The following is a 576,716-nucleotide window of genomic DNA, read 5'->3' as shown; positions in this document are numbered from 1 at the left end:
TTAAATCAATACAAGAGGGAATTCCCTGGTGGTCCAGTGGTTAAGACTCTGCGCTTTCACTGCCACGGGCCCAGGTTCGACCCTGGTTGGGGAACTAAAATCTTGCAATCCGTGTGGTACGGACAAAAAAAAAAAAAAAATCAATACGAGCATATTAAGAGAAAAAAAATTTGCATATGTATGTATGTTTGTGCAAATTCATTCCTGAGCTGCTAAATCTTTTAAAAATCAGTAAGATTCCAAAGCATTTTTTTTCTAACAAACATCATGTGCCAGTGCTATTCTAAGTAAAAATCTTATTTGATCCTCAAAAATTCCAAGAGGTAAGTACTATTATTGTCCCCCGTTTTAGAGGGGAAATCATGGTACAGAAATGTTCAGTAACTTCCCCCAAGAATAAAAAAGTTTTATGATCAAACATCTAAAGTAAGATTTTTTTTCCCTTGCTCGAAAGTCCAAAAACATATTTGTTTGATACATTTTACATGAATGCCTATTTTGTAGAAAATCACATAGAATTCAGGAGATATATAGTATGCCAAACTTATGTAATATTTTGAAACCATAAACTACAACTATTTGATTTTTTAAAAATACTAAAAGAATAAAAAAGAGAAAAGATTGATGTAAATGTTCTGAGCCTTTGAGTAATACGTGGGCTGCCATTTAGTTCGGTGTCTGCCCTGACCTAGTAGAACTTAATATTCACAGTGGTCGAGCGATGATCCATTAGAGGCTGTATTCGTTTGCTAGGGCTTCCATAACAAAGTACCATAGACTGGATGCCTTAAATGGAAATGTATTTTCTCACAGTCTGGAGGTGAGAAGTTCAGGATCAGGGTGTTGGCAGGGTTGGTCTCTTCTAAGGCCTCTCCCTTTGGCTTGTACATGACCATCTTCTCCCTGTGTCTTCATGTGGTCTTCCCTCTGTTTATGTCTGTGTTCAAATTTCCTCTTCTTATAAGGACATGAGTCATATTGCATTAGACCCCACCCTAGTGACCTTATTTTGACTTAATTACCTCTTTAAAGACCCTATTTCCAAATACAGTCATACTCTGGGGTACTGGGGAGTTAGGATTTCAACATATGAATTTTGAGGGGACACAACTCAGCCCATAACAGAAACAATGACCCAGGAATCAAGAGGAAACTTGATTCCTCAAATGGATAGGAACACACCAAAAGAGCCAGGAAAGCAACCTGGTTAGAAACCCACCCTTGGATGTGTCCTGTCCCTGAAAGGATAAAGTCCAAAGGGTAAGAAGAAGCTCTGAACAGTCACCCAACTTTACTACTGCCCAAATGGGAAAAATGCTTCATAGCTACAGCTAGTACATACTCAAGGGCATAAAATTTGGCTGAAATTCATACTTCCTTCCCCTAATGTGGCCTTAGATCACTGTTTCTCTTCAATTACGTGAGAGTTCAAACAGGAAGATATATGCAGTAGATTTGATGTTGGAAGTTAATGAGCCCAGTTCCATCTCTCAGCCTGTTAAAGGATGTCACTTGATTATGTGGTCAAGAGCCAATTCTAGTGTTATCTCCCAAATCGTTAATACATTTCTCTTTAGAAAGAAATATACCATGGTTTGTCTAACAAAAGCAAAATAGGAATTAATTGTGAAATTTAGAAATCTATGGATTGTTTTATTTACTTTTTAAATGAACTTGTCATTTTAACTTTCAGTACTCAGTTTTCCTCTCTTTAAAAATATCTGTCAACTTACTCTGCATGAAGTGTGTTTACTTTTATAACTAAAAAGAAAACTTTTAAACAATTACCATATCTTTCTAAATGTTCCTTCTGGGGGGAAAAACCAGTTTATAGATTTGTTGTTTTAATTTTCCCATTTTTACTTCCTCTAATTAAATAACTGTGATCCTAAACAGGGTAAAATAAATTTTTGCAGGATGAACCACATGTTCCCATTATAACATCAGAGGAGTGTCTATAAGGGGAAAAATTGGGAGGACACAAGCAATGAGAACTCTTCCTGCAATATCTCTCCTCTTGCCAAATGCAAAGAAACCTGCTTGAAAAAGGAAAACATTCTATCAAATACTGTAATCAGCATGAGGAAGAAACTAAAACCTTGAAGTCATCTCACTGAGGAAATATTACTTTTAAAAAAATGACTTTGGAAAAGCAACAGTCAGCTCTACCCACCACCAGAGCCTCCCATCAAGCCTCTTAGATAGCCTCAAACACCAGAGGGCAGACAGCAGAAGCAAGAAAAACTACAATCCTGCAGCCTGTGGACCAAAAACCACAGTTACAGAAAGATAGAGAAGATGAAAAGGCAGAGGGCTATGTACCAGATGAAGGAACAAGAAAAAACCCCAGAAAAACAACTAAATGAAGTGGAGATAGGCAACCTTTCAGAAAAAGAATTCAGAATAATGATAGTGAAGATGATCCAGGACCTCGGAATAAGAATGGAGGCAAAGATTGAGAAGATGCAAGAAATGATTAACAAAGACCTAGAAGAAATAAAGAACAAACAAACAGAGATGACCAATACAATAACTGAAATGAAAACTACACTAGACGGAATCAATAGCAGAATAACTGAGGCAGAAGAACGGATAAGTGACCTGGAAGACAGAATGGTGGAATTCACTGCTGCGGAACAGACTAAAGAAAAAAGAATGAAAAGAAATGAAGACAGCCTAAGAGACCTCTGGGACAGCATTAAACGCAACAACATTCGCATTATAGGGGTCCCAGAAGGAGAAGAGAGAGAGAAAGGACCAGAGAAAATATTTGAAGAGATTATATTCGAAAACTTCCCTAACATGGGAAAGGAAATAGCCACCCAAGTCCAGGAAGCGCAGAGAGTCCCATACAGAATAAACCCAAGGAGAAACACGCCGAGACACATAGTAATCAAAGTGGCAAAAATTAAAGACAAAGAAAAATTATTGAAAGCAGCAAGGGAAAAACGACAAATAACATACAAGGGAACTCCCATAAGGTTAACAGCTGATTTCTCAGCAGAAACTCTGCAAGCCAGAGGGAGTGGCATGATATACTTAAAGTGATGAAAGGGAAGAACCTACAACCAAGATTACTCTACCCGGCAAGGATCTCATTTAGATTCGATGGAGAAATCAAAAGCTTTACAGACAAGCAAAAACTAAGAGAATTCAGCACCACCAAACCAGCTCTACAACAAATGCTAAAGGAACTTCTCTAAGTGGGAAACACAAGAGAAGAAAAGGACCTACAAAAACAAACCCAAAACAATTAAGAAAATGGTCATAGGAACATACATATCGATAATTACCTTAAACGTGAATGGATTAAATGCCCCAACCAAAAGACATAGACTGGCTGAATGGATACAAAAACAAGACCCATATATATGCTGTCTACAAGAGACCCACTTTAGACCTAGGGACACATACAGACTGAAAGTGAGGGGATGGAAAAAGATATTCCATGCAAATGGAAATCAAAAGAAAGCTGGAGTAGCTATACTCATATCAGATAAAATAGACTTTAAAATAAAGAATGTTACAAGAGACAAGGAAGGACACTACATAATGATCAAGGGATCAATCCAAGAAGAAGATATAACAATTATAAATATATATGCACCCAACATAGGAGCACCTCAATACATAAGGCAACTGCTAACAGCTATAAAAGAGGAAATCGACAGTAACACAATAATAGTGGGGGACTTTAACACCTCACTTACACCAATGGACAGATCATCCAAAATGAAAATAAATAAGGAAACAGAAGCTTTAAATGACACAATAGACCAGATAGATTTAATTGATATATATAGGACATTCCATCCAAAAACAGCAGATTACACGTTCTTCTCAAGTGCGCACGGAACATTCTCCAGGATAGATCACATCTTGGGTCACAAATCAAGCCTCAGTAAATTTAAGAAAACTGACATCATATCAAGCATCTTTTCTGACCACAACGCTATGAGATTAGAAATGAATTACAGGGAAAAAAACGTAAAAAAGACAAACACATGGAGGCTAAACAATACATTACTAAATAACCAAGAGATCACTGAAGAAATCAAAGAGGAAATAAAAAAATACCTAGAGACAAATGACAATGAAAACACGACGACCCAAAACCTATGGGATGCAGCAAAAGCAGTTCTAAGAGGGAAGTTTATAGCTATACAAGCCTACCTCAAGAAACAAGAAAAATCTCAAGTAAACAATCTAACCTTACACCTAAAGAAACTAGAGAAAGAAGAACAAACAAAACCCAAAGTTAGCAGAAGGAAAGAAATCATAAAGATCAGAGCAGAAATAAATGAAATAGAAACAAAGAAAACAGTAGCAAAGATCAATAAAACTAAAAGTTGGTTGTTGAGAAGATAAACAAAATTGATAAGCCATTAGCCAGACTCATCAAGAAAAAGAGGGAGAGGACTCAAATCAATAAAATCAGAAATGAAAAAGGAGAAGTTACAACAGACACCGCAGAAATACAAAGCACCCTAAGAGACTACTACAGGCAACTTTATGCCAATAAAATGGACAACCTGGAAGAAATGGACAAATTCTTAGAAAGGTATAACCTTCCAAGACTGAACTAGGAAGAAACAGAAAATATGAACAGACCAATCACAAGTAATGAAATTGAAACTGTGATTAAAAATCTTCCAACAAACAAAAGTCCAGGACCAGATGGCTTCACAGGTGAATTCTATCAAACATTTAGAGAAGAGCTAACACCCATCCTTCTCAAACTCTTCCAAAAAATTGCAGAGGAAGGAACACTCCCAAACACATTCTATGAGGCCACCATCACCCTGATACCAAAACCAGACAAAGACACTACAAAAAAAGAAAATTACAGACCAATATCACTGATGAATATAGATGCAAAAATCCTCAACAAAATACTAGCAAACAGAATCCAACAACACATTAAAAGGATCATACACCACGATCAAGTGGGATTTATCCCAGGGATGCAAGGATTCTTCAATATATGCAAATCAATCAGTGTGATACACCATATTAACAAATTGAAGAATAAAAACCATATGATCATCTCAATAGATGCAGAAAAAGCTTTTGACAAATTTCAACACCCATTTCTGATAAAAACTCTCCAGAAAGTGGGCATAGAGGGAACCTACCTCAACATAATAAAGGCCATATATGACAAACCCACAGCAAACATCATTCTCAATGGTGAAAAACTGAAAGCATTTCCTCTAAGATCAGGAACGAGACAAGGATGTCCACTCTCACCACTATTATTCAACATAGTTCTGGAAGTCCTAGCCACGGCAATCAGAGAAGAAAAAGAAATAAAAGGAATACAAATTGGAAAAGAAGAAGTAAAACTGTCACTGTTTGCGGATGACATGATACTATACATAGAGAATCCTAAAACTGCCACCAGAAAACTGCTAGAGCTAATTAATGAATATGGTAAAGTTGCAGGATAAAAAATTAATGCACAGAAATCTCTTGCATTCCTATACACTAATGATGAAAAATCTGAAAGAGAAATTATGGAAACACTCCCATTTACCATTGCAACAAAAAGAATAAAATACCTAGGAATAAACCTACCTAGGGAGACAAAAGACCTGTATGCAGAAAACTATAAGACACTGATGAAAGAAATTAAAGATGATACCAACAGATGGAGAGATATACCATGTTCTTGGATTGGAAGAATCAACATTGTGAAAATGAGTATACTACCCAAAGCAATCTACAGATTCAATGCAATCCCTATCAAATTACCAATGGCATTTTTTACGGATCTAGAACAAATCATCTTAAAATTTGTATGGAGACACAAAAGACCCCGAATAGCCAAAGCAGTCTTGAGGGAAAAAAATGGAGCTGGAGGAATCAGACTCCCTGACTTCAGATTATACTACAAAACTACAATAATCAAGACAATATGGTACTGGCACAAAAACAGAAGCATAGATCAATGGAACAAGATAGAAAGCCCAGAGATTAAACCACGCACCTATGGTCAACTAATCTATGACAAAGGAGGCAAAGATATACAGTGGAGAAAAGACAGTCTCTTCAATAAGTGGTGCTGGGAAAACTGGACAGCTACATGTAAAAGAATGAAATTAGAATACTCCCTAACACCATACACAAAAATAAACTCAAAATGGATTAGAGACCTAAATATAAGACTGGACACTATAAAACTCTTAGAGGAAAACATAGGCAGAACACTCTTTGACATAAATCACAGCAAGATCTTTTTTGATCCACCTCCTAGAGTAATGGAAATAAAAACAAAAATAAACAAGTGGGACCTAATGAAACTTCAAAGCTTTTGCACAGCAAAGGAAACCATAAACAAGACGAAAAGACAACCCTCAGAATGGGAGAAAATATTTGCAAATGAATCAACGGACAAAGGATTAATCTCCAAAATATATAAACAGCTCATGCAGCTCAATATTAAAGAAACAAACACCCCAATCCAAAAATGGGCAGAAGACCTAAATAGACATTTCTCCAAAGAAGACATACAGATGGCCACGAAGCACATGAAAAGATGCTCAACATCACTAATTATTAGAGAAATGCAAATCAAAACTACAATGAGGTATCACCTCACTCCTGTTAGAATGGGCATCATCAGAAAATCTACAAACAACCAATGCTGGAGAGGGTGTGGAGAAAAGGGAACCCTCTTGCACTGTTGGTGGGAATGTAAATTGATACAGCCACTATGGAGAACAATATGGAGGTTCCTTAAAAAACTAAAAATAGAATTACCATATGACCCAGCAATCCCACTACTGAGCATATACCCAGAGAAAACCGTAATTCAAAAAGACACATGCACCCGAATGTTCATTGCAGCACTATTTACAATAGCCAGGTCATGGAAGCAACCTAAGTGCCCAACAACAGACGAATGGATAAAGAAGTAGTGGTACATATATACAATGGAATATTACTCAGCCATAAAAAGGAACGAAATTGAGTCATTTGTTGAGACGTGGATGGATCTAGAGACTGTCATACAGAGTGAAGTAAGTCAGAAAGAGAAAAACAAATATCGTATATTAACGCATACATGTGGAACCTAGAAAAATGGTACAGATGAGCCAGTTTGCAGGGCAGAAGTTGAGACACAGTTGTAGAGAATGGACATATGGACACCAAGGGGGGAAAACTGCGGTGGGGTGGGGATGGTGGTGTGCTGAATTGGGCGATTGGGATTGACATGTATACACTGATGTGTATAAAATTGATGCCTAATAAGAACCTGCAGTATAAAAAAAAATACTAAACTTTCATTGGGTTATTTGTATGGAAATATGTTAACATAAATGTTTCAGACATTACATGAAATTTCTAAAAATCTTATATGTTCTGGTATAATGTTATAAGTAATAATCCTAGTTATTACTTTAAAATGTATATCTCAGAAATAACTAATTTTCTTGTCAACTGCATTATTATGAACTTTCATCAAATCTTTAACTGTGGTCATTTTTAAGTCTTTTGTCATTTACAGACAGTTCTGGGTGTACTCTGATGATTTTGCAAATATGTTCCTATAAAAGGGTTTCATCTTCAAGAAATTCATGGAAAAGACTCTGACAAGTACACGTTTCTGGTAACTGACTGTACTGCTGAACTGAATGAATAAGCATTTTCAGAACTCTAATGAAAAACTGATGAACTCATAAAAGTGCTAACAAAAGATCAAGATGAAAAAAAAAAATTAATTACATGGGACTGAGTGAACTGATGAGGATGAGTATAATTTTTGTGACTTTCTGTCTGAATTAAAAAAAAAAAAAATCCCACAAGGACTCAGAGGCAAAGAATATACAAATCAATTTTCACTGCAAAGTAAAGGAGCTGTTACAGTGGAGGATTACTGGACTGAATGTCAATATTATGACATAGTATGAGTGTGTTTCATGTTTGGTAATTGCAATCATTGTTGCTTTTGTTGTGGTCATCCATGTACAATGCTTGGTGTCAGTCTATTTATCTCTTGTAAAAATAAAATACAGTGTGTGTGTGTGAAGAAAAAAAAAAAAGAAAGCTGGAGTAGCAATACTCATATCAGATAAAATAGACTTTAAAATAAAGAATGTTACAAGGACAAGGAAGGACACTACATAATGATCAAGGGATCAATCCAAGAAGAAGATATAACAATTATAAATATATATGCACCCAACATAGGAGCACCTCAATACATAAGGCAACCACTAACAGCTATAAAAGAGGAAATGGACAGTAACACAATAATAGTGGGGGACTTTAATACCTCGCTTACACCAATGGACAGATCATCCAAAATGAAAATAAATAAGGAAACAGAAGCTTTAAATGACACAATAGACCAGATAGATTTAATTGATATTTATAGGGCATTCCATCCAAAAACAGCAGATTACACTTTCTTCTCAAGTGCGCATGGAACATTCTCCAGGATAGATCACATCTTGGGTCACAAATCAAGCCTCAGTAAATTTAAGAAAATTGAAATCATATCAAGCATCTTTTCTGACCACAATGCTATAAGATTAGAAATCAATTACAGGGAAAAAAAACGTAAAAAACACAAACACACACACACAAAAAAAATGACTTTGTAGTTTTCCACACAATGGGGAAAAAAAAGTTTGCTACATGCATTTGAGAAAGATCTGTATCCCAATATATGAAGAACTCCTAAAATCAAATCAATAATAAAGAGACAAACAATCCAATAAAAAAATGAACAAAGCCTTGCAAAGTCAGTTCACAAAAGAAAATGAACAAAGCCTTGCAAAGTCAGTTCACAAAAGAAAATATACAAATGGCCAGTGAGCACATAATAATATACTTAATTAACATCATTACTCATCAAATAAGTACAAATTAAAATCACAATGATTTACCATTTCAAACCTACTAAGAAGAGCTAAAATGAAAAAGACTGACGGTACCTGATTGGCCAGGATGAGGAACAACTAGAACTCTCAGACCATAAACGGTATAAAATGTGTACAACCGCTTTGGAACTGTTTAGCAATTTCTTATTAAATTAAACATTCACCTGTCTTGTGACCCAGCAATTCTAATCCTAGTTATTTACCCAGGAAAGATGAAAAATTTTGTCCGTAAATGACTTGTACAATGTTTATAGCAGCTTTATTCAATAGCTCCGAACTGGAAACAACCCAAATATCCAACAGGAGAATGTAAAAATAAATTGCAGGATATTTAGGCAATACAATACTACACAGAATAACAAAGAATGAACTACTGATAACACAACAATTTTGATATATCTCAGAAACAGTGTATTATTCAAAAAAAGCCAGACACAGGACAGTGCATCCTGTTTGATTCCATTTACATGAAGCTCAAGAACAAGCAAAACCAAACTACGGAGGGAAAAGTCAGAACTGTGGTTCCTACAGGGTAACGTTTGACTGGTAGAGGGCAAGACACTTTCTAGGGTTTAGATATGCAGATGTATAATTCTTATCAAAATTCATTGAATTGGAAACTTAAGATCTGTGATTTTCATGGTATACATATTTTACTTCCATAAAAATGTTAGAAAGAGTTGTTAAACAAAACTGACTTTGCAGTTTTCCAATATTTCATGTATACCCCACTGCACACTTTTCGTTTGTGACTTGGCTGACTAGCCCTCTGGCTGCTCACATGCCTCCTGCAGGTCATGACACAACCCTTCCAGGGAGGTCAAGCAGTAAGAACACTAGTGAGCCCACCCTCGGGCTGGGCCTTTCCTGTTTGCAAGGCCTTACAGAACATGACATGTCACAGAGATAAAAATCTACAAGACCCTCTTTAAGAGCCATTAGTTCCAAGTGCTCTCAGTCAAATGTAACACGGTGAAGTGGAAAGAACAGGGGCTATGGAGCTACTCAGACCAGAGTTAAGTCTCAGCTCAGGCAATCACCAACTGTGAGCAGGTTACCTAGCATTTCTGAACCTCTGTTTCTTCTTTTGTAGAACTGATTATTCTACAGGATCAGAGATGATGTTAATCATGGATCTAGATTAAGCCTTGCACATAGTAGGCCCTCAGTGAAGTAAAGCTACCACTGGCCAATCAGCTCCCTGAAAGTAGGGGTGTTTGGCACATAGTAGGGGTTCAATAAATATTTACTAAATGAGTGAATAGCCTGAGAAATTTCTATTTTCTTTAATTCCTATAAGAAAATACCAAGGGATGTAACCAAGAAGTAGGATGGGTGATCAAACAGGGAGTATTTTTGCCAATATATTGTCCTATCTCTGCATATGTCCAGTTCTTTGGGTCAGATGTATTTCAGAATTCAGAATTTTTCTGATTTTGGAAATCTAAGATGGTGCATTCACCTTACATATGTAACTCATCTAGTATATTGGACAGCACTCCACATCAAACACATTAACATTTTCCACAGCGAAACTTATAAATATTCACATTAAATGGAATAAAGACAAAAATAGTCTCATATTGTTTCATGTTCAGTTTTGCCACCAAATAAATTATTTTTAAAATAGCAAATAACTATTGTTTGAGTTCAGAGCTACTGGGATTGCAGAATTGTTGGAGACCCTATAATGGCTCACATTCAGGAAGCACTTACAATGCACCAGGCATTCTGACCTAAGCACTTTGTATATATTAAACCCACTAACTCTTCACAACAGCCTTATGAGGTAGGAACTATTTTTACCACTATTCCCATTTCACAGGCAAGGAAGCTGAGGCACAGACAGGATAAGTAATTTGCCCAAGGTCAAACACTTCACCCCAGAATACGTATTCTTAATCACGCATCTACACTGCCTCAATCTCCCCCTTTGTCAGAGTGTGCAATAATGAGCTTTGAGGAAGTATCCACACTCATACCTCCAAATTTAAAATTATTAAAGAAAATTGGTACAGGCACTGGGTTTTCTATCCTTTTAATACTTCCTCCACTTGGAAAACTCTGAAGTTTGTTGGAAAGAGTGACTTCAAAAGATCTGCCCTCTTTAACAGACTTAAAAAAGATATTCTCATTTGCCTGAGACAAACTAAACCATAAGTAAGAAACCCATCTTAAAAAAATTTTTTTTAAATTTCAAACAGATTACTAATAGAAGGGCACATTCACAAAAGGTTTAACCGGTAGTGTGAGCTGCAGAAGAAAAACCCAGAAGACTACAAAAGCAGAATAACACTCTTTCAGCGCCACCAGGTCATTAAAAAATACATTCAAATTTATGGGTAGCCCAGCCACCTTATCAAAGGAAAACAATATAAAAAGCTCACGGCTCTGAGGGGGAAAGAGTGGAACTTACTCCACAGAAGAGGAAAGCTCGCGCATCAATCATGTAGCTGGCCCAGTGTTAACAACTTCTAAACAGTGAAGGTGAAAGAATATCTGTTCACCAAAAGGTCACTTTCTCCATTCATGGGGAAGGTTTAGGGGCACATGTTGGAAAATTTGCCTCAGTGTGCATGTTATTTTACCCTTGGGCATGATTTGCCTATGAAACAAGGTTGGTGGTAGAGCAATTAGTCTTGCAGGTCATCTGTGTCATCGTACTGAAAGCTTTCAGGAAACCATCCCAATCTAGAGGAACGATGCTTCAACACTGGGTTTGCTTCTCACGGAAAATACCAAGTACCGAGGAGTACACACTTGCCCTCAGTCAGAATTTACCAAGTGTCTGTAAGGTACTTATGCTACAATCTGTGCTTGGAAACACTAGTTAAACCCAGTTTCCTCCCTACAAATGGTTTAAAATCTTAATTGGGGGAATTAAAGAATGTAATCACATCAGGGACAGAAAATATCAATATATATAAATTCAATGAGTTGTATCTCTCTATTTCTCTTTCTCTGTTTGATACACAACTCAAGTTACATCTTCATTCCAACTGGCTGAACTCTCAGAAAACACCTGAACCTACTTAGGTCAAGTATTTCCAAACAGTAATGTTTGTTAAAAACAATTTCTCCACTCCTCATACGACCTCAACGCATAATCAATAGCAATTCATATATATGGGGCAGAGCCAATAGAAACACGGGTCTTGCTCAACAAGTGGTTGCTGAAGAAAATTGAAACCCTGTCTTACTGCACCCAACCTAGAAGGTCTTGTACATGAATCTGAGAATGACTCACTAACCATCAGTGACTGTGCTTTGGGGTTTAGAGAAATATTCTCCTCAACCCAACCTACATTCATACCTGTAGGAAAGCTTTTGACTACATGGCATAACTTCCTAAATAAACCTTTGCTGTCCACAAAATGCTAATTTGCTACTGTTTAAGGTAACTTGTTTTTTACTACTGGTTTGGCCCTAAATATAATTCCACCCAAGATTCTCTGTTATCTCAGACATGTTTTGCAGTGAAGGGGGGAAAGGCAGTGAAACATAAGGAAAAGTAAACTGGGTAAGAAAATAAATGTGAGTTGGGCAGAGGAGGAGGAAGCTGCAAGCCCCACACTTCCAGCCCCACCTCATGCCAGGGGGACAACTTCCATCTTAAGGAGTTCAGGTTCCTGAACAATTCAGGCTGACTAAAGGAAAGAAAGTTTCCTTATCTTACCCAGCCCTTCTTCATTGTTTCTCCTGCAAAGCCAACTAGGTACGAATACACTGATTTGAAATGTCAGACTATGAACTATGAGTTCTCCCAATGTAGTAGAGCACCTATTCAGTACAAATAAACAATTTAAAATGTATTTTTTTAATCTTCGTAAACTATAAGCAAATTCTTATCATATCTAACCTCTGTCTAAGCCAGATATAAGCTGAAGTCAACCAAACCTTTAAGGGGGTAAATAAAAAGTGCCCAAGATTCCATCCTATGTCCAGTAAAAAAAAAAAAAAAAAAAAAAAAATCTAATTCCTCTCACCTCCCTACTTACTCTTTTTAGCCTTCTTCCCTTGGGTTCCTCCCCTTCCCATGATCAATTACAGTTGGCCCTCCTATCTGTGGGTTGGAAGGGCTAACTGTACTACACCATTTTATATAAGAAACTTGAGCATCTTTGGATTTTGGTATCCATGGAGGGCCCTGGACCCAATTTCCACAGATACAAGGGACAACTGTACCATCATAATTCAATAAATGTTACAGGGAGTCTATTATATGCCTGTTGGGCAGTGAAGATGCTATGTGAGCAAAACAGATGCAGCTGTTCCTACCTTCCAGTCTGGTGAGGACGACAGGCTTCAAACAGGGACATTCACACACTCTGGGGCTCATATAGCAACAAAAATGAACTGATAGAGGCTTAAAATCAGTCCCCTTAGGAATAAGAAAGCTATGGTGGATGATTTTCCCACTGAAAGGAGTGATGCCATTCACCTGAGAATGTCAAAGTGGTTTCCAGTAACAAATAGCAATGGGTCACATCAAAGGCAGGATGTCAAAAGCACTGCTCTGGCAACTAGTAGGAGATGAAACTATCTTTCAAATAGGACAGGGATGCCTGACTTTGTTATGGAGACTACAAACTATTCTAACTGTACAACTGTCTCACCGATAATTTTCTAGCACTCTTTCAGTTCCTCAATATGCTTCCTTTCCTCCTTCCCATTTTGGGGAGTTGTACATACTGCTGCCTCTGCACAGAACACTCCTTTCTCACCTCCACCAGTGGTTCTCACCTGGGGTAATCTTGCCCTTCAGAGGATATTTAACAATGTGTGGAGACTATGGTGATTGCCACAGCTGGAGGGGGGTGCTATTGGCATCTAGTTGATAGAGACCAGGGATACTACTAAACAGCCTGTAGTGCACAGGACAGCCCCACGACAAAGAATCCTGTGCAAATATCAGTAGTGTGGAGGTTGAGAAACCCTACCTTACCCTTGTGCTCTCTTCACCTACCACCTAGCAATTACTCAGGGAAGCCTTCCTGACTCCTCAGAGATGGGGTGCTCACCCCATCCTGGGCTTTTCCTGGTGCACGTGTCCCAAAAGTAATGAAAACCCATGGTTTGCTGTTATATCTGTTCACTGCTAGACTAAGAGCTCCACGAGGACCAGACTCATGTCTGTCTTGTTTATCACAAAATATCCAGTGCTTGGCAAAGGTCCCAATATTTGCTGGATGAAAGAAAAGAGTTTAGGGGTCCCTCCTGGAGAGCAACCTTCAGAGCAATTCAAATGCCACAATGGACAAGTCTCAACACTTAACACTCATACGTCATTTTTCACTAAAAATGGTCCTTCCCAACATGATTGTCCACCTTCTTCACTAGATTGCCCTCCAAATGCCTTTGGCTGTTATAAAGATCAAATATCTTCTCAAAGAACAAAGAATTGTTGCATTAAGGGCACTCAAGAGAATGAGACACAGGCTTGTAGACAATATGTTAATAATAGAAAGCACAACTTCTCACAATGAGCACTTCGAAAGGGACAACACTCATGTGAACATACAAGTTTTAACATACTTGTTTACATGTCAGTTTCATTACTTGATAGTCATAACATCATTTTTTGTATTTACCCTAAGGAAATGCACAAAAATAGGATGCCAGACAATTCTGTGAATGAAAAGAATAGGAAACAAAAGGACATGAAATAAAGGAAATATTTTAGAGGTTTCCACAGTATGCCAAAAAATAATTAAACTTTGGAAATCAGGTAGAGCTGGGTTCATATCCTGACTGTTTCTCTTACTAAGTGTGTAACCTCAGGTGATTTTCTTAAATTATCTGAGAGACAGTTTACTAATGTAAAATGGAAATGAAAAACATCCACCTCTTGAAATCACTGTGAGGATTAGTGGAGTACTACATTTGAGTACTAGCATAATGCCTAACTCTATACTCAGAAGAAGCTGTATATAAAAGGTCTACTTCCCATAAAAGAATTAGAACACCATTCTAACCCCAAGAAAGATGTTAACTGAGAAGGCAGGCTGAGAATATTCCTCTTTTCATTCAGCAAATACTGAGCACTGGGTCCTCTACTAAGAGTATAAGAGTGAACAAGAGTAAGGATCTTACCACAAGGAAGTCTTCAAAATATTTGCAGCTCATGGATGCCTACAGTAAGGAGAACAGTATAATAGTAGGTCCAAGAAATAACGTGTTTCAGACTCACAGCAGTTGTCTTGCCTTGAAAAACTGGCCTTAATCATATTTATACAATTAATATCCTCTTACATTCCTTGGGTGCAAGAAACACAATCCAACTCTGAGTACTTCGATCAAAAGAGAATTCATTTCAAGATGTGGTATGGCTCAGAGAACCAAAGGCCTGAAGAAGCAGGCTCAGGAAGGGTAGGGACCAGAGCTACTCCTGAGTTTTCCCATATCAACAGAGCTGCCATGAGGATGAATCTGCTCTAGGTATTTTGTTACTTTAGCCTCCATTCTTGCATCTTCCCTCTCAGGCACCAAAGTCCCAGAAGAGTCTAATAGCCTATTTTAGGACACATATGACCCCTCAACTAAGGAAAGTCAAATAGCCTTAAATTATAATCTCAACAAGATTGCCCAGAATAGCAGAGAGGCCATTCACCAAAAGGAAATTGGGGTAGTGTTACTGAAAGAAAAAGAATGAATGATGGTGGCTAAAATACAACAACATGTAGTAATAGTAATAATAATAACAATAATAACAATAATAATAATAATAATGAAAACAGGAACTAGCTTTAATGAGCACTTTTGTAGTATTAGGTACCATGTTAAGCATCCTACTGAACTAGTACCACAATCCTACAAGGTAGAAAGTATTCTTACTTTTAAAGATTAACAAATGGAGCTCAGCTGAAGCAAGAAGAACTACAATCCTGCAGCCTGTGGAACAAAAACCACATTCACAGAAAGATAGACAAGATGGAAAGGCAGAGGGCTATGTACGAGATGAAGGAACAAGATAAAACCCCAGAAAAACAACTAAATGAAGTGGAGATAGGCAACCTTCCAGAAAAAGAATTCAGAATAATGATAGTGAAGATGATCCAGGACCTCGGAAAAAGAATGGAAGCAAAGATCGAGAAGATGCAAAAAATGTTTAACAAAGATCTAGAAGAATTAAGGAACAAACAAACAGAGATGAACAATACAATAACTGAAAGGAATACACACCAGAAGAAATCAATAGCAGAATAACTGAGGCAGAAGAACGGATAAGTGACCTGGAAGACAGAATGATGGAATTCACTGTGGTGGAACAGAATAAAGAAAAAAGAATGAAAAGAAATGAAGATAGCCTCAGAGACCTCTGGGACAACATTAAATACAACAACATTCACATTATAGGGGTCCCAGAAGGAGAAGAGAAAGAGAAAGGACCCGAGAAAATATCTGAAGAGATTATAGTTGAAAACTTCCCTAACATGGGAAAGGAAATAGCCACCCAAGTCCAGGAAGCACAGAGAGTCCCATACAGGAAAAACCCAAAGAGAAACACACCAAGACACATAGTAATCAAATTTGCAAAAATTAAAGACAAAGAAAAATTATTGAAAGCAGCAAGGGAAAAATGACAAGTAACACACAAGGGAACTCCCACAAGGTTAACAGCTGATTTTTCATCAGAAATTCTACAAGCCAGAAGGGAGTGGCATGATATACTTAAAGTAATGAAAGGGAAGAACCTACAACCAAGATTATTCTACCCAGCAAGGATCTCATTCAGATTCGATGGAGAAATCAAAAGCTTTACAGACAAGCAAAAGCTAAGAGAATTCAGCATCACCAAACCAGCTCTACAACAAATGCTAAAGGAACTTCTCTAAGTGGGAAACACAAGAGAAGAAAAGGACCTACAAAAACAAACCCAAAACAATTAAGAAAATGGTCATAGGAACATACATATTGATAATTACCTTAAACGTGAATGGATTAAAGCTGCCAACCAAAAGACACAGGCTCGCTGAATGGATACAAAAACAAGACACATCTATATACTGTCTACAAGAGACCCACTTCAGACCTAGACACACATACAGACTGAAAGTGTGGGGATGGAAAAAGATATTCCATGCAAATGGAAATCAAAAGAAAGCTGGAGTAGCAATACTCATATCAGATAAAATAGACTTTAAAATAAAGAATGTTACAAGAGACAAGGAAGGGCACTACATAATGATCAAGGGATCAATCCAAGAAGAAGATATAACAATTATAAATATATATGCACCCAACATAGGAGCACCTCAATACATAAGGCAACTGCTAACAGCTATAAAAGAGGAAATCAACAGTAACACAATAATAGTGGGGGACTTTAACACCTCACTTACGCCAATGGACAGATCATCCAAAATGAAAATAAATAAGGAAACAGAAGCTTTAAATGACACAATAGACCAGATAGATTTAATTGATATTTATAAGACATTCCATCCAAAACAGCAGATTACACGTTCTTCTCAAGTGCACACGGAACATTCTCCAGGATAGATAACATCTTGGGTCACAAATCAAGCCTCAGTAAATTTAAGAAAACTGACATCATATCAAGCATCTTTTCTGACCACGACGCTATGAGATTAGAAATCAATTACAGGGGAAAAAACGTAAAAAACACAAACACATGGAGGGTAAAAAATACATTACTAAATAACCAAGACATCACTGAAGAAATCAAAGAGGAAATAAAAAAAAAAAAAACCTAGAGACAAATGACAATGAAAACACGACGATCCAAAACCTATGGGATGCAGCAAAAGCAGTTCTAAGAGGGAAGTTTATAGCTACACAAGCCTACCTCAAGAAACAAGAAAAATCTCAAATAAACAATATAACCTTACACCTAAAGGGACTAGAGAAAGAAGAACAAACAAAACCCAAAATTAGCAGAAGGAAAGAAATCATAAAGATCAGAGCAGAAATAAATGAAATAGAAACAAAGAAAACAGTAGCAAAGGTCAATAAAACTAAAAGCTGGTTCTTTAAGAAGATAAACAAAATTGATAAGCCATTAGCCGGACTCATCAAGAAAAAGGGGAGAGAACTCAAATCAATAAAATTAGAAATGAAAAAGGAGAAGTTACAACAAACACCACAGAAATACAAAGCATCCTAAGAGACTACTACAAGCAACTCTATGCCAATAAAATGGACAACCTGGAAGAAATGGACAAATTCTTAGAAAGGTATAACCTTCCAAGACTGAACCAAGAAGAAATAGAAAATACGAACAGACCAATCACAAGTAATGAAATTGAAACTGTGATTAAGAATCTTCCAACAAACAAAAGTCCAGGACCAGATGGCCTCACAGGTGAATTCTATCAAACATTTAGAGAAGAGCTAACACCCATCCTTCTCAAACTCTTCCAAAAAATTGCAGAGGAAGGAACACTCCCAAACTCATTCTATGAGGCCACCAACACCCTGATACCAAAACCAGACAAAGATACTACAAAAAATGAAAATTACAGACCAATATCACTGATGAATATACATGCAAAAATCCTCAACAAAATATTAGCAAACAGAATCCAACAACAAATTAAAAGGATCATACACCATGATCAAGTGGGATTTATCCCAGGGATGCAAGGATTCTTCAATATATGCAAATCAATCAATGTGATACACCATATTAACAAATTGAAAAAGAAAACCCATGATCATCTCAATAGATGCAGAAAAAGCTTTTGACAAAATTCAACATCCATTTAGGATAAAAACTATCCAGAAAGTGGGCAGAGAGGGAACTTACCTCAACATAATAAAGGCCATATATGACAAACCCACAGCAAACATCATTCTCAATAGTAAAAAACTGAAAACATTTCCTCTAAGATCAGGAACGAGACAAGGATGTCCACTCTCACCACTATTATTCAACATAGTTTTGGAAGTCCTAGCCATGGCAATCAGAGAAGAAAAAGAAATAAAAGGAATACAAATTGGAAAAGAAGAAGTAAAACTGTCACTGTTTGCGGATGACATGATACTATACATAGAGAATCCTAAAGATGTCACCAGAAAACTACTAGAGCTAATCAACGAATTTGGTAAAGTTGCAGGATACAAAATTAATGTACAGAAATCTCTTGCATTCCTATACACTAATGATGAAAAATCTGAAAGAGAAATTAAGGAAACATTCCCATTTACCACAACAACAAAAAGAATAAAATATCTAGGAATAAACCTACCTAGGGAGACAAAAGACCTGTATGCAGAAAACTATAAGACACTGATGAAAGAAATTAAAGATGATAGCAACAGATGGAAAGATATACCATGTTCTTGGATTGGAAGAATCAATATTGTGAAAATGACTCTTCTACCCAAAGCAATCTACAGATTCAGTGCAATCCCTATCAAATTACCAATGGCATTTTTTTTACAGAACTAGAACAAAAACTCTTAAAATTTGTATGGAGAGACAAAAGACCCCGTATAGCCAAAGCAGTCTTGAGGGAAAATAACGGAGCTGGAGGAATCAGCCTCCCTGAATTCAGACTACACTACAAAGCTACAGTAATCAAGACAATATGGTACTGGCACAAAAACAGAAACATAGATCAATGGAACAAGATAGAAAGCCCAGAGATTAACCCACGCACCTATGGTCAACTAATCTATGACAAAGGAGGCAAGGATATACAATGGAGAAAAGACAGTCTCTTCACTAAGTGGTGCTGGGAAAACTGGACAGCTCCATGTAAAAGAATGAAATTAGAACACTCCCTAACACCATACACAAAAATAAACTCAAAATGGATTAGAGACCTAAATATAAGACCGGACACTATAAAACTCTTGGAGGGAAACATAGGCAGAACACTCTATGACATAAATCACAGCAAGATCTTTTTGGATCCACCTCCTAGAGTAATGGAAATAAAAACAAAAATAAACAAGTGGGACCTAATGAAACTTAAAAGCTTTTGCATAGCAAAGGAAACCATAAACAAGACAGAAAGACAACCCTCAGAATGGGAGAAAATATTTGCAAATCAATCAACGGACAAAGGATTAATCTCCAAAATATATAAACAGCTCATGCAGCTCAATGTTAAAGAAACAAACACCCCAATCCAAAAATGGGCAGAAGACCTAAATAGACATTTCTCCAAAGAAGACATACAGATCGTCAAGAAGCACATGAAAAGATGCTCAACATCACTAATTATTAGAGAAATGCAAATCAAAACTACAATGAGGTATCACCTCACACCGGTTAGAATGGGTATCATCAGAAAATCTGCAAACAACCAATGCTGGAGAGGGTGTGGAGAAAAGGGAACCCTCTTGCATTGTTGGTGGGAATGTAAATTGAAACAGCCACTATGGAGAACAATATGGAGGTTCCTTAAAAAACTAAAAATAGAATTACCATATGACCCAGCAATCCCACTACTGGGCATATACCCAGAGAAAACCGTAATTCAAAAAGACACATGCACCCCAATGTTCATTGCAGCACTATTTACAATAGCCAGGTCATGGAAGCAACCTAAATGCCCATCAACAGACGAATGGATAAAGAAGTTTTGGTACATATATACAATGGAATATTACTCAGCCATAAAAAGGAACGAAATTGGGTCATTTGTTGAGACGTGGATGGATCTAGAGACTGTCATACAGAGTGAAGTAAGTCAGAAAGAGAAAAACAAATATCGTATATTAACGCATACAGGTGGAACCTAGAAAAATGGTACAGATGAACCAGTTTGCAGGGCAGAAATTGAGACACAGATGTAGAGAACAAACGTATGGACACCAAGGGGGGAAAGTGGTGGGGGGTGGTGGTGGTGGTGTGATGATTTGGGAGATTGGGATTGACAATAAGACCCTGCTGTATTAAAAAAATTAAATTAAATTAAATTAAAAAAAAAACAAATGGAGCTCAGATATATTAAATAACATACCCTGTGTCACACAGTTAGAAAATTGAAGCATGTTCTGATACCAAAAATCTGCTGAACTGTTATGCTATTTTGCATCTTTTATTAACTTTGGGCAGTAAATAACCAAGTGCTCAATACTCAAAATGTCAATATTAAAAAGAAAACCCTAAAAACTCCTATACTGTGGTAAGTATATGTGGTGTTGGCTTCAGCGAATGATAATCTAGTTATAGAAGAACAGGCAGCAGCAACCACAGAGCTAATAAATGAAACAGAAACCCAGAATCATGTTTTGCAAAAAGGGGCAAATGGTAATTTACTGACTACAAAGACTTTCCTCATCTCTCTGTAGCTTAGAAACTGTTAACCTTGGCAATGAACAAGTGACTTACTGCAAATTGGATTCCAACCACCAGCACTAGCAGATTTTCAATCAAATGTCTGTGGATTAGTCAAGTTCAGTGAAAAACTGAGAGTATACAAATACCGCCTTTCATGTTAGTTTTACCTTTAAAATGAATTCTCTGTTGCTGAACTGATAGGATGGAAGTTGAGATTTCCTCTATCTACCTGCAAAATTTGGAATAAACTAATAAATATTTCTAACTATGTTGTACTTTTCAAAAATTTAAATAATGTTATCTGTAACTGGAATAGTGCTAATAAATAAGTCAATGTGCAGAACTGGGGAACCAGCCACCATTCCTGAAGTGCCCATCCAACAGGGGTGTGCCCACTGGTCCTGTCAGCCAGACACAGTCCCAAGCCTGGATGTAGTATGTGTGATGGGGCAGAGCCTTGGCACAGATCAGACTGTCTCTGTGTGTATCTCAGGGCACCACTGTGTGACTTCACTGCTTGGTGCCTGTTTCCTCATCAGTAAATCGCTATCTCCAAGACTTGTTCTGAGGACAATATAAATAGACAATACTATAAATTGCTTGGAACCAGGTTCTTGGGATGGTTCCCTAGAAGCAGAGTATCAGGTTGGGCTTCTCGTGACTGTGATTTTTTGAGAGAGTAAGAGAAGCAGAATAGAGCAGAGTAAGAAAGCTGAGCAAGGATGTGGTCTCAGCTGGAGACCACCTTTAGCCTGATCCATGGCAAGCTCTGTAGCAGGAACTATACTACAGAGTTGGTCCCATCTGGAGGCAGGGGCTGGGCTTTCATATTCTGGAGTTAGTCGGTCACTGGCCATTGGCTAGAGGCTTGGGAAAGGGAGGGAGGGAAGGGCCAACTGGTAATTCTATGACGAAGAGGGTAGCTGTGAGCATTAACAAGCAGTCCTCATTAGCAGGTAAGAGGATTTGAGCAGGGAACCAACAGCAACTATTCACATGTTTGTGTGGCACATCGTAAGTGCTTGATAAATATTAGCTCTTTATTTTACCCTCAACCTAGTAAATATTCCTTGAGCCCAGGACCCTTATTAGGCAATGAAGTTATGAAGACGAATAATGTATAGTTCCTGTCCTAGAAGTGTTCGCAGACCAGCTGGAAAGACAGGTGTATGTTGGACTAAAAATGCAATGGGAAATAGGAGAAATTATCTTTTGTAGCCTCTTCTCACATCTCCCTTTCTTTGAATGCCCTCCTTTCATCCAATCCAGGGCCCCAGGATATTTTCTTGGCCTACCATCTCTCCCCTGGCAACATTCAATGTTCAGACCTATATTTCAGAAATCTTTTTTTTCTTTTCAACACCTAGCACAGATAGATGTGTGAAAATGGCAATGTTTTAATCAATAAACCAAACCAGTGTTTTCAAACTGCATTAGTGAGCATGAAATCAATAAAGTGGATCCTACAGCCTGTATTTTCAAAAATAGAAATAGAACGTAAGAGAAGGAAAAAAATATCAGAGTACATCACAGTATTAAGTAAGGCTAAAGGTAGGTATAACTATGGTCTCTGTATATACATATTCTGTATATATGTATCTGTACATGTGTATGTATTTTTTTTTCCTGTTTTCAGGGTAAATACTTTTTTAAAATGGATCACCACCAAAAGGCATTTGAGAAACACTAGCCAAACTAAACGTGGCTGTTAGCTTCATAAGGCTATTATTCCACGCAGATAACATGTGGTCCCCAATAGGTCACAATACAATTTCAGAATGAAAGTGTGAAATCTGAGGTAGCAATTTCAAGTAACTTTGCAGAACAAAGGGGTAAATATTTTGGTTAGCTGTGTCTTTCAGCAACCCTCATGTTAATAAACCTGCTTTTTCAATAAGGTTTTTGAATGTCTTACCAAGTTCTGGGCTGTGCACTGAGAATACAATTAAAAAACAAAACAAAAAAACAAAAAAAAAACCCATAGGCCATTTAGGAGTTTATAATTTCACAAGGTCACCCACACAAGTTGATAATTTTAGTCAAGTGTGGTAAATGCTATAACAGAAGCAATCAGCTGCTAGAAGAACATAAATTTAAAACTTACTCAGCACATGGCATCTTTTCTGCTTGGCATGAGGGACACCCGGTGTGCGCCCTCATGGACCTTACAGTCTTATTTGGCAGACATAATACATAGAAAGAGTTAAAAATGAAATAACACACAAGCATTTTTTTGAAGCAAGGAGGGGATTAGGATTTTGATCTTTTTTTTTTTTTTTAACTCCAGAAAGACAACGGAGCAGTGCAAAATCAGGAGACTGGCTTGATTCTGGAAAGCCAGCCTAGGCTATGGATTCATGAACGAGGGCCAGAGAAATGCAATCAAGCACACGTATTATTGTTTAGCCTGGAACACAATAAGCATGTAATAATTATTCAATGAGTGAACACATGCAAATATCTGATCACTGATAAGTGGGTTGCTCCTCTATTCCTCATAAGCAGCAAGAGTTGTAGTTAACAAGGATCTGCTTCATACCAGATTTACCTAATCTCTCTAAGAAAAGTCAGCACAAATCTGGTGAAAACGACAGGACCTTGAAAACTCATTTCCTATGACCAGCACTGAGTGGTGAAACCAAGAATGTAACACATATCTTAGTCCATTCAGACTGCTCTAACAAAAATACCATAGAATGGGCGGCTTAAACAACAAACATTTATTTCTCACAGTTCTGGGAAGTCCAAAATCAAGGCACTTGGAGATTCAGTGTCTGGTGACAGCCCATTTCCTGGTTTATAGAATGTTGGCTGAGTCCTCACTGGTAGAAGGAGCAAGGAAGCTCTCTGGGGCCTCTTTTTTTTTTCTTCTTTTTTTTAACATCTTTATTGGAGTATAATCGCTTTACAATGGTGTGTTAGTTTCTGCTTTATAACAAAGTGAATCAGCTATACATATACATATATCTCTGGGGCCTCTTTTATAAGAGCACTAACCCCATTCATGAGGGTTTGACCCTTATGACCTAATCACCTCTCAAAGGCTCCACCTCCAAATTCCATCACGTTGGGGAGTAGGTTTCAACATATGAATCTGGGGGAGGACACACTCAATCTATTGCATTCCTCCCTTGACCCCCCTAAATCCTTATCTTTCTAGCATGCAGAATATATTCATTCCATCCCAATAGCCCCAAAAGTTTGAACATGTTGCAATATCAACTTTAAAGTCTAAGCCCTAAGTCTCATCTAAATATCATCTAGGGACTTCCCCGGTGGTCCAGTGGCTAAGACTCCACGCTCCCAATGCAGGGGGCCCGGGTTCAATCCCTGGTCGGGGAACTAGATCCCACATGCCGCAACTAAAGGTCCCACACACGGCAACGAAGATCCCACGTGCCGCAAGACCTGGCACAGCCAAATATAAATAAATAAATAAATAACACAAATAAATAAATAAATATCATCTAAATTATATTTGGGTGAGACTTGAGGCACGATTCATCCTGAGGCAAATTCCTCCCCACCTGTGAACGTGTGAAACCAGACTATGGTGGGACAGGCATAGGAGAGACATTCCAATTCCACAAGGGAGAAATAGGAGAGAAGAAAGGAGTAACAGCCTCAGGTAAATCCAGAACCTAACAAGGCAGACAACATTAAACCTTAAGGCTCAAGAATAATCCCCTTTGGCTCAGTGCTCTGCCTTCCAGGCCCGCTAGGGTGGCAACATCATCCCCATTGCTTGGTGGGGATGCCCCCATCCTCCCGATGCCACGGTTCTCCTGGGCTGGGGTCAGGTTCCCTGTGGCTCTAGGCAGTTCTACGCTTACACTTAGGTGGAGGTTGCTAAGCCCCTCGGCCACGGACTCTGCATATGCCGGCGGAGACAGAGGCACGCGGATGCCACCGCAGTTTGCTGCTTGTGCCTTCTGGAGGGCTGGCCATAGTGGCTGAGCCATGCTGGGCCCACTGCAGCCATGCCTGCGATGGGCCAGGAGCACTGAACCAGAGGGCGGGGGTACAGCCTGTGATGTGAGGCGACGCTGGCATCACACACCGAAGGCCCGCAGGCGCGGCAGCCCCTCCTCTGAAGCCACCCTGCCTACCACTCCAACCCCCTCTCCCTGCACTAGGGGCCTGTGATGGGACTGGCAGCTCTGATTCTCTCTGAATCACCTTCTGGGTCATTCTTCCATTGCTTGGGAGAATAGCTCCTGGCTTCCGTTGAGATGGCTGATCCATACTAATCTAGTCAAACGGTCACTTGGCCACATCTTCAGTGTTCTTATTTTTTGCAGTATGAATGGGCTGAGAACTCTCTAAGTTTTCAAGTTCTTTTTTGGCTTAACAATTCCATCTTTAAGTCATTTCTCTCGAATTTTACTATAAGCTGTCAGGAAGGGCCATGGCTCACCTTCAACACTTTGCTTAGACATTTCTTCAGCTAAATATGCAATGTCATCGCTCTCAAGTCCTACTTTCAGTAAAACACTGGAACACGAATACAATTCAGCCAAGTTCTTTACCACTTTATAAGGATGGCCTTTCCTCTACTGTCTAATAACATGTTCCTCATTTCCAACGGAAGCCTCATCAGAATGGCCTTTACTGTCCTTGTTTCTACCCACATTCTGTTTAGGATTACTTCGGTATTTTCTAAGATTGAGTCTTTCTCTACAGCTCTCCTCTTTTCTTTTGGACTCTCACCAGACTCTCCTTTAAAGGTCGACCCACAACAACGCAGGCTCTTTCTAACACACACCTGAAACTCTTGCTGCCTCCAGCCATTGTCCAGTTCCAAAGCTGCTTCCATTTGTTTGCTGTTTGTTACAGCAGCACTCCAATTTCTTGCCTCCAATTTCTTGCCTCCACTGTCTGTCTGTTTTATAAGCCACCCAGTGCCTGGTATTCTTTTATAAGCAGCCCAACCAGACTTAATACAATACCTAAGGAACAAAAGGAAGAAGATAACTTGGGGTGGTTTCAAGGAAACAGTGCTAATATGGGGTAGGAAAATCTAAGATTTGGATCATTTTTACTTAGCACTCTTTCTTTCTAATCAGTTTTACTGAGGTACTATTTATAACACATAATTTGGCAATTTTTAAGTGTTCAATTTGACGAGTGTTGACAAATGTATATAGTAGCTTAATGACCAATACAATGTACGGTACAAGTTCATCACATCAAAAATTTCCACATGTCCATTTTACTTCAAATTATGTTTTAAAGCAAGCACTGAGGTTAATAAATTTAGCCACTAATCTTATAACCAGCAAAAGGTAAGCAAAAGACAAACCCTGTTAACTCTAATTGAGATCTCTTAAATTAATCCCTCAGTAAATGTAGCAAGAAGAATAACGAAAAATCAAGAGGTGATGCTTAACAAAAACATACTTAACAAAAATCAAGAGGTGATACTTAACAAAAACAGAGAGGCAAAAAAAGATAAACTTCCTCCAGAAAAGTAATCTAACAGTTAATTTATATAATAGCTCTTACTTTTATCTGTATCAGTTTGATCAAAGTGCCTACGCAATATTATCGTCTTCAGAGACAATGGATATTTTTCAGGGGGAGGGAGGACAAACTCTCTGTCCCCAGGGTAACTTCTCCTTTGAACAGGTACCAGTCAGAGAGACCAAAGAAGAAAATGACCTGAACATCCTCACAGCCATCTAAAGAGTTACACAAACTTGCAGCTAATTTCTTTCATGTTCTATATAAGGAGTTTTCGTAGACCCCAGTTCCACACAAGAAGAGGAACATTACTGTAAATAACCAAGGGGTCATGAGGATGACTATATAAGTTTCAGACAGATGTTTTTATAAAAAAAGAAATAAAGAAAGAAGCCACATGGGAGTATTAAAGGCAGGAACCAAGTTAAGCCCAAGATTACCCAGAAAGATAAAAAGATGACTAGGAGAGTAACAGCCAGTGCTGACCAGAGTCAGAGCACAGCCGCCCACCAGTGCAGACAGACGTGGCTCAGACTTGGCTCAAACCCAAGACAAGCACAGTGTACCCATATCCAGAGCAGCCAGAGAATGAACCGTGTGCTAAGCAACTGAATCATCACACATTACAGTAAGGTCTACAGTCCATTCTGAGGAAGAATGTTTTAAGAATAAAAAGAAATCTCATATTGTTGGGCACGAAGAACCCCACATACTCTTGCCCAGAGGCAAGAGACAGGCCAGCAACAAATAAAATATAACTTTGACGCACATACCCCAGACTGTTTTCAATCAAATTTCAAAGGAAGTAAAATACGTAAAGAAAACACAAATTTAAATTTTCACTCCCCAAAATAACTACATCAAAGGGTTCCTATTTTATAGTTTCAAAATGTTAGTCCCACTTAAATATTTTCCGGCCTGCACGAACCTTTCCCATAATAATCAGTGTTCTGGAGGTCAAGCCTCTGATCAACTACTAAAACCCCTCAGCTGTGAATCTGAATTGTGATTATTTATAGCTTGTTTTCTCTTGGAGCTGAAACCTAAGAACAAGTGCTAATTCATTCTGAGGTACTGGGAGTTACGTTTTAAAAATATGAATTTGGGGGAGGGGTACACAATTCAACTCATAACAGGAATAAAATTATTACTTAAACTGAAAAACAAAAAAAAAAGAACGAGTGCCAATTTACCTAATTGTCTTGCTTGCTGTGTGCAGTGCATTAACGTACCACAGAACACCACAGACCTTGCAAAACATAGATAGCGGACTCTGATACCTGCTATATTCCTCCGCAGTGAACAAAGGAAGACCCCACTAGAAAGGACCCCTCAGGTCCCTGCTAGCTGCTCTCACTGTGAATACCCATCTTCCCTCATCCCAGCTTACCCATCATCCTGAAAGTCCTCAGGAGCCTTCAGGGCCTCCTTCCTTTGATTCAGACTCAGGTTAAACCCGAAAAAGTTGTGGTCAGCATCCTCCTGAATGTCAGTGAAAAGACTGAAGCCCCGAAGAGGAAGAGGCGGAGGGAGAGGAGAGGGTGACGGGAAGCTACTACGCTGGCTCTGAGTGGATTGCTTTAATTAAAAGCAGCTAGGTGGTGTTTTACACAAAATGGCTCCCAGAGCAATTATAAGATCACCCAGCCCAGAGCTTCTCAAATCACCTGGAGATCTTATCAAAATGTAAATTCGGATTCAGTACGTCTGGGGTGGATACGAGATTCTTCATTTCTAATACGCTCCCAAGTGATGTCAACATTGCTGGTCCATGGGCCGCAATGGAGTAGCAAGTTTACTTAGAGTCCTTGTTTAAAAATTCAGCCGTCTAGTCTCCACTCCTGACCAACTGAAGCTATGGAAATTGTACTGTTTGAGCTCTTCTGATGATTCTTATGCATACTAAATTCCTGTCTGCTCACTCCGCCACCCCTGGGAGGGTAACACCTGAGCCTACCTCAGTCAGTTACTCTGGTGACAGCTGCCTACCACAGCCAAACCAGCAGTGGCAGGGCAGGAGAAGTATCCCAGGGCCAGGAATATCATGAACTCACGGATACCATGAGCAAGCTAAGCTAAGCTACTTTACCCTCTTACCTAGTGATTCTTGCCCTGCCACTAGTAAGTGATTTTGACCTGGTAGTGGGGATGGAGGAGGGAGTTTATTTCATTTGGTACCTCAAGGAAAGAAGTGAAAATACTGGGAGTGGTAAGGTGCCACATACTAATTACGTTTGGGGTTCCTTTATACTTTTCTTTAATTTTCTAATCTTCTACAAGAACATCTATTTACTTTTATAATCAGAAAAACAAAACATTTTTAAACTCTTTAAGCTGGGAACTACCACACCCTTAAGAAACTACCACAGAATTCAGTACTTCCTAATTCAGCAAACTACCTGAAAACATCTTTCCCTTGAAGTTTAACTTTTATACACACCCTAACTCAGTTTTCTGATTCTCAAACTTGACCTCTGGATTTCACCTACTAGAACTTTTTGTTGACTGTTTCCTCAGTCCTTGCCCATTAGGCAGATTTCAGTCTTATAAATGTACCTGTTTGTTTGTTTCATAAGAAAATTTTCAGACCTATCTACCATTGAATATTCCTGGTATTTTCTTTCTTTTGGTTTTCAGGTATCTAGTTTTACTAAACTGCACTATTTTTTAGCTGAAATAAATGGCCTGCACCATCTCTTCCCTAGAGGTAAGCACTTCTAACCATTTGGATTTTGTTTCCTCTGCTGTTTACCTCTTTCTTTTTTTAATCAAAGATAAGCTTATGAATGATGACCATTTAGCTCACTTAATTCATCCCTCCTCATCCTCCCTGTATGTTGTTGCTGTTGATTATCATTATTAATTACTCTCCCGGTCACATCTGGAATTTTAAATATTTTAAAATCTGTATTCTTATTCTGTAAACTTTTGACCTGATCTACCAACTTCCCACTGTATCAGGAGTTAAAGATATTAGTCCCCTTCCCTTTACTTCACTTTTCCTTCTTCCTTATCTCTTCTAAGTCCTGTTATCTAAACCTTTAATTTTATAATTTATATTCTGTACTGTAACTGTAATTGTCTTTAATGGTCTGTGTATAGATTCTAAAAATTAAAAACCAATAAACAGTTATCTATGTCATTGTAACTATCTAAATATTATTTACTGCAGAACCAAGAAATATGCTAGTTTACCTTTACTTCTCAAGTCCCATGTGCCTGTGTTGCATGACCCCAAGGACAGCAACCCTACATAAGAGTCAAAAGAATTATTTTGTTGTGTGGCTTCAGTTATACCAAATCCTGTCAAATTTCTGTTTGCTCCACATTTGGTCCATGACTTTCTTATACTTTTTGTATTTGATCTGGTTTGGAGGACAGAGAGGAGGAGATGTTTAATTATCTTGTTTTCTTCTTGTAAATAGAAGAAATATATGCTTCTACTATATCCTGAAATTTACTCTGAACCATATAACAAAATCTCCTTTTTCCAAGAGACATTTTCCTGTAGACCTGGGCCCTCCACCTCACCCCAGCTCTCATCCTGGGCTCTCATCCTGGGCTTTCCCACACTGCACATCTGGCTGAAACGTTATGTCTTCTTTCTGGGTTTCCTTTCTCATTTTGCTATCACTGAGAAATGTCTTCAAAAGGATACATGGTAGGCAAATTTTCTGAATCCTTGCATGTCTGAAAATGTCTTTTTTCTACCCTAATTGATTCATAGATTGGTTATGGAAATTTTGTGTCAAAATAACTTCCTCAGAGCTTCGAAAGCATAATTCTATTTTATTCAAACACCCCACATGACTGATGAGATGTCTGATACCAGTCTGATTCTTCATCCTTTTAAGGGAAATTTTTTCTTTCTGAAAACTTCTTATCTGCATCCCAAATGATCTGAAATTTCATAAGAATGTATCTGTTGGGGGATATTTTTAGTCATCCTTAACAGCACATGATGAATTCTCCTAAACTTACATTCAGCTCTGGGAAATTTTCTTTCATTATTTTGTTCATTTCTTCTTCTCTCTTTTCTCTGCTTTCCATTTCTGAGACTCCTGCTAATCTGATTTTGGACCTTCCAGATTTATCATATCTTGTTTTTAATATTTTGGTGGTTTCGTCTGTTTCTGCTTGATGTTACTGGAGTTTTACTTTTCAGCAATCATTTGTAGTTTATAAAAGTCATTTCTCATTTTGCTTATTCTTTTTTCATGGCAACCTGCTTTTGTTTTATGGATGTAATATCTTCTCAAATCTTAATGGCAATACTAACGGGATAGAATTTTTTAAAGTTCTCTTCTGTTCCCTAAATTACCTCTAGCTCCTCCAGAGTCAATATATTTTTATATATTTGTAACATATTTTAATATATTTTCTTATCTCAATGTTTTTCAGTACTACTATTTTTTCTCTACTGTCTGGTATCTTGGATTCCATTTATGTTTAAGAATGAAGATCTGGGTTTATCATTCTAGATAACTGATTGAGATTTCCTCTGCACTGTTTTTAGGCATGGCTCTTCCCCTGCGCAGGAAGACTGACTATAAATTATGTGTTCATGGGTTGTGAGGTTTTTAAGTGTTGAATGGGCAAGAAGAAAACTGGTGGTCAGAGTGAGGACAGTAGTTCTCTAGAAGCCTTGGTTTTCTTCAGACAGTTTAATTCAGCAGAACACTGCTTGCCAAACTCTTTCACACCAACAAATATACTGGAAGGGATATTTTTATTGGAGCATTTGGACTGCTTCCAGGCAGAGAAGATCCACCAGGAGTTCTTGCTGCTCCACACCTCTCAGGCTTCCTAGCAGTTCTATGCATGGAGGTAGGGAAGGATGCACCTATCATATTGCATTGACCAACCTTCAAACCATCACTTCGGTTTTCTGCATTCCACATCTGCCAACTTGAGCCCAGCCATCTTGCATTCCATTTCCCATATGCCCAGCAGTCAGCTACTTCCTCTATTCTGTGTCCCTCCTCACATTTCTCTGTGTTCTGTCCTCCAGAAATTTGTTAAGCTCTCATTTTCTTATAACTTCTGCCTCCCTTTCTCCTGGTTGTTTTATGAATTTCTAGCCTAACCATTTTACTGTGACATCAGTTGGATTAGAGATGGAGGGCAAGTCAATAAACATGCTTGGTCTGCCAACTTGAAATCTTGGACCCGAATGTACTATATTGCAGGCAACCAAAATAACTCTTCTTACTCTGCTTTTTCCATGTTTTGTTTAATTTTAAGGCAGATATTATCTTTTAGTCAACAAAGACTTAAATCATGAAATTATCCTTAATTCCTACTTAATTTTGATTCCCATATCTAGTCAGTCATTGGATTTCCATTGTCCATGCAGAAAGTGTAGACTGATGAGAGGTCAATTAGGAACTTAGTAGTAACTATGTGAGGTGACAGATGTGTTAACTAACCTTACTGCAGTAATCATTCAACAACATATACATATATCAAATCTCCTTAAACTTACATAATGTTATACGTCAGTTATATCTCAATAAGATGGGGAAGGAAAAGAAAGAACTTAGTAGTTCTAACCCTCATAGACCCACCTGTCACCTTGTGACAGCTCCAAAAACTTCTTCCTGCCTGTAACTTCCCTTTCTAATTCATCCCACCACTATTCTCCTTCCCTAGTAATTCCCCCAAAGTACAGTTCTTATCATTCATCATGTGTGTATTAGTCACCAGGACATGAACCCCTGGAGGTGCTTATGAGAACTTCAGGGGAGGTCTTTTTAAGACTCACCCTCTCCCCAACCATTCATGATTGAGAAATAAAAGAGGAAAGAATAAAGTGCAAGCATCTAAGCTTGTCACTAAAGCCCCTCCATATCCAGGCCCCACTCTGCATTTCTGCCCTTACCTCTCATTCCTCCTCCTTATGGTCTTTGGATTCTAGCCAAGCTAAACTACTTTCTAGGCCTTTAATTTGTCTGTAATTTCCTACTCCTGTGCCCTTGGTTTTCCTATTTAAAAAGCATGTTCCCCTCATGGAGAAAAGGTGTTGTCAAAATTTCTTCCCTCTTTCAAGGACCAACTGAAATGCCTGCTCTTTCCTCAAGTGCTCCTGAATCCTCCCAGCTGGAATTAATTTCTCTTCCCCTGTTTTATCTTAATACTTGGTTGACACTTCTCTTACTTCTCTTGTAACTCCTGTCATATTCTGACTTATTCAATAGTCGTTTACGTACACATATTTTCTCCTATGTAGTAGACCATCAACTGCTTGAGGGCAGAAGTCATCATTGTTTTTTTTTTTTTTCATCATTGTTAATTTTTTAACTTCCTATAATACTTAGCACAGTGCCTCTTACAAATGGATGATACTCAATAAATGGTCTTTGAGCGAAGGTAGATAAACCTTCTGGTGAGAAATGACTACAGTAACACTCAATAACTTATCATTGTTCAAATTTATTAGCCTACCATTCAAACTTCTCCATAATATAGCTCCAATTTACCTTCCGACTCTCCTCCTATAGGAATCTTAATTCATGCTAAAAGATTCTATTCACAGACTGCCAGACTGGTTAGCATGCTGGATCCATCCCCTCTACCTGACCACATTTATGATCTTTATAAGTCACTTCAAAGTGCTTCCTTATAACCTTTTGACACCATTCAACCTACTTTGCTCTTTCCATCTGCTGATCTCATTTGGCAATGTTTGCATCAACTGTGATTTTTTCTTGTTACTCAAATTTAATTATTATTAAATACCTTCCCTAGCTAAATTATGTTTCTTTTTATTTGCCACAGTACTTTGCATATGACAAGACTTAGGACATATTTGATTTATTGAAGATTTTATCATTCATTCAAATTAATCAGCAGTAATATTATTCTATAAATCTAACAATATTAATTACATGATTTTAAAATATAATTTGGTGTTTTCAACTACAATTATTAACATGAACTACATTAATGAAGAACAATACATAAATATATATATGCTAATTGATTATTTTAATGTTTTTAAAATATCTTTTAAATAGGTTAAATTGTACATCATCATGTTTATGTTATACATGTGCTTTGTATATATGCCATAATTCATTCCAGATACATCTAAATTATCAACTTGAAATTACTAGGCTCTGATATAATTAAAGCTTGTTTGTAAAATAAATAATAGAGAATAATCCCTTCTCTTTTCAATACATTTCTGTATATTTTTCTGGAGATAATTTTAAAGCTAATCTGAATTCATTCTAACAAAGATTTCATACAGGGAAACAAAACTTCACTACAAAATCAAGACATGTTGCTGCATACGTTTAGTATACTCAGGAGTCTTGTCAACACATCAAAAACAAGATACTTATTCTTGCTTATTTATTTCTAGAATTTTACTTCCATCTTACAAACATATTCCTATCTTGTCTTAATTATCTTTGTTTCATAACTTCCTATCATATTTCATTTTCTGTTTATTTGTAATTTGACAGCTTGCTCTGGGCTTATTCTGGTTTTTAGTGAACTTTGTTTCTGCCTCTATTGAATCTTAATCGTATGGAGCTGTCCCTCATCCACTTTTTGAATGGGGCACTGAATCCATGGTCATGTCTTCAAGTGGCTTATGTCTAGTGGGAAAATATAGTCACATGATCACTTAAATATATTATAAAGCATGATATCATTAAATACTAATTGAGTGTTATGATTAAATAGAGAACATAATTAAGATCTCTGCACTGGAATTATCAGAAAGAGCTAGGTAGATAGAGTAGAACTTGACCTTTAGTTATATAGAACTTAACAAGGTGAAGAGGCAGCATGAAAAGTAGAAATACTCTGAATTTGATGCTGGACAGAACTAGGTTCTGTCACACAGCTCTTCCACTAAGGAATGTGTTGGCATGTTCAAGGGATATTATAGTCTATGCTCTAGCAGAATAGCTGATTAGTGTTAAGTCTATAATGCTCAATGGAGCAAGTCTTAAAGGGTTTTCAATTATTTTAGAATTAATCGTGTTGACCGTGGTGAGCCATGGAGCCATGGTGAGCCTTGTTCTACAACATGTAGCTAGGTTTGGAAGAAGATTCCTTTTGGCAGCAATGTTCAGGATGGGTTAAAATCAAGGAAAGGATGGACAGAGTGAAAGACACCATGTTTTTAGCAAGAGTACTGCACTTAAAGGCACAGGGCCTGGCTTCACGTTCCAACTCTGCACATAATCACACATTTGCAGGAGGGACTTTTGGAGGTATCATCCCAGCTCGAGGCTTTCCTTCCCTGAGAACTTCTACCCACCAAAGTGGCGCCCTGCAGCCATGTTTCTTCTCTGTGACACTGTAGTAGATTTGCCCATGTGTGGACACCTAACCCCAACTAGTATCCAATTAAGTCTATTCAGACTCTGTTAATATTACAACTAACAAAATAGGGCCCCTTAAAGCTGTCCTGTTAAGATCAATGGCATAGGAAAACAGGGGGAAGAGGGTCTATGGACAGAGCGGTATAAAGGAGTTCATAGGAAAACAGAGATGTAAGACAATGGGCAGAGTAACCTTGGCAGATCTCCCTGCCCAGCTTCAAAGAATGTGATTAGCTGATAGTCTCCAACTGTCAGCAATCTCAGCAACCTCTCAGTGTGCCACCTGAGCCCACACTCCTCTTAGGGTGTGGCCAGTGATTAGTGGTGGTAACCAAAACCACATTTCTTTTGATAACCCAACAAACGACCAAGCAAAGGGACGGAACAAGGGCTTAGCCATTTTCACCCAGTGCAGGACTCCTCCAGCAGGCACACTTCAGTCCAGAATTCCCCCAGTGGGCTGGCAGAGACATCATTCATATCTGCATCACGACCTGATTGGCTCCTCCTGCCGAATCCAGGTGCCCAAATGTCAACAGCTCTGAGGTTGATAAACACTGCTCTCTGTGTCTCTTCATTGCCATTAAGTGATCTCTAAGTCAGAAATTCTCTCAGAATTATTTGAGATATGTTATAATAAAAGAAAAATATGCAAATGGATCATTACTATGAAGTCAAAAAAGGTCACATAGTAGAGAGACATTTATTCTTTCTACTATGTACTAGAAAACCTATGCTAAGGATACGTTACCACTAAGCCCCAAAGGTAGCTCTCAATGGCCAGGCCAGAAAGGAAAAGACTGTGTTACACAGTTCTCATCATGGGATAGTTTTTCATAAAAGTACTAGGTTCCTCAGTGAGTCCTAGAAGAATGATGACATTATGTAAGAAAAAACTGAAATAGAATTTGATTCTGAATGTCAATGGCAGGGTCATTTCAGATAAGTCAAGTATGAATGAATGCCAAGCAGAAGCACACAGTATGGGAAATCTCTGGACATTATGAGATTTACAATATTTTATTTTTACTTCATTTTTCGTTCAGTGTGTATATGACTCTCAGACTTAGCTTCACAGGGAGAATATAAGAGACCAATTCCTGAATACAGGGTCCCTGATGTTTCTGAAGTTGGGATTTCTATTTTGTTTGCTTGTTTGTTTGTTTTTAACAAACACATGTAGCCCAATTATGATACAGAAATAGAAATTTTCTGGTTTTCTGAACAGGGTAAAAGCCCTTCCACAGTCCACATTCTCTGTGGCATCAAGCAGCACAGAAAAGACAGAAAGAATGGCCAGGGCCCATATATACCAAGTCGGCCACTGTCCCAGCAACAATGAGAAAGGAACAACTACCTGTGGTCCCTCTGGACAGTAGGGGACACTGCCTCTCAGCCAAAATTCTATCCATCATCTCCCACTCTCCTTCCAACTCTCAAACAGGAGAGTTTCCTTCAGCCAATTATAAACCCAGAATCTAACCCACAGGTTATTTTGGCCAAATTTTTCCTTTGGACAGAAAAAAAAAAAGAGGGAGATAGAAGGAAAAATACAATACAGCTCTGTTACTGTCCCAGACAACATTCTCAGGCAAAGAAACTGACTCACAGCCAGACAACTTCCCAAAAGAAAATTTTCCAGAAGACAGCAGTGATGCCACAGAATCAAAAAAAAAAAACAAAAAAATGATAAAAAGTTGTGACCTGGAGTTCCATAACTACAACTCTGCTGCCTAACGTCTCCATGAACCTAATGACTCATGATTTTACTGTCAGATCTGTGTTTTAATCACTTTGTGAAGGAGCACATGGAGGGCGGAAACTTGCCTGAAATGATGACTTTTCAAATAGCTTCATCAAACCATAACCAGTGGGGCTTCCCTGGTGGCGCAGTGGTTGAGAATCTGCCTGCCAATGCAGGGGACACGGGTTCGAGCCCTGGTCTGGGAAGATCCCACATGCCGCGGAGCAACTAGGCCCATGAGCCACAATTACTGAGCCTGCGCGTCTGGAGCCTGTGCTCCACAACAAGAGAGACCGCGATAGTGAGAGGCCCGCGCACCGCGATGAAGAGTGGCCCCCGCTTGCCGCAACTAGAGAAAGCCGTCGCACAGAAACGAAGACCCAACACAGCCATAAATAAATAAATAAATAAATAAATAATTTTAAAAAACAAAAAATAACATAACCAATGGTCTCAAGGCCTTGTCTGCCTCAGCCCAGCCAACATGTACAGATGGGCTTGTCCACCACACCCTGGGGTGAGGAGGACAACCTGCAGAGGGAAGGTTACTGTGTTGGGTCCTCACGTCCAGCACAGGCAGCGTCTCATTAATGTTAATGCTGAAGTCGCATTAATGTAGGCTGAGAAGAAGCAAGAAGAAATAGCCAAAAATGACCCCAAAACATTATGACTGATAAATGGAAGTGATAATAAGAAAGCACCCGATAGGCATGCAAGCACAATTGGACAGCATCAGTTAGGTTGAAAGGCTCCAGCTGGAAAAGTCAGAGGTTAAGAGCCCTCAATTCAGGGAGCACTGGGCATGTGGGAGCAAAGGAATCTTCCAAAAGAAAGGGGTCAGCGCTCAGCTTGGCAGACCACAGGAACTTTGAGGAAGCCATCAGGGAGCCTGAGGAGGAGGAGTTCAGGGAGAGGAGGCTGGCCTGGGGGTGACCACACACTGAGAGCCAGGAGGACGGGAATGAGGCCAGGCCCGGAAAACCTGGGTGCAGCCAAAGCGAGGCGAAGTCTGGGGCATAACGTGGATGAGGTGATGAGAGGAGCCGCCATTGAATGAAAAAGAATTTGAAAGATAAATGTGGTCAGAGAGGCAGATAACTTTTATAAGAGCATTCCAGAATGAGCAGATGAGAAAGGCAGCTCAAGCAAGGAGGGAAATATCTGTTTATTTTCATGGGCAATTGTAGGCTTAAAAGGCAATGTTGGAGATCTTTAGCCTTAAATAGACAAACGGTATACTATTTTCTAGTCAACCACCAAATATAACCTGGTATCTGGAATATAATTTAACATGCAATTCCCAGAATAAATTATGTCAACTTAGCTATATATTTCCAGCCTCGTTAAAGGCTGTGTGTATTTTCCTCTCCCAGAAGTGCACCAAACGTCTTACTAACTTGCAGCCTCCTGCTCTCACTTGCTGCCCAGTGTCAGATGACATTCCTGGCAGCCCCCAACCTGGATCCCAAAGCCCCAGCATTGGGGCTCATCACTCTGCTCCCACCACAAGTCTGCCTTTCCACAGACAGGATTCTTTCAAGTCTGGCTCTCATCCTGGGGGGACCATGGTGCATGGCTAGTTTTCCTAGCACCTAATGGAAACTAAACCATCCCAAAAGACAAACACAAGTGGGTGGGAATCACATGTGCAGGGTTTGCACACTTGACACACAGCAAACACAGAAAACATCTCTGAATTTCACAGTTTTTATTGGGTTTCATGCTATTATACACCTCAATTCTATTAGACGAAAACATTTAATAAAAAAGTTCCTACTTCAAAAACCAACAAATTACTTTGATGCTACTTCAAACTCTGTGTTTTCAGTTCTCCCACATTTTTGCCTTGATCCCCCAGCTAAGAAACCAATATATCAGAGTGAATACCTTGTTTGTGTTTATCATTATCTTTATGAAAAGGCATTAACCTTTGCCCTTCGAGATAGCAAATCAGTTGTCCTCAGATCAAACTGAACTAAGAAATGTCAGAGACACAAGAAGTTTGCTGCCGTGATGTTGATTTTCAGTGCCCCAATCCAGCTTTGCAAAACGAACCCACCCCACCTCCCAAGACATTCAGAAATAATTTTATTTGCTCTTATTCATCAGCAAAGGAAAAGTAGCAAACTCCAGAGCCAATGACTATTCATCCCACCCTGTGATAACCCTGACCCTAGTAAAGCCAACATCTGTCTTGTGTTTGGAGTGGCTGACGGCCAACTGGGGATCAGAAAACAACAATTACCCTGGTCAGATGTAAACCTTGCCCAGCATGTTGACTTTATAAACCACCCTGTAAGCTCAGTAAATTTAATTGGTAGATAGGGTTGTCTTTCCTTGGCTCATTTCCCACCGATTAATATTACCGCCATGAGCCCCCGTATGATCAGACATACACTAACAAGGCTCTGTCTAGACAGGCAGAGAAGGTTTTTACCTCCCCCACTTTTTTTCCAGAATTAGGCATTAATATGCCACTTTCAAATGGGACAAAAGTTTACATAAATCACACTGGGAAAATAAATACGTCTCTCAAATACTTCCAGTGGAGACACTTTAGACAGGATTAGTTAGAGGTATAGGAGCTACCATATTAGTTCATTCCCTGTGTACTTCAAAGTTGTGTGAGCCAACAAGAGGGAGGGCAGCAGTGTGTAAGAAATGTGAGTAGCAGAATTATAAATCAGTGCTTCTGACAGGTTGATCCATCTAGCTTCACTTCAACCAACATTCTACCTTAATTTACGGTGGAAAGGGGGTATCAGGCATGGTTAATAGTGTTCACAATGACACTGGCCCTTCCTACAATGCGATATGAAAAATTATAAAAGGCACTTTTAACAATGACGTTGAAAATCTCAAGTGAGGTATATCATGTAGGGAAATCTGTTGTCCAAAATCTAAGATTCTTTTATTTTCTAAAAATAATTTTTAAAAAGCACCACCTCACACACACAAAAAAGAAGAACTTTAAATAAGGTCTTACATATAAGTGAAACTGCTAACTTTCTCTAACTACCCAAGCTACTCACAACCTCACCCAGTCCCTTTTTAATATTTAATTCATAAGTTTTCCCATAAGTAATCCCAACACCATCATTGTTATTAATTTTATGAATCCATTTATTATCACAAGTAATCCAAACCAAGTCAATATTTAGCATATTTTCAAAATTCTTCTGAGCAAAAGCAGAGGATAAAAGTATTATAAAATATAACCCCTGTCCTCAAGGAGTTTCTAATCGATTATCCATTCCAGTTTAATTCTTAAGATTACGATTCTAGAAAACTAAAGCCCGACAGATAACTGAGAGTTTTCAGGTTGAAAAGAAAGATTTTTATCAGTTGAAGGGACATTTGCAATATTTCCCTTCTGAAGAGAGAAACTTCTGCCTGACTGTAACACGATGTTGTAGTTGAAGCTGGGGCTGCCAAATCACAGTGTTCATTCCCTCCAGACCGTAAGAGGCGGGTGGGGGGGTGGGTAGACATTGACACCAACTGGGTCAATCACAGTCCTGCCCTTGGATGGTTTTTATACAGAAGTTAAAGGGAGCTGCTTCTTCTCAAGTGGAAAGCTTTGGGAAGCACAAGGCTGGAACTATCAGTGGGAATTGCTGCTGCTCACAGAGAAAACCAGGCTGAGAGAATAGAGCCAACATACTGAGAGAAGCAGAGTGAAGAGAGAGACCTAATAGCATTGTAGGCTCTTCTTCCAGGGCCCTGAGGTCATCCATACCCCTGCCCTTTCCATAGCTTGGTTATGTTTGCCAATAAATCCCCTTCTTGGTAAGCTAGGCAGAGTTGGGCTTCTGTCACTTGCAATCAAAACATGTCTCAATTACTCCATCTGTTGTTCTCCATCTCCAGAACACCTGACAAGAGAAAGAGTCTTAGACTTCAACAAGAGTTACATAATGAATGTGACTATTATTTTATGTATAAAATTTGACTCTAAAGGAGCTTGAACACTAAACTTGCTATAAAGTGTATATGTGGAAACTATCCCTCATCTTCAAATTATCTTGGATAACTGTCTTGAATAACTTAACACACAGAAACAGGGCCTAGGATGGATGATTACTTCTCAAACTATTTGTTCTACAAATTTGGGGTCTGTTGTAATGACCCAAAGATCACCTACCCCTTTTGGCAGTGCAACTTCCTATTCCTGCCTTCTAATTTCAGATGCCCTCTACATGCTGTCATCCTGCTACTTCTGCACCTCCACGCATACAAACACATTCCAGTGTCACCCGCACATTCTCTGCCTTTTCACAGCAGCCTAGGTGAACCCCTTTTTCCCTCCTGGCCATCTGGGCAGCCACATCAGCTGGACCTCCAGCTCTTCCTTGTTAGGTTCCTCCCAACTAAAAGAATACCTGGTGTTGGCAACAGAGAGCACATTTTGAGAGCCGTTAGACAAGAGGAATTCCAATATTCCTATCAACACTGTTATCTCTGCATAATAGCAGAGATATTTTCTTTCTCTGAACATTCTGTGTCTTTTTTGGCAATTAAAGGGGCATATTTTGGAAGTTGTCTCCCCGTCCTATCCTTTACTTACATAAAAAATGGGCAGTACATGAACATCAACCAAGAATATTGTTTTCTCAGCTGCTTTTCCTTAACCTTGCGATTCCTGAATTGAAATGGGGAAGGGAGAATAATTAGATCTGATGCCTGAGAAATTGATTTCTAATAGTTTTGAGGTTGAGAGTATTTGTCATTTCACCCGCTAGTCAAGTGTTTCTTCATGGTTTGCTCCACAAAGAAAAGTGTTCTTGGGAGGCAAATCTGTTTGAAATTATTCAGCCCAAAGACTGACACTGTAAAATTAGAAAGAAAGAGGTCAAATAACCTTATGGCAAAAGTGTCAGTGGATTTCCAGAGTAAAGTGTTCTCCCAGCATCATGTTGAGATTTTAAGATGGCCACAGACACTGAAGAGACAAAAAGAACTTTAAAAAATAAACAGAAGGGTTTTCCTTACATTAGAAAAGATCCAAGTCCCCCCCACACCATTTTTTTCTCTCTCTTTTTTTTTTTGCCTTGACCCTCAGCTGCTAACATGACATCGAAATTACTGCAAACACAGTTGAGTTGGAATCTCCATTAATATTTACATAGCTTGCCACCCAGGCTATGACCCACCCTGCTGCTACAGAATGATAAATTCATCTGTCTCCACTGAGACCTGAGAGGTCTTATTTCACTGGGGAATAAGCATAATTTCTGCTATACATGTGAAGTGATTATCATGTCTGGTTTATTAGTCTGCCTAACTCTCGAGGCTATTTCATGGTAAAAATGTATTCAATAAAACTTTGGAATGACCAGGATTATAAAGCTTTCTCCAAAAGTCTTATTTCCTTAGTAGCTGTTAATATCACTAAAGTACAAGTAGGCACAAGGCCAACAAGGAATAAGAGGTAACCATTCTGCAAATGTGCCTGAACATAGGCCCCCTGAAAAAAAGAATGCACTCAGCAGCAGCTAGATGCAGGAATGCATTTCTTCCCGGTAGCTCTCCACGCCAATAAGTTTGTTTTGTCCTTCGTTGGGAAAAATGAGTTGACAACATTGGTTGTTTTGATCATTTTGTTTAAAAATAAACAAACTGGAAATCCACCTTAGTTTTAAGAACCAAAGTCTACAAGGAAGTTAAACCACATTATTTCTAAGGGCTCTTCCAGACCTAAAATTCAAAGCAACATGTAATGAAATGACAAATCCCTATGTGCTAGAGATGAGCGCAATTTGACAACACCTGGTCATGCTTTTCTTGCCTTTTCTGGATTTTTTTCCTTGTGATGAGAACTTTAAAATTTACTCTCTTAGCAATTTTCTTTTTTTTTTTTTAAATTAATTAATTAATTAATTTATGGCTGTGTTGGGTCTTCGTTTCTGTGTGAGGGCTTTCTCTAGTTGCGGCAAGCGGGGGCCACTCTTCATCGCAGTGCGTGGGCCTCTTACCATCGCAGCCTCTCTTGTTGCGGAGCACAGGCTCCAGACGCGCAGGCTCAGCAACTGTGGCTCACGGGCCCAGTTGCTCCGTGGCATGTGGGATCCTCCCAGACCAGGGCTCGAACCCGTGTCCCCTGCATTGGCAGGCAGATTCTCAACCACTGTGCCACCAGGGAAGCCCTCTTAGCAATTTTCAAATATGCAATACAATATTATTAACTGTAGTTGCCATGTTGTACATTACATCCCCATGATTTATTTATTTTATAACTAGACTCCCTCCACCTATTTCACACATTTCACCTCTGGCAACCACCAATCTGTTCTCTGTAACCATATGCTTTTTTTTTTTTTAAGTATTCCACATATAAGTGAGATCATACAGTATATTTCTCTGACTTATTTCACTTAGCACAATGCCCTCAAGGTTCATCCACATTGTCACAAATGGCAAGATTTCATTCTTTTTTATGACTGAATAATATTCCACTGTATATATACCCCACATCATCTTTATCCATTCATCCATCGATGGGCATCTACACTGTTTCCATGTTTTGGCTACTGTAAATAGTGCTGCAGTGAACATGGGGGTGCATATATATGTTCAAGTTAGTCTTTTCATTTTCTTCAGATAAATATCCAGGAGTGGAATTGCTGGATCACATTCACAAACATGTTTAATTTTTGGAGGAATCTACACACCGTTTTCCATAGTGGCTGCTCCAATTTGCATTCCCACCAACAGTGAATAGGGGTTCCCCTTTCTTCACATCCTCTCCGATGCTTGTTATTTATTGTCTTTTTGATAATAGCCATTCTGACAGCTGTGAGGTGATATCTCATTGTGGTTTTTGATTTGCATTTTCCCTGATGATTAGAGATGTTGAGCATGATTTCATGTACCCGTTGGCCATCTGTCTTTGGGAAAATGTCTACTCAGATCTCCTGCCCTTTTATTAATTGAATTGTTTGGTTTTTTTGCTATTGAGTTGTATGAGTTCTTCATACATTTTTTTAATTGAAGTATAGTTGATCTACAATATTATGTAAGTTTCAGGTGTACAACATAGTAATTCACAATTTTTAAAGGTTATATTCCATTTACAGTTAGAATAAAATATTAGCGACATTCCCTGTGTTGTACAATATATCCTTGCAGCTTATTTATTTTATACATAGTAGTTTGTACCTATTAATCCCCTACCCCTATTGTGCCCTTCCCCCTTCCCTCTCCCTGCTGGTAACCACTAGTTTATTCTCTGTATCTGTAAGTCTGTTTCTTTTTTGTTATGTTCACTAGTTTGTTGCATTTTTTTAGATTCCACTTATAAATGATATCATACAGTATTTATCTTTCTATGTCTGACCTATTTCACTTACCATAATACCCTTCAAGTCCATCCATGTAGTTGCAAAAGGCAAACTTTCATTCTTTTTAGGGCTGAGTAGTATTCCATTGTATATATACCCCACATATTCTTTATCCATTCATCTGTTGATGGACACTTTGGTTGCGTCCATATCTTGACAAGTGCAAATAATGCTGCTATGAACACTGGGGTGTACATATCTTTTTGAATTAGTGTTTTTGTTTTTTTCAGATATATACCCAGGAGTGGAATTGCTGGGTCATATGGTAGTTCTATTTTTAGTTTTTTGAAGAACCTCCATACTGTTCTCCATAGTGACTGCACCAATTTACATTCCCACCAACAGTGTAGGAGGGTTCCCTTTTCTCCACATACTCGCCAACATTTGTTATTTGTGTTCTTATTGATGATGGCCATTCTGACAGATGTGGGGTGATATCTCATTGCAGTTTTAATTTGCATTTCTCTGATACTTAACGACACTGAACATCTTTTCACATGCCTGTTGGCCATCTCTATGTCTTTTTTGGGAAAATGTCTATTCAGATCTTTTGCCCATTTTTTAATTGAATTGTTTGGTTTTATTGCTATTGAGTTGTATGAGTTTTTTATATATTTTGGAATATTAACCCCTTATCAGAAATATGATTTGCAAATATTTTCTCCCAGGTGATTCTGAAATTCATCCATGGTTGAAAACTACTGGTCTAAACGGTAGAGATGAGAGTAGAATAGGAGTGAATACATAGGATATGAAGAAGGGACAAGGAGCTTTTGCAATTTCCATAAGTTTCAAAAACCCTAGATAGGGTTTCCAGATAACTTCAACAGAGATAGAAAATATACTTGTTAAAATTCCGTACAACCAAAAGAAAAAAATTACATGATGTTCAGTCAATAGGTTACAATGGTTATTTCTCTTTTATCACTTATATTGTATGTTATAGATCAAGTGTCAGTTTTTTTAAAACCTTAATCTTTTTCTTTCAAAGAAAAAAGAAGTTCATAGAAAGTTCATAGCTAAATGACTCAAATGTCAGTCTTTCAGGTTCACATGTCCATTTATTATCTATGGCACTAATAAAATAATTACTAACAATATTAGTAGCTAATATTTATTGAACATTTACTATGAGCTAGTCATTGTGCTGAGTAATTTGTGATCATAACCTCACTTAGTCCCCACAATATCTCTGTCAGATAGTTACTATTATTATCCACATTCTGCAGAGGAGGAAACTGCAGCTCATGGAGATGAAGTCAACTTACCAAGAACATGCAATATATAAAAGTAGATCATGGAGAGGAACTCAGGCTTTTTTGAGTCCAAAACAGACAATTTTGACTACTACCAAACTGACTCACCAAAATTTCTTTCCATCCTTTTACTGAATAACTATAATAGAATAAAGAACCAGTTTTGATTTGAAAAAGAAGGTATTTGATGGAGAAAACAAGTCTGCTTATCAAGAAATGCTATTTCTTCATGGGAAATAAATATCATGTCCAAAGAATCACCAAAGTTATAAAAAGAATTTGCAGAGAGGGCAAGAGAGATTTTTCTCTCCCAACCCCCAACAGTGACAACAGAGTAATTTGTATAAGTTCACAACCAGCCCAACTCAGAGTCAGCTGTTATTTACAACTTAATGCCGCAGAAGTCAATGTATTGGCAATATTAATCAGTTCTTCTGCAGTGCAAAAGTAACTTCCAAATAGAAAATTTTACAGTCAGGTACTATTTAAATTTTTGGAATATTTGGAATTAAATAAAATTTGGAAATTTTTTACTCAACGTGGCTAATCTCTTTGGGGGCACACTGCCAAATACCTCTTATATTAAAAGAGCACTTGATAAACTATAACACATATATTCAATATGCCTATAGAGTGGTACACTTCTTGACTAAAAGATAAAGCTTGTAAGAAATCAGAATGTTGCCAATAATTTTGCTGTGCATAACTCCATAGAGAAAACCAAATTGATATGCCAATAAAAATCACATTCCCTTTTCCAAGGACTGAATGGGCACAGTAGTGAATAACATAGGCCCAGAAGATGAGTGAGAATATTCACAAACAAGTCAGTGATGGTGCTAATTCACTTCAAACCCTCCACAGGTCTGCCACCAAGTTTTATTCAATATGTATGTAACCCATAAAATCCAGGAGACCTATGTGGTCCAAGATTGGAGTAATACTACACTCAAGAAAATAAAGTCCAAATACCAAAAGTAATTTTAAAAGTAACTCAAATAATTTACTTCCATTTCTGGAAGACTCCATTCATAATGGAGTCTAGCTCCATTATGAACATAATGAATAGTCTAGCTCTCAACACATGTGATTCTTTTGGTAAATAGTATTGGATATTGTGTTGGTAATTATGTCTTTAACTGAATTATCAATTGGGATGTTCTCAGAAATGACCAGGAGCTGAGAGCATCTCTGCCTCCAGACAGATGGAGGATCATAAACTTTGATGAGTCAAGTGGCCACCTGAAGGCCCACAGCATCCTCACTGATTGCAGTCAAGATGAGTTCTGAGAATAGACTGACCTTTGATGAGATACAGTGTGAGTAAACCTGAATTCCTCTCAGGTTCCTAAAAGTAGAAGTCAATATGGGCCCAAGGTAAAGAAGCCTTCCCTGTTGTTTCTTAAACTGATCTGTCTCAGAAAGTATAAACTCCTTGCGAGCCTTCTCTTTGCTCATGTTTACCATGCTAATGCCACCAAAGAACTCCAAGCAATAACAAAATTAAACCAAGTGCCGTTTTTCAAGTACCATGTCCCCCTGCCGCTATCTCAAGAAGCCTTGTATAAGTGCCTTTGCTTTTTTTTTTTTTTTACTACTTTCTTCTTCAAAACACCATGTTTTTCTAACAAATGAATACAGCAAGTCATTTTTCACCCATTTAAAATTACCAATATAAAACAACACTTTGTACAGAGCTGATGAGGCAATTGTAAGGGATGAACGATGAATTCTGACATTTATGCCCTGCCCTAATGACTAAGATTTATAACTGTAAACCTGCAGATCTCTGGCTTATGTATGCAAATGTGAGACCAATTAGTGATTCACCTGCAACTGCTAATTAAAAAGCCTGGAGTGATGGATTACCACTAAGCGGGTAGACTAGGGCCTGGTTGTCCAGCATCATCTATTCCCACACAAAGGACACCCCAAGGAGAGAATATCTGAAGATTAGCTCCCTAAAGAGCCATCAGAATTTTATATCTACTAATTTGGAAGAAAAAAAATAACTTGTGTGGGAAAATGTGATTATAATGTAGCTAGAAAATAAAAACAGGCAAAGCAAACCAAACATTGTTGCATCATTAAAAGAGAAAATAACCCTTCTGGGTAATTTTCCCATGGAATTCAGAACAACAACAAAAAAAAAAAATTGGAAAAAGTTTTGGAAGAAACCGCATGTGATTCTTTCCCCTCCAATTACAACAAATTTCCACAGTTTTCAACTCAGCAAAATGCCTGAACCAAAGCTTGGCAAATAGTAGAGAATAAAATTGTTAATAAAATAAAAAATTCAAGTCCAAGCCTTCCAGACAGCTAGGTTGAATAGGTTCTCATATTACTTAAACTAAGTTTGGAGATATTTATTCAATATATGACTTCCAGTTTCAGCTGAAATAATCTAATTAAAAGTCAGATTAAAAAAAAAAAACAAACCCACCCTGCTTCTCAGAGTCCACAAACAGCTGCATCTATAGACCTCAAGCTCCCTCCAGTATCAAGTGCGAGGATATCTCTTCCTTTGTCAGCCCTCTGGCTCAGTCACAGACGTATGTTACCAAACCATTGCTGTGGCCACAGCGCCTTATGATCTACCATCCCTCAAACCCACACCTCTTCATGATTCTCATGCCTTAACTCAAAGCACAACCACAGCATCAGCTACTTGGACCAAGGGCCAGGCTTGTGGCCACAAAGACCTCGCCTTCAAAGGGCTGCTGAATGCAGGGTCTTTTTTGGTCAGGAGCATCTCTCCCACGCAGCCACCCTCGTGTGTTCGGGAAGTACCAGGGCTCCTGCTGAATGGCTTCCCGCATACGGCATCCTGGAGGTATGGAGAGCCTAATGAGGTGTCATATAAAAAATACTCCTTAATGAAGTGACCTCTGAGGAGAAACAGCAGGTGGGCAACATCAGTGAGCTACTGGCAGGAAAATCTAGTAGATGCTCATTAGGTTTACCTCATCAGTAAATATCACTGCCTTGGAGAAAGAAGAAATAAATAACTCTTTGCCAAAGTATGTCAAAATCCTGGACTTTTAGCCTCACAGCTACACCACGCTGAGTATCCTGTTTGCTTCACTTTGTTTATTGTCCCTTATGTTCAACTTGTATGCTATTTAGTTTTCCCCTCATAAGTACCTGTATTTACAGTAAAAATAGATTACACGTTTAAATTTTTGCTGAGTGCCTACTATGTGTCAGGTGTTTCTTGCTGCATTATATCCACTAACCAAATGAGGTTGTAACTTGCTCTAAGTCATTAAATGATCAGGTAGTTGAGCAGGCATTCAAGCTCCAGACCTAGCCCTTTCCCTGACATTGCAGCTGCCACCCACTATTTGGAGAGCCATTTTCTCCCCTAGCTTTGCCTCCTATTACTTTTCATTTGAATGTGCTCCCTATTCTTTTTGAAATCATCTTCTTGTGGATTTTACCTGTTTATCCCTGCTTTCCTCATGCTTCTGTTTTCTCTATTTTCCCAGTCCTCTACATTTCTTTCTTTATACTCTCTTTACCTTCCACTTCCAATTGCTTTTCCCTTGACACTGGGAACCCCAAACCCTCACCTTACCAATAATATCAGGTAAAGACAAGTGGTCTGCCCATACTGTCTACCATCCCCGCCTACACTTAAAGAAACTAAGAAGTCAGGGAGAAGTTAGGCAACAAATTTCAAGGACCCACTGCTAGTAGGGAGTGAGATTCAGTCTAGAAACTAATCTTCATTCTTACCTTAGTGTTATTCCTACCTCTGAACTTTCCTCTCATGCTCCTTGATCATAATCACATAGTTCAAGTTCACTTTTCATCACTGACTAGTTTTCCTGTATTCCTCCAACCTTACCTCTGCCATACTGTCCAACAATTTTCAATACAGGTGCTCCAGATACGAGTCTCTGAGGCCACAGACCTTGGATTATTGTCTTTGGCGCAGAGTCGGAGCTCCATAAGTGATTATTGGATGAATAAATGGATACTGTTTGTTCTAGATTTCTTCACAGATCTCCTCACACACCTTCCCCATTCCAACCTACACTATCTTAAAGTCCTCCCTGACTGGAATGCTTCTCCCCAAACCCACACTTCTCATGGTGTATTTCACCTGCACTTAAAGGACAAGCTCAAGTCTGCTCTCTTCCATGGAACATTCACTAAGCACTTCAATTTACTTGGATTTTCCTCATGCCTGGTCTCCTAAAGTAATTACCATCTCCATATATAACCTAATTTAGAATTTGATTATATGTCATTTTGCTTCATTCATCTTAGTTTTGTCACAAGATCTTTAGGAATAAGTGCCAATTCTTATGTTAAAATATCTGCTTGTAACTAGAGCTTTGTAGATCACAAAGTACTTTTCTCACACAATGTTACCTCCTTTAATCCTCTCAGCAACCCCAGGAAGTAGGTAGATCTGCATCTGCCTAGTTTTGTGAGCCTCAGAGCCAAACTCTTTCTTCATCTCACTGCTGCTCTGCCCTTTGGTGATTAGTACTAACACACATGTCCATGGGCTGAAGAACTGATACGTACATTTGGTAGCAGTTCACATTTTCTCTTTAACCATACACTTTTTGAAGGGTAGCAGAACATGCCAGCCCAAACTATGCCTCTTTGGCATAAGGATTATTTTGAGCTGCAGACACAAGTGAAGCTCTGAAAACAGAGTAGAAGTTACCCTTTTGTAAGGGAAATTTACATTAGAAAGGAAACATGTACCAGGAAGAGAACTATTACCAGAGATCGCTTTTTTACCTGAGACTTATCTACAGGGCAGGGCAACCTCTGTTTTGTTCTTGTTTTGTTTTTATTAAGATATAATTGACACATAACATTATACTAGTTTCAGGTGTACCACATAATGCTTCGATATCTATATATATTGTGAAATGATCACCACAATAAGTCTAGTTAACATCCATCACCTCACAGAGTTACGTTTTTTTTCCTTGCGATGAGAACTTCTAAGATCAGGGTAATCTGTGGTTACCAATCATCTCCTCTTCTCATCGTCCCATGAACTGCCTTGCTCACTTTGAAATCCCAGACCCTATCCCTCTCCCTAGCTCAAGATGGTATATGAGCCTCAATCTTTGGGCTGCCTTTTGAGTCTCATATCTTTGTGGGGCTCCTGTATGTACCCATGTCATTTAAATTTTTGTTTGTTTGTTTGTTTGTTTCTTCCTGTAAGTCTGTCTCTTTTACAGGGGCTTTTAGCAAAGAACAATGAAGGTTAGGGGGAAATTTATTTTTTCTCCCCTACACTTCTGATATTTATGTTCCACCACTTTCCTAATCTACATTTTTTATCCTTCATTTAATCTTAATTCTCTATATCCGTTTATCCCTGTCACAACAAAGTAAATGCATAATAAGGGCTGTGAATTTCTTTAACTTGGCCTTTAGGTCATAAATTCACTACACAGTTAGAATTTTAAGGGGACTAAAGCCATTACCATGTATCTACGGTCAAGAGGACTTAGCACTTGATCACTTAGGTTGCCTTAGATTATCCCAGGACAACTTGAGGAAATTAAAGGTATTGGTTGCTTGTTCCACCATAAAGATAAACTAGTATGAATCAAGTTGATGGGAACTCACTCCCAGGTGAGTATGTTTTCTGCGTTTTGAAAGAGGCTGGGTGACAGAAGTTCAAAAGGAACTCAAAGGAGATTCTTGTAAAAGAGTTTTTGAAGAAGACCTGTTGTCTGCTGGCCTCTACCAGAATCAATGCCCAACAATGATCTTGAATTGAAGGAGCCCTCTTCTTAGGCTGACTAAATACACACCAACATCCTCATTCTGTCAGGGAATTACTGTTTGGGATAACGACTTTACATTTCAAAATTCTTAACCCCTTATTCACTGAGTACAAGCTCTGACAAAAATTTTTTGCCTAATTCTACTTTTTATAACATGTACTTCAATGCATACTGTAACATGTAATCACCATGAATACTGCTTGTTTGGGGGACAGGTTGGGGCAGCCAAAGAGAAAAAAAGTTATGTAAGAATTTAGGTTTTTAAAAATAAAATCCTGAAACTATTCTGAACAATACTATAGTAGTGAATACATGTCATCATACATTTGTCAAAACCCATGGAATGTATACCACCAAAAATAAACCCTCATGTAAACTATGGACTTCCGGTGGTAATGATGCATCATCATGTCCTTGATAGTGATGTATCAGTATATGTTCATCAGTTGTTAACAAACGTGCCACTGTGATGCAAAATGTTGATAGTTGGGGAGGTTGTGCATATATGGGGGTATGGGTTATACAGGAAATCTTTTACCTTCCATTCAATTTTTTTGTGAATCTAAAACTGCTTTAGGGCTTCCCTGGTGGCGCAGTGGCTAAGAATCTGCCTGCCAATGCAGGGGACACGGGTTCGAGCCCTGGTCCAGGAAGATCCCACATGCCACCGAGCAACTACGCCCGTGTGCCACAACTACTGAGCTTGCGCGCCACAACTACTGAAGCCCATGTGCCTAGAGCCCATGCTCCGCAACAAGAGAAGCCACTGAAATGAGAAGCCCACGCACCGCAATGAAGAGTAGCTCCCGCCCGCCACAACTAGAGAAAAGCCCACGTGTAGCAACAAAGATCCAACACAGCCAAAAATAAAAATAAATAAATAAAACTGCTCTAAAAAAGTAAAGCCTATTAAAAAGTGAAATCAAACTTCTCTTACTATACATACACACATGCATATGTTCTAGAAAACATTTTTTTTGTTTGATGAGATGTCAGAAATATTCATGCACCTTGGGACTTCCCTGGTGGTGCAGTGGTTAAGAATCCGCCTGCCAATGCAGGGGACACGGGTTTGAGCCCTGGTCCGGGAAGATTCCACATGCCACGGAGCAACTAAGCCCATGCACCACAGTTACTAAGCCTGCGCGCCACAACTACTGACACCTGCGTGCTCTAGGGCCTGCATGACACAGCTACTGAGCCTGAGTGCTGCAACTACTGAAGCCCGTGTGCCTAGAGCCCGTGCTCCGCAACAAGAGAAGCCACCACAGTGAGAAGCCCGCGCACCGCAACGAGGAGCAGCCCCCGCTCGCCGCAACTAGAGAAAGCCCACGTGCAGCAACAAAGACCCAATGCAGCCAAAAAAAAAAAGAAATATTCATGCAGCTTGATTGCAGATTGTTTTTACTTTGACATCATGACATTTCAGTATAAAGACAATGAAAAGTGGGCTCCAAGAAAGACACCAAGAAATCCACTAAAAGAATTAAGTCTGATTCCCAATAACTGTGGGAAAACCTCAACAGAAATTCAGCCAGTATATTATCAATTTTTAATTTAACAAATATATCATCAAGATTTACTAGCTAGAAGAGATGAGGGGTAGGAATTGATACTTGCACAGCCTTTTTCAATCTTCGGCAGTAACCATCCCTTAGAAAAGAATGCTTTCTTTTATTTTCTGCCTGTGATCCATACAGGCCCAGGCTTACAACCTGTCAACAACCTCTTCCAAGCAACCAGCAAGTGAAAATCTTCTGTCGATAAACAGCTCACACACTTGTCTACAGCATCAGAGTAGCTTCTTTCTCAGGTTCTCTGCTGGCACAAAGGACCAGGCTTTATCATGAACAGTTCCAATAAAGTAGCTGCAACCAATTTATTAGAAAATAGCAAGACAGTAATCTAGACAGTGCTATTTCTCTGCTGTTATTACATCTACTCCTCCCTCAGCACTGGCTTCCTGAAGCTCCCAATGGTCTCATTTTTCAAGTCATTTGTCTACTTCCAACTAACCTTGGTAAAAGATTCTAGTGATAAATACATAATGACTAAACCAAGTCTTCCTTAACTCATTCATTCATACTGAATTAATTATTAATTTTCCAAACATGCTCTTCCTAGGCCCCCATTACTTATTCTTTCAATTCCAGCTGGTCAAGGGCTCAAATCTGCATTATCTTTGGAATTACAACTAGTGAGAAGGAAAGTAGAATGGTCAGAAAGCAGAGAGAAGGAAACCTGCTATTCTTAGAAAACGGTCAGAGGCCATCTCTTATCCCAAATCCTCAAAGACAATGAAAGGAAGAAAAAAGAAAAAGAAAAGTACAGTGACTATAATCCACCCCTGTAAGTATAGTAAAACTATTATAAGAAGGCCCAATCTTATCTCTATTTCTATGGAAATTTCTTTGCCTATCAAATAAGAGTCAAGATTTTTACCTTATTGTGGTGTGACAAACCCTGCTCTTAGGTTGGGAGATCATTTAGAATTGTCCTAATATTTTGCTCCTATATATCTGAAAGAAAAAGCCCAAGGGTAAGAAATATTTAGACAGCAAAGAGTATTGAGTTCCTTTGATAGAAACCCTGTAATTCTTCTCCTCTTTTCTCTCCATCACCAGCTCTTCATTTCAGGAGGAACTGGAGACAAAAAATCTTGAGGTTAATCAGAATACAGTTCCCATGTAATGCATTTCGTGTGTCTTCTAATGATTCCTACCAAATCCTAATATGTTAGGAAAAGTGGTCATAGCTGCTGGGGTTTCATTCTGTCAAAAAACTTTCCCCCTGTCCTTAGTGAATTTGGCTTTTTTCTAGACCACATTCAACATTTATCCAATTAACTAAGTCTTCAAAACATCCCATACCCCCAGGGGGAAGCGAATGGGGGTACAGATGAAACAAGATTGGCCATAAGTTAATAACTATTGAATCTGAGTGATGAGTATATGAGGGTTTATTATACTATTCTGTCTACTTTTGCACATTTGAAATTTTTCCTAATAAATTTTCCATAATAAAAAGTTTCACCCTCCATCATCTCAGGAGAGTGTAGTATTTTAAATAAGTTCTGAAAAATATCTTCCAGAAAATATTACATGCCATAGTTATCCTAAATTCTGTCCCTAAGCATAATAGCACAGTCCTTCCTTGTCCCTTACTGCAGATAATTCAGTTTACATGCTCTTTCCTTACCTCTACTCTACCATTCTCTTGCACTTTAGTAAACATGATCAGTTGTTTTGACCAGCCTGTTGTGAATTATTAGTTCTATGCCTCCCAATACTGTGTACATTTTAAAAGAGGCTAGGGAAAGCAAACCTTAAAAGAATGGCTTGCCAACTGACAAATTAGCTGGGGAGATCATTTGTGGGCAGGTCTCTGTAATAGATGCTGTCGGTGTCCTGCCCAGATGCCCTTCACCAGCCAGGGCACCATTACTTAGTTGAGAGTGTTGGCCAGGGGTGTGCCAGTAAATGTTTAACAACTAGTTCTTGGTGGGGGTGTAGAAGTTCTTGATTTGTACCTTTGTTGGTTTTGTTGGTTTTCATGATGCAAATGTTCTCATTATGGCTGATTCCAAACTACCAGGATGAGGTGACTGAATGGGGAGTTAGGAAGCAGTGCACACAGCCAGCTTCTATGAGCTGTATGAGCCGACTCCAGCACACCACTGGCTGCAATGGCTGCACACAGCTGTTCCATTCTTTGGGGAATGCCCCCCATTTTTCCTTCCTACTCCCACTGAAGGGAGTCACCTCTCAGTCTTCGTGCAGGGATAGCCTGCAGACAATGACTAACTGATATGGAGATACAAAATCTCAGCCCTCTTGCCTCAAGCGTAGTCAATTTTATGATGTGATTTATTCCTTACCCCCATAAATCAGATTATGTTCCTTGAGACTATATCATTATTCAGCTGTTTCCTCTTTCCTATTCAGTGTCCCTCACTTATTAGAAGGCTTTTTTCTTTAAAGAGCATAACCTTAGTAAATTAACGTATCAGAATGCCTACCTCAGGCTCTGCTTCTAGGAAAGCCAACCTAAGATACTTTTGTAACATACTCCAAGGGTTAAGCTTTCCTAAACTTTCCCTCCAAGGAACCTCTAATGAAATGAGGAAATAATTCTAATTCTAGGAAATCCAGAAGTGTAACCCAAAGCATTCAACTACAAACCCCACATTTTGAAATCTATTTCACAATAAAAATGCAAACATTTAAACTATATTTCGTAATATTTGTGTTTAACATAAAACATGTCTTCTTTTTTTTTCCCCAGAATTCTTGAATAGAATCAATGCTCCAATGCTCCAAGGTCCTGGACTATAACGGTCCCAAGGCTGTTCCATCCCTGAAGACACGCACGCCCCAGTCTGGTAATCCTGAGTGGGGGAAATCTACACTCAGAACCTAGATGCTCAGCCTCCAACTCCAGAATGTCCGGTATGCTTTGCCAATCCTTTAGAGACTGTCTCTTCAGCACTACAAGCTCATAACACACTTGCCCCAAACACAGTGTCAGTAAATCCCAGTTTCTCCTTTAATCAGGAAGGAAAGGAGGGAGGGAGGAGAAAGGAAGCAATTCAGTCATTGATTGTTAGAACTTGAAGTGATCTTCAAGCATTCTTTCTAGTCTTCTGTTCTACTGAGGAGAAAACTGAGAATTGAGGCATAAAAGTAATTTGCTGAAGGTCAAGAAATCAGTCAAAGCTGGAGCCAAATTTGTCATGTCCCTGGATTCTCCGGCCAGAGGTCTCTCTGCTTGACATGTGGGCTGTCCAGATTTTGGGGACAGCCTTAGTTGGTATCAGTACAGTAAGAGAAAGATGTGAAGTCTGTGGTGACTCAGTAAAATGTCTCTGCTGATACCCCAGAGTGGGGTGCTGGTTTATTTAGCAAGGCAGCCTTCAGGCTCCAAGTGTTTCCAAGTGAGAGTCAGAAACTGCCTCTTTATCCAAAAGGAGACCTAAGTGAGAATTGTCTGGTTCTTCCCAGCTGGAGTCCCTTGATAACAGATGGTCTGAGAATGCCCTCTGGTGACTTTCTGCTGCGTGTTCAGGCAATTTAGAGACAGGAGGTGACTATGGAAAAGGACACGGAGAAGCTGGACTCCTGGAAATGGACACCTGTGGCGTGGGTGTTCTGTGAGAAAACTGTGGCAGGATCCAACCAGGAAGTAAGGTAAATACATAATACATGGTTACGCCTCTGTGGCATTTGTCTTCTGTTCTCTAACAATGACTATCATTCTTTTTAATTACACAATTATTTCAATACTTATGAACTCATATTAATACAAGGCATAGAAACAATAACAAATTGGTAGGCATAAAATTCTCTAACACAATTTTAATTTAGGCATATCCTTCTCCAGTTTGCTGTACAATGTGAACACCATTTCCCAAGATAATGAACAAAAGCATACCCCTAGGTCTTTGGAATGGAACCCGTCTTCTCAAGGCCACTGCCACCTCATTTGTGGTGATATATATTTGAGAAAAAGAAGACTGATACTTGTGCTCCAGGATATACCCCTGAAAAAGTTGAAAGGAGCATTGAGGTGAAGCAATGGGAAGAAGGGAGACTCCAATGCAATGAAAGGTTTTCTACAACTATGACTTAGATATGTTTGACACTTTTATACCGTATATGGATTCAAAATATAAAATGTTAGGTTTGGAAAGGAGACCATCCATTTCACCATTCCCTCACACCAGGACTACTGATAGTAATAACCGTCATTTGTCAAGTATTTGCTAGGTGCCAGGTAATGTGCTAAGCACTTCACAGGGATTAATTTAAGTCCTCAAAACAACCACAGGAGAAGGAAACTGTTATTATACAGGTGAGAACTCTGAGGCGTGGAGATATTAAATAAACTGCCCAAGTTCACACAGCCACTAGGGAAACCAGAACTCAAACATCAACCAGTTCAAGCTGCAAGCCCATGCTTTTAGCCATCCTGACATATGGCCTCCACAACTCTCCTAAACAGCTGTCCTGTCCCCTCTCCTTGAATTTATCCAACAATGAGCGAATCATTCTATTATCTGACAGCTCTTATTGCTTAAAGAACTCCTGTCGCCCCATGCTTTGTACTGTTTGGTCCTATTCTGTCTTTTAGAACTATGTAGGAGGCTAATCCCTGTTCTACTTGACATGCCTTTAAATATTTGAAATCAAGTATCAGGTCACCAGCCCCATCTCCCAGCCTTCTTTTCTCCAACCTAACCCTCCATAAGTCATCCAACTCTTACTTGTATAATTAGTTTTCCAGGCTTTTCACCTTTGGGGTTCACTCCAGCTTGTTATCACCTCTCCCCACAAAATACAAACCTAATGTCCAGTGTTGTCCAACACTCTAAATGTAGTCTGACTACAGCAAAGCATAGTGGGACTATTACTTCCTTTGTCAAAACCGTATTTCTAATTAAAAGGCAGCCGAAGATGACCTTGATTCTCACAGCAGCCTACATCCAATTGATATTCAGGCAGAGCTCACAGTCAGCAAGAATTCTCAGCCTTTCTCATCCAGAAAGTGAGACCTCCCCCAGCCCACAAATGCACACTACATGTTTAACCAAAAGGAAGAATTTATTTATTTTAAACTTCGTATTTTTCTTTATTCTCATTTCTTAATGTTTCTTTTCTATTAAGATCATCAAAATCTCAGGTCAAGGTGTTCAAAAGGTGGGGTCCACAAATAGAGCCCTGCAGCCTCCCTCCCAAATGCCCTTTGCATATCACCGTCAACTGGCCATGAGTCCTCCTAGTTTAACTATCACCCAGCTCATATATCTTCATCGTTACCACAAGGACGTCATAAGAGACTCTATCAAAGGTCTTCCTGAAATCCAGACACATTTTGTCTGTGGCATTTCCCCTCCTCACCAGTCTCCCCACTCTATCAAAAAAGGAAATGAGGTTAGTTGGGCATATCTTAGTTTTAAGTAAACCCACATTTAGTGAATCCATATTTACATGTGCCAACAAGCTCGACAGGATTTTTTTCAGAAAATGAAAAATTCCTCCAAAAAAGCAAATTTTGAACAGATTTGAACAAAGAATCGACATTTTAGCTACATTTTTTTTCACTTTTAAAAGCACTTGACAAAAACACATTTTCAGGACCATCAGTGCCATCATGGAGCTCAGAATTTATAAGAGTATAAACACCACTTAATCCTACACTTCCAGACTACAATTACACTTTAAAACTGCATTAACTGGGATTGGAATGTTTTCTGAATCACCCTCTCACCAGAGAAATAAATCTCATTAAAACAATTTGATACCTGAGTTGAGTTCTATAGTCAGTACATATTAAGTTCCACTTTCTAGAACTTTTAGAGCTGTCATTCTGGACAATGAAAGTTGAATTGGCACTGAAAGATTTCTATATCATAGACAAAGATTCCATTGCATAAGCATTCCATACATACCAAAGTTTAAATATTGAATGAAAACATTTTTAAAAGATATTATTTATCAAAAGTAATATATCATTTAGAATATGTCAGGCATGTGCTGAGAGTTTTACAAATATTAACTCAATTTAACCTTCATAACAATTATTTGTGATAGTTGCTTTTATTCCTTCATTTGAATGAAGGGACAATGAAGGCACAGAGAGGTTAAGTGACTTGGCCAAGGACACACAGCTAGGAAATGTCATGGAGCCCCCATAGTGAAAATTAAAAGTTTTATACTTAAAACTCAAATAAAATAATTTGTAGATATTCCATTACCTCTCTGGGCATTCCCCAAATGTCCTAAATACTTTTAGATTTCTCTTTACATCAACTGGCAATGTTATGTTCATCTTCATAAAAGAATAGGATAAAAATGTAGAGAATAAGAAAAATTAAGCAATGTTCAGGGCCATGCATGGCTGGTTTTAGTTTAAAATTCTTGAAACATTTAGTTTCAATTCACTGACTTCATTTCAACTCCTGATCCTTATGGCAGCCCCAATGTCTGCTACATTGCCTGGTCTTTAGTAGGTACTAAATAAATCTTTATTGAATTCAATTAAATTGATTTGTTTTGAGGCATTTCCAAGCTGCTACATATAAAAGTAGTAATAAGAGCCCCAACAATGATCTCAAATTTTCTTTCCAAGTCCTGTTAGGTTACCCTCTCTCTTACAAAAGGTTTAGACCTATATTTCTATATAAGCAAGATTTTGGATACTTGGCTCCAGAAAGGAGAGTATGCTCTAAAAAATTATAAGAGAACCAAACATAAGCCCCAACAGAATACCCTAGATTGGTTATATTTCATGCAAATTTGAAATGTGTGATATTTAAAAATTAATAAAATCTCTTCATGTTCAAAACTTGAAGTAATGTAAATCTCCCAAATTTAAGTTCTTTTCAAGGATCACATAATCTCAACGCTGCCAAGCCAAATGAATTGTAAAACTGAGTTGAGGCTATTGCCTAAATTATGCAAGTTTTAAATTACGCAAAGTCTTCAGGGCCACATCCTTTTCATAAAATGCCACCAGCCTCTACACATCACCACAAGACAACACAAATGAAACATTACTTTATAGCTTGATGGCTAAAGCCTTGGAGGCTAAACAGACTCAGAAGCCTCAAGCCAAAAAGCTGTCCTCTACTTCTCAAAAATCTATGGCACTACAGAGAACAATGCCAGGACTCAGGATGCAAAGATGAAAATTAAACTGAAGAGGCCCATGACCGATTTGTACCCACACATCCAAATGTTGGTGGTCATGGCCCTGAGACAGCAGTCTCCTGGAAGCTCAGAGAACTAGTTATCCACCAAGCTCTCCAGCCCTAACAGCATCATAAGTTCTCAGACTTCATCTGGATGAGAAACCACAGCTCTCTCAGAAGCCACATCATTTGAGGGTGAGAAATGTTGACAGATAAACAAGTTACTAAATGACAAAGTGAGCTTCGCCTATTGTGCACTGGAGCAATAGCTGGAAATGTTTCTGACCAGTTAGTTCCACAGAGCCAAGCAAATACTCACATTCAGAAAGTGTGAGGGAGGGAGCAGAGAGAATAACAGTCTATCATTTCCTCTCACATGTTCACTAAAATCGTCCTTGGTCCCTGTTCCATTAGAAAGCAAGAACAGAACAAAAATTTAAAAAAAAAGAAAGGAATTGGGGCAAAGATTGGGGGTAACCATGAAGCAAATGGGGCTAGAAGTCTTTTACAAGGGTGTATGAATCTGCAATAATACGTTGCTTCTTTTCTTAGGTTTTATCCTTCCATGGCCTTCCTAACTAGGGAAAAACTAAAGCCAGTCACTTTTGGTGCCTGTATCAACCTTGTAAGACACACTAAATTCTTCATGTAATGCATAACTGTCAGCCTCCCTCACTCATCTGGAGTGATTTTTCCAATTAACCACGACAGGCATTTCACTCAAGCGGCCTATTTTTACTCAAAGGCCAGGTCCTGAAGAATGAGAATTCAGGCAGCTGCTGACACTTCTTTTGTCATACAAGCTGCTCTAGACAAACAATATTGACTACAAATTTGTCAGGACTTTCTATGGCCATCAATCATTCCCGCCCTTTTGCCTTCTTAGGTGCCCCTGAATTTCCTCTCACTCCCATCCTTAAAAAAATAAATAAATAAAGCAAAAAATTAAAATCCCTCGAAGTTCGAGTCAGTACATGTCCTCAAGTATCTGGAATTTGAAGGTTCATTTGTTATAACTAATGTATCCCTTACATAGGAAACTAAATGCTATAAAATGATACACTGCCTCAGAGAAATGAATGCCATAGCCTCATGTCAGAATGCTTTGGGGTTTGTTCTTTTCACCCTTACACAAGATCTCAGAAAGTGCAAGACAGGCAAAGATTTAATCCACCAGTCCCAAACTCCGATAGCTTCAATGACCAGAATTATTGATGTAAATTATAAAAATCCTGGGTGTAAGAAAGTCGGGACCTATGGAAACTGGGGTGTGCATCCCCACTCAGTTTTTCAAACACTGTGCTAACCAAACAAAGCACATCTGAGGGCCAAATTCACGGCATGTGCCATGCTGCCAGTTTGCAACCCCTGGTTTAGTACACACACAGTATGTGTACTGTGTATTATAGCTCCTCCTTTCTCTCCTATGGGCACATGTGTATTTTTGTTTCAGATTGAAAGAGAAAGGGTAGAAAAAAGAATACTGACTCTTAGTTTATATATAGTTCATACAGGCAGGATTCAGAGGCGTCAGCTTCTGCAAAAAGAAAAAGAGCTCCTGCACCCATATTCCTTGATAATCGAGATTCCTACAGTAGCAAACACTTTTAACTTGGCCCCCATCTCCACTCTGTGAGCACTAAAACAATTCCATTACTCAGAACTGCTACTCTCCCTAGTTACTCCTCAAGCAACCAGAGATGTAGTTACTCCTGCTCAGAAAAGGCTATGACCGTTTCCAAGAGCTCCTCTGCAGAACTCGAATTAGGCCAAGGGTCCCCACTATGGCAAGCTCTAAGGCAGGCTGGCCTGGGACTTCTAACAAAATGGCTGACAACAGCACCAGAGCCTCCAAAGTTATGGTGGACTTGAATGAGAAGGAATTCATTTTTTCAATTAAAGTTTAAATTTTTCTTCTCTCTCCAAAAGTTTTCTCAGCCAACATGCTGGCCATCTGTCAGCTCAGATGATGAAGATGAACAGGAATGGTACACAGGCAGCCCTTTCCTTACTGCTCTCCTCCTGCACCTCTGTCACTTGAAGACACAAACTGTTCTCATATGATGAAATATAGGCTGCTTCCTCAGCACGTTTGGGAGGTACATTCGCAATTATAATGTTGTTTGCAGTTTTGATTCATAATAAAAGCTAAAGTCAACATGATTAAATATAAAGCAGACATCTCAAAGCACATCTAGTTAACATAGAAGCTAATTTCATCTTTTTTTTCTTTTTCCTGATTTATGAAAACTAGTCACAAACTGATGTAGACTCAAAGTAGGAGACAGGGCTGGGGAACGGGTCTCAGGATCTGGCCCTTTTGGAGCCAGTGCCTGAAGCACAAGGAGAAAGTATCTGGCCTGAAGCCAGGGGTAGAATCATCGCAACAGACAATGCAACCAATTTGTTTAGTGGGGAACGAGTTAGGCAACCTACTAAAAACCACAGGCCTGATCTACATTTTTTAAACTTCTGACCATGTCAAGAAAAGTTGCTTAACTCTTCTCTGCCCTGTTCTTTCAACTCTCAGAGCTCCATGAGACTCAATCTCTGCCCCTCCTCTAATTTAGATATGAGTGAGGGTGCCCCAAACTGCACAACTATCAGAATACCCTGGAAAGAAAGTCTTTTTTAAAAAATGAAGGTTCTCTGCCCTAACCCCAGGTCTCACTCTTGGCCTACTAAATCAGAAATCTGCAGCCTGAGGCAGTTTTAGGAAAGTATCTAGATGAATCTAATGATCAATCAGATTTAGGAATCACTGGCCTAGAGCAAAAGGACAAACATATGGTACATGAGTCACTTCTTCTACTGCTTTGTCCATGGCAGACATTAATAATCAATACAAGCACTCTTCCACTGAGCCTAGCCAAAGTCTCAGAATTCCTCTCCATGTGGAACTCCAGGCGGCCACCACCAGTCAGTGAGAGCTGGCTTATAAATTGAAACCTATCTGCCATCCCTGAGTGAGAATCAACTAGCCCAGCAACATTTTGTGCTCAGTTGCACCTTTAGCCTGGCACCTAGAATAGCTCCATTGTACGGCAGTCCCCCCTTATCTGCAATTTTGCTTTTCGGTTTCAGTTACCCGTGGTCTACTGCAGTCCGAAAATATTAATTGGAAAATTCCAGAACTAAACAATTCATAAATTTTAAAGTGTGTGCCACTCAAAGTAGCATGACGAAATCTCACCACATCCTGCTACATCCTGCCCTGGATGTGAATCATCCCTTTGTCCAGAGTATGCCTCCTGTTCTTCACTTAGCAGCCATCTGGGTTATCAGATCCACTGTCATGGTATGTTACCACACAAGCACTTGTTTTACTTAACCCTTATTTAATAACAGCCCTGAAGCACAAGAGTAATGATGCTGGCAATTCGGATATGCCAAAGAGAAGCTATAAAGTGCTTCCTAAGTGAAAAGGTGAACGTTCTCGACTTACTAAGAAATGAAAAAAAATCATATGTTGAGGTTGCTAAGATCCACGGTAGGAACAAATCTTCGATCAGTGAAATTGTGAAGAAGGAAAAAGAAATTCGTGCTAGTTTTGCTATCACTCCTCAAAAAGCAGAAGTTATGGCCACAGTTAAGATGGAAAAGGCATTAAATTTGTAAGATAGTTTAAGAGAGAGGATGAAAGACACCACATTCACATAACTTTTATTATAGTATATTGTGATAACTGCTCTATTTTATTATTAGTTATTGTGTTAATCTCTTACTGTGCCTAACTTGTAGATTAAACCTTCTCATAGGTATGTATGTATAAGAAAAAACATAGTATATATAGGGTTCAGCATCCACTGGGGGTCTTGGAACGTATCCCTCAGAGATAATAGGGGATGACTGTATAATCCTTTTAGGTTTACAAAATCTTTTCAAATACCTGATCCCTTTTGAGTCTCTCAAAAACCTTGTGAAGTGAGAAGGGCATGTACATTACAGATCTGACAGGTGAGGAAACCGGAAGCTGCTGCAGCTTTGTCTTGCCCAGAGTAAGAGAGCTGATGAGGAGTAAAGACAGAATATCAATCCTGAACCCCTGCCTCCCAGACCAGCGTTCTTCCTTCTAGATCAAGCTTGGCATGGAACGTCAGGGCAACATTACCACCTGAGCCCAGCAAGAAACAGAGACAATAGAACAAACAGTGCAGAAAAGGGTAAGTAGGCTCGAGGGGTTTAGTACGTCGACCAAGCACAAAGCTGGAGAGCCAGAACTCTAACCAGGTCTGTCTGACCCTGGGTTCTGTGTGATTTCTGTTTGAATCGTCGCCCCTCCCACAGCAGCACAGATTAGGAAAGGGCCTTTCCTCTCCTCTCCTGCCCCCCCATCAGTTCTCATTCCCTGCTCCTCCTTCGCTCCCTCCTCTCAGCCTAGTACCCTTCCTTCACTAGAATCCTCCTCTCAGCCATGCGTACCTCTCCACAGCCTGCCCCTCTTCTTGCCCCTGCTACTGCCTTCCAAAAGCAGAAGGAAACCGCCCAGCTTACTCAGAGCAGCCCCAGCTAACTGACTTAAGATGAGACAAGCACCTTGGCAGTGAGATGTGAATATAAAATTGCAAACAGCTCTTGAAGTTGCAGATCCATAATCTTCTAAGCCAAAGAAGAGGGGTTTGCGTCTTCTCCCCCTTGTCTAAATCAACACTCCAAAGGTCTGAAATGAGTCCAGCCAGTCTTCGGATGTGATCTCACAAGGCTGCCTGCCACACACATGCATTTCCAGCCTGTCGCCTGAGCACAGCCCCCATGGGGCTTGTCATCACTTGATACAGGGGACGTGTTTCTGCTGAAATCAAAGTGAAGGGATGTGCTTTGCTGCCCTTTCATGTTCTCAAATACATCCTGACTGACGTGGCTGGGCCCTTATCTCTTTAAGAAACTAAGCACTTTCAAGTTTAGGAGAAGAATTCTGAGGGTTTCAGAACACAGGGGCTGGTCAGGATCCCATCTACCACTTACTAGTCAGTAACCTTGGTCAAGTTACTTAATATCTCTTATCTCAACTTTTCCACCTGTAAAATGGAAATCTAACAATAGCACTTTTGTTATAAAGTTGTTGTAAGTGTTAAAATTGTTGATCCATGTAAAGAATTAAGTCCAGTGGCAGATACAGAGGAAGCAATAAGTATTAATCCCACTGTTCATTTTAAAACAGAAACAGAAGATTCAGGACACATATCACATAATTTCTGGATGTTAGATGGCGTCTCAACAGGTCCTCGTAGTATTTTAGGGTCACAGTAAATAGGTTTAGATGGTCAAGCATAAAACTCTAATGCTTATGTTATCATTATTTTCAATGAAATGACTGCATGCATAGGAAGTAATAAGAGTAAAACTTCTTTTAGAATTAAGTCAGCTTAAAATAACAATACTTGCTGAGAATATGCATGATTTTTTAGCTTTTTTATAGTTTACATTTCCAACTTTTCTACAAAAAGCATGCATTATTTTATGATCAGAAAAATTAGAACAAAAAATACATAAATAATACATTTAAGGAAAATATGCCTTAGAGTATATAAACACAGTATCTTCAGGAAACTGCAATCAAACAATAAATAAGTACACTATGATTGCATCATGACTTTCCCTACTGGCCCCATTGGACATTTCTTTTGGAAAGTTTTAGAGCCTTAAGTCTCCAAATCCAAATGGAAATGGATTGCTCAAATAATATTGGTAGTACTTTCAGCCCAGAGAAAGACAAAATAATTTTTTGCAGTCGGAGGCCACCACCTGAGCTAGTTCCATTTGTGTATGCGTGAAGCCTCAGCCACACAAACCTGTTCATCTGCCACCTGTACAGAGACACACACACACACACACACACACACACACACACATACACACAATCCAAATATTGGGTTTCATTTCCCCTGCTTTGTTCCTATGGAGTACCAGATAGATATTGGCAGACTCTATGTCACTTTTTTCTTGGTGTAGTCTGGAAATTTCAGCCTTTTTTCCACTTAAAATAGTTAGAAATATCCTCAATTAGGGCACTATTTCAACTGGTAAAATATTAATTCTCATGAGTCAAAAAGTGCTAGAGTTCTGTAAGTGTGCAGAGTAAAGTTTAAAAACTGATGTCCAAGACCCACTTTGAAGTATTCATATAAGAAAAATCAGGAGCTGTAGTGAATCTAATCTGTTCTTTGGATCTATAAGCAGAGGAACCAGCTGGGTCATTTGGCATGGGACAAAAGCCCCAGGGACCTCAAATGCTGGCTTCTGTTTGATGGTAAATTAGGGGCCTCTCAGAGGCTGAGAGAGGTCTGAGCCAATTCCAAATTTGGAAATTTAATGAATATATTTAAAAATGAATAAATGCTGAAACACGGTGACAAAAATTATATTTTTAATATGTTTACATTTAGCAAATGAATGCTTTTGATCCAAGAATAATTTTAATAAGCACATATATGTCTTCTTTCGAAGATAACTTCAGAAGTCAAATTTTGAGCCCCATCAGTTATGTGAACCTAAAGCCCAGTGGCCCCCTACCCTGCCCCTGTAATGGATCTGAGAAAATTCGAGCAGAGGACAGGGTGAGGACAGCATTCTCTCTAATGCTGATCTGAACTTGGCTACAACACCCTTGGTCCTGGTGACATTAAGGCACGGCAAACAAAGGCCTGGATTAAAGACCTCAAATTGAGGGCTTTCCAGGCCTCATGCAGCCCTTGAGCTCCTTTTTCTAAAACTGGGACAGACATAAGACATCCAAAGCAAGAAAACCTATCCTGAAATAACTTTCTCTGCCCTTGGGTTATCAAGCTGCTAATGGCCTCATTCTCTTCTCCAATCCCCCTCTAGACTTTGTCATTTTCACACGAGATAGATTTGTTCTAAGACCCCAGCATCCAAAGGTATCAAAGAGGGAAATTGTTTCCTCGAAGATGGTGATGAGTAGTCTTAGCTCCAAAGCCCCTCAGGGGTGGGGGGAGGAATAAGATGATGATAGCAACCTATGTAAATATCTGTCCACCAGATGCACAGATAATTACACACTCTGGGCTTTTTTGGGCATCCATGTGATGACTGCCTGACACAGGGTCCCCTGAAGCACAGAAGCAGAACGACAAAGAAAAGGCCTCTGGGATTTCTAAGTCATGTTCGTTGTGAAAGGGAGACAGGGAGAATGATGCACGAGCCTTCCCTGAGGAATTTCATGGCAACCTCATCCCTTCCTCTGTTCAGGGACATAAAGATGTTAACTTGGCAACTGTTCATCTCAGGTTCCCACATTCTCCACAATCTGCTCTCACAATGCCTGATACAAAGTGCGTGTGGTAAATGTCAACCGACCTACATTGGTACTTTGAAAATAAGTTGGAGCTTAGATTCAGTAATCCTTTTTAATTCCTGGTTGGTGAGTTTCCCACTTAGGTCTTCATATATATTCAGTTATTTAATAGCTTGCTGTACATGACATCAGAACATGCCGGTTATGCTTATCTACTGCTCACCTCTCCCCCTTCCCCCATACAAACACACACACACACACACACACACACACACGCACACATCTTCCCAGTTGTAAGAACACTGTTTCCTGTTGTTTCACTTTGTGGTTTGGAGGTCTGAAAAATAATAATATTTTTTCCAGGAAGAGTATCAGAGAAAAGAAAATACAGAATGATGGATCTATTTAATTTAAGAAAAAACAGAAGTGATTCTCCAAGGAAAAAGGATGGTCTGGCATTAATAGAAGTTCATGCCCACCTAAAAATAAAAAGCCAAATGGATTACTTCATTATAAAAAAATATGTGTTTTCACACGAGGCACAAAGAAGAGATGAAATTTTCTCTTCCTGCTCTCACATGAAGAGAACTGAGTACAAATGCTACTTGGGTCAGAAATAAAACACATTCATACCAAATTGCAGGAAACTATCCTCAGCAGAAGAGACAGCCTACTGAGAATACTGGACCCAGGGCAGTGGTGAGCTTCCATTCCACCTCTCTGCTCAAAAGACAGAGTTTATTCTCTTCCCTTCTTTACATATACACTTCCAAATCTTAGACACTCACCTAATTGTCTGTTTTGTAAGCAAGTCTCCAAAGGAAGATTAGGTCACTGAGAGATGGATGGCCACATTCCTTGAAAAACTGTAGAAGTGAAGAACAAATGCACTTTATAACATTCCCCTCAGTAGGGAATTGTCCACGTGCCAGCAGTACTGACCCAGGAGTTGCAAGACATCCATTGTATAAATATGGGCAGCCCCACTGGTCACTGGTCTCCCTCGAATTAGATAAGAGGTTGCTCCCACAGAATGAGTTATACCAGCAGGACCTGGTCAGATTACTTTTCATAGACTCTACCCTACAAGCCTATGGTCAGTGCCTTTTAAAGCATCTGGGAGCAATTAAAAAAATGTATCAAAGGCATCAAGGTAAGTTATCAGGAAGACTAGTGTTCCCTGATAATAACAATAACAACAACAACAGCAACAGATGGCTGCTTTCAAAAAAGCTGAGAAAAAGATCTTTACTTTTCTAAGTCTTTTTTTCTCTCAGTGCCAACACACTTAGTACTTCCATACTCATCGTGCACTTTGTAATTGCCTTTACACATCTGTCTCTCCCATTGATTGATGAACTTAATAAAACCCCTGACCTATTCTTATTCACCTTTTTATTCATAGAGACTTCAGGATAAGTGGAAGGTAACAGACTCTCGATGAATGTTTGAAGGATGGATAAATGTATGAAAAAGTAATGTACACCAGAGTACGTCAGGAAATAATATCCAAAATTCTTGAGATGAAAATGAGAGAGATCATCAAAGTAAAATTTCCCATGCGAATCCTCCAAACACTGGGGTGACTTCATTCTTCCTTAGATTTCATCAGTGATTCATTCCAAATAATTCAAATAATTACATGAGCATTCTAGATAATGGACTGTTGAAATGTGCCCTTGTCATCACTGACACTACCAGAAATGTCGGTCATACCCAAAATAGCTGTAGTTCGTGAGACCAGGAAAGGAGACACACTGAGGACTCTAGAGGTGATAGTGTCAGTGTCCCTGGAAAGTCTGGAAGTCATCGTCTCAAATATGAGAGCTTAAGGAAGCTGAGGGCAGTTTGTTCTCTTGATCCCAGGGTTAGCACTCACCGAGGGGCAGGAAGTGGGAAGAGGACCCAGGGTCAGACCTCTGCAATGGTGTGAAGTAGATGAAATTTCTCCTCACCTCCTCTTTTACTGCCCTCCTCATTGTCTCTTCACCCACCCTGATCTGTCTGTCCTTAGTAATCACACTGAGGAAATTCCAACAGAGCAACTCATACTAAGGTATAAATTACTTATAATGATTGTACAAGTTAGTCCCCTGTGGGCATTGCCTTTTTAATAAGAAGCAGTGCTGTTACTCTCAGAAATAATAGTGAAAGAGTGTAATTTCTATCATGAATATAGCAAGGGATATGCTTGAGGGATTATGGTCTGTGCCAGCTTGGAGTTAAATAGGTAGCTACCCACTGAATTAACTACAAATGTTTTTTACTCTTTGGAAATTTAAGATTCAGGCCCTGGATCGCCTGTGACTATGTGACTATTCCTGTTTGAAAAACAAACACCTCCACCTCCTAGAGTGGTTGATAAAAACCAACAGGTTATCAGGTTCAGAAACTGATCAGTGATTCTCTAGAGACCCCAAGCGGTCAGAATAGGAACTCATTTTTGTAATAAATAGAACGAAGCAAGATGAGGGAATGTTAATGGGGCAAAATTAAGACCTACAATTTGGTGATCTCTATTAAGGAAACATTTGGAACTTTCAATAATGGACAGTTTGAGTCACTTAATTTTCCATCTACTTTTGTTTCTCTATTCTTTCTCTTCTTGATCTGTGTTATAATCCCATTTGCCTTATGTGCCTTTGAGGGCACTGAGCCTTACTGGGCCCTTGTTGTCCATTTTCATTGCTTTACCTGGGTTGTTCACAGAACAAAAACCACCTTACCCTTCAAAGTATCCAACTGAGAGTTTCTCTCATATATTCAAAGGGCTCCTACATCTTGCTTCACCCTGACATTCACTTGGTCTTTTGTTACTTGATTCTCATACATACCAACATGTACTCTCAGATAAATACAAGAATATACTATTGCTGCCTTTGATTTTTCACCCTTCTTCTGCCAGGAGAGTGTTTCTTCAGGGGCATCAAATGGACTATCCCAAGGGATTCAACTTTAAGTGCTGAGTTTTAGTTTCACAAAGAACTGGATTTCTCAGTTCATTGTGAAGCTCAGGAAACAGAACAGGGAAGGTGGGCTTTCCTGGTGGCACAGCGGGTTAAGAATCCACCTGCCAATGCAGGGGACACGGGTTCGAGCCCTGGTCGGGGAAGATCCCACATGCCGCGGAGCAAATAAGCCCGTGTGCCACAACTACTGAGCCTGCTCTCTAGAGCCCACAAGCCACAACTACTGAGCCCACGTGCCACTACTGAAGCCCGCGTGCCTAGAGCCCGTGCTCTGCAACAAGAGAAGCCACCGCAGTGAGAAGCCCGCACACCGCAACGAAGAGTAACCCCCCCTCGCCACAACTAGAGAAAGCCCGCGCCCAGCAACGAAGACCCAGCACAGCCAAAAAAATAAAATAAATTTTTAAAAAAATGTTAAAAAAAAAAAAAAAGAAAGAAACAGCCAAGTTTTCTTTCAGAGATGATCCTTCCCAACAAATAAAAATAATCTCTATAGATTTGTGGTAAAAGAAATATAAGTATCTATTTTAACCTGATGCTTTATTTGGTATACTTTTTATACCTAAATTTTGTTTTACTCTTCCAAATTTTCTCATCTAACTACTAAAATTATATAGATATATATCATATATTAAAATATATACTGACCAATATGTACTAGAAGGACATTTCTCTAGAATTAGATTGTAATTCCTCTTGGCTTTGAACTAATCATATCTCAGTAATAGAAAGAGGTGGATCACCTCAATAGGAATGGTGTGTGGGCTGCAAACACATCATCTATAAATCTTACTGAGCTCTTGCTTTGCCTTGAAGTTCTAGTCCAAGATCATAAACACGTTCCTCTAATTCATTTTTAAAAATCACCACGTCAGATGAAGCCCTTCTCAATTCTGAGGGGTCTGGATTTGAGTAGGTCAGGCCAGTGATAGAAGAAACAGGCCCAGAAGGACCTACTTAATCTGGACTCATCTTTGGGCAGTTTCCTCTCATTCATAGAAGCATAGGATTTCCCAGAAAATCCATCATGTTTGGTCCAAAAAATAAACATATTCATAGTTATAAATGGTTGATTAATGGGGAGTCATGTCCCAGACATTTATGGTGTCAGAGAGCTTTTTAATCAAACAGTTAAGAGGAGGGGAAAAAAGAAGCAGGTAGACTTTTGCTTTGGTTTGCTTCCTTAGCTCAACCCAGTTTGGAAATAGCAGACAACCGAACAACACTTGACAATATCTTTATCGTGGATATCAAAACCTAGGACCATGATCTTTGTGTAAAAGCAAGCTAGTTCATCAATCAGTGCTGTGGACTGCATTTTGTTCCCCCCAAATTCAAATGTTGAAGCCCTGGTCCCCAATATGATGCTATTCAGAGATGGAGCTTTTGTGAGATAATGAGGTATAGATGAGGTCATGAGGGTGGGGCACTCATGATGGGATTAGTGTCCTTACATGAAGAGATATCAGAGATTTTCCCTCTCTCTCTTTTTCTCTCTTCCCGCAATGTGAACACACAACAAGAAGCAGTTGTCCACAACTCAGGAAGACAGTTCTCGCCAGAAACAAATCGTGCTGACACCCTGATCTTGGACTTCCTGCCTCCAGAACTGTGAGAAAATAAATTTCTGTTATTTAATCCACCCAGTCTATGGTATTTCATTGCCGCAGCACAAGCAGACTAAGACACATTTTGGTATTGAGAAGTGAGGTGCTACTGTAGCAAATACCTAAATATGTGGAAGTGGCTTTGGAACTTGGAAATACGTAGAGGCTGGATAAGTTTTGAGATGCAAACTAGAAATATGGATGTTAAAGGTGATTCTGGTGAGGTCTCAGACAGAAATGAGGAACATTTTACTGTAAAGTGGAGGAAAGGCAACCCTTGTTATAAAGTGGTAAAGACCTTGGTGAACTGTGTTCTAGTGTTTTGTGGAAGATAGAACTTGCAAGCAATGAGCTTGGATGTTTAAGTGAGCAGATTTCTAAGCAAACTGTTGAAGGAGCAGCGTGGCTCCTCCTGACTGCTGATAGTAAAATGCGAAAGGATGAAGAAGGAATTGTTAAGCAAAATGGAACTAGACCTTGAAGATTTAGAAAATTCTCAGCCGATTCATATTACAAAAAATAAGAAAGCATGTTCTTTAGAAAATACCAAGTATGTAGCTAGATTATCAACAAAGAGCTTATGAGATTTTATGCGCAGAAACACTGTCAGCTTGAACTGAAGGGCATGGAGACAGGATGAAGTGAAGGAAGGCCATTGAACTTCTTGCACTTGACAGGACTGGAAGATAGAGCTATTTAACTGTGCTATTCTTCAAGAAGAGTGGGAAACGACCCCCCAAGATCATCAGGGCCCCGGCTTCAATTTCACAGGCCAGATGGCCTATACCTGAAGCCTCAGGGGTGGGGCCTCCCAAAGCCTTGGGGGCAGGACCCCAGCATGACAGAGTCATGGGCTGGGACCCTGGCCTAGCAGGTGGAACCCCTGCCTAGAACCTTGGGGTGACACTGCCACCATAGTGGGCCTGGAAGCAGGACATCAAGCCAAAGAGGATTATTCTCGAGTATTAAGAGCTAATGGGGGCTTCCCTGGTGGCGCAGTGGTTGAGAATCTGCCTGCTAATGCAGGGGACACGGGTTCGAGCCCTGGTCTGGGAAGATCCCACATGCCGCGGAGCAACTGGGCCTGTGAGCCACAACTACTGAGCCTGCGCGTCTGGAGCCTGTGCCCCGCAACGGGAGGGGCCGCGATAGTGAAAGGCCCACGCACCGCGATGAAGAGCGGACCCTGCACCGTGATGAAGAGTGGCCCCCACTTGCCACAACTAGAGAAAGCCCTCACACGAAAACTAAGAGACCCAACACAGCCATAAATAAATAAATAAATAAATAAAGTATTAAAAAAAAAAAAAACTAATCTAAAAAAAAAAAAAAAAAAAAAAAAGCTAATGGAATTTGCCTTGCTAGGTTTTGGACATGCTTGGGACCCATCACCCCTTTCTTCTTTCCAATTTCTCCCTTTTGGAACAGGAGTGCCTATTCTATGCCTGACCTACCACTGCATTTTGGAAGGAATTGTATTTTGTCTGGTTCCCAGCTGGAGAGGAATTTTGCCACAGGAATGAATCATACCTCAGGTCTCATCAATGTCTGATGTAGATGATATTTAGATGAGACTTTGGATTTTAGATTTCAGAATTGATACTGGAATGAGTTAAGACTTTTGGAGCTGCTGGGATGAACTGAAAGTATTTTGTATGCTAGAATGACATAAATTTTGGTGGACCAGAGGCGGAATGCTATGGGCTAAAACATGTCTCCCCAAACTTCATATGTTGAAGCCCTAACCTCCAATATGACAGCCTTTGGAGATTTGGTATTTGAGAGGTAATTAGGTTTAGATGAAGTCATAATGGTGGGGCACTCATGATGGGATTAGTGCCCTTATAAGAAGAGACCCCAGAGAGCTGGTACTCTCTCTCCTCTCCACGTGAGGACACAGCAAGAAGATGACTGCCTGCAAGTCAGGAAAAGAATTTTCGGGCTTCCCTGGTGGCGCAGTGGTTGAGAGTCTGCCTGCTAGTGCAGCGGGCACGGGTTCGAGCCCTGGTCTGGGAGGATCCCACATGCCGCGGAGCGGCTGGGCCCGTGAGCCACAATTACTGAGCCTGCGTGTCTGGAGCCTGTGCTCCACAACAAGAGAGGCCGCGATAGTGAGAGGCCCGTGCACAGCGATGAAGAGTGGCCCCCACTTGCTGCAACTAGAGAAAGCCCTCGCACAGAAACGAAGACCCAACACAGCCATAAATTTAAAATAAATAAATAAATAAATAAATAAAAATAAAAAAAAAAAAAAGAATTTTCACCAGAAACTGGCCATGTTGGCACCTTGATCTCAGACTTTCAACCTCCAGAATTTCTGTGATTTAAGCCAATCTATGGTATTTTGTTACAGCAGCCCAAGCAGACTAAGATTTTATACACAATGCCAGGTTCATACACAATGCATATACTACCAGTCTAGAAGTTAATCCCGCCAAGACCTGATTCGCACTGACCAGAGGCACTGATCTAGATCCCTTCTTCACTTAGGTACCTTCTCCCCTGGGGCATTTTGCCTTTGCTCTTAAAACTTAAGTCATTCCTTCAAATCCCCTTTATATATATGCATTTTAATTGTGCAATATAAGACCTGCTATCTTGTGTTCTCACCTTTCGTCCAAAGACCCTACAGCCCATGACCACCCAGCCCCAGGTGCCACACTTGAGGATTCTGAGAAGTCAGCAGAGACTCTGGACAAAATTCTTATTTCCTAGCAAGAGCTTCTGTGTCTAGCCCCTAATCTGACTCTGTCTGCTGAGCTCAGTTTCCTCTTTTTCACCTAAGATCTAGGGTGAAGCCAAGTGAGGCAGTCTGCTCTGAAAGTGCATCTCCTGGCACCCTTCCAAACCTACAACTTCAGAGGGGAGGGAGTAGAGAACTATTATATTATTTCATTACAAAAACCAACTATTTGTTAATTCCTAAAATATTTATTGAGTGCCTAATATATGAAGGTTATCACACTGAATTTGCAAAAATTTTAGTTTTATTTTCCTTCTATTTTCCAAAATCATAAGAGCATACTTATGTGCAGGAAAAAAAATTTAATTAGCTGAAGATCTGGCACTATGATTACTTTTAGGGAAGAAACTGTTTTTCTTTTGGACAGTCTGTTGTGGTAGAAGATGGACCGTGAAGGTACAAGGGTCATAGGAACAAAAGCAATAAAGGAGATAGCTAAACTGTCCTGCTAGAGCTCCACAGGAGAAAATGAGAGGGATTTGGTATTGCTCCAGACTGAGAGGGGAAAAGAGGAGAGATGCAGAGCCAAACCAATGACACATGGTAGGAGGATGGGAAATGTGTAAGGCAAAGTAGCCAGTAAAGAGTCCACCCTGGTGAGCCAACTTTCAAAAACAAGAATGGTAAAAAAGTAAGAATTGGTTTAAAAACAACTGAGCAGTTGTCACAAATGCTTTGTATTTCAGCAGTGAATCCTCATCTAACTCCCCACCCATTTACCCAGTGCACATGGCCATCTGGTGAGTGGCGCCCCCTGGAGTCCCCTGTGCCCCACCTGCCTACAGGGCTGTTTGCAGAGACCATTGTTTCGGACTCCCCAGAGCCCTTTCAGGCCCTGCCAACCCAGCCCACACCAATTGCTCAAGTCTTTATAAATGCGTAAAAGTAATTTGGTAAATTAGTAAATTCGGTAAATTCAGCAAATTGGTTATTCAACAATTGGCAAATTGGACCGATTGTCTTAGTGCTAGGAGAAGAAAATCATTTCCAGGCTTTGGCAAGCCTGCCCACCATTATATTCAATACAGTGCTTTGATGTTCACTCCCTCCATTCTCCTAGTTTCCCCAGTAAATGCCAAAGTGTCTGAAATTCAAGAACCAGCCCTCATTCTCTGAGAAGATCAACAGTTGAGACTTAGGCCTGGAGAGATCATCTCTGACAAAAGTTCATTTCTACAGGTCTCCTTTAATCAAAAAATTAAGAGAAAATGATTAACTAGAAAATGATTACCCATAAGAAGAAATATCCTTAAATGAGAGAAGCTACTACCAGCCTGGGCAAGTAGATTATGTCAGAAGCAGGGCATAGACCAGTGGTTAGGATTCATGGCTACAAGGCATGACTACAAAATGAACACGTACACAGGTCCAAGGAGGGCCTGCCCTTCAGCTCCACATCTCATCTTAGCCGCACTGTCTGGGGGACAAAGGGCAGGCCCAGGGGACTACAGAAAAATCAAGCTCATGTATGTCTCTCTTCTTCCCCTGTAATTCACTCATTGCATCATTCAGGAATTTAGCCCAAGATGCCATGAAGGAGGCAGGGCTCAGACCCCTTTTTGGTGAAGGTATTCTCTGCCCTTCAGAGAGACCATACCCTACTCTGCCACTGGGTGGGAGATCACATTGCTCCCCTGAGGGATGCTCTTCCCAAGTGGCCCAGGGCTGAGCTCTCATGTAGATCCTAGGTGTGCCCAGTTTACAGGGTTGGACTGCCCAGAGCAGAGCTGGGTCCTGCCAGAAAAAAACAGGGCAAAAGGAATGTTGATGGCGGGGGAGAAAGTGAGAGAACATCTACCCTTCTTACTTTAAAACCATCTCTCTCCCTCACCAAGAAAGATAGAGGAGAGCTAAACATACACCGAAGAGAGGTCTTATTGTAGTGAGCAGGAAAACTCCAGATGGAAATGTTAAAATCACACAAAAACACGCAGAGCACATGACACCCCTGTTGGCAGCCCCCAGCACTGGACCAGCCAACACTCTGCATCTTGAGAGCCAAAGATACATCTGCAGAAATGCACACCATGCAGTAGCCGCAGTAGAGTCCCATGCTGGGGAAGAGGGCAAAGATGAGGGTGTGAGTCTCCCCCATCACTCCATCCACAGGTCCCAAGGGCTTACCTGGCACCAAGCCAAGGAGGGGGCTATCGGCCTCTGTCCTTCCATGGGGGGGAGGGGAGGGCAGCAGAATGACCAGTGTACCCAACCTCAAACCTGGGATCCTCCTGCTATAGGCCAATTGAGCATTGGGAACAGTTACCTCATGAATGGCCTCCAGACACAGAGTTGGAGTTCTGTGAATAGGGGCTCAGCAGCTCTATGCTCAAGTTTAAAAAGTTGCGTAATTGTAAAGAAACAAAGGCTCTCCTGGGCCCTCTAATCAGATTTGGGGAGGGGGTAGATTTGTGCAACTGAACAAACATGGAACTTAAAGCAAAGGCCAGAAGACTAGTGCATGGCTCCCTCTCTCCAGCAATTCTTAGACACAACCTATTATTAATAATACTCCTTCATTTGCTTGGGGACCAGGCCAGCGCACAGGCTACAGGAGTCGACGCTCAGCATGTAGCTGGGATAGATAACCCCTGGCCTCCTCTGCAGCTGCACGAGCACTTTTCAGAAACCACCAAATTCAATACCCCAAACAACCAAGGTTGAATCCTTGGGGAGAGGCCAATTCGGCCTGTGGTCATTCGTGTTTGATGAGTTGCTCTGATTTTGAAAGGAGGTCTGACATTCCTGACACTGAGTGGGTTAGGGTCAGCCTGACAGGGGTCAGCAGAAAATGTGCCATGGTCCTGTGGGAAGCCAGCACGAGCCTTCCAGAAACAGCTTGCGCCACTGTCTCCTCAGCCCTCAGCCCATTCCACTTCCTGGGCTTAGATGAGAACAAGGCAGGGAAACAGAAATGGTTCATGTTTCATCCTCTAGCCCCTGAGCTACAAAAGCCCTCAGTCATACACTTCCTGCCAAAGTTCACAGAGCGGAGCGGCCCCAGATGGGCATGAATCGCCCTCTGTCGTCCCTGGCCAGGCCCTGGCGTGGTGTGCCGTGAGGGTTCACACTGTCACCCTTGTTGTGCCGACAGCCCTGCACAGAGCTCTTCTGTCTGTTGGCACATTCAATTTCAGTGGTTTCAAATCAAGTCACAAAAGCCGACGTGACCTCTTCCCCAGGAAATAAGAGTGTGAGTTTGAGAGAGAATCTGGCTCTCCACAGGGGCCTTATCGCTCTGCATTGGAAGAGACTTTTAAATGTCTTCTAACAAAGATCACAAGCAAATTTTTTCTTGGGGATTGCCTCTTTAACCACCACAGCCCCAAACATCCTTGCTGTTCATCTGAGGCTCCCCTGGGTTCCTGTCCCCAAGCACTAAGGAAACTCCTGGGAGTAAAACTACCGAGTTTGTCAGAGAAAGGACAGTAGCTGTGGCATTCAGAGGTTCAGAATGCCCTCACCTCTCCACTGTGCATCCCCCCACACACACACACACATTCTGAAAGACCAAAACCATAGAAAGGACACAGAGTCAGCTGGTGGATAATGCAGCTTTTGCTCTCCCCATGGCTTGGCAAGCAGCAGAAAGGTCAGGAGAATTGAGAGATCAAGATGGAAAGGAGTTCATCTCAAACCACCCTTCTCCTCTTGGCCAAACAACATCAGGTGGGGACCAGGACTGAGAAGCCAGACCCCTTCCATAGGAAGGTAAGTGCTTATGGTGCCAATGAATCAACGAGTGAATTAACTCATATTTGTTGATCACCTCTGATGCTCCTCACTGACTAGAGCCCTATGAAGAGGACAGAAGCACAAGGTATGGTCCTCAAAGGGATGGATGGCATCTACTCACAACCCAGCACGGGCGAGATGGGTGGTGCAGGGGTGAGAGTACAGACTCCAGATCCAGTAGGCCTGGGTTTAAATCCACATTCCATCACTCATTAGCCAGAATTTAGGGCAGGTTGTTTATGTCACTATTCTCTCATTTGCAAATTAAAGACACTAATGGGGGTCAACCCTATAAGAACTGTTGTGAGAATTAAATGAGCTGATGTACACAAGGTACTTATATCAATGTCAGCTATTAATGGGATAAGAAAAAATATATATCAAATGTTAAGCCAAAAAAAGATAATATGACAGACATAAAACTTAGTCCACGAACCTAGGTGGGTAAGAGGGAACACTTCTTCCATATTCTTTAAATCAACCTGAGTCCAACTCAAGCCCCCAGGAGATGTAACCCAGTTGCTACTGGGGCTCCCCACACAGCAATAGGACATCAATAGGCCTTGGGTTGGATGTCAGCTAAAAGAGTGAGAAAAGTCCAGAAGGACTCCCAAAATTTCTGTCCCAGCATTGGGTGCACCACTGACTGAAAGAGGGTGAGACACACAGTTCTAGAGAGGCAACACCTTGGTTCACCTTGAATTTGAGGTTCTTGAAGGATGTCTGTGTGCAGATGCCCAAAAGGCATTTGCATATACAAGTCTGGAAAATCAGAACTATAGATTAATATTTTAGAGTTATCAGTATATGCGTAGCAATTAAAACTTTGAGAATGATAGTGTTTTACATGCAGAATTAATTAATTGCTGTCATATTTTACTTTTCTCTGGTACCCCCCGCACACACACATACCCTGAAACAAAATCAGCAAGAAAACTGCTGACCTCACAGTGAAACTCAGAGTGGGAAGACACAAGATTGTTATCTGGCCAATTAATCCGGCACACATCTCCCCTTTGGTACATGGCTGTAGCTCCAAGAGGCTGGGGACACACCTGTTGGCTTATTGTTGCACACACACATCCAATCCTGTGCTCAGCACAGTGCCCAGCACATAGTAGGCACTCAGAGAGAGTTATAGACTGAATGAAGCAAGACATCCCACCGCCATATTTAACCATCATGTATATACAGTGCTGGATTTTGAGGTCTGGATTTATGCATGGATGATAAAGGGGAAACCTTTCTATATTAGAAAAAATGCTCAGAGTACGAATAAATAATGTGGATTGCTTGGAAATGGGGTCATTTATTTTGGCAAGATATGGCAGAAATTAATTCTGTATCTAAAACTGCAATATATAATGACAAAATAAAAGAATCTTTTACTATGAGAATACAATGACCATATTCCTAACAAATGTAAGAGTTACGCTTGAATGAGTCAGATGAAATTTCCCTGCTGTGACTAAAATGCATTCCCTTATACAAATACATGATTTCACAAAGGTGCCATATTATATAATTTTTAAAACTATCAAAATGACATTCAAAAATATTTCAAGACTCTAAAAAATATCTATGTTGACTGTGTAGTGAATAATAAATTAATTACATAAATAATTCCATTTTAAAAAGCATTACTTCAATTTTTCATTTAAAATAAGCACATTAAAAACAACAGATGCCTGAGATCATTTTGAATATCGTTTGATGTTAAGGTAAAAGAACCATGCAAAACTTTCTAACCTGGGCTCAAAATTGTTTTAGTTTGACATTTTAGTCTTTTGGGTACATATATTTAGAAGGAGCCTAACCTCATCTTTATCGTTAGGATCGTAAAGACTATCAGTTCTCAATGTTGTGTTATAGTGTCTAATTTATTCTAAAATACTTGCCCTCAAACAGGGTATTTGTAAGTGAACCTTAACTAATGTAACTCCCCAGGGGCGATTAGTTAGAATTTAAAAGACCCTAATCGGTCATTCTCTGAGGAGCCTATTGCAAGCAGCTTTCAATATGGCTTTCCAAATCTGCACCAGAAGATTAATTTAAATAAAGATATTAGATAAATTTTCATAGGTGAAATAAGAATTATTCTAGATCTGCAGTCAAATGAAAATTTTATGCAGGCACCCCAACCTTTGCATGAACAAAGTATAAAAATTTGCCACATTCACCTTCAGTGTGAGACCCTAGGTCTGGTCCAGTCCTCCATGTTGCCTGTTAAACTAAAAGGATTTTTCCCTTCCAAGAGTACTGTTCTACTGCCTTAAAATGAATGTTCATGCAACGTGTTCAGCCCAAGCGCCTAAAAGGACAAAAACCTCATGAAGCCAATTGCATGACTGCCTGCTAATAAATGTTGGATTACAGTAGAATTCTGCCTGAGACTTGCTTTCACTGATTCCTAGCACCTGGTGGCTAGGGGTGTAGGGAAGGAGCTTTCCAGTTACCACTTACTTCTAACTGTTGGAGGCTACCAATCATCACCAAAATAAGCTGACACTGTCATTGGGTGAATTGGCTTACATGAGTTCTCAAAATTGTAGTAGGGAGACCAGTAGGGATAGCCAGAAATAGACTGGCCATGTCCCTCTCCCAAATAACCTGAGGCCGAATCCTTTCTAAAGCCTAACTATGCTCAGAAAAATTGCCATACAAAATGAAAGGTAGGCACATGAAAAGATGCTCAACATCACTAATCATCAGGGAAATGCAAATCAAAACCACAATGAGATATCACCCTATACCTGTGAGAATGACTATCATCAACAAGAATACAACAAACGTTGGCAAGAATGTAGAGAAAAGGGAACCCTCGTACACTGGTGGTAGGAATGTAAATCGGTGCAGACACTGTGGAAAACAGTATGGAGGTTTCTCAAAAACACTAAAATTAGAACTACTATATGACCCAGCAATCCCACTCCTGGGTATATATCTGAAAAAAACAAAAACACTAATTCAAAAAGATACGTGCACCACAGTGCTCATAGCAGCATTATTTATAATTGCTAAGATAAGGAAGCAACCAAAGTGTCCATCAACAGATGAATGGATAAAGAAGATGCAGTACATACATATAATGGAATATTACTCAGTCGTAAAAAAGAATGAAAGTTTGCCATTTGTAACTACATGGATGGACTTGGAAGATATTATGTGAAGTGAAATAAGTCAGACGGAGAAAGACAAATACTGTATGATATCACTTATATGTGGAATCTAAAAAAGTACAACAAACTAGTGAATATAACAAAAAAGAAGCAGACTCACAGATATAGAGAACTAATGGTTACCAGTAGGGATAGGAAAGGGGGGAGAGGGCCAAGAGATGGGTAGGGGATTAAGAGGTGCAAACTATTATGTATAAAATAAGCTACAAGGATATATTATACAACACAGGGAATATAGCCAATATTTTATAATAACTATGAATGGAGTATAACCTTTAAAAATCGTGAATCACAATATTGTACACCTGTAAGTTGTATAATATTGTACATTAACTATGCAATAAAAAATTTTTTAATCTTTTAAAATGAAAGGTATGGAATGACTGAAGTAGCCTAACCCTCCCACTATAGAGGTGAAAACTTCAACCCACAGAGAAGAGACCAGAATCTCCCAGAAAGCAAGTGATAGCCCCACACACTGCACGCAAGGGCAAGCCAATTGGCTGAGAAGGGTCAGCCTCACTCTGTCCTGAGGGTAGGACACTTCCTACACTTCCAGGGGCGATTGAAGGATAGGGGAAAGACTTCCACTCAAAAACACTGCCCCATGGGCTGTCATTAGTTGGTGTATTTTCTGCTGTGGATTTAGGGTTTGTATGGATGAAGCCACTAGGCAAGATACAGAAAGACAAGGATGTTTGTTGAGATTAGGTCAACAACTGAAATTTCATGGTCAGGTACTCAGTCTTTTGAATTTAGCTTGACTGTCTCTTGTACAAAGATACTATATTTATTAGCAAACATGACTTAAGTACCAATTGTATGCCAGGCGCTGTCCAAGACACCAGGAACACAGAAATGAAAGGCACATAATCCATTCCTCAATTTGTCACCAGTCCTAGGAGAGTAGCATATTCTCAGAAACAACTTCATAGGACTTAATTTATCTAAGTTTTCCTAGATGACTGGAAGGACCTGGGACAGTCTCCAAGCAGAGATGAGTGAGGGAAAGAGTTAAAGAAAAATGCCAAAAGGGAAAAAGAAGGAAGAGATACTGAAAGAGGTGCCTTCTTTCGGCAGCCTTCCCTGCATGGCCACGTCATCCTAGGATCAGCGTAAACCTAACCAAGATAACTGAAGTTATTAGTAAGGTGAGGGACATAAGACTGTTGGCAAAACACAGATCCACCAGTGTCAGAGTAGCTTTAGTCTTGGAAAGAATGAAAATATAATACTTCTCCGAGTATTCATGCTCTTTCATATGTTTGTCCCAAATCCTTGCAATGAAAAAGGGCTTCTTCCTTTCTGTTTCCATAGACCAAATGAATTCAGAATCATCTGGTGTTTGTATTGCACAATGTATGCAATGAAGCAGAGGTAGATGAAAGTAAAATACATCCTGTACTTCCTGCCAAGTTAGAAAACAGGCCCAGATAGGGGCCAGATGTGTAAATCACGCCATATCATATTTTGCCCTTCCAGAGCTCCGCTGCTCTGAGTCACTTAGAAATGGAAGCAGGTAGGAACTTATTTCCTAACTTAGGAAACTAAGGAACTTTTCCATAAGATGGAAGTACGAATTTTAGACTCAAGGAGAAAACCTGAATTTTCTGGTGCTGGGCATTAGGTTTACCCTCCGCAAAGCACTTAGAACTGCTTGGAGAAAGTCAAAAGACTTGTTAGACATCAAAAGCTCAGAACAATGCTTTAATGATTTTAAGTGTAAATGAATCTTTGACACATATGGATTAAATTTCCCTTACAAGACGCATGCTAAAGCACTGAAGAAAAATGTTCCTGACAAGTCACATGTTCAGTTTACCAAATGAGTGCAGACTATGTGATAGATCATCCATGAGGCCCAATTGTGTACCATCCCACAGGACACATGCTGCCTGCAGGCGGACACATCACAGGTGGACTCATCTGCTTTTCTCCGGGAAAACCGATATCCACTTGCAAAAGAATGAAATTGGACCTTACCTTACACCATACACAAATACACAAAAATCAACTCAAACTGGATTAAAAATTTAAACATAAGACCTAAAGCCATACAACTCCTAGAAGAAAGCATAGGAGAAAAGCTCCTTGACATTGGTCTTGGTGATGATATTTTGGATTTGACACCAAAAGTACAAACAACAAAAGCAAAACTAAACAAGAGGGACTACATCAAATTAAAATCTTCTGCACAGCAAAAGAAACAACAAAATGAAAAGAAAATCTATGTAACGGGAGAAAATATTTGCAAACCATGTATCTGATAAGGGGTTAATATTCAAAATATATAAGGCACACATATAACTCAATAGCAGAAAAACAACTAATCAGATTTTTTAAATGGGCAAAGGACCTGACTAGATATTTTTCCAAAGAAGACATACAAATGGCCAACAGGTGTATAAAAAGATGCTCAACATCACTAGGTATTAGGGAAATACAAGCCAAAACCACAGTGAGATATCACCCCACACCTGTTAGGATGGTTATTATCAAAAAAAGTCAAAAGATAAGTTTTGGCTAAGTGTGGGGAAAGGGAACCATTTTCCACTGTTGGTGGGAATGTAAATTCATACTGCCTTTATGGAAAATAGTATGGAGGTTCCTCAAAAAATTAAGAATAGAACTATACTACCATATGATCTAGCAATTCCACTTCTGGATATAACTATCAAAGAGATAGCTGTACTCCCATGTTCACGTCAGCATTATTTACAATTGTCAAGATATGAAAACAGCCTAAGTGTCTGTCAACAGAAAAATGGATAAATAAAATGTCTAAAATCTATGTATATAATGAAATATTATTCAGCCTTAATAAAAGAAGGAAATAATGTCATTTGCAACATCACGAATAAACTGAAGGACATTGTGAAAATTGAAATAAGCCAGAGAAAGACAATTATGGCATGGTGTCACTTACAAGTGGAATCTATAAAAGCTGAACAGAACTTTTTACAGAAGCAAAGAGAAGAATGGTAGCTGGGGGATGGGGAAAATGGGGAGATGTTTGCCAAAGGGTACAAAAGTTCAGTTATAACATGAAAAAGTTTGGAGACCTAGTGTACAGTATGGTGACTGTAGTTAATAATTATTGTATACTTGAAATTTGCTAAAAGAATAGATTGTAAGTATTCTTGCCACCAAAACAAAAAAGGTAACCATATGAGGAGATAGATATGTTAACTTGATTGTGGTAATCATTTCACAACATGTATGTATATACAATCATCACACTGTACTTTATATACAATTTTACTTGTCAATCATACTTCAATAAAGCTGAAAAACAGTAGGAGTATAATAAAGTAAAAATGAGATGAAGTAAATTGGAATGAAATTAAATGGAAAAAAAAAACTTATGGGCTATGAACCATAGACTTGTTAGTCCTTTTTTTGGTTCAATGGGTCCTAGCATGACCCCAGAAACTCAAGAGAAAACATTTTGAAAGTCGATCAGTCTAGGTTCAGCCTGGGACAAAAGACTGTCTTACTGAAAAAATATGGATACACCCTAAGGGCTGCCATATAAATTTAAAATCCATAACTTTGTGACATCATAATTTATGTACACAAGAGAAGGTCTGCCAGAAATATCTGAGTCCAAAACATCAATAGGGAACAAAATTATTCTGGGAAAAAATAAGTTTTAGGTTTGTATCAATCCACAGTAATCCACAGTAGACAAAACAGTCAACTTTAGAAAGTAACAAACTAAGGTTTCTTAGAAAGTAACAATAAGGCTGACACATTACAAACCTGGATGAGTGACTAAATATCTTAATCTAAAGTGAAATCTGGGTGAAGGTATGAGATGCGGTGCTGTGAGGCTTATAGACTATTGAAGAGCAAAAAGCAGCTGCAGAATTGTCCTGTTATTCTCCAGATTTAATGTCCCTAACACTTCTCCAAACACATATAAAAGCTGTGAAAATGCAATAAGAAAAAAGTCAGGAATCGTTACATATTAAATGGGTTTACTGTCTCATCTTTGGATTCAGCCTGATTTTTATTTTCATAACTTCTAGAAAAGGCAATCTTAACACTTACTAATACCTAACAGTCTGCCCTAAGAATTTCTATGATAGTTTGTGTGAAGGAAGGAAGGGAGTAAGGAAGGGCTAGTAACACACCAGATTTGGAGCATTTGAGGAACTGTAAATGACTAGACTGAATTTAAAGCTTTATCATTAGACTGTGTGCTTCAAAATCAGAAGTAAGATGAAAAATATAGGGGAAAACTGAATAAAGCAAATAAAAAGTAAATATGAATTATTTATTTTAGGATATAATTATTCTTATGGAACAAGCCAGAAGGGAGTTTTAGACGGAAGAAAAGGTGGGGAAATCCCAGCTAACTAATTTCGATTTTTTTTTTTGGTAAATTTTACAGTCTCCACACTAAATTTCTAAAAAATTTTAAACGGCCCACACCATTCCAAAACTATTTGACTTTATGTTTCATCATTTGGTGAGTTTAATCAGTTCCATAAAGGAAGCAACAAATGATGGCCAAATGAAAATATAAACTTCAAGAGCTTGGGAATCATTAGTGAGGAGCCATGTTTCTTCCCAGGAAGCCTGCTCAGCTGTGGGCTCTGGATATGAGAATGAGAATCTCCTCTGAATTTACATAACCTTAAGTTAAAGAATGAAACGCAGCTAATAGAAGAGAACCAGATTAAAGAGGACAAGCTCTCACTAATTACTCAGCCAAAGTTTTTATAGGAAGTAGCAATAAAGGTTTCATGTCTTTCACACTTCTCCCTAGAATAGGTTTTACCAAATTTTAATAAAGACACATGGAAAGATTTCTTTCTGAGCATTAACTTAAATCTCATTTTCAATTCTTATTTTTAGACACTGAGTCCTGTGGTTGGCATTACAGAAGTGTTTCTGGAGGATGGCCATGTTACTGATGATTTTTAATGGATGCCAAAGAAGAAAAAACATTCTAACTTGGAAAGAAGAATTCAGGCCAAAGAAGAAAGCACAAGGTATGCAAGCCATCTATGTTAAACAAATGCAGCCATGCTGAAACAATATAATTTGTGCTTCAGACAAAAAAATATTGTAATTTTCTTATGGGTTACAGAAAAATCATACAATAAATATTATAGAAATGACCCTTTTTGGTACTGGGGAAAATTAGAGCATTTGCCTCAAACATTGTGCTGTGGGCACAGACCTATTCCTAGTCCCAAAGCCTTTTTTTCTTGCCAAACTAAAGCAGATACATGAGCTGGAGCAGGTGGGGGACCAGGCCTTGGACACTTGGGCATGTGAGCAGAGATGGGATAAAGTAATGAGAATATCACACAAGAAAAGTCCAAAGACCTGGGATCTAGTTCCATATATGCCATTTGATTGTTGGGCAGAGTTAATGAATGTTTCTTTGGTGCCCAAGGCACTGACAGGTAGTCGATTTAGCATTTAGGCAGACCCACAGGCACTTTTAGTCTCATATAGCATCACTCAATGCCATGTCACAGATGACATAGAGGGTCTTACTAGACTCCATCAACCTGAGTCTTTCTCAGGCTCCATCCTTCTCAGTCTCACTTGGACAAAGCTCTCAAAAAAAAAGTTTGGCTTATCTGAGTCCAACAGGGTGTTGAGTTTCTTGTGTCAGAGCTCTAGAAATAAGACACTATTCTTAGCTAGGATTACTTGGGAAATGTTTAGCAGTGATTGTTAGCTATTCTAGGAATGACACTGAATTTGGATGGGATCAGGTTGGCGCCTCTACTAGAGGAATGTCTGCTCTGGTGAGGAAGGGAGCATGGGGATTGTAACTTCAGTTTGAACGTTTTAAATCATCCTGTGGGTAAACAGAAGTTCCCGCAACCCAATTCCTCAACATAATTTACCTGTAGCTCTGAGTTTTCTCATGAAAGGTGAGGGGTACTTCCAGTCAGCATGAGCCTAACCATCATGTTAATTGGTTAAATTCACTACATCTTCCACTGTTGAAAGACAAAAACTTGAGACACAAGAATAATCACTGGACACCTTCCCAAAACACATCCCACATAGCTCCCTAAACAGCTTACCATAATTCCTGGCACCCAACACTGGCATCAGCGTGCAGTGTCTTAGACATCACAAGTAGATAAACTCAATCAGGAAACCAGAGAGAGAAGCAAAAAACAACCTTTGCTTTTTATGAAGCAAAAAACAATCTTAGGGCTCAGTTGACATCAGAAGGCAGAATAACATGTAAGCCAATTTTGCCTACTTGACAAATCTACATGGAGTGCACTCTGGACATGAAAAATAGTAGGTCACAGTCCCATTTCTAGGCTTTCATAAATTCGCAGTACATATCCAAACTCTCATATTCCTCTGCTCAAAAGACTCATATATAAAAGTCCTACATAAATTCACTTCAATAAAGGCTCCTTTAATCTAGATGAGTATAGGAGTTAATATGTATAAAGCACCTAGAAAAATCCTGAGTACATAATATTCTTTATGTATATAAATGTTTGTTAAATAAAAGATTTAAGAATTTAGTACATCTGTTTTTAAACGTCAACATAATTATAAACTCCTTGGAGCTTTTTAAAGATTTTCCTACAGTTCTATCAGAGTTCTAGGAACATACTAGACATGTAATAAACACTGCTTCCTAACTGATTCATTTCAAATATTTATTGAATACCTGTATGGTTATTCAAAATTAATTGAACACTTCTGAAATTTATTTTCAGTGCCTAAGTTTTATATGAACATTCAGTCAAACCAATTTATTAAGAAGCCTTCATGGTTATTTCTTTACTCCTGCAGATGTTCATTATGCATCCTGCATGGCACCTGGCAGGGCTCAATCCTGCATCTAATTCATCTCAGGCTCTGTGTAGCATCACACCATCAATGGTGGAAATGGCAGCCTTGATGTGGTCCTTCATAGCCTCAGATCTGAGAGGATGAAATAGTCCGAATACAAGGTTCAGGACACACCCCCAAAAGAAGAAGTCACTCAGTGTACAACCTGAGGGGTCAGGGGGGCCACTGCTCCCGAGATAGTTAGGGGCAAAGCCCTGTACTCTACACATGTTGGATTCCTTGACCCCTGGCAGTGTTACCTATTATATGGTCTAAAATAGCCCTCTTACTTAAGGAACTTTACTCTGAGTTTTAAAAGTTATTGCTCTTTCTCCTTCTCAACATACTTACCCTATTTGAAGGATAATTCTTCCTGGCAGGAATAATTATTTATAATATATAAAATAGACTGAGGTAGACAATGAGTTCCTTATGCTCACATTATCACCTTTAGTTCTTCTACTTGCTTGTTTCTTTCAAACATTTCTCACTTTCCCCATCTGAATTGCTCATTTCTAGAACTTCTCTCTGTCCATCTGCTTTTCTTGAGAATCAAGGTTCAGGTTAAAAGAGTCATTTTCCCAGTACATAGAGTTTGCCATTCATCAGTATCAACATAAGCATCAGCTTTGTGTCCAGTTCATCAAATTTTAACCTCTATGCCCTCTTTCTCAAACGACCTACACTTTCCAAAAATCATCTCCCAAGCTTCAGACTTTTCTGGCTGCCTCTGCTCACTGGCATTGGAAGGCTCTCCTAATACGCTTCTTCACCCAATGTCAGTTATGTGTTATTGTCTTCTTTCAGCAAAACATTTCTAAAGATGTTCAATAAGCCTGCACCTCACAACCTCTTCAATGCCTAGGACATCTGTCTCTCCACAATGTGGTAGACATCTATATAGTCTCAGCCCTTGATTCTCTCAGTCTGTTTCCACCCATACGTCAAAAAACCCATATTGTCCAGCACATCCATAACTCGCTTCATAGGTCATATTTCATCAAATCCTAAAAAAGATGCTGCACTAAAATCTAGTCAAATAATCTACTGTTACTCTCTTCAGTTCCCTAACAAATCTATTGTACAAAGAACAGTACTCAGCATATCCAGAAAGTTGCTCATTTAGAAACACAACTATGGGCAAGATTATTATCTCCAATCCATTAGTGGCAAGCCCAAGAAATTCAAGAGACTAGAGAGGGGTTAACACATAAATTCCTTTCAGAAAAGTGACGTCCTTTATTTCATTGGCCTTAAGGCATCTCTTTTACTCCTCATTCCATAGAGGCTGGTGTGGACATTCCTTCAATCACTGAAAGAAAAGGACATTTGCACTTTGCTTTTCCTTAATCTGAACACAATCATCACCTTCATGTACCCAACAAACACATAGAGCTACATTCACCCTCCAACAAAAATAAAGCCATCCCTACCATGGGCTTCCCAAGGGTAGTTACCTACTCTTCCACTCACATTCCCACCATGTCACCTTTCCAAGCCCTCTGCTCTCCACGTTTAAGGGTGTGAGCAAGGAATAGGCAGGCTCTCACTTTTACCAACCTGACTTCCACCAGGATTAAAGATTCTATAATATAATTGAATGGTTCTTAGATTTGTGGAATGTCTGAATTCTAAAGGTAACTGGAGATTAGATGTTCAATAAATGTTACCTATTATTCCACTAAACTCTAAGCAAGGCCTGTATCTGAATTTTCTCATCAATGTATCTCAGCACCCACCAGAGTATCTGGCACATAGTAGGTGCTCAATATTTATTTACTAAATTAATGAACAAATAAATAAGTAAATGAATGATGAATAAATGAGAGATCACTTATTCCAAATATCTATTTTAAGGATGACAAATGCTATATAGCATTAATAACAGACACTTCATATTTACTGTCTTACAGCAGTCTTACTTTCAGTCTTAAATAATATAAAACTAATTTAAATGACTTGCCCAGTTTCTCACAATTCTAATACCAAAATTTCAGTGCTCCTAATCTAAAAAAAAAAAAATGCCACAGTTGGGAAATCAGCTCCATCAAGAAGGTATTAAATATAATAATAGGGCTATATGAATCTATATGAGCTTATAGGCACAAAGCCCAAAATCAAAAGTATGTGTGATATATTAATAAACTATATAAATATTAATAAAAGATGTACTATAGTTTAATTTAACATATGCACTATAATTTAGATGGTATTATGATACTCAAGCATTTGATAATTCCTGAATGCATAATCAATATCACCTTGATATTGATAAGAGAATGCCAAGCTGATGACAATTTTGCTGGTTAGTCAGTGTTTGCATATTGATCATTTGTTTCAAATTAGCTGTAAAAGCAAGATGTCCTTTGGGAAAAGTACAAATAATGGGGTGATTAAAAACAAATAAGGTGTTTTTATATCAGTAAGTGAAATACATATTTCTATTTCAAAATTGTGGTATTCAATTATTCAATGCACTGAATTCAATGCAGAATTCGATATACTCACTAAAGAGGAAAGTGGAGAATTTCAGCAATTATCCACCTATTGCAAAAGGGGAAATATATTTTGCTTATTCCATTAGATATCTCATACAAAACTAAGGGATGGTTTTGTTTCACCTTTTCGGAGAAACAGTCTCAGTTTGCTCCTGAAAAGCTGGTAGTTACACGTAATGAGTAATCTTTATTCCACAGTAAAACTTAATTTTAGTGTGATTCACTGGTCACCTACGTGTTACATTTATTACAAAATGCATTACTTTTTATTATATTACTAATATAATACTATACTGTTACTATATTATATTACTAATCAAAAATAAAAGAGCATATAAAATGAATATATTGATCTAGAGAGAGGGAGGAAATACCATTGTTTATTCACCCAAATATTACATAATAAATATCATTTTTTGACTCTAAATACAAATGAATCTGACTAGACACAAAATGCCTTACTCCACTCCTTGCTGTCACATGGACTTTGAGAAGTCCACCATTTACATCATGAGAAATAAGGCCTACTTCATTCTGTTGTGAATCAAATACCAGCTGATGGAAAAGCAACGAATCATTAACTTAGTCTTCTCTCAGTGAGGAAGAAACAGATTGAGTGTGTTAATCCATCCACTTCAAAGGGAAATATTTTGAAGATTTTCAAAAGCAACCTTGAATCCCAAAAACAAATAAATGCAGATTTGGGGGAATCGTTTATAGGAAAAGACTGGGTGTGTCTACATTTTCCTTACTGATGACTGCAACCAATTAATTTAATCGGCAAAACTTGTTAGTAGGACAGAACTGGAAATAAATTTACTTATTCTGACAAGTTTTCTATTAGAGATATCAAGGAACAACTGATGTCTCTTGGAAATAACTAAAGACAACACCCTCTTTGGCATAAGCTGTGTGTTTTCTTTGGTTTGATTTTCCCTGGTTTTCCATGGCAAACAGTATTTGCTTAAAGACACCTCTCCCTGCTCTGCCTGACTATTCTCCATGGGAATCAGAGCTCCCTATCTGATGATAAATCTGGTTTCCTACAGCAAATGGAGTTGATACCCTGAGGCCTATGAGGCCTGTTCCCCCAGGGCAGTGAGTCTACTGAACAGATGAACCATAGAAACAGAAAATGTTTTCCATCTCCAAAAGCAGATACAGAAAACCAGTAGGAAAGAGAAACCCTTGGTTCTGAGATTGTAAAGGTTGGTTCAGAGAACATCTGCTGCCTTCTAAAGAATATATCATGGAGGACACAATCTCTTTGTCTCAATGGACATCTCCCAAAGTCTATGCAGCAAAACCCCCAAAAAGCTGTGAGTGTGAGGACAGAGTGCAGGGGTCTAATTCAATTTCTATTTTGACATTCAAACAAAGAAATGTAGCTGTTTGGGAGAACTCTCCTGACTACAAAGGAACCATCTGGGACTAATTATGATATCCAGGCTTATTTAAAACCATCATTTCATTTGTATTTTGAGTTTCTAGTGTAGTTAATTAAGGTTTCCCTTATCCCTAACCATACCGTAATCATACACACACACACACACACACAAAGCTTTTGCAGAGTTGTGTAAGGATTACCACTATGAATAGCAGTGAGTTACAAAATTCTACAGGACTTTTTATTTATTTATTTAACAATTTATTTATTTTATTTTTATTTATTTTTGGCTGCATTGGGTCTTTGTTGCTGCGCACGGGCTTTCTCTAGTTGCGGCAAGCGGGGGCTACACTTCGTTGTGGTGCGCAGGCTTCTCATTGGGGTGGCTTCTCTTGTTACGGAGCACGGGCTTCAATAGTTGTGGCACGCAGGCTCAGTAGTTGTGGTGCATGGGCTTAGTTGCTCCGCGGCATATGGGATCTTCCTGGACCAGGGATCGAACCCGTGTCCCCTGCACTGGCAGGCAGATTCTCAACCACTGTGCCACCAGGAAAGTCCTCCAGGACTTTTTAAAAGTGGAAGTCATTTTCCAAGTCTTCTTCAACGGATAACAATAATAGTTCCAGCAACAATAGTTCCAGAACAAATTAGTGGTTTACATCATTAGAGCATTACATCTGGACACCACAAATGCAATGTACTCTTGTCCCTACAAGTGTATGAGCTTTTGCATTCAAGAAACACTCCAGATCCAGAATAAGTGAGACCCTGCCCCTCCAGTCTATTGAAAACCCTTGTGGGAGCCAGGAGGCCATAAAGAGTTTATATATCATCTCCTTCTCCCAAATAGTCAGAGACTGAACCAGATAAAATAAATCCTTTCTCTTGCAGGCTACTGGCTAGATGTAGAAGGCTCTGTGGTAGCATTCTTCCTTCCCATTCAGCTATATTTCAAATCTTCCCTTTTTGAGAGAATAGCTTCAAAGAGGCTTCAGAATTCTCTAAAATCCTTTTACTTCTTTTTTGCAGTTACAAACTGAAAACTGAATTTGGAAAGGAGGTAACATGAGTTTCGGTGTATGATTATCTCTTAAATCATAAGGAAAGACAAGACACCTTACTAAAGGAACAGGAAGACTGTCATCCTCTTTTCCTATAGAGTAGTTTCCTTTTCCCACAAACGAGCTATAGTCAACATGCTGAGAAAAATCTAATGATCATGAGATTTGTGAATAAGTTTTTTGATTCTACCCTTCTTTCCTGCTGGCCATTTCTCTACCCCAGAGTCTGGTGAACCGGGAGGAGGGTAAAGAACAACTTGACTACTTGTGGATCTCTGGCAAAAGGTTTAGTGTAGGACAAGGTTCAACCTAATTTCTAAAATAAATTTTTCAAATATTACTGGTACAAACTCTGTCTGTTCCCCATTACCATAGATACCAGGAATTAACTGTAATTTTGCTTCCATTTGAGTCCCCGTAGGGACAAAACCACAGTTTTAATGCCAACACATGCACATTCTAACATTACAGTAAACGTTTTTCTGACGCATTTACAGATTCACAAAAAAAAGAGAGATAAACTGAAACATTTGGCTAAGGCTTAGTTACTTTGCTGAGAATCAGTAATATTTCAGAAAGTGGTACAATGTTGAAATTACAAAATCCATTCTTTAAAAACCCTCAGGTTAGAGTTTGAGTTACTAGAAAAAGAAAGAAATGCAAATTGTTTATTGTTTTCACATGTACAGTAAATTCAGAAAATTGTACTTCTTTCAAGAACCATATGGTAGAGAGAGACTTTCTTTTCATCAGGGGTGGTTTTGCTTATTGTGCCAAGAGCTAAAAAGATGTTTTTAATAACCAAAGCCAGTTTGTCATACAATCTGTCTGGATCTTGCTTGTAAGAGATGAAGATCCCTTGGGTAGGAAATAGAGGGTGATGGGGGAGTTGTCTGAGATAGAAAAGTTGTGCAAGAAACACAATCCAAAGGGAAGATCTTTAACTCATGGTTGATAGAAAAACTGGTTTGCATATTTCATTGCGGAATCATGGGAGGTTACTGAGGCTCCTTTTGTAAATGTAACCATGTTCTTCATGAGGGGGAATGTGACAATGAACTGAGTGCTGAAAACATGTCCCCTAAATACCCAAGTTTGGTGCAAGTGAAGGATTCACCCAACAACAGTCTGAGAGGGCCTCAGAGAGAAGAGGACTGCTCTTTGAAAATGACTTTGAATCAAGGGAAGGCCAGAATCCTGCCTTGGAGGCTAGGAAAAAAGCATTCTTAGGAATGAGAGTGATCCTGAGAGGATCACGCAGATGTGTTTCCCCAGACCTGTGTTTAAAAAAAGGACACATCAAAAACTAGTGCCAGACCATTATAAAGTGTTCATGGTTCATGATGAAATAAGAAAATTAAGGAAAGTGTAGCGCATTTTTCATAAAGTTAAATAAACTCACTGTAAAGGTCAGTTCTTTATTATAAGAGTATATCCTTCCTACAGTTCTCAAGTTAAAATATGCTTCAATATATTACATTGAACCACAGGAAATTGCCAATATTCAACTGTTTTTGACCTACAAAAATGGCAATTTCCTTGGTTTCAATCTAACATTAAATGATGATGATTGGATATGGGAGCTTGTAATGGCTTTTTGTGGCAAAATATAGACCTGGTAACCATATGTCAGTACCCAGATTTATTTTTGAAAATTTTCTATTCCATAAAATCCATATAACTATAAATTGCTATTAGAGAGTGCCTCGATCAGCAGGCTTCTAGATTTTGACTATTGTAAAATAAAACAAAACAAAACACAATTTTTTTAAAAAAGGAAAACAGACCCAGATGCTGAACAGAATGTTAAGGACACTGGAAGCTAGCTTCATAGGAAGGAGAGGCTGGAAGCCCTGAGTCTTGGGACACCAGGAGCATCATAAAGACATTTGAGGCAGGACTCAGGGCTAAGAAAGACTTTCCAATCCCTGCCCCAGCCTGATCAGGAAAGGAAATTGCTGATTATTGTCATTTATATTCCTCCAATGGAAGGACGCAGAAGTTGATCCTCCACTGGAAAGCAAAGGTAAAAATCTATTTGGTAACTTGGTAAAAAAGGAGTTCCAGAAAGTAAGGTGTAGTTCCTGCCAGTAGTAGAGATTAAGAATATTAATGCAGTCCTCTGGTTCTTACAAAAGATACCCGCCCAATGTCAAAAGAGTGGGAAGCAGCCTCATAGCACAGGGAGATCAGCTCAGTGCTTTGTGACCATCTAGAGGGGTGGGATAGGGAGGATGGGAGGGAGACAGCAAGAGGGAGGAGATATGGGGATATATGTATATGTATATGTAAAGCTGATTCACTTTGCTATAAAGCAGAAACTAACACACCGTTGCAAAGCAATTATACTCCAATAAAGATGTTAAAAAAGAATAATTAAAAAAAAATTTTTTTTTTTAAAGGCAAAAAAAAAGGGGTATCTTTATTGGCCTTGCCAACCACCACTCAAGCACAACTGACTGGTCCACAGTGGACCAAATAGGATTCTCTCTGAATGGGAATTTGAATTTATGGAAGGTGAGCTAGAAGGTCCTGAGGACTGGAGTCTGAGCCTGCTATTTTGGAATGGGCACAATGAAGCTATGTGCAAGCAGAGAACTGAAGAGAGAAAAAGTGAAGCAAACATACAGAAGTGATGAGAGATCTTGAGAAAGAGGTGGAAAAAACAAGGCAGAGAAAGTAGCTCTCTTGTATCCAAACTATATTCCAGTTCTAGGACCAGTCACTCAAGAAGACCTAGCTGGGTCTTGGGATCCATGAGATACCCCTGAGACTAATTTTCCTTTACTTAAGCCAGTGTGGGGGAGTTTCTGAGTCTTGTAAACAAAAGATTCCAGTTGAATTGTAAAGTGATCCATTTAGTGGGAGAAGAAACTGGATTATAATCAGAACTACCTGAGAGTAATAGCAACCTGCCTATATATTCCTCCTTTTATATCTCTTCTCTTCCATATATGGTTCATCCTTTGCCTTTTCTTTCCTCTTATGTGGCAGGTGTGATAATTCAGCAGTGGATGTAACTTGTAATTTGGAAATGCTTCTAACCTTGATGACAAATCAATAAACTTTGGCTGCATAACAAACCACTCCAAGCCATAGTGGCTGAAAACAACCAATTTTTAGCCATAATTCTGCAGGTGGGCAATTAGGCTAACTTCAGCTTGGCAGTTCTTCAGGTCTCAGCCAGGGTCACTAGACATCTGTGGTCAGCTGCTGGGTCAGCTCGACACTGGCTAGTCTAGGGTGACCTCTGCTCAGATGGCTCCTCTCTCTTCCAGGTGGTCTCTCGCCCTCTAGCAAGCTTTGCCCCTTTGATTATTTACTTGGCAGCTGAGCAGTGTTCCAGCAGAACAGGTGGATCCTTAGGCTCAGAATCGACCCAGCAACACTTCTGCTGCATTCCAAAACAAATCATCAGGCTAGCCCAGATTCAAATGCTGGGGAAATATACTCCACCTCTTAAGGTAAGTAACTGCACAGTTACATCACAAGGGATGCAGATAAAGAGAGGGGAATAATAGTGGCCATTTTGCAAGAAGTCCACCACAGGTGGCCTCCCAGGCCTAGGGTAGGGTCTATTAACAAAAGAGATGTGGAATGGTGCTTAGTCCATCTCTGCTCTAAGGCCCCAGAAGAAAAGCTATTTTCCATTTCCCTACTGGCTTCCTCCTGTCATATACAGAGTCATAGGACACAGAGGACCAAATTCAGGGCATGGGCTCACAAAGCCGAACCGTGGACTGGGATGGTTGCAAGACTGAAGCCTAGAATCTGGAAAGCCTAAGACAGCTGGTTTTAATAGTCTAAGAGAAGACTCTATCCAAAGAAAAGCATTGCAAACTGTGTCAGGGTGGAGATGGTGCATTGTGACCATGGCAATTTAAAAGTATCTCTTTAGGGACTTCTATGGTGGTGCAGTGGTTAAGAATCCACCTGCCAATACAGGGGACATGGCTTCGAGCCTTGGTCCGGGAAGATGTCACATGGAGCAACTAAGCCTGTGCACCACAACTACTGAGCCTGTGCTCTAGAGTCCGCGAGCCACAACTACTGAGGCCGTGTGCCGCAACTACTGAGCCCACGTGCCACAACTACTGAAGCCCACGTGCCTAGAGCCCGTACTCTGCAACAAGAGAAGCCACGGCAATGATAAGTCCACGCACCACAACGAAGAGTAGCCCCTGCTCGCCGCAACTAGAGAAAGCCCACACGCAGCAACAAAGACCCAATGCAGCCATAAATAAATAAATAAATACAGACATACATAAATAAATAAATAAATTTATTTTAAAAATAAAAAGAAAATTCCAGCACCAAAATAAAAAAAAAAAAGTATCCCTTTAACTATAAACTTCCAGTTATAAGATGAATAAGTTCTGGGGATCTAATGTACATGTTTATTATAACTAATAATACTGTATTGTATACTTGAAAGCTGTTAAGTGATTGTATCTTCAATGATCTCACCACAAAAAAGATATGGTAATTATGCTACACTACAAAGGTGTTACCTAACACTATGGTGGTAATCATTTTGCAATATGTAAGTATATCAAATCAATAGGTTGTACACTCTAAACTTACAAAATACTATATGTCAATTATATATCAATAAAGCCGGGATAAAAAAAGAAAATCAAAGTATAAAAAACAGTACCTCGGGCTTCCCTGGTGGCGCAGTGGTTGAGAATCTGCCTGCCAATGCAGGGGACACGGGTTCGAGCCCTGGTCTGGGAAGATCCCACATGCCGTGGAGCAGCTGGGCCCGTGAGCCACAATTACTGAGCCTGCGCGTCTGGAGCCTGTGCTCCGCAACAGGAGAGGCCGCGATAGTGAGAGGCCCGCGCACTGCGATGAAGAGTGGCCCCCGCTCGCCGCAACTGGAGAAAGCCCTCGCACAGAAATGAAGACCCAACACAGCCATAAATTAATTAATTAATTAATTAAAAAAAAAAAAAAAAAAAACCAGTACCTCTTTGGTGTGCTATTTCAATTGACATTCCTTGGCTACAAAGATGGAAGAGTTCATCTTCCTTAAGCACCTCTCCCATTCTTGCATGGACTCACCGTCTTTCCAGAGCCACTAACACAAACTCTACTCATCCAGGCTACCAGTACCAAGGAGACAAGCAACAATGATTTGAGTGACACAGAGGATGGAGCAGCAGAAAATGTCTTACTGTCACATCTAACAGAACCTAATAGCAAAACAAACCAGACAAGATAAGAGAACTTAGTTACTTCAGTGAGCTGTGGATCCTAAATAACATCCCAAATGCAAGTTTGTACATGAACAGCAAAAACCTTTGAAAATTTTATGATTTTCCAGACACAACAATAGGAAACATTAATGGACACTTGGGGATAAGCAATAAGCAGTCAGAAAATGCCCTGCATGTAGACTGGCATTTACCTGAAGTAATTTGAAAGACTCCACATTTCCCAGGATTAGCTTGCCGCAAAACTGAAATTTTTCATCGTTAGAGTAACTCTTTCTGTGACTTAGAGTCTGCAAGAAACCACTATAGAAATATAAATGTGTTTCAGATATATTTGAAAATAGAAGTCACGGATTCATTAACAACTTATCATTTTTCTATTAGAGTTCAAATCCTGAGCAAAAGAAGAATTTAAAAGGAAGGCTTGATGAAAAAAAGTTGATGAGCCAGAGGAAGAACTCAGGAACCTCAGGTAGCCAGGGGTTTACATAAAGACACAGGGCACAGAAGGGGTAGAAAGAAGAGTCTTGCAATGACTTTGTGTCCTTCAATAGTTTGCCTGGAGCCAGTCTTGTGGAGAATGATGGAGACTGGGAAGGGGAAGAGGAGTGCACAGGGAGGGAGAGGACTCTACCCAGACACCTGGTGTTTCCTTTTGGGTCTAGTTTCATGTCAAGATCTCCTACTGCCATTGTGACAAATCACCACAAACTTAGTGGCTTAAAACTCAAATTTATTATCTTATAGTTCTGGAGGTCAGAAGTCCTAAAATCAAGGTGACAGCAGGGTTGTATTCCTTCTGGAGCCTCTATAGGAGAATTTATTTCCTTACCTTTTCCACTTCTTAAGGCCACCTGCATTCTTTGGTCCATGGCTCCTTCCTTGTATCACTCCAGCCTCCACTTCCGTTGTCACATCCACATCCTACTCTCTGATTGTCTCTCTCCTGTCTCCCTCTTTCTCTTATAAGAACTTTGGCAGTTACATTGGGTCCACCTGGATAAAAGAGTAAGTTCCCCATCTCAAGACCCTTAACTTAATCACATCTGCAAAGTCCCTTTGCCACGAAAGCTAACACATTCACAGATTCCAGGGGTTCGGACATGGACAACTTTGTGGGAGGGGCATTATTCTGTTCACCACAGGGTCCATATCAAACACACACACCAAGAGTTTAGGGATTACATATCTTTCCCCTAGAAGTAAGTATAATTAGGAGTAATGAGAAACAAAAGCTGAAATCCTGGGAGATTGTGCATAAGGAGTCAGCTTGAAGTGTCAGTGATGGATAAGGATGTTTTATGAAGCCTATGGCAGGCTGCTCTTAGTGAATCACAATGAAGACCCTTAGGATTTTGAAGCAGAACCACGCTATCCTGTGCAAATAACTACTCTCCTTTTGAGAAACAGCTTTTGGCTTTCTACTTGACCTTAGTAGACCTGAACACCTGACCATGGGCCACCAAGTTACCATGTGACCTGAGGCGCCCATCATGAAGTAGATAGTCTGACTCACCAAGCCTATAAAGCTAGGCATGTACAGCTGCGGCATTCCATCAAGTAAAAGTGGTACATAGAAAGCAGGCTCAAGAAGGTCTTGAAGGCACAAGTCAGCTGCATGAGAAAGTTGCCGAGATGCCCATGCCCCCACTCCTGATAACTGCCTTCTCTCTCTCAACCCACACCTATGGCCTTGTGGGGAGTTCTCTATGAACAGTTAACTAAGAAAGAAAAAACTCAGGCTTGGTTTACAGATGGTTCTACTTAATATATGCAGGCAGAACCTGAAAGTGGGTGGCTATAGCACTATAGCCCTATGCTGGGATGGCCTTCATGAACAGTGGTAAAGGGAAATCTTCCCTGTAGACAGAACTTTGAGTGATGTACCTGGCTGTTCATTTTTCCTGGTAGGAACAATAACCAGAGGTATGTGTCTACAGTAATTCTTGAGGTATGGTTAATGGTCTGGCTGGGTGGTCAAGGAATTAGATGAAACACAATTGGAAAATTGGTAACATGAAGATCTGGAGAAGTATTGGATAAACATCTCTAAATGGGCACAGAATGCAAAATGTTTTGTGTCCCATGTGTATGCTCACCAAAGTGTGACCTCAACAGAGAGGGATTTTAATAGTTGAGTGGATAGGATGAGATATTCTGGGGCTGTCGGTGAACTTCTTTCTCCATCTACTTCTGTTATTGTCAAATGGGCTCAAATATAATGGCCATATTGGCAGGGATAGAGGTAATGCATGAACCTAGTAAAATGGACTTCTACTCATCAAGGCTTATCTGGATACAGCACTGCTGAGTACTCAATCTGCCAGGAGCAGAGACCAAAACTGAGCCCCTAAAATGGCACCATTCCCTAGGGACAATCAGCCAGATACCTGATGGTGGACTGATTATATTACCACTTCTGTCATGAAAGGAGCTGCACTTTGTTCTCACTGGATAAGCACTTACCGTAGGCATGGATTTCTCTTCCCTGCCCACAATGCTTCTGCCATTGTCTGTGGCCTTACAGAATGCCTTATCCACCGTCATGGTATAATACAGCATTGCTTCCAGCCAACCATTTCACAGCAAACGAAGTGCAGCCAATGGGCCCATCCCCATGGAACTCACTGGTCTTCCCATGATGCCCATCATCCTGAAGTAGCTGACTTGATAGAACAACGGAATGGCTTTTTGAACACTCAGTTATAGTGCCAGATGGTTGACAGTACCTTTCAAAGCTATGGCAATATGGACCAGGAGGTAGTATATAACCTGACAACAAATGTACAGTCATTTCTCCCATAACCAGGATTCATGAATCTAGGAATCAAGGAATAGAAATAGGAATAGCAGCTCTCACTAATACCTCTAGTGATTCACTAACAAAGTGTTTGCTTTCCATCCCTGCAACTTTAGGCTCCGCTGATTTGGAGGCTGTAGTTCCCCAAGGAGCAATGCTTTCAGCAAGAGACAAAACAGTGATTCCATTAACTGGAAACTGAGACTGTCACATAGCCACTTTGGGGTACTTATGTCTATGAATCAACTGGCAAAAGAAAAGGGTTACTGGGGGCAATTTTGTCCAGAGGACATTTGTAACGTCTAGAGACATTTTTTGTTGTTGTTGTGATAATTGCAGGAGAGTGAACTAGTACCTGGTGGTTAGAGGTCAAGGATGCGGCTAAACATCGTACAATGCACAGGACAGCCCACTACAACAAAGAATTATCTAGCCCAAAATGCCAATAGTATGGAAATCCTGGATTGCTTAGATCATCCCAGTGATTGATCCTCACTATCAAGAGGAAATTGGATTGCTACTGCACAGTGGGGGCAGAGGGAAACCCTGGGAGAGCCTTTCAGCAGTCCTTTGTTATGTGATTAAAGTCAATGGAAAACCAAAACAAGTCAATTCATGCAAGACTACTAATGGTCCAGAAACTTCAGGAATAAATGTTTAGGTTACCTCACCAGGAGAGGAACTCCAACTAGCAGAAGAAGGCAATTATAAATACCAGCTAGACCATGTAACTAACTGCAGAAATGAGAAGTATGGTAGTTGTATTGCTTCCTTATTTTGATATGAATGTATCACATCAAAATACTATACACTAGACAAATACTTTAATTTTCTTTCCTACTCCCATTTCCTGAGCAACTAACATAAGATATATGGATAATTGTTAACCTTATATCTCAGTATTTAAGTTACAGGATAACAAAGGGGGAGTTTGAATAACTTAAGAGAAGAATGAACATGATCAAAAACACAAAAGGGAATTAGTATCCACTTAGGGGGGAAAGGGTTAGCATATTTTCAGTTGTCCATAGGGTAGTTGTATCAGGTTAGGCAGAAGTATGACTTTGTTAATGTATTTATTTTTAAAATAAGTATAGTTTACAGAGATGTATATGGGTGGCAAAGTGACAATGGGCAGACTGTGGTGGTTTTGTAATACATCAGTATACTTAGGCTGAACCATGTTTCCTAGCATTCACTTCCCTGTATGTTTCTGGTTAGGGTGAACCATATTTGAGAGACCTATGTGCATGAGATTTAGAAGGTGGAAGTGAAGCAGCAGCCATATTATATTTAACCTTCAAAAAGTGGAGTCAGGTACATTTGTAGCTCAAGCACATTACCATTGATCTGCTGGTTTACCTTGTTGGCCACAGGGCAGCACCCAGGCCTGCAGCTGCTCCACCTTCTCCTGGGATCCTCCTTCAACATCTTCCTGAGACATTTGTTTAGCTCTGTAAAAAAGGGCACTATTTTATAAAGATGAAGGCAGTGAAAACTGACACAGGTCCCAGTTCATTCTCATGATCCTGGCTCCTCTTCGTGGATTCTAGCTTGTCCTTGCTCTCCCCCACTTTACATCCATCTTCCCTTCCCAATTGTTTGCTATGCAGACTTTAAGTTTTAGCATCTGACATGAAGACAACAGGCCCAAAGAGACTATTTAACCAGCATCCACAGTTGTGTATAATGTCAAATCTCTGTAAAAATCCCATACACACACACACACGCACACAATTTATACAGGTCTCTTCCATGGCCCTGGAAGGGTCCCTAGCATTACATTCTCATGAAAGTATGTTTTTGAAAAAGTTGTGAAAATAAACTATTTCAAACTCAGTCAACTTTTAAAATTTTTGTTATTAGTTTTCTCTTTCTAAATAGATAATCACCTTTATGCCTAATTTATATTTATAATTTTATATTCATTTTCCTAAAGAGGGTCTTCTAAATAGTGCTTCAAAATCTGCATCTGTCCCTGCAGAGGTCTTCCTGCACTCGAGGTCAGTTCAGAATTGATCTCCCGGAAACCAAATCAGAAAACCCTTTTGCAGCTGCAGGGTGAAATAGATGCAAGCTGCAAACACGTGGAGAAGGCTGGCAAGTCCTGAGTTCTAACCACAAGGCATTTAAACATGAAGTGAACTCATTTCAGTCTGCACTAAGGAAAACATCACCGTAAGAAGGAGGGCTGTACTGGAAAATCAGGCTCAGTCTTGGGAACATGCACATCCTCAACAGGAAGAGGGATGGAATCGAGGGCACAGGAGCTGCAGAAAGGGGGGAAAGACTAATTAAGGTTAGAACATTTAATCCAAATCTCCACCAGCATAATCTCCTGGACCTTGGATCCTCCAAAAAGCAGAAAAATTTGTAACACATGAAGAGATTTTCAGATCTCACTGAAATGATTCATTGAAGTAGGAACAAGAGTATGCCTTGTTTAAGGAGAAGAACTGAGACTACTGAGTAGGTTTCTAAATCCAATGCTTCACATAAATGTGACAACAAACTCTTAAGGCCAGAGATGAGTTTTGCTCAGAATGCCATTGCTGGATAAAAATGAACACTTTATCACTGTAATAGGGTTGGAAATAAAATTTAGCTTCTTAAAAACTGTGATAATATGCATTCTACAGTTAAGTATTTTACTAAGAACACAAAAATTTCTTTGCTTCATATTTCCTAAGCTTTTCTGTGATAACTTTTGAAGAGCTAGTATGCATCTTTTACAGCCTAAACATACAGACTTTTAAAACATCTTTCAAGTTTTTTTAACATTGTAAAACCACATTCATCTTACATATGTACCAGATGGATGGATAAAGGAAAGAGAGAGAGAGATGGGTCAATAGATGAAGAGATGTTATTATTTTAAACCTGACTGCAGTTTAATCCAGGTAGGTTAAAAAGAAAGAATTCTGAAGAGGGAGAAAGGCCCTTTTCTTTAAGAGCTACACCATATATTATTCCCTAACTTTCAGTAAAAGTCTGTGACACTCGTGTCAATGTCAGACAGCAGCTCCAGGAACTGAGAGCAATGGGAGAAGGTGAGGCCACCGAGGGGGTGTCTGAAAATCAAGACAGGCAAGAAATCAGAACTAGAAGAAACAACAAGAATACAAGTCACTACTGCTCATGCCACCAATCCACCCTCCTGCTGAATTCTCAGCTATCTTGGGGAACAGACTTATTTCTCATATTAAGGAGACTCAAGCCACTTTATTAGGAGAGTAAACTGAAGGATGACTCCAGAGGGTTTGGGGACATCCAGGTGGCCACCATCAGGGTTACATGTGTTACAAAATAATAAACATTAGAACAACTAAATTTGACTACCAACATTTGTCCTATTTTTCCTTCATAAAATATCAGAAGGTCCAAACCACATTTTAAATTCCATTTATTTGGAACTAGAAGTTTTGCTCTTTTGGTCCTTATAAAATGTTGTTGATCTCATCTCAGTAACTGAAAGTATCATATAGCAAACATTGCAAGTTCTATCATAAAAAGAGGAATCTGAAATAAAGACAGATTGTCCCAAAGAGTTACAGGAAAACTGGATCTGTTCATTTCATTACCGTCTAACTCTTAAAGGTGAGGTCATGAAAAGCACAAGCAGGGATAGAGACAGAAGGGACAACTGTTCAGTATTCTCCCCGGAAAGTTGTTCCTTCTATGTGTCTCCACTGAGGAAGCACAAGTACCTTCTCCACCCCATCCCCAGAAGAAAATCTATAACACAGAGGACCTTGTTCCACCGATTTTCTCCCCTCTCTGGAGTATATATTTTTAACCTTTCTCTACACCCTGGACTCTATATCCTTTCTTCCAGTCCAAGGGTTCCCAACTATAGAGGCAATCAACTTTATGGGATGCCCATACAACCTGTTGGCAATGATTGTTTATACTATTTGCATAAATCAGAGAATAGTCAAGGGCTGCCCTATAATAACACACTCTCACATTCCAATATGCTTTTTTAAGTAAGAAAGCCTCAGTTTGTTACCTGGGAATTGTCTGTAGCCTGTAGCTACCTATTTCTGTTACCCAAGGACCTTTATGCAGCAGGGATCTCAGAAGACTACCAGTCTGTAGGGCCCTGAAAATTGGTGCACAGAGTAACAACATGTGGGCATGTCTATGGGAGAGTATTACACATGTGAACATCATCGTTCATAATGTCACAGGAGGCAAAAAAAAAAAAAAAAATCCACCACAACCTCAGAACTGCTAACTTACCCTACAACATACTCAAGTTTCTTCTACCTTATTAAAATGTTTTAAATTCTTTCTGAAAAACTGCTAGCTATAAAAAATTGCAACAAATAGATTTTAATTTTTCTAAACCTCTGTATAAGTCTGATTCCCAACAGGAAGCAGGCACCCTCAAAATGGGATAATTTAAGGAGGGTTTATTTACAAAGAAACCATTACGCAGGTCCCAGTAGAGTACAGGAGATCCATAAGGGACAATGCAGTAAGCTGGGGCTACTATCAATGGCGTTGTTACCATCTCTGAGTCCAAAGAGACAAGGAAATAAGAAATTACTGAAAGCCAGGAGAGAGTCATGTGTAGGAGGCCATGTTAAAAGAGGCAATGACCTTCAGAGAAGGGATACAACCAGTCCAAGGTATTCCCTCCAGGAGAAAACTGGGGCAATAAATACCCTGAGTATCTCTAATCTCTCTTTTTCCATGAAGTTTGATGGTCATCGATGACCTCCTATTGATCAATCCAAGGAATAAACACTTCTTCTTTTCTTACTTGATCTATCTCCAAATTTGACATAACTGACTACTCCCCTCATCCTGAAAGCCTTTTTCCCTTTAATTTCTAAGACAATACTCCTTTCTTGGTTTGCCTTCTTTCTTCTCCGATTGCTCCTACTCTAGCTCCTTTACAGAGTTCTTTCTCATCCTACTCCGTAAATAATGGCATTCCCCAGAGATCCATTATCAAACTACCCTTTCTCCTTGCCTGATCTCGTTCATTTCTCCATCACCACTACCACCTTGTTTTCAACCTTCCCCCTATGACCACTACTGCTTATCTTAGTTTGGGTTTCCTGAGAAGCAGATCCCAAGACAAGGATTTGAATGCAAGCAGTTTATTTTGGAGGTGATGCCAGGAAACATCATTAAGGGAGCAGGAAAGTAAGACAGGGGAAAGAAGAGAGTTAATAAAATGAACATTATCAAGCAAAGATGCCCCAATGGGCAAAAGAGCATAGTCTTTGAGGAGCTCCAGGAAATGGTGTAAAACACTCTAGAATTATTCCAGTCAAGGGGAAAATGAGCTGGGGTATTTATACACAACTCCTGAGAGTCATTATATGAAGGTTACTCCCAGGGGACATTAATTCCTCAGCACTTCCAGCCTGCCATGAACACAGGCAGAGCAGCCTCTGAGGGCAGTCACTGGCAAAGGAGAGATGGGCCAAGATGCACTGAAATGGTAAGGTGCAAAGGTGGACACTGACAGCAGCTGCTACATTTCCAAATTTCTATTTCTAGTCCAGACCTCTTCATTGTACCCTATATTCATACATTCAACCACCTACTTGGACCTCTACTACAGGACCTGCCTACAGGAGTCTCCCATTTCCCACTCCCACCCTCACCTGTTTCTCCCTGATTGCAGAGATCGGCATCACCTTCCACCAGCACCCAAAATAAGTTATCTACCAGTCATTTGTGACTTGCCACCTGGTCGCTATGTCTTATTGAACCAACCTCTGAATCCTCCAAAATCCTCTCAATGGCCTCTCCATTAACTCAAGTCATGATTCTAAGTCTTTAGTTGAGTACAATGATCTGTTTCCTCTCTCCATTTCCAGCTGCACCTCTCTTTCACTCTCCAAATACATTGTATGTGCCAACCCATATACATGTGTTTATCATGTTCTCTGCACATGATAAGGTCTAATCTTTGCATATGTGTTTCCTTCTGCCATATCTGTCCTTTTCCATGTTACCTGTCTGGTTAACTGCTACTCATGTCAAACATCACTTTCTTTGCCATATTTTTCCAGACCTCCCAGGAAGACAGACATCTCTTAGGCTGTGCTCCTGCATCACTAACAATTACAGGACAATAATCACATACCTACTAGGTTAATAATAAAAGTACCCATGGGAATAGTGTCAGTTCTTTACCTAAAAGTCAGAACATACCAGAATTGATACAAAAAGACAGATACCTGATGGACAAACATAAAATTGTTCATGATAATACTCAACATTAGATACGAAGATCAAAGACCTTCTTTTAATAGGTCTCTTCTTCAGTCAAGGGCTCTCTTCTTAAGTCATGAACAGACTCAGCTCCATGAGTCCACCATGATGGCTCAAGTAAGGTCTTTTTTACACCAGAACTAGATCATTTATTATTATTATTATTATTATTATTATTATTATTATTAAGATAAATAAGTATTCCAATGGACTGTCTAGCCACATCTACCATAGAACACTTTACCATTAATAAACATAATCTAATCTGATTAACACTCCTGCCCTTCAGCCCCTTAAGGCTGCTCTGCTGCTATTTGACCCCTGCCATGAGACTAAGCGGAATCCTTAGTTCAAGGATAGCACCTCTTACCTTCACCCATAGACTACAGAGGACAGTTGCTGGAACACTTTTCAAAAATGTTGATACTATGTTCCCAATGTGTTTCTCAGTGCTATGACAAAAGGAGTATCCTCTGGTCCTTCACAGAGGAAAATAGTTATAAGGATGGAGAACAGGTCATACATGATAAATCCATTCCTATATCCCAATTTTCTAAGTTTAAATTTTTTTTTTTCTCCATAGTATACCAAGAAATTTCTGGCCTATTTTATTTTGTGTCTGTCACTGTTGAGTTTCAGATTGTAATCAACCAACTGAGAAAACTGTTAGAAATACTCCCAGCTGCTCAACCACCACAATTAATTCAAAATCTGGTAAAGAGAACCTATCTCAAAAGATTCAGCGTGATCTAAATTATACACCTCACTCTCTGAGCTAGCACCTCCAGAATCCATTCACACATATATTCCCCAAGTCTTATGCTGCATAAATTAGCAAAACCTTGCAATTTTATTCTCCCATGTTTAACTTTGCAATTGGTTCCCTGGGATATGCTAGAATACAACACTAATTGTCTAGAGGCATTGAGGAAAATGGGCAAGGTAACTGTCTCTGATGAGGTCATCACAGGACCTTCAAGCAAGGCAAGAATCATTTCATCTCAGAGAGGATGCTTCTGCTAGCAAGAAAAACTTAATGGAGTTTGGGATTCAATATACCTTAAGTTGTCTAAATTCTCCCAACAGTTACCACTCCTATTTCAGTCTCCTTCTATTTTGAAACAAATGTTCTCATGTATATGTAAGAGACCTGGCAAGGCTGTGAATTCCACATGCAATGCAGTTTACCAATTTGCAGGATCAGACCTGTGTCTGATTTTCAACTATGTCAGCCCTTTGACAAGAGGTAAGAGATCCTTGCAGATCAGTTATAGAAACTCCCTGGATTTTTTTTAACCATGCCTTGAGCTGTGAATTTAAAATCCTGAGCTATCATTTTTCTTTCTGTAAGCCCTCCAGCACAGCTAGAAAGAGCTAGCCTACCTTACAGGGTTACCACCATACCTAAGGTGACTATATACCCCAGTTTGCCTGGAGCCATCCCGTTTATGTCTGTTATCTTAGAATGGTCAATGACACTCACTTTTACTTTCAAAAGTGTCCCAGCTTGAACAATAAATTATGTTGACCCTTCATGTACTTACAGACTCTCACAGCAACCATTTATACCACCAGTGGACACTCAAAGCAACCACAATGAAAATTTCTTTATGGAATGGCATGGGCTCTCAGTTTCCATCCTCTAATGCTAACAAAGTCCCCTCTAATTTTAAGCTAAACAGAGTCAGATAATCAATCCTAGATTCCCATTTTCTTGAGGGTGTGCTCCCTACAATCATCTTTGGTACAAATAAGTACATAAATTAAGATTCTTAGTTGCAGGCTACAGAATCTACTCCAGGTATTAAAACAGAAAGGATGTAAATCAAGTACGCTTCAATTAAAAAAAACAAAAAGGAATTCACTACAGACTAATAGGAGCTTACGGAATTCTGAGAGGGCTGCAACCAAATCTACATTCACAGCCAAGAATAATGCAGCCAAAAGAAATGTCCAACATGAGACTGTTTTTATCAGAAATCCCACAGTCATGATCAGTCACACTTGGCATCAAAGATGAGACTAGACTATAGACCCATCACCACAGCTGCCCAGAGGATCCAATTTCTCTGTGCATGACTCCCTATCTTGCATTGTTCTCAACTGCTTTCGAGGTTTTGTGCAGGGTATCTTAGTAGAACCTAGCTCATGTGTGAAACCCTAGTTATGGAAATGCAATGTAGTTTTTACACATAAGATCTCTTTAACACAGAAGGCATATTAGAGAAGCTTTGGTGAGGATGCAGAGTGAGCCATTTTTCACTATCTGCCAAGAACTGAAAAGGATTATGGGGAAATCCATGTGGAAGAAAATGGTTATAAGATCAGTGGTGGTTCCAGAATTTCTTTAGGGAACGCTATCTCACTGGAAGGGGACTTGGAGATGTATTTGCATAGTAAGCAAATTGTTTTTATTTAGCTTAGTTGTTTATTTTAAGTGGTACCTAGGAGAGCTGATGGAAGTCTAAATCAGACACACGAGGCAAGTCTTGGCACCACAATGAAATAAGAAAGGTAAGCTACTGCCAAGACTATCATTGCTCCTTCAGAGACTGAATCGGGCTGCCTCTGAATAGCAAAGAAAAAGACAAGAATGCCCTTGAATAAAGTGTTCCACCATATTGACAGGAGTCTTCCCTAAACAGTTCTGTGACAGAGAAAAAAAAGACTATTTTTTAAAACAAAATTGGGACAAAACTTCTGAGAAACGCAAACTATGTTACAAAATACTTTAAATTCTGAACTTCCAGATAACCTTATATTTATCATTTCTATATTTCTCACATCCAAACTGACACAGGCAAGGAAGACCAAGTGTGTTTTCCCTTCTTTATACTGCATCATTCTTTTTTGAGGGGGTTGCCCCTAACTTGAAATATTCTTTTACTTTCAAGACACCTTGGGGCAGCAATCATATTTATCTCCGTGGGATTCCTGAGATACCTTTATCATTGCTCCAAGTCTATCTAAGAAGGCCAGTGGATGTTCCAAAATGTATTCTTTGCATGTATTTCCTTTAAAAAAAGAAAATCAAGACTTTTGGTGAAACTCTTGTATCACAAGTCAAACAGCACAGAACAGGAACACCTCCTTTCAGAGCCTATCGTGGACCTCCTGAGGAAGAGGGACCTGTGCTGTTAAACATAAATGTTGCAGGTCTGCTGGCTTCTCAGTTCATAGCATTCGACACCCTGGCTCCTCAGCAGCTCCTTCTCTTCTGATGCATCTCAAGCTTTCAACCGGCAGAAGTGAGCCGGGGAGGCGATGAAATCATAGTGCCGATCCAGAGAGCGCAGGTAGATGAGCACGTGCAGGGCACAGGCCAACACCAGCAGCAGGGTCAGGGACGTTGCCAGGCTGACTGGAATGGCTGGTGAGAAGGAAGAGGCGCAGTCTCGGGCCTTGGCAAACTGCCCCCCCCCCTTAATGGTAAAGCCTTGGATCTGTCAGGAGAAATAAAAGAGCTGAAGTTAACATACTCTTTCCTCTGAAAATCTGCTTCACAGTTGGGCTAGGGGCTCTGGAGCCCTAATCAGTCAAATTTAAATACTGGGGCCATACTTGCTGAATAATTTAAACACATTATCTAACAAATGTGAGTGTGCTCTTGGGGACAGTGAAACTTAATTTTAAATCAAGACTGACCCAGAAACTCTGGGATATATGGTTGTCATAATTAAGTGGCCAGAGAAATTCAAGGCCCTGAAATAAAACCTCTTTTATCTGATCCTTAGTTCACCTAAAACCACGTCTGGTGTCTCTAAAATTCAAAGCCTACTCAAAATTTTATGTGTTAATATAAATTTCGCAAAGAACATTAATTCTCACTTTCTCTGCCTTTGATTCTGTTGACAGGAAGTAGATAGGAAGAGTCTTTTAAGGGAAGATATGATTCCCAGTGACGTAAAATATAGATAATAAAAGCTAACACTTATTCAAGATTTTTTTTTACGTACCAGACACTGCCTTAACTCATTTAATACTTACAAGAGCCTATAAATAAGTTACTATTTTATCCTAATTTATGGATGAGGAAATAGGCACAGAATAGTTAAGTAACTTGCCCATAGTCACACAGCATTAAGTACAAAGAAGCTGTAATTCAAACCTTGGCAGTCTGGTTTCAGAGTCACTTCTCGGTTTACAACTCTGTAACTCCTGGTATATTGTGTCTCTTTTTCCCCCCATCACTAACTCTCCTTCTTTATCAGTTGTACCATGCAGACTTGGTACTGTTTTTGGAAGAGCTGTATACCACTTGCAGTCTGCCCAGAGAATAGAAAGAAAAGCTTTCTCATATGTGCAAATGAAGTGATTTAATTACGTGGAACTAGGAGAGGTTCAAATCGACAACTGGCCCCGTTATCTAAACACTATCACAATAAAGAAACAGGGGCTACAGAGTCTACGGAGTAATGATTCTAAATGAGAACAATCATTTGTAGAAGGCAGCTTCCACATGCAGCTGGCTTTTAGAACATAATCCTACAGTGTCACCTCATTCAGTCACCTAGTTGGTTTTAAAAGGGTACATCAGAAAATTGAATTATCCATGAATGCTTTACTGAGGATTCATTTTTAAGACTTAGGTGGGCACTTTACCATGTTTCCATGCTAAAATGATTGTAGCCACCCATCATACCATAGACATTAGGGGCCTTGCTTGCCCAACTACCTGTGCTTAGACTGAACCAAAACAACTACTGAAGGAGACTCTAGGCCTGGCTTTTAGGATACTTGGCCTGCCCACTCTATGAAGAGGCAAAGTGGCCTTCTCTTCAGGCACTAGCCTGACGAGTCAAGCTCCTCAATGACAAAAAATGGCCTCATTTGATGCTACAACTCCAGCCAAAGAGAATGTCCTGACATTGACTGCCACTTAACTCTTAAGACTTGACTGAGAACAATACCTGTGGAGGATGCCTGAGGGACACGTTGTCTATCCATGTTCTGGACTAGAGATTGCAAACACTCTGTATCTAGCCCACGGGTAAGTTTTGTTTGGCCCAGAGTTCTGAACATCCTGAAAACCTCCCCCAGGAATCTACATTTCTATCTTTAATTGAAAAGTCAGAAGATCCAGCAAGATTGGGCCTGCATTCCTACAAAGCAAAAATTAGCTGAAGTTTCACAAAATATACTTCTTGTGATGCCAGCTACATTTTGCCAAAGTCCCCAGCTGGCCCACCTGAGGCATGTGAGCTTTCACCTGAGGCACCTGAGTTTGCCATGCATGTGACATCACTCTATACTTTAATCCTAGAATAAACCAGATAGATCAGCAAAGCTGTAGATGTGGAACGCAGCCTTTTGCATGCATCCCTTAACCCCCATCAGCACCAGCACTACCTCTTCCCTGGACTGGGCTTGCTTCTGCATCTGTCCACGTGAAGAGCGTTTTACAAGGCCCACCTCTGCCCCCCAGTGCTCTGCCCGCCCTGAGGCTGCTGCTGAGGATGCTGTCACACACTGCACAACACCAGGGATGAATGTGCTCCGCACAAGCACATTCTCAGCAGTCTTGTGAACCCCATGAACACGTAAAGGGCGATTCTTTCTTATGCTGGCTGCTCAAAAGCTTCAGAGCGAAATTACTGTGCTGCTTCCAGCCAGGGCAGACAGGTGGTCTCATGGTTTTGTGTACCAACTTCACTAGTGGTTTAGCTGATCTTTTCTTCCTTTTGTTTTCCTTAATCCCATGTCTTGGCTCATTTTTGGTTTTATATTTTTTATTGTAAAATACGCATAAAATCTACCATCTTAACCATTTTTAGGTGTACAGTTCAGTGGCATCAAGTACATTCACATCATTGTGCAACCATCACCACCATCCATCTCCAAAACTCTTTTCATCTTGCAAAACTGACACTCTGTACCAATTAAACACTACCTCTCCAGTCCCCTCTTCCCCAGCCCCTAGCAACTGCCATTCTACTTTCTGTCTTCAAATGTGCCTACTCTAGTACCTCATAAGTAGAATCATACAAATATTTGTCCTTTTGTGTCTGGTTTATTTCACTTAGCATAATACCCTCAAGGTTCATTCATGCTGTTGCATTTATCTGAATTTCCTTCCTTTCTAAGGCTAAATAATATTTCATTGTATGTATATGATAGATTTTGTTTTTCAATCGTCCACTGATAGACATTTGGGTTATGTCCATCTTTTGGCTACTGTCAATAATGCTGCTATGAACATGGATGCGCAAATATCTGTTCATGTCTCTGTTTTCAATTCTTTTAGGTATATAATCGGAAGTGGAATTACTGAATCACATGGTAATTCTATGTTTAATTTTTTGAGGGACCACCATACTGTTTTCCATAGTGGCTGCACCATTTTACATTTCCACCAGCAATGTACAAGGGTTCTAATTTCTCCACATCCTTGCAATAGCTGTTATTTTCAGTTTGGGGGATTTTTTTTTTTTTTTTATGATAATCAACCTAATGGGTGTGAAGTGGTTTGCCCATTTTTCAAAGTTATTTTTCTTGAAGTATTTCTATAAGTCATTGTAAGTCATTTCTGGAACAAGGTAGAGATATAAATCAGTCAATTCACCTGTTCGGCAAGATTATGTGTGAATTATTCCTTGTTTTCATTATTACCTCCTCATTGCCCTTTCCACCTACTTCTCTTTTAAAAGTGCGAGAGAAATAGATACAATATATACTTCATAAATGTTATATAAATAGATATATACATTACATGTATTATAAAGTGTCTTTGGAGCCAGTCCACAATTCAAATTCTGCCTCTACCAGTTACCAATTATATCACTTTGAACAATTATGTAATCATCAGTTTCAGTCATCTCATTTGTAAAACAGGGATAATAACAGCTATCTTGCAGCATTATGATAAGTTTTGAAGACAAAATATGTAAAATAACTACAACAGGGCCAACACACAAAGAGGACTCATAAGTATTAGTTATTGTTAATCCATGCCTGACACGGTCCTGGGTGTTGCCACATATATATTAGGCCATAAATTCTTTACATCCATAAAGATAGGTCAGAAATCGAGAGGGTGGAGTAACTTGCCCAAGTGGCTGAGAAGTAATTAAAAACCATGTCTTTCGAACTCCAAAATGCAAACTCCTTCCCTACCCCAAACTACCTCACCACACTTCTCCAAGCTGGGGGGAAGGGGAATAAATATATATTCATATATGGAAAAGATTGGGAAGAACCCATAAAAGGGACATGTAAAACCCTGCCTATTTCAGCAAGTTGGAAGAACAAGTTAAGCTTTTTTCACAGGTAAACAGGTCAGAGGAAGTTGACAAATGTCTCTCAGCCCGAGATTCTGTTGGTGAAAAGGAACTTCTTATGCCTCTATGCCTTTCCCCAAATACTTTCAAGAGGATCTTTAGGGTATTTTTGACTCCCTGGCTGACAGTTCCATTCCTATGCTAAATGCCAAAGCTGTCACTCACACTTCAGATGTACTTCTTATCTGCCCTGATAGGATCACTGCTCCTCTCCCTGAAGGAAATAAAATAATTGTCTGACAATTCCTCTCCCCAGAAGGGCCTCTTGCTCCAGGAAGTGTCAGTCACTGGGCTCATGCCACAGCTTCACTCTGGCTTACATTGCTGGCATTCCTCACTGATAATTATTAGTGACTGGATACACCTTTATATAAAAGAAAGTCCTTGTGGGGGGCAGGGGGGATCACTGTGCAGGAAGAGGAAATACTTGACCCTATTCTATTTCATACCTTAGAAGATAAAGAACATAATTTATACCAATATAATTTTAACAATATCTACTCCTCTCTTTTCCTTAAACATCTATGTTTTCAAACAAACAGAATTTCTTTGGCACCAAACACACAGGTGCATTGAGCATATGCTTTAGTTTATTACCTGGAAATCAACAAAAGTGACCTCCCACAGGCTTGACATATCATTGGTGTCGCTGGGCAACAAAAAGGCATCATACCGCTGCAGGCTGCTGACGTGTTGGCAGTGGTAGGAGTAACTTGACAGAGCAAATATGCCAGTTGCATTAAAAGTTGCTGGAATTGAATTATTGAAAATAACCTCAACTCGGTGCAAACTAAACCAGCTCTGGATGGACAACTTGTTGTAACTGGTAAGGGTGAATCTGACAATGATTATAAAACAGTATTACCCCCAAAGCACTTTTACATTTGCTGATGCAGGACACTGTTGACGAACAGTACAACTGCGCCCTCTTTTGTCAGGTAGTAGAACTGGCTCAGAGAGAGGCTTTTACTTTCTAGTTCTGAACAAGAGCCTCCTGATGGGTGGGAATGAAAGCAAGTAACAGGAGAGAGCCCCCCCAAAGTGAGCAATACAAATTCCTACAAAAGGAAAAACACAAAAAGCTTGAGGATTTTTTCTTTTTTAAAATTAAAATAATTTTATTATTGCAAAAAAATTGAGAAAAACTAAATGGACAATAATATAGAATTAGCTAAATAATGGTCAAAACTAAAAGTAATAGCTCTTACTATGTGTCAAGCATCTCTCTAAATTCTTTATGTATATTTTATTTAATCTTCACTACAACACCATGAGATAGAGAATATTATTATCCTCATTTTGCAGATGAGGAATCTAAGACACAAAGGGGTTAAGTAACTAACTTGTGCAAGTTTACTCAGAGAGTACGCACTGGAGCTGGGCTTAGAATCCCATCTGAGACCAGAGCGCTTACTCTTAGCCATTTTGGAATGGAATATTCTCTAGCAATAAAAAATTATAATATGCATATGTCATGATCACTTTTTTCATTAAAAATGTGTGACTGCATAGAAAAAAATTCTGGAAAGATAGAGATCAAAATGTTAATATGATTACCCACTTTGTTATACACCTGAAACTAACACAACATTGTAAATCAACTATATTTCAATTTTTTAAAATGGAAAAAAGAAAAAAAAAGCAGCTGAGATCAGTATAGCTCAGGGTGAAAGCCTGGGTTTTGATCCTGGCTCTGCCCACCTGTAGGTTATGTTCCTGCTCCTCCTGGGAACAGCATCTTGGTGTGTATAGGGCTGACCCTCTCCCCTCTCAGTGAAGTCTCCCAGACCCTGCCAATCAGTGTATTGCAGCCCTTTAATCACTGTGATCGGTTTAGAGAGAGGCATATGCCCCAGGCTGGGTCAATAAGATGTAAGCTGTGCTATATCTATCAAGCAACAGAGTTCTTTTATGTTGCCTAAGTGGATAACTGTCAGCTGGCCACCATCTTTCCAGCCTGAGAATGGAACTGACACAAGGACAGCAGAGCCAAGAGATGGAGAAAGATGCTGCCCTGGTGAGGTAAGTTAAGCGTCTGAAGCTAACACTTTCAATCCTATTAATCAATCAGTTACCTTTTGACTTTATGCAGTCAAAAGAGTTCTCACAAATACAGCTCTTATTAGTGGTATGGTAAGTGTTGTTAAACAACCTCATTGGGCCTTGCTTTCCTCATCTGTAAAATAGGTTGTGCTTGCTTAAATAGAGTGCTCTGTGCTGGCCTGGTGTTATAAAACATTCGACGTTATCTGGGACAGCCCCTGCTCACCCTGGGCTCCTGACTCAGATACAGAAAGGTTTTTTGAGGGATGCAATTGAGCCTGGCCACCCCCGCCCACTGCAACAATCCACCGAGAACGCTGAAGGCCAGAAGGACGGAGGTGGTGGACATCTCAGATCTGGACTCTGGAGTCAGCTGTTCCAGAGGGCAATGGGAGAGACAAGCCATTCCCAGAAAGGGCAGGCTGGCTCTGGATTCCCTGGAAGTGACTTCTGTTGTGCTCAGGGCTGGGGTGGAGCCTGCCACATTGCTTGCAGCCCTGTTTCAGATAATGGCCTGAGATTGAGGCTGTTCTGACACAGCCTCAGTGAGGTGGGAACATTAATGCACCAACAGAACGGCTCGAAGAAATTCTTCCTGGTGAAAACACCAGGTCGTTTTGCCAAACAGCTGTCCAGCCCACAGTGTCTTTGGTTCTGTGTCTCTTGGCCCACTTGAGGGCAGGAATGGCATGCCCATGGGCCTGGAGGACATGACACCCTCTGCCCCGGCCTCTCAAACCTGTGCTGGTTCCTGGAGCAGAGCCTGAGCAAGGATTTGTGGGCGAGTGATTTTTTAAGAAAGTCCCAGGACAGGAGAGGAAAGATGTGAAACAGGTGGAGGGAGGGGAGAACAAGTAAGGGCGTGCATCCAGCAGGGTCCTTGGAGGGTGACTTCGGCTCTGTCCTGCTGGGATATCTGGAAACGCCTGTTGGTTAGGGCTGTCCTGGGGGATGTCTGGCCCTCTGGTGGACATGCAGGCAAAGGGCACTCCAGCAGCCCAGGGGAGCCCCTGGCAATCACACAGGTGCCTGTTGTTAAACGAGGAGAGGGAGGGAGGGAGGGAAGTGGATGGAGCAGCACAGTGCCTACTTCTGTTCCTGCCCTTCCAAGTTGCTCTTTTAAAGGGATACGTTGGAAAAGTCAGACATAAAAGGTCATATGTTGTATGATCCCATTTATATGAAATGTCCAGAACAGGCAAATCCAGAGACAGAAAGCAGACTGGTGGTTGCCAGGGGATAGGAGGGGGAATGGGGAGTGACTGCTAAGGGGTAGGGAGTTTCCTTTTGGAGTGATAAAATGCTCTGGAACTACACAGAGGTGATGGTTGTACAATATTGTGAATGTACTAAGTGCCACAGAAGTGAACGCTTTAAAATGGTAACTTTTATGTTATGTAACTTTTACCACAATAAAAAAAAGTATAAATAGAAAAAACAAATGTTAATTGCGATGACCAATGGTGGTTGGATTATGAACGATTTTCATTTTCTTTTTATAGCTCAGTATTTTCCAATCTTTCTGTTTTCAACAGATATATATAACCTTGTCTTAGTTTGAAAGGCTCCTACAGAAGCAGACCCTGAGACAAGGATGTGAGTACAAGTATTTTGTGGAGGTGATCCCAAATTTATTGGGGAATTTAGTCATTCAAAAAATGTAGAATATCATATGACATTTGTCTTTCTCTTTCTGACTTACTTCACTTAGTATGATAATCTCTAGGTCCATCCATGTTGCTGCAAATGACATTATTTCATTCTTTTTTATGGCTGAGTAGTATTCTATTGTTGTTTTTTTTTAAATGGGGTACAGTTGTTTTACAATGTTGCGTTAGTTTCTACTGTACAGCAAAGTGAGGTAGAATTCCCTGTGTTATACAGCAGGTTCTCATTAGTTATCTATTTTATACATATTAGTGTATACATGTCAATCCCAATCTCCCAATTCATCCCACCCCTCCTCTTTCCCCCCTTGGTGTCCATACATTTGTTCTCTACATCTGTGTCTCTATTTCTGCCTTGCAAACTGGTTCATCTGTACCATTTTTCTAGATTCCACATATATGTGTTAATATACGATATTTGTTTTTCTCTTTCTGACTTACTTTACTCTGTATGACAGTCTCTAGGTCCATCCACGTCTCTACAAATGCTCACTTGTATGTGGAATCTAAAAACTGATACAAAACAGAAACAGACTTACAGACATAAAAAAAAAACTTATGGTTACCAAAGGGGAAGGGGTGGGGAGGGATAAATTAGGAGTTTGGGATTAGCAGATACAAACTACTATATATATAATAAATAAACAAGATCCTACTGTATAGCACAGGGAACTATATTCAATATCCTGAAATAAACCATAATGGAAAAGAATATAAAAAAGAATGTATGTATACATACACACACATATATGTGTGTGTGTATAACTGAATCACTTTGCTGTACAAAACTTATACAGCATTGTGAATGAACTATAGTTGAAGTATACTGCAATTAAAAAAATTTTTAAATAAAGTATTGCAAATAAAAACAAACAAACAAAAGTATGTAGAATAGAGAGAAGAGAAATGACAGAGGAATGGAAGGCAGCCCCAAACGACAAAGGTAAGCAAGTTTCCACCATGGGCAACGGGGGCTTAATGCCCACAGGGAATCCTGGGAGACAGCGTAGGACACACACCTCTGAGTTATCTCACCCGAGGGTGAGGGAGCTAGGATATTTACAGACTTCTTTCAGTCGTTGCTGGGGTACAGATGGGAGGCAGTGGGCCCCTTTGGCCAGAGAAAGCTTTTAGGCAAAGAAAGGCTGGCAGTTGAAAGTTGAGCTGGTGGGGACTTCCCTGGGGGTCCAGTGGTAAAGAATCCACCTTCCAATGCAGGGGACGCAGGTTCGATCCCTGGTCAGGGAACTAAGATCCCACAAGCCATGGAGCAACTAAGCCCGTGCGCCACAACTACTGAACTCGCACGCCTCAACTACGGCCCACGTACCGCAAACTACAGAGCCCACGCACCCTGGAACCTGTGCTCCACAACTAAAGAGAGAAAACCTGCATGCCACAACAAGAGAGAAGCCCACGCACCGCAATGCAAGATCCCGCATGCTGCAACTAACACCTGACGCAGCCAAAAATAAATAAATAAATAAATGATAAATAAATCTTTAAATAAATAAATCATTTTTTTAAAAAAAAGTTGAGCTGGTGGACTATAGTGCTCTCAAATGGAAATGCCCAAGAGGATATAGACAAGGCACACTGACAATGTCAGCCACATAGCTTTATCATCAGAAAGAATAATAATCAAAAAGCTACTTTCCTCTAGGGAAAAAATTTTAAAAAGGTGCTATTTGAATCAAAAATATTCCCCATTCCTATATCAAACAGATATGTATACGTGTTTGGTCACCTTGTGAGATTCTATAAAGTGTCTCTGAAAGATGATGGCATGTATGTTCTAAATTATGACCAGTGAAACATTCGTATCCCATAACATGTAGGCACATGTTGAGGAAAGAGCTTTCAAGGTTAAACACAGGAAATGCTAGGTGAGAGGCAAAAAAAGAAAGAAAGGGGGACTGGAGACAAGACGGCAGAGTAGAAGGACTTGAGCTCATCTCCTCTTACGAAAACACCAAAATCACAACCAACTGCTGAACAACCATCAACAACAACAACAAAAGACGGGAAATGCTAGGTTAATCAAAGTCACCAAGTGAAGCAATCTTCCTTAAGAGCGCGTCTTCATGGAAACTTCAATATGCAGATTTATACCGTGAATGTCCAAGAGGACACGGTGTGCAGTCTTTCTCAAACACAGGACCCCTTTTCTGGAAATATTATAAGCATTTACACAGAGCAAAAGTGTTCCATAGAACACAGCTTAGCAAAGACTGCCCTGGCACATCCTTCCGGTTTTTCAAGAAATGTTAATGACACGGCTGCTTATCGCCACTAAAAGCGTTGCTCCTATAGGAAAAGAAACATTATATTTTTATAAGAAAAAATTTTTTAATGCCTTCAAATTGCTTCCCACCCCTGGAGCAGTTCCTAACTCCTTGGATAAGCCAATGTTGGCAGATGCATTATTCCATACATAAACACAAAAAAATGCAGGCCTATGTTGATTGTCTGCTAGGGAATTCAGCTAACAGAGAATTTTTAGTTACAGTTGAATGATAAGTGTGACTCAGTTGTAAGGAGCTATACAGAAAATAACTTCAAACTAGAGCCTCAGTTTTGGAGCTTTAAACATATTTTATTCTTTGCTCAGAGGAAAGAGGTATCCCATTCTCAGGTTCATGTATTTTCTAGGTCGCTAAAGGAAGAAGGAAAAAGTATAGTTGCTTTGGTAGAAACTAAAGAAAGCATTGCTACAGGATCCCATCATAACATCACTGACTTTTCAGTGTAATTAGATAAATGTGGCATTTCATGTGTCACAATACTGGGCACACAGTAGCCCCTTGATAACTTACACGTTGAATGAATAAATTATATGGAGCTAATCTGAAGTGCTGAACCTATGACATTCCAAAGTGCTATCCATACCTACCTTATATCAATACCTCTGGGATTTTCAGCATCACCAAACTTCAGAGACAATCTTAGAAAACAGAAACACAGTCCATCAAAATAGGAATAACCCTTACTCCACACTATACTCAAATATTACCTCCAAATGGATCACAGGTCTAAATGTAACAACTAAAACTATAAAACACATAGAAGAAACATAAAATAACATTTGTGCAATCTTGGGGTAAGAAACAGCTTCTTGAAAAAATGTAAAAGTATGAACTATAAAAGAAAAAACGGATAAATTGCACTTTATCAAATTTTAAAAACTTTTGCTCTTCAAAAGATACTGTTAAGAAAATGAAAAAGGCAAGTCACAGAATGGGAGAAAATATTCACAACACATATACACAAAGAATTTGTATCTGAAATACAGAAATAGCACAAACAACTCAATAATAAGGAGACAACCCAACTTTAAAGTGTTCAAAAGACATGCACGTCACAAAGGAAGATATACAAATAACCAGTAAGTACATATAAAGGTGTCAATATCATTAGTCATCAAGCAAATATAAAATAAAACCACAATAAGATGCCATGGTACAGTAATCGGTATGGTTAAAACTTTTTTCAAAAAAAAAAACACTCTTAAGCTTTTAGTATCTATATTTATTCACATTTTCTGGAACATTAACACAAGATTTCCTGGAGACGAGATAGATTATCACTAACCCAGAGCAATAACCACATTGGTTCCCCTTTTAGCCCAATTCTTCCCCTGCTGAAAGCCAGATGCCATCCTGCACCTACTGGGATTTACAACACAGGTAAGGAACACTAAAATTATGAACCTGGGAGCTCATAGAGGAGACAGTGGTTCCTCCTTCAACTCCTGAGAGAAGGAGAAAGACATTTGCTTCCTTAGTGTCAGAAATTTTCCTTGGAAAAATAAAAGTGTATGAGTTTTATTAGCCTTTGGATGGGAGCAAACAGCTCACCATAAAGGAAACAAATGGGTGCATGTCTAATACCCATGTAGGTAAATAAAGTCTCCAAGGAGACGATAAGAAGCTTCTCTGGGTTTCTAAGCCCTGGAATATCTCGATGGTACTGAGCTTCATTACTCCTTGACATGTAATCACATTCCTCTGAGGAGGTACATCTCTTACTAACTCCAAGACTTATCTTGTAACCCAGGTCCGAGCAAAATTTGTTTAGAAATTGCTAACCATACAGAAACATAATAATATTTTCTCTGTAGTCCCACACTGATCATACCTAATGTTGGTAAGGATGTGAAGTAGCTGGAACTCTCATACAACGCTGGTAGAAAGGTAAACGCTACAACCACGTTAAAAAACCATTTGGCAGTTTCTTAATAAGCTAAACATACACATACCATATGATCTAGCCATTCCAGTCCTAGGTATTCACCTAAGAGAAATGAAAATATATGTTCCTATAAAGACTTGTACATGAATATTTACAGCAACTTTATTTGGAAAGTTATCTAAAAACTGGAGGAAAAAACAAATTTCCATCAAGATAAATAAGTTGTGATATATCCATACAAAGGAATACTTACTACTCATCAGTAAAAAGAAATACACCTTTGACACATGCAACAATGTAGAAGAATATCAAAATCATTACTAAGTGAAGGAAGCTAAACTAAAAAAGAGTGTACACTATACGATTATAGTTATATAAAATTCTAGAAAATGCAAACTAATCTATAACAATAGGAAGCAGAACAGTGGTTACCTAGAAAGGTGGGAATGGCAGAGGGATGGATTACAAAGGGGCATAAGGAAACTTCTGAGTGTGATGAAAATGTTTGCTGTCTTGCTTGTGATGACGGTTTCACAGGTATAAACGTATGTCAAAACTGACCAAACTGTATACCTGAAATATGTGCAGTTTATTATATTTCATTTAAATTTCAATAAGGTTGAAAAATAAGAATGATGAAAAGCTAAATACAATTGAAATGGGAAAATGTGAGAAATTTAAATATATAAAGGATGATGCTGATATGTGACATTATGTCTTGAAGTTATAACACCTCAGTATACATTATAAAAACAAAAAAGCCAAAGTAGATGGTTATAAAATGTCCAATTACAAATTTGAAAAAAATCACACAAATATAATCTCATCAATTTGGTCCCACTTATCAAGAAATAGAAATGTCAGTGACTGAGCTCGTTTATCTTCCTACTACTTATGGAGAAAGGGAAGGAGTATTTACAAAATTAACCATATTAATAAGATCGCTAAAAGAAATATCTTTATTTCCTAACATCATAAGCTTAGATACCTTAGAAGCGCTCATTTACAAACACTTTATAAGCTAATTTACTCGGTAAAGCAAGTTTTCAGGAGGATTTTTCTCTAACAATATTCTGATAATCTGTTAGAAATTACTGAAAATACTTTAAAGAAATGAAGTGCATTTCTTGGATTGTACTTTATAAATTTGACTGGTCACTTACTCTAACAGAAGTTCTCTAGTTCTTCCAAGGAATCAGAATAGCTTAGTTACTCACAAATTGGGTCTCCGGCTAATGAACTAAAGCTCCAAGCAAAGCCACGCTGTGCCCACCCGAATCTCTGGTGGAGCAGCTCAATGGCCTCCATGCTTCTGATGCCCCAAGAGCTTTCTCCAGCAGTCCTGGTTTCAATGAAAGCTGTTAACGTGCTCTGCTGTGGAGTAAAGAACATGAGGCCCAATTTCAACAAAGCAAATTCAGCAATCATTCAGTGAGATTTTTTTATGTGCCAAGCACTGCACCACATGCTGCACCATAAAGGGGAAATACAACCTAGGGAGTCACTCAAAAAAGAGCTTCACTTACTCTTCCAAGCGCCCTACCCTCCCATGTTTAAAACAGATTCTGAATTCTTGAGACTTTAATTGCCTAAATTCAAAATACACACAGATGCTGGGACTATGCTCTGTTTGTAAGGCTTTCACTACTTAAAAAGACTTCTGTAGCAAATCTGTCTGCCAACAATTTGCCTTTCCCTGAACATTTTGTTTCCAAGCACTAAAATATGGTCATTTTTTTTTTAAATCTGTGCTTTTGACCTTACATGGTTATGTCTTAGCTTGGGTTTGTTCTTTCCGCAACTCCCTTTCTGGTTCTTGAATGTAAGATTTCCTTGCCAGCACAACAAAGGCATCTCACTAATCTATGCAATTCACAGGAGTCAGGGACAGTCTCAGCAGCTGGTCCTTGAACGCCTCACATCCTCATGCCCTTGAAGCCTCCCCCTCATGCCCTTGGGTGGGCTCTCCAGGATGCCTGCACACTCACCTGAGCAGGACTCCAAAAGGTGGATGATACACGCTCAGAACTCACCCACTAGAATTCTTGGGCAGTGACAAAGAAAAATAAAAAATCATTAATTTGTGTATTATGAAAACCAAAGGTTCCTTAGGCCTCTCTACCAGGTAACTAGACACTGTTTTACTCTAGTTGTCATTAGTATCTTATACTTTGAGTAGCACTTGGCAAAGTTCTCATGCATACATTTCCTCATTTGATTTTCACACCCCAATGAGATAGGGCCAAGAGAGAGGAGGGAAAATGGCATTGTTAAAGATGTTTTAGACCCCAGCTCTATTACCATACAGGCTGTATGATCTTAGCAAGTTTCCTAACCTCACGAGCTTTGATTTCCTCACCTGAAACACTGATGATAACTGTACCTGTGACTCAGGGACTTACTCGCAATAGCATTGTGAGGAATAACAGAGTGGCTCCTGTTTATAAAGTCACAGAGCTCACTGGCAGAACTGGGCCTAGAAGCTAAGTTTTCATTCTTTCTGTCTCTAGGTTCCCAGCGATAATCAAGGTTTCTCAAGTCCAGCAAAAAGCTGTGGTGCCCTCATCTTCCCCACAAATTCCCTGGGGTCAGGATAAATGGAATCAAGCAGGGCCAGTCAGCCATGGACAGGCAAGACTATCCCCAGGCAATCAGCCTCTCTCCCCGCAGCTGACCACAAATAAAGAGCACTGTAGGGAATTAATTAGAGGCTGAGGAAAAAGTCCTGAGCTCTCAGCAATGCTGGAGTCTCTTTGATAGTTATGCTGTAACAGAATAAACAAATCCGGGAGGACTCTGGATTTTGCTTACAATTCCCTAGCTCTCTGATAAGAGATAGTCATTCTGAATAGCAAGATACTTACTAAAACTTGTAATGTAACTTGTAAGCATACATGAATATAATCCATTTTTTACCCATCATCAAGAATTTTTAAATGAGAAGTAAAGTTCAGAAATAAAAAAGTGTTTCCACCAAAGTATATAAGAATAATACAGAGAAACACACACACACACACAAACACAGAGCATGCTATGGTTTATACAAAGCATTCTGCCCATCTAAACCAGGCCAGAACAAATGCAGAGCATCTTCCAAAAGCCTCCATTATGCCAACAAATGTTGAAAGCAAGGAGCTTTATAGAAAGCAAGTGGGACATGCCAGACTTCCTCCCTCTGGACCAAAACAAATACAAGCAAAAAATATTTGCTTGGATGGCTGAAAAGCAGAGAAAGGCACTGGAAATCGACTTCCTCTTCGAAAGGGATAGTTGTTTAATCTGCTTATCTCAAGTCAAAAATAATTATTCTAATCATTTTTTACATGTCCTAAAGAATTCTCTGAAATTTGGCCATTCAAAGGTACCCTTGCACATTTGCAAACAGGCAATGTTCCATAACTTCAGAACACTTCCTAGAATCAAATATCTGCCCTGGCTAGATGGAGTCAGCTTTCTTTGTTTCACCCACTAGAATATGTATGACTCTGCTCACCGATAGGCAATTTCCTTCCTGCTGGGACAAAAGTAGTTTGACACCTCACATTTGGAGTTGACACAGAGCCTGGAATCCTTTCTCTTTTTCAGAACGAGTTTGGGAAACTTCATTTTCAGAATCCTGAACTTCCACAAAGTATTATAACAATTAGCTAAAGTGTTCAGAAGGAAATTCCTGGGGAAAAAAATAAGAAATAAAAAAAATTAATTTCTGACTTGACTTGTTCTTTCATTTTAGACGTTAGACATTTCCTCAGAAATGTATGTCAGGGTCATGTACAAAGGAGCCTACTTCTACTTTCTGAAATGACAGAAAACTGGACCACCCAGTTAATAGGCTACACTCGCCCTATGGGTTTGCTCCAGCAAAGCAGTCAACTTACATGGCACTTCCTTCACTGTAATTTGAGTTGCCAGCGCCCACTATTGCCTTCTGGCCAATGGCTTCATCTGTAAGGTCCAGCCGGGTCTGATTCTTAAATTTAATTGTTATTCTTTTGGCCCAAAAGAGAATGCAGGGAATTCCATCCACGGAGACATTAACCGGGCTATGATGGCTGAATGTATTCCAAGGTTCTTTTTCTAAATCTTTGTCTGCTCAGATTGTAGTTGAGAGCCTAATTAACCAAACAAATGAAATTTAAGATATGAATTTGTATCCATGGTACAAAAGGCTTCTTGGAAGTAAAAGAGCCAATTCGAAACCTGTTGAAACTCTACTAGCTCCAGAGTCCATGCTATTGTGGGGAAAAGATGGGTGGACCTATCAAGCCTAAAAATGATAGGTGTACCTGAAAGGCACATGAACCCAGTTCCACAAAGCACCAAAAATGTAAAGGAACAAATTATAAAAACAAACAAACCAAAAACCAACTTTGAAAGTAATAATATTAGCAATAATGACTTTAAAAAGTCACCAGTCACCATGCTGGGGGAGGAAGAGGGGATAAATAGGTGGAGTGCACCAGATTTTTAGGGCCGTGAAACTACTAGTCTGTATAATACTGTAATAGTAGATAGATATCATTATACATTTGTTAAAACTCATAAAATGTGCGACACGAAGAATGAATGCTAATGTAAACTATGGACTTTAGTTAATAATGTATCTAGTGGATTATCAGTTTTAACAAATGCATCACACTAATGAAAGATTTTAAATACAGGGGAAATTAGCAGGGGTGGAGGCTGCAGACTGGAGAGGTATATGGGAATATTCTGTACTTGTGGTCAATTTTTTCTGTAAACGTAAAACTACTAAAAAAAAAAGTCTATTAAATTTTTTAAAAAATCCACCATGCCTTGAAACTAATGGTGGTAATCTTTTCAAAAAATAATATAAGAACCCAAATAATTCAGAACTTTAAATAAATTCATTAATATGTTAAACAAAGAAAACAAGAGGTTTCTGAAAATCAAGCGTAATTCCCCAGACCATTAATGTCCAACAGAACTTCCTGTGATATTGGCTATTATGCACTGGAAATGTAGCCAGTACAATTGAGGAGCTTAATTTTTAATTTTACTTAACATTATCCAATTTGAATTTAAATTTAAATAGCGGCATGTGGCTAGTGTCTACTGTCTTGGAGAGTGTAGTTCCAAGGTCATTTAATATACATAAACTAGCAAGGTATTCTAACCTTATTCTACATCTTATGAAACCTTTGCAGATTTCCAGGAAGCCCAAGACAATGCACTTCAGCATGTCATGTCACTCTGGAGATCATAAAGGCAGGTCTCTATCCGAAAGAAGATCCACTTATCTAGAGCAACTATTCCATACCAATTACTCCAGTGTAAACAGAGATAAAAGAGAAATTGAACAGGCAGCAGCAACCCAAGTTTACCAGTAACCAAAGATAAACTGTTACTATAGTGATCCTATCTGGAAAGCAACAAAAGTAAAACTGAATATTGTAATGAAAATACTGTATATGACAGCAAGTGAAACTTTACTGTTTTCTCAACTATAAGATTACCATAATACATTTCCTCACCCAAAGTTCAAGAATGTTAGTTATTAATAGAATTATAACATATTTTCACAGTGGCTCTGACCTGATTGAAATGTGTTTACTTTTTTTTATGATACAATCTGGTTTCCTAACATGTTCATACCTGTGTGATTGGTATTGTCAAATCCTGCACTGGTTTCATACCTCCATTATTCTGTTGATCTGTCAAATAAAATGATATGAGTACAAAGGCTAAGTGTCATATATTTATTAATGTAATTGAGTGACAATAATATGCTAAGCACAGGCTTAAGTCTCTTTTGGCTCATAATTTAGAATACTGTAGTTTAAGAGATTTTCACATCAGACTGCTGGTGCCAGTACTGGTGTTCAGGGAAGCCCATCACAGACAGAACCCTCCCTCAACCCCCCAAGGAATCATAAGGGAAATTACAAGTCTTACCATTGTTCATAACCACTTCTTTATTTGAAGATGTTGGAGAGCTGAAACTAGAAGAAACAAAAATAAAAAGATGCTGAACAAATATCTACATTTTAGATTTTATATGTAATTTTAAAGACATTTTGGTTTATTACATCTCAGAGTAGAGGAGCAGAACCTTAGCCTGTCAAAACTGTTCACTTTTGAATAGTGAATTTCTGATTTAAAAAGTAATACTATATATGTTCTTCAAAGACAATAAGGAAAAGACTGAAAACTTTAAAGTAGAAAAAATGTTTAAATATCAACCCTAATGTTCATTCATTGAATAAACAATCTACTCTGAGAGTTTACTATGTGCCAAGCAGTATGCTAGACACTGAGGTTTAACCAAAAATAAATAATAACCAAATAATAAATCAAATAACCAAATAATAAAACATAATAAAATATTTTACAGTGAAATTTTATTCCACATTGTACTGTCAACATATTAAAGCAAAAGTATTCAACCCTTTTTATTTAAAAAAAAGACAGACTCTATTGCCAAAAAGGTATTTCTGAAAATTATGAAGATATAAATTATAATAATATATCCTTCCAGCGTTTCACTCTACATACATGCATACACACCCTACACACAAATATAATTTATTTTTTATATCATTTAAACAGATTTTTATAAACACCCTGTTTTAAAGCATGTAATATTTTTACTTAAAAATATATCACAAATATTTTCCCACGTTATTACATATTTTTCTGACATAATTTTGAATTACATGTGGTATTACATCATACAAATGTATTAATTTATTTAACTAAAAACCTACTAAGTATTTAAGTTGTTTCCAATTAATAAACAATACTACATTGAACATTATCATGGATTATTTGTTCATACTCCTGAGAAGTTCCTTAAGATAAATTCCTAGAAGTGAAATTGCTATGTTAGAAGATATATACATCTTTTTATCGTGGAATATTGCAAACATATACAAATTTAAACAGAAAAATATAAGCTCCTTCACCCTCCCCAAGTACCTGTGCCCATCATCCAGCTTTAGTAATTATCAAGTCATAACCAATCTTGTTTTACCTATGTGCCCACCCACTTCCCCACTCTGGTATTATTATGAAGAAAATATCAGAAATTATATCTATTTAGGTATGTATTTCTAAAAGATAAGGACTTTAAAAAGTAACAGCCCAATTATATCTAGAAAATATTAATAATTCTTTAATATTAAATACCACATCAGTTTAAATCTCCAATTGTGTCATGTCATAAAAATTTTTAGTTTATTGCATATTTTTAATTTTTCATAAGTTGTACCTGTAATATATGAGAATGCAGATCAAATTCTATATTTAGAGACTCCTATCCAAGACCTATATATATAACTATCATATAAACTCAACATTTTTACAATTAGAGAAATATATGTATTACACATTATTATCTATATGCAAAACATAATTTTGGATAAAGAGTTACTAAATCTATATTATAGTGAAATGCTTTAGAATTAATTATATGGAACCAATTACAAATTAAATGCACCATTCTCCTTGTAATACAACCTCTAACAGCTAGTGAGAAGTTCTTAAGATGATAAATTGATAACTATAATGTCTACTAGATGCTGTTAATAAATTCATATATGCATGCAATTATTTTTTCACTTTATCAGCTCTATTGACATATAATTTAAATACAATAAACTGCATTAATCCATTCAATGTGTACAATTTGATGGATTTGGGCATAGACATATACCTATGACACACTGCCACAATAAAGATACAGAATATTTACATCCCACAGAAGTTTCCTCATGCACTTTTGCAGTGAAGAGATGTTTCCTCCACCTCAGCCACAGGCAACTACAGACTTACTTTCTGTCACTTTAGACTAGTTTGTATCTTCTCCAATTATAAATAGAAGCATATATATTCTTTGGTGCTTGGATTCTTTCAGATTTATGATGACTAAAATTCACTGATGTTGTTACATGTATCAATATTTCATTCCTTTTTATTACTGAGAAATATTTCATTGTATGGATATACCACATTTTGTCTATGAACCCATTGATGGACATTTATGGGGTTTTGTGGAATATGTTTTTGTTTCTCTTGAATACATACCCAAAGTAGAATGGTTGAGTCATAATGTATAAGTTTGTTTAACTTTTAAACTGCCAATCAGTTTCAGCATGTGAGCTTTCCTGTAGCTCCACATTCTTATAACATTTGGTATTGTCAGTCTGCTTAATTGTAGCCATTCTAATGTGTGTGGGTTGCTATCTCATTGTAGTTTTAATTTTCATTTCCCTGATGACTAATGATGCTGAGCATCTTTTCTTGTGTCTAATGGCCATTCATATATTTTCTTTTGTAAAGTGTGTGTTTAAAACTTTTTCCAATTTTTAAAAATAAGTTCATGGTCCTCTTACGAGTTGAAAGAATTCTTTGTATGTTCTAGATACAAGTTCTCTGTCAGATATATGCATTGAAAATCATTTTTTCCATTCTATGTCTTTTTCATTTTCTTAATGGTGACTTTCAAAAAGCAAAAGTTTTAACTTTCAAAAGTCTAATGAATTTGTTTTTCTTTTATTGTCCATTTTTTTGTGTCTAAAAGAAATATTTCCTAACATAAGGTCACAAAGATTTTTTCTTGCATTTTATCTAGAAGTTTTAAAGTTTCAGCATTTACATTTAGCTATGTGAGGATCAATTTTGAGTTGATATTTGTGAGATAAGGTACGTGTAACATTTTGAAGACTGGAAGAAAGAAAATATCCTATAAGCTTCCAGAAATAAAAAACAAGAATCATACAAGGATTCAGAAAATGTATTTCTTACACCCTTTCAAAAGCTAATGGAGGACATGCTCCACCAAAGTAAGGGATAAAACCAAGAAAGAGGAAAGCACAGGTTCTAATAAACAGTGGATCAAACTCAGAAGAACAATGAAGAGAAACCTAAGGATGACTACTGCACATCAGACCTAGAGAGAATCAATCCAGATCGGAGTAACAGGACAAAAGGGCTCTGAAGAAGGGAAACCTAGAGGGAGATCTCTACGCAAAAGGAGGATCTGAGAGACCATGTTTTATGTTAAATACTCTGTTGATAATAAAAGGAAGTTGTTACACAAAATCTAAAATGTATAAATTGAGAAATCATCTGCATATATCATTTAAATAATAATATTTAATACATACAGTGGTGGACTGTATGATTGTTCCCAACTAACTCCCTAGGAACAGCAATCCCAGAGATGAATATATCCTTGTCTTTGGCCATATTCCTTGTAGTACCTCCCTGTGGGGGGAATATTTCCTGCCCCATCATCAGGCTTGGCTATATGTCTTGGAATATGGGCCAATGGAATATGAGTGGAAGCAATAATGTGCCAGTTCCACAGAAGCTTTAAGAGACGTTACATGCGTCTGCCACCCCTTGCCCTTTTCTCTTTGACATGATAATGGCATGTCCAAATAGAGGCTGCTCTTTCAAGTCTGGGTCTTGAAATGAGAAGACATGGGAAACAGAGCTGGAGCAGGGCCATGGCAGCCCACCTGTAGCTGTCAACATGTAACAGGAGTGAGAAATAAATGTTTGAGATTGTAAGATTCTGGAATTTTGGAGTTGTTTGTTACTAGAGAAAAGCTGACGAAATAGGAGACAGTTTTTTAATAATTTATTATGTGTCTTGGTACCATTTGATTGTTTTAACCATGTATATGTATTACTTTGATAAATTTTTCTAATTTATTCTTTTTTAAAAGGTGTCTTACTTTAAAAATTTATAAATTAGCATTCTGATTTATACTATGTCTCTTGTGAGTAGGGTTAGCATTAATCAGTCCTCTGAATCAAATCACACCTAGGAGCACTAAGAAATTAAATTTCCTGAGCAGCAAGCATGAGGCTCCAATCAAAATAATCATACAACCACAACAGAGATATGCTTTAGCCAAAAGATCTCTACCTACCTAAACTCCAAATTCTATAGTACAAGTTAAATAGTAACTGAATATATGAAAGAAACACTAATACCCCAGAAATATTTCTTGAAAAGTTTCAAGCTTTCTAATATCACCATATACAAATAGATTTTTAAATTTTTTTAATTTGAACTTTATCCAAAAATCATAATTCATGATACAAAGTTAAGGATTCAATTTTAAAATGTTTTAATGAACAAAAACAGAAAATTGAGATATATTTTACCTAAATAAGATAATAAGATATCAAGTCATTTGAAAATATCTAGTCAGCAAAGGAGTTTAATGTTTACTGAATAAAAGTATATGAATAAATGAATGAGTTATTGTATCATTAATATGTTTGGCTTGAGACTCTACTAATTAAAATTTTCCACGTGTTCACTAATGAAAAGCTTTTAGCACACAAAATAGGCTTATTTTCATTTCAATGAATCTATGGACATACAATAATGCTGCTATACTTCTTTTTCAAATAAACTCTAATTTGGATAGGCCTTGCCCACACCCATAAGCCTAAACTAATGAGGTTTTAAAGGAAGCCATAATCTCAACCAAAGACAAAATACTGTACACATGAATTTTCACATCACTACATGATCTCTGAACTAAAGTAGAACTAAAGGATTATCTGGTTAAAATTATCCATGTGAATAAACTAAGAAACACTGATTTTTAATGTAAAAAAAGTAAACCTACATTAGCACTAAAATATTCAGACCCTTTTCCAGTAAAAGGGAACTCTGCAATACATGAAAAGTAATCAAGAGCCCTAGGCTTGCAGTGGCTGGTGAAATATTTTTGATTTACCAGGTGTTCCATCATGAGTCTCCCAAGTATGCCTTCATGAAGATGAAGGTGAAGTAGCTCCTTCATGGCTCTGCTCAGGGTGAAGATCAGGTTCCTACCAAGGCCTACAAGACCCTGAAAGGCCTCAGCCTGCTAGCTGTGCTCATTTCGCCTCCGCCCCTCTCTCCTCCAGCTACACCAGCGTTCTTTAGTTTAGTTCCCTGAATGCTTCATGTTCCCTTCTTCCCTCATAAGAGTCTTAGCACCTGCTGTCCCCTCTACCTGGAATGTTCTCCATCCTGCCCTTCCCCCTACCTCCTTGTCATGTCCTCCATATTCTCCAGATCACAGCTCAAATATAACTTCCTCAGAAACACTGTCCCTAACTTTTCAGACTAGTTCAGATCCCCCTATTATATGTGTTCACAGTCTACCATACTTTTCTTTCAAAGCACATTTCACAGTTTATTTGTAATATCATTCATTTGATTAATGAGCACCTCTGCTCTAGATTTAAAGGTCCATGAGAGCAGAGACTATATCTGTTTTGCTCACCATTGTACAACCAGCACCTAGCACTGTGCCTATTTAAAAGTATCAAGTATTAAAAATATGTGTTACATGCATAAATGAACTAACAATTTAATGAACGAACAAACTCTGAAAGGCAAGTTGGAAATGGGAGATCACGGGGGGTGCTGTGTGAGAGGGAAAAGATTTCCTTTTTGTTTAAGTATAAACCCAATTTGAGGAAGGAATATGTAAATGAAGAGTGATGACCCCTACTTTCTCTAAGCTTAGGTAACATGTATCAGGCTTAAAATACAATCACCCTTCCTAGAGACTTAAGAACCTTGAATTACTCATAGAATTGAAATATATTTTAAATTCCAGATCTATGATTTGAAAGAACATTCATAAAACAGCAACTGTTGTTTCCTTCATAATGAATTAATATGACATATTATTAGATTCAAATGATCATTGATTTGTATGATTTCTAGGGTCTCTTCTGGAGCTAAAATTATTTAAACCCATTAATCTTGCTTCAAAAACAGAATTGGGATTTTTACAGTTCTTGGTGTATATTTTACCAGTGTAATATACAAATCAGTCATTTCTGTATAAACCAGGTGAGGAAACATTACTAAGCTTTAACCACCTAAGGAGTATAGGTCATTTATTACTTGAAAGTGAACCTGACGGAAAGCACTAACTGATTTGGAAAAAATGTGGGGAAACAAATAAAAAATACCTGTACTTACTGTTTTTATTAGCTGATGACTTAAGAATTCCTTAACACAAGTTTTGGCAGATCATCCTGCTTGACACCTTCCTTTGTGCTCACACTAAATCCCCTGATGGATTTGTTGCGAGAGCACATAATGAATAACTGGGGGATGTGACATAAGTTAATTGCTATTCAGATTTTGCATGTTCTTCTTTATATAGAAATCTCTATATGTTCCCTTACATGGTATGGAAAGAAGCCAAAAGGACAAAGGAAACAGAAATAGAAATTTTGCTTGTTAGTTTTAAATAGTATGTACTCCACACAATTACCGTCTCCTACCAGTTAAAATGATTTAATACCTGTTCTTTGGGGGACAGGTAACATATTTCTGAGGTTTTTAAATGTTTTCTTACTCTCTTCTCACATGAAAACAGCAGGAGAAACCAAAATTAACATTTACTTATAAGTATAAAAGAAACATGAACACTGATTTGAGTCATTTTCTCATAGAGATATACTTTGATACATAATACAAATGTTTCTTGGATATTTTGAACAAATAAATTAACTCTTCTCTCTTATAATAAAGATTATATTTTAATCTCTTATTTATAAACTCTCATTCAATGATTTTAGTAGCTACCAAATGATCTAATCTAGTATATCCATTTTGAATTGTTAACAAATGTAGCTGTGCAACAATATAAAGAAATTACAGAACCACCTAATTTCATACTTGCACTGAAGTTCGCAGATGCATTATATTAAAAGATGTGCAGTTACTCACCTTACATTCTCCCTGGCAAGTAACTGGTCCAAGGTCAGTGAAAATCCCATACATAAAAAAATAAGTGAAAAACAAAAGAAGATTTTTCTTCCCATCAAGAAATGAATCCGTTTTTTCAAACCAGGCACATCTGTTAATTCATAAATGCAAACAGAGCAGAGGCAGTACTTTTTACGCCTTGTGACTGACTAATATATTCAACCAATAAAAAGATAGCTTTTCCAGGATGTATTATGTGTGGGAGAGGGTGGAAGGAGGGGCCTGATACTGTTTAATTTAGAGTACGGAGTGAAACTAATGAGTCTGTTTAGGTTGTTTGATTATTCATCGCAATGAAAGATTATTAAGCTCTTTTTATAAACTGGCATAGTTTTGGTACTCTCTCAAGGATCTCATAATGCTTTTCAGGAAACAAATTCTCCTCAAAAATCTATGAAGTATACAATATCATATGCATTTTTCAGGTGAATAACTAAGTAAAACTCTCTGAGGCTAAACTAATTTTATGTATGTGTCCTAGAACACAGTTTCCTATTGAATTCATGACTCTCCATTTGCTGAGAAGCATGGAATGCAATGGTAAAGCACACTGGCTTTGGAGTCAGACAGCACTCAAGTACATTCCCAGCTCCAGCTCTTACTAGCTATCTGATATTAGGCAAGTTACTTTTCCTCATTTGCAGAGTGGGGACAAAAGTACTTAACTCAAAGAATTGTTGTGAAGATTAAACAAGGTCCTGAATAGCCAAATCTACCTTGAGAAAGAAGAACAAAGCTGGAGGCATCACACTTCATGATTTCAAAATACATTACAAAGCTACAGTAATTAAAACAGAACAGTACTGGCATAAAGACAGACATATGGAACAATAGAACAGACTAGAGACCCTAGAAATAAATACATGCACATAAGGGTAACTGGTCAACAAGGGTGCCAAGAACATACAATGGGGAAAGGACAGTTTCTTCAACAAATAATGCTGGGAAAACTGGATATCCACATGCAAAAGAATGAAATTGGATCCTTATCTCACACCATACACAAAAATCAACTCAAAATGGATTAAAGACTTAAAACCTAGAAGAAAGCATAGGGGAAAAGCTTCAGGACATTGGTTTTGCCAATAATGTTATGGCTATGATCCCAAAGCATGGGCAATAAAAGCAAAAACAGACATAGGACTACATCAAACTAAAAAGCTTCTGCACAGCAAAGGAAACAATCAACAGAGTGAAAAGGCAACCTATAGAATGAGAGAAAATATTTGCAAAACATACGTCTGATATAGGGTTAATTTCCAAAATATATAAGGAACTCCTACAACTCAATAGCATAAAACAAATAACACAATTTTAAAATGGGCGAACGATTTGAATAGACATTTCTCCAAAGAAGACACACAAATGGCCAACACGTATATGAAAAGTGCTCAGTGTCACTAATCATCAGGGAAATAAAAATCAAAACCACAAAGAGACATCATCTCACACCTGTCAGGGTGGTTATTATCAAAAAAAGAAGTGTTGGCAAGGATGTGGAGAAATTGGAACCCATGTACACTGTTGGTGGGAATACAAAATGGTGCAGTTGCTATGGAAAACAATATGCAGACTCCTCAAGAAATTAAAAATAGAACTACCATATGATCCTACAATTGCTCTTATGGATCATTATCCACAAGAATTGAAATCAGGATCTCAAAGAGATATTAGCACTCCCATGTTCACTGCAGCACTATTCACTATAGCCAAGAGGTAGAAAAAACCTAAGTCTCTGTTGATGGATGAATGGATAAACAATACGTAATATATACATACAATGAAATATTATTCAGCCTTTAAATAAAAAGGAAATTCTGCGATATGTGACAACATGGATGAACCTTGAGGACATTATCTAAGTGAAATAAGCCAGTCACAAATACTATATGATTCCATTTATATGAGGTGTCTAACACAGGCAAATTCATAGAATCAGAGTGGAATGGTGGTTGCCAAGGGCTGGGGAACGAGGAAATGGGACTTGCTAATTAACTGGCACAAAGCTTCAGTTAAGCAATATTAATACATTCTAGAGATCTGCTGTACAAGACTGCATCTATATTTAACGATATTGTACTGCACACTTAAAAATTTGGTAAGAGACTGCATCTCATATTGTGTTTTTATCACAATACAATAAAATTTTAAATAAATTAACACAGATGAAAGCCTTTTCTTACCTCAATGCCTAGCTAAATAAAGAATATCTATTGTTATTCCTTCTTTGTCAGCCTCCACTCCCACCCACCACCACCTAAAAAGCATCAAACAAACAACAAAATTCCTAACAGTTGTTTTATATAAAAACATACAATTAAAAAGCCACAATAAAGAAAATCCTCCAAGATGAAAGTGTCAGCATTTTTGACACTTAAGAACCTTGATCTTTTTAATGGCAAAGTACTGGTAGCTGAAAGGGGCTATTTGTAAGTGGCATTTCAGAGAGGGTGCATTATAGGAAGACTTGGGACTTGACCCTGATGAGATACTACCTTCCTCACTGTCCACTTTGCACAAATACCATCTTCTAACATGGCTCTAGGGAGCCCTACAGAAAATGAGGAGATTAAATCACAATGACTGGGAGAAGTGGGAGAAAACAGAAATAAGGAAGAAAACTGATAATAAAAATTATAAAATAAAAAAGGTCTGTCCATGCCCCATCTTATTCCTACTTCTCAGCATGTATTTCTTTTCTTCTCTGTTCTTTCATTGCACCCAACTTCCACACTTCACCTTTTCTTTTACCTTTCTGTCCTCTTCCTGATTCCATGGAATTTCAAGGAGCAAGAGAGGCCTGGGCAGGAGTTTTGTCATAGGCAGTGTTGCCAAATAGAATTCGGGACACTCGGTTAAATGTGAACTTCAGATAAAAAAACAAATAATTTTATTACTAAGTATGCCCCATGCAATACTTGGGACATATTATACTAAGAAATTATTTGTTGTTTATCTGAAAACTAAATTCCACTGGACATCTTGTATTTTTATTTGCTAAATCTGGCAATCCTAATCTTAGGGACTCTCTGTTACTCAAATTTTAACATGCATACAAATCGCATGAGATTTTCTAAAAATGCAAATTCTGATTCAGAGGACTGCTCTGTGAGTAGCAAAGATAAAACATTGTTCAGTAGAAATAAAATAAGAGCTATTGTACATATGTAATTTAAAGTTTTCTAGTAGCCACATTGAAAGAATTAAAAATAAGCAGGTGAAATTAGTTTTAATAATATATTTTATTTAACCTGATACATCTAAAATATTATTCCAAACATAAGTAATTTTTAAAATTATTAATGAGATATTTTACCTTCCTTTTCTGCCCTAAATCTGAAATCTGGTACATTGATTTAATCTACACTTATACACATCTCAATTCAGACTAACCAAACTTTAAGTGCTCAATAACCACATGTGGCTAGTGGCCACTGTACTGGACAGTGCAAACACAGAACATCTCCAGCTGCCGGAGCAACACGTCATAGTCTCCCACGGTAGTAGAAGTAGTACCTGATCACATTGCTCCCCAAACTCCTGGTCAGGAGGAGGTGAGAGCCCAAGCCCATGATGATCCTGTACTGTGATAATAATGGTTCTGTGAACACTCAGAAACCACAGGGTTAGTCCCTTAGTGCTTATCATGTAACAAACTTTCTTGAAAATACGCTTCATTTATATTTTCAGGCACATACACATATACAACATTTTTTATTTACATCAAGTATCATTTTAATATATTTTATGACTGGATGATTCTAAAATTTTAATATAGCATTCTTTCTGTTGCCGAAATTTTCTCCCACTTGGTTAAGAATATTTAAGGCAGAATAATTAGTAGTTAGTAGGTTTCACACATGTATTTTAGAATAGAAGTCACACTTAAGATGTGATTGTCTGAGAATAGCTCATGTTGTGACTCTGGAGGAGAAAATCAGTGACAAAAAAAAATGCTAATATGATAGCTTGCAGGCTGCAAAGCACAGGGTATCACCTGTGTGGCACTGTACCTGCCTGCTCAGACGGCTAAGGGGTCTCTGTCCAAAACTTTGAAGGTCTGAGGTTTTCCCAACTTGGAAGCTAACAAGTTAGCCTGCTATGGCTTCATGGATGCTAGCAGAAGACAAGACTCATGGGTCAGAGACAAAGGACTTTATTTACTACTCACCACAGAACAAGCAGTATGAGCATCAGTCTATTTGTGTTAGTTCCCTTTGCCCATAAAGCAATATAGGCGGGCCCAGATGGACGCTTGTACACACGGTGGGTTTCATTTCAGGAGAACAACCCTGAGTTTCCAAGGCTATAAACAAACCTGCCCCTCTGCTAGACAGAAAGACATTATTTCTACCTTTCAAGGCTGTTCGCTATACAAACATCCTAAAGATATTCCAAAACGAAGAGCAATCAGTGACTTACAAGATAAACAGAAAATACAGAGGTACATGGAAAATATTCCCTCAACATTTTCCATGAGAGAACAGGAAGTTGTACATCCATGGTGCCTTCTTTTCAACTGAAAATACTTGGATTTGCTTCATTTTCTGATTTACTATATATTATTAAATGAAATGTTACCTGAAAATATGAATATCAAAAATCTATCTTCCATAATCATATATAACTATACAGAATTGAGTTCTCATGGGAAAAAAATGGATCTATCTTAATTCTAATATTTACTTCAAGGAGCATCTAGTGTTTGTCAGACCACAGTCTCTATTCATCCAAATGCTCTCAGACTGAAAATCGCATTAGTCAAATGTTCAAATCAATTACAATGGTCTATGCACACTGATTCAAAATCCAAATCCATATACCTCCTACAAAGCCTGCATGACCTGGCCCCTGCTGGTCTCTCTCGCCTCATTTATGGCCACCCTTCTCCCACCATGCTCCAGCACACTGGCTTGCACTCAGCTTCTCAACACCCTCCATAGGCCAAGCTTTTTTGCACCTCAATGAGTCTGCACATATTGTTCCTCCTGTAGGGATCACCTCACACTCCTCTAGCTCTCCCTGCCTTCTGTTCATTCTCATCATAACATATATCACAATTTGTACCAAGACATTTATTTTCTTGTTACTTATTTACATTGCGTTTCCTCATCAGAAGGCCTGCTCCATGAGGGCAGGGAACATGTCTAATTAACTGATGTACACCAAGACGCTGCTGGTCCAAGTTGGTGCTAAATAAAGTGTACAGAATAATGAATAAACCTATCAAAAATGTTACATAATTAATTCCCACTTCATGCCACATGGCTGTGACTCCTAGGGCCTGAATATTTAGGCAATTGTAGCTAGAAAATCAATTAATTCAAGTATTCCATCAAATTCAGTAACTTGAAAATGCAAATGGACAAAACCCACATTACATTAGTTTATTAGCAAAACACCATAGTATGTATGTACTTCTTGCTCCTTGTCAGGGGTATGACTCTGTGATGGTTAATGTGTGTCAACTTAACTGGGCTGTTAAGTACCCAGATACCTGGTTGTGTCTCTCAGGGTGTTTCTGAATGAGATGAACATTTTGAATCAGTAGATTGAGCAAAGCAGACTGCCCTTTCCAAGGTGAGTGGTCCTCATCCAACCCACTGAAGGTCCAAACAGAACAAAAAGGTGGAGTAAGGGAGACTGCACTTTCTCTACCTGTCTTGTAGCAAGGACATCAGTCTTTTCCTGCCTGACTCAGACTACAACTGGAACTATACAACATTGGCTCTCCTGGGTCTCTAGCTTGCTGGCTATAGATGTTGGGACTTCTCAGCCTCTATAACTGCAAAAGCCAACTCCTATATTAAATCATATATTCATATTCATATGTGTGCATATATATGTATATATCTCCTATTGGTTTTCTCTGGAGAATCCTAATACGGACTCTTTATCAAGTTCAGAGCCTAATTGCTGCCATGATTTCTACCAATTTTCATCAAATTAACTTGAGTTGATTAGAATCAGGTTAGCAAATGAAACACAAGTGCTTTTGATTTAAATGTTAATGTTTCTTACTTGAGATCCCCCTTTGACTTCGTGGAATGTGGATAATATGCCAAATTAGTGGCACACTTTTACATTCTTGTTTCTCAAGCTAAACTGAACCAGGAGGCCTGATGTTTCATAAATCTATCCATTATGCAAACATTGATTGTCATATGCTAGATGCCAGGAATACAAGGTAAAAAGGACCTAGTCTTCGCCCCCAAAAAGATCCCAAGCGAGTGACATGCAGAGATGTGAACACATAATTGCTGGGGTAAACACTTTGGGGACGTTTCACCTAGCAAACTTCTCTGAAGTCCCACCTCCACTCCAAGCAACGGCTGATTAGATGAGGGGGAGAGAGGCAGGTATATAATAGATAAAGATTTAAGAGATGAGTCATAACTATCTCTTTTGAAGAGTTGAAGCAGCTTTCCTAGGGAAGAAAATGCCTCCACTATTCTCAAAAATGCTCTCACAGGCACCTGCAGAGTCCTCACCTCAACAGACAGGAATCAGAGTTTTAATTCATAAAATAAAACTCACATTGAGAATATGTGCTATTTGATGTTGCCCTATACTTTAGGCTGCCATTTATAGAAAGAGCAAAATGGATTCTTTGGACAAAAATTAATACTTCAGAGAGCATTATGTACAACTACTCCGTAAAAATCCAAGATGTTGTCTGCTACATAATTAACATAAACCTGGAAACTTTAACTGAAAACCTATCTAAGTAAATTTCAAAATTCTTCGGCACATAGTACAAAAAATGATCTTATATATGAACTGGTTATAGATTCATTCATTTGGGTTATCTTCATAATCAGTAATGACTGCTAGAACCAACAAGATCAAAAAGTAATGGTTTAGAGCAGTGGAAAAATTACCTCTGTCCTTTTGTAGCTATAAAAACCCAGAACCCTTCACTTCTTCTTTTCTTCCTCTCTTCCTCCACTTCCTCATTCCTTTTTTCCTTTTTTTTTAAAAAATTTATGGAAAAAAATCTTGTTTAACCTTAAAGTCCTTTAAACAATAAAAATCTTAGTAACAGAAAATGCTCAAAATTTTACACATCTACTTTCATAAAAGTTTTATATTTATATATTATAATATTATTACATTTAAATAATCTAGAAATAGTCCCGGTGAAACTTCATTTTACTATGGAATGAAAAGGCAGAAAGAGTGACACCAGCCATTCTCCATCACAAACATCAACTGGTCCCCACTGAACTCAGACAGCACAGATTTGGCCCATCTACAGGTTCTTAAACCTCTCCAGGGAATAAGATTCTAAAATTTAATGTTCCACTGAGTGAAGAAAGTTATTTTCTTTTCCTAGTGAGAAAAATTATCTTTCATTTCTTATAATTCAAAGGTCCCTGATGAAATAGAGGCCTATTTTCTTTTGTTTGGTTTTCAGCCAAGTTAGAGAACACCTGGAGAATAACTTTTAACATGCATATTAAAATGATAACTCTCTTCCAGGAACTTCACAAAGGGCATCAAAGAACAGCACTGTCAATTCCCCTTAGATCCTACACAGAGGTTTAGTTAAATAACAAGATTTTAAAGATCAGGTTTGAATGTTATTAAGATTATATGGCAATACACATATTTCTTTAGTTCCACAGAATAGGTATATGAGAAGAAACAACAACTACATCAAAAAGTAGCTAGAATGAGAGGATAACAAATCTCATTAATTTTGGATAAAGGAAAAGTTGTGTTTAATAATTTAATCAGGTAAAATGAAGCACTCAACATTTATTAATAGTAGTTATACAGAGCGTGTAAGCACTGGTCTTACTTTTACTGCTTATTCTTCCCCACTTAAAGCTGTTATTTTATCTTGTCACATTTCCACAGCAACTAATGCCTCAATTTTTATAGCTAAAACACTAAGAGTAACTTTCTAACCATTCCAAATGCTCCAGAATCAATTGTCAACATTGTTAAAACTCTTAGCCATTCTTCCCCAAAAGCGAACTTCTTCCCCATACAGTACAAAGAAACAGCATCACCCTTGACCTAAGTCTCCTCATCAACTGATCTAATTTATGAGGATCAATCTTTCTTCTTAGTTGGGGGGCTCTGAGAGAAGTCAAATAATAATACTCTTCTGCCCCACCTGAGTGCTAAACTAACTGAGATATAAAACAAGGAGTAAGACAAGCAGAGGCCCAAATACCATCTTTATTACTATGAAAGGCCAGGTTGGAGGACAAGGCTTAGTGCAGGAGCAAAATGGATTGTAACTGAACCCCTCCCCGCACAAGACAGACATGGCAGCCTATCACAGCAGCACTGGGCTCTCAATAGGAAAGAGAGGCCTGCCCCAGAAGAAACAGGAGGAAATGTGTGCTCCACGGCAGGCTGGGTCCCGAAAAGGAAAAAAGGAAGAACTGAACATGCCTAAACTATTTTTTCTAAATTTACCACATGAAGAGAGATGTCACCTCGTCTCACCTGGCATGGAATGAGTAAATTGGCAGAGACATAAGGAGTTAAACTAATTTAACACCTTCTACTTGGAGGAAATACTAGGAAAAACTTGTTCTCCTTCCTGCCCCCCCTCCCCCAACATTTTAAGAACTACCAAATAGGACCTTTTGTGACAAAGTGTCTGTCGGTTTTCACATATCTCTAGTAACCCATGGATATGGGGTTGCAATTTATATTAAGAATACTTTAATCTTAACAACTATACCCCTTACATTTCCTGGTGTTTTGCTGGCTAGAAAATTATTTCCCATCAATTTTGCACCATATTTACTTTACATTAATCAAAAATATTTCTAAACTCTTTAAAAATCAAAATTATGTCTTATAACTAATCTGGAAACCAACAAATGTGTTCTGGTTAAGAAAGTTAACTTCTTTAAGTCTCAACTTAAATGGTAAAATGGGTCTAATAACAGCACCTACCACATAGGAGTTGTTTTGAGGATAAAAGAAATTATGCATGTGAAATCCTAAGCCTGACACTAAACAGTACTCAATATCTGTTAGATGGTCATGATGGTGGTGGTGGTGATAGTGATGATGATGATGTCAATGATTTTGCTCTTTCCAACATGATCTAACTCTAAATTATATCCTGACTCTTATGACATCTCTCCACCTCCATAGCTACTTATCTATGATCTCTCACCTATTCTATTGCAACAGTTCCCTCCTTGGATAGCCCGAGTCCTCTCTTGTCCCTCTGTGGTGGCCTACCATGGCAGGCACAGTGATATTTTTAAGATGCAAATCAGATCTTGTCATTCTTTCACCTGAAGCCTCCAGTGGCTTCTCATCACACTCAGAATAAAAACCAAACTCCTTAACCTGGCCTACAGGTTGGACGTGAGCTGATCCTGCCCACCTCTCGGACTTCACCTTCCTCTGTTTTCCAGCTGGCTCACTACACTTTAGCCATGGCAGCTTTCTTTTCCTCTAATTCCTCAAGCTGATTCATGTTTGGGTACCCTTTTAGAAAATTCAGGGTCCAAGGTCAAAGGAAATTCTGTCTCCTTTCAGGCTCCAAATTACATAATAAGTTCTTTATCACGAAGTAAAAAATTCAAAGCTCCAAAAACAGAAATTAAATCCTTTTTAAAAAATTTTCGTAGCTATAGTAATCAAAATTCATGGTTCATAACACATTCTAACCATTGGTTCATGCTTTATTTATTTGTTGGTTTCTATAATAATATAATAATTAAACCCACTACCTAAACATAACCCAACATCCAACTATGATCCCCACTCTCTCCACATAATGTCACTATCATCCTGAATAACGGATACAGAAGACCTGAACAGCACTATCAACCACCTTGGGCTAATTAACATTTATAGGACATTCTTCCTCAGCAAAATATACTTTCTTTTCAAGTGTACATGGAGAATTCACCAAGAGTGACTATATTCTGGTCCATAAAGCAAACCTCAACACATTTTAAAAATATTGCAATCAAAAAAGGATGTTCTTAGACCATAATGGAATTAAATTAGAAATAAATAATACAGATATTTAGAAAATCTTCAAATATTCAGAAATTAAATAACACAATTCTAAATAATCCATAGGTCAAAAAGAAAATCAAAAGAGAAATTAGCAAATGTTTTGAAATGAATTAAAACTAAAATATAACATATCAAAACTCACAGCATGCAGCTCAAGCAGTACTTAGGATAGTCATACAACATATATTAAAAAAGAACAAAGACCTCAAATCAATGACATAAGCTTCCATTTAAATCTAAAACAAGCAGAAGAAAGTAAATAATAAAAAAGACCAGAAATCAATAAAAATGAAAACAGAAAAACAATAGAGAAAATCAGTGAAAGCAAAAGATGGTTCTTGGAGTACATCAATAAGATTACGAAACTTCTAACTGACCAAGAAAAAAAGAGAAAGAAGATACAACTTACCAATATCAGGAATGGAAGATGAGACATCACTATAAATCTACAGATATTTAAAAGATTATAAAGGAATAGTACAAACAACTTTATGCCCATAAATTTGACAACTTAGATGAAATGGACAAATTCCTTGAAAGGCACACATTACCAAAGCTCACTCAAAAAGAAAGAGATAATCTGTATAGTACTATATAGTACTATATATTCACTGTTAAAAACCTTCCAAAAACAAATATATATAAAATACATATATTCATGCATGAGAGAATGTCATAACAGCTTTATGAAACAATTTTGAAAACTTAGATGAAATAGACAAACTCTTAAAAAAAATGACTTACCAGGTCTGACTCAAGAAGAAATCACAGTTCTCTGAATAGTTCTGTAAATTAAGAGATTTAGTTTAAATGAGAGATGTAATTAAAGAGATTTAAGCTGAGGTTTACAACCTTCCCACAAAGAAAACACCCAGCCCAGATGATTTTACAGGATGTTTTACTAAACTTTCAAGCAACAAACCATCCCAACTTTATATGAACACTTCCTGTGAATATCAACTCAGTTTGTAACTTGTTTTTTAGCTTTCTTTCAGGTGTTTTTGTTGAACAAAGGTTCTTAATATGGTTAAATGTATCATTCTTTTCTTCTTCTTTAGAAATATTTTCCTTTCCTAAGTTCATGGAGATATTCACCTTTGTTTTCTATTAAGAATTTTAAAATTGTATTGCTGACATACAGGCCCTCAATCTGCCTGGAGTTGATTTTTGTTTTTAGCCTGAGATGGTGATTCAATTTAATTTGGGTAACTACTTTTTGTGCAGTTCCATCTGTTTGACAATCCTTCCTTTACACATTGATCTGACATCTAATTCTGTCATTTAATAATATTCTATACTAATTCTATAGGAGTCTTTTGCTGAGCTCTCTATTCTATTCATTAGTCAATTTATCTACTTCTGTACTAATGCTGCACTATCTTACTTAGCCTCATAGAAATTTCTCGTATCTGGTAGCGCCAGGCCTTCAGAACTGTTTTGCCTATCCCTGGCTCTTTACTCCTCCAGCTTCAATCTCATGGAAAGAGAGATTCCTTACAATCACTCTTCCTTTCCTTATAATCACTCTCAACTCCCTTGCCCTTCCTCCATCACATTCACTTAACTAGATCCCACTCCCAGGCCTGTTAAAAGCCAACTCTCTACCTACTCAGTCACTACACTGAATGAATCTGAAGAATACACAAGACCATGCTAACTGATGTAACTTTGTAACTACGGTTTCAAATGGGTCCTCAAAATTGTTCAACAATCCTACATTCTCTTGTCAATCTATCCTCCCACACTTCTGAATTAGAAGGCAAAATTCATGTTGAGACCTAATCCCCAATGTGATCGCATTAGTAGGTGGGGGGCCTTTGGGAGTAAATTAGGTTATGAGGGTGGAGCCCTCATGAATGGGATTAGTACTCCTATAAGGAGGCTCCAATATGTCAAATACATCTCAATAAAACTGGAAAAAAAACACACAACAACAACAAAAAAACAGAATATAAATAAAAGCGACCCCAGAGCTGTCTTGGACCTTCTGCCACTTGAGGTTATTGCAAAAGAGTCTATGAACCGGGAAGCGGGCTCCCACCATACACCAAATCTTCCAGCACCTTTGCCTTGGACTTTCCAGTCTCCAGAGCTGTGAGAAATAAATTTCTGCTGTTTATAAGCCATCCAGTCTATGGTATTCTGTTACAGCAGTGTGACTGGATTAAGACACTATCCCTCAGTAAAACAGAGGTAATAAAAGTATTTACCTTTCAGAATTATGAGAATTAAATGAGTTAATATATGTAAGGCACATAAAATATGTGGCACACAGTAAATACTATTTAATGCTAGCATTGTTACCCTACGTGATTTCACATCTTACCCCCTCTACTCAAACCTCTTTTCCCTACTCCTTCTCTTCACTGATGACCCTGCTAATTTCATTGAGATAAGAGTAGTCAAAAGAGAAGTTCCACGTCTTCCTATCAACAGATCTTCCAATTTACTTGCAGTTGTACCCGTATACTCTGCCTTCTCTATTACTGTAGATAAATTGTTATTACTCCTCAGGTCAACTCCTTCACTTAGGGACTTCCCTGGTGGTCCAGTGGTTAAGACTCTGCGCTTCCACTGCAGGGGGTGCAGGTTCGATCCCTGGCCTGTAACTAAGATCACACATGCCGCATGCGCAGCCAAAAAAAAAAATTCCTCCACTTAGACACCCCTCTAGTCTACTCAAGGACTTGCTCATGCAATCATCCCTTTTCTCCATGAATTATCTATTTTTTTCTTCTCTACTGGAATAATCCCATCAGTATACAAAAATGTCATAAAATGTGCCCTCTTAAATCCATCCTGGCTCCACAACCCTCTCCAGATACGGCCCCCTTTCTCTGCACATTATAGAAAAACTCCTTGCAAAAACTGCCCATAATTGCTGTCTATAGTTCCTTCTCTCTCATATTCGCTTGACTCCAACCCAATCAAGCTTACATCTTCACCACTCCACGGGATCCCCTCTTGACAAAGGCACCAACAACTTCCACATTGCCAAATCCAAAAGACAATTATCAGTCCTCATCTTACCCTTCCTTCACACTTGCTCACTTCCACCTTCTTCACTTGGCTTTGATTAGAGGACAGCATTGGCCACTCCTTCTCAGTCTATTTCGCTTCATCTGCTTCTCTTTCATACCACTAAGTTTCCGTGTGCCTAAGGCTCAGGCCTCCAACCTCTCTCTGTTCCACCTACAGTCATCCCCTAAACGATCTCACTCAGAGCCATGGCTTTCAATGCTATCTATTCACTGGTGACTCTCCTGAACACCATACCTGTATATCCAACTGCCCACCTCACATCCCTACCTGGAAGTCTAACAAGCTTCTCAAAATTAACGCATCCTTAACAGCACCCTTAATATCCCTTTCTAAATCTGCTCCTCTCCCAGTATTTCCCACTCTGTAAATAACACAAGTCATTCAGTTGCTCAGGTTGCAAATCATAATTAACTTCCCTCTCACATTCTACAGCCCTGAGCAAATCCTGTTGGCTCTACCATCAAACTGTAAATCTAAACCAACCACTTTTACCACCTTGGACTGAGAGGGGCATCATCTCCCAATTGAAGTAGTGTAACACCCTCCCAACTGGCCTCACAGATTCATCTCTTACAGTTTTTTTTCTCCTCACAACAGCCAGAGTGAAACTATAAAAATATAAACCCTATCTTGTTACTCCCCTGCTGAAAACTTTCCAAAGGCATTCAATCACAGGAAGAATAAACAAAGTCTTGACCATGGTCTACAGGCTCCATATGGCCCTGTGCACCTCACAAACCTCACCTAGCACCACACTACTCTTCAAGCACTCAGCTCCCCCCTCCCTGATCCCTCAGTTCTTGAGAAGCGCCAGTCCATTCTACTTATGGAGAATCCCTCTTCTTGGAAGGCTTTACCCATACACTTGTCTGAATGGCTCCCTCTCTTTAGGATCTCAGCTCAAATGTAATCGCCACAGAGATACCGTCTAACACCACCCTACCCAAGGTAGCCACCTACATCCCCAAGTCACTATCATTTAACCAATTGCATTTTCTCTATAGCACCTTATCCATATGTAAAACTATCTTTTTATTTTAAATACACTTATATTTTTGTCTTCTCGTACCTAGAATATAAACTTTATAAGAACAGAAACCTTCACTCTCTTGTTAACTATTGTACCCCCAAGTGCCTAGAACAGTGCCGGGAACAAAGAAGACATTTTAAAAACTAGTTGTGGAATGAACCAACATCCCAGAAAACTTTCATATCTACTTAATTCTCCAGGAGAAACTGAAGTTTAAAGACTCAATTAAATGAATCACCCAAGATTCCACAACCAAGACGGCAGCTTTGAGGTTTAAGGCCGGGTCTCTCACTAAAGCATGGGTTTTTAAATACTACGTCACCTTGCTTCACTAAATGTTTTTCAATTTACTGTGCTTCTTGTGAGTAGGAGTTAAGCCTCCGAGGTCTAATTTTCCAAACTCGACAACACGTAGACCCACACGCCTGACCTCTCCGTCCTCCGACCCAGCGCCACAACGCCCGCCCTGTGGGTTTGTCCAGAGCGCCTGCGCCATGAGCGGGGCTCGTGCAAAGGCTTCTGGGATTGGTAGTCCCTGTTCCTTCTGTCTAAGGCATTCACATAAAAAGAAATGAACCACAGTGTAAATTAGATATCTCTGAATTGCGCACAAATTAAACACGACGCAGATTCTGGAAAGTGGTGCAGACTTCTCGTTTTCTACCGAGAGGCGCCAGCCGGACCAGGCGCTGCGCAGACAGCCGCAAGGGTCCTCATCTGGGCGGGGCTTGCTCGCGATGGCTTGTGGCTCCTTCCTGCCTTGCTTCTCTCTTTCGCTCAGGCCCGTGGCGCCGGCAGGATGGGTGAGGTGTCCTGGGCCGGGGTGAGGGGGCTGCGCGTGCAAACTGGGGTTTCGGGGACGGGCGGGCAGATAGAAGCAGAACGGTGAGGGAGAGCCACGGTGGGGAGCAGATGGGGAGCGCCGGGGGAGCGCCGCTACCGCAGGCACATGGCCGGGCGGGAAGGGGCCGGGGCTGCTCGGAGGCCGCGGAGCCGGAGTTCGAGAGGGACGCGGGGGCGTTGGGGAGGGCGCCGCTTCCCCCGAGCTTTGGTGCGGGGCTTCATTCGTTTGGGAGAGCACAGCTGTTGGAGCGCTTGTGTCCATGTCTTGGTTGGTTCAAGGGAAACTGCGGTTCGAACGAGGCCCAGGGTGTGATGTCAGAGCCTACCGGCCTGTAGTCTAGAGGAGGAGGCTAGTACCTGAGATAATGTAAAGTAAGATTTGGGTGTTTTTACTGGGGATCTAAGGTTATTTTGAATTATAGGCAAGTGTCGCGGTCTTCGTACTGCCAGGAAGCTCCGTAGCCACCGACGAGACCAAAAGTGGCATGATAAACAGTACAAGAAAGCCCATTTGGGCACAGCCCTGAAGGCCAACCCTTTTGGAGGTGCTTCTCATGCCAAGGGAATTGTGCTTGAAAAAGTGTAAGTCAAAGTACATCGCTGTTTCCTTCATGGTTTTAGTATTGTAACTCGGGATAGATGCGCTTAAGGAAGGCTTGATGTAAATTCTAGGTCTTTGTGTATGTGCGTCTTTTGGAAAGTTAAATAACCCCCAGAGGTTTTTAAACTTTCAACATTAGTTTGGAAGGAATTGGGGTGGCATTGGAGGGGAGAAAGCGATAATGAAACAAGGGACATTATGAGAGCTTAATATGTGTGGAAACTATTCTAAGTAATTCGCACCCATCAACTGTTTCATCTTTACAATTATTCACATCTTTCCCGGAGAGAAAACTAATATGGAGAAGTTTCTTGCCTGATGTTGTACAGCTAAGATTGAACCACATGAATTTGCCAGCACGCAACTGTTTTTTGACTTTACGAAATGATCCCATCAAATTTAGTGGTACTGAGGATTTGAATCCAGGATTTCTAGCTCTATTTCTTGGTTCATGTTTTACAACTATAAAGAGGCCAGAAGTTTCCCCTGTTGGTCTAATGAAACTAAGACTAAAGAAAAACTTGGTTTAAGTTTAGCAATTTAGGATTATGTTGAAAAGGAAGGAATACTACAATTTCTAATAAGTTTTATGCTTAATGAGCTAAAATGTGTCCCTTTTCAGAAAGCCAGCTTACTGTGTTACATGCTGTTATGTTTCAGAGGGGTTGAAGCCAAACAGCCAAATTCTGCCATCAGGAAGTGTGTCAGGGTTCAACTAATCAAGAATGGCAAAAAAATCACCGCCTTTGTACCCAATGATGGTTGTTTGAATTTTATTGAGGTAAGTGTTTTAGTCTGTTAGCTTCTGTTTCTGGGGTAGCAACTGTTTCCCCCAGTTGTTTATAGGATGAATGGGTATTTTTGGTGATTGCCACTTACACCAGAAGTAAACTGTTGATTTTATTCCAGGAAAATGATGAAGTTCTGGTTGCTGGATTTGGTCGCAAAGGTCATGCTGTTGGTGACATTCCTGGAGTCCGCTTTAAGGTTGTCAAAGTAGCCAATGTCTCTCTTTTGGCCTTATACAAAGGCAAGAAGGAAAGACCAAGATCATAAGTTTTGATGATGAAAGCAGGATAGTAATAAATTTCCATATGCCAAAAATATGTTTTGTGTCTTTTCTTACCACGGAGATGCATAATATGCTTTACCAATTTTAGGAGATTGGTTAAACAGTTAATTCAGGATTTTCTAGAGTAAATGGAATTCATAACAAATTTTTTTCTCTTCTCCATGGAATAAACAATATTGGTTAAATCTGAAATAAATATACAGTGTTCCTGTGTAGAGGGCCTAAAACACTCTTTGAGCTTCTAGTGGGAATCATCTTGGGATCCCTAAATGTACATTCCTGGATCCATCTCCTTAGGGACCCAATATGATAGATACTATGGTCAGGTTACTCCCTGCTCTGGTGATTTTCGTTTCTCTAAAGGTCATCAGGATCCATCTGGTAATTTTGTGTTTATGATAGCAAAACTTAGGCACTACACAGTTTAGTAGACAGGAGTTAGTGGAAGTGTATCCCAGGTAAATTAAAGCATAAGGGAAAAGTAAGGGAGACCAGTTACGGAAAGATTGATCTAAGTACTCTTGTCTTCAGCTTGTCAGTAATACAGATTTTGACCTTGAGATTTACTTCGAGGCACACAAAGTAGTGGAAATGACTAGGTAGAAATGGTCCAGATGGGTTGGTTGTCTTTTGATAATTGAAGCGGGTGTTGTTGGGTACATAGGGATCCTCTGTCCACAAATTGCTTGAAGATTTCCATAGGAAAAAATGGTAGAATTATATCTTAAAAAGTTTATTAGCCCTATGAAATCTGTGATCTGAAGAACTGCTTTTGGCAGCATTAGTAGGTATGAGTTAATTTGCTTTCTGAGTTATGTTTAAGATCTTTGGAAAATGGAAATTTTTGGCTATCTCCCATAAGATCAAGACCAGGATCCATACCTGGCATAGGAGACCCTGTGTGTTGTGTGTTGTCTTTTCTCTGCCTGCTCAGCAGCATGACCTCTCACTTGCTCAAACCTGCATTCCCCAGCCAGCTTCAGGTAGTGCCTGGCAGGTCACCTGCTGCTCCTCCCACCTCAGACCTCTCTGATCCCAAATTCACGCTTCACACTTGTGCTTATACTTGTACTCTCTGTGCTTATACTTGTCGCAATTGTGTGATTGTCTTTCCACAAGGTTGGAAATAGGCTGTTTTTTATTTTTTTAATTGAAATATATTTGACATATTACTAAGATGTACATGTTAATTTGGTACTTTTTTTTTTTTTTAATAGGGGAAAAGCTTTTATTCACACACACAACTTGAATAATACCAGGGGAGTGTACCAAATTAGCAGTGAGCAAGTTGGTTTTCGTAGACATGTTCTATCTTTTAACAAGCTTTCTCCACTGAAAATTTCAACCAAAGATATCAAATATAGACGTACACACATAGTACCATTCTCTAATCAATTCCACAGGATTTGGAGAGAGAGGAGAAATATCTGTTTCATGAGAGCAGGAGCTAAATACATTGTCAGTTTGCATATGCAAACATTACGGCCTTATATTTAGGTCTTTAATCCACTTTGAGTTTATTTTTGTGTATGGTATTAGGGAGTGTTCTAATTTCATTCTTTTACGTGTACCTGTCCAGTTTTCCCAGCACCACTTATTGAAGAGGCTGTCTTTTCTCCATTGTATATTCTTGCCTCCTTTGTCGAAGATAAGGTGACCATATGTGCGTGGGTTTATCTCTGGGCTTTCTATCCTGTTCCATTGATCCATATTTCTGTTTTTGTGCCAGTACCATACTGTCTTGATTACTGTAGCTTTGTAGTATAGTCTGAAGTCAGGGAGTCTGATTCCTCCAGCTCCGTTTTTCTTTCTCAAGATTGCTGTGGCTATTTGGGGTCTTTTGTGTTTCCATACAGATTGTAAAATTTTTTGTACTGTTTCTGTGAAAAATGCCATCGGTAGTTTGATAGGGATTGCATTGAATCTGTGGATTGCTTTGGGTAATATAGTCATTTTCACAATGTTGATTCTTCCAATCCAAGAACATGGTATATCTCTCTATCTGTATCATCTTTAATTTCTTTCATCAGTGTCTTATAGTTTTCTGCATACAGGTCTTTTGTCTCCTTAGGTAGGTTTATTCCTGGGTATTTTATTCTTTTTGTTGCAATGGTAAATGGGACTGTTTCCTTAATTTCCCTTTCAGATTTTTCATCATTAGTGTATAGAAATGCAAGAGATTTCTGTGCATTAATTTTGTATCCTGCTACTTTACCAGATTCATTGATTAGCTCTAGTAGTTTTCTGATAACATCTTTAGGATTCTCTATATATAGTATCATGTCATCTGCAAACAGTGACAGTTTTACTTCTTTTCCGATTTGTATTCCTTTTATTTCTTTTTCTTCTCTGATTGCTGTGGCTAAAACTCCCAAAACTATGTTGAATAATAGTGGTGAGAGTGGGCACCCTTGTCTTGGTCCTGATCATAGTGGAAATGGTTTCAGTTTTTCACCATTGAGAACGATGCTGGCTGTGGGTTTGTCATATATGGCCTTTATTATGTTGAGGTAAGTTCCCTCTATGCCTACTTTCTGGAGGGTTTTTATCAATGGGTGTTGAATTTTGTCAAAAGCTTTTTCTGCATCTATTGAGACGATCACATGGTTTTTCTCCTTCAATTTGTTAATATGGTATATCACATTGATTGATTTGCATATATTGAAGAATCCTTGCATTCCTGAGATAAACCCCACTTGATCATGGTGTATGATCCTTTTAATGTGCTGTTGGATTCTGTTTGGTAGTATTTTGTCGAGGATTTTTGCGTCTATGTTCATCAGTGATATTGGCCTGTAGTTTTCTTTGTGACATCTGTCTGGTTTTGGTATCAGGGTGATGGTGGCCTCGTAGAATGAGCTGGGGAGTGTTCCTCCCTCTGCTATATTTTGGAAGAGTGTGAGAAGGATAGGTGTTAGCTCTTCTCTAAATGTTTGATAGAATTCGCCTGTGAAGCCATCTGGTCTTGGGCTTTTGTTTGTTGGAACATTTTTAATCACACTCTCAATTTCAGTGCTTGTGATTGGTCTGTTTATATTTTCTATATTTTCCTGGTTCAGTGTCGGAAGGTTGTGCTTTTCTAAGAATCTGTCCATTTCTTCCAGGTTGTCCATTTTATTGGCATAGAGTTGCTTGTAGTAATCTCTCATGAGCCTTTGTATTTCTGCAGTGTCAGTAATTTGGTACATTTGTATGTGGTAACTAGACTGGCAGTTCTTGGTTTCCATCCCAATGGTTCCTAGTGCCTCTAATTGCACAGTTACTGGTTAAGCCATTCCCAAATGCTGACCAGATGCTTCCAGATGGGCGTAACTGACCCAAATGGGGAGCCCCTGGGCCTCGCCCGCCTGTAACAGAAGAGGCTGCTGAGGGCCACAGTTTCACCCCTGGGCTCAGGTGCTGGGAGGGCACCCCTTGCGGGCGGGCGGGCCCCTGGCAGTAGGAAGCTCTGCGCAGGGGCAGGCGCGCGGAAGGGAGGAGGGGTCGGGCGATAAGGCCGGGTGGAACAGACAGCCACCTATTCCTGCGTCTCGCTCCTGCAGCGCTGAGACCTCAGCCGAACCTATAAAGATGAACAAGCCTGGGAGTTAGGACACCCTGCGACGATGGTTCACACTTGTCTCCTGGGTACACCCAGGACGCCTCTGTCCTGTGATGACTGACCCATAAATCCACCACAGGCGCCTCAGACCCAAATGTTGGACCCTGATGTGAGTTGCCTCTGCCTCCTGTGTATTCCCTCCATCCCACCCGCTACTCCCCCACCACCTGTGAATAAAGCCCCTTCATTCTTGGATCCTTCTCAAAGTTCTAGGGAGGGAAATGAGGCACTAACCTTGGGTGCAAAATTTAAGCAAAATCCCAGCAGCTCTTTTTGGTAGAAATAGAAAAGCTAATTCTAAAATTTGTATGGAAAGGCAAAGGAACTGGAATAGCTAAAACAATATTGAAAACGAATAAAGGTGGAGGAATCACAAACTGGTTTTAAGACAATTTGTAGCTATAGTAATCAAGAGGGTGTGGTGTCGGAGGAGGGACAGACACACAGATCAATAAACTAGGAGACTAGAAATAGACTTACACAGGTATGACCAACTGCTATGTGACAGAGATATAAAAGCAATTGAGGGGCAGACACATAGTTTTTTTTCAATAGATAGTGGGGACTTCAATTAGCAGGAAAATGGACTTCAACCTAAACTTCACACCTTTTACAAAAATTAACTCAAAATGGATCATATATCAATATAAAAAGTAAAGCTGTAAAAATTATAGACAAAAACAACATCTTCATGAATTAGGGTTAGGTGAAGAGTTCTAAGAGATTACACCAAAAGCACGTTCCACAAAAAGAAAAAAAGGATAAAGTGGTCTTCATCAAAATTAAAATCTTTTGTTCTGTGAAATATCTTGTCAAGAGGATGAAAAGAAACTACAGACTGGGAGAAAATATTTGCAAATCAATCACATATCCAATAAAAGACTTGCATCCAAAATATACGCAGAACTCCCTAATCTCAAAAGTAAGAAAACGATCCTATTACAAAATGGACGAATGAACAAACATTTCACTGAAGAGATGACAAGCACATGAAAAGATGATTAACATCGGCCATTAGGAAAATGCAAATTAAAATCATAAGGAGATATCACTATACACCTAGCAAATGACTAAAATTAAAAATACAATACCAAGCACTGGAAAGACTGTGGAGCAAATGGATTGTTGGTGGGACTCTGAAATGGTAGTCACTCTAGAAAAGTTTGGCAGTTTCTTATAAAGTTAACATATGCTTAGGATCCAGCACTTGCACTCCTGGGTAGTTATCACACAGAAATGAAATGTCTGCCGACACAAAATCCTGTAGACACATGTTCATGGCAACTGTATTTGTGATAGTCAAGAACTAGAAGCAACCTAAATGTCCTTCAGTGGGCAAATAAACTGGTTGCATCCATAAATGAAATGCTACTCAGTCGTAAAAGACACTTGTTGCGTGCAACAATTTCTGTGGATCTTAGTGGTATGCCAAGTACAAAAAGCCAATCTCAAAAGGTTACATATGTCTTGTATCATTTCATTTATATGAACTTCTTGAAATGACAAAATTATAGCAATGGAGAAGAGATGGGTAGCTGCCAAGGATGAATGATGGGGATAGAGACAAACTATAAAAGAGTGGCAGGAGGGAGTGTCTTTGTGGTGATGGAACAGTCCTGTGTCCTGATTGTGGTGGTATTTACACAAATCAATACTTGTGATGGAATTTCATAGTCCCCAGAAAGTGCATATAAAAATTGATGAAATAAAGCAAGTTCTGTAGTTTAGTTAATACTGTTGTAATGTCAATTTACTGGTTTTGAAAATATACTCTGGTTATCAAGTATGTTATTAAGGGGAAGTTGGGTGAAGTGTACAAACTATACTGTTTTTGCAACTTCTTGTGAGTCTTAGTTACAAATTAAAAGGTTTAAAAATTGTGAATGAGTAAATATTTAAATTCTGTGACCTCTTACATTTGCCTAGCAAACCCCAAACAAATCAGAAATTGTTAGTGCAGAAAGAATCTGGAGATCACTTAGTCCTGTGGTTCCCAAATCCAGAACGTCAGAGTCCCTAAGGCATTTGTTAGATTATACAAATACTCCTGATCTTCTGGAAAACAATCTTTACAGTATTTCTGGAAAAAATCTGTCATATCGACCAGCTATCAGGCAGTCTTTATGAAGCTATCCCCTTGCTTTCTGCACTTACGGGGATACTACTGCTCTATTCCAGCCATCTCATTTTATAAGTCAGAAGCCAGAAAAAGATAGCTCTTAAGTATTTTTGAAATAATTTACCCAAGTAATTGGCATAGCTGAAACTAGAGAAAGAGTCTGTCCTCTAAATTAAACTGTTCCTGTAGGAGATGCACCTCATAGCAAAATAATAAACACTACCTTACAGGTGGCTGCTTAGCGAATTATGGCATACATAATGCTGGGTATTTAATAAGAGTTTTTGTTGTAAACTGTATTAGGGAAATACACAATACCTCAACTATATGGGTTTTTTTCCTTTTATTTTTTGATAGAGCTGAGAGACACAGTTCTAATTTGACAGCTAAGCAAATTTGAATGTATATCTTTGTATAGATGAATTTTCTGTTTCATTCCAGGTAAATGTCTGGATTTTGTTATAATAGTCATCTGTGGGTAACATTCCTGGAGCCTGTTTCACGTTTGTCAAAGTAGCTAACATGTCTTTATTGATTTTACACAAAGTTGAGAAAAGAGACTAAGGTCATAAATTACCATATTACAATAAAATTTTCACTAACAGCTGCTTGTATAATCTTTATTCTAACCTATAAAATCTAAAATAAAATGGATCATCCAAGTATTAACTCACATTTCTTGTGATATTGTACTTGGGGGACTGCCTTGGCAGGATGTACTAAGCATTCTTAGTTTCTAGCACAATTTCTATCCATATTATTTGGTAAAATGATGTTATATTTACCAGTATGTGAGGAAAAGAAGTGGACTTTTTAAAGCTTATTGTCATGGTAATGTCACCACAGGAGTTTTAGAGCAAAGTATTAAAACATTTAACAACTGAATGTTTTAGAGTGATCATTTGAGGGGACCCAGGAGTGACAGATAACCAACATTTCCAAATATGCACACAAACAGTTGCCACCTAATTCAGACTGTCACTTAAGCCTTCAGTATGTGGTGTGTATCTTCAAAATGAGGGAGCCATTCACATACAGCCCTTAGAACTTGAGCCAGGCTTGATGAACATCATTGACCTCCCTTGCTTCCCAGAGGATCTGAAGCTTTCAAACAGCAATTCTGACGCTAAGGAGAGCTTTTCCTGTAGGAGGGAGAGGAGGAAATTGTGGCCCCAGATCACCCCTTCAGACCTTCCAGTCTGAGAAGTGTCAGCTTCCTTACCAGTGATCTGCTTATCTGTGGTAATAAATTATTGACATGAATTGTCTAATCTACTCACAGTGTAGGAGTTTTTGTTTAAGTCTAGCTTTCTAAACCTCTTTGACTGTAGTTAATTAGAAGTCGAACAATGGGTCATGTTACTTGGCTGGGTTACAAGTGTAGGACATGCTGAGCATACCCAAATTTTCAAATAAGATGAGGTTAGATGCTGATAAATATAATGCTTTCTTACCTCTTTAACAACCAGTGAACGTTTAAACCTGTACAATAGGGGGCAGAGTGAGCCACATTTTAAATAATTCTTTTTTTATGTCAATCACAGCTGAGAACAGTTGAGGGAAATGTTACTTGTTGAAACACGTTTTGTCCATTAACACCTGCTTTGGAAACAATGACATGAAATAGATTGTCTTGTCATATCTTTCTCCCCCAACAGCTTGGTGAATTTGTTTATCCAGTTTATAAGAAGATATGTTTTCTCTATATAGCCCGACAGTTTCAGGTATTCTGTTTTTGTGTGTGTTTGCAGGCTAGTTGGACCACACTGCCCCCCGCTTAGGTTCCTGATAGATTCCAGGTATTTCCTTAGAATTTTAATTCCAGTATATACAATAGTTGACTTTGTTCATTCTATATTTTACACATTTTCTTATGTTTATAATTAGGTAGTTTTTTTTCCCCTGTCAGCATACCCCTTTTCCTCCTACACATGACATAACATAGATGTGTGTGTGTGTGTGTGTGTGTGTGTGTGTGTGTAATAGAAGAAAGCCATTTTGAACGATTTATTGACTAAGAGTCTTGATCTAGGATTATATTTTAGAGGGTCTAGGAACCTCCTGAAACTGTATGTAGAATTTTCTGATATAAATATGTACCTGTGCGTGTATGCATACACACACACACACACACACACACACACACACACACATACCCAACACATACATTTTTCTGGAAAAGGGATCTATATATTTTTCAGATTTTTGAATGGTTTCTTCCCAAGAAACCAGCTACTGTTTAAATTTGTACATCAGTGAGCAGATTATTACATAATTATTACATAATTTTCCAATTTAATCACAGCTGAGAACAGTCGTGAGAAGTTGCCTGTGGTTTGACATCATTTATGAAATGTCCCCAGAGTGGTGAGGATCTGCGGATGCATGATCCAGGCTGCAGAACCTGCAACCTGCACATTTCACATACTGCTTTGATGGCACCAGCTAACCTAATTATGGAGCAGTGGGCCATTTTAGAGAAAAGTTCCACAATGTCACTGGTAAATGCAGAATCAGAAAGAGGGTATAAAGCCCCAACCTCAGGAATAAAAGCAGAGGACAAAAACCCAAAGATGTTTTAACACCTAAGACTGAAGTAAAACTTGACAGAAAAGATCAAATAAAAAATGTGCAGTGTGTGCCTGTAAAAACAAATGACACAACGTTTGTGTTTGCTTTAAAATATTTAAGCAACTATAAAGTTTTAAAAAAGGGTTAAATGAAGCAAATATGGCAAAAATCTTGGTAATTGCTGATTCTGATTTATAGGTATGTTAAAGTTCATTGTACTATTTACTTTTCGGTATGTATGAAATTTCCCATAATAATTTTTTTAAATTACATACATGTCCTAATTGCTTAACTGCCATACTCTCTGGTCATACTAGAACCAGTACAGTCAGCTCTGATAGGGGCAAAATGAAGATATGGAACAATCAAGTGGACAATAAAGAAGCTGGAAACGAACCCTAGGAGCACTGAGATGTATGTAACACAGCAGGAAGAAACAAAGTTGAGAAGCCATGCAAATTTTAGCAAGACTAGATGAGAAAAATGATCAGTTCAATAATAAAAGCACAATAAGCTAAAATCATTTTCATTGATTTTAGGAAATGGTAAAACACAGACTGCTTTGGGGAGTGTAAATTGGTATAGCCTTACTCCTAAAACAGTTTAGCGACATGAATCAAAAATCTTAAAACATTCCATATCCTTTGATCCCTTCATTCCCTTAGTAACAGTGTAACCCAGAGAAACATAATGTGAGCAACTATTTCTGCACACATATCTTACATTTGAAAGCTCTGGGGGGAGGGGGACCCTACGGAACACTATATCCCTAGCACAGGTCCTCCTAACTATGCAGGAAATAAGTGCTCGTTGAATGCATGTTAAATAAACAGTGAAGAATTAGAAACAACCCAAAAAGCCCTAAAGCTATTTGGTACATTTTGATTTAAAAGAAATACTAGTCATTTTAAGTTGTTTTTTTCAAAGAATGTTAAATGACATGGGAAAATGCTGCACATAAAATGTTAAGTGGGAAAAATCAGGGTGTAAAACCATATACAGAATGATCCTAATTAAATATGTTTAACCACAACAAGAAAATATATCAAAATTTTAACTGTAGTATCCCTGGGTTATAAACACAAGTAAGTTTTAAATTTTCTCCTTCAAATTTTTCTGCGACTTCCAAATTAAAGGACGAAAATCTTTTTTTTTTTAGTGTATTTTTAGTTTTGCAGTCTCTGGATACATGTGTACACTGCATTAAAAAAGAGCCCAAGTCTTCTTTGATCACTTCCAGTCCAAGTTCCCACTCTCCACCTCTGAGGTAACCTCTCTTACAAGTTTTGTGTGTCCTTCTAGACCACTTTAATGTTTTTAGATACATATACTGTATATGTACTACAGAAAATGTGTGGTATTAGTGTATTTTTAATATAAATAGTGTTAAGTGGCATGCATAGTTAGCATCTAGTTTTTGTTTTCTGTTTTAACTCAGCATTCTATGAGAATTGCCTGTTTTTTTTCTTTTAATTTGTTTATTTCATTTTATTTATTTTTGGCTGCGTTGGGTCTTTGTTGCTGTGTGCGACACACACACACGCTTTGTTGCTGTTGTGGTGAGCGGGGGCTACTCTTCTTTGCGGTGCGCGGGCCTCTCATTGCGGTGGCTTCTCTTGTTGAGGAGCATGGGCTCTAGGTGTGTGGGCTCAGTAGTTGTGGCGCACGGGCTTAGCTGCTCCGCGGCATGTGGGATCCTCCCGGACCAGGGCTCGAACCTGTGTCCCCTGCATTGGCAGGTAGACTCTTAATCACTGCGCCACCAGGGAGGCCCCAAGAATTGCCTGTTTTGATACATGGAGATGAATTCACTCCCCTTAACTACTATACGCTACTATATTTTATTTAACCATCTCCCTCTCACTATGCAGGAAAGGGCTTGGGTATTCTCTCTCTGAACCTACTGAAGGAGGGGGCTATGGAAACCTCCTCCCACTCTGCTGCTGGTGGCAGGGGAAATGAATCTTCTCAAAGGACAGAGGAGTGGGTATCAGTTCCCAGGAGCAAAACAGGTCCAGTCCTTAGCGTCTGCAGAAAGAAAACCATGGGAGGCTTCCCCTGGGCTCAGTGATCACCCACATACACAAACATTCCACAGAGATCTATTGAGTACTACCAAGTGCCAGGCACCATACTAAACCCTGAAGATCTGGCATGCACGTGTAAATACCAGTGCACCAAAGGCTGTAGATATACTGAACTATGACTTCCTGTTAGCCTATCAGGGCATGCTTTGTTAAATTTCTGCTTCACTGTTATTACTAACAGTGATCTCTGGGTATTTGAAAAGCTTTAAAGTAACCCAAGAAATCACCACCTAGCCATAGGTTTCATTTATTCTCATGTAAAGTTTATATGAATGTAGGAATACATGTGAGTTTCCAGTTTGTTTTTAATAATTTACAAAATGGGACTTGGTGATCTCTAAAATCACTTTTCAGCTGTAAGTCTGGACAAGATATTTGCAATAGGGCTCTTTTACCACTAGGTGTCGCTATTGACAACACAAAAGTTAGACAAAAGCAAGGGGTTTACATTACAGAACTGCTTTAAAGAACACTAAGAAATTTAATAAAAATGTGAAAACACTTTTACAGACAAGCCCTATAAAAACCCAGAAGGGGCGCTTCTGGAACCTATGTGCATATCAAAGTAGCCCAGTTCCATGGGCCTGCTAATAGTTAAGTACTCCCTATACCTTCTAGAACAACCTTTAGCAACTTACTGGTCAGCAGCATAAGAAGGGAATCAAAGGTCTTAGAATTGGAAGGGAGTTTATTTGCCTATTAGTTTTCAAATCTCTGCTCCCTGGAGTTAGAGATACGTTTACATCACAACCTAGTGCGCACACACACACACACACACACACACACACCATAGACAGATTTTCTATGTCTGTGTTTCTACTTCTAGTTGAAATCAAAGTTTCACAAAACAATGATACCCTCACTATGTGCAATGCACTTTTTTCTGTGTACTTGTGAACTAATAGAAAACATATATTGGTCTCTGCCCCAGTTCCTGGCACAGAGCTCCTAAATGCCTGGGAATTTCCTGGGTGATAGGAGTGGCTTTTGTTCTAATGGGTTGACTCTTGGTGGGCTCCTGAATAGCTTTAGGATGGGAGCTGGTCGCCAGGAAGACCAAGCCCTGATTAAAAGCTTGGAACTTTCATCCCCATTCCCCATCATCCGGGAAGGGGAGAAGGGTTAGCAGTGGAGTTAATGATTGATCATGCCTATGTGATGCAGCCTCCATAAAAATTCCAAAAGTACGTGGTTCAGAGAGCCTCCAGGGTGGTGAACTCATCTACATGCCAAGAGGGTGGTGCTCCCCAACTACAGGGGGACAGAAGTTCCTGCACTTGCGACCCTTCTGGACCTCACCTGTGCAGCTCTTCCTCTGTATCCTTTATCATATCCTTTGTTATATAACAAACTGATAAGCATAAGTAAGTGTTTCCCTGAGAACTGTGAGTCATTCTAGCAAATTACTGGACCCAAAGAGGGGGTCATTGGAACCCAGATTTATAGCTGGTCAGTTAGAAATACAGGTGATAATCTGGGACTTGCAACTGGTATCTTAAGTGGGGCAGTCTTATGGGACTGAACACTTAACCTGGAGGATCTGATACTAACTTCAGGTAGATGGTGTGAGAACTGAACTAAATTGTAGAACACTTAGCTGGTGTTGCAGACTTGTCTGATGTGTGGAAAACCCATAACATCTAGTGTCAGATGTGCCATATGATAGTATTGTGACAGTAAAGGAGACACAGGGAATGCTTTTCCTAGACATGTTCTATTTCATAAAAAAATACTGGTCATAATCCAATAAATTGATTTTACTTGATCTAATACCCTTCCTTCCATTTAATACATTAGGAAACAGAGGTTCAGAGAGGTGCAGTGACTTGCCCCAAGTAACACAGTAAACCAGGACTCAGACTTTTCAGGACACTGGCAGGTTTTTCTTTGAAAGGTGCTAGGCAAAATTCAAAAACTGTCCTTGACATACTCCCAGCCCTTTCTGCACTCCTGTTTCTTCTAAAGTTTGTGGGCCAGTGCCTGCTGGTGAAAAAACCAACAAAGTGTAAGTGTGATTAGTCATTTTAAAAATACGAGTTCTCTCTGAAATACAAATATGATCACTTTAACTGTTCTACTTGAATTCCCACAGCAGCTCTTTGTGGTTTTCAGGCCAAATACAAATCATCAGTGTGGCAATAAAGGCTCCTCCAGACCTGGCCCCAGTCCTGCCAGCCAGCCTCACTCTTTACCACTTCTCCACATGCAACTTCAAGGTCTTTCCTTCCTCCATTCTTGGCCTGGCTAAATCCTAAGTTTTTCACAACTCTACTCACATTCCTCTTCTGTGACTCTTCCCTGGTGCTTGCTTTCCACACCTCCGCTACAGCACACGTCGTGCCATCCCCTAATCTTCTTCTTGTCTGTCTTCTCCACTGGACTCGGGCATTCGTATGAGCCGGGTCAGGGCTCTCAGTCTGTTGCCCCTGCCACCCAGCCTAGGGCTCAGCACACAAGAGGAACTCAGTAAGTATCTGCCGAAGTGAATCTTTGCATATTCTTACTCTCAGATTTTAATCCCCCCAAAACTACAACTCACTGGAATATCAGCTCTCTGAATTATGTAAGAACTAGTTTTTCTTTGTTTTTTTTTTTAACATCTTTATTGGAGTATAATTGCTTTACAATGGTGTGTTAGTTGCTGCTGTATAACAAAGTGAATCAGCTACACATATACATGTATCTCCTCCCTCTTGCGTCTCCCTCCCACCCTCCCTATCCCACCCCTCTAGGTGATCACAAAGCACCGAGCTGATCTCCCTGTGCTATGCAGCTGCTTCCCACTAGCTATCTAGTTTACATTTGGTAGTGTATATATGTCCATGCCACTCTCTCACTTCGTCCCAGCTTACCCTTCCCCCTCCCCGTGCCCTCAAGTCCATTCTCTACATCTTCATCTTTATTCCTCTCCTGCCCCTAGGTTCTTCAGAACTTTTTTTTTTTTTTAGATTCCATATATATGTGAAGAACTAGTTTTGATAATGCAGATCTCCATTTCCTAATATCTTGAGAGTATTAAGAAAAACTATACCTATCATCTTGGGAAAAATGGATGCAAAAACCCACTTCTGACTTTTTTTTCCTCCTTATCTTATACGTATTGGGTGGGGGGGTGGTAGTTTCATTTTTTTAACCTCCAGCTTGTAGGCTAGTACCTGATGATCAGCACAGCCTCTGACCCTTCCATGGTTACTCAAAGAACTAGCCCACCCACTCGGGTTCCCAGACGGAGAGCTTTCCCTGGATCACTTACGGGGGGCAGACAGCAACTCTTCCTGAATGCCACATTACAACATACCCAAAAAAGTGGCTCAGTAAGTTACTTACTATCCATCAAATCAGAGTGAAAAGGAGACAGTTAAATGCTTCTATGAATAAGTACAGGGATAACAAAGGGAGAGGTCCACCACGGGGGGCTGTGGTGCTCAGAGACGGCTTTGTAAAGAGTGGATCACATAGAGCAGGTTGAGAATGGGGCAGAGAGATGGGGAGGGAAACACTTCCAGGTGAGAACCAGCGTGCACAACAGTCAGGCTGTGGGCAGAGAAGGCGCCCGACCAGGAGCCCATTCGCCTGGGGAGAAGTCAGGCCCGAACTGAGGTGGGAAGGAGCAGGCATGTGCCTCGACGGGAGCAGGGCCGATTACCCTCTTCTGCTGACTCCACGCGGCACTGTGTAAGTTAGGCAGCGCATTCAGACTCACTCACCATTTCGATCTCTGTGCCCTTGTTAGGTGAGTGGGATTGATAGTAATGGACTTTTTAAAACAGAAGTGGTAACAGACTAAAGGAGATTAAGAAAATTAGCTCAAGCCACGCAGCTAGTAGCAAACCAACCTCACAGTCCAGCTCCCTAGACCTCTCCCAATTTCATAGACCCAAGCGTCGGGTGGGCCTCACAAGTCACATGGCTGAGCTTCCTCATGGTGCAGGTGAAGACTCTGAGGACCAAGGAGGTGAAACAGCTTTTCGAAGATCACACAACTGTAGAGTTTAGGAGACGGACTTGTAGCAGCTTTAACCAGTCTTGTTCCTCACTGAAGGGGCTTTGCCTTGTATTGGCTGGAGAGGAAACTCCGAAGAAAAAAAATCCTCATGTTGCAGAGAAAGAACTGTTACTTTGACAAAACAAAATATTTTCTAATTTTATGACAGTTGGGATAACAGTCTGTTATTTAACTGCATTCTTAAAAAAATGGAAATTTTTATCAACCAAATATTAGAAGTTTAAGTGAAAAAAATTCTGAAAAGAAATAGAGCTGCTCGAGGAGAAGCATCTATCTGGGGAGGGTGGTCTCTACAACCTACAGGAGCTCTTCAGAACTTTGTGCTGCCACTGGTGAGTTTTTAGGTCTTCATCAATCAGGGAATTAAAAAAAAATTAACTTAAAAAAAGGAAACTAGGGCTTCCCTGGTGGTGCCCTAGTGGCTGAGAATCCACCTGCCAATGCAAGGGACATGAGTTCAAGCCCTGGTCTGGGAAGATCCCACATGCCGTGGAGTAACTAAGCCCGTGCGCCACAACTACTGAGCCTGCACTCTACAGCCCGCAAGCCACAACTACTGAGCCCACATGCTGCAACTACTGAAGCCCGCCTACCTAGAGCCCATGCTCCACAACAAGAAAAGCCACCACAATGAGAAACCCGCACACCGCAACGAAGAGTAGCCCCTGCTCTCTGCAACTAGAGAAAGCCCACGCACAGCAACGAAGACCCAACACAGCCAAAAATAAATAAATAAATAAAATAAATTCATTAAAAAAAAAAAAGAAACTACACACTGCCCCCAACCTGACAGACTACTATCATCTCAGAATCTGTTCAAAAAGGATAACTAGTATTTCCAGACGAGTACATCATCCAGATGACACACTATTACAATTTTTTTTAATAGTAATTTTATTTATTTATTTATTTATTTTTATATTTATTTTTGGCTGTGTTGGGTCTTCGTTTCTGTGCGAGGGCTTTCTCCAGTTGTGGCGAGCAGGGGCCACTCTTCATCGCGGTGCGCGGGCCTCTCACTGTCGCGGTCTCTCTTGCTGCGGAGCACAGGCTCCAGACGCGCAGGCTCAGCAACCGTGGCTCACGGGCCCAGTTGCTCTGCGGCATGTGGGATCTTCCCAGACCAGGGCTCGAACCCGTGTCCCCTGCGTTGGCAGGCAGATTCTCAACCACTGCGCCACCAGGGAAGCCCCAATTTTTTTTTTAACCCTAGAAATGACATGGCTTGAGAAATGACTTGCTGAGAAATCTGTGTTTACATTAGGGAGAGTCGGGGGCGGGAGGTGGAAATCCCTTGCAGAAGTTGAAAAGATGTTAAGTGGTAAATACCAAAATGCCCAACAAGCATGTAAGCAGGCTCTCATCCCAGCAAGAATATGTGCAGCTCAGCGTTTTAAAATATACTTTTAGCTTTTCCAGCAGTTTGAATTAACCCTTTCTCTACTTCTGTTCCCTTCGTGAGAGTACAGCCCTTAACCTAGAGACTCACAGGGCTGTCGCGGTCCTCTGCTATTCGCCAGCAGATAATCCCCTCATCCTAACCACTTCCCCAAAGTAGGCCGCCTCTCCAAATGCCTCCTAGACTTCCTTGCTATCCAGATTCTCGGGGCAAGGCCCGGGCAATGTTAGGAAGTAAGTCCATCTTGCAGGAGCTATGCACAGAATTGGAAAAGACCTATACTGGGAGACCGAAGCAATACAAATAAATGCCACTCGAAGGGTACCTCCAGACCAGAACTTCTTCAGGAGCATGTGCATCAGAATCACCCCAGAGGGGCTGTTCCAGCAGGTGGCCCCAGCGTCTGTAATTGTAAAAGATCCTCAAGTGACTCTAAAGTGCATCCCCCACTGACAGACACTAATCTAGATGCTCTAAAGAATCAATTACGTTTTTCTCTTAGTTTTAAGACCCTAGCAAGTTAAAATGAAAAACAAAACAGGCAACCCCAAACCGAAAATTCTATGGTTCATCTTAATATCTTGCTGACTATTAAACTTATTGACAGCCTAGGTGAATGACAGCCAAATATAAGAAAGGTGACCATTTAATGAATATTTGCATAATACTTTACCATATTTTCTCATACACTAAGGCTCTCATGTGCTTCACACAGCAACCCTGTGAGGTAGCTTTTTATTCTCAAATTAAAGATGAAGAGAATGAGTCTCAGAGACATGAGAGAACGACCTGGAAGTGCCCTGATGATGTCAGTATTTCTATTACCGAGTTAGATTCCTTTTTTGCTATTTATAGTGATTTGTGTCTTTGCAGTGTTTCTTCTAAACATAGAGTACATCAGTTGCTGCAGACATTTGCTTCCAAGGGAAAAAAAATCCACGTCAAAATCTCGGTGATCTGAAATCTCACACCATATTGGTCCCGTTAAAACCAGGGCCGGCCACATAAACCCTCAGAGTTCTTCTAAGCTCTTTGGCTCAATAGATGAATCTGAAGAACAAGAACAAAACAAAAGCCAAGAAAATAAAAGAAGGTTAACTGAGCAGTAAAGACTTGTTTCAAGAATATCAATTCTAAAATAAAACCACTCAGCTCTGTGGTTGGGTGAGTGTTATTATAGCAAAGTCAAAAGCTTCCTAAATGAGTGGGTGCTGATTGGTTGGAAAACAAAACAAACAAGTCAGTGCCCAGTCCGTTAAAGATGAAAGCAGACTTAACACATGGTGGTGCCAGCAGGGACGACATATCCAAGTGCAAAAGAGACACCAGGATCTTTGCAACAGTGAAACATGCAGCACAGGCTTCTCTTTTTACCTTGTCTGTCGACATTTCCTTCATCCTGAAAGACTGCTCTGGCGTAACTCAGAGGCAGATTCAGCCCGACAGCTGGCCCTACCATGCTCAGCCATGACGTGATGTAGTTGACATTCCTGGGAAATAAGTGAAACACAGAAAACTCTGTTTCCATTGTAGTTGTTTGAGTGGTAGAAAATCAGTTACCAACAATCATAGAAATGAGGCTTTCTTCAAAGACGTGTGCTCAGCACCTGGAATCTCAGCATTTCCAAATGCCAGCCCATTGCTTAACAGGGACTCGAGGGCCAAAGAGGCTGAGGATCCATCCCTCACTAAAGCAGCTGAAGGGAAGGTCAAGGCACTGGGGCTCCTGACTTGCCTCGATGATTCCAAGTTGATGCAATTGACAACATTAGCTAAGGTAGCAGAGTGCAGTTAAGTGCATGGCTTGGAGGCAAAAGTGCCTGGGTTCAAATGCCAGTTCCACCGCTTAACTCGATGTGTGACCTGAGCGGAGTCATTTAGCCCCTTTGTGCTTTAGCTTCCTCCTCTGCAAACTGGGCAAAATAATGGTCCTTAGCTCGGAGGAGTGTTACAGGAATCCAGTGCTTTACTATATCCGAAATACTTAGAACAGTGCCTAGCACACAGTAAAAAAAAAAAATCAATAAATGTTAGCCATTATTATTATTACAAAGAATATTTCTTTTTTAGCTTAGCTTTTAGAATCACATAAAAAGATTTACACTTTTAAAATAAGAGTGAAAGCCAATGTAGCTTGATGGTGTTTCTTACCTATTGAATTTCTGAGAATTTTTTAACACAGGAGTCATGAATTCATTCGTCTTGCAGGGATGAAGTACAAAAAAGGGTTGTCCAAGTATCGGATGCTCCTGTAAGAATCAGAGTTGGCCCAGGATTGCCAGCTTAAGTTTCTTTGAAAAAGTTAAAATCCATAATCTGGTTTACTCCTTTAAGATAAAGGTTTGTTTTAAATTTCAAGTTATAAAATTAAGATACAGATTGATTCCTATTTTGAAATATAATTCATAACCCAAACATGAGAAAAAGTTGGTGAGAAGAAACGATTTATTGATAAAGGATAGGCACTCAATACAAGCTGCAGATACATTTATCAGTTCCCTCTAACTGTTCTTTAGCTAGTGTTTCCTTTGGCCTATAATTATTCTTCAGTTTTAACTCAAGGATATCCATGAAGTCCAGGAGGCTGACTATCTGAACAATGCATTTCATTCATCTCTTTGTCAATGGTAAGGGGACTAAAATCATTCACATATTTTCTTACATAAATTTTGTCAACATATTAATTGCTTCAGGCCTAACTGCATCCAGTGCCAGTGGGCACATGTCCAGTGAGTAGACGGGATAGGGGGTAGGGTGGAAGAGGGGAACGGCTAGCACTATTTAAATTGCACTGCTTCTGTCTGTCTCTCCCTGAGTTTCTCTGTTTATCTATGTCTCTCCTTCTGTCTCCCCCAAGCTTACGGGGCTGTTTCCGTAAGTTCAAAGTCCGTAAGACGGAACTCCACTGCCTTTATGAGAGAGTGACTGGATGTAAGATACAGGTCAGACTGCTGCCAAGTTAGGGATGTGGACATCATTTGGCAAGCATTGGGGAGCCCTAGAAGGTTTCTATATAGTGAGTGATCTATGCATAAATTCTACCAATGCAAAACCAATTATTGTTGATAAATTTATCAATTGCTTACATTGTGCATTAGCCATTATGCCAGAGATTGCAAACCCAAATACTGCTATGATCTGAATGTTTGTGTTCCCACAAATTCATACACTGAAATCCTAATGCCCAGTGTGATGGTATTAGGAGGTAGGGCCTTTGGGAAGAGCTTAGGTCATGAGGGTGGAGCCCTCATGATGAGATTAATGCCTTTATAAAAGAGGCTCCAGAGGGCTAGCTTGCCCCTTTCTGCCATGTGAGGACACAGAGAGAAGTCTGCAACCTGGAAAAGGGCTCCAGAACTGTGAGAAATAACTTTCTGTTGTATATCAACTACCCAATCTGTGGTATTTTGCTATAGCCGCCCAAAGAGACCAAGACAACTACCTATGAAGACCAGGCAGGTGACCCGAAGCGGTGAGGCCAATTAACTACACCAGCAGGTGACGAGGACTGTGGGGACCTGGAGAGCCCAGCCGAGGCTGTTTTTGCCACTCTGCTTCAGCCAGCTGCACCACGTGGGGTGCAGGCTTGGTGTGCCAGGTCTCCCCATTTGTCAAAATAACCTAGAAATCCATATTTTTATGCAAAACACCCTAAATTTAAAAATGGGCACAATTTTTTAAAAACATGGTGCGGGCCAAATAAAACAAGCCTGTAGGCTGGATCTCGACTAGGGGCTGACTAGCTTCTTCTCCTGGCTTCTTCTCAGCCAGTCCAAGGAGAAGCTGAACTCACAGCTGTCCATGGGAAGAATTATATCCTGCTGCCTCCACTGTCCAACCCTAAAACATTCATGGCTGTGCACAAGTGAACACACCCAACCATAAGAAATGGGAGGAATAGTTCCATTTGTATGGGTGACATCGGGCGTGGAGATGCATGTGTTTGTAAGCGCGCGTGTGCATGTGTGGCGAGAGCTGAGCTATCCGCTGGGAGTAGGTTGGAATATGTCTCCCTGAGTGCCATCTCCAGATGTCTCTGCCCAGGGTCCTGATTCTCACACAGAGCTTGAGCTCCCATCTCCTGCTCTCTCCCTACCCCTCATTTCTGTCCCTAACCAGATGCTGGGGTCACAGCCCCAGATGTGTTATGCTTATCGCAAGTCCTCCTGTCCAACTTGATTCTGGCTCCCCTTACCTGACTTAAACTAATATTTATTAATTCATCACATATCTAGTGATCATCTCTTATGTGTCTTCCAGGAATAGTTCTGGATCTAGTTACAGAGATAACTATCTCTAAGATAAGCCAAGTCCCTGATCCCATGGAACTTACATTCCAGTGCAGGAGACAGCCAATAAACACATAGAACAAATAAGTAAACAGGATAATCTAGATAATAGTAAGTGCTATGAATAAAACAAAACAGGGTAATGTGATTTTGGAGGGACTGTGGTAATAATTTAGATTTGGTGAAAGGGAAGGCCTTACTGAAGAGGTGATCTTTAAACAGAGATCAGAATGGCAAGAAAAACCCAACTGTGCAGAGAAACTTGATGGATACAGAAGACCATAAAGGGAAATGAGTATGGGAAATGTACAGAGGAAATGCGAAAGAATTTTAGAATCATCCTGGACTAAAATAATTATTGTTTATAGAGCTGAGATTTAAAAGGTTAAATTTAGTCTAAATTCTTTTTGGATTACTTGTGTAGTAAACATTGGAAGGAATGAAGAGCAGTAACCAAATCTGTGAAGACATGTTACCTTCTTTAATAAAATGAAACTTAGACCTCCAAGGACGGCATTACATGGAACACTCATAAAGGGGAGAGTCAGCTCAGCCATGCCTCCACTCCTCCAGGACTCACCCTTCCCTTGGCAGCCCTTGTTTCCCATGGCCACTCTCATGCTCATGGGGAAACTCCTCCAACTTTAAACACTTGAGCCCAAGTTTCCTGTAGCTGAGGTGGAATGGACTAGTCAAACAAGACTCTACTGAAAGCCTGGGAATACTGAAAGGGTAACAGAACACTAAGCAACAGGGCTCTAAAAGATCCAGAGTGTTAGAATACTGGAGCTCCCAGGCCCATTTGAGTCATGGGGGACACTGGAAGAGATCTTAGCTGGGCTTTCCCTTTCTGGCCTGCATGGTGGATGGAAGCACTCACAACAACTATGCAAGAGTGTCCTCCAAGAATCTTAACCCCTAATAATTCAGTCTCCTTGAGGAGATGGTAACTCTCATGAGGAATGCTTCATCATACAGACAAGACCTTGCCTCTTCCTTACAGGTCTGTGGCCTAACATTTACAAGACCTCACAAGAATAACCACATCAGAGTATAACATACATCTGAGAGTTACAGACACACTTAAAGTTCAGGGGTCCATTTTCTAAGCAGATGTCGGCCCATGTCACATTGTAGCTCTGCTTATTTGATGCTCCTTAGTAAAGACTTGGACTTCATGTCTACAAGTCATCTTTTGCTCACTCCATATAGCAAGTAGATAAGAGCAGGCTTGGGATCTGTAGTTAAGACTTAAGTTCTGCTCCACTACTTAGTAGCTGTGAGCTTTGAGGCAAACCACTTAATCATTTCATGTCTCTGTTTCCTCATCTGGTAACTGGGACTAATGATAGTATCTACCTCATAGATTGACTGTGATAATTCAATGAAAAAATGCCAGAAAACTGTTCAAAATAGTGCCTGACATATATAATAAGCACTTAGTTGGCTATTATTATTAAACCCATTGTTATCTAAACAGACAAGGATAATAGCACCCAGACATCCAGAATATGGTCTTATAATACCCTATAACAAAGTCCAATTTCAATATGTAAAAACAAAAAACTCCTATAGAGTTATGCAGCACAGGAAAAATATCACTGACCAGTGTCTAAATGTTTACGAACATTTGACAACTGATTATAACCAAGGGCAAGAAAACTCTAAATTAGTAAAAAGTCTATATACAATATATATGGCAATTAGAATTATCAATATATTGGTATTCAGGACAAATTAATGGAAAATAATTTAAATTAAAATACAAATTCAGGCACTTCAAAAACACTTCAGTAATCTATAGCATTTTAATATTCATTTTTCCTCAAACAAAATAAAAAGTTATATTAGCATTTAAGGTTATATTCTAATAAAATGCAAGGTAATGCTTATGTGAAACACTTTTTTAAATAATAGGGACTTTCATGCCTTAGAAGAGCTTTTAGATCAGCTTGGACAGTTCTTTAATACAGGTTTGGCAACACTAAAAAAAATTCTTTGTCTTTTATTATGTTAAGAACTTATATTTATATAATTAGATAGAATATATTTAAATCAATGGCTGCCTTTAAAAACAAATGTTTAAATTGTATTTTAAACATAAAAATTATATTGTTTTGGTAAGATGCTTCGGTTTAAAAAAGCCAAGCTATGAGATGTTGATCTCCTTATAATAGGAATTATAATAAGGGACATTTGTGTAATCTCTTGAGAAAAGTTTTATAAATAAATAACAATAGGAGTAGACTTCTAGTTATAGCAGAATGATATAGAGGTCAACAAATTTCCTTGAAAAACAGGTATAAAACTGAACAAAATTGTCAAAAAAAAACCCACTTCTGGGATGTGGAAATCAACCAAAGGCAAATAAAAAATTTGATACGTGTTTAACTCATGAAAAGCTGCTAGAACCTCAAGTCAGACACAGAGAGAGTCTTCAGCCTTCTTGCCTAGAAATACTCTCATACTCTCCCCCACCTCCACCTGGCTCCTCAACAGGGAAGTTTTACGGGAGTGGAGCTGGCCACGAGAATCAGCAGCTGTGCTGCTAGCAGGGCTGACTTGATTTCCAACAGTCAAAGAAAACTACTGCCCGGTGGCATTAGCAACAAAATCTAATAGGGAGATCTTGGAGGTGAGACAGTTGTAGAAGGGCTAGGTAAGTTCTCCAGGCATCCTGGGCTGATGGGAACTAAGCACATGTTCAGGGGAGGTACAAGAAGGCCTGATGAAAAGTAAAAGCTGATGACAACTTGAACATTAACTGAAATTTGGAGGTGCTCCCAACTCACACACACATCCATGAACAAATGAGGAAAGGCTTATAGGCCTGAGGTATATAAGCACAACCTCTGTCCAATCACTGGCTAACCAGCAAGGTATGCAGATAGAGCTGGTGACCCTGTGGAAGTCAGGCAAAAACATGAAAATAAGAATGAAAGACAAAATAGAGACATGAATGGCCACACAGAGTAGGCAAATTCTGCAGGTAAAACCTAGGAAAGCTACTAAAACAAACAAACAAAAACAACAGCAACAATAACAAAGAGACAACCCTCAGGGAAAAATATAGGAATCCAGAATTGCTACAATATATTATCTAAATTGTCTCGTTTTCAACAAAATTTATGAGACAGGCAAAGAAACAGAAAAGATACATACAAAGGGAAAAAAATCTATTAATAAAAACTGACTCTGAGTGGGCCTGGTTATCAGATTTACATAGAATTCAAAGCAGCTATTATAAATATGTTTGAAGAATTAAAGAAAACTATATTTAAAGAGTTAAAAGGGGAAAATTATGATAATGACTCTGCAAATAGGTAATCTCAATCAAAGAACACAAACTATGAAAAGAACCAAATAAAAATTTGGAGTTGGAAAGTACAATACAGAAATTAAAAATTCACTAGATGGGTTCAACAGTAGATATGAGATGGCAATAAAAAGAATTAATGATTTTGAAGATATGTTAATAGAAAGTATTCAATCTGAAGGGAAAAAAAAAAGAACAAAGCCTCAGAGACCTGGTGGGACAATACCAAGCATACCAGCATACCCATAGTAGGAGTCTGAGAAGGAAAGGAGAGAGAAAGGGGCAGGCAAAATGTTTGAAGAAATACTGGCTGAAAAGTTCTAAACTTTGATGAAAAACATTTAAGCTACAGATGCAAGCAGCTCAACAAACCCTAAGTAGAAACACAAAAATCCACACCTACACACATCATAGTCAAATGTCCAAAAGCCAAAGACAGGAGAAAATCTTAAAAGTAGCAAGAGAGCAAGAACTCATCACATAAAGAGGAATAAGAATACAATAATGGCTGGCTTCTCATAGCAGCAGAAAGACATATTCAAGTCCTGGGGAAAAAAACCCCTAGAACTGTCAATCAAGAATTCTATATCCAGCAAAACTGTCCTTCAAAAATGAAGGTAATGTAAATACATTCTCAAGGAACAGACTGAGAGAATTCCTTGCTAGTTGACTTGCCTATAAGATATACTAAAGGAAGTCCTTCAGGCAATAATACCAGAGGGTATTATTGAGATACCAGAGGGTAACTCAAATCCACAGGAAAAAATAAAAAGCATCATAAATGGTAAACATAAAAAAAGAGTTAAGTATATTTTCTTCTCTTAATTACTTTAATAGACATAGGATTATGTAAGCAAAAATTATAATACTGTAGTGTTGGGTTTATAACATACATAAATGTAATATACATGACAATAATAGCACAAAGGAAGGGAGGGAATAAAACTATATGGAACAAAGTTACTGTATTTTAGCCAGATTAAGTCAGTACTAACTTGTCTTCCTGCCATTAGAATGTTAGTAAAGGTATTGCTTTTGAGAGCATTTAGAACTCAAAGCGTCCTTCTTGTTGTTAAATAAATCCTTTAAGTATGTTATTAATCAAAGTTAGCCTTGTGACTTGAGCCAATACTATTTTTTTCAGTCACATTCAATGAGCTTATCCTGTAAGCCAAGCAATTTGTATTCAGACAAAGTAAGGTGGAGAATTTACAAATAATTTGAGGCATTTGATCAGTGTAGACAATCTGGATAATATTCTTCAAAAGCCTTTTTTCTGCAATGGAAATTTTTTAAGGTTTACACTATCAGGAAGGATTATCTGCATTTTCTACTTTCTCCTTCAGACAGCCAGAATCAGAGATAAAAGCATCTTTACTTGGTTTAGGAATTATGTGTTGGAGTTAAAAAAATCTAAAATCCTACACCTTATTTGTTTAACATACCATTTTCAGAAATGGAAGAACATCAAAACTGTCAGGATCTCTTTAGTGACATTTCTTAGATCAATTCAGAAGGTAAATTTGTGTGAAAGTGCTACCATCTGCTGTCAGTACTAATGAACTGATGCAAATCTGCGCTGGGAAAAATGTCAGTGTGTAAATGCAGGCAGCCAATGAACTGTGTTAGGCTTACAACTCAATAAACACTTCTACTGGAACAAAGTTCTGCTAAATGGTTTTCCGTGAAAGTAGAAATGATGGGTCAGATTTCTATCTCTGTAACTCCAGAGGAGTTATAGTGGCACATTCTCTTATGAAATTTAATTTAGCACATTCTCTTATGAAATTTAATTTAGCAATGGTTAAATGTCTCATAAAATAAGTCTGACATGAATACTGTGAATTGGTTTCAGAACTATTAGATATGACTATCATAAGGAAATGATAATACTGCACCTTCATTCTTACATCTAATAAATATGATGAGTTACTTGGCTCATTTCTTAATTTTCTTGGCTCTCCAGGACGGCACAAATATAATTTCACGTGCTAAGCTTTCATCCAGTTTCACATTCCAGACTGATCAAATTTGCCTTCCACTCGGGGCACATTCCTTAGAAATGGAGAAGGGTATCTCCCTCATCCTGCCTCCTCAGGCTAGGAAAGGAAAATGGCCACTGAGCACCTACAGTATCAGGCACTGTACTAAGAGCTTTGCAGGGGTCCCCTTTCCCAATAACTCTTTGAGATAGGCTTTATTATTGCCACTTTGGAGAACAAGTTCCAAGAGATTATGCCTTACAGTCGTCCAAGTGAGCATCCAAAGTGCATGCTCACACACCGTACCTCCTCATCCCACTGACCAGAGCTCGTGTCAAGGATCGTCCCTGGTTTTAATCCTCTCCAGTCCACTTCTTTAAAAATCTATTTTTTCAAATTTCAAATTAACGTATTTTCATAAAAATTATAAGAGCAATACATGGAGAGTTCAGAAAATACAGAAAAGAACAATGAATAAAAACAGAATTATCTAAAACTGCCCAACTCAGATTTATTCCGTTTGGTGAATTCCCTTTCAGATCTTTTATACACATGTTTATAGTTTTCTGTTGCTTTTTATTCACTGAACAGATATTTATCGAGTGCCTACTATGTGCCAGTCCCATCATATGTGTCTTTTGTCAATCAGTTCTTTGTCTTCTGTTTTACTAATTTCTGCACTTATTTTTATTATTTCCTTTCATATAATTTGTTTGGTTTTCTTATTCATTTATATTAGTTCTTTAGTATCTTTTGAGGATATTGATTCTTTTCATTCATTCAACCACCATTGTGAGCCATGCACTGGGTCAAATGTTAGTAATACAATGGTACATAAACAGATTACCCTTGCTCTCATAAAAGTTGCTGAAACAGTCAAAACATTTTTTATTTCCAGATTATTTGTCATTAAATTATTTTCATGATGATTTAGATATGAAATGTATTATTAAATAATTAAATCAATAATTTTTCTCCTTTGTTATTTCTTTTATCATTTTTATGTTTAAAAAATCCTCTTCATAAGTCAGAAAGAGAAAAACAAATATATATTAACACATATATGTGGAATCTAGAAAAATGGTACAGATGAACCTATTTGCAGGGCAGGAATAGAAATGCAGACATAGAGAATGGATGTGTGGATACAGGGTTGGAAGGGGAGGGTGGGCTGAATTGGGAGATTAGGTTTGACATAAATATACTACCATGTGTAAAATAGATAGGTAGTGGGAACCTGCTATATAGCACAGGGAGCTCAGCTTGGTGCTCTGTGATGACCTAGATGGGTGGGATGGGGGGGGAGGGAGGTCCAAGAAGGAGGGGATAAATGTATACATATAGCTGATTCACTTCACTGTACAGCAGAAACTAACACAACATTGTAAAAGCAACTATAGTCCAATAAAAAAAAAATCCTCTTCAGAATTAGAAAACCAGATATTTACCTATATTTATGTACAGTTTATCATGACACTTCTTGCTGTTCCCTGAACACAATGCTTTTTCTTACCTCCAGACATTTGAACATTCAGTTCTCTCTGCCGGGAACACCCTCCCCGCCCCCCCCCCCCCCACCTACTAATGTCCTTTTCTTCCCTACAGATCTCAGCTTTCTTTTACCCCAACCGTGTATCAGGTGCCCTCCCTCTGTTCCCACTGCACCCATGCTTAAGCCTACTGCTTAATTCCTCACTGTTCTGTATAGGAGATTGACTGTTTACAGGAGTCCTCCTCTACTATAATTTCTTGAGGGCAGAAGAAATATTCTGATTACTATTTTAATCTCAGCATCCAGGACAGTGCCTTTCATCTAGTAGGCACTCGACAATAATTTGTGGAATTACTGCATAGAAAAAGACATCCTACTATGCCAAAGTAAATTATTACTGGCACATGCAGCCTGTTCCATAAAGGGGAATATTTGTGCAGGAATCACCAATGACCTCCATGAAAGAGACCAAAACATTCTCTCTCCTTGGCACAAAACCAGGGGCAGCACCACCTGTACATTTATAAGAGTCCCCAGATAAGAAATTCAATATCTGTTTTCTGAAATATTTCCTCCAAAGTGTACCTAAGAACAAAGGAGAGTTTGAGGGTATGGTTAGGAATAACTCTCTACGTAAAAAACTTATGTCAACTATAAAATATATTCTAAAATCTACTGGTTTCTACATAAAAATAATATCCTTCATTATCATTTTAAAAAACTGATGCAAGATGCATATTTTAGTTCTGTGAATTAGCCTTCCCTCTGCCATGCCACCATATTCCCCTAAGATTTGTTACTCAGACTTAGAAGCAGATCAAATACTACTAAAATGTGTAATAAGCTCATGCCTTTCTACTTAACTCACTCCTTTATTACTTCATGCAATTTTTGCTCATGCATTCAATAAACAGCACTGAATACCTAATGTGGGTAAGACTCTATGCTAAACATTCGTCCATCTAGCCATCCACCTCCCCACTCATTTATTCAACGAATATTTATGGAGCCTGTTCTATGTACCAGGCACTGTTCTAGGCACTGGAAATATAAGTACACTCAAGACAGAAGCAAAATCTGCCCTCATAGAGGTTACTTTTAGTTTGAAGTACTAGAAAGATATAAAACAACATCCTGTTATCTCAACTCCTGAGGTTTACAGTCAGTTACATGCCCAGGACTCAAAGTCCCAGATTGCACCTCAAGGGCAGAGAGTTCCAAAGGTAAAGTAAGTTTGTCACTACTCACTTCCCTTCCTTTAGGATTTCTAAAGAGAATGGAAAAGCTGATCCCCAGGGAGAATAGCAGTGTCACGTGGTCTAATGATGGGAGATGAATAATAGGACTTGTGACCAGTAACAAGAAAAGCTGGCAAGAGAGACGCCCTCGGTGGGAGGGATTTTTTTTTTTTTTCATCATTTGGAAAGAAGGCATGGGGAGGCTTCACACTCCACAGAAAACTGTGTAGGTGATCACAGTGGCACTAGCATAGAATGAGTTGCTCCCCACTGTAGGATGGAGGGTTTCCTAAGGAAGACATATAAGTACCTGAGGCCATAGAGGAGCTCACCAGTAAACTAAAGGAAAACCACAATGCAGAGGTGGCCAAGCCTGAGACCCCACACATGGAAAGAAGGCTTGTTCCCTGGAATGATACTCATGGTATCCAGGTATCATGATATCCTGATGCCTGGAACTCAACTACTATTTTCACCCAGCAGAGCTAATGCTTATTGTAGTTGTGTGATTCCTATAATGCTATGTTGAGTGCTCTGCAAGGGGAAACACCAAACTGAACACAGGGTGTATAAATTTCCATGAGCTGAGAGCGACCTTGAGTCAAATGAAATAGGTCATCTCCTCTCCTCATTTCTCCCCATGCTCCCGTTAGGACGGCTGCAATGCAAGGATTACAGAAATCACTATAATACACAACATTTAAAAGGCACAAACCCAGGAATATAGGAACTCAGAGAAAGAAAAGGTCAGTTTTGTCTGGGAGGAGGAGCGAGTAGCAAAGATTTCCTGAAGATGTGTTATTTAACCTGGTCCAGACCCTAAAGGATGGGCAGGACTTCGAGCAGGGGAAGAGTGTGCCAGTAGAATTGAAGACAGAAAGAGGCTACTCTAAGTTTAATGGGAAGGGAGTTCAGTGAGAGGCACAGAGACTTCCATCTTTTGAGTAAGACTAACAAGTTTGGTAAACTGAAGAAGAAAAAAAATGCCCGTTTTTTTATGTTTGTTTGTTTGTTTTGTTTTTTTGGTGTGTTGTTAAATGATTGAGGCAATCCCTGTAAGTTCCAAAGTATTTACTGGAAATAATCAACACCTACACAAGAAAAAGAAGGTTTGAAGTTCAAGCAATCCTCTCTTATAGTTCTGAAAAAAAGACAGGGAAAAAGGGGGGAAAGAAGATATACCCTGGTACACATTTTTACCCCTAATAAGTGCATGAGGATATAGTTAGAAAGACAGTGAGAAAATATTTAAGAAAAAAAATATGTGGAAAGAAATGAAAGTCATGCCCAAGTACCCAAGAAAGGTCCCCAAGCTATGCTTTGCTCTAGCTGTACCTGTTGACATTTTGTGGCCAGTTAATTGGGAATAAAATTCTAGTGGTGTTTGGAAAGGTGGATTTTAAAAAAAATAGACAGTTCCTCAAATTCATATGTTGCACAGAAGCCACTAGGCTTCCTAGAATTTTTATTAAAAATTACAGACACCAGAGCAATAGTCCTCAGATATGACCTCTCCTGCTAACAAAAACTTTCTATTCATGGCTCCAGAGGGAGTCCAGAAACTAATTCTCCCACTCCTGCATAAATCTACAAAGGGCTCCCTCCTTGGGCTGCTGACAGTCCCAACTGCAACTCCTGGATTAGAGAGCAGAGTTTTAATATATTTATAGAGTCTATATGGGTTGTTGCTTTAAGCAACACCATTAATATGCCAGAACTCTGCATTCTCAAACTTATTCACTTATCAATTTGTTGTACATAATTTAATCTTTCTGTATTTTGATATGCAAAATGGAAATAGCACTGCTGATACTTCACAGGGTGAAAGGAGATAACCAACAAGACGATTATAAAGCTTGCTGGGGGAAAAAAGAGCTTATGTAAATGCCTATTAATTAAACAGGAACGACTGCACAACTAGGTCAGGCATGATGATAAGATGGAACAACCCACCCCAGCCATCAGCATCAAAAGGAAGAAATGAGCATTTAATGCTAATAGCACTTGTTGGTTGCATTTTATAAAGAATATTAAATTGTAATATTCTGTAACATAACATGGAATAGCATATTTCAGACCATCCTCAAAGAATTCTTTGATAGAACATAAACTTATTAGAGACAACAGCCAAAAACAAAAACAAAAACACAAGCCAATTACTAATGAAGAACTTGCAAAAAGCTAATCAAAGCTCTCATCCAGAGAAAATGAGAAAATCTGAGCTCGGAATGATTTTGTATATTGATGAGATTTTATACAGCACCACAGAAAGAAAAATAAAGCAGCTTTAAAGGAAGACAAAAAGGACTTTAAGTCTCTGTTAAAAAGCCTTGTTATGGTCCATATCAATGTTTTTATTAAAATGTTCTGTTCGGGTGGAAACATCCATTTTTTAAAAATACCTGATGGGTGGTGTTGGCAGTAGAGGACACACTCGGTTTCCTGTCTCTCTGGTCAAATCCCTGAGTTGTGGGAGGGTCACACAAAAGAACCTTAATTCAGCCTCCACCCATTTTGTACAAATCTGCTCAGAGAGGTGGCTTATCCACCTCTGGCACTCAGAAATTATGGAGTCAAGCCTCATGTCCAGATTCAAGAATAGAACTTAGTCTTTCTCTACCAACACCAAGCCTACTGAGACTAAATGCGGCACTTGAGCATGAAACAACTTGCAGGCATTACATTTATTCTATTTTTGTCTTAAAGGAAAACAATAGGGAGCTTGTGCTTTCCAAGCATTAATTCTTCTTTTTTTTTCCCTTCCACTACGTTACATAATGGTGACAATTTTTGGCTAAGTTTATTTCTGGGATACTCACTAAAACAGTGACACCACTTTAGATTATGTTGGGGTATAATAAAGTGGTGAATCACAATCAGAAAAGTCAAGGATTTTCAAGAACAAACTCACAAAACAGCCTAATTTATTGATAACCAGATATTAATGTCTAGCAACTATCACATAGGAAGATGTTTTATGAGAAACACAAAATAAAATAGCAGTCTGTTAGTACAATTACTTTTTAGGATGATGCCAAATAGAATTTTAAAGTAACAGAAAAACATACAGATTAATCTTTAAGATGATTTTTTAAAATACCACAATGCTTCTCTTTATGTAAATATAATCAATATAAATTTCTAACAAAACACCCCAGTTTACAGCTAACAGGTATTTCCTTCCTGACTCTTACCCAGTTTTGATAATTAAAATATTCTTTTTATTCCCAGAAGCAGATTCCTAGTGATTTCTTTAAGTTAAAATCAGTTTTTCTCTTTAGAAGTGCTCTAGAAAGAGACTCTATGAAGAAAATTCCTAAGGATGTGATAAACCCATTATAAAATCTGTTACTCATCAAATAATGAAAAATGTTAGGTAAAGATTGGACCTGTAAAAATTTAGCTACAATGAGATACTCCCCCAGTTTTTAGACTACTACTCATTTGAAACCAGGTAACAAAAACAAAACTACTGGGCTTCCCTGGTGGCGCAGTGGTTGAGAATCTGCCTGCCAATGCAGGGGACACGGGTTCGAGCCCTGGTCTGGGAAGATCCCACATGCCGCGGAGCGACTAGGGCCATGAGCCACAACTGCTGAGCCTGCGCGTCTGGAGCCTGTGCTCCGCAACAAGAAAGGCCGCGATAATGAAAGGCCCGCGCACCGCGATGAAGAGTGGTCCCCACTTGCCACAACTAGAGAAAGCCCTCGCACAGAAACGAAGACCCAACACAGCCAAAAATAAATAAATAAATAAATAAAATAAAAAAAAAACAAAACAATGCTACTAATAGGCTACAGTATTAAGAAATCATATTCTTCTATATAAAAATATAATCATGGATTTTTTTCAGGCAATAATTATATCCTGGTGTTTTGCAAACAAGTGTTAGAGGAATAAGCTGATACATATGGGCAAGAATGGCAGTTTCTTATATTTAAAGATATTTTATTAAAATGTAAGCAACTTAATAATGTCAGGATTAAAAAAATGTACATTCTAATCCTATTTCCTGACCAAACATTTCTCCATAGTAACTTCTGTCAGAATCTTAAAAACTGATTTTTATACTTTGGATCTAGTCCTGTATTTTCTAGACAACAAAGGCTAGGACACAAGAAAGAGTCTAAACTCGAAAAAGAAAATCAGTAGCAGCAAATACAGAGGCTTTCCACATGAACTCAGGAGTGAACCCTGATTAAAAGGCTGAGCTCTGAGCTCACCATTATTTTTTTATAATTTTTGAATTTTATTTTATTTTATTTTTATACAGCAGGTTCTTATTAGTCATCAATTTTATACACATCAGTGTATACATGTCAATCCCAATCTCCCAGTTCATCACACCACCCCCCCCCCCCCACTTTTCCCCCTTGGTGTCCATACGTTTCTTCTCTACATCTGTGTCTCTATTTCTGCCCTGCAAACCGGTTCATCTGTACCATTTTTCTAGGTTCCACATATATGCACTAATATACGATATTTGTTTTTCTCTTTCTGACATACTACACTCTGTATGACAGTCTCTAGATTCATCCACGTCTCTACAAATGACCCAATTTCGTTCCTTTTTATGGCTGAGTAATATTCCATTGTATATATGTACCACAACTTCTTTATCCATTTGTCTGTCGATGGGCATTTAGGTTGCTTCCATGACCTGGCTATTGTAAACAGTGCTGGAATGAACATTGGGGTGCATGTGTCTTTTTGAATCATGGTTTTCTCGGAGTATATGCCCAGGAGTGGGATTGCTGGGTCATATGGTAATTCTGTTTTTAGTTTTTTAAGGAACCTCCATATTATTCTCCAAAGTGGCTGTATCAATTTACATTCCCACCAACAGTGCAAGAGGGTTCCCTTTTCTCCACACCCTCTCCAGCATTTGCTGTTTGTAGATTTTCTGACGATGCCCATTCTAACTGGTGTGAGGTGATACCTCATTATAGTTTTTTTTGTTTTTGTTTTTGTTTTTAGAAATTCACGTTCTTTTATTTATTTATTTATTTATTTATTTATTTATTTATTTATGACTGTGTTGAGTCTTCGTTTCTGTGTGAGGGCTTTCTCTAGTTGCGGCAAGTGGGGACCACTCTTCATCGCGGTGCACGGGCCTCTCACCATCGCGGCCTCTCTTATGGCGGAGCACAGGCTCCAGACGCACAGGCTCAGTAATTGTGGCTCACGGGCCCAGCTGCTCCACGGCATGTGGGATCTTCCCAGACCAGGGCTCGAACCCGTGTCCCCTGCATTGGCAGGCAGATTCTCAACCACTGCACCACCAGGGAAGCCCCTCATCATAGTTTTAACTTGCATTTCTCTAATAATTAGTGATGTTGAGCAACTTTTCATGTGCTTCTTGGCCATCTGTATGTCTTCTTTGGAGAAATGTCTATTTAGGTCTTCTGCCCATTTTTGGATTGGGTTGTTTGTTTTTTTAATACTGAGCTGCATGGGCTGTTTATATATTTTGGAGATTAATCCTTTGTCCGTTGATTCATTTACAAATATTTTCTCCCATTCTGAAGGTTGTCTTTTCGTCTTGTTTGTAGTTTCCTTTGCTGTGCAAAAGCTTTTAAGTTTCATTAGGTCCCATTTGTTTATTTTTGGTTTTATTTCCATTACTCTAGTAGGTGGATCAAAAAAGATCTTGCTGTGATTTACGTCAAAGAGTGTTCTTCCTATATTTTCTGCTAAGAGTTTTATAGTGTCCAGTCTTACATTTAGGTCTCTAATCCATTTTGAGTTTATTTTTGTGTATGCTGTTAGGGAGTGTTCTAATTTCATTCTTTTACATGTAGCTGTCCAGTATTCCCAGCATTTCCGTTTTCATTTCTAATTTTATTGAAGAGACTGTCTTTTCTCCATTGTATATCCTTGCCTCCTTTGTCATAGATTAGTTGACCATAGGTGCGTGGGTTTATCTCTGGGCTTTCTATCCTGTTCCATTGATCTATATTTCTGTTTTTGTGCCAGTACCATACAGTCTTGATTACTGTAGCTTTGTAGTATAGTCTGAAGTCAGGGAGTCTGATTCCTCCAGCTCCGTTTTTTTCCCTCAAGACTGCTTTGGCTATTCGGGGACTTCTGTGTCTCCATACAAATTTTAAGATATTTTTGCTCTAGTTCTGTCCAAAACAATGTTGAATAATAGTGGTGAGAGTGGACATCTTTGTCTTGTTCCTGATCTTAGAGAAAATGCTTTCAGTTTTTCACCATTGAGAATGACGTTTGCTGTGGGTTTTTCGTATATGGCCTTTATTATGTTGAGGTAGGTTCCCTCTCTGCCCACGTTATGTAGAGTTTTTATCATAAATGGGTGTTGAATTTTGTCAGAAGCTTTTTCTGCATCTATTGAGATGATCATATGGTTTTTATTGTTCAATTTGTTAATATGGTGTATCACATTGATTGATTTGCGTATATTGAAGAATCCTTGCATTCTGGAGATAAACCCCACTTGATCACGGTGTATGATCCTATAAATGTGCTGTTGGATTCTGTTTGCTAGTACTTTGTTGAGGACTTTTGCATCTATGTTCATCAGTGATATTGGCCTGTAATTTTCTTTTTTTGCAGTATCTTTGTCTGGTTTTGGTATCAGGGTGATGGTGGCCTCATAGAATGAGTTTGGGAGTGTTCCTTCCTCTGCAATTTTTTGGAAGAGTTTGAGAAGGATGGGTGTTAGCTCTTCTCTAAATGTTTGATAGAATTCACCTGTGAAGCCATCTGGTCCTGGACTTTTGTTTGTTGGAAGATTTTTAATCACAGTTTCAATTTCATTTCTTGTGATTGTTCTGTTCATATTTTCTATTTCTTCCTGGTTCAGTCTTGGAAAGTTATACCTTTTCAAGAATTTGTCCATTTCTTCCAGGTTGTCCACTTTATTGGCATAGAGTTGCTTGTAGTAGTCTCTTAGGATGCTTTGTATTTCTGCTGTGTCTGTTGTAACTTCTCCTTTTTCATTTCTAATTTTATTGACTTGAGTCCTCTCCCTCTTTTTCTTGATGACTCTGGCTAATGGTTTAGTAATGTTGTTTATCTTCTCAAAGAACCAGCTTTTCATTTTATTGATCTTTGCTATTGTTTTCTTTGTTTCTATTTCATTTATTTCTGCTCTGATCTTTATGATTTCTTTCCTTTTACTAACTTTGGGTTTTGTTTGTTCTTCTTTCTCTAGTTCCCTTAGGTGTAAAGTTAGATTGTTTATTTGAGATTTTTCTTGTTTCTTGAGGTAGGCTTGTATTGCTGTAAACTTCCCTCTTAGAACTGCTTTTGCTGCATCCCATAGGTTTTGGATCATCGTGTTTTCATTGTCATTTGTCTCTAGGTATTTTTTGATTTCTTCTTTGATTTCTTCAGTGATCTCTTGGTTATTTAGTTACGTATTGTTTAGCCTCCATGTTTTTGTGTTTTTTACGTTTTTTTCCCTGTACTTGATTTCTAATCTCATAGCATGGTGGTCAGAAAAGATGCTTGATATGATTTCAATTTTCTTAAATTTACTGAGGCTTGATTTGTGACCCAAGATGTGATCTATCCTGGAGAATGTTCCGGGTGCACTTGAGAAGAAAGTGTAATCTGCTGTTTTTGGTTGGAATGTCCTATAAATATCAATTAAGTCTACCTGGTCTATTGTGTCATTTAAACTTTGTGTTTCCTTATTAATTTTCTGTTTGGATGATCTGTCCATTGGTGTAAGTGAGGTGTTAAAGTCCCCCACTATTATTGTGTCACTGTCAATTTCCTCTTTTATAGCTGTTAGCAGTTGCCTTATGTATTGAGGTGCTCCTATGTTGGGTGCATATATATTTATAATTGTTGCATCTTCTTCTTGGATTGATCCCTTGATCACTATGTAGTGCCCTTCCTTGCTTCTTGTAACATTCTTATTTTAAAGTGTATTTTATCTGATATGAGTATTGCTACTCCAGCTTTCTTTTGATTTCCATTTGCATGGAATATATTTTTCCATCCCCTCACTTTCAGTCTGTATGTGTCCCTAGGTCTGAAGTGGGTCTCTTGTAGACAGCATAAATGTGGGTCTTGTTTTTGTATCCATTCAGCAAGCCTGTGTCTTTTGGTTGGAGCATTTAATCCATTCACGTTTAAGGTAATTATCGATATGTATGTTCTTATTATCATTTTCATAATTGTTATGGGTTTGTTTTTGTAGGTCCTTTCCTTCTCTTGTGTTTCCCACTTAGAGAAGTTCCTTTAGCATTTGTTGGAGAGCTGGTTTGGTGGTGCTGAATTGTCTTAGCTTTTGCTTGTCTGTAAAGCTTTTGATTTCTCCATCGAATCTGAATGAGATCTTTGCCAGGTAGAATAATCTTGGTTGTAGGTTCTTCCCTTTCATCACTTTAAATATATCATGCCACTCCCTTCTGGCTTGTAGAGATTCTGCTGAGAAATCAGCTTTTAACCTTATGGGAGTTCCCTTGTATGTTATTTGTTGTTTTTCCCTTGTTGCTTTCAATAATTTTTCTTTGTTTTTAATTTTTGTCAATTTGATTACTATGTGTCTCAGCATGTTTCTCCTTGGGTTTATCCTGCCTGGGACTCTCTGCGTTTCCTGGACTTGGGTGGCTATTTCCTTTCCCATGTTGGGGAAGTTTTCGACTATAATCTCTTCAAATATTTTCTTCGGTCGTTTCTCTCTCTCTTCTCCTTCTGGGACCCCTATAATGAGAATGTTGTTGCATTTAATGTTGTCCCAGAGGTCTCTTAGGCTGTCTTCATTTCTTTTCATTCTTTTTTCTTTATTCTGTTCTGCAGCAGTGAATTCCACCATTCTGTCTTCCAGGTCACTTATCCGTTCTTCTGCCTCAGTTATTCTGCTATTTATTCCTTCTAGTGTAGTTTTCATTTCAGTTATTGTATTGTTCATCTCTGTTTGTTTGTTCTTTAATTCTTCTAGGTGTTTGTTCTTTAATTCTTCTAGGTCTTTGTTAAACATTTCTTGCATCTTCTCGATCTTTGCCTCCATTCTTTTTCTGAGGTCCTGTATCATCTTCACTCTCATTATTCTGAATTCTTTTTCTGGAAGGTTGCCTATCTCCACTTCATTTAGTTGTCTTTCTGTGATTTCATCTTGTTCCTTCATCTGCTACATAGCCCTCTGCCTTTTCATCTTGTCTATCTTTCTGTGAACGTGGTTTTTTTCCACAGGCTGCAGGATTGTAGTTCTTCTTGCTTCTGCTGTCTGCCCTCTGGTGAATGAGGCCATCAGAGCTCACCATTATTTTCTCCCCATCGTCCTTCAGATCAGCAAAGTCAATAAATCTCATGATTGCTTCAGACTAGGTCACCCTTGAGTTCTTTTTTTCCTTCCTCTTAAAGGTTGATTTCTTCCCAATTTTATTGATATCTACCTACCCACCTATCTATCTTTCATAGTTATGTACACAGTGAATATATAATTTTATGATTCAATTTTCCTTTTACCTCAACATTATTTCATAGATGCTTTCCTATATTTTGCATAATCCTCATAATTTTCTTTTTAGCTATATAACATTTCATCTGGCTAATATATCATAATAGATATTCCACTGTGAGACATTTAGATTATTTTCCAAGTTTATATTGTTATAAATTGTGTGTGTGTGTGTGTGTGTGTGTGCATAATAAAGTTTCAGGAATGAGTAAAAACAGTGGGGATATTTACATGTCTGTTAATCTATATTATCACTTTTCCCTCCATATTGATTAAACTAATTTATATTGCCACCAATGCAAAATGCTTGACTACTCCCTCACTGCTTCAAGTAGCACTGTCAAGGTTACAAATTAAAACATCCTTTGAAATATTTCACAAAAACATCACAGACTCCACAAAGACTCTAAGCAACTAGCTTATGCTTCATGCCACTTTTGACTTGGCCATAGGATGCAACCCTTGGGAATTACTGACTCGATTCAGGAGAACATATGGAAGAAGGCTTAGGGCTCAGGATGGGGTTGAGTAACTCTCTTGAAAGTCTGTAAACACGTCATGTCCCTAGATGCTGTTTTTCCAGATTGGCTGAGGTAGGGTCAGCAACTTTTGAGGAATGGTATGCCAACGCCCAAGCTCTCAGAGCAGGCTTGCATTATCTGACCTGAGTCTCCAACAAGCTGGTACTTGGGTCTCGGAGGGTCAGGAAAATAGGCCAGCACAAATCACATTAAGTAAAGCTTATGCTCTCCTCAGATTCTGTGCCATTTGGTATAAATATGGCTACAGTATTATCATATCACTCGTCTAAGAAGCTCTACTTTCCTTGGCAAGGGTCTGGAAAATAATGCTAAGTGAGAAAACCAGCTCACAATATTGTATATTCATTATGGTTACAACTATGGATATGCTGACTTGAAACTTGCCCAGGAAGAAAATGGCATCTAAACTTTCATTTTGAGGTAAGGCCGAAATAAGAAAGAAAACTAAAATCGTGCACATCAAACTGATACAAATATAATTGGCAGTAAACACACCTGAGGGCATACACACTTTCTTCAACACTTATTTTTTTTACATAGGAAATAGCCCATTTGTAGCAAGTCCCCCTTAAGGGGGCCATTCATTCTTTCCTGTCCGAGCTGGTGCTCCTCCAGTAGCAGTAACAGGTGCCTTTTCCAGCATGAAGTAAAGTTCTCAGAGCTTCCATCCAGCAGTACAGCCTCCCCATTTCTGCCTCAACAGGATCCACTCCGAGAGGGCACCTTCCATAAGCAGATCAAAGGACAAATCCACCTCCCTCTTCAAAGGTAAGGCTCTCTCCCGACATTACTAATCAACTTGGGAGCACACATGTAGTCTTCACACTGACCTACTGTGAAGCACCAGAGATACTCAGCCAAATTAGTCTACACAGAGTCAAATCGACTTTCTGCCAGAGGAGTCTCAAAATTCTAGAATTTTACTTAGTTTCCAAACTTGATAAGGAAGGTATTATTCTTAATATCTAGTACTCAGAAAACATAAATTATGAAGTTAATTTTATATTTCTAATTTCACTTACACCATTACTCCGATTTATAGTGTTTTATTACAATGTCTGAATGTTTTTGCTTGCACATACCTATATTTTAAAAATATGTATCTACAAACCCCAAGGCAAAAAAAAAAAAAAAAAATCCCAAGGCACATAGTTGACCTCTAAAATTTTTCATTAAATAGTTGCAAAGGATGTAATTTTCAGGGTATTGTAAATATGAACAATTTAAAAAACATTCTGTTTTATTTAAACATACAATTTTAAATAATACTATTGTCACTCTCTTAAACGCACTCAATCAAAAATAAATGCCCCAGTGTTATGATCCCCACCATCATTCATTTTAAAAATATATGAACAATTGGATGTTTTATATTTTTCTCCTTGAATTCATCTCCATTCTGCTTCTCTCAAAGAACTTTATCCTAATGTATATTTCATGGTTAAAAGTTTTTTACTGATCCCATTCTTGTAAAAAAAAATTTATATACAGAAAGGAGTTTATTTTCTAAAATTTCCTGTGACCATTTTGTTCTAGGTATTAACTAAGATATGTGATTGAGTTGTCATTATAATTATTAGTAGTACTCGGTTGAGCAAAACAATATATTATAAAATTTGATAAATAAACATGTAAAGTGAAATATTTTTGGAAATCATGGGCTAATAGCATCATTTAGTTTGTACTACAGGTCATACTTCTTTCACACATGTTTGAATTCACTTAATCCTCACAACACCCTATTATTACTATCCCCATTTTGTAGATGCAGAAACGGAGGTTGAGAAGGCTTAGACTACTCAAGGTCACAGAGCCTGTATCCACAATGCTCCCTGGTTCCAGAGCCCGGGCACTTAACCACAATCCTGTACTTCCTGACTCTTAAAAATATGGATTGGGGCCTGGAGAGTGGAGCAATATGCCATGATAAGGGATAGGGTGGGTGTGATGTATGCCTTTCTCAGTGGAGAAAGGCAAAAGGAGGAGGTGTGGTAGGAAAATCTCCATAAGGGCCTTTCAGGCAGATGGATTTTATGAGACGGTACATACGGAAGTAGAAGATCTGGATATTAATTCCTTTAAACCTTTCTATACCCACATATCCTTTGGGATGTCTTCATATCCACTCAAGGGTACGCATACCCCAGTTTGAATGCTATTGGTCCACTCAATCTTTGATACAATAAAAACTAGGGAAGGTTTTGTGAAACATTCAGAATGCTTTAGAAACAAAATTTAATTAAAATTTAAATTATTTTAACCCTTGAATTTTATTTTAAAATGGCAGTCAATTTTGATAATTTGGAAGGACACAAATGCTAAAATATTACAGGAGAATAATAAGCAAAACTATAATCTACATGGTAGGTTTATAATGATTAGATGTAATGCATGAAAAGAGAGCAGGTCAGTAATAGAGCCATGCATCAAATGCTCCTCTCAAAATCTTTATTTGCATTTCTATTACTGACATCATTTCCTAATAATGAAGTTGCCATGAGAGAAGCTCCATTACTAAGGAATCACTGTTACAGAAACAACGTTATTAAAGCATTGCTATGTACAGGAACTTTTATTAGGATGATACAAGTTATATATCATTGTAATAAAGCTTCCATTATAATCCTAATTGCATAAAGCTGTGTTTGAGTATAGCAGTGCTAGAGCTGTAGGACTTTTAATAAAGTATCAAAATAATGCCTTGGTAATAGGATTGTTTAGAATACTAATACTTCAGGGAAGGCTGAACTGACTAATGGATGATGTTTATGTCACTGATTATACACGCTCTACCAAGAATTAAAAAGAACAGAAGTGAAAAGAACCCTCATGTACTTAGTGGCATACAGTGTGGAAATACATGTGTTGAGGCATACATACCAGCTCTCTTTGATATAACAACTCAGTATGTCCAATTCGCTTACTGACACAAGACAGCAAATTATCAAATGGACATTTGTAACTGTGATAATTAAGAGGTTTAATGCTCATATCTATGAAGATCTGGCAATCAAAAAATTAATTATACCCAGCACAATTATATATACCCACAGACATGTACACAGGCACATCTTAGGAATTCCTGTTAGAAGAACCACTGGAGAAATGTGAGGTTTTGGTGGAGAGAGAAAAAGATAGCGAGAGAGAGAGAGAGAATATTTAAATACTACATAGATAATTCACTCTAAGGTGCCACTCTATATAATACATCAACAACATAGTGATCCTTCTGAGTTATAGCTAGAAGTTAGTATCAGACTTAAGTTCGCACCAGGGAATTTTAGCAGATTCGTTCAAATGTTTGTTTTTGCATTTGCTCAAATGGAGTCAAGTATTCGGCTGTTCCCTCTAAAAGCATATCTAATGTCTACCACCAGAGACCGCCAAAGAGCCATCCAATCACCCGGTAGGCACGGAGATGTTCCTCAATATACCTGCTGTGTGGAAAGCGTCAAGGAAGGCACCAGACTGTCGGAAAATGGCTTCGGCATATGCTAAGGCAGCAGAGACCCTGACGAGTGGCTCTGCCACAGCCATATTTGTGTCAGATAATGGGGCCAAGGCCATTTTGGTTTTGAGACCACTTGTGGCAGCTGGACTGACTTGAAATCGGCTTAGAAAGCAAAGTGCTTTGAACTTTGAAGACAGTGTCTCCTTTCCACAGTTCCCACTTGGCCTCTGCCTCCCAGATGTGCTCAACTACAAACAGTTGGGTGGGATTAACTTAGAGCCCAGAAGGTTTATTGTCCTTACTGACTCAGGTGATCAAGAGCAAATATGAATCTTCCCCTAATGTGATGGTCCCCAAATCTTTGTATTACCTCAGGGGAAGGTACAAGGTGTTGGTTTGTTTGTTTGTTTTACTGTATAGTCAGCTAGAATATGTTATTTTTCAGAATTCTAATATTCTCTCATTAAATATGGTCAACCCAAACTAATTTGCACAATGAGGGACTCGTCTATTTCTGAAACACCTACAAAATTTGAAATCTCTTGACTTGGGAGTGTGTGACATTGAGAGAGTGAAAAGGGCTTAGTTATCCAACTGGTCAGGTAAATGTCTGCAACAACTGAGGAATCCAAAATATTTAGAGACATTTTCAACTTCCACAAATTTAACTGGAAATCAGGTAATTTTGAAAGAAACTATCTTAATTTCAGCATTCATATGAGGTGGCAGTTCACGATTCACTAATGTCCTTATTTTTAATACATCTTTCCAATCAGGCCTTGCAAGGAAAGTCTAAGCTCTCATTGCGACAGGAATAGAGTTCTTATATGAAAGGCTTTACATAAACATGATGAAGACTCAAGAGGCTTGAATAAATAAATGTTAACTGATTGATTTCTTTAGAAACTGATTTGAACTTCACTACCTCCCATTTCCCCATCTTCTCCACAAATGTTTTGACATTATCCTCCAAAGGAGCGCTTTCCTTTAAACACCTCCTTTTCCCTCTACCTCCTTGAAGACTGTCAGTCCCACCCATGGTGCTGTCACAGCCACGTCTGTCCCTCCAGCCTGCTGCAGCCTCCCGCCTGGTGTCCTCTGCTCCAGTCTCTTCAGTCTGTCCCTCACCCTGTGCAGATACCGGAGTCATCATCCCAATTACCAATTTTATGTCACTCTTGCTCAAAATCATTCCTTACTATCCATTACTTATTAAGCGAAGCTTAATTTGGAGGCAGGGGGCATGAATGTCTTTCAATATCCAGTAAGAACTATGGACCTTAGAACAATGCACAGGTTTTTGCCTATGATTCAAGGGGTTCACATATATCCTGAAGCTTGGGGATTTGTGACCCTTAGGTAAAAAATCCAAACCTATAAAGTTTGAACTGCACGGCCCTCTCTCTATTCAGTTTCCCTGCAAACTGGCATCAAACTATTAATATTTTTCTAGGCTTATCTTCTATCAGGGTACCCTAATCACAGACAAGAGTGAAGCCTTCATTGTTCATATGAACATTCTTCTGCTGTTAATATTCTAGAGACCCACAGTTATCCCGTGTCTTGTCACACCCTAACCTGCTATCGCATATCCTCAAAGGTATGCAATTCCTAGTAACCTGGCTCTTCATGTAGTTTATACTGTCATTAATTGGGTTTGCTCTCTACTCTCAGTATACCTTGTGTTTCCTCATGTCTGTGCTCATCCCACCTACCTAGAATAATCCTTTCTCTCTCCCTCTCCCTCCCTCCCTCCCTCCCTCCCCCCCCCTCTCCCCCCCATCTCCATCTCCACTTCCATCTCTATCTCTCTCTTTTCAAGAAGTCTTTCCAGAACCATTTCAACTTACAATAAACAAACTTTCTTCTTATATCTCTATCAGTGATCTGGTGCTTTTTCATATACTGCCTGCAGCACCTCTTAAGAGTTATCTCACTTTATAACTTATTATTAATTAATTCTGCTATGTAATCTGTGCATTATCGCCCCATCTTTGGAAAAGGAGACCATGCTATAGATTTCCGTTTCCCGAACAGTGCTGTCTATCACAGTGCCTTTTACACACACCACCACTAAATCTCTATTTGGTGGTTATTGTTGATTGATTGCAAAAGATGATGCCACTGAGATGATGAAATTTATCTCTAACTTTCAGGGGTGGTCCAGAGAAATTTCAGAGAATCTTTCTCTGCTTGGGGATTGATAATATGACCAAAGTGATGCACAACTTAAGCAAACCAACCCAACCACTGTTATTCATCATTCTGACTGTGAGACACCTGTGTGCAGTCATTGGCATGCGGACAATACGTAATAAGGTTGTTTATATTCCAAATAATAATTTGCTTTTGCCATCTACATACGGCAGAGATTAGATGCATTCTTATCTGACCTAAACTTCATGTTAATACGTGAATTGAAATCTTTGAAGGCAACAAAGGGCATCTTAAAACAAACAAACAAACAAATAAAAAAAATAGCTGACGATAATGGTATACATGTGCCGGCTTGTTTGGTGCTATTAGTCACTGTAAACGTATTTGCTATCTGTCTGCATCTATAACTCTCACCATCACTTCCTTGCAGAGTAAACAAATGATGCTTATAAACTTCCACACACAGACTATCTTCGCAGTATTTTCTAACCTACCAATATGCTCACCAGACTCAAATGCCTTGTTAAAACCAAGTAGATGGCATACCAATTACAAGGCTATTCTTTGGACTGTATCAGAGATGGGGTGACAGAATTTCTTAAGCATGATACTTGTTTTCTTAGAAACCTGAAAGAACCACGTGTCCTGATTGTTATCCTGGCATGTCCATTTCCACTCATTCCTATGCAACCTCGCAGTTGATATGCTTTGAAATTCTGAAGAATATCTTCAACCTCCCAGAGCCTGGGGTAATCTCCACGTGGGTTGCTATTTACCCCAGTGACAGAGTTCCATAAAGTGATCATCACTACCAGATGATCCACCCCATGATGACTGTTGGATGGCAAAATAATATGAATTTATTTCTACTTAAGTATAGTGATATATGTTATTTGAGCTTATGTCTCATGCTAGCCACGTAGTAAGGTTAATTTTGAATTTGGTGAATGAATTCATAGAGACTATGTTTACCATCAACTTGAGATAAGATCATTAATAACAATAATAGCTAATATTTATTGTGTGATTGCATACTATGTGCTACAATCTATTCTAAACATTTTATATTTATTATTTTATTTAATCCATGTAACAACTCCATGAAGTATGTACTACTATTGTCATCATTTTACAGATGGGGAAACTGAGGCACAAAGAGAATTATTACCTTGCTCCAGGCTTCACGACTGGTTTTGAAAAGCCAGCATTTGAATCTAAGCAGTTTGGCACTAAATCAAATATTCTTAATCACTGTGTTATACTACTTCTCATTTATTTTGTTCCATTCTTTTTTTTTTTTCCAATTTTAATGAGATATAAGTGACGTATAGCACTGTATAAGTTTAAGGTGTACAACATAATGATTTGACTTCCATATATTGTGAAATGATTACCATAATAAGTTTAGTTAACATCCATCATCTCATATAGATACGAAAAAAAACAAAAACAAAACAATTTTTTTCCTTGTGATAAAACTCTATTTAGTTCCATTCTTAAATTGGGAAGTTGATGCATCACTAACTACATCCTGTCTTGCCATGTCAGAGGAAAAATAGTATCAGATATTTATCATGACTCCATATGCAGTTGACTGTTGAACAACGTGGGTTTGAACTGCATGGGTCCAGTTACACGCAGATACTTTTCGATAGTAAATACTGTTACATGGTCCATGGTTGGTTAAACCCATGGCTGTGGTGGGACTGTGGACACCGAGGGCCAACTGTAAGTTATGCATGAATTAACTCTGCGTTGTTCAAGGGTCAACTGTATATGGTGTTCAATGGGCTGGTCTTAGGCAGGTGTCTAGTATTAATAATTCTGAGTTCTCCTCCATACATCCAAGGAACCTTTACCTTCGCAACAAAACATGCTCCATGCCATTGTTTGTACTGTGGACTTTGTGATGACCAGTGATTTGTCTGACTAGATGGTTTCAGCTAAAACAAGCACAGAATCATCAAGAATATTGTGGTGCTTTCTGTAAACCTGGGGAGAGGGTACTAATCAAACCATCACAGACGTGTTCTCTGATAGCTTCTGCTTCTCTAACATAGAAAGAAATGCACTATTCAGTTTCACAATTTGGCCTACTTCAAGCATGACATTTAATGCAACTTTGACACAAGCTTCTCTGTCAACATTCACTAAAAGACTAGCAAAATGTTTCTTTGGTGAATACTCTGATTGGCATGCAAACTCAGGGCTTCAGACTCAGCATTATGCTGAATTTGCTGACTATATACCAAGGGCTACTGGCCTTCCGCGTCTCCTCTATAGTCCTCTAGCACATAACAGTCTGAATGATTCATCTGATACTCAGCTAGAATTCACTTTATTTGTTTGTATCTACATTTTTGCATGTCTACATCTTACACTGCCAGCCTCAGGTCCTTGAACCATCTCTACATTGTAGATTCTGAGTCCAGTCAAATGGCCTGATGCTGCCTTGGCTCTTGGCTTCTCCGGCTGTTGGAAAAACCTCAGAATGAACAGACACCAAGACAAGTGGCAACACCAAGACATGTTGCCTGGCTTGCCCTGTCCCTGTGATTATCTGACATCTGGGTGTTTTCTTATTACTGCACTTGGCACCTCATCTGCAATGAGGCAAAAAACATACATAGTAGTTCAAAAAAAAAAACAACAACCAAACTCTATCAGACCAGTTCACATCAATGAACATTTATTAGCTCTTACTTACACAAAGGTTAACACCCTGCTTATGCATGTTACACAAATAAAAACAAAACACAGCCCCTACAGTGGAAGAGATTCCACATAAGTAGGAGAGATACCTCATTGAACAGTTTCCAGTTGGTATCCTAAATAGAGAAATGCAGAGGCATCAAAAGGGCAAGCCATGCTAGCTCAGAGAAGATCACTAGGCCAGTTGGGAAAGTGTTCCAGACAAAGAGAACCACAGAAGCACAGGCCTGGAGTCACGAAGCAGCATGGAGCACAGAGAGAGCCATAGAGAGATGCAGAACATGAGAGGAAGAAGTTCTGCGTGTTGGAGGAAGGTCAGGTCATGTATTTCCCCAACCGGCACCCCCGCCTCCATGCCTTCATCAAGTCATACATATTTTCCCTCCTAATATTTCCTTCTAATGTTATTTCCTTCCTCACAGTCTACATTCTCTTCTATCCCTGTTATTATTGGCCCACTGCAGTGGTCTTCTAACCAAAAAAGGGGAGGGGGGGGTTTAATATGTTGAAAGAATAAGCCTTCAATGGCAGGGCCTCTGTGCACTGTCCTGCTCTATCTCTGAGCCTCTCTTGGGGTCCCAGGCACCAGCGTCAAGGGCTGACGGAAGCCTGTTTTCTGCTCATGCCTGTGGGACCCTGTGTACACTGCTTGCTCCCTCTTACCCCCTTCCCCGTGTGTATGACTAACATACTACTATTCAACTCCACCTATGAGTCCTTTGCCCAGGCAGAATAACTGCACTTGTTCCTTCCCCAGCTCCTTACACACTTTCATGGTGACTCTTATCCTACTGTTTTGCAATTGCTTGTTCGCAGAATTGTCTCCTCACCAGAATATAAGTTCTTTGAGGACAAGGACTGTGTAACCCCAGCACTAACCACAGTTCCTTGCTTATGACAGGTGTTCACTTAATGTTCGTGAACGAGAGAGAAAAAGAAAAAATGAATTATTGCTACATTTTCCCCAGACTCTAATAAGCCTGGAAGTAATGAAGCATGTAGACCAAACAGTTAGACCAAATCAGCTTGTCTAAAAGTAATGTTTCTGTATGGAGCAAACCTTCTCTCTGCGGCCAGGCAGACACAGGTAACAGGATGTTGAGATGCGGCAGGTCCTCACCGGGATGGTGCACTGAGTTGGCTGCTAGGCTGCTAGCCTGACTCCCCCAGCAACATAAGCCTCAGTGAAAGTGGCTGGCGAAAGTCTCTTCACTATCGACAATGCCGCAGCTAATCAGAGAGGACTATTGGGGTTTTAAAACCATTACATGCCAAGACTATATCTTTGTAGAACCTAGTAAACAGTCAGTGCCTATTAAGTGCTTACTATTAATATAGTGTTTCAGTAAAAGAGAAGAGAATCAGTGGAACCACCACCCTAGCATGCTAATTAATTCTCTGTGTGAAAAGAAGTGCTAATCTCCATTTTAAGACATCAATCACGGAAAATAAACTAAAATGTGACCAGATTTTAAAATGCTACTTGTTCTAAAATCAGATGTAAATGAAAGCTTCCAGGATTCTGTAAGAGGCGATTATATGGTGCTGAGAAACCCCATTTAAACTCAATCTTCTAGGAAACTTTAAAATACTTTTTACCAGTTTGAAGCTGTTCCCTAATATCACCCTTCATATGCTTTCCTTGTCTAAGAAGCTTTGCTCTATAAAAATTTCTCCCGATTTCTAAGTGAAATATTACAGAATTTCCCAGAAGCATTAGCGACGGTTCCTTAGCAACTGTTGATATGTCTCAAAACAACCTGAGACAATCTTCTCTGAGACATACAGTCTCTCCCTCTATCTGCTAACAGAATTCCACAATATGGCATAAAAGATTCGTGTGGCTAAAAATAGCTTCTGACACACATTTTTAAAGTTGACGGAGTCTTAATGATTTAAGTCTTCCATATCGCAGCTTTGGGTAGGTATGCCTCAACAACAGTATATCAAAGGATTCTGTGCAGAGAGATTTTCGAATCTTTCTCTTTTTTAATCACACCATTAACACTCTTGACATGTCAGAAATAATGTTTATCGATTTTGGTGTTAGCACTCCCATAAATTAAGTGATGTAATGGACGGGATTATTGTGGTACTATAAAGAACATGTCATTTAGATTGTTAACTACATATTAGAAAAAGCACAGACTCTGGATTCATGTAAAAAACCCCCAGATCTGGATAGTAAATAAGAGATGGAGGAAACTGACCTACTCCAGTGATTGATAGGTCTATCTCCACCATTACCTCCTGGATATTGTACCAAAAACAACTGAACTTGTTTAATACAAGCAAGCTATAATAGCAATGGTCATTTTCTACATACAAACACACACACACACACACAGGCCCCAAAGGTGAAAATAAGATACATGAATTCAAAGTTATTCACACCAAAGAAGTCAGTATGATAAAAAGTATTAGGAATAGAGAAAAAAGCATTGAGAACCTATAGCAGAAAAGAACCACCGTGGTACAGAAAGCAAAAACAGTCCCTAATAATCTGTGGGGCTATAAGCTTCCACAAGGAATTTGCCTCTTTTACTAGAAGAGAGTCAGAGTCTAGCCAAAATCTGTGATTATGGTTCTGGGGTAAGGATAGATAAGCTGAAAATGGTAAAGCCACCATGTAATGGACAGATTGAAAGAATTCGCGCGTGTGCATGTGTGTGTGTGTGTGTGTGTGTGTGTGTGTGTGTGATAGGACATATGTGGGATAAGAATTGCATTTATACCTCATAGGGTTACTATGAGGAGTGAATGAACTAATGCACATAAAAATAACGCAGTGCCTGGTACATAATAAGCACTTAACACATGTTAGCTGTGATCATCATCATCATCACCGTAATCATCACCATCATTTCTCCCATTTTATTTAGGAGGACACTGAGTTTCCAGGGAAGTTAGGTAACTTACTCAAGGTCACACAGCTATCAGGAAACTAGGCAGAGACTGATGTCTGCCTAATTGCAAAGCCCATGACCTTTCTAATTTCACTACAGATTTAAGCATTCTTATAGAGGGGTTAAGCATTTTGCTTCTATGAGATGGGTTTCAAATAAGAAGAGAATATAGCTGCTGGTACCATCTTCACTCCTATAGTTGTAAATGCAAATAAATCTAATGAAAACTCTTAATAGTATGAGTTTTATTGGCCAGACATATTAGAATAATCTATTGCTAGGATAAGACATTTCCTGGTCATAGGTTAAGTATCTAGAAGTGGCTTTTGCTAAAGTGTTGCCAGTCTGTCATTGATCTATTATTCTATACATATCCAATTAGCATTCCTGAAATCACACAAGTTGCTGAGGTGACTAATTTGATTATGTTATTTTAAAACAATAACATTACTGTGGATATAATGAATAATTTTTACCATATCAGAACATCAAACTCCATTCATTAAAGAATCCATCAAATAAGTCTGGATATATATTAATAATATGTGTCTGTGTTCTGGTTTGGATATGAAGGAGGAAAGTTACTTGAAAATAAAAGGGCAGAAGATTTATTTTTAGTCCAGGATATACTTAGCATTAATAGTCCTAAGCCAGTGTGGCTCAGGGCCAGAGCAAAATTCACTAATTTGAATCTCTTTTTGTTGCCCTTCCTCTTTGCTCTCAAACAGGCAAGCTAATAAGCAGTGGGGACATAACTAGGATCTACAGAATATTTCTGCAGTTTCTATTTTCTAAATCATCAAGCTGTTCTTTAGTTTTATAGAGCAGTTTTTCAATTGTTGAGGATCTTTCTGCAGAAACGCAATTTGATTTCTATCCTTGGCTTTTCGATTTTACATTCCATCATCACTAAACACTGATTAAGCCTGCTGCAGTACACTCCCTTGTATTTGGGTCTTTGAATTCTCAGAAGGTCAGTATTTATTACAATGTAACAATCTGGAAATATTTTTTAAAATATGGTCAATACAGGTGCTGTACTTATTGGTATTGACCTTTGTGGGGTTTTTTTCAGGGAAAAAAAATGAACCGATGTTTCTGAATAACTATGGCATATTTAATTCAATTTTTTAAAGATATGAAAATTAATATTCTTTTTCTGAGAATATCATCATTTAAAGAAACTCAAGGTTTGGTAGGCAGCTTTCTAAAATGGCTCAATAATCCTTATCTCCTGGTATTCATTCCCTTGTGCAATCCCTTCTCCCTGCATGTGGGCTGGATCTAGTGACTTGCTTATAATGAACAGAAGGTGGCCAAAGTGAGGGAATATCACCTCCATGATTAGGCTACAAAAGGCTCTGACCTCTACAGTAGTAGCTCTCTCTCTCTCTCTCTCTCTTGCCCTCTCACCTCCTCACTCTGATGGAGCAAGCTGCCACATTGTGAGATGCTCTATGGAGAGACCCACGTGGCAAGGATCTGAGGGAGGCCTCCATCCAACAGCCTGTGAGGAACTGAGTCCTGCCAACCACCATGTGAGTGAGCTAGAAAGTGGATCCTCCCTAGTCGAGCCTTGGGACAACTGCAGCCCTGTGACAGACCCAGGACAAGAGGACCATGCCTGTTTTCCTGATCCACAGAAAATGGAAGGTAACAAATGTTTTAAGCCACTATATTTTGGAGTAATTTGTTATACTGCAATAAACAACAAATAAAAGCTGTAAAATATATAATGTCATCATTCATACTATTTAGTAAATATTTAGCAAGAGCCTCTTATGTGCCAGGCACTTGGCTAGCTGTGGAGAATGAAACACACATGGTCTTTGTCCTCTGGAACAGAGGAAGATGGTCCTGTGTACACTTCCTTGGCTGCCAGTTTGCATTTGGTTCCCCACGGGAACTCTGATGAGTGTTAACTGCCATCTGATGAGAGAGCCCCTCCACCTTGAGAGATACACTCTTCTCCCGCAGAAGGTTTTGGTAAACCACAGCCTGGTCTGAGCAATTATCCCTGGCTCCAAGGGGCTGATTATCTTCTTCTCAGGTACCACAAAAGTCCTGGCATATGTAGATAGTGATGCTTTATTACTCAGATTCTTCTACACATGAAAGGTAAGAACAACCCTTGAATGAATTTTTTTCATATTAAAAAAATGTATCTCATTAGTCTAATCATAATAATAATTATAATTGGAACCCAATTATATTGTTGCAACAACAATGAAACTGCAAATCTTCTGTAAATTAGTAGTCTTCATCTGCTTCTACTAAAGTATCCTTATCAAGCTTACAAAAAATCATACATTTAACTCATTATCATACCTATTTTTTTTTTTGTGCTAGTTTCACCTATCAAAAAAGTCAACTATATTCTTGTTGCCTTCAGATTTTGTGGCACATTCTTTTGGTGGTAAATCTCTATTCTTTAAGATTAGTTACATTTTTAGAAAGATCTTAAGGCATTCATATTTAAATATCTATGGATTATGAAGCAGTGTTCAAAGATTACCAGGTGGAAATCCATGGGTATGAGTAGATGTCTTATGCTTCTAGCTTCTGATGCACAATTAGGCCAATGAATAGTTTAGGTGACAGTGAGGCAGAACCTCGTAATTAAACTGGTGAAATCAACCCTAAATGTTTGGGATTAAATTTGTACAAAAGTTACCTTAAAAGACAATATCTAAGGCTCAAAGTGGAGAGAGCACAATTCTGGTTTGAATGATTCAGAAAGAATGTGTCAACAGAAGAGACAGAATTAGCAGAGATCAGGGGAAAATGGGAAACAGAGAGCAGAGTTTGGCAGTGCTCATGTAGCACCATCCAGGACAGGGAACTCTGGGCATATTCATCCACAGGCTAAGTATTGGATTTAATGGTGAGCATGAAAGACATGGACTCTGCTCTCATGAACTCTATATTCTACTAGACCAGATGACAAAGTGACTAGTCTATTGGCAGAAATATGCATGGTGGAGTTGGCCACACCAAGCTATTCGTTACCTTTCAAATTATCTAACTCTTCTTTGCTGAGATTTCTAGACTCACCATATAATATTCTGATTATAAAGTGGCTTCCAATAATCTTCCTCAATGCTGATTAGCTGACACCAGCTTTCCCATTCACATGGCAGTTACAACACATAATTATAAATTAATACACTGGCATTCTAAGTTTTCCATATCAGTCACTTAAGACTCTGGTTGGCATTCTCTGAGCTTTCCCCATAAACTTGAAGCAAGGTGGTGGCCAGAGGAAGGAAGGTCACCAGGTAGGACTGGGAGAGGTAGTTAGAAGCAGCCAAGGCAGGGAGAGATAACAAGCCAGTATCATGGACAGGAATCAAACTCTTAGCCTGGAAAACTATAACTTGTCTCAAGTCCAAAGAGGAAGTTTAAAACAGAAATGGGAGAGTGAGAAGCAAAGTCAAATCTTCAAGTTAAAAGAAGATAAAAATAGAATAAAGTCAAGGAATAAATAGATGCCAAAAGTTCAGGGTTAAGTGAAATCAAAGATGTTGTTAGTTTTCTTGGCCTGAGAAACAGGGAGGGTAGTGGAGTCATTTAATGAAATTAAAAAGGCTTGGTGAGAGGAGGAGTGGATTTAGGGAGGAGGAAAAAGAATCAATCCTACTTGGGCCACCTTAAGTTTGAGATACCATCAAATTATCATGTAGACTGTTGAGATGAGCTAGTCCAGAGTGCACAGGAATCTCTCAGTTGAAGGTCTGACTTTAGAGTCACTGGTGTATAAAAGGTACTTAAAAGACAAGGAAGTGGGTAGAACCACTTAGGAAGAGAATGTAGACACAGAAGGTCCACAAAGCCCTGGAGGCACTCTAACGCTTGTAGGTCTAATACAGGATAAACTCCAAAAGTGGGGCTGCTGGGTCAAAGGGCATATGCATTGGGTAATTTTTCTAGATATAGTCAGATTGACCTCCATTGAGGTTGTACCTATTTTCTCCCACTTCTCTGTGTGAAAATACCTTTTCCACCATACCCTTCTCATTACTATATTTTCAAACTTTTATATCTTTGCTGATATGGTATGGTAAAAATGTCCTTTCAGCATAGTTTTAATTTGCTTTACTCTTTTTGTGAGTGGGCTTGAGTATCTTTTCAAATATTTAAGATGCTTGTTTGTACATATCTGTGAACTGCCTATTCATAATCTTTGAAGAGAAAGTTTCTCAAGATGGGTGAAAATAAAGGTGCTCGTAAAGCAGTAGAAGGATCCTGTGGCAGGGTGGCAGGGAGACATGATGATGCTAGAGGAATAGGGCGTTACTGCCAGAGTCACATCCTTGAGAAGGAAGAGGGTTTAGGGCCCAGGGCGCATAGCAGGGCTTAGTGTTGGGAAGGGGCAGTTCCACTTTTCCCATGGTAACAGGAGTTAAGGCAGAGTGTGTGGGTACAGGTGTCAGTAGGCTCAAGCACTGGTGCTGAGAAGATGAGGGGCTCTCCCCTGATTATATCTATTCTCACTGTGAGAGAAGAGTGGGGAAGAGAAGCTAAGCTGTGAGAGGAAACAGTGTGAAATAGTGCCCTTGAGGAGTGGGAAAGTGAATTTACTAGAGGAGTGGCATTGAATGACCTGGTAGTTCTACACGTCCTTTTGAGATTTGTGGTCATCAATTTGAAGTGAGCCTTGGCAATGTGTTTGTGTGATTTTTTCCACAGGGATGTTCAGTTGCTTGGATATGGGCACAACATAAGAGAGATACAAGATGATAAAAAGTTTGAAAGAGCATGATTATTGACCCAGGCCATGGAACCTACACTGGGTCTGGAGAGATGTGAGGACACTGAGGTGCAGAGGTGGTAACAGGAAAAAGTGGAGGGGTGAATTGACTGAAGGACTCAGTGAAGTTGGGGGACTGCTTGAGTAGGAATCCACGAGTATGTGAACGAAGGGGAGTCCTAGGAAGCTGTACATGAGAGCAGTCAAGAGGGTAGACAGTAGGTCAGCCCTGACCTGAAAGGAGCTGGAGATTTTACACAAGGGTGAAGGAGTCATGAGCCAAAAAGGCAGTCTGAGATATGCAGGAAAGAGAAGGCTGCAGGAGCAGCAGGATCCTCTTGGGAGAGCCAGGATTCCGTTGAGGACAATAGCTGAAAGGAACATTCAGTAGAAAGGCTGAGAATGTTGGAAGCTCTTTCTACCATGGAAGAGGAATTCTAGACAGCATAGTGAAAAGTATGGCATGGAGGGAGCAGCGGGCAACAAAGGGGAGAAAAGGACAGAAGATAATTAGCATGAAGACCCAGGAGAGGTTAGATGAGTGGAGGCACTTACGTCATGAGCAGAGAAACACCCAGAACCTGTAGACTATATAAAAGAAATAATAAAATCATAAATACAGTATAAGATATGAGGAAATGAGGCAGTTTCCATAAATGTATACTACACAATGATCCACAGAACAGTAAATTCCTAGCAGATGATATTGCAACTGGTTCCCTTTAGGCTTAAGATTTTAGAATCCCATTGTGCATTACAGAAAGAAGCTGATTCAGCAATTTACAACTGGGAGCTACTGTGCTGAAATTAAAACCCGGAAGTTTTCTTTATGATGATAAGCCTCCTTATCTCTACAGGAGAAATTTTAAGTTCTAATTAAACTTCTAATTAACCTAAATGGAAGCCCAGCTTATTTAATAGAATCCTAGAATTTCAAATTACACGGAAACTTAGATGTCATCTAGTTCAACCAACCTATCCTAAAGTAAAAAAACAAAAAACAAAAAAACACTTTTATATTAACTCGCCCCTCCCCAAGCTCTCCAAGTTCCTTAGCTTCTTCTCAGCATGAATCCTTTAACTCTTGTCCTGAGTAATATTTGACAGCCCCTAAGGTCTCTTTCCCTTGCAGCCCTCTCAAACAGAAACTCAGTGCCTGGAGGTAGGACAGGAGTGATCCTTCCCCACTGCCAATTCCAAACAGTTTCCCCCCAACTATCTTCAAATGCCCCAGCTCATATGAGTTCTATATCTAGCATGGTTCCCACTAGGAACTAGGCAAGCTGGAAAAAATTTAACAACATCTGTTTGAAGGCATCAGAGTTACAAAAACATGGGATTGTAGGACAAAGAATATGGAGAAGAAGGAAGCTCAGCAAAGTGAGCCTGGCATTTGAAGCTGCCTTTTCCTTTGCAACTGCTGATTCTGAAAGTTCAGGGTCTACTAAGGAAGAGAGGCCCTGGTAAGCACATGAAGATTTTGAATGAGATTTGGAAGGACTACACTTCAAAAGTAAGGTTATTGAAAACAGACCAGCCCATATAGCAACTGAAGCCCAGCTTCAAAACATCTCAGTCCTTAGCTGGATCAACATAGGCAGAAATTGCTAGTGTCTTAAGCTAGCTGTCTGCCTGAAGCAGAAATATATTCTCTCTGGAGAAAAATAACACGTCACAGAGCCTTAAATTACCCCTGTAAACTTTTTATATGCACAACATCTGGCTCCTAATAAAAAGAAGCTATTAAACATATATAAATGAAAAGACTTGACCAAAACCCAAGAGAAAAAACAGACAATAGAAACAACCCACATGAACCAGATAAAAGTGTTAGCAGACATTGACTTCAGACTTCAATTAATGCATTTAAGACAAGCTTGAGCATTTTGGTAGGGAACTGGGATTTTTTAATGAATTAAATAAAAATGCTAGACTGAAAAGACTATAACTCAAATCTGGAATTCAATGAAAGGCTTTCAGAGCAGATTTACATAGATGAAACTGGAAGACAGGTCAGAAAAAAAAAATCCAGAATGAAGCACAGAGAAGCAAAAGTGTGTGTGTGGGGGTGGGGGTGTGGTGCAGGACGAGTCTAACAGACATACGAGATATGGTAAGGAGGTCTAAATACGTGTAATTGGAGCCATCAAGAGGGGATAGAGACCCTGGGGCAGGAGCAATATATTTAAAGAGAAAATGGCCAAGAAACTTCAAAAACCAATGAAAAACATCAAGCCACTGATTCAAAAGGAATCATAAATCTCAAGGAAGATACATATAAAGATTATAATGCATAGATATATAATAGTTAAAAAACCAAGAAGTTCATCCTGAAAACATCCAGAGAAAAAGAAAGACTACCTTCAAAGGAGCCACAGTGAGACTGACAGCTGGATAATATCATATCTATTAAAAAAATCAAATCTTTTATTAAAAACCTTACCATGAAAAAAACTCCAGACCCAGATCGTTTTACTGATTAATTCTCCCAAACATTTAAAGAAAAAATACCACCAACATAACATAAACTCCTCCAGAGAATAGAAAAATAAGATCCCTTTCCAACCCATTTTATGAGGGTAACATATGCTTGATATCTAAAACTGACAAGACACTATAAGAAAGAAAAATGCCAATTTCTCTTATGAATATGGATGAAAATGTCCTAAGCAAAATATTAACAAACTAAATCCAGCAATATATTAAAAGGACAGTGTATTAAAACCAAGTTGTATTTTTTTCCCAGGAATGTAAGGTTGATTTAACACTTGAAAATCAATCAATGTAATTTACCATATCAAAGAATAAAAGAGAAAAATCATATGATCATCTCAAAAGATGCAGATAAAGCATTTGATTAAAAACATTAACATCTCAAAAACACTGAGTAAACTAGGAATAGGAGGAAACTTTCTTAATCAGATAAAGAATACCTAAAATAAAACCTAATGCAAAACAGCAGAGATTGGTACAACATTGTAAATCAACTATACTTCAGTAAAGATAAATAAATAAAATAAAATATTGAAAGTTTTTCCTCTGAAATGGAGAATGAAATACCCATATCACCACTTCTATTCAACGAGGTACTGGAGGCCCTAGACAAAGCAAGAAGCTAAGAAAATTCAACAAAAGATATGTCAGAGCTATAAGTAGAATACTATAAAATAATATTAAAGGAAAAAATTTTAAACTAAATTAATGGAGGGATATACCATATTCATGAATAGGAGGAGTCAATATTGTAAAAATTTCCACTCTCTTCAAATTGACCTCTAGATCCAATTTAATACCAAAATCCCAGCATGATTTTGTGGAAATTGACAAGCTGCTTATAAAGTTTAAATTTATAAAAGTTAAGAATACCTAAGAAAAAGAAGAATGAAATTAGGCAGCTTTCTCTACTAGATATCAAGACTTAATATAAACCTACAGTAATAAAGATAGTGTGGTATTGGCACAAAGGCAGACAACTGAATAGAACAGAGATTCCAGAAACAGACCTATGCATATGTGGAAACTTAACATGTAATCAAAGTGACAGAGCACTGTTGAAAGGACAATCTTTTGATAAATGGTCCTGCTCCAATCAAATATCCACATGGAAAAAAATGAAATTTGACCCATACCTCATACCATAAACAAAAAGCAGTTCCCAGTGGCTCACCAAAATAATCTGAAAGGTAAAATAATAAACCATCTAAATAACAAAGCGGCCCAGTAGCACAATTAACAGCCACATGTAGCTATTTAAATTTATTAAAATTAAAACAAAATTTAAAATCCAGTTCCTCAGTCACACCAGCCACATCTCTAGGGCTCAACAGCCACATGTGGCTAGTGACTATTGCATTGGACAGTACAGATAAAAAACATTTACATCTTTGCAAAAAGTTCTATTGAACAGCACTGGACATTGACTATCTTCATGACCTTGTAGTAGACAATTATCTCAAACAGGCTACAAAAAGCAGAAACCATAGAGGAAAAGATTCATAAATTAGCTTACAATAAAACTAAAAACTTCTGTTTATTAGAAGATACCAGTAAGGAAATCCAAAGTCAGGCTACCACGCAGGAGAAGCTATATGCTATACATATATCCACCAATGAAGTCATACTCAAAATATATTACAAACTCCTACAAATCAGTAAGAAAAAGACAGGTAACCCAATAGAAAAAATGGCAAAGACCTAAACAGGCACTTCATAAAAGAATGTATCAAGCTCATTAATCACCAGGGAAATCAAATTCAAACCACAGTGAAATACCAAAACACATCCACCAGAATGGTTAAATTTTAAAAGACTGACAATTTCAAACAGTAGTCAGAATATGGAAGAATTGAAATCCCTATGCTGCGGATGGGAGTGTATGCTGATAAAATAGTTTTAGAAAACTGTTTGGCTTTACCTACTAAAGTTGAACATATTCATACCTTATGGTACAGCAATTTTATTCCTGGTACATACCCAAGAGAAATGCATATGTATGTGCATCAAAAGACAGCTAAAACTTGAGGGGGGCACCCATATGTCCACCAATAGTAAAAGATAAATACTGTAAATTGTAGTGTAGTCATACAATGAAATACTGTACTACATAGCAATGAAAATTAATAAATCCCTGCTATATGCAACAACATGGATGAATCTCACAAACATAATATTTTGCTTAAGTAACCAGGATTAAAAGAATACAATACTGGGCCAGAGACCTTCAAGCTGGCAGAAGAGTAAGACGTGGAGATCACCTTCCTCCCCACAAACACATCAGAAATACATCTGCATGTGGAACAACTCCTACAAAACACCTATTAATTGCTGGCAGAAGACCTCAGACTTCCCAAAAGGCAAGAAACTCCCCACGTACCTGGGTAGGGCAAAAGGAAACAGAAAAAACAGAGACAAAAGAATAGGGACGGGACCTGCACCTCTGGGAGGGAGCCGTGAAGGAGGAAAACTTTCCAAACACTATGAAGCCCCTTCACTGGCGGGGACAGGGGTTGGCAGGGGGGAAGCTTTGGAGGCTCAGAGGAGAGAGCAGCAATAGGGGTGCAGAGGGCAAAGCAGACAGATTCCCGCACAGAGGATCCGTGCCGACCAGCACTCACCAGCCCGAGAGGCTTGTCTGCTCACCCACCAGGGCGCGCCGGGGCGGGCGGGGGCTGGGAGCTGAGGGTCGGGCTTCAGAGGCCACATCCCAGGGAGAGGACTGGGGTTGGCTGCATGAACACAGCCTGAAGGAGGCTACTGCACCACAGCTAGCTGGGAGGGAGTCCAGGAAAAAGTCTGGATCTGCCAAAGAGGCAGGAGACCATTGTTTTGGGGTGTGTGAGGAGAGGGGATTCAGAGCACCGCCTAACTGAGCTCCACAGACGGGCGTGACCCGCAGCTATCAGCGTGGACCCCAGAGACGGGCATGAGACGCTAAGGCGGCTGCTGCAGCCACCAAGAAGCCTGTGTGCAAGCACAGGTCACTCTCCACACCTCCCCTCCCTAGAGCCTGTGCAGCCCGCCACTGCCAGGGTCCCGTGATCCAGGGACAACTTCCCCGGGAGAACACACGGCACGCCTCAGGCTGGTGCAACGTCACACCAGCCTCTGTCGCCTCAGGATCGCCCCACATTCCGTACCCCTCCCTCCCCCAGGCCTGAGTGAGCCAGAGCCCCCTAATCAGCTGCTCCTTTAACCTTGTCCTGTCTGAGCAAAGAACGGATGCCCTCAGGCGACCTACATGCAGAGGAGGGGCCAAATCCAAAGCTGAACCCCAGGAGCAAACAAAGAAGAGAAGGAGAAATTTCTCCCAGCAGCCTCAGGAGCAGCGGATTAACCTCCACAAACAATTTGATGTACACTGCATCTGTGGTATACCTGAATAGACAACGAATCATTCCAAAATTGAGGCAGTGGACTTTGGGAGCAATGATATATATTTTTCTTCCTTTTTCATTTTTTCTGAGTGTGTATGTGTATGCTTCTTTGTGTGATTTTGTATGTATAGCTTTGCTTTTACCATTTGTCCTAGGGTTCTCTCTGTCCGTTTTTTTGTTTGTTTGTTTTTTAGTATAGTTTTTAGCTCTTGTTATCATTCGTGGATTTGTTTGTTGGTTTCGTTGCTCTCTTCTTTCTTTCTTTTTGTTTCTTTTTTATTACTTTTTAATTTTTTCATTTTTATAATTATTTTTTATTTTAATAACTTTATTTTATCTTATTTTTTTCTTTCTTTCTTTCTTTTTTTCTCCCTTTTCTTCTAAGCCGTGTGGCTGAGAGGGTCTAGGTGCTCCGGCCAGGTGTCGCACCTGTGCCTCTGAGGTGGGAGAGCCGAGTTCAGGACATTGGTCCACCAGAGACGTCCCAGCTCCATGTAATATCAAACGGCAAAAGTTCCCCCAGAGATCTCCATCTCAACGCTAAGACCCAGCTCCACTCAATGAGCAGCAAGCTACAGTGCTGGGCACACTATGCCAAACAACTAGCAAGAGAGGAACACAACCCCACCCATTAGCAGAGACGCTGCCTAAAACCATAATAAGGTCACAGACACCCCGAAACACACTGCCAGATGCGGTCCTGCCCACCAGAAAGACAAGATCCAGCCTCATCCACCAGAACACAGGCACTAGTCCCCTCCACCAGGAAGCCTACAACGCACTGAACCAACCTTACCCACTGGGGGCAGACACCCAAAGCAACGGGAACTACACACCTGCAGCCTGCGAAAAGGAGACCCCAAACACAGTAAGTTAAGCAAAATGAGAAGACAAAGAAACACAGCAGATGAAGGAGCAAGGTAAAGACCGACCAAACCAAACAAACGAAAAGGAAATAGGCAGTCTACCTGAAAAAGAATTCAGAGTAATGATTGTAAAGATGATCCAAAATCTTGGAAATAGAATGGAGAAAATACAAGAAACGTTTAACAAGGAACTAGAAGAACTAAAGAGCAAACAAACAATGATGAACAATACAATAAATAAAATTAAAAATTCTCTAGAAGGAATCAATAGCAGAATAACTGAGGCAGAAGAATGGATAAGTGACCTGAAAGATAAAATAGTGGAAATAACTACTGCAGAGCAGAATAAAGAAAAAAGAATGAAAAGAATTGAGGACAGTCGCAGAGACCTCTGGGACAATATTAAATGCACCAACATTCAAATTATAGGGGTCCCAGAAGAAGAAAAGAAAAAGAAAGGGACTGAGAAAATATTTGAAGAGATTATAGTTGAAAACTTCCCTAATAGGGGAAAGGAACTAGTTAATCAAGTCCAGGAAGCGCAGAGAGTCCCATACAGGAAAAATTCAAGGAGAAACATGCCAAGACACATATTAATCAAACTAGCAAAAATTAAATACAAAGAAAAAATATTAAAAGCAGCAAGGGAAAAACAACAAATAACATACAAGGGAATCCCCATAAGGTTAACAGCTGGTCTTTCAGCAGAAACCCTGCAAGCCAGAAGGGAAAGGCAGGACATATTTAAAGTGATGAAAGGGAAAAACCTACAGCCAAGATTACTCTACCCAGCAAGGATATCATTCAGATTCGACAGAGAAATTAAAACCTTTACAGACAAGCAAAAGCTAAGAGAATTCAGCACAACCAAACCAGCTTTACAACGAATGCTAAAGGAACTTCTCTAGGCAGGAAACACAAGAGAAGGAAAAGACCTACAATAACAAACCCAAAACAATTAAGAAAATGGTAATAGGAACATACATATTCATAATTACCTTAAATGTAAATGGATTAAATGCTCCAACCAAAAGACATAGACTGGCTGAATGGACACAAAAACAAGACCCATATATATGCTGTCTACAAGAGACCCACTTCAGACCTAGGGACACATACAGACTGAAAGTGAGGGGATGGAAAAAGATATTCCATGCAAATGGAAATCAAAAGAAAGCTGGACTAGCAATTCTCATATCAGACAAAATAGACTTTAAAATAAAGACTATTACAAGAGACAAAGAAGGACACTATATAATGATCAAGGGATCGAACCAAGAGGAAGGTATAACAATTGTAAATATTTATGCACCCAACATAGGAGCACCTCAATACATAAGGCAAATACTAACAGCCATAAAAGGGGAAATCGACAGTAACACAATCATAGTAGGGGATTTTAACACCCCACTTTCACCAATGGACAGATCATCCAAAATGAAAATAAATAAGGAAACACAAGCTTTAAATGATACATTAAACAAGATGGGCTTAATTGATATTTATAGGACATTCCATCCAAAAACGACAGAATACACTTTCTTCTCAAGTGCTCATGGAACATTCTCCAGGATAGATCATCATATCTTGGGTCACAAATCAAGCCTTGGTAAATTTAAGAAAATTGAAATTTTATCAAGTATCTTTTCCGACCACAACGCTATGAGACTAGATATCTATTACAGAAAAAATCTGTAAAATCTAAAAACAGATGGAGGCTAAACAATACACTGCTTAATAACCAAGAGATCACTGAAGAAATCAAAGAGGAAATCAAAAAATACCTACAAACAAATGACAATGAAAACATGACAACCCAAAACCTATGGGATGCAGCAAAAGCAGTTCTAAGAGGGAAGTTTATAGCAATGCAATCCTACCTCAAGAAACAAGAAACATCTCAAATAAACAACCTAACCTTACACCTAAAGCAATTAGAGAAAGAAGAAGAAAAAAATCCCAAAGTTAGCAGAAGGAAAGAAATCATAAAGATCAGACCAGAAATAAATGAAAAAGAAATGAAGAAAACAATAGCAAAGATCAATAAAACTAAAAGCTGGTTCTTTGAGAAGATAAACAAAATTGATAAACCATTAGCAAGACTCATCAAGAAAAAAAGGGAGAAGACTCAAATCAGCAGAATTAGAAATGAAAAAGGAGAAGTAACAACCGACACTGCAGAAATACAAAGGATAATAAAAGAATACTACAAGCAACTACATGCCAATAAAATGGACAACTGGAAGAAATGGACAAATTCTTAGAAAAGAACAACCTTCCTAGACTGAACCAGGAAGAAATAGAAAATATAAACAGACCAGTCACAAGCACTGAAATAGGAACTGTGATTAAAAGTCTTCCAACAAACAAAAGCCCAGGACCAGATGGCTTCACAGGCAAATTCTATCAAACATTTAGAGAAGAGCTAACACCTATCCTTCTCAAACTCTTCCAAAATATAGCAGAGGGAGGAATACTTCCAAACTCATTCTACAAGGCCACCATCACCCTGATACCAAAACTAGACAAAGATGTCACAAAGAAAGAAACCTACAGGCCAATATCACTGATGAACATAGAGGCAAAAATCCTCAACAAAATACTAGCAAACAGAATCCAACAGCACATTAAAAGGATCACACACCATGATCATGTGGGGTTTATCCCAGGAATGCAAGGATTCTTCAATATATGCAAATCAATCAATGTGATACACCATATTAACAAGTTGAAGGATAAAAACCATATGATCATCTCAATAGATGCAGAAAACAGCTTTTGACAAAATTCAAAACCCATTGATGATAAAAAACCTCCAGAAAGTAGGCATAGAGGGAACTTACCTCAACATAATAAAGGCCATATATGACAAACCCACAGCCAACATCGTTGTCAATGGTGAAAAACTGAAACCATTTCCACTAAGATCATGAACAAGACAAGGTTGCCCACTTCCACCACTATTATTCAACATAGTTTTGGAAGTTTTAGCCACAGCACTCAGAGAAGAAAAAGAAAAAGAAATAAAAGGAATCCAAATTGGATAAGAGGAAGTAAAGCTGTCACTGTTTGCAGATGACATGATACTATACATAGAGAATCCTAAAGATGCTACCAGAAAACTACTAGAGCTAGTCAATGAATCTGGTAAAGTAGCAGGATACAAAATTAATGCATAGAAATCTCTTGCATTCCTATACACGAATGATGAAAAATCTGAAAGAGAAATTAAGGAAACACTCTCATTTACCACTGCAACAAAAAGAATAAAATGCCTAGGAATAAACCTACCAAAGAAGACAAAAGACCTGTATGCAGAAAACTATAAGACACTGATGAAAGAAATTAAACATGATACAAACAGATGGAGAGATATACCATGTTCTTGGATTGGAGGAATCAACATTGTGAAAATGACTATACTACCCAAAGCAATCTACAGATTCAGTGCAATCCCTATCAAACTACCAATGGCATTTTTCACAGAACTAGAACAAAAACTTTCACAATTTGTATGGAAACACAAAAGACTCCGAATAGCCAAAGCAATCTTCAGAAAGAGAAATGGAGCTGGAGGAATCAGACTCCCTGACTTCAGACTATACCACAAAGCTACAGTAATCAAGACAGTATGGTACTGCCACAAAAACAGAAATATAGATCAACGGAACAGGATAGAAAGCCCAGAGATAAACCCACGCACATACGGTCACCTTATTTTTGATAAAGGAAGCAAGAATATACAATGGAGAAAAGACAACCTCTTCAATAAGTGGTGCTGGGAAAACTGGACAGCTACATGTAGAAGAATGAAACTAGAACATTCCCTAACACCACACACAAAAATAAACTCCAAGTGGATTAAAGACCTAAATATAAGGCCAGACACTATCAAACTCTTAGAGGAAAACATAGGCAGAACACTCTATGACATAAATCACAGCAAGATCCTTTTTGACCCACCTCTTACAGAAATGGAAATAAAAACAAAAATAAACAAATGGGACCTAATGAAACTTAAAAGCTTTTGCACAGCAAAGGAAACCATAAAGAAGATGAAAAGACAACCCTCAGAATTGGAGGAAATATTTTCAAATGAAGCAACTGACAAAGGATTAATCTCCAAAATTTACAAGCGGCTCATGCAGCTCAATATCAAAAAAACAAACAACCCAATCCAAAAATGGGCAGAAGACCTAAATAGACATTTCTCCAAAGAAGATATACAGATTGCCAACAAACACATGAAAGGATGCTCAACATCACTAAGCATTAGAGAAATGCAAATCAAAACTACAATGAGGTATCACCTCACACCAGTCAGAATGGCCATCGTCAAAAAGTCTACGAACAGTAAATGCTGGAGAGGGTATGGAGAAAAGGGAACCCTCTTGCACTGTTGGTGGGAAAGTAAATTGATACAGCCACGATGGAGAACAGTATGGAGGTTCCTTAAAAAACTAAAAATGGAACTATCATACAACCCAGCAATCCCACTACTGGGCATATACCCTGAGAAAACCGTAATTCAAAAAGACACATGCACCACAATGTTCATTGCAGCTCTATTTACAACAGCCAGGACGTGGAACCCAGCTATGCGTCCATCGACAGACGAATGGGTAAAGAAGATGTGGCACATATATACAGTGGAGTATTACTCAGCCATAAAAAGCAATGAAATTGAGTTATTTGTAGTGAGGTGGATGGACCTAGAGTCTGTCATACAGAGTGAAGTAAGTCAGAAAGGGAAAAACAAATACCGTATGCTAACACATATATATGGAACCTAAAATAAAAATTAAAAAAAGGTTCTGAAGAACCTAGGGGCAGGACAGGAATAAAGACGCAGACATAGAGAATGGACTTGAGGACATGGGGAGGGGGAAGGGCAAGCTGCGACAAAGTGAGAGAGTGGCATGGACATATATACACTACCAAATGTAAAATAGATAGTTAGTGGGAAGCAGCTGCATAGCACAGGGAGATCAGCTTCGTGCTTTGTGACCACCTAGAGGGGTGGGATAGGGAGGGTGGGAGGGAGACTCAAGTGGGAGGAGATATGGTGATATATGTATACGTATAGCTGATTCACTTTGTTATAAAGCAGAAAGTAACACACCACTGTAAAGCAATTATACTCCAATAAAGATGTTAGAAAAAAAAAAAAAAGAATACAATACTGGGAACTCCCTGGAGGTACAGTGGTTAGGACTCCGTGCTCCCACTGCTGAGGGCATGGGTTCAATCCCTGGTCAGGGAACTAAAATCCCACAAGCCACATGGCGTGGCCAAAAAAAAAAAAAAAAAAAAAAAAAGGAGTACAATACATGGTATACGATTCAATTTATATAAAATTCAGAAACAGGCAAAACGAATGGAAGGTTTGAGAAGTCAGACAACGGCTTCATTTACAGGGAAGGGAAAGTGACTGCAAGCAGGTATGAGGTGGGAGCTTCTGAGATTTTAGAATGTATTTCTTGGTTGAATGGTAGGTACACAGGTAGAATCACTACATGATAATGATCTGTATACATTTTATTTGTGTATGTTTGTGAATGTATGTTATGCCTCGATAAGAAAATATTTTTTAAAAATCAGCTCCGTTGATGCACATGCCATTGGGTTCTCATACCTTCTACCTCCTCCCCATTTCTGTTATTATTTTTCCCCTTGCTCTCCTTTGTTTATTGTCTGATACACATTCATTAAGAAATACATATTGGGTCGCTGAATGAAGAAAAAGCAAGCCAGTTAAATGTCCAAGCTACCAGAGTTATTCATGTCAGAAGAACTTTTAGAAGGACAGACAAAAATAGCAAGAAATCAGCCAGAAATGAAAGTTTCAAGAGGATATAAATGAATTTTGTGAAATCTTGTAGTGCGTAAACAAGGAGAATACTGATTTTATTAGCAAAATCAAGACTACAAAAGTAAGGGACATTTCTTGCCATTTTAATTTTTAAAAATTTATATAGAGATATCTCTTGGAGTTTTCTTCGTTTCTTTAAATATTCTGAGGGTGATGGAAAGTGTTTGGGTTTGTTTGTTTTGTTTTAGGAAGCCTTTGGTCTTGTTTTTATATTTCACTTTTTTTATGGAAGAATTTTTTATGGAAACATTCTAACACACAAAGATGTAGACCGTATCATGTATGGAATCTCTAATAACCATTACTTAGATTCAACAATTATAAACCCTTGTACAATCTTGATTCATCTATACCTTCACCTACTCTACACTCCCTATCCCCTACACCTGGATTATTTTGTAGGTAATCTCAGACATCATTTCATAAATATTTCCATAAATATTTTAGTATATATCTCTCAAAGTTAATAATGACATTATCATATCTAAAAAAAATTAACATTGATTTCTAAATATCACCAAATATCCACAAGAATTCAAAACTTCTCCACTGTCTCAAATTTTTTTTTTTTTCTTCTAATTGTTAGATGTCAGTGTTTTGTTTTATAGCATATATAGAACTCCTGGAACAATATTACATAGTGATAAAATATCATCGAAATATTACGTATGTTCCTAAATGTTTTTCCTATATTTGTTCCCCCTTCTCATTGCTATTATTTTTTTTTTCCTGTTCACCATTTTATTTATTTATTTATTTATTTTTAACATCTTTATTGGAGTATAATTGCTTTACAATGGTGTGTAAGTTTCTGCTTTATAACAAAGTGAATCAGTTATACTCATTGCTATTATTTATTGGTGTAGTCTCTAAGAGTTTAGCATTTGATTCATAGTCTTTCCTTCTACTTCAAGTCCCGCCATCATCCAAGTTGACTTTATATCCATGTGGATGATCCATGCAACACTCTGGCCTCTCTTTCTTGACTTCCACTTCAGCTAAGCACTTCAAAAGTCACACTGAGGAATTTATCAACACCAAGAGTCACTCCCCCTCTAAAACCATTTCCAGATCAAAATATCCTATCTTTTCTGATCTCTTAGAAGATCCCCAAGATTTCAGTTCTTTGATATCATGGGAACCTCTAGTCCACATTTTCTATGAGCTCACCTCCTCTTTTCCTTATTAAACCTAAATTCTATTCTTTGTCACTTCAATCACATTCTTACCAGTATTCTCAATTTTCTTGTCTACTGTCTCTCCATTTTAACACCTGGCAAAATCCCGATTCTGGCTGACTCTATTTTGCACTTCCACCCAGGTTGCACTGCTTGAGAAGATCATGTAACTGGGCACACCTCAAGTGGACCCACCATGCCTCCTCCTTGTCCTATTTCTCCAGTCTACTTTTCCATCCCCATAGAAGGAAGTCAAATCTCCATTTTCTCTAAAGCTCTGAAATCACTCTCTGTCAGCAGATGAGTTTGCTTCCAACTTTACAGAAAATTTAGAAACCAAAAAATATATTTTTCTTGCCAAACTAAAAATACATCTGAATCCATAACCATATCTTGTTCTCTATAACTTCTGTTAAAAAGGAAGAGCCATCTCTTGTCCCTCCATCACCCCCACCTTTTCTGGAACTTTGCTCTCTCAATTCTCCTTCTATATCCTCTCTCTCTGTTGGCTCTTTCCTATGAGTTTTTAAAACACTCAAGTCCTTTCCATCTTAAAAACAAACGAATCAACTACAATGAAAAATAAACCCCTCCCCCCTTCATTTTCTTCTCCAAGAATCATCCTATCTTTCTCTCCCAATTAATGAAACAATTATTAACTCTGTCTACTTCCTCATCTCCCCACTGAGGCATCAAACCACAATAATCTGTTTACTCATCACAAGTACACAAATGACCTTGTCGTTACTGAACTCAGTGGGCACATTTCAGCCTTTTCTTACCTGGTTTCTCTGAATGCAAGCTCACAGTGCTGAAACCCATTCCTCCCTAGGCTCCAGGGTCTCAGAATCTCCTGAGTTTCCTCCTACACTTTTGGCCACCCTTTCTCAATGCCTTTCATAGGCAGTCTTCTACTCTTCGCTTAAATAATGGTATGCTTCTGAATTCTCTCTTAGGCCATTTTCTCTTTTGATTTTACTTTTGGCTGGATGACCTCCTCTATTCCCATGGCTTCAATTACTATTTATTACTGATAGCTTCCAAATCCATATATATATTCCTGATATGTTCTCATGAGGTTCAGAGATATGACACTTGGATGTCTTGCATGATCTTTAAACTTTAAGGATCTTGAAAACTGAATTCATCCCATCCCTCCTCTGTGACTGGCATCATCCATCACCCAGTTTCCCCAACACTGTCAATTCCACCTCCTAAAATAAACTTTCTCTTTATCTCTAGAATCATTCTTTATCTCCACACACCTCCATCCCCCATCTAGGCCATCATCATATTTTTATTGGGTTACTTCTTTCTCCTAACTGGTCTCCTGCCTTCGGTCCTGCTCCATTCCAATCTTCTCCATACTATAGCCAGAGTATGATTCAGTTGTTTGTTCAAAGATTTGTCCTCTCATTAGATTGTAAGATTCATGAGAATATGGACCATGTCTATCTTGCTAAACTATCAATTACTACAGTGTCCTATTACATAGTAAAATTCAAGAAACACTATGGAAGAGATAAATACATTTGCATCGTTGACTTCATCTAGTATGAAAATAATGTAGTAAAATCCCTTAAGACTTCACAGGGATGCCAGGTCTGGTTTTGCTCTCCATTGTACCCCAGAGTCTAGCACAAATCAGGCCTACATTTGTTGAATCCATGAATAAGAATAAAAACAAAATATGAGATATTAACTTGCTCTGCAAAATGACATATAAAATGCTATGCAAATGAAATGTGCAAAGAACAAAGCAGTACTATTTCTCATACAGAAGGGAACTAACTTGCCAGTTTACAGCTGCCAACTCTACCTTCCCACTGTTCTCCCTAACCCCTTCCCTGCTTTAAATTTTTCCATAGCAATTTTTGTCCTCTATCAGACTATGTAGTTTACTTATTTATTTTGTTTATTGGTGTCTCCCCTGCAAGGATGTAAGCTCATAAGAGCAGTAATTTATATTTGTTCTGTTATTGAACACATAATAGGTGCTCAATTAATCTTATTAAGTTATATTTACTGTACCTGGGACATGCTAGATACGTTAAATATTTTACCTTATTAATCTTGAAAATAACATTCTAGTTAGATCCTTTTATCTCCATTTTAGAGATTAAAATTAGGAATCTCATAAAAGTTACATCATTCTTTAAAATTAGAAGAATGCTATACAAGGAAACCAAAAAGGAAGACAAACAGAAGCACAAATAAGATGTAGGAAAAAAACTGAAATATATCACAATAAAAGTAAACAGATTAAACTCTCTGGTTTAAAGACAAAAATTATAGACTGGATTTTTTCAGTACAGCAATATGAGAAAAATATATAAATAGCACTTAAACATAAGGACTCTATACTTCTGGTGCCAGCCAAGATGGAGTAAGCCCACTACAACCTATCTCTACGATTGACTAAAGCTAAAAAAAAGACAAAATTTTTAAAAGCAACTACTCTAGGACTCTGAAAAGTTAACAGTAGTAGCAGATCGGAAAGAGAAGCCAAAACTTGAAGAAAAACTTCCAGGGGAGTAAGTTCCCTGGCTTTTCCTCTTTTATCTCCTGGCTTTGACCCAGGGTTTGCCCAGTGTGGGGTTGTGCAAGGAGTGCAGGCAACAAAAACACTGGCCAGACAGCCAGGAAAAGGGGTCCCTGTGAGATGAAGAGGGTGGAGAAGATCTATGTGATTTTTTTTTTCCCTCTTTCTTCTCTCACAGTCCTGCCCCAAGGATGGCCCCAGTCATTTACCTGCACTGCAGTGGCAGCCTAAAACTTCGAAAAAAAACAAACAAAACAAAAAAACACATTTCTGTGGGAAAAGGAGACATGGTAGTCTGAAGATGTGAGGGAATATCTGGGTTTATTTTTTTTTTCCTTCTTCTCTCTTTCTTCTGCTGCTTTGTCTCAAGGGTAGTCCTAGTAATATGAAACTACACGCAGAGCAAGAAGTTAAAACTCCAAGAGAAACCCTCTCTTTCTAGCCAGAAGACCAGGAAAAGGAGCCTCTGAGATCCAGAGAGTGTGGGAGAAACTGTAGAGAGCTGGAGAAATGGATCCCCTAATTCTGCACACAAACAGAAGTCCCAAGCTCACTCCCAAGCAGTGCATGTCCAGGATAGATCCAAACCAGCCTAGGAAAGGCTGTGAGGCAAAGGAATAGCTGACACAATTTTGTCAAAGAACAAGGTTGAGAGACTTACACTCTGATTTCAAGACTTAATATAAAGCTACAATAAGCATGACAGTGTGGTATTAGTGAAAGAATAGAAAATTGATCAATGGAACAGAAAAGAAAGTCCAAAAATAGAGCCACTCATATATGGTCAGTTAATTTTTGACAAAGGTATGAGGCAACTCCATCAAGAAAGATTAGTCTTTTCAACAAATTTGCTGGACCAAATGGACAGCCACATGTAAAAAATAAAATAAACAAGAACTCAGATCTCACACCTTACTCAAAAAGTAACTCAAGGGGCTCCCCTGGTGGCGCAGTGGTTGAGAGTCTGCCTGCCAATGCAGGGGACACGGGTTCGAGCCCTGGTCTGGGAGGATCCCACATGCCGCGGAGCAACTGGGCCCGCGAGCCACAACTACTGAGCCTGCGTGTCTGGAGCCTGTGCTCTGCAACAAGAGAGGCCGCGACAGTGAGAAGCCTGTGCACAGCGATGAGGAGTGGCCCCTGCTCGCCACAACTAGAGAAAGCCCTCACACAGAAACGAGGACCCAACACAGCCAAAAATAAATAAATAAATTTATAAAAAAAAAAAGTAACTCAAAATGTATCATAGATATAAGTATAAAAAGTAAAACTATAAAATGTCTATAAAAAATCTTTGTGATCTTGGGCTAGGCAAAGAGTTATTTGATATAATACTAAAAGTACAGTACATTAAAAAAATGTTTTTTGATAAACTGGACTTTGTATAATTTTAAAACTTTTGCTCTGTGAAAAATACTGTTAAAAGAATAAAAAGAGAAGTCACATAGTGGGAGCATGTATTGTATATCACATATCATCTGGTAAAGGACTTGTATCTAGAATATGTAACGAACACTCAAAAGCCAACAATAAGAATATAAAGCATCCAATCAAAAAAAGGGCAAAAGATTTGAAAAGACATTTCACCAAAGAAAATATAGGAACACCAAACAAGCACATTTAAAGATACTCAACACCATTGGTCATTAAGCAAATGCAAAATAAAACCACACTGTGATACTATAATACACTAATTGGTATAGCTAAAATAAATTTAAAAATTGACAATACCAAGGGCTGGTAAGGATGTGGAGCAACCGGAACTCTCAGAAATTGCTGGTGGAAATGCAAAGTGGTTCAAACACTTTGGAAAACAGTCTGGTGTTTTCTTATAAAAATCATATGGACTAGTAATCTTAGTCCTAAGTATTTACCCAAGAGAAATAAAACTTAAATCAACCAAAAACCATGTTAATGAATTTTACAGTGTTTCCACGTTAAAGAATTTTATAATGGGGTGTTATTTTTAATCAATGAAAAGTACAAACAACTCAAAGGTCCTTCAAGTGGTAAAGGAATAAAGAAAATGTACATTTATACAATGGAATGCTACTCAGCAACAAAAAGTTATAAACTATTGATATATAGCAACATGGATGAACTCAAATTCATTGTGGTAAGTGAAGGAAACCAGACTTAAAACACTATATACTGTATAAATCCATATACAACATTCTGGAAAAGGAAAACATAGGTACAGAGGACAAAGGTCAGGGCGGCAGGCGAAAGGATTGAGGACAAGGGGCTGCACTAGGGAATATGGGGCAGGTGTGAAGGAGCAGCTCTGCATCTTGATTGTAGTGAGAGTTACACTTCTCTATACATTTGTCAAAATCCACAGAACTATACAGCAAAAAAAAAAAAAAGTGAATTTTACTGTACATAATTTTTTTAATGTTCTATTTATCAAGAACAACAAACAGAGAAAGATGAATAATTAAACGGCAGAGAAAAGTTTATCAGACAAATACTACCCAAAAGAAAGTTGGTGTTGCTATATTATACTAGGAAACGTGGTTTTTAGGTAACTTGCCTCAAGGCATATAACTTGTAAGAGGCAGATTCAACCTTTAATCCACTTCTTTCTTGCTATAGATTCTATGTTGTTTTCAATATATCTTAATGATGCACATTCTAGTTATTAACATGTAGGAAATTTATTAATTAAAAAAGAAAAGTTTGAGACAATCTCTCACAAGCACACAAATTCTACCATGAAATAATGCAGTTTTTATGTTTTGAGAAAAGTCAGTAAATATTCAGAAAAAAAATGTTTAATATCGGTGAAACAAGTTTTGTTTCACTTGGAGATTACTTTCCTTGTTTTCTTTCATAATACTAGAAGTCATCCATTAATCCCACCCTAAATTTCAAAATTTCTACCAGATTTCCCTATAAAAAGAAATCAATATTAACATTTAGAATTGAAGAATCTCTGCAGCTAAGATAAATGATCAGAGGAACTTGCCTGCTTTGAACTGAAACGTGCAGGAAAAACTAGGGGAAAATTAGCTATATAACATGTCAGTGTGAGCTGAATGTGCACATGCACCTGAAAACATTTAAGGCATATCATGCTGCTTATAGGACATTAAATGAAAATAATCATATTAACCATTAAGTAGGGACTTCCCTGGTGGGCCAGCGATGAAGAGTCTGCCTTACAATGTGGGGGACATGGGTTCAATCCCTAGTCGGGGAACTAAGATCTCACATGCCATGGGGCAACTAAGCCTGTGCACCACAACTACTGAGCTCACGTGCCTCAACTAGAGAGGCTGACTGAATGCCACAAACTACTGAGCCCATGGGCTCTGGAACCCTCACGCCACAACTACAGAGCTCATGCGCTCTGGAACTGGCACGCCACAACTAGAGAGAGAAAACCCACACACCACAACTAGAGAGAAGCCTGCTCGGGGTGACGTAGAGCCCTCACGCTGCAACAAAAGATCCCGCGTGCCTCAATGAAGATCCTGTGTGCCACAACTAAGAGCTGATGCAGCCAAAAATAAATTAAATGAATAAATAAATAATAAAATATTTTAAAAAAGAAAAACCATTAAGTAATACTTCCACTGATGAAATTAGGGTGTTCGGTCTTCAGAAAAGTCAATGTGAAAAGTCAAACAAAACAGCAATTAAAGTTTCAAGAAGTCCCCAAATCCCAAGAAGGTATTCTAGTACTGGTCCCTTCTGGAGACGTAGAGAACAAATCTATGAATACCATGGGGGAAAAGGGGCGGAGGGGTAGGATGAATTGGGAGATTGTGATTGACATATATACACTATTGATACTATGTATAAAATAGATAACTAATGAGAACCTACTGTATAGCACAGGGAACTCTACTCAGTGCTCTGTGGTGACCTAAATGGGAAGGAAATCCAAAAAAGAGTGGATATATGTATACATATAGCTGATTCACTTTGCTGTACAGTAAAAATTAACACAGCATTGTAAAGCAACTACACTCCAATAAAAATTAAAAAAAAAAAACAATAGCTGCCTGTCCTTAGAATGTTGAAAAATGAAAGAAGAATAACCTCTTAGACCAGGAATTCAGGTTGTGGAATCTGCTTTTGGGAGTGAGTCCAAAGTTGACATCAAAACTACAGAAAACCTGTAGAAAATATGCATCCTTATCCTAGCCTTCTTTATTGGTTATTAAATGCAAATCTGGTTTCTTTTTGCTCACTTATATATGATCTAATATTACTTAGAGTGTCTACAAATTAAATCTAGAATTGAGCAGGTGAATTAAATGAAAACCTAGAGGGAAATATACCACATTAACAGCTGAATCCCCTTAATCAACCTTCCCCAGACCCAGTCCCACCCTCTCTCCCAATTTTCCTCATATTTTTCACTCCAAAATATGTGAGGGCTTCTCCTTCCATGGATAGGGCATGTAACATCATGCAGTAACCAGGACCTTGACAGAACATTCATACATTAGGAAATGGATTTTACTTCCTGCTAAACACCAGCCCTTGGCAAGAGTGCTCAGGGCACTCGATTCAGCTGAGGTTAGTCCCCTGAACCCCTGAATGTGAACTTGATATGGGCATATGGATCATTTTATCAATAGATATAGACAGACAGATAGACATAAAATAAGGGGCACCTAAGATTTCCAAACCATTACCTGGAAAGCCTCCGCTGTCCTTAGACTGGTTTGGAAAACCTCCCATCTTGGCTGAAGAGTTTGGGATGGTTAGGTAGGTCCTGCCAAATTTGTTGTTTGTGGGCCAGAAGAAGATAGGAGGATTCTTCTTCAGGTAACAAGACCAAAGCCAATATTCACAAGAGAGAGTTGAGGTTTGTGCATCAGGAAGACATCTCTCAAGTACCAAGGTCATAGGACAAAAGGTCGATACTAGGGTTACACAACAAAGTACTTGAAACCAGGCACGAATGAGACAAGGGTGAAAGCAGACTACACACAAGCAAGGAAGAAGGGGCATCCTGGATGATCTCCCTGAACTATACTGGTGTGTATACAGATTGGTGAGCTTTATCTAAAGTACAGATAAGTTGAGTTAGCAAGGGAGACACTATTGGCAGCTGTAGAAACGTAAGATCCTTAGTTTCCAAAGTTATCTGGCTACATTTTCTGATTATAAAGGAGCTCCAGAAAATACCCAGAGGGTCAAAAGTTTGTCTCCTATGAAGAACCAGGATGGAGAGCTCAGTTCAAATACCCTGATCACCTTCCTTCTGGGCCATATCGTTAGTTGCTAGAATCTGCCTCAGTTTGACAGAATGAACTGTCATATCCAAGGCTGTGGATTCTAAGAACTATTTTTATTCAATGCTCCACAAAAAATAACTACAGCAGATGCAAAGGTAAGTCTGGCCACAATGATCTCAGTTAAGACCAAAAGGATCTTTTTCTGAGCAACCTGCTGGAAATAATATGGACTTATATATTCCTGATTCAACTCTCTCAAAAGATAGACTTGACATGTTTAAAATTCCCCTTGTCAAGGAACAAAGCACTGTTAGTTGTATAGCTTTAACTTGACAGTCTTTTGAATTATATCTTGGCAATATGTCCTCTAGCTCAGACGTTTTCAAACATTTTAAAGCAGCAGAACACTTTTTGCAAATAAAACCTTACAAGGAACTAAAAAACAGAAGAAAGTGGAGGTGCTTTGCCTGAAGTAAGGTGCAGAGCTCCAAAGACCCATCTACCTTACTTGGCCTCTTCCAAATATGTCCCCTCATCCCCCTCACACCCTCATATACACCCTAACATACACATAGAATAGCCCCAAGATACCCCCACTCACACATGGGACTTCCCTGAACCCAGTATGAAACCCAAGTTAGCTGACACAATAACTTTAGGAGATGGGAGTGTATGAAATGATAATGATTTGATTAAAGCTTCATTGGTAGAAGAAGGGCCTGTTTTGAGAAGCCGGTTTCCATATGGTCCACACCTCTAGGGATAGCCACTTTGATCAATGGGGAAAACAACAGCCAAACTTGTGTTAAAGTTATAACTTAAATCTCCTAAATTAAAGTCCAAGGGGAAATATCATTCACATATTCAAGAGAACAGTGCTTTTGATTACTTAGCCTTTCCTGATGGTGACACTGATGTCAAACATGCCTTTGAAGAAATTCAAATAAAATGTGGAAAATAATTGCAATTTGCTGATTATTTCTACCTAGGAGATGGACTTCCGAGGATTCAAAGTGATCATTTTACAGGACTCTTAATTAAACAGATTTTCTCCTTTAACAGCTGTTTGCAATTAATTTGATTCTATGACCACCTTCAAATCGCAGTGGAGGAGGAAGGCTTTCAGAACTTTTAAACGGGTTACATAAGCAACCTTCTGAGGTCTACAGCATTGAGTGTCTGGCTGCCCTGTCGTGGAGTTCCCCACTGGCTGTATATCAAGAAGTCTAAGTTTTCAAAACCTGCCTGAACTGCCATGTGAGGGTGTTCTTGGCTGTTGAAGCCTATCTGAATAAGGCTGGGGGTGGGGGTGGGGTGGGGATGGGGAGAAAGCCTGGCAGAAAGGAGCATATTGGTTAGAGGAAGCTACTTGGACACCTATTCCATTTAACTCCTTTAACCAGGAAGTGGTTTATCTCACAGTGTCCATGTATATTACCCTTTTCTCTTCAGTATATAACACAAGTTTTTCTAGTCAGGTAAAATACCCTGTACTTCCTCTGGCTCCACCACAATTACTAGTGCAATGTTGGGGATATTGCAGCGATTTAATGAAACAGTTTCTACTGCACAAAGGGTGCAAAATTTCTGGAGACATTTTGCCCTTAAACTGAAGAACATTTCTTTTATTTTTTAATTTAGTTAGCCTTGTTAGCTATTCAGTATAATTGAACAAACTGTACCTGGATTGTGTTTCCTTACCCTTTAATGCTACTGGAAAATAAGGCTTAATATCCACCTCACTTTCTTACATGTAGCAATTTTTTAAAATATTTATTCCCAGCATTACTATTTTTTTTAATCTATTTATTTTATGTATTTATTTTGGGCTGCGTTGGGTCTTCATTGCTGCACGCGGGCTTTCTCTAGTTGTTGTGAGCGGGGGCTACTCTTCGTTGTGGTGCACGGGCTTCTCATTGCGGTGGCTTCTCTTGTTGCGGAGCACAAGCTCTAGGCACGCGGGCTTCAGTCGTTGTGGCTTGCAGGCTCTAGAGCGCAGGCTCAGTAGTTGTGGCTCACGGGCTCTAGAGCGCAGGCTCAGTAGTTGTGGCGCACAGGCTTAGTTGCTCCGCGGCATGTGGGATCTTCCTGGACCAGGGCTCAAACCCGTGTCCCCTGCATTGGCGGCAGATTCTTAACCACTGCGCCACCAGGGAAGCCCCCAGCATTACTTTTTAAAAAGCAATTTTTTTTAAATCAATTCTAGATGTGTTGTAGGATATGTTAAGACATTTCTTTATCTCTATGGGAAGCTGTAGGTTTAGCCAAAAGCCCAATAACAACTACAGTCTCTAGAGTGCAAGTGCTCATGGCATGGCTTGGAGAGCAGCACTGTGGATGGATTCTCACAGGCCCAGATGGGCGACTTCTGCTCTAACAGCCTTGGGACATCCCTCCCATGATTTGCCAACCACATCACATAAAAAGCAGCATGTTGAAATAGCCATCTAAAGCTGAAGGTCTCTCCTGAGGAAGGAGATTAGCTGCCAGAAGGTTTTGAATGCTATTTGAATGAGAACTACCAAACTTTTTATCTAGTTAACTAAGTGAATATGACCCCTAAGTACTCTATACAGCTTCCTCCTCAATAAACTATCAGTTTGAGCCTGTGAATATATTGTTGTAGGAAACTTGAAGCTCAACAATTATTCTATTGACCACTGCAGTGCTGTATTTTATCCAAAACACAAATTGTGCCCACTGCTTTTTCTTTTCACAGTATTTAAGGATTAATGATAAATAAGAGCTCACATTCTTAGCACCCACTATGTATCAAGCATTATGCTAGGCACATCACATAAATTAACTCAGGTAATTCTCACAACAACCCAATGGAGTAGTCCTTATAATAGTCCCCTTATAGAAATAAGTTCCCATTTTGTGAAAGAGAAAGGTGAAATGTCAAATAATTTGTCCTTGGTCACACTGTTAATAAGTAGAACTTGAATAAGAACCCAAATGTTTCTGAATTCAGAGCCAAACTCCCAACCTGTTGAAAAAACTATCCTTAGGTCAAGCTATATCATATTGTATCAGTCAAGATTCAGTTGCAAAAAATGGAATCTCCTCTGTCTAATTGAAGCCCTCATTGGGAGAGCTGAATAAACACATTCTAGATTACTTTCCAGGAACAATTCCCAGAGCCTCCCTGGAGAACTGGAGACCTGGAGACCATAGGACATAATGCCTCTTTTCAGATCAGGAATCTGCCATTCCAGAATCATATTCCCAACTCCCATGATCAGAAACTTGCCTCTACTGCGGCCACTTCCAGGGCCATGCTACACCTGCTGCAATTCACACCAGCAAAATGGTCGCCCCATCCACTGCCTCTTGACACACCCAAAGCTAGTGACTGGACACTGGAGCCACACAGACAACCCTCATGACCCACAGTGCTTCCAACAAAGTACAGCCTCCAACACTTCTGCCTTCCAAATCCTGCACGAATGCAACCAATATGATGAACCTAAATCAAATTCAGACCCCTCTTAAAGAGGGAAATGGAGAATGGTGTTTTAACTTTCCAATGTCTGCAATACAGGAAGGGAACAAGAGGAGGAGGGTGGAATGGATGTTGAGTTCTAATCCACGACAGCCACTACAAATTCCAAAGATTTGGATGTTCTTCTTTAATAGGGTTGCAAAATTTTGTGTCAAGGAAAAGGTCCTGGATTTTTCATCAGATTCTCAAAGGGGTCCATGACACAAAAACGGATCAGATCTATATGATAACATCTTGAGAATAAGATAAACATTGCAGGAGGAGCTAAAGCATAGTGGTTAATGATGGAGTTCTCAAACTCATGAGTTCATGAATATGAGTTCAAATCCTGGTTCTGTCACTTAATAGACATTAGACCTTTAGCATGTTATCTGATGTCCTTATGCCTTGATCTCCCCTTCTCTAAAATGTGGAGAATAGAATCAACCTAATATGGGTGTTCAGAAGATTAAGTGAAATAATAAATGTAAAATATTTAGAATACCTGGCACTTGGAAAATGCTCCCTAAGTGTTAGCTATTGGACTGAAAAACCTTTAGACAAGATAAATTCTAATCTTAAAAGGTTATATAATAGAGTTGCATTCATGCCCCACACTTTTAAATTCATTTCCAATTTGATTGAGCTTTTAGAAGTGAGTACTTGATTTCCTGTGACAGCAAACAGAAAGACAAGCACCCGTCTATACGGTGATGACCTGGTTCTACTTAAAGAATACATTAATCTCACAGCCAATTACTGCCAGGGGGAACAGCTCAAGCACAACTGTGCCAAAACCAAATTTGTCAGTTTTAGGAGATGTTCTTCAGGACCCAAATGGATAGTATTTTGAAAGTATTCAAAATGCTAACCCTTTTATTGTTTGGAGGGAGGTGTATTAATAGTAACCTCATCCTGGCAGGCCTGCTCCGATACAATGTTACTATCAAATATTCCACGCCTGTCTTGTTATCTGGGTGAGGTGGATGACTGACACCTCCAGCTTGCAAAAATCTTGCCATCCAAGAGCTTAACTTCCATGCTTAAAGGAGCAGGACTTCCGTGCTTCCATGGATTCTGCTCAATCATTTGTGCAAACCTAATAAAGCTTACAAAGAAAAGCCTCAGCCCTGCTGGCAGGTACTCCTACAGGCTTCTCTGGACGGCAGAAACAAGACTATATGTCTTGGCAAGAATGCAAAGCAGACCCTTTAATTCTGACCATACATCGACTTCCTCGGTGTCTAAAATGTATGTGCCAATCAACTGCGAGAAAAACCTACATTTCGTTCATCAGTAACTTTGGTGTTCGATTGTTTGATACATGTCTCCAATCAGAAGCCTGGTTGACATCAGACTGAAACATGTTAAAGAGAACAATTATGGCCAGTGTCAGCCAGCACTTAGGGAAAGGGTTCTTTAATATCTGCTGGTAGGAGGAGTTAGTACATCTTTTCTGAGATTGACATGGGAATAACTAACAAAATCTTTAAAAGTGAATGCTTACTGACTCACCAATTCAACTTCTAAGAATTTATTCCAAAGAAATAATCTGACAACTGCATAAATTGTATGTACAAAGATGTTCACTTAGGAACTGTTTATAATACAAACAATTGTAAAAGAACTCAATGTTCACAACATAAAATTGGTTAAAACAATTATGGTATATATAGCTTTAGAATGGAATTCTAAGCAGTTATTAGAAGGAAAATTTAGATGTATTTAAATATTGGCATGAAAAGATAGCTGTGACATAAATTTCAAAAAACCAGACGCATAGTATGATCTCATTTGTGTTTGTGTATATTTATATATAATGTATACATATGTATGAATATATATTATATATATATAATTATATTAAAAATATATATAATATTTCTAGAAAGCCATACACTGGAAGGTTAACAGTGGTAATTTATAATGCTTGAGATTGAGCAATTCTTATTTTTTTCCTTATGCTATTCTGTATTTTATTAAAAATGATCCATATGTATTACTTTTTTAATCAGAAAAAGTAAGTTATTAAAAAATTTTATGCTCAAGTGATAGCACTTTTATTTGAAAATAGTCCAAGATATGTACTAAGATTCATATATTCATAATCATACATAATCTCTAAACTTTCTTTGTATCTTGTATCAATATTGGAATAGGCAAACCGATATGCCTTTAGAAGACAGGTGGGCAAAGTAAGTGAAATAGGGTATAAGGCGATAGGAAGGGGAAGTGACCATGATTAACTACAGAGCACATAACCAGTCCAAAGGCTTTCAAATTCAAAAAACTTTCCAAGCACTCAAAATACATCTACAGGCTGAATTTGAATGGCAAGCTGCTAATAAGGACCTTTACAGTGTAAATCTACACACACGGAGAACATTACTATAACTCTCCCACACAATTACAACTGAACATCACTCCCTCTCCATCTTCTAAAGGTGGCTTAAGTAGTATCTATAAAGGAGATTATATTTTTATATTTGTTAAAATTATCTTCCTAAAATGTAATATAAGAAAAAGGTTTGTCTCTCTTGATAAACTTTCATTTCATAACAGAAGGAAAGCAACATATTTAATTGGCTTTCCCTTTTTTGTTATTTCCCTATTTTGTTCTAGAAAGCTCAGATATGTCCCTTAGTCTAGGTTTTCTGTAAAACTGTCTTTTCCCCTCTATCACTTAGTTCTTACTCACTTGCTTTGATCTTTAGAGTATATGCATTAATCTTACATTTGAGTGTATGTATATACACGACTTTAAATATTTTTGAAATTCAGATTGGATAGAGGGAAGTAGAAATGAGTTAATGTACTGAAAAAATAACATCAGCATGCAATAAAATAATTGTAATGACTTGCAAACACGCTTTATATACTTTGGTAGTATCTCTATTTATTTGCCAAATTTTAAACTTTGAAATATAGACTGCAAATGTAATATGGGGAATTTAACAGCTGACATGGAAAAGAACCAGGAAAAGAACAGGTGAAAAGAAAAGGCAAAAGGGGTAGGAAGTAGAATTTTCTTTAAAGGTGGAATATTGTATTACAGAATATGAATGTGCAGCAACCACTGTGCCAAAAATAAGATAAAACAAATAGCATCTTTCTTAGGACGCTTATACCCTTACAGATATCTGGATAAGCCTGTCTGCAGAGTCCATCTTCCATCCCCTCTGGGTCCTGTGCCTGCCTTTCCACTCCCCCAGGCTTGTCTACCTGCTTCTAGCTGCTGCTTTACAGCCCACCCATCAATAACCTCTTTCTCAAAAACTAGAAATGAGAATATAAATATTCCTCAAACTTGAAGTTTTGGAACTAAGATGTTTATTAAAAATTAAAAATTGATGGTAGGTAATTATCAAAATGAAATGTAAGATGAGTAATATTAAAATTAATTATTAAATATTTTAAATGGTATTTTATTTTCACATTTATAAGCTGCTTCCTTTTTTTATTCTTAGTTATCTATTTTATACATATTAGTGTATATATGTCAATCCCAATTTCCCAATTCATCCCACCACCACCAACCCCCTTCCCTGCTTTCCCTCCTTGGTGTCCATACGTTTGTTCTCTACATCTATGTCTCTATTTCTTAAGCTGCTCCTTTTTTAGGAATAAAAGTTCTAAGGATCAATGAAATGCTGGAAAATTCTTTAAAGAAAGCCCTCATATAAATTCAATTCATACGCTGAGTCAAAAGTGCAACTTTGATGGTAAAAAGCTAAGCAATATTCTGCTCAACCAGATATACATATAACAAAAAACATTAACTAACCAGTCTCTTGTTTTTATTGTCTACTGAAATAAATTTCAATTTAAAGAAATAAGACCCAAATATAAATGAATAAGCTGGCTATTATAAGAAATACATTCCTTGTTTAACTATGTATCTTGAACTCTCATTGAAATGGAATAAAACAAAACATTTTAGAAATTAACTTAGTAATCAAAAGCTGGATGAGAAAGTAATATTATATCAATGCCTAAATAGCATTTAGTATGAAGTTAAGATTTTCTAAAACACTCCAGGGTGTAAAGTCAAAAAAATTTTGAGAAAAATTAATTATTTAGTCAAAGATAATGAGAAAGAACTTTCATGTACCTTTTAATGTAAGGCAAGTCTGAGGAACAAATAAAACTTACAAAAATGTGTTTTTTTACCCCCAAACAAGAAAAGCACAATAGATTGTGAGTGACAGAGGATATTTCTGAATTGATTAAAAAGAAATGAATATAGAGAGTGAAGTACTCTGACGATGTATGGAATCCACAGCATCAACATTCAGTAAACATTAAAAGTCACAACGCATGTGCAGATCGACAATCTAAAAATAATTACCAACAAAGGAAAATAGCACTGTCATCATTACCCCAGGATACCAAACAAAGTGACACACAACGAAGCATTCACTCCCCTAAAACAGGGAAGTGTGGTAGAATTACTGAGTACTGTTAAAACATTGGAGGGTTTCTACAAAAAGTCTGCAAGATAGATATAATTACTACAGGATTATAAACCTACCCGCTAAGGTGACGAATTAATGTCCAGAATAAATACCTAGAAACTCAGAATCAACAAATTAGTAGCAAATTACAGAGAAAACAATCACATGATGTCTGCAGTCCCATTTAAATAAAACTCTACTGTGAAAGAGCCAGCAGTGGAGCTGGCAGTGATTCTGAAGCAGCAGCAGCAATCCATAAAGGCTTCTTAATTTTCTTGTCATTTAAGAATTAAGCCACTTCCAGTTCACACTGATCGTACCAGGTGCACTAAATTGATGTCATTATGAGCCATCAGGAAATACCCACCGAGACCTATACCAACACTGAGAAGTTCTGTTAAACAGCTGGGTGTTTTAATTGATTTGTATTATTTAAAATAGGAACAGTTAAAAGTCAGTTATCGGATGTTGTGTAAAAGAGATGCCTAGAGACACTAGGGAGACTGAGCTCAGAAAAAAGCCAATCACTGGAACTTCACTTGAGCACTTAAGATTATTACTAGAGGAAGCACAATTAAATCATCAGTTTATCAGCCATCATTATAAATCACCAGGCAACATATCAAGCTTCATTATTTAAGAATCCTTAACCAGTGACTTCCTGCATCACTGAGAGTCAAAAGCAATCTATCTACCAAAGGGTACCTAAGGAGTTTTAGATATTTGTTGTGTGTGTGTGTGTTTGTGTGTGTGTGTGTGTGTGTGTGTGTGTGTTTTGGTTTTTTACCCTGAGAGATTTATCATGGAAATATGAAAACTCACTGAAATTAATTATCATACCTTTGCATGTTTTAGACATGCTAAAATCTTCAAAATGAAATTAGTGGTATTTGGGGCATGCAGAATGTGTATTCAAGGCTCCTCCTAATCCAGTTCTCTCACAGTACTTGTGTGGGATCACATGGAAAAATAATCATTGAGTTTCTTTCCACTTCTATCCACCCAAACCCATTCATTTACCTGTACTTGGACAGCCTTCCCCAGACATGCAAAATCAGAAAACAAAGTACCTCAAAAGTCTTAGTTTTCCAAATCTAAAGCACACAGTTCAGGTGTTAGAAAGAATATATTTGAAAGGAGATGACACAGGTTGAGTTTTGTATACAACCCTCTCTCTTACTCTTCCCACCAACTCTATGTAGATGCTGCCATTAATTTTAATGGAAAAATAAGACACGGAGAGTTTTTGTAATTTGCCCAAGGTCATACAGCTAGTAAGTGGTAGTGCCCAAAGTTAAATACACTCTGTCTGGTGCAGCACCTAGATAAGGACTCTGGAAGGGGGCAAGCCTCCTTGGAGAACGCCCAAGTCTGGGCATCAACTCGTCGTATCAAAAAGCAAGAAGCCATCAAAGCTACTTGGGTTGTATCAAAATAACTCAGGAGTCAACTTAGAGACTTACACTGGCCATGGAAATTCCCTGGCAGTCCAGTGGTTAGGACTCAGCACTTTCACTGCTGTGGACCTGGGTTCGATCCCTGGTCGGGGAACTAAGACTCTGCGAGCCACACAGCGTAGCCCAAAAAAAAAAAAAAAAAAAGAGAGAGATTTACACTGGCCAAAGATGAGACAAACCAAGCATCAATAAAGGTAATCACTACAATGAATTGAAATACATAAAACATTTATATCCATGACTTCATAAAAAAAACTTTCTTGGTCACCTTTGGAGGATGCTAGAGAACCAACTCATTATCTTGAAAGCTAGAACATAAAGAGAGAGAATCAAGCATTTATCCGGCCTTTTCTATACAAAGCACACCTCAAGTAACTAAGCTGGTGAGGGAAACTCTGTCATTATAGAAGTAGTCCAGCTAATAAATAATGAATGATAGAATTAGAACATTACCATTTTGCAACCCCTCTAATGAATTAATGGGTCTAGGCAATAATCATCAATGGCTGCTAACATCACAAAAAAGAGCAAAAACCAAACACTATGTGCCTCCTTATAAAAGTACCCAGTATCACCGATGAAGTATTCTTGCCCTAAAATACTAAACCTGAATCTGATCAAGCTTCCAGATCTAACTAGGAGTGTATATAAAAAATAGTGAAGAACATAGTAAACACACCACAGAGACACAATCAAAAAAAAAAAAAAAAATCCAGACTGCAAATACTACAGGACAAACAACCTTTTTTCTTTAACAAAACCTACAAGAAAAAAAAAAGGAAGGAATGAGAATTTTAGTTTCAAAAGTCTTGAGATGTTAACCATTTTAATGTATAAGCCTTATTTGGATCCTGATTCAAAGAAACTATTTAAAAAAAGAAGAGGAAGGAAGGGAGGGAGGAAGGGAGAGAGGAAAGAAGAAAGAAGGAAGGAAGGAAGGAGGGAGGGAGGGAGACGGGAGGGGAGGGGAGGGAGGGTGAGGAGGGGAGGGAGGGAGGGAGGAAGGAAGGGAGGGAAGAGGAAACAATTGGGGAAATTCAAACATTTGCTTATTTAATGATATTAAGAAATTATTAACCACTTTAGTTGTGATAACAGAATTGTGGTTATGTTTTTTAAGAATCCTTACCTTTTTTAAATAAACTTTTTTGAGATAAATGTGGATTCACATACAGCTGTAACAAATGATACAAAGAGATCACTCATACCCTTCACTCAGTTCCCCCAATGGTAACATCTTGCAAAACTATAGTATATTATCACAACCAAGACACTGACATTGATACAGTCAGATACAGAACATTTCCACTGCCACAAGGTTCCCTTGTTGACTTTTATAACCACACCCACTTTCCTCCTACTCATAACCTGTGAAAACTGCAATCTATTCTCCAATCTATAATCTTCTCATTTCAAAAATGATAGCTAAATGGAATCATATACTAGGCAAACGTTGGGGATAGACTTTTTGCACTCAATAATTCTCTGGAGATTCATCCGGGTTGTTACGCATATCAATAGTTGGTTCCTTTGTATTGCTGAGTAGTATCGTGCTAAGGATGTACCACCGTTTGTTTAACCATGCACCTCCTAAAGGACTTCAGAGTTGTTTCCATTTGGGCTATTACGAATAAGGCTGCTATAAACATCTCTGTAGAGCCCTTATCTTTTAATCACTTTTATTTTTTTAATGGAGTATAATTGCTTTATAATATTGTGTTAGTTTCTGCTGTACAACGAAGTGAATCAGCTATATGTATACATATATCCCCTTCCTCTTGGACCTCCCTCCCAACCACCCCACCCCTAGTGCCACCCATCTAGGTCATCACAGAGCACGGAGCTGAGCTCCCTGTGCTATACAGCAGGTTCCCACTAGCTATCTATTTTACACATGGAAGTATATATATGTCAAACGTAATCTCCCAATTTGTCCCACCATCCCCTTCCCCCTCTGTGTCCATATGTCCATTCTCTATGTCTGTGTCTCTATTCCTGCCCTGGAAATAGGTTCATCTGTACCATTTTTCTGTATTCCACATATATGCATTATTATACGATATTATACGTTTTTCTCTTTCTGACTTACTTCACTCTGTATGACAGACTCTAGGTCCATCCACATCTCTACAAATGACCCAATTTCAGTCCTTTTTATGGCTGAGTAATATTCCATTGTATATATGTACCACATCTTCTTTATCCATTCACCTGTCATTGGACATTTAGGTTGCTTCCATGTCCTGGCTATTGTAAATAGTGCTGTAATGAACACTGGGGTACATGTGTAATTTTGAATTATGGTTTTCTCAGGGTATATGCCCAGTAGTGGCATTGCTGGGTCATATGGTAGTTCTGTTTTTAGTTTTTTAAGGATCCCCCATACTGTTCTCCATAGTGGCTGTATCAATTCACATTCCCACCAACAGTGCAAGAGAGTTCCCTTTTCTCCACACCCTCTCCAGCATTTATTGTTTGTAGATTTTTTGCTGATGGCCATTATGACCAGTGTGAGGTGATACCTCATTGTAGTTTCGATTTGCATTTCTCTAATAATTAGTGATGTTGAGCATCTTTTCATGTTGGCCATCTGTAAGTCTTCTTTGGAGAAATGTCTATTTAGGTCTTCCACCCATTTTTTTGATTACGTTTGTTTTTTTGATATTGAGCCCTTATCTTTTAAAGATACATACTTAAATACTCATGGATGAGAATGGATGAGATAATATGATGTCTAGCATTTGCTACCAAAAAATTCCAGATTGGGTGAGATACCAAAATAATAAGATTGGTCATTAGTTTGCAAGTGTACTATACTATTACCTCTATTTTTGTATTATGTTTGTATTTTTCCATATAAAGTTAAAAAAAGGAGACGGTAAGAAAAAATTACTTATCTGATACACTTATCTGAAGATATGTGTATTTACACATATCTTTGAGTAAAATTGAAAGTATGATTTCTTATCATCTAATTTTAGCTCATGCCAAGATTACAGGAGTTCTTTACCTAAAACATAGAGCCCACACCTTCCAGTGATTATTATTGTAACAGTCACTGTACCAAATTTAGGCAGATCCAATCTAGGCATCTGTTCACTTTCTTCTTCTGGAAGTTCTTTATTAGGCTGCAGGGTTGAGATAATAGGTAGTCCGTAATGTTGGACAAAAGCAGGTAAGTAATCACCATAATCAAATGTATGAGATTCATGAGTGGCTTGTCTTCAAAAGAGAGAGTTCATATCTGACATGAATAGGTCCTTATCATCAAGACAAATGCTGAGAGAACAGAAGTGTGATTACTAAAGATGAAGAGCAATAAACTACATGAGCACAGTCAAGCCTGAAAATGAAGTGAAATGCATGTTATATTATGCAAAGGCTACTTTTGTTTTTAAGCCACTTTGGAGGACAGGATATTATTATCATGTTCAGTCTGCAACCTAATGGTTCTTTAGTATAATCCTGCAAAATGGTGTCTACTATTTGGTGCCACCAATATTCTATCAGCTCATTCTTCCCCAGTGCTGTATCACACCCTCCCCTTCACAGCACTGAGGACACCCTATTTTTTCTTCACATGGAGCCTTACAAAATTGAGGACACACTCTCTCAAAGATCTCAAGCAAAGAACAGCACATAAATAGCAACCCATTAACTAAACTGGGATTAAAAGCTAAGACCTCCAAAAAAAAAAAAAAAAAAAAAAAGCCAAGACCTCCAAAGTAAATATTCATAATGACTTTCAAATACCAAGTTAGTACAATGACAACAAATGAGTTTCCCTTGCTAGGTCTTCAATGCCTGGACATACACTGTGATGAGCAATTCTAAAGCTTAAACAAAGTGTGTTATCACAAGTGGGGATACCTGTCCACAAGATCAATCCCAATAAGACAAATCCCAAAGGAACATCTAAATGTTATAGTTATGCTGTAGTTTGGTTATATCAAATATCCCTCCCAATAAGTGGGCATCATACTTGGTATTGAGATAGTAATGCTTATTGTGATAGGATTTGATCATTACTACCATACTTTGACAAGTAGGAAAAAGATGGTCTGCTAACAGGCTGTCTGTATGATGCTTAAATGCCTGGAAACTAAAAGATACTAGTCAATTTCATTAAAAACTATCAACATACAGATTGGTTCATGTAGTTTGTTTAGCAACTTAGGAATTCCATCAATGGAATGAAATCTATTGGCAACATCATATTAGGTAACTAAGAAAATACGGTTGACTTCAAAATCTTATTCATATGTCACATGCCAGAACGGAGACATGTGGAATTAAAACACAAATGACATAGACCACCTGGAATTGTGCTATAGGTTTGCACTGAGGAGATTAATAATAGGGATGCTAGTGACAGAAAAAAGAAAAAAATAAGATTCGGGCTCAGGTGCACAATGTAAAACTTGATTGAGAAGGAGCAGAGAAAAAAGGCCCTGAAGTTAAATACATATATATTTTTGGATGCTCCCTTCCTCTATCCTTTGCCGTCTTCCTTGACTCTCACAACCAAACATTTTCTGGGTCCTGTGGATTCTGACTCTACATTTTTGGACAGTTTGTGGTCACTTACAAGACACTGGAAGTTGAAACGCTTAGCACTTACCTTGACATACTTAAAGGTTAATCTAAAACACTTTGCATAAAATAAAATGCTCTTGCCAAAAATCTTTATGATGGATTTGCTTATATATCTCATTATATTATCCTTCTTCAGAGCAACCACTGATTACTGGTCTACAGAAATGGCATTTCAGAGGGGGCCGTTTTTGTAAGCTGAAGTGGTTTCCGAGAAAGGAACATATGAAAGAAAAAGGGGGATATATAAAGATAGAACAAAGGCAACAGGGAAAGCATGAAACCTGGAAAGAATTCCAAGAACAAACTGCACAAAATGGGTTTGGGGAAGTGAACAGCCATGCTTGGCAGGAGCTGAAACTGTGTAGCGTGGAGGCGTAGGAGAAAAGCTTGAAAGGGCTGGTGGGACCCAGGGAACGGCAGCCACTGGAACCCCAGCAAGGCATTTAGACCACATAGCATAGCCCCTTGGACAGCTATTGCAGGTTTGCACATGGGTAAGATAAGAGCAGCATGGTTAGGAAAAATTGACTAGAGGGAAGGAGCAGGGAGGAAAGGAGCAGAAGACCAAAGTAGGAGGTTTTACTAATTGTTCCAGATGAGGCAACAGGGCTTGAACTAGGAAGGTGACAGTAGGAAGAGAAAGAAAAGGATTAATTTGAGGGGCAGTGTGATTCATATACTTAAAAACTAGTTTTGTCCTCAATTAAAACCTAGAAAATGGTCATTTGCAGTCATTGCCAAAGAACTACTTATGAGATGCTAAGGATTCTGAAGTTGATTGGGAGGTAAACTGTCATTATTGTGATCAAACACGTAAGAGGGCATAAAAATTCTAATGGCTGATAAAGTCATTTTTAAAGCAAGCTTTGATTAAGCTTAACAGAGGCTGGGAAAAAATAAGATTTTTGATATAAGTAAAAGTTATTTTTAAAGAGAACATGATTGGTTGAAAGGTGATGAGTATTTTTAAATTTCTAAAATAATTACTGATTTTAGCAGGGCAGTAATAATGACTTATATGATTGACAAATCTATTTTTCTCTACTTTTGCAAATCTATTTTTTATATCTACTTTTGTAGATCTATTTTCTCAACTTTTTCAGATCACTACTGCAAACTTATTATTAATCAAAAGTTAATTTTTTTTTGCAAATGCACCTATTAGTAGAACTCTGAAGCATTATAGGTGACACAAGCTAAATCATCTATTTCTTGGTGTATATGCCAACTTTGTTTCTATTCTCATTTACTTAATACATTTTTATTGAACACCTACTGTATGATAAATACTGTGCTGGTGCTGGGTATACAGTGAAGAGGGAAAAAAAACAGGGTCTGCCCACATGGGAGCACACAGTATAATGGCAAAGACAGACATTAAATTTTTTTCAAAAAATCCAAATAGATAATTTAAACCTGTAAGATGCACTATGAAGGAAAATTACAGGGTGCTATGAGGGCTTATAACAGATAGGCTAAACCAAGCCTGGATCTGGGAAGATGTATTAAAGGAAACTGTCTTTGAACTGAAATCTGTAAGGAAGTAGAGGAGTGAAACAGGAAAAAAAAGTAGGAGAGAGAACTAGAAGAAAAGACGAGCAGAGGGAAAGAAACACATATAATACAATGAAAATACTCTCTAACCTGTTGGGTAATAGTGTCCCACGGTCCATGCAGCAGCCGAGTCTTATAACACTCATGAACTCCTTCCCATATGTCCTTCAGAGCTAAAGGGCTTCCATCTGTGAAAGCGCATGGTAAAGACTGCCAGTTAGTAATCCATTTGACACAATGATGCTTGATGTCTATCTAAAACTACTGAAAGAATATTATGATTTTAAAAAAATCTTTACTAGTACACACACTATTTATATATCAAAAGAGTGCTGTATGAATTACTATTTTCTTCCTGAGGGAAATGTAAACATTCAAACTTGTCCCCTTTGTAACCATCTAGAAGTTAAATTATCTGCTCATTTATTGCCTCAAGGAATTTTTACAAAATAAATAAGATATAAATGTGTTTTAGAGAGAACTGATAAACAGAAGCATCGGCAAAGGACCAGGTAGACTCACATATTCACAAGGGTGTACTATAGATACCTCTGAAGTCTTAATACTTCCTCTAATCCTTAAATCAGAGACCATACATATGCTTCTTTCACCCTTTTGTTGGCTGAATATCTGTAATGTTCAAATCACTCTGTTGGGTATCATGGGGAATAGAGAGGAGGAAAGCACACAGTTTCTCCTAGTAAGGAGTATTTCCCTACTAGGGAAATTATGACAAGTATATCAGTAAATATTGATACTAAAATCCTAGGTAGAATGGTCACTGCCAGAGGAAAGCTGCAGTTCTCGAGAGTCCAGAGGAGGGAGACATTAACACCCACTGTTTGTGGCAGATGGAGAAGAGATCTTAGGGGTGGAGGGACTTGAGGAGGGCTTGGCATGAAGAGATCAGTAAGAGCTTTAGTGAACAATAAACCTCCTTTTCTTTGTTTAAGCAACTTCAATTATTCGCCTATATTCGTAATCACCCAAATAATGCATTTTACGAAGAATACTATGACACAAGGTAAGTAAAGTGGAGAAATAGACATCTAGGTTCAGAAAAGAAAGCAGAAAGAGGGAATTACCTAAGGACTTTAAAATCACACACTGCTGAAAAGAAGGTGGTCTTAACATTAGAATTTAGTGCTACTTGGCCCATTTAGAGCTAACCAAGTCCTCAAGACCTATGGGTGTGCCCTTTTCTTTAGGCAAGTAGACAATATCATTTAAAGAAGACTCATCAGCATATTAGATCCAAAGAAGTATTTGGTCATCAGGTACAACAAAACTTGGGGAAATAATCTACTCAAAAGCCCCCCAAACCAAAAGGTATTGCATTCAGACTTACGGAGTACAAGTAAAGATGTGGGGTGTAGGAGAAGAGCACGAAATTTGAAGTCCGGGCTGAGTTTGAATCCTAGTATTGGCACTTACTCTGTATGTGACTGCAAGTTATTTTGCTTCTTTTTTTTTTAATTGAAATATAGTTGATTTACTATTTTGCTTTTAACTTTACCTGAAAAAATGAGGATAATAATCCTTTTCAAATCGTGTTCCTGGGACTCCCCTGGTGGTCCAGGGGTTAAGAATTCGCCTTCCAATGCAGGGGATGCGGGTTCAATCCCTGGTCGGGGAACTAAGATCCCACATGCCACGGGGCAACTATGCCCGCGTGCCGCAACTAAGAGAGACCCGACGCAGCCAAAAAAAAAAAAAAATCCTGCTCTTGTGAACAGTTTACATCAGTGAACACACCAGGACTGTGTCACGCACATAACAAGAGTTCAATATATATTAGGTATCTCCTCCTAGCCCCCATTGCACCATTCCAGTAATTCTCATAACTTAAAGCTAAAAGGTTCATTTATAGACCATTATTTCTTAGAATTTTCTCATGTTGCTACACCTTGCACATTGTGTTTGATACAGTAATATACTAATACCATAAGCAGGGCATTTCTCATGTTTGACCTGAAAAGTTGAACTTTTCTCAACCTTTATTTTCAATAAATAGCAATAGAATATTTTGATACATTTTCAATAAGTATCTTCATCTTGGCATTTATCTGGTGGCAGGAAACCATTATCTTGTGATAAACTGTTTTATTCCATTGACATTTCCATGTCTGTAAAATGAACAAGATTTATTCATCCAATTAACATTTGAATGTCATGTTTAGCTACAAGTTTAAAACAAGCTGCCTTCAATATCTGTGTTATATTATTTTCTGAACACATTTACAGAATAGGGCCAAACTTTAATTTCAAGCACTACACATCTTCAAAATATGCACATACGTGTGTGTGTGTGTGTGTGTGTGTGTGTGTTGACGTTGGAAGAGGGGAATAGCATCTTAGGTACGTCAGTGTCAGATAGCAAACCAAATAATCAAATTATTAAAAGGTGACATGCTTTTAAAATAATTTTCAGATGTCAAAGTTAAAAGAAATCAAGTTGTAGGATAATAAAATATTATAGCTGGTATAATTACTAATTTTATAGATAAGGCAACCAAGGTCTTGGGAAATATACATCTGCCAAAATTATGGAGCCAGTTCATGACTGCACTGGAGCTGGAATCTCAGGACTCACAGTTCAGTGCTCCTCCTGCTATTCCGTGCTGCCTCTGAGGGTGAAGACTGCATCTGTCCTTTCACCACAGCAGCCCTGCTGTGCAGTTCTAAGCCTCACTCACACACTGCAAATGCTTTTTATATATTGACTGAATAAATGACAAGTGAAAGGATGCTTTCCTTAACTTTATTTCCTCTAAGACAGGGAAAGGCTTTGCATACCTAGAGAAGAATGCTGGGTTTAAAATGTGGTAATCAGTAATGATCTCAATTTTATTCCTTAAAATATTTCAGCTAAAAATCTAAGGATGGAGTAAATGGTTTGGCTATTACCACTGTCAAAACCCTGCATACTCTGCTGGAAACATTCATACAAAATGCAATAATCAGCAGCCTAGCAACAATGTGGAGAGACCCAAAACAAATGTTATAGAATATTTTCATCAGATTTGATGCTAGAATTAAGGGTATGTGTCTTAAGTTTTCAGGCAACACCTAATTTAGAGAAAAAAATTTAACACCTTAAATATAAGAGTTAAAAAATGACCTGGTTAGCTCAAAATAAGAGACAATCACAAGTAATAAAAAATAAGTTCAAAACATAGAAAGATGCATGATACTCTTTTATGTATGTCTATAAGAGTGCTACCTGCTTGCTACGAAGAGAAGAGTGTTTTTTAAGTGAATGGATGTGATTGGCTTCTCTAATGTATTTAGAAAACTGTTTAGAAACATACATATTAATGATGATCAAATGAGTGCTTGCGCCAGTTACTTTGACAAGAGTGTCAATCTCTCCAGTTTCTGCCAACCATTTACACTACAGAAGATCTGGGTAATATAGCTTTGTCTCTCACATACAGATATGACAATAATGATTTAATGAAGTATGATGTGGATTCTTTTCCCTAAGCCCTCATCACCAGTTTGCCTAGTCATAGCTCACACCTTCAAGAGCAAAAACATACAAAAGTTAGTTTTGTGATCCTTTATTCAAAGACAAAAAATGCTGACCTGATCAGCAATATCTTCAAAACCATGACATATGCAATTGACATGCAAAACATATTCAAATATGACTGTACTACAAAACCAAAATGGAGCCTTCAGATATCCCACTGAAATCATTGAAATGAGATAGTCAAATATATTTTTTAAATCACATCATAAAACCTTAAATATGGCAGAAACATGAAGAATTTTGTGATTTTGAATCTATTTATGAAAACTGAAGACCCAAAACTTTAACTTAAAATTAAAATGTGGATATACACTATTGATACTATGTATAAAATACATAAAATACAACTGATGGGAGCATACTGTAAAGCACAGGAACTCTACTTAACGCACTGTGGTGTCCTAAATGGGAGGGAAATCCACAGGGCAGGGTATATATGTATATGTATGGCTGATTCATTTTGCTGTGCAGTAGAAGCTAACACAACATTGTAAAGCAACTATACTCCAATAAAAATTAATAAAAATAAAATTAAATTAAAATGTGGACATAAACAAATACTTGGTTAAACTCATGAAATATATTATTTTGTGCCTTCATGTTCAGTTGAAGTTATCTTCAATCAAGAACTTTAAGCCCTGTTTATAGGGTCTATTTTTTCCGTCTGGCCTCAGTCAGAGGAGACATAAGCATACTCAATCAACAACTCCCTAGTTTCAGATCCAAGATATTCGATAGCACCAATTTCAACATGCTTAGAAATCTCATTAATCACACTGAAGCTGAGAAGCTCAGTAAAATCCCTTGCATACTTGAAAAACAGAAGTAGAAGCTGAAATAATTTCAGCAGCAACCTACAAAGTGAGCATGGTAAATTAAGGTCATTTGTTTCACAAGTGTTTATTGAGTGCCTACTATGTGCTTCTATCACCTGGAATGATAACACACATTTGAGCTAAAGGAATATTCTCTCAGCAACCTATAATAAAATGTCAATGACAAAAGAGGCAGAGACATTGGATGAAAAATAGAATAATTAAAAAGTACAATCTTTAGCAACTGCCAGTAGCATTTAATTTAACATTTTCATATAAAATCTCTCAATTGAATAATAACCTACATGTCAAGTAATCTATATATTACTCAAAATGTTCAGCTTTCTAAATTAAATTTCTCAGGGCTATTAGTTTTCATGAATCAAATAACAGCGTGAGATATTTCACTAGCACTACCTAACTCTAGTGTAAGCATGCTGAAGTCACCTTTAACCTGCGGTGCATGCTTTCACTAAAATTTCATAACTCCTAAAAAGAAGATGAGAGAGGATAAATTATTTAGAGTAAATGTAAGAATAATGTTCTGAATGTGGTCACTAGAAATAAAAAGGAAAGGGTGGATTTCTCACAATGAAATATGTCATTATTCAATATATTGTCTTCAAGAGAGCTTTGAAGTCTATAAAAATTCATCTCACACTCCACAGTAAGGCAGAGATGATGCTCCATCAAAGGGGAAAATTCATTTTTGCTTCAGTGAGAAAATTATATTGTGATATGAAATGAGTGTTAATTGTTCATGTACATTCACATCAGCTACTATGCTGGCTAATTCTATAATTTTTATTTATTCCTACATACATTTTTTGCATTTTGAGTCTTTATTAACCTCAAGAAATCTGAATGAAAATTCCAAAAGTATAGATTATGGCAACTTCTCTTTAATGTTTCTTAAATTTTGGTTACTGCATCGTGCAGTAAAATAAAAAGGCTAAAGAGTTTGTCTTAACTCCATAGTTTTCTATGTACCCTTGAATAAATAAACCATTTAACCCCGCTGAGCATTCAGTTTGTATGACTGCAGTTGAGGATAGTAACAGTTCCTATCTTACAGTGTTATTGTGAGGTCCAAGACACAGAACTCAGCCAGCATTACTGGAAGGTACTACATGCCAAGCCCCACTTTATGTATTAGCTCACAAACTTTAAAACTCTATAAAGTAGGTATTATTATTATTATCTCATTTTTTTAGATGATGAAAGAAAGGAAACAAAAAGTTCAGTAACTTCCACAAGGTCACATAGTTAGTAATTAGCAGAGTGAGGAATCAGAGCCAAGGCATTCCAGCTCCAGACTCTGCATTCTGACCAGTACCCAGGAGCTCTTTGTAAACTATAAAGTGATACACACATATTAGTTGTGGTGGTGTTTTTGTTGTCACTAGTACTCTCTACCAGCATCGCCTAACCTAGGAGTATCTAGAATTTTGCCTTTCCTAGGTTTCTTAGTAGGCCAGGCCTGCCCCTTCCCTCATCAATGCATGGACAAATCCCAAGTCCAACCAGGGCCTCTCTTGATCACTCCAGCTCAAGGTAATCTCTGCCCTCTGAGGTCTGGTGGTAATTTTTCCCCCAGCTTAATTGAGATATAATGGATTCATAGCATTGTGTAAGTTTAAGGTGTACAATATGATGATTTGATATATGTATATATTGGGAAATGGTTACCACAATAAAGTTAGTTAACGCATCCATCCCCTCACATATTTACCATTTGTGTGTGTGTATATGTGTTAATGTGGTTAGAACATTTAAAATCTACTCTCTTAGTAACCCTCAAGTATAAATACAGTATTGTTAACTGTAGTCACCATGCTGTACATTAGACTCCCAGAACTTATTCATCTTATATCTGAAAATCTGTACCCTTTAACCAACATGTTCTCATTTCTACCACACCCCCCACACCCCCACCCAGCCTCTGTCAACCACTAACCTATTCTCTGCCGGTGACAATTTTTACCTCTCTTATGGCCCTTAACGTATTCTACTTGTTACAGTGAATTTCAAACCTGTCTTGTTTCCCTCAGGAGACTGTAAGCTCCTTGAGGGCATCAATCATCTCTGATTCCTTTATTCATCTATGCACTCCAGAAACATTTTCATGTCTTGTGCATAAATATTTTCCAGTGCTTGGATAGATAGATGTTCAATATTATTTCTAGAGCAATTAGCACAATTATTACTAAGAATAAAGACTGAACAATCATGATTAAAAATTCATTGATTAAAAGCTTTTCATTTATGTAAAACACTCATATAAATCTATAGTGTTAAGTAGATAAAGGTATAGTGAATATTTGATTTTTCAGCATCCAAACATAGTTCCTACTTGGGAGATAAATTCCAAAATAAGTGGTAGGCAGAACCCCATTCCGCACCACTAAAGCCAAAGAGAGGTAGACATCATAACACTTTTGCCTTCAGTTGACTCTACAATCTACCCTTCCAATAAATCCTTTTCTGCTTATCATGGGCAGGTTCAATTATTTGCAACTAAGTATAGGCTAACCTAACTAATACACCCCAGATAAATGGTTTATAAGTCTTGCTTAATATTTATCAATTTTCAAAATTATCATCCCCGATGTTTTAAATGTCATATATTTGTCTAGTAATTTTGAGTGGAAAATAAATGTAAGACATCTTTCAGTTACATGAGAAAGTTTATGTACGTTGCAATCCATCTTTATGAGAAATATGCCCAACAGCACAAAGAGGAGCAATTTGGGGGTCACCTTAAACTGTCCACACACTGTTAAGAACTTAAAATAATGCAGGTGATGCTATAACCTCTCATTTAAATTAAACACTTAATCTAGTAGAAGTACATACAAGACCTTCTTGAAGAATCTCTGAATCAGAAAATGTTCCAAGGGAAGCAACACTGGGTCTACAAGGTACCTGAGACACCAACTCTGAGATACAGCTATTCATCAGAACTCCGAAGACCACATCACCAGATGAATATCTACAACATTACGTCTGCTGGTTCTAAAGCAGAATGCACTCTACTTTCAACCCTATCCAAAGTGTTCTGAGGTTTTGATTCCAACCTCTTGCTCTGGCACACCAGTACTCAGCATTTTGGACTCCTGGCTTTCTTCAAATCTCAGTACCCCACAGAACATGGACCTGTTAACACCTGCAGCAGCACCTTGACTATCCATCCAACATGATCTCCTTCCCGTGATCACCTTCTCAGCACAGCACCTAATATATGGACTTAACAAACTCTGCTTTGGTGACTTTAAAGGAGGAGAAAACCAATATACTAGTTTCCAGTTAGGCAGTGATTTTCGTCAGTATATTTTTTAAATAGGCTAATGAGTTTTTGTGCTGTGCACACAGTAAGCACTCATGTACATTTTAATGGATGTTTCAAACAGGGCTTGTTTTGTCAAGAGTAAGCAAAGAAATGTTTCTTCTTTATGGTCCACAACACATTTATTTGTCCAGGAAAGCTAAAGTATAGTCCCTTATTGGGAAGAAAATAAATTTGTCTGCCTTTTCATGTTCTCTTCCTGTCCTCTGAATCCATGTGAAATCTGTTGCTTTTTGTGTATGTGATGCTTTGTACTAACACAGGTTTGAATAAACCTTTTAGCTAATTAGATGTCCCTGTAGTTTTGTTGCACCTTTTCTTTAATACATTTTAAAATTAGGGCTTGACTTTTCAATGGGATTCTATTCCCATCATGTGTTCTAACCCAGCATCCTACTTGTACCCTAATTCCCCATAATGTTTCAAACATTTACCTGGTTCAACAAATAATTCTCATTAAATTCCCTCTATTATTTAAACTTTTCGGTTTGAATATATTTATATTAGTTAAATAATTTTTCATTATTTTTCTTAATAACTTTTACCATTTGCTCTTCAAATTTCATTTCAACCCCTAGAATCTCTTTTTAATGCACTAAAATTCATGTGCCATTGCATTATTATGACTTTGGCTAGACCTATGGTTTATGTAAATATAAGTGGCATATATGAACTTTCTTAAAGATTCTCTACCATCAAATAAGACTCTAAATTGTCTGCCAAGTCATCTTCTATTTCCTGGTCATTATAATAATTAACTAGAATCATTTTTGCTTTAATCTTTAAGTACCCTTCTAATCCACCTTTCTTTCCTGTTCAACAAGCAGCCTTAACTCTCACTCTATTTTCCCTGAAAATATGTTCTTTCCAGTTCATTCTAAGAGACTATTAAATTTTTTTTAAATATTTCTAACAATTATACTAAAAAAAGCCAAATTCCTTTTCCTAAATTTCACTCTTCATAATTTCTTCTCATCCTTCATTAATTCTCTCTCTGCTCTACTCAGTCATATACTTTCTGCTCTAGAAAACCCCTCCTTTGATCCCATTCACTTTTACTCAACCTCTTTCACCCTTTCATTATATCCTCCAACCCCATCCCATCCATTATCTCTTCCATAATTTTACCTCAACGTATCTTTCCAACCATTTCTTCTACAATTTGGAATAGAGGTTTTCCTCAAACCAGCCTCTCATTGTTCCCCAAATATGCCATGCTTTCCAGCCCTACAGCTTGGCACTCACCCATCTCCCCTTCTCCAGTGCTTTTCCCAGCCTATTCAGAAAAGCCAACCTGTTATGTTCCCTTGAAAATTGTTGGGCAGAGCTATGAATATTTTACTTTTATTCTCCAACTTCCTCCAACCCCCATCTTTCCTGTTTTCCTGTCATTTTCTTCTATATGGTCCAAAGACTCCCTCTTGTTCCACACCAGGGACAAGCCTCTTCCTCCTCCTCCCTGATGATGTATATACTATTCTAATTCCAACCTTTTCATTATTCTTCCTTTGAGCTGGGCTTTATCTTGGTTTGGTTACGCTGCCTTTAAGAAGAAATTATTCTCTGGCTATTTCTCTTGCTCTGTTTCTCCATGAGCATCATTCAAGCATATAACAAGTGGATAAATCTTCTACGTGAAATATCTGGGTTACATTTTTAATTCTATACTCTTACTCCCTGGGCCAATAATAGAATGGATCTCCAGAAAAAACAGACATTCAGTCGCTGAATGGAAGAAATGTTGTTTCCTTCCCTATTCAAAAGCAGCCCTTCTAACTAATTAAAGAAATATGTCAGAACAGTTCCCAAGAAGAACCCATATGTCAGCACCAAAGAATTAAATATTTTGAAAATGAGAAGAACCACTTGGCCTATTTTTCAATAGAGATCACGGACAAAGGAAAGGAAGAGAGACAGGGAAGAAATTAATCAGAATTCAAGCTGAAATAAATATAGAAATTTCTAGTTGTAAGGTAAAACTAGGTAAACTTAGGAGTCTGGTGAAGCCCAAAGCCATTATGTATATGCCTAAGGTTTACACCACATTTCTAACACTTACCATCAGCTTTTGACCAAGTCAAGCCCTCAAAAGGGAACACTGGGACATAAAAAGGTGCTGGAATGATGAGCAGCAGTTAGAAGCCTTTAGCATGGTACAAATAATTCCTTAACGCGGTGAGCTTCAAAAATAGTTGGGGGAGGGCTTCCCTGGTGGCGCAGTGGTTAAGAATCCGCCTGCCAATGCAGGGGACACGGGTTTGAGCCCTGGTCTGGGAAGATCCCACATGCTGTGGAGCAACTAAGCCCGTGTGCCACAACTACTGAGCCTGCGCTCTAGAGCCCGCGAGCCACAACTACTGAGCCCCTGCACCACAACTACTGAAGCCCACGCGCCTAGAGCCTGTGCTCTGCAACAAGAGAAGCCACCGCAAGGAGAAGCCCGCGCACCGCAACGAAGGGTAGCCCCCACTCGACGCAGCTAGAGAAAGCCCGCACGTAGCAAGGAAGACCCAACGCAACCAAAAATAAATAAATAAATAAATAAATAAATTTATTTTTAAAAAAAATAGTGGGGGAGAAAAACAGGTGGGCACTTGAAGACAAAAGTGCTTTGTGAGAATGGACTTCATAGACTACAAAGCACTGTCTGAATGTAGGCTATTTATTAGTACTTGAGAGAAGTGCAATTACCTCTCACCCACTGCTGGGTAGCAAATGGTATTAAGCGTGCCCCACCACCTCTCCCAAACCTAAAATGGCAAGAGTGGTTAGGGAAAAAAGGACTTATTTCTTCTCTTAAATTCATGTTAAACCCTAGGGAACAGAGTTCCCATATGGCCAAGCAGTAGAAATGTTTCTGCGTATGCCCAGAAACAGAATGCTGTCTCACCTTAGCTGTCTGCCTTCAAGGATCAAATAAAAATATGTGTTTATAAGAAGTGGCAGGGCTGCCCACCTAGCTTAGATGCTCACCTTTGAGTCCTCAGGACTTTCTATTTTCCTTAGTCAAGCATTCCTGCTGTCTCTAAGAAGCACCAGGCTAAAGAGTAAAGATATATAGATGGTTTAGGTTCTGAGTTTCCTGGAGACAGCAGCATTACTCCCTTCCATATAACTCATCAGAAAAGTTCAAATAAGGTACCATCACAAGGTTTCCATCTTTGGGCTATATGCAAAAATGGTTAGAAATTCCTGCTCACTGTTTCATTCAATAAATACTTGTTGATACTGTGGGTATAAAAATGAGTAAGACAAAGAATACATATGTCATATATGTATTACACACACACACACAGAGCTATGAATAAAGTTCACTTTGTAGGTTGTAAGTACTCACTATTAATTTCCTTCCTCCCTCTTTTTACCTTAAACCCCTATATTCTAGCTTACCATTTTATAGGGGACAAGTAAACAAATATTTTTCTGATATTGTGCAACATGATATATAATATAATGTGATATAATATGACAAGGGGGTGGCAACAGTAAGTGGCATGTAAGCTGAGTCTTAGGCAGTAGTTGGCCTGGTGGACACTGGACATATCAAGGAATAAGAGGTAATCACAGTCCAATGATTTGCATTTCAAGAAACAAAATAAAGACCTCTTCTGGCACCTAAGCCAGTCGATAAAAGAAAAGGTAATGTCAATTTAAATGGGAATTACTTACCACTTGCTTTACCTAAAACAAGAGGTACTGAAATAAAATTTAGAGCAAAGCAGAGAAGCTAATTTTTACTGAGTCAAATGCAAAAAGAAAAAAAAAAAATCCTAAATATCTGTCAAAAACAAGGCTAAGTGAACTATTTTTGAAGCAACAAAAAAAGACCCCTGAGCAAGAAATTTTATAGCCATCCTTTTTCTAGGTCGGAACTCTCTTAGAATGAGACAAAGAAAAATCTGGACCTGGAATAAGAGGAAGATGTTAGGAATCCATTCACCACACTGACAGAGATTTGTTTAACAGATGAAGGGCCAGAGTAATCACGTAACAAATAAAGAGGGAATGGACTGAGGGGAAAAAAGGAAAAATTCTGACTCCAGAGTAAAGGACGATACATTTTTTAGAATACTCATTAGGTTAAGTTAGGTAGAAAAGAGAAAAGAAATTATTAGACTATGATAAAGGAAAGAACCATTTTTCATGTTTCTCCACAAGAAAACATTCAGTATGCTTTAAAAAAATTAAATGTGGTATTTTAATGTACCTGAAAAACCACTAAGTGAATTCCAGAATTTAAAAATTCCTAATGCTCATTCTATAGAACACAGAGTAGGGAGGGTGGAGAACAAGAAATGCTTCCACACAAAATAAATGACTCATTTTGATTGCCTTTATAAAAACATAAATAAAGAGCATCTTAAAAATATACAAATAGGATCCAAAAAGGCTAGAGGTTTTTTTTTTTGTTTTTTTTTTTAAGAAATAGAAAACCGTCATGAAGAAAAGATCTTAGGAAGTATACAAATTTCATTAAAATATAAATGGATTTGCAGGAACAATTACTGTGCTGTACTGTAAGGGGAGCTGTTGGCACATAAGAGCAAAGTACACGTATGAGCTCATCCGCCGGCCTCGGCAAGACCCACTTCCAGCTAGAAGCAGTCATGTTTCAGCACCTCCGATTCCCTAATGCTGACAAGCTAAACAACTTGTTTTGTCTCTGGGAGCTCTTCTCTGGTGATTAACTGCTTATGGTGAATACTAATTATATGAAAGTACAGTATTGAAGAAGTAGTGTCCTATTTCCTCTACCTGCAGCCTTGACATGGCTTTGAATCCAGAAGGTACTGGGTAGAGCCCTCGCAAACCAAAACCTAGAAGGACATTTTTCTTCCCTCTGGTAAATAAATGTATCCCCTTCTACTTTTTAGTATAACACAGCTCACTGACAAGAAACTTCCTTTAACCCCTGGGCTCCAAACCCAATAGAATTACAATAAAGTGAGTGTTTTAAAGGCCTGTAATAATCATACGGATAAATCTGCAGCAAGAGATTGTGAATTGGTGAACTATCAGTGTCCTCAACTCCCCATGTTCCATGTTGAAAATTTACCCCAAATTGTCAGTTCTTAGGAGCTGTACCTCAGAGTAAAATCTTCTCACCAGGGAGTCTATGAGAATTTGTTCTTGTGTTTTAAATCCTAAGTGCTTGTTAAACCACCAACACTGCAAAATTAGAGACCATTAAACAATATAAGGCAGCAAGTGATTAAATCTACCAAATACACATTCAAAGCAGCTTAAGCTACTTTTTAATTAAAAATAAAATATCACTGGCTAAATTCAGATGTCTTAGCTATCCAGAAAAGGTTAGAAGCCTGTTCAAAATGCAAAATGCTGCTGCTAAGTCCAGATAGAAAAGGAGAAATAGGGTAGGGGTGGGCCGGAGAGGTGGCTCCTCTTGTCTCTGAGCCCAGGGTGGAGGGGCCTCAAAATGTTGACCCGGTTAAGTCATAGGACGTGAATGGGGGGAGTCCCGGCTGCGCTGCAGGGTGAGGACTCCACGCGGCTGCTCATTAAATAAGCTTTATTAGCCAAGGCCTCAGAGGAGACAGGGTGTTCCACCTTCTTGGCAAGGGGGATGAGTTGAGTAACAGCATCGCAGGAAGCTGAGGTATTGGAGATGTATAGATGGCCGAAGGAAATGTTAGTGCTATTTTTAAATATAGCTTAAATGGATTGATGAACAGTTCCTGAAATAATAATTAGTGCTTGGGGAAGGAGACATGGGGACTTTTGAGTTAATGGGATCACTTGAGATTGAAAGAAATTTTTACTGTAAAGTTAGAAGTAAATAAACATTGTAGCTTTAAGTTGTTCCTACTTGTTTAAAGTAAAGAAAAGAAAAAGGGCCAGGGGGCTTAGTCAACGCTGGGCAGGAGGCCAAGAATCTGAAGATCAGACTTAAGGCTGGGATGATATCATTCACTCTGAAGTCTTGATACTCTTTCTAAAGCATGAGAAAATTTACTGGTAAAACCTTACCTCACCCACAGTTTTCTTATTTTTAACTCTATTTTTTTCTCTCAAGAATAATTTTCCAAATCTGCTTTCTGCCTTATATGTAAATGCTATGAATTTACATTTAGCTTCCAACATGGTCTTACCTAAAAAGCTTGCCCTAAAGTAAAGCACAGGCACTTGGTAGCTGCAGGAATATAAGACATGATACTCATATTTAATCACTTCGGTTGCCGTGGTGGTCTCCGTCACCTCAAAATCATCCAGGGGTGGCTCTAAAGCCTCCTGAAAAAAAGCAAATACAAAAACAAAATGTGTCTGTCAATAAAAAGAAGTACATTAACACAGAGAGAGAAAGATGAGGTTTTCTTCTTGCAAAATAACAGTTAAATAAATATAGGACTATGAGGTAAGGAAAAGGGAGTTTCCCACATTAATGTTTAACATTTGAGTCCTGGGTAAATAGTAAAACCAGAAAAGAGCATTAAGTAATTCCAGATTGTTTTTGAGAGACAAAGCAGCTCTGGGTAAAGAAACAGGAAGAAAAAAAAAAAAAAAAAAAAGCAAAAGGATCTATTGCAACAGCAACTCTGAAAAATCTTTACTGTACAATTTTAGCAACAAGATGATGGCTATACAAGCTACCTTCTTCCCTACCTGTGAAAGCTAAAAACATCCTAACAATTGAACAAGATACTGCAAAATGTCCCTAAAGATTCTATTGTACTTGCCAAAAGGTGATTCACTGTGTGCTGAACAATTCCCAGTTCCATTTTGAATAAGAAAGTTATTTTGCAAGAGGCTGAATTTGTTAGGTACATTTCAAAACCTGAGATGAATCTGTTTTCTTTATTATTGTGCTATCTTTGGTACATTTCTACAATAAATCTTGATTTATAATAGAGTAGATAGCAAATATTAATGTCAACTTAAATGGGGTTTTGTAAACAAAGATGGTTCTAAGCTAGTTCACTTCTCACGTAATCATTCTCCACTGGTTGATTTTTTATTATGTGTGGGGTTTCTTAAGAATGTATCTTAACGTTTGGAAGCAATTAATTGGACATGTTGAGTCAGAATCTGATTCCATCCACATTCACTTATTTATTTGGGCTGAAGAATTTCCTTTGACATTAATTTAGTAGAAGGAAAGAAGCAGGTTGGTTTGGCTCATTTCTACCTCTCATTAAAACGGTAACAACAATGAACAATCGGGAGGAGCTACAGGAAAGATTTCAAACTTTACCAATATGAAATACGGTTTCCTGTGGAGATAAGTAAAGCCACAGACTACTCTCCAGATCTGTTTTCTGCTTTACTAATTCCCCACTCACAGTCAATTCACTGGGGGAGATATTACACTAGGTAAATCACAACTGAAGATATTTACAAAATAGCTTTTCACTAAACTCCAGTAAACACTATCAGTTAAACACAATGAATTAAATAACCAAAGAGAAACCACTAAAATAAATATTCCAGATACAGAAAATTAATACAATAGCAAGGAAGAGTTTTGTCTATTTTTTTATTTAAATTTTCATTAGGCAAAGATAAATACATCTTCTTTTAAAGCAATTCTTCTCACCAAAATTCTTTCTTTTTGGTCAAAGATTGGGTTCTTTAGCATTTATAATTTCTTTTCTTTTGTAACATTATAAAATCATTGTGATTAAAAATAACTGCAGACACTGCACAAGTACATTAAAAAAAAAAAAAAAAAAAGTGAAATTCCCCTCATCCCAGCACTTCAGTACCTCAGATTTGTAACCATTTTCAAAAGGTCATTGTGTATTTTTCCAGACTTTTATTTTTTGGTCTACAAACACGTTTATACACATACATCCACCTACCCTCCCACCTCTGCATCCCCAATTAAATCATGCTATATATACATGTTCCTTGATTTGATTTATTCACTCATGAACATACTACCACGTGCTGCCATGTCAGTGCTGCAGATTTTGTTCCTTCTTTTAATGACTTCACTACATTCCAATATATGACTATGCCATAGTTTTGTGTGTGTGTTTTTAAACATTTCTATATTGCTAGATATTTTAGGTTAATTATAATTTTCTGCTACTACAACTAATGCTGCCGCGAATATCTTAGCACATATATTTTATACACCTCTGTTTTTCTATGGTGCAGATTCCTAAAGGTGACATTAATGTATGAGAGGGTACGTACATTTCAAATTTCAATAGATTCTGCCAATTTGTCCTCAGAAAAAGGCTGTATCAATTTATATTCCCAGCAAAAATGTAAAAGAATGCCCTTTCCCAATTCCCATAAATACTGAATATTATTTGTTTTTAATTTTTGCCTATTTGATGAATTTTTAAATGTCAGTTTTTTGTTTTAGCTTCTAGTTTCTTATTTACTAGTGAAAGTGAACATCTACTCATATATTTATTGGTAATTTATACTCTTCTGTGATGTGCCTGTTCTTATTCCTTTCCTATTTTTCTGATATTTAATTTCCATTTTTTCTTATTGAATTATACAAACTCTTTGTATATTAGAAATAATAACTCATTACTGGAAATATATACATCTCTGCACCATAGAAAAACAAAGGTGTGCAAGTGTATGTGTGATATGTGTGTATAAAACACTTTCACTCAGTTTTCTTTTGACTTTGTTTCTTGTACATGTTATCATAAAATTTTTTTTTTACTTTCATGTAGTCAAAGCTGTACATTTTCTGTTTGCAGCTTCTGAGTTATCTGTCTTCATTAGAAGGACTCCTGCTATGTCCCACCTCATCCTTAAAAATTATAAAAATGTTAAACTCCTCTATTCTACACACACATACTCTGTCTCTCTCACATACACACATGTTTTTAAATTGACATTTAGATCATTAATCCATCTGAATTTTGTTTTCGTGTATGATGTGAGGTAAGAATTTTTCCCAGATGATTTCTAATAGTCCATCATTTTCCCATTGATTTTTAATGCCACTTTTACCATAAATTAGATTTGTGTGTATGTGTGTATTTATTCCCTATTCTTCTCTATTAAGCTATTTCTCTTCTTAGACCATCACTGTACAATTTGTAAGTAAATATTGAATTTGGTCATTAATTTCTGCACAAAACTGCAGAAATAGTCTGCCGGAGACTCAATCCTGCTAGGGAGGATAAAATTCCTGGAAAGACTGTCCTTCACCCAAACTCAAATTAAGCACTCAGGTAATGTGTTGGGGTTGACACCAGGTTCTTGCAACAATTAGACATAGATTCAGATTCTTGGAATAAGAGAGAGGGGACAGGAAAAGCTTCTTCAAGAGCTATTAGAAGTTTCACTCCAGTCACTGTTCTCACTGGCAGCTGAGTACCTTTGTAGGATTTGAAGGCTGGAGTACCTGTCCTCTAATTGCGAGTGCTGTTATGTCAACCCAGCCCCTTGCTCTGAGCAGCCATCTACAGGCAAAGACATTTTTGCATCATTAACTCATATTAAATGAACTGAATTCTTGGCCTGTTTCTGCTAGGATCTTTCCATCATTCGTGGTCACCTTTATGATGCCCATGCAAATATCATCCTGTGAAGTCATGCAATTTGGAAATCTCGGACTTCTACATATTTTCTGCTTCCCTTTCCCAGAGTGCCAGATGGTTTTAGAACTTTAAGACCAAGGTTCTCGTCTTATTCATCTTTGTATTCCCAGAGACTCTAACACAGAGCTGAGAACACTGGTAAGCAATATTTTCTGTAGCAGTTGCAGATCTGGTTCCTCCCATTTAAGTATACTATAACAAACATCATAGGTGATTTACCAGCAAGCCTACCCCGACCCTAAATTCTGAAAAGAAGTAAATGGAGGAGTAAAAATGCAAAAGATCACCAAAGATGATATACAAATGGCAAACAGGCATATAAAAAAAATATTCGATATCATTAGCCATCAGGGAAATGCAAATTAAAACTACAATGAGATATCACTACACATCTATCAGAATAGCTAAAATAACAAACAGTGACATCTTCAAATGTTGGTGAAGATGCAAAGAAACTAGATCATTCATACATTGTTGCTTGGAGTATAAAAGGGTACAGCCGCTCTGGAAAACCATATGGCAGTTTCTTATAAAACTAAACATGTAATTACCATACAGTCCACCAATTACACTCTCGGGCATTTATCCCAGAGAAATGAAAAACCTGTACACGAATGTTCATAGTAGTTTTATTCAGAATAGCCAAAAACTTGAGACAGTTCAGATGTCCCTCAGCAGGTCATGGTTAAACAAATTGTGGTACATCATCCCACACTGCTCGGCAATGAAAAGAGCAAATTGTTGATACACACAATCACCTGAGTGAATCTCCCGGTACTTATGGAGTGATAAAAGCCAATCTGAAAAGGTTACAGACTGTATGATTCCATTTATATAACATTTTTGAAATGACAAAATTTTAGAAATGAAGAACAGAGAACAGATTAGTGTTGAGGGGATGGGCAGAAGGAGGTGGGTATGGTTACAAAATAACATGAGGAGTCCTTGTGATGATGGAATTGTTCTGTATCTTGACTATGGTGGTAGATACATGAACCTACACATGTGATAAAGTTGTATACAGCCAAACACACACACACACACACACACACACACACACACACACACAGAGATCAGTATAAATAAAATGGGGAAATCTGAATAAGATCAGTGGATTATATCGATGCCGATACCCTGGTTGTGATATTATACTATAATCTTGCAAGATGTTACCACTGGGGTAAACTGGGTTAAGGGTACGTGGGATCTTTCTGATTATTTCTTATTACTGCCTGTGAATCTGTATTTATCTTAAAATGTCAATTAAAAAATGAAAAGGAAAAAATAGCTAGACCATTTGAGATTCGTTAAAAACAAAATACAATATCTAAGACCTCAGGGCTAACAGTACAGATGGCAGAGGGATTACGTTGATAAAGAGAGGCTGATGTCTGGAATTAGCCTTACAATAACACAGGAGGGGTGTCAGTGGATGGAGATGTGGAAGGGGCACAGTTGGCCACAGAGTGATGATTGTTGGGGTTGATTGATGGGTCTGCAGGTTCTTTACACCTTTCAGTCTACTTTTTTGAATATTTTTAATTCTCATAAAAATTTTTTTAAGGTAACAAAAGTTTCTGCTACCATGTTACAGGATACAGAATCACAGAACTCTAATAGTGAAAGGAACTTCAATCATTCCATCTCGCCCAACACTCACCTTGCTGATCCAAACAAGAAGGCCCAAAAAGGTTAGTGGTTTACCCAATGTCACCCAGATAATTAGAGGTAGAGGCAGGCCTATGACCCATATCTACTGATCCTGAAACCACTGCTCTTTGTACTGGAGAATGCCATTTCTTAACTGTTATATACTTAATTTGGACTGATGTTCTAGACACCATCAGATTACTGTTAACATTTTGAGTACATTTGTTAATATTTTATTACTTTTCTTTTATTATGTTTTAAAGAGGATTTGGGTATATTTAATTTGATATTAAGAGTTAATAGAAAAAGGAGTCATGTGTACATTTATTTTCCTCACAATGTTGCTATTTCATTAAATGAGAAGATACCTGTGTTTAGAAAATTACATTCATTCAAAGAGCTAAAAGATTAAGTAGTTCACATTAATTATAGAAACCTTGATTTTATTGAATTCAATTAACAATAAGTTGACAGTGATCTCTCATTTAGAAAATCTGATATGAATTAAGCTTTACAACTAAATCTCATTAAATAGTGATCATGCTAAAGACACTTCATAGATATTTTATTGAAATCAAACCCAAATAGTGTACTGTGCTTAGGAAATGAGATCCATATCTCTATTTAGCCTACAGGGAAAAGTAACTGGAGGAAGAAAAACTTTTTTTCTATCACTAGAAATCTCTATTACTATTACTGAGCAAACATAAGCAACGAGATTTATTCATAATGTCCCTTGAGGAAAAGAGATTCTATTTGTTTATCTTCCACCAATCAGGTTCTTAACTCAAACCTAACAGTTACGGGCCAGAATCGTAGCCAAGAAGCCAAAGAGTGACAAAGGGACAGTACTGGTTCAGGACAGTCTTCAGCTGCATCCACGAGGGGACACATAACCATCTAATCACAATGGAAAGATGGACTGTGTAACAAACTTTGCTTGATTTTCCTGAGCCAACATCCTTTTAATATTTTCAGAAGTGATAAAGACTGACAAAGCCTTTGGACAAATCGTTGAAAAATCAATTCCTTAAGAAAGAAAGAGTTTTAATTATTAAAACATTTTAAATGAATTATAAAAATAACCTATGTGGGACTCTAAGTAAGCAGGCCCTTTTTGTTTTGTTTTGTTTTGCTTCACATGCTCATTATTTTACAGTGGGGTGGTTTTTTCACTATTTTTACTCCTAGAATGACTCTTTTTTTCATGATCTCTGTGGCTTTTGAGTGCGTGATTGTCACAAGAACTTTGCAAGTGATGGCATTCTTTTAGCAACTGTAAATGTTGCATCCAGTACATAAGAGAGAGTTCAACACCAGGCAGGCGTGTGTCTGACAGCATCTGGGGTGACACTGGTACCAAGATGATCCCAAGGATAGCATCTCAGTTAGCCTCCCCCTTTCCCAGAACACTATCATTACTCCTGATTTTTTTTGGAAAGAAAGGGGTGCCATTCTTTGCTCTCCAAGCTCCATCAGAGGGGAGCGAATTAGCATCCGCATGGCCAATGTGGGTTCTCACTGAGAGAAAGAATCTGTCTCCTGTGTGGGATTAAATTCGATGCATCCTGGCATGCTCAAGGGCAAGGCAGTAAGGAGGGGACACAGAAACCTGCCAAAGCACATCTGGCAGTTTTCTGGATGTTTACTGCTGGCTCCATTGTGCTTCGAAGGCCATGTTTCCTTTAGGACTGTGCAGGAGACAGCAAGACAGCTTGAACCCAGAGTTGGGCAGCTAGCAACTAGGCTGAGTGCAAGGCGGACTGCAGAAGAGGCTAACTCTGAGATTCCGTGCCAGAGAACACAGGTTCCCTGGCAGAAGGGAATAGTAATAATGGTTAGAGGTACCTAACATATGTCAATGATGATTAGTCCTTACATCAGAACAATATATAAAAAGTATCATTTTCTTAGAAAAAAATAAGGACTCAGAAGGACTTTTTAAAAGAAAACTCAGGTTCTTCTCACCTACTTTTTAAGATTTCTGAGAAGTTAAATGCAAAAGAATTAGCAGGATAAGGGATATGAAAACCAGAAATTCCTTATGGAAATCATGACTGACTCAAGGAAAAGGGAAAGACTTTTACCTAGTATTCTGAGCTTCAGAATCAGTCAAATGTGTTTCTATTCAGAGTTACCCTTTGCATGCTACATAAGAAAGACCAGCCTCAGTTACAACAGTTCACAGTTTTTCTAAGAACATTTGTGTGCATTATGCCATTTGCTCCTCTTCTCTAGAGGAAGGCCCAAGGTCACCCAGCAAGTAAGAAACTGAGCCAGAGCACACATTTAAGCCCCCAGGCTCCAGGCCCAGGATTCCTTCACTCTGCACAGATGATGGGATTTGGGGGAGTAGGGGATGTTAAACATTTGACTCTCGGGCTCCACTCCCAATCTTCTGCTTTTGAACTCAGTAGTTCTGGGACAAACGCAAATGGAGGTGGCCATACTCCAGTGAAATTTTATTTACAAAAACAAGCTATGGTCCATAGACCTTGGTGTGCCCACTCCTACGAGTCTGTCTTAAGGCTTTCCTTAATTTCATTTTATTGTATTTTTATAAGTAGTAAGCAGAACCTTATTAAAGGACCTGTATCTCCATTTGGTGAACTTTCCCCCTTTTCTATTTTTTTTTTCTATCTTAGAATGTTACATTAGATTTCCTGAAGGGATGATAAATTCTAAGCCTTCAAAGAATGATGATAATTGAACCCAACAGGCTGAAGTTTGGCTGAAGTAATTTTCTAAGGTAAGAGATGGCACTACACTAATTTAAACAAGTGGGATTTTTAATTGTCTTGATGAATAAACTGCAAATTCCTTCAGCATATGAATAAACGTCTACACTCAAATCCAGAAATGAGTAAATTTCATTGCCAAAGAGTGAAACTGATAAGGTCTTGATAAACAGACCAAAAGGCAAGCACTAGTAATTTCAGGAGGGGCTGTCTCAGTATGTGCACAAGAAACATCATGTCTAGGAATCAGCTGTGAATTGCTCTACAGGACCTTCAAGTGAGCCTGAATTCCTTCCCCTTCCTCAAAACTGTCTCTGGATTATGTGGATGTGAATAGGCTTTATTTGTTTGCTTGTTGGCTCTTTTACTAGGAGAACCCCTTAAAAAATTCCACGAGTGCATACCACGTGCTTGTGCCAGGACAAAGATAGGGGTTGAGGGGTGGTTAAACAATACTATTTCAGCAGCAAGGAGAGCACAGTGAACGTTCTCACCTTTCTACTGAAGTGGAAGTGATATTCAAATCTCAGATAAAAACATCTAGATATTAGAGAAGCAGAGTATAGTCAAATGTGGAAAAGGGCATGGAATTTGTAGTTAGACCTGGGTTCAGTTCCTGACTGCACTCTCTGGATGAGCAGACCACTTAATCCCTCTGAGCCTGAGTTTCCTTATTTGTCAAATGAAGGCACTTTCTCCTTGTTTAAAGTGTATTAAACAAGATAAACTATAAAACTATCTGACACATAGTAGGTATACTGATTAGTTTATTTATTCATTCATCAAATGTTATAGGGTATTTTCTATGTTCTACATCAAGGGTCCGCAAACATTTTCTTAAAGGGCCAGGTAGTAAATTTTTTAAGCTTTGTGAACCATGTGTCTCTGTCAAAACCACTCAACTTTGCCACTGTAGCACAAAAGCAGCCTAGACAATATGTAAATTAATGACTGTGGCTTTGTTCCAATAAAATGTTATTTATGGACACTAAAATTTAAATTTCATATAATTTTAGTGTGTCATGAAACATTATTCTTTCTCAACCATATAAAAATGCAAAAACCGTTCTCAGCTTCTGAGCTGTACAAAAATAGGAAGCTAGCCACAGTTTGCCAACCCTTGTTCTAGACTCTGTCCTAGGATCTGGGAACAGAGGGGAGAACAACAGCAGACACTGTGCCCTAAAGGGAAGAGATATGATAAACAAATAATCACACAAATCATTAAAATTATCATCACAATAAGTGCTACTAGAGAAAATGCACAGAGTCCCAGAGTACACATAATTTTACTACATCTATAAATTTTGTGTGTGTGGTTTTTACCTTTTTTGTTTCAGCTCTTTCAAATATAAACCAGTTTTATGTAGGATTGACCCTTTTAATATCCTAATCCCCATTTCCCAAGGTTTATTTTTTAGTCCAATGACCATATCATCCACCCAGATAGATTTTTAGGAACACCTCTAATCACCCAAGCTTCTTCCTAACAAACTCTTCTTGCAGACACTAAAAATTCTCCTTGCACACTTCATTCTGTCACTACATGTCCTGCTCTCAGCAACAGTTTCTGCTTGAGAATGCCCCATGCCTTTCTTTCTCAGCTTTGAGCAAACCCACATACATGTGCACACATGTACACAGTGTGTGCAGACAGAGCAAATATTCTTTCACTAACCGTTAATGAGCGTCTACTATATGCTAGGCATGGTGCCACCACTGGAGAGTTAGTGGTGAAACAGAACAGACACAGTCTTTGCTCTCAGAGAGCTTATAACTGGAGGGAGAGTGCAGGAAAAACCAAATCATTCCATAAACAATTATTTGATTATAGTGTTGCAAGTGCTATAGAAATATAAGAATGTATCTTGGGGCCTTATCTGGTCTGGGGTCAGGGAAAGGCTATGCTATGGCACACACACATCCCTTGGGACGTGAGTGCCCCGAGGGCATGGTTTTTGCCTATCTTATTCACTAAGGTATCCCAAGCATCTTGAACAGTACCTGGCAAATAGTAGGCATTCAATCAATATTTGTTAAGTGAAATAAGTGAATGGAATGAGCATAAACTCTCTGTTATCATTCCTGTCCTATAAATCAGGGGTCTCTCAACTTTTTTGATTGTGATTCCTAGAGTCAAAAAATTTAAGCATTCATCTTTACTGTGTGTATATTTACCTTCTGATCAGTTATGAACATGTATTTCTGTGTAATATACTATGTACATTTTAAAGTTGAAAACCTTCATGGATAAGACAAAGTTGAGGGAAAAATATTTTCCCAGTGATTATTTTAGTTAGGTGATGATCTGGGCACTGATAGAAGTAGGCGTCCCACCCTGCTCTTTGCTCTGAGCACCACAGGACCTTCACTGGCCCCTTGCCCTCATCTCCTCTTTGGGCATCTTGCCCATTTTGCCCTCAGCTTTCTGGGGCAGTGGCTGTGGCTGAATAAAGTTGCAGAAATGTTGATTTTAAAGTACCCATTGCAAAAGTTAGCACCTAAATGGTCACACATGTAAATCACATGCAAATGAGCACAGAGTTGCCAGCGTTGCGCTGGGCTCCTGGCTTCAGAGCCCGTGCTGCTGAGCAGCCAGCCCTGGTCACAGTCCTGGATGACCAGACACCCAGACACCAAACGCCCAGATCCTGGCTGTCCGGCAGTCCTGCCTCTCTCTCCAGCACAGGGGCACAGCCTTAATTCAAAACGGACTCTGAAGAACCAGGCGTGACTTCCTTCCTCTTCATAAAGAATCTTGTTCTAATGTGCACATAGACAAAGAGCGCTGGGTTCCAAACGTGTAAATCAACACAGTAAATAAAGTGTTATTGAAAAACCGTTATTTTATTTATTAATGGTACAGACACGTTTTTTTGCCAGTAATATTTTGATGACAGCAATTTGAATATGCTACAGACTTTTTTGTTTGTTCTGTTTTAAATCTTAATTATGACATGGCATTTCAAAAGTCTGGCTTCAGTTTTTTCTCCATTTTTTTGGTAGGTGATTTTAATGGTTGCAACAGCTGAAAAAGATACACAGATCCACATGGAAGACATATATCACTGGCTGCGCCTAGTAAATCATGACACACACATTTCAGTCATTTCCCCAAGTCCTAAGAGGTTTGTCTTCATGTTCTGGATGCTTTTCAGTGAGTTGCCAATCAACACAGAGAGCTTCATGTGATCGTTAGGCACAACATACACACAGGTTGAGGGTCATCATTAATAACAGTAAATATAAATCCTATCTCAAGAAATCTTAACTTTAAATTTGGAGAGACAATTTTTTTGAAAGATCGGATTATATTGTTGTTTATACATACTGCCATTTTGTTGTTCATTAAAGTTTCTTGGCAGGGATCTTTAAAGTCCCTAGTCTGACAAGTAGGAGTTGTGTTAACTAAAACTGGATGAGATCATCCCACTAAATCCAGGGCACAATAAACTGTGATACATAACAAAAGCCTGAAGGAGTAAACCACCACTGTTGACCCCTTCCTAGCATCTGGCTCCCCGTTCCCTTTCGGATGCCTCGAGTAACATATAGGACTCCTGGTCTTCTGACAAATGAACTGCGTGAAGACCCAGTGTGAGTCCATGTTTAAATATTAGTAAAGCTTCATTTAAAAAAATAAACAAAGTATAAAAGTAGTTCTAATATTATTTCCCACATCTCAATGGATTGTTCTTCAAGCCCCCTGGGTGCATGTATCCACTTTAAAGACTATGCTGTTGACCCAGACCATTGTTAAAAAATTATGAAGAAGACAAAATTGATCCTTAGCATCTCCTGTATCCAGCTTTTCATGGCCTTGTCTTCCTCTTTCAGCACAAGACTTCCAAATTCAGCCCTTCTGATTTTCAGAGGAAAGGGACTTGAAAAACTCATTTACAGTAAATGTTACAGGCTAGAAATGTGCATCTTACCAAGAGTCTTTTCCTTTGAAAAGAAGTTTCCCTGAACGGGAAAATCTTAATGAATCACTGACCATGTAGTTACTGTAAAGGAGAACAAGACATGGGGGGAGAGGGGCAGCAGCGGGGGCTTCCCTGGCACCCTTCAGAACACACCCAGGGGATTGACTGCCTACTGTACTGAGGAGAAGGCAGACCTGCCAAGGACAAGGATGGTGCAAAGCGGCATGTGGACGTGACCAGAGCCTCACGATCTGTCTCTGAGGTAACAGAAATTGCTCCTGGAAGGAATGTGACTTCCAAATGCTGGACCCCCATTTTCCCTGTTACCAAGCATAGGCATTCAACCACTTTTTCTATTTGTAATGCTAATGATAAGTCAAGATGCAACAGAAGTTTCCAAACAATAAAATAAAAGAAGCGTAAGCTGGTAATACTGAATTAATGTATTTTCCTGGTTACTTACAATGGTAGAGAATTATTTGCATAGTAAGGAAAATGCTAATTTCATTAAAGTGCTGTTAGATAAGGCTTTTAGACTAACTTGGAGCACCCTAAATAATTATATAGAGGGACTTGATTTGTCAGTTCTAACCTCTTTAGAATCGTTTGCCTGCACAGGTGCCACACGTGGAGGAAAAACCAAATCCAGAACTGACTTGTTTCCTAAATGAACTGGGAAGTTGTCATTAAGAAGCATCTGCTACTTTATTGCCTTCATGTAAAAGCATTCTTGTACCGCTATAACGGACTATTGAGCAGATGTTTTAGAGCACTATACCCACAGCAATACGTGTATCATAAAAAAGATAAGGAGCTACAACGTAATTAATGATTTCAGTTCCTCGATAAATGAACTTCACTTTTTTTAAAAAAATGGATTTAAAGTTGTGTCACGAATTTCAACTTTTAACTCAAGCAATTCTTGCAAGAAAGTGAACAGAAAATCATTTACAGCAATAAATAACAAAGGGTCAAACCCAGCCTTACACCTAACATGATGAAATCTGAGGGTCCAGAAAAGGCTTCTCCAGACCAGACCACTCTACCACCTCCTCATGGATCAGCCAGAGAATTCACCATTGGAGATCGACTTCATTCACACAACACTGGGAATGTAACATAATACAGAATCTACTTTTACAAAATTACACTACTATTTTAAATCCCCCAAATCTGAATTCCAAAACACACTGTAGCTCAAGAACTGTAGGAATGTAGGTTTTTGGTACCTTCTGCCTTTGTTTGATTTTAGATTTGTCTTGAGCATAAACAAGATAATATAGATAGAAGTGTGTTGATCTCCTTGAACAAAAGGCACTAAATAAATTGCTGAGCATAAACTAGATTAAAAAATTGGAGAAAAAGAGAATAGGGGTAAAGGGGGGAAGAAAGAAAAGAAATAGGAAGAGGAAGGGGGACAGAAGAAGAGAGAAGAGAGACAAGACAAATTATGATAAAAAGCCAATAGCATCAATAAAAAGTGAAAGCTAGAGTAAGACTAAACAAAACAACAACACAAACAAGCTTTATGCTTCTATTCTCCAATTATATTGTTGCCAAAATCTAGTCCCCAAACTTTTATATAGAAAGATAAAAGAGAGACAGAAAGAAAACAGAGACTATGCACATGGCTGAAATATTTAAGAACTGCCTGAGGGATCTGATGAGACACTTATCAATATTCAAAAGGAGATCACAACCCATACACCCAGAAGGAATACATCACCCCTCTGTTCTATAACCATCATTGACTCATCAGCTCTATTTTACATCTGAATCTTTGTCTAATCCATCCCTGTGCAAGAATAGTCTCCTTTCACCATTAGAACATAGGGTGTTATTAAATTTAACTTATTAAATTTTGGCTTAAAATTCCTCTGTCCTAGAACATCTTCAGTGATTAACCATATCAGCCTAATGTTTGACCAATCTCTTTAACAATAAAATTTTGCAATTATTATATTTATATGTTCAAGCCTCTGTGAACTGGGCTTATTTTGGAATGGCAGCTATAGTTCTTAGAAAACTTTTTAGCTATGTGAGTATTTTTATTCACTGGGATTCTTGGAGCTCTCTCTTTACCATGGTCCACCCATGGGGAACAGTTTTAAAATTCCCATTTAAAATATTAGAACTTTACATCTTCAAAAACTCGCCCGGGAACATCAAAACCCAACTCAGAGGCAAATATTTTAAAGTATGAATATTGAGAAAGGTCTCAGTCCTTTTAAAAAGGTGATCTCATTAAATTAACACATTTATAATTTCCATATCTGCCTCTCAAGCTCATATACTTCAGAAATCCAAAGCAATAATCCTAATTATTGAGGTCCACAATCACAAACTTTTATTCATTCAATAAACATTAACTGAGCATCTAGTATACCTAAAACAGTAATACTAAGTAGATTCACAAATAAAAACATGACAGATAAACCCACGAGTCATTTCCACAAGTGACTACAACACACATCAAACTGTTATAATGCCTGTATAAGAAGTAAACAGTGTTTATGGGATTACAAATGAAGACCTCAATCCTAACTGGATCCTACAAGGATGCAGGAAGTCTCAGCCTAAAAGATGTCATTTAGCTTGAATAATGAATGATTCCAACTGGTAGAAATGAGGCATAGGTTATTCCAGGCAGAAAAAATGGCAAGATCTAAGGTACAAGAAAATGAAACTCATGGCCAGTTTAGCAAGTCACCCTGTTTGTTTGGAACATAGTTGTATGAGAGATTTAATATAGGATAGAATTGTTAGTCTGAAGTCAGATTGTAGAGGACTGAAGTATAGAACTTAAACTGTATATATATATATTTTTAATTTTTTAATAGATCTTTATTAGAATATAATTGCTTCACAATACTGTGTTAGTTTCTGCTGTACAACAAAGCGAATCAGCCATATGCATACACATGTCCCCACATGCCCTCCCTCTTGAGCCTCCCTCCCATCCTCCCTATCCCACCCCTCCAGGTCATCACAAAGCACCGAGCCTATCTCCCTGTGCTATGCTGCTGCTTCCCACTAGCCAACTTTTTCACATTCAGTAGTATATATATGTCGATGCTACTCTCACTTCGCCCCAGCTTTGCCCTCCCACCCCATGTCCTCAAGTCCATTTTCTATGTCTACCTCTTTATCCCTGCCCTGCAACTAGGTTCATCAGTACCATTCTTTTTTTTTTTTTAGAGTCCATATATATGCATTAGCATACGGTATTTGTTTTTCTCTTTCTGACTTACTTCACTCTGTATGACAGACTCTAGGTCCATCCACCTCACTACAAAAAACTCAATTTCGTTTCTTTTTATGGCTGAGTAACATTCCATTGTATATATGTGCCACATCTTCTTTATCCGTTCATCTGTTGATGGACATTTAGGTTGCTTCCATGTCCTGGCTATTGTAAATAGTGCTGCAATGAACATTGTGGTACATGTCTCTTTTTGAATTATGGTTTTCTCAGGGTATATGCCCAGTAGTGGGATTGCTGGGTCATATGGTAGTTCTATTTTTAGTTTTTTAAGGAACCTCCATACTGTTTTCCATAGTGGTTGTATCAATTTACATTCCCACCAACAGTGTGGGAGGGTTCCCTTTTCACCACACCCTTTACAGAATTTATTGTTTCTAGATTTTTTGATAATGGCCATTCTGACTGGTGTGAGGTGATACCTCATTATAGTTTTGATTTGCATTTCTCTAATAATTAGTGATGTTGAGCATCTTTTCATGTGCCTCTTGGCCATCTGTATGTCTTCCTTGGTGAAATGTCTATTTAGGTCTTCTGCCCATTTTTTAACTGGATTGTTTGTTTTTTTGATATTGAGCTCCATGAGCTGTTTGTATATTTTGGAGATTAATCCTTTGTCTGTTGTTTCATTTGCAAATATTTTCTCCCATTCTGAGGGTTGTCTTTTTGTCTTGTGTATGGTTTCCTTTGCTGTGCAAAAGCTTTTAAGTTTAATTAAGTCCCATTTGTTTATTTTTGTTTTTATTTCTGTCACTCTAGGAGGTGGGTCAAAAAAGATCTTGCTATGGTTTATGTCAAAGAGTGTTTTTCCTATGTTTTCCTCTAAGAGTTTTATAGTGTCTGGTCTTACCTTTAAGTCTTTAATCCATTTGGAGTTTAGTTTTGTGTATGGTGTTAGGTAGTGTCAAACTTAAACTATATTTGATAGGCACTGGTGATCATAAGGAAGTAGTTGTGAAGCAGTGCAGTCTAACAAATTAAGAGGGCAGACTTTGGAGTTGTTCTGCCTGGGCTTAGAACTTGATTGCACCGTTTATTAGCTGGGTGACATCACAAGTTAATCAAGCTCTCTAAGGTTCAGCTTCCTCATTTGTTCAACAGAGATGATAATGATAATATCTGGTTTATGGAGCTGCTGGGAGGGCTAAATGAAACAGTTCATGTAAAACATTTAGGGTACTGCTTAGCACATAAGAAAATAATGTTAGACGATGATGATGGTGATTATCCATGTAGTAGAGTAATATGATTAGAGCTTTGTCTTCAAAAGGATAATCTGGAAACAAACTGAAGGATGAATGGGAAATTAGAGAGAAAAGACCTGGTGAGATAAGTTAGAAGCCTATCTAAATAGAATGATCCTCAAGAGAGATCATAAGAGGTTTTTAAAAAATAGTTAGAAATAGTATTGGGAAAGAGGGAACAAATAAGAGAGATGGTCTAAGAGAGTATTTATTTGTCTAAGCAAATTACTGTTGAATGGAAGGGGCCAAAACGAAGCCCATCCATTAGACAATACCAATGTTTTGAGCCTGAATAACTGAGAAGATGATAGTGTCATTAACTGTAAAAGGAACATCAGTACTAGGTACTATTTTGGAGATGTTGATTTAAGACATCTGGATTCTATAGTCCACTGAATTTGTAGGGCAAAAATCTGAAGAGAGATGGTACTGTAGAAATGGCTTTAATAATTGTTACCAACATTTGAGCATTAACCATAAGTTATATGTATACTATAAACTATGTATGCTAATGTGATAAGCAACCCTATAAGGTATTAGTATTTTACCCAAAGTGGGTCCTAAAGATCTTGGCTACACATCTTGCCTAAGGTCACAATTAGTAAGATGTAGAGCCAGAATTCTGCCCATGTATATAACTTTAAAGCTTGAATATACTTTGGATTTGAGTCATCAGCATAAAAGGAGTAACTGGAACAACTCCAGTAGTAGTAGATGAGATTTCTAATTGAAAAATAAGACAAGGCCAAGAAAAAATCTTGAGGAATACCATATTTCAGAGATAGAGGACAAGGGGAGCTGGCAAAGAGAACTTCACAGATAAAGAAGAAAAATAAAGATTTGAAAATGATACGAGGGCTTCCCTGGTGGCACAGTGGTTAAGAATCTGCCTGCCAATGCAGGGAACATGGGTTCAAGCTCTGGTCCGGGAAGATCCCACATGCCACAGAGCAACTAAGCCCATGTGCCACAACTACTGAGCCTGTGCTCTAGAGCCCACGAGCCACAACTACTGAGCATGCCTAGAGCCCATGTTCCGCAACAAGAGAAGCCACCACAATGAGAAGCCCACGCACCGCAATGAAGAGTAGCCCCCGCTCGATGCAACAAGAGAAAGCTCGTGCACAGGAGAAGACCCAATGAAGCCAAAAAATAAATATAATAAATAAATAAAATTTAAAATAAATATATAAATAACATGCCTATACTGCTATTTCTAAAAATAAAAAAAAAAAAAAGAAAAATGACATGTAAGTCACAGAAGGAAAAGCTTCCAGCTGACCATGGTCAACAGCCTTGAATGTTACAGAAAAATGAAGGATAGTCTGAGGAGAAATTTTGAATTGATGGTTCAGTTATCACTGATGTCTTTTAAGAGGGAAATATCAAAAGCATACTAAGAGAAAATGCAAAACTATAAAGAGTGGTATAAACTTGTGGTGAGGAACTATAAGTATTAAAAATAGACAACCCTATTAAGAAATGACACAGAAAAACAAAAAGTTAACATATAGGTAGCTTGAGGTGATACCAATGTGAAAGTGAGAGCTTTAAAAAAATATATATGCAAATCTGAAATTGGGTTTATCTGGAAGTTAAATGGAATGAGTCAGTTGAGAAGGAGGAACTGAAGATGGTAAGAGACTCAGACTTAGTGATACAGCAGAGGATGCCCAAGTGGTAAAGTACGGAAGAGTGCCTAATAGACCAATCCTCCTCTAAATAACAGATATACATTCCAGGGGGGAAAACCTATTTGAAGGCTTTGGAGACTCAAATAAGGAAGACAGATTTTGGAGGGGAGTCAACGTCTGGAGCAAGTGACTTGTTTTTTGCTGTTCTTCTCTAGAAGCAGCTGCAGTGGAAGTGGCGGTGGCAAAGGAATGGGGGGAAGGAAGTCAGCTAAAAGTCCTATCACCTCTCTGAGTAGAGAAACAGGGAGAAAAAGCCTGGAGCAACCACAGCTGCTGGAGAATATGGAGGAAGCCCCAGAAATGAGGGAGATAAAGAAAAAGAACCTTAAATTCCATGTTCAAACTCAGTCTAAGTCTCTGGCTGACTCCTGAGCCATGAATGTGTGGAACAAACTGAAAGCAGCTGGGAGCTAAGTTGTAAAAAACTGAACTGAGATCTCAGCCACTGCCTACTATAGGCATGACAGTTTGCAGTTTTAATCCAAGTTAATTGAATGCTAAAAGGAAATATCAACACTCTTTGGAAGAATGTAACTAAATCCAGAGCCTCCAAAACATAGCAGTTAAAATATCCAAAACACTCAAGAATTATTCAACATAGGATGAACAGGGAATATGTGACTCAATCTGCTGAGAAAAGTTGAACCAGATGTCAGCAATATTGAATAAGGACTTTAAAGAAACTATTATAAGATACTCAGTAACGTAAAGAAAAATATGCTCATACTAGTTAAAAAGACAGGATATTTCATGAGAGAAAGAGGAAATGCAAAAAACAAAACAAAAAAAAAAACCCAACCAAACAAACAAAAAACACCAAATGGAAATATCAGAACTAAAAAAATAAAAATATTTGTGATTAAAAATTCAATGGGGGCTTCCCTGGTGGTGCAGTGGTTGAGAATCTGCCTGCCAATGCAGGGGACACGGGTTCAAGCCCTGGTCTGGGAAGATCCCACATGCCACAGAGCAACTGGGCCCATGAGCCACAATTACTGAGCCTGTGCGCCTGGAGCCTGTGCTCGGCAACAAGAGAGGCCGCGATAGTGAAAGGCCGGTGCACTGCGATGAAGAGTGGCCCCCGCTTGCCACGACTAGAGAAAGCCCTCGCACAGAAACGAAGACCCAACACAGCCATAAATAAATTAATTAATTAATTTTTTAAAAAAATCAATGGATGAGGTTAATAGCAAACTAGAGACAACAGAGGAAAAAGTTATTACACTACACAGTAGACAAATTGAAATCAGCCAATCTTAAAAAGGAAAAAAATTGAAAGAACATGAACAGAGAATCTGAGGCTTGTCCATCAGATATATAAAACTGGGTTACCAGAAGAATAGTTGAGAGAGAGAATTGAGCAGAAAAATGAGATTTGAAGAAACAGTGGCAGAAAATGTCCCAAATTTGGTGAAAGAAATAAATTTACTGATTCAAGAAGTTTAGAAAATCACAATCTAATAAATGCAAATAAATCCACACCTAGGCACATTATAATCAACTGATGAAAACCAAAAATAAAGAGAAAATGTTAAAAGTAGCAAGAGAAAAACAACACACTACATACAGGAAAACAACAATTAGAATTATTATGTATTTCTCATCAGAAACACTGTAGGCAATAAGACAATATCTTTAAAGAAACCTGTATCTTGTGAACATACCCTTTAAGAATATAGGTGAAATAAAGATATTTCCTGATAAAGGAAAACTAAGGCTATTCATTGTCACCAGACCACACTACAGAAATGACAAAGAAATTCTTCAAGGTGAAGAGAAATGATACCATAGGGAATTCAGGTTTTGAGGAATGAATAAAAAGCACTGGAAATGGTAAATATTTGGGTAAGTATTAAGGAGTATAATTTTATCTTATATTTAAAAACTACCTGTGAGAGCTTAAAGCAAAAAATTATAACACTATCATGTGAGGTTTATAATGTATGTAGATATAACATATAGGATAACATATAAAATGAGGGATGTGGTAAATGGATGTATATAACTGCAAGGTTTCTACATTTTTTGTGAAGTGGCATAACATTAACTCTAATTAGACTGCAGAAAGTTAAGAATGTACACTGTAATACATAATAAGTCATAAAATAGTGTAAAGAGGTTTATCCCAAAAGTTAATAGAGAAATTAAAATGAAATTCTAAAAATTCATCCAAAAGAAAGCAGGCAAGAGGAAATGGAAGAACAAAAACCAAAAGTGGGATAACAGAAGTGTCAGACTTAAATCAGTCATATTAATTATTACATTACATGTTAATGCACTAAGTACTTCAATTAAAAGGTGGAGATTATCAGAATGGATTTTTAAAAGAAAAAGCAGTCTCTGTCTACAAGAGAAAAAATAATTAGGTAGAAAAAGATAAATCATGTAAACAATAAACATGTAGGCTAGAGTAGATATATGGTACATATATTAGTACCAGAGAAAGTAAACTATAAGATAAAGAATATCACTGAAGATAAAAAGGGATACTTTGTAACGATAAGAGTCAATTTTTCAACAAAGTCATTAGGCATATATACATTTTTAATCATAAGTGTATATGTGCCTAATGACAGAGCCTAAAACTGACAGAATTAAAAGAAGAAACAGACAAATCCACAACCATAGTAAGAGACTTTAGAACCTCTTTCTCAGCAATTGATAGAAAAACTAAACTAAATTTTAGTCAAGACATAGAGGATTTATGATTTAACTTATATTTTTAGAATAGTATGCCCTCCAAACTGTAAAATATTGATTCTTTTTAAGTACACATGGTACATTAACCATGATAGGCTATACGCTCGGCAATACAAGTCTCAATAAATTTAAAAGGACTGAAACCATACAGAGTATCTCTGACCACAACGTGATTAAATCAGAAATCACTGCCAATAAGATATCTAGGAAAACTCTCAATATTCTGAAATTAAACAACACACTTCTAAATAATCCATGGGTCAAATTTAAAAACTCACAAAGGTTATTATAAAATACCTCATTCTTTATGAAAATACAACAAAGTAAAATCTGTGTGATTCAGCCAAATCAGTGTTTAGAAGGAAAACTATAGCTTTAGGGGCTTATATTAAAAAAGAAGAAAAGTCCAGAATTAATGACCTAAGTTTCAACCTTTAGAAGAGCAAAGTAAACCCAAAGCAAATAAAAGTAAGGAAATAACAAAGATAAGAGCAAAATCAACAAAGGAGAAAATAGACAAATCAGAGGAAATATAGACCAAAAAACGGATTCTTTGAAAAGATCAATAAAATCGACGAACCCCTAGTGAAACTGATCAAGAAAAAAAGAACAAAAATCATCAAAACCAGAAATGAAAAGGTACTATCACTAAAGATCCTACAGACATTAAAAGTATAACAAGAAAATGTTCTGAACTGTACACCAAAAAGTTTACAATTCATATGAAATAGATAAATTCCATGAAAGAACAAGTTATCGAAGCTCACTACAAAACATATAAATAAATACTCTAAGTAGCTCTCTGCCTTTAAAGAAATTGGCTATAGTTTAAAACCTTCTCACAAAAAACTCCAGGCCCAGACGGCTTCACTGGTAAACTCCATAAAATATTTAAGGAAGAAATAGTACCAATTCTACTCAAAATCTTTACAAAAAGAGAAGTAGTATAAACACTTGCCTACTCATTTTATTAGGACAGAATTACCTTGATAACAAAACCAGAAAAGAAAATACAAGAAAACTATAAATCAATATCCCTCATGAACATAAACACAAAAGTCCTTAACAAAATTTGAGCAAACTGATTCTTGCAATATATAAAATGTTAAGACATGACCAAGTGGGGTTTATCACAAGAATGCAAAGTTAGTTCAACATTCAAAAATCAATTTAATTCATCACAACGACGGAATAAAGGAGAAAAACCATACAGTTTTTCAATAGATGCAGAAAAAGCATTTGCAAAATTCAACACCCATTGATGATTAAAACTCTCACCAAACCAGGAAGAGAGAGATCTTCCTCAATCCAATAAAATGCATATAAAAAATCCTTCAGGTAACATATTTAATGACGAAACACTGCATTTTGTAAAATTTAAGGGCAATTTAAGGTTTTTAAAATTAGGCTAAAGTGACAGGGCAAGAAGGTAGAACCAGTACCACCTCGGAGCTGAGACTATAACATGAGGCTATCCGGTAGGCAATTGGGACCTTTCATGCTATTTTTTTTTAATAGCTTTACTCGTGTGTGTGTGTGTGTGTGTGTGTGTGTGTGTGTGTGTAATTACACTCCTTAATTAGAATTTTGGGTTATAAAAATAGATTATCCTTAAGACAGAAGAAACTACCTTAGTCAAAGAAAGGAAATTCCTGACTCTTAAGCATAATTTTTATATATTCATTACTATTTTCTTTCTTCCCTTCCTTCTTTTTCTTTTTTCTTTTCTTTTCTTTCTCTCTTTTCTTTCTTTCTTTCTTTCTTCCTCTCTTTCTTTCTCTCTCTCTTTCTCTCTTTCTTCCTTTCTTCCTTTCTTTCTTTCTTCTTTTGTCTAAAGTAAGCTGCATTTGTTGGCATCTCTGGGCATTTCGCCCAACTTAGCTTAATCTTTTTTTCACCTGTTCAGTCTTTTCTGGGTACATGGTGACTGATAACTTTTAGATAATAATTTAGCATTATCTCTTCACTTTTATGCCCCCTTCCAAACTAGAATTATGACTTGAGAGCAAAAGAGGGTGTCAGGCATTTTCTGTACTGTCCACAGATACTTTAAGAAAAGGACACACCAAAGCTGAACCCTCAGAAGCAATTTTCTTAATTAGCTTAATTAGTAATGATTGTGTTCAAATTGGGTATATCAGTTTAAGAAACCCTTTAAAAAAAAAAAAAAAAAGAAACCCTTTAAAGCATGATAGGCTTCAATAACAAAAATATTTAAATTACAGGTTATTAATTCCTATATCCTACTCTAATTGTAATTCTCAGTAGATGGCTTCAAATTCTGTTCTTACCAAAACGTATCCCAAAATTTAAAGAGTAGTATTTTATTGATAATATACTTTCTACAAACATGCCAAAAATATTTCATCTTCTGGATATACTAAAAAAGGGTCCACAGATATCAGGGGAATAAAACAAAAAGTAGATAATCTATTTTTAATCTAACCATTTCCTTTTGTTTTAACAAGTAGTTTAGGGTTAGACTAGGCTGTACAGGCACTGCCTCCAACTTCTAATTGTAAAAAGCAGTCTTCATAAATAAAGCAAAAATGTCCAGCTTCCAAAAGAAACTTAGTCTATTTCACAGCTTTGCAAAGGGCCCACACAAATTAGGAAATGCCTGAAGAGGGCATTTATGTCCCATGTCACCTTCTCAGTGTCTCCTGCTAGCAAGATCACAGGACTTCAGCCATCTATGGCCATGATACCCCCAAATTAACAATTCTTTTTACACCAATCTGAAGAATTAACTATAGAAATGGTGATGTGACCTCTCAAGGAAAAAGGCTCTAGGATGGTATAACCTTTACTCCTAGGTCCAGGGTTACCGAACCCCATCTTACAGAATGTAATTTTATCATTTCACTCATTTAATGAATACTTTGAAGGCTTATGAGCACAAGTTATTAAGATTTCAAATATATTCAGGGTAATAAATACGAATCTTCCTGCCAGAAATATTAGAACCCTTTAAACCTAAATGGGTAGATAATACTTCTACTCTCCAGCCTGATCCAGGCCATTTGACTTCTAAATCACCTTACTGCCTATTGGCTTAAATCTTGGCTGCATTACAATCATTCCTTTGGGGTCCAGTAATTACTTTTCTGCTCAGCCATGAGAGGTTAAAATGTTGCCTGGAAAAGAGAGTATGGTATCAACAAAGACAGTGAGATTCGTTAGAGGAAATGGATGAAGCGAATAAAAACAAACAGAAAAAGTAAATGCAGGGATTCTTTTGTGTCACTTCTTTTATCCATTACCAAAATCAATCTCTATATCAAGAAGCCAAGGAAAAAATGTTTAGAATAATCCCCCTTAATTAAGTTACTTTCATCCTACTTTGGGTAAGATTTGCCTAAATCAAAAATGCAAATGTTCTTTCTACAGTTTTTCCCTGCCTGCCTGACTACTCCTAAATACATATTCCATCCATTTATTTTGTGACTTTTTCCCCATGTATATCCCACAGGCTCTGAAACTTCCTGCTGGACTAATGGCACCTGGGCAGATATGGCGTTATTGAAGACTTTCCTGGCACCTGGCCAAAAAACATCAGTGGACTCAACCTGACTACCAATGGCCAGGATAGTTTCTACTAAGTGCAACAATTGTTGGAGAACCAGAAGGCTCTCGATTTTGTATTGGGCTGGCCAAAAAGTTGGTCCGGGTTTTTGGTAAGATTGTACAGAAAAACCCAAAAGAACTTTTTGGCCAACTCAATATATATATTGAGTATAATTGCTTTACAATGGTGTGTTAGTTTCTGCTGTATAACAAAGTGAATCAGCTATACATATACATATATCCCCATATCTCCTCGCTCTTGCATCTCCCTCCCACCCTCCCTATCCCACCCCTCTAGGTGGACACAAAGCACCTAGCTGATCTCCCTGTGCTATGCAGCTGCTTCCCACTAGCTATCTGTCTTACATTTGGTAGTGTATGTATGTCCATGCCACTCTCTCACTTCGTCCCAGCTTACCCTTCCCCCCCACCCATAGTCAAGCATTTTTTAAACATTAGGTAGCTTCTAAATCTTGTCAACAATTAATCTTTCAACCCAAATTTACTGATCATCTAGTGGAAGCACAGTACAGTATTGATGGGGTCTATTTATAAGGAAATGTGTCATACTAAATGAGTAACATCCCATACAATTTATAAATTTAGAGATACAAAACAGATCTTTATGGGCACATACACTTGTATATCATAAGCAGTGTATTCCTGCAGCCAAATAATTCTTAAGTGTTTCTAATTTCCAAAGAAAGTTTTTATATTGTCTGTCTTTTAGTTCTCTCTGACTGATTGAATGGTAAAGAACCCAGGCTATTGCTAAAATAATTTGTTTTTCCAAAGAAAATCAGGAGAATAAAAGGGAGATTGTGATTTTCATTGTTGTTTAAAATAAAACTCATAGTAACTCAAAAAGCCTTACAAACCAAAGAATAACAGCTTCCCCATTCTACCTCACACATTAGTGTATTCACGAATGTTACAATAATAACCTTATGCATTAAGAATCATTTATAATGATTCATTTGTCTTTAATTGCTTTAAAAGTGTTATCACAACTGAAAAGTAAAATTTATTCAAATGAAAGGAGCAATGGACCATAAAAATTTGAAGAGAAAATTAGTTTAGGACATACACTTCATTTAAAAGCAGAAAATTTATTTCTAAATTTTTGTCTTTTCCTCTTGCAGTTCATAGGCAAAACTCTTAAGGCTCTATTGCCTGAACAATACTCATATAGAGGGAATTATAAGGTAATAGAAAGTATCCACAGTTTAAAGTAATTTGACCATAAATTAAGGAGTTAAGACATAAATTCTGAGGCACAGAAAAAAAGAGAGAGAGAGAATAGTTCAGGAAGCCCTGACTTCCAAGAACTCTTCTAGGGATTCAAATTTCACAAATACTATGTCCCAAGACATACTCCTCCTTGAAAGATTTTCCTCATTTCCCTTTGGTGACAACACTGTCCCCTGATTTTTCTCCTAAAACTCTGGACACCCTTCTCAGTTGCCCTAATTAACTCTTCTTTCTCTACTTATCTCTTAAATATTTGTATTCCCCGGAATTCTGTCTTCAGCCATTATTATGCCTCACTTTTCTTACTCTATTAATCTCAAATATTCCATGGCTTCAGGTTTCACTTTCATCCCAAATCTGAATTGCCTACTACCAAGATCGCTCTTTTGAAGTTTAGACAGATTCAATCTCCAACTAGATGTTCATGGCATCTCAATTCAATGTGTCCAAAATATAATCCTTTATGTTTTCACTAATCTTCCTCACCCTCATGTATTTCATGTTCTAGTTAAAGGTATTAAAATTCATCTTTAACAGTGCCTGGTAGTCAATAAATTGTATTGAACAAATAAACTAGTCAGTTGGTCAATAACTATTGAGTGTATCAGTATAGCCAGACACTGTGTCTAGTACTAGGGAATATGGATATAAGCAAGAAAGACAAAGTCCCTGCCCTCATGGAGTTCAGTCCAATGGAGAAGACAGCCGTTAAACAAATAGCTACAAATGTAATTAATTTTTTACATTAATTACAATTATAATGACAAAGGAAAAAATAACCCATCTAATCATACATACCAGAAAATTTGGAAAATATCTTGAATATTTTTCTTTCCTTCCCTGCTCAATTTCCAGTTAGTTTCCAAATCTTACTAGTCCCATCTCTGACATTTTTCTGATTGATTTCTTCTTCTCCATCACTACTGTCTTGCTCAATTCAGGGCTTCATCATCTCTTTCCTTTTACTGGGCTCCCTGACTGCAATCTCTCCTCTTTATGGTCCAGTCATGACACCATTATCTTTCCAAAGTATAGATGTGATGGTGTCACAGTCCTCCTGAAAACCATTTATGGGTCCCATTTGGCATGAAAAATAAAGCGCCAAATCCAAGTTTTTTATGGTTCTTACAGTCCAACCTTCACTTGCCTTTCCAAACATCCCTCTCAATCCTCTTGCACCCTGGTCTTGAGCCACATCACACCTGCATTTTCTCTGACCTTTCTTTTCTAATACGCCATCTCAGAAAAATAAAATTGGCTGGAAGACACTGGAGTCCTTGGCTGGAGTAGGATTCTGAATGCCTGGCCAGATCATGTGAACAAAGCTCCTCTCGTTTGAAGCTGCAGTAGGTCAAGGAGAGGGGCAGTTACCAGAAGCAGAGTACTTTGAGAGTGCCAGGTCAGACTAAGAGTAGATAGCTGAAAGCCAGGTCAGTAATCTAAAATGGACCAGATGTCAACCAGGATCCAAAGAATAAAACCAGATAGGACAGAGATCAAAGGCTGCAGTACAAAAAAGCATCTGAAGCAGACAGTAGGGAAAAATGGAAGCAGAAGTACCTTCAGAGCTAAGGAGAGATGACACCTATTGATCTTTAAAAACCTGATTCTCACAGTTGCCATTATTAATGTAACAAGAAATATAATCAACCTCAATTTATTCTTCAAGGTTCTTTTCCATGAAAAATGTCTGTACCTCAATCCCATTCCATCTCCTAGCTAATCCTTTTCTCCATAATATTCCCATGGCCCTTTGCATTTACCACCACTATAACAATCGGCATACTCAATCACAATTACTTACTGTTTATTCAGCTCAAATGTGAGCAGCATGAGGGTAGGGGCTATGTCTTATTTATACTTTCATCCTCAATGGGAACACATATTAAGTTTGTTAAATTAATGAATAAAGGGAATTCCCTGGTGGTCCAGTGGTTAGGACTCCACGCTCTCACTGCTGATGGCCCGGGTTCAATCCCTGGGCGGGAACTAAAATCCCATAAGCTGCGCAGTGTGGCCAAAAAAAAAAATTAATGAGTAAATATAAAGAAATAATCAATGAATAAACAAATGAGTATAGTAGTCCTAACTTAATAGTACCTAATAAATTCAAATATCTGCCATTAAACTTAGAAATTGATTTTGTGAGCTTATTGCTTTTGACTATAGAATAGTTTGGATACAGGAGGAGAAACAATTTTTTCTTGGCTTTAACTAAATAATTCTGAAATGGAACTCAAAAAGAAATATTCAAATAGTCCATAAAAGGTGCAAATAAATACAATTAGAAAATTATCACAATGCCAATACAATGCTATTCAATAATGTCTTGTTTTACTTTGCTTTTAAATAGTCATGTCCTAGTGAGGCAACTGTATAACAAACATTCCACTCACTAATTTATTCCTGCATTAATGGTTTGTTTGCTGAACTCCCCCCGTCCCCATTCCTGGTATGAAATATAAAACATGGACACTTGCAATAATGTTAAAATGTACACTATGTGGCTGTTCATTTATTGATGTGAGAAATTCTTGCTCAACAATAGCCCTGAGACTAGAAACATAAGTGTAAATACAATTTATAAGTTGTATTAATAAAATAAATTTTATTTTATAAATAAAATTATTCTTCTCTACTTTAATCAATAATCAAATTAACCAAATATTTGCATTACTTGAAAAATCATAACTATTATCTACCCATCTCAAAATCTTGAGAGCATACATAACTGTAATTTTGTAATCTTTATGGTACATAACTCAACGCCAACTACCCGTTGGAAGTGCAATACGAATTTGGTAACACTTAGAAATAAATGGGTTGAATTAAATGACCTCAACAGCACCTTCCAGATAAAAATTCTATACTATTACAATTATTTTAGATTAAATAAATAGAGATTATCAGGTATAGTGGTATATACATTTCATAATAAATAATGTCAATATGGCTATATGCCAAGTCAGTTAACCTGCCCTTGCAGGTTATGCAGCTGTCTCCCAGTAAGAATTAGCAGTCATCATCCTTACTTTCTACATAAATTATGCTCTCAGCCTTTTCACCTGGTCCCATCTTATCCATTCCAGATCTCTTTGGACCTTGCTTCTTCCTATCCTCTCAAATCTGCTACTGGACTGCTCCTCTGGTTTCGCTCCCAAGCTACTTTTTATATTCAGCCCTCAAATCTGGATTCTGTAATATTCCAACCTGATCCAACTTGCTATGGAAAATTCTACCCTCTGCTGACCTATGTGGCCAGCTCTGCTACCTAATTTAGCCGTATCCACATGAGAGGGAAATGTGCAAGACAACTCATCAAGGGTCATGGAGCAGGTGGGATGAAGAACCATGTGTCCAAAATATGATACAGTGCAATGTCATAGAAAATGAACAGAACTTAGAGCCAAATGACAGATCTGAATCCTAACTCTGCCATTTAATGACTGAGTAAATGAACTTGGAAAACCGGCTGAACTTTATGACAAACAAGGAGCTCTCCCAATTCAATACTGTTTATTATGAAAACATTCCACCACATATAAAAGCATAAAAACAGTATAATGAACATCATATGCCGTTCATCTAGCTAAAGATCTGTGAACACTGGCCAATCTTGTCTCAGCCACTCCCCGGCAAATACTTTTTTCTCTAAAGCAAACCCTAGGTATCATATTATTTCATCTGAAAACTTCACTGTTGTGTTTTAATAATACAAGCCCATTGCTATTATCACACCTAACAACGTTAACACTAATTCCATAAAACCACCTAATGCCTGATCCAGGTTCAAATTTCCCAGATTGTCTCAAAACTGTCTTTTAAACTTTTCATAGTTGGTTTCTTCTAAACAGGATCCAAGTAAGAGCTACACATTCCACGACATTTTTTATCAGATAATAAGGGAGAAAGCCTCTAATAGGCATTAAATTGACTTGTCAATTCTGTGATTTAGTGAAACTCAGGACTGTACTTCACTCAATATAAACCTCTAGATCTATGCTTCTCAATATAAGAGCCACGAGCCACTAGCCACATGTGGCTATTTAAACTGAAATTTAAATTAATTGAAATTAAATAACTAACAATTCAGTTTCTCAGTCACACTAGCCACATTTCAAGTGCTCAGGAGCCACATGTGGCTAGTGGCTACCATATTGGATGGCAAAGATACAGAACATTTCTCTGATCAGGAAGTGAACAGTAATATGGTATACATTTTACATCACTGCAGGAAATTCTACTGGGTATTTCTGCTCTAGATCCAAAACAGAAGACATACCTATGCACCAGTCAGACTGCCTCTCACCTCACAGAACTTACAAAACAAGTCTTACTGTAAATCTACTGTGCGGAATCACTGAGGACTCGTTAGAGTCATCCAAGATCAACCGACCATTCCTGGTCCAGGGTCCTTAGATATGGCTCCTCAAGAAGACTGACCGGCAGACCACAAGCTACAAATGGGCTATGCTTCCAAAGTTTATTTGTAACCTGTTTTGAACTTGAAACCATTTTTTGTTCAGGTTCCCAGGCTACCCTTAAAACCACAATTAACTCAAAACATGGCTGACATTTTATACAATGAACAGTGGGGAAAAAAACTATTATTGCTATTGTGGACTAGCCTGGAAATCAAATAATTATGCATTTCTATAATTTCTGTATGTAAAAGTGCTCTTCAAGTAGAGAAGAGAAGAGTGTCATTGGAAAGGTTTAAGCCCTCACTCTCCTTTCTCCACTTCTTCCGCAGTGGAGAAGTGTTACGGCAGCAAGTAAGAACACAGAACACTGGACACTTCACTTGGGAAGGGCCCTCCACAACCTGAGGTAAAACAACCAATCATATCTATGGGATATCTGTAAATGAGTCATTATAAATAAAAATTCACACAGTCCAACAAAGGTAGTTCCTTATAAGTTATTTAAACTAAGCAATATGAAGGCTTTGTCTGATTACTCCCTCTTACATCACAGTTTCAAAAGAAAGAAAATTTTACATAATTTAGGGTTGTATAGGTCTTTCAAATCTTAACAAAGAAAGAAAGCATAGACTAAATGATTACTAGATTTAGCTATAATCATTTTTTAAATTATATATGCCAAAAAAACACTGCAAACAAAGTTAAAATACGAAAATACTACGTAAAATATTTCTAACATACACAACAAAGTGTATTTGTTTATTCCTTAACAAATAAAGAATTTCATAACCAGTAAGAAGTGAGTACCTTAATAGACAAATGGACAAAGAACAAGGATAAGCAATTTATAAAGGAAGAAATACAAGTGGCAGAATAAACAGGCAAATTTTCTAACTTCACCGATAAGGCAAGAAATACAAATTGACACAAAGATAATTTTTTTCCTATCAAACGAGCAAAAGAAAAAAATTAATTTAAATTGGTAATCTCTAGCGCTCACTCTTAGAGGGAGGCTTGCTAGAGAGAGCAGAGCTACTGGTACCTAAAGGTACATTTCCTGTCTTTCTCAGCCCTCAAGAGAGAATGAGTACAATACACTTGAAATAAGTCTTCACCCCACTGGAAATGCAAAATGCATCACATAAATATAAAATATCACTCCTAATAGTTATGGTGAAGAATTTTATTAAGGGGATGGGCATGAAAAACTGAAAAACTGGACTTTTTATGTAAAATTACTTTATCTCTATTATATTTCACATTAAGGCATTTTAAAGCCTTTTTAGTCTGCTTGTCTGCATCATCTCTGCATTGCTTCTTGGCATTGACTCATTAAGTATTCTTCATCTGATTCAAGGCAAAATATGCTTCTGATCAAATATGCACTCACATGCTCTTTGGCAAGCTACAAACCAAATTAGAAAAATCATAAATCTGGTGCTAAATATTCTGGAGAGATGGTATATGCTATACCTTCCTTATCAGAAAAGCACACATATGGATTGCAATATGTCAACAAACTACATCTGTGACTTTTCTCACTCTTAATTTTAAAAATCACAGATCAATAAAATAAGCTATATTACTATATTTGGCTTAATAACTAACAAACCTAGCTCCTCACTTCTCAAATGGAATTCATTCAAAATTACTTTGAAAGACACTTGAAATGTACTTGAAATGTACATTTAAATAACTGTATCTACATAAAAGTTAAAAATAAATATATTTGATATCCCAAGGCTGATACCAATTTTAATATCACTAACCACAATATGGTTCTCCAAAGAAAGTTTGCTGTTAAATAGCCTATAAAATCATTCTATCACTTTGAATATACCCCTTTATTTGCGAAAAACTTCAGTTTCTCTATTTAAATCAATATAACAAAAATGATCAATTATCACTAACCTTTAATCATATATGCAATGTGCATTTTATGCCACAATTTCACATTAAAATCATTTTCAAAGGTTTTTAAATAATTTTAGCATTAATGTCCAATAAACCATGTACATAGCAAACAAAATTCTTTGCAGCTCACAGGAATCAGGGTCTAAAAATACAATTCTGTATACGATCATTCACTGAAATTAACAACAGTTGAATTCTGCAAAATGAGATTTAGGTATACAATTACCCGATAAAACAATAAATCTTTCTATTCAAGTAACAAAATGCATTTATCAAAATTCTAAGCATAAGACTTATCACCATAAATTTTAAAGTATCTATACAAAAGAGTCTAAACCCCCTCATATTTTATAAAATAAGTTAACAAACATTAATTTTTAAAAATTCATTACAATTGTTATTCAATATTTAAATATTTATTTCAGGACCAGTACATGCAAAGTACACGATACGGTTTGAGCTATGCACCAACGAAGAGCAGAAAGATGCATAAGACATCGTTCCTGAACTTATCAAGGAGAAAAACTAATAGCAAGGATCTGATATACACATGTCAGAAACATGGAATTTCACAGCTTGAAGGGATATTTAAGTTTATTTAATCCAACATAGGTAACTACATATGAGAGTATCCGTATTCAAAATAGGGGAATTCCTTTGTGCTTTATTAAAAGTTCACCTTTATGCCTACACTAAATGATTAGAAGTCTCTAGTCTCTTGAATTTTTCCACGTGTGAAATGTCTCTGTGTGCCTTTTACCCACGTTTCTTTTGCAGCAGTGGTTTTATCATATATAAAACACATACACAACAAACATCTATCATCCATCATTTACTGTGAATATTTTACCTGTTGCAATTTTTCCTTTAACATTATTTGTATTTATTGTTGGTTTTTGTTTTCTGAGGTTTTTTTTTTTTTCTTTCTGATGCAGAAAAACCTATAGATCATTTCTTCATGTTTTCTATCTTGAAGATTCTTAGAGAGAGTAGAGGGCCACCAGTGTTTTCATCTACTAGTTGTATGGGTCTTATTAAAAAAATTAATTATTCAGCCCATCTGGGATTTTATTCTGGGGCATATTGTGAAATAAAGGTTCAATTTAATTCATTTTCCACATGCTTATTATAACATTAAAGTTGAACAGAGGATACCAAAAGAAAAAAATTTAAAGGAAAGAAAAGGAAGAGAGAAGAAAAGAAAAAAAGGAAATCACGCACAAATCTGAGAACAATGAAGCCAGCACTGGATTTTTCCACAGCAATTTTCAACAGCAGAGGACAACTGACCAGTGTTTGTATAGTTTTGAAGGAAAGAAACCATGTCCCCAGAGCAGTCTGCCTAACCAAGATGTCTGCATAGGATAAATACAACAAAATATGTTCTCAACAGGAAAGAGTTGTCTATAGCCCTTCCTAAATAATTCCACTTATTGATGGAAACTAGACAACTAAAATATGAATCAAAATTAAAATTCAAGGATGGAAACGCCAGGGTAAAAAAAAAATCATGGTGAGTACTGAACTCCAGTTAAATATAGAACTAGATTTAAACAAGTATAGGCCTTAATTACAAAATGATGTAAATGTCATAAAGCTTAAACAAGTGCAACTAATGTAACAAACACAAATTGGGAGGGGACAGGAAGGTAGAGCATACATGTGAATCTTTCAAAAACAATCAATCTATATGGTCTCAACAGAAACGTGTATCATAAAACAGTAACTCTAACCTCGTTATGTTTGTCATAATCTCATTTCTTAACTGTAGACAGATCTTCCGAAATATATACTACATCTTGTAGACACGAAGTACTTATTTGGAAGCTCTACAATTCTCTTAGGTACCTTTAGTTTCTTTTCCTTTTTATAAATTTAAGTAAAAGTAAATTTAATCCTTTTTATTTAAAATAAAAGGCATACTATAATCAACAAAGCAATAGGAAAAAAAGAAAGAAGGGAGGGAGGAGGAAGTAGAAAGGGAAGGAAGTTCTATTTCTGGTTATCTAATGTATTATAGTGGTTATTTAAGGGGTGATTTTTTAAATTTCTTCTTTGTATTTTAATTTTTTACAATGAACTTACGCAAAGATAATGGTGATTTTTTTCTCTGTTATAAAAAATCAAATACAAAGTAGTCATAAAATAAAGATAAGTAATCAAGGCTACAAGGGCATTGTACCTCTTTTGAAAGCTATACAAGTGAGTTTGACCCACAAACAACACACCTGGATATCAAAGTTACAGTTCACAAATTTTGAGCCAAGGGGCGGTCCTCTGGATCTTTTAACTTTGCATAAACAGAGCTGTGAGGTGGAAGTCTACTTTGTATTTTAGTACACAACTAAAGGAACTATTTAGGAAGTCTGATCTCCTGAATAAACAAACCCGATGACCCTCCCATCAGTCCCCATCCTAAACTGTCCCTTGCAGCAGCTGACTCTGCTCAGGCCCCCTCCTTTACACTCTGGACAGAGGCTTCAGTGCTTTGCACACAGCAGCGAAGCACATATTGTTGAGTGACAAATGGGGCATTTTCCTGACTACTCAGCTCTATCAGTGTCTGTGCAGGCTTCTTCCCACACTTCTTCCTTTCCTTACCCTCCTACATGTAGGCATCCCCCAAGGTTTGGTTCTCACTTCACTCCTCTTCTCCGTCTAATTGCCCTGAATAATCTCATCCACTCCCAAACTCTAGCTCTGGCTTCTCTTCTGAGCTCCAAACCTAAAACTGGAAGTATGTGCTAGACATCTCTACAAGGATGGATGCCCTCCAGCATCTCCAGTCTGATACACCAGTGTTGAATAATCCCTGCCCTCCAACTCCACTCCAGCCTCTGTCATCCCTTACATCTCCAATGGGAGTAATGGTAACTTGTTCAATTTCCTGGTCACAGAGACTGAAAACCTGGGCGTTCTTTTGGGTACCAGCTTTGCTCTGAATCTTCTATGAGACCTGGTACATATTACCTAAATGTACACATTACATTTTTAGTACAAATCTTTAAATCACAGGATACTTCTGAGGGATATATATTTACATATATGATTTAGGAACAGTATTGTTGTATAAATTGTATGTGTGTGAAAATATATACACAAACACATATATATCGGTGTCTATATATACACATGCGTGATATGTATACATACAAATACAAAATAAAGATATTATTATTATTATTATAGAATATTCCCCCCATGAACTAGTACAGAAAAGTCCAGTTTTAATCTCTCAGTTCTCCAGGCAACCTTTTACCCAGAGTGAAAAACATAATTTGTTTCCTCTTAATGGTCTGCAATTTACTCTCCTTTGCCAAAAGAATAAACCAAAACTCCTAAGCATGGATTTCAAGGTGCTCTGTATCTGACTCTACCTTAGCTTTCTGATTTCATTTCCCAGTACATCCCCTCTATCATCCATGTTCTGTCAAGCCACACCCTTATAGTTTCCTTTTCCCAAATACACCCTGCATTTATGCTGTTCTCTCCAATCTAGAATTTTCATTTTAGGAAACCTCTCCTTCAAGGTCCAATTCAAATATCACCCTCTCAAGAATACCTCCAATGATTCTTTATCAAGGTAAGTGGCCCATATTCTACCTTGTAAATAGAAGGATCTTTATAATTCTCTATCCAACTAGACTATAAATACCTAAAGGACAGAGACTGTGGAGTATTCACCTTTGACTCTCCATTACTTATCTTATATACATTAGACATTTAATGGACATACGCAGAATTGAATTGCATAAATAATACCCTTTAAGTCTTTTAATTTCAAACAAGAATTAGAAACACAGAGAAAGTTAAATCTATATAGTAAAAAATGTATAATCAATAAATGATTAGTTGTAGATATATTTTTAAATGAAAATGGAGAAAAGAATTTAAAAATACATTATTAAGCTTTAAGCTAAACAAAAATATTGTTTGGTGCTCCCTCTGCTGGCTTTGCAGCAGCAACTTAAGAATGCTGAACAATAACACCACAAAGAAGTAAACACAGATTCAGCTTATCTGTTCCCTGTATGAACCTCCTTCAAATAACAAGAGTAGAAATTTTTCACTGAGTTCATTTGGAAATAATCCTATCTGCAAAAAGGTTTAGTCTATGAAAATTGTTTATAAGGAAACAAAACTGATCTTACAATTTTGGTGATAATAATTCCTGTAAGAACTCCTGTTTGTAACTTTGATTTCTAACTATACCACCTACTTTATGTATAAAATTTTTTTAAGTTTAGCTGAAACTATTGAGAAACAAAGTAGGATGAGATACTTTTGTTTTCTAATTAACCTATAGTTTTTTTAAACTGATTTGGAACATAAGAGGTTAAATTCTTCTTGTGTTTCTAAACAGAGTTATTCTGAGTACCCTGAAGGCATTTAATTCCAAAACAGGAAGCCACAGAGAGGAACACTTGGTTACACTAATGTTATGCAGATCTTTTGGAACATATTTTCCTAAACACTTGCTGAAAGAACCTTTTCTATACTGTACGCTATCACATAAAGTTGGAGAAGGGTCCCACGGATACCACAGTGCATTTACTGTTCAAATTGCCCTTTATACTTCTCTATTTCCCTCCACTTTTCTTACTTTAAATGGTCCTCTGCTTGCTCATAGAAAGAGTGGTAAGAAAATCAGCTTGGGGGCAGGGAATGTTTATTCACACACTATAATTCAGTTGTTTTTGCATATATTTGTACAAGAGCTATGATATGACTTAATGACAGTCAGATTTTTAAAAAATGATTATGACCCGATACCATAGAAAGATTATCTCGAGACCAGCAGAGCCATCACTATTAAAGATCAGTGTCTTTTCTACTAAATTCATGTTTTCTATGCTTTTAACTGTACTGTAAAATCTCTTTAATCTAAAACATGTTGCTGCTGAAACCAAAAACAACAGTAAACCATAGCCAAGTGGAAAGAGCAGTGAATTCATGTAAGTGGCGTGGATACTGGAGCTACCTCTGTTATTGAGCTAATCACTTAACAGGATTGGCTCTCTTTCCCAACTTCTCAAGTAAGGATTCAGACTACTAGTGATCAGCAAGTTGCTTCCTATGGCTCCATGACTAAATAGGTGAACCAGATCCTAGGTCCACTTAAAGTTACAGGTGTAGGTCAGAAAAAAACACCAAGGTGAGTACAGTTTTCATATGCCATTTGATTTCATATACCATTTCAATGGCATGTTTAAAAATAGCTCTTTTCCTTAGTTTCTGTCTTAGTTTATATTCAGTTATGTTTTAAAGAAAGTAAATGATCACTGAGCAATTATCCTTCTGTGCTGGAAATTAAGGTTTCATGCACATTCTCGATTATCCATAAAAATGAAGTGCAGTAATACTAAAAGCACTAGTCTAGTCAGAAGAAGCCAAATAGGAAAAATAGTCAATATATTTGGATCTGCTTATTGTTACTTTCAAAGAATTTATGAAAATATTTATTCCATTTTTAACGTTTAGGCAGTAAGAATTTTTGTTGAAATCAGCTGTGAGAGCGTCAAAATAGTATGTTAAATCCATTCTGCAGAGCCTGGAAATTATTTTCCCTTAAAAAAATCACCATGAGAACAAGAACAAGGGTTTAGCCACTACAGTGAGCTACTTCTGGCATTCTTGTGCTGGGATTCATGACTGTTGCCCCCACCCCCTGCCACTGAGATCGCTGAAGTGAGAGACTGGTTGGTGAATGGGTGCCTCCCTGTCAGGACCATAGGACAATGGAAGCCCGACACAGAGGAGTAGGCAGAAGGTCAGAGAACAGAGGATGTTCCCAGGCTCATCCCAACTCTGTCATCTAATACATGGACACCTCTAAAATGCTGAGCTGCTGTCTTTTGAGCAGGGCTGTCAAATCGCTAGATTTGTTTTTGGAATTTCAGCTCATGAACATGTCCTCTAATGTTCAGAGGGCAGCTCATTGAAATGTACAATTACATATATGACTGTAGCAAAGAAACACATCACAAAAGATTTAACAGCAGTTCTTCATCACACAGTGATTCATTTCACTTTAAATTATTGAATATTCTGAAATGCTACAACAACAAGGTTTCAGAGCTGTAAATTAGCTGGCAGTTAGACAGTATCTGAAAAGGACATTTTGAAGTGTGGGAGAAAAATATTCAGAATATGTAATTCTTTTTCATTTAACATAATATATACCCAGTGATGAATGAACACAAGAAACTTATGATGTGGTTTGTTGCAAAATGGAAACAGTAGTAACCAGTGATAGTTATGTTTCTTGCATTCCTATTAGCCAATACCAGTGCAGTAAACTACTGAACAATTTCTGAACATTTCTGTAAAGAAAATTTCATTTCTGATTGAAATTACTGAACATTTTCTGTAGAGGAAATATCAGGGAAGTCCATTTATCAAGCTCCAGCTGTGCTGATGTCATTATGCACAAGTGTGTGACATCAAACACTGACATTATTACGTGTTCATCATAATAACTCAATCCTTTCTAGACTCTATGATGCAGCATGAACTGATAACAAAATCAACTCATGTATGTCACATTCATTTCAAAATACCTACAACATCAATAAACACTAGACATTCTGAAACAAGAATACATATAGATGAATATAACTTTATACTCCAGATGTTTTTTCCATGGAAAATAACAATAACAAAAGGCCTTATCTATGATGATTCAATATAATCTCACATAGAACTTCAACGATGAAGATTAAATTGTCTCCTTTAAGATAAGCAGGTCTCTAAAGTTGCTTAAAAGTTAATTTAATAGCAAGTCAAACACTGCTATGCAGGGGAGTGCCATGCTCAGCTTTGAGTTTTAAAAATGTCACTCTGGTAGCCATGTTGGCCATGTGGCAGGGCTGGGGGCAGGATGGTGTGATGGGTGAGAATGGAATCCAAGAGGCTCAACACAGCACTGGGGAACAGGTAGCTTAGCCTGTCTGAGTCTTAATTTCCTCATTTTAAAAACAAAGAGTGATGACAACACCTACCTAGGAAAGTTACCATGGGATGAAATGAGAGCTGTTTTGCACAGTAAGTGCTTCATAAAGGTCAGCTATTCATCCTGTGAGCTGTTCCAAGAAAGCTCACGAACCCTTGCTTAAAAGTTAAATTAATAAGACAATGGTGTTTAAGAAAAAACTATTAAATTGTTATAACTCTTTTCTATCTATTGCCTTCAGTTAATCCCAATATGGTAGCCAAAACCAGTACAGAATCTGGTCAGTTAACTTACTACTCAGTCGGCTGAAAAATCAAATGTTAAATCAGTTCCTTGAATATTATACAGAAAAACAGATTACCTGTACTTAATTTTTTTATTGGGTTGGGCAAAAAGTTCCTTTGGTTTTTACATAAAAATAAAAGACACACTTTTCATTTTCACATGCAGTCTTGCATTATCCTGACGGAAGATTATGTGTTTTCTGTTGACTAATTCCAGACGCTTTTTGTCGAGTGCTGCTTTCAGTTGATCTAATTGGGAGCAGTACTTATTATTATTGGAATTAATCGTTTGGTTTTCTGGAAGGAGCTCATAATAGAGGACTCCTTTCCAATCCCACCATATACATGATACACCACCTTCTTTGGATGAAGACCGGCGTTTGGTGTGGTTGGTGGTGGTTCATTTCACTTGCCCCACGATCTCTGCCGTTCCACGTTATTGTACAGTATTCACTTTTCATCGCCCATCACAATTTGTTTTAAAAACCGAATGTTTTCATTACATTTAAGTAGAGAATCGCATGCAGAAATATGGTCAAGAAGGTTTTTTTTCACTTAATTTATGTGGAACCCAAACATCAAAGCGATTAACAAAACCAAGCTGGTGCAAATGATTTTCAATGCTTGACTTGGATATTTTGACTATGCCAGCTATCTCCCACGTGGTATAACGTTGATTGTTCTCAATTAACGTCTCGATTTGATCACTAACAACTTCAACTGGTCTACCCAATGGTGGAGCACCATCCAGAAATCTCCAGCACGAAACTTCGCAAACAACTTTTGACACGTTCCATCAGTCACAGCACCTTCTCCATAAACTGCACAAATCTTTTTTTGTGTTTCAGTTGCGTTTTTACCTTTCTGAAATAATAAAGCATAATATGCCAAAAATGTTGTTTTTCTTCCATTTTCAATATTAAAATGGCTACAAAAAAATTCACCAATTTTGATGCTTTTTTTAAATGCATGCTGATAATGACAGCTGTCACAATACAGTCTAACAAAACTGTTTCGAATGAAGTTAAAGACAACTAAGTGCTACTACAGCCATCTTACGGAAAAAAACAAATGAATTTTGGGCCAACCCAATATATTGATATTTTATAATTGCTCAAAGTTTAATCCCAAATTGATAGAAACATTTTAGCATTATCTAAAAATTGATAGTTAATTTTGAAGAGAGGAGATGAGAAAATTTCAACAGAGAGTTAATTTACTCCACCTTGTGGACAGAGAGTAGGCTCTTTTGAAACTATGAAGCAAGTAGGAGTGTAAATTATTACAATTACCTAGGAAGACTGTGTTGGTATAATCTACTAAAGATGGATATATACATACCCTCTGGCCCATCCATTCCACTCCCAAGTATAACCCAACAGAAATATGTCCAGATACTCAGCAAAAGAGATGTATAAGATTGTTCACAGCAGCATTCTTTGTCAAAAAATGGAAAGAACCCAAATCCCCATCATTCTAAAGAATGTATAAACAAATGTGGTAAATTCACACAATGCAACCATATACATCAAGTAGAATGAACAAACAACTAACTACATACAACTTGGATGAATTTTACAAACAAAATGTTGAAAAAAGAAGACACACACAAAAGAATATGTGGTGTATGATATATTTATATAAGGTTAAGAAGAAGAGGTAAAATGAATGTGAAGTATCAGAAGTCAGACTAGTGTAACCGTTGGAGAGCAGATAGTGACTGAAAGTGCCTAGAGGGGATCCTGTGGTTCTGGTAATGTTCTTCTTTATCTGGGTATTGGATACATAGGTGTGATCACCTTGTGAACACTTCTTGAGCTTTAAAAATCAAACAAACCAACCAACCTAGAAACCTGTAGGCAGAAGAAATGGGAGAGCCACTGAAGCCCACCCCAGGCATACACACATATACTGCAATTTAGCATGAATTTCTAAAAGAAAGATAAGTCTTTTTCTGGGGCAGGGAAGGGAGACAAATGGGAAGCAGGACAAGGGAGGGAAGGTGAGGAATAGACTTAGTAACAAGCCATAGACATGCAGTAGAAAAAGAAGAGAAAGGGGCAGGTAGGTTTATGTAAGAGTGAACCTCAACCCAGCAAGCACAGCTAAACTGAGAGGCCCATGGAATAACGGCTGAGACTACAGGATCATAGGGGTCCCTGTTATATGAGGACCTCATTTTAGAATGCAAAGGGAATCACAATTGTTGATCATTATGTACTGTGCTAAAAGCTTTACAACAAAATAATTTTACATTTTACTAGACCAAGATCCCAGAAAGAACTCAGATGTTTATTGAACTTAATTGCCATAATCCTTACATAATAAGCATTATTATCCTTATCTGCAGATAAAGAACCTGAGGCCTATTGAGTTATTTGTGCAAAGTTTTAGAAAAAGCAAGTGGTGGAAGAAGATTTGTCCTTTTTTTCTTGGGGAAGAGTTGGGAAGAAAGAAGGAAAGGGGCAAAGGTAATCAATCCGTCCACTTTAATCCTTCTCCCAGCAAAGTAAATTGTGGTCTTTAGAAGGCTAGGCTCAAGTCAGTTCAATGCAGTACATATCACATTAGTTAAGGATTCCACCTGAAGATCAAGTTAAGGGTCCTCAAACTGAGAGTATTCAAATTGGGTGTGAAATGAGGCCTAGATGCCAAGCAAAAGGAGGACCAAACAGCTGGGATCCCACAGTTGCTTCCACAAAGCAGAGCTGAGCTGTCCATGGTCTAATACATATCAGGTCAGGGCATCCGCCCCCCAACCCTGTCCTTTTATGCTTTACACCATAAAAACTCTAGGTTGAAGCAAAAATGTTTTCCAGAACTGTTCTCTGTGAGTAACTAAAACAAAACTATACCTTGAAAATGTGTACAGGCCAAGTTATGTACACGTAACAGTATTTTTATGTACTGGAAAATTCATTTAAGTCTCTAAAAGAGCACAATTTGACAGTGTTTACCATTGCATTCTTACTGATATTTGGTCTACCTATTTGGAATCTTGAAAAGAAAGTTTCATTTTTATATGACATTTTTCTGGTTTGGCAAGCAATAGATTTTCTTCTTCTGTTTCTAATGGAGCAGCTATCCAACAACTATTGTGTATAACTTTTTAATATTACCTGCATCTATAGAATAAGCACTGGCCTAGAAGTACTGGAGTGTTTTCAGTCTACTTCTTATAGACTTACGGTCCAGGCAGGGTACTATAGTCTAAAATTACAAAACTCATAACTTTAATATTTAGATCTCTTAATTATAGAACTGTGAATACAAATCCAAAATACACATCACATCAACAGCTTAATATTTTCTGAAGAAACTCATGTAATTCAAACACCAAGGGAAAATAAAAATCCACCACAAAATAAAACTGGACCTACACATTTCATATGCCACAAATATTAAAATGTATCTGTCTTATAGCTATACTGAGTGAAATTTGGGTCAATCAGTTGATCAATACTTCCTGTGGCAAGTTAATTAATAACAAAATTCATAAGGCAAAACACTTCATGTATCAGAAAGATTGCTAAATGCGTGAAGTTATGTGTCCACAAAATCCTACTTCACTAGAGTGCCTTCCATTTAAAGAATATGCTGGCTTCTGAATAACACGATAACAAGACTTGTGTACTGAGTATTCACTTTAAGGAACACGTCATTATTGATATGTAGTAAGTAGAAATCTGATTTTATCAAAATCTCTTATAAGAAAAGTTAATCAAACTAAAACTCAGCATGGCCCATGCACACATATATTGAAATAGTCTTAGCACATAGTATTGGAAGAAACTGTACCTATCAGGTCTTCCCCTAAAACTTCTCTGATAGGCAATTTCCTAGTTGCTTTTGAATGTTCAACAACAGTAACATCAGTACCTCTAAAAAGGTGCCCTTTTGAAACTTTTACCTACTGGTTCTATTCTGCCTCGATAGCAGCCAGGTGTGGCCATGAGACTAAGTTATGGCCAAAAAGATGTAAGTGGAAGAGTTTTTGGAAATTCTGGGAGGGTTTCTTAAAAGGCAGAAGGTGTGCCCTTCCCCCACACCATACCTATGCTTCTTCCTGATGTCTGGAATAGGGATGTGATTGCAGGAGCTCCAGCAACTTACTATGACACGATCTTGAAAAGAGAAACAATCATTCATTGAAGATACCAGAGTCAGAGAGTCCTCAGTGACTCTGTGGAGCTGCTTCTCTAGCCCTGGACTATCTGTCCCCAGACTTTATTTACACAAGAAAATAACCATATGTGTGCACTCTTGGTACCCATAACTTAGGAACTTAATTCCTAACTCACATACTGAGTTTGCAGATACACTTTCAGTATTTGACAAGCAACATCACATTCTACCTGTATCCTCTCTACTTTAAACTTAAAATTTCCAGCTGCCTCATCATCTGAGTTATCCTCTTCTATACAGTTTCAAGCTTTTCAGAGTCCTTACAATTTTTAGAATAGAACTCTACAATTCACCAGATGTGATCTAACCAGTAGAGAACAGAGGGATTATTAACTTCCTTTTGCTTCCATTCCGAGACAGACTTATGCATTACCTTCTTCAGCTATCCTCAGGACTAAAGATTCATACTGTGGTTATAGGCAGCCAAAAAAATCTAGATATTCCATTACTCCATGTAACAGAAATAAACTTTGAACCCCAATTTTAGTAGCCTACCTAATTAATTATCCTTCTTAGCTTCTATCTTTTGATTTTTTGGTTAGCAAGTGTTCTGTGTTCCCACCAAGTCCTTGGTAAGAATTTGACATGATCAAGGTAAAGACAGAGCCCTTTAGTGATCCACTGAAGACCTCTCTCTCAGTGGGCAGGTAACACCTGATCAATACTCTAAGGATGCTAGTCCAACAAGCTCTGAGTCCCACGATGTGCTCCTTCAAGAACTCAGGGCCAAGGACAGGGCCATAAGATGCCCGTGGGTGGCACTCAGGAAGCCCCTGATCTTGACATCTGCCACCTAGAGAGATGGGCAGCACGGGCTGCCTCACTGTGCAGGGGGTAAGTGTGCAGGAAAAAGGTGGTAGGGGAGAGGAGGCAGTCAAAGCAATAGCACTAGCCTATATAACAAATACTTAGAAAGAAGTAAGTCATTGTCTCTTTAAAAAGAAAAAAATCTATTAGTATTTTGAGTGTAGGGTGGAGACTTGACTAGTGATTGATTGACAAAGCTGTGTAAATTCCATAACCACCCCATTTGCATAGATATTGATTGCAGTAGGCTTCAAAAGACTGATTATGCTGCTTTTCAGATTTCAAATGAGTGTCTTGTACCTTAGCCCTACAGAAAAACCAAGATAGCAAATGTTAAAGAACTTAAATATGCACATGTGAAAATGTATTTATGATTAATGATAATTTATTAAGTGCAATACTGTGCTAAATTACTACACGCAGAGTAAGACTGACTTGTGCTGATGGGATTATCTTGTTTATGATTACTATTATTGACTTTAAAAGAGCTATATCACTATTTTCTGAACAAGAGGCACAATCTAACATACACAATGCATTTGGATATTTGACTACATTGTCCCTGCTAATTTGATGTAGTCACTGTAAATTAACAATTCTCTATATCTATAAATGTCATTCCATTTATAAAAAAAGTATACAGAAATAATATTTAAATATAAAAAGATAATCATATATAGTAAATTATAGTACTTTGTCAATTAGTAATTATACCAATATCCCTTAAATAAGTTATCTCTTAACTAAAATTATTCAATATATAAACAATTGCTGCTTTAAAATTAACTATTAAATATTTTTATTAATCAATGTACTTTTTAAGTTCACTTAACTACCATGAAATAGAGAACAAACTGCAACCATTCTTTTCTTTGGGGAGCTAAACTTTTTTTTTTCCCAATTAAATAATATATTTAGGTTTGGCTGACAAATATTTATATTTGTTCTAGTTTGGTTTTTCGTTTTTTTCCAATGAGTAATCTGAGAAAATATAAATCTAGGTGAAGTTGCAGTTTGATCACTCAGATAGCTTTTTCTTTTCCTTTTGGTGAAAGAAAGATCTACAAATTAGTGTGGTTTGTCTAGTTTTTTTGGTTCACGGTTCACGTCAGTTCAAGTCCCTACTTAAATCTAAATTAAATTAAATTCAAGATGTAATGCTGTTTTATTGCTCTTATATGGTTCATTTTTCTATTTTACTTCAATGCTGTCAACAAGTCTCTGGGTTGTGGGTAAGCTGGGCAAAGGTCCCTGTAATTTGGTCAGGTTGACTTCTTGGGGACCATATAAAGGAGAACTATACAGCACTTGCAAACTCACATTGTTCTTGCCACGGCTAGGACTGTTTCAATAAATCTTACTCAATTCTAAGTGACCTGAAAATTTTTCACTGGTCCCATTAACTAAGAGCTTTGTCTTTAGGTCAAATCAAGTATGGAAGTCAAGAAACAATGATCCCTTTATTTGCACAGTGTTAGTTAAAACTAACATGAGCAAATAATTTAAAAGAAAAAGCTGAGCTCAATTTAAAAAATTAAGTTCACTATTACCATATATTCTGTTTCTTTAGATACTAAAATACTAAACTTAAGACTTAAATATTTCACTCTTGTGTCTCAAAACTGATTAATTAATCTAAATTAAAAGTATTCAACACCTTAGTATTCAAAAGCTTTAGCTTTTGACAGCTTGGGCTGAAAGATAACTTTCCTGACCATGCTGAATGAGACAATCAAGACTACAGAAAATCCAGACTAAATGCCACAGTGGGAAACAAGATTTCCTTAGAGCAATACTTCATCCTTTTCCATATGGCATCTTTATTGTCTTTTGTTGATGTTATTAAACCAGTTTTAAGATGTCCATTCCCTTCCTTCTAGTTCTCCGGCTCCATATAACAATTCTCTCCCAGACCCACATCACTGAACACAGGGGTAGGGTAAACAACACCTCAATTTTACAAGATTGCTTTGGTTTTGTGAGAGATATGAATAATATTTTTAAAAAATCTGCTACAGTAGAAATATGCCCATTATTTTGTACCCTATATGTCTGGCATCTTCAATTATTAAAATGAAGCTAATATAACGGGAAATTACTGGAAATTTCTTTTTAAATTAAATGAAGAAAATGATTCATGTTTCTAGTTTGACTTAGTGTTTAAACATGGTTATTTTGTTGCTCAGGTTGAGATTCTTGTGGCATGGATCTATTGTAAGCTCTCTTGAGACTTCTTTGGGCAAATATTATGCTGTAATTTAAGATGGTCCTAGACCTTTAGATAAACCTTTTCACATAATTTAAGCAACTGTGAAACAGACTTTCTAAATACTTTGATATTTTAGTACTGAATCATCATAGCTCTGTGACCTTTGATCTTTTATTCGGGAATGTTTGGGTTTGGCAAAAAGAAAGGTATTTTAAAATTTTAATGCTAATATTTATAGGGATAAAGGTCATTAGCGTCCATATAACAATAATACTTTAGTATTTACCTAGTATTCTTCCTCAAGAAAGAAAATTCCTTCCTTAACCAAAAAAATCAAGGTTGACCGAAAATTCTGTTTTACAAAACACATAACAATTTAAGATATTTTAGATATAACTAATTATAATTTTGCAGAGGATTTACTTTTGCTAAAGTTAAAAATAGATTATGTTATTGCTTCAAAAAGCATACACGACTACTAAGTAAATGCAGCTAATTTACCTTAACCTTGAGGTAACTCAGAAGATATTTCTTTGTAGGTAATTCATAGGTATCTCTTTGTAATTAGTTCTTTGTAGGTAGTTTAAGAAAAATATATATAATAATATGAACATGAAAGACAGGGATAGAAGGTATTATTTGATCAGATGATGTTATCAAGAAAATTGGGGCAGTGGGGTGTAGCAGAGCACAGTATAGAAAGTATATGAAGTTACTAATTAGTGATTTCTTTTGTTAAGTAAGGGCATTAGTCTACATAATGTGTTCATAGAGACTTTAGGATGAAACGCTAAGTTACCAGGCCTGCCCCCATGTCTCACTAGGATACTAACACCAGCAAACAAACTTTGTAATATTTTGGATAGATGGGCCCCATTATAAGCTCTCAAGACTTTAATAATAAAGCCGGCATAGTTAGCCCACAACCTATGGCACCCTCCCCTTAACACCTCAGAGCCTGACACAGGCACTCATCAAGGAAATACAATAATGGAGGGTAAAGCCAAAGGGCTAGAGGGCAGCAAAAGAAATTGCAAAGCAACGTTGATACCACGGACTAGAAAAGACTGCAAAATATTGAAACAGCAATATTCCAATAGGGGGAGGGTTCCATTTTGAGCTAACTTTGGATTTAAGTCACTCCATAGGAAACATATCTAAGAGATAAAATAGGTTACAGGTATAAGTTGTTCCAAAATAAATATGAAGTTAGACTTATAAGAGCTAACTTCTAAGCTGCTCTACTAACAGCAAAAATGACTGAAATTGACATCTGCAGAAATTTTAAACCCAAATCACCTGATAAAATGGACAAATCTTAGAAATAGATGTGTGAGTGCACCTGCTCTTCTCACAGCAGTGCATAAAAATATTTCAAACCCAGAAAGACTGTAGAACTGAGGCTTTACGAGTCTTTATTTGACTATAAAACAACATCCATGTGATAACTGATGTGCCAGTGTTTTCATTTAAAAGATTAGTAGTGTCTTTGGAAATAAACTGATTCTTATTTCACAATATTAGTGGCAAGAAACTATATTTAAGTGAAAGGAAAGAAACTGATAGACTTCTTGCCTCTGTAAAGTCTCTAAAGCTGGGCTGTCATAAGGGTGCATAAGGGTAAAGAAATGTTTTTTATTTGAAGAGTTCAAGATCATTAATGTCTATTAATTTTCCTACTAAAGTAATACACCTCATTTTAAGAAACACAAGGTTCCTCTTGTTCTTCAGAGCCAGCCTATCTCTGGGAGTGAAGGAGTGGTTAGAAACAGAGAGAAGGCAGAGAGATCCCCAGGAGGAAGGGTACCAAGTCACTTGGCCCACTTCTTCAGCAGTAATATGTCTTTGCACCTCCTGCCTAAAGCCATCTCTCCCCAGCCAGAAGTAGGAGCCATGGTGGGCTGCGGCACACTGAGGAAAGATAGGACAAGAGGAAATACCAGCTGTAAGTACAGACACCACTCCTGGCTAAAATGAAATGAAACAAAATACTCTGTGATTCTCATAATTGAAGATCATATTTTAGACAAAAATTGAGCTTAATTGAAATTAAAGATAGCAGCTCTCATACAGAGATAATTAGTATTTGTTAATTGCAGCATGATAATAATAAACTCATCCCATCATCCGAATAGATTTTATGCCTGGTAAAAACTATTCTCATTCCCTTATTTTATATTTAAAAAATTTAATAAACTACTCTTTGCTGAGCACTTTTTATTACCTGTGACATAAATATAATAATTATATGATATATTACATTTGAAAATAAAGACTTTAAAAACTATTAGAGATGTTTAGTAATTTGCCCACAATCACCCCACCTATAAAGGAAAGAGCCAGGACTCAAACTTGGGTCCTGCTTTTTCTACTAACCAGATCTACCAACTGACAAATCACAGGTGTCATTTCCATTTTACAACCTGGTTTCTTGGAACCTTCTAAGGCTTCTCTGTGAAGGTTTCCTTTCTGATATCTTCCTTTTTAAAATATAGAAAGAGCATTTTTTTTCCTGAGTGTACAAGCTCATTATTTACATGCTTATTATTTTGAAAAATTAAAATATATAAGAATGAGAAAATAAAAAATAAAAATTCCTTGTAATTCTACATTTCAAAGAAATATTGTATGTGTATATACATGTGTATGTGTTTGTATGTGTATATTTCCCAGATATCATCTATACGTACTAGTTCATAACCTGCCTTTTTCACTTAACATGTTGAAGACATCTTTTTTTGTTAATAAACATATATTTACTTCATTGTTTACAATAAAAGAATAGTGATATCCTGAATGTATATACATACATATATTTAATCACTGAAGAAATAATTGCAAAAAATAGTAAAGATAATTATTGTAGAATTAAAAAATAATAAATAATTGCACATATAAAGATTAACTATTTGACTAATAATTTGCATTCAAGTTATTTTTAGTTTTTATCGGTGATTCTACAATAATTTTTTTTTACAAACTTGCAGGAATATTTGTTTAGGATAAGCATCTAGATTTGGAATCACTAAATCAAGTAACTATTTTAAATTTTCATACATATTATCAGACTGCATTCCAAGAAAATTGTGACAATTTACATTCTTACCTACTGTGTATTAGTATCTATTTTGTTATCCATGTGTATCATCATTTGTTTTCTTCCTTAAGAATATGACAGGTGAAAAATGGTATCTCTTGGTTATTTCAATTAATATCTCTTTGATTAGCTCTGTGACAGAAATTTTTTCATGTATTTATTGGTCATTTTCATTTCTTCTTTTATCAACTGCCCACTAACAAAAGTAAATAAACAAACAAAAATACCCTTTTCCATTTTCCTATTGGGAATGTTCATCTTTTTCTTATTGATTTACGAGACTTGCTTCTATATTGGAGCTCTCAATGCTTAGGAGGGCACAATAATTGCAAATACTTTTCCCAGTTTGTCACCTTGTCTTTCAACTTAGTTTACAGTATCCTCTACAATATTGTTATTTGTTTTTAATATAGTAAAATACAAATGTCACTTGCCATCTAAAGTTACTAGGTTTCTGAAGACGATTTCAGCCAAGAGGAAGTAACAGGGAAGAGATTTATCTTGCCACCTGAAACAACTAAAAAACTGGACAAAATATATGAAAGAATGATTTGTCAAGACATTGGACATCAGGCAACAAAAGACAGTGATCCCTGAAATATGGGAAACAAACAAAGTAAGCTCTAAGATTGCCCCAGCTTATTGCCAAGAGAGAGTTTTCGAGCCACAGGACAGAGCCATAACCCAGGCAGAGCCCACAAGGTTTCAAGTTAAGGAGATAGAACTGGGAATCCGGGAGGCCAAGCACATTAAAAGTCTGCAGGGCAAAGAATCAGAGAGGAGAGAGTTACACAGAAAAAGAAGTCTCTCTCATCTTCAGCTAAGTACAGATTAGCTTATGTGTATGAGGAAACAACACAGGTCAAGAAAACAACCATCCAAAAGGATTGGTGGAAATAGCTGACATTTGCATAGAGCTGGAAATAATTCAGGTTCCTACTAGTCATAATTCTTGAGGCATTGGATAAATTCCTCAGAGGAGCTATGCCTCAGTGATGGGGTAAAATTAGCCCTAGACAAAAGGCTGCTCTGGTCCCACTTAACAAACAAAGCTTAACAGTCAGACTTGAAAAGAATCAAACTGCCTTCAGAAAACCTAACTGTATCCCAAAACAAAGCTGAAGAATATTTATAGGAATACAAAAATATCCAGCACTCAACAATCCACCAATATCTGGCATCTAATCAAAAATTACCAGGCATGCAAAGAAGCAGAAAAATACAAAACTGTAGTGAAAGGAAAGATCAATCAATTGAAACTGACTCAGAAATGACATCAGTGGTAGAATTCGTAGATAAACATAGTAAAACAGTGATTATAATGGTATCCCATATGTTCAGGAAACACAGAGGTCAGCATTTTTTATTCTATAAAGGGCCTAATAGTAAGAAATGTAGACCTTGCAAGCTACACAGAATCTGTTAAAACTACTCAACTCAGCTATTGTAATGCAAAAAGCAGCCATAAACAATGGGTTAACAAATAGGCATGGCTATATTCCAATAAAACTTCATTTACAAAACAAATCTGCTAGGCCAGATTTGGCTCATGAGCTCTTATTTGTCATCCCCTGAGCTAGAAGACTGAACATGTTAAGTAGAAACACTGAAGATATAAAAAAAGATCCAAACCAAACTTCTACAGATGAAAACTACAATGTCTAAGAAAGAATTAAAGAAAGACTAGTCATTGCAGAAGAAATGACTGGCGAACTTGAAGACAGAGCAGTAAGTCTATCCAAAATGAAACAGAGGGAAGAAGACTAAATTAAAAAAATAAACAGAGCATTGGTGAGCTGTGGGGAAACTTCAAGTAGACTGATATATATGTAATTTCAGTCCCTGAAGGAAAGGAATGGTGGAGGGGGCAGCATATAAATATTTATACAGGTATAAACCCACATATTCAAGCTCAATAAAACTGAAGTGCAGGAAACATGAAGAAGACTACACCAAGGCACATCATAATCAAATTGTTTAAAGCCAGTGATAAAAGCTATGACATTTCCAAGTTAGGATAGTGCATATATAGTTGGCAAATCCAGAGAGCAAGGTCACCACATTATCCAAATCTATTTAGATCTTAAGTTTCAGATAGCAAGTAGCTGAACAAGAGTAAGAGATTTATCCAAAACTTTATCCAGATCTACTTTGTTCCTGTTTTTAGGCAGAGTGTTTAGATAGCAAGAGATTCTGAGGGAGGTGATTATAATAATGGTTCCCAATGAATTATGCTTCATTATGTCTGCATCTCTTTGCATTGTGATATTGCTGCTCAAGAGGTAGAGTCTATTTATTCACCCCCTTTTATCTGGCTGACCTTGCAATTTGTTTTGACCAAGAAAATGTGGCAGAAGTGAATATGAGTTCTAGAGTCTAGAACAAGCCTGATAGCTTCTGCTTTCACTCTCTCAAGACCCAGCCACCATGTAAAGAAGCTTGGGCTAGACAACTGAATAAGACACTACAGGGAGGGAGAGGTCACAGCCACCAGATAAAAGAAGCCTTATAAATGAGAGGTGAGACCCATGGAAGAATAACTTAACCAATCTACAGAATCTTGAGAAATAATAAATCATTGTTGGTTTAAGCTGTTAAGTTTGGGGATGGTTTATTGTAGAAAAATAGATATCAGAAACACACATTTTTTGGTTATTACTGTCATGTTTAGAAAGCCCTTGCCACTTCATATTATAAAAATATAAACCTATATTTTCCTCTAGGGCTTTAATACTTGAATTTGTACATTTAGCAGTTCAATTTGTTTTGACATACGATAGGAAGATGGTATCCAATCTTGTTTTTCCAAATAGGTATCTGGTTATCCTGACATTTAATAAATAACCATTTTCCTCCATTGATTTGAATGCTACTTTTACTGTATATTAAATTTTGAGGACACCATAATGAGACAAATCCAAAAGAAAAATGTCAAACCCACCCTCAAATACAGAAGCTATTAAGCCAAATTGGTAGTGTTTCATAAATACAAAAATTTCATATTTCCATTTTAAGTATGTATATGCATACTTTATTATAAATATTATTTTTCTACATTTCAAGAAGAAAATCAGAAACATATGTTTTCCAACATTTTGTCATGGAAATAATCTTATTATTCAGAAAGCTTTTTAGATTATATTGACTGTAATATGATTTTGCTGGTACTAATTAACCCTGGTCTTGTAATGTGGTTTCTACAGCTCCCTGACTATGTATTAACCAAATGACCTTAAGTCAGCTCTAATCCAACAGAAAATGCTTCTTGAAAAGACTTCACTGCAACCTGCAAATATGGGATAAAATTCAAGTCAATTTTTTCCACATTACAAAAATATGGCAAAAAAACCCAGATCTCGTTAAATTCCAGGTAGGACTTTGTCAACATGCAGGTCTCCTGCAAGTTTCATGAAAGCCACTGAATTGGAGGAAGGAAAAAAGCTTTAAAAAGGTAGAAATAGCAAAGAAGCTGATTTCTAAATGGGGTCCCTAGAAAAGATAGCCTGCCTACACCTTACCTCCTTTCCAAAAAATGTCCCACATTGCTAGTATTGCTCCAGTTGATTTGGTCCTGTTGCTTGAAATCACATCAATACACCTCAGTCAATAAGTATCCTCTTTCCAAAATATACTAAAATCTCTAAGATGTTTAAGAGCTTATCACATTTGTGTAATTTGTTCTTTCATTGGATTTTTCTAATAGATTATGGAAATCACCTGTATTGAAGAAGTAGGACTTTTCTAATTATATTAAAAAGTACCTTCATTCTCCCCATTATTGGCTTTGAAATCTAAAATCATTTTTAATTAAACTTCTAATCTCAAGGTAATTATAAACACACATGTAAGATAAGCATGTATTGTAAGAAGTAATACAGATCCTTTACCCAATTTCCCCCAGTGGTTACATCTTGCAAAACTATTGTGCAAAATTAAAACAAGGATATTGACATTGATACAGTCAAGATACAGAGCATTTCCATCATAACAAAGATCCCTTGTGACACTCATCTCCCTCCTACCCCATCTTCTCCTTAACCCTGGCAATCAGTTTTTTGTTCTCCAATCTATAATTTTATCACTTTAAGAATGTTATATAAAAGGAATCATATATTATGTAACCTTTGAAATTGGTTTTATTCATTCAGCATAGTCCTCTGGTGATTCATCCAGGTTGCTGTGTGTATCAATACTTTGTTGATTTTTATTGCTGAGTAGTATTCCAGAGTATAGACGTACCACAGTTTGTTTAATCATTCACCCATTAAAGGACATCTGGGTTGTTTCACGTTTTGGTTATTACAAATCAAACTATTATTAAAAATTTGTGTATGATTCTGTATGAGCATAAATTTTCATTTCTCTGGGATATGCCTAGGAGTATAATTGTTGTGTCATACAGTAGTTGCATGTTTAATTTTTCTAAGACACTGCCAAACTTTTTCCAGAGTGGTTATAGCATGTTACATTCCAACCAATGACATATGAGTGATTCTGTTTTCTCTGCATCCTTGCTAGCATTTGGTATTATAACCATTTTTTAAATTATTATTATTTTAGTCATTTTGATAGGTGTGTAATGCATTTCTCTGAAGGCTAATAATGTTAAGTATCTTTTCATGTGCTTGTCATTTGTATATCCTCTCCAGTGACTCTTCATGTCTTTTGCCTATTTTCTATTGGACTGTTTGTTAAGTTTTGAGAGTTCTTTATATATTCTCAATTGTAGTCCTTTGTTGGATATGTAGTTTATGAATATCTTCTCCCACTCTGTGACTTCTCTTTTCATCTTCTTAACTGGGTCTTTTGCAGAGCAAATGTTTTAAAGTTCAAGGAAGTCCAAGTTATCAATTTTTCTTTTTATGCATTGTGCTTTTGGTCTCAAGTCGAATTCTTTGCCTAGTTCTAGATCTCAAAGATTCTCTTATTTTCTTCCTAAAAGCTTTGTACGTTTTATATTTTGTCTTTAAGTCCATGATCCATTTTGGGTTACTTTTGTATAAGATGTGAGACTTATGTAAGGGTTCATTTTTTGCCTATGGACGTCCAAATTGCTCCAGTACCATTTATTTAAATGGCTATCTCTCCTCAGTTGAATTGTTTATGCACTTTTGTCAAAAATGAGCTGGACATATTTATGTGCATCTATTTCTGGATTCTCTGCTCTATTCCATTGCTCTATGTGTCTGTCCCACCACAAATACCACACAATCTGATTACTGTGTCAACATAAGAATTCTTAAAATCAGGTAGACTGACTCCTCTCACTTTATTCTTGTTTTTAAAAGTGCTTCTAGCTATTCTAGTTCCGTTGCCTTTTCCTATAAATTTTAGGACAATATTTTCTATATCCCAATAAATCTTGCTGGAAATTTAAGAGGAACTATGTAAACATATATATTTATATATAATAATAATACATTATAATATATAATAATATATAATTTATATATATATATATATATATTTAGGAAGAACTGATATCATTGCTATGTTGAATCTTCCAATCTGTGAACACAGTGTATCTTTCCATTTATTTAGATTTTCTTTGATTTATTTCATCAGTGGTTTGTAGTTTTCAGCATACAAGGCCTATGAACGTCTTTTATAAAGGCTTCCTAAATAATTTCAGACCACGTTTATCTCTCCCTTCCGTGAAAATTTGTCAGTGCTTATGGAGTTCTATTTGACCCCTGATGGGTAAAACTTGTCTCAAAAACTAATGTTGCTTGAGTGCTGGGTCTTATAAGACAGGGTCTTATAATTCCCTGTATCTTTCCCCTAATGACTTGGGCAGTACCTTGTATCCAGGACATACTCAACATAAACTGAAATGAAAGCATTAAGGCAATTATTTTTAAAAGATTTATTTTTCTCATTGCAACTAAATCTCTTACTAATCTTCAGGTGAAAGTATATTTTGGCTATAAAATACTGTTATGTATAAAATTAATGTGAATTTTAATTTTGGAAGTATGTTGATACAAATTATATCAAAAATATGGTGAAATGATTATTGTCCACTTATGAATGAATATTTCACATTGTGATAGCTAATCTCTAAAGATACCTCTCCTCCTTCCCCTCTCTCCTTCTCCCCCCACAATAAACCATGCCTTCTGAGTGTACACATGCCCTTATGTGGTTTTCTACCTTTGAATCTGAGCTTGCCCTGAGACTCACTTTTGCCCAAGAGAATGTGGAGGAAGTGATGCTGCATGCTTTCCAAGGCTAGGTTATAAGAAGTCCTTCAACTGCCCAGAGTCTCTTGGACTATGTTCTCTGGGAGAGAAGGTCACCAGCTAAGAAATCCAACTACCCTGAAACAGCCATGCTAGAAGAAGCCCAAGGCTGCCACGTGGAGAGAACACATAGAAAGAAAGAGATGCTCTGCCAGCCTCAACTATTCCAGTAATCCCAATTGCACATGAGTGTTTGGCACCTCAAACCATCTTGGATATCCGGCTCAATTGAACCTTCAAGTGACTCTAGCCTCAGTTATTGCTTAAAGCCACTAAATTTTGCAGTGGTTTTTTAGGCAGCAATATATAATAGAACCAAAACACATACTTAAAACATAATCACTCAGGCACATGCAAAACAAAATTATAATATACATATGTTATTTCAGTCATATCTCTAAAGCTATTACTGTTTTATTTGTCTATTGTTGTTGTTTTTCATGGTTTTATTTTTGTTAATTCTATTGCCACTTTTAATTTTATTCCATTATTTCATATTATAAATTATAATTGGCATTAATAATAGTAATACAACAGAAAATATTTCCTTTGTAGAATCCACTCAGATTATTTATTAAAATATGTGGCTTTTAAACATTTATTGAAAGTCAAGATAATGTCTTGATTATTTTTTCTCTATACAAGATAGTACATAGTAGTTATTCAATAAAGATTGAAAATTTAATTGATGAGTGATGGGAAATGATAGTTTGGTGAAAAATACAATAAACATCATGCACTGAATCCACCATTGACCCAGTTAAAAACTGTTTGTCATCTACTGTCTTAAGCTTTTATTCCAACTCATTGTATCCATTTCAATCCATTATTACCCCAAAATTCATATTGTGATTAACCAACAATCACTTCACAAATAAAAATAAAATAATTTAACATTTTAAATGTATTTGAGGGCCTAATAGAAAACAATTAGAAATAAATACAATAGTCCTTTAATATAGCTTTTGAACAAACTAGAAAAACCTTTATTTTTTTAAAAATATTTTATTTATTTTATTTTCATTTTGGCTGCATCGGGTCTTCGTTGCAGCACACGGGATCTTTGTTGTGGCATGTGGGATCTTTCATTGCAACCCGCGGGTTTCTCTCTAGTTGTGGTGTGGGTTTTTTTTCTCTTCTCTAGTTGTGGCACAGGCTCCAGAGTGCGTGGGCTCTGTAGTTTGTGGCACACAGGCTCTCTAGTTGAGGCACACAAGCTCAGTAGTTGTGGCGCGCAAGCTCAGTAGTTGTGGCGCACGGGCTTAGTTGCCCCACGGTATGTGGGATCTTAGTTCTCCGACCAGGGATCAAACCCGCATCCCCTGCATTGGAATGCGGATTCTCTACCATTGGACCATCAGGGAAGTCCCAGAAAAAACTTTTTTAAAAACCTTATTCAAACTTCTTACCGAGTTTTTGCAACTATCCATTTTTTTTTTTTTGCTAGCTTAATGGAATAACAATTTCTTAAACCTTTATTGAGTATTTATTGCAATTCTATATTCTATATGTATCATTAATAATTTTAAATTTTCTACCCTAATTTTTTATATACCTAGTTTACAAAATTGGTTTCTAAAAAAACCTTGATTGTGACTATCTGTAAAAATTATGAATATATCTCTACTTAGTAAAACCTCAGTCTTCCATAACTTTTTTTTTAATTGAAGTATAGTTGATGATGGATACATGTCATTATACATTTGTTCAAACCCACAAAATGTACAGCACCAAGAATGAACTGTAATGTAAACTATGGACTTTGGGTGATCACGATGTGTCAATGTAGGTTCATCAACTGTAACAAATGTACCACTCCACTGGGGGATGTTGATAATGGGCCATAACTTGTGCAAGGGCAGGGGCTATATGGGAAATCTCTGTACCTTCCATTCAATTTTGTGGTGAACTTAAAACTGCTCTAAAAAAAGTCTATTAAAATACCATAGAGGGAAAAAAAAAAGTATAATTGATTTACAATGTTGTGTTAATTTCTGCTGTATAGCAAAGTGATTCAGTTATACATATATATACATTCATTTTTTAAATATTCTTTTCCATTATGGTTTATCATAGGATATTGAATATAGTTCTCTGTGCTATACAGTAGGACCTTGTTGTTTATCCATTCCATATATAATAGCTTACATATGTTAACCCCAAGCTCCCATCCCATCCCTCCCTCAACCTCCTCTCCTTTGGCAACCACAAGTCTGTTCTCTACGTCCGTGAGTCTGTTTCTGTTTTGTAAATGGATTCATTTGTGTCATATTTTAGATTCCACATATAAGTGATATCACATGGTATTTGTCTTTCTCTTTCTGACTTACTTCACTTAGTATGATAATCTCTAGTTGCATCTATGTTGCTGCAAATGTCATTACTTGGTTCTTTTTATGGCTGAGCAGTATTCCATTATATATATGTACCACATCTCCTTTATCCATTCATCTTTCGATGGACACTCAGGTTCTTTCCATGTCTTGGCTATTGTGAATATTGTGCTATGAACACAGGGGTGCATATATCTTTTCAAATTAGAGTTTTGTCTGGATATGCCCAGGAGTGGGATTGCTGGATCATATGGTAATTCTATTTTTAGTTTTCTGAGGAGCCTATCAATACATACAGTTTTCCATAGTGCCTGTACCAACTTACATTCCCTCCAACAGTGTAGGAGGGTTCCCTTTTTCCCACATCCTCTCCAGAATTTATTTGCAGAGTTTTTAATGATGGCCATTCTGACTGGTGTGAGGTGCTACCTCATAGGATAGTTTTGATTTGCATTTCTCTAATAATTAGAGCTGTTGAGCATCGTTTCATGTGCCTATTGGCTACTCGTATTTCTTCTTTGGAGAAATGTCTATTTAGGTCTTCTACCCATTTTTTGATTGGGTTGTTTGTTTTTTTGTTGTTGAGTTGTATGTGCTGTTTGTATATTTTGGAAATTAAGCCCTTGTCAGTTGCATTGTTTACAAATACCTTCTTCCATTCTGTAGGTTGTCTCTTCATTTTGTTTATGGTTTCCTTTGCTGTGCAAAAGCTTGTAAGTTTGATTAGGTCCCATTTGTTTACTTTTGTTTTTATTTCCATTGCCTTGGGAGACTGACCTAAGAAAACGCTGGCACGATTTATGTCTGAGAATGTTTTGTCTATGATCTCTTCTAGGAGTTTTATGGTGTCACAGTCTCTTCAGCAAGTGGTGTTGGGAAAGTTGGACAGCCGCATGTAAATCAATGAAGTTAGAATACACCCTCTCACCATACACAAAAATAAACTCAAAATGACTTAAAGACTTTCATAACTTAATTTGCTTTCTATTTCATGAAAGTGAATGAGTTTCTAACCATTTTAGTAACTTGGTTAAAAAAAAAAAAGAAGGAAAGAAAGAAAAAGTACTAACAGTTGGATAAAAGGCTGAGAATTTATTTTAATCCCAATGCACTCATATGCACTTTTAAAAGAAAATCTAGAAGTTCATCAGTCAGAAAATATGTTATAAAAGGAATTTAGAATAAATTAAGCATGTTCAAAGACTCTCAAGAGGGTCTTCAGAATGAAGCTGCCCTTGAGACATGATGTTAATCAAGTAATTGAAGGAAAAAAAAAAAAACTCAGCATGACTAAGTTCCTATTTACTGAGATATTTCTGGGTTCAACAAATGAGAAGATATAAAAGAATAGGTGTTTAGGTATTCCTAAATTATATTTCTTATATTTTTACTACCTTCTTCAAAAACTCTCACACAGTCACTTCACTGAATTCCAGGATGTATAGATTGTTATAAATCACTGTGGCCAAGAGGTCTAGAAAAAAAGCCAGTCTCATCGTACCCCTTTATCTTCAAAAAACAGAAGTTTAGGGGTCAGGACTTGAAGTTTATCAAGAAAACTGAATGACTGGCTTAGTCCAGACAGAACCATGGAGCGTCAAACCAAACTGTGAAACAAAGGAAGAGACCAGGAATGTGAATCAAATTACAAGGTTGAGTTCAGAAATAAATGGAGAGTCACACAGGACCAACTACAAAGAAAAGCAGAAAGATGAGCAAAACAAGGTGCAAAATTCAGTTAGGTTAGCAGAGGTAGGTCAGGAGTACCAGTTTCATATCTCAGAGAGGGAAAGTGAGGCACTGCAGTTTGGAGTCACTGGCTGACCAGGCTCCCTGGTAGAGAGGAAAAGACTCTAAATGGTCTCTGCAATACACCAGGTTGAAGCTGGTATTAGCTTCACCCCCACCCAATGTAATGCATGTGTTAATCCCTAAATACTTAGCTTCAAGGATCCTAATGTAGATTTTACACACTTTTCAGAGCCAAAATATTGAAAAGTTTCCTCCTGGTGTTCCTACAGCAAGGTGAGAGTGAACAAATAAATGACTGCACTTTTGTATGATCCTTACTTATAATTTCTTACGTAGTAAATGACCAAGGAACGCCAAAGAGACAAAATAATCACTTTATCTTCTAAGATTTCTGGTGCCTTCTTCTTTGAGTATAAAAATGTATACTAAAACTTTCATTGCATATTAAAGTAAAAAACTAAAAGGAAGGGGAACTATCAATCTAAGAAAGCACAGTGAATAGTGGCTAGACAGGAATCTATATCCTTTGAATAATATAAATCATAAAACCTCAGTATTAAAACCCTTCGACCTACTGAAATGCTTGGAAAGATTATGATGGAAGAAAAATGACTGTATTACACTCAAGTTAGAAAGTCAGTATATTTCCTTTCTTAAAAACCATGATCCCGGGCTTCCCTGGTGGCGCAGTGGTTGAGAATCCGCCTGCCAATGCAGGGGACACGGGTTCGAGCCCTGGTCTGGGAAGATCCCACATGCCGCGGAGCAACTGGGCCCGTGAGCCACAACTACTGAGCCTGCGTGTCTGGAGCCTGTGCTCCGCAGCAAGAGAGGCCGCGATAGTGAGAGGCCCGCGCACCGCGATGAAGAGTGGCCCCCGCTTGCCGCAACTAAGAGAAAGCCCTCGCACAGAAACGAAGACCCAACACAGCCAAAAATAAAAAAAATTAAAAAAAATTAAAAAAAAATAAAAAACCATGATCCCAATGCACCAAGACCTTACTCCCTAGTAATAATTGATCAAAGGAGAGAGATTTCACTGTTTACTTGTACTGCAGTCAGTGAAAGATCAGAACCTATAAGAACCTGCCAACAAAATACTCCAGACAAGTGCAAAATCTACGAAGTATAAGGAGTATATGCCCCACACTATAAAGGAAAGGAAATCTTGCAGTTTTTTCTAAGGCATCAATCAAATCAGAATGAAGTGGCACAGAGAGGATTTTGCTTTATGAAGTGCTGGCTTCCTTCAAGGTCATTCATGGCGATAATGCAAAGATATCTGCAGTACTGTGCTTTCAGTCTCAGCTAGAGAACTGCCTAGGGTCCTTACTTAATGAGTTTACTAGTTGAGCTTCATCTTAATAGAAGCAGTTGAGTTCTTAAAAAAAAACAATTTTTTAAAATCTCAGCTCAGTGCAGTCTCTTTCACAACTATAAAAAAATAAACAATACTCCTATTATAAAGTAATGAATACTAAGTTAAAATAAATGTGACATCCAAAGAGTCACTAAGTATTATTATTATTACAAACACGAGTTTTCATCATTTATTCATCATTCTGCTCAAAAATCTATAAAATATTTACCTTTTAACATTGAATCTCATATTTGTTGCTCTCCTTTATCCCTAATGACACCTTTCATTTACTAAACCTCAAATCTTTGAAAGACAATCCAACTTACAAAGGTTATAAAAAGCCTAAACCAGTGAATTGTGAAGCAAGATTAAAATTAGGTAGCAGATAAATCTGAAAATGTAGACTTAGCATATAATTTTTTTTAACTATCAGAATGTACTTATACATCCAAATTAAAAAGGAAAGAGGACCACTGAGTACTCTTCATATTATTCTAATACTATACTTCTGAAGGAGTCCAATTTGGTCTATTACTTGGTCATCTTGTCTGACCTTTCAGTGTAAAATTCATCACTGATGACCACCCATATATTTAGCCCTCTGGTTATATTGAAGTAATCCATGTTAAACTAGTTTCTCTGAGAATATTATTATAATCAGAGGCCCTCAAAAGGATCATCACATTTTGCTTTTTCTCTAAGATCTTCCAGTCACACTCACAGGAGAAGAACTACACAGCCACAAAAACTAAAGATAAATTCCAGAGAGGTACCCAAGGAGGACTTATGTATCCTCTTATAGCACTTCAGGGTTATAGGAGAAGCCAAGAAATTCTGGTTGTCTCTTTAAGTATGTCCATAAAAATGATCCAAATAATACTATTTAAAAGAATTTTACAATTTAAAAGTGTCATAAAAAACTAAACAATAATGTTCAGTACAAATAATAATATTCAATACTAGTTATGGAGAAAACCTAAAAAACCTAACACAAACCGTAAAATGCCAGAAAAAATATTCTTTTCTAAACTCTCCTGAGACTTATGTCACTGCTTCCGAGGAGGGTTTTATTCCTTTTGGTATCCTTTAACATAGTGCCTAACACTCAGTAGACACTAAAAAATATTTGTTGAATGAAGTGGTGAGTTAAAAAAATGAAATTAAAAAAAATATAGGCACTAACTTACTGAGGTTAGTGGACATAATTTAGTATGCAGAAATAATACTTCACAAATTACTTAAAGTATTACCTAAAGCTTAGCATATATGGATAACCAATATTCAAAGGCATTTTTGTTTTGAAAAAAAATATTTCAATGAAAAATGTGTAATTTGTTTACTCCAAAGTTACTTTTAGTACTACTATGCAATAAACTACACAATAACAGAGATGTTTGTAACTAAACATTCTTTATTAAAATAATTACAGATTAACTAAATTTAATATACAATATAGTACAAAACCTTCAAAATGCAAATAACTAAATACAAACTAAATAGCTCCTCTTAATAACCTCAGCCATACAGAAAACATTTAATCCTGCTATTTAACATGGATGTTGGATGTCCATTAAAAATATCCTTTAATTTCTCTCACCTACATGTTTCCAGGCACTGAAAAAACCCTAGTCTAACCTCTCTATGTCCTCCTATGCAAGCTCTTTATATCTTGCCTTCATAGTATTTTCCAACTGTCTGCCTTACACAAAGAGTCCTTGCTGGCATTGGCTTGTTGCTAGTCAGTATTTAGCTCTCTCTTTCTGTAGCGAAGAGAGAGCAACCATCTGCTTCCCACAGCTTTTCATTCCTATGATAGCTTTCTGCTCTTTCTTCTTCCAACTCAGAAACAGAAAGTAAGATAAAATAAAGCATCTTAGGTCCACAAGAAGTTGTAGAATACCCAGGAGAGTTTTCTCCCAATCAGGAAAATGCTTCCTTAGCAACCAAGTTACTAAGGCCAATTAACCTCCCTTCTCTATCAATATTCAATTTACATTGAAACCCTTTTTGGTTAAGCCCAAATGAGCTTTCTGGCAGAGAAAAAGGTACTTCTGTCTTAAAGGAGCCACGCCTCTTCTGAATATAAGTGTGATTTGAACTTAACATAAAGTGTTAGGTGATTTCCTAACACAATGTAAGGTACTGGAAACATAGAAATGAAACAGAAATTAAGTGCAATCAACCAGCACAGGCCTAAAATGAGAGTGAAATATTTCAGAACAACCAGAGACTGGATACCATGGAGAATAAGAGATATAGAAAAGATGCTTTGTATCTGTCATGGCCTTATACTTGCCTTGTCTGATTTATGCCCCTTCCCCACAACCAGCAAAGCCCAGGTTACCACTAAATAATCACAACATCAGTAAAATTCTAGAGAAAAGATGAATGGAAGAGAGAAGCAAAGACAGTATCAAAACCAAGGAGTTTTCTTTCAGGCAAGAAAATAAAAAATTAACACTAGTGAGGAAATAGCATTTCAAAGTTATGAACTAACTTAGAAGTAGTAAAAACTATAACACCTTTAAAGTAAAGAAGGTGCTTTTATAAAAACATACAAATATACAATGAAAATTCTCCTTCCTCCCAAGATTTCAAGCTGTGAGATGGAGGCTACATTCTTCTACGTCTCACAATTAAATTATTATACTGCATTCCAGTTAAGGTAAAGAAAACGACAGAAATATTATACAATAGGTAATTAGTTGTCTTCTGATGTTCATTTTCCAGGTCTTGATGAAGCAAAATCCTCTGTTGAATAATTTTAAAGTTTCTTTAAATTCTATATATAATGCAAAATGGAACAACTTGTATATAGTAATTTATAATAGGCACTATAAATCATCCTTTGGCAGTGTTGGTAGCAGTTCTCCAATATCCACATGCAATACCACTACATCTCAAAACAATCCTTGCTACTAAGTCATAATACAGAATTTCAGAACCAGTTTTGTTTTCTAGTGTTGTCACGTAACCTTTGCAGGACTCTCTATCCCACTTGCACAAAGATTTATTCTGAAACAGTGATGCTGCCTTAAGGATGCTCTGATGAAAATTAACATTAGTTAATCCTTGGCTTCCATTATCCTATGTGATCCTCACAACCACCCTGTGAGGCAGGGGTTACTACCACGCCCTTCCCCAGGTGAGGTGTTTGAAGCTGAAAAACAGCTGTTGAAGTGGGGAAAGGAACATAAACTTTATGAAGCTGTTGAAGTGGGGAAAGGAACATAAACTTTATGAAGCACCTACCACTTTTTCAGCAATGGTCAGGTGCTTTCTTCCATGACATCATTTAATATAGGCCCCCAATTCCCTACTTCCTGACTCCCTCAAATATTTGGAATCTGTGTTTACAGATGAGGGATGTGAGGCTCAAAAAGGTTCAGTAACATGTTCAAAGTACACAGTTAAAGTGAGGAAAAGTAGGGATTTAAAACCAAATTTGCCCAACTCCAAAGCCCTTGCTCTTTCAACCACGCCACACCACCTGCTACCCAAAGCCCAAGGCAGCCCCATTATGCTACTCTCTGAATCCCTTCCACTGACATTAGCAATCATTAAGGATCTAAGTAACATTTTCTAACTGTGAGTCATGAGCTGTTAGGAGGTTCTGAAATCAACTGGTGGACTTCAGCATTTTTAAACAAACAAAATAGAGCAGAATAGATTAATAAAGTAGGTAGATCAAAAAGAATAAGAATTGTTTCTCATGAACCTTGGTTTCAGGTATGTGTGTATGGAGTGTACTGGGTCCTGATGTAAAATGTATTTCTTAGTGTGGGTTTATATCAAAAAAGTCTGAAAGCCACTGGTCTCAGAGGATGCTCTCACTCAGACCTGGAGCATGGAAAGACCTATCAAGGGACTGGAAACTACTCAATGCTCAGCTCTGTTCATTTAAAATTAACATCAAGAAACACAAGACAGGAAGCCCCTTCTCAGACAAGGAAGAAAAAGGATTACCTAGAATCAGCATAGGAGGAGGATGCTGATTGTATAATTACATACCTCCTTCACAGCAGCTCCAGTCCATCAAGTAGATGGTATGGTTTATTTTTTACAGCACTAATTATGTAATTATCCATAACATTAAATCAGTTCCACCTGATTCAGTCTATCAGAGGTTTCCTGACATATTCATTTGTTTATTATTTTTAAAAAAGAACGCTAAACTACCAATCATCTTATATGTAAAAGCTCCAGTGTGGAAGCTGGCAAACTTTTCTTGAAAAAGATCTTCTGTCAAATATGCCACTTTTGGTCCTTTGGGATAACTGGCGATTGAAATTTCATCTTAATATACCTTGGCGCTTCTACAAGCAACAGATTTCAGACAATACTTGGATATTTCCACTTATTTTATGTAAAGTTATTTTTCATCCTTAGGCACGTAAATACAGAAATAAACTTTAACAAATATTACTGGCCACTTCATTTAATAAGTACCATTTAATAAACAGACAAAAAAATTGATAATGACAAAATATTTATTCTAACATTGCTGACTTTTAGTAAGTTAACAGTATTTCAGAGAGAGGAGAATTTTAGACAGTTCCAATCCAGAAAAATCAAGATACAGGCTACATTAGTTTCTGGCATTAATATGCCAGGCACTGGGCTAGATGCTAAGGACACAGCGGGGATCGAAGTGATCTAACCAGGTCAGTGCTTAGAGTCTAGGAGCAAGGTTGAGAACCACTATTCCAGTCTGAAAATGTTTTGTTCTCTCCTGGTAAAAATAGTCCATCCACATTTTTAATAAAGCCTCTTTAATAGGAGCATTTCAGGTACTAGTGGAAGAAATATTGGGAGCTATATTGGTCCAATTATATAAGTAGCAATCTACATGTATGACTGCCCTTAGTTCTAGGCAATAATTTTGTAGTAAAACAATATTCTATATAATAGTCTTTATCTGACACTTAAAAAAAATCCTGCCAAGTAGCTAATTTCATTGAAGCTAAAAAACAAAAAAAAAACAATCTTTTAAACATCCAAAGATTGCAGTTTTTCATGATATTTCATATTTCCATTTCAACATTCAATTTCCTTAGACTTTTTGAGCCCTGCATAGAATATTATGCTGATGGGCATTTCTTTCACTCCAGAAAATATTTTTTAAATTAACCTTTTCAATTTAACTAAGGAGGACTTCCCTGGCAGTCCAGTGGTTAAGATTCCATGCTTCCACGACTTCCCTGGTGGTCCAGTGGTTGAGAATCTGTCTTGCAATGCAGGGGACCCCTAATGAGGGCACTAAGATCCCACATGCTGCGGAGCAACTAAGCCCCCATGCCACAACTAGAGAGCCCACGTGCCACAACTAGAGAGCTGGCAGGCCACAACTACAGAGCCCACATGCTCTGGAGCCCACATGCCACAACAGAGAAGCCCGTACACCGCAATAAGGATCCTGCAAGCTGCAACGAAAAATCCCATGTGCCGCAACTAAGACCTGACACAGCCAAAAATAATAATAATAATAAATAAATGAATAAATATTTTAAAAAAAAATATTCTGCGCTTCCACTGCAGGGGGCACAGGTTCAATCCCTGGTCAGGGAACCAAGATCCTAAATGCTGCGAGGCGCAGCCAAAAGAAATAAAACAAAAACAAACAAACAAACAAAATTAACTAAGGAAGAAAAAGAATTGTAAATATAATTGATAAAATACTCTTGAAGACTCAAATATTTTAGATCCTATTTAATCTTTTGTGAGAGCAAATCTCATTGGAATATATTCCAACCAATGTATCCCTCTCCACACATGGAGTTTCCACTGACTTCAAACAAAACAAAGGGAGAGGAAGAAGTACTAAATAGTGGTTTCACTTTCATTTATTTTAGATTTGATTATAAAATCAAGATACCCTGCTCAGAAATTTTCCATTTAAAAAGATCCACATAAAGATTGAAAGCTCCAATCAATCCATTCTTTCTTTTTTAAAGCTATATCATGGAAAACATCTCACACTCATTGTTTTTTGTAAATGGGAGAAATAATTAGAGCAATTAAAATAATACACTAAAAAAATAAAAAATAAAAAAAAATAATACACTAAGTGTTCTTCCTCAGAAACAACTGGCTCCTGTTAGACCTTTACAACTGGACATAAGCTTCCACATTGAAAGTCAGATTTTCATACAGAAAATATCAGCTCAATATTCTCTCAAGTACACATCTGCTGCTAGAAATGATCATACTTTTTTTTTTTTAAAGATTTATTCATTTTTTGATTGATAGATAGATTGATTGCTATGTTGGGTCTTCGTTTCTGTGCGAGGGCTTTCTCTAGTTGCAGCGAGTGGGGGCCACTCTTCATCGCGATGCGTGGGCCTCTCACTATCGTGGCCTCTCTTGTTGGGGAGCACAGGCTCCAGACGTGCAGGCTCAGTTGTTGTGGCTCAAGGGCCTAGTTGCTCCACGGCATGTGGGATCTTCCCAGACCAGGGCGCGAACCCATGTCCCCTGCATTAGCAGGCAGATTCTCAACCACTGCGCCACCAGGGAAGCCCAATGATCATACTTTTGATTTTTAGAAAACCACCCCAATATTAGGACTATACATAAAGAAAGCTTTGTGATATAACTCACTGCTGAGTTAAAATACAATGGCTATGTCAGGTGCCTTTACAAAGGCTTTTCTACTGGCTTGAAAAATAGAAAGAGAATTAGTTACCCATCTGGATTGATTCAACTTGATTTCTCTCAAAAAACAGATTCTCTCTTTGCTCTGCTAAGGCAAACAGAGCACAGAGAATTTCAAAGGTAGGAGTAAACTTAAGAAGCCACTTAGACTCCCTCTTGCGAGAGCACCGGAATCACAACTAACTGTTGAACAATCGTCGATAGGAAGACACTGTAACTTACCAAAACAGATACCCCATATCCAAAGACAAAGGAGAAGCCACAATGAGACGGTAGGAGGGGCGCAATCACAATAAAATCAAATCCCATAAATGCTGGGTGGCTGACTCACAAACTGGAGAACACTTATACCACAGAAGTCCACCCACTGGAGTGAAGGTTCTGAGCCCCACATCAGGCTTCCCAACTTGGGGGTCTGGCAACGGGAGGAGGAATTCCTAGAGAATCAGACTTTGAAGCCTAGTGGGAATTGATTGCAGGACTTCGACAGGACTGAGGGAAACAGAGACTCCACTCTTGGAGGGCACACACAAAGTAGTGTGAGCATCGGGACCCAGGGGAAGGAGCAGTGACCCCGGAGGAGACTGAACCAGACCTACCTGCTACTGTGGGAGGGTCTCCTGCAGAGGCAGGGGGTGGCTCTGTTTCACTGTGGGGACAAGGACACTGGCAGCAGAAGTTCTGGGAGGGACTCCTTGGCATGAGCCCTCCCAGAGTCTGCCATTAGCCCCACCAAAGAGCCCAAGTAGGCTCCAGTGTTGGGTTGCCTCAGGCTAAGCAACAAACAGGGAGGGAACCCAGCCCCACCCATCAACCATCAAGCAGATTAAAGTTTTACTGAGCTCTGCCCACCAGAGCAAAAGTCAGCTCTACCCACCACCAGCCCCTCCCATCAAGCTCTGCCCACCAGAGCAAAAGTCAGCTCTACCCACCACCAGCCCCTCCCATCAAGCCTCTTAGATAGCCTCATCCACCAGAGGGCAGACAGCAGAAGCGAGAAAAACTACAATCCTGCAGCCTGTGGAACAAAAACCACATTCACAGAAAGATAGACAAGATGAAAAGGCAGAGGACTATATACCAGATGAAGGAACAAGATAAAACCCCAGAAAAACAACTAAATGAAGTAGAGATAGGCAACCTTCCAGAAAAAGAATTCAAAATAATGATAGTGAAGATGATACAGGACCTCGGAATAAGAATGGAGGCAAAGATCGAGAAGATGCAAGATATGTTTAACAAAGACCTAGAAGAATTAAAGAACAAACAATGAGAGATGAACAATACAATAACTGAAATGAAAAATACACTAGAAGGAATCAATAGCAGAATAACTGAGGCAGAAGAACAGATAAGTGACCTGGAAGACAGAATGGTGGAATTCACTGCTGCGGAACAGAATAAAGAAAAAAGAATGAAAAGAAATGAAGACAGCCTAAGAGACCTCTGGGACAACATTAAACGCAACAACATTCACATTATAGGGGTCCCAGAAGGTGAAGAGAGAGAGAAAGGACCAGAGGAAATATTTGAAGAGATTATAGTCGAAAACTTCCCTAACATGGGAAAGGAAATAGCCACCCAAGTCCAGGAAGCACAGCAAGTCCCATACAGGATAAACCCAAGGAGAAACACACCAAGACACATAGTAATCAAATTGGCAAAAATTAAAGACAAAGAAAAATTATTGAAAGCAGCAAGGGAAAAACAACAAATAACATACAAGGGAACTCCCATAAGGTTAACAGCTGATTTCTCAGCAGAAACTCTATAAGCCAGAAGGGAGTGGCATGATATATTTAAAGTGATGAAAGGGAAGAACCTACAACCAAGATTACTCTACCCGGCAAGTATCTCATTCAGATTCTATGGAGAAATCAAAAGCTTTAGACAAGCAAAAGCTAAGAGAATTCAGCACCACCAAACCAGCTCTACAACAAATGCTAAAGGAACTTGTCTAAGTGGGAAACACAAGAGAAGAAAAGGACCTACAAAAACAAACCCAAAACAATTAAGAAAATGGTCAGAGGAACATACATATCAATAATTACCTTAAATGTGAACGGATTAAATGCTCCAAGCAAAAGAGAGACGCTTGCTGAATGGATACAAAAACAAGACTCATATATAAGCTGTCTACAAGAGACCCACTTCAGACCTAGGGACACATACAGACTGAAAGTGAGCAGATGGAAAAAGATATTCCATGCAAATGGGAATCAAACGAAAGCTGGAGTAGTAATACTCATATCAGATAAAATAGACTTTAAAATAAAGAATGTTACAAGAGACAAAGAAGGACACTACATAATGATCAAGGGATCAATCCAAGAAGAAGATATAACAATTATAAACATATCTGCACCCAACACAGGAGCACCTCAATACATAAGGCAACTACTAACAGCTATAAAAGAGGAAATTGACAGTGACACAATAACAGTGGGGGATTTTTTTTATAACACCTCACTTACACCAATGGACAGATCATCCAGACAGAAAATTAATAAGGAAACACAACCTTTAAATGACACAACAGGCCAGGTAGATTTAATTGATATTTATAGGACATTCCATCCAAAAACAGCAGATTACACTTTCTTCTCAAGGGCAGATGTAACATTCTCCATGATAAATCACATCTTGGGTCACAAATGAAGCTTCGGTAAATTTAAGAAAATTGAAATCATATCAAGTATCTTTTCTGACCACAATGCTATGAGATTAGAAATAAATTACAGGGAAAACAACGTAAAAAACACAAACACATGGAGGCTAAACAACATGCTACTAAATAACCAAGAGATCACTGAAGAAATCAAAGAAGAAATCAGAAAATACCTAGAGACAAATTACAACAAAAACATGACGATCCAAAACCTATAGGATGCAGCAAAAGCAGTTCTAAGAGGGAATTTTATAGCAATACAAGCTTACCTCAAGAAACAAGAAAAATCTCAAATAAACAATCTAACCTTACACCTAAAGGAACTAGAGAAAGAAGAACAAAAACAACCCAAAGTTAGTAGAGGGAAAGAAATCATAAAGATCAGAGCAGAAATTAATGAAATAGAAACAAAGAAAACAATAGCAAAGATCAATAAAACTAAAAGCCGGTTCTTTGAGAAAATAAACAAAATTGATAAACCTTTAGCCACACTCATCAAGAAAAAGAGGGAGAAACCTAAATCAATAAAATTAGAAATGAAAAAGGAGAAGTTACAACGGACACCGCAGAAATAAAAAGCATCCTAGGAGACTACTATAAGCAACTCAATGCAATAAAATGGACAACCTGGAAGAAATGGACAAATTCTTAGAAAGGTATGATCTTCCAAGACTGAACCAGGAAGAAACAGAAAATATGAACAGACCAATCACAAGTAATGAAATTGAAACTGTGATTAAGAATCTTCCAACAAACAAAAGTCCAGGACCAGATGGCTTCACAGGTGAATTCTATCAAACATTTAGAGAAGAGCTAACACGCATCCTTCTCAAACTCTTCCAAAAAACTGCAGAGGAAGGAACACTCCCAAACTCATTCTATGAGGCCACCATCACCCTGATACCAAAACCAGAGAGAGATACTACAAAAAAAGAAAATTACAGACCAATATCACTGATGAATATAGATGTAAAAATCCTTAACAAAATACTAGCAAACAGAATCCAACAACACATTAAAAGGATCATACACCATGACCAAGTGGGATTTATCCCAGGGATGCAAGGATTCTTCAATATACACAAATCAATCAATGTGATACACCATATGAACAAACTGAAGAAGAAAAACCATACAATCATCTCAATAGATGCAGAAAAAGCTTTTGACAAAATTCAACACCGATTTCTGATAAAAACTCTCCAGAAAGTGGGCATAGAGGGAACCTACCTCAACATAATAAAGGTCATATACAACAAACCCACAGCAAACATCATTCTCAATGGTGAAAAACTGAAAGTATTTCCTCTAAGATCAGGAACAAGACAAGGATGTCCACTCTCCCCACTATTATTCAACATAGTTTTGGAAGTCCTAGCCACGGGAATCAGAGAAGAAAAAGAAATAAAAGGAGTACAAACTGGAAAAGAAGAAGTAAAAGGGTCACTGTTTGCAGATGACATGATACTATACATAGAGAATCCTAAAGATGCCACCAGAAAACTACTAGAGCTCATCAATGAATTTGGTAAAGTTGCAGGAAACAAAATTAATGCACAGAAATCTCTTGCATTCCTATACACTAATGGTGAAAAATCTGAAAGAGAAATTAAGGAAACAATCCCATTCACCATTGCAACAAAAAAGAATAAAATACCTAGAAATAAACCTACCTAAGGAGGTAAAAGACCTGTACTCAGAAAACTATAAGACACTGATGAAAGAAATCAAAGATGACACAAACAGATGGAGAGATATACCCTGTTCTTGGGTTGGAAGAATCAATATTGTGAAAATGACTATACTACCCAAAGCAGTCTACAGATTCAATGCAATCCCTATCAAATTACCAATGGCATTTTTTACAGAACTAGAACAAAAAATCTTAAAATCTGCATGGAGACACAAAAGACCCTGAATAGCCAAAGGAGTCTTGAGGGAAAAAAACGGAGCTGGAGGAATCAGACTCCCTGACTTCAGACTATAATACAAAGCTATAGTAATCAAGACAATATTGTACTGGCACAAAAACAGAAATATAGATCAATGGAACAGGCTAGAAAGCCCAGAGATAAACCCACGCACCTATGGTCAACTAATCTATGACAAAGGAGGCAAGGATGCACAATGGAGAAAAGACAGTCTCTTCAATAATTGGTGCTTGGAAAACTGGACAGCTACACGTAAAAGAATGAAATTAGAACACTCCCTAACACCATACACAAAAATAAACTCAAAATGGATTTGAGACCTAAATGTAAGGCCAGACACTATAAAATTCTTAGAGGAAAATATAGGAAAAACACTCCTTGACATAAATCACAGCAAGATCTTTTTTGATCCACCTCCTAGAGTAATGGAAATAAACACAAAAATACACAAATGGGACCTAATGAAACTTAAAAGCTTTTGCAAAGCAAACAACAAAGAAGACAAAAAGACAACCCTCAGAATGGGAGAAAATATTTGCAAACGAAACAACGGACAAAGGATTACTCTCCAAAATACATAAACAGCTCATGCAGCTCAATATTAAAAAAACAAACAACCCAATCAAAAAATGGGCAGAAGACCTAAATAGACATTTCCCCAAAGAAGACATACAGATGGCCAAGAAGCACAGGAAAAGCTGCTCAACATCACTAATTATTAGAGAAATGCAAATCAAACCTACAATGAGCTATCACCTCACACCAGTTAGAATGGGCATCATCAGAAAATCTACAAACAACAAATGCTGGAGAGGGTGTGGAGAAAAAGGAACCCTCCTACACTGTTCGTGGGAATGTAAATTGATACAGCCACTATGGAGAACAGTATGGAGGTTCCTTAAAAAAACTAAAAATAGAATTACCATATGGCCCAGCAATTCCACTACTGGGCATATACCCAGAGAAAACCATGATTCAAAAAGACACATGCACCCCAATGTTCATTGCAGCACTATTTACAATAGCCAGGTCATGGAAGCAACCTAAATGCCCATCGACAGACGAATGGATAAAGAAGTTGTGGTACATATATACAATGGAATATTACTCAGCCATAAAAAGGAATGAAATTGGGTCATTTGTAGAGATGTGGATGGATCTAGAGACTGTCATACAGAGTGAAGTAAGTCAGAAAGAGAAAAAAAATATCATATATTAATACGTATATGTGGAACCTAGAAAAAGGGTACAGATGAACTGGTTTGCAGGGCAGAAATGGAGACACAGATGTATATGGACACCAAGGGGGGAAAGTGGTGGGGGTGGGGGCGGTGGTGGTGGTGGGATGAATTGGGAGATTGGGATTGACATATATACACTAATATGTATAAAATAGATAACTAATAAGAACCTGCTGTATGACAAATAAATAAAATTCAAAAATTAAAAAAAAAAAAAAGAAGCCGATTAGGTTATAGGTTCTCACTACACCTAATACCCTCTCTGAGTTTTGCAAAGTGATATTACTCAGGTACCAAGAGCCTAGAGAAGAAAGAAGATTCGGGAGAATATGGAGCATGTCCCTGCCTCTATATAAGACTTCTTGGTTTTCACAGCCAAATGCTAAGTTGCTTTAAGACCCCTTAAGATTTTATTAGGTAATTCAAATAATTTTAGTGCCACATCTCTATATGTGGTTTCTGATGAGTTCTATGAGTAAGTAAACACACAATTCTGTCATACAGTAGTTAAAGAAATATAGTTTGTGTAATAAATACTATATCTAGTGCAATAACCCACAATTTTATTAGAACTGAAAATCCTAATCAGACCTGACTAGTTTTCAGAATATCCTATACTATCCCCTCTCAAACACCACAGTACTCTGTGACATATATTTACACTCTAAATTAAACAAAATTAAAATTTACTTTGCCTTTGAACATTTTCATAATACCTCAAGAAAAACACAAAAATGGTATTGTGGGATTGGGGTCTGCTGTATTAATAGTTATTTACTTTAAAAATCCACTTATCTATCAGCATTAGATTCATTAAGTCAATAAATAAATACTGACTGACTATTACAGGTACCTTTATTTGCATCTACACACATTAAATATAACAGACTTTCTGGTATGTTAGCATTGCTTTAATAATTACATTTTCAAATACTAGTGGTAATCATGCTTATTACTCATCATTCACATTTATCAACATGTCTATACTTCAGTCTAAAAATAGCAGTTGCTTTACAGAGAAATTGTTAACACTGAGAACAGTAGCTTGTCATTTAGCCATTATATATTAAAAAAAAACCCCACAATATTCTGACATATGAGTCTATTTCAGACATACAAAATAGAATTCATCCTAGAAGCCACTTAATAAAATCCTTAGGGCAAATGTGTATATTTGAAGACCTGGTTACATCAGAAGATCATCAATCTCTGAATATGTTCTTTTGGCAATTGAGATCATCTCCTGTTACTGATTCTCAGCTTTACGCTTCAGGGAATTTATGATAGGTTGTTTTTTGTTCAGGGCTCCCTATAATATTCTACCTGCCCTGGACTAAGGAAAGTCCCAGTTAGTGGACTACAAGGCCCTAGGACAAAAATCCCTTTTTCCAGTAGCATACTATTACTATTTTTATGAATCTATCATTTTCATAGTTTTAAAAAATTTAATCTGAAGGTGTAACCTCAGGCTTTAAAGTAATGAAGACAGTAAATGAATAAATAAAATATTCTCAATACCCATATCTGATACCTCATCAAAAGGAAGAAATGGAACTTCAGACAGAAGAATCCAAACTTCAATAATATAAAAAAATCACTGACCAACCTAAAATAAATATTTATGGGTATCTAAATTGAATGAATCAAAGGGCAAAATCTGGGCCATCTCTAGTCTATGAAAATGATTCAGAATTTCATAAATGAAGAAGTTAGAGATAAAAATAAAATGCAAAGCAATGTCAGACAAAAGCTAGTTCTACAGGAAGGACTTTCAGGCATTTCCCTCTTCTAAGCATTCATTAATAATTTTTACTACTCATTACTAACAATCAATATCCATGTTGAATATTCATCTCATTGTTTCCTTTTATTTAGAGTGGTTTAATGTTAAACATGATTAAAAAAAAACTTACACCTTGTTTCTTCATTCTAGTCATTGTAGTCTTTATTGGCCAGTGAGTTAATTTATAACCTTACAAAATATATTTTATTTACTTATTTACTTATTTATTTTTGGCTGCGTTGGGTCTTTGTTGCTGCACGGGGGCTTTTCTCCAGTTGTGGTGAGTGGGGGCTACTCTTCATTGAGGTACGCAGGCTTCTCATTGCGGTGGCTTCTCTTGTTGTGGAGCACAGGCTCTAGGTGCGCGGGCTCAGTAGTTGTGGCTCGCGGGCTCTAGAGTGCAGGCTCAGTAGCTGTGGTGCACGGGCTTAGCTGCTACGTGGCGTGTGGGATCTTCCCGGAACAGGGCTCGAAACCGTGTCCCCTGCATTGGCAGGTGGGTTCTCAACCACTGCGCCACCAGGGAAGCCCACAAAATATTTTTAAAGTTTAGTAGTTATTTTGCAATAATATTCACATGAGTTTTAAAGGTTAATAATGACTAATTTTCCTCAAAAAATTGTCTAACATGAATATGGAGCCTTTGCTCCCACTTCCATTCTCAAACTATTGTTTTATTTATGTAAGTAAGGCTTTGATAAGACTTTCCACAATAAGCTCATATTTGTTAAAGCATTTAACATGTTAAATCATGTTTTTCACTAGTGTTAAATATCTTAATTTCTCTAAGAAAAGTCTTCAGTTAAATCCAAAAAGTCCTAAGTTGATAAAGTGAAGTATTAGCACCAACATCCATTTACAGAAATTAGTGTTTCGGACTTCCCTGGTGTCACAGTGATTAAGAATCCGCCTGCCAATGCAGGAGACACGGGTTTGAGCCGTGGTCGGGGAAGATCCCACATACTGCGGAGCAACGAAGCCCGTGTGCCACAACTACTGAGCCTGCACTCTAGAGCCCACGAGCCACAACTACTGAGGCTGCATGCCACAACTACTGAAGCCCATGGGCCTAGAGCCTGTACTCCGCAACGAGAAGCCATTGCAATGAGAAGCCCGTGCACCACAACAAAGAGTAGCCCCTGCTCGCCATAACTAGAGGAAGCCCGTGTGCAGCAATGGAGACCCAACACAGCCATAAGTAAATAAATAAATAAATAAATAAAAATTTAAAAAAAAGAAATTAGTGTTACATATAATAAGATATTCAAGAACCAGTGTTGATTATGTTGGCTCCTGTTGAAAATATTCACTTAACGTTTATAAAATTTTAAATTGAGGCAATGAATTTCTCTTGGTCACTGGTAAAGAAAAGATCTTGTTCAAAAATTGCCACAGTCTTGTTATTTCACAAACTCAGAAATGTCACAAGCAAATCATATAAACTACTCTCAACAATAAATGTCTTATCTAATGATTAACCTATAAGAACTCCTGTTCCCCAAAACCAGAACTAAGATACCCCAATATATTCAGTAGATTTCTGAATATCATCTCACTCTTTTAAGTATCATTTTAAATTATATTTTAAAAATTCAAAAAAGACATAGTTTATGATTTTCACAAATTACTTCACTTATATATTCCATTATATTTCACTTTGATTTTGAAAATCCTGTTTATTAAAGGATTAAACTCACAGGCATAAAAATCATGAATCCAGCTACCCTTCTACAGTCAAGACTGCCAGTTCTGGTGAGAACAAAGAAGTGAGTTACTTCCCACTTCATACATGGCCAATTTTTAAAAAAATCTTTTTAAAGCAACTATTAGTAGAGGCGTTCTTTCAAATAAATAGGAAATGTGATATACAGATATGGATCAGGCTTCAAATTCTAAAGAGAATTCAGAGGTCCCCTGGCTCAGTCTTCTACACAATGCAGGACTCCTTTCTATAATGTTAGAGGCTAGGTTATAAACTGGTGGCCTAAGGACCATTTGAAGCCCATACACATAGTCTATTTGGCCTGCACAGTTTGTTTGTTTTTCAATTAAACCCACCTGTAGCTGCATTCCTACTGCCCCTTTGGATGAGCCATTCCCTCTCCACTTCTCCACAGCTCCCACCACTTCCCATCACCCCACTTCACTCACTCATCATCTGCCTGGTGCTTTAAGCATCTGAACATCTCCATCAGTGACCACTGTTCTGGAGAAAGGTTATCTACTCTGTGGCTGAACATTTCCATGAAAGGGAAGGGAACTCACAACTTTGCAAGTCGACCAATTTCACTGTAGGCAACTCTAAACAGTAGAGAGACTTGTCTAGAATAATTTCCAGACACAAACTAATTCTATCCTCAGAAACAAAATGAGTCTACTCTGTCTTCCACAGGAAAGCCTTCTAGATATCTTAAGACAACTAACCTTCCTAGGTCTTCAGAGCTCCCAAATAGTCCTCATAATAATATATTTTCAAGCCCACCCATGGCATGCTTCTTTGAATGGATAAACCCTACTTATGATTTATTTTCAACTATTATTTATGGATTCATTCATTATGCATTCTAGCTACCAATGTTGCTCTTCACGTGTAATAATGTAATATTTCCTTTAGATCAGTGATTTTTAAACTTTCTGGTCTCAATACTCCTTTATACTTTTAAAATTCATTGAGGATTCCAATGAACTTTTGTTTGAGAGTTATGTGTATGGATATTTACTATATTAGAAATTAAAATTGAATTTTTAAAAAAATTTGTTAATTCACTTTAAAAATACATAGTAATATAATAGCAAATTTCTATGAAAAATAAATGTTTTCCAAAATAACATAAATGAGTAAGTAAAGCAGTATTGTTTTACATTTTGCAAATATTTTTAATGTCTGACTCAATTAAAGACAGCTGGATTCCTATAACTATTTCTGCATTCATTCTGTTGCAATATCACACATAGGTAGCCTCTGGAAAACTCAGGGAGAATGGAAGTGAAAAATGTAAATAATATTTTAATATTGTTAAATAGTTTTGACTTTGTGGACCCCTTGAAAGGGTCTCTTTCAGGGACCCTCCAGGGGTCCCCAGACAATATTTGGAATCCATTTATAAATGCTTTCATTAGTGTAGCTTAGTTTCCAGTTATTTTCTCTAGCATCCATGGCATTCTTTTCACTTATCTTGAGCTTATGGTCAACTAAAATCACTCGCTCTTTCTCAAACAAATTGCTGTCATGTCAATGCAGACCTTATACATAAATTTCCCTACAGATGCCATTTTGTTGGCTTCAGGTTACCCTTTGGTAGTAGACGCTGTTGGTGCCCTACCCAGGTCTCCTTAAGGCTGGTGTAATTGTTGGCTGATAACACACAGCAGCCCCCTTCTCTGAAGAATTTCTCAGTAATACTGGAGCCATCTTGCTTGGGAAGCTATGTCTATCTCTACGTCAGCCAATGACTGACTGACAAACCAATAACTTACAGAGTACAAAAGGTCAGCCTCAAGGACACAAAGTAGGACTAATTCTGGGTATCTGTGCTCCAGAGCTTCAAGGAGATCAGACTAAAGTTAGTCTCTAGTGAGACCACAATCTTCCTTAGTTTTTATCCGTTGTTCTGTCCTGCTTCTGGTACTCTTTTTCTCCTAAGAACACATCCCTAATAAGTCATTTTAACAGGAATCTCCATATCAGGCTCAACCTAAGACATTTTTTATCTCATCAAGATTATTGCAATATCAACTCTACCATACACCATATTAGCTAACCATCTCAGCTGTACACCATCTCAAATATGCTAAGAATTCTATTATAAAGTACTGCAGTGGTTCTCAAAGTGTGGTGGTCCCTGTACCAGCAGCATCAGCATAACATGGGAACTTGTTAGAATTGCAAGTTATCAGGCCCCAGTCCAAACCTACTGAATCACAAACTCCATCACAGAGATGTGCTGTAAGTAACTAATCCACTACTGTTGAACATTTTAGTTTCTATTTTTCCTATTATAAATAACGGTAAAATGAATATACTTGCATGTAAAACTTTGTGTACATTTCTGATTATTTTATAAGTATTTGTCTGCAATTTACTTTGATGTAAAAGTACTGCATCAAAAAAGATGTATTGATAGATGAATCAGGGATGGATATGTAATACAGCAAGCACAGCAAAATGTTAATGGCAGAATCCAGGTGATGAGTACATGGATGTTCAGTGCAAAATTCTTTCAACTTTTTCATATGTGTTTGCAATTTGTTGGGAAATGTTGAAAATGAAAAATGTTGAAAAAATATATTTTATGAAGCTAAATTCCTAGAATTGGAATAGACTGTTCATAGTATGTGCACATCTTCAAACTTTGTAAAGTTAAAACATCAACCAGAAAGTGTCAGTTCCCTCACACACTGTCAACACCACTTTTTAGTGCTTTTCAAATGTCTGACAACTTGTTAGGCAAAAACTAGTAATTTATCTTTTAAATCATCATCTCCATGTGCATTTTTTAAAGCTAATATATAATGAACTGAAAAGCTTCCTAACATGCTTGGCTTCAGATAGGATGTTGGTTATTTGAACCAGGAAACAGTAATCAAGATTTGAACACCTACTCAGGGGCACTTACCTTATAACCAAGCACAATACCCTCATGAATAACTTGCAAACTAAATTGTACAGGCGAGAGTTACTTCCAGGCCAGCATCATACACAGGCAGAGGGGGTTAGTGCTGGACTGCCCAAGGGGACTGATTTAATAGGTCCTAAGAAAGGACTCCTTTCTTTATGTTGAAGCAATTAGATTCCCACCAATTCAATTTTAAAATTCAAGTATTTTACTTCAATATGGGTTCCACATAATTATGGTGCATCCATAGGATGGAATGCAGTGGAGCTATTAAAAAAGAACTATGGGTATCTACATCTACTGACATGGAAAGATGTCCATGCTATGCTTGTTCATTGCAGAACACAAGTATGTATGTGTGTGTATGACAGAAATATGTATAAGGATACTTACTAAAATATTAATAGTGGTTACCTCCAGTTGAAGGATATATGAGAGTTTTTTTACTCTTTTAATATATTTCTCTATTGTTTATTTTTACGATAGATATATAAAAAATTTTATTAACAATAAAGGCTATTTGCTATTTGATAAAAAGAAAATTGAAAATATCCCAGAAAACCATTAAACCATTATTAGCAACTTATTAAATTTTAATTTAGCAAGATTTTCAAGTCAAGGTTAAAGTTGCCTAAGCAATGAGACCCAGATCTAGCATATTTTAAAGGACATAGGAGAAAAATTAAAGGCAGACTAGGTAAAGAGATCTCCATCCATGTATTAAGCAGCTGAGGTATAGGCCTGTATTATCCTGGGGGGATTTCACTGGGAAAAAGTCAACAGGCAACGGAAGGCATCTGTGGTCTTTAGATGCAAGAGAAACCAAAAGAGTGAAGGCTTACTACAATCGGTATAGACCCGGAGTGAATCTTAACTTTACCACAGTTCCTGCTCTCAATATTATAGAAAATAACCTCCTACAAATGATGTTCACTTCTCCCCCTACAGCAGGTCCAGGATCTGATGGCAGTTAATTTTTAAAATATATTATTTATCAGATTTAAATTTTTACTTTATACTTTATAAAGACTGAAAAGGAAAACATGACATGTTAAATCACTCACCTCCATGGGAAGACATGTTTGTACACGGGCAGATGTTCCTCGATGTGACACTGCAGTCCTATTTTTAATTTGAAACTGTGTTTTGCACATGTAGCCATCAGAACAGTCCTGTGTTCCATCACCAAACAATACATAAGAAAATGCCAATTATTGTAAGAACTCATCATTCTAATATCTACAGCATCTCATAAGTTCCAAACCGAGCAATGAAAAACTAAGTATATTAAATGAGATAATATGGATAAAGAAACTCATTCAATACCCCTGTACATAGTAGGTACTCAATAAATAGAAATTTTAATCGCCTACTTTTCACACCTATTAATGATGTTTCCTCTTCTCTTAGATTAAATCCCTTTTATTCCCCAAGCATTTCAAAGCATAGAATTCATAGAACACAATGTGTTGGCAGCTGTTTAAAAATATCTAAACTTATAGAAATATCTTGTCACATAATTAATACTGATGTCCATGGCATATACAGAAATAGAAATTTTAGGAGGACATGCATCTTGAAGCTAGAAGGGACCCTCTATTTCAATTTCTTGTTCAAGGGAAGATCTCCATTAAAAGGTCCCATGAGGTAATCATTCAGCACCTTCCTAAGCACTTCCAGGAACCTGCACTTCACTCCCTTACATGACTACCACCTCCATTTTGGCATATGACACATTGTTCATTGAGAAAGTTTAGTTCTACATTGCACTAAAATATCTCCCTTTAACCTTAATTCACTGGTTCTAGTTCTGCCCTCTGGAGTCTAAACTCTTTTCCACAGAGCCATTATTCAAAGAGTTGAAGACAATTACCACCATTTTCCAATGTTTGTTGTAAGATATGATTTCCAAGCCCTTCACCAGTTGCATTTCTCTCCTGTTTTTTATACTTGCTGTTAAATACACTAATGGATGATGTTCATCTAATTGTGGTCAGTTGCATTTTTTTTAAGGCAAAACTTGTTTGAACTTAATGAAGTCGTGTAAAAATGTAATAACTCGTCATGCACAGACATACTCACATATCAATGAATATTATTAATTCTCCACCAAAATGTCACACTAACATTCATATTTTAACAGAATTAAAATAATTATAATTAAGAAAAACATGGTTACTTAATCTGACGTAGTAAAAAAAAAAATACAAAATAGCATCCAAACTAAAAAAGTCATAATTCACTTAAATACTTTTACTAAGATTCAAATATCCAGTTTTTAACTATAAAATAAGACAATTTTAGAGTGTTTGTGAGCTATTTAATATTGAGTATTTTTAAAATTTTTTAAAAATTTGTGTCATGACAACTATGTAAGAGCATTTGATATTAGGTAACTATCCTGGGTTGAATCGTATCCTCACAAATTTCATGTCCACCGGGAACTTTGTTTGTGACCTTATTTGGAAATAGGGTCTGTGCAGATGTAATCAAGTTAAGATGAGATCATACTGGAATAGACTAGACCCTAAGTCCAATATGACTGGTGTAGTTATAAGAAGAGGGAAATTTGGCTACAGAGACAGACACATGGGAGAAGGTCATGGGAAGAAAGAGGCAAAGATTGGAGTGGTGCATCTACAGGCCAAAGAATGCCAAGGATTGCCATCAACTACCCAGAAGCTAGAAAAGGCACAGGAAGATTCTTCTCTAGAGACTTTGGAGGGAGCATGGACCTGCTGACACCCTGATTTCCAACTTCCAACTTCCAGAACTGTGAGAGAATAAATTTCTGTGTTTTAAGCCACCCAGTTTGTGGTACATTGTTATGGCAGCCCTAGGAAACTAATACAGAAACCATATTTTCAGAGAAATCTGGTGGCACCTTTATAATACCTCCCAGTTAGTTAGGCTGTCATCCCGCCAGGACTCACACAGGGGCCGCCCTGCTGTTTGGTCATGATCAACACTAGTTCTGATTGACTGCAGCCAACTCATTCAGACTGGTTGATGCCACTACCATAGGTTGTTAAATATTTTGAATATCCTTCCTGCCTGTAAAGTAAGCTATTAGGCATCGAATACTATCATCTTTTATTATTTTACTAAGGTTCTACATTTTGTAGATGGAATTATTGTTTTAAATTCTAGTGAAAGCTATTCTCTTTTCTACTAGATTTGAACCAGAAAGATAAAACCCTGGCAGTGTCGGCAGCCATCGTGTGATTAAATGGAGCCTGAGAATAAAGCCAATGCAGAGGAAAGCAAGGCCATAATATGCAGAGACCAGATCCTGATTACACTATTTATACCAACCATACCTGAAGCTAGCTCTACCCTCAAATTTTTCAATTACATGGACCCCAAAAGTCCCTTCTTTGCTTCACCCAACTTAAGTTGGATTTTCTGTCACTTGTAACCAAAATAATCTTTTTATAAAGTGACCTATATTGCATTTACTAGTTTAAAATGAGATTTTCTACTGTATTGTATTATCACTCTCATTATGATAATCAATACCTGATTATATAAAAGATTTACCAAATACAATAAAACCATAATAGTATGTGTTTCTGAGAAAAAGTACTCACAGTCTGCAATTTAAAAATAATCTAGCGACTTTGTAGTCAGCAACTTTGCTAAGTTTGTTTATAGACTATTTTTGATATTATAATTATAATATCTGTATCATCTATTAATAAAGATGGTTTTACTTCTTTTCCAAAAAAAAATTTAAAAAAATAAAAATAATCTAACAACAGAGAAAAAAATCATAGGATATTCAGAGAAAAGTTAGAGCTAAACTGTGTGTACTGAGTATAATTCATCAAATGAGGAAAAATGTTCTATTTCATATTTTCTATACCTGAGTGCTGGTCATACAACCTCTTCCTAAGGGAAGCTACAATTTAGTAAAACTCTAATTACAATGCAAAATACACCTCCTTTGACATCAAAGAGGTGAGTCAGAAATTCCTGTACACCTATGTTATAAAATCTAAATAAATTATCTGGTATCTTTTAAGATAGAGACGTTATTTTCAGTATTACTTATAATTTAAGCAATTTAAATCTCTGTTTTAGGCAATTTCTGATACTATTTATTAGTGTCTATAGGGAGGTGCAAAAGGGTTTTTGACTCAGCCTATATTTGGTCATGGTGATTTTCTTTTCAGTATCAATCTCTTAATAGTCAAGATTAGCCTTGAAAAATTAAATATAGAAAAAGGAGAGTTTTATAGCATTTCAAACATTTACTTCCACAGAAGTAGGCCTTTCTCCCACATCATTTTAACTTAAGGCAGAAAATGTTTTATTCTTCACTGTTGAAGGATGCTTTTTTAGAGACAACAAACATAAAGGTATGAAAATTGCCCTCTGAACTGGCACTAGTCAATCAAGGCCAGTAAACAAAGTTGAACTCAAACCTCCCCCTGAAATTTTCAGTGGACGTTCTGCTCTAGCTTCCCTGCATTCTTTTTGTACTTACAATTTAATATTAACCTCCTTTAATTTTTTAACACTGATTAGTTTTACTTCCTCCAGTTGATCCTAAGATCAGGGCCTAGGCCCCATCCCTGGAGAAAGAAAGGCTGCAAAGGGAAGCCAGGGTCCTTACTGTAGAATCTAGACTGTCCTCCACATAAAAACCTCATCCCCACAGAGTCTGAAAACACCCCAGACCTGCATGGGAGGAGGTGGAACAAAAGGAACCTTACAGCTTACCCAGTTCAACCCTCCTGATTTAGCGATAAGAAGGTGAAGGACTGGAGCAATCTTAAGAGACTTGTCTTACTGCTAATTAGGGGCAGAGCTAGAAGTAGAAGGCAAGCCTCTTGGCCTGTGTTCTTTCTACTACACTAAGCAAGTTCTGCCAGAGAGCAGGATCATGGCAGAAAGATCTTTACTGATGCTCGCGGACTGGTAGACGTCAGGCTCTGCACATGGAATAACAAGCTCAAGCCACTCAAAGTGTGGTCTGGGGACCAGCAGCCTCAGGGTCACCTGGGAGCTTGTTAAACATGCAGAATCCCAAGCCCCACTTCAGACCTTCTGAATTGGAATCTGTATTTAACAGGATCCCAGGTGATTTGTGTGCACATTTGGAAGCACTGAGGCAGGGAGCACTGCGATCCCTGCGGGACAGCAAACTGACTGCATTAAACAGTGGTTCTCAACCCTAGCTGCATATCTGAATCACCTGAGGAGTTTTCAAAATGCTGTTGCTAGGGTCCACCCTCAGACTGGTGAAGTGAGAATCTTCCTAGCAGCCTCTAATGAAAAGCCAGGGTAGAGAACCACTGCACTAAATTCACTGGAGTCCCCTTCTGAACTCTGAGAACAGAGCCAACCACAGACTCTGCAGCTGCCTCAGCAGAAAAGGCCACAAACAGCTCCCAACTTTCAGGAATTCCAGGGCTCACTCGGAGCACTCCATGTACTAAACTTGCCTCTGTGGATGCTCAGCTTGGAGCTTCGACTGTGCTGAGACTGCTTTTTATATGGTCTTCACTAACACCTCAAACCCTACTCTCTGGCAACTTGCCCACCCTTGACCTGGTCATCTGTAACAGCCAGTAATCTCATAACTTAAAACCTTCCCATGTCCAACTACACTTCTGCAATCAGGACTCCCTGCTGCCCACTGCCACAAAGCAGGTTGCTCCACATTGTCACTGTAGAAGAGAAACTAATAGGAAATGCAGGTGCTGTATGCAACCCAGACACCACTAATAAAAAGAGAACACTTCCTCACAGTCAAAACTCCTCAGGTCATCTACATGGAATGCCCTTCACCTTATGCCAAAACAAGGAATAAAGATTTAAATGAGGAAAACAATACCATAAATGTGTTCAATGAAAACACTGGAAGATTAGAAACTCTTTTATCTATTTATTTTTATTTTTTTATTTTTTATTTTTGGCTGCGAGGCTTGCAGCATCTTATTTCCCCGACCAGGGATCAAACCCGTGACCCTGCAGTGGAAGCACAGAGTCTTAACCACTGGACCACCAAGGAATTCCCTAAAAGCTTTTAAAGGATATTTAAAAAGTAAGTAAAAATCTTGAAGTCATGTAAAATAATGATAAATTCTACTGCATGGAAAAAATTCTTAACACCATAAAGTCAAAAGGCAAATATTAAAATGTGAAAAAAAGGTCTGTAGCTCAAATCATAGAAAAGGACTAATTTTGTCAATATATAAATAGCTTTAATTTCCTCAGTGTATTAATAGTTCTCACAAACCAATAAGAAAAAGATGAACAGCCCAATAGAAAAATAAGCAAACGATATAAATAGATAGTTCACTAAACAGGAAGTATACGTGGATTTTAATCATATAAAAATATGTTCAATGTTACCCATAAGAAAAATGCAAATTAAAACTATGTGATACCATTTTTTACCTATCAGATTGGCAAAGATCAGAAAGCGTGAAATACACTCTGTAGACAAAGATGTGGATAAAACAGGCAGGCGCTCTCATACACTGCCAAGGGCAGGGTAGTTTAAATTAGTATAACCTCCCTGTAGAGCAAGTTGACAATAACTATCTAAAATTAAAATGCACATACCTTCCATCCAGAAATGCTACTTCCAGGAATTTATCGTACAGATACAATTGCACATGTAGAAAGTAAAATTCATGCAATGATATGTATTAAAGTATTGTTTTAATAGCACAATATTGGAAATAACCTAAATGCCCATAGGTGAGGATTGGCTAAATAAATTATAGTATATCCAAATAATAGAATGCTATGTAGTCATAAAAAAGTGACTATAAGTATTCATATGGAATAATAACCAAAATAGATCATTAAGTTAAAAATATGCAGAACAGCATGTATATATGTATATTATCCTACCATTTGCTTAAATATAAACGCATATGCTTGTGTACATTGAAGATATCTGAAAGGACACCCAAGACACTGGTATGAGTAATGACCTCTGAGGTTTGGGTAAGGAGGGTGGGAAGGTTAGGAAGGAAACTTACCTTTTTAGTGTACAAACACTTTTGTGCCTATATATAAAAAACACTTCATGTTAAACAAATACTTCATTGATTGCCTTTTGAACATATGCCTCCAGGCCAGCGCAATGCTGCAATGGATTCCAACTTGAACTTCTCAGGAGAAAATGTTCTGGAGGCCTTATAGAACCCTAGATAGACAACCAAGTTTTCTAGTGTAGTACTGACTGCATACTAAGGATTTCCTGACAGAACATGTTTAGGTCTGCTTTCCTACAAGCTGTCAAAAGTTATGCCACCCAGATAGTTATGTTATGCCTGCTGGAATCCAGCTACCCAAATAACTATGGGGCTCTTGTAGCTGAATTTTAATAAGCTTTTAACAATCTACTCTAGAAAAACACTGCTGTCTAAAAAATTAGGTGGTTACCTAAGAGCCTCAGCCCTGCTTTGGAATAAAGGATTGCATATAGGATGTAAACTCAAGTTAACTGCCCATAATGATCAGCTGCAGGAAGGGCTTGTCAAGGCCACTGGGGAGGAATTAAGACAAGAGGAAGTTTCTAGGTCACTGCTGGCACTGAACAAACAACAGGACCTTCAAGGCCAATGGAACCCTGAGGAACAGGCCAAACCTAAGCCACAGACCTCAAGTGGTTGTTCTTTTCTTCTGTAAGAGATCAAACCAATACTACCAGTAACTGCCCAGAGCTAATTAATCTTGGAGTCAAAAAGAAAAACTGCTGCTGAAAAGCAAAGCTTACACTGGGTAAGTCAGACACTAAACTAATATCTGTTCATTTTTTTAAAAGCCTGAAAGTTAGATGGTGTATGAAGGTAACTGTTAAGGATTTAGAGAGCCTCCAGAACACAATTTTGAATATATTAAAATGTCTCCTCATGCCCCAATCCCCACCCAATCTCACTAACCGATACTGCTACGCCTTCCCAATATGTGTGTGGATGTTGACCATGGCTGACTCTGATGCCTCTGAGTCAGTATCAAGAGTGACCAGATCCAGTCAAAGTGATTCATGGGTAACTGCCGGCCTTTGACTCAGGCAAAAATTCAAAAGACCAAAAACTCAAGAAACCAAAAACCCAAAAGTAAAAGTAGGTATATAACATATTTCATCTTTGAAAAAGACCTTGGTCTTCTCCTTGGTCTTGTAGTATTTTGGAGTTTATTAAACATGACACAGCCATTTATTGAATAGTCCACCAATACCTTCACCATACTTTCTTGGGGGAGAGGGTTGGAGATACACCTCAGATAATAATAAATTCCAGCTGAGGGAGCTGAGGCTGTCCTTCTGGGAAAGAATTAAATCTTCTTCTGGATGTGTGGTCGCATCCAATAGAGGCCCATACCCCCTTGCTTCACCATTTGCACAACATAACCCGTTATGATTACTGCCTTTATCTGTGTGACCTAAGGTGTGAATGACTACTGAACACATTGGTTCACTAGCTGGGAATTAAACCACAAAACATGGTGACCATTGGTCCTTGATTGGAGGTTCTCTGGCTCTGCCCAGTTTAAAAGAGCTTTTTCTTAGCATGGTCATGGTATGAAACTAAAAGAGAATCTGTGGGATTTTAACTTGAAATATTCTCTCCAAGGCAGCCGTGTGTCAGAGGGTTACACTGCCTTCTCTTACAATACTTAGTTCAGCAGTTACTCTTGTTTACATTAGCATACTCATTACAGACTCTTATTAGGTTTAAAGTTCTAATCAACCTATAAACAAAGCACAGAGGACTAATTATAGTTACTGAACAGAATCTAAATATTATAAATCTTGATGATGTAAAAATAATAATATAATTAATTTAAAAATCAGAAGGAGGAACAGAAAGGAATGTGGGATATAGTATAAGTACTCTAAATTCCTCACCTATCACAGAAGGAATCAATAGTTACTATCCAAAAATGAAAAATCAGGAGTTAAAAGTATTGATATATTGTTAAAGGTTACAGGGATCACTGTGAGAATAACTGAGTTATTCTTCACCAATAGGGGTTCCTTTAAACAAATTTAAATCATCCATATGATGGAATACTATGTAGCTATCAGTAATAATGAGATAGCTCTATATATGCTCACAAAGAAAGATGTCCATTATGTACTGTTAGGTGGAAAAAGTAAGTTACAAAACAATGATCCCACTTCCGTAAATATGTTATAAACGTATGTATATTTACATGTGCATAGAAAACAAACTACAGAATTGAGTCAAAGGAGAGGGAAGGAAATATTTTCATCTGTATTTTATATATCTATATATTATTAGAATTTTTACAATGATCATGTATTGTTTTTCCTTGCAAAAGTTATTTAATTAAATATAAAAATCCAATCCATGAAAGAAAAATGTAATACTGTGCTTTCCTTCCACTCTCTGCAATCAATAATACTCTAAGAACCATAAAATGTTCTTGCATACAATATTAACTTTTATTTTCTCTCCTTTTTAAACTTACCCTCTAGTTGCTAAGCCAAAATAAGGCCAATACTTCTTTCCTAGGTCACTACCTAATTATGGTATACCTTCACTTTGCTTCTCAAGTGGACATTGTTTTACATCACTTAGGGCCTTCAATTTTCAATTCCATTCAATAAAGACATATTGAGAACCCCAGCACTGTGCTCATTTTAGTTAGTTTTCCTACAATAGTCCTACTCCCTTTCCCTGACAGGACTCTTAGACCTACCCTACCAAGTCCCTCTGCTTTTTACCTCTAACCCCTTCCGACTTCCTAGATGAGCAGTAGAACACACTGCTCTCCCCCTCCCCAAAGACAGGTCAAAGCACAGCAAGTACCTGCTGTATAAAAAAATAAATAAAATAAAATTCAAAAATTCAAAAAAAAAAAAAAGCACAGCAAGTGCAGTGACCCCAGGGAATAAAGAGCAGAAGAAAATCAGCCACTTGTCAGCCCAGAAAAGGAGGTTACTGGACCAATTTGATGACCTTACTGGGGAGAGGGGGCGGGGATGAGCACACACACATATCTGTTGATGTGTACTTGCACAGCCTGCTTATTTCATGCAAATTTAAAAAAAATGGTTATAGTTTAAATAATGCTAAATCCCTTCTCTTTCTTGGAGCCAAAGCATCAAAAGTAAGTTTAGATCACATTGGTTCCATTTTATTAACACTTTCAACAGATATCTCTACATTGTTGTTTCACTATTAAGCATTTTTGTGGAATTTCATTCTCTTTTCCCTCTTTCACCTTTTTTTTTTTTTATAAATTTATTTATTTATTTTTGGCTGTGTTGGGTCTTCGTTTCTGTGCGAGGGCTTTCTCTAGTTGCGGCGAGCGGGGACCACTCCTCATCGCGGTGCGCGGGCCTCTCACTGTCATGGCCTCTCTTGTTGCGGAGCACAGGCTCCAGACGCGCAGGCTCAGTAGTTGTGGCTCACGGGCCCAGTTGCTCCGCGGCATGTGGGATCTTCCCAGACCAGGGCTCGAACCCGTGTCCCCTGCATCAGCAGGCAGATTCTCAACCACTGCGCCACCAGGGAAGCCCCCCTCTTTCACCTTTTAATAATTTTTTTTCAGGTTTTCCAAATTGCCCATTTTGATTTTTCAACTTTCAGTTCATAAATGTGGGACCTCCATGTGTACCCTCATACTTTTTATTATATTAAACAATTTGGTTCTGCTTCCAAGAGCATTCCTGCTTATTTGTGCCCAAGGATTGGCCAACAAATTCTATAACTGATTGGAGGGGAGATGGGAGCCTGCTGTAGAAAAATTTTTTTTTCTCTCTTTGTTTCTACTTTCAATTTAAGTTTGTAGAGATTTTACCATATTTTGTTTGCTCTAGATGAAATGTTCTCAAAGGTTTATCACTGCTTTTCTAATATCATAGATAAAATAAGAAAACAAAGATGACCCAAGTTCTGACCTCCATCTTGATTTCTAAATTTAAAGTTACTCAAATCTTATTCCTCTCATAAATAATATTTTTATAAAATTACCTGTTATAAGGGAATTATTCAAGAAAATTAAGAGTATTTAAGTAATTTTGTACTTAATAAAATAAATTGAAAGAAATTTTATAGACAGTAGCAAATTACCAGGGCAGCAAATTGTCACTTTCATTTCAAAGCACTGTCCTTGCAAAGCCATACAAATAATTTATTAAGTTTCCTATTTGTTCATGAAATGAAGGATGCCTGAGCTTAAGCAGTTTTACTGGGAGAAGGATCCTGCTGTGCGGGTGGGAAGAAGGAAAGGAAGGTGAGAAAGGCCTTCCTGGCATGGGTGCATACAAAGTACCGCAAAATGGGTGGCTTAAAACAACAAAGATTAATTCTCTCACGGGTCTAGATCTGGAAGCTATAAGTCTGAAATCAAGGTATCGACAGGGCCATGCTCTCTCTTCAGGCTCTAAGGGAGAATCTTTCCTTGACTCCTCCTGGGTACTGGTTGTTGCCTACTTATAGACACATCATTCCCATTTCTGCCTCTGTATTCACATGCCTTCTTTCCTGTGTGTCTGTATCTTTGTGTCCAGATTTCCCTCTTCTTAGAAGGACATCAGTCAGATTGCATTTAGGACACATGCTAATCCAGTATGGCCTCGTCTTAACTTGATTACATCTGCAAAGACCCTATTTTCAAATAAAGTCACATTCACAGGTTCTGGGTGGACATGAATTTGGGGGGACACTATTCAGCCCAGTACAGGTGAAGAGGCAGGAAGAGGTGGGAGGAAGGCAGTCCCACAGCTCCTGCACCTAACACAGGGGTAGTTTGCCCAGAACAGCTGAGGGAGGCCAGTGTTTCAGAAGCTGTTCCAGCCTGAAGATACTAGGCCAGATTCTCATGGCTGTTGCAGGAAAACAAAAGGGCTTTGACCAATAATGGGGATGAAAGTACTGACAGCTTTTAGAGAAGGCTGCACAGTAGTACACTCACTGTTTTTATGCATGGGACCTGGATAGTGAGAGATTGAAGACTTTACTGGAGTCATCCTACGTGCCAAAAAGAGCATTCAATATCCACTACTTGGATCAATACCAGAAACGTGGCAAACTCACACTGCTGGCAGAGAAGAGTGAAGAGGAGGAAGGAGAGAGGGAGGATGTTGTCCACTCAGCCTTTTTTATTGATGTAACAAAAGTTTCCTGACATATTTTCCAGAATGAGTCACAATCTCTGCCCTCATAGTCATTTCCATTCCAAGCCTGTGCGTGTTTAAAGCTCTTATACTGATGCCCTCTCTTTCTGTATCTTCCATCAGAACTCCTGCTTCCCATAGCTTGACATTAGCAGGTTGCCTCTGCATCAAGGCAGGAGTTGTGTGAAAGCCGGGTGGACACAATGCAATAGAGAAGGAGAAGAAGCTCACCACCTCACCCCACACTTATGCTACAAATCTTAGAGAGTCTTCCCTCATTTCCATGAATTAATCACGTTCTCCCCCTGCTGTGTTCCCAACCATAGGTTTAGAAACAGACCAGCTGAACTAATGGTCATGTATCTAACAGAATCTTAGCTTAAAATTGGTATTCATTAAATTTACATTTCATATAATAAGGCGATAGATTGGTATCCTTCAAGAATTTTTGCATTCGTCTAAGTGTTTCTTTGGTCTTCTAGCCATGATAGAATAACAGAGACTAGATCTACTCTCCCATCTTAAGCAACTAGAAAAGCAAACAAAAAATATATGAAATTGGGGTTTGCAGATGTTGGACACAGGCAGTGTAGGACAGTGATCTCTGAGGAAAAGGAAATAAACAAGGTAAGCTCTACAAGTGTCCCAGCTCACTGCCTGAAGAAAGTTCTCAAAGAAAAAGATTAAAATGGCAAATGATTTCATTGTTTGTTTAAATAATCTAAGAGAATCAACAGAAAAAGTAATAAGAGAGTTTCAGAGAGTGGCCAGGAAAAAGATCAACATATAAAAATCAGTAACTTTACAACTGTAGCAATAATCAGTTAAAATCATAAAGATAAACTACACTATTCCTGGTACGAACACAAATTGTCAAATATCCAGGAAAATACCTATCATTATGTCAAGAAAACTCTATAACTGTACTGAAAGACATGAAAATAATCCCAACAAGTTTTTTATGAAACTTGTAAAATGATTCTAAAATTACTTTTAAAAGAAAATGCATGGGGTAATTAATTTTAAAAAAACAATGAATGATAGGATTATTAGATATCAAAACCAACTAAAGAGCACTAGTAATAATTAAAATCTATGTTATTATGACAGAAAAGAAAAATAGATCAGGGATTAGAGTATGGAGTCTAGAAATAGACACATTTATATGTTGGAATTTAATATATGATAAAAAGAAAATTTGGATCACAGATGGAAGAATGGATGAGTCAATAATGAAATGAAGTCATGAGGTTCACCATTAAATAAAATAAACAAACTACATTACCACATCTCACAATCTCTAAAATAAATTCCAGATGGATTAAAGCCCCAAACATAAAAAATAAACTAATAAAGGTCTAGAGGAAAATATAAGAGAATATTTTCTTAATTTGAAGTTAGGAAAGATTTCCTGAGCAAAACACCAACCCAGAAGCCATAAAGCAAAAGACTGGCAGATTTATTAAATATTAAAAAACTCCTGTTTGACAAATGATACTATTAACAAAGTTAAAAGAGAAGTGACAGTCTGGGAAAAAATATTTGCAATACATATAGGAAATGAAGGATTGATAGTCGTAATATATAAGTTACTCCTACAAATCACTATTACAAAGATAAACAACTACAGTAAAAGAGACAAAGGGCATAAACAAGAAATTCCTAGAAGAAATATCAGTGACCAATAAGCATATAAAAATATGTTCAACACCAATGTAATGAGGAAAATGCAAATTGAAACAATATATCATTTTTCATCTTTTGGAATGAAAAATTTTTAAAGATCAGTAATATCTCATAGTCTAGAGAGTATGAGAAAATGGGCATACTCATATACTATTTAAGAATATAAATTGCTCCAGTCAGGAGAGAAATTTTGCCTTTCTCATTCACTCATTTATTCATTCAACAAATATTAGCACTTAGTTCATATAACGTGGTGTGCTAGGCCCTAGGAATACAGCAGTGAACCAAACAGACAGAAGTTCTTGCCCTCAGGCAGCTTGCACTCTGGAGGAACAGATGCAGGGCAGAGAAGATAACAACTGAATATGTACAGTAGATGGTTTTAGTGCAATAAAAATAAATAAATTAGAGCGAGGGGGACTGAAGTGATAGGGTTAGGAAGATGCTATTTTACATAGGGTGGACAGACAGGAGGACCTTGCTGATAAGGTGAGGGATGATCTCACTGAAGTAGGGAATAAGTCATAAAGCTACCTTTATGAACACACTAGACAGTGGGAATGAGCTGCACTTAGACTCCATAGTGGAAACAGCAGGGATAGTATATGGCTGGAGCAGAGTGAAGGAACACGAGAATGATGGAATTTAAGACTAGAGAGGAAAGGGGTGAGAACAATTTAGGCCATGGAAGTCATGGTCAGAGCTTTGGATTTTACTCTGACAAAGACTGGAAGTCATTGGAGGATTCTGAGGCACAGACTGGTATGATTGTACTCACAGTTTTAAAAGATCACTGTAGCTGCTGTTTAGAGACCAGATTCCTAATGGGCATTAGTTAGGAAGCTATTGCAATAGGCCAAGCGAGAAATAATGGCAGCCTGGGCTACAGTGGTGCAGTGGAGGTGGTGAGAAGTGGTTGATTATGGATATATTTTGAAGATAGAGTTAGTAGGATTTATTAATGGATTAAACATGGGATGTAAGAGAAAGAGAGAAGTCAAGGGGAACGCCAGGTTCTTGTCCCTAGCAACTAGAAGCTAATATTTACTGAAATAGGGAAATACGTGGAAAAAGTAGGTTGTGAGGGAGGGGGGAAGGTTAAGTAAAAGTGAGTTAAATGTGCTGCCTCATAGACACTCAAATGTAATGTCAGGTTGTTGGATATAAAAGCCTGAAGTTCAGGGACATAATAGGTGTTAAAAATACAATTTCAAGAGTCATCAGTGCATATATAGTATTTACAGCCAAGGAGCTGGGTAAGATCTCCTAGAGAAAGTGTCTAATTGGAGAAGTCCAAAGACTGAGCCCTGGGTCACTCCAGAGTTGAGCTATTGGGAGATGAGGAGGAAGCAGCAGAGGAAGCCACTAAGAACAGTTGAGAGGTAGAAGGAAACCACAAGGTCAGCATCTCAGGCGCCGAGTAGTTCAAGACGGGAGTGATAGCTGTGCCAATTTTGCAGCATCTGTCAAAATGTCAAGTGAGCATACCCTCTCATTCAGTAATGCTATTTATCTATTCTACAGAAATAAGAATAAGTACACATAAAAATTGTTTTGCATGGACATTTATTAAAGTATCATTTGCCATAAAAAATTAAATGCCCATCAATAGAGGAAAGCTTAAATTATAGTGCATCTGAACAAGAGAACAAAATGTAACAATTTAAAAAAAAAACCTGGCAGATGGAAGTTATTGATATGGAATAACCTCTGGATATTAAGTTAAAAAACTACTTTAAGAACAATCATATGAAATGATTGATTCCACATATATGGAAAAAGAAAACATATACGTATATGTTACCTGCAGGGCAGGCAGGATAGTGTGATGAGAGAAAGCATGAGCTCCAAATCAGACTTCCTCAGATATAAATTTGGCTTGTTACCGTGAACAAATTTCTTAACTTTTCTGACCTTCCTCTCTCCTATAAAATCCCTCAAATGGCGGTTCTAAGGATTAAATGAATTAATATACAAAAAAGATCAGTGGCATATAGCAATCCCTCAATAAGTGTTAGATACGAATAATGTCTTAATAGTGTACATTATAATATATAATAACCATATATAAGCGCATAGGAAGAGATTTTGAAGTTTACTCTCCAAACTGTTAACACTGGTTTTCTCCGAGGAGAAGTTTGGGACTGGGAGTTGGCAGGAGGGTTAGAGGTAGTTGAAAGGCACTTAAAACATTTTGACATATATGTCTAAATTACTTTCATTTTTAATAATATACTAGTGCAGATTTTTACAAAAGTATACGTGCATTTCTCATGAAATTTTTAAACTTTTTTAATTTAGAGAAGAAAAAAGAACAGTAAACATGTATGGACCTCAAAAGCTATTGCAATTTCTATTCAGCTGACACCAAAAAAGATAAATCAAAGAATTGGGATAATGTGAAGCAGGTAATGTAACATTTTCTAGCCATTTCCAAGAAAGATACACAGACAGACTTGTGGTAATAAAAATAGAAAAGACAGAAAAGAAGAGCCTGAATAATGAAATAAAGGGAAGAGAATGAAATCAAGCACAGATTCACAGACTCTGAGTCTAACCATTCAGGCAAACAAAAGCCCTACCTATCACCTGAGAGAGGCAGTCACCCAGTGTCTCCTGACACATTTCCAGTGACATAGACAGCATGTGTCACCTTATATTAACCAAATATAGTCCCTCACTGGTCCAACTTGTCTCATCTGAAGTAACACATTTAAGACTCTCTCTTCACCAAGACTGACTCTTGGCTACATATTCTGGCTCCACTACATTGTCTGGGCGAGCCCAGCCCTGCCCAGTGTGGGCAGAGAGAGCATTCCAAGCAGCAGGCTGCTACAGCTGCTCCAAATCTAAAGCAAATACAGCTAAGATTCTTTCCATTTAATGACGCCAACAGGTAGAATGGTTAAGACAATGTGGATGTACAACTGCATGACTTCTGACTTTGACTAAATTCTGCTTGGAGAAACAACATGTATTTGCAGGAGACAAATACTAAAGCATACTTTATGCAGGCTCAACTTAAGTCTTTTGTACATAACTCAATGTTTTTCATCACTTCTTTCTTTGTCTTCAGTACAAACCCTTCACCAGCTCCTTCCCAGACCTTCCCAAGGTAGAGCTCACTACTCCATGTATGGCTGTGCCTCTAATTACTATTTACTGCATTTGCATGTGTTTTTTCTCATTATAATGTCATTAGCATGTGAGGGAGCCTGGTTGCCAGGGCAACCAGGAGTGGTGAATGCACAGCACAGCCTTTAATGAAAACTTAACCCTACTTCGTTTAATTCCCACTGTGTTTTTTGGCTCACTTCACTTTTGTGGTCGCAAGAATGGAAATATCCTGCAGTTACCCCTTCTTATGTGGTGCTGCTCCAAGGTCTTAGGAACCTTTGTGTTCCCCTGAACATACTAACAACACTTTATATTTCTCATAACTAACCTTGAAAACTTCCTCTGATAACAATAAATTCTCCTTCTGATCAACAGTGCTCACTCAACACAGTCCTTTGAATATCTAAAATAGTTTATTTTTCTCCAGACTAAATATTCTCAGGTTTTTCAAATTTGATATGTTTTCTGCAGTCCTTATTCACCTAATGGCCCACCCCTGAAAACATTCTAAATTATCTGGTTGAGACCAAACTCACTCCTTCTATAGCATCCTGCCAATCTGGTAACCTTCTAAAAAGGAAATAGATTAGTTTGACATGACTTCTTTTTAGCCAGCCTACAAAGGTATGCTTATAAAAGCTAGGTATAATAATAATAATAATAATAATGGTTTATCAGATGATCAAATCAAGATTTAATTTAAAAAAAAATCTCAGTCAGGCAAAAATAGGATGATATTTGGCATGAATAAAAGCAAAATCCTAGAACTAGGCTCAAAAATCCAGCTACACAAATACAGGAGCGCTTGCTTAACAGCAAAGCACACCTTTAAGCCACAAGATATAGATGCCTTCAAGTTCAATAGCAGCCAAAGTGTGACAGGCTGTCATGAAGGGATTTCTTAGAACTCAGTTTGTAATTGTTATACTTGCAGGATAAAGTAAGGAGAACAAGGTCAACAGTATTGCAGAACTGTTTTAAGATAGTAAATCTTATATGAACCAGCAATTAATGACCACGGAAATCTATTATTTTCTGGTATCATTGTCTTTCACAATATGAGGAAAGACAGAAATAGTGGGGCCAGCTACTGAAGTAAGGCAACCTGAGGAGTTAGAAGCCAATAGGAATTGAGCTCTCACTTCTGATGGAGCAGACTTGAAGAAGGGGACCAGTGAGAATGCTATTGTCCAACAAAACCAGCAGCGATGATGGTAATGTTTTTTGTTTTGTCCAAAATGGTAGGCAGTAGCCACTTAAAATGCAGCAAGTGCAACTAGGAAACCACATTTTTCATTTTATTTAACTTTACTTAATTTAAATTTCAATTTGAATAGCCACATGTGGCTAGTGGCCACCATATTCTACGGCACAGCACATAAATGATGGTCTGCTGCAGAGTAAATGTTCTGATAACATTTTAAGATCAGACTATATTCTTTAGCTTTCCCCCAAACAAGCAACTGAAGTGGGACCCAGCAACATCCGAGTCACAGTCTAGGAGGAGGCCCTACTATAGCATCCACTGTAGGCCACATTCTCTACAGGAGAAGGCCCACGCCATAAGAACAATCTGCCTGAGACCAGGGGTGGGAGTTTAGAAGGAGATGGGTGGTTAGTATTACTACAGACTTGAGAAGCAGTATGGCATAGAGTCAAGCACACAGACTTGAAAACCACACTGCCTGAGTTCAGAAACCATCTGTACAGCTATCTGGCTTAATCCAGCTTAGTCTGGTTCATCACCCTCCTGCCATCTATGCATCCCACTACTGCTGGCCCTTATCCCCCATATCAGTAAGACATAAGACACCACACATGCCCAGTTGGTAAATATATTTTCTGAAACTTTACCCTCTCCCAGTCCTTGCTTTTTACTCCATTTTCTGATATCTCTTAGTTACTGAATTTGGGACCCATCACAGCATTCCTGCCTCAGCCTTCCAGATTGTCATATGATTCAGTCCAGTGCTTCCTAACCCTTTTCACATCATGACACATAAAAATTCATATTTGAACAGTATAATGGAGTAAACTGTAGGGTATCTGGTGGTGTCTATATGAAAGCTGGTGAAAAAAATCTTAAATATACTTTCTTTACACCATACAATTATTACAGTCAATTCCCATTCCTACTCCCAGCCCCAGGCTAATCTACTTTCTGTCTCTATAGCAAGGAGTATTTATCATTTTTCTCCAAATGATGGAAACTCCTTTCTCATCACTAACCACAACTTGGATAATTCAAATCTAAACTGTACTTCAAAAGTGCCATCATTCAGTAAAACAAATAGATCTTCCTTTACTTTCATCAACAAATGAAATGTGAAAATTTCTTATGATAGTATGAATAAATTGTAAATACAACTGAAAAGCTGCTTTAACCAGTGAAGCAGCTTTTCCTTAAGTATACAAGATGTTGCTCTACTTGTCTTAATAATCATTCTTTACTATTCAAACGGTGACACAGACTAAATACCACAAGTGAATCTTTTTTAACTCCTTATTTCCAAGGCTCAATTTTTCACTTGAATCCATAAATTTTGTCAGTACATGTGAATACAGTATCATGAGGTCCTGGCAATTTTCTATTAATTAGGTTCATTCATTCAGCTAATTAAGCTTTTTTTTTTTTTTTTTTTGCTACGCCGCATGGCTAGTGAGAGTACAGAGTCCTAACCACTGGACCACCAAGGAATTCTCTAAGCTTTTTTTTTTTTTAATAAATTTATTTATTTATTTATTTTGGCTGCGTTGGGTCTTCGTTGCTGCATGTAGGTTTTCTCTAGTTGTGGCGAGCTGGGGCTACTCTTCATTGTGGTGTGCAAGCTTCTCATTGTGGTGGCTTCCCTTGCTGTGGAGCATGGGCTCTAGGCATGCGGGCTTCAGTAGTTGTGGCTCGAGGGCTCTAGAGCACAGGCTCAGTAGTTGTGGCGCATGGGCTTAGTTGCTCTGCGGCATGTGGGGTCTTCCCAGCCCAGGGCTCGAACCCTTGTCCCCTGCATTGGCAGGCGGATTCTTAACCACTGAGCCACCAGGGAAGCCCTAAGCTATTTTTTAAAGCCAAGTAACTACCTTTTAACAAATCTTCAAAGTAAGAATTGCTTACCAAAACAACTTCTAATTCTTTCATAAACTTTTGACAAAACTCTTTGTTGGACATCCTCTGCCCTTCAGTGGAAAGTTGTATTCCAATCCCATTTCTTCACGTGAAGCCAAAAACAAATGTGAGTGAAGCAGCTTCAGTTACATTAGATTCTCCATTTTGATATATGAGGCTATGTGAAACTCATATACAGGCAAACTTTTACACAACAGAGTTTCTCTGGGAATAAAACATCGTATTATTTGAATCTCAGTGTTTTCATGACTCTTGATGTGTAGCCGTTATGCCATCCTGTCACTGCAGTCACTCTACCAGTAATACAAATTCAAGCATGTTTCCATAATACCTTATTTATTTCAAAGTATGAATTTACCACCTTCAATATTTCATCCCTGGTAATTTGTTTTCGTACTTCTTTACAGAGAACCAATAATCCTCCTAGCGTTTCTCTTTAGGAATTCTAACTGTGCCGGAATTTGGCAGTTTCTAACATGTGTAGATTCACCAATCTGAAATAAAAGCTTGTTTGATTTAATAATCTGGATTAATTTTGTCTTTATGCCATCTGACACATCATCAATACATTTACAAGTATTATTTGAGAGTGCCACCTTCTCCATCTCTTTTGCTTTACTGGCCTAAGTTTCTAGCCTGGCTGGTAAAAAGAGGGCTTCCATCCTTGTGGGAGGCAGTTTGGCTTCAGTTTTTAATGATGTGACCATGTAACTGGTTTATTTAGCTTAATCTAAATAAACTGAAATAGTTGGGGGTGAGGTGTCAGTGCAGTTTGCTTGGTACTGTGTCTTCATCTGATAACTTCTCCTGCCAGGAAGGCATTTAGACTAAGGGGAAAAAAGTCACAGGCACATACATCAAAGTTTGAGATGATTCTCATTTCATTACCTAACTAGTGACTTCAACTTTTTTCGATACTGTGTTTCTTTGTGAAACTGATGGCTTTCCAGTTCTAATAAAAAGTTATCCATTAAGATTGAAAAGTAAGTACAATATCTGTAAAATTTAAATATTTGTTAAATATGAAGAATAGGGCCAATAGGCTTTTACAACCACATAAAACCTGTTTACAGGAATGAGAAATCTGTGTTCATTAAAATGTTTTAAAAACAAATTTCATGAAAATTCAAACAAATAGTCATTTATCACTCCAAAAATTAAAAATTTGAAATATTCACAGAATATATATAATGCATAAACTGGTAGATATATGATTAAAATATTTTGACAATTTATTTCCTGAAACTAGAAAGCCTTTTAATTAATCAAGTTAATTAAATTACATTCAATGATTATTTGATTTTTAGAAACAAATAATTTCCAAAAACAATAATTCGTTACAAAATTCTAACAAGAATATGACTTTGGCTAATTGTTAACACCAAAAGCAAAAACTAAGTATAAGTAAGTAAATAAGTCAAAAAGCAACAAAATTCAATGTTTTATTTAGCAACACTTAGTATCAGAAAATGATAATAAAAGTAATAAAAACAATCATACATAAGTTCTGTCAGAAAAATTATAAAATGATGATGGTGATAGCAAAATTAAATTGAAATTAAAATACAAATATTTTACATGCATTAAAAACCAAAATTTTAAAAGATGAAAGCAACCCAAATATCCATCAAAAGATGAATGAATAAATAAAATATAATATATATACAATAGAATATTATTCAGCCTTAAGAAGGAAGGAAATTATGACACATTCTATAATATGAATGAACCTTGAAGACATTATGCTAAGTAGAATAAACCAGTTGCAAAAGGACAAATATATGATTCCATTTATATGAGGTAGCAGTCAAGTTCATAGAAACAGAAAGTGCAATGGTGGTTGCCTAGGCTGGGCGGAAGGAGTTGTTTTGTGAGTAAAGAGTTTCAGTTTACTAAGATGAAAAAGTTCTGGAGAAGGATGCTAGTAATGGCTGTATAACAATATGAATGTAGTGAATACTACTAAACTGTACTACTGAACTGAACCACTTAAAAATGGGTTAAGATGGTAAATCTTATGTATTTTTCCCATAATTTTAAAATATTTTAATTTAAATGCTTAAAATGGTACACTTTATGTTTTACATATATTTTTTGTTGTATACATTTTATCACAATTTTAAGAATTAAAAAAAAAGCTTACTAATGACAAGTATATCACAAGTGTGTAATCGGACATACTGGAATGATTCAAGGTCTAATGTCAAGGGTAGGTGCAATGTGACGTGGATACTACAGAGGACCTCCAGGCCACAAGTACCACACCTAAAGCTTTTTGGTCCAAAATAATTACTGAATTTAGTTTACATAGGGAGCCATTCAAATAATACTCAAATATCATTTCAACTACTATAAATTTCTGAATGATGGTACAAAACACTGTTAATGAATTATGACCGTAGTATCCTGAGGCCCCTTGTAGCCTGTTCACGGCACAGCAGTGTGGCACAGCAATGTGCATGGCATGGCAATTAGGAAGCTCTGATCCAGTAGTCAGCTTTCAGCTTTCTCCTGGATCAGCTTATCTCTCTCCCAAGCTTAGCATATTCTTGGACAATCTTCTGGGTAAAGTCTCATTCCAGCTCAACCAGGGCTTGAGACCTGTGCTTCTTGCATGCTACGTCCAGGATATCTCCCTTCCGGCACACTCTACCCTCAAGGGCAGAACCCATAGAGTGGCTACAAAAAAACTAATGCATCATAAGCAGCCTTAGTAAAAGCAGTATTCGGAACAAGGTGAATTATATGACCTCCTAACTGTAAACCTCTATTTCTATGACTTATGAACATTTTTATGACTCGAGGTTATATAACACATAAATCTCAGCTTTATACTCTGATTGCTTGTCCAGGTATCAGCAATGAATAAAATGCATACCAAAGAGGCATGCCTCGTGATGATTTTTAGTAGCACTAAGATACGCTAGGTAAAACTGAAAAGTAAATGAAATTTGTCAATTGATGCTCTCCCATTTCTACTCCCCCTTTGTTGTCAAGGCCCACATAATGTCCCATGGTGGTCCAAAATTCCTGATCCTTCAAAAGTGCCGCAAAGTACGTAATTCAGCTTTCTCTGTTCTTTCCTTTCCTCCACCTAAAACCTACCCTCATTTTAAAAAATATCTATTTGGCAATGGCCCACTTCCATTTGGACACAAGATCCTAGTCAGGCTTTTCTTATGAGATTTTCTTATGAAAATGTCAACACCAACTCTTACTCAGTGGTCACTAGAGCATATGGACCTGCACTTAATGGGAATCAGAATATCTCCACTTCAGGTTCTACTATCCAGCCCTTAGCTCATTAACCATTCAATACCATCAAGCTGTTCTCTTAGGGTATGGGAATTATAAATGATGGTCTTTCCTTTTTATTCAAATTTTAATATCTAATGTTATGTAATGGGGCAAAAGGACATAAATCAACATTTGAAAATCTCATCTTAGACCAAATGCTTTTCAAGCCATCTGTGGCGAAATATCAGGATTTTTATTTCCAATCTGTCATAGACATACTTTTGTGAAAAACGCTAAAAATGGATTACTAGAAAAAAATAAAAATTACATTTAAAAATCCAAAACATACAAAATACAAGCCCCAATTAAAAAAAAAAAAAAAAAAAAGAACTTTTTTTAGAGTAGTTTTAGGTTCACAGCAAATTTGATAGGAAGGTACAGAGATATCCCATATATCCCCTGCCTCCACAAATGCATAGCCTCCCCCATTGTCAGTATCTTTTTTTAATCTACATTTGACAGACATAAAATTACTCTGTCAAATTACTAACAAGTTTCTAAGTACTTGTTTTCAATTTCTTTACTTATCTCCTTGCATTGCTGCCAATCTAGGACCACACTGAGTAGCACTGCTCTCTCATCCCAACCCAAATATCTACCTCCATCCTATCACCAAACAATCCTCTCCATAAAGAAGCAGGAAGATAGAGGATGCCATATGCTATGGTTAGTGAAAAAGCTACTTGGGGTATACACACATCTGCCATCTATAGATTTGTAATTCATGCAAGATGATCCTTTTTCATAAGCCATTCACCAATTGAATACACTTTCAGGTTTATGAGAGTAACACAGTCTAGGTGTCTCATATACACCTTTCATTTTGAAACCTCTCAGTTTTTTAGGGTAGTTAAAATCCCTATTCTGGTTCTTGATTATTTACATAATAAAGATCCATTTAAATGCACATGCACTATACCCTCCTGAAGTCAGCAGGAGGTGAACATGAAGATCTGAGACCAAATTTCTCTGTATGTGTGCAAAGCATGTTTCCATTGTGCAACTGCTTTACAAATAAGAAATAAACGTTGGGTTTATAAGACTTGGAAGAAACGGTTTAATGGCCTTTGACTGTTTTCCATTACTGGAAAATTTACATGCTGAAAAGTAGCAAAAACCAGTGCAAAAGAATAAACAGTGGGCGCACTTCAAGGGCTTGCTTCTTTTGAGAATCAGGAGTAAAATTGGGGTTTATTAGCTGTTTCATTAAGTTTTACTTTGAAGAAAAACAAACAGTGAAGGCATATGTGCAACATCTGATGAAAAAGGGATTTTATTCTAAACAGTCTCTGTACAAAACTCATTAGCGTAACATTAAATGTGAAGACTTGTCTAGCAATTTAAGGATAATTTTACTCATTTTAGTTTATTTATAATTTCTGACACAGTTTATTTAACATATTCTAATCTTTAAATCACCATGTGCACTAAACTAATACATTAAATCTGTCTTTTCAATGACATTTTGCAATAAATATCTACAGCAACTGTTAAGGGCAATTAGTGTATGAAGTTTGTACCAAATTTAACACCTAAAGATAATATAGCTGGATACTGATAACTTGGAAAATTCATGAAAACAGAACAGTTCATCTTAATCAAACTCCTAATTATAAATGCTTTTCTTATACTATAAATACACCTTTCAAGAAAAATCTAAATATAGGTGTTATTATAATCCAATATCTAAAATCTAAGCATCTAATATAATATTCAAATTATTAAATAACTGGTTTTTCCTCAGAGAAAATTTATACATGCTGGATATTCATCATATTCCCACTGGAAGAATTTACTCAATTGCTATTTTTCCATTTCAAGCCTAGTTGTTGTTAAGAAGCAACTAAAATTTGATAGCAGGAAAAAAATACATATATTCCAGTTCCTTTGTGTTGGCTACAAAATAGCATGGGTCTCTGGTATAGAGCAGATTAAACTTCAGCTTCTAACTAAGTAGACGAATTCAATATTAAACTACAGGTTGGGGGTTAAGTCCACAGTCTTTGAAAGCAGACACACGTTGGTTCCAATCTTGACCCTGCCTCTTACATAAAGACCAGGTAACCTTGGACAAGTCACTTAATTTCTCTAGTCCCACATGCTTCATCTGAAGTAGATATAACAACAGCTAACTCACAGAGACTTTGTAAGGATTAAATTAAATGAGGTATTATATGTAAATAACAGCACAGTGATGGTGCTTTGAAAATAGACTTTCCTCTATAGAAAAAAATTTTTACTGATTTTAATCAAAGTAATGTAGTACATAATTTAAAAAGTCAAACTGCATTAGAATGCAGTTATAACAAAAATCAGCAGCCCCTTCCTTACCCCTCCCCATACTTTGGTCAGCCTACCCAGAGGCAACCTCTTGTAACTTCCCTTGCTATATCTTCTGCCATTCATCTCCAAATTCCATATGTTTTCTGTATATAGCTTTCTCCTGATACATAAAATTTAGATACTATCTATTGATATATTATGTAGATTATATATATTCAAATTCAGTGTGACCCCCAAATTAAAACACCAGGATCTTTAAACAATGACTTCTGGGGTAAATTCATATTAGAAAGAATATATAGAACAAACCGTCTCTGTTTTAAGAGCCTATGTAGTCCAAATCAATTGTAACCTGTGATTAAGGGGTCTACTCCTCAGAGCAGAAATATGAAATGGATTTATTTTTTCCAATAACTGCTCTTAGCTTTCCTGTGTGGAATCTCCTTTCCTACCTGATAGGTGTGGCAGATTGATTGCATTAGTGACCCCAATTTTTCATACCTCCCTATATCTTGTCCTTTGGTAGTACCTTTCCACACTGACTCTGAGCTTGGCCCCCCAAGAAAAGCTCAGGTAAAGGTCTGAAAGAGTGCTTGAGTGTTTCCACTTTCTTCCTTTGGACCCTAACCACTGCTATGAGAACAGGCTCAGGCTAGCCTGCTGGAACACGGAAGCAGGCTGAATCACCCCTCTTAGATGAGGCCCTTTTAGACTAGCCAGCTCCCAGCCAATACTCGGCTGGATTGTAGATATATAAGTAAGCCCTATGGAGATCAACTGAGCCTGCCACAGATCAGCAGAACTGTCCAGCCAATTTGTAGGTTTCTGAGAAATAATAAATGGTTATTGTTTTAAACCACCAAGTTTTATAATGATTCATTATGCTGCAATTCCTAACTGATATATTAGGGATCCTTAAACAACTTGGTCCCAATCTATAACTTTTTAGATGCTTTCAGTTTTTAGAACTTGAGCCTTCAGAAAATTAAGACTCAATCTTATATTATTTTTGTTATTTTGAAGATTTCAGACTCAAAATCAATTTGAAGTTCTTTTTTCCCTGTAGTTCAACCCACACTCTCTGCTGCTTAGAATGGAGAAATGAAGCATTGTCTTGCTCAGAGAAACCTTCTGCCCCTCACTACTTCTTCCAGAGCCCGTGGCTTGAGACCTGGAAGCAGGAAGGAGAATCATCCCCTTGCTTAACGGGTTGCAGTCACAGTCCTCTCCTTGTTGCTTGCTGTTGCTTCTCTGGCTGACACTGACTGCTCCTGCACGTGGCAGGCATGCAACTGCTGGCTCCCTCGTGAGTGATTAAACGGGCTCTTCAGAATATCCTGCAGGGACATTTATCTGATCTAGACAGTAACCATCCACCCTCTACCACTGCTGAGGTCCCTTTACACCTCCTGGCTTGAGCAGGACAATGGAAAAATAGGTCCAGCACAGTTATTCTCTGAAGTGACCATATTAAACAGATTGAACAGTGTCTTCTGCTTCCCACTCTTACTCTCAACTCCCTTTAGCCTTGCTCCAGCAGAAAAGGGCAGATCAGCAAGCCCATGGATAAGCCAATGCTCAACTAGGCAATGAAATGTCCCCTCTCCCAACTGTAAAGTACCCCATACTTTACAAGTGGTTCTTTGGAGAACGAAGAGAGGTTTGTGAGGGAGGGAATCGTTTCTCAGTACGACTCTGCACTTCTGCTCACTGAGTCCTGTTCTCATATTGGGGTGGGGTGGGGGATCCCAGTTCTTCAGGAATGGTTCCTCTGAGCAGTCTCTGCAGGCAGGTTTCTGACCCCAGTGGCTACTAGATTATTCATAGCAATCCAAATATAGAAAATCAGTTACTCAAAAGTCTTTTGTCCTCAGCTTGGGGCCTTAGCTGCAATGCAGGAGCAAGATAAAAAGGTCCCACTCAACACACTGTTATACGGTTATTTTAAAATCTAAAGTATGCATTAAATTCTACTGTACTGCATATCATTATAGAAAAATTCCATTTTTACAGAAATGCCAGTTTTATTAAAAAGACTGCCCTGAAGAGGTTATTTGAATGATACTTATTAACTTTTTATGTAAATTTTATGGTGTTTTCATGGATCCTAATTCATCAATTAAGGGCTAAAAGAAGAACACTGGCATTTTTTTTTAATTTCTCATATTTTTTCAAATAAAACTTTTTGTCTAATAAAATTCTTCAGACAAAGTGTAGATTTTTCTTTTTTCCAGAAAATCAGATATTCAATCATTCATTTAGCAAATATCTGTTTGTGTACCTACTTTATACCCAGTGATATTCTAGTTACTTTGGGCATATCAGCAAACAAAATAAAGATCTCTGTCCTCATAGCCTGAGCAGGGAAAGAGAGACATTAAACAATAAATATAATAAATAAGTAAATTACCGAGCATGTTAGAAGGTGAATAATAGTATGAGAAAAAGAAAATGTAGAAGAGGATAAGGGAAATCAGGAGTGAGGCTGTAGGTAGGTGGACCAAGTAGTTTGAAATATTGAATAGGGTGGTCAGGGAAGCCTCAGAAAGAAGGTGACATGTGAGGAAACACATGGGATGGGACAGAGGGATGGGGGCAGTTAGTCATATCTGGAAGAAGAGGGTTAAAACAGAGGGCCCAGCCAATTCAGAGGCCCCCAGGAGGCAGTGTTTGTCTGGTGCATTTGAGGAACAGCAAGAAAGTCAGTGTGCCTGGGTGCCCTAATATTATGAGGTTATGGAAAAAAGAAAAAACAGCAAAGAGGACTGAAAAGGAGTGAAAAGTAATACAGGCGGTAAACCAAGAGAGTAAGGACACCAAACGAAAAAAGTATTTCAAGGAGAAAAGAATGATCAATCCTTGTCAAATACTACTAAAGGATCAAAGAATTTACCAGTGAGCTTAGCAGCAATAAATTTAGAGGTCTCCGATAACATTACATAATAACATTGGACACAATGATTCATTCTACTAAAAAGGAATTTTACTATTTAATGAAAATTCTTATAAAACAAATAGGTTTTTAAATACTAGTCAATGACCCATTTATTTCAAACAATATATTATACAATGAAATGAAATACAATGAGATGCATTTACACAAATAAAAAACCTGGCAGAGGGCTTCCCTGGTGGGGCAGTGGTTAAGAATCCGCCTGCCAATGCAGGGGACACAGGTTCGAGCCCTGGTCCGGGAAGATCCCACATGCCGCCGAGCAACTAAGCCCGCGCACCCCAACTACTGAGCCTGTGCTCAGAGCCCGCGAGCCACAACTACTGAGCCTGCCTGCCACAACTACTGAAGCCCGCATGCCTACTGCCTGTGTTCCACAACAAAGAGAAACCACTGCAATGAGAAGTCCATGCACCACATTGAAGAGTAGTCCCCGCTCGCCTCAACTAGAGAAAGCCCATGCACAGCAACAAAGACCCAATGCAGCCAAAAATTAATTAATTAATTAATTAAATTTTTTAAAAAAAGAAATGCATATAGAGTGCTTACTACACTAAGCACCAAGGATATAGAAGTGAGGATACAGAAACAAAATTCCTGCAGTCAAGGAGCTTTCAGACTACTGTGGGGAATCAGGCAAGTATACAGATAACCACCATACAAAATTGTGCGTCAATTATATGAAACTACAGAGAAGGGGCAGGCTTCTAAGCCAAACTTGAGGGTGGGGTTACCTATCTGCTTAAATTTAATCTCAAAAAAATATGTAGTGATTATGGGCAAAAGACTTAACCAAACAAATCACAAAGGAAGGTACAATAAACTAATAAACATATGAAAAGGTGCTCAAATGAACTAGTTTTTAGGCAAATGCAAATTAAAATCACCCTGTGGCGTCAGGAGGCAGGACTTCAAATCTCCAAAAAACAACTTGGAAACTGTTCAAAATTGTTAAAAAAAAAAAAAAAACATTTCAGGATTCTGGTAATCAACCAAAGTCAAATAACTTAGTAAGAAGTACTTATTCATGAAACACTGTTGAAATTAGGGTAAGAACAGTGGGACTCTGTGATACTCCTGCCTGGGGCTGCTGCCATCCCTCCCCTGTGGTCAGGTGGTCAGGGATAGGGCTCTCCCTGGACCGTAGGCTAGGGCAGCTTCAAGGCCAGATAGGCTCAATTGATCTGGAGCCAAAGATGAAAATATGCAGTCCAGCAGCATCACCAGCAAATGTAGCAATCTCAGGAGCAAGTCTGAGGTAGCCATCCCAGTTGGGACAAGCAACCTCCCGACAACAAAACCATAAAGGTAATAGGTAGATCCTGGAAATGAGAGACCACAGAGGGGCTTGAACTCTGCAAACAACCCTGGCTGCCTCCACCCACATGCCTCAAGAAAACCATACTGTCCTCAAGTCCTGGGCTGATGGTGGAGCTGCTCACATGAACAGAGGACATGGGAGAAACTAGAAGGCAGGGCAGAGTAGAAACCTGCCTGAACTTTGAATGTGCTCCCCAACCCACATATAGATCCTTTGGGAAGGGTAGAAGTCTTACTCCATCCATCATGCTCAGGTGTCCAAGCATAACCTCTGACCAATCACTGACCATAAAGTTATGCATAAATGAATGTTGAGTAAACAAAGCCAGACTCAAAATAGTGCATCTGTTTTAGGCATGAGCTGTGTATGCTTAGCTAAAGACCCTAAACTATATCCTGAAATAACGGAGAATCACTAAAGGATCTTAACCAGGGAGTAATGGATTGGAAATGCGTTTTATAAGATCACTTTGTCAGGGTGGAAGTCAGGTTGGCAGAGGGCGAGATCAGAAACAGAAAGCAGAAACAATGGCCTGAGCCAAGACAGTGGCAATGGGAAAGGAGGGCAGAGGAGGCAGAGGTAAGCCAATGTGAGAGATTTTTAAAGGTGGAATAAACTGATATAATGATCCATCAGGTCTAGGTATTGAGGAGACAGAGGAATGTAAAAGCCTTCAGGTTAACGGCCTGAGCCAGAAGGATGGTAGAGCCATCTACTAAAACAAAGAATTCAACTGACAAGAGGTTGAAAGATGAGGAGCTCAATTTTCAGAGCTTGAGGTTACCAAACTCTAATCTGTGAGATCACTTATGTGATTAAACTTTGTACAAAGGCTATTATTTAGAAGAAGATAAGTAGTATATGGCAATTCGGGACTGTAGTGGTCCAAAGACCTGGGTCCTTGCTCCAGTGGTAGCTCAGACTTGGGCAGGTCAATTGTTATCTCGGTGTCCAAGTTTATTCGTTTATTCAAGTTATCTTGACACAAAATGAAGAAAAAAAGACTGCCCCATATACTTACAAAGTGTTGTGAGCCTAAAAAAGGATGCTGTAAAGCAAGAATACATGTGATTGCTGCTATAGCATGCAATTAGTTCTGGAAATTGTCACTAAAACAACATGACCAAAATGAAACCATATATATTGGAAAAGAAACCATATTTTTGCTATGTCAGATGACATGGAAAGCACCAAATAATTATTTTTAAAAGCACTAGAAGTAGTATGACAGTTCATTTAGGTAACCAGTTACAAAATATACCCAGCAGAATCAATCTTTAAAGTGAACACCTATTCTGTTCCTAAAAGGGAAGATAATGTTTTAGATATGTAATTTCACTCCAATATTTTAAATTTAAAAGAACAACCATTAAAATCCCATTTGGGAAATTTAGCAACACGTGTTTAAGAGGACCTAAAAATGAAAGCCTACACATGAAGGAAATTCACCAAAACAACCACAATTGTATTAGGGTAATGTGATTCTTTTATGATTTTTTTTTCTATTTCTACAAACATTCAAGATCAGGGTAATGTTGTCTGTAACTGGAGGCCCAATCCAAGGCTTTGGAAATAAGCATTTTTCGAGTTCAAGCATGAAATTAACTCATAATAGATCAGAGCAGATGGGCAAATTACCCTGAAGAGACAGAATAGTTCCCCAGTCTGCAAGATTTGGCTATAATCAAATGGCAACCAAAAGAGACTGGTCAGTCATTAAAACTTTAAAAAAAAAAAATGAGATCAGTGGAGGAAACATTAGCATTGCCCACTACACTATTCAAGAAAGAGATTTCTTACCCTACATATCAACACTTTAAACAACTTGGCCTCAAATGGTAAGACTATCCCTACTGCAGAGCCAGATGTATGATGCCACTCTTAGATTATGCCACTAAATATTTCGTTCATACAACTACACATGAGAATTTGTACTCATTCTGTGTTCACGCGATTGTGATTTGCCCACTTACAAAACAAAATGAATCATCACAATGACAGGAGCATTCCAGTTCATTTGACAATTCTATTCATTATAAATTAATAAGTTAGATTCTGATATATATATATATATATATATATATCAGGATACAAATGTCAAAGGATATATGTATACATATATATATATATATAATTTGACATTGCTCGATGTGGATCCCTCTTTGAGAGACAGCTCCATTCCATTCTATCTGAATCTGAGGGTCAGATCCTGGGCTTGATAAACTTACCAGTGTTAACTCCCTAGGAGGCTTTTTGAAATAGAGCCTGCCAGCCTGCCCAATGAACCCAAACATCACTGTTAGCCAAGAATGTGCTTTTAATTGTTAAATGTGCACAATTACTATCACTGTTTAAGTTCAATTGATAAATTTGTAAAGTATTACAGCTTTCCTTTCTGATACTCTTGATAGTCTTTAAAAATGGTGTTCAAAAATATTTAATTCACGAGTAATACAACTTGTTCTTCTTGAAGTGATTGCTTAAGATTTGCATATGCTTAAGTGACAGATCATATCATAACACACAATAAATTATGAATGAAAAACCTAGTGTAACTATGAGTCAATGTTTGTTACAAAAACACAGCATGCTGCTCCAAGTGCATTTTTCTCCTAATCTCCAAAGATAAACTAAAAAAAACTCTACTTTAGTCTAATCAAGAGACTATGTGAATGCAATATATTTAATCTTTATCTAGTGACATTTGGGGCCAGAAATGATATTTCATTAACTCACAGTAGATGACTTAAACAAATACAGCATTACACTAAAACTAATAGCAATAACATGCTCACAGCCACCCGAAAAAGGATTAATACTGGGATATATAAAAAATGTTTTTTGGGGCTTCCCTGGTGGCGCAGTGGTTGAGAATCTGCCTGCCAATGCAGGGGACACGGGTTCGAGCCCTGGTCTGGGAAGATCCCACATGCCACAGAGCAACTGGGCCCATGAGCCACAACTACTGAGCCTGCGCGTCTGGAGCCTGTGCTCCACAACAAGAGAGGCCGCGATAGTGAGAGGCCCACGCACTGCGATGAAGAGTGGCCCCCACTCGCCGGAACTAGAGAAAGCCCTCGCACAGAAACGAAGACCCAACACAGCAAAAATAAATAAATAAATTTTTTTTAAAAAAATGTTTTTAGTAAGCTGGAGGAAGAAGAATAAAAGTTAAGCAAAATTAAGTATTTCAAACCAACAAATGTATTTATTTGTTACTCACATAAAGCAATATTATACTTAAGAAACCTGTGGGAAATGTCTGTTCTTTTCGTAAACCTTAAAATTGTCACTAAATTTTAGCAAAGAATCTATCTAAGGATATTGTGTACATAGAGATCAAAAAGTATGAGGATAGTTAATATTTCACCTTTAAAACAGAAAGCCTTACTTCCAACAATTCAATGTATAAATACCACAAAAATGAATGCATAGGCAAAGTAAAATAACTGTATTTAAGATATTAATTCTATTATTTACTCTCTAATTTGATTATGTTTCTGATAGAACTAGCCAGTAGGATTTATACAGTATCAGCAAATTGGAGACATGATGAAAAATTAGTCTCACCAGACACACATAGAAAGCATTTTTAACTCTCTTTAATAATGTTGTGCTTCAAAATAAAAGAAATGAAATCTCTTAACAGAATGAGGCTATGTAATTCAAGATGTCATCATCTAACGGAAATTCACCCCCAATTCTCTGTTTAGTTCTCTACTTTATAAATCCTAAGTCAAAATTTGTAGAAATAATGGGTGAACTTCGAAGATGTCATGCTAAGTGAAATAAGCCAGTCACAAAAAGATAAATACTGTATGATTCCCCTTATATGAACTACCTAGAGTAGTCAAATTCATAGAAAGTAGAAGGGTAGTTGCCAGGGGCTGGGGAAGGGAGGAATGAGGAGTTAGTGTTTAAGGGGTATAGAGTTTCGATTCTGCAAGATGAAAACAGTTCTGGAACTTGGTTGCACAACAATGTGAATGTACTTAAGGCTACTGAACTATACACTTAAAAATGGTTAAGATGATAAATTTTATGTTATGTATATGTATTTTACCATACTTTTTAAAATAAAAATTTGTAGAAATAATATTTTATGTCTCTAGAGTCTTTTTTCTGAGATCATTAATTTTAATATTAATGATAAATAAATTTAGAGTGCACTTGAAAAACCCATAATTTTAAGACATATGGGGGAAGGGGAAAAAAGAAGGCCAACCTAATTGAATTGAGATATATCATGTCACTTCATGATATATGCTTTAAAACAGTATATTGTTACTCACAATATATATATTGTTACAATGGCTGTGAGCTGATAATTGTGGGAGCTAAGTGATAGGTACATGGGAATTCATTATACTATTCTCTTTGCTTTTGTATGCTTAAAATTTTTCAGAGTAAGACATTAAAAATAAAGATATCTGTGCAAATAAACAAGGTGTGAAATTCAGCACGGCAGCAGGATTGATGGGAAGGGTAGGGTGGGTTTTCTAACAAGATAGTGTTAAAAGATGGAATAAAGTAAGATATGGAAATATTTTAGAATCTATTTTAAAAATATGAATTTGATGTAATTAGGATAATGGTGAAGGGTTCTAAGAAAATCAGTGTGAATTAGTCAGAGAGAAAGACTACTGAAAGGGAGGAATTAAAATGGAATTAAAAATCAGGAATCAAAAAGAAATTTAAATTGTTTTAATTTCTAAGAATAAAATAAAATTTAAAATTTTTACTCTATATAAATTAGGAAATAAGCCCTTTCAATAAGGGTTCCTAAGCTGTCAGGGAAATAATCAAAATATTTCTAGTGTGCTGCTATGAAATTTCAAAATATAATCAAGTAGGTTTAACTGAAGAGACAGGGATTAATGGGGGGTGGGGAGCAGAGGCCTTTTAATTCTTCTTTAAGAGTAACAGGACTTCCATGGCGTTCCAGTGGTTAAGACTCTGTGCTTCCACTGCAGAGGGCATGGGTTTGATCCCTGGTCTCGTAAGGTCCCTCATGCCACCTGCATGCCGTGCAATGCAGCCAAAATAAATAAAATAAAATAAAATAAACAATTCTTCTGCATATCATTGTAAATCAAAGTAAATCAACTATACTTCAATTTAAATTTTTTTAAAAAAACGAATAACATACAAAATAATCTAGTGTTAATTGTATAAAATTTAATCTCAAAATTAGTATTAATAGAATAGAATATTTTGTTTTCAGTATCTGAATGGTCTCTCTTCCTGTTTCTGCTATACAAAAGTGAGAGAATATAGTTGAAAAGTTATGGGAAATTATTTTATCAATAACCTGTAAAAGGTGAAATCACAGAACTAATGTACTCATATCCAGTGAGTAAAAACACAAAAACAAAAGAAAAAATTTTAGAAGGCAAGTTGCTTTGAAGTTTTAAACTGCACAAATTCCCAAAAGGGCTCTGAATCTAAGACAAGGTTAAGAACATTTGCAATGATGAATAAAGTTTAGGGTGAAGAATAAATTGTGATGACACTGAAGAAAAGGAAGCATATATGTAATACACAAAAAAGTAGAGAGAACAGTACCAAAATTAAACCTATATACACATTACTTATATTCAATATATGTCATGATTTTGCCACATTTGCTTCATCTATCCCTGGTGTGTTTTTTTCTTTGCTAACCTCATTAGTAACATTTTATACCTTAGTCCATAATCAAATATCCCCAACTGTCTCAAAAAAGGTCCTTTTACAGTTGATTTGAGTCAGGGTCCAAAGAAGGTTCACACATTACATTAGGCTATGCCTCCTGATTTCTATTAATTTAGAGTAGTGCTACTCAAAACGTGGTCTGAACTGGTGCCAATTCAAGAACTAATTGTAAATTACCAGTCCCAAAACTGTTCTCAATCTGCAAACTCTTTGTTATGGGTCAATAAGATAAATTCAGAAAAGGAAAGTAAGGACTTCGAAACTTTCATAGCAAGTTGACACTGTCAACACACCCAAGTACATGGTCAGTGGACCCATCTAGTGAACGAGGCTGGTAATCTCACCCTCCTATGATTGAGTCTCACATGATCTGAGCTGCACACTAGTTTTGCGTACCAGGACAGCTTACTGGTTGCTGCCCCAAGGATATATTAAAAACAAAACAAAACAAAAAACTGGTCCTTAATTCTAAATAGTTAGAAGTGTAGTCCTCCTCCTCACTTCTTTATCCTACCATTAGCTTTTTAAGGAAACTGGGTCAAATGTCCTTTAGATTTCTGGATTTTTCTATTTGCTTCCTGTGGTGTCAATTAACTTGGTCCTCTATCACTTGTCTTCCTTAATTGGTTCTATTCAGGTTCATCTTTGGGGGCAAGAATATTCCATAGACTGTGCTCTGTGATTCAGGTTATAAAACTTCAGAAAGTATATAATATCTGGATATCCTATTTTTAGTAATGATAAGATTGATTGCTAGGTTCAGGTAATGATAGATCAATCCCTCTTTTGTAAATTTCACATCAATTTTTCACCTTATATTTTCACCTACTGATTATTGTTGACTAATTCATTTCATTAGGGATTGAAAAGTGGTAACTTTCTAATTCTATCATCCTTTCTATATTTATTAGATGGAATTCTCAGGGGAAAAAAAATTTTCCTTATCAAATTAGGCTATTTAGTTACTATGAGATATAATTCATACAGGAAAGACAGGATAAATGCTTATTTCTTTCCTTTTGACTAACAATTTTCAGACCAAGGAGTTGATGAGTTCATGTCCTAGATACTCCCAATGGTGTTCAATGAGTTAGGTTTGGAGTCTCTTCTGCTCCACTCTCTGTCTCTCTCTCTCTCTCTCTTTGTCCCCACCCCCCCATCCCTCCCTCCTTCTCTAACATTATGAGCCCATGGGTTTTTAAGATATATACAGACATATATTGGAGATACAAAGAGCTAGGTTTCAGACCTCCACAATAAAACAAATATCACAATACAGCGAGTCACATGAATTTTTTGGTTTCCCAATGCATATAAAAGTTATGTTTACACTATACTAAGTTATGTTTCCCAATGCATATAAAAGTTATGTATACACTATATTAAGTGTGCAATAGCATTAGGTCTAAAAACACATTGTATGAACAAAAAATACTTTATTGCTAAAAAATGTTAACCATCATCTGAGTCTCCAGTGAGTCATAATCATTTTGCTGGTGGAGTGTCTTGTCTCGATGTTGATGGCTGCTGACTCATCAGGGTGGTGGTCGCTGAAGGTTGGGATGGCTGTGGCAATTTCTTAAAATAAGACAACAATGAAGTTTGAGACATCGACTGACCACTTCTTTCACCAACGATGTCTCTGTAGCATGCAATGCTGTTTGATAGCATTTTACCCATTTTGAATTTCTTTCTAAACTGGAGTCAGTCCTCTCAAACCCTGCTTCTGCTTTATCAACTAAGTTTATGTCATATTCTGAATGCTTTGTTGTCATTTCGTCACAGAATCTTCACCAGGAGTAGACTCTATCTCATGAAACCACTTTCTCTGCTCATCCATAAGACGCAACTCCTCATCTGTTCAAGTTTTATCATGAGATTGCAGTAAGTAAGTCACATCCTCAGGCTCCACTTCTAATGCTAGTTCTCTTGCTATTTCTACTACATCTGCAGTGACTTCCTCCACTGAAGTCTTGAACCCCTCAAAGTCATCCATGAGGATTGGTCAACTTCTTCCAAACTCCTGCTAATGTTGACATTTTGACTTCTTCCCATGAATCACAGTGTTCCTAATGGCACCTAGAATGGTGAGTCCTTTCCAGGAGGCTTTCAATTGACTTTGCCCAGATCCAACTGAGGAATCACTATCTTTGGCAGCTATAACCTTATGAAATGTATCTCTTACAAAATGTGACTTGAAAGTCGAAATTACTCGAACCATGGGCTGCAGAATAGATGTTGTGTTAGTAAGCATGAAAACAATATTAATCTTGTTGTACATCTCCATCAGAGCTCTTGGGTGACTAGGTACATTGTCAATGACCAGTACTATTTTGAAATGAATCTTTTTTTCTGAACAGTATGTCTCAACAGTGGGCTTAATATATTCAGTAAACCACATAAATAGATGTGCTATCATCCAGGCTTTTTTGCTCCATTTATAGAACACAGGCAGAGTAGATTTAGCATAACCTAAAGGGCCCTAAAATTTTCAGAATTATAAATGAGCATTGGCTTCAACTTAAAGTCACCAGCTAAGTATTAGCCCCTAACAAGATAGTCAGCCTTTATGTCTTTGAAGTTTTGAAGCCAGGCATTGACTTCTCCTCTCTAGCTGTGAAACTCCTAGATGGCATCTTCTTCCAATAGAAGGCTATTTTGTCTACACTGAAAATTTGCTGTTTAGTGTAGGCACCTTAATTGATGATCTTAGCTAGATCTTCTGGATAACTTGATGCAGCTTCTACATTCAGCCCTTGCTGCTTCATCTCACACTTCTATGTTATGGAGATAGTTTCTTTCCTGAAACCTCATGAGCCAAACTCTGCTAGCTTCAAACTTTTCTTCTGCAACTCCCTCACCTTTCTCAGCCGTCATGGAATTGAAGAGATAGGGCCTTCCTCTGGATTAGGCTTTGGCTTATGGGAAGTTGTCCTGGTTTGATCTTCTATCCCAACCACTAAAACTTTCTTCTTATCAGCAGTAAGGCTGTTTCACTTTCTTATCGTTTGCATATTCACTGGAATAGCACACTTAACTTCCTTCAAGAGCTTCTGCTTTGCATCCACAACTTGGCGAACTGTTTAGTGCAAGAGGCCTAGGTTTTGATCTATCTCAGCTTTTGACATGCCTTCCTCACTAAGCTTAATCATTTCCAGTTTCTGATTCAAAGTGAAGATAGGCAATGCTTACTTTCACTTGAGCACTTAGAGGCCATTGTAGGGTTATTAATTGGCCTAATTTCAATATTGTTGTGTCTCAGGAAATAGGGAGGCCCGAGGAGAGTGACAGAGATGGGGCAATGGCCAGTCAGTGGAGCAGTCAGAACACACACATGTATCAAGTTCGCTGTCTTAATGGGCAGGATTCCTGGCACCCCAAAACAATCACAATACTAACATCAAAGATCACTGGTCACAGATCACCATAACAAATATAATAATGAAAAAGTTTGAAATACTGTGAGAATTATCAAAATATGACACAGAGACACGAGTGAGCAAATGTTGTTGGAAAAGTGGCACCAATAGACTTGCTCGAGGCAGGGTTGCCACAAAACTTCAATTTGTAAAACATGCAATATCCATAAAGTGCAATAAAGCAAAGTGCAATAAAACAACGTAACCCTATAATGTGTTTCAAACAATTGCATTCATTGTTATTTACCATCTTCTGCTCCCCTTTCTTATTGTAGAGAATTCAGAATAATACACTACGGACCATTATTACGGTATATTTGGTGCTAATAGATTTTCATAAAGGTTTCTGAAAACCTAACTACAATTTCATTCATAGCTTTATTTCTATAACAAAAGATGCTGAAAATTTCAAACAACCAACTAAAAATTATAACCACAATATAACTGTCCACGTGCCAGAAACTGTGCTAAACTTTTTGAATGCAAATCTCATTTAACGTATACAATAGCCATGTTAGGTGAGTATTATTATTATTCCTATTTTATAGATAAAGAAAATGAAGTTTGGAGACATTAAGTAATTTGTCTAAAATCCAGCTAGTAAATGGTAGAATCAGGATTTGTACTCAGGTCTATCTAACTCTGAAGCCCATGCTATTAACCACTATCTTTAATATTTGACAGACCATCATGTTAAACAATGGCTCTCAACAAAAGTGTACCGCCTTCCTGAAGGGTTTGGAGATGATGGGGGTAGGAGAACAAGAAGAACTGTCCTGCCCAGATGCCAACAGAATTAAGCCCCACTGAAAAAATATTGATTTAGAAGTATTCTCCTTAATCTGCATACCTCCAGATATAAAAATTAGGACTATTTTGATTATTTTAAGAAACTTCTTCCTTTTAAAAATTTGAAATTATTCACGTTTCATTAATTCACATTGCTTTTCTCATCAACTCTGCAGGAAAAATGATGCTTTGCCTTATATAAAAAGTTGAATTATACCAATTCTCTAAACATTGTCACAATTATTTTAAAATTAAAAAATAAAATGGGGGGCTTCCCTGGTGGCGCAGTGGTTGAGAATCTGCCTGCCAATGCAGGGGACACGGGTTCGAGCCCTGGTCTGGGAAGATCCCACATGCCGTGGAGCAACTAGGCCCGTGAGCCACAACTACTGAGCCTGCGCGTCTGGAGCCTGCGCTCCGCAACGAGAGGCCGCGGTAGTGAGAGGCCCGCGCACCGCAATGAGGAGTGGCCCCCACTTGCCGCAACTAGAGAAAGCCCTAGCACAGAAACGAAGACCCAACACAGCCAAAAAAATAATAAATAAATAAATAAATTTTTTTTTAAATAAAATAAAATGGGTGGTACCAAAGTGATTTATGAACGAACCTGAAGGTATGAGTGACAATATATGTACTCTTTAAAGGAGCCTCTACATACAGGGATAAACAAAGGTTTTTTTAAAAATAAGGGGCAAAAAGGGGCAGAGAGAGGCATTAAAAAGTTGTATTAGGAAACTTTTGGGGATGATGGATATGTTCACTCTCATGATTGTAGTGAAGGTTCAAGGTCCGTACATATGTCAAAACTTATCAAATTATACACTTTAAATATGTGCAGTTTATTGTTTGTCAATTATATATCAATACAACTATTTTTAATATAAAAATTAATTTCTGGAGCCTAAAAAGTAAAAGAATATTCTAAGTATTGTCTCCAAACAGTCCCACAAAGCCTGAGATGTAATACAGATGGAAGGTTAAAGGAAATAACCAAGTGACTGATTCACAATTTCCTTCTTAAACTGGGTATAGGACTGCAGAAATTAAGTGGTAAAAATACTAATATTCCAAAATACAGAAGAGAGGGATCTCCTTGCTGGAGCCCCTTTTCCTAATTCAGATCAACAGCATGCACTGAGGCAGGGCTGGGCGAGAAACCGCAGTCAACACCACGCAGACACCCAGTCCCAGAAGTCACCCACTGGCCACACAGAGCCCACATATTATACATCACTGGCATGTTGGGTTTGCTCCTCACTGTGTTTAAAAAATATATTTTTTAATTAGTTGCCAACCTTTAAAAATTTAGATTTTACCCCCAAATCTTTTTTACTTTTCTTGGAAGATCTGGTAAACCCCTGGGCCCATGTTTCCAACCTGGCCTCAGGCCAAGCACTCTGGTCAGCCACAGGCCCCAAGACTCAGTGTCCATTCTGTCTTGTCCCTGGCAGCTTGACCCACTTACATTACCCAACCAGCTCTTCACAGACTTTTGAGTTTGCAGTCCTAACCCTAAGGCTATAAAGATTTTCTCTGATGAATGTTTTGTTTTGTTTTGATACTATCTACAGGCTTACCCCCACATTAAAGAGAACAGTCCTTAATTAGAGGTGCAATCCTTACTCCAAAGGGTAGGGAGCTCAGCAGAAAGTGGCAGCAAACAAGAAACTAGACTTAGCCATACCCATCCGTGAAGTAGAGGCCAGGCCAGAATAAAAACAAATCCTGGAAACTGGTTCTTATGGCACTAGTTTCAACAAATTCAGTGAAGAAACTTCTGACATATAATTTGTCTCCTGGAGATCTTCCCCAGAGTCCCCCAACACACACACATACACACACACATACACACACACACACACACACAGACCCAATTTCCTCCCTACCTTTCTGCTCCCCAACTCTGCTAGGTCATGAAATGGTAACAGGAATCTCTATTATCCTGCCTCCAACTTAGGATAAAAGAAAAATTCTTTTTTTTTTTTTTTTAACCTGGTAAAAAGGGAAAGTTCCCAAGGAATAATCACACAAATTATTACAGGACAAAAGGGGTCAGAAACCTATTCTCATTCAATGAATAAACAGCCAACATTTTAATCATTACATATCAGAAGCATTAATATTAAAGTCAGGAAGAAGACAAAGATAGCTGTTATTACTATTAACATTTTTCTACTCAGTTCATAAAATAGTAGGGAGAAATATTACAAAGAAGGCAATAAAAAACTCCTCATTTGCAGATAACCTCACTCTACCTAGAAGACACAAGAGAAATCACTGAAAAATTATGAAAATTAACAGGAGAATTCAGTAAGATGACTGAATGGTTACAAAATTAATATACAAAAATTAGCAGTTCTTTTATATGTCAATAATAATCATAGAAGAAATAAGATGAATAAAAATTCAAACATAATAGCAAACAAAATTATTAAATACTCAGGAACAAAATTAATAAAAGATGCTAGTAAGGTCACGTTATCCTAGAGCAAGAGATGCCTTAAAAGTTTATGAACTGTCCCATCACTAGCTTAGAGAGTGGGGCTAGAATCCACCACAAGAAATTGACTCTATACCTCTGAACCCTCACATGAGCTCCCCTGTCAAAGCTTAGCTGATATACAACCCAAGAGGAATCATGGCTTCTCCTCCCAGTGACAATCTAGATCTGATCAAGGCCTGCATTTCCCTAGCCTCTAGATCTGAATCATAGGAATAAGCTCAAAACTGTTCTCATTTCTCAGATTTCATATAGGAAACAGAGTTAATCGGCAGAGAATCAGGATTCACCACTTTTTCATGGATCAGATAAAATGTCAAGTAGAGAAAACTTACTTATTCTCTAAGAACAGGATTTCAAGGAACTCTTAAAGAGCTTTTGGCAGAGAACCTTACTAAATGTTTGTGTGGAAATAAATGAGTACATAGACCTTTTACATTATTACTACTGAATAGAATCAAAAGAAAGAATGTTTTGGAAGTATTTATATTATTAAGAAATTCCCAGTGAATACAGTCCTCAATATTTCAGAATTTGTGATTATTTGACTATGGTTTGGTTTCTGGATTACCTTTCCACTCTCTGGACAAAAGTAGTTTCCTAAGAAAATTAATAGTGTAAGCAAATGGTTTGAAGCACCACAGAAGCATCTGTTTACATTCAGATAATTAATATGCTAACAACTCTTATTATTAAATTAAAGCAGTTCACCTAAGGACTTTTGTAGATAATACTTCATTAGCCTAATTATAATGAGTATATATAGCTGAAGTAATAAAATGGACATCTGTTTTAAAACATTCTTCAATTTAAGCCTTCTACTAAATCAAACTAGCTTTCATACATTACTTTCAATTACTGAGGTTTTTGGGGGGGGGGAACAAAAAAAAACCCCATTGAAATAGAAAATAAAATTTTCTTACCTTTGAAGTTCTCCATTCCCAGCCATCGCCTATCTTCTGTGAATGTTTAATGAATTCTGCACAATAATGCTGGAACGTTTCCTCTCCAAAGAACTCATCTTCTTCCATACTAAGTAACAACTGAAATATAAAAACTATTAGCATCAGCTGTGGAATGAATACTGAAAAGAATTCAGCTAATTCACTTATTTCTTTAAACAAACAGAAATTTGGGATGTACATTGGAAATTAACCTCAGAGCCACTCCAAAAAAAAAAGTGTTTTGTTTCCATCTTTCTCACCCTATCCCCCTTTTTTAATCAGGAAGAAAATGTGATCAACATGAAAACCCAGGGACTTCCCTGGTGGCGCAGGGGTTGGGAATCCGCCTGCCAATGCAGGGGACACGGGTTCAAGCCCTGGTCCGGGAGGATCCCACATGCTGCAGACCAATTAAGCCCGTGCACCACAACTACTGAGCCTGCGATCTAGAGCCCGCAAGCCACAACTACTGAAGCCCACGCGCCACAATGAAGGGTAGCCCCTGCTCGCGCAACTAGAGAAAGCCCGTGCGCAGCAACGAAGACCCAATGCATCCAAAAATAAATAAATAAATTTATTAAAAAAAAAAATGGAAACCCAAAACCTAGCTTTGTATTGATAACAAATACGTATCTATGGTTCAAAAAGTTTAGTTTGTCCATAAATTTACTTTCAAGTGTTTATTATCTCACTTCTTCTAAGCTAATGCTTCCAAACAACCTCCTCACACTTCCTTCTCTATCTCCTACCTTAGCTCTTATACAGACAGCATCACAGTGATTAGTGGAGCTGGGCTGTTCTTCACACCTTATATTAGAGTTCAACCCACTAACAAAAGATGTTCTAAAGCCTGAAAGTATTTGTTTTGCAAGGTGTAAGGTGATGATCACCTAATTAATTACCTACTTTGCTGAGTCTACAAATGTGCCAAAATCAAGGATTACCCATATATTTGTTATATAAATCTATCCAAAACATGAAACATTGTTTATAGAAAGAAAATTTTAGAGCAGCTGGAAGGAAACTCACAGATTATATAGTTCAAGTCTCTTGATGAGAAAAGTTGGACCAAGTGAATTCCCACATTCTCCTCATTAGTGATAAGCATCATCAGGACAACGAGCACTTGTTAACTGCTTACTATGTCAGGTACTTATGCTAGACACTTCACAGTTCCATTTAATCCTTGCACAACCCAAAGGCTGCTGTTACCCTCATTCCTCAAATGAAAAAGAGTAAGTAATCTGCTCAAGAATACAAATGAGGAAAAGTTCAAACCCCAGTTTGGCTCCAGGGCCAATGATCTGTCTATACTAGCTGATTCCCAGTCCAGTGTTCTTTCTGATTATTCAAATTTAGTATGACCTACATAAGAATTTGTTCACTCATCCAACAAATACATATTGTATGTAAGTAGTAGGCACTGTGCATAGGTAAAGGTTAGACACACAAAAATGAAAAAATGTATAGTCCTTGCCTTGTAAGAACTTATCTTGAATGAAGCATTGTAGGATGTTGAGCAGCATTCCTGGTCTCTATGCACTGGGATGCCAGTAACATCCTTTTCCCCAGTTGTGACAACCAAAAATGTCACCAGACATTGCCAAAGGTTCCCTGGGGGACAGTCACTCTATAGCTGATTACTTCTCTGTCTTTCGTGGTTGCAGAAGCGTTTACCCACCTGGCAAACTCATACACATTCTACAGGTGTCCCTCCAGGATGCTTCCATCAAGATGTACCTTGTGTTTCCCCCACTAGACCATGAACATCTCAAAGACAAGATCCGAGTCTAATTCATCTTGGTACCCCCAGCACCCAGCTTAGTGCCTGGCTCTAGAATGAACCTGATAAACATTTGTTGGATGAATGAATAAGTAAATGAAGTATGAACTGTAAAAAAAAAAAAAAAAAAAACTTATCTTGCAATGAAGGGAGATAACCAGTAACAATAATTACAGCAGAAACTCTCTTATAAGACCAACCTCCATTCAACTTGCCAGATTAATTGATACAGCATCTATTCCCTCTGTAAAACAATGACTAATGTCTACAGCATGCTTTTTATGAAGCATCTCTACTCCTATCAGTTGAGTGTACTTTCACAAACCATATTCATGTATCATAAATACATATTTTAATTAAATGCAACACAAACCAAACCAATAAAATGTAAGTAAAAAAGAAACACAACTGTTATTTCTATGATGTAGACTTCATAAAGACTTGGAAAGAGTATAAAGGTAAGTCTTCATAAGAAAAAACAAACTACTATTGAACTAGTTATAGACAATACAACTGAAAAGATTGGCTGAGGGGAAAAAATTCATACAAATCAAAGATTATGCACTCAGATTGTGGCACAAGTGGCTTGAGTTCTTTCATTTAAACCAAAACTAGAAATTTACAGGATGCATTCCAGGTTCGGTATAATTAAGAATGAACAATGAATTCCAATCAAGTACCCATACTCAAAGAAAATGCCTTGGTCATACACGAGAAAATTCGCAAATGAATGTTTATATGTTTTAAGTTGAAATAAAATGTTTTAAGTACATATGTATCTTTTAAACTCTAGCTTTAATCAAATTTCTCAATTAACAGCTCAACTCTTAATTCTGATAGCAATGGAAAAGAGGACTTTGAGTTAAAGTATATAAACGGAGTGATGCACAGATTATGGTAGGCACAAGAAGAGTTCCTTACAAAGAGGGGATGGTGTGGGAAAGTGTGTGGGGTGGGGGTGGAGATGAATCTTTAAGGTTAAGTAGGAGTTTTTGCAGGGCAAATTGTCAGTGAGTGAAGCACAGGGGTTAGAACAGTGGTCCAAGCGGGGAGGACAGTGTGAACTAAGGTAAGTAAGGGTGTAGAGAACCGCAAGTTTGATGTCACCAACATGATAAAGAGACTATAGTAAGACAGAGATAGTCAAATCCCATGCAAGTTAAATCTGTCTGCCGTCACTAGTGGAGGAGAAGTGGATGGGAAGGGCCTCAAAGATACCAGATAGAATAGTGATGAACTTCCTGAAAGGTCACTTGTGTGCCATGCCAGAGTTTGGACTGTCTCCATAGGAAACAGAGAATCAGACATTGGAGCTGAAAAGGTCAGAATAGTAAGTCATTGGTGGTTCTGCGGAGGATGGATCTGAAGGGTACAGCCTGAGGGCAGGGAGGAGAGTTAGAAGCTGTTGCTGGATGAGAGGTCATGAGGACCTGAAACCAGGCAATGAAATGCAGCAGAAAGAATACGTATCTTAAGTTATGGAGACAAGCTAAAATGAACTTAAGAGATTTGGAAGTCATCTGTTTAAAAGAGACAAATGAAACCATGAGGGTGAATACTGCCCAGCTGGAATGCAATAGCAAATTCTTAATAAGCCTTCTGGTGGGTCATGAAATTTTACACTAAATTTTGTATGTATATGCCTATCTATATTTTGGAAAGGAAAGATTCTATAATTTTCAACAGACTGTTTGAGGGATCTTAACCAGAAAGTTAGGAACCTCTATGCATAGTGAGAAAAGCAGGGGGTTGAGAAAGAAACCTTCAGAGCAGCAGCATTTAAGGGACCTATTGAGGAAGAGGAACGAACAAAAGAGCTAGAGAATGAGTCAGGCATTAGGAGATCCTAGCAAGAGCAGTGCCACAGAGCCCAGGGTGTAGAGAATAACTAACAAAGAACCAACAATGTCAAAAGAAAAGAGAGGTCCGTTAAGAAAAGGACTGAAAACATCCATGGAGCTTGAAAATGAAGCAGTCATTGAGGCCTTAGTGAGCAGTTTCAGCAATGTTGGAGAGAGAAGCCAGGTTGTGGTGGGCTGAGAAGAAAACTACAAGTGAGGAAATAAGTAAAAACTTTGTAGACTACTTTTCAAAAAATTTGATTGAAAAGTAGATACAAATTGGTAACAGAAGCAGCACACAGGCTTAAGGGAGGATACTGTTTTTCCTAAGAAAGGGAGATATGAATATATGTTTAAGCTGAGCAAAGAGGGTTGGAGAGAGGGAAAAGTTAAAAATACCAAAGAGAGAAAGTGACTGATGAAGCAATATCCTAAAGGGGCTGGGAGGAGATGTGGTCGTCAGCACAGGAGGATGGATTTGAACAACACAATTAACACCTTGTCCCTTGCAGAGGAAAGGCATTTGAGGATGAACATAAAAATTAGAGAAGTTTTTCAAATGGCACCCCAAATTAAGGAAGACAAAGTCTGATGATCACAAGATTTTCAGATGCAGGGGTAGAGGATAATGATAAAAGGAGAGTGTTTGAGAAAGCGAGTATAAATTAGGAATTGATGGTGAAGAAGAAGAGAGGACAGCATTTTAAGATGAGCAGATACAAGTGAAGGCCCAGCACAGGTTGGGAGCCTGAATTTGCACTCAACACTCTGTGAGGTATTGTGGTTGCCTTCAGCAGTGCTCAGCTCCCCAGGTGTCAGAACAAGCAGAGAGGGCTGCATTGACTATGCATGCAAGTTGAGGTTTTGCTGGGTTGAGTCAGTGTAAGGATAAGGGTGAAAGAGGAAACAGAATATGCTAGTGAGAACAGCTCAGAGGTCCAGATTATGTAGAAAAAGAAAAGATGCCAAGAGAAGGTTAAAGGGGCTGGGAAAATATGGCAGTATCAAGAAATACTGCATATGAAAGAGGGTAAAGGACAACTGCAGTGAAAGGAGGGAAATGGAAGATGGGAAGACTATGAGATTTAGAAATTGAGAAGGTCTCAGCTGTGGCCATGGAAATAAGTTATAAGGTAGCTTGGAGATGAAGGTCACTGGAGCTCACAAAGTTTAAAAAACTATAAGACGTATAATGTTTGCTGTCTTCCACATGGTCACTGAAGTCATTTAGGATTATTCTGAGAGCTACTGGGAATGCAGAGCTCTTTAAAAAATATGTAAGTTAAACTAGGAGATTTAGAAATGACAAGGGGCAAATGGTAGAAGACAATAGAGCACAGAGGTGGTAAGTAATATGTGGTATATAATGCCAAGTCCATCAAGAATAATCACTAATAAACCAATACCTGTGTTCATGATAGCCAAACACAGCCTTGGATTCCTTCTCAAGATGGCGCTCAAGACAGCAACTACCAGTGATTAGGGACAGCATGTGAGAAAAAAGTCTACCTTGCCATACCTGGTAGAGCTGAATTTCATGAGCCTCAAAGGAGCAGGAATATTTACATGAGGCTGGAGAAGCAGTAACCTAAAGCTGGCTCTTCAGAAGTGGGGGTTACCAGCAATCTCAGCACCCTGAGCTTTGTAGAGTGGAGGAAAAAGCCTCCATTCAAAGAGTTTTTGGGTTTTGTTTGTTTGTTTGTTTTTTAAGTCAAGTTTCCTTTAAAACAAGTTAGTGGAAGCACTAACCTGTGCAGATGTTAACATCATGTAAGATACGTGTGGAAACATCCACACTACATCCACTCACTACTCCCACCCTGGAGATTCACAATGCACATTTATATGGGGAAACTATTAACTCAGGGTTTCCCAACTCTTTCGACCACAAAATTCTTTTTCCTGGGAACACTTTTTAACATCTTACTCCACAGAATGTAGTAAAGGAAATAATGAATTAAGGGTTTAGACAAGTTTTTTTTTTTTTTTTACTGTGGATGTGTGCTCCTGAGATCACAATGGAGAGGAATAGGGGAAGAGTGGGAGAACAAGTTTGGGAAGAGAAAGCACCAAGTACAGGAACCAAGTACAGAAGAGTCGATAAACTCCAGGGGCTTCTACGAAGGCAGTCAAATGTTTCAAGGGTGTAAGTGAGATCTCCAGTTTACACAAAGAATTCACGTTAACAAGGTGCTTCAGTGCAGATAAAAGTTGAGAAAGTGACATCTAAGAAGTCTGTAAAAGGAAGAACAGAAGCTACCTTAGCAAAAGGAGGAGGTAAAGGGAACAGACTGTGCAAATGCCCAAGAATGTAAGAGAAGGTCTGGTAATTGAAGAACTCTTGTTTGACTGAAATACAGAGGTAGAGGAAGGGTACTGAGAAAATCACAGTTGATGAAGACAAGAGAGCCTTGTAGCCTGAGGGCTCAAAAGGGTTTTGAAATGGGAGTAAACTGATCAGATTTGCATTCTGGTTTCCAAAGGGGACTACAGATCTAACCAGACTGAAGACCAGTTAAAAGGTCCTTACAATCATTTAGGAGAGACAAAATAATGCTAAACAGAGCCAAAGATTGGCAGTAGGGTAGAAGAGAAACGGATTCAAAAGTTATTTTGATAGTGTAGTATACTCATTACAACAACTGGCTGACCTTGATATGTAAGGGATTGATGGGAGAAAAGGTTCAAGAAAGAGTCCTAGCTCTTTGCCTTAAGTGGTAGTCTACTAACTGAAACAGATCCCTCTAGGAAAAACAGGTCTGGGGAGTGAGATGGGTTTAATGTAGCACCACGGAGTTTGAGTTTGAAATGCCTATGGAATACCCAGCAAAGAGATCTAGCAGGAATTTTTAGATGGATCTGGAACTCAAGAGGAAAGAGAAATCTGAGCTAGAAATATTGATTCTAAATCAGCATTTCATAGATAACAGAACACATTTGATCACTTAGGGAGAGGATACAGAACAAGAATAGAAAGACCAAAACAAAGTGGTTAGAGAAATAATTTTTCCAACTATATGATGACCGTGACATATACTGAGAGATACTAAATCAAAGAAAAACTGAATTTAATTCATAAATAATACTAATACATTTTGGAACATTCTATAAATTCCAAACAAACCTTCACTTAATAACAAAATTGAACTAAGTGAAAACACTCCATTCCCTAAGCCCTCCAGTTACTTGAGGTTTACTGAACTCTTCAAAATGTTAGTCAAAACATAAAATTTCACTCAATAGCCATAGTTTATCTAATTAACAGCACTGTGCCACTAGCAAGATGACTGAACATCAAAGCACTAATTAATATTTGGTTGAATACTTTTAAAATTATCTAAGGACTGGGCTTTGCTGAAGGATGTTACATACAATAATAAAAACACTTATGGCTTGATTACAAAATTAGGAATTATATTATATTAAAATGATATCCATCTCAATTCAAATCATCATAATATGGTATAATGAAATATCACTGAGTAATTATTGCCTCTTTGCTCAAGTTAGAATATTTCAACTCATTAAAAATGAAAATATAATTCAATTAACATTTTTATAGGTACCTTTCAAGTTGTAATACTCTTGTCCTTTACCAAGTTCCTAGACTAGTAGAGACAGAAATTAGAATCTTAAGAACTTTCTATTATGAGATGGCTGAAATTATGGTCAAAAATGGAAATAACCACAACTGCAGCTTATTAAGCAATAATGGCAAGAATAATCCTTATTTTGCACATGGAAAACCTGAGACATGTGAACTGCCTATGTTTCCAGACTTAAGCTACCTTCAGACCAGAGGTGACAACAGAACACAGATGAACTCACAGTAAAAGACTACTTCCAATTCTCATCTTATCCTTAACAATGAACCTCTCATCTCTTATTATAAGGAAAAGTCAGAAATGAGTCAGAGTTCTTTCATGTCATAAAGTGTAAGTTGTTAATACATCTATTTTGTTTGAGTTTCACGCTTGCTGAACAGCTGTTTGTTTTTTTTAAGCTCAAACAATCAAAACTTTAAGTGCTCCAACAGAGGCTAAAGATTGGAAAGGTAGAATAATTTTTTTTCCTCACCAAGTGAAAGAAGTCTTTCTAAACTATAGGTTAGCCCTAAAGTAGACAGTGTGAAGAAGCTTATTCTGCTGCTATTAAATATATCTTTTCAGAAAAGCGGCCCCAATGAATTCTAACACTGTGTATATAATCATTGTCCAAATGATCCTTCTTAATTTTAAAAACAATTTTTTTTCACTACAACTCTCCACATTTTTTTATAGGATTTTTAATCTAATGTGTGGGGAACTGATTCTTTGTTTTTGTTTGTTTTGTGTTTTTGGTCAGAGACATTTCTTTTGATGAATCTATAAATCAATATATATCAGAGTCATAACAAGACTAAAACACTGTAAGACATATAACTAAATTTCTCCAGAACTTAAGATCATTTACAAAAATGTGATTATTACAGAACATATTGTACTATGCACCCCTTTAAACATTAAAGATCATTTTTAACTAATAAAAGTAGGCAACTTCCTCTGCACTTGTCCCTCCTTGCAGCAATTCTGCATTTTAACTGTAGATTTAGACTCTTTCCTAAAAAAACATGCAATTACTAGCTAGGGAAGTGAATTCAACCTATTATCTTTATGAGAATTTGGCTTGAATTAATTTAGATTAGTTAATCACTTACCTAGCAGGATCCTCGGGCAGTGGTCCTCAAATTTTAGAGAGTAAAGAAGCACCCAGGGTACAAATTTAAATGTGGAATCGTAGGCTCAGACCAGAAACATTACCTGATTCTGAAGGCCCCAAAATAAGCATTTGTAATTAGCACCAGAGATACTTTTGAGGATTCATGCTAGAACACTGAGACAAAAGATAGATCATTTTAATAGGGGTATTAATGGGCCTGGATTTCAAGGCATTTGGCAGCCTGGGCAGGGCACAGCAGGTGTGACCCCAGTAATCCAATAAATAGCACAGGAAGCAGCAAAAGAAAGGAAGCTGATTCAGGCTTGGCAGCAGCTGGCCAGCAGGCTCAGCACTCCCTCCTTGCCTTCCCACTGAAACACATATCTGAAATCAAACTTTAAACGGGATACAACATTGTACCTAAACTGAAATTGAGGGATTTGAGGTAGCTTTATTGGTAGCTGATGCTTGCTATGGCCTCTGCGGCAAAAGGTCCAGTTAGGAAGAGGGTAAGAAGGCGTCTCACTCTCAATTCTATATTTCCTTCAGAAAAAAAGAGCCTGCAGTGGCCCCACAGCTTGGGGCTGAGGACAGAGTTCATGAGACCGCTTCCTTTCCTCAACCCCCACCATCTTCCAAGAGTTTAGGGAACATCTCCTTCAGTGGGACTTTATGCAGTGGCATGCTGGAGCTGGATTGTATCAAAGAGTCAATAGTTAAGTTTTCAGGAATTTGGGGAGCCAGTTGACATCATGTTGACAGCCTGAAATTGACCACAGTGGGAATATTTACACCACAAAAATTGGCAAATGCCACAACTGGCTTCTAATACCCATTAGTAATTCTCTTTCAGGAACATTCTTTACCAATGATATAATGTTCACGGCCAGAAGTGGAAGGTGTCAGCAATAGGTAGCTGTGGGAGCAGTATGAGCCCTCAGAAGAATACAGTCTCACCACTACACTCAAAAAACTATAAACCAGGCTTCCCTGGTGGTGCAGTGGTTAAGAATCCGCCTGCCAACGCAGGGGACACAGGTTCGAGCCCTGGTCCGGGAATATCCTACATGCCGTGGAGCAACTACCTGTGCACCACAACTACTGAGCCTGCGCTCTAGAGCCCACGAGCCACAACTACTGAAGCCCACGTGCCACAACTACTGAAGCCTGCACGCCTAGAGCCCATGCTCTGCAACAAGAGAAGCCACCGCAATGAGAAGCCCGCACACTGCAACGAAGAGTAGCCCCCACTCGCTGCAACTACAGAAAGCCCACGTGCAGCAACAAAGACCCAAAACAGCCAAAAAAATAAATAAATAAAATAAATTTATAAAAAAAAAACTATAAACCACTTCAAATTACAGAAAAATACTCCCCTCATTAGAGACATAGGACTGAAAGATTAGACAATAGGAAAAGAAGACTCTCCTGAGTACAGAAAGATCTATCATTCATAAATTGGGTTATATCTATCAACATGCTCTCCAACCTAACACTGAGAAGAGTCCTCCAGCATCTAAGTGTAGTGAGGAGGATGAAGGTAGCTTACTCACTCTGACAAGAATGAGCAACACCATCCCTACACAAGTCCCTCTTCTGTCAAGGTAAGAAAACCAAAAACCTCAATAATAGCACAGGGCCAAGATGAAGCTTGTGCATCATAAGAAAGAGGAGCACTGCCATAAAGAGGAAGAGAGAAAGCTTGCTCCTATAATGGGCTTATACTCGGAATCAGGAGAAAAACTTAGAAATTATCTAATTTACCAATTGAAAAAGAAAAAGGAAAAATAAAAATGCAGCCTCTGAAAGCAATAGATGAGAAGGAAAAAAACAGCTAAGATTAAAAAGGAAACTGAAGAAGAAAAAACTGGAAGGGAATTCAAACATATAATATTGGGTTGGCCAAAAGGTTCGTTTGGGTTTTTCCATAAGATGTTATGCAAAAACTGGAATGAACTTGGGCCAACCCAATATTAGACAAACTCTATAAAAGAGGCAAAAGAGAGAAGTACAGAAGCTGGAAAAGAATCTCATTAACATTTTAGCATATACACATGAGGTGATCTCCAAACATGGAAGAAAAAGAACCAAGATGAAAACAATGCATACTGATTGATAGAAAGGACAAAGAACACAGATCTAACCTACAAATAACTGGCATTTCTGAATTGAAATCATAAGCAAACATATCATTGAAAAATTTTTCCTGATCTGGGTAAAAGAAAGATTAAAGAGATTTGCTTCTATAAATTGAGTAGACTCACTATGTTTGAGAAAACTGCTAGAAGGAAACCTATGCCTACAGGTAGTCTATGGAACATCTTTATTTAAAGAACAAAAAGGAAAACAAAAATGCAGGCAGAAAAAAACAGTTTACCTACAAAGGAACAAAAATCAGTGTAGCCTCAGCCATCTCTTCCACAGCAAGGAAAACCGGAAGATGATAGAGCAATGTCTAAACAGCTGAGGACCTGTGACTTATAATTTTATATCTTACCACCTATAACAGGGTTAATTAAGCACACAGCAAATATTAAGTAAAAATTGTAAGGAACAAAAGAAAAATTCAAAATTTTAAATGAATTTATTTTACATATCTCTACCTCTTTATAGCACCTTTCTTCAACTAAACTTTTAAGCCTATTCATCAGTTGGATCTTTTCCCAAACAACAGATTTATATGACATCTAACCTTTCTGATACTGGTGTCATTACTTTTATAAGAAGATTATCATTTTTTTTACATAAACCAAGACTTCTCTGCATGCACATGAGAGAAATTGTTCCTCTGACAGTGATGATTTGAACTGATCCACCAGCTCAAACTCTTTTGCTGCCTTTGAACAGTGGGACTTGTAGAACTAACTCTAGTCAGCACATATACTAATTAGACCAGAACCAGGAACTAAAGGCTTATGACCTTGGCCAAAGATATTCAACAAATAAGAAGGTACAAAAAGATCAACACTGTATCAGAGGTTATGGACTCAGTGCTGGTCTAAATAGTCTGAATATATGATAGAGCAATGTGTTTTTAAAATATATTACCAAGTGTCATTATTTTTTGGAAAAAAAAAGCTGTTGGACTTTTTTGTAATGGAAGAGACAGTCCCTTTAAATTTTTCTTCTTGCAAAGTCTTCATTAAAGGCTAGATTAATGTGCCTTCTTATTTCCACAAGCTTTTCATTCATTCACTCAGCACCTACAATATCCTAGCACTTGCTATGTGTGTGTCCTCAGAGGAAGAAGTGTCAAACTTTTTCTGGGAAACTCAGAGAAGACTCCAAAAAAACAGGGAGTCTGGAAAACGCAGAACTGAATTTTGAAATTTGAATAAGGGCCTACCAAGGGGAGACAAAAGCATGTCAAAAAGATGGAAGAGCTCCAGCAAGACAGGGCCTGAAAAGAATATGCTAGGTTAAAAGGAAAAAAAAAAGGCAGTAGTTGAAGCATAGGTTGTATAAAGTATGGGCAGATAAGGTCCAATGGTTTCCAACATCAGGAGGAACCACTCTTGAAGGGGTTGTTTGGAAATGAGTAGGACCAAACTGGGTTGTCACAAAGGGGGGGTGGAGGTTGTAGTTTGCTATTGCCCTTTAGTGCTCAGGGACCAAGTATGATAAGCATCCTGCAATGTATGGAACAGTTCCATAAAAATGGCAGTTGAGCCCCCTTTGAGAAAAAATGAGAAGTAGGCTTAACAAGGTTGGAGAACTTAACCCTAGGGTTTCTTAGTATGACTCTGCATGCATACCTTTGAAATCTGTGATCACAATGTGCATTTCATTCACTAAACACTTCCAAGGAAGCTGTTTTTCCTCAGCAAGTGATATGTTTCCTTCTTTCCTCTGACCATCATGAAGCTCAGAACTCAGTCTGTATCCCACCACTAACAATTATACAACTGGTCACAGTATGTATTTGAGTATAATGCACCCCAACCTCACCTTTCTATTCAAGCTTCATATTTTCATGACTGATTTACCTTTATTTTGTATGTTTTTATATTATATATAGTTTATAATCTACTGTAAATACTTTTAGGACAAAATAGGGTATAAATTTTAAAATATAAGCAACAGAAGTAAAATGGAAAACAGAAAATAGAAAACTAGATAGTAAGATAGGGAAAAAAATATATCCAGCCCCCAGAATCATCCTGGGAGCACTTGAAGAGACTTTTTTAAAAGACTGTAATACATGATCTTTGCCCTCAACAGTTTGCAATCAAATTTATAAGAAAAGATTCAAACTGAAAAGAACATTAGAGAATAAAAGACAGTGAAAATTAGTGATAAATTGTACAACCACTGTCTAAAGAATTACTACGGATTAAATAATCATTATAATAGCATGTATTCAGCTCTTACTAAGTACCAAAACTATAGTAACTTGTTAAATCCTCACAGCAACCCTATGAGGTAGTCACTGTGATTTTCTCCATTTTACAGATGAGGAAATTGGGACAGAGAGGTTAAGCAAATTGTCCAAGGTAACAGCTGTTAAATGTGGCAGTTTGACCTAAGGCAGTCAGTCTGGAACCAGAGCCTCTGCTCTAGAAGAGTTACATTTCAGATAATCCTAGAAGTATAAAAGGATACTGAAAGGCAGAGATGCTACAAAAAAATGATGAGGAGTGGGGGCAATCAGTGAATCTAGGAACAGGTTGAAATGAGGCAGAGTAGACAGGTAAAGAGCCTAACTAGAGAGTGTTAGGAATATTAAGGAATACAGGAATACTGGGGGTGGGAAGGGGGGGGGCGTGGAGCAGTTTCTAAATCACCTTAAAACTCTAAAGAGATTCTATTTAAAACAGTGGACAACAGGAAACTATTGTAAGTTCTTGAACTCAAAAGAGATGATTAAAAAGTTTTTCTCGAAAAGCTATTACATGACAGTGATATGAAATAACCCTAACTTCAAAGCTAAATTCGTATTAGTAAATACTCTTTCTGGGTCCTATAAACCTACAAGATCAAGCACTTTAAGGCCTGGGGTGCCAGGTACATTAGAGGAGCCTCTGGCTCTGCATCGTTTTCAGCTGCCTCTCCCTAACCTGGATGCTTTTACGTAGGGTTTCTTCTCTGTTTCCCTACTTTCCAGTTGTTTTATACCCAGCTGCACTTGGCCCCTGAAGACATTTGTTAATCACCAAATAATCTCGAGGCCATTTTGTTGTTGTTATGGTTCCCTGAGCATGTTTAAAACAGTTTCAAACACTGCCTCTAGGGTCCCAAACACGTCTCTAGGCTTCAAAGATATTAATAACCAAATCAAGCCCAGTCTTAAGGAAACTACTTATATAAACTTTACCCTACTTGTTTTTCCTAAGGGGTTGCTTATCATTCTCAGAAACTTAAAAGCATAATCTTGTAACATTCTATTGTATATCCAATGAATCCAGTTTAGAACCAGTGAAAAGACTGTTTCCACTAGTTTCAATTAAAATATCAATTTATAAACCTTGTAATTGCAAGACTTTAATTTGACTTTCTCAATACTCAACTTTTTTTTTTTGGCCAAGTTTTCATTTTGTAAATGTCTCCTCTTGTCCATATTTGACCCTTCAGAAGCAAGGAGGATTCTACGCAGGATTCTAAAAATGTAATTTAACATTACATAGGGCCTATGCCTTCCACTTCTAAAAAGTATAAACTAAGCTTTTGCCACTTAAGAGTGAGGCCATTGTCGAAATGTAATTTTTGAAACGTTATAAACATGATTCATACAAAGTGAACCTGTGGCAAAGATTTACTGAACTCATAATGAAGGAGCAAGCTCAATGGTAAAATTATAAAAATCTTGGAAATAGGGCAATAACACAATAATCATCAGTAGTATTTTTTTCTCCCAGTCAGAAATAATTTGCTCCATTAGACAAAAAGAAAAAAAAAGTAACTGCAAAGCCTGGGCCCTAATCGATACTATGTCAAGCAAAAGTATAGTCCCCTAGATAATTAATTGATTCTCAGGTGGGCCTATTAGACACGGCTCTATTTTGACTTTGAAAAGACATGTAGCTATCCTTTCGCCTTGTCAGAGACGTTTATAATTTCTACCATCATAAAAGTTTGTTTCTACAAATCAGTTAACTATTCCTTTATCCCACCCACCCCCCCCATTCGTGATTTCAAATGCTGAGTAGATACGTTATTTGGAAGAAAAACTCCTAATTCTTAATGATTAGAAACTCCTTCAAGTTAAGTGGCACTTAACCACTGGAATCACCAGTAACTTCATATCCTCTGTTTCAAGGTTACGAGGCAAAGAATTTCTGTCTCGGTACAGGCTTTAAACACAGGTCTGTAACTACCTAAATCGAGGGTGAGGTCTCCATGGTGGCCCAGGAGTGCGATCCACACCCGCCAGCGGCTCGCCCCGCGCAGAGGATCCAGCGCGACCCGGCCTGCATTTCACGGGCGGGAGCCACGCTTCCCCGGCCTTTTGTTCGGGGCTGGGCTGTTTCCCGCCCACCCGCGCCCGCCCTTCCTCTCTATCCCGGCAGTGGGGTGAGGACCGTGCGGGAAACAGAGCCGGAAAGAGACGGCCGGCAAAGGTTGTGGGAATACTCACCCCGCTCCGCTCGGCCCCTGACCCTGCCGCCCAGCCCAGAGTGGGCGGGGCGACGGGGTGGGAGGAGGGGAGCCGGGGAGAGGGACCCTTCACCCTGCGAGCTACCGCCAAGCCAGCGGTCGCGGGGAGGGGAGCAACGGGCCACCAGGGGCCAAGAGGGCGGTGGCAGAGGAGCAGAGCCAGCCAGCAGGGACGCCCACTAGTAAGACCGCTCTCTACCCATCCCTCAGCCTCCGTCGCCAGAGGCGACCCAATCGGAGCATGCGCACTGGACCTCCCGCACACCCTAGGAGTAGGCTCGCGCGGGCGGCTGACGTCGTCGGTCTCGTGCGTGGGGCGGGGGCCGGAGGGCGTGACCTCCCTGCAGTTTGCTACGGCAGCCGCCGAGGCCCCGCCCCGCACCTCAGCAGCCTAAAGAACCGAACAGCGGCTGTTCCCTCAGCGCATCACAAAGGCGGCGCACTGAGGGAGAGGAGGGGTTGCCAGCGGTTTCGAGAGTCACTGCATACTCTCCTCTAACAAACAGCCAAGTATCTGGAAAATAAAAGGATGACCAATGGTGAAAGGTAGGCCAAGAACGGAGTTGAACCGTTTAGTGCCCCTAGAACGTCTCTCGGGGGTTGGAGAACCGTGCCGGCTCTCAAAACGCAAGCTACAAAATTACTGTGAACACAACAATTAAGCACAAGCACCATCCCCTTTGAAACGTAAGGACCGAGGTAAAAGTTAGGGATTCGGGAATTGGCAATAGTACCATCTGTGTCACAAAGCTCAGGAAAAAAAAAATCTAGCAGGAGAATTAAATTGGGAAAAGGGATAATGAAAAGACTAGAAAAAGATGTAGGAGTAACGGGTGATCCAGCTGAAATACTGAAAATGCAACGGTAGACATCTAAGGGAAAACTAGCATCTGCTCCTTTTAACACAACAGAATTAAATTTGTGTCAAAAGAAAAGAGTAAACACAGGCAAAGAAGTGAAAGGAAAGTCTGCCTTCAAACATGCAGGGCATGGTTTTGATCTTGTACGACAGTTATGTAAGATGTCACCACTGGAGAAAGCTAGGTGTTGGGTACTCAGGACTCTATGTACTATTTTTGCAATTTCCTGTGAGCCTATAATTATTTAAAAGTAAAAGGGTCTGAAAATGGGACAACACTGATCAGTAGTGACCAAGGGAAGGGAATGACTAAAAACGGGCTTGAGGAAATTTTGAGGGGTAATGGAACTGTTCTATGTTCTATATCTTTGTTTGCCAAAACTCATAAAAGGGATAGATTTTACTGCATGTAAAATAGTTTAAAACTCAATTCTAAAAAAGATTCTGCTAGTAAAGATGAACTGTCCTAACATGTTTGAGCAACTATAGATATAAATTAATCAGATAGCTGCCAACTAAAATTATCCACTTGCTTTTTTAAAAATCACAGGGCAGTGAGAATTTCAGTGGGTTGGTGTCTCCAACTTTAAGCAGTTATCTTTAAAACATACAGCTTTATGGGAATTCCCTGGCGGTCCAGTGGTTAGGACTCCGTGCTTTCACTGCCCTGACCCAGGTTCAGGGAAATAAGATCCCGCAAGCTGTGCGGCAGGGCCAAACAATAAAAATAAGTAAGAACATAAAGCTTTAATACAAAGATAAGAATGTGTTGCCTTACATTGTATTCAGTAATTTACAAACATTTTTCATGCATTAACAACAACACACCATGTTAACAAAATTTTTTTTTTTGCATTTGAGATGTTTTTAATTTTCATAATTCACCTGCCAAAACCAAAGAAACTAAAAGTAAATCAGGTAGCTTCCAGGCAAGGGATAGTACTGGCAGTCCGTACACTACAGAGTACTTTAGTGCAGAGTCTGTCATCAGTGCCTACCCAGCCTCGAGCAGGGCTCCTCACTAGTAATGAGCATTAGAATAAAACAATGAGTTAATCACAAAAAGAGAGAAAGGAAGGTATAAAATTTACTGAGCACCTACCACAAACCAGAAGCTTATGTTTAGTTTAATCTTATAATAACCACATGAGATACCCATTTTATCGATATGAAACTGAGACTAAGGGTAATGATCTATGAATCATTAATCATTTTCATTCCTTATTTTATTGGATTTCTCTGTTTCATTTGGACATGTTGATCACTTCTTAAAAAAGTCTTGCTTCCCTTAGCTTCCATAAAACCATAATCCCTTGATTCTCCTTCCAGCTCCCTGACCATTCTTTTTTTCACCCTCACAGGTTTCTGTTTGTCCATTCCACTTTAAATGTCCACGTTTCCCACAGGGCCTCGTAGAAGTTGAGACTTCTGGCTTTTCGTTTATTTTATTTTTCTGAGACACTGTAAAGTGGGAGGAAAAAAAAAAAAGAATCCAAAATAAGGTTATACAAATTGTATTATATTTAGTGTTTTCCTTTAATCAATGAATACTTTTATACATATTCTTTCTGCTCATATCCTCTGGGCCATACCAAGATACAAGGAAAGTAGGAAAGGCATTCTCTAGCTAGGTAGCCAAGGGCTCAGTCAAACCTTGACAAAGTGGGATTGTTTTATAAAAATGAAGAAGGGGAAAGTAGATACAGGGGGAGAATAGCTATCTCTGCTGCAGCCTGTAGTAGGCAGATGTCCTCTTCCACCTTACAGGAGGTCCTCGGGAAAAGGTAAATTACATAAAAGAAAGACTTAGAGGAGCTAATCTGATTGGACTACAGAGATAAGAAATTTATCTTGAAGCTCTGTGTACATAGCACTTACCTTAAAGAATGAGAGGAAAAAAACTGTAGTTGGCAAAACTATGGAGACAGTAAAAAAATTGGTGGTTGCCACAGTTTATCCATTCATCTGGGAAGGACATTTAGGTTATTTTCAGCTTTTGGCTATTATAAATAAAGCTGGTATGAATAATTATGGAATATTTTAGTGAATTTTGATATTTACTCCATTTTCTAATATTCTTGGTTGGACATTTTTATCTTTTAAGCATTTGAGGACATTTGGGAATTATAACTTGTGTTTTAAATTTGTCAGGGAAATTCAGTGTTCTAAAGGGATCACTCTGGCAGTGATCTGATATTTTCCAGGTTACTTGTCTTATTCCACTGGAATTGGTTGGGATGGCCCTATGTTCTTTCATTTTTGAAGGGGGGTGGTATTAAAAAAACTATGCACGTCTATAACATATTCTTCTGGGTTATTAGATTCTAGACTTATTCATTGTCTTTGAGCTATTTTGCTGTTCTTTGTAGGTCATGGGTAATTGATAAGTATGTAACTCCTGTCCTTCCGGTAGTGATTTTATTTGTCCCATCCTACCCATGGAAAAATCAGTGCTGTCCCATTTTGCCTGGTTCTCTCATATTATATGAGTAAAATAAATTCTTTTACATGTGCCCTTTTTTATTTTTATTTTATTTTATTTTTTAATCACTCATCAATTTTATACACATCAGTGTATACATGTCAATCCCAATCGCCCAATTCAGCACACCACCATCCCCACCCCACTGTGGTTTTCCCCCCTTGGTGTCCATACGTTTGTTCTCTACATCTCTGTCTCAACTTCTGCCCTGCAAACTGGTTCATCTGTACCATTTTTCTAGGTTCTACATACATGCGTTAATATACGGTATTTGTTTTTCTCTTTCTGACTTCACTCTGTATGACAGTCTCTAGATCCATCCAGGTCTCAACAAATGACTCAACTTCGTTCCTTTTTATGGCCGAGTAATATTCCATTGTATATATGTACCACACCTTCTTTATCCATTCGTCTGTCGATGGGCATTTAGGTTGCTTCCATGACCTGGCTATTGTAAATAGTGCTGCAATGAACATTGGGGTGCATGTGTCTTTTTGAATTACGGTTTTCTCTGGGTATATGCCCAGTAGTGGGATTGCTGGATCATATGGTAATTCTATTTTTAGTTTTTTAAGGAACCTCCATATTATTCTCCATAGTGGCTGTATCAATTTACATTCCCACCAACAGTGCAAGAGGGTTCCCTTTTCTCCACACCCTCTGCAGCATTTGTTGTTTGTAAATTTTCTAATGATGCCCAGTCTAACTAGTGTGAGGTGATACCTCATTGTAGTTTTGATTTGCATTTCCCTAATAATTAGCGATGTTGAGCATCTTTTCATGTGCTTCTTGGCCATCTGTATGTCTTCTTTGGAGAAATGTCTATTTAGGTCTTCTGCCCATTTTTGGATTGGGTTGTTTGTTTCTTTAATATTGAGCTGCATAAGCTGTTTATATATTTTGGAGATGAATCCTTTCTCCGTTGATTCATTTGCAAATATTTTCTCCCATTCTGAGAGTTGTCTTTTCGTCTTGTTTATGGTTTCCTTTGCTGTGCAAAAGCTTTGAAGTTTCATTAGGTCCCATTTGTTTATTTTTGTTTTTATTTCCATTACTCTAGGAGGGGGATCAAAAAAGATCTTGCTGTGATTTATGTCAAAGAGTGTTCTTCCTATGTTTTCCTCTAAGAGTTTTATAGTCTTACATTTAGGTCTCTAATCCATTTTGAGTTTATTTTTGTGTATGGTGTTAGGGAGTATTCTAATTTCATTCTTTTACATGTAGCTGTCCAGTTTTCCCAGCACCACTTATTGCAGAGACTGTCTTTTCTCTATTGTATATCTTTGCCTCCTTTGTCATAGATTAGTTGACCATAGGTGCATGGGTTTATCTCTGGGCTTTCTATCTTGTTCCATTGATCTTGGTTCTGTTTTTGTGCCAGTACCATATTGTCTTGATTACTGTAGCTTTGTAGTATAGTCTGAAGTCAGGGAGTCTGATTCCTCCAGCTCCGTTTTTTTCCCTCAAGACTGCTTTGGCTATTCGGGGTCCTCTGTGTCTCCATACAAATTTTAAGATTTTTTGTTCTAGTTCCGTAAAAAATGCCATTGGTAATTTGATAGGGATTGCATTGAATCTGTAGATTGCTTTGGGTAGTATAGTCATTTTCACAATATTGATTCTTCCAATCCAAGAACATGGTATATCTCTCCATCTGTTGATATCATCTTTAATTTCTTTCATGAGTGTCTTATAGTTTTCTGCATACAGGTCTTTTGTCTCCCTAGGTAGGTTTATTCCTAGGTATTTTATTCTTTTTGTTGCAATGGTAAATGGGAGTGTTTCTCTTTCAGATTTTTCATCATTATTGTATAGGAATGCAAGAGATTTCTGTGCATTAATTTTGTATCCTGCAACTTTACCAAATTCATTGATTAGCTCTAGTAGTTTTCTGGTGGCATTTTTAGGATTCTCTATATATACTATCATGTCATCTGCAAACAGTGACAGTTTTACTTCTTTTCCAATTTGTGTTCCTTTTATTTCTTTTTCTTCTCTGATTCCCTTGGCTAGGACTTCCAAAGCTATGTTGAATAATAGTGGTGAGTGTGGACATCCTTGTCTCGTTCCTGATCTTAGAGGAAATGCTTTCAGTTTTTCACTGTTGAGAATGATGTTTGCTGTGGGTTTGTCATATATGGCCTTTATTATGTTGAGGTAGGTTCCCTCTATGCCCACTTTCTGGAGAGTTTTTATCATAAATGGGTGTTGAATTTTGTCAAAAGCTTTTTCTGCATCTACTGAGATAATCATATGGTTTTTATTCTTCATTTTGTTAATATGGTGTATCACATTGATTGATTTGCGTATCTTGAAGAATCCTTGCATCCCTGGGATAAATTCCACTTGATCGTGGTGTATGATCCTTTTAATGTGTTGTTGAATTCTGTTTGCTAGTATTTTGTTGAGGATTTTTGCATCTATATTCATCAGTGATATTGGTCTGTAATTTTCTTTTTTTGTAGTATCTTTGTCTGGTTTTGGTATCAGGGTCATGGTGGCCTCATAGAATGAGTTTGGCAGTGTTCCTTCCTCTGAAATTTTTTGGAAGAGTTTGAGAAGGATGGGTGTTAGCTCTTCTCTAAATGTTTGATAGAATTCACCTGTGAAGCCATCTGGTCCTGGACTTTTGTTTGTTGGAAGATTTTTAATCACAGTTTCAATTTCATTACTTGTGATTGGTCTGTTCATATTTTCTGTTTCTTCCTGGTTCAGTCTTGGAAGCCTATACCTTTCTAAGAATTTGTCCATTTCTTCCAGGTTGTCCATTTTATTGGCATAGAGTTGCTTGTAGTAGTCTCTTAGGATGCTTTGTATTTCTGCGGTGTCTGTTGTAACTTCTCCTTTTTCATTTCTAATTTTATTGATTTGAGTCCTCTCCCTCTTTTTCTTGATGAGTCTGGCTAATGGCTTATCAATGTTGTTTATCTTCTCAAAGAACCAGCTTTTAGTTTTATTGATCTTTGCTATTGTTTTCTTTGTTTCTGTTTCATTTATTTCTGCTCTGATCTTTATGGTTTCTTTCCTTCTGCTAACTTGGGGTTTTGTTTGTTCTTCTTTCTCTAGTTCCTTTAGGTGTAAGGTTAGATTGTTTACTTGAGATTTTTCTTGTTTCTTTAGGTAGGCTTGTATAGCTATAAACTTCCCTCTTAGAACTGCTTTACTGCATCCCATAGGTTTTGGATTGTCGTATTTTCATTGTAATTTGTCTCTAGGTATTTTCTGATTTCCTCTTTGATTTCTTCAGTGATCTCTTGGTTATTTAGTAATGTATTGTTTAGCCTCCATGTGTTTGTGCTTTTCACATTTTTTTCCCTGTAATTCATTTCTAATCTCATAGTGTTGTGGTCAGAAAAGATGCTTGATATGATTTCAATTTTCTTAAATTTACTGAGGCTTGATTTGTGACCCAAGATGTGATCTATCCTGGAGAATGTTCCGTGTGCACTTGAGAAGAAAGTGTAATCTGCTGTTTTTGGATGGAATGTCCTCTAAATATCAATTAAGTCTACCTGGTCTATTGTGTCATTTAAAGCTTGTGTTTCCTTATTTAGATGATCTGTCCATTGGTGTATGTGAGGTGTTAAAGTCCCCCACTATTATTGTGTTACTGTCGATTTCCTCTTTTATAGCTGTTAGCAGTTGCCTTATGTATTGAGGTGCTCCTATGTTGGGTGCATATATATTTATAATTGTTACATCTTCTTCTTGGATTGATCCCTTTATCATTATGTAGTGTCCTTCCTTGTCCCTTGTAACATTATTTATTTTAAAGTCTATTATATCTGATATGAGTATAGCTACTCCAGCTTTCTTTTGATTTCCATTTGCATGGAATATCTTTTTCCATCCCCTCACTTTCAGTCTGTATGTGTCCCTAGGTCTAAATTGGGTCTCTTGTAGACAGCATAAATGTGGGTCTCGTTTTTGTATCCATTCAGCAAGCCTGTGTCTTTTGGTTGGAGCATTTAATCCATTCATGTTTAAGGTAATTATCGATATGTATGTTCCTATGACCATTTTCTTAATTGTTTTGGGTTTGTTTTTGTAGGTCCTTTTCTTCTCTTGTGTTTTCCACTTAGAGAAGTTCCTTTAGCATTTGTTGTAGAGCTGGTTTGGTGGTGCTGAATTCTCTTAGCTTTTGCTTGTCTGTAAAGCTTTTGATTTCTCCATCAAATCTAAATGAGATATTTGCCGGGTAGAGTAATCTTGGTTGTAGGTTCTTCCCTTTCATCACTTTAAGTATATCATGCCACTCCCTTCTGGCTTGTAGAGTTTCTGCTGAGAAATCAGCTGTTAACCTTATGGGAGTTCCCTTGTATATTATTTGTTGTTTTTCCCTTGCTGCTTTCAATAATTTTTCTTTGTCTTTAATTTTTGCCACTTTGATTACTATGTGTCTCGGCGTGTTTCTCCTTGGGTTTATCCTGTATGGGACTCTCTGCGCTTCCTGGACTTGGGTGGCTATTTCCTTTCCCATGTTAGGGAAGTTTTCGACTATAATCTCTTCAAATATTTTCTCTGGTCCTTTCTCTCTCTCTTCTCCTTCTGGAACCCCTATAATATGAATGTTGTTGCGTTTAATGTTGTCCCAGAGGTCTCTTAGGCTGTCTTCATTTCTTTTCATTCTTTTTTCTTTATTCTGTTCCGCAGCAGTGAATTCCACCATTCTGTCTTCCAGGTCACTTATCCGTTCTTCTGCCTCAGTTATTCTGCTATTGATTCCTTCTAGTGTAGTTTTCATTTCAGTTATTGTATTGTTCACCTCTCTTTGTTTGTTCTTTAATTCTTCTAGGTCTTTGTTTAACATATCTTGCATCTTCTCAGTCTTTGCCTCCATTCTTATTCCGAGGTCCTGGATCATCTTCACTATCATTATTCTGAATTCTTTTTCTGGAAGGTTGCCTATCTCTACTTCATTTAGTTGTTTTTCTGGGGTTTTATCTTGTTCCTTCATCTGGTATATAGTCCTTTGCCTTTTCATCTTGTCTCTCTTTCTGTGAATGTGGTTTTTGTTCCACAGGCTGCAGGACTGTAATTTTTCTAGCTTCTGCTGTCTGCCCTCTGGTGGTTGAGGCTATCTAAGAGGCTTGATGGGAGGCTCTGGTGGTGGGTAGACCCTTTTTTATATCTGTGTGAAAGTCATGATTTTATCTTTTTCTGAAAATTATATTTTAATGGGGCCTAACAATTTGTACCCAAAAACCTCATAGGAATAAGTTCTCACTGTGGACTTTTAGTCCCAAGTCTCAATGAAGTGTCCAGGACCCTGAAGGGAAAGTCAATCCAGGGTCTTTGGAGGCATAAGAGGACAGCTGCCCCAGGGAAACCAAAATCTTGACCAACACATAGTGTGAGGGCCAAGAAGACATAAATGAAAAAGTAGATCAATAGCAAATTATCTGTGATAAAAGAATGCACAACACCTTTGGACTATGTGGGGAAAAAAGAGTTCAATAGGATATTTGCAGTACTCTGTCTCCAGAATCCATTGATTTGGCAAGCAGTGAATAGAGAATAGAGAAGAAGTAACTATAGAAACTCATAAACTCTTCAAAATTTTTGGTTCAACCTCCTTTGCCTTCTAGGCCCCAGGTTAGTTTCCTTAGACCTATGTAGCAAGATGCCCTTCCCTGCTAGACATTCTACTTGTCATTTGGTGAAGAAAATAAGGGGGGAAAAGGGTAATGAGACAAGATCAATGTACATACCTAGGGTCTGCTGTTAAGCTTGCAGATTTGAATGTCCTTGTTCAATAATAACCTGTTTTCTTTAATGTTGTATGGCTATGTTCACTGATCAGGAATTAATTCTTATTGTAGGATTCAATTGCATATTGATACTGTTGTGTTATAATGATGTTTTGCATGAAGAAAAATTCAATCTGCAGCCCTAGAAGCCTTTGTGCAGTTTTAATTTGGGAAGCTGCCCTAGATTCAGACCAAATCAGAAGTTGTTCCTGAGGCAATGACTCCCTTTAGGCTGTCTCTTTAAATAAATAACAGTAAGGTGTACTTTTCCAGCCCCTTCATCTGCATTATCTCATTAGAGAGACAGGAGACACACTGTGTGGAAAGGGCACCAATTTGGAGTCAAAAAGTCCTAGAGCAACCTTTATTTCTGCCACTTACTTGGTAAGTAAATTTTCAGCAGTCACTTACCCACTCTGAACCTCAGGATCTGTATTTCTATATAAGGGAATTAGTAATAATCCCAGCTTTGCAGGGCTGTGGAGAACAAAAGGATACACATTTTCAAATTTATGAGATTGATACATAGAAGCAATGGAATAATACAATCATTAATATAATCATGTAATCTGTGTTTTCTAAAATCGAAAAATGACCAGGTACAAATCAGTGTGTTAAAGTATGACTTCATTCATGGTCCTAATGAAAAATGGTAAATTATAACCAAAAATTAATAACGGATATCCCTAGGTAAGTGTATTATGGATGACTCTTATTCTTCATACTTTTTTGTTATTTCAGATTAAGAAAAAATAATGTATTATCGATGTGTTACTTTTTATAATAAAAATAAAGAATGCTATCTCCAATATAAAAAATTAAAATTGATGTCTGTGATTTTAGATGGGAGCAAATTATTTATAATCTTTACTGAATATTTATTTGACACAAAGAAAGGAATGTTATCTGGATATAGATTATATCCTGTTGTTCTTAAAGAGAATAACAATGGAGGTAAAGAGGTCAACTTCAAAGGGAGGAAAGCTAAAATGTGATGGCCAGCAAAGGATAATAATGGGACATTCCAAATGTGCAATTCCCTACCTTCTGCAACCCGGAGTTGACTGTGTTGAATGTCCCTGCATGGTTCAGTCTTCCTCAAATTAAGGTACTGATAATATAAAGAAGTAGGCATAGATAGTAGAAGGATGTAAAGAGATATCCTTATTCTATATATACTCAAGGCATGCTAATAAAAAGCATATAATGGAACATGAATGATGACAGGAAGAAGGAGGACACCATGAAAGCTGTCCAGTCCCATTGAAGTGATGTGCTGTTAGAATGCTAAATATGGATTGAAACAGTCCAAAGTCGTTGCTACATTTTTAATGTAATATCTGACTGCTTTGTATTATGATGCTTTTAATTCTTTATATTGTTTGATGTGCATGATGAAGGGGAGGTGAAGCTTTTTTTTCTTCAAAACAACCTTTAATTGACGTATAGCTGATTTACAGTGTTGTGTTGGTTTCTGGTGTTCAGCAAAGTGATGCAGTTATATATTCTTTTTCAGATTCTTTTCCATTATACGTTATTACAAGATATTGAATATAGTTCCCTGTTCCATATAGTAGATCCTTGTTGTTTATCTATTTTAAATATAGTAGTGTGTATCTGTTCATCCCAAACTCCTAATTTATCCCTTTTCCCCTCCTTTCCCCTTTGGTAACCAGAAGTTTGTTTTCTATGTCTATGAGTTTATTTCTGTTTTGTTAAGTAAGTTCATTTGTATCATTTTTTTAGATTCCACATATGATTTTATATGTTATTTGTCTTTCTCTGTCAGACTTACGTCACTTAGTATGATAGTCTCTAGGTCCATTCATGTTGCTGCAAATGGCAATATTTCATTCTTTTTTTTATGGCTGAGGAATATTCCAGTGTATATATACACCACATCTTTATCCATTCATCTGTCGATGGACATTTAGTTTGCTACCATGTCTTGGCTATTGTAAACAGTGCTGCTATGAACATTGGGGTGCATGTATCTTTTCGAATTAGAGTTTTCTCTGGTTATATGCCCAGGAGTGGGATTGCTGGATCATATGGTAACTCTATTTTTAGTTTTCTTTTTTTTTTTAATAATTTTTTTAATTTAATTAATTAATTAATTAATTTTTATTTTTGCCTGTGTTGGGTCTTCATTTCTGTGCGAGGGCTTTCTCTAGTTGTGGCAAGCGGGGGCCACTCTTCATCGCGGTGTGCGGGCCTCTCACTGTCGCGGCCTCTCCTGTTGCGGAGCACAAGCTCCAGACATGCAGGCTCAGTAGTTGTGGCTCACGGGCCTAGTTGCTCTGCGGCATGTGGGATCTTCCCAGACCAGGGCTCGAACCCGTGTCCCCTGCATTGGCAGGCAGATTCTCAACTGCTGCGCCACCAGGGAAGCCCTATTTTTAGTTTTCTAAGGAACCTCCATACTGTTCTCCATAGTGGCTGCACTAATTTACATTCCCACAACAGTGTAGGAGGGTTCCCTTTTCAAGGAGGTGATGCTTATTGCCCTATATGTAGACTTGTCTCTAAAATTGGCTCTTAATACATGCAGCTTGTAATAAATGTTCAGTCCAGTCAATGGGGAAATACTGGAATTTCGCTTGGCTGATGGGTCATGATGGCTTCATGAGGATGGTCTTTAAGGTGATGTAACAGCCAGTGGGTGAAGCACAACACTTGAAAGGGCCAGTAAAGAATTGAAATGCCTTCCTTGATGCTTATGAATTCCACTAGTCTTAATAAAGCTGTTCAGCCAGAGGTTACTGGCTTGTGTGATGCTTGGCCTAGAGATTCCACCAATCTGAAGCTGCCTATGGCTCCAGCCAGGCAGACTGGCTTGTGGCAGCTGTGTAGTGCTAAAGGACACCTGCCTGGAATAAGAACATCAACCCAGAAGATAGGAAAGCACTCCACATATGAGTTAAACCCTTGTCACATCACTGTTATCATTTTAATAAATGCCTTTGCTAAGTTGAATGTGAGTTATCTCACTTCATCAGCTTTTAGAACTCTAACTAAAACAATCTGGATTGGCATATCCAAAAGGTGATATTCAGTAGGTAGTTTGGTGTATAAGTACAGGGCTTATGAAAGAAGTCAGGCTGAAAATATATACAGTGGAGTTATCTCCTACACTTACTTAACATATTAGCTCTACTATACGTGCTTGGCAAAAAGACAAAAACATATTTTTCTTATAACATGGCCCCTTAAATGCAAGCCAACAACTTCATCTGGTGTTCAACTAAAGAAACAACCTTCTGTTCCAATAGCAGAGGAAAACTGGCTGTGTAGGATTTCTTGGTGGGTAGTATATATATTTAAAATCATGTATACAGTATTTTAGGAGATTTTTCAAAGGTAATTTTAACTCTACTCTATTTTTGTCTTTCATGCTGACTTTAAATCCTAATTCCCACTGGAAAAAAATCACTCCCCTGTACTTGGATGTCACTGATATACAGGTGATAGTTGCAGCTATGGTAACAAAAGACACTATTCAAGGGAGAGTATATACAGTGAGAAGAGATCTGAGGGTGAAATCTTAGAGAACATCAATATTTTAAAAATAGGTAGAAGGGTCCACAAGGATTCTAAAAGAATTAGGAGGGGGACAGGAAAAACCAAGAAGAGAGGTTCCAGAGAGTGGTTAACTGTATCAAAAATAAAGCAAAGAAATCAAGGAAGATAAATACTGAAAAGTGACTGCTGGATTTGGAAATTACGAAGACACTGATCACTTAGCAAAGCATTTTGGTTGTTATGGTGGTGGTCTAAGTCAGTTTCTGATGAATTACAAAGTAGATGGGTCTTTTAAAACAACAGCAGCAAAAGGAAGCAGCAAGGAAGTGGAGACATCAAGGTTTTCTATGAAGAGCAGGCAAAGATAGGGTGGCAGGCAGCAGAGAATCAGAGCCAAGGGAAGGTACTTTGGTATTTCACTTTTTAAGTGGGTATGACTTGATCCAGTCTATAGGCCAAGAACTAAAAGGAAAAGAGAGAACTGAGGCAACACAGCCCCTGAGGAGAAAGGAAGGGGGTTGAGTCCCAAATAATAATATGCATTAACTAGAAGGAGGGCAAAGGAGAAAGATGTACTGCTAGGAGTGGAAACAGATGCTTTTGTATCTGGGAGGAAAGAAGTGCTGTGGAGGCCAACTTGAGGAAAGTATTTCTTTTTTTCTTTTTTTTTAAATTAATTAATTTATTATTTATTTTTGACTGCATTGGGTCTTTGTTGCGATGCACGGGCTTCTCATTACGATGGCTTCTCTTGTTGTGGAGCACGGGCTCTAGGCGCACAGGCTTCAGTAGGTGTGGCTTGCGGGCTTAGTTGCTCCGCGGCATGTGGGATCTTCCCGGACCAGGGCTCGAACCCGTGTCCCCTGCATTGGCAGGCGGGTTCTTAACCACTGCGCCACCAGAGAAGCCCCGAGGAAAGTATTTCTGATAGCTTCTACTTTCTCTGTGAAATGGGAAGTTACCAGAGCCAGTTTTCGAAAGTGAGGGAAAGGGCTTAAAAAACAAGTAAAAGTTTGTAATAGTCTTTAAAGGAAAAAAGAGAAGCTGAGAAAGGATGTATAGGATTTGAGAGTATAGCTCAGACTAGATTCCTATATTTGTGGAAATACTAGTTCCTACACTACATTTTGTGATTTTTTTTTTTCTCAGTACCACCCATCCTGCTTGGGTGAAGATGTATAAAACACAGATGAGTGAATGAGTCCAGAATTGCAGGCTTGCCAGGTGCTGAAGAGAATTGAAAGAGCAGGGTTAATTAAAGTTGCTAGTAGGAGAGTGATAAAAGTGAGATTCCCTAGGGTCTGAACTGGGTGGTAAGGAAGTGATGCTGAGAGGGGACCAACAGAGTTGGAAAAGAAGAGGAATCAAGGAACTAAAGATCATCATGGTGTCAATAAGAGAGTAGGTTTACAGAAACAGGAGAGGACTGGCAGAATAGGAGGGTATGTTTGGAGAGGAAGAGATTGGGGTGTGAGAATCCAGGTGTATCAGTTAGTTCCAGGTGAAGACAAGACCAAAAGGTCATTGCAACGTAGGTTGCTGAAGTAGACTGAAGTGAAGCCATTAGCATTGAATACACCACAGAACTATGAGAGTGTAGTAGTTGATGGGTCATTCATGAAGGCCTTGAAATTTTTGCAGTAGTTGGGTTGGAGAGAAAGACAGCCTGGTACCAAAAACCTAGATGAATATGGAGGATTAAGAAAAAAATGGTGATGAAGAGGATGGGAAATGGTACAAATGGGGTGGTATAGAACCAACTCTAGAGAAATTTTGCTTGATAGGAAAGTAAAATGATCTGGAATTGGCATTCTGTAGCTAGGAGAATGCAAGCAGTACTTCTAGGCTGTGAGTAAAGGAGCCAGGCTAAAATAAAGTGGGGACCTCAAAGAGACCTGTGTTTCAAACAAATGGGTATATCAGTCATGGTTCTCCAGAGAAACAACCAATAGAATATATATAGATATGTAGAAAACACATTTATTATGAGGGATTTGTTAGGGGAACCACTGACCGAAACTGCCCACTATGGCCAGGCACGATAGTAACCACTTGCATGAGTTATCATACAACAGGAGGTCCCGGTAAAGAATGCGGAACTAACAGGCTACCACCACCCAGAAGAATTTGGGAAAGGTCAAAAGGAGAGAGGAGACGCCAGTCCATATGTCCTAACAACCCCCAGAATCCTTCTTGCTGGAATCCATCTTGGCTGAGTGATGCGCGCACCACTAGGAAGCACCCTTAGTCAGAATGATTGGTCAGAGACAACCCAGAAACTAACCCCATTACCATAAAACCTGAGACTGTGAGCCACGTGGCAGAGCAGTTCTCCTGGGTTCCCTCACCCTGCTGCTCTCCACCTGGGCGCCCCTTCCCAATAAAGTCTCTTGCTTTGTCAGCACGTGTGTCTCCTCGGGCAATTCATTTCCGTGTGTTAGACAAGAGCTCACTCTTGGGCCCTGGAAAGGGTCCCTGTTCCTGCAGCAGATTGGCTCACGTGATTTTGGAGGCTGAGAAGTCCCACGATATACTGTCTGCAAGCTGGAGGCTCAGGAAACCTGTGGTGTAGTTCTAGTCCAAATCCGAAGCCTGGGAACCAGGGGAGCCAATGGTGTAAGTCCCAGTAGGAGTCTAAAGGCTGATGCCAAGAAGATGAATGTCCCAGCTCAAGCAAGGAAAACAAATTTCACCTTTCCTCCACCTTTTTGTTCTATTCAGGGGCCCTCAAAGGATTGAATGATGCCCACCCACATTGGTGAGGGTGATCTTTACACAGTCTATAGAGTTAAATGCTAATCTCTTCCAGAAACACCCTCACAGACACACCCAGAAATAATACTTTATCAGCAATCTAAGCACCTCTTAATCCAATCAAGTTCACATAAAATTAACCTTCACAAGTAGGTCTACCTCATACTGGCTCTTTCTATGAAAAATGGAAACTGTTAAGCCTATTAACATTCATCCATTCTTTTCACAAATTTATCAAGAATCTATTATATGCCAGGTACTGTGGTAGGTGCTGGAAATACAGTGAAGAAAAAGCACTGCCCCTGCCTTAATAGAGTTGAGTCTTTAGTCAGCAAGAGCCTAGACAGATAAGCAGAAAAAAACTTTTCAGCCTGAGCATGTTGTGAAGCTGTGTAGATCTGTTGTTGGAGGAATGTTAAAGGCTAAATCAACCAAGCTTTCGCATGAAAAAAGATTTGTACACAGTCTGGCAGGCATTGATATTGATAATGTTGATAAGCCTTCCTGTGTATTTGAGAAAGTCACTGACAGGGCTGTTTACCAAAGAGCAAACACTAGTTTACTGTATCTTTAGGGCTTATTTACATCCCAACAAGGTGTAGAATCAATTGATATGGAAATCAGTTAAGAATGCTCTAGTAGCAAAACAACTGCAGAGCTGTATAATGTTATTCTAAAACATAATACCTAAGATCCACATGAAAGTTAAATTTAAATGTTATATGCATGCAAGATGGAAAATTTCCTAGATGTTTTTAGAAACATTATTGTGGATTGTTACTCTGAGTACCAAATGATAAGAGCAGTGAAAAGAACTACAAATGAATTATAAGTAGATAATATGTGACATGTAAATGACATGTAAGATCATTATTCCCTTGACACTTGGCAAGCTTTACCCAATAATAGTTTTTTCAATTATAATCAGTAAATTTCAGAGATAAACATTCAACCATCTAATTATTTTTTAACATTCAATTTTTTAGATCCATTTTGAAAAAGTTTTCTTACATCACCAAATCTATAAATACAATCAATATATTAATAATTTTCTTTAAAAATAGTATCGGGAAGATAAAATATAAACTAAAACTGTCAAGTTATCAGAGGTAAAATTTTCCATAAATAAATGTAATGAAATGATAAGATATAATATTAGAAACAAAAAAACCCATCAAAACCTTTAAAAATCAATTGTAACTTGCGCTGTGGGAGAGGAGAGAGACTAAAAAGGAAGAAGAATATTAAGCAACAAAACCTTTCACGATACACCCATATTCCTAGAGTACAAAACTGTTCAAGCCTCAAATCCCGAAGCCAACCATTCCCTTTAGCCTTCTCAGCACATCCTCCCAACCTGAGGCTTGAGCATAAGCTTTTAGGGCTGAGTAAAGCCTGTGGGAGGCTTGCCACCTTGGGTTTCACTGTGGATAAGGCTCAGTGAACAAATACCAGGCTGAGACACAAGCTGACCTTCCCTTAGGAAGAAGGATTTGGCTTAGAATGGGTTCAGGGATTTCAGTCCTGTGTTTGCCTCCCCAACTTCCACGGGATTGCGCCAGAGGCCCCCTACCTTCCTGCTGCACTGCAAATTTGTCATTGGTATCACTTGTCTTATAGAACTTACGTGTTCCAGAAAATGTGTATTAATACTTCATAAAATAAAAGTTCTTCTGTCTTATGTTAGAATCAGAAGTGTGATCCCACAGAAAACGTACTTGGTCAAGGAGTAAAAAATGACAGCCACTTGGTCATTCAACAACTACTTATTCAGTAAACACAAAGCACTTTGAGGAAAGCAGTATAAAGATGAAGTTCTTGGTCATAAGCAATAGAAACTGACTGGCTAATTTTAGCAGGAAGGGAATTTGTTGGCAGAATACCAAATAGCTCATAGAATCAACAAGAAGACTGAAGAACCAGGTTGAAAAAACAGGCAGGAACCAAGGGCAATCAGACAGTAGGAACCACAACAGGGTTATAGTCAAGTCTGGTTAGGATACTTCTGCTGACCCTGCCAAAGTAAAGATACTGCTAGACACCATGCTGGAACCACTGGCTCCTGGGAACATAACCATCCTTACCCTTCAAATGATTCACTTCAGATTCCAATGCCCAAGTCTGATTGGCCAAAACCAGGTTTCATGCCCTGGTTTTGCTCATGCCCTCACTGTTGGGGTTAGGAAGAGGGGATATCTAGCTAGCTGGGCTTTTGGCGAGGGAGTTGGAGCCATAACGCTCACCAAAACTCACACAATGGGGAATTTCTCTCAAATAGGGGGAGCATTTGGATGCTCAATGGCCAAAGAAATTATAAATGGTGACTTCAGTCTATAACTCCGACCATCCAACATATACTCTTTTCCTCATACTTCCCCAAAGAGATTCTGTGGCCATCACTGTTGCATCTTTTCAGTATGCCATATTTATTAAGGAGGGGTGGGGATGATGTACCACATAATATTCTCATTATTCACTCCCTCTACCCTTATTACCTCAAAACATCAGTTTTGGGGTAATATTAAGGTACGCCTTCTATACAACCATCAGTATTGGGAGGAAGGGATTATAATGAGCTCATATTCCTAGCAACGAAAATATCAATTTTTTAAAAATGCATTCTTTTTCCAAGATGATAAAGAATATAATAGCGATCTATAGTGGAAGGCAAGCCTAAATCACGCAATAAAAAGAGTACAAAAGGATACGGGTGCGAGCACTGTGTTAGAATTGCAAAGACAAGATAGATCCCTTGCCCTCCAAGAGTTTAGAGTATAATAGAGTGACTCATTTGAATAGCCTGTTGGAATATATTGTAAGAAGTACTGTAAGAAATATATACAGAGTTTGGTGGAAGCATGTAGGAATGACCCTGATCTCAAATGTGGGGGGCAGGGTGGAGAATGTGAGGATATGACAATCTGAGCTGTCTTCTAAAGGATGAGTAGGAGTTAGCTTCTGTCTTGTGAGCATATTTTATAATCAAGAGCAATAAATCACTCAGTAGTTATGTTGCATTTTTATTGAGAACAGTTCCAATAGCACCCTGTGCTTCACCTATCATAACACTTATCATGCTGTATTGTAATCACCTGTGCTCTTGTCTATCTTTCCACCAACATTAAAGCTCTGTGGTGATAGGGACCATGTCAGTCCTGGTCATGGTTGTATTCTCAGCATCTAGCACAGTACCTAGCACAGGGTGACAAATAAATGTTTACTAAAGGAAAGAACAATGTCAAAACATTTTAAACATGGACATAGAAATAATTGCTGGAGAACCCATCTTTTTTTTTTTTTTGGCCGCATGGCATGTAGGATCCCTGACCAGGGATCAAACCTGTGCCCCCTGCGGTGGGAGCGCAGTCTTAACCACTGGACCACCAGGGAAGTCCCTGGAGAACCAATCTTGACAGTTAGTTAAGATGCTGTTAAACTTCAGAGGCAGCTTTACTATAGCTTACTTTTAGTCAGTACTTAGGATAGTCAAGTCATAAAACTAGGGTTATATCTTTGATCTGTTGTAAGAGACCCAAAGACTCACCTACTGCTTACTAAATAGCAACACAAAAGAGTAGTGGTGTTCATATCTTTTTTTACATTTAAAAAAAAGGATTAACTTCCAAACTTTTTACTTTTCCATTTAATGACAAGACTTCTTTAAAAAAACAAAAACAAAACACATGTTTAAAGGGAAGTAGTACTACAATGCTGCAATATAATAGGAAGGAGAAGTTGAAAAGGAATCTAATATCCCTATTTTAGCTGGAGAGGCAGTAAACTTCAGCTTGAGGGTTAATACTTTATGATGCACAGAAACTTACATGATCGCATGGAAAACAACATTGGACTATTAAAAAAATATTGGTGTTTGCAGTAAATTAAATCCTAAATAAGTGATACCAATGGTTCTCAAACATTAGGGTGCATCAGAATTACCCAGATTGTTTAAACACAGATTTCTGGCCTCTACCCCTTCCCCCAAAGTTTCTGATTTAGTAAAATTGGGGTGAGGCCAAGAATCTGTAGCTCTAACAAGTTCCCAAGTTGTGCTGATGCTGCCTTTGGGGGGCTGCACATTGAAAAGAACTGGACTACAGCAATCATTCACCTTTTACCATAGCTTTAGTGATTTCACTTACTATTATATATCCCTCAACTCTTCATTCAGATGTAAACATCTCTCCTCATCTTAAAAAATTCAAGATTTTCTTTTACAAACTTCTCTATTTTGGAATCCCTTAGAAATGCTGAAATACAAATAGCATGGACCATTGCAATAAACATACATTTTTATTGAAATTTCTTAATAAATGGGAAGCTGAAAGGTCAGAAAAATTAGAGTATGATTGTTGGGACTTCCCTGGTGGTGAATTGGTTAAGAATCTGCCTGCCAATGCAGGGGACACAGATTCGATCCCTGGTCCGGGAAGATCCCACATGCCATGGAGAAACTAAGCCCGTGCGCCACAACTACTGAGCCTGTGCTCTAGAGCCCACGAGCCACAACTACTGAAGCCCATGCTCCACAACAAGAGAAGCCACCGCAATGAGAAGCCCATGCACCGCAACAAAGACCCAATGTAGCCATAAATAAATAAATAAATAAATAAATTTATTTTTAAAAAAATAAAATAAAATAGACTATGATTGTATTGGTCAGGGTTCTTCACAGAAACAGAACCAATAGGAGATATATATGAGGAGATTTATTATGATGAGCTGGCTCACAGATTATGGGGGCTGAGAAGTCCCATGATCTGCCATCTACAAGCTGGAGACCAAGGAAAGTCAGTGGTATAATTCCAGTCTGAGTTTAAAGGCCTGAGAATCAGGGGAGCTGATGGTGTAAATTCTAGTCCAAAGATAAGAGAAGACCAATGTCTCAGCTCAGGAAACAGGCAGAAAGCAAAAGGGGTAAATTCCTCCCTCCTCCGCCTTTTTGTTCTATTCAGGCCTTCAGCAGATTGGATGATGATGTTCACCCACAGTGGGGAGGACAATCTACTGAGTCCACTGGTTCAAATGCTAATCTCACCCAGAAGTATCCTCACAGACAGAAATAAGGTTTAATCTAAGCACCCTGTGGCCCAATCAAGTTGACACATAAAATTAACCAGCACAACGATGAAATGTTAAAATCAAGATTTGGGATTTCCTTTCCTGGAAATATGACAGTTGAAATAAACTGAAAACTCTGCTGCTACTATATAAGAAATACTGGAAAAAATATTACTTTAAATCCATAATTGAGAGGTAGTGTTTTTAATGATTAAAATACAGAACTTGGAGTCACGATGTATGGATTTGAATCCTAGGTCCGCCACTTAATAGCTGTGTGACCTTAAGCAAGTTAATTAACTTATCTGTGGCTCAGTATCCTCATCTGGAAGGTTGGAAAGATATTATTACATATTATATGAAGGGTTATATGAGGACCAAATGTAGAATGCTTAGAAAATATCTGGCCCATTATATATGCTCTATAGAAGTGTTAGCTTTTATTATTGTTGTTATTATTGTTATATTGTTATCTGCCAAGAAAATATGGGAAATATACAGGTGTTCAAACTAAAGTACAATAGAAAACCAGCCCAGGCACTGTGCTTTGCTGGTCTTAGCAATCTAAGGACTTGGGTTTTTATGCCTATGAAGAAAGATCTACCTAAAACTTTATCCCCTGTAAAAGAGTCAACAGAATTTCCACTTACTGGATAAGAAAGTTTGTTTACTTTGGGCTGAGTTCTGGGTAGAAAAGTCTCCCTCAAAAATTTATAACCATAGGTCTTTGACTCCCACGATTATAGAGTTCAAATTTATACTATTGCCTGCTCCTAGGGCCCTTCAAATTAAGAAATTATAATAAAATTAATCCTAGGCTATTGATATACCTAGGGTACCTCAAAGAGGAAAATACAAAACTTCTCTGAAGAAATACACTTTAACTAGACTGTCCAGGATTATACAGAATAAACCTCTCTGAAAATGAGCTTAAAAATATAAAATTACAAAACATGGATGAAAATAATCCACCATGAATTAGAGTCAGCAGACACACTAAATAATAAGATATTGTCCTAAGAATTTTATATAACAGAACATTCTAATAGAGACTATCATATAAAATTATAATCATACTAAAGATATTTTAAAATCCAAATTCTATTTTAAAAATTGAGAAACTCTAAAAAGAAGAAAAAGTTATTTGAAAAATAAAATTTCAAGAAGTGAAAAATATACTCAATAAAATTTTTAACAATCATGGCTAAAGAGAGTTTATGAACTGGAAGATAGCTCTGAAACAATTACAGAGAATACAATTACAATTACACATCCTGTTTTGCCTAGGACTTTCTTGGTTTTAGTACTGAAAATCCCACATCCTGGGGAAAGCTTCAGTCCTGAACAAACTGGTTGATTGGTCACCCTAGTTAATAGATATGAAGACTAGAAGAAGAGGGCCAATATAGGAATTCCAAGATAAAAGAATACTACGAATGGGAGAGAAGAAATACTTGAAAATATACCAATGTGAATTTTCCACAATTGATGGATATGCGTTCTAAGAATAGCAGAATAAGAATTTTAAGATTCAGGAATCATAGATAGTAAGAAAAATAAATAAAAATAAATATACCCAGACACATCATAATGAAACTACAGAGCATCGAAAACAAAGGGTAACTACTCAGAGTTACCATAGAGAACAAACAGATGACTTCAAAGGAATAAAATGTAGACTGGCAGGAGATAGTACAAATATTAGGCAAAAGGCAATATAATATTAATTTTAAAGGCCTGAGATGAAATAACTTGCCACCAAGAATTCTGTACTTAGATAAAAATAATTCTCAAGTTAAAGCAACACCCCCACCCCCGCCCTATGAAAGGCTATTTTCACACTAACTGGTATAAAGGAAGGCCACGTCCCTGCCTGTGGCCCAGCCTCATGGTGCATCCTGCCACTCCCCAGACCAAGTTTGCCTTGTCACCAGATAGCGAGAGACAGGGGACCTATGTACTTGTGATTGCCTTTGTCAGGTACTCTGGCTGGTGTTCACCTTGAGCCTCTTTGTATAACAAAGGGAAATCCACCATAACCAAAGTGGAAAAGAGAGCTGAAACCAGAGTGGTAAGGAAATACCACAGGCTACTCTGAGGGATTTGCCAATAAAAGGAACCTAGAGCCTCATGACTGAAAGCAATGTAGGAGACTGGAGAAGAAACCTTGACCAGGAAGTGGAGAGTTAGAATTGAGGCCTTTACAAACATCAGCCAAGATGCTTAGAAGGGCTACAGTGAGAGGATGAGAGAGAAAAAGCTCTGCTGAGAAAAAGAACCATAAAGAAAAGCTGTCTCTCACAGGTCTTATTATGGGCTGAGGGAGAAAAAATTTTTTACATGGTTAATTCAAAAGCACAAACCTGCCCACACTGGGTTTGGTATTTACATTAATTTGTGTGGTCTAGGAAAGTTTGTGCCAAATGCTTCTAGCTCAATAATGCCCCAGGGCATCTGGCAGAAGCAAGGCAAATCCTCACTAGAAAAATGTACCTTCAATTCAGGTTAGCCATGCTCAGTTCTACTATTAAAAACATATATATAAATGTGTGTGTGTATGTGTGAGTGTGTTTTATTGATGTAAGTTAATAGCTCTTCTGATGACTATTATAGAACTTCGTTATCCAAGCAGCTCAATATATCATTAGTGCTAAAATTGAATTCCTTTTAGAATTCAATAGTTGCCAGCCTACTTGCTCAGTGACACCTTCTATCCTCTCTACACGGGATCCAGGCTCTTTAGATGTAGAAATGGGGAGAATGACCTTTCCACAGGGATTAGTCTTGGCCCCTGAGTACTGAGTAGGCCTAGATGATCAGATGTCTCCTTGTCCCCTCCATCTCATTGTTGCTTTGGTCCCTGGCCCGAAACATAGAAAGGACTTCTTTACTCTCCACTCATATCACTTGGTAAAGTGATGCATGCATTCCAGTTTAGGCTCAACTGGAATATCTAGCTATAAAACATTTCCTTATTTATTCAAAAAACATCTATGGAGCATCTATTACATGCAGGGTGCTACGTTAGAAGCTGTGACAAATACAATGGGGAGTTAGAGGCAGCTACTTGGGTATGAGATTGACATGTTTCCACCTGAAACCAATGGCCACGGAGTTCAGTTGTGGTGTATTTATTTATTTATTTATTTATTTATTTTTGGCTGCGTTGGGTCTTCGTTGCTGCACATCGGCTTTCTCTGGTTGCAGCGAGCAGGGGCTACTCTTCGTTGTGGTGAGCAGGCTTCTCATTGCAGTGGCTTCTCTTGTTGCAGAGCATGGGCTCTAGGCACGTGGGCTGCAGTAGTTGTGGCACACGCTCAGTAGTTGTGGCTCACGGGCTCTAGAGTGCAGGCTCAGTAGTTGTGGCACACAGGCTTAGTTGCCACAGAGCTGTGGCATGTGGGATCTTCCCGGACCAGGGATCGAACCCGTGTCCCCTGCATTGGCAGGCGGATTCTTAACCACTGCACCACCAGGGAAGTGTCAGTATCTTCTTTTAAAGAATCTCACCAATCCTAATATCAACCCCATTACATTTTGAAACTTGACCTTTAAAAATCTGACTTAGGACAATGGGAGGCTAAGCCAAATAAAGAAAAGCCTACATTGCTTCCAAAGGTTAATGAATGATGGTGAGGTTTATTATTCAGAAAGATGAATAAAAATTCAAAGCAGTTTAAATCAAATACATGTCTGTACATGAGGATCCATAATCTCCTGGTGCCCAAGCTACTACCAAGTCAATAGAAACTTTTGGAAGCTGTGTTAATTCTTTCAATAAGTTCCTGCCTCGAGCACTAAATGGCTAGGACTGAAAGAACATGGCTCCCCTAATGAGCATACCTTATCACCTTGTCCTATGATGGCAGGTGACAAGATAGATGTCCTGTGATGGAAGATGACAAGAGGTCTGCATCACTGTAGACAAACAAATGATTCATATCAGAATGGACACCTGACCAACTGATTGTCAAGAGGAACTTAAGTCATAATGCTGACACCTAAAAGAGAGACACTACCACAGGGAGAAAAAACATGATAGAAGTTTCATACTGTGTGGAAATGTATACCAGATGGATACGTTTAACATGACAAAAAAATGAAATCTTCTACATCCTGGATTTCTCTTCCAGCTCTGAAACTGGGGGATTTATATCCAGATTTGGATACTTTAGACCTGTGCTGTCCAACACAGTAGCCACTAGCCACATGGGGCCATTGAGCACTGGAAATGTGGCTAGTCTGAATTGAGATGTGCTGTAAGTGTAAAATGTGCATCATGTTTCAAAAGCTTATTAAAAATAAACAATGTAAAAGATCTCATCAATATTTTAAAATATTAATCACATGTTGAAATCGAATGTTTTTTGGTATTCTGGGTTAAATAAAATATGTTTTAAAAAATAAATTTACCTGTTTCTTTTTCATTTTTAAATGTGGCTATTAGAAAATTTTAAATTACATTTACAGCTTGCATTATAATTCTGTTGGATAGCACTGTTTTAGATATAACTGTATTTATTGTATTTAGAGCTAACAACCTGGAGCTGGCCCTTTTTTGTTTAGATAAGATGTCCACTAATACCACCTCCAACAGGGTTATTCTCATAAGCAAATGTCACTGGGCTTAGTGTTCTATGAGGCAAATATGTAGTAACTTGCACCATAGATAAGGCCAACATTTTATCATTGCACTGACTTCAAAACAAGGCTCACCATGAAGAAGCCTACAGTTCAAGGCCACTTAAAAACAGTTTTACAGCCCACTAACAACAGACCTTATCATACAGTGGCTTCAGCTATGAGAGCTAGCATAAACAGCTAAATTAGGTAAAGGCTAGAGCTGATCCCAACAAGATCCTATGGTCACTGAGAACTGATATTTGAAAGAAAAGTCCTGTTGGAATGAATAGAATATATTTGTGAATGCCTAGAGTTGGAAGACTGAATAACAAGGTCAATGGCACTGAAAACACCTTTGTTATAGACTGAATTATGTCCCCCGCAAATTCATATGTTGAGCCTTCACTCCTAGTGTGACTGTATATGAAGATAGGATCTTTAAGGAGGTAATTAAAGTTAAACGAGTTCAGAAGAAGGGGCCCTAATTGGATAGGACTGGTGTCCTTATAAGAAGAGGATGAGACATCAGACCAGACCTCTCTCTCCACCATGACCCCTCAGTGAGCACAAGGAAAGGCCATGTGAAGATGCAGCAAGAAGGTGGCCATCTTCAAGCCAGGAAGAGAGTCCTCACCAGGAACTGAATTTGCCAGCACCTTGCTCATGGATGAGCTTCCAAAACTGTGATAAAACAAAATGTCTGTTGTTTAAACCTGTTGCTTAATAATACCACAGACTGTATTTTACTGTGGCAGTCCAGGCAGACTAGTCCAACCCTTAAAAGGGATTCTGGAGAAAGAGTTTATAAAACCACTTTAGTGGGTCTTTAACTGCCTTCTGCTGCTGCTGTTGTGACATCACATAATGGAGAATGTATCCTGATGTCTTAGCAGTGACACAGAACTACTAAAGAAGTCAACAACACAGTCAAAGGCTCAAGAATTGTAAATCTCTCATTCCTGAGAATATTTTGAAAATTTCAAATTCTGCAAAAAGACTGTTGCAGAATTTGTATCTATACTGTTGTATCTATTTGTTCCATGGGACATTTCTAAAATTTTTCTTGCTGAGAAAGTACCTCAGAAATTTCAAGAGAAGCAGAAAGTTTTAGCTGTAGATATCATTCTAATGAATACCAAAGAGAATTTTTTTTATCTTGTTCTTTTATCTTGTATTCAAACTAGCCCTTAATTTAATACATCTTCACCTAAGTAGTTTTCATTAATAAGAATATGCTCCAGGGGCTTCCCTGGTGATGCAGTGGTTAAGAATCCGCCTGCCAATGCAGGGGACACGGATCGGAGCCCTGGTCCGGGAAGATCCCACATGCCGCGGAGCTACTAAGCCCGTGCGCCACAACTACTGAAGCCCGCGCGCCTAGAGCCTGTGCTCCGCAACGAGAAGCCACCGCAATGAGAAGCCCGCGCACCACAACAAAGAGTAGCCCCCGCTCGCCGCAACTAGAGAAAGCTCGTGTGCAGCAACGAAGACCCAACACAGCCAAAAATAATAAATAAATGAAATAAATAAATTTATTTAAAAAAAATAAAAATAAAAAAAAGAATATGCTCTAAAACAAAGCCATTATCTTACTAAATAAATGCAATGGAGCATTTATTTTAATTCTAGACAGGTTGGTATCAAACTGTTCTGGCATTAAGAATCATGTATGGAGCTTGTTACAAATACAGATTCTAGGTTCCCATACCCTGGGAATTTTGACCTTGGAGGTATCTGGAGTGGGGCTACCCCTTTTATATTTAAAATATACCCCAGGGGATCGTGACTAGGCAGTCCCTAGACCACACTTGGAGGAACATTATTCTAGATTTCAAGCAGATATGAAGAACAATTGATCCTAAATTTAAATGGAAACATACTTAAGGTTGTTCACATGTTACCATGAGTATAATTATACCTTGAGACGAATGTGGGCCCTCCTTTTTTCACTCTCAGTTATATCCTCAACAATGGCAATTTTAATGAAAAGTTTATATGTGTTAACTTCATTTACTGTTTCACACACAAACTATGTGCTAAAAATCATGTCAACACTCCATCTGAAGGGGCATTTTTTAAAAGGTGTAAAGAACATTTGCATTCCACAATAACTTTTGATCTAAAATGAACAATGAAAGGAAAATAGAAATGCATTCATTCATACAACAAGTCTTTATTAGCGATGACTTTAGTGAAATGTGTTCATTTAAGCAACAAACATATGTGCGAGATATTGTGCCGGCACAGCGGGAGAGACAAAGATGCGTTAGGGAGAGAAGTGTCCTCAAGAGGTTTACAATCCAGTAGGACAGATAAGACATGGGCACAGACACTGACGCAGAAAATAAGATGTGCTATACCATAGGAAGCACAAATTGAACATGGTAAGAATTGAGGAGAGGGAATATTCAGTATGAGTGTAGCAAAAGCTGAATGGGGGAAACGGCAGAAGATGAATCAACAGAGGTAGGAAAGGGCCAGATCATGAAGAGTCTTGTGTGCTAAACTAGGGTTTGATATTTATCCTGAGAGCTATGGGGAACGTTGGTAGATTTTAAGGCAAGGAGCGGAATGCATTCACTCTCTCCCTAATTACTAAACACTTGCTGTGTATCCAGCACTGAGTAAAACTGCTGACCAGAATCACCTGCAGAACTTTTAAACCGTCTCTGAGTCCAGGCCCCACCTAGCCCTACCCAATTAGAACGTGTAGGGCTGGTGAACGGTACTGTGTCATTTCAGATCTCTCCCAGCGATTCCGAAGCATAGCCAAGTTAGGCATCCGCCATTGAAAGGTGTACTTAAATGCATATATATGAAAAACTCTTTGCCCTAAGGTGTCTTCAAAGGGAGAGCATTTGAGCAAAGGAATTGAGCTAGTGATAAACTCACTTACATGGTAAATGGTGCTGAAATCAATAGGAAAGAAATAGCAACAGAAAAGCTGGACAGGTGAGGTGGGGGTCAACTGATCGGGTCACTTAATTCTTAAACAAGGAAAAGATACTCTGAAAAATTTATTTTAGGAAATTGTTTTGTCTGTGATGTCCAGAATAGATTAGAAGAAACTGGAGACAGAGACACCAAAAAGAGCTGAACATAGTAATCCAAGCATAGGATTATGGCAGATGGGTGAGGTGACGACTGGAGGTATGGAGAAAAGTGGGTGAAACTGAGTGACAGTGTTGGGAAACTGCCACATGGCTTGAAACATGTGTCACTAGTGAGAAAGGAGAAAAACACAAAGAGTAGAAGGCAACAAGGCAGGAGAGAGAAAGTGGATGAGATAATGATGAAACTTGCATTGTAAGAAGAGATAGTTGTATCTAGAGATGTGAACTGCTGGTTGTTTGTGTGGAGCCTAGAATATAAGGTATTTGAAATCATACTGAAAGTTGCTATTTTGTAGATGGAAATCTTAAATGTAAAATGACAAAATATTCTGAAATGTCAAGTAAAAGTGGCAACTTGTTTTGTGACTCAGACTTGAAGTTCTTTATTGGAATTATTTTTTAAAATACGTAATGTGGGCTTCCCTGGTGGTGCAGTGGTTAAGAATCCGCCTGCCAATGCAGGGGACATGGGTTTGATCCCTGGTCCGGGAAGATCCCACATGCTGTGGAGCAACTAAGCCTGTGCACCACAACTACTGAGCCTGTGCGCCTAGAGCCCGTGCTCCGCAACAAGAGAAGCCACCGCAATGAGAAGCCCGCGCGCTGCAACGAAGAATAGCCCCCACTCACCGCAACTAGAGAAAGCCTGCGTGCAGCAAGGAAGACCCAACGCAGCCAAAAATAAATAAATAAATAAATAAATAAATTTATAAAATATATATCGTAACAAATCTGCAGTCTTGTTACTATTTTATTTTTAAATTATCAGTATAAATTTTACTATTTATAGCATTTTTTTTTTTCATTAAAAAACTACCTCTCTCATACTAAAACTACGTCTCTGTTCACCTACCCTTTGCTTTGTTGAGGTGTCTCTCCTCATGTCCGTGCTTTGGCTGGAAGTCAATTATGGTAACAAGGGTGAAAAGGCAATAAGAAGCCTCTTGCCAAGGCCTCCTGCCAGGGACAGATGCACTTGCTCTCTCGTGCTTCCTGTGCACAAAGGACGTTTAGGCTTTAAACTGAAGGCTTGAAAGAAAACAAGGCTGCATACATGTGTGCAGGTTGTGTACTGCACAGCTCTGGAGTGCTGTTTACCTCTGTAGTTTGTATATTTAATTTCTGGCTGATGGAAATCAAGTGTTTGATTCAATCACTAAGGCACTGTATAGGCTAGAAACAATGCTGAAGGAAATCCTCTTCCTTCATTGTGTCTCAAATCATGGTCTTGGGACTAACTACTTTTTCACAGTTCCTTTCTGAATTGACTTAAAAATACAGATTTTTGGATCTCACTTCAGACTACTGAGGCAGGCCTTGGAATCTGCATTTTTAAACAAACTCCCACCAGGCAGTTCCTACATTCTAAACACAACTTTTCAATTACCTGGCAGATGACCTCATTTTCCCCCAACCCATCATAATGGCATAAAGAAGTATATGTATTTTAAACCATTTTACTATAAAAAAAGAGACAGCACACCAGTTTTATCAATAGAGTAAAAATATGGGAATAAAAATACAGATATAGATCATGATAAGTGAGGTGCCTCAAAATAGTGTAGGAAATGCCATACTAGGTCATATTTTTTATCTGCCCAAGCCAAGATGTCAGATTTATCCCTCTCTACAACCTCAAATGTCTACAACAGGAGTATTTTTCACACATCCCTAGTTTGCGCATTAAGAATCATTGATCAACGCTTATAAACTCTCATCAAGCATACATATTTATATTATCAGTCTGCACAACCCATGAAATAACACCGTTCTTATTACCTAATGTGTAAATTTTCACCTACCTTTCTGTGTCCTGAAAGGAGCTTTGCTGAGCTTTAAGTGGCCCTCTCAGCGGCTGCATCTTGGGATCTGATGGACAAAGTGGTGTTTTCACTAGCCTTCCCATTGCTTCTTGATTTACAGGCTGCAGTCTATGCCCCTTGCAGGATGAAGAGCCTTAATCTTTTCAGTCTGTTCTCATAACAAGAACTGCCATCACCTTTTAGTCTTTTTAGTTGTCCTTGTAAGGATCTTTTTTGTTTTTAATCCATGTTGTCTTTTTTAAGGTTTGGTGACCTGAAATATACACAGTTGTCTGTATATATACATATATACCAGCTTTCTCACAAACATAAGACCTTGTATGTGATGCTTCTAATATCATTTCTCATCATGGTGTCACATTCCTGACCTTTTGACCTATCATTTGAGACCTCAAAAACAATCCCAGATACTGAAATATCAGATATTGAGATTTGATAAAAATGGAAAATTACTGAGGTAGAAGAGCCAAGATAAATTGAACACCATTAGCCAGCTGTTTCCCCCTGAGCAGCATCACCTTCCCTCTTACCTAGACTCACCCTCAGCTGCTTGGCTTCCATCCAAGTCCACGGCTTAGCCAGGAACGTCTAAGGCAGTAAACTGCACTGCAGGGACCTGGTGAAAGGGAAGAATTTAACAAAGCATCATCTGGACAGTGATGATGCTGCTTCTCCCATATGCCTCATGATTCCTTAAAAGATTCAGATCCTGACCTCCACGAGCATTCATCCTATGGCATGTGGATATTGATAAGTCCTGTTTTTTTTGGGGGGGGTGGCCTAAAGAAGAGCACCAAAAGCCCAAAGCCAGGTGTTTTTGACCCTTGCTTTACAAGGAGATGCAGACTTAGGTGTTATTCACATTGAAGGTCACTGTGTGTCTTGTAGTGACTGTACAAGGCAGCTGAGACAGCAGCAGTGGCCTGAAATCCCTCACTAAGGGTGCCTGACCCTCCTCCCTCCCACTTTTGCTCACACACTGATCTCATCTGGGATATAGTTTCTTCTGACTGGCTTCTCTTTGGATAAACCCTCTGTTTCTCTACTTGGTTTCCCCTGTTGGTGGACCCCCATGTAGAATGAGTTGGTAGGCCTTCTTATGCAAGCACCGACCCAGGACCCCACTGCCTGTCCAGGCTGCTGCTGCCCAAATCTCAAGCAAATCCTCAAGTAGACAAACACACCACCCTTATCTACTTAGCAGGCCCCATTCCTTCTGGGTTTATTTGCTCCAGGATATGACGTTTGGATGCTGTCTCTGAACCAGGAAGTAGTCTCCACCAGAAACCAAATCTGCAGGCACCTTGATCTAGGACTTACCAGCCTCCAGAACTGTGAGAAATAAATGTCTGTTGTTTATAAGCCACCCAGCCTATGGTGCTGTTGTTATAGCAGTCCAAACAGACTAAGACAGGTGCTCAAAGCAAGGAATAGAGAAAATTAACCTAATGTGGGAGAAGGGGTAGAGGAGATCCAACAGGATGTGAAAGCACTGAGGCAGTGAATTAAGATAGTGGCAGTGGGAATGGCTAGCCACTTTTAAAAGGATGAGTCCCCATGCCACGTAAGAAGTACCTTTCAGGGTTAGACCCCAACTCCCTCACAGCCTGAGTTTTCACTTAGTCTTACATTCTGTGTTCTCATCCCTTGTTCCTGATGTCTTCAACACCAATCCCTTGCCTTTGTACACCTATCCCTCTCACTTTGGATTTGACCCCCTGACACTACTGCTCTCGTTCTGACCTCTGACTCTCCATCACTACCATTCACACCAGTCCCCTTGCCTCACACCCAGTGGAGCATCTTCTCTAGGACCAGCTAAGGCTACTGCAACCAGAATTCTCTCTAGGTCTGTAGTGGTTTCAAAAACAGAACTCAGTTGCCTGACAGTTTGGTGGGGATGAAAGATAAGACATTAGGAGGGAGGATATGATCCTGGGATTTAGGACCTGGGGTTGAGGATTGGTTGAATGGAGTTTCACTGTATGGAGATAGAAAGGTGGAAAAGCCACTAGTCTGGAAGGTAAGGTGAGGCAATCACTTTTCACACACAAATTAGAGGTGACAATGGGACATCTGAGTGGAAATGTCTGATGTGCAGTCTAACATGTTGGGTAGCAACTAAGGAGAGAGGTCAAGGCCAGAGTCACAGCATATAGACACACAGGCCGTGTACTGCATAATTGCAGGGGGTGGCATTCACATGGACTAGGAGGTACTTGACGACCCTGGAGTTGTATAAAGCTGCAATCTTGGTCAGGGCAGGGAATTAGCACATGGAGGAAATAGATGAAGTCAGAACACAGTAAGACTAAAGGGAGAGAGCAAACCAGGGGAACACAGGGCTAGGATTGCACTTTGGGGGAAATGTAAGGGCAGAAGAGAAACTCTACCTCTGTCATTTCAATATATACAAAGTAGGAAATTGATAGTGACCCTCCAGGATGTGTTTTGAATAGAAGTGAGAAAGACAAAAACACGATTATAATGAAAGAAAGAAGTGTGATGGTAAAAAAGAAAAAGGATTGTGAGCATTAAAAGCAAAAGGGTCAAGTAACAATTGTTTCAAATAAAGATAAGACCTGTGTATAGTGTTGCTTGAGGGGAAGGAGCCAGTGAAGAAGAAGAGATTGAAAATGCTGGAGACTGAGTGAAGTTGACAGAGCAGGATTCCAGAGAAGAGAAGTTAGCCTTGAAAAGGGAGAGACACCCAAGAGGGTGCAGAGAGACCGACATTTAGAGGCAAGGAGTAGGAAAAATGGAAAAATTCGTGTATGAGCCCCTGGCCATTAGGAAATACAAATTAAAAGAGCAATCACCTCAAAGTAGACACAGGCCCCACCGGAAATATTTATATTTTTGTTATATTATAAAATGTACTCACAATAGAAAATCTGGAAAAATTTTGGAAAAGTAGAAAAAAGAGCACCTAAGTCCTAGGAAACAAAGATAACCACTAGAGTGTATTCCTTTCAGACAATTGGGTGGTTTTTTCCCTCCACATGTTAACATTAGCATTTCTAGTTATTATTTAGCTTTCATAAACCTCACATTTAAATTTCATTTAACATTCTACCAGGTGGATATGCTATAATATCCTTAACAATTTCCTGCATTTGAGTTGCTTCCAATTTTTTGCTATCTCATAAATAAAGCTGAACTGAGCATCTTCACACATAAAATGTATTCTACATTCAGAATCACTTTCAAAAGATAGAACACTGAAAATATAACCATTAATTCGATGACAGTATAATTGTGAACATCTTTAAGGCTTTTGACACTTGTACCATTTTACATTTTACCAGTAATGGATAAGGATACAATTTTCCTAAACTCTTGCCAGAATGAATCATTTACCAAAAAAAAAACCCCACAAAACTTTGTTAATTTGACAGATCAAAAAGTAGTAACTTATTATATGACATTTCTTCTACTACTAGTGAGGCCTGAATAATTTTTCATATATTTGTTAATTGTTTTCTTCTACTTTGTAAAGTGTTTATTTTTGTCCTTTATACATTTACTTTTTGGGTACATAGTGTTTTATAGTTTTAGGAGTTATTTATATAATAAAGATATTAATATGTTCCCATTTTAAACTTCTTTACTACATTTTAACTTATTAGTTTTATAAAATGTATTAATCAAAATAACTTTTCCTATTATTATAAAAAGTACTACATATTCTGAGGCTGGTTCTTTAATCTCCTTTTAATCAAATAAACTCCCCCATCCACTTCCACTCAGTTCCCTTTTGGCTTAAGTTGGTCAGAGTTGCTGTCTGTGGGCTACAACAAAGAACTCTAATAAAACCCGGCAATAGTCAATTAAGAAGTGCAATAAAAAGAAGCTGATATATGTTAGCAACCAGAACCATAAACTATCTAGGAATAAACTTACGAGCAAGCAAGCTAGACCTCCAGGAAGAAAACTATAAATCGTTGCTGAGGATATAGGAAAAAACCTGAATGGAAGAATTTTTCCTGGTGAGAAGAACTGACTGTTATGAAGACATCAATATTCCTCCACATGGTTGTATAAATTCAAAGCCATTCCAATGGGATTATTTGGAGTATGACAATTTGGTGCAAATGCAGAAAAAATAATATGTGAGAGCAGCCGGAATCTTTTTGAAAATTACAGCCTACGGTAAGGTAGTGATTGATTCAGCACCTTGTTTGTGCTTAGGGCAGAATAGACAAGTAGAGTGGAAGAGTCTGGAGATAAACCTGGGTAAACATGGGGAAAAATTGGATAAAAGTGGCATTTCAGATCAATGAGGAAAGGCATGGGTTGTTCAATAAATCATATTTTGGAATAGTTGCCTCGTGACTTCTAAGACACCTCATCACTCTACTAGATTTCCCCCTACATTGTTGGCTGCTCCTTTTCTGTTTCATTTCTTGGCTTCTATTTCTACATCTAAGTGCACCAAAACTTGAACATGGACTTATTATTTTCTTTTTTAGATCTGCATTATCTAGGAATCTGGCTTTAAATACCAGCTCTCTACCAATGAATCCTAAATTACTCTCTCTAGCCCTTACCTAGCTCCTAAACCCTAGCATCATACATTAAACTGCCTACTTGATATAAAACTTAAGGAACGCTCTTGCACTGTTGGTGGGAACGTAAACTGATACAGCCACTATGGAGAACAGTATGGAGGTTCCTTAAGAAACTAAAAATAGAACTACCATATGACCCAGCAATCCTACTACTGGGCATATACCCTGAGAAAACCATAATTCAAAAAGAGTCATGTACCACAATGTTCATTGCAGTTCTATTTACAACAGCCAGGACACGGAAGCAAGCTAAGTGTCCATCAACAGATGAATGGATAAAGAAGATGTGGCACATACATACGATGGAATATTACTCAGCCATAAAAAGAAACGAAATTGAGCTATTTGTAGTGAGGTGGAGGGACCTAGAGTCTGTCATACAGAGTGAAGTAAGTCAGAAAGAGAAAAACAAATATCGTATGCTAATGCATATTTATGGAATCTAAAAAAAAAATTGTTCTGAAGAACATAGGGGCAGGACAGAAATAAAGATGCAGATATAGAGAATGGACTTGAGGACACGGGGAGGGGGAAGGGTAAGCTGGGACGAAGAGAGAGAGTGGCATGGACATATATACACTACCAAATGTAAAATAGGTAGCTAGCGGGAAGCAGCCGCATAGCACAGGGAGATCAACTCGGTGCTCTGTGTCCACCTAGAGGGGTGGGATAGGGAGGGTGGGAGGGAGATGCAAGAGGGAGGACATATGGGGATATATGTATATGTATAGCTGATTCACTTTGTTATAAAGCAGAAACTAACACACCATTGTAGAGCAATTATACTCCAATAAAGATGTTTAAAAAACCCACAATATTTCTAAATCAGAACAGGTAATTCTTCTGCTACCACCCTCCCACCACCACCACCAAACATATATACCCATCCCTAGATTATAGCTTCCCTCATATTTCCCATCTTAGTATAAATAACACCACTATCCACCAAGTGCATAATCCAAAAACCTAAGTCATATCTGATTTCTGCTTTTCCTTCAACCTCCAACATTCACTCTACCAGCACATCCATGGGCTCTGCTCAAGAGAAATTAAAAATGGGTGCTTAAGAGCATAAGCCCTGGAAACAAGCTATCTGGGTTCAGATCCCTGTTCTATCATTGACCAATTATATCACCTTGGGTAACCTACCTACATTCGATCAAGTTGTCATATGTAAAACAAGGATAATGACATTATCTGATTCATAGGGTAACGGTAGGGATTAATAAATTGTTAAGAAATTAGAACAATAGCTGATGCCCATTATGTGCTCAATAAACATCAGTTATTATTATTGTCTTTGAAATATATCTCAAATCTTCTAACTCTCTCCGTATACATGTGTACCTCCTGACTTCAAGCCGCCATCATCCCTTCTAACTGATCCCCCCACTTTATTGTCCCACTACAATTAGTTCTCCACACAGTAGTAAAGGGACCCTTTAAAAATATAAGAATCTGATGTTCTCCTGTTTAATAATTCTCACTGCCTTCTTGAACGTGGTCTGAAATCCCCTGCATGAATTAGCCCCAACCCAACTCTCTGCCTCATCTGGTAATATTCCTTTTTTAATATTTTTTTTAATTTTTGAATTTTATTTTTTTTTATACAGCAAATTATCTATTTTATACGTACTAGTGTATATACATCAATCCCAATCTCCCAATTCATACACCACCACCACACCCCACTTTCCCCCCTTGGTGTCCATACGTTTGTTCTCTACATCTGTGTCTCTATTTCTGCCCTGCAAACTGGTTCATCTGTACCATTTTTCTAGGTTCCACATATATGCATTCATATACGATATTTGTTTTTCTCTTTCTGACTTACTTCACTCTGTATGACAGTCTCTAGATCCATCCATGTCTCTACAAATGACCCAATTTTGTTCCCTTTTATGGCTGAGTAATATTCCATTGTATATATGTACCACATCTTATTTATCCATTCATCTGTTGATGGGCATTTAGGTTGCTTCCATGACTTGGCTATTGTAAATAGTGCTGCAATGAACATTGGGGTGCATGTGTCTTTTTGAATTACGGTTTTCTTTGGGTATATGCCCAGTAGTGGGATTGCTGGATCATATGGTAATTCTATTTTTAGTTTTTTAAGGAACCTCCGTACTGTTCTCCATAGTGGCTGTATCAATTTACATTCCCACAAACAGTGCAAGAGGGTTCCCTTTTCTCCACACCCTCTCCAGCATTTGTTGTTTGTAGATTTTCTGATGATGCCCATTCTAACTGGTGTGAGGTGATACCTCATTGTAGTTTTGATTTGCACTTCTCTAATGATTAGTGATGTTGAGCATCTTTTCATGTGCTTCTTGGTCATCTGTATGTCTTCTTTGGGGAAATGTCTATTTCGGTCTTCTGCCCATTTTTTGATTGGGTCGTTTGTTTTTTTAATATTGAGCTGCATGAGCTGTTTATATGTTTTGGAGATTAATCCTTTGTCCGTTGATTCATTGGAAAATATTTTCTCCCATTCTGAGGGTTGTCTTTTCATCTTGTTTGTAGTTTCCTTCGCTTTGCAAAAGCTTTGAAGTTTCATTAGGTCCCATTTGTTTATTTTTATTTCCATTACTCAAGGAGATGGATCAAAAAAGATCTTGCTGTGATTTATGTCAACGAGTGTTCTTCCTATGTTTTCCCCTAAGAGTTTTATAGTGTCTGGTCTTACGTTTAGGTCTCTAATCCATTTTGAGTTTATTTTTGTTTATGGTGTTAGGGAGTGTTCTAGTTTCATTCTTTTACATGTAGCTCTCCAGTTTTCCCAGCACCACTTATTGAAGAGACTATCTTTTCTCCATTGTATATCCTTGCCTCCTTTGTCATAGATTAGTTGACCATAGGTGCGTGGGTTTATCTCTGGGATTTCTAGCCTGTTCCATTGATCTATATTTCTGTTTTTGTGCCAGTACCATATTATCTTGATTACTATAGCTTTGTAGTATAGTCTGAAGTCAGGGAGTCTGATTCCTCCAGCTCCGTTGTTTTCCCTCAAGACTGCTTTGGTTATTTGGGGTCTTTTGTGTCTCCATACAAATTTTAAGATTTTTTGTTCTAGTTCTATAAAAAGTGCCACTGGTAATTTGATAGGGATTGCATTGAATCTGTAGATTGCTTTGGATAGTATAGTCATTTTCACAATATTGATTCATCCAATCGAAGAACATGGTATATCTCTCCATTATCTTTGATTTCTTGTGTCATCTTTGATTTCTTTCAAAAGTGTCTTATAGTTTTTTGCATACAGGTCTTTTGCTTCCTTAGGCAGGTTTATTCCTAGGTATTTTATTCTTTTTGTTGCAGGGGTGAATGGGATTGTTTCCTTAATTTCTCTTTCTGATCTTTCGTTCTTAGTGTATAGAAATGCAAGAAATTTCTCTGCATTAATTTTGTAACCTGCAACTTTACCAGATTCATTGATTAGCTCTAGTAGTTTTCTGGTGGCATCTTTAGGATTCTCTATGTATAGTATGTCATCTGCAAACAGTGACAGTTTTACTTCTTCTTTTCCAATTTGTATTCTTTTTATTTCTTTTTCTTCTCTGAATGCTGTGGCTAGGACTTCCAAACCTATGTTGAATAATAATGGCGAGAGTGGACATCCTTGTCTTTTTCCTGATCTTAGAAGAAATGCTTTCGGTTTTTCACCGTTGAGAATCATTTGGTAATATTCTTCATCTCACTCCCTTCACTCCATCCACAGGGGTTTCATTCTGTTGATTGAATACACCTAGTTTGCTTTCGCCTCAGAGCGTTTGCCTGTGCTTTCCCCACTGACTAGAACATTCTTTTCTTGGCTCTTCCAATGACTAGATCTTCTTCATTAAAGTGGTAAATGTACCATTTTAGAGGAGCTTTTCCTGACCATAGTATCTAACAAAGCTCTATTATTCTCCATCATATCATCCTGTTTTATTTCCTTCATAGCACTTCTAGCTATCTGAAATTACCTTGTTTACCTGTTTAATTTTTTGTTGAATCTCTTTTCCATGTAAGCTGTATGAGAACACAGACCTTGTTTTTTCTGTTTGTTTCTTTTTTGTTTTTACAGTTGTTCTTACAATGCTTAGAATGGTAAACACTTCTCAGGTGTTTAATAATTTTATTGAATAAATTTTAATAAATTGGTGAATTACTGAATGAATTTTAAAAAACAGGCCATTGGGACCAGTCCCTCCCATCAGGAAACTTGCACAAGCTTCTTAGATAGCCTCATCCACCAGAGGGCAGACAGCAGAAACAAGAACGACAATCCTGCAGCCTGTGGAACAAAAACCAACTTCACAGAAAGATAGACAAGATGAAAAGGAAGAGGGCTATGTACCAGATTAAGGAACAAGATAAAACCCCAGAAAAACAACTAAATGAAGTAGAGATAGGCAAACTTCCAGAAAAAGAATTCAGAATAATGATAGTGAAGATGATCCAGGACCTTGGAAAAAGAATGGAGGCAAAGATCAAGAAGATGCAAGAAATGTTTAACAAAGACCTAGAAGAATTAAAGAACAAACAAACAGAGATGAACAATAAAATAACTGAAATGAAAACTACACTAGAAGGAATCAATAGCAGAATAACTGAGGCAGAAGAACGGATAAGTGACCTGGAAGACAGAATGGTGGAATTCACTGCTGTGGAACAGAATAAAGAAAAAAGAATGAAAAGAAATGAAGACAGCCTAAGAGACCTCTGGGACAACATTAAACACAACAACATTCTCATTATAGGGGTCCCAGAAGGAGAAGAGAGAGAGAAAGGACCAGAGAAAATATTTGAAGAGATTATGGTGGAAAATTTCCCTAACATGGGAAGGGAAATAGCCACCCAAGTCCAGGAAGCACAGCGAGTCCCATACAGGATAAACCCAAGGAGAAACACACCGAGACACATGGTAATCAAATTGGCAAAAATTAAAGACAAAGAAAAATTATTGAAAGCAGCAAGGGAAAAACAACAAATAACATACAAGGGAACTCCCATAAGGTTAACAGCTGATTTCTCAGCAGAAACTCTACAAGCCAGAAGGGAGTGGCATGATATACTTAAAGTGATGAAAAGGAAGAACCTACAACCAAGATTACACTACCCGGCAAGGACCTCATTCAGATTCGATGGAGAAATCAAAAGCTTTACAGACAAGCAAAAGCTAAGAGAATTCAGCACCACCAAACCAGTTCTACAACAAATGCTAAAGGAACTTCTCTAAGTGGGAAACACAAGAGAAGAAAAGGACCTACAAAAACAAACCCAAAACAGTTAAGAAAATGGTCAGAGGAACATACATATTGATAATCACCTTAAACGTGAATGGATTAAATGCTCCAACCAAAAGACACAGGCTTGCTGAATGGATACAAAAAGAAGACCCACATTTATGCTGTCTACAAGAGACCCACTTCAGACCTAGGGACACATACAGACTGAAAGTGAGGGGATGGAAAAAGATATTCCGTGCAAATGGAAATCAAAAGAAAGCTAGAGTAGCAATCCTCATATCAGATAAAATAGACTTTAAAATGAAGAATGTTACAAGAGACAAGGAAGGACACTACATAATGATAAAGGGAGCAATCCAAGAAGAAGATATAACAATTATAAATATATATGCACCCAACATAGGAGCACCCCAATACATAAGGCAACTGCTAACAGCTATAAAAGAGGAAGTCGACAGTAACACAATAATAGTGGGGGACTTTAACACCTCACTTACACCAATGGACAGATCATCCAAAATGAAAATAAATAAGGAAACAGAAGTTTAAATGACACAATAGACCATATAGATTTAATTGATATTTATAGGACATTCCATCCAAAAACAGCAGATTACACTTTCTTCTCAAGTGCAGTCGGAACATTCTCCAGGATAGATCACATCTTGGGTCACAAATCAAGCCTCAGTAAATTTAAGAAAATTGACATCATATCAAGCATCTTTTCTGACCACAACACTATGAGATTAGAAATGAATTACTGGGAAAAAAACGTAAAAAACACAAACACATGGAGGCTAAACAATACATTACTAAATAACCAAGAGATCATTGAAGAAATCAAAGAGGAAATCAAAAAATACCCAAAGACAAATGACAATGAAAACACGACGACCCAAAACCTATGGGATGCAGCAAAAGCAGTTCTAAGAGGGAAGTTTATAGCTATACAAGCCTACCTCAAGAAACAAGAAAAATCTCAAGTAAACAATCTAACCTTACACCTAAAGGAACTAGAGAAAGAAGAACAACCAAAACCCAATGAGAGCAGTAAGAAAGAAAGAAAAAAAGATCAGAGCAGAAATAAATGAAATAGAAACAAAGAAAACAATAGCAAAGATCAATAAAATTAAAAGCTGGTTCTTTGAGAAGATAAACAGAATTGATAAACCATTAGCCAGACTCATCAAGAAAAAGAGGGAGAGGACTCAAATCAATAAAATTAGAAATGAAAAAGGAGAAGTTACAACAGACACCGCAGAAATACAAAGCATCCTAAGAGACTACTACAAGCAACTCTATGCCAATAAAGTGGACAACCTGTAAGAAATGGACAAATTCTTAGAAAGGTATAACCTTCCAAGACTGAACCAGGAAGAAATAGAAAATATGAACAGACCAATCACAAGTAATGAAATTGAAACTGTGATTAAGAATCTTCCAACAAACAAAAGTCCAGGACCAGATGGCTTCACAGGTGAATTCTATCAAACATTTAGAGAAGAGCTAACGTCCATCCTTCTCAAACTCTTCCAAAAAATTGCAGAGGAAGGAACACTGCCAAACTCATTCTATGAGGCCACCATGACCCTGATACCAAAACCAGACAAAGATATTACAAAAAAAGAAAATTACAGACCAATATCACTGATGAATATAGATGCAAAAATCCTCAACAAAATACTAGCAAACAGAATCCAACAACACATTAAAAGGATCATACACCACGATCAAGTGGGATTTATCCCAGGGATGCAAGGATTCTTCAATATACGCGAATCAATCAATGTGATACACCATATTAACAAACTGAAGAATAAACACCATAGCATCATCTCAATAGATGCAGAAAAAGCTTTTGACAAAATTCAATACCCATTTATGATAAAAACTCTCCAGAAAGTGGGCATAGAGGGAACCTACCTCAACATAATAAAGGCCATATATGACAAACCCACAGCAAACATCATTCTCAACAGTGAAAAACTGAAAGCATTTCCTCTAAGATCAGGAACAAGACAAGGATGTCCACTCTCACCACTATTATTCAACATAGTTTTGGAAGTCCTAGCTACGGCAATCAGAAAAGAAAAAGAAATAAAAGGAACACAAATTGGAAAAGAAGAAGTAAAAGGGTCACTGTTTGCAGATGACATGATACCATACATAGAGAATCCTAAAGATGCCACCAGAAAACTACTAGAGCTCATCAATGAATTTGGTAAAGTTGCAGGATACAAAATTAATGCACAGAAATCTCTTGCATTCCTATACACTAATGATGAAAAATCTGAAAGAGAAATTAAGGAAACACTCCCATTTACCACTGCAACAAAAAGAATAAAATACCTAAGAATAAACCTACCTAGGGAGACAAAAGACCTGTATGCAGAAAACTATAAGACACTTTTGAAAGAAATTAAAGATGATACCAACAGTTGGAGAGATATACCATGTTCTTGGATTGGAAGAATCAATATTGTGAAAATGACTATACTACCCAAAGCAATCTACAGATTCAATGCAATCCCTATCAAATTACCAATGCCAATTTTACGGAACTAGAACAAAAAATCTTAAAATTCGTATGGAGACACAAAAGACCCCGAATAGCCAAAGCAGTCTTGAGGGAGAAAAACGGAGCTGGAGGAATCAGACTCTCTGACTTCAGACTATACTACAAAGCTACAGTAATCAAGACAGTACGGTACTGGCACAAAAACATAAACATAGATCAATGGAACAAGATAGAAAGCACAGAGATAAACCCATGCACCTATGGTCAACTAATCTATGACAAAGGAGGCAAGGATATACAATGGAGAAAAGACAGTCTTTTCAATAAGCGGTGCTGGGAAAACTAGACAGTTACATGTAAAAGAATGAAATTAGAACACTTCCTAACACCATACACAAAAATAAACTCAAAATGGATTAGAGACCTAAATGTAAGACTGGACACCTTAAAACTCTTAGGGGAAAACATAGGAAGAACACTCTTTGACATAAATCACTGCAAGATCTTTTTTGATCCATCTCCTTGAGTAATGGAAATAAAAATAAACAAATGGGACCTAATGAAACTTCAAAGCTTTTGCAAAGCGAAGGAAACTACAAACAAGATGAAAAGACAACCCTCAGAATGGGAGAAAATATTTTCCAATGAATCAACGGACAAAGGATTAATCTCCAAAACATATAAACAGCTCATGCAGCTCAATATTAAAAAAACAAACAACCCAATCCAAAAATGGGCAGAAGACCGAAATAGACATTTCCCCAAAGAAGACATACAGATGGCCAAGAAGCACATGAAAAGATGCTCAATGTCACTAATCATTAGAGAAGTGCAAATCAAAACTACAATGAGGTATCACCTCACACCAGTTAGAATGGGCATCATCAGAAGATCTACAAACAACAAATGCTGGAGAGGGTGTGGAGAAAAGGGAACCCTCTTGCATTGTTTGTGGGAATGTAAATTGATACAGCCACTATGGAGAACAGTACGGAGGTTCCTTAAAAAACTAAAAATAGAATTACCATATGATCCAGCAATCCCACTACTGGGCATATACCCAAAGAAAACCGTAATTCAAAAAGACACATGCACCCCAATGTTCATTGCAGCACTATTTACAATAGCCAAGTCATGGAAGCAACCTAAATGCCCATCAACAGATGAATGGATAAATAAGATGTGGTACATATATACAATGGAATATTACTCAGCCATAAAAGGGAACAAAATTGGGTCATTTGTAGAGACATGGATGGATCTAGAGACTGTCATACAGAGTGAAGTAAGTCAGAAAGAGAAAAACAAATATCGTATATGAATGCATATATGTGGAACCTAGAAAAATGGTACAGATGAACCGGTTTGCAGGGCAGAAATAGAGACACAGATGTAGAGAACAAACGTATGGACACCAAGGGGGGAAAGTCGCAGTGGGGTGGGGATGGTGGTGTGATGAATTGGGAGATTGGGATTGACATGTATACACTGATGTGTATAAAATTTGTGACTAATAAGAACCAGCTATATAAAAAAACAAATAAAATAAAATTCAAAAATTAAAAAAAAAAAGAATGATTAAAAAGAAAAAACAGGCCATTGAGTCCTCAACTTAAAGCTTATATAAATGTAAACTCCCAATGATTAACACTCTAAACATTAAAAGAAATAAAATAATGACCATATTAAAGAAAAACACAGATAAATATTTTATGGTCTTGGAGTAGGAATAATCTTTCTCAGCAAGAAAAAATTACTGTGAAGCCGTAGAGGAAAAAATTGACTAGTTTGGTTGCATAAAAGCTGGAAAATTTTGCACAGCTAAAGACACAATGGTCAGTTAAGTGGACAAACAGGCTAAGAGAAAGTATCTAAAATTTAAAAGGCCTTATAAATGTAGATGCAAAAATCTTCAACAAAATACTAGCAAACCAAATCCAGCAATATATAAGAAGGATTATACACCATAACCAAATGGAATTTACCCTAGGAATACAAGATTGGTTTAATATATGAACATCATTCAATGTAACACACTATATTAATAGAATAAATGACAAAAACCATATATTCAATGCAATAGACATAGAAAAGTGTTTGACAAAATCCTACATACATTCAGGACTTTTTTAAAAAAACCTATTAACAAACTAGGGATAGAAGAAAATTTCCTCAACCTGACAAAAGAATGTCTACAAAAAATTCACAGCAAAATAATTCTTTATGGTGAAAGACTGAACACTTTTCCCCTGTGGTCAGGAACAAGGCAAGGATGCCTGCTTTTACCTCTTCTATTTAACATAGTTCTGGAGGTTCTAGCCAGTGAAGTCAGGCAAGCAAAAGAAATAGAAGGCATCCAGACTGAAAAGGAAGAAGTGAAACTATCTTTATTGCAGATGAAATGTTCTTGTATTCAAGAAAATCCTAAGAAATCCACTAAAAGACTAACAAACAAACAAAAAAAGTGCAGCAAAGTTGCAGGATACAAGATCAATATACAAAAATCAATTTTTTGTTTATACATTAGCAATGAACTGTCCAAAACTAAAATTGCCTAGGCAACTACTAATCTACTTTATGTCTCTATGGATTTGCCTACTCTGGACATTTCATATAAATGGAATTATATTGTATGTGGTTTTTTGTGACTGACTTCTGTGACTTGGCATAATGTTTTCAAGATTCTTGCATCTTGTATCATGAATCATTTCTTCATTCCTTTTTATTGCTGACTAATACTCCATTGTATGGATATGCCATATTTTGTGTATCAAGTGATAGTTATTTGGGTTCTTTCCCACTTTTGGGCTATTACTAATAATGCTGTTATGAACACTCAGGTACAAGTTTTTGTGTGGACATGTTTTCAACTCTCTTGTATTTATACCTGGAAGTGGAATTTCTGGATCTATGGTTACTTTATATGTAACTTTGTGAAGAACTGTCAACCTGTTTTCCAAAGTGGCTGCACCATTTTACATTTCCACTAGTAGTGTATGAGGGTTAGAATTTTTCTATATCCTCACAACACTTGTTATTATCTCTTTTTTGTTTTTGTTTTTGTTTTTAATGGCCATCCTAGTGAGTGTGAAGTGGTATCTCATTGTGGTTTTGATTCCATTTCCTGATGGTTAATGATGTGGAGCAGCTTTTCATGCGCTTATTGGTCATTTGAATGTCTTCTTTTCAGAAATATCTATTCAGATCCTTTGTCCATTTTTAGGTTGTATCTTTTTTTTATTGTGAGTTCTTCATATATTCTTATCAGATTTATGACCTGTTAACATTTTCTCCCATTCTGTGGATTGCTTTTTCACTTCCTTGACGGTGTCCTTTGAAGCACAAAACTTTTGAAGTTTGATTAAGTCCATTTGATCTATGTTTTCTTTGGTAGATTGTGCTTTTGGTGTCATATCTAAGAAACCATTACCTAATCCAAGGCCTCAAAATTTGCTCCTATGTTTTTTCTAAAACCTGTATAGTTTTTGCTCTTACATGTAGGTCTATAACCCATTTGGAGTTAATTTTTGTACACAGTGTGAGGTAGGGGTCATTTTTTTTTGCATGTGGATATCCAGTTGTCTAAGCACCTTTTGCTGAAAAGACTTTTCTTTCCTCATTGAAGTATCTTGGAACTCTTCTTGAAAAAAACTCTAAAAATATGATATTTTGTTCGAATAAAAAGTGGCAGGATGACATCTTTGGCCTCCTGGTAATTTTTTGACATGCTGTTGAACAGTTGTCACAGGTGTCATCAATATCTGTAGATGGTTTTCATGTAGAGAAAATGCTAATCCTGTAACTCATCTAAATGAAATGGCATTTCACATGGGACTCTGTCTCAGTTTCAACCAGGGCTCCAAGGCAATAGGTGCCTTTGTGCAAATTAGCAGAAAAGCAATCCCACTGGGTAGGTGAATTGCAGTAAAGTGCCCCTCTGGCACCCTGTGCTGCTAGAAGAGGAATGGCTTTAATTCAGCACTCACTCATCCCTGTAGCTTGATATCTTTGTGTGGGGTACACACTGCATAGTCATTTGCGGTAGTTTTGGATTCCTTCTACAGCAACGTTCCAAAGTGAGTTTTGAGGCCACCTAAGAAGAACTTCCAAAAGAGTTGGTAAAAACTATCAACTCTACCCTGAAAAAAGAGATTAGAGAGGTCAAGAGAGAGGATGTGTTTGGAGAGAGTTGTGCTGAGAATCTAACAGTCTAAAAACTAGGTAGGATGGGAGATACTTCTTCACCTCAAATGTGAGAAGACCTCTTTTGGGACCACCCAGAAAGTATCTTATGTGTTTCCTAGTATTGGGACTGCATGTCTGATACAGGCCTGAAAAAATATAAACTGGCTCAAGCTTTAAGCTACCTTTAGCCACAATGCAGAAGGGAATAACTATAGTATAACTGACATCAGATCAGTGTTTTGTGGACCAGACTAAGCTATGAATGAGCAAAACAGGCCAGAGTTTCTAAGGTTCTGCCCAGAAGGATCACCTGGAGGGTGAGGAGACCTCAGCATAAAGAGGTACAAGTTTTCTGCTAGATACTCAAAAGCTAATGGAGGCATCAGAAAAAGACCACTTTGAGGAGATACATTTCTACTTTTCAAAGGACATTCCAGGTAAGAGATACCCAATGATGTGGGAGTCTCAAAAAAAAAAAATTCTAGATGAGCTCATGAGGGAAAGAGTCAGGTGTAAACATTCACCAAGTCTGAAGAGTGTCAACACATCAAGAGTGTACCAGTCAAGGGACTTCCCTGGTGGCACAGTGGTTAAGAATCCGCCTGCCAGTGCAGGGGACGTAGGTTCGATCCCTGGTCTGGGAAGATCCCACATGCCGCGGAGCAACTAAGCCCATGCACCACAACTACTGAGCCTGCGCTCTAGAGCCCACATGCCACAACTACTGAGCCCATGAGCCACAACTACTGAAGCCTGTGCGCCTAGAGCCCGTGCTCCACAACAAGAGAAGCCACTGCAATAAGAAGCCCACGCACCACACGAAGAGTAGCCCCCACTTGCTGCAACTAGGGAAAGCCTGCACGCAGCAACGAAGACTCAACACAGCCAAAAATAAATAAATGAATAAATAACTAAATAAATAAATAAAAAGAGTGTACCAGTCAAGTAAATCTTTGCCTGTTTCCTTACGTCTTTCCCTCACTCACATCCCAACTCTTGTGGGGTCAGAAATCACAGTTAGTGAGTGGCAAGGAAGAGAAGGCAGAGTCAAAAGAGAAGAAGCTAACTTCTCCCTGTTTTCCGCTAAAGGCCCGAAGTAAGAAAAGGTGCTTAACTTCAAATTAATGTCTTAAGCTTTAACAGTTACACAGAACTAGGCATTAATTAGTAACATTAGTCTCTTTAGATTAAAAGTGTCCAAAGACATTTTGTTAGCTAAGTATGTATATACATCTATCTATCTATCTATCTATCTATCTATCTATCTATCTATCTATCTATCTATCCTAATACTGTAGTGCCTTCTACAAGGCAGGGGAAAAACTGGTTGCACAGGGTGGGTTTGAATAGGCAGTATGGGGGGAGGAGAGAGAGTAAAACTGTATTGGTGTGCACTCTAACAATGCCACTTTTCAATGTATTCATTCCTAAACTATCAAAGTCAATAAACTACAATATGAAGAGTAGCCATGTCTTTTTAAATCACAAAATGTCATTTCAAGAATCTCTGTAAAAATAACTTTGATTCAATTCGAACAGTACTTTAAGTAGATCCCTAAAGAAATAACTGTACTGTAATTTGGGCATTGATAGCTATAACACAATTTAAACACGACTTCACTTTTTTGTCTTAATACGATTCCACCCACTGCATCCTTCTGTGTGTTGTTTTGATGACCCTGTCACTTAGGGTTCTTTGAGCTCAGTTTAAAGGTGTCAATAATGAATGAAATGAACTCAGCATTGGGATACATTTTCAAGAATTCTGGTAGTTTGAAACCATCCTATATAATTCCATCATACTTGATTATAACATGAAATAGAAACAAAAAAGCTAATCATGACATAGAAGCAACTTCATGTCAAATGATGTCCATGAAAGAGCCAATTTAGTAAACTCTGAATTTACTTAGCCTGTTTGAACATCCGTAAAGGGGACTTAGCAAAACAGTCTTTCCATATGCCAGGTGAAACCCTCAGAGGGAATAGACCTCAGTTTAATAATGAAAGAGAAGGGAAGGGGCTGATAACTATTCTGTCTAAACAGTGTTTTTGTGGCCCAACATTGATTGTGTCTTGAAATCTCCTTTGGGAATGGAGCAGGCAGCTTTTCCTTTGCTTTCAGAAACATCATGCAAATTATTTAAACATTTTTGCAATTATTTTCCTGAAACTGAGTTTTGGCACAATGCCTAGAAACACTGAAAAGTGACATCACACCGCACCCAGAGATGCAGTTTACAAAAAATTCTCTGGGGAGCCTTACAACTGTCTTGGAGGCCGATTTCCATATCGCCATGTAAACATGGGAGTCTATTGGTACTTCTGCCTTTAGAGAGGCTCCAGATAAGGACACCACCAGTAAGCAAAAGTTTAGGCAATTTAATTCTAGTTATCTTCCTGTAACTTGACTGTATGTGCAGTTTCTTTTAAAGTCCTTTCTAACTATCTGTGTGAAAAATATTTCTGTTGGCACTTTCTTAAACCCTTGATGGGTCTATGACCACCTCTTTTTAATGTTAACCACAGAAAGAAGTCTGATCCCCTTTTCTCTATCCCAGACCTTATATCTGGTTATTCGTAAGGATAATTTTATAATTCATGCAGATGACTGGCCTAAAAATGATGACCCTCTTTTGTACTATTACTTCATGCTGAGGACAAAGAGGATACAGGAAAATTACTCCTTGGCCCAGGAAGTTTATTAAAATGCTAAATGAAGGTCTGGCGGCAGCTCAAAGAACTTTAAATAACCTTGTGGTGGAAAACCTCCAAAACCTCTTTTTACCGTCAGCTTAAACTAGGCTGGTTGTGACAAAGAGTAAGAAAATAAGTAGTTTCAAGAGTGCAAAAACACATCTATTTTTAAAAGGTAGGTCCGTCCAATGGTTGCAGGCAAATGTGACACAGCCTTCCGAGGCATGATGACAATAATTTATCATACAGTGGTTTTGCAGGGTTCACAGCCAGTCCTGGGCAGATTCCACGTGTCAAGCATGGATGAAGTTGTGCAGAAGGAAGTGTAATTGCATCGTGGTCGATGCAGTGTTCCCTTTTGTTCATCAGTGCAAAACATGCCACAGACACATCCTGTGAATAACGTTCTTGTGGCTAAAATTCCATGGAATAAAAACACAAAATTATGTGAAATAGAATGGCAATTGCTACTCCAATTAATTCCACTCTAGTGCCATATGGGGCTCTAACTCCATATGTGGTTTTGGCTCTGTGTTACTCTGCTGGATCCTTCAACATTCAACAAGTAGCAGACTCTCTAAGAGGTAGGAGTCTCCAGGGCAAAGTCATTGAGTCATGGTATCTATAAATTATTACTGGGGCATCTGAAACCTGTATTCGAATTTTCAGGAAACCCATAGGAATGGGAAAACCACATACAAATTGAACACAAGAAACCTTTTAATAGGATCCCAGGGAGAACAAAAGAGGTAGATCTCCACAGCCTCAGAAGAGCCAACAGCAATGGAAAGAAGGCACGTTTTTCCCAGAGCCCTCATCTGGAGTACCTGTGCCCTTTCTTTCCAGCCTGACTTCCTGACACACCGATGCACAACCTCAGTGAATACAGCCTGTCCCCATGGCCTTTTTCCCAGTCCCTGAAGTTGTCCTCCTAGGGGGTCCCTGGGCTCCAAATGCAGCTATTCTGACAACCCCTTCCCTACAACCGAGCTCCCCAGGCCCAACATTATTCAGGAATGACTTAAGGAAATTGAGCCTGGAATTCAGTGTCTGCTTTAGGTCTGACACCTAGGCTTGGAAGACCTGTTCCCACCGTATTCATTGGTCTTGTAACTGCTGCCCTTTTGTGTTTCTTCTCCTTGGTAATTTAACTATTATGGGTTCTTCTAGAACTAAAGCTCACCTTGATCCTATTTTTCAGTCCGCAGGCTGCTCCTGAACCTCAGGCAAAGGGCTGGAACTCTCAATCTCCAACAGCTTCTGGATTCTTCCTTCGGCATCAAGCCCCAAGCTGGCAGCCTTCTGGCTAGACAACAACCAGGTCAGATGCAGACTTGCTTTGCTCTTGGGCTGGACTCACTTCCAGTGCCTGCAGCTGGGCCTGTGCCCCCACTGCCTGCCTCACCCTTGTAGGAGAGGCAACTCCTTAACCTGCCTTTTCTAGTCCATCCTGCCTCAGGTTATCTAGGTCATCTCAGACAGTGCCCCAAGATATGAAGGCTGGAGCTCAAGAGGCTGACTTCTTCCTAAAGAGTGCTAACTGAAGCTAGAAAAATAATTCAGATAGCTCTGGATCAAGATGCTTCTTCCTGGGCAAGTCACAGGTATTTTGGTAGGAGGAAATGCCAATATATTTTGTTAAAAAAAAAAAAAATCCCTGAGACCAGTCTTCCCTCTCAATCCTGATCTACACATATTTTTTATTTATTTTAGAACTAGATAGTCCTTTGAAGGGTGGCCTGAGAAAATTGGACTATGTATGTTTAGGGAAATTTAACATCCAAAGCAATATGGAAATTCTTCTTAGCGCTGATCTTTATGAATGTGTATAAGCACAGGAATGCTGCTCTTATGATGCTTTGTGGGTTTCTCTTCAGTAGATATCCCAACAGTTTATTACTATGAGTAATAGTCTAAAATACTAGGTTATTGAACCTTTCAGTAATTCATGCACTTGGTTGAGTGGCTATCAGCAAATGTGTGAGTAGCACAGAGGAAAATGTATAATAGTGTCCTTCCTTAGAACAAAATCCCAGCTACCAAGAGAAAACAACGAGCAACATTGATAGGAAGCAGTGATAGTCTTGCTTCTTTGTGTAAGAGCGCACGGAGCTTTTCAGTGTCTCAGCCGCACATTAGGAGACTGCCTGCTTTTGACCATGGGTGAGAGATCAAAGTTACATGGAATAAGAGCCTCCCACCCCTCTATCAACACCACCGAGTAAGCAGTCAAGGGAACTCTGAATCTGAACCAGCTGTGATCACTGAGTTGCTGCAACCCTCAGAGTGTGGGGACCCCATTGATCTTGCCAACTGAAGCAGCAAAGTACAGTGAAATGGAAGGAGCATGGCATCTAGTCCAACAGACTTGGTGTTAGAGCCCAGGACAAGCATCTATCAGCTGATTGCATGAGTTACTTGACCTCTCCGGGCCTCAGTTTCACCACAGAATGCAGATAAATAAACGCCTCATGGTGTTAAAGGAAAAAACGCATGTAAAACTCCAAGCACAGTTTCTGGCTTATAATGGGTACTCAGTAAATGGAAGTTCTCTTCCATCCATGACCCCTGCCCCCCTTATTTCTCTGGAAAATTCTTTATCTTTATCTTTTAGAAAGACTGACTTCAAATGCAATTTTTGCAAAGATAGTTATTTTCTTCAAATCTCTCAAATCTGGTATAAGGCTAGAGTCACCTTCTAATTATTTTTTGGAAAGAGATGTCGTGCCCCTGAACCATGAAAAACTGTTGATAAAGGGAAACATACTCAATTAGCTGAGCAAATGATCTATGTCAATATTGCATGTGAGAAATGGATCATCATTTAACATGTAGGAATCAACATTAAAATTTAGGATAAAGGTATTAAAGCCCATGAGACTGAATGGTGTAAAAAAGGATTGATATTTGCTTGGCGAGTATGCCAAGCTTCAATAGATGATCAGCACTTTCTTCTCTTTATTGAATAAGGGAAATACTCCATATTGAGTAAAATGCCTTCGTAAACTGCTTAGGTGTGGCTGATTAGCTTGGACGTTAAGATGCAGCTTCCCATATCCTTCCAAACAGCATTTTTCTTGCCAGTGTGTAAATGGGACTCCAGTCTCTCAGAAGGGGATTCAAGAATAGAAGTGCAGAAAGGAAGGAAACTCAAACTGGAAAAGAAGCTCTGTCAAAAAAAAAAAAAAAAAAAAATCAATAATTTTGCTACTGAGAAATTGCTACCATCCTTATTCAGGAAGAGGTGGGAAGGTCAGAATAACTTGTGTGATAAATGAATTTATAAAGTAGCCGGTATCAGGAGACTAATTTAATTGGATGTTTTAAGTATGATAATATACCACACTTTCTACAAATTTTTTCCTTTATTAAAATCTTCAAATTAAGCTGAGTATAAGGCTCACCATGTCCACCTTAATGGGACAAGCAGCACCAATTGCTTCTGGGGCATAAAAGCACTCGTTATTAATTATCATTACCAATACCTATCCCCAAATATATTTTTTAAATGAGGTATTTTTTTCTTCATGACATTTTAGACAATTTCAAGTCATAAAAGACAAAGGAAATATTTTTGTTCTACCATCTCCCTCTCCGCCAACCCCTGCCCTGGATACTTGGAACCTCACTAAATACCCAGTGTTGTTGCTTCCAAATTACAAATTAAATAGAGATTTAAATTAAGGACATTTGACTGTATAAATTTATAAACACCCTAGATGTGCATTCTCAAGTTTAAAACTCAGTTTCTTTCATCGCTACTAGTTGTATGTTATCAATGTAGTTCATATTCCACTGGCTGTCACTTTCTCCATTAAGAGAAAAATAAGTTATTTGGAAGACAATGTCAGTTTTAAACATAATTTTATACAAGTTCCCTACCGCTTTTGTAAGAATAACTGGTAGAAGAAACAGCAGTGGATTAGCAAGACAGTTGAAAATACTATAGAACAATGTAATCCAGACACCATGTGCCTCCTAGAATATATATATTTTTTATTTTATTTATTTTTGGCTGCGTTGGGTCTTTGTTGCTGCACATGGGCTTTCTCTAGTTGTGGCGAGCGGGGTCCACTCTTCGTTGCAGTGCGTGGGCTTCTCATTCGTGGTGGCTTCTCTTGTTGCGGAGTGTGGGCTCTAGGCACATGGGCTTCAGTAGCTGTGGCACGTGGGCTTCAGTAGTTGTGGCTTGCGGGCTCTAGAGCACAGGCTCAGTAGTTGTGGTGCACAGGCTTAGTTGCTCCGAGGCATGTGAGATCTTCCTGGACCAGGGCTCGAACCCGTGTCCCCTGCATTGGCAGGCGGGTTCTTAACCACTGTGTCACCAGGGAAGTCCCTGCCTCCTAGAATATTAAGAGAAGGAATAAAGCCAGTGCAAGAACTGTGTTGGTGCACTCAGTAAATGGTCCTGAGTTTAGAACCTGCAAATCTAACTCTACACATAAGGGAAACAGTGAGAAATGAGAGGAAAAGATCCAGTGCAGTATTAGATCTTGTTTTCTGGTGATCATTGATAGAGCTGATAGTAGATGTTATACAAAACAACCACCAAAAAAATTAAAAATTCAACTAAGGTTACAAACTCTGTATTAAACAGGGTGAAACAGGTTTTTTTTTCCCTCTCCTCCCTCTCTGTCTCTGTTTTCTAACTTGAATAATTCCCCATGCCTCTAATAAGCTAAGGTACACCGAAATCTTCAAAAGGGTAACAATAATAATAGATTTCTTCCTGTACAAGAAAAAGCTAAGTTTACATATTAAAACAGGTAGCCTCCTGAATACTTTCCTGAATTTTCCAAGTTCTCTATAGTGAACATGTATTAAATTTTTCATCAGGGAAAAACGAAAAACTCTCTCCTTTCCTAACCCTTATATTCAGTCCAACTGTAAGTCCTGTCAGTTCTGCTTCCGAAGTATATCCTGAATCCAACTTCTTACCATGTCCTAAGACCACAACCATAGTCGAAGCCCCCATCTTCCTTTTCCTGGATTAATGCAACACCCCAAGTGGTCACTGCCACCACTCTTGCCAACCTTCAGTCCTTCTGAGTCCTCCACAGAGCAGCCAGCTAGAGGAATCTTCCTGAAGCATAAAACTGGATTATAGAGTTCCCCTGCTTGAAACCCTCCAAAGGCTTCTCCGTGAACCAGAATAAAATTCAAATTGTTACCCTTGGTCCTCAAAGCCCTTCCTGACCTGGCACCTGTCTGTCCTCTTGCTCTCACAGGCCACCCCGCTCCCTGACTCCTGTGCTCTGGTCACTGCCTCCACAAAAGCCAAGCTCATTTCACTCTCGGGAACTTTGTTCTTGCCGTGCCTTTTGCTAAGAATGTGCTTGTCTGGGATCCTCACCTGACTTCCTCGTTTTCATCTTTCAGATCTCAATTCACACATCACCTTCCCAGAGAGCTTTTCCCTGACCCCCCTATTTAGCTAGAGCACCCCACCCATTTAACCCTCATTAACACTTATTGCAGCCTGAAGTGATTATATTTATCTCTCTGCATACTTATCATGTCCTTCTTTACTAGAATATAATCTCCTTGAGAACAAGGACCTTTACCCTGCTACACGTCCACAATGGTTAGAATGAGGCATAGCACATAGTACGTGCTCAATACATCTTTGAAAGAGAAAATTCAGAGAAAAGCACATTTATTGTACCTCATATGACACAGTGCTAAATATCTGATTCTCTGCATAGACTTGTCAGCTGTATGTTATCCTCATTTTTACAGAAAGAGAAACTAAGATTTAGAGAAGTTAAGCAACTTGTCCAACGTCTCACAGCGAGCTCCTGTATGTGACCAATAATAACTGGGGAGAAGATACCTAATTCAAAAATTTTATTTCATAACCCCCAAACCCTCAGCAGTGTAAACTCCCCAACCCCTAATAACTACTACCGTAACAAAACCTACAGTTTCTCTCTTTCTTGTTATTGCAAAATATATTGATATTTCATTTATCAGGCACTTGACTGTTCTAAATAAGTGAATTTTTCAGATAATGTAAACTTACCTGTTACAGGTCAAAACTTCATTATTTACATTATGTTTGGTAAGATATTTCTGTATATTTCTCAGTCTTCTGAAACAGAGTATATTAGCAAAAATTTTTTTTTCTGAATAACACATGGTAATTTTTAGAAACGTCAGTTACTGTTCTGAGCAAAAAGAATTTTCTATTCATTATAACAGGAGTGGCTACATAATCTGTAGGGCCCAGTGCAAAATAAAAATGCAGAGCCTCTTATTCAAGACTTGATAAGAATTTTAAGATGATGACAGCAGAACATTAAACCAGGCACAGGGCCCTGTATGACTGCACAGACCGCACGCTCTGAAGCTGACCCTGCATCATATAGCGTCTTATACATAATAGGAATTCATAAGCATTTACTGAATAATGAATAATATCTTTAAGCCTCAGTGAGCAAGGCTCATTTCTCTAAATGAATTCAGATGTGATGAAAATAATAATAATAATAACATTAATTGAGTTATGTAATAAGCACTGTTTTAATTGTTCTACATGCATTATCCTATCTGATTCTCAAAAACCCTTATGAGATTCATTTAGGATTTTATGGCTGCATGTAACAAACTCAGCTGAAGTGGCTTAACCAAACATGGATTCTATTTTCATATATTTGATAAGGGTCTAGTATCCAGAATATATAAATATATAAAGAACTTTAGCAATTTTTATCTGTCAGAGTTCTTCAGAGAAACAGAACCAATAGGATGTATATGTATACTGTGTGAGCGTGTTTGCATATTATATATGTGTATACACATATATATACATATATAAATATATAATATTTATTTATAAATATATAATATATATAAGCATATATACGTATATATTATATATATTGTATATGTAGTTATACACAAACACACACACAGACACACACATGCATATGAAGAGATTTATTTTAAGGAATTGGCTCGCAATATTATGGGATCTGGCCTAAAGGCTGGACACTCAGGCAGGATTTCTAGTCTTGAGGCAGAATTCTTTCTTCTTCAGGAAACCTCAGATTTTGCCCTTAAGGCTGATGGAATTAAGGCCCACCCACGTTATCAAGGGTAATCTCTTTTACTTAAAGTCAACTAAAAATGGTAATCACATGTACAAAATACTTTCATATCAACACATAGACTAGTGTTTGACTAAACAATTGGGTACCATAGCCTAGCCAAGTTGACACATAAAATTCACCATCACACAACTCAAGAACAAAACAACAGACTACGCAATTTTTAAAAGCACAAACTTCTTGAATACACATTTCTTCAAAGAAGGTATACAAATGTCCAATAAGAACATGAAAAGATGCCCAATATTGTCAGTCATCAAGGAATGCAAATAAAAACACCAATAAGGTGACTGACCTTATGACATTTCATATCTATGAGGATGGCCATAATAATAATAATTTTTTGAAATAGAAAACAGCAAGTATTGGACAGGATGTGGATAAACTGAAACTCTCATACAATGCTGTTGGGAATGCAAAATGGTGCAGCTGCTATGAAATACAGTTTGGCAATTTCTCAGTAAGTTATACATAAAATCACCATATAACCTAGCAATTCTGCTTCTAGGCACATACCTAAAAGAATTGAAAACAAGTGTTCAAATAAAAATCTGTACACAAATGTTCATAGCAGCTCTATTCACAATAGCAGATAGGTGGAAAAGACCCAAACGTCCATCAAAAGATCAATATATATATATATATATATATATATATATATATATATATACACATATATACACACTACCAAATGTAAAATAGCTAGCTAGTGGGAAGCAGCCACATGGCACAGGGAGATCAGCTTGGTGCTTTGTGTCCACCTAGAGGGGTGGGATAGGGAGGGTGGGAGGGAGACGCAAGAGGGAGGAGATATGGGGATATATGTATATGTATAGCTGATTCACTTTGTTATAAAGCAGAAACTAACACATCATTGTAAAGCAATTATACTCCAATAAAGATGTTAAAAAAAAACAAAAAAAAGATGAATGTATAAACAAATGTGATATATCCATACAATGGAATATTATTCAGCTATAAAAAAAGATATACTAATACATGGTACAACATGGGTAAACCTTGAAAACATTATGCTATGTGAAATAAACCAGATACAAAAAAGGTCACATATTGTATGATTCCATTTATATGAAATATCCAGAATAAGCAGATTCATAGAGACAAAAAGTAGTAGTTGTCTAGAGCTGAAAGGATGCTGGTATGAGGAGTGACTCTAGTGAGTCTGGGGTTTCTTTTTGGGGTGATGAAAATGCTGTGAAATTACATAGTGGTGATGGTTGTGCAACAGTATATATATATACACTAAAACCCACTGAATTGTACATCTAAAAGATTGAATTTCATGACATGTGAATTACTTTTCAGAAAAGCTGTTATAAAAAAGAATCAAGGGCCTAAACATCGTGCATGTCCTTTTAACAAGTTTGGGAGTTTAGGGGCTGGGGCCTTTTTTCTGCTCAATTTCTGGGCATTACACATAGGTCAGTTGATTGATGTAACTGCATAAGGGGGCTCCAGGTAAAGGAGCTATTTCAGAATAAAATTGGGAAATTCAGACAGAAGGCACAGAGGAAGAGAACAGTTCCTTTTGCTGGAGTCCTTGTCTCTGCTCCTCTGATTCCTGTAATTCCCTCAGAACTGCCTCTTGACCTTTCCAGGTTCTAGAATTCAGTTTGAGAAGCTCTGGTCAAAGCCATTTGGTAAAGCCAAGATAATGTGTATCAGTGCCTCCTATTTAACCTGAAGGACTCTAACAGGTCATCTGAAAGTATTATTAAGGGGCTAGAGTTGACATTCTGGTCAGAGACCTAGCGATGGAGAAAGACATGTTAAAGGAATCAAATTGCCTAGATATGTTAAACTTATTTGTAGATAAATATCTCGGTCCTATACTTTAAAATAAAACAACCTGCAAAGTCATTCACAAGCTTCAGAGAAGAACTTAAATGAGCTGAAGCCCACTGATATTGCTAGAGACTCATAGCATCTGAGGAAAGAGAAGAGCTTAAAAAAGTGACTTATTCCAGGGAAAAGCTCAGAGAAGATCAACGCTTGTAATGAGCATAAGCTTCTATGCCAAAACAAAGCTCAAGGGGAGAGACCTGCATCAAGAAAAGAGGTGTTGGGCTTCCCTGGTGGCACAGTGGTTGAGAATCTGCCTGACAATGCAGGGGACACGTGTTCGAGCCCTGGTCTGGGAAGATCCCACATGCCGCGGAGCGGCTGGGCCCGTGAGCCACAATTACTGAGCCTGCGCGTCTGGAGCCTGTGCTCCGCAACAAGAGAGGCCGCGGTAACGAGAGGCCTGCGCATCGCGATGAAGAGTGGCCCCCACTTGCCACAACTAGAGGAAGCCCTCGCACAGAAACGAAGACCCAACACAGTCATAAATAAATAAATAAAAATTAAAAAAAAAAAAAAAGAAAAGAGGTGTTGCCTGGAACCACCTTCTTTAGGAGGTTTACTTCTACTGTCGCAGAAAAAGAGAGTTGCTTCTGATACAGGACAATTTGAAATGATGTAGTATAAAATAGTAACATCTTTGTGCACAAAATGGAAAGAATGCAAATTCTGAAACTGCTTCTAAATTTATCAAGAATCTCAATTTCAAAGCTGGTATGTTAGGGATTTTTATAAATTGGGTTTTGCTATTGCTATTGTCACCAGCAAAGCCCACTGGGGTCCTGGGAAAAATAAGATGGAATCTAGATGATAAGATATAAGGTCTAACCACTTCTTTTGTGCTTAGTCTAGTTTCACTTGCCTGTAGGAGGGCCCTGCAGAGGCCTTGCACCTAAGACATGGGATTGGAGTTCCCGGTGCAGAGATGCTGGCACTGAGATATGGTGTGCCTTGCGCAACACACCTGCCCCAACGGGCAAGGACTCTGCCCCTCCCTCCGCAGATGAACCCTATAAACTGGTCCCGCCAACCGCCCGTCTCAGAGAGCGTGTACTCCAGAGCGGGAGCTCCCACCTCTCCATTCTTTGATCAAAGAATAAAACTTTCCTTCGCTTCTGAACCAAACTCGGTCTCCTTCCATCAGCGCGAACAACACCAGGCAGAAGGACTCTTGTTGGGGACCCACTCTGGAAGGTCAGTAACACTATCATGGTGCCACTTTTAGCTGATAACTAGGAATATCTGTCCTTTTTGGGTCATGATTAGGTTGGAACTAAAGCTTTGAATTACACAAGATCTTTAGAACTTCCTCCTTTATGAAATGCTACTGCCCTGTACCTTGAAGAAGAGACTGATCATGGGAATTCCTCATTCCTTGGATCTCAACAGAATAATGAATGAGGAAGTTCCACAGAGACCCTTTAATCAAATGCAGTAAGGACAGGGAGTTGGTTGGTTAATGGAAGATGTTAAAGAGATGAATCATAAAAATATCATGGATATACACATCAAATTTGTATTTTAAATTAAAATAACTGCATTCTTTTGCCAAGCTTTTGATATAAAGGCTTTTTCATTGAATGTTGGTCAGTTGGTTGGAGTTCTACCTTATCTTTCATGCATAAACTGCACCCGTAGTATATCCAGTACTATTTCCAGTTATAATTTCTTTAAAAGGAAGCAAAAACTTAGACACCTGTTGGACAAACTGAATGCAGAGTCCATCTAGATTTTTATAATTGCTTTTCCACTTTAACCAGTGCCCAGCAACTTACTTTTATTGAATCTTTTCAAAATATTCAACCAAGTTTTCATAGAAACAACTTTTCTTTTTGCATTCATATTTCATATATTTATATATTTTATTTATTATTAATAATGACATGTTTAACTGGCATGAAACAGGCTGAGGAACAAATAACCTGAGTCTTAGTAAGTATAGAATTCAGCTGATGGTAGCAGAGTGCATGGGGGTGCTAGAGAGTGGCCTTCTGGCTGTGAGTGCTCAGGTGCTGAGGGTATGAGTCAGGATATTTCCCTGCAATATTGGTCACACTCTCAGCAACGTGTCTCAGAGCCAATTGGAGCTGCTCTACACCACCAACTCTGCATTGCCCAGTGCCTCCCTTTTCTTTAATGCTGCAAGTTCCTTTGCAAGCCCAGGCCCCGCCTTCCCCAAACAGCTTAGCTACTAGTGGTGGCCAGTCCAGACCTGCTATGCTCAGTGCCTCCTTGGGTCCAAGGCCCACTGGATGTATGAAAGCATGTGCCCACAGACTGGTTGTCATCACAGTGTTGTGGTGTGACTGTTCATGTACATGCCCAGAGGTTATTTTATAATCTGTGGCTGGCTTGGCAACATAGTTCTATAACCTAGAGGAAACTGTTTCTGACATCTGAATTTTAGGTCCAGATGATGCGGCTAGCCCAGAGCAGTTTTTGCCACCACGTAAAGTAATTTGGTTGGAGTCTTAGGATGAAATGGTAGGAGGCACAAAATGCAGTGAAAGCCCCTTTTTGGTGCTCCCTCAGCCTAGCTGACTTTACATCCTGGACAGCTGACCATCACCAGCCTAATGCATTTCCCTTGGTGGAACGAGGGAAGATAGATGCACATTCATTGAATCATGACAAACTTGATACCATCTCATATCTTCGTTGACACCTGTATCATTTAAATATGAAAGGGCAAAGTCAATTTGCAGAGTGTTATGTGACACAGTGTATGGTCCCAACCATCCGTTAACCCATGCTTGGAGCCACCAATTCCACAGAATACTAGCTTTCCTTCCCTTCCTTTTCTAATCACCTTGCTGGTCAGCTATCCTGGATTTTTTTTTTTCTTTTCTTTTTTTTTTGCATGTCGGGAAAGGGGGCAGGGGAGTGGGCAGATACAGTTATGAAAGGTTTAATGTGAACATTAAGGGAAAGGGAATTCAAGAGGACCAGAAAATTCTTGAGAACCACCAATATTAAGAATGGAATCAGGTTTCAAAATGATGTGTATATAATAGAAAAAAAGTTAGAAATAAATAGCAATTACACATTTCAGAATTTCAGAAGAGGAATAACAGACTCAGAGAATGTATAGGAAATATAGTTAAACCAATAAGCCAAGGGCTGCTAGGCTGGAGGTAACCAGGTCAGTGGGTCCTGAGGGCCCCAGGCTATGCTTGCAACAGAAAGAGAACAGCTTCCAGGTCACAGGTCAGTGTTCCAGGTCCTCTTTCCACGTTTTCTCTTTGCTATCTTTATCAAACCCTTTTCCGATTACAGCATGATTTCATTTACATTGATTTTGTACTCATACACGCCTCTCATGTTACCAGAGAATGTTCCTCCCAATTGCTTAAGTATTTGTCCATCTTAACGGCAAAGTTTCTTCCTCTGGCTTTTTGTAATACTAACAAACTACAAACTCCCTAGCCCCAGTGCTCCTGGCAGTAACCCAGTGAAGGTTCTACCTTTGTCACTGTGTGAAACCCCTCCAAGAATGTCTCCTTACATGATGCTTCTCTCCTAGCCCACCTCTAGCTGGACTAGATTACTCGGGCCTCATCACCCCACAGACCTCTGTTACGTGTTCGAACAAAGTCATCTCCATTCTCTATTCTGGTCTTACGCATCTGCATATTCTCCATTAATTGTATAACCCACATAGCAGCTGTCAGCTCCTCCCTCACTAGCTTCCAGGAGTCTGGTCTGCACACCTTGTGATATGTGTGGTTTTGTTGGTAACCTATGGAGAAGGGTCACCTCACCCAATGACAGCATCTCAACAGAGACACCCCTTTTAGACACTTCTTCCCAAGCCTCAAGCGGCTCCTCCTGCTGGCAGCTGCCACAAAGCCCCTCCTCAGACTCTACCCCTTCCCTCCAGGCCGTTTCCAGCTCTGTCTCCTGGTTATGCAGAGCGGCTTTCTTCTCCAGACTCTGAGACTTCTTTCCACTCTGCAGAGGGATCATCAAAGCACCTTCTCAACAAAGACTGGTCTCTTCCAACATGGAAATTAAACTGAAAACTTTCTTCATTCAGTTCTTCAGATCAGCTCATACCTCAGATTCCCACTGGTTGGCCAACTTCTGTTTTGCCCACAGTGTCCAGCTCTTTAACTGGTTCCTTCACATGAGCTTCTGTTGCTCCCTCTGCTGCATCAAGTCCTTTCTGGACTTTGGATTTGGGGCAGCTTTCTGTCTCTACTTTTATAGATCTACCTCAACCTCAATCTGAACTGTCACATACTTAATACATTTTGTGATAAGATTTGTCAGCAGTAAGAACTGTCACTAAAACAAGACAGCAAAGCCACTCTCTAGGGTGTTGTTTTTGGTAACAAAAGAAACTAGGGATTTCATTTAGTTTGCAATAACTAGCCTTTCCCCTCTACCATCACCCAGGTTATCGCTAATGCTCTACACAAGCTGTCTCCTGGGGTGGTCTGATGGTACAGTTCTGGATGGCATCCTGGTTATCTTGCTAAATTCTTTACTTACCTCAGAGTCAGTACCGAATCCTTGACCATTATACATCCTCTCGGGGAACCCATGATATGATAGTTCTTAACTTTAGGCTGATGAAAATCTCTCAGAGAGTCTGTTTGTAAGGCAGGTTTCCAGGCTTCGATAAACCAGGAATCTGCCTCTTTGTCATGTACACCTAAGTGATTCTGAAGCCAGTATTGGGGGAGCATAGTCTTTCCCAAAGTGGCCATTCATATTGTGGTGGCCCAAGACATTGTAAGAGTTACATGTTTATTTACATTTAAAAAACCCATATAATAGCAAAAATATTATTTCATATATATTACTTAGGATGCTAAATTAAAATAGTGATTTAATTGAAAGGATTAATAAGTAAATCAGAGTGGAGGTAGAACTCGTATGGCAAAAATTGTGAAAGTGGCAGGTACATGGTGAAGTTCGAGGAACAGTGAGTCGACAACTAGGTCTGCTTCTATGAATATCCGACATGATTATTTTTTAAGTTCCAGAATATTGCTTTTATGTGTAGCTTTTTAAAAAAATTATAAAATGATACATTTTCACCATAGAAAATTTTTTAATTTCATAAAAATAATAAGAAGAAGATAAAATTTACTGAGAAACCATCATTGAGAGATTAGCACTGACGTCTTGCATACTGCCTTCCTACCTTCTCTCTCGGTGATCCTCATGCTTGCTTTTTCTCCCTCAGTCTCTCTCTCTCCTTTAATCATCATATTTTTAAAACTGGGAGCATACTGCGTATACATATTTGCCACTATTTTTAATTTTTTAAAACACTTTACCATGCCATTAAGGGGTCTACCAAAAGATTATTGTAATGGTTTAATAACATTTCAGCAAAGAACAGTAGTTAAGAGCACGTGGGCCAGTTTGCCTGGTTTCAAACCCTGGCTCTGCCTTGCATAATTTAACTTCCCTGTGCTTTCATTTTCCCATAAGTAATATGGGAATAGTGGCACCTAACTCAGAGAATTGGAGTAAATGTGATAGAATACTTAGAACTCTGCCTGCCTGGTCCATAGCAAGAACTTGAAAAGTTCAGACATTATTATCCCATGTGTATTATCATATTTAAAGCCCCTTTTATTTTCTGATGTTTTATGTTCTTTAGAATGTTTGTGATTCCTATAGCACCTGATCCTAGGGTCAGAAAATCCATGTAGGTGAAGCAACAGTTTGTATGTTCCCTAATTCCCATGGCCTGTCTGCTTTAGCTCTTTGGTTTTCACATTTCTCCTAATACTTTTGTAGTTGTTGTTGTTCAAAATGTCTTCCCATTCTAGGCTACTAACATCTGGCTCAAACAAATATGACCTTTTCTACTGGCACCAAAGGAAGTTCTTAGTTTGAAGAAGAGAATTATTAGACACAAACTTGGCCAGTCTTTAAAACAGTCCCTCTCACTTATTCTGCTGAAGAGTTGAATGTCTTAATCAACCCTATCGGTGGAAAGTCACCCTTAACCTCTCTGTTACACCTTCCTGCCTGTGTATATATTCTCATCTTGTTGTTTGGATTGTACCTTAGAGTTTCCCTTTCTTATACTTGGATCTTGCTGACAGGACTGTTTTGTGACATGTGCGTAGAACATGCCCACACCTTTCTTAAAGAGACCAAAGTTTCCACAGTGCTGTTATCTTGCTCCCGTCACAGAGTTACACCTTGTGATTCTGTTGTGCTTGAGTTGCAGGGACGACCCTATCACTTTTGCTCACTGCAGTCTCCCTCGGGAACCTTCAGCGGAGCAAGCTCTTCCTCCACTTGGGCCTCCATTTGGACCTGTTTGGTCAAAAAACTTCTGCTGAACTTTTGAGTTTTAACTGGCTTAGGAGAGACTTGTGTCATATGATTGCCATCTACCTTATTTTCTCTGGTAATTCTCCTGTCAGCTTTTTGGCCTGTTTATTTTTCCTAACAGTCTCAGTTATGTGTACGTCAAGTTAAAGTATTGCATAGGGCATCTTGGTGACTAGGTTAATATTCTATGCAGTTAGTGGGAATTCTAGCAAGCACCCCTGAGGCCCTGTCAGAAGGTTTGCTCTTTGCTATGTCTTCTTCCACTATCAAGTTTCACTAAGATCTGCATATAATCTACTTCAAGATATTGGAGATGCTTTTGCTTTACTGTGCAAGAGGAAATCCTTCGTTCTGTATGCTCTGCTGTAAGTGGTGGCTATGGGAGAGAATGCATGTCACAGAGCAAACCTATAAATGGGTGACAGAGGACAATTGTACAATTCGCACTGGCTGATCCAACATTGCACTAATCTGTGTAATAGCAAATTAGGAAGAGCAGTACCTAGAGCTGTAGAGATATATTTATCTTTCTCAGCTTTTGTTTTGAAAAATTACAAGCCTACAGAAAGTTTCCAAGTATAATGAACATCCATATAACCTTTATGGAGATTCCCCAATTACTTTGTCACATTTGCTTTCTGTCTCTCTCATATATATGCTTTTATACATCACACATAAACACAACAATTATTATTATTATTGTTTTTCTGACACTTTACCCCTAAGAATAAAGACATTCTCTTACATAACCATAAGACTGGAAAGTTAACATTGATTTGATAACATTATGTATTATACAGGCCATATTCAAATTTCCCCAATTGTCCCTTTAGTCTCTTTTAACCTAAATCATTTCCCAGCCTTTCTCTCTTTCGCCACATCGATTTACATATTTTGTTGTTGATGATACTGTTTTGTTTTATAGAATGTTTCTCAATTTGGATTGGTCTGATTGCCTTCTCGTAATTAGATTCAGGCTAAACTGGGACTTGGGGAGTCGGAGCAGGAATACTACACAGATGACTTTGTGTGCAACAAATTAGGGACCTCATGATGCCAGCTTGTACCTCATTGGTGATGCTATGTGTAGTCTCTTGGTGAAGGTAGTATTCACCAGATTTCTCCATTGTTAAAGCTGTATTTTCCCTTTGTAGTAAATGAGAATCTATGAGGCAGGATTGTTTGAACATCCCATTCCCCAATGTTCTTTCACCCAATTGTTTTAGCATCCACTGACAATTTTTGACTAAATAATTGTAATTACTGTGGTGATTGTAAAATGGTAATTTATTATTTCTATTATTTCTTCTACATTTACCAACGGGCTTTTTTTTTTTTTCTAGAGAAGAGCTTTCCCTTCTTCCCCTCTCTTTTAAATTTATTTCCTAGGCGTATGAATTCATAGATATGTTTAAAATTTAATGTGTTTAATTAATTCCTGTCATTGTTCATTCTGATGCTTGGATTATTCCAAATTTGGCCAGTGGGAACCCCTTCAAGTTGGTCAATATGCTTTTGAAGAAGACTCTACTCAAAGTCCGGATTTCGGACAATTGCATTCAAACTGGAAGAAGATGGCGGGGGAGGGTAAAGCTCATCAGCTCAGTGATTAACACTCTACATGCATTGTTTCACTTATTCTTAGAAAAGCCTATAAAATAATCACTATATTTTAAGGAGTTTAAAAATTCTGTAATTAATATAAAAGCCCTGATATATAGAAATTACAGCACAGATGAACATTCAGGGTAGAACACATAAGAATACCAACAACATATAAACGGAAGCTCACAATAGGGCCAGAACCAACATTTCCTTTCCCGACACCTAAGAAAAATACCTTTGCTTTAGGTATGTGCATGTCTGTGTGTGTTTAACCATTTCTTTAGTAATGTTTATCTAGAATCACATAGCTATTCTGGGTAGTTAACAAAAACTAACTGCTTAACTAACTGTATACAGTAGAAACTCTCAACCACTTCCACTTAACTAACTTGCCAGATTCACAGATGTTCTCCATTCCCTCTGTGGACTGAATTTTCTGATATGCACAACAGGCTGAGCACATGAGGGCAGTAACTACTCTCCAATATATCCAAGGACTTCTGCTCCCATTTCTGCTGTGGTTTACTAACCAAGAGTTCATTGTATTTGTTCCCAAGCCTGTTTGGGTTAATTAGAACTGTGATTGTAGTATTTTATTTAATTAAATTAAGCATATTTTAATTAAATATTATGAAAATCGACAAACTAGGATAGCAAAAAAGAGAGTAGTTGTTTTTCTGAAAATTAAGTTGACTGTATTAGAAAGTCTTAATAACCCCAAACCACTAAAAAAATTATTGTTACAATAGAGGTGAGCAAAAAAATGTTTAAAAGACTGTAATAGGAATCATAAAAGTCCCATCAGGTTCTAGATTCAGACTGCCTCAGAAATGTCTGCTTTACTTTAAATAAACTGAAACTAGAAATAGATGCATTGTGGATGTGATTTATGTAAGAAAGTCTTTAAAACACAGATCTGCACTTAAGGGGGAAAAAAGACCTTGACTGTACATCAAAATATTGCCAAAGCATGTTTTGTTATTTTTTAGGAGTTGGGACTTTAACCAAATTTTTGGATTAATTGACACAACACTGCTTTTGGTCTTATCAAATAAGAGTTTGTACTGTAAAGTTCTCATCCTACAAGGGTTTCAGCCATTCTTAATTAAGGTTTCTGTGTCTTTTAAAAATCTCGATTAAAGAACCATTTTTAGGTACTGTTAAAAGTCTGTATGTGGAATACAAACCCAACTAACCACTGCAGCCTATCTTCTGGTGCCCAGAATGGACAAACAGGGCAAACAGCCCCCTGGCAAGATGATGTTTAAACAGGGTTTATAGGTGCTGAACATAACTCAGAGGAAAACACTCTGGAACTTTATATGCTACTACATATGATGTTATATGGTGCAAATTATTTTTTTTTAAAGTGAGTTTTTTTTTTTAATTTATTTATTTTTGGCTGCGTTGGGTCTTCTTTGTTGCACATGGGCTTTCTCTAGTTGAGGTGAGTGGGGCTACTCTTCGTTGTGGTGCGCAGGCTTCTCATTGTGGTGGCTTCTCTTGTTGCAGAGCACAGGCTCTAGGCCCGTGGGCTTCAGTAGTTGTGGCACGCGGGCTCCGTAGTTGTGGCTCACGGGCTCTAGAGCGCAGGCTCAGTAGTTGTGGTGCACGGGCTTAGTTACTCCGCGGCATGTGGGATCTTCCCGGACCAGGGCTCGAACCCGTGTCCCCTGCATTGGCAGGCGGATTCTTAACCACTGCACCACCAGGGGAGCCCTATATGATGCACATTATTAATAGGTTAAAGCTTCTTTTGAATTTCTGTATTTCTGGAATGGCTATCACTTCTTTTGTATCTTGCTAAATACCTAACATTATCTTTGCTTCTCCTAAATTAGAATGTAAAAAAATTATCTGAGAAATTATTATATAATAGTACAGTATTGCAAAGGCAAGGATTCCATAGCCTATCTACTGGGTGCACCAACCTTAGCCTTAGCCCTTTCCTATTCTGAGTTCAAGCTTTTATTTTGCTTCTGGCTAAGACTGCTATTTTACCACCAATCTAGAACAGGGCAAAACTGCTGCTGTTCATCTAGTAGGTGAATTGAAAATATATCTTTAAAAATATTTTAATTTTTATTTAATTAATTTATTTTATATTAATTTATTTTAAATTTACACTTAAAAAATATTTGTGGATGATGCTGGTTTTTTCCCTCACTTCTGAAAATGTTCAGGAGCTCAAACGACACTTAAATAGCCAGGTCACAGTCCACATTCAGCAGCTAGATTATCCCTGGGGGAGTGGGAGGAACTTACCCAAATACCCCCTACCATGCTCTGCCCTTCAAGTAAATCTGTAGTACAGAACCAATCTCTCCCCCAGGGCTGGAGAACCAGCCTCACCCTTTCAGCAGGCGAATGTGACTGAGTACAGAAGCATGGGCACCAGAGCATAAACAGAGTAGTGTCATGTCACATCATGTCACATCCATCGACTTCGATGGAGCCCCACTGCTGACTGAATCGAGTCCAGACTGCAGGCTTACATCCAAGTCCAGAGACCCCATGACTGCCGCCCACCTTCCAGCTTTAGTCTGGCTACCCCCACATACGTACATCATGCTCCAGCAAAACAGGAAACTCTCCTCTCAAATAAGTTCTCTCTTTCCCTGAATTGTTTTCCCCACTCTGCTCAAACCAACCTCATCTCTGCTTATTGAAATCCTATCCATCCATTAAGGTTCTAGGTCAAAATGTCACTTTTCCTTGAAGCCTTCCTTGATTTCTCTAACCCATGGTCTTCTCTCTCTCCTTTGAACCCTTAGGGCACTGAACATATTGTGTCATCTACTATCATTTTTTACTTTACTTCCTATGGTCTTTGGGAGGAAGCACTAGATTTTACTCAGTTTGCATTTCCTGCAGTACGTTGCCCACTCGGCACCTTGAACACAGAAGGTGTTTAACCTCTAAATAAATGTTTGATAGCTTTTAGTTGAATTGTGTAAGTTCTTGACTCCATAACCAAGTAGTGCAATGCTGGTAGAGTTTAGGAAATATTTTTAGGAGGCAAAGGTACATAGATTTGGAATGAATATATTCTACTATAAACCATGAAATTCTCTGAGCTGAAAAATGATAACACTTAAAATTCAGATAGAAGAGTTGACTTCCAGAGATGTCCTTTACGTACGCTATAAATAGATAAAACGTTTATTCCAATTTTTTATTTATTGAACACTAGGAAATATGTTACTTCTCTTTTTTTCTTGACACTTTTCAATTCTTGTTCAATATTTTTGACTTGTACTATTAATTTATTATTAAAATATCAATAGTCTTAAAAAAAAGACTTGACTGTTTCTTTTTTTTTTTTTTTTTTGGTGTTGAGTGGTCAAATACACAATCCTGAAGATTGATACTTCAAATAAATATAGGGAACTACTCCTTATATATAAGACATTTCTATAATTTATTATTGATGCATTCTATAATGATATATCTATTTCCTCCTTGCTTTTCTGCCACAGAGTTGGGTGGCAGGCAGCTGAACAAGCACTAAAGAACTTTCCCTATTAACTTTATTCTGCTGTTGAGGATGAATTGTGACATTGACAGCATTATGGATCACTCAGCATCCTCCCCCCAGCCCCTTGATTTTTTCTAGTACTTCATTCTCTAGGGGCTGAGGGGCATTTCAAGGTGGGTTCAGTGCATTAAATATGTGTGTGGTCTGACTACAGTTCCAGGATGGTATACACTAATGATATCACTCCAGGTTCTGGCTTCATATTTAACTCCGTGTGTGCAATGCACTCAGCTAGACCATGATCATCCAGACACATTCCCAATTTTACTCATCTTGTTTATTTACTGAAGGGTTTCTACATGTGCCATCCAATCAGTGTCTCTCTTAGGTTTGGGGGAGAGTTTCCTTAAATGTGGTCATCAAGTACAGATTTTGAGCATCTGAAAATGAAATGAATAGCTTAAAACTACAAAGGAAACAAAGAACTATTCTCTTGGCTTTGGCATGATAACTGGGCTTCACCGCTTAAACGCAAAATTGCTGGTCTTGAGTGATAGCAGGAAACAGTTTAGTTACTTCTGTCTAAAATTCAGGCCCCATAATGATCTATAAAAGAAGATCCTGTCAAACTCAAATACTTTTAGACAAATAAGTAGAAGTTATGAATGATATGTAAGAGGTGATCAGTATTTCTTTGGCTCAGTGCCTCCTTCATACAAATATGGGAATGTAAATCTTAAATCCCTCTCTTTTGTCATCTTAGGGTTTTCAGAGCTCTCATATAATACAGAGGGCTTTGCACTATTCCTTCTGCCTAAAATTCTCTTCCTACAGATAGCCACATGGCTTGCTCTCTCTTCCTTCAGGTCTTTGCTCAAATGTTCCCTTCCTTCTCAGTGGGATTTACAATATATAGGGTGAAGTGTTCACCCAATTGCAAAGAATGTATCTATCTTCCTTTCCTGCTTTATTTTCTCCACAGCGCTTTTTACCACGTCAGTGATTATATGCATATATTTGTTTATAGAGTGTTTCCCTCCTTAAAGCTGCATGGGGGCAAGAATTTTTTATTATTTAGCTCAATGCTATATCTTCAGCCCCTAGAAGATGCTTGGAAGATGGTAAGTACTCAATAAATATATGCTAGGTGAAAATGAGTGTATTTAGTCTTTTCCTCCTTTGCTTATTTTTCCAGTCATCTTTCCAAAACATAAATCTGATCATGTTACTCCCATGCTTATAAACTTTCAATAGCTCCCCATTACCTACAGAATACAATTCAAATGCCTTAGCTTGGCAAACAGAATCCCAACCCACCTCTCCAATCTCTCCTCTTAGCTAGCACTCAACCACTCAACAGTGTCCAAACCTGCCCTACTCCTCACATCTCTATGCTTTTGTGCACATTGTTCTTTTCACTTACAGTGTCCTTCCCATCTTTCTACCTGGGCAACTCCTGATCATTCATCAGGACCCATATGAAATTGGGGCTCCTCTGGGAAGCTTTCTTTGTCCATCCTAGGCAGAATCAGCCTGCCCCTTATCTGGGCTCCTACTCTTAATACAGTACCAATGACACGTGGTTATAGTTATTTATGCATTTACATTCTGCTACCAAATTGTGATATAGCCTTTGTCTTTCTTAGTCCTGATGATTAATTAGATGATGTGTATAAAACTTGGCACAGTAGTTAGAACACAGTTGGTACATAATCTCCTTTCCTTCCTTTCTTCCTGACAAACTTCCTTTCTTTTCTCAAAACTGGGTCTGCTCAAGTTATGACATATAAACTCTTCAAAGACTGGAAACATTTTATAACAATCTTTGAATCTTAGTAAGTTCTATAGAGACTCACACTTTGCAAGATTTTTTTAATGGAATGATGGATGGATGGGTAGATGGGTAGATGGATGGACCACCAGAGGATAAAGTTTCAGGTCCTTTCCCAACACCCCCCCTTTTTTTTGTTGCAATACTACTTTTGTGCATAACTGCTTAATTACCATTCTTTCTTGTGTGTACAATTATCCCCCCCATGTGCCCAGTTAAATGATTCCATATATTTGGGGGACACAAATGATTTATCACAGACGCAAGTGATTAACGTTGGACACCCAAAGTTCATGTGTAAAAAAGAAAAAAATAAAAGGTTCATCTGAGGCTAGGCTGAAAACCTGGACAAAAAAGTTAAAGACACTGTGTACAAAGCAGCAGCTTACAATTCTTCAACTTCTAAATGTATTATTCAGTCTCCAGGGAATAAACAATGAGCAAAAAGTTAGAGTTGAATCCATTGGAAATTGTTTCTTACTTGATTCAGAAAAAGAATTAAAAAGACTTGACATAGAATAGAGTGATTTTATCAAGGCAGAGGACACTGTGAAAGAAAGGTCATAGAATGTAGCTGAATACACAGGGACAGCAATAAATCATGTTAGCAATCAACACACCCAGTGTTCTATGCCCACCAACAGTGGCCTGGGTTTGAAAGAAAGGTGTAAATCCCTCATTCAGCATAAGTTTTTGCAATCCTATGCTGTAAAAATCATTTCTTTCCAAGCCCTTCCAGGGATCAGAATATGACCTGATAAATAGCCCCATTCTATTTTCGTTATTAAATACATGGGGTGGGAAAAGCAACAGCATTCACAGCAGAGGATCAGGTGACAACAGCCTTCTGTACAGTGGCTTCCACATGTGAGACTTGTAGCCCCATCGTCCCTGCACTTCCTTTACTCTGGGAATCTCATCTATCGCTACTTGACTCACCCAAGCCAGCTCCTGGATGACTCCTACTCCAATACCTTGAACACTGAACTCACTCTCTCTAACCACAGAGTTCTCTCCTCTTCTCCCATTCCTTCCCTCCTGCTGAATCCAACTACTTCAGAACCTCTAAGACTTCACCTTGGAAAGACAATAAGATGTTTGTGGCAAAGAATGCCAGTTTTCCTCCAGTATTCCTCCTTTGTCCTCAGAATAATAGAAGCCCATGTTTTATCAGGGTATATAGCTGCTCACATTAAAGGCTACATTTCTTTGCTTTCCTTGCAACAGTCTGTGGGCTTATGACTAAGTTCTGGTTTGTTGGATGGGACATGGAAGTGACATGTGCAATCTCTAGGTTGTTTCCTTAAAAAGAAAGAGTGTGCCATTTTGCTAACTAGAATGTGGACATAGTGCTGAGTTGTTCTGAACCATGTGATTGAGGGCAAAGCAACAAAATAAAGAGACCTTGGGCCTCTAATAACTTCTCAAAGCAGAGATGCCCACTAGCTCAGTCTGTAATATAATAGAGATTATAACTTTTGTTGTGTTTAAGCCACTGTTATTTTGGATTTCTATCACAGCAGCCAAACCTATAGCATAACTTATATAGTCTTTCACAAAGTGACTTGCCCACCAAACATGTTTTTCCATCATTGTTTTACAACTTCTTCCATAACCATCAATGGTTCTCAACTTTGGTTGGATATTATAACACCTGGGACTTCTTAAAAAATCTTGATGCCCAGGGCTTACTGAAGACCAATGATATAATAATTTCTGGGAGAGACTCAAGTATTAAAATTTTTTGAGGTTTCCCAGGTGATTCTAAATGTATAATCAAGGTTTAGAAGATGGTTTAGATGATCTGCTGGTGTCTTGAGAAGTGAAAGAGTTCATTCCTAGCTTGAAGTTGGAAGAAGGAAAAGAAATATTAGAAAGTAGATAAAAAAGAATGATAACTCCTTATATCTCTTGCTTCAGAACCTAATACAACTATCCATTTTCTTGCTTGAATTTTGAAAACTCTCAGTTTACCACAGTGGCCATATTTGAATATAACTAGGAAGTACATTCCAAACAATGTTTTGATGACTTTTTTATTTTCAAATCTTGATTATTTTCATGACTCTGACTTCTTTCATGACAATGTAAGGTTGAACCACACAATTAACATCTTGCAGAAAACCACACAGATCAAAAACAGGGGCCACCAGGAAGGACCAGTAACCAAGCATCCCATTGTGAAGGGAAAGTTCATCCTAAGGAGTGACTTTAGGCACTTGGGAGAATTCAATGTTTAAAACACACAGACCACCTCCCAATAAGACAATAGGTTCCCAGGCCTGAGAGATTTGTAAACTGGGAAAGAAAGAGAGAAAGAGACTGAAAGAAAGAAAATGGGGGAGGAGGCAATATTGAGAAAGATGGGGAGGGGAGGGGAGGGAAGGAGAGAGACAGACAGACAGACTGGCAGAGAGGTAGATGGTTATAGCTCTTGAGTGGCCATTAACGTTCAATTCCCTTGCCACATACCTCTCCCTCCATCACTCAGCTCCTGTAAATGACTTTTCTGATTTATAGGGCAGGGGAGGGGCTGTTCATTTCCTGTGTATTATTCCATTACTTACTAATATCTGAAACCAGAATGAAAGATGGAGTAAGCTGAATGGGAGGAGGGCAGAGAGGAGTTGTAATTGTACGAATTTATTATTTCAGATTTTTTTTTTTTTGCCAATGGGTTCATTTCATCTGATATCTGGTATGACAAAAATGCTATTATAATTTATTAAGATTGTAAGGGAGGAAAAAGCAAGCTTTTTTAAGTGCCAAAAGAAATAAACCCTAAGACTGATCACTTTTTAAAATTTAGTAGGGATCCAAAGTCTGAACTAATACACATTGTCATCACCTTTCCAGGCTGTCCTCAGATAGTGTTCCTTCTGAAACTAATGTTCCTTCTCAGAGGATATTCAGTGGAATCATAAGGTGGTGTGTCTCTGGCTAGATACAGTGGGAGTTGAAGAGATAGCATTTATAAAAAAGTAATTTGTCACAACTTAGATCTAGCTTTAACAAAACAGGGAATGATGTAAAGTCAGCTATCAGTGAGACATAACATGAAAAGAGGGCAAATTGCACAGCCCTCATTTGAGTTAGCAGGTGGGAGTTGGTTCTTAACTGTTTCTGTTTGTATTATCAAAGCCCAGCCTAGGAAACAAAATTTTAAACAAATTAACAGAAAAGGCTGATGGGTTGAAGAGAGCTCTACACCTTGTAATTAATCACAGAACTCATACTTAGATGGGTAAGAACTTGTTGGCTAAAACACTAAAATAACCATTTCAGAAGATCAGTACTTCACAAGAGAGAAAGCAACCACTGAGTCACAGACTCGACATGCTTCAGGGGGGATAGAGGCAAATGGCTTTTAGCCTGACTTTCTTTGCTATGATATATAATATTTTATTTGCTGCTTTACTGGACTTTCTTTACCAGAACCTTACAACTCAGGCTATGGTTTTTAGAATCTCTCTTAAAAGGCAAGGACAATATTTCTTTTGTATAGGGTCTAGCTCATTAACTAGTTGTAGACACACATTTAAAATATCTCAGATGGATACCATCAGGGAGTTTTCCAACAGTCTTTCTCCACTCTCCTTTACCCTAATTATTAAAACCCTGATTTTGTTTGGTCACAATGTGCCTAGCCCCAAGAAATGAATCATGGTTGGTCTAAGGCCCTTCTGGTATGGCCATAAGGTCTTCTGCTGGATATTTGTTTTCTCAGCTTCCCCTACAGTTAGTGGTGGTCACATGAGCCAGTTCTGGCCAATCAGATGTAAGAGTGAATCTCCAGGGGCTTTCTGGGTAATATTTTGATTTCCTTGGAGTGCTCCTATTCTTCCTGTCTGAGATATTGTTGTAAAGGACTGATGCTTGGAAGGGAAACATACATCTTGTGACTGCACATAAGGCAGCAACATGATAGAAGATGAAGATAATGTCAAAGATGCTGACCCAGAGCCCTAACATTGTTGAGCCCTGGGATTGCGTATAACTAGACTCTTGTTAAATAAACAATAAATATCCTTTTGACTTAAACTAGTGTTTTTTAGATCTTCTGTTATTTGCAACCAAAAACATCCCAACCAATACAATTCCTTTCCTTTTAGGACATAAGTTCTTATCGCTTTGTCATGTGATTATGGAAATGATTCTCATTCAGTTTGCCCTTTTGAGTTATTAGTCCAGTTTTATATAAAGTTTAAATAATTTGTAACCTTCTCAAGAAAAGAAATAGGATCTTTCTTTCCATGAAATCAAATAGCTATTACTTAAAAATGTTAACCAGCCATATGGTAATATTAACCATGATCAGGGTTTCTGACAGACGTAACAAGCATTCTTCATCTTAAAGGTTGGTACTATGACTACAGCAATATTGTTTCCATGTTGATTAATGGGCATTGTTGTGAATTTGCTATAAAAAAGCAACTTTTTGCTGGACTTCAAATTTTACAGAGTGCTTTCACAAATATTAGTTCAATTCACTCTCACAATAATCTCACAAGGCAGAAATTATTTTTAGCTCTGTTCTACACATAAGGACACCAAGACTGAGGAAAACTAAGTGACTTGCTCCTGCTAATTCAATTAATAACTTGAAGAACTTGGATTTAGATCAAAGCTTATGTTCTTTCCACAATACAATGCCATGGAGAAGAGTCACTAGGACAGCTCTTGAGGCTCTTGCTTTCAGCCGTCAGCCCAAATATTCCCAGATCTCACGATGTATTATTAGTATATTTTATTGAGTTTTATAGAACTTAAAAATAGGTAATATATATGCCACACCCATAATTAACTGCTAGCCTAATGTAAGTTTTGGTAGAACTGGCTTAAAACAAATTTTGCAAGGCCGTCAAAGGGCACCAGGGTGATATTTGAGGCATTCCTTATCCTGGGACTACCATAGTAATTTTTCCAACTGACTATTACTACTTACATCACATTAGAATTAATATGTAAGCCCATCCAAGGCAAAGACTCTGTATTTTTTGTTTTTGTCCAGCTCAGTGCCTGCCACGTAGTAGGCACTCCATAATACTTATCAAATCAACAGTGAGTTATTGATCTACTCATTCATAGACACAGAAACACTTTCATCTTTTCTCTCTTAAGCACATTAGTCTATTGTCTCAAAAACTTGCTTTGGACACCCAAAGCTCTGTGCAGTTTCAGGAAAGAAACATTATAAGTAGCAGCAAGGTGAAGTTTCTTCACACTTTGTCCTTCCTGAACTGGTGAAAATATCCAAAAACGGGAGGAAAGCAATTAGTTTTTGCAGTAGTAATGGTAGTTTCTAGAAATAGCTTATCCATCTTCCATTGGGAACTGTCACCTTTCTAATCACTTTTCTCCTCATGCTGGATTAGTTTAGAAATATTATTGCCGGAGTTTAGTGCATGCCTTTCGTTTTTAATATTGTAACCACATCACCACAGGTAGTGAAGGAAAACAGCTGTACTGAGGAAAGCCATACACCTATCAGAGTGTCAAAAAAAATGAAATTATAGCTCAGAAAACCTTAATTTTCTGTGAAAGTTAAAAAAATTTTAAGGGAAATCTGTGCTCCTGATATTTTTGAAATGTGCTTCCATTTTCATGGATCTGAATTGCTCTAATAAAGGAAAGAAGCTCATAACTGGAATTCAAAATGCTTGTGAATTATCACTGTGCAAGCTGAGTTTGTTCTAATGGGGAAAACGACCACTTCAAGAAATATTCATGCTTGGATTTTACGTTTTTAATAGTCTATTCAAATTTAATTCCATAATCAAATACATTTTAGGATTAAGGAAGGATGAAATGATCACTGAAAAATTTCAGGCACTAAAATATCAGTTAACTAGAAATCCAGAAAGCCCAGCGAAACTAAAATATAGGCCATTCCATGACCCCAGGAAAACATGGCTACAGTCACCATAATGTTAGAAAGGGAACTCTTACTATTAATCATAACGTGCAAAAAACTTAGGAAAATGTGTGCTGTTGTTAATCTGATATCAATCAACGTTTGTATTCCTAGGGAAGAAATTCTTGAGAAGGAATAGAGCTGTGAAAATAAATTTCTTATTACATAGTAGTATGAATCTGATAGGTTTCTAGCCATTTATACATAACATGTCAGACTCCCACCAGGTGAGTGCTGGGTAGTTTGTAGAAACCTAAACTTGTTTGTTTGTTTTTTAATTTCATCTTATGGTATCTATTTTATTTCTCTTCATTTTGAAAGAGCTAGGTAGTATACTGGCAAAATCAAGGAGAAGGCTGCTGAATGTGAAGAGAGCAAAAGAGAAGATTTTATCCAGTTTGATCTGCATCTTTATCTGTAGAAACATGTTTGATGCATTTACTTAAAGAACCAATTTAAATTAAAATATATGAAATGCATATAATCCAGAACTTCATACTAATATTGACTATTAGTATTCAGTTATCTACAGGGAAAATTTCAATCACCATTTGGAAGAATAAGGTTTGGTCACCAATTTTTTAAAATACATATGTTTTAACACTAGAATCCTTTTCTCTAGTTCAAATTTTTAAGTAGAACCACAGTATGTAAAATCCTCAAAAGTAGTGGGTTCTAGCTGAAGAAGGTGAGAAACAATCAACTCTCTCTTCCAAGGGAGAGACTCCTCAACCCCCAGACAGACAGGCTTGAAAATCACTGGGAAAGTAGCTTGACCTCAAAACCAGGCTCTAGATCTGGCTGGATCACCAGAGCTGTACAACTTTGGAAAAGTGATTTTGCCCCTTTGGGCCTCAATTCCCTCACTAACAGACTGAATGATCTCTAAGAGTCCTTCTTGTGCCAATATTTCATCCTGATTTCTAATATAACTATTCACATAACGACTTTGTAAAGAAATCTATTGGGAGTAAAATATGAAGAAAGGCACCCATGGGTTACGTTAGCATTAAAAGCATGTAGTTTTGAAATATGATGTACTTATTTACTCTTGAAAAATATAATAAAAACCCATTCAAACCCTCAGGGTCACATTTCTTCATCTGCGATCATTGTATTCCATCTCCAACTTAAACCATAGCACATCACTACACATCAGAGGGAATATTTGTTACCTCACATGTCTGCAGCCCTCAATATTTTAAGACCCTTAAGATCACATATGTAGGACTTCCCTGGTGGCGCAGTGGTGGAGAATCTGCCTGCCAATGTAGGGAACATGGGTTTGAGCCCTGGTCTGGGAAGATCCCACATGCCACAGGGAAACTAAGCCCGTGCGCCACAACTACTGACCCCATGTGCCACATCTACTGAAGTTCACGCACCTAGAGCCTGTGCTCCGCAACAAGAGAAGCCACCGCAGTGAGAAGCCCGTGCACTGCAACGAAGAGTAGCCCCCACTCCCGCAACTAGAGAAAGCCCGCCTGCAGCAACGAAGACCCAATGCAGCCAATAATTAATTAATTAATTAATTAATTAATTAATTAATTAAAAAAGATTACATATGTAATATTTTCAGTTTCATTGGCAGGTGTCTCAATTTCACCTGGAAAAGTTGCCATTATTACTCTATGTGAATAATTTATGATTTGGTCAGTGGTATTTGCTTGGTTAGGTTACAATGTAGTTAAATACATATCTTTATTCTAGACAGTGTACACTCAAACCTACAGCATTCTTCACAAGCTGATTTTTTGTTTCCCTGCACAGCTGTTCTATATTATGCAAGTGTGTTGTGCAGTATTTGGCATACAAATAAACATTCAAGTACACCTGGTATAATTAGAATTGCTGTGGGTATTGAGGAAGTTGTAAGTGCAATGCTGAAGTGATTGCCCAGGCTGGGCAGAAGATAAATAGAGTTTTAGGGAACTGGTGGACTAGATGGGGAGGAAGGAAAGTGTCCAGGGATTTTACATCCAGGTGTTGTTCAAGAGCAATGAGAAGGGGGAAAGGGATGGTCAAAGGGGAGAAAACCAGAAGTCTGGATCTCCCAATAGGATGGGATTTCCCACATCGTGTGGGAGGTTGATGGGATAATTTCCATAACTCCTTCTTATTCCTAAAATTCTGTTATTTTCACCAGGAAAAAATATTACAGTTAATTTGATCTTGCCCAAGTCATAAGCATTTATAATTAGGAGTCACAATGATTCACGGTATATTTGGTAGTGAACTACAGATATGAATGAGCTTTTAAAATGGTAGAATTTTAAAGATCTTAAAGTCCTATTTCTTCAGTACACAAAGGAGACAATTGAGGCCCAGGACGAGCATGTGATTTGCTTAAGGGTGTGAGACAAGTTTGACTACTCTGGACTCTAGAGGAATCTCTTTTTTCCACTATATGGGGCTGCTTTTAAGCCATTTGAATTTTGTGCTGATCTGCGAATTGGAGATAATAGATGCCATTAGCTGGCCAGATCTGTGTGAACAAAGAGAATTGCAGATTTGATACAACTGTGCAGATAATTCTGTTTCCTAAGATGCTAAAAATGTTTCAGTGAAAATATCCAGATAATTGAAACCTGACCATTTTACCTTTAAAGTATTTTATGAAATAATTACCTTATTCACCATTTCACTTTACTAAATGCTCAATAAATGGATATATTGGTCTCATCTCTATGAGCTTCCCATAATAAATGATTCACTTGAGAAGTGTACAAAAAAAAAAACAAGAGAAAAGTGATCAAACTGCACATCACCAATAGTGAAACTACTTTCTCATGCTCTGCACTGAGAAGGAAACATCTCTTATGTAGTATTCTTCTCCCAAATGCTTAATCTGAATCCAACCATAAGGTAACAATCAGATGTACTGTGGGACATTTTACAAAATGATGGGTATGGATTCTTTAGAAATACCAATGTAACTGAAAGATTTTTAAGAAGTTGAGGGACTGTTTTAGATAAAAGAATACTAAAGAGACATAACAACCAAATGTAATGCATGATTCTTGGTAAGATCCAGGTGAGAAAAAAAGCTAAATCAGATTTGGGACAATTAGGGAAATTTGAATATAGACTACGTATTGGATAATTTCATTGTATTAATGCTAAATTTCTTGAGTGTGACAATGATATTGTGGCTGTGTAAGAGAATGTCCTTTTCTTAGGAGATGCATGCTGAAGGATGAAGGGGTAACACGGTGATGTCTGCAACTTATTTTCAGACTGTTCAGTCATAAAAAAGTGTGGTGTGTTCGTGTTGGGGAGAGGTAGAAGGGAAGAAGGGAGAGAGCATATATGGCAAGATGTTAATGATTGGTGGTTCTAGGTGAAAGGTATAATGAGCTTTTCATTGTACTTAAAAATTTTCGAAATAAAAAGCGGGAAAAGTTGAAAGTTCTGTGAGTTGTTTCCCTTCATACAAAATATACAGTTGGAAATGAATAAAACAGGAACTTTTATACCTTGTCCAGTAAATTATTACTTGTCCTGGGCAAGCATCTATTAACAAGGTTATTATGAAGCACTTTATAACACTTGAAAAAAATGCTCAATAAATGACAGATCTAGTTCTATGTGTTTCCTAAGGGAATCTCTCTCCAGTTATTTAGGAGTTTAGTAACCACACATTTCAGAAATGATGTACATCAGATAATCCACGTTCTAGAATTGCAGAACACCAAGGGTCCTTAGTCACAACTAATCAGAAGCAATGAATGCGGCTTTTTCTTTCCTTTTTCAAAATCCCACCTTACCCAAGTAGATCTATATTTATTGTACAGCACATATTTTCCCCCTAAACTGTAGAGTGCCCCCCATCTAACTAGAGAAAGAGTGATCTAGCAGCTAGCATGCAATGCTGTGTGTGTGTGTGTGTGTGTGTGTGTGTGTGTGTGTGTGTCTGTCCTAAACAAAGGAAGGGTTTCTAGTATACTTAGTGTGTAGCAGGGGTTAGGTGTTGACTAGAGAGGTTTTCCAGAGAATGTGATACCTGCTGAGCTAGTGGAAGGTGGAGAGGGTAAAAGGATTTTGCAAAAAGTGGCAGCAGAATGAACAAAAGCAGCTGCTGGCTAATCAGTTTATCCAACATATAAAACAAGATTTAATGTGCCCAGAATGTCTGGTTTTTTTCCTCCTCTCCTCCCATAATTCCTGTTGTTTTGCCTTTGTTCATTGACAACAATCTAATGACTGTTTGTCTCATATATGAGTCAAATATTTCTGTGCAGATAACTAACTAAATATTTCTGAGTTATTCTTTGACAAGAATTATCATGATTGGCTTAGAATAGACAAATCAAGACTCATCCTTTGGAGCTGGGACAGAGATTGATGCCAGTTTTCCCTCAAGCACATATCTTTACAGAATCACGTGGATACCTGAGCAAAACTGGAATTCTGTTAGCAGGGAAGGAGGCAGGGAGAATGTTTGTTGGGCAGGTGGTCATTAGCATCTGCTACAAGGGGGGAATCTACTCAGTAAATATTTTAGAAGACCAACAATGTGTTGGGTCAGGTCAGGTGAGTTGAAGGTCAGAAGACAAAAATGGGCTTGCACCTCTGGGAGACTGTGGTATTATAAACGGAGACAGAGAATATAGCAGGGAAAGCAGATTTGGAAGTAAGATAATAAGTTCTGTTTTTAGTAAGTTGAACTTGAGATGCCCTTGGAGCATCAAGGTGTAAATATACAGCAAACATTTGAAGTTCCAGGTAGGACACTGAATTGGGTATATATAGATTTGAGTGTCAACAGCATAGAGTAAGAATGAAAACTATGGAGTAGTTAGATCACCCAAGGAGAATGTAGCATGAGAAAACCAGTGAACAGAAGAGGAAACTATAAGGGAAATAATAGAGAAGAGTGGTTTTAGGGGGACTGAGAGAGAGCTGTGTCATCTTGGGACCTAGATAGAGAGTTTGAGAAGTGAAGTGATAGACATCATCAAAAGTAAAAGAGAAGTCTATTTACCTATGGTCTAAAGATGTGTTTTACGGTCATGCTTCTAAGGTCTTAGGAAAGTTTTTGTTTGGCTCACATTGGATCAAATGCCTACTGCTGAATGGATCACTATGACCAAGAGGATATGGTCACCCACCCAAACCACAGACATGAGAATGGTGAATGAGGAGGGAGGTGGTAATTGCCAGAATAAAAGGGGAATGGATGCTGAGCAAGCAACAAAGATGTCCACTGCCAAGGTCATTTGCTGAAGGCAACTCTATTGGGAGTTGTGTAGAAGACCTGTGAAGAATAGAGATTTGGAATATTACTTAAAAATATATGGGAGCTTAAACTTTGCCAAGTAAGAAGATTGACAGAAACATTAAGGATCCACCTGAAGTTGTCTAAATCATCACAGACAAGACTTTATCGAACAGTGCTTGACTACTCAGGAATAAATAAAAACAATAATACTAAGTACGTGTGAGGAATTGTTTTAAAGAGTGCATGTACTGACTCATTTAATCTTCACAACAACTCCATGTGAGTGATGTAGGGATCAAATTGTGTATGAGTAGAGGAGGTTGATCATGGCATTGAGATTTCACTGATGGATGTAATAAAAGTAGAGGGTTATGAGGGGATCAAGGCTCTGTGAAAGCTAAGGATGGAAGTGGGGCTGAAGGGAGGCCAGTGAATAGGCAGAGTAAGAAGTTGAGGTTCTGAGGGTCTCTGTGAGGTTGATTGGGAATGAGACTTGGAAAGACATTGTACTCAGAGAGCAGGCTATTGGAGTTTGAGATTTTAGGGGGATTTCAGATTCATTTCTGCTTGACTTTCATTCCTATCTCTAGTATCTAAAAATGCAGTCTTAAAAGTCATCTAGACCAGAGTCTCTGGATGAGTTTGAGCTTTAGATGAGTAATCTCGAGCAAGAAATTTAATTTTTCTGATGCTCCTATTTCTTCAGCTGTAAACTAGAGATGATAAATGCCTACCTCATACATTGTGTAAAAATCAGGTGAATTGATGAACATAAGGCACCTACCTTGTAGTATATCTGGTATACAGTAGATGCTCAATCTACTATACATATTCACTATCACTTTTACATTATTATCATCATTGTCATCATCACTATAATTAGCTTATACATAGTTAAGAGAAGCTTTAAAGAAACCATGAGGGCAATGCTCAGTGTCCCATTCATCATGTATCCTTAAGACTTAGCACAGCGTCTGGCACACTGGAGGGACTCAGTGAATGGATGTGGAACCCAAGTTATCTTCTGCCTTCCATATCAGGGGTCACCTATGTCTAATGTCTTTGGGAAAAAATAGTTTTTTCCCATATCATTGAACAAGTATCTACTGAGACCCACTTTGCAACTGGCACTATTCTAGGAACTAGGGATATAATGGTACAAAAACATCTCTCATGGAGCTTCTATCCACAGGGGAAGCAGACATGAATGAAATAATCTTACAAATAAATGTATAATTGTAACTATGATACATGCTACTAAGGAGAGGCAATCAGGAGGAGGCTGACCTAGTCGGGGAAAGTTTCCTTGTGTAAATGATGATGGAGTTGAGGATGAGAAATAGTTAATTTGATAAAAAGGGAATGGAAGAGCTCCCTAATTAAAGGGAACAGCATATGCAGTCTCTGTAAGGAGCACATCAAGAACAAGACCTGTATGGTTGGAGCAGAGAGATACAGAGTGTCTTGTGCTGGATACTGCTGGATAAGAAGGTCATGGAAAGAGGAGCAGGGCCCAGAATCTGCACTCACTCTATCATTCAGGACACCATTTTCTTGACAAGGTGCTGGTCTTAGCCAAAGAGAAATGAAGAAAAGCCTTTACTTCACTTTACTCTATCCCTTAATTCTTCATTCGCCACTAGCCCCAGACTGCTGTGAAGAGTAGAATTTTTATAGGAAGTTTGGGAGTAAGAGAGGGTGAAATGTGGCACAGTTCAGAATAAAGGGACAACTGAAAATTGAATAACAGATGCTATTGGTCTTAAAATGTTTCAAGGTCATCTTTCACTCCAAACTCACCTAGGATGCTAAACTAAGGCCATCTACTTTGTGTTTCTACCCCTAGCAATGCAACTGCACCCATGATTCCTGCTGGTGTTTGTTCTCTTTAACCTGTCCAAGGTCAGGTTCTTTTTTTTTTTTTTTTTTTTTAATTAATTAATTTATTTATTTTTGGCTGCATTGGGTCTTCATTGCTGCTTGCGGGCTTTCTCTAGTTGCGGTGAGTGGGGGCTACTCTTCGTTGTGGTGTGCGGGCTTCTCACTGCAGTGGCTTCTCTTGTTGCGGAACATGGGCTCTAGGCATGCGGGCTCGTAGTTGCAGCACGTGGGCTCAGTAGTTGTGGCTCACGGGCTCAGTAGTTGTGGCTTGCGGGCTCTAGAGCACAGGCTCAGTAGTTGTGGCGCATGGGCTTAGTTGCTCCGCGGCATGTGGGATCTTCCCGGACCAGGGCTTGAACCCATGTCCCCTGCATTGGCAGGCGGATTCTTAACCACTGCGCCACCAAGGAAGTCCCCAAGGTCAGGTTCTTAAGCATGACTTCCACCACTACAGATGCGAGCAGAGAGTATGTACATGTATGAAGGCAGGTTCATTTCTTCAAGTTCATTTCGTCCATCACAATGAATGACCAAGAACTCCTAGGTCAGCCCACTGAAAACCAGTGAGGTGACTTTGTGCAATCAAATTCCCTTTAATTAAAAAAAAAAAAAAAGCCTGTACCACTTAAAACTTTTCATTCATTTAACAAGCATTTACATAGCACTTAAAATGTGCCATCAACTGTGATGATGTGCCGACATACACAAAGATGCATAAATCATGGTCCTTGGCCTGGAAATGTTCACAAAACAAATCATTTCAATGTAATATCTTGTGACGGTGCTATAACTGAGGTGTAACTGTGTTTTGTGGAAGCACAGAGGAGAGTAATTCTCTCTGGGGAAGTGGGATGGAGGGACTTCACACAGAAGGTAACATTTGAGATGTGACCATGAAGAACGAATTGGAGCATTCCAGGAAGAGAGAAAAAAAAGGTATGTTCCAGCACAGAGAACAACACATGGGAAGGCATGTTGGAAAGTGTTAGCAAGTCTGTCTGGGGAGATGAACCAGGCAAGGTAGACAGACTTTATGGCCTTAACAAAGCAATGATGTAACCAAATCAATTTCTGAAAGGGTTTTCAAAGCTCTGGAGATGCCATTGTGGCAACATAGCTGCTTTAAGAAATTTTCCTTAGATGTTGTATACATTAGTCAAGAAAAATTCAGTCATCTTGAGTGTTTAGAAATGATTTTTAAATTTCATTAGATTGTCATTAGATAAACCAGCAATATATTTCTAGCCTTGTGGTTTGTTCACCTCCCATTTATAGTGGTCCCCAATTAGAGCACTGGGTGGAGACCAGGAAATGACTTTCTTATACAAAATAAGGATGAAGTAGGTGTGCAGGCCTAATAAAATGTAACCATGAAGCTGATTGAGAAGACCCAGTCAATTACTGGTTATCTCTATGTGGATTATCCACTGTTTGGTTTACTCCATTACTTGGTAATAATAAGAGCAACCATTTATTGAGTGACTATTATGTGTCAGGAGCTTTACTTATGTTAATATCTAACCCTCACACCTTCTTAAAGTAGGTTTTGTCCCTATGGTAGCCACAAGAAAACTATATTTTATAGAGATTAAGTAGTTTGCCCAGGACAGAGTGATTAGGAGCAGGGACTATAATGCCACAAGATTATGTTTGAAACCTGGCTCTGCCACCCATCTTGACCTTGGGAAATATGTCTGACCTCTTGATGGTGAAGTTTCCCCATCTGTAAAGTGGGGCTACTGTATCTAGGCACTTCAGAAAAGTGGGTAGCATAATTTTTTGCTGTTCTGATTATTAATGGCCAGATTAGAACCTCTCAATAACCCTCTGCTGCCAAGTATTAACCAATAAAAAATTTGTCCTAGATGAAGGCAACTGGGAAGGAAAAATGTGCTGCAAAATGATTACAATGCTTTCAAAAACAACAGAGAAGTAAGTGACTTCAGATGATGTCTTTATTTACCTTCATGATTTGGGATCATAGAAGGATGGCAATATTCTTAAGCTGTATGGCTATAGCTCTCAAAATTCAGCATGTATAAGAATCACTTGTGAAAGTTTTGTTGAAACTTCAGATTCCGGAACACACCCCTCCCCTCCTATGTAGGATGCTGGTTCAGGAGGTCTGGGGTGACTGCTGGGTGTTAGCGTTGCGTATTACTTAGAAAAAAAAATGTCTTTCTGCTTTTGTTTTTTTATTTCTGCTAATTATATGAGCCACCAGCTGCAACCCCCTGCTATTAACCTGAAGCCCATCTGGATTTCTGCAGACCCAAAGCTTCATTCCCTTTCTTGTTCTCTTGGCTCCAACATAATGCCTGGATTCTCCAGGGTCCAAAATTCTTTAATAAAACCCAGAACTGTTTTGCCTTCTTCCAAGTGTAGGGAAGTGGGACTGACTTACCAACTTTTAGCCCTTAAGAGATAGCTGCAGTGGTTTAACATAACAAAAATAGGAGTCTACGATAGCAACAGGAGGAGGATTGATCATATTCTTCAATTTTCCTTTTTCTTATATACAGGGTAAGCACTAAATAAGAGAAATGAAAAAGGCTAAGAAAATTTTGCTCTTTTCCTTACCCTTTCAAAAAATCTTCTTGAGATAAATCTGGGGCAAGGAAGTTCTGACATTTTACAGAAGTTTTAAAGCATCAGAACTCACTCTCAGAGGACACTCCAGAGCCCAGACAAAGCTGGACTGGGAATCCTAAGTTGATGAAGGGTTTCTCCCCAGGTGGATATGTGCCTCTGTGCCTTCCCGTGCTGGGTTGGGCACACTGCACCCACCCTGGATCCAATCCCACCTCTACCAGCCCCCTAGGCAGGAGGAAACCCAAAATCTGCTCTACCCTAGGTTGCCGCTGACAACTGGAAACTCTAGGCCAGGAGATAGCCTCCTGGGCAGCCTGTTTTTGCTCTTTCCCAATCTGTTCAACTCAGTTTCCTGCCGGCAGGAGTGTTCTTTTTGTGCCAGCTTTAAACCACTGAGTGCCCTGGGCATGGCCCAGTGCTTGGCCCAGTGCTTGGCTCACCGCCCAGGAGTTGTCAAGTGTCTGCACCGGGTATCTGTCCCTTCAGCCGCCTGTCCTCCAATCTTCTCCTTGGAACAGTGGGATGAGAAACATCCATCCTTGTCATTTTTCCAAGCCTACCCAAGCTTTCCAAACTTCTTCATGCCCTTGTTGAGGCAATGGGCCCAGTGTGGTTGCAAGCCCTGGCCAGATGAGGGAGGGCACTGGGACTTTTAAAGGCATTAAGGGATTCCTTCAGAGCCCTCTAGTGATCACAAAACATTTTAAAGGGCCTGTGGGCCCTGGGCTATGGATTCTTCAGGAACCAGAGCCTGAATGCAACCTCAGCTTACAGGCCTCTTCTAGAACTTCTCCATCCTTAAGATCCTTTGGTTAAATATAGCCTTTTGGAAGAAGGCAGGAAAACATGGCTAATTTTAGCCTTAAAGAGCTTGTATGTGAGGTTAAATCTGTCAAACTGTACCCCTAGGATGTTATACAGTCTTTAAGCAGCTGCCTTCTGGGCACTCCAGCCAGACCCAGTGGGGCACACTACAGGGGGATGGCTCAGAGCGAGAGAAGAGTCAAGTGTGTGGGATGGAGACAGAGCCACCGACTTGGAGAAAAGACTGACACAAACCAGAGTCAAGGCTGGAGGATCCTGCTACATCAGAATTCCCATACCAGGTTCTTGAGCACAGAGATTTATGCCATATTTAAATCTCCAAAGTTGAATGGGTTCAGAAAATTGTAGGAAAGTAAACATACTATTTAGCCACTAGGTGGGTGGTCATCACATATGTTACATATCTAAAAATTTAAGTCAGAACAGCTTGAACCTTTCCATATCTAATTCCCAGTAGTAGTTCTGAGCTGGGTTTGTACTGTTTATTAACAAAACCAAGGCTTCTTCTTTCCCCCCAAAAGAAGATGGTTAGCCCTTCAATATAAATCTATATTTTAAAAACTCTTGTTTCCAAAATCATAAGCAAGAGAGCCAGATTTTTTTCTAATTCAGGATTCTTTGTTTCCATATGTAAACAGAAAGAGATGCCCAGTCTGGTTTTTAGAAAGCAAGTTTAGTTTGCAGAATAGACAGTTAGAAAAATCTCATTTGTACCTGAATATACAGCAAATTTGGGGAAAAAAGCACTGGTGGACCAAAAAACATATTGCCAACTACATGGCAAATGTAATTGCCATGTTGACTCTGACTATAGCCGCAGTCAAAAAATATTCTAAACTTTAAACCCACAGTTTAGTTGATAGCTTCTTTTTCATGTCTACTCATTACACAACGTCACAGAGTAAATGGTCATTTAGAGCATTATTTATCAAATTCCCACGTTCACAATGAGCAGGAGCTACTTTCCACATTCCACTTTTAAAAATCACTAAAAATTCTTTAGGTCACAGGAGTAAAATTAAATACCCAGCCATGGATAATGGTAAGTGAAATTGCAATCTGTGGTCCTGGCTGTAAAGATTAGCTTCACTCCAAACCATTTCCAAATCAAGTAACTTCAAATGATAAACTTCTAAAAAATATTCCTTATGGACAAAGAAATTCCATAACAACTTTAGGAAAAAAAATGCACTTTTATGCAGTATTAAAATGTTAGAAATATTTTTTATCCATAAAACTACAATTATTATCAAGGGCTTACTAACCCATTTAGGATTTTAGAATCTTTACTGTCTAATCTTAGCATACTGTACTAATACTTTTTGGCTAAACACATAAACTCATTATAATATGAACACAGAATTTTTTATAGCAGCAGCAGCACCACTTCTAAACATGTAAAAACATGTCACAGATTATAAAACAGCAATTGATTTCAAGTGCAAAGTAATCTCAGATTAAAACTGGCATCAAGTTCTAATAAGCATTCACCTACCAGCACTAGAGATTGGACTGGTTATTAAAAACAAAGGAAAACAAGGAGGACACCAGAGTATACTCTCCTGTGTGTGTATTTTTAAACACACACATACAGGAAAAAAAAAAAAATATATATATATATATACATATATATATATATATATATATATATATACACATTTTTTTAAATAGAAAATCCCAACCAGCCCTATGGGAAGTAGGAACATCTCTCTTTCTCTCTCAGAACTGCTTTCATTTTGACCCAAATTTGCTGGCTTATTCAAAATGATTTTACCTTTCTCATTATAAATTCATTTGAAGTAGAACTGTAGAATCTTGAAATTTAGAGCATCAGAAAGTATTTATCTTAAGGGAATGGATTCTGCCATTAATTAATTTTATATACTGTTTCTCTTCTTTTGTCATTCATTTGGTGTTAAATTTTGCAAATTTTGTCTAATGCCAATCAGTGATCTGGGAAACCTACTTTAGCAGGCAGATGTCCAGATCAAAAAATAGCCTATTTTTATGGAAGAACTATACACAAACATTTACACACCATACAAAATAAGGTTGAAATGGGTGGGGTCACTTGATTGACATCCATTTGTCACTTTCATTAGAAAATTTCATGGGTAGCTTCCAATATGCTTAGACAAATGTAGATGAATGGAGGCACTGACTAATGATGCCATTATCTATGTACCAAATATAAGTGAAGGCCTAAAAATCCTGAGTCATTCATGTGAGCTACTATAATGACAGAGGAGTGGAACTTAGAAAAGTGAAAACAAAATGTCTTGAGGCGGCAAATTAATAAAAAGAAATAACATTCAGATATGTAAAAAGATAAAATATGCTTAGTTTTGAGGAAGAGATCCAGTAAAGTCCAGTAAACAGGGCCAAGTCTTATGAACTGCAAAAACTGCATTATGTACAGTCTTTTTAGCAATAGAATTATTTTAACCATCAATAACTAAGGGTTGTAATTTTAGGAGACTGAAGTCAATACATTTGTTTTCCTGAGGCAGGCAGGGGCAGTATTGTGCTATTCATGAACTTCATTAATATTCACTAATTTTTAAAGCACTTTGGTTAGCTTTGGCCATTATCTATCAGATATTTTTGCCTTTAAATAAAAATAATTACAAGAACTTCATTATTTAAAAATGTAATTAGCATGAAATTTAAAACCTATGTTTTCACTAGCTGACATTATTCATTGGAGGGTGTATATTTTTCAGAAGGGTCTGTTTTAATTGAATTCCTAGGGTAAAATTCTAAAAATCATAGTAACTAACATAATCTAAGTGTAACCAAAAGTAAACTGAAAATACTTTTTTTAAATGTTCGAATTACTTTCCACTTTAAAGAGTACCATAGTTGACCCAATTAGCTCTGTAAACGAATTCTGTTGTTTGACATTCTTTAGCATTTCACAGTAGACTATTTTCACCCGTCCACCACCTTAGATCCCCAAAGATCTCAGTGCACATTTAGTGATATTTACCTTATGAAGTAACTAAATCCAGATGAGCATAGAGCTCACATCACTGTAAAAAGAAATTGTTTCCTCATGCTTGCTGCTCCCATTCAGGGACTAGAAACTGAAAACTCTGAAAATTATCCTTGTGCAACTAGGAAATTGTGGACAGAAATGCAAAATAGTTTTATTTGTATATAAGCCCAGCCATAGAAACCATACAAAATCTTGCTCTGCAAAAGCCCTCCAGCCTTTGTAAATCAGGCTTTTTACACCATGACAGATTAACAACCAAGGCAAAAAATTCATGCACGTGGAGTTGAAAATGGAATCCTCCACATGTCCTTCTTGATTCATGTCCACACTGAGGTACAACAATGTTGAGTAGTACTTTGTGGATTATAAGAAAATAAATAAATAGAAATTAAAGTACCATCCAAAGAAAAGAAGTCTGAATAATTCAGGGACATTTTTTGAGGCATGGCCAAAGGGAAAATTCACTGTAGTGAATAGCTAAACTTTCAAGAAAACACACTTCTTTGTGTGTGGCTTTTATTTTTTTTAGGACTGCCTGCTCTGTAACTGTATTTGAATCAGTTTGATTTGTGTTTGTCAAAAGTAACTTCCAGTGCCAGATAAACACCTCAGTGTGTTTTCTTTGGATTTTATTTTTAGCTTTTTGTTTTTGTTTTGTGTTTAAGGTAAGCTAGCCCCTTGGGACTAGAACAATTTTCCTGTTCTAGGAAATTTAGGGTAGTTTGAAAAATAGGAGAAAGCGTCTTGCTTCTTGTTATCAAAGATACATGACTGTAGATATAATTTTTCTAAAAACATGATTAATATCAGCCTACCAACAAGAGTAAATGCAGTACCTGGCGCCCTAAATGGATTAAATCAGCCTCCCCACAATATCATAGTGGGATAATGGGTAATATTCTCTTCAGAGATATTTATTCACTCTGACTTATTTTTGAAGAATATAGAAAAATTTTGCTGCATCCACAAGTGGACACATTTCCAATTCAAGGGAGCAGACTTTGGACTGTCGCTTTAGGGATACTGAACCCTCTCAGCCGCCCATACCTGACTTGACATTACACGGGGGATACCGCAACCCTCTCTCGGATTTCCCGGGTCTGAAGGCAGTATGTGGCCTCCCAAACTAGATATAAAGTTAATATCAGTGTCTGAGGTTTCCAGCTCCTCCACAAAAACCTGTGGCCCCCAAGTGGCACTAATTCATGAGTGCCTAGGGTCACAACTCAGCGAGTCAGGCCTTGTCCTCTGCAGTCTGAGCAGGATTGGACGTATCCGGATAAAAGTACGGAACGGAAAGGGTTAATCAGAATCCTCCTCTTCCTCCTCTCCCCCCTACCCCCGTCACCCCACTCCACCCCCATTTGAGCCTGGAGTATCTCAGCAGACAAGCAACTGGAAACCACAGACACCCAAACTGGGGAGCAGCAACTCAAACTAAACCTGGAGACCTGGCTTAGGAAAAGGAGTTTAAGTTTAGACCAAATGGCTTAATGAAGGTATCAGAAGAGAAAAGGTGGTACATCTGTGCCCTCAAATAGCAAGGATTTCTTTTAGGTTGCAGTTGAAGCCTCAAAATACATTTCATGACCCTAATGCCCTTTATTCCGAAAGATCCCGAGAGGTGTTTGCAGAAACGTCCTGCAGGAGTGCAGAACGCAGTGGGAGCGTAGAACCCTCCCACCCCCCGCCGTATACGCCTGGCCACCGCGTCCAGGTAACCTTTGCTGCGGGGTCGGGGCCGCAAAAGCAACAACCTTCTCCCAAGTCCGTGCGTCCTCCAAACCAACCGCAGCCCAGGGGCTGCAGGACCCATTTGCCAACCCCGGTCCCAGCCCCCCGCCCCGCGCCCAGGCCCCAACCTCCCGCACGCCCTGCGCGGTCCCCTCCCTACTCCCCACCCGGGGGCAGTCCCTTATCTCCTCCCGAAACCTACCGGCGCTCGGAGCGCCCACCAGCAAATTCCTAACAGCCCCAGCCTTCCAGAAAAGCAAAAGAAAAAAAAAAGACCATGACATCACGGGCAGGTTTATTTGGGTTTGTTTGTTTGCTTGTTGGCTCGATTAAATACTCGTGGAAGGTGAACGTATCCCACACAGGAGAAGTTTGATGTTGACAAACTTCTGGTGGCAGCGAGACTGTGTCAGCACAACTTCCGGGATAATGAGAGCTGCTTTGCAGCGAGCGCGGCAGCGGCGGCGGGAGGCGGCCGCAGGACGGAACAGCAAATGCTATTCAGCCCGAGCAGTTTCAAGCCGCCCGAGCTGGGGAATTACTGTAGTCGAGCTACGGCTCTTACCGCCGGCGCTGGATCTGGGCGCGCGTTAGGGGGGGAAGCTGCAGGCACAGGGCGCCGAGAGGGGAGCTTTCAAGTTACTTTGCTCCATCCCTACACCCGGCAGAGGCTGGCAGGCCGCGTCGTAACTGCCAACATCTTGGTCCCTGCTCCTTTGGGCGGCCGCCCTGGAACCAACCAACTTTTCTCTCCCCCAAAACTCCCTCTTTGTTTCAAATAGGACTCTCCAAAATTTATTCTTGGGAAGACTGACAGCCGGGGTCAAGAAACAGCTGTTGAAGTTAATGTTTCTTCCTCCCACTTCGTCTGATGGTTGTGCCCTGCCAAGACAAAGTGAGAGGCACTGCCTGGTGGCTTCTTTAAACAGACAAGCATTTAGCCAAAAAAAAAAAGGTTTGGGGGAGGGCGGCTATTTTCCTGCTTAACATACAATCTGATCAGAAATGCAACAGCATGTGCCTTTCAACTTGTGCTGATTACTTGCTGTAAAGATGCTGCAGCTTTTAGTTTTGAACACTTTGAGCATTGGGGGCAGGGATGGCGGGAGAGGTGGTTGACACTTTCCATGTTTTGGTAAAGGAGCAAAAATGTTAAACCTTCCTCTTTCAGACCCACCTCTCCCCCCTCTAAGAATGGTGGAATGGCCTGGGGGAGGGAGAAAAGAGTTGCATTCCTTTGCAAGGTTTAATTCACATTTCAAAATTCATATCATTATGCAGAACAAGGACTTGCCTAGAGCTAGGCAAATTGTTTTCATTTGGAGACCTAGGCCAACCTGGACCTTTCTGCCAGCTCTTTGCAGCTCTTGGTGGCTTTCTCCAGATTAGGCCTGTCCCCTCTCCTGTTACCCAACCCAACACCTTGGCCCAGAGGGCGTACTCTAGGGGAAGCTACCTTGTTTTTTCTGCTTTTTTCGGGGTGAAGGTTGGTTTTAGCACAGCCCTTCCTCTGCTCACTGTGCTGTTCAGGGTGCCTTGTTGTCTGCCTGAGTCTCCATCCCCTGACTGAGCCCTCCACAGGTGGCCAGTCTCTGCAGTGGGAGTGGGTGATTGGGAACTCTTCCTTCCACATCAGAGAGCTTAACCACTCTTCCACCTGACCCATTCTCCTTTGGGAACACGCTGCTCTCGTGGGCCTCTGTCAGACACAGTCATATGAAGACATAAAAGGCCTTCCTACTCCACCACCAGGTTATCCTGTCACTGCATCGCAATGCAGTGCCATCACAAAGTGATATTGCATCAGACCCAAGGATATTTTAGGAAGCTCTCAAGCTGGGTCCAACCAGCCTTCCGTGCAGGAATCACGGCCATACTGCCAAAATGAGGGCTGCAGAGATGCTGGACAGGTGGCAGTGATGCCCTCTCTATTCTCAGCTCCATAACCCACTGGCACCCCCCTCTCCACCACCACCCCCACAGCCAGTCAGGTACACTCAGTGCCTTCCCCACCTCTCTCTGCCTAGCTCCTAGATGCCACCACCTTAATTTTTCCTTGTGTCTCTTTGCAAAGTGTTTCAGTTCACCTTCTGATGTATTTCCTGTTTTTCTGTCTATCGTGGTCACTCACTGAGACCTTAATTAGCATTTGTTCTTATTAACTGAATCGCCTGAATTACACTTGGAGTTGCCCTGGCTGCCGCACACACTGAGCCTCCAACTTGCGTGTCTGTAGTCCTCCTTGGTTTGCTTGACTTGGGTAAACTTTTCTCCTCTCAGACTCTGGATCGCCCAGCTGGACTGGCATGATAACAGCGGCCAAGAATCAGTGGCCCACCCTCTGCAAGTGCCTCCTTTTCTGAGTCCTGCTCATGCAATCCAGCAGCCAATTGACTTAAATTCCTTCCGCTTTATTGTTCTCCATCCTTAGAGAGGCCAGTGCTTAGCATCTAGCAGGGCTGTAAGGCAGACCTCCGCTGATCCTGGAGTTGTAATTCCCTACTGCTGGCTTCTGCAGTTTTATTACGGCCTCCTTTTTTTTTCTGAGATTGACAGACATAAACCTCCATTGTGGAGGCCTGCAACAGCACCCTTAAAGGCTTCTTTGTGTGGAAATGTAACCTTAGGGCAAAGCCGGGCCAGCTCCAGGAAAGGCACACTATCCTGACACAGGGAAGTACTGTGCTGGGACAGACCTCAGGATTCCTCCTTCTGGCTGGCTACGTGGCATCCTCCCAGGGACAATGCTTTCTTCCTCTAAGTAGAATTTTTTGTGGGGAGACTTTGGTGGATTGGGAGTAGTACTGTAAGAGGATACCTGTAGTGGCTGTCCAGTGAACTCTACATGCAATCAGAGGAATCAGATGTCCTTCAGTGGGTGGGTCTCTAAATGCAACCATTCCTGAAGCCCTAAAGCACCGGCCAGGTCAGGGTGCCCCCTGGTAAGGGAGCTCCTCTTAAAGCTAATGCTACCCTTCCCAGTGCCTTTGTATCACTTAGAGGATCTGATCTACTCATACAGGTGTTGGGTTAGACAAATTACTCCAAAAACCAAAGGTGAAAAGATACAGAATCTTAATTTATCATGCAGGATTAAAGTCAGATTTAAATCAGGTAGAATTATTAAGGGATTTAGAGCTAGTGTCTCTTTCCAAAGAGAAAAAGGACCTAGGGATTTCCCTGGTGGCACAGTGGTTGGGAATCCGCCTGCCAATGCAGGGGACACAGGTTCGAGCCCTGGTCTGGGAAGATCCCACATGCCGAGGAGTAACTAAGTCCGTGTACCACAACTACTGAGCCTGTGCTCTAGAGCCTGCGAGCCGCAACTAGTGAAGCCCACGCACCTAGAGCCCATGGTCCACAACAAGAAAAGCCATTGCAATGAGGCCCGCACAGCGCAACGAAGAGTGACCCCCGCTCGCAGCAACTAGAGAAAGCCCGCGCGCAGCAATGAAGACCCAATGCAGCCAAAAATAAATAAATAAATAAATAAATAATTTTTTTTAAAAAGGACCTAAAGAATCCTCTTTGTTGAAGGGTACTGAGGTCGGGAATGTAGCATCTTATGTTTGAAGGGTTTTTTCTCTCTCTCCCTTTTAAATGTTCACTTATATTTCAATCAGTCAAATAAAACAGTAATAGGAAATTCAGATGTATGTAATTAGGCCTTAACTGTTGCATATAGACAGGTGCAAAAAAGAAGAGATGAAGGTGTGCACTTGTCATGACAGAGGACTCCCTGTAGGAACTGGGACTGTGCCTGGATTAAGAGTCAGGTGAGTTATAGCTGGTTAGAGAAGATGAATTTGAAATCAGGGAGAGGTAAATAAGACACAAATACAGTTCACATGGAATCTTGTTGAGATGTGGGCATTCAGTCCTATAGCCCCAGGAGCTGGAGTTATTAGTACAGAGAGGTTAACACATGCTTTTAGTCAATGTTTCTGAAAATGTATTCTCACAGAGTCAAGAACATGAACAGTGAAGGAAATGGAAACAAGATGTCTTTGCATAGTATTTGAGATTACAGAATATGGACAGAAATAAAAATACACATGCAATTATTTTCCCCCCTTCCCTTTTCATTCTAAATCTAGGCAAGAGTTTAATTTAGGATTAAAAGTGTCTGTGTTGTTTCTCCTCTAGCTTCTCCTCCAGTTATCCCATCCACACTCCAGTTCTGGTTTTGGGCAGAACTGCAATTGTCCTTTGTAGGGAATTGCAAGAACTCCTGTGCTGGTTTTCTAATGTGGGAAAATGTCAACTGGGGAGGCAAAGACCACCAAACTAGTTTCATTATGACCCAAGTTACACTAAATCCAGCCCTTCAGTGGTGGGCAACTGACCCAGCACACTCTTCCTCTGCAGCACTCATTAAAATCTTATTTATATCTTACAGCATGATCCGAATCCAAAAGTTGGAATTTTATCTTGGCAAATAGAAAAAGAATACTCTTGTCATATATGGGCCTGCAAAGTTTTAACTTCCACTGTGGACCTGCTGGTGATTTGCGAAATAAGTTTGTATCACTTGAGAGTGAGCTCTTCCCATTTCAGTTCAGAGAAGCTGGCAGGGAAGTAAAGAACAGATGAAAAAACCCATGGTCACAAAATCAAACTTATCAGCCAGATAGATTTTAACTTTTACCTTCCTTTTAAAAGTGAATTTATTGTTTGCCAAAAGTACAAAGTCAACAACTCTGAAGAAAGCGTGCTTCATACTTTGGTCCCAAACCCTGCAGCAAAGGTGATGATTCTTCATAACTATGCCCGATCTCCTTCCCTTAGAACTCTCATTCATGTGACCAGAATTATTCCAGATCAAAAACAATATCATAAATCCCAGTCACTTTTAGGTGAACCAAACTGTCTGGATTCTTACCTCAACCAACCAAATTAAGTTAACATTTTAATGATGTGTTTCTGGCATTGTTCATGCTTCATAAAGAGTAACTCACTTTATTTTATTTTTTTTTGGCTGCGTTGGGTCTTCATTGTTGCGTGCGCGCTTTCTCTAGTTGTGGTGAGCTGGGGCTACTCTTCGTTGCGGTGCGCGGGCTTCTCATTGCGGTGGCTTCTCTTGCTGCGGAGCATGGGCTCTAGGCACACGGGCTTCAGTAATTGTGGCACGTGGGCTCTAGAGCACAGGCTCAGTAGTTGTGGCGCACAGGCTTAGTTGCTCCGCGGCATGTGGGATCTTCCCAGACCAGGGCTCAAACCTGTGTCCCCTGCATTGGCAGGCAGATTCTTAACCACTGTGCCACCAGGGAAGTCCAAGTACCTCACTTTATTTGATTCAAGGCAACAAGGCTAAACAAGTGATTCTAAAAAATGGATCACTTCCAGGTCTGAAAATTAAGTTTCCTTAAGTTCTTCTGAGGCAGCAAATATTCTTCAGACTCTGTAGGCCCAACTATATGATGCTACCACCTTCCCAAGATAAACATTAAGAATTGCACCTAGAACCAGTTATGAGAATAATTTTTTGCAAAAGCGGAGGCTATCTCTCAAATGGCAATAGGCCAAACATCTAAGACCTCTGGAGATGCTTGACATCTTGCCATGTGTCATCACAATCAGATCCTGGATAGGGTATTCTCGTCTGAGTTTCTCTGACTACCAGTAAGGGGCATGTGCAGAATAATAAGTGATTCAAGTTTTAGTGCCCCAGTTACAACCTAACATGCCTAATAACATTCCCTGGAAGAGGGTATGGGGACTGTGTATCAAAGATGGCATCTGCTCTTCACCTGTCAACAGCCTGATGATACCTGGCTGGGAGCCACCTTAATTCTGTGGTTTGTAGAATTCTGGGATTATTGTGATTACTGTATGGGACTCTCAGCTGAAAACAGTGAGCCCTTTCTCAGCTGCAGATGGTGAACAACAAGGTCAACCACAGAGGATTTAAAAAAAAAAAAAAAAGCAAAATTTAGGGACTTCCCCACCAGTCCAGTGGTTAAGACTCTGCACTTCCAATGCAGGGGGCATGGGTTCAATCCCTGGTCGGGGAACTAAGATCCCACATGACACATGGTGTGGCCAAAAGAAAAAAATTTTAAAAAACATTAAAATAAAAAAGTAAAATTTAGGGGAAAGCAATCACTTCACTGACCCAAGAGAGCTTTTGTTGCCAAATAGCCATCTCAGACCCCAGCAATTACACAGTACCTATGTTTTCCAAAAGTGTTTGCCCCCAAAAGATCATAGCAATATAATATTACTATGAAGGTGTCTTCCCATTTCTGTTCAAAGAAGTCACATGCCAGTCTGCGGAGAAATACACAGGGAGTCTTCAAATTTAAAAGTACATCAAGAGGCCTTCAACGCCATGCATCTAATTATAATCTAAATATAAATATAATCGTGGAATTATCTAAATATAATCATGCCAATTAACAAATGCCATCATTTTTCAGCATTGCACTAGCATTTGACTTTCTTTTCAGGAAAAATTTTCACAAAGGAACAAAATTATTGTCTCTTGGCAGGATTTATTGCAGATGTGACAATTAGAGAGAACCATAAGAACTTGCTTAAGATGTGACTACCAGGTGGATGGCTGGGCCCACTCACTAGTAAAGTGCTTTGTTCTGAGACAGTCATGTTTGGGATTCTGATGCTTCCCTCAGCAAAACTGCAAATTATTTTTTTTCATAGAGCTTTGAGGTTGTCCATAAGTCATTGCCATGTTCAATGCCAAATCCTCACATTTTCAGAGATAAAGAAGGCAAAGAAGGAGAGAAAGAATGTGTAGCTCATTATCCACAAGTTATTTTCCTATAGTTCAGGATGTCGAGAATACTTTTCAGAAATTTTTCAAGGCGATGACTCCCAGCCATTTTCCATAAAAGGGGTATTTTTGCATTTCATGTACTATCCCAAGAGTGGATGTAAGAAGCAGTTTGTTTTCACTCTGCAACAAGGGAATTGATCTAAACAATTTGTCCTGCATTTCATAATGACCACAGTAGTGAACTAAGACCTTTTTTTTCTATATTTGGTTCTTCTATGATACAATTTTGCAAGTTAATACATATAAACTTTGCCTAAAACGTTAAATGATTTTTTTCTTTTAACAATGTACACTCTTTAAACTTTTTAGGGGGCTTCCCTGGTGGCGCAGTGGTTGAGAATCTGCCTGCCAATGCAGGGGACACAGGTTTGAGCCCTGGTCTGGGAAGATCCCACATACCACAGAGCAACTAAGCCCGTGAGCCACAACTACTGAGCCTGCACGTCTGGAGCCTGTGCTCCGCAACAACAGAGGCCACGATAGTGAGAGGCCCGCGCACCGCGATGAAGAGTGGCCCCCGCTTGCCACAACTAGAGAAAGCCCTCGCGCAGAAACGAAGACCCAACACAGCCAAAAATAAATTAAGTAAATAAATAAATTTAAAGTTTTTAACTCTTTTGAAATGGGTCATAAATCCAAGCTAAACTCTAATTGATAGTTAAGTACTTTCCTTGTATTTCAAAGAGTTCTAAAGAACAAGTTGGTGTAATTAAGTGGTAAATATTATGGCACACTACATTATCACTCTAGGTTATGTTATATAGCACATATAAGGCATTTTCATCCTAGATATTGAAGATGCCATACAAAGTGAGTCTGTAATTCAGATGTCTCAACAACAACTGTTTAAAAAGTGATTTTTGTTGCAGCTGAATTCAGAACCCAAAGCACTTCTGATTATCCACTGCTTAGGCAGAATACAGGCAGAAGAGAAAGTGTTACTGTGTTTATGTGCTTCAACTCTGCCCTAAAGGGATTATTTCCAGGAGTGGGTAGGAAGACCAAGTCTACAGAAATCTTGGCAAACTCTTATTCAGGAAGACTATAGAGATTTCATGGATCTTGCTGTTTGCCAGGAGGTATTACCTTTCTCCAAATTCCATTCATGCAGCTGGTTTCCTCTTTTCTCCTGGGGTAAACGTCACAGTAAATATACACATCAATTAGTGCCATGCGGAAAATTTCTTCCTTCCAGGTGACGATTAGCCTATAATCTGCAATGAGGAAGGAGTCGGTCATAAAAATTGAATGCAGGCTCAACCGTCACAGTGCTGGGTTCAAATCCTGATTCTGTCTTAGCAGCAGTGTAAACTTGAGTCAGTCTTAAGTTCCTCATTCATAAAATAATTGTGCAGAAGATAAAAAAAAAATACATACCCATTGTTCACTATCTTGCTTCATTAGTATCCCCATCAAATGCACTCCGAAGCTCTCATAAGATCTGGATGGAGCTCTAACTGGCCTTTGGAACAGTCTGTGAATTTCCTTTCCCATGGCAGCTAAAGGATTGCATTTCTCTCTAAAAGTTAATACCTTACACTCAGGGTAATATCTTATACTCTCATCTAATGTTTGACCCATCAAAACCTAAGCAGAGGCAGACTCAGAAGTCAGACAGCCAGTTTCTCAGCTGTCCCATCACACAGCTGTATGCAGTTGCTTAGACAGTGTTCAGTGATGACCAGGTGTTGTTGCCAACCTCATTCACCGAGCAGCTTCTCATCTTCTCAACTAGACTGTGAGCTTTCTGACTACAGGCTTTAGCAGTCTCATAGGTCCTTGTATCCCTCTGGGCACTAAGTGCAACACAGTACCTTGAAAATAACAGATTCTCAGCAAATGTTTTGTGGTTTGGTTATTTTGAGAAAGAGTTCTGGTGTGTTTATTACAAAATAGGTTCATATTGAAGAAACAGGTTCAAAACAGGCCTATAAAGGCTCTTTCTAGGAGAATTCTGTTTGGTCACTAATGTAGTAACAGCTCATTTTTCTTTTCTTTTCCTTTTTTTTTTTTTCACTCTGGCCATGTCTCAACTATACTAGTTTAAAATACCTTTAATTGGTTTTTATCATATTTGAAAGTGCAATAAATTCTCATTAAAAATAAGGTGAGGTACACCTGAAACTAACACAACATTGTAAATCAACTATATTTCAATAAAAATTTTTTTAAAAAGTCGACATAGATGGGCTTTCCCCATTTTCCACGTACCTATTAGAAAATGATTGCTAATACTTTGGAACAACCTCTTCCAAGTTGTTTTATTTATTTATGTTTTTGATGCACATATTAACATTATTATTTCCTAGGAACATGGTTACACTGTTCATTGTCTTTTGGAACTTGCTTTTTTTCATTTAACAATGCATTGTGAATGTTCCTCCATGTCAACACACACGTCATTCTTTTTTAGAGCTGCATAGTACAAGTTTCTTGTGATCCGACTATTCATTATCATTATCTGAAGCCCTGTAGTTGCTAAGTTGTATAGGGAAGCAGAAATAGGTCATAACAGGAAAATATCCACTAATGAACTGGTCACTTACTAAATTAGTCCCTACTCAAATAGCCCTCCCGATTTAATGCCAGCATTTATCCCCACTCAGCCAATTTTGCTGATTGTAGATGTTATAAACATCCAACAATACAATGTAAATAAAATGCATTTTGGATGCCATGTAAAATTGCTAATCTTGCAAAAGATGCAGGATTTTATGAAGTCATTGAAAGTGATTCTGGAGAACTGTTCCATAACAAAATGAGTATCCGGCAGTGTTAGACCAGTTAACAATTAAAGATGAGAAAAACAACAAGGATGATAAGAGGATAAGTTCTTCAAAAGGAAAATTATTTGAATATCAAAGGATTAAGAGAGGCTCTCAGGAAAATTGATGAAGCCCTCACATCTTTTTTCAAAATGACCTTTGTATGATTCTGCTATAAAAGTCAGTGTGAAGTAAAGGGTGTCAAAATTTGCTATCAAGTAATTTTGCTAGAAAAATTATCCCCCTCACCAAATCAACACTTGATTTATCCTTTGTTTATTCTAAAAATTAGAGCATAGTTGCAATTAGAGTTGTTATAGGTATATCTTCAAAGATAAATCATATTTAAAGATAAGATAATCTTTAATTTTTTCAAAACAGTCTCAATCAAACCTTTTTTTTCATTCTTCATTTTACAATACTAAACTCTATTTATTACTTTTGCAGCTTTCATCAGCCATATAATGGCAAACAGAAGAAACAGATGCTGAAAATAAGGCTCCTAATAGACTAATCAGATTCCCTAGTTCTCTCTCCGTGAGGCATTTAAAGGCAGGACAGGCCACTTTGCAAGAAGTAAAGCCCCAGGGTGGTTGGATAATTCATGGGAGGGAAGAGGCCTTAAGAAAGGAGACAGGCAGTGGACTTCCTCTGGCACTAATCCGGCACATTGATGTTTGGGCCTAATGTAATTTGAAAAAAATTTTAAAGATGTAACCTTATTTGTGTCCAAGCTGGTAAAGCAAGTTATACCAGTTAAATGTGGGTATATCAGGATTTATTTTTAGCAGTTACCTACTGACTGATATTTGGGTTGTTTCCATTTTTTTGCTACTAGAACCCGTGTGGCAATGAACAACTTGGTGCACTTGTATAAGCATCTCTGTAAGAAAAATTCCTAGAAGTGAAATTCCAGGGCTTGGCAAAAGATTTAGCATTAAAAATGTTAATAGGCATTAGCAAATTGTCCTGCCATTTAATGCCACCTACAGTATCGGAGAATGCCTGTTTCTCCACACCCTCCACAAAGGGACTACTATCACTTTTTTGCCAATCTGATTGCAAAAACATGCTATGTCCATTGTTGTTTTCATTTTCAATAATATAAATTCTTGATCTGCAAGATAAACATTGCTTACTGCCTGCTTAGAATCTTTAGAAAGAGCCTCATTATAGACTCTGGAAAATCTGCATGAGAGATGCAGGGAGAGATCATCTCAGCCCTGGTAATAACGGGCAGGAGCTAAAAAAATGAGCTTACCATGCATTCATCTGTTTAAAAAATCTCTTTTTGAAACTATTATAGTCATTGCTCACAAAAGGTAAAGTGTTTATAGTCAGTAATAGAAGATGGAGATAACTCTTTTTTGCAAATTCCTGATTGCAGAACTGTGAGTTCCTTTACAGATTTTAAAATATGTGAACAGGTAAGGTCAGTAGATCCTGAAACTCGATGCTTGATGTTATCCAAACCCATACTCTTTCCATTAGGATTTTGGCCAAAGAAAGTGGCTGCTTTCTAAGTGAAATTTCTTAGGTATATGGAGGACCTAAAAAAGAAACAAAAAATATCCACTAGAGTGTGCATTTGTCACAACCCATCAAATGGTAAATTAAGATGTGTGCATTTCACTGTGTGCAAATTTTACATAAGAAAGAAACCATAGAGTCCTCAAAAAATTAAGCATAGAGTTACCTTATGATCCAGCAATTCTACTTCTGGAAATATACCTTAAAAAAATGAAAGCAGGGACTTGAACAGATAACTGTACACTCAGGTTCATAGCAGCATTATTCACAATAGGCAAAAGGTGGAAGCAACCAGGTGTCCACTGATGCATGAAATGATAAACAAAATGTGCTATGTACATACAACAGAATATTATTCACCCTGAAGAAGGAAGTTCTGACACATGCTACAATGTGGATGAAACTTGAAGACACTATGCTAAGTGAAATAAACCAGTCACAAAAAGACAAATATTATATGATTCCATTTATATGGGTACCTTAAATAGTCAAATTCATAGAGACAGAAAGTAGGATGGTGGTTGCCAAGGGCTAGTGGGAAGGGAGAGTGGGGATTTATTGTCTGATGGTGTAGAGTTTCAGTTGGGGAAAATGAAAAGTTCTGGAGATGGATGTGGTGATGATTGCACAACAAGGTGAACGTACTTCATGCTACCAAGCTGGATACTCCCATATGGTTCAAATGGTAAATTTTACATTATGGATATGTTACCACACTAAAAAAATGTTTACAAAATCCAAAAACAAATATTGAACTCTAATGATATGCACGCTGAAGTGTTTGGGGGTGAAATGTACTGATGTCTGTAACTTATTTTGAAAGGTATCAAGAAATGAAGATGAATTGATAGATTGATAGAGGAATGAATGAATATGTGATACAGTAAATATAGCAAATGTAAACTGTAAATGTAAATGTATGGGTGTTCACTGTGCCATTCTTCCAACTTTTCTGTATGAAAGTTTTCTTAATAAAATGTTTGGGGGAAATGATTTAGGCTAAAAAAATAACTAGCAAATGAAAGACTATTTTCACCACAAATTCACATTTTGCTTTTGTTAATTATGGGGAATAATTTTGCCGCGGAGAGATCGTCAAGCAGATTTAAAGAAATAGTACTGATTTTTTTGTTTGTTTTTAATAACGGTCAGACAGAAACATTTATTAAACAAGTATGGGACAGGTATTGATTCACAAGTGACTCCATGATATTAAAAAAAGAACTCAATATCACCAAAGTTGATAAGCATCTCTGCATAACAAAGGCAAGAGCCATGGTTCAGCTTTTTCTTCCGTTTGTAGGATTTGAGCATGTGCAGAGGGAAAGGATCCCAGCCTACTCAGTCAAATGGAAAAGATGACATAAATAGATTGGCTATGATGACATGCAACTCTACAGTGTTTGAGAGACTGGAGGTCCTCCTGATAAATACTAGCTCATTGCAGAAGTATAGCAGATTATAAATAGCAGCTCTTCATCTCCTCATAGAAACATTTTAGAGAGCTCTACATTCCTTTTCTTCAGTTCATTAAAAAGTAAACAGAGAGAGATGGCCTTCATTTCTGGGATCTCTACATTGCAGCAGAGGCAGTTTTTATAATTAGAGAAGCATGTGATCATCCTATCCAATAACATTCTTATTGCAGTGAAGTAAACATCCAAAGTTTCAGAGGGGCAAACTCAGTGCCTACAGGGGCAGGGAAGTAACCCCAATGAGTAACACAGGCCAGTCCAAGGAAGAATTGTTACCTCCTAGAGAACGCTTATCCTGACTAAAAAAGGAGTCCATGACTCAGTGCTAGCCAACTGGCCCAAGATAGCCAGATATATCAGTTTTTTACGAGCAGTCTGAACTCCATATTTTTATGTGAAATCTTCCAAAATTAAATGCAGGCAACAAATTCAAATGTTTTCAATAACAATACTGTGTGGGTCAAACAAAATGCTTTTTTGACTTCTGGGGTCTATAGGTTGGCTCCCCATATGTGACCTCTAATGTATGTGTACAGGATGGTATAGTCCAATACTCTTTGCTGCTAAAATTCAGTAGAATTCAGATCTAGCAATGTTTCAACTCTTTGGGATTATATGCTCACACCCACTGTCCTCAGTTTCTCCCTTGTAAATGTGGAATATGAGTAGTTCAGGTCTGTACCACTTTACATAGAAAACAAACATTTGACCACTGCAATGTTTGCAAAATTCACACAGTAAAAGTGTCTGGAAAGCGTGCTTTGTGTCATGAACCTCTTGTGTCCCCCCAGAGACGTGAATTGACAAAAATATATAATTCATGGAGTCCTCAACTTATTTACATGTAATAATCCCCATTATGTGTTTGAAACTAGAAAAATATTTTCCCATAGGATGATAGCTACCATTGAATGAGTGCTGTCTCTGGATCATTTACTGTCTGAGGCCCCTTATATATTTAGCTTTTTAAATTTTCACATTATTCTCCCAACTTTACAGATGAGGAAAGAATGGGCCCAGAATAGTTGCATGACTTGCCAAGCTGGTAAGTGTCAGAGCCAGGAATTGAAAACACGTGAGCATCACGCTCCAAGCCCTGCTGTTCTTAATTCTTCATCACCATAGTGCCTATGATTGGTGTTCTACCTGGTGCTAAGGCAGTCTGAACAGACTGCAAAGTACTACTGTATCCATAATGTACTTGTAGAACTATATTCTTAATACTCGACTTCCAGCAGAACCCATCCTCAGGTATGATCATGCTTCTTTTTTATTTACTTCCCTTGTTTTTATGTAGGAAAAATATGTTTAATTACCCAGGTGATGCATAGATACGTTCTCAGTGTGAAATATCCAAACAACACAGCAGCCTACAAGGCAGGAAGGAAAATTCCCCTTGGCTTTCTCCTCTAACACTGATCCCTCTCCCTCTCCGATCTCTGGCTCTAACACTGTTAATAGTATGGCTTCTTTCTTCCAGACTTTTCCTATGCATTTACATACATACATGTACATATATAAATATGCATGGAGCTATGTTTCTATGGTAAAGACATTCAGAATTCCACCTTGGGATGTCAGCACACTTTTCTCTTGCAGCCCTGGCAACTTGCCCAGCTCCAAGTCAAGGTTGGGAGGGTCTGGCGTGAGGTGGGGAGGGAGATGCCTGAATTAGTTATCTCCTGCTACATAACAAACCACCCCACAGTTTATCAGCACAAAACAACGAACATTTATTATCTCACAGTTTCTGAGGGTCAGGAATCCGGGAGCAGTCTAGCAGGATGGTTCCAGCTCAGGGTCTCTCATGAGGCGGCATTCAAGATGTCAGTTGGGGCTGCAGTCATTTTGAGGGTTCATTGGGGTTGGAAGATTCACTCCCGATTTGGCTCATTCAATGGTTGTTTGCTGGAAGGCCTCAGTTTTTCGTTGGCTGTTGATAGGAATCCACAGTTCCTTGCCATGAAGTCTGCTCTGTAGAGCTGTTTGGGCGTTCTTATGGCATAGCAGCTAGTTTTCCCCAGAGTGAGCAATCTACAATTCACGAGAGACAACAAGGAGGAAGTTGCAATGTCTTTTATGACCTGGTCTTGGAAGTCACAGACCATTGCTTCCACCAAATCCCATTCGTTAGAAACCAGTCTTTACATCCAGCCGGTGCTCAAGGGGATGGGGGTCAGGCTCCATCTTTTGAAGAAAGGAATGTCAAAGAACTTGTGGACATATTTTCCAACCACCTCAAGGGCCATTTTGTGTGGGCAAAGAAAAAGGACCAAGGCAGAGTCTAAGATCAGGGCGGAATCTTCTGAGTAACAGGGAGGAGGGGAGAGGTGCAGAGATAATGAGGTAGCAGGGTGGTGGGAGGTGGAATAGCATGGCTGGCAATCCTGGCTGCACATTAGAATCACCTGGGGAAATTTCAAAAGTCCTCCTGCCCTGGTCCCCACTACAGATCAATTAAATCCGTATTTCTGAGATTGAGGCCCAGGTATAAATAATGTTTAACAGCTCTTCACGTGCAGCCTGAGTTGTAAACCATGTAAAGGCAGAGGTGCTGGAGTCCAGCTGAGTCTGGGCTCCAGTCCAAACTATGCCAATTAAGTATCCTGGGATCTTAGGCAAGTTAATTAGCTTTTCTGTGCCTCATCTGTAAAATGGGGATATTAATAGTACTTCCTCATGGGGTTGTTGTGAGGATCACCTGGGTTAATAACCCATGTAAATTCCTTGAACAGTTCCCTGCACAGTAAGTGCTGGGTAAATGTTACTATTGTGATTATTAGTAGCATTCGCTGGATTTTTCCTTCCTCCCCCTTTCCAAGTGCCTAAACCCGGAGAGGCGTGTGGCTTCCTGTGCCCCACCCTCCTCCTTTTCCCTTGAGAGGAAGGTACATAGACTCTTCAGCATCCTGCTCAGTCTCTACAAGCCCTGCTGGCCCTCAGGTAAGCTGGGGAGCTGAGCTGTTGCCCCGAAATGGTGGACGTAGACATAGAAGAACCTCCTGCCTGTCGGGAGGTGGCCGGAGAAAGGAGCCCTCAGGGTGGGAGAGGAAGGGAAATTCCCCTCTGCCTCAAAGGGAATTGAGAGACAGCATATTATATGTCACATGCCTCGCAGTTCCTTCAAGAAGCCTTTCCTGATCTCTATTTCTCTGAACGCCTATAATATCAACATGGTCCCTAAATTACCTGCTGCCATTTATTTACTTACTGTCTGTGTTTTCTTTCCTTCACACAGTAAGTTCTTTTAGAGACGAGAACTATGTCTTCTGGGAGAAGTATCAGTAAATGGAGGGAGGGGAAGATGAGGAAGGAAAAAGGGATGTCTTGTTGGCATTATAGATACCTCTGTAAGCTTTAGAAACTTACATGTGTGTATTTGGAAATGTACTCTGTTTCTTTAACTCTCTCTTCTTTTCCCCTCACACCCCTACAACACCCCTTCCTCTAACCACCATTTTCACGGAAAAATAGCATGAGTCTTCTTTCTCCTGCTTTTACAGCAGAGGTTAATAAATTGTCACGATTACAGGGCATTCCCAGCTGATATTGATGAGGCAGGTACAGAAATCAGCTAATGGGTTATTTCCTATAAAGAAATGTGTTTTCCAAGCATAAAAGCAGTACTCCATGGTAAAGTAGATTTAGTTTTTTCAAGCCTGCTAAGATAGAAGTTGGGGGGTGGGGGAGGATAAAGAATAAAATAATTAAACTACAAAACTAAACTATAAACAACTATAGGATTGTTGACGGAAGTCCTACACAAATTTTTTCCCTGTTCTCCAACATTAAAATAGTAATAATTTGAATAGAATGTATCTTCATTCACTGCTTTTTAAAAACAAAATCCCTCTATTCTGCAAGTTTATAATTTGAATCTTAAAAGTTAAAAATCTTTTAAATAAAATATATTAAGCAAAAACATAGTTAAAGCCCCTGCTGTTTGTTAAGTGTGCTTTTATAGTAAATATGGATGACAAAGGAGAACATGGTATTAATAGTTAAAACTGTGACAGTAAAGGGCCTAATTTCAGTAGCACTTGGGCTTAGTTTTCTAATATAGACACGAACATGATGGCTAAAAATTCTGAGAAGGTGAGACCTGATCTCGTGTATACCAGTGGTATCAATACATGCTATCTTGTTAGCAAGCATCTAGATGACAGAAAGAGGTCACTCTAGATTCCAATTTCTCCTCAGTTCATTCATTTCTGCCAATGCAGGGAATCCTGGAATTTAAGCCTTATAAGCTAGAAATATAATCAGCCCTAAACCTAAAAATTATTCTACAGAAATATGGCCTGGATGGTTAAGGTTATAATAACTGTTACTTACATAAATAGCTGATTTTATTGGTCTGGTTAAATGATTCCCATGTGTCCTTCTGAAACTTTCTGCAGTCATTCTTCATTGACTGCCATCTCAGCTATTTGAGAAGAAAAAATGATGTACTCAAGCCTTCTTCATCAATGAGCTCAGCCAATAACCCAGTAGAGGGTTCAGTGGGCACCACTGACCTTCCCAGGAAAGCTACCAGCCTGAAAACGGAGAAAACATGGCACAGAGACACTGCAGTAAAATTCAAGAGACTAAAATAAACTCAGTGAGCCTGCCTGGTCGCTAAACACTGAATACATTTAAGTGCTATTTCGACAAGAGAGCATGGCGGCTTTTTAAGAATTTCATTTTTAAAACTCTAGTACGATTTTGTTCTTCTAACAGCATCATCCTGTGTCTGTGTTTGTTCCCAGTGAGGTCATTATTAAGTGAATTGAATTATTGTTCTGTTCAAATGACCTGTGAATTCAACAACGTGAGCCGAGCCCCAGCAAGAAATGTTTTATGTATTATTGGGAGATGGCCATCTGTGGCACAAACCGGGCCTCCCGACATGCAGAAATGTTGGGAGATAGTTTATGTTCAGTTTTATCTATGATCAGAATTCCATTTATAAGCTTTTTTTCATCCACTTGTCAACACTGTTCACTATAGCAACACTGAAAACGGCCAGAAATGAACAGATTTATCAGAGCAATGTGAGGTCAGACTGTATGTTTCAATTACTATATATTGGATTTTTATCATACATTTTAAATTTTGTCCATAAAAATAAGAACAATGTAGTAATAAAAATGGAAGTAGTTTTCTCTGATCAACTTCCAGTTATTATATGTTACAAAGTGAACAAGCTAGATTGCATGACTTTTATTAGATAATGTCTCACATTATACATGTATATTTTAAACATAACATTGGTTGTCCATGCCAAGAAACATGGATTAATTTTTTCAAGTCTGAAGAACACTGCTCTTCCCTTTCCTGCATGTATAATGAAACAGCATGGCAATATGTAAAGTTAAATTTTAAAATTGCAGATTATATTTAAACCACACCCTCCCAACCTTTTCATATCCTTTTCAAGTAAACTGTTGGTAATACTAGGGGAATGTCAGACCAAATGAATGATTTTACATCACCTAAATATACCCAGATATTCTGTATTACAGAATGAAATGATTTTAGGTATCTCTTCTGGCTGTATTTTGGTAGTTGTTGTTGTACTGATACCTCAGTTAACAATAGGCATCTCTTATAGTGAAGTATACAATCTCACAAGTGAAAGAGGACTTTGACAAGCAATTTTCTTCTCTCCCTCTTTCCTTCCTGTCTTTCCTCCCTGCTTGCTTGTTTCCTTCCTCTCTTTCTTTTTGTAAAATAAAGACCTTCTAAATAGTATAAAGTAGTTAGTGTTCACTTTACACAAATAGCTGTGCAATTAAAATATATTCTGATTTTAATTTTATTTGTAAGTGGGGAGTGATTGTTAGAGAAATGACTTGTATCTGCAAACAGGTAAAGAGATAAGCTTTGTTCGCAAATGTATCCCGGGAGTCATACTACACTCACTCACCTTCAAAGTGTCATAATGAAAATGAGGATAATGATGATGATGATGATGGCGCAATAACTGGCGATCAACGAACACTTTGTGCCTGGAGCTAGGCTAAGTGTTTCACAGGCATTGTCTTATTTGCTCTTCACAATAACCCTATGAAAGCAGATAATGCCATCTTTAGATGAGGAAACGGAGGCTTCAGAAGCTAAGAAACTTGCCCAAGGTCACTTACTAGGACCCCATCCTAGGTGTGTGTGAGCTCTCAGGGTGTGACCTCTCTTTGAGATATGATGGAAAGTGTAGACAATGTGGGACTATCTCCAATTTCCCCCAGTCAGTAGTGGAAGTCAAGCCAAGCAGAGGCCCGTGACTCTCCTGGGGCTGTGAGAGGCCTCAAACTTCTGATCTGGAAAGTGCCCACCCTGCCCTGGGCTCGCTGCTTTTTCTGGGGCCTAAGGCCCTTGGCTCTAGTCCAGATCACTTCATCAAATCCTTGCTCTGTGTCTTCTCCATATCCGCCTCTCTGGTACACTTTTGATTTTCTGGTGCAAAATATTTTGATTTAATATTTGCTCGATGTTTCATACTGTGACTCTTCATTCTTGGTGTTCTGGAACACACATCTCCTACAATGGGCATGATGGAGTGTCCACTTCGTCCTAAATTCCCCAGCTTTTGTTATTGTTGTTCAGAGGATACCCTGATGGTACCAGAGATGGTGCCTCACCCACCAGTGGCCGAGAAAAAAGAGCTCTGCACAGTGGAAACAGCAGTGTCACTAGCTGATCTCCTGGGATTTGAACTGACAAGTGGGAGGGTGTTGATCAGAGAGGAGCAAATGAAGAATGGAACAGACACTCTGAGAAGCAGCATTGACATGGAGAAGAGGCCAGGAGAGAGAGAGAGACCTACAGAGTAGCTGGCCCTGACCTGTCTCCTTTTTTGGTGGCTTTCCACTTTGTCTCCACATATGTATCCTTGTGAGACCTGAGTGAGGCTCTGTTTCTTGCAGCTACAAGAGCCTGACAGCACATGTGAGCATCCCACCACCAACACCCTTCCAAGGCTTCTTTCTTCCACCTCTGTCCTTGATGGTTTGATTATAAGAGGGTTACTAGTCACGATTCTTTCCTTTGCAAAAGTGAGAGAAACCCAACTAAAATTACTTTAAGCAAGCAAGCCATCAAACAGCAAACAAACAGGGGTGGGATGGAGAAATGGGAGAAATATGGAAGTTAGAAAGATACTGATAGAGACCACAGAACTGAAGAAATTGTTGCAGAACCCAAATAGCTCTGAGCCCTTAGTGACTAGAGGCAGAGACTTGTTGCTACCGTGGTTCTCTTCCGCTCCTTCTTTTTGGCTTTTGTCTTCTTCATTCTCTTGCCTGTTCTACACTGTGGAGGGTATGGCTGATAGCAGTTCTTGGACACATTCTTACAGCTCTGTGACCAGAAATGAATGAATGAGAACTTTCCCCATCAGTAAAATTACAAATTCCCAAGGAAGAACTCTGATTGGCTGGGCTCTGGTCATGTGCCAAACGAATATTTGCCAAGGGAAGGGTACACATCCCTGTGGTCGTGGAGCATAATGCTCTGATTCTAAGCCCACCAGAAATATATGCTTGGAAAGGTGGAAGAGCAGTTCTCCAAGGGAACAGGAATGCCTCGCCGTGCAGACAGAACAAGTGCGTCTGTGACAAGAGGTGTAGCTATACAACTTGGCTGTATCATCTTCTGCTACAAAGGAGCAGAAGAGCAAATGGGCTCTTTGTCTAATTTCCCAAGGTCCTCATACAGACCTCTTCCACACTCCCTGCTCCCACCTCAGATCTTTGGCTCATCGCGGGGATGAGAATCATTACCTAGGACATTGACTTACCTCCACTTGGTAGTCATCCTCACCATCAGGCTCAGCAACTTGAATGAATTTGAGGACCTCAGAAGAGGACAGTGGAGTCTCCTTTCTTTATACTATGGGCTCTTAGAGTGGGTTCCCTGGACCAGCATCACCTGGATATCTGTTAGAAATGCATGTTTTCAGGCTTTACCCCAGACATGCTGGATCAGAGACTCTAGGTGTGGGGCCCAGGAATCTGTTTTAACAAACCCTTTAGGTGATTCTGAAGCAGGTTAAAGTTTGAGAATTTCTCCTTTAAGCCATCCTTTCAGTAGCCCCTTGTTTAGGTGATCTCTCCGAAACATTACTGAGGGAAGACTGTTGAGTCCAAGGATGTTGGCCTATCATCCCAACATGTCTCTCTGTGTCCAATATGTGTGGCCACCATGCACTATGCCACCATGCATCCATCCATTGCCACCCGCATCCCCCAGATAGATCCCAGAGAGAGTCTAAAGGATAAGGGGAGGGCAGATGAAGCCGTTCTTTCATATGGCTTGTTCATGGCAAGGCATTCCTGCACTGAGAATGTGCACTTTCCTATACAGGTGCACACACACACACACACACACACACACCCCTAAAGTGTACTGGGGGCACGGTGTCAGCCACACAGGCTCCTTGTGGCCCTGGAGACTTTAGGGTGGTTCTTAGATGAACCTCATCTTTCCCACATACCCAGTGGGACTTGCTTAAGAAACCTCATGGGTTTAAAGAGGAAAACTGAGCCCCAAGTGTTTCCCTGCCCTGTTTTCCTTTTTATATTGTTAGAAATCTGAGATCATGTTTTTCCCCTGCACTGTGCTCGTCGTCATTATAGTATCTCGTAAGGGCTGTGCATACAGTAGGTGTGGAGATGACAAACTCTCATGGCTCCCATAGTTCTTGCTTCAAACCATCATTTATGGTTTCTGGCCCATTTACTCAGAAATAGATATTTTCTTTGCATATCCCAAAGTTCCTAACACTAAAATATCCCACTTTACTACTAAACAAAATATAGCATTCTGAAGATTTCAAGAAGCTTTATATTTAGAATAAGTCATCGATATGTACAATATAGATCCATGTTTTGGACAAGTTAAATGATTCAAAAACTAAAGATCATAAATCTTAAAAACAAACAACTTTTAGTTTTTGTCCTTAGAATCTTCTGGGTGCAAGAACCCTTGTACAATCATCTAATCCACAACTTCACCTTTAAGCTGAAACTGCTTCTGCCAGGAAGGAGTTCTCATCTCAGAGTAAAAGGATTTGCAAGCAAGGATTCATAACAGAAGTGCCATCTCAGCCTTATTGGTGGGATTGCAAAGTGATAATTTAATTTAATTACATGATAATTTAATATCCCTCGTGTTTCTCCGCAAGTACTTTGAGGACAGTGTTTGGAGTGGCAGCTAGGTCTTTGACAGCATAGTTATACTAGTGGAAGGTGAAGTAGTGCCCACAAATACTAGGTAGATTTTTTTTTTTAACATCAATCTCTGAAAACATTTAGCTCATGTGAAAAAACATTTGTTTACATGAAATAACATTCTTTGTCAAGGTCATTCATTTGCATTCTTATAGACAGAGTAGGACTTCCAGAGAATAGTGGAGAGTTTATTTGCCCAAACAATGACTCAAGCTTTCTTCTCTGAAGTAGGCAGAAGAGACAGCCACTTCCTCGTTCCTTAGTTATACCACCAGTCCCCAACCCTAGCCCTAGAAACTGCCTAGAAATCTGTTGTCTTGGCTTCTTCAGTAATTCAGGGAGTAAAAGACAGATAGGACCTATGCCAGATTTCACTTTGTAGTGAATTATTTAAAATTGTTTAAAAGGATAAATATGCTGGAAATTAAATGTGACAGACTGTTAAAAATCACCCAAGGCAATTTTTAGAAATCTTCAGATTTCTTTTCTGCTACCTTGGGTAAGGAAAAATGGTGATGCTGATAACAAAGAGAGGAAAGTAAGAAGGAAAATTTAACTTGTTAATAGGAGGCTGAGTTTAGTTCCCACATGGTGACTTTGTAGTGTTACCCAGCATAGTGGGCACTATGGTTTGCCACCCAAATTCCATGGACAGGACCAAGGCACTTACTTCCCCAGCTATCAGGGTGTTACGTGTTTACCACTCACAGCTGAGTCCCTCCCCAGCAATTGCCCATAGCCAAAAGGCACTGTCTTGCCCTAAGTTATGTTTCTTTCACAGGGGTAGCCCACATCCAGTGACTGGTTAATGAGGTGGTACCAAGTCCTGGCTCCCTTGCCTCAGTTTGGCGGCCTGACGGACCATCCACTTTCAGACTCGCGGTGGGATTGGCTGAAGCCTTGTTCCAGCTGCACCAATAGCTCAACTTGTCCTTCTGCCCATTCTGCTTTCCCTCGTAAAATTACACACATATCTTCATCTCTGTCTGTTTCTCTAGGAATCAAAGCTAAGACACTATACAGAGGAACTAAACAAAGATGTTAATATAGAGTAGGGAGGGTAGGAAAGAGATGTAGAAGGAGCTCCTTCTTCACTACAAGTGAATTCACTACAAGTGAATTTATCTTAATAAACTTCCTTTAGGTTTTGTGGTTTGAATCTGTAGTATCCCTCAAGGCTGATTTGATGTATTATTACAAATAACACCAGTATGAATCAATGAGTCAAGTATTTACTAAGCACCATAAGATAACTAGTTTCTGACTCAAAATCTCCATTAATACTGCAGTTTGTTTATAACATAACCTATTGGTATTATTCAGATGATTTTGAGTTTTGATGATAACAAGCCCAGTTTTTAAAACTGCATCGAAAATAAGACCATGTAAATTCAAGGACTTAAAAGTGAGTTATTGACCCAGGGTGGACCTCATGTGGTAGTTTCCCATAAGCAACCAGAGTCACGTACAACCAGCTCCTCATGAAATCTATTAAAAACGTACTTTTTGTTTTTTAATCGCCTAATGAGACAAAGTTCCAGGTCAAAGTCCTCTGTGAAATGACTATATTCTGTGTGATCCAGACAGGTAGCTCAGTTTTATAGATAATATCGTGAGAACCACGCAGGCAAGAGCCTGAGTGTAGCATCTCTCGTCAAGAGCTGCCCTAATGTTCTGCCGTTACCTCCCCTGGTGAGAGCCCAGCACACTGGCCTGGCTGGATGAGGGGAGACCCACAGCATCCATGCCCAAAGCACACAACCTGCAGAATGGGTTCCGTGAATCATCTCATTTTTGCAAGCCCAGCTGTTCAGGTTCTGCTCACTTTCCAGTATGTCCTGCAGGCTTGGGTTTGGGAACTCAGAAAAATAGCTAATTATCCCAGTGTTTATTTATTGGGGGGGGTATTTATTTATTTATCGGAGTATAGTTGATTTACAAATGTTGTGTTAGTTTCAGGTGTACAGCCAAGTGATTCAGTTATACATATACATATATTCATTCTTTTTCAGATTCTTTTCCCATATAGGTTATTACAGAATATTGGGTAGAGTTCCCTGTGCTATACAGTAGGTCCTTGTTGGTTACCTATTTTATATATAGTAGTGTGTATATGTTAATCCAAAGCTCCTAATATCCCAGTGTTTTAAAATGATGAAGAATCACACATTCCCTAGACCTCCTCATTATTTCAACTCTGGGACCTCCAGAATCCATGGTGTTTGCTGTATGATGCAGCACATCTCAGCCATGACAGACCACGTGTACTAGAATTTTGCAGAGGAAGACAGTGTACAGAAGATGAATTTTAGTACTTTCTCTCTTTTTCTGTAATTTGATATTAAAATAGTGATTTAACATTTTAATGTGGCATAGTTGACAATGCAGTTTTGTGCAATGAAAAGATAATTGCTATAACATTTAAAAATATTTCATTACGGCATTTTTAGTAATGAAAACAGTGAAATGCTTTTGCATTTTAGACTCAGCCTAAACTTTGATAATCATTCTTATTCAAATGACAGGATGTGGAACACTTGAATGTTGTACATATATATCCATGAATGATTTAGGGGAACTATGAAATTATATTAAATTTGAAGAATACAGTTTAGCATATGAGAGAAAAAACCCTAATGACTTCACAGGAGAAATATTTATTGGAATATCGTGTTACCTTTGTTTGTAGCATAATGGTCTCAGAGGGACCAAGTGAGATTGTTTTGATGGTAAATTTATTACATAGTTTTTAGGGGGCTGGGCCTGAGGGATCTTCTTGAAAAGGGTTTTGTGATCCCAGAAGCTATAAGGAACTTTGGCCTCTCACAGAGAGAGTCTCCACAGAGTGAATCCATGTCCTTGGAGAACCAAAACAGATGCTGCTGGGGGGAGCAAATGTTTCAAGTTGGTGTCAACTCACCAAGGAAGAGAGCAAATAACACATATTTCACTTCTGTCAAAAATGCAGTATTTCCTTTCGGATAGCAACTCCAAAGCATTCTTTGTTTCTTCTCATTAAAAGCTCAGACTCGAGCACTGAACTGCTTCAGCTGGATTTCTGGTTCTGCCATTTGCTGGCTGTTTGACCGTAGCAAGTTACTTGACCCTCCTGAGCCCATTTCCCCATCTGCAAAACAATAATAGGACTTACCTCATAGCGGTATAATGGGGACTAAATGAGGTGTAGATATGTGGCCCTCAGGTACAAGTACCGTGCCTTGGCACATGCTAAACTCTCCAGCAATGGTAACCATTGTTATTACAGTTGAGCCTTGAACCACACAAGGGCTGGAACTTAAAGTCGGCCCTCTGAGTACATAGTTTCTTCTGATCAACAATGATTTAATCAACCGCAGATCGTGCAGTAAAGTAGTATTTACTGTTGAAAAAAATCTGCCTATAAGTAGACTGTGCAGTTCAAACCCATGTTGTTCAAGGGTCAACTGTATTATAAGTAACCCTTTTTTTTTAAATTGAAGTATAGTTGATTTACAATGTTGCATTAATTTCTGCTATACAGCAAAGTGATTCAGTTATACATATATATACACATTCTTTTTTTTAATATTCTTTTCCCTTATGGTTTCTCATAGGATACTGAATATAGTTCTCTGTGCTATACAGCAGGACCTTATTGTTTATGCATTCTATATATAATTGCTTACATATGCTAACCCCTACCTCCCACCCCATCCCTCCCCCTCCCCCCTCCCCCAGGAGCTCTTTTTTAAGGCACTGTTTTGTTGACATATGTGTGGGGAAGGATCCACAAGGGCATGATTTGTGAAACAGAGTCTGTACTTTAATGCCTCCAACTCCAGGTTCACTTCCACAGATAGGGCCAGCGTGAGACCAGAGGTGCATGATCTCTCTCATGGTCACTGCACACCCTGGAGGTTTAGGGGAGCCAGTCTATGGCAGAGTCCCCGAGATAGCAGAGGACCTTCCAGGCTCTTCTGTCTCACTACTCACATCTCCAGCACAGGTCCCAGAGAGCCCCGATACGCCTATGCCGGATGGGCCAGGGGGCACAGTGACCGTGTGGCAGAGTCCACCTAAGGAGAAAATGCCCCTCTCCCAACTGCCCTTGCAAGAATTTGCCGGGCTCCTTTCCTCTGCAGCTCTTTTCCACCTCTTGACCCTCCTCTGTCAGCTTAGCCTCATCCCAGGCCTGTGACCAATCTTGTTCTTATTCAGAGGAAACTGAAGAATAAGAACAACTTTGGTGATTCCACATCAGGACCACCCTGTTGTTTCCTTGGCTTTATTTGTGCCAGTTCTAGTAAGGAAAATATGAACAATAATAACTAATATTTTTAACACCTACTCTGTGCTAGCCCTATTCTAAGCACTTTATGTTTTCCATTTGCTTCTCACAAAAGCCCTATGAGGTAGGCATTGTTATTTTTCTCATATTGCAGATGAGGAAACTGTAGCACAGAGAGGCTAGGTAACTTGACCAAAGTCACACAGGTAGTGAGTGACAGAATGGAGATTTGAGCCCAGGCTGGCTGGCTGTACAGGCCACGTACTTAACTACTTGCCCCCTAATGAGCTTCTCCTTTATTCCTCTGTCTCAGACTGCAGCTTGTTCTCCCATTCTAAATATCATGACTCCAACTTGTTCTGTCTGCCTGAGTTCTATGGTGAAGAGCTGCCTGGGGTCTTAGGTCCTCACCATAGTGTCCCCAGGAGCTGGAGTGCTGACCCTGAGTCCTAGGGCAGTAGCCCTGCTCCTTCCACCCAATTTTAGGCCTCTCTGCCCTGGATCCCTACTCAGGATGCTGCCTAATGCCTGTCTCAGAACATTCCAGATACTGCCTTTCTGGCTGGGTTCCCTCCTTCACCCATGGGGACTTTGGTCTCCAAGCCCCTCGCTCACCTACACTGGACATTCCACATCTGGGCTCCAGCAACTCCAGGAATAGTTCCAACTACAGTGGCCCAAGCTCCATTCCTGAAGGTGATCTGCTGGGGCTTCTCTCTGCAAGGAGTGCCCTGGCCGTGGAAGAGAGTGACAGAGAAAGTGACCACATCATTTTTATACCCGCTAATTCTTTCCCCTCCTTCCACAGCTGAGTCTGGAAGGGGCCTTTATAGGGAGGCAGCATCTGAGCTTTCTCAAGGTACACTGCCTGAGCAGAGACTCCCCCAGAAGTTCCTCTGGACTAGCACGTGCTAGGGTTGCTGGTCTGTTCAACATGTGTAGACAGGCTTCTAACGGTATAGACAAGAAGACAGAAGATGACTAAGCCCTTCAAAGACCAATTAAAAGTATTCAGTGTGTCCTTAGACTGCACCATTTTCCTTGGAGTAGGAAAGAGGAACTTAGGCTCACTGTATGAAAATGATCAGCTGGACGCTTTTCTATTTAATGTCCGAGATATCGAAATGTCAAGTATCCCATGACGTTTTGTTAGGCCAGTGGAAACTAACTGAGTAATAAAATAAGAGACTCCTTAGCCATGAAGGCACATATTTGACGAACAGGTCAGAAAAATTCCCCTGTCTGAAAGGCAGAATGTTAAACATTTTGAGAGGTGGTAGATTCCCAACGTAGAAGGTGACAGTGCCACCACTTAAGATAATTAGCCTCCAGAGCAGGAGCACACATGTCTCAGAGTCAAGGATGTCCCTGACATGAGAGGAAGACCTGGGACATCAGAGCTGCCTACAGACTCAAAGTATAGTCTGCAAAGCCCTGGAGACAGGCACAGGAAGTCCTTAAAAGGAAAAACGCAGCCCTGGTTGGCTCAACTGGGGGAGTGTGTAGAAAGTTGGAGAGAGTGAAGGTCAGAGCAGAGTTGTTAAGATCAGAAATCATAAAGGAAGATATTTTCAGATTATATTCACCAAAAAATTAAATTCTCTGTAAAGCTAAGGGCACAATAAACAAAATTAAAAGTTAAACAACAAGCTGGTTATAGGGGTCTCTTTCTTTCTATCTCTGTCTCTCCCTATCTCTTTGCCTAGCCTCTGACTTCCTATTTTTGTTAGCGGAATTCTCCACTGTATGACTCTAGGAGAAACACAGGGTCTACTTTCCAACTCAGGAGATGAAAACTCCCCATATTCACTCTCTCAGCCCCCTGGCAACTAGGATGCAGGCTATGACAGGGGCTCCCCAATAAGACACTCTGAATCCGGGACAGAGAACAGACCACTCCAGGGCCAGTGCGGGCAAATGTGCCGGAGTGGCTTTCAGCATCTAGTGTCAGTATTGGCAGGGTCCTCACCAGTCATTCCTAAGTTTAGTTTGGGCTGCCCTCTGCCCGGCCTCCCTTAGTGCTGCTCTATTTTCAGAGTCCAGTTGCCTAGCTTTTCAAATGATTCTGTGATCTAGCAAATATCCTTTCAAAACATTCATTTTCTGCTGGAATGAGCAACTTTCTGTTGCATGCACCCAAGAATCCCTGACAATACACTGGGAAACCTACTTACAGCATTTTACAGGCAGAAGCAAAATATCCTGAAAATACAAATGGTTCTAACAAATTCAATAAGGAAAGATGCATATTCCAATAGAAAACAGGGCAAAGGGCATGAACAGACAATTCACCAACAAGGAAATAAACTTAGAAAAAGATATTTTGGTCAATAAACATAGAGAAAGAATTTGCCCTCACATTTCCAAGATGCAAAATTCTCATACATTGTTGAGAAATCATTCTTCCCATATCATACTGACAAAGATTAAGAATGCTGACACTCAGTGTGGTGAGCTTGTGGGGAACTAGTTGTTATTGGGCATCTAAAATGACAACCCTTTCTAGTGGGGGGATCTGATATTGTGTATCAAAATTTAAAGTGTTCCTTTTGGCCCAGAAATTTTGCTTATAGGAGTTTATTTATCCTGAAAAAAGGCTATGACCCATGAATGATGTCATAGAATATAGAGTTCATGCAATGAAAAGTAAATTCACAGTTCAAAGCTGTTTCAAAATAACCCACACCCTTTACTTGTTTGTGTCAAACATCGTGGAAAGGATGAGCTCCCAGAATTATATATTAGATCCCTTTTCACCCTCTCCCCTAATTCATTGCCCCTGCACTTTGAAGCTGTGATCCTTAAATATTCTGCCCAAAGTACTCCTTCTGCCCCAGCCTCAAGCGACTCTCCTCTCTCCTTTTGGACCAAGAAGACCAAGAATGTATGTTCCCTAAGGGCAGAGGGTCCAGGGAGACTGAAATTATAGGGGCGGTAAGGAATGGGAACATTCATAAATTAATAATCCTTCTTTTAATCTTATCTAAAAATAAATAGAGAAGGGTTCTAAGAGATACATCTTAGCCCCTGTTAACCTCCCCCTCACTCCACTCTAGCCACCCTGATTTCTTGCTGTTCCCCAGGCTTTTGCGCTTGCTGTTGCTCTGGTCATGCTGCAATTCAAAATAAATAAATAGGGCTTTATCTCCCATCCCATTCAAGTCTTTGCTGAGATGTCACTCTCTCAGTGAGATCTTCCCTGGGCATCCTATTTAAAATTGCAACATGCAGCTCCTTAATACTTCCTATCCTCTTCCCAGCTTTATTTTTCTCCATTGTACTTATCATCAATTAACATTCTACACTTATTCCTCATTCGTTCATTGCCCGTGTTCCTCCTCGCCCACTAGATTACAAGCTTCATGAGGGAGGGATTTTTGCCTGTTTTGTTCACTGCTTTATCCCCAGTACTTAGAAGAGCAGCTGACACACAAATGCTCAAAAAATATTTGTTAATGCAAAAATACCTTTGTTATCTTTATAGTAAAGGAAAACAAAACACCCTGAGTATTCTGTAAATTGTAGATTTGTTAAATTACACCACATTCACATGATGGATTGCTTAGCATACTGTGGTAGGCACAATAATATTTTATTCTGATAATAATACATTCTGATAATACAAAATCAGGTCCTAAATTCCAGACCTGTAAATGGAATCTTATATGGAAAAAGGATCTTACAGGTACAGTTAAATTAAGGAATGTGAGGAGAGATTATCCAAGATTAGTAGGTAGGCCCTAAATGCTATCACACAAAATATCTTTTTTTTTTGCAGTTTATTTTATTTTATTTTTTACTGAAGTATAGTTAATTTACAATGTTGTATTAGCTTCTGGTATACAGCAAAGTGATTCAGGTATTATATATATATATATATTCTTTTCATATTCTTTTCCATTATAGTTTATTAAAGATATTGAATATAGTTCCCTGTGCTATACAGTAGGACTTTATTGTTTATCTATTTTATATATAGTAGTTTGTATCTGCTTATCCCAAACTCCTAATTTATCCCTCCTCCCCCTTTTCCCTTAGGTAATCATGTTTGTTTTCTATGTCTGTGAGTCTGCTTCTGTTTTGTAAATAAGTTCATTTGTATCATATTTTAGATTCCACATATAAGTGGTATCATATATTTGTCTTTCTATGTCTGACTTACTTCACTTAGTATGATAACCTCTAGGTTCATCCATGTTGCTGCCAATGGCATTATTTCATTCTTTTTTATGGTTGGGTAGTATTCCATTGTATATACGTACCACATCTTCTTTATCCATTCATCTGTCAATGAACATTTAGGTTGTTTCCATGTCTTGGCTATTGTAAATAGTGCTGCCATGAACATTGGGGTGCATGTATCTTTTCGAATTAGAGTTTTCTTTGGATATATGTCTAGGAGTGGGATTGCAGGATCATATGGTAACTCTATCTTACAGTTTTTTAAGGAACCTCCATACTGTTTTCCATAGTGGCTGCACCAATTTGCATTCCCATCAGCAGTGTAGGAGGGTTCCCTTTTCTCCACACCCTCTCCAGCACTTATTATTTGTAGATTTTTTTATGATGGCCATTCTGACTGGTGTCAGGTGATACCTCATTGTAGTTTTGATTTGCATTTCTCTGATAATTAGCGATGCTGAGCATCTTTTCATGTGCTTGTATTGGCCACCTGTATGTCTTCTTTGGAGAAATGCCTATTTAGGTCTTCTGCACATTCTTTGATTAGGTTGTTTTGTTGTTATTGTTGTTGAGTTGTATGAGCTGTTTGTATATTTTGGAAATTAAGCCCTTGTCTGTCACATTTGCAAATATTTTCTCCCAGTCCGTAGGTTGTCTTTTCATTTTGTTTATAATTCCCTTTGCTGTGCAAAAGCTTATAAGTGTGGTTAGGCCACATTTGTTTATTCTTGTTTTTATTTCTGTTGCCTTGGGAGATTGACCTAAGAAAATATTAGTAAGATTCATGTCAGAGAATGTTTTTCCTATGTTCTCTTCTAGGAGTTTTATGGTATCACGTCTTATATTTAAATCTTTAAGACATTTTGAGTTTATTTTTGTGTGTGGTGTGAGGGAGTGTTCTAATTTCATTGATTTACATGTAGCTGTCCAACTTTCCCAACACCACTTGCCTAAGAGACTGTCTTTTCTCCAATGTATATTCTTGCCTCCTTTGTGGAAGATTAATTGACTATAGGTATGTGGGTCACTCAAAGTATCTTTATAAGAGAGAGGCAGAGTGAGAATTAACATACACGTGGAGGAGAAGATAACATGAAGATGAAGCAGAAAGAGATTTGAAGATTAGAACGATGTGGCCACAAGCCAAGAAGTGCCAGCAGCCACTAGAAGCTGCCGACCCAGTGATACTGATTTCAGACCTGGCATCCAGAACTGTGCGAGACTAAATTTCTGTTGCTTTGAGTTCCCAAGTTTGTGGTGACTTGTTAGAGCAGCCACAGGAAACATCCACATTCCTAACTTTTAGGTTACAATTTTGGATTACCCTATAAATGAAATTTTCTTTCCCAATAGAGACACCTCAAGTGTCAAAAATGACTCGATTCCTTTAATTTTTTTAATTAAACTTTTTGAGAAACGTGTAGCTTCACATGCAGCAGTGATAAATAATACAGAAATCCCATGTATCTCTTACCCAGGATACAGGGGAACATCTGCCCTGATGAAAGTCCTGGCTCCCTATTTGCCTTCTCTGATCCCACCTGGCAAGAGTTTTGCTTATCACAGCCTCCTGAGGGTGGAAATCTAGGGTCCCGCTTGGCTTTTGCCTGTGTGAGTGTCCCTGGGGCCACAGTTCTTCTCTGGTGTTTCACTGGAGTAGAGCAGTTGCTGTCCACAAGTTTTCTTTCTTTCCTGGCTGCCCCTCTCCTTGCCCTTTTGCTAGAGAGAACAGACTTTTTTGGAACTTTCTTCACCTGTGCCCATTGGCATTTCTGGGTTGCTGGCTTCTTCAGTTCTAAGTGCGGGATAAATGAACCAAAAGGAAACCTAGGGCACTCACCACTGCAACGTTCTTCGGATCCTGTGGTCCCTATTAAGTTCGCCTATTCTCTCAGCCTTTCAGAGTCTTCTTATGTTTGTTTTACATATAATGTCCAGGGTTTTTAATTGTATTTAGTGGGAGGAATAGGGAAAAGTATGTCTGCTCCATCTTCCCAGAGGTGGAAATTTCTCAGTATCTTTAAGTGTGAACAAATTCTGTTTTATTTGGGGTTTTCTACCTATAGGAAGAATGAAGGAATAGACTATTTGGAAAGCTCTAAAAAGCAGAGGAAGCTACTTTTCTTTAAGGTTTCCAGTTCTAAAGTCATGCTGACCCTCTCTTAATCCTTAGATGCCTAGTTTCTTTGTATACATTATACTTTGCACATATTTTTAGCTCTTTCTTGTAAGCTCAGTTCCACTGTGAAGTCTTCAGTAAAGACCACATCTTATACTTTTTTTTCAAACTGGTTAACCACAGAGGAGGTGTCTAATAATTGTTGATTGAATACATAGAAAGAATATCTACCACAGACCAAGCTATATGGGAATCTTAGAGAAGTGTGCAGGAAAAAAAAAAAAAAATCACGATGTTCTTAGCGGCCTTAAAGTCTAGCATAGAATGAATTACCCTGGCATACCTTTTACGTCAAGTTCACCAACTTGATTTTGTGACAGAAATGAAAAGGTTGCTCACTCTATGGGATACAGAACCTAACTCCTCATTTTAGCATGTGGTATTCTGGACTGTTTCATAAGTCGGCTGGTGCTGGAAAGCAATGAAAGCTGGCCGATCCTATAGTTTCATTTGCTCATACATTTCTTTTTAGATTTTTTTCTAGAAAAGTCTCAAATAGTCTATAATATCTGGAATAGATGACTCTTAAAAGTAAGCTCTTCACCACACAGTAAGGCATGTAGGCTCACCCATATCTTAGTCCCATAGAGTACTTCTGAATAGGCCTGGGGAAGACCAGGCCAGATGAACCTATGTGCAAACCTTGCACCTGCCCCTATCTTATCTTGCAGACTGAATTCTTTCAAGCAGTGACTGACAGCTTCAACAAGCTGTCAGCAGTGGACAGAGATGGTCAATGGCTGTGAAACCACCATTACTCCTGAAATAACATAGCAGCTTCTTTCTGAATACCAATACCCCATGGACGATAATAACTTTCTTTCTCTGATTCATTAAAGCTGAATTGTCTCATCTGCTCAGGCTTTAATGTGAAGGTACAGAGGGACAAAATTATCTTTTCATCTGGAATACAGACAGTGCCAGTACTGGGGCCATTTTGTTCTAATTTGGACTCTCCCTTGACTTTTCTATAAAATGTTTAACCTCTTTGTATCTTCTCATCGGGATATCATAAAAATTACCTCTTCACTTGAATGTTGTAAATGAGACATATATATCAGTTGAGATTTTTCTGATGTGAGGTACACTCACAAGCAAAAGTACTGTCCTTGGGTTTCTAAACTATAAAGTTTAATCTTCACTCCCCAGTGTCGGAACCCTTGGTTGGTTAATTCATATAAAATCTTCACACTTTCAACAGTTTTCTCCCTTTCATTCCCAATCCAAATCTCAAGGACAATATACAGAAATTAATTCTTGATTTAGAATGGGAAAAGTTGTGTTAAATTCCTTCAGAGAATTCATGTGGAGTTAAATGTAATATTTGTCAGCTCTACAATGCTTTTGCTAGTTTTTGTCCTTGCCATTTTTATTTTAATCCTTTATGTCTGCTTTTACAGTAACTATTTTAATTTAGATTTTCAAGTATTTTTCAATAATGTTTAGTAGAGGGGGGAAATGGCCAGTGTACAGAGACAGTTTTCCTAGTTTGGATGAACATTGTTGAGTGGGTTAGATTTTCACCATCACTGTCTGGAATGTGGAGCTTCTACCTGACTGATATTAAGGGACACTTCTTGTGATACTAATACTAAGGGACTGATATTAAGGGACACTTTTTGTGACACTAATTCATAGTCCTAGGAAAAGAATATAGTTAACTCTTCTTTTTAAGAGCAAAATCTTTATTTCCTCAGACACTGAAGAGCACATTTAAAGTTGTGATGAATCTGAAAGACAGGTATCCCCCATTTTTCTTTTAAAAGTTCGATTTACGCCACTTCTCTTTTAGGAAAGACTTATTTTAGTACCTGTTTTCACGAACCGAGAGAGGATTTTCACTTTTATTTAAAAAGGTAATTGATTGCTTCTTCCCTTCATGTTGTTCCAGCTTACGAAACATTTCATAGGAACGCTCTTCTTTCACATAGAAGGGAAACCTGTAGTTAGAAACTTGGTATTTTACATCCTCTCTCCCCCAGTTCTGATATTGAGAGCTTTTTGGATGAATTCTGACTTTTTACCACCTCTATTTACCCCCAGAGCATTATGGGGAGAAAAAAGTGAAAGGATGAATGCGAAAGTAATTTGGAAGCTGTAAGGGTAGTTTAATGTTATACTCTTATAATCTCTGAAATCACTGTCATCGCCATCACCACGCCACCTTCCCCAGTGTCATGGTACCTCGACTACTGCAAACTCATTTTCCTTTCTCTCTTTGATCCAGTCAGTTCAAAATCCTCTCTGAGTAATCTTTCTCTCCCATCACTCCCATCTTATTCTTCTCCTTCAAACCTCTCCTCTGTCTTCCAGATTAAGCAACCTCACATCTTCCAAAAGATTCATTTTCTCCTCTAAGGCTTTCTCCTTAACCATCAACAATCTCAGAAATGTCCAGTGTCAGCGATGACTGATGACAGAAACTAATCTCTCTCCCTGCTGTCTGTTGGCTTCTGCCTTTCATATATTCCATTCTTCTCAGCGTAAATGCCCTCTCTTTGAATCGAGAGTTCCTAAAGACTAGCCTCCCTCATCTAACTGATATCAGTACCATCATTGCAATTTATGGGTGAGGCACAGTAGACATTAATGCCATGTTCTTGCTCTAGAAAGATGGCATTGGAGACCAACCCTCCTAGGCTGCCCACAGGAGTTGTTTTCTGAGTTAAAGAAGAATGATGATGAGCCATCACCCATGATCTCCTACATCCTCTTGTTCACAGGCATACAATTGAGAAACAGGTCTTGTACGTTTCTTCCATCACCCCAGAATAGTGGTTTCTTTTGGCTTCTTTCTACAGCCCTTTCTGTACCTCTCAGCTCCTGGTATGCCTATTACTAAGTACCCCATTTTCAGAAAGTGGCTGGTTCCAACTTCTGATGCCTGAATGACAGTCTAAATGGTAGGTGCTTAAATTAAAAGTTATTTATGGAGTTGAAGCTTGTTTAAATATATCAGTTCAGAGAGTTTCCCCGCAAGTCTTTTTGATTATCCTTTCTTGCTGTCCAAATTATAACTACTATTCATTTGCATAGTCCCTATGTTCCAGGCTCTATGCAAGTGCTTTATATATAGATATACATACATATATGTCTTTACAATAATCCTGCAATTTATATAATCCCTATTTTATGGTAGAGGAAATTTGGCATCTGAGAGGTTATGAAATTTGCCCTAGGAAGTAATACCAGCAAATGACAAAGCCCAGATTCATATCAAGGCTGCCTTTTCTACCAAACCACTCTGGGGGCCCTTCCCCCCACCCAAATTTAGTGCCCCATACTACAAAAAAAACTTTTTTCCTCCTCTCTAATTAATTTTCCTATTCTTTGAGTTTTTGTTGTAAAGAAAAAAGCAAGACAATTGCCTAACTAAATTAATTTATGCTATGATATTGATGACTCTTACCCTTAGAAGAAGAATTTGTCAGGTCAAGATAATCATTAATTTGTGGAACATGTAAGAAAACAATCTTGTCAGGGTGCCTTTCTATTCTTCCTTAGCTCAAGTCACCAAAAGCACTCCCACCAACACATGCTAATATTCATGCATACAACACACACACACACACACACACACACACACACACACACACACACACACACCCTGGAGAATAAGAGGTTAACAATTTGAAGCTTGCTTTGTGCTGACCCCAGATTTAGCCAATTGAGCTAAGTGGTTCAGTAAGTATTGACAAACTGAGACCTGAGCCCTGGCTTATATATGGGATTCAAGGTTCATTTTAATATTAGTCTACACAAAAAGCTACTGGGCTTTCCAATTAGCCAGAGAATATAAGACATTTTACGTTCAATACTTCAAGTTTAGCCACTGGAGAGAAATTATTTGAAAAGAGAATTGCTAAGGGACCTGACAGAGGAGGCACTACATCAATATATATACTCTCACTCTCAATGTCTTTTTCTTTCTCTGATTCTTACCAGTCCCCTCTGAAGTCGCCTATTGAAAATTTTGAATCATTTTTGTTAAGGCTGTATAATTAAATATCTAATCATATCCCTAAGTCTCTTTGAAAAATGTTTTATTTTAGATTATACAAGGAACACATAATTATAGGCTCACTGTAAAAAAAAAACAACAAAAAAAAAAAACAAAAAAACCCCTAAAACCTACAGAAATATAGAGAGTAAAAAATTAAAAATTCTTTATCATCTTCATTCCTGTTTCATTTCTTTCCCCCAAATAAATCAGTATGTATAGTTTGGTGTATAGCTGCCTGGACTTTTTCTATCATTTACAACCAGGTAATTTATACACAGACATATTTTTAAAAAATTTTTATGTGACTGAGTTCATACTAAATATAATCTGAAATTTACTTTTTTTTTTGTACCAGGGATGCTTGCAGGTTCTCAGTCAAGTCCTTTAATCACTTAAGCCTCAGTTTCTCATTTCTGCTGTAAGAAGCAGAGGTTCGTATTGGACTGGCTCTTGAAAGCCAGTGGTGTACCTGTCTTTCTAACTCTTTGTTCAAATGTCAGGTTGGTAGCTTAAATTGGCCATGGTGTATGTATTTATACCATGGAAATTGGCAAATACTGCAAATCAAGGCTCCCCTAGGCCAGCATGCTAACCCTAACCCCCTGGCCGTCATGGTGTGGCTAACCCTAGCCCCTCCCCTTCCCTTCTGGCACACTCTACATCATTATTCAAATTTAATTTTGGTTCTTCTCTTCCACTGCATCTCTTCCCCCCCCACCACCATCCTTCGTGGGAAAGAAGTAATCAGAGTGGGCATTGGTCCACACAGGCAGTAGATTAAACTGGTAAATGGGGCTCAATGTCCCATTCGACAATGTAAGTCACATCCATGGGAGCATTTTGAACTAATTCCTCCCCCAGAGTTAAACATTCACCACCACACAACTGCTTACATTGTAGGTTGTTATGAAGATTTAGTTAAATGAAAGGTGCCTGGCACATAGTAGGTGTTCAACAATATGTTAATTCCTTTCCTTGTTTACGTAAGGAAGCTTCAGTTCAGAACTTGCTTAAGGATGCACAGCTGGTTACTGGCAGAGCAGGACCTGGGACCACAGTCAGAACTCACAGTAAGTGTAGTTCTGTAAAACCAATGGTTCTCAACATGTGGTCCAAGGAGTCCTGGGCAAGTCTTCCCTTTTTCAGCTACATATTTGTATGAGGCTAGGTTTTCTTCATACATTGTAACCAAAACAACATAGCACAACAGGTTAAATGCAGATGCAGATGTGAGAATCCTACCATATTCTATTAAGCCAGGCATTAAGGAGATGTACAAAAATGTAAATGGGTGACACACTTCTCACCAATTATTTTTATTTTGGAAAACAGCTATTTTTTATAAAAATATGTTAGGGTAACATATTTTTTGTTAGCTTATTTTGAATGAAATTCATAAATATATATTTAAATGTCTCACTTTTTATTTCTAATATATATATTTCTCTAAAGCATAGTATCTAGAGATATGACCCACGAAAACAAGCCCTCTTTTACATTCTTAATTTTTAAGAGTGTGAAAGCGTTCTGAAACCAAAAAATTTAAGAACAACTGTATGTATATATGAAAACATCCTGCCCTCCAATACTTTACAATGCTTCTGTACATCAAATACGAAGAAGGAATTACAACCATGAACAATCTTTAGACTCTTTAATAACTTAAAATATGCTAGAATAGAGCATTTTCAATCTGGGAATTTTGAAAGAGTGCCTGAGTTGAAAAACAGTTGAATTAAAGTTGGTGTGTTGGGCAAGGCCCACTCTGGCTTTAGCAGTTGTGATGGTTAATTTTATCAACTTGGCTGGGCCATCAGGTGCCCAGATAATTGGTCAAACATTATCCTGGATATTTTTGTGAGGGTGTAAATTTCTGGGTGAAATTTACATTTAAATTGCTGGACTTTGAGTAAAGCAGATTGCCCTCCATAATGTGGCTGGGCCTCATCCAATCAGTTGAAGGACTAAATGGAACAAAAGTCTGACCTCCCCTGAGCAAGAAGGAATTCTGCCAGCAGACAGCCTTCATTTGTAACATCAGCTGTTTTCTGGGTCTCCAGCTTGCTGGCCCACTGTACAGATTTTGGACTTGCCAGCTTTCATAAGCATGTGAGCCAATAAATCTCAATTCAATCTCTCTCTCTCTCTCTCTCTCTCTCTCTCTCTCTCTCCCTCCTTCTTTGGTTCTGTTTGGTTCTATTTTTCCTCTGGAGAACCCTGACCAACACAGCAGTAAAGTTGGGGACAGACTTGGTGAGGGGTGGCGGGGGGGTGCAGTGGTTGAGGCCTTTTAGTTCTATTAGGTGGGCAAGACTTCAGTCTTTGGAGGGTGGAGGCATCTGACTCTGTCTCAATTGCTTCAGGGCCAGGTCAGTGGGTCTTTAGCTGGGGAGAGCATGCTCTATGGGCAGTCCAGACTGTGGGCTCTGTTCCACTTCCACACCACTCCTCACCTGCTGTGCCACACTAAGGGGCTAAATTAAGGTTCCTTAGGTCCCTTGATTCTGTTGGAAATTTCCTTAGGGAAAAAAAATGTGTGTGTATATGTATGTGTATATATATATATATATATATATATATATACAATTCCATAGGAACACTTCAGTGAGACTGGGGTTTGTTAGAGTGTCAGTTATTTTACATGCTATCAGAATCTTCTCAGGGTGGTTGAGGGTTGGGTTGTGAAAGGAGCATAAGGACAACCACATGCTCGGTGAGAAGACTGTCCCTAGGCTCTGAACGAGGGGGCAGGGCAGGCAGGCAGGGGGCTCAGGACCACATATTTCACCACTCTCATTTTTGGTTAGGATTGGTTAGCTCTGCCTGTGTCCATGCAGTTGTAATTCAGTATTTGTCTTTAAATCTAAATATGTTTGAACTAGTTTTCTGGGGGATTCATCAGTTGAGGCATCTTAGACCCTTGGCCATGGGCCATAAAATGCACTTGACCTGAGTATGATATAAATACCTTCCACTCCATTAATGTATTGCTTTGTTTTCATTTTGCTGTCTCTATGTATCATACACATCCATATCCCAGCCTAAGTTCCTGGAGAAACTTAGAGAAATTCTCTGAGCAAATAAGTGTCCAAAGAGGGAACAACTTCATGTTTATCCAGAACCTAAAATGTGACAGGCAGTTAAATATTAAACTTATCTGATCTTCACCACACTTAACAGATAAAGGAACTGAGTCTCGGATAGGTTCTATATGTAGTGTGGAATGTTATTTTAAAAGTATTTTCTGGGCTTCCCTGGTGGCGCAGTGGTTGAGAATCTGCCTGCTAATGCAGGGGACACGGGTTCGAGCCCTGGTCTGGGAGGATCCCACATGCCGCGGAGCAACTAGGCCCATGAGCCACAACTACTGAGCCTGCGCGTCTAGAGCCTGTGCTCCGCAACAAGAGAGGCCATGATAGTGAGAGGCCCGTGCACCATGATGAAGAGTGGCCCCCGCTTGCCGCAACTAGAGAAAGCCCTCACAGAAACGAAGACCCAACACAGCCATAAATAAATAAATAAATAAATTTTAAAAATATGGAACTCACCATCTAAAAAAAAAAAAAAAAAAGCATTTTCTGCTGTCTTTCCCCCTCTTGGTAAGTTAGAGGTTTATTGTTGGTCAGTTTGTCTCCTTGAAGCTCTAATTCCATTGAAGCCAAGACGGAGACTGACCAGCCTAAGGAAGCGGGGAGGGACACAAGTGAGAGAAGAAGGAAGTAAAAGGGAGGGGAGAATGGACATAAAAACTCCCCAAATAGACGATTGGAAGCTGAAAGATGCTGAGTAGTGTTGAATGTAGAATTTTAACCTTTTTTCCTACTTCTGAGTAGGAATGGGAGATAGAAACTAAGTTATCAGTATTCTTCAAACTTTTTTGATCACTACCCTCAATAAGCAATACATCTGACGTTGCAACCAGTAAACACATGAGTGTGTGTATACACCCCCCCCCACACACACACACACATCACAAACATCTGAAACAAGCTTCATGGAAAATACTTAACCCTTACCATTTGCAAAGAATGCTATTATTTTCTATTCTGTTCTATTTCTTTTTAAAAAATATTTGTCGAGTCTATAAATTGATTTCATGACCCATTAATGATCACCAATCTTGGAAAAACCCAGACCCATAGAAAAGTTATTTTTTGACCCACCTAAGTAATTTGCTCAAGGTCATGTAGTGTAAATGGTGGATCTGGGTTTTACCCCACACTTATTATGCTGAGCATGAAGGAGCCCCGGGAAGGAGAAGCCCCATCCATCAGTCAGAGGTACCCAAGATACAACCAGTCTTCATCTCACAAGCTTTCCCAGTTCATATGGGATATACAGTTTCTCCCCCTACTACTGGGATCCCATCTGCTTTCAGCCACAAAATGTTTCTTCCTAGACAAGTTATGGAACTATGGGGCTGCAGGCAAAATCTGAAGAACTTTAATCAGCAATTACCAGACAGAATAAAAGAAAAGGCCATTCTCCCCACTGTAAGGGGAACTTCCTATGCAGGTGTACCTTGTTCAGGAGAAAAATACAACATACACCAAGTTCAGGGAGAAAAGGAGGTAAAAAATTCTCTTCCCTAGGGCCACCTAATCCTACACCCAGCCAGGCCAGACTCCATCAGGATGAGGGTGATGGGGAGCACTGCGTCAGGGGCGCAAAGGGCAACTCTCCCTTTGCTGACTTGCTTCTGTACTGACCCTCACTTTGCACCTCCTTGGAAGTTTTTTCTCCTCCTTGTTTCTTTCTTTCACATTTTTCCCCTTGTCAATTTTACTTTGGGGTTATTTAAAATATCGAAGGAAAAACAAAAAACAAAAAAGCCCTCTCTTTCCACGAGGCAGGTGAGTGATACTTTTCCTTTGGAGAAAGACTGGTGCCCAGGAATCGGACTTCCCAAGCATCTCCTTTGACCGAGCTGAAGTCTTTATCTTTAATACATGCACTCCTTTCCTTTCAGAGTGTTTCTAAAATGTGGTGATTCCTTTGGGGAAGGCCTAGAATAGAAGTGGTCTGAAATTCCCCTCAAGCTTCCATTTGCTTGTCTGCTCTGCTACCTCTCTTAGATTCCTTTCATTCCTCCTGCTGAACCAGGGAAGGGGGTTGGCAGGACAGAGCTGTCAGCTCCTGATCTCCCAGCCCTGAAGGATCTGGTCCCTGCCCCTGTTATTTCCCCATTCAGGCTCTCAGCTCCAGTCACTCTGGTCTTCTTGCTGTTTTGGGAACAAAACGAGTTCTTTCCTGCCTCTGAGCCATTATGTAAACCATTCCTCTTCCTGTACAGCCCTTCCCTTGATTCTTCCCGTAGAAGAAGAATTAAGGGGCTCAGCTTAGAGACCACATTCTTAGGGAGATTTTCTTCAATCATATCCTCTAAAGTAGGTCTCCTTTGTTCTTCTCTATCTTGGCCCTTGGTTTCTCTCATGATACCAACCACAATTTGTTAATAGTTTACTTAATTGTCTTTGTTTCTGCTTCCTCTACCATAATGAAAGCATCCAAAAGGCAAAATCAATCCTACAAAGTAGACAGTGTACCACCACCACCCCCGCCTTGTGCATTAAGAAATCTCATTTGTCTTATGATTAAGATATTGTTGGCAACCTTCAGCAAAGTAAGTTCTTTGCCAGGCTCTTCTTTCTCCCCCACTAAAATTATTCATTCATTCATTCACTCATCCAGTCAACAGATATATATTGAGTGTCCACAGAGTTATTCTGCACCAGACACTGTGCTCCGGTGATGAACAAGGCAGTTCTTGCTCACTTCACTCCGTGTTGCAGCTGGCCAGAAGGATCATTCTCAAGTGCATTTCTCTGCTAAAAATCTTCATCAGTTTCCAGTGCCTTGTGGATGAAATCTGAGCTCCTCAGTATGGAGAGCAGTGCATGCCGCCCCCCCCAACCCGTGACCTGGCTCCTCCTTCCTCTGCAGCCACACCTTTCGGTGCTCATCTCCTGCCCTAGGCTCTGCTGGCTAACTAACTACAGACGGTCCCCTGGAGGGCAGGCAGGTAGCAACAACAAAGGTCCCTTGGGTTTGCTTTTTCTGTTCTCTCTCTCTCTCTCTGTCTCACACACACACACACACACACACACACACACACACACACACACACACAGCCTGGGTCAGTCACTTACAACAATGGCTTCTGGGTTCTCATAGACAATCTCAGCAGGTGTATTTCTCTGCTGGTTGGTCAGACAGGTTTTGCCCCTACCTGCTGGACTGTGGGCTTTTTCTAATTGAGATCTCAGTCCCAGTGCAGCAGGCCAGGGGTTGAGCTGGCCCTATGACTCGAGGGAAAACCTCCATAGAGGAACCCCACTTTGCCAGGTCATACTGTGGCTGGTGGTGTCAACAATGGCATGAACTGTGCTCGCTCAAGGATGCTAAATGTCTGCCAAGTGCTAGAAAAGAGGGTGTCAGGAGCTACAAAGCTAAGAGCTTTTTATCAAGAAGCTTTTCCTCGGTACAAAGGCAGTATCTTGGGTTCCTATCTTATTAGAAGGGCCAGAGAAAAGGGAATTTAAGTCTTTGCAATTTGGAAATATTTACTTCTTACTTTCAGGTCCACCTCTCTTCTGGATTGCTGCTATAGACCCTTATAAAATTTTCCCTTTTTCAATTTTTGTGCTACTTGGGGCTTGCTTTTCATTTTTTCTCCTTAGGGGAATACCATGAAGAAAAGGAATTTTTTCAGCTTTTCTGGAAACTTGCAGTGGCTTGTCTTCTAAATGCTTTATGCTTCAGTTTCTTCATCTATAAAATGGAGAATTAGCAAAATTAACGAAGCTTTGTCTTTTATAAAGTGTCTTATAGGCTAGGTGCCATGTGAGTAATATGCTATGGAATGATAGTGTTTTGTTAGTGTTTATAAACATAATTTGAATTCTCCATTAACTGGAATTAATACTGTTTATAAGGAATGATCTTTCCAATTTAATCACTGGTGTGAGACTTTCGGGTGGCTGAAGCCTTCATTTTGCTTTACTTCTAATAAAATGGGTTCCTACTCTACTTTTGGTAAATTCTTAATTTGCAGCTTCCTTTGGCCTGTTTCAATGAAGAAGTTTCACCTTGTATGTAGTCTCTCTAAACATTATTATTTGTATTAGAAAATTTTCTTTGATATTATGCCTCTTCTGATGATTGAAAATCACTTTATAGCTGAAGGGTAATAACAGTGTTTATTCAAGGTAAGGCTACTATGTGCTTTAAGATGTTAAAATAAAAACAAACAACCTTTCATTAAACCATTATTTTAGTAGATCATATTCTATTTTTACTCTGGATGCATAATGTTCCTTCTCTTTAAGAATTAAAATTATTTTGAACACTACTCGCCCCAAATGGTAATGAACAACAAAACCATTTATACTTTTAGGTTTCTCGTCAGTAAATGTCCACCTGGTTCTAACATTGACCTATGTTTTAATGCTATTTCCCCACTTATAAGCCTTTTAACTCTTGTACAATCTTTTTTTTTTCTTGAAAGGTAAAAGATTTTTTCAACATTCCTAGATATGCCTTGAATCTAAATCTCATTTGCTTTCTAAACAGCATTTGTCACTGAAGTCATATACGTGATATTCTATAAACTGGAGTATCAGTTTGTCCCTAAGTGGTACCAATACAATTAGCAGCCACAGAGGGCAGAGTATGTCCTGACCTCCTGTGACCTGTTTACTAACTTGGTGATTTGGGGATATTTTGAATTTGAACCCATTTGGTGTTGGTTCTAGACAATTTATTGTGGTTGGAAACACCCAAGCTGATTTCTTCTGACTCAAGAAGACAAAAAAAATTCTAGATTATCCTTCCCCCATCCTAAAACAAGGGGTTCCAAATAATTCAAGGAGAAGTGCTATTCTGTGAAACTCTTCCTGTTCCCCAGATACCATGCTAAATAGATTAAAATCCTGGGGGTGGGTTTCAAGATGATTCTTAGGTACTTAGTCTATAACTGTCAATTAGGAAGTTCTTAATAAGAAAACCCCTGTTCCTTGAATTTCTGGGACTGGTGCAAACTTGAACTGGGTCCTCCAGGATATCTCTAAATCAATATGGTTGTTTAAACACCCTAAACAAAATCAGTCTTCATGCCGCAAATAATCTGCCTACAAATCTTTATGTCTGGAATGCTGTAGAATCAGGCAATACTCTGAATGGCCCATAATCAGGTAAAGTTCCTTAGCCCCTTGTCTCCTTGGTGGATACCTTTGGAAATACGTGGCGCTGAGGTTAACTCACATGAAGTGTTTAGCCTGATAGCTGGCTTGTAAATGTTTAACATATTAGTGTCTACTTTCTTCCTTCTCGAGGGCATTTGGAGTATGAGAAAGCTCATGGCCAGTAGACTCCAAGTCAGGCCATAGTATTCAGCCTCATTTTCCTCTTCGAGAGCAGACGAGTCCTAGCCCATACATCTCTTGTGCCTAAAGGGACTCCAGTATCAAAGCTCTGCTAGCTGCCACCCAGCCATGCTGTATTAGATATGGGAGGAAGAGCAGTACTGATTCTGAAACTGCCCCAGTGCAAAGTCTGGGGTGATGATGATCAGAGCTCTTCCCAAAAAAATTCTTAAAAATAAGTTGAAAAGTGGGGAATTTTGAGCAGTAAGCCATCTGAGAACTAAAAGGAATTATGTAAATTGTTTCAATTGCCCCCTTACAAAGCTTTCTGTATAGTCCTGACAGTCACCCTCAAGTCACTTATGGTATGAGCTATAATCCATTCAGACCAAAAACATTAGCCAGTCTTGTAAAATTTACTAAAGATTTTGGAAGGGAGATCAAGGAATGTTTTACACCGCATCCTGCATATGATACACTCTCGTAAACCCTCTTTCTACTCAGCAATGCCTCTCTGCCCATGTCTCTCTGGCATGCCACTTAGACCCACACCACAGCAGACCTTCATTTCTTTTCTGCCCCTCCCCCACAATAATATATTACTCTAATGTAATACTCAGCCTTCCAAACTCCACCATTTCTCCCCCAATCTCTTAAAACTGCTTTATGCCTCACCATTTCTCCAAACTTCTCCACTTTCTCCAAACTTGCCTAGTCACGTGCAGGAAAATAACTTTTTCAAAGTAACCCTGAGTTATGTACGCTTGTATGATAGGCTGGGATTGGTTTATCTCCTCAAGATGTGACCAATTGAGCCAACTGATCCTTGCTGAATCCTGTCTCCCAAGGAAGAAGATAGATCTATAGACAATATGGGCTACTGGTATCTTCACGTAATAGGCTCTTAGGAGTCTAATTTGTTTAGAAGTCCAAAGAAAGATACAGGAAGATGTATACTTTAAAAAGATATGTAGCCAGCAGATCTTCAGAAGGTGGAAACTCTTAGTGGAGGCGTGGTGCCCCACCATCCTCTCGGGCCCCGCTTCCTCCCTCCGACTCCCCACAATCTCCGACGCTCCCACCCCCCTCCCCTAGAGACTTAGGGCCAAGCAGACCCCCCACCAACACCTGGAGTGGAGCCCAGGTCCCCACGGAGCCCAAACTCCCAGCTTTGTGTCTCTTCTCTCCACCACTGCTGAGCTGCCCCAGAGCCTGAGGGGAGGGCGGTGCGACCCTCAACCTCACCCACAGCCACACTGCTGCCACACTCGGGCTGGACCCCACCAGCCGAAGCCCAGTCCGCCCTTGGAGCCCCATGCCAGGGCACCTACCAGGCACCAGTGGGGGACCACAGACCACAGATGGGAGGAACCCCCAGTGACCAGCTTGTGGGATCTTGGTTCCCAGGCCAGAGGTCAGGCCCAAGCTCCTGTGGTGGGCGCTCCGAGTCCAAACAGCTGGACTAAAGAGAACCTCAGACCCCAGGGAATATCAGTCGGAGTGAGGCCTCCCTGAGATCCTCATCTCAGCACAAAGACCCAGCTCTATCCAACTTCCTGCAAATTCCAGTGCTGGACATCTCAGGCCAAACAACCAGTAAGACAGGAATACAGCACTACCCATCAAAAAAAAAAAAAAAGAAACAACAAAAAAATTTGTTAAGGATGAAGGAGCAAGTAAAAACCTGCAACACCAAATAAATGAAGATGAAATAGGCAAGCTACCTGAAAAAGAATTCAGAGTTATGATAGTAAAGATGATCCAAAATCTCGAAAAAGAATGTAGAAAATACAAGAAACTTTTAAGAAGGATCATGAAGAACTAAAGAGCAAACAAACAGTGATGAACAACACAACTACTGGAATTAAAAATACTCTAGAAGGACTCAATAACAGAATAACTGAGCCAGAAGAACGGATAAGTGACCTGGAAGATAAAATGGTGGAAATAACTGCCAGGGAGCAGAATAAAGAAAAAAGAATGAAAAGAATTGAGGACAGTCTCAGAGATCTCTGGGACAACATTAAATGCACTGACATTCGAATTATAGGGGTCCCAGAAGAAGAAGAGAAAAAGAAAGGTCTGAGAAAATATTTGAAGAGTTTATAGTCAAAAACTTCCCTAACATGGGAAAGGAAATTGTCAATCAAGTCCAGGAAGCACCTTACAGAGCGTACCTTACAGGATAAACCAGAAGAGAAACAGGCCAAGACACATATTAATCAAACTATCAAAAATTAAATACAAAGAAAAAATATTAAAAGCAGCAAGGGAAAAGCAACAAATAACATACAAGGGAATCCTCATAAGGTTAACAGCTGATTTTTCAGCAGAAAATCTACAAGCCAGAAGGGAGTGTCAGGACCTATTTAAAGTGATTAAAGGGAAAAACCTACAACCAAGATTACTCTACCCAGCAAGGATCTCATTCAGATTTGAGGGAGAAATTAAAACCTTTACAGATAAGCAAAAGTTAAGAGAATTCAGCACCACCAAACCAGCTCAACAACAAATGCTAAAGGAACTTCTCTAGGCAGGAAACACAAGAGACGGAAAAGACCTACAATAAAAAACCCAAAACAATTAAGAAAATGGTAATAGGAACATACATATCAATAACTACCTTAAATGTAAATGGATTAAATGCTCCAACCAAAAGATATAGACTGGCTGAATGGAAACAAAAACAAGACTCATATACACATGCTCTTGTCTCTCTACAAGAGACCCACTTCAGACCTAGAGACACATACAGACTGAAAGTGAGGGGATGGAAAAAGATATTCCATGCAAATGGAAATCAAAAGAAAGCTGGAGTAGCAATTCTCATATCAGACAAAATAGACTTTAAAATAAAGATTATTACAAGAGACAAAGAAGGACACTACATAATGATCAAGGGATCAATCCAAGAAGAAGATATAACAATTGTAAATATTTATGCACCCAACATAGGAGCACCTCAATACAGAAGGCAAATGCTAACAGCCATAAAAGGGGAAATCAACAGTAATACAATCGTAGTAGGGAACTTTAACACCCCACTTCCATCAATGGACAGATCATCCAAATTGAAAATAAATAAGGAAACACAAGCTTTAAATGACACATTAAACAAGATGGACTTAATTGATATTTATAGGACATTCCACCCAAAAACAACGGAATACACTTTCTTCTCGAGTGCTCATGGAACATGCTCCAGGATAGACCATATCTCGGGTCACAAATAAAGGGTTGATAAATTTAAGAAAATTGAAATCTTATCAAGTATCTTTTCCGACCACAATGCTATGAGACTAGATATCAATTACAGGAAAAAAAATTGTAAAAAATACAAACACATGGAGGCTAAACAATATGATACTAAATAACCAAGAGATCACTGAAGAAATCAAAGAGGAAATCAAAAAATACCTAGAGACAAATGACAATGAAAACACGATGACCCAAAACTGATGGGATACAGCAAAAGCAGTTCTAAGAGGGAAGTTTATAGCAATACAACCCTACCTCAAGAAACAAGAATCTCAAATAAACAACCTAGCCTTAAACCTAAAGCAATTAGAGAAAGAAGAACAAAAAAACCCCAAAGTTAGTAGAAGGAAAGAAATCATAAAGATCAGATCAGAAATAAATGAAAAAGAAATGAAAGAAACAATAGCAAAGATGAATAAAACTAAAAGCTTTGAGAAGATAAACAAAATTGATAAACCATTAGCCAGACTCATCAAGAAAAAAGGGAAAAGACTCAAATCAACAGAATTAGAAATGAAAAAGGAGAAGTAACAACTGACACTGCAGAAATACAAAGGATCATGAGAGATTACTACAAGCAACTATATGTCAATAAAATGGACAACCTGGAAGAAATGGACAAATTCTTAGAAAAGCACAACCTTCCAACACTGAACCAGGAACAAATAGAATATATAAACAGACCAATCACCAGCACTGAAATTGAAACTGTGATTAAAAATCTTCCAACAAACAGAAGTCCAGGACCAGATGGTTTCACAGGTGACTTCTATCAAACATTTAGAGAAGAGTTAACACCTGTCCTTCTCAAACTCTTCCAAAATATAGCAGAGGGAGGAACACTCCCAAACTCGTTCTACGAGGCCACTATCACCCTGATACCAAAACCAGACAAAGATGTCACAAAAAAAGAAAACTACAGGCCAATGTCACTGATGAACATAGATGCAAAAATCCTCAACAAAATACTAGCAAACAGAATCCAACAGCACATTAAAAGGATCATACACCATGATCAAGTGGGGTTTATTCCAGGAATGCAAGGATTCTTCAATATACGTAAATCAATCAATGTAATACACCATATTAACAAATTGAAGGATAAAAACCACATGAAAATCTCAATAGATGCAGAAAAAGCTTTTGACAAAATTCAACACCTATTTATGATAAAAACTCTCCAGAAAGTGGGCATAGAGGGAACCTACCTCAACATAATAAAGGCCATATATGACAAAACCACAGCCAACATCATTCTCAATGGTGGAAAACTGAAACCATTTCCTCTACGCTCAGGAACAAGGCAAGGTTACCCACTCTCATCACTGTTATTCAACATAGTTTTGGAAGCTTTAGCCGCAGCAGTCAGAGAAGAAAAAGAAATAAAAGGAATCCAAATTGGAAAAGAAGAAGTAAAACTGTCACTGTTTGCAGATGACATGATATTATACACAGAGAATCCTAAAGATGCTACCAGAAAACTACTAGAGCTAACCAGTGAATTGGTAGAGTAGCAGGATACAAAATTAATGCACAGAAATCTCTTGCATTCCTATCTACTAATGATGAAAAATCTGAAAGAGAAATTAAGGAAATACTCCCATTTACCATTGCAACAAAAAGAATAAAATGCCTATGAATAAACCTGCCTAAGGAGACAAAAGACCTGTATGCAGAAAACTATAAGACACTGATGAAAGAAATTAAAGATGATACAAACAGATGGAGAGATATACCATGTTCTTGGATTGGAAGAATACATTGTGAAAACGCCTATACTACCCAAAGCAATCTACAGATTCAATGCAATGCCTATCAAACTACCAATAGCATTTTTCACAGAACTAGAACAAAAAATTTCACAATGTGTATGGAAACACAAAAGGCCCCAAATAGCCAAAGCAATATTGAGAAAGAAAAACGGAGCTGGAGGAATCAGGTTTCCTGACTTCAGACTATACTACAAAGCTACAGTAATGAAGACAGTATGGTACTGGCACAAAAACAGAAATATAGATCAACGGAACAGGATAGAAAGCCCAGAGATAAGGTGACCATATGTGTGTGGGCTTATGTTTGATAAAGGAGGCAAGAGTGTACAATGGAGAAAAGACAGCCTCTTCAATAAGTGGTGCTGGGAAAACTGGACAGCTACATGTAAAAGAATGAAATTAGAACACTTCCTAACACCATACACAAAAATAAACTCAAAATGGATAAAAGACCTAAATATAAGGCCAGACACTATAAAACTCTTAGAGGAATACATAGGCAGAACACTCTATGACATAAATCACAGCAAGATCCTTTTTGACCCACCTCCTAGAGAAATGGAAATAAAAACAAAAATAAACAAATGGGATCTAATGAAACTTAAAAGCTTTTGCACAGCAAAAGAAACCATAAACAAGACGAAAAGACAACCCTCAGAATGGGAGAAAATATTTGCAAACCAAGCAACTGACAAAGGATTAATCTCCAAAATATAAAAGCAGCTCATGCAGCTCAATATCAAAAAAAAAAAAAAAACCCAATCCAAAACTGGGCAGAAGACCTAAATAGAGATTTCTCCAAAGATGATATACAGATTGCCAACAAACACATGAAAAGATGCTCAACATCACTAATGATTAGAGAAATGCAAATCAAAACTACAGTGAGGTATCACCTCACACCAGTCAGAATGGCCATCATCAAAAAATCTACAAACAATAAATGCTGGAGAGGGTGTGGAGAAAAGGGAACCCTTTTGCACTGTTGGTGGGAATGTAAATTGATACAGCCACTATGGAGAACAGTATGGAGGTTCCTTAAAAAACTAAAAATAGGGCTTCCCTGGTGGCACAGTGGTTAAGAATCCACCTGCCAATGCAGGGGACACGGGTTCGAGCCCTGGTCCGGGAAGATCCCACATGCCACAGAGCAACTAAGCCCGTGCGCCACAACTACTGAGCCTGTGCTCTAGAGCCCATGTGCCACAACTACTGAGCCCACGAGCCACAACGACTGAAGCCCGCACGCCTGGAGCCCGTGCTCTGTAACAAGAGAAGCCACTGCAATGAGGAGCCCGCGCACCGCAACAAAGACCCAACGCAGCCAAAAATAAATAAATAAATAAATAAAATTATAAAAACAAAAACAAAAAAACATTGGGGAAAAAAAAACTAAAAATAGAACTACCATATGACCCAGAAATCCCACTACTGGGCATATACCCTGAGAAAACCATAATTCCAAAAGAGTGATGTACGACAATGTTCATTGCAGCACTATTTACAATAGCCAGGACATGGAAACAACCTAAGTGTCCATCGACAGCTGAATGGATAAAGAAGATGTGGCACATATATACAATGGAATATTACTCAGCCATAAAAAGAAACGAAATTGAGTCATTTGTAGTGAGGTGGATGGACCTAGAGTCTGTCATACAGAGTGAAGTAAGTCAGAAAGAGAAAAACAAATACCGTATGCTAACACATATATATGGAATCTAAAAGAAAAAAAATGGTTCTGATGAATCTAGGGAGAGGACAGGAATAAAGAAACACACGTAGAGAATGGACTTGAGGACACAGGGAGGGGGAAGGGTAAGCTGGGACGAAGTGAGAGAGTGGCATGTACTTATGTATACTATCAAATGTAAAATAGATAGCTAGTGGGAAGCAGCCCCATAGCACAGGGAGATCAGCTCTGTGCTTTGTGACTAGAGGGGTGGGATAGGGAGGGTGGGAGGGAGATGCAAGAGGGAGGGGATATGAGGATATACATATGCATATAGCTGATTCACTTTGTTATACAGCAGAAACTAACACAACACTGTAAAACGATTATACTCCAATAAAGATGTTAAAAAAAAAAAGGTATGTAATAACATGTAGTAACATGTTCTCCTTGTCCTCCTTGAGCTTCCCAAATCACAAGACTTTTTACACAAAAGCATTATCAAAGTAGACTTAATAAATATTTAGTAGGAGGAAAGAGGTTTTTTTTTGTTTGTGTTTTTAAATTTATTTATTTATTTATTTTTGGCTGCTACTCTTCGTTGCAGTGCGTGGGCTTCTCATTGCGGTGGCTTCTGTTGTTGCAGAGCACAGGCTCTAGGCACACGGGCTTCAGTAGTTGTGGCTCACGGGCTCTAGAGCACAGGCTCAGTAGTTGTGGCGCACGGGCTTAGTTGCTCCGTGGCATGTGGGACCTTCCCAGACCAGGGCTTGAACCAGTGTCTCCTGCATTGGCAGGCAGATTCTTAACCGCTGCGCCACCAGGGAAGTCCCAAGGAAAGCGTTTTAACTGCATACCACACAGGAAACAATTTATAAAGCCCCCATTGTGCATTCTCCCCCAAGTCCCTTTATAGGTGGGCAAACATTTGGAATCTTCTTTTCTTTGACCACTTCCTCCAAGAAGCCCTTGGCCTTGCACCTACCTGCTCTCCTTCCTTTATTAGGCAGAGTCTTCTTCATCTGCACAAAGCCTGGACCCCAGCCGAAGCCTTGCTCCTACGCCATACCAGACTTATCAGAGTGTTTACAGCAAAGCAAGCTTCTTCCTACAAAGAAATTCTCACACCAACAGGCAAGAAGGTAGTGTTTTCTCCTTGTGTTAGCTATCCTTCATTATTTGAAAGGTAATACTGTGTTTATTGAATTTCAGCACATAGGTTCAGATTCATCTATTCAATAGATAATTACTAAGGGTTTTTTATCTGCCAGGCAATGGGTGAGAAGCTGGGGCTACAGCAGTGAGCAAGACCCAGTACCTGCCCTCAATGAGCTTACAGTCTAGCAGGGAAGAAGGACAAGAAAACACACCTTTTAACTCAGAATGAATTGGAGGATATATTGGTTGTTAGGGGAACACTTTCAAGAGCCACCCCACCCCATCCTGAGGAAGGAAAGTCTAGGAAGTCTTTGCAGAGAAAGTGTTGAGAGGAGGAGGAGGAGGGTGGAGACAGCATTCCACTTAAGAAACAACTGGTCCAAGACCCCGAGGGGAGAAGGAACACAGCCTGCCCCAGGCTGGGACAGCGCACTGTGGCTGCAGTGTACAAAGGGTGAGGAGGGGAAGTGAGGAAAAGATGAAGCTGGAGAAGGAAGCATGGCTGATCATACATGGCCTGTAATGCCACACTGAGGAGTTTGGGTTTGTTCATTTGTTTGTTTGCCTGAAGTTAGTGGGAGAGATTTTGAGCAGGCACTTTGCATATTTAGATTTCAATTCTTTAGAAAAAAAAATCTCATTGGATGAAATATAAGCTAAACCAAACCAAAACAAGACAAAACAAAGTATATGTGTGATCATTGCTGTTTGAATTGTGTACAAAGTGCTTTGAAAGTGCTGTGAGGGGCTGGGTAACTCCCGTGGCTGAGGTGGGCTCAGGAAGTCCTTCTAGAACAGGTGGTCTGGGGATTGAGGAGACACTTCAGCAGTGCAAATACCCTGCCTCCTAAATGTATTGGTTTTATTCCAATGCACATCCTTTAATTCTTGAGAACTTTGAAGACAGTATTACTCAAATATCTTCTAAGGTCCCAGTCCCATTTATTATTTATCTGAAGCTCCTGGTGGCTTTCTTTCTTGTCAGGGACATGAATCTGAAGGAATATTAGAGCCCAGAAGATAACTTCCTTGAATAAATTATTATAACATTTTCAACTTCGAGGAAAATCACCAACTACAATAATAATGTTAGGAGTCTTAATCTAATTTATTTATTTAGTGTTATTTCCTGACTGATCTACAAAATCCTCAAATCCTACAAAAAGGTTGAAGAATGAGTTTGCGTGATCATTAATTTCTTTTTTCAAAAGAAAATAGCTTCTCTTCTCTAATGAGAGCAATATCATAAAAAACGTGAATCTAGTAAGAGAGATTTGAGCATGTAGAAAAGGAAAATAATTTGATAGAAATAGATGTCAGATTTTAATTTGTCAACAAAAGAACTGTGAAAAATAATAGCTAAATAATGTTGAACACTTGCTACGTGCCAAATGCAATTTTTGCATTTTGTGATTTAATACTCAAAATAGTCCTATGAACTATATACTAGTAGTACCATCATCCCCATTTCACTAACAAGGAAGCAGAAGTTCAGAAAGACTATGCAACTTGCCTAAAGCCATATAGTTATTAAGCAGGAGAGCTGGGATTTGACCTAAGTCTCTCTGCAGAGGTTATGTTTTATTTCTTGTTACGACAGTTCCTCTTCTTAGAGATCTTGGAGATCTTAGCTCCTCCCTTTGGGCTAGATATTGGATACCCAGCATGGCAAAAGTCTAGAGAATAAGCATATGTGTAGAAGAAGACTAGTACAGAAGGGATAACTTGTATTTAATAAGCCTATAATTCCATCAGCGATCCAATAATTTAATTTTAATGTTAACTTCCAGAGCCTTCTATTCTCTCAAGATCACCATCATCTTTATCGAAACCTGTGGGGTATGGCCCAAAATTATTTATTTTTCCTAGATTTACAATTCTATCCTATTGAGTTATTTTCCATTCTCATCAACCTGTGGGCCATTATTAATTAAGCAGAACTGAATACTTCTCCCAACATGAATTGCTTTCACTTGTTGGGAAGATAGTTTTCTATAGTGCAAGGAGTATAGGATATGGTGAAAAGTGGCTCTGACTTTGAATTCTAGCTCTATCATTTACTCGCTGTATATGCCTAGATAAATTAAACTTCCCAGAGCTCCAGTTGCTTCATCTGTAAAATGGGGACCATAAGACCTACCTTGCAATGTTCTTAAGGATTTGATTACTTAACATCTGCAGGCACCTGTCAAGAATTTGCCAAGAACAGCTTTACTTATGGTGAAATCTGCTTTCTCTAATGCTACCACAGGTTAAACTATTGCAATAGGTTTCTCGGCTCTCGCAGGGTTTATTCACAAATATTTCTTCTTTCTTACATAGTATTATATATGAAACCTTTCTGAAAAGGTTTGATTGAGAGAATGACAAGTGATTCTGGTGGTGATGATTAGAGGGTAGTGTTTACTGGCTCCAACTGCCACCTATAAAATGTGTCTATCAGAATCAGATGCCCACTTGGCTCTGTTTCATGTTCAGAACTAGGTGGTTTTTTAGTAGGATGTCATTTGCTAGAATCCTGGAGGCCTCCGTCAGTTCACTGTTGCTTGAACCCGTGCCACAGACTTAACAGTGATATCTGCCTTTACAGATCAGGAAACTGGTTGGTTTTTAGGCACAATGCCAAGGATCTGAATATAACACACATTTGAACACAGACAAATGACAAGTTTATCCCCTTGTTTGTTGGTTTATGATTTTTACAACACAAGGCTTCTCTCAGGATCAGCCAGACCTCCCTCCCTGGCAATCTGTAGAACTGGTGATTACTCCTGCCCAGGCCCAGTGGGACCCAGATGACCTAAAAGACTTGGCAATTCCCTCTTTTTCAGATATAGTTCACATTCCATAAAATTAATCATTTCAAGGGTACAATTTCATGGTTATTAATATATTCTCAAGGTTGTACAACCATCACCACTAGACCTAGTGATTCCGACTTGTCCAAATGCATATACCTGAGGGAAAAACAAAACTTTTCCTTAATATCTATTTACCTTTAAATAAGTTGCTGGTGCAAAAAAATCCAGAATTCTGTGTGCAGTGTTCTACTCTTCAGGTCACTTTAGTTTGCATATTAACGTGAGTTCATTAATATGAATTATAAGCATATTCCTTTCTATTTAGATGTCTTCTCCACTTCCAATGATGAATGAAATGATTGTGAAATACATAGAGCCTACACATGTTTAATTCTTTCCTTCATGAGTATGTACAGCATATACTCCGAAAAATATCCTTCCAGAGCGTAACACTCAAGCTCCCCACAATTCCATTACCTTCTAACATTGTCTTTTCTTGTCAGGTAGTGGCAGAAGTGTAGGTACTCATGTTGCTTCCTTGTTTTAGTGATCCCACTCACATTTGGTAAAATCTAATTATTTTTTGCTTCTCTTATTAATCTTTTCACATTTAAAGTGTTTTATTTTCAGTGTAGGCACTATGGCACTATCTTTTTAAAATGTAGATTTTTGAAAAAATAGACAAAATGTGTTATAGTTTTTATATAAAAATAATACTATTGGCCAACCGTATCCACGTAGAATTGTTTTCCACTAGTAATGAAGGATGTATGTCAATGGTACAATTACAGGTTTAGGGAAACATAAATATCCCAGGCCAGATGAGTACCAGCCAGTTAATGCCATTGCAGACAGCGTTATGGTAGCACAAATAGCTCTTCTGTTATTGGATGATAATAAGCTGGTTACTTTTTGAAGGAAGCATCAGGGACAAACAAAAGAGTCTAGAAGGTTTCATATGACAGGCTGCAGTTTCACACTTAATTCTTTCAAATAGTGATAAAAATGGTGATGAAGAATGAAGGCCATGCTAATTGCAGTTCAACAATTCCAGTAGTGCCATTGCTGTATACCAAGGAAACTAGTTTCCATTTCATAACCAGTAATGGCTTTCATATTCTGTTGTAAATTGTTCACTCGTTCTAGTGTTTCTTAAGCATCTAGTATGTATGAAACTTTGTGTTAGGGTATATTTTGTTCTACTGGATCTTGTGATCAAGTAGAAGAGCCCTCGCACTTTCATATGACAAAGTTATAGTTACAAGGTCAAATTCCATTTTAACAGAATTGAAGTGACATACAAATTATTTTATTTCACTAGAATTTTATGGTATTGAATATGCTTGAATAAGTAAGTTGCTGGCTAAGGCTGAGAATTTTTTTTATAATAGTTAAGTTTTCATTATGATGGTATTTATTGTAAGGGGATCTGAACTGTAATATAATACAATTACAATCATAAATATAACTACGAGTGTGTAAGTGCTGAGGGAATACCGTAGAGGAGATTAATTAGAGACAGGTGGTTCTAGGACTCCTCCAAGGGCTTCTGATTGATTTCAGGGGGAGATTCTGGTGCTCTCTAGACCGCTCTTTGCCCCCAGAGGACTCTCCTGCACAGAGGGCTTATGATGGGGAAGGTAAGGGTCTTTGCATCTGCGCCCAAATCAGAAGGATCTTTTGGCTCCAGCTCTTAAGAGTCTCACCTTATTACTTTAAAATAACTAACACTACTAGAAAATACTCTATCATCCATTAAATAACTTACTTTGAGACCTCTGATGATGGAAGTTTTCCCCAATTTTGAAAAACAGCTTTTTAAAATGAAGTGACATGCGGATGACCAGGGTCAAACCCCCAAACTCTGCTGAGGAGAGGCATGCTTAATGATGGAAACCATAAGTTATGAAACATTAATGGTTCCTGATTTAGCCCTCACTGGGGCACCATGGTCACTCTGGTGGTCATGCATGAGATCTTACTTCCATTAGAGCAGGAGTGTAACCAATCCACATCCCTTTGTCCTCCCATACACCTACACCTTTCACAGTCTTACATATTTGATAAGAGACTTTCCTCACATTGATCAATGGGTGAACTGCTGGGTATAAGATTTGTTTTGCAGTAAGTTATTTGGATGGATATAAACACTTTTTTTTTTTTTAATAAATTTATTTATTTATTTATTTATGGCTGCATTGGGTCTTCATTGCTGTGCACGGGCTCTCTCTAGTTGCAGTGAGCAGGGGCTATTCTCCGTTGTGGTGTGCGGGCTTCTCATTGTGGTGGCTTCTCTTGTTGCGGAGCAGGGACTCTAGGCGCGAGAGCTTCAGTAGTTGTGGCACGCAGGCTCAGTAGTTGTGGCTCGTGGGCTCTAGAGCGCAGGCTCAGTAGTTGTGGCGCACGGGCTTGGTCACTCCGCGGCATGTGGGATCTTCCCGGATCAGGGCTCAAACACGTGTCCCCTGCATTTGCAGGCGGATTCTTAACCACTGCGCCACCAGGGAAGTCCTGGATATAAACATTTTGACCATCACTGACACTAAAGATAATTAAACAATTAACTCAGGGAAATAAAAATATCACTAGGTTTTGCTGGCTACTCTTAGGTACTCTAAGCTTTAGTGAACAGCAGTTAGAAGTTCCTGCCTGACCTTGTCTAGACTGTCCTTGGTCTTGGGGTTATTTTAATGTATCAATACATGTTTAATTTCCATGAATAAGGAGCTGCAACAAAACTAGTCAAAGCCCAAGTTAAACCAGAAAGGAGAATTTTATGGAGCTTTAACTCCCAAAGTACTATAATCAAATATATTGTGTTGACCATCAACTGTCAGGAACTCTAAGTCCCAACTTCAGCTTAGTGATGACTTACTCTGCAATCCCCTGAGTCCCTTAAACCCTCTACTCTTCAGTTTCCCCTCTCGTCTCCCTTTAACATGTATGTAAAGACCATGCAGAAGAAGACTTTTTAAAAATCACCCGTTTTCAAGCATCTGAGTGGGAAATCATTTTATAGGCTCAAAGAAAAGAAACTTTTTTTGAAAAGCAAACTTCTAGCCTGGGTTGACTTTACATCAGTACCAAATTACAGTCTGTTGCCATAACAGGGTTAGAAATCAGCAGTCAAGCGAAAGTTAAGTTCCAAGAATCTGCATTGTTAAAGTGCCAGCAAGCAAAAGGTAGCTTGTCATGTTTCTAAACCACTGGTAAGATGGGAGCAGGCTGAAGCAGGCAGCTAGGAAAACCATAGGCAGGATGTAACAGAGCCCCAGGGTTAAAAAGAAGAGGTAAGGAGGAAGTGGGATCTATGGCTCAATAAAGTGGTTAACTGCCATCACATGATTCAAATATGTTTATTTCTTAAACCTTCACCCTAGACTGAGGTGGGCAAGGGGCCTCCTTTTTTAGCTATAGATGACTATTAACAACAAATAAGGGGAAAGAAAGAAAAAGAAAAAACTGAATGAAAGAAAAGTATTGTATTTGTATTATCAAGAGTGATCAACAATCGATTCCTTAAAGACTGCCAGAACAACATTTCACCATTATTTTCCAGCTCCAGCTACCAGCAGAAACTCCCTGTCCAAGGAGGCTCATAGCAGCTCTCCAGACAACAGAGAAGGAAGCTGCTTGCAGACAACAGAGAAAGAAGCTGCTTGCTGTAGCCAGCACCTTCAGGATGGCAGACAGCCGACAGGGCATCTCACCCTGAAGGTGTATGTGTGATTACACAAAACCTTCACTTGGTCATTTTTTAGGTGTTTTAATAATGCTGATGCAAAATAAGAGTAAAATTACAGGTGCCAGTTCCCAGTGTAGAATGCTGATAAACAACTTACCATTTTGCAGTGGCTGGTCACATCTGGAGCCTTTTGGGATGCAAAAGTACTGGAAGGATTATTGCAAAACTTAAAGACACTTTTGCTGCCATTACTTTGTTTTTAACCTAAATTAGTGAGGGGTTTTGGGGGGGGTTGGAGGAGGAGTGCTCTTTTAGAGAGTAATAATGCTTATATCATGAACTTATTTAAACACTAATCAGATAGCAAAATGGAAAAGGGAGTTAGGTTTAGAGTAGTTGCTTGAAAACTTTTCTAAATTGACTTTAAATAGACAGAAGCTGTTATAAAACTATGGACTAGTGGATAATAATTTATTAATTTTGGTATGCTATCAAATTTCCCAATTTAAATAACCTGTTTAAACTTGATTTGTCATTGGTGATACCTCTCCTTTGGGTGTTGAATTAGCATGTAACGTACAGCGTAAGAATAATAATATAAATAGAAGTGCTTTGTTCTTATTCTTTATGAAATTATGGTTTCCACAACCACAAAAGAACATTAACATAAGAATAATTAGAGTATTAGAATATAGTTGATATTGTAACTCATTTTTAATAAAGCTCTTCTTTTAGAATATAAATATTTTTCTATATTTTCTGTCCACTTTCAGGTTATTTGGGCCTGGCACCGAGACTAGACATAGATGGATGGAGAGAGGCTAGAGAGAGTACCTGTAGAAAAGTATCTGTGATTCTTTCGTGTTTTCTGTCAGGTTGCTTAAGGAATAATTATTCATGTATAAAGCTAGTAGTGTATGGTCCTCCTGCTCTCTTTTTTGTGCACCTCCTTTGAAAACATGCAACTTAAACCTTAGGCTGCAAACTGATCAGAGTCACTGAGGTTTGGTTTCTAGGAGATTATTTCCTGTATCTATCACATAGGGGAATCAGACATTTTAATGAATGCACCTGGTTTTCTATAGCATTACATGGACTGACAGGCCTGGAGTAATCTAAAAAGATTTGGTTAGACTCATCGCCGTCCTCCAGAAATCATTTCCTGTGATATCACGTACTACATTTCTCATAGGACTTCCTTGTCAAGAATATTCCTCTTTTAAGCTAAATAATAACTTATGGGCTTAATAGATTTTATTACTGAATATTGAAGCAGTGTGCCCGGTATGTGAAGCTTTCTAGCTTTCTTCATGCAAATGAGCAGATATGCTTAACAAATCCAGTTTGAGTTTATGGGATAAACAAAGCCACTCTGTTGGCTGGGCCCTGCTAGTACATGTAGACACACGCACGCACTGGCTTGGACATGCATTGGCATCACATGTTACTGCACCGAAAGAGTAATTTGCTGACCGAAATATGCATATCTGAATTAAATAAAGTCCCTTCTGCCGAAAGTCTGATTTTAAGCCCTATGTATTTCCTCTTTTTGGCAATAATGTAAGAAACTTTCTGACTGACTAGGCCAAGAAATCAAAAAGAGCTTGTTTTCCTTCTAGTTTCCACACCCTGCTTATTAATTTGGAGTTATATTATGTGGTTTGTTGTAAAAAAAAAAAAAAAGGACTTACATGGTGAGTGAGGGGAAGGAGGAGATGAACATTTGCTGAGTATCTGACATGTGCTAAGCTCTTCCCATAAATTATCTCATTTATTCCTTACAACAAACTGAAAGGGAACTGTTGTTACTCTTAATGTATAGATGAGGAAACTGAGGCTGAGAGGTTAAATAACTTGACCAAATTTACAGAGCTCATATTTAGAGGAGCCAGAACTTCCATCTGAGTCTAACTCTAAAATTTATGTTTTTTTTTTATACTGGGGTACCTTCTATGGATTGTGAAGCTTCATAAAGGGAGGACCAGAGGATAGAATTCATTTGGAGGGTAACACCTCATATTGTTTGAGTTACATTTTCAAATCTAGTTAGTAAATCTATGTGCTGCAAATTGAACTTGTTCTTGAATCTTCTATGTTGCAGTCTGCATTTTACAGTTGGAAAAACATATCTAGAAAGAGTTCATCTTGGTAGCTACAAAGGACGGTTGGAAATTTTTGCTTTTGGTACAATAAAGTCTATGGTGTTCTTGGTAATGACCTTTCAATTGAGGTATTAATGATTTAGCCAAAGTTCTACTTATAGCCAGGAAGAGAAAACCAATCAAGGGGAGTCTATTGTGAGGTAAAAACAGGCCATCTTCTGGTCATCCTAGGGAAAAAAAATCAGTGTTCAGCCCATACACTGGATTAAGAATGAGACCTAGAACCAAGGTACTTCCTCTGTCTCCCCTGTGACCACATGATGTACTATTTTTGCTTCTCTCTACTCCATTCTCCAGCATTCCCTGCCTACTCATCAGTGTGCTCATGGTTGAAAATGGCCACCATAGATCCCAATTTCTCATGATCACCAGATTGCTCTCTAAGGGCACTCTTGATTCTCTTAAATTTTGAGAGATCTGATTCCTCACTGCCATTTGTGTCCTTGATCACGTGTCCACCAGAGTCACCAGGGAGGGAGGCACAAATGTGATTGTTATGCCTACCTCCTTAGGAAAGGTTAAGAGCATGGGCAATTCCTAGAAATAGAGCTCTCAGTGAGGCAGGCATTCCAAATATACCTCCAACCATAAATAAAAAGTATGTGAATATGACTTTATAGTTTGGGGAATATTTTCATACAGTCTCCTTTGATCTGGAATTATCTCTCCCCACCTTACACTTAAGGAAACTATGGCCAACTGGCTGAATGATTTGGGAAGGTCATCTGGCAAAGTAAATGGAGGACCCAAAACTAGATACCAAAGCCCCAATTCTTTCCACCGTATTAGTATTTCCACCATACTAGATACCAAAGCCCCAATTCTTTCCACCATATTGTCATCTGGCAAAGTAAATGGAGGACCCAAGACTAGATACCAAAGCCCCAGTTCTTTCCGCCATATTAGGCTGCCTCTTTGTCCATGGAAATGGACACAGCTTATGGCAGAAGGTTGCTGTTGTGGCGGTTTTACATCTACAGTTTAATTCACAATTAGCACTCATGAATAAATTTGCTAATTTGAAACCACAGTGGGTTTTAGCTTCCTTTCACAATACCACATTTTTGTGTTGTACCTAATGGTTAGTACTGCACTCCGCTGGAAGCTTGTGAATACATTTTCTTATATTGGTACGGCACAAACTTATAGGAATTATGGATACCATGAAAAGAATAAGTTGAATAGATTGTTTTGGGTTATTGAGTAATTGTAGTTCAGTTTTGTACAAGTAATAGAATATGCCTTTGAAATGTCACGTGACAGTTTTGTGGCGCTAGAATTTTGGTTAAGGGAGGCATAGGCTCCCTGAAGTTGGGGATGTCCTTAAAATGCATGGAGAAATGAACCCTTAGTCACGTCTATACCCAGGCACATTTGTGCCAGTTTTTTTTTTAATGACTCCTGAACCTCAAACCAAAAATCAAGAAAAAAAATTGAATAAAAATGCTTGGAGTTATCCTCTTTGCCCAGAGATAATGCAATTTCCCTGTGCTAAATGCTGTTAATTTTTCCAAAATCTAAAGAAGTGATAACATTTTAAAGATGAAAGGAATTTATTCCTGTCCTCAAGAGAAGTCTAGTATGGTGGACAAATTGAAATGCATCAAAATATAAAATACTTCTTTATTTCATCCCTAATGAACATATCTCCTGGCAATGACCACCATGGCAAGAAATGAATGGAAATTTTTCATGCAAGAGCATTACAAATAAATTCCTGTAGTGCTTTAAATGTCTGGAAGAGTCTCTAGAAATGGATCTTAAACAGTTACACAGTTAACATTCAGATATCAAAGAATTCAGCAAAATAGAAACTGCTTAAATATTAAACATCAAGTTTTCCTTCTATCAAAGGGCTAATAACTTAGCAATAAAAATTGTCTGAATCTTGACATCACAAGGTCTCAGTCAGGCAGTGGATTTTAAATAAAAATTTGCAAGCAGTTCCTATTTAAGCAAAATTAACAGCTGAGCAAAGAGGAATATATTAGTAGCCTGCCCCAAACTCACCTTGAACAGACAACAGTCCACCTCCTTTGCAGTCCAAGCTCCTCCTCTGTGGAGCTGCCTGCAAAGGGAAAGCGCCCGGGATCGATGCTGTCAGGGAAATGCGTCTGCACAGAGGCAAGACACTAATCAAGTTCTCCTGCAGCTGCTGACCTAGCCCGCAACATCAAAGGAAGAAACATGCAGCCATGAAAGAGAAGCAGATGGTGGACAAGGAATTAGAGGATAGGGAAACAATAAAGGAGGAATCCCTGAGCTTGAAAATAATGGGACACACCAACAATAAAAACCCCTTTGTCCACAGTGATGAGGAAATATTTCATTAAGATGTTCTCAAAAAGACTCACTCATGTAGAGTGAGCAGCAAAGGGTAAAATGACTTGCTGAGGCTGTTCCTGGGGAGTATCAGTTCCCAAATGGTAGCCCTGGTACTGGACCAAAGAAGGAAGGTAGAGCCCAGCCAAAAATAACAGAAGGAGTCATAACCTGGGAGGGGGAGAACTTGACAATACAACATACTTTTTCTGTACTTGTGTTCCCCTGAAAAATATTGATTCTGCTTGGTTCTCAAGAGAACACTTGCAGAGAAGGAACCATGATGTCATAGAATCTTGAAGCTAAAAATAACCTAAGCCTTTCTAGTCCAACCAGAGACAAGGAATGTGAGATTCAGGAAGATCCAAGAGCTTCCCCAAGGTCACATACAAACTAGGGGCAGAGAGCTAGAAAGAACCAAAGTCAACTTCTCCTAGGTCTCAAGATAGTGCCTTTGGTGTTCCAGTAAATTTTCTACACTTCTGAAGCCCTATTAGTTGTGGGCTCATGTTGGAACACTTCACTTCAATAAGTAGGCTAAAATGAAACACTATGGTATGGTTAATAATAAAACTGGTTTTTATAAATAATAACTTCTATAGGAAATATGACTTCTATCAACCTATGAAATACATTTTGGTTTTGCAAATAATGAGGCAGTTGTGCCCCTATTGGATGTCTGGGATAATTTTCCAGATATTGTCACCAGCTGGGTTAGGTGTTATATAGCATAGATTGACATCTGAACTAGTAGATTTCTACAGCAAAAACAAGGAATTTAGAGACTTTAGGTAGCATTGTAGACAGTGCCATTGCTTCCAAAGCACTCACTTTATTCCCCTCATTTATTTGATTAATGCATTCAAAAATTATAGGCATTGTAAGGAATCAGGAGAGGAGTGATTTGGCTGGAGTAGTTTGCATATTGAAAACCTCTCCTCTCGAAGGTCTTTAGGCAAGTGTCTCATATTTTCATCTCCTAAAGAACGAGTGGGTCACTGTAGAAGCAGCCGTCTCTTTTTTTTTTTAACACATGTCAAAGATTTCATTTAATTCATTAATTAATAAAGGAACCACTAAGATGTTACAATAGATTCAAAGGAGAATTCACGGTACCACACATCTGTGGTCAAATAATGTATGTTGAAATGAATTTTAAAACAGATGCAAAAACAGGCAAAATGGGCTAATAGCCACAGGTAAATAATTGATTGCATTCTGCCGGATACAATTTGGGGTTTTACCGTCAAGAATTACATTTTTATCAATTTTCTACAAGTTACAGTTTACAGTAGCTCAAAGGCAATGAAAAGTAAGAGATCCCATAGAATCAGATAACCCAGAAGGATGCGTAAGACCACATGCCTTGTTTTCAACTGAAGACACCCAGCAACCTTTTGGTCCATTAAAATTCTTTCACAATTTTACCTGCAAGTCACATTTTACAGATGAAGAATCTCAATTTAGAGAGGTAATAGCCTAACCTAGATCCCTTGGTGATGATAGAGCTTAAATGGGAACCAAGGCCTGTTTAATTCCAGGGACACTTCTCTTAAACTAAAGGGCGGTAGTTCTCAACTGGGGGTGATGGTGTGTCTCAAGTGATATTTGGCAATGCCTGGAGACATTTTTGGTAGCCATAATTTGGGGGTGCTTCTAGCTTCTAATGAGTAGAAGCGAGGGATGCTACTGAATAACATACAATACACAGCACAGCCCTCTACAACAAAGAAACCATCTTTTGAACAGTATCTGCTATTAAAAGGTGATATTTCCTTTGGACATATGTAGGTTATAACTGACTAAGAACCTACATGCCAAGGCCACTGTAAAACGCAAAAACACACGTTTCAGAGGATCATCTACTTAAGAATCTTCCACTAGCATGTAAATCATTAAAGAATTGAAACGGCTAAGAGCAACAGGTAAAATTCAATGAGAACTTGTAGTAATTGGCACAGTACTAATAGCATCGCAGTAGTGTTTATTCAGCTTTCCTACAGACACTGCTTAGGGTGTAGAGGCTTGTGCCAGGGAAAATATTTAATTGGCAGCATTATTATGAAACTTACCTGCATTTGGAAATAAAGGTAAATGAGAAGTATATATTTCAGTATTAAATGCAACATAAGTTAGATTCTGGCATGTACTTAAATTTTCTTTTAATATGTACTGTGTGCTAGATGTAATGCTAGGTGCAAGAGATATATGAAGATAGAAGCTTCTGAGCTAGTGGGGAAGATGAACATGCACATAAAAGATTGTAATGCAGCATGATCATTCCAGGTTCCTAAGGGAAAGCAAGCAAGATTGAAAAGAGTGAGGGAAGGCAACTCAGAGAATGCAAGCTGATCCTGGGAGATTGGACTAGGAGAATAGGAGTAGAGGGAGGGGGAATTCTGGGCAGATGGAATTGTACTTTTTAGAGGCATGAACATGAGAGAGAGTGTTGTGTTTTGAGAGTGTACGTGAAAGGGTGGGAAGGACAAGGTGATTTATGTAAGACGACAATAGACAGGTAGCTAGGAGTCTGACAAGGAAGAGCCTCCCAACTGCATTGTCTCCAGCTTTTTGGCTATAATGAATAAAGCTGCTATGAACATAGTACAAGTCTTTTGTGAACACATTTTTAAAAAAATTTTTTCTTGGATAAACACTTAGGAGTGGAATTGCTGGATCATAGAGTAGATACATATTTAACTTTATAAGAAATAACACAAGTTTTTTTTAAAGTGGTTGAACCATTCTATATACTCACCAGCAACTATGAGAATTTCTGCTATTCCACACCCTTGCCAGTACTGGATGTTGTCAATCTTTTAGATTTTAGGTCAAATTAGTGGATGCACGGTGGTATATCAGTGATTTTAACTGGCATTTCCCTGATGATAAGTGATGCTGAGCATATTTTAATGTACTTATTGGCTATTTATAAGTCATTCTTTGTGACATTTCCAAGTCTTTTGCCCACTTTTAAAGTGTGTGTCTTTTTATCATTAAGTTATAGTTGTGCTTTATGTATTTTGGATATAAATGTTTTGCCAAATCTATGTGTTATGAATATTTTCTCCCACTCTACTGGGACTGCCTACTTATTTTCTTAATAGCGTCTTTTGATTAGCAGAGATGTTTTGACTTTGATAAAGTCCAATTTACCAATATTTCCCTTTTATGATTAGGACTTTCTCTGTCCAGTCTAAGAAATCTTTGCCTATCCTTCTTCATGAAGATTTCCCCCTATAGTTCCTCTAAATGCTTTATAGTTTTAGCTTTTGTGTTTAAGTATATGGTACATCTCAAACTAATTTTTTGTGTATGATGTGAAACGGGTCAAGTTTCACTTTTTTTGCACATATTGTTGTCCAGCTGACCCAGAACCATTTACTGAATAAAACCGTCCTTTCAACCCCACTGAATTTCTTTATCACCTTTGTTGAAAGTCTTTTCACCCTATAAATGAGGGTCTGCTTCCAGACTTCTCTATTGTGTTCCATTGATTTATCTGCCTATCCTTTTGTCAATACTACTTCATTTTGCTTATTATAGATTTATAATATGTTTTGAAATCAGGTAGATTAAGGATTAAGTCTTCCAACTTCGTTCTTTTTTTTTTTTTCTAAAATTACTTTTGCTATTCCAGGTTCCTTGTTTTTTCATATGTATTTTTTGAATTAGTTTCTACAAAAACACTTCTTGGGATTTTGATTTGGATAGCATTGAATTTATAGATTACTTTGGAGAGAATTGACATTTTGACAATATTGAGCATATAATGATAATGTTTAGCTCTATTTAGGTGGTTTTTTTTTTTTTTGCAAATTTCTCAGTAGTACTGTATATTTTTTCAGCACAGAAATCTTGTAATTTTTTTATTAAATTATCCCTAAATATTAACAAAGTTTTTGAATGTTATTATAAATTTCACTTTTCAATCCTATTTACTTTATTAAGAAATGAAAAATCCTCACTGTTTTCTCATTTTGGAAAATATATAGAGAAGAAAGTATCAATTATAATACTACCATCTAAAGATTATTATTAGCACCTTGGTGAATATCCAATAGTCTTATTTATATGCATACCTACATACACATTTTTTTTTTAATTTAAAAAAAAAATTTTTATTTTTGGCTGTGTTGGGTCTTCGTTTCTGTGCGAGGGCTTTCTCTAGTTGCGGCAAGCGGGGGCCACTCTTCATCGCGGTGCACGGGCCTCTCACTATCGTGGCCTCTCTTGTTGCGGAGCACAGGCTCCAGACGTGCAGGCTCGGCTCAGTAGTTGTGGCTCACAGGCCTAGCTGCTCCGCGGCATGTGGGATCTTCCCAGACCAGGGCTTGAACCCGTGTCCCCTGCATTGGCAGGCAGATTCTCAACCACTGCGCCACCAGGGAAGCCCCATACACATATTTTAAAAATATAAATGGGGAGTCTTTTCTTTAAAAATTCAATCTAACTAACACCAGTATAACCCAAGAAGCATTAAAAGGGAGCCTTACATTGAACTGTCTTTCTAAAATCCCTATAAACACTCATTGTTTGGAAATCAGAACACAGTTTCCCCATAGAGACAATGTTCAAATGACAGGTTATCAATTCAGGCCCACAAAACAAAACCTACTTAGCCCATAATGGCTTTTAGCCCTCTGGCCTGCACCTATTTCTAAACTCCTTTAAGGGAACACAATCCCCACACATTCATTCCCTACATAAGCTTTGGATCTCTTAAAACCCCGTAAGGAGAGAGACACAGGATGGAGCTGGTGCGTGAGGATGGAGAAGGCTTAGAAAGAGCAGGAGGCTGGAGTCCTGCAGGGAGTCTGTACCAGTGTTGGCTCTGGGGTTCTTGTGTGTGAGCTTCAGAAGTCAGCTGGGCTCTGGCCATAGGAGGACAGAGTAGTAGCAGCAGTTTACCTGTATTAACATTCATTAACGTCTGCATTACATTCTCAAAGAAATTCTACTGAAGCTGAAATTCAGGAGATCCAATCTCAGGGTCACCACGCTATCCAAGAAACATGGCCCAGCAACTAAAAGGTAATCTCAAAATAATTTAAATACTTGCCTCTCTCAAACACAGTGTTGTCAATACATAGTCCACAAAAGTATTTGGTTTAAATCTCCTTTTGCTCTCCTGTTGGCTTCATCCTATAGCTTTTCTAGAATTTCCTTCTCTAAACCTGTAAAGCTTTCTCCCTAGCCACATCCCATGCACTTTTTTTTTTCTTCTTCTCCCACCCCCTTTCTCCTAATTCTGCATTCCCTAAGCCCAGAGAAGCACCCTGGCAGTGGCAGAACCCTTTCTGAGTAGATGGGGGTTTGAGGGGCTGGGGGGGGTGGGATAAGGGAAATGCTGGGAAGGGCTCCACAAACCAACTTCCATCACTTCTCCCTGAGCGTCTGTTTCCTAAGTTAGGAAAACCTGTCTAACTGGAAAGACTTCTGGGAATTCCTGGAGGCTAGGGAAAGATGAGACAGCCATAAGAATGGATTTTAATTCTTACATGTAAAGATAGTAGATACATGAGAAGGTGCTCTAGAAGCAAGTCATTTTCAGGAATTTTCCTTCCTATTTCCTTTGCGCCTCCATTATTAAACTGCCCAAGAAATTGGCTCCGTCCTGTGCTTGAGGGGGACCCAGGTTTGGGATTCCTGGGGAGCCGCAGGTCAGGAGGGTATTGCCGGGCAGTGCAAAACAGGGAAGCTGGCAGGGTGGTTGTCCATGCTGTGTTGATCTTTTGGTCTGATACTTGTTTTTAGTTTCACTTTCTTTTAATTATGGTCTCTCCCTATCTGACCTGAACAGCACAATTCTTCTGGTTTGTTAGTTCATTTTAATGATAACACCATATTACCATCAGAGTGCCTTCTCAGGTCACAGTGTATTGCAGAGAGCAGATTGTTAATTAAATGGTAATGTTTTCTGAGTTTGGAAGTAATTCCTAAAGTTAATAGTTATTAGCTACCTTGAAATTGTAAAAAAAAAAAAAAAAAAAAAACCATCAGTATATAAAATCAGTGCATAATTAGCAAGCTGCCCTCTAAGAAGCAGAGCACATCACATTCTGTCCAAAAGGAACAGCTCTGCTGATGAGGCACTGACATAGTTAAGAGAAACCATGAATCATGAGGGACCGGGAAAACGTTGCTGCCCAGCTCACATTCAGAAGCAGCATAATTTATGAAGCACTGAGGACAGTGGGAGGTAGGCTGTCAGAAATGCTAAGTTCTCTGTGGAATTATTACATTCCCTTTGAAAGATTGGATGTCATTGAAACGAGGTAATCTGGGGAAGCTTGGAGGTTCTGCGCAATTGGTAAAAGTGCAAAGATACTTGGAAATGAAGCCAAATTTCTTCAGTCCTTTTCCCACTGGAAATCACTCCCAAGGTCTTATGAAAACAGACTTTCATTTCAAGCATCAGGAGGAATTACTTCACGAAGGACACCCGTGGCACGTGGAAACTTCCTGATCCATCGATACTGAAATGGTCAGAACTATGCAGAGATTGCATCGACTCTGCCTTTAAGATCTATGTTTTCTTTATTTACCCTTTGGCACACTCTTTTCAATTATTTAAGATTACGTATTGTCTATGGGTCCAAGGGAAGGAGAAAATGTAAAAATTAACAATATATGTTGATGACTTCAGCAAACTTATTATCAGTCATTACTTTTATTATTCCTTTTGATAAATAATAATTTCTAACATTTATCATTGGCTGCTCACTAAAGTGCCAAAGACAGTGTTGAGTGCTTTTCGTGGGTTATTTTATTTAATCCTGCCATAAACTAAGCACCACCTTCAATTTAGAGATGGGGAAACCGAGGCTTAGAGAGGCCAAGCAACTTGCCCAAGATCACACAATTTATCAGAGGTGGAGCCTATATTCCAGTCATTTCCTTTAGCTATTATAAAGGTATCAAGTTTTAATCCAATAGAAACTTTAAAATGACTAAATCTACTTGACATTCTGGAAGGGAATATGATTCACCTTGAAGAAGAACACTCCGGATTTTGGCATAGCAGACTGGCTATTTCTTCTTGTCAAGTCATTTTTATACAACTCCTATCTGGTCCATAATGGCTCTGTGGCATGTATTCTCTGAATATAGATGAAATCACTCCACTGTTAACAGCTCAGTGGAATGTTCCCTCAACAAGTGAGAAAGTTTATTCAACTTTGGAAAGTGGTATCGGCAAACTATTCCAAAACCACCTCATACTACTTTCAGACCCTTTTCAGCTTGTCCATTGGAACTTGAATCATAAAGGGATTTCTTTTAATGGGCTGTATTATTTTCTGCCAAGCAGTCATTTATTTCCTTGGAGGTCCATTGTATCACTATCCATTTCCATGAGGGTAGGTAGTCCGGTTTCTGAGGTATTTATAAGAAATTTTATAACAGTTTCTATGGTGATAGAGAATGAGAACATTACTTCAAGCCATTTAAAATGATAATTCGCCAAAACAAGTGTATACAATTTTGTTTACTACCTGGTCATTGAAAGGTCTGGGGTAACTTGGTTGGCAGTTTGAAGAAACTTTTTTACTCCTCATTCTTTGCATCAGGCAGCTACCTGGTCAGAAAATTGATTTCCAGAAGGATGAATGGCCACAGAGCAATTTTAGCAACAGTTTTAGTTGAACCTTTGCGGTAAACAATGCAATTTCCTGGGTGCCGAGTGATTGGACTTCAAAATGAACCATCAAGCCCACAGGCAAGCTTAGTACAGCAAGCAGGCCTGCTTTCCAGGCTAAGAGCTAAGCTTTTCTCCTCTGATTCAAATATCAGAAATAAGCCTTTCCCATTTATGTGTGATACCAAAATAAACAGAGGTCCCTCACAAGGGAAGCCTTTTGATTCGGCTTAGCTCAACAGATGGTTATGGGGAGGTAGTGTGGCATTATAGAAAGAGAGCAGGCTTCAGGCCCACCGGAGGTGGATTCAAGTCCTGGCCTTAGTTGTACAGCCCTGAGAGAATGGCTTAGCTGCCTCAAGGCTCTCTCTTCGCCTGGAAATTAAAGACACTAACGTCTCCATTGGCAGGGTGTTTTAAGGACTAGAAATAATATATATGTGTTCTGGGTCCCCATGTTCCTACCTTGGAGAAGAAACAGCAGCTAGGAGCAGTTAGAAGCAAATGATATCCTTTACCTGGATTTCTCAGAGCACGATGAAGGAGGGCCTCTTTGTCATCTACAATAGCGCTCCCTAGAATAACCTCTCCCCTAGTCTTCTCCTCAAAGTCCTGTTTTCATAGGGCTATCCTTTCTTTCTCTCCCCCTTCCTCCTCATTAGTTCTGTTTCTCTGGCTCCCAGTCTCTCAGGTCTGTATCACAAATGTCCTGGAATCTGGCAAAAGTCTAATTCCCCTCAGAGGGCAGAGAATAGATGGTGTGGAGCAAAAGCCAGCATTCTCTTCAGAGGGCAGCAGAGGTGTAGCTAGGGCTGTGAACACACACTATGAAAAGGTTTGTTCTGTCTTACACATTGTAACGCTCACCTCAGTGCCTGGAACCTAGTAGGTGCTTAATAAAAATGTTCTCGATTAAGGAGTATCTACAATTGCCCAGATACTTATCTTGTGATTGTGGGGTTTAGAGCACAAAAATTAGTTAAGATAAGACCCCTGCTTCAAGGACTACACAGTGTAGAAGATATTCTTGAATTTAGGTGACTGTTTTTTTGAGGGTTTTAAAAATAAATTTATTTATTTATTTTATTTTTGGCTGCGCTGGGTCTTTGTTGCTGCGCACGGGCTTTTCTCTGGCTGCAGCGAGCCAGGGCTACTCTTCGTTGTGGTGCGCGGGCTTCTCATTGCGGTGGTGTCTCTTGTTGCGGAGCACAAGCTCTAGGTGCGGGGGCTTCAGTAGCTGCGGCACTTGGGCTCAGCAGTTGTGGCTCGCAGGCTCTAGAGCGCAGGTTCAGTAGTTGTGGCGCACGGGCTTAGTTGCTCCGTGGCACGTGGGATTTTCCCAGACCAGGGCTCGAAACTGTGTCCCCTGCATTGGCAGGCAGATTCTTAACCACTGCGCCACCAGGGAAGCCGTAGGTGACTGTTTTAAGCAGCTACATCATCACTGAAACAATGAAGATGCACTTGGTTATATCCATAAAATATATTAAGCATAGTAAAACATCTCCATGGCATAAATGACTGATTACTGCATTGGTTGTATTCCAGAGAACTAACTTCAAAATGACCAGGCAACATTTCTTGAAAAACAAAACAAAACAAAACAAAAACCGAAACAACCCACCAAAAGCAAGTTATTTAAGGTATACCTTTACTAGTTTTATGCTTAACGACAAATGCTATTTGTGGGTTGTATGATAACGGACGTACTATCAATGTACATAAATTGTGTCATTGCTTTTTATCAATTATTTCATTGATTCTTGGGTTAGAATGATAAACACAGATTATTTCATTCATTCATTCCTTGCTTCTATCATCTTCTATAACTGCCACGCTATTCTAGCCCTAATTTTGTTGTGGAGTCTAAAATCAGCTACTTATTAACTGCATTTTGCAGCAAATTACTTAACCTCTCAAAGCTTCACTTTTAACATCTGTTAAGTGGGGTTAAATTTGATAGTATCTACCTCTTGAGGTAGGTTGTAAAGATTCCATGAAATAATGCACCTTTAGCATCTAACACAGAGTCAGGCACATTGTGGCCAACATTTAACAAATGGTTGTTATTATTGTTGCTGCTATGATCGTTGTTGTTTATTATTGTTGTCATACCAATATATTATAGGAGCTGGGCTCTATGAGGTACAAACAGGAAATAGCTTTATTTTTAAATTTCATTGCCTTTAAACATGTTCTGTCTTATCTCCCTTCCCTGCCCCTGGATGATACCTCTGACAGATTCTGTGTACTTTCCTGTTACTTTAAGATATTAGACAACAGTCTCATTTTCAAAATTTAAAAAGTCTAGTCCAATCTAAAGCAAAACATCCATTTCCCATCTAGTTTAAATCTTCTCCCCTCCCCCCAGTTCAGGCCCGGCCATGGGGCCCACAGATCAGTGGAGGGAGCAACACAGAGTCTGTTCCTTGGCCCTCTTTGCTTCTGTCTCCTGCTTCTGGCTCCTTCAGGCTGGAGGGTGGGGTGGGGGGTAGGGTGAAAGGGGTGGAGGGGACCAGAGGAGGTGGTATCTGCTGCTCCCTGTACTTCTTTCTTGATTCTCTCTTGACAGATTCTCTCAAATGGCCTCAGTCCCAGCAAATGTCCAAAGCTGGCCCTTTCCTTGAAGGAGCATTTTTGCCAGTTCTTTGGGACTCTCATCCCTCCACCTCCCTGCTGTCAAGAATGTCAAACACTCCTCTATTCTCCCAAGAAAGTGATACTTGCACCCAGCAAGCAGCCCTGGAACCCAGCTACCTCCCATGCTATTTGGCTTATGGGAAATTTACCCACTTTTTCTATCACCTTCTGGAAGCCGGGCTCTCCCATTGCTGTTCTCTCTGTCCCTGTCCACCTCCAGGTGAGAGGCAGGCATCAGATTCTCTGGTTCCCAAACTCCAGGGAATATGTGATTTGAGAAGAGACACAGATTGTAGCCCTTTCCACTTGCACCCCAGATTCTTCCCATAATGATTCACTAACTTCCGTTATGTAGGATGGGAGCATAATTGAATGGACAGTCACAGAACCAATTAGCAAGTGCTAGCTGGATGTGTTTAGCAACTGTCTTTACAATGTGTGGACGCCTACTGCCTATTGTCCTCAGCTGGGGCGCTTTGGCGGAAACTCTGAGACAACAGGAAAAGTCCCATCCAGCATCCTGTTACATTTTTATTATGCCTGAACTTTTACAACGGTCTCGTAATTGGTTTTCCTGCTGCCTATTGCCCACTATTTCATTTCATCCCATACCTAACAGCTAGATTAATCTTTCTCAAAAGACACTGGTCTTGTCATATTTTTCTTTTCAGTCCATCACTGTGGCTTTTGCAGGTTGGCTACCATCCCAACAGCCCTTTCAAAAAGAAAAGAAAAAGCCCAGGGTCCCCAGACTGAATTGAATCCCAGAAGATTAAGCCAGATAGCACAGTAGTAGAGTTTCTGGGAGTCCCCAGAGCTCCTGTGACACTGGTTTGCTTCTGCTTATTATGTCATATAAACTCCCCAGGCTACAAACATAAACTCTACTTATTCAATGAGGTATTTACACTATGATCAGAGATCCCCGAGGCACTAGAAAGAATGTCTTTAATATACAATTCCAGCTTCATCATTTCATCAAAGTCTTCTAAATTTTGAGGAGTGACCCACTGGCTGCACATCACCCAGATCATTTAGAGCTGATTTCTCCAAGAGCCACACTCTGTCTACACCAAAAAAGTGCAAAGTATGAATTCTAGAGAACTAGAATTTTGGAACCCAGAGAATATCTAATTCAACTTTTCTGTTTTACACATGACAAAATGGTGACTCAGAGAGGCTGTGGCTTTGCCCAAAGTCACCAGGCCATTTGAAGCACAACCAGAATTAGTAGCCAGGTCTCCTGGTCCCTAGAGTCAGGCTGATTTCACCATCCCAGGTGACAGCATGCCAGTTGGTTTCATTTCTTTGTAAACCACTGTGCACTTAGCCCCTGTACTGCAGAAGGTCATCCACATGTAATGGAAAGGGAATGTTCTTTCTAAAATTGGTATTAAATCCTTCTCTGATAGCAAGTAGGGAGAAGAAAATTATTACTATTATAAAGAAGTAAAATGAACTGCAGACCGAGAATTTGTCTCTGAAGACGCTGTTGCATATTTTTGGTAATGAAAGGGAAGGCCCAGGACATATCCTGGATGGAAAAGGCTGAGACAAAACAAACTAATTTGCTTTAAATAATAAAGTAAGAGGAATTTTCCATTTCCAGTGAGAATTGAGAGGAAGGTGTTTTTGCAGGCTAAGAACTTGGAAAAGAGAGAATAATGGGGAGAAAAGATCCCTGTAGATGGACAGAGTGGGCAGACCAGAGGGGAAAATGGCTAAAAAGAAACTCTGGGTGGCCAAAAACTTTAGAAGCAAAGATGTCTTATATTTGATTTTAAGTGCTTTTCTATACTGTACTGTGATCACCCTTCACGATTCACAAATCTTCAGTAAAAGTTCATTATACAGAACAATGAGGCTCAGAGAGGTACCTGGGACAAAGGGGAGTGGGGAGAGGAACAAAATCGTGGAAGTACCTGACTGCTAGGTTGCTGTGGTAAGCAGAATAATAGCCCCCCAAAGATGTCCGTATCCTAATCCCAGGAACCTGTAAATGTGTTAATCAACGTGGCAAAGAGAATTAAGATTACTAATCAATAGATAAGGAGAGTCTCCTGGATTATTCAGGTGGGCCCAATATAATCACAAAGGTCCTTAAAAATGGAAGAAAGAGGCAGAAGAGGAGGTCAGAGAGATGCAGTGTGAGAAGGACTCCATCTACCACTAATACTTTTGACGATGGAGGAAAGGGGCCATGAACCAAGGAACGTGAGTGGCCTCTGGAAGCTGGAAAAGACAAGGAGATGGACTCTGCCCTCAAGAGTCTAGGGAGGAATGTGGGAGAGGGCACTCTGATGTTAGCTCACTGTTCGGCATGCCTCTGCTCTCTGTCTCTTCCTTCCATGGCAGCCACTAATGTTTGGGTCTACCCCTCCTTCTCTCAGCCTCACTGCTTCCTATCCTTGGTTTGTTTTAGGGGAGCATCTGCAGTAGCAGAATTTGAGGAAGAAGAGAGAGGAAGACAGAACAAATCCCCAAGTTAGCTGCTCTCTTATCACACTCACCATTCATGTGCCCCCAGCCCTGTCGTCCTGGTCTCGTCTCAGTGTTCCCAGGCATCATTCCCATCCTTTATTGTTCTGTTCCTTATCATTCAATGTCTGACCCTGCTTTGTGTTCCAACATCCATCACCGATTTTAGGCCCAGACTGATTTCACAGGAATGATCACCAGTATCTGTCTTACATTCAGGGTTACCCCCAATCTCAGAGCAGCAGAGATGCTCCTAACATCTCAAATGGCAACTCAACATATTTTCCTACAGCAGCAATTTTCAGAATGTGTTTTGGGGAGCTCTAGTTTTGGGTGTTAATATCTGTTACTCAATAAAAGGGTTTCAAAGGCAAAGAAGGTTGATGAATTCTCAATGGAACAATTTTAAGCAGTTTTCTTTCCTGCAGAACTTCTTAAAGCTTTTAATATGCAAATGTACATTATGAATCTCTGAGTGGGATATATGACACGCAGTGTTTCCCAAACTTATTTGATCTTGGAATTTTTTCCTTGAAGCTTTCTTGAGAGAATATTCTTCTGTGAAACATATTTTGTCTTAAAGTAACATACTTAACTCTTGTGGGTCAGGCATAGGTTCTTGTGAATTGACACAGGGATATAGGCATTATTGTTCTGGTGGGACAATGCTTTCTAACTTCTTAAACTGCATTTTTTGGAACCCAGTAGTTTGTGGAGTGGAAAACTGCATGCAAGACCCTTCCAGCTAAGGACTGGGTAATTGCCCAGAAAGCAGAGGCAGATGACCAAGTAGAAAGCATCTGGGATCACAGGTTAGAAGAGCTGGTATCTGATCTCAATTTTACCACTATTAGCTGGGTACTCTTGAGCAACCTTCAATATTTGTCCTCAGTTTCTTCATCTATAAAATGGAGGGCTTAATGGTAATATTAAAATAAAAGTAAATAATAACTGCTTAAAATATTTCACAGGAATTTCAGGAGTTTCTAATGAGATGATGACATGAAAGCACTTTAAAAAGAGTGAGGCTTTTCTAATGGTACAGATGAACTGGTTTGCAAGGCGGAAATAGAGACACAGACGTAGAGAACAAACATATGGACACCAAGGGGGAAAAGCGGGGGGTGGGGGGTGGTGTGATGAATTGGGAGACTGGGATTGACATGTATACACTAATATGTATAAAATAGATAACTAATAAGAACCTGCTGCATAAAAAATAAATAAAATAAAATTTTAAAAAAAGAGTAAGGCTTTTCTTAGTAAGTATATGGAAAATATACTATATTATTTCTTAATTAACTTGGTTTTATACTAGGATCAATGATTCAAGCCCATAGATAACCTCTAAACCTTATCGATTGATTGATTGATTGATTGCAAAACATTTCAATCCAAATTATTTTCCCCAAACTGGTAATAAAGAATAATTCACAAATTACAATTTTACCTCTTTTCTCTTTCTAGCTCTTCTGTCTGGTGGAGGAACAGTGCAGTGGCCAAGACAAAGATGCAATCAAGGGAAAGGAATAGAAGCTGGACATTTAGTAAACTGGATAATCAGGATAAGGCAGGTCATTGCCACATTTGAGCTTCAAGTGGGGTCTGATTGATTTGGAAACAGTGCCATTGGGGGCAAATTCCATCCTCAGATTTTCAGGTAACTTTGGATCCAGTTATTAGCTGACAGTTAATATTCCCATTGGCAAAACCTGAGAGTCTGACTCTGATTGACAAAGCCTAAAATGTCATCTGTGAAACCAGGAATAAGTTTCATTTCACAAAAGAGCAGAAAGTATCAGTTATCACACTTCTCCATTGTCCATCTTATGTGATGGACACGTGAGAACACGCCAGTGGGTCATGGGCAACAGCAACAGGGTCTGTTCCTTGGCCCTTTCAGCTCCAGGATTGTCATTATCTATTAAGTTACATCACAGCATTCTGGCTATTCTTGTGCAATATTCAACCTCTTTGGTTCAGGAACTGACTTAGAAGAGGGAGACTCTAGATGACCTGTTATAAAGTATCATTTATCTGGTAGATCCTGGTATGTTGAGCCTGGATCAGCAATTAAATTTAATTCCTTGCTCTATTTGTTTGAAAATGGAACCTGTAGCAAAAGTAGATGTGTCATACTGACAAGTGTAGTTTTAAAGCAATCTCCATTGTTTATTTTTTTAATGGTAGAAGTCAGGGATGATTCTAGGAAGGTGAATTATACAGATAAGGATGAATAAGGAGGGGCACTGCCTTATAGTCATATATGTATTTGGGTTTAGTGGCTCTTGGAGAAGGGGAATTTCTCTGTGGATATCACATATTATCATCTAATTTAGAGACATTTTCTTTAAATCATCTGGTTGCTTTCTCTTACCAGCAACTGTACTTTGAATATTCCTTTCTTTTGTTACTTTTATCATATTATGTGAAGAGAGTAACATCTTATGAATAAGTATGGCTTACACGGGACTTTTTCCAAATTGTTTTAATTATATATTATTATCTTTATTTGTTATCTTTCTTTTTTAACAAAAGATCTCAAAGCATGTTACACAAACAAATTCATTAATTGTATACATGGTGAACCACTTGTTTGCCATTTCATAGGTATAATTACTCTTGGTTTTACCCAAAGTGATTCGGTGTTAAAAAATAACAGAACCTAGTACCCTTTATTTCTCTGCTTTCGGTTCTACTTTGACCATTAGCACATGGCACCCATTCTAGGCATTAGATTGACATTTTCAACAGTGGATTAATTAGCACATGTTCTTTGTTGTGGTTGAGGAAGGGGGTGTTAATAAAACAGAGAAACAACATTGAGAAGAGTTGAGGGGAACAGGTGATTTCATCTTTCAAAAATAAAGTTCTGTGGAAGGAAGCTTCTCGGTGCTCATTAAGAACAAAAGCTTCCATACATGCATGGAAGAATGGGGAGCAAAAAGAATTTCAATGACTTTTTCATGAAATCTGACCCAGAGTTGAACAAAGAGAATTCTAAAGCTTTTGCATATGCCATTTTTAGGAGGTGGGGGGACATCCATCTTTTCCCCGCTCCTCTGGTATTGCTTGAATAAAAAGAATTATTGAAATTGAACTTGTTCAGGTTTTTATAAATCAAGATGTCAACAAACACAAGCACTAGTCTAGTTACAACAAGAGACTGTAGTTTACAGAATAAAACTAACCCTGTATCTTTTTTTTTTTTTAAGCGCTACAAAGAACACATTGTTTATTCTTCTGTAAAAATGTCATTTAAAGAAGCTCTCTGTCAGGTATTCTGTTTTTATTTAGTTGTTTCATAACTCAATTATAATGTTCCCCTCTGTCTAATAATTAGCATATGCATAGTAACAAGGCTTGAAAACCTGTTCTTTTCCCCACTGTGTGTCAGTTAAATTTCCAAATTGTTATGGAGAACGGGCTGTGCCCGTGTAGGTGCGTCTCCCTGCTGCTCTGGCAGCTTGCCCCTGTGCAGTAGTTGAGGGTCAGCTCTTGGAGAAAGGCCCAGCCAGAGAGACCTGAGCAGGGACTTCCTGCCATCTGGAACAGTCTGGAGCACAAGGAAAGATGTCAGCAAGAAACACTCGAGTCTCCTCTCCAGCTCCCCAGGGGAAGACCAGTATTTCCCCCAGGTCTGTGACTGGGGAAACTTCATAGGCACTCCCAGTCACCTGATGGAGATGTTCTGAGCTCTGTATTTTGTTGCCTTTCACGCTGAGGTTTTTGTGGCCACTTACCACCTTTTGAACACCTTTTCTACCTCTGAGGAATTCCCCACAGCCTGAGTCTTAGCCTCCCATTGTATAAGCCCCAAATGTACTTTCCCATCTTCTCTTATAGCAAGAGCATAAATTTGGGACCTAGGCTCAGCCAGTCCTCCTTGCTTGTATGAGAGATTGTTTTGGAAGACAGCGATGAGAGAGGACGTAGGTGCTTCACAGAATCCATTTTCTGGCAAAGGTGGCAGTGGAGGTTTCTGGCTTTGGAGGGGGACAGTGTGGAAGTTCCAGCATGTGGTGTCCAGTCCTAACAGTATTCACTGAGATGAAGGGGTTGGGGCCACAGGGGTCTTCCTGTGGCAGTTGTGATGGATGCAGTGCCTAAGACCAAGATCCTCTTTGCAATAATAAAAAAAAAAAAAATTACAGGCATCTAATGTAATTGTTCATTAGATACATACACTCTGAAAATCAAAGCATCAAAATGTTTAACGTGATTTGTTGAAATTTTTAAAAAGTTATTAAGATGATTACTTTTTAAAAAATTTTGTTGAAGTATAGTTGATTTACAATGTTGTGTTAATTTCTGCTGTACAGCAAAGTGATTCAGTTATACATAAATATATATATATATATATATATATTCTTTTTCATATTCTTTTCCATTATGGTTTATCACAGGATATTGAATATAGTTCCCTGTGCTATACAGTAGGACCTTGTTGTTTATTCATTCTGTATATACCAGTTTGCATCTGCTAATCCCACACTCCCAGTCCTTCCCTCCCCCACCCCCCTCCCCCTTGGCAACCATAAGTCTGTTCTCTATAGTCTGTGTGTCTGTTTCTATTTCATAGATATGTTCATTTGTGTCATGTTTTAGATTCCACATATAAGTGATAGCATATGGTATTTGTTGTTCTCTGTCTGACTTACTTCACTTAGTATGATAATGTCTATGTCCATCCATGTTGCTGTAAATGGCATTATTTCATCCTTTTTTATGGCTGAGTACTATTTCATTGTGTGTATATATATATATATATATATATATATATATATATCACATCTTCTTTATCCATTCATAAGATAACTTTAAAGTGCATTATTTTCCATAGGCAATAATATAGCTTGTGATAAACTCAAAGACCAAAGTGTTTGTGGGAAACTGGTGTGGCAAGGTTGCCCAATGAGTTTTAGCCACAGAGACAAATTCCTAGGGATAAGGAATTTATGAACTCAGTACATAGTACTAAGTTACAGGAATGACAATTAAAGATCTTCACTATTTTCTGTGCCTCGTTCTTGCCATGATGTTGAAAAAGACTGGTATTCTGAACTTTGATGAGCTATTCTTTCTTTGGTCATTCTGTTGGTTTTTAAAATTGTCTCCCCTTCCAACCTGTACCTTGTGTCATGATTTCTACATGATAGTATTCCTGTTACAAGTACTATTCAATTATCAGTGATTCAGGCCAAGAGAGTTTAAATGTTTTGGTAGAGGTCCCTCAGATGAGGCTATAGCTGACAGGATGGAGGAAGGAAACCACAGTTTTCTCCTATGTTCCAGAGTGCTCTATGTTGCTTTCTAATATTCCTTCTAGTTCTGTGAAGGCTACATGATTGCCTTGTATGTTGTATTATTTCTGTGATTTCCACCATACACACGAAAAGGAAAAGAACAATCAATATTTTTTTTCCTGCTTTTCTTCTTTTAATTCCCACTGGTATTTTATTATTTATAAATGCTGTTAAATTCAGTTTTGTTTTGTTTTGTTTTGTTTTAATTTATTTATTTATGGCTGTGTTGGGTCTTCGTTTCTGTGCGAGGGCTTTCTCTAGTTGTGGCAAGCGGGGGCCACTCTTCATCGCGGTGCGCGGGCCTCTCACTGCTGCGGCCTCTCATTGCGGAGCACAGGCTTCAGACGCGCAGGCTCAGTAATTGTGGCTCACGGGCCTAGTTGCTCCACGGCATGTAGGATCTTCCCAGACCAGGGCTCGAACCCGTGTCCCCTGCATTGGCAGGCAGATTCTCAACCACTGCGCCACCAGGGAAGCCCTAAACTCAGTTTTGAATTCTTCTTTTCTCAACACCATTTTGGTATTTCTATAATTCTGAATATAGCACTTCTAAGGGTAGAAGATATAGTTGTGTGGCTGGACTGGTATAGATTTAGTTCTGCTAAGGCCAGGAAGACAGCCTGGCTCTGCCTTTGAGCTCCATTCAAATGTTGGTGTACAGGTATAGGAGACACAGAGACACCCTTTCAGAGGACACACTACCCAGCCGTGGGGAGTGTCAGCATCTTCAGGGGCTGCCGCAGCTGCTAAGAACAACATCTCCACAGATTATGCCCTCTCTGAGGCAGCGCGCATCTGATGAGTGAGACTGGAGTATAAAAATCAGGCCCTTTTGCAGGACACAGGACATTCTGACGGATAATATTTGCTCCAGAGATCTCTGCCAGATTGGCTGAGGCATAATCAGGCCTACATTGGGCTTGACTTCTTAACAGGAGAGTGATTTTGTCTGTTTGCTAGACCACTTGTGATATTAGCTGTGCAAATAAATGTTTTGAATGTTCCTTTGGGAGAAGAGGATTATTTGATGACTGTCTTGAAGTATATGTAGGCTTATCATGAGGAGAAGGATGACTAATTTTTTTCCCATTGTTATTGCTGATTCAGTGAGGAAAAGTACTTACATTGTATCAGTAGTTAAAGATAAGAAAGAATTTCTTCACTGGAATTAAGGGATACTGTGGGAACTCCCATTTTGCAGATGTGACTAGATGACATCAAAATCCTCATTTTCACCCTTGAATCTGTGAAATTTGAAATGATGTCATCGCAGTGACCAACTGCCACCAATAAAGAGGCTGTTGAATTCGGCATTACATTCTTCAGTCACTGCCTTCAGATAAGCGTTAGCAGGTACATGCTATGAATGTAGGACTGTCTTAGGCTCTGCTGAAGAATCACAGCATTCTCCTTGTGCTTATATCTCACTGGGGAGACAAGACACAGGAAAAGTTAAGTTCTAGTAAAAGGAAGCTTTTTCTTATGTGTGATACAGATTACAAGAGCAGAGAGCGGGTTTCAGAGGAGTTAGGGGCCAGAGTAGTGAAGGCCATTCAAGGCAAGGGGAACAGTATGCACAACGCAAAACAGTATTGACAGATGTGTCAGGTAGGTTTGTGTATGGTTTCAGACCATGTAGGGCATAGACCAGCTCTACTGAAGAAAAAACACCCGTAAACATTCACTAATCACCAAGCTCTATGCTAACCCCAGTACCTGCGTTTTCTCATTCAGTCCTCATAATAACTCTAACGTACAGTTAGAAACATTATCTCTGTTTGCAGTTGATAAAATGGAGGCACAGAGTGGTTAAATGACTTGCCTAAGATCACACAGCTAGCAACTGATGAAGCAGGGAATTCAAACTCAGGTTGTCAGACTTCAGCTACTGGGACTAAAACTTAATTCCAGAAACATTGGTATCACTTCCCAAAGGCAAAGCACAAACTGAGGTAGGAATTGTAGGGTTTGAGAGTAGGAAAATGTCTTCAAAAGTATATTCCCCCATATCAAGCTCAACATGTAGGTATACTGTAAATGTCTGTGAATGAAAAGGCTATTTTCAAGGAGTATATACTCTGGTAGGGAAGACAGACATGTATAAATAACTACAATGTACTGAAGGCTATAGGTACTGAAGGATCAGATTGAATAAAATCTGAGGGGAGAGAAAGTTATCCTACAAGCAGTGTGGAGGAATTGAGGTTTTTGAGTAGGAGTGACATGATGAAAGCTTATTACTGAAAACTTAATCTGCTGACTTGTGCTACTTGTTTCCTTATTGTCAGCAACATTAAGCCACTTGGAACTCCAAGTAAGTTAGATCTGTGGTATAGAGAAGAGGAGGAAATATTTCTGTCTCTCTCGTCCTGCTCACCAAAGTTCTGCTAAATTGGCTTAGATGCTGGAATAACAAATTGGAGTAAGAGCTGAAGCCTAAAATCTGAAGACATGCTGATGTTTTCTGTTCAGTCACTATTGTTCCTAGGAATATAAGGAGCCCCCAGGGTGTAGGGGTTGGGTAGAGGCCTGGAAAGATGGTTTGTTGCAAACGTCTAAGAGAATTAGGACATAAGTTCATTCATGTATGATCCTTTTAGAGTTATCCATTCATTCAGTGGGTCTGTCATTCAATGAATATAGTTGACCCTTGAACAACACGGATTTGAACTGTGTGGGTCCACTTATACACAGATATCTTTCAAGAGTAAATATTACAGTACTACACAATCCAAGGTTGGTTGTAGAACCACGATATGGAGGAACCATGTATATGGAGGTTATAGGCAAATTTTTGACTGCCTGGAGGGCCAGTACCCCTAACCCCCTTGTTGTTCAAGGGTCAACTGTATTTGTTTATTGAGTGCCACTGGGCACTTGGTACTGTTCTAGGTCTTGGGACATAGGGGTCTAGTATGAGAAGAAGTATAATAAGACAGCTGCCCTCATGGAGTATGCAAGCCAATAGGGTTATTCAGACCATAAACATTTCATATAGTGACATATGACTCTGAAGAAAATAAAACAGATCAACAGGATGAATGAAGAATGACAGGATGGAAGAGTAAGCACTCTTTAAAGAGGACTCTCAGAGAAAACCTCTCTGATGTTCCAGCAGACTTGAGTAATAAGGAAAAGCCAGCCATACAAAGAGCAGAGGAAAGAGCATTCCAGGCAGAGGAAACAGCCAGGACAAAGGCCCTGAGGTTGGAAGTTAGAAGAAGAGGCAGCAAGAACCGGGGGTTTTTGCTATTAGCCACATTCAGAGCTTTGAAAAGCATATCTGAAATACTTCTTCAAATACTGTGGCAGTGAAATATTTTAACACTTAACAATTCAATGATTCTCATTATTAACTTTGTTCTTAATAACCATTTAAAATGTTCCATCTGAAAAAAATAGATATTTAAAAAAATTAATTTGAGTATAAACTGACAAATAACAAAAAAGAAATAAAGATGATAGATAATGAGGAATCCAAACTAGGATGAAGGGTTTCAGAGAATCACCTTGAGAAGGGTGGTGGTGAGGGTTGGAAATGAAAGGCTGAAAATCATGTACTATTTATTAATTTAATAAATCTGTCTTGATGTCAATGTAATCGAATGTTGCCACAAAATAACGGTCTCCTGCTGCTACATAAATGTTGAGGCCAAGCTCCGATGTTTATTTTCAAGACAGGAGACATTGATCCTTCACTAATAGAATATTACAAGTTTATTTCTATTATGTTAAGTAACCAAAGTTGATTTCATTGTTTGATTTGAAGGATGTTGGTGCTGTCAGAGTTCAGAATGGTCTGGGGCTGGGAGGCCAAGAGGATGAGTATTTTTTCTTACCTAATTAGGCATCCTTGGATTTCATTTTAATATAAATCAATAAAAGAAAATTTTAGAGATACTTAGTCTCTAGGATCTTTCTTCTGATGCCCCAGAGATTGGGACTATTTGGCACAAGATTGTTCTCCCCTGGGACCAAGAGAGTCTAGAGCCAGAGAGTGAGTGAGCTGGATGGGGGCCCCACCCAGTTGGAAAGGCAACAGGAAAAGTGATGAGAGGAAAAGACAGCTACAACAATAGAAGGAGGAAGTGAAGCCAAAAAAACAAGAGAAGAAGGAAAAGTAGCAGTGAACTACAACAATTCACCAGGAAAGGAAAACCACACAGGAAAAAAAAAAAAAAACAAAGGGAATTGCAATCTGCTGATTTAGATGCAGCGGATGAGTTTTTGACCATTTGCAGAGGTAGGGCACTTATTTACAGTCATCAATGAATGGATGGCGATGGGATCCAGTGATCCAGGTCTCCCTCTTCCTAAGCAGAATGTGAATTAAAAAAACAAAGACCTTGGTTTTGGGGTTTTATCTTCCATAGATCACACAGCCACCTAGATCTAGGAAATGTGATTGACATTTCCCAGAGGAATGAACAAGGCCAAGACTGGAGAGAAGACACGAACTGACCAATTTACTCAGAGTAAGGAGAATCCTCACCTCTTTTAAAAATCAGAAAAGAAATAGATTCATGCTACATCATTTCTCCTTTTAATAACCTATAGTGAGCCAAGGGATTCACTTTGCAATAGTCAAAATGGGGAGAAATGATGTACTTGATAAAGGACAAGGCTGTACTAAAGCAGGATGTGGCTTGGTGTTTCTGATTTTATTTAATCATGAGGTTGGCTGTAAGAACAGAATTCATTGCTGCTTACCATGCTGAAGCAAGATCCCATAAGCCCTGCTCAAGTGGTCCCACCTATATTTAATCCAACCTGAATTCATAGAGAAGTTGCCCTTCCAGAATCATGGTACATGAAAGAGTAAATGTTAAGGGACAGGGGTGGTTGGAAGGATGCATGTATCAGATTCCTTAGAGGGCCTGAAGACATAGGCTGTCTGGGTGAGAAATACACTCTTATTATTCAGTAGTTGTATAAACTAGAAAATTTTGAGAATAATAACACCTACCTCAAATGCTTGTGAAGAGCATTGCGTGAGATACTCTATGTAAAGCACTTAGATAGTACCTGGCACACTGCAAGGGCTTGATAAATATTAGTGATGTTAATACATAAGAAGACTGTGGCATGCTTTGCAAGAACTGAAATTCTTGTATGGTTGAACCATATACCATTGCCAACAGTCAACCATATTTGACTTGCAAAAATAGCAGTTTCATGTATTTCAATCTAATATTTCCCCCCAAAACTTCCCTATTTCTCTCACCTTTTGTCCTTTTGTCAGGGGCTAAGGGGAAAATAAAGGAAAGAGGGAAGAGAGAGAGGAAGAACAGGGAAAAGAAGGAATAGGAAGGTAGGAGTTTACATGGTAAAGCCCTTTGAAGAACCTTCCCTGACTGGAAGCTGAGGTGATGAGATGCAGTCCTGTTCCCCTCAACCACTCTCACAACCCTTTAGTGAACTCTCCAGGTCTTTAGAATATTCCTGAGACATGGATGTGTCTCCTTGTGCCACACATGATAAATGCTCCTTTAAAATAAAGAAAATACCCAAACCATAGAATAGAACTGACAGCTCCTAATAGGACACAGTGCCGAGGCAAAAACAAAGGAAGCAGTACAGGAACGGGGTACAGGGGTAACTCTTCCAGAGGGGTGGGAGAAAGTGCCCAGAGCTGGGGTCTTCCATGACCACCCTTCTCCACAGACTACCCATACCCATCACCAGAGTGAGCTCTTTGCCTGCCACCCTCCTAGAAACTGGACCAGGCTGAAAAGCTAGGGCAAATGGATATAGTGCTCCTGAAGCCTCTAATTTCTGGGCACCTCCGCATCAAACACAGAATCTAATTAGATTTTTCCAGAGGTCAGTATCCTTGGTCAAAACTCTCCTTAAAGAACAGTATGGAGGGTCCTTAAAAAACTAAGAATTACCATGTGACCCAGCAATCCCACTACTGGGCATACACCCAAGGAAAACCATAATTCAAAAAGACACATGCACCCCGATGTTCATTGCAGCACTATTTACAATAGCCAGGTCATGGAAGCAACCTAAATGCCCATCGACAGACAAATGGATAAAGAAGATGTGGTACATATATACAATGGAATATTACTCAGCCATAAAAAGGAGCGAAATTGGGTCATCTGTAGAGACGTGGATGGATCTAGAGACTGTCATACAGAGTGAAGTAAGTCAGAAAGAGAAAAACAAATATTGTATATAAACGCATATATGTGGAACCTAGAAAAATGGTACAGATGAACTGGTTTGCAGGGCAGAAATAGAGAAAGATGTAGAGAACAAACGTATGGACACCAAGGTCGGGGGGTGGTGGTGGGATGAACTGGGAGATTGGGATTGACATACATACACTAATATGTATAAAATGGATAACTAATAAGAACCTGCTGTATAAAAAAATAAATAAAATAAAATTTAAAACTTAAAAAAAAAAACAAAAAACCCCTCTCCTTAACATAGCAACAACTTTAGCCCTAACTAGCGTCCACAGGGTTGGACACATTAAGTTTCTCCTCAAAGAATTAAAATCCCATGAGTATTACAGGGTAGGAGGTAAGCTCAGAGTAGCAGACCATAAGTCAAAAATGTATTCTTTATTAACTTTCTTAGCACTGGCCCCCAATACTACAGACAACTTGTCTTAGAAGCTGAGTGAGGCTAATGGGGATTTGCCTTGTAGTAGTCAATAGCTCAGCAACATGTGGCAGGGAGATCCTTCTCTCCTCTGCCTCAAAAATTTAGGTCCAAGGAAAAAGACCTGAGGAGTCTAGAAAGCTGATGATAATTGGATTATAACATTATTCATCTGATGAGAAATCTGGTTTGTACATGTATAATCTAATGATGATGATGCTAGCAGGTAGTAATTACCACCACAGAGTACTTATATTTATTTATTTATATTTTTATTTTTTGGCTGCGTTGGGTCTTAGTTGCGGTGCGCAGGTTCTTCGTCGTGGTGCGTGGGCTTGTCTCTAGTTCTGGCGTGCCGATTTTCTCTTCTCTAGTTGTGGCGCACAGGCTCCAGGGCCCATGGGCACTGTAGTTGTGGCACATGGGTTCCAGAACACGTGGGCTCTGTAGTTTGCGGCACGCGGGCTCTAGTTGAGGCACGTGAGCTCAGTAGTTGTGGCACACGGGCTTAGTTGCTACATGGCATGTGGGATCTTAGTTCCCTAACCAGGGATCAAATCCATGTCCCCTGCATGGTAAGGCAGATTCTTTACCACTGGACCACCAGAGAAGTCCCCAGAGTACTTACAAATCTTCAGGAACTTACTGCAGTATATAGGATGGAATCCAACTGGTTTCAAAGACTTTTTGAACACCCCAAAATAAAATATTTAAAGTGCCCTCTATATCTTTGGGAAGTATACATGACCCTGATAGGATTGTTTATTCCTTATGGCTGACTATTGGCAATGACAATATTCAGCACTTGTCTTAAACAGATTTTCAATACTGTTCTTAAACTATTTCAAGGTAAATAAAATACAATTGTGATATATTTTATCTTCCTTTTCTGCCACACTTGGTTAGAAGACCCAGTTATGTTGGAAAATTATGAACAGCAAATGTAGTGCTATTTTTTCCCCTGCATTTCCACTCCCAACAGAAGGAAATGCTACCACCTGGAATGCTGCACAGCCTCCCTCTTGAGACTGGGGCTTTTGTCAACTCCAAGAGTGCAAAGACATCATATTGGCATAACCTTAGCAGGTGAAAA

The 576,716-nt window shown here is 38.4% G+C and overlaps 3 protein-coding genes and 1 long non-coding RNA gene across 5 annotated transcripts in view; 1 reads left to right on the top strand and 3 right to left on the bottom strand.

Annotated features, from left to right (window-relative positions):
- LOC309622560 overlaps window positions 1-16,417 on the bottom strand; it is a 16,774-nt gene extending 357 nt beyond the window's left edge. Inside the window, exons 1-3 of the long non-coding RNA XR_014240975.1 lie at window positions 8,779-16,417; window positions 8,587-8,741; window positions 1-2,127 (exon numbers count right to left, since the gene is read on the bottom strand). The exon at window positions 1-2,127 is cut by the window's left edge and continues 357 nt beyond it. This is a non-coding gene — a long non-coding RNA (uncharacterized lncRNA). The remainder of the gene's footprint in view (window positions 2,128-8,586; window positions 8,742-8,778) is intronic.
- A 75,746-nt stretch (window positions 16,418-92,163) lies between these two features.
- On the bottom strand, window positions 92,164-395,034 carry ATG10 (autophagy related 10). Of its 2 annotated transcripts, XM_082378458.1 has the most exons (17): window positions 394,775-395,034; window positions 379,858-379,977; window positions 337,704-337,811; window positions 256,733-256,871; window positions 243,017-243,114; window positions 169,733-169,830; window positions 168,956-169,071; window positions 164,453-168,631; window positions 145,955-145,995; window positions 145,616-145,656; window positions 128,356-128,396; window positions 128,056-128,114; window positions 121,142-124,483; window positions 118,690-118,761; window positions 103,202-103,294; window positions 97,978-102,478; window positions 92,164-97,662 (listed from the first exon to the last, which is right to left on the bottom strand). In XM_082378458.1, exons 2-8 carry the CDS (start codon window positions 379,963-379,965, stop codon window positions 168,594-168,596), a joined length of 705 nt encoding a protein of 234 aa, XP_082234584.1. In that variant the 5' UTR covers window positions 379,966-379,977; window positions 394,775-395,034; the 3' UTR covers window positions 92,164-97,662; window positions 97,978-102,478; window positions 103,202-103,294; window positions 118,690-118,761; window positions 121,142-124,483; window positions 128,056-128,114; window positions 128,356-128,396; window positions 145,616-145,656; window positions 145,955-145,995; window positions 164,453-168,593. The 2 variants fall into 2 exon arrangements, with proteins under 2 accessions (XP_082234584.1, XP_082234583.1); XM_082378457.1 differs by lacking the exons at window positions 92,164-97,662; window positions 97,978-102,478; window positions 103,202-103,294; ... (7 more) ...; window positions 168,956-169,071; window positions 394,775-395,034 and adding exons at window positions 169,090-169,577; window positions 394,515-394,758.
- LOC309623065 (V-type proton ATPase subunit S1-like protein) lies at window positions 110,399-145,961 on the bottom strand (the record flags this gene model as incomplete). The annotated part of the gene is given in 6 exon segments (XM_082379599.1): window positions 110,399-110,488; window positions 110,492-110,704; window positions 115,136-115,376; window positions 121,142-121,192; window positions 126,318-126,528; window positions 135,162-145,961. Coding segments are annotated over 6 exon segments (903 nt in total). The 5' UTR covers window positions 135,259-145,961.
- RPS23 (ribosomal protein S23) lies at window positions 149,878-151,832 on the top strand. The gene is made up of 4 exons (XM_082378597.1): window positions 149,878-150,085; window positions 150,548-150,707; window positions 151,387-151,507; window positions 151,636-151,832. The coding sequence occupies exons 1-4, from the start codon at window positions 150,082-150,084 to the stop codon at window positions 151,780-151,782; spliced, it is 432 nt and encodes a 143-aa protein (XP_082234723.1). The 5' UTR covers window positions 149,878-150,081; the 3' UTR covers window positions 151,783-151,832.
- Window positions 395,035-576,716: the final 181,682 nt, after the last annotated feature.

The sequence above is a fragment of the Balaenoptera borealis genome, assembly GCF_965194805.1.
Source record: "Balaenoptera borealis genome assembly, chromosome: 2".
NCBI classification, from domain to species: Eukaryota; Metazoa; Chordata; class Mammalia; order Artiodactyla; family Balaenopteridae; genus Balaenoptera; species Balaenoptera borealis.
Note: the sequence above shows the minus strand (reverse complement) of the source record. Positions and strands in the feature narration are given on the sequence as shown.

Excerpts from the sequence above, each read along its gene's own strand:
- RPS23 (XM_082378597.1), top strand. Across the intron at positions 150,708-151,386 it reads GGAATTGTGCTTGAAAAAGT|AGGGGTTGAAGCCAAACAGC; the intron begins GTAAGTCAAAGT and ends GTTATGTTTCAG. Across the intron at positions 151,508-151,635 it reads GTTGTTTGAATTTTATTGAG|GAAAATGATGAAGTTCTGGT; the intron begins GTAAGTGTTTTA and ends ATTTTATTCCAG.
- ATG10 (XM_082378458.1), bottom strand. The coding sequence starts at position 379,965 with ATGGAAGAAGATGAGTTCTTTGGAGAGGAAACGTTCCAGCATTATTGT. Across the intron at positions 243,115-256,732 it reads CTTTAGGGCAAGCTTTTTAG|ATGGAAGCCCTTTAGCTCTG; the intron begins GTAAGACCATGT and ends GCGCTTTCACAG. Across the intron at positions 169,831-243,016 it reads GGGACACTATTACCCAACAG|GAGCATCCGATACTTGGACA; the intron begins GTTAGAGAGTAT and ends TGATTCTTACAG.